Source organism: Camelus bactrianus, chromosome 5, assembly GCF_048773025.1.
Source record: "Camelus bactrianus isolate YW-2024 breed Bactrian camel chromosome 5, ASM4877302v1, whole genome shotgun sequence".
In the NCBI taxonomy this organism is placed as follows: domain Eukaryota; kingdom Metazoa; phylum Chordata; class Mammalia; order Artiodactyla; family Camelidae; genus Camelus; species Camelus bactrianus.
Genome location: NC_133543.1, coordinates 32,434,644 through 33,011,359, shown reverse-complemented (window position 1 = coordinate 33,011,359; position 576,716 = coordinate 32,434,644). Strand labels below are relative to the sequence as shown.

Sequence of the window (576,716 nt, the reverse complement as noted above, 5' to 3'; positions counted from 1 at the left end):
AGCCTCATCCTAGAAGTATGAGATATTTCAAGTTCCTGACTGCTTCCTAACTTGCAGTTCACTAACTTTGACCATCAAAATTGATAGCAGAATTGTTATTTTTTTTATTGAAGTAAAGTTGATTTATAATGTATAATTAGTTTCTGGTGTACAGCATAGTGATTCAGTTATACATATATATATATACACACATATATACACACACACACACACACACATGTTCTTTTTCATTATTATGAGCTATTGAATATAGTTCCCTGTGCTATACAGTAGGACCTTATTGTTTATCTATTCTGTATATAGTAGTTTGTATCTGCTAAACCCCAAATCCTAATTTTTATCCCTCTCCCTCTGCTTTCTCCTTTAATAATCATAAATTTGTTTTTTTATGTCTGTGAATCTGATTCTGCTTTGTAAATAAATTCATTTGTGTCATTTTTTAGATTCCACATGTAAGTGATAACATAATGATATTTGTCTTCCTCTGACGTACTTCACTTCGTATGATAATCTCTAAGTCTATCCATGTTGCTGCAGATTGGCATTATTTCATTCTTTTTTATGGCTAATAAATTAAAAAATAGTAGATTATTTTAATATTGATTTGAATTCACCCTTTCTTCTCTGACCCACCCTCTACTTTTAAAATCCTGATTAGTTGAGAGTTAATTGTATATGTTATCATTTCATTGATATTTTAATTGTTACCAGGGCAATATGGATGCTCCACATACTACACTTAGGAAGCAGATTTTTGATACTTTATTGTTGATTTCACAAGGAGAAATACTTATTTGTGAGAGAGGGCACAGCACCTTCTTTCCTAAGCCTTCTGTTTCCTTAGAGATAGTCTTGTCCACAGTATCATTATGGAAAATAGAAATAATTTGTCTACCTTAAAATTTTACTGTAATATTCTTCTGTGATTATGAACAAGGTGACATCCAGCATATCAGATATGTATTTTTTTCTTATACTGATATTTCCTGGGGTGGTTGAAGAAGGAACTCTGGGTGATAAGAACTGGAGATCTCTCTAGTGTAGCTTGCTGAGCAGTGAACACCAAGGGTCCTGAAGACTATTACCTTAGTGATGTCTTTCTGATAATGGTATCTTATTTGACACACTTACGTATTATGTTAAATTGTGAGATTTCACCTGAAATTTCATTCTTATCCTAGTTTCATAAGTGAAATCACAATTGAATAATGACATTTAAAGTGTAAAATTTTTATGTATTGTCTGAAGAAAGTTCAAATTGTCCATATATGAAGGTTGAAATGTGATTATGCTTATGTACCAATAAGCCTATGGAAAAAGCGATGTATACATATAATTATGGGTATATATATATATGCAATATGTAACACAGTTAAAATTATACATAGAGTACTAAATTAAAATTAGTTTCCCCATTAGCTAGCACATGTTTATTTATGCAGAACTCAGAAGATCTGAATTTCAACTTATCCTCTCAGGTTTACAGACATTTAAGCATATTATTAGGAACTGTGATTATTCGGCACACCAACACTCAGGTATCACCCAACTTCATTACTACCTGATTAATTAACCTGTTTAAAGTGTGAATGTTGGCACCTTGTCATTAGAATCCATGGGAATAACTAATGAGAAACTATGAAATAATTTGTTCCTCAATTAAAAAACCTGAAAGAAGAGGTTTTATCTCATTATTCTTGTTTCCTGTTATCACCTATACAATGCCAAGAAGATTTTGCAAAACTTACTGTCTAAAGAGAACAGGCTATGTAACATCTCTGGGAACATTTTACAGATATTTAATAAAATGTGTTGTTATCCAACAGCAAAAGGTAAGCCAAGAAGTTTCCTGGAATAAAATATTCGTTATAGGGCATCAGTGTGAAAATGAGGTATGCTCATCTCATACCTGGTGTTCAGGTTTAAATGAGGTTTCTAGATAAGAAAAGAGAAGGAAAAAAGTAGTATAGTTCAACTTAGGTCTGTCTAAAGGGACTTTAGAAAAAAATGTCATGAGAGGTAATTAGTATTAGAGAACTGTTAAATTATGACATTTCTGTATATTAAAAAACACCGCTCTAAGCGCAAATTCCCCTTGACGTGACTGATTTTATCCAGTGTCCACACTGCAGCATCACTCAAATTGCAAAAAAGGCAGTAAAGTTCATTACAACTGCTTTCCCTTGTCCACATTCGTGAGATCATGAGTCTAATATAACAATGCTGAAGTATCAAAGGTACTTTCCTAGCTTAGAATTTTTGTAACGTTTATAGATCCATCCTCCTCCCCACAAGTTATTCACAGACTTCACAAATGCCATTGAAATAAATGTCTATTGTCTAACCTTAATGTAAAGAAGTCAAAAGCTTTTCTTGGAGTTAAAGTGAACAATCTTTCTCCTACTGATTATTTTACATACATCTTTCCAGTTAGAGTTTCGTGCTCTGAACCATGGCAGGATACAGACTATAGAATCTATCCAGTGTAAAGCTAGGCATAAATGAATACAGATGTTAATTAATTGGATATCCCTATTGAAATTCGTTGAAATATATTCTGGATCATGTCTCCTGCTTCCTTGTATACATCTTTAAACTGAGGCCATCCGCATTTAGTGGAGGAAATAGTCAAATTTTTAAAACACACATGCGTATTTTTCCAAAATCAAGGTTTTGTGAAGATAACCACAAAATTTGAAAGAACAAAATTTAATTAATCCACTTTAGAAAAAAGATTCATATCTGTTTTATACCCCAAGCTTTATAATTTTATTCAGTTGCAAAATGTCCTGGAAAAAAAAAACAAAACAAAAAGCAAAAAGCAAGGCAGTTGGTTGGTAACACATTTTAAATATCTTTGCTTTATTTCCTGAAAGCATTTCCATTAGCATACAATGAAAAATTTAGAGGCAAGTCCGGCATATATCTAATGATAATAGCTACTATTTTTTGAGCATAAACTGTATGTTAGGTGTTTCACATGCAAACCTTATTTATGCCTTAGGCTTATCAAGAGTTTATGTCCATTTACAGATGAGAAAACTGAAGTCCAATAGTGTTTAATAACTTGTCAGACTTTATATTCTGACACCAAATTTCATGATCTTGCTGGTTATATTATGTTGCTTCTAATCAGCAGAGTACTTTTATATAATAGAACCTATTAATAAATGCCTAACTATACTACAACATGGGGTTATTTATTTGTTTTTAAGGATGTAAAACCAAATTTAGAGGTAAAAATAGTTTGATATAGTCAATTATAAAACAAAAGCAATACAGTTATATTTAAAATTTGTCCATACATTTTGCAGAAGTTATAGCCGTAATGGTTATGATTACTGGCAGATAATGTCATGAATATTAAATTGAGTAATTAAAATTTGCCAAAATCAGAGAACCAAGAAAACAATTTGTTAAACATAGAGGTATTAGGGAAAAACTGCATAATCATTTTAATAAGGTATGTCCTGCTAAGTAAAAACAGAAAAAGAAAGGAGGAAATGAAATAAAGGAGGTCCCTGTCAGGGCAGCTTCTTTATCTTATTTGTATAAGATTAGCTATTTAAACATTTATGCCAGTCTGAAGTGAAGGGAAAGAAAATGACCTAAAACTTTAAAAGCATCAATATCATTTCAAGGTAAACAACAGCTGCATTTAAAATGATTAGGAGATTATTTGTGCTTTCTTTTTGGGGTCAAAATTTAAACTTTGAAAATAAAGTGATACTTAGAAGACAACGTTGTGAGAACAAGTATTTAGAGTAATAGAAGATAAAAAAAGTAGATTTGAAATTACATGATGACTAATAGTGTGTCATGGAAAAAACAAATAACAATAAAACTGAATAGACTCTGAAAAATGAACCACAGATAAAGACACTATCTTAAAGAGAATAGTAACAACTCAGTAATAAAAGTAAGTAGTGTGCCTGGAATAGCAAGGTTTTCCCAACCCCTACATATATTTGACACTAATATTTATATCTTTTATATACTAATGTACAATATAGTTTGTGTACAACCCCTCAAAGTCATATGACCTTTCTCCTGTTGTGTTCAGTGATATATTTAGCATATAGTAGTACTCAGACATATATCATGAATGGCAACATCTAGAAGTCTGCTCCCTTACTAACTAATACAAAACATTACATTTTAAAAGTTTATAGCTTCAAATTACGTGATGTCATTACAGTTTTCACGTGTAAATCAATGTTTTGCTGGCTTTTACTCCACCTACATTACTCCTCCTACCTACAGACTTATTCTATAGTGGTAATACTTATGTCACTGCATTCTGACCCCTTTATTTGCAAGTCTCCAGAGTACCAGGAAGTGGGCGTCTCCACTGGGAGTGTGATTGGGAAGCTCTGAGTTAGTGGCAGTCCTGGTAATGCTTTCAATTTATTTTTATGTCAGTAGTAAGAAGCATTACTATTGTTTAATCTTATCTCCACTCCAGAACTTAAAGGGAGTGTATTGTGTGACTTCCTTCTTTTGTTGTCCCCAATAGCAGGGGTCAGGTTCTACCTTATTCAGCATACATTGGAGAGAAACACAAACAAAAGTAAATCAAGCTAAAAATAGTCATAGCCTCTTCACACTGCTGCTTTGATTCCAATCAGACTTCTCCCATGTCACCTCATTTATGGACTGAGGTCTGAGCACCTCTAGGAAGTTACATCACCATCCTAGAGTCCCTGACATGGTCACTTTCATCAGCTGCAAATGCTCGTGCTTGAAATTCAACTTAGCTCATATCTAAAAATGAACAATGGAATAGCATGGGAAACTTTCCCCAATGTGTCACTCTGTCTCCACGATCCGTTCACATAGGAAACATGGAGTTGTTCAGTTTCTAAGAACAGCGCCGAGACCCCCCTTTAAGATATTATCAGAGAAGCACACTGACTACTACCAAGAACACAACCTGGGAGATTGGATCGGGATTCTAGACTTTCAAATCAACCACACAGAAAGCCTTTATAAATGGGATCTTTTAAAAGAGGATGTGCTCTACTAAATAAGCTATAATCACATTTAAATGAAGCAGGGAATATATTTTACAAGTGTTGCAAAATTTAAAATTTTCAGCAGGTTTTTAATCATGAGAGATGTACATTTATAAAAGCCTTTTTAAATTTAGTTTTATTACAATCAACATTTTAAAAAGCTCTTTGAGGTCCTCAATCATTTTCTAAGAGTGTAAAGGAATCTCAGAACAAGCATTTTGAGAACTGCTGGGCTAAAGTAAAAATCTGATGCACAAATTTCCATGCTTTAATTGTGCTTTTCATTTATTCATTTATAAATTCTTCATTCAATAATTATTTCTTGAGCCCTATTGTGTGCGAAACAGTGCAGATAATGGAAACACAGTGATGAACAAAATAATAGTTCTTACTTGCTGTGAAAGTATAAAACAATAAGTAGTCAACACATAATCCATATGTATTACAAACTTGATACATCTTTTTTACTAGCAATGTTTTTTTAAACATTTTTTCTTTTTTCTTTCTTTTTTACATTCAGTTAGCCGAGGTCAATTTTCACATTTACTTTTAATAAAAATACCATCTATTCACTCACTGAAGGATTATTCTTCTTAAGAAAATAAGGATGATGCTTAAGAGTTGGCATCTTTCTAGACTGTATTAATGATAACAGGCAAGATATGACTAATATCTAAATCACTATGTGTACTTGATTATTTTGCCTGGTTGCAAATGGTGGGAACCGAGTTGGACAATGTTCAAGTGGCTTAATGCATTTTAGATATTTTATACACTTCATTCACTTTTCACAACATTCTTGGGTGGTAGGAAGTATCATTCAGTTATATGAGTGAGAATACAAAGTAGAGGGAAAGTAAGTATCTGATTCAGGAACATAGATTTTAATTGTTGAGCTGGTGTTTGTACTCTTCCAAAGTTGTCAGTTCTGACATCATGTTTGTTTATTTGGTTGGTAGTATTTTGTCTCTAAGCCATGCAGTTTCTTATCACTGATATGTGAATAACAGGTTACCTTAAGAAGAGAAACTCTCAAAAAGGAATAGGGCGTGGAAATGAATGAGTATGACATGAGAGAGTAAATGGGCTTTGTGGCCATCGGCTCTCTTCCAGGTGCAGCTCAGGAACGCAGGGGTCTGGAAATGCAATTAACTACTCCAAAATACTTCTGCCCATTGCTACTCTGACATTTAAGATTTTTGACAACTTGTTACATTTCTCTCTCCCCTCGAAATGCTGTTTACCAAAGGAACATAATCCTCGTATCTAATTCATATTCTATTTATTAAGCAATCATGGACATGCCACTAGGATATTAATTTGAGTTTAGAAAAAATTAGGTTATTTAACGTTAATATATTGATGGTGTCTTCCCTCATGAACAGAGAACTCAGCTTTTAATTATTGATAAGAAATTATTTTGAAGCCTCAAAAATATTTCCACCTTTATGAAAAAATAAATTATAATGTTTAACTTTTCAACAATATTTATATTATGTCTGTATCAAATCATGGAGATGATCATATCATTTTTTAATTCCCGTTTGTACATTTCCTTTGGTGTAATGGCATACCTTTCATTTTAAGTAGTAGATTCTCAAAATAAATTGCAAAACAAATCAATCTCCAATAGACAAATGAAAAATGTGCAATGAAGCTAAAAATATCCTCCACCAAGGTGCTAGATGGCTGTGTTGCTTAGCTACCCATGACCAAACAGGCTGACAGCGCCATGAACTCTCTGGCTGAGCTGGGTGTAATTACCAACCAGGTTTCCATTTCATTACGTTCCACTGACAAATCTTGAGAATTTTGAAATGTGCATATTTAGAAGATTTCAGTATCAGAAATGAGGACAAAATTTACTTCTTAAAAAAAAAAAGATATTCCACAGTGTGCCTATGGCTAACTTAAGTAAAACTTTTAAAGTTTGAAGTAATGACATTTTTGAAGGCAAAATTCTAGTTTTATAGGAAATGACTGTCTGCAAAGATTGAGGGGTAGGGGATATTCTTTTTCTTTTTTATCATAAAAATTGCTTTTTATTTTTGTTTCAAATACAAATAAAATTATGAATGGAAAACTGAGGATTACTTTGTCTTCCTGAAAAGCTACAAAATATTGAATTTTCCTTTCCATCAGAGGTAATCTTTTCATGCTTTAGCCCCCAATTCTAATGTTTAAATGGAGGTTAATTTCTCAAATATCTTAGATGATTTAGGAGAGTCCTGTGCAGGGAACACAGTAATTCAGTTCATCAGACAACAAAGCCCATTAGCAGATATTACCAAGTCACTACTAAAAGGCAAGGATAAAGGAAATGCAAAGATTCATATCCCTTCATAATTAACACACAAAGCTTTGAGTGCAGATTACAGTAGGATTATGGTGAATTAAAGAAGTACATCTGAGCTCATTTTATAGATTTCTTATTGTTTTATCATACTTATCTGAAATATATATGCATTTGTTAAATTCCATAAGCATCTAATTGAAATAAATAGCTAAAATCCATTTATATCATTTGAGAGTAAAAAAAAAAAGATTATGTTTCAAGCACATTTGCATCCATTTACAATCTAATAAACTGGACAACATTTTACTGTTCCATTTCCTCTATTTTCTGTAGAGACATAACTTTTGTCCCTCTGATCTTGGCTGAATTTGTGTTATTTTAAAAATAATTTTAAAATATTTATCAAAATAATACATGAATAAGTGAATACAGCCCATAGTACAAACAAGTTTATGATGAAAATAAACAGTCTCTGGCTTTTTTCCTTATTATCCCAGTCCTACAGTTTTTGGAATTTTTATTTACAAATTATGACATCTATATTGAGATGAAATTCACATAGTATAAGATTAATCAGTTTAAACAATTCAGTGGCATTTAGCACATTCACAGTATTGTGCATCCACCATCTCTGTTTAGTTCCAAAACACTTTTATCACCTAAAATGGAAACCTCATACACATTAAGCGGTTGCTCCCTACTGGCCCTTCCCTCCAACCCTGGCAACAGCCCATCTGTGTTTTGTCTCTTAGATTTATCTATTCTGGATATTTCATATAAATGGAAACATACAATATTTCACAATTTGTGTCTGGCTTCTTTCACTTAACATATATAATAATTTTTATTTTAACTTTTTGGGGAAGTATCCTCAAAAATTGTTGAAAATATAGCTCTATGTCAGACAGTTTCTTTGATTTCTTGATATGAAATAAGAGCATTTAGCCTAGATTCACAGTTCTTCCTGCTCATTCCACTGTTTGAGTTACTTTACTATTTTTAGTTTTTCTGTTGGTAGCTATTGTAATTTAAGTGATATAGTTAAACACACATTATTTCCTTTTCTAATAGTATTTTGCGATTCTACATTTTGCAAATTGATGGCATTCAAACTGCTACATTTTCCTCTTTTCTCTCTTCCTTCTTGTTACACTTCCTCTTCTCTCAGTTATGCTGTGCTTTTTCCATTGTCAAAATGCATGCATTTATTTATTTTTCAAATATTTATTGAGGATACACATTTATTATAGACATACTTAATTTTCATTTGCTTTATATTTGATCATGATTTTCTTATATATTTTCCTTGCATGTTTCTTTTACTAGGCATTTGTAATTTTATTTTTATCTGTCATCTGACTTTAACAGGTCTCCAATTTTTTCTGACATTTCAATCAGAATTTTTTATGCTTCAAGACTTCATTTTTTTTTTTCTAAATTGAAGTACAGTCAGTTACAATGTGTCAGTTTCTGGTGTACAGCACAATGTGTATACATACATATATTCATTTTCATATTCTTTTTCATTAAAGGTTATTACCAGTTATTGAATACAGTTCCCTGTGCTATACAGAAGAAATCTGTTTTTTTTAATCTATTTTTATATATAGTGGCTAACATTTACAAATCTCAAACTCCCAAATTTATCCCTTCCCACCTCCTTTCCCCCAGTAACCATAAGATTGTATAATACCTCTGCAAGTCTGTTTCTGTTTTGTAGATGAGTTCATTAGTGTCCTCTTTTTTCATTTTTTTAGATTCCACGTATGAGTCATATCATATGATATTTTTCTTTCTCTTTCTGGCTTACATCACTTTGAATGATGATCTCTAGGTCCATCCATGTTGCTGCAAATGGCATTGTTTTATTCTTTTTTATGGTTTAGTAGTATTCCATTGTATTAAATTACCCATGACATTTTTTACAGAACTAAAACAAATAATCCTAAATTTATATGAAATCACAAAAGACCCAGAATTGCCTAAGCAATATTGAAGAAAAAGAATGAAGCAGGAGGAATAACCCTCCCATATTTCAGACAGTACTACAGAGCTACACTAATCAAAAGAGCATGGTATTGGCATAAAAACAGACATGTGGATGAATGGAACAGAACAGAGAGCTCAGAAGTAATCCCACAGACCTATGGTCAATTAATCTTCGACAAATGAGGCAAGATTTTACAATGGAGAAAAGAGTCTCTTCAGCAAGTGGTGTTGGGAAAACTGGATAGCAGCATGCAAATCAATGAAATTAGAACACTCCCTCATACTATACTCAAAAATGAACTCAAGATAACTTAAAGACTTAAATATAAGATGACACGATAAACCTCCTAGAAGACTCTGTTTTTTTTAATCAGACTTTTCCTTAAAGGCTTTAATCCTCCTTCCACCTGGAACATTTACTTCTTAAACTTGTTATAGAGCTTCCATTCTGATGCTTCACTTCACAGATAAGCAGAATTGTGGTTATTGTTTCCTGGAACACATAAGTCCATCATTTGGGGTTTATTCCTTTATTTTGCTGTAATTTATCTATGAAAAACTGCATTGGAAATAACTTTTCTGTAGACTTGCATATTTGAAAATCTTTCTGCTTTTATTTTATTTTAATGACAGTTTGTCTGGGTATAAAATTTAGAAAACATCATATCTTTTCCTTCTAACATTCAGTGGCACTGATGAAAATTACAATGCCAGTATGATTTTGTTTTTTATAAATAACATTTTTCTCCTCTACAAGTTTTGAAGATCTTCTGGTTATGTTTAGTGTTCTGAAATTTTACAGTGAAGTCTATAATCATGAATTCTTTTGTTCTCATTGAACAGAGTGTTAAGGAGATCATTGTTGTCTTCACACATCCCCTTTTCTCATTTTCTGTTTGTAGAAGAAATTGGATTGCACATCACCTAGTTTTGTGTACTTATGTTTCATACTGTCCAATTATTTTGCTTTAGAATTATGTTATTTTTTTCTATTTTCTAGTCATGGGATTTTTTTAACAGACTTTTTATATATATAATAGCTTTCTCTTTTTGTTTGATGTCATTTTTCTAATACTATATTTGTGTTTTCTGGTTGTAATATAGCTTCAACTATCTGTTAGTTCATTAAATTCTCACTGAGTCTCTTCTGTTGGTGAAGATTTTACATGAGAACCATGAATTGATTTACTCTCCCACTTTGCTTTACTTTGAGCTATACTTGTGCAGACCTTGGGGCTGCAAATCCATACATGTCAAAATAAAAATGACTTTATTTTAGGTATAGTAGAAAAATGTTGGCAATCCCCAGACTTGTCTGATTCATTTAAAAAATAGGTTTGGATGTTTGCTTGGGTAAGGTTTGGATGTTTGCTTGGGTATTCATTATAGCCTGTGATCTCATCTCTTTCTCTCTTTTTCTCTCTTTGTGGGGTGTGTGTATGTTTGTGTTTGTGTTTGTGTGTGTGTGTGTGTGTGTGTGTGTGTGCATGCACATACTGAGGAGAGAGAGTTTTTGTGAGCCTATTGCCAAGTCCAATTGTACAATTTACCTCCATGTGTCTCTACTGGGGTCCCTGGCAGTCCTGTTAACTTGGAGGACAGAGCTTCTTAGAGTTTTATTCAGAAGAACTTCCCTCAATATTGACATGATTCAGTCACTTACCTCCTTCAACTTATTGCTCAGCTGTTAACTTCTCAATTGTTGTTTGGCATTCAGTTGTGGTTTTGTTGTAGTCGTGATGAGAGGTGAGATCATGGTCCTACCACTCTGCCATCTTGACCGGAAATCTCTCAACTGTTAACTTCTCAATCAAGAATATATCTTAACAACCCATTTAAAATCGCAATCTACATCCTCTCCCAGCACTCCAGATTCCTCTTGTTTTCCTCAATTTTTTCCATTCCACTTACCATATTTTAACATAATATAGTATACTTATATAACTTGCTATATAATTTGCTTATTGCTATATTTTATATTATATATCTTGCTAAATGAATGAGCTCTTGTTTAAATATTTGAATTAGTATAAATTTAAAAAGCTGGTGAAGTAATATCTTAGCTATTCATTTGATTATTAGAAAAAAATTAATGGAATACCATTAGTTTACCAGTCTATGATTTAGTGGAACAAGAAATCATGTTAGGACTTTTGCACAGTAGCACATTCAAACTCGAGGGAAGGTGGTCATCCTGGACTTTAGCTACTAAGAGAAGTGCAGCCCTTGTTCATAATTATAGCACATGCCTTGGTTTCCTGTTGGTTCATGATATTGCCATAACGATTTTTTAATTGAACTTTTCTGGTTAATATTTCCTTGAGAGTCTATTTTTCTTATTTTAAAAATTACTGAAATATACCCCCCCAAAGATATTGGGATTGGATCAATTAGTAACTTTTAAAAAATGTATTAAGAGGAATTGGATAATTGCCTAATGGGATTTTATAGAAAACCCCAAAGTGTTCATATTTTTCAAGCCAGCAATAAGGATATCTTAGTGTGTCAGCTAAAATCACATAGCTGGGAAAATAAGGACAGGTTCTATACATTTCTATACCCCTATGGGAAGAATGAATTAATTACAATCCTTCACTTAAAGTAAAAGAAATTGAATTTCTGTTAAAATATTGGAAAATGTGGACAAAATGTGCAGGCTATCAGTTATTTCCAATGGTTAATTTCTTTTCAAGAATTAGATTCTCTGTTTTGTAAAGCAGAAGAATTCAGCACAAATGGTTACATGTTGATGATTTTTAATCAGCATCAAGTTTCTATGAGTGCATGTCACATGGTATTTAAGTCTATAAAGTTTTGTTATAAGGAATTAGCTGTCTCAGTATCTTGGGGGTGTGTGTGTTTGTATAAATATTTTTAGGAAAGGTCAATAATATTTTAGTTATAAAACAGGTTTTTTAACTTAGGAAAATGTATACCTTCTCCTGTGTATATTTTCCTACTTTATTAAGCAAAATTTCATTCACAAAAGTAGTCAAATGCTTCATTGTTCATTCTTTCAATTCTCAGTATAAACAATTCAAGTGCTGCTCTCCTTTTTTGGCATTAGAAATGAGTAAAAGGTGTTAGTAATAAGAGGGGAAAAAATCCACTATAGTGGTCTTCTGACAGAGAGACGCAAAAACAATCTCCTTTCCTTGCCAGATTGACATAATTAATTGAGCATCCAATATATGCAGAGCATTGTACTTGCTCCTTGAAAGCAACTTAAGGGCTTTTTGCCCACCAGAGACTTAAAATAAATACTTATAAATAAATGGCTTTAGTTATTATTTATTATCTATTTTATTTATTTTTAAGAATAAAACAAAAGAAGGATTATGATATTCTTGGAATGGGTTAAGTTCTGTAATTTTTCCTCAGCTTTTCATTACACTGTTTTCCCTATCTTTCCTCCTCCATTTTCCTGCCCCTGCTCAAGGTAGCAGGAGACTGAGAGAATTTGTGACTTGAATGAATTGGATATGCTTTCCGGAAACAGCAGTGGATGTCCCTGCTACCACTACCACCTGCAAGGTTGCATGCTCCTTAGTGCATCCCCTTCTATAGGACTGCAGAGTAGAAGAGGGGACATAGAATGAGGCTAATTACAGGAAACTCCTGTCATGGATACCTCAAGTTATCAAATCTAAAGTGAAACAAGATTGCCAAACTGAGAAGCTCTTTTCATAATGGAGATGAAGGTGGAGAGCTCATAATAAAACAATAAATCTAGCAGTGAGAGTATAGATAAAAACAGTGAAGAAAAATTTCTCCAACTCCAAGGCAGGTGTCGCTTTTGATAAGAAAAAAAAAATTGATTGCATAGGGCAAGTCTTCAATGAATGAAGTGATTTTAAAATGTAAAGGTGTATCTTTTTTTGAGTTTGAAAAAGTTTTATTTTTGAGATATCTTTGATATTTATGAGCAATACAAGTTGATAGCAAATCTTTAAATGCATTTCTGAAAACACAGCTTTATACAGTAATTTTGTAATTTGTTCTAAAGACTGTTTATCAGCTAACATGTAAATATATGTGATTCATATCATTTCCATATCATGTATTCATTCATCTCTGAACTTTTGTGTAAAAACACTTTGAGTATATAATGTGAGCTTTAAGCAACATAAAGGAATTCAGTAACTATTCCATTAGGTTTTCTTTAAACATATATATGTATGTTGGGGGAAGGGGATGGAGAAGAAAAGAGTTTTGGAGAGGAAGATTGCCACAATAAAATAAAATTATTCTGGGATGCTTTCCCAAATGAGAAATTAAGTGAAGGAATAATAATGATAATAATGGTAATAATTAAAGAAGGATGTGTAAAAATTTACTTTAGTTCAACAAAAACTCTTAGAAAATAATAGGATGAAATTACTTATTTCTCAAGAGAACAATTGTAATGAACATGAGAAAGTGGTAGTGAAGCAATTCTCTTAGACTCTTCATATCTTAAACATGTGATCATCTTATTATGCCAAGATCTGTTCTTCTTAAATCTTGAATAAGCACTTTCTGTGGGAAAATGTAAGCTGTAGTCTTTGGACTGACTTACTTTTCTTCAAACCTAAATCAATGTCAGGGAGTTAAGAAAATAGAAAATAAGTTGATGATAACAATATTCTATATTCTGAAAGAAGTAGTTTACACAGTTGTATGCAATTTGACAGAACTCATTGGCTTACATAGCCATGATTCAGTATTTCATTGTATGTAAATTTTACAAAAAAAGTGTAAACTAATATTGAAATCTAGCTAATGATTTGAGTGCCAAAGTATTCAGGAGGAAGTATAGCAATGTCTGCAACTTACTTTGAACTATAAAAAAATAGCTGGATGATGGACTAGTGGGAAAGGGGTGATTAGACACGTGATAAAGCAAGGACAGTAATAAGTTCACTGGACAATCTGTGTGTTGAATATGTGAATATAATGACATACATGGAAAATTCTTCCCACTTTTCAATATGTTTGGTATTTTTATAATGAAATTAAGAAAAAAGAAAATGGTACTAAACATCTATTTCTAAACAAATTTAAAATATTTCATTTTCACATATTTTCATGTTTGACAAAACTTCTTCACTTTTTAAAGTACTAAATCTTTAGATATGAAAATAAAAATCCCAGTGCAGTAACTTAATTCAATATTTTGAACTGAAAGTGGTGAGTTTAGAATATAAATGTTTTATAAATTATAATTTAAAATCTTCCATAATCAGTTCAATAAACTGACAAATCAGTGTTGGCTGGGTGTGGTATTGAGAGAGGTGGGGTGGAATAGGGGGTTTAAGGGAAGTGGAAAGGACAGAACATGGAGCATTCTCTGGGGTGAAGCCCCTTCACAAGACCTGAACCCCTGAACCACCAGGACAAAGCAGTCATGTGGTGGCATCCTCACAGAGTCATCATTTTACAAAGGAACTGAGTTGATTTCCATTTAAAATAGTTGAAAATAATAATTTAAAAGTAAATGCAATTTTAACCAAATCAAAATTTCCTTCTGAAATATGAGCAACCTTGTAATTTGGAGCTAGTATGTCTCTGTATGTTTGTTTATTCACTTGTTTGTGGGGATTCTGAAGTCAGAATTGGCATTTATATATCACAATAAATCTATCACAGTAAATCTACTACATCCTAAAGTAGATCTCAAATTACACATAACACATAAAGAAATATACTTGCTCATGCTTCTTTAAGAAAGATGTCTAAGATATTATTTACTATAATTTCTTATTTGCCTAAATGTATAAATGCACTAATCTCCCAGGAGTATTTCTTTATGTTACATAAACGTAGGTAATAAACCTGATTCAGATGGGAAAATTTGTGAATTTGATCAATGAACTCAATTATGGCCCCATTCCAAGGATTTCTACCCTTCCTTTACAATGATCCATAGTTGCCTACACACCTGACACTGCTCCCCAAATCTCTTTAATAAATAAGAAGGCTACGTCAGAGCATGTGTGTATATTCGCTCTGCCTTTTTGTCTCTCTCTCTCACTCCTCTCTCTCTCTTTCATTTTACAGCTCTTCTGGGTCCCCAGCTGATTTTCTTCGCAAGGTTAGTTGCTAATACATTCCTAGCACCCATGCATTATTAATGCTCACCGCTCTCCAAGGTGGCAGTGACAAATAGGAAGCAAAATCTACTGACTAGTGGGGAATGTACTTTTTAGTCATGCTTGAATTTTTCAATCCATTCTGCTTGTTGAGGATTTTTCAGTAAAGGCTCTGTGACAGAATATGCTTTATACCTTTCTTCTCATTCACTCTCTCCAAACCTTTTTGTTTTTCAAATCTAAGAGGCATTTAAATCGCCAGAGAAAGATTATGTATCAGGGCTTTGAGGGGGAGTAGAGCAAAAAGTTCTTCTGATAGTTGCCAAAGCAGGAAGGTCATTGTTCCTCTTTCCACGTTGTAAGTGGAAGTTTTGACTCCAAAAAGACTATGCAGGAAGTCAAGTAAGTTATACTATTTTAACTGGATTATACCAGATGTAGTATTCCCAGAAATAATACCAAGTGTGTATCATGAGAAACATTGATTTTTTAATGTGCAGATTTGTTTCTTCAGATATAAAATCCTATTCATTTTGCAATATAAAGAAGCAATCTGTGAAGTATATTCTGAGATGGTTATTGGGTATTATAAATCCCACTAGCAGCTCTATTACATTTGTTGAACTCCAAATTTCTGCATTTAAGGTATTATACCTTTGTGCATGTAATGATGAGATTTTTAGAAAATGTATTTTCAGTGAATAAAAACTTAATTCACAGGTAACACAAGAATTGGAATTCCCCCAGTGACTGGAGTTGGGAGTAAATCCTTTTGTTTTCCAACCGCATTTCCCCAGTTCAAAGATGGAAATAACAGTCTTTAACAGCAAGTAGTTAATTACCACCATATCTATGTTTGTGAATTCTTAATATTTTATTTAAATCACAGTGATCACTAATTTTTGTGTGAGAGAAATTAACACTTTGGATAAATTAAAGGATAGTTAGAACTAGAGAAGCAGTGGTGGTACCTTGGCCCTTTATATGCAATTTTAATTTCTCCCAAGGGATGAGGAAGGTGCACAACGTTTTTTGAGTGAATATTTTCTACCTAATATTTTGCTAGGTGCTTTCAATATATTACCTCATTTAAATATGACAAATACTCCACAAGGTAGAATTACAGTTTCATTACAATATCACTATATTTGATTCATTTAATTGCTTAGTAATAGTTGACGTCACATAAAGCTATGGAGTTGTTTATAGGTAGTTATCACTGACTTAAACCCACTTAGAGGAGTTTTCAAACATGGATAATTGGCTCAAAAGAATGAGTTTTATATTATAGGTCCTATTAGAGCATGTTATGTGTTGGGAACTAACACATGTATTGAGCCATGAAAGAATTAGCTGAAATAATTAGTGTTCTCTTGAAGGTGAATGTTAAATTAATAACTATGTATAATCATAGAATCAGGTATTTTATAAGTGATGTGAGTAATAAAGAAAATCTCCTGGATTTCTAAGCATGTGAAATAGGTAAGTAGGGAATCCTAAAGTGAATTCGAAATAATAAAGGATAGAATAGTTACATGATTCCAAAAGTTACCGTACTGCCGGTCCCCATGACTGATTTAATCCAGGTATCCCAACGTATACCCACAAACCGTCCACTAACCATATGGTTTACAAAGGAGAGCAAATAAAGCCACTCATCACCCACACATGCAGCATAAGCAGAGAACAGAATGCAAAATCTTCTACTTGTATATAAGTGCAAGAATAAACATTGGAAATTAGCAATAATCCCTGACACCCCTGGCAGTGTTGAGTCGGGTTAACATTGCACAGAAAACAGGAGATTACTAGTGTTAGTGGTCACACAACTCAGGTAATTTAACCTCCAGAATTAGTTGGTCCTACCCTTAGTGGGAAGTGCTGAAAGCAGAAACACCTTATGGATTAGGACTCTGACTGCCCCAAAAGGAAGGGGCTTGAAAGTGCAAGGGCCCTGAGGTGATGCTTTTGAGAAGGTAAGCTTCTGGATCAAATGGAAGCAACTTGGAAGAGGATGTCATACATTGGAGATCTGGTGAGAAAAGAAAAGAAGAAAGCAAGTAATAGTGATTTAAAGTCCAATAAAAACAAAAAATAGATCATAGGATCAGAAGCTGCACCAACGCACTCCCAGTAGGTGGAGATTATTAAAAAATTGAATTTTTCCATATGAAAGAGACTTCAGCTAAAGTAAGAAACCTAGTAAACTACTCAAACCCCTCCCGCCCTTTCTGTATTTCACCTATTGCTGGCCCAGGAAACTTTATATGATATTTAAAAATAAACAATAGCAAATGGTAGAAAACACTCATGCAAATTGGTGAAAAAAAGGTGATAATAAGAATTATTCTACTGATCAAAATATTAATGAAAACCTCTACTATGATACAGAATAAAGCCATATAACTCAATACGCCAACATAAACAAACATGATTTGGCAGATATGAAGTACAAGTCAAATTAGAATTAAGCCTAAGAATAGAAATGATTATGAAACTAAAGATATAAGACTGCAGTTGACTAAAATCACAAAAGAAATTTCAAGACAAAGACAAAATGATCTCGTAAATGGAGATTAAATTACTAGGTGCTAATGGAAAAGTAGATTTGACTGAAAATACAGTAAGAGACTTCGGAGAATGAAAGCAACCAACATAATGAAAACAAAATAAATAAATTACAAATTCCTAAAAATAAGTAATAGATATAAGAGGAAAGCAAATAAATTATTTCTGTCTTTCTAGTCTAGGCCCGTCAACTTGCACATTCCAATGGAGATTTTTTTCAAGTCCTACTATCTGGAAAGCAGGAATTCTAGTGTCATCAGATAGACTTTCTTGGATGCCAGGGCCGGGCCAGGCTAAGGTTGGAAATGACATCATTATTAAGATTAACTGAAGTGGGATTTAAGAAGGTAAAGATGGACAATTATTTATCCAAGCCTCAATTGCACTGGACCAAGTGACATAAAATAAATTGTTAAAAAGGCAAGAGTCTACCCTCAACAGTTTCCAGTCTCATCAGGAAGATGAAATGCGGATATCACCAAAACACCATACTGAGGTGGTTCATTGCCTATGGAAGACAGAGATTAAATTCTATTGTAGGTTCAGAGGGGGAAGAAACCATCACCATCTGGTGATAGAAGACATCACCTCATCAAAGATGTTGCAATTGCCTAAAACATTTTTGCAACTCAAATTTAGAAAATGTTTTTACATTAAAAGCAAAATTATCTTAGTCATGTTCTTACCAAAGTACATGTTTCCCTTTCTGTTTTCTCTTTTTTTCTTTTCTTTTCCTTTTCTTCTCTTTTCTTTTTTGCTAGATGAGACTCCAAATTCCTTTATTCTGTTCTTAAAAATCAAATTCACCAATCACAGTGATTAAAAAAGGCTGTCATTCAAGTCACCAGGTGGTACACTACAGGTTCAATCTCTCCCCAAATAATTTTCAAATCTGTTATTTTAAATAGCGACATCGTTGGAGTCATGATACAGTGTCTTGTGGTTGTGATTCAGAACACCACACCTCTTTGAATGTAAAGGTTTCATGTGTATTTTTAAAATCTGTCAGATTATAGTCACACATCATATGTACTAAGTAAACCATCCAAAGTAGATCCTTCCTTCAGGATACCCATGTCTCTCTACCAGCCCTGATTAAAACTCACTGAAGATTTTCAGTGAAGGGTCACAGCTTCAAGATGCTCCCCGAGCCCTTGCCCAAGGCCAGTCATCATCCCCTCCATGGCTCTTAGGTGAGTCCTCTCCAGCCACGCAGCCTTCATCCTGGCTGAGGGCCATCGCCCCAGCTCTCCCCACTGCTCAGAAGGCACTTCCCCCAGATCTTTATGGAGCTGTTGCGTGCTCTTTATAGAGCATAAACTCAAAGCCACCTCCACAGAGAGCCCTTTCCTGGCCACTGTACCTAACATAATATCGACTCTATCCACCTCCACCCTCCTGGTTCACAGAATTCTGGAGCTTTTTACCATATTTTATTGTTTCCGTAACACCTACCAGGAGTACTTTTGATTGACTGTTTACTGTCTGTCTCCACCTCCTCTAAATGGTAAGCTCCATGATCAGCTTGTTCACTGCTCTATCTGCAGTGCCTAGAACATATTTATCAAATAGATGTGTGAATCTGTGAATGAGTGCTTGAAAGAATAAGTAAGTGAATGAATGAAGGTACTGGAATTTGATTCATCTCACTCAGCTTACCTCTTTCCTTATTGTTACAAAGGACCAGTAGCTTCCATGTGGGAAGGGAAACTAGCTTCCATGTTCTTCCCTCCAACTTCTCTTGGTTTTATTAGAATTGAGAGGGTAACTAAAGAAAATCTGTTGAACTATTGAGATGAACCAAGTTGCCTTAATGTTCAGTATTGTATTACCTAACTGACGTATTTTTCAATCTTCTTCCTCCAATTAAACATTCACATAGGGTTAGTTAACTGATGTCAAAAATGAAAGAAGAAAGTGTAAGGACACCATGTATGTAGTTTCATACTCATTGATAAATAAAAATACCTGCTGTTTGCTGCTGGCAAACAGACACAAAAGAAGTGAGGGAACATAGAAGGTGTTTCAGAGTAAAATGACAGATGATGGATATTTCCCTCAGTGGATTTTTTAAAGCAATTTTCAAAGTTATACTATGTTTTTCCTTCTAAGTTACAGACGTTTGAATTTTCTTTGACTCAAAGTAGCATCTGGGGAAAAGTGACAGTTACCAAATACAAGGGAGACATAAGGTTCAAGTGTATAGCATGGCAAATATAAAGACACCGATTTTTATCTTTCCTTGTGTGAGTGGATTTTATCATTTCTTTCAGTGATTCAGACATTAACTAAGAAAGAGAAGTTGTCACTGGCCAGGTATAGATAGAAATGTAAAACTAAAGATTGGGAGTGGAACCAATCTGTACTCTTCAGTCCTCAAATGTTTCCTATATCTAAAATTTCTAAGTATTAGTTATGACTTATTTTTTAAAGCTTTGTGGTAAAAAGTTCCTAATCAAGGTGATCATAAATACCAGGAAATATTTGTATAAAAATAATAATTATTATAATTATACTGTTGTTAGTAGTAGTACTATTACTGAGGATAAAAAGCAGTTTGATATTTTGTTCAGTTCTTATTTTTTCTTTAGCTGTAGGTACAAATGACATCTAGTCCAGAGGCATAAGACCATGAGACCGCTTCATGGTGCCTCTCCTGGGAAAAGCAAGAATAAAGTGAAAGCTTGGAATGAAAATAGCAGAGATGAAGTCTGTACTCAAAAGGATTAGAGAAGCTAAAAAACTGATTATGTGTGTGATAAGCTACCTTACCTGTAAGCTATGCATATCTGACATATTTCAGAATGCCAAAGCCACACATTTAATTGCAGTGAAGATTTTGTAAGAAAGCATGTACTTTGTTGCAGTGCCTCATTTCCTTGTCAGAAGATATTATTCCTCACACAATCTGTACCTGTACCTCAGCCAGGCACTGTCAGTTTGGTTCTTGGATAGATTTACTTAAAATCTGCCAAAGGAAAGGGAGGGAGGGAGGGAGGGAGGGAGAGGAGAGAGAGAGAGAGATTATGACAGGTTGGCCTTGTCGCTCTCTCAGAGCCCTGTGTGTGTGCAGACTTGCATTTTTTGAGAAAGGAGACTATCATGACACATGCATCAGCTAAATATTGTATATTCTGATAGTTTTTCTTTTATTTTAAATAAATTTTACTGATTATCCTATAGCGTATACTGACTTAGGTAAGTAATATTTATGCTATTTAGGGCATCAGCTATCTATGGAAATGTATATTCAAATACAAAATCAAGTGTGGTGGCACTTGTTCTTTTGCCTTTAGTATGCACTGCTGGGACTTGCCATTACGATCACATGCCAGGACTAAGTACCATATTCCCAGAGCCCAACTCCATTAGGAACACATAAACTCTTTGTCACTCTAGGTCAGCTGTGAAAGTGAAGAAGGCACAAGTGCAGAAAGGCCAAAGAGGTCCCTTTCCCTAGGTAAAAGGTTTAATGCCATTTTTATCATGCATTTTAACCCAGTGATTTTGTCATAATCTCTGGGGAAGTTTCCCATTTACTTAATAAATTATTTATTGGTTATGGTATCTGCAACACGAAAGAATTCATTTACAGAAGCTGCTTGCTGGTGACCTTTATGTGAGGTTCTTCATGTACTTGCTAGTCCTTTCTGAGGTCTGTACTGCAACATCCTTGACTAGCAGTAGAAAAGTGGTGTAAGGAGGTAGCGTCTTGTTCCAGTTGAAATGCATGTGATCATAATACAGTAGGGGTTATTTTCAACCTTCAGGTTTCTCTTGGCATCATACTCAAAGCATGGGCTATATTTAGAGTAATCATAGAATTTGTGGTCCAGGTCACAGCAGTTTTAGGAGGAAAAGAGGGCATTAATAATAAGGAAACAAGCAATAAACCAGGTGTGTCCCAGGCAAACTGGATATATGGTCACTTAATTATCTCATGATATCACCAAAAAAAGCTCCATTTTTACTAAAAGCTGGCTTAGTTACTGCAAGTTCAGTTCAGGGGAAAATCTAGGTGGGTCAACATAAGTTCACCAGGTCCTGGGGGAGAAGCTGAGATGGGAAGAAGATGTGTTAACTTTATGATTTTCTCTTTTAAAATTTTATTTTTGCATGAAATGAATGATAAAATCTTATAATTTCTGGAAAAATGTTACATTTTTTTCTTTACTCAAAATAACTATTGGTTCCCTATTGAGAAACGTTTGTTAAACTCTAGGCATTCATTCATGCAGTCCTTCTTGCAATTATTGACTAAGAATTATTAATACTTTAGTCTATCCAGGCATGGTGACAAGTGCAGGGACTAAAAATATAAGTAAGATAAAGTGACTGTCCTGAAGAGGTCAAGTAAGAGCAGGAAAGACAGTTGCAAATAGTGTAACAGGTATATAATGAGGCTGCACAGCATGTCATGGAAGTTTCCAGAAGAAGGCAATCGTTGGATGACACATTTGAGTTCGATGAAGTATCAAAGAGGGTGAGCCACACAGACGTGGTCTTTCTCCATGGAAAAGATAACCAAAATCAAGCTTATATGAGGGGTAGAGAGACAGGACATAAATCACAATGAACTGGGTAGTGAACATACGAAATACTTGAGTAAATTTTTAACTAGCAAAAATGGTTTTTCTCTTAAAAGTGTATAACATAAATTTCAAAAAAATGGATGCAGATTCTTTCCTTTCCAATGTACTTCACAACTCCTTGAATTTGAACTGGCTTTGTAACTTCCTAGACAGATAGAAGATGGGAGAAGCAAGGTGGTTCAAATTTTAAACTTGGGATTGAAGATGGCTTGCATATTTCCTCTGATATTTCAACCATGTGAGCGACACAGAGATAGCCTCTTGGAGGATGAAAGACCACATGGAGAGGAGCTGTGTGCCCTAGCCAACAGCTAGCTAACTCCCACTGACCCAGCACTGACTGCAGAGTGTGAGTGAGCCCAGCAGAGACCAGAAAAACATCCAGCTGAACCCACACAATTTGCCAAAATGCAGTCATGAACTATATAAATGGGTAATGGTTTTAAGCCACTAAGTTTTTGAGTAGTTTATCACTCAGCAAAAGCTAACTTATTTTATGTGTAAATACATATATGATTTATATATTAAAATATATATAGAGAAAGGACACACACTATCATTTATGTATATGTGTATAACATATGCATATACATATATGTATGTCATACGTTTATGTAAATAATATAGTGCAATATGATATGATATAAATAATTATGTGCATATGTGTATATTATAGATTTTATACATGCATGTATATTATATATACATACATTTAAGTGGACAGGTATGTATATATGGATGCATATAGATACATAAATCTATGTATATGTATACACCTATATGTATATAGACATACACACAAACTAGTGTTTTTGTTGAACTCTTACTAAAAATTACGCTTATCAAAATGACAAATTATAAGATTCTTTTGTAATTATTTTATAATTTTATATAATTCTTTTGTAATTATAAGTTATTTAACAAATTATTAATTTGCTGTTTGACCACGTGATTCCCAAGCACTTCCAGGCTCCTTTTTCCATGAATCTGGTTGATTCTGAAAAAATCAACTGATGCTCAAGGAGTATGAGTTTTAACATGATCCCAAAGTCCTACATTCACTGTCTTGCAACTCACTGGGAGGAGCTCCCACCAAACACTTGCATCCTCAAAATAGCTTAGAGAGGCAACAAAAATATTTCTTTTTTTTAAATTGAAGTGTAGTCAATTTACAATGTTGTATTAATTTCTGGTATACAGCATAGTGCTTCATTTATGCATATATATTCCTTTTCATATTACTTTTCATTGTAGGTTATTATAAGATATTGAATACAGTTCCCTGTGCTATCCAGTAAGACCTTGTTGCTTATCTATTTTATATATAGTAGCTAGTATCTGCAAGTCCCAAACTCCCAATTTATCCCTCCCCACCCCGTTTCCCCACTGGTAACCATAAGTTTGTTTTCTATGTCTGTGAGTCTGTCTCTGTTTTGTAAATAAGTTCATTTGTGTCCGTTTTTTTTTTAGATTCCACATGTAAGTGTATCACATAGTATTTTTCATTCTCTTTCTGGCTTACCTGACTTAGTGTGATGATCTCCAGGTCCATCCAATAATGCTGCAAATGGCATTATTTTATCCTTGTTTATGGCTGAGTAGTATTCCAATATATATATATCACAACTTCTTTATCCAGTCATCTGTCAGTGGACATTTAGGTGCTTCCATGTCTTGGTTATTGTAAATAGTGCTGCTGTGAACATTGGGGTGCCTGTATCTTTTCAGATGTATGCCCAGCCTTGGGATTGCTGGATCACATGGTAAGTCTATTTTCAGTTTTTTAAGGGATCTCCTTACTGTTTTCCATAATGGCTGCACCAAACTACATTCCCACCAACAATATAGGAGGATTCCCTTTTATCCACACCCTCTCCAGCATTTATCTTATATGTATGTGTCAGGGTACTTTTTAATGATAGCCATGCTGACCGGTATGAAGTTATACCTCATTGTAGTTTTGATTTGCATTTCTGAGGTAATTAGCGCTATTGAGCACTTTTCTCATGTGCCTATTGGTCATTTGTATGTCTTCATTAGAAGAATGTTTGTTTAGGTCTCCTGCCCATTTTTGGAAGGGGTTGTTTGATTTTTTTTTTTTGTTATTGAGTCAAATGAGCTGTTTATATATTATGGAAATTAAGCCCTTGTTAGTTGCATCATTTGCAAATATCTTCTACCATTCCATAGGTTGTCTTTTTGTTTTATTTATGATTTCCTTTGCTGTGAAAAAGCTTGTAAATTTAATTAGGTCCCATTTGTTTATTTTTGTTTTTATTGCTGTTGCCTTGGTACACTGCCCTAGAGAACATTGCTAAAATTTATATCAGAGAATGTTTTGCCTGTGTTGTCTTATAGGAGGTTTATTGTATCTTGTCTTATGCTTATGTCTTTAAGCCATTTTTAATTTATTTTTGTGTATCATGTGAGGGACTCGTCTAATATAATTGATGTACATGTGGCTGTCCAACTTTCCCAACACCAGTTGTTGAAGAGACTGTCTTTTCACCATTGTATATTCTTGCCTTCTTTATCAAAGATTAATTGACCATAGGTGTGTGGGTTTATTTCTGGACTCTCTATTCTGTTTCATTGATCCATATGTCTGTTTTTGTGCCAATACCATGCTGTTTTGATTACTATAGTCCTATAGTATTGTCTGAAGTCTAGGAAGGTTATTCATTCTTTTTCTTCAGTATTGCTTTGGCAATTTGGAGGGGTTTTTTTTGTGGTTCCATATAAACTTTAGGATTATGTATTCTAGTTCTGTAAAAAATATCCTGAGTAATTTGATAGGGATTACATTAAATCTGCATATTGCTTTGGGTAATATGTCCAGTTTAATAATATTAAGTCTTTCAATTCAAAAGCGTGGGGTATCTTCTCATTTCTTTAAACCATCTTTAATTTCCTTAATCATTGTTTTGTAGTTTTATGCACATAAGTCTGTCACTTCCTTGTCAGGTTTATTCCTAAGTATTTTTATTGATCGATTGATTGATTGATGCACAAAAGTATTTTTTATCTTGGTTATGTGGTCCTGCTGTTAGATGGATGGTACATGGGGAATAACTGCTAAAAGGATGTGCCAAGGTATTGATTTCTACTGCCCAGCTGATGGGAAATAGTGCTACCCTTGTTATTAAAAAACAAAGGAAAGAGAACAATGGGGGAAAAATTTTGGGGTGGTGGCAGGTGGGGCCCTTAAAAGTGCTTAGGTTGATTTTTTTCTCTTCTAGAAATGTAATGGGAAGCATTTGCTTCCATATATTCAAATAACTTGAACTGTATTTAGGTTAACATATATTTCTTGAAAAAAATTGTTTATGTTACATGTCTCTGTAAATTTCTCTGATTAGCATATCTGAACTATGTAATTTGAGGGAATAAGAATTTTGATTGGAAGTTTAAGGAGAAGAGAGGGGAGAAAAATATATAGAATTGCTACATATATATGAGTTTACCCTAGATTAAACACTTCCTGTATGTCCTAACTTGGGAGTAAGTGAATCAGAGTAAATTGAGATCGTAAAATTGGGTATTTCAAATGTATTATTGAAGATGAATTGAGATGGCCTAGGGACAAAAAAGAAAAATTAGAACATAAATCAACAAACAAAATAAGTGAAATATTAGAATCATGAATATCTCAATCCTAAGCCTGTATCCCTTCTTACTCAGTCCTCTCACTCCATGAGTCCACTTTTTTGCTCATAAATTTGTTAATTGTCATGCCAGTGACCCTCAAGTATATATTTTTTAACCACAAATCTCTTCTGATCTCTGTGCTTATATATCGATTTGAATATGTCACTTTTAAATGTCGCAAAGACATTGCAAACTCACTAAGTCATTTGTTGAAATGATCATCTTCACATCCAGATTCGATTTCTTTTTCTAGTTTCTTTTATTAATGAGTGACCCTGGCATTCATCCAGTCCTGTGAGTCAGAAATGTAGGCGTTATTTGTGATACTTGGCTTTTCCTCACTCCAGATCCAATATTTTATAAGGTCCTATCAATTTCACTCCCTAAAACTCCTGAAACACATTCACTACTCTCCATTTCCATTGCCCTTTGCCAGGTCCAGCAGCTATCATATCATGTCTGGATTACTTCCATGGCCTACAGCTTTTCTCTCCCCATCCACTCTTATTCCTCTAACCCCCCTTCTCCACTGCAGTTAGCATGATCTTGTAAAAATACAAGTATGACCACTTTCCTGCTTAAAAATCTTCAATAGTTTTTCATTTTTTTTAATCACCAAGACAAAAATGTTTATTATGGTCTAGAAGGTTTCACAGGAACTGAACCCTGCCTACTTCTCTCATCTATATGTCTTGTCACCTTTTTGAATTCGGATGTTGAGGTGAGGAGGCAAAATGGAAGTGAAATAAGCCTGCAATTTGCTCAGTGATAACTTTGATTCTAGGTATGGGGCACTCCCCTTCCCTCATTGTTTTGCATGCCTTACTCACTTTGCTTCATCCTCCATCCTCCATTTCCCTCCCGCAGTTAACTCCTATGCATTTTACAGATGTTATTCAGCTGTGACTCTTCTTGGGAAACCCTTTCCCAACCATCACATCCCAGGCTAGTAAGGTCCTCCTGTTTAACTTTATTGTTTATATCACTTTTCCTTTAGAACAATTGTTATAATTTGCAATTACATACTTCCTTAATTTGTTAGATTAATGCCTGTCTAGATTAATGCTGACCAATATGCTAGCCACTAGTCACATATGGCTATATAAATGTAATCTAACTAAAATTTAATCATTTCCTCAGTCACACTAGCCATATTTCAAGTGCTCAATAGTGTTAAAGAAAAATCAAAGCTGGACAATCAAGTATAAGAAGATTTTAATCAGGACTGTTGCGATAGTGGAAAAGAAATCTTAATATCAAACAGGGCTCAATTCCTAATACAGCATGGACAAACGGAAATTTATAGCCAAGCAGCAAGGTAGGGCTCAATGGATAGAAAGTTTCTGAGAGGAAACACTGGGGTTAGGAGCTAGCTAAAATGACTGCGTAGGATTCTTGCTGTAGGCAGGCCAGGGAGATCAAATGTGACCCAAGTGATGGCAGAGGATGAGAAACCCAATTAGATATTGATGGTGATCAGATATAGAACATGGGAAATTCTAGCTAAACCAACTTAACAGGATTTTTGCTAAAACTGGACAATGGAGAGATGAACACAGAAGTTGATAATTTGAGGCCTATTTGGAAAGTTTGGGGAGCCTGAGTAGAGTGTGATCAAAAAGAGACCCTTTGTCAATAATCCCAAATGACTCATTGCTACTGAATTGGACAGTGAGGTTAATAAACATTTCCATTGCTGCAGAAATTTCTATTTTGCAGCAGAGGTTTAGACTTTAAGCTCTGTGAGACTATAGTCAACACCTATTTGCTCAATATTTAAATCTCGTTCCTGGTAGATGCCCAACAAACACTGGTTGCCTGTTATTAAAGGGAAAAAATATCTTCCCCAGGCTTCGTTTCTTATTCTATCTTATGAAATGATTTAATTTAAATTCTTCCTACTGATTTTGTTTACTTCCTGAAAGATTCATGGATTTGCTCCTATGTTCATGTCATCACGATTTAGTATAACTCACTGATGGTCCCGTCTTCAATTCAGTATTATCCTACAGTCCACAGCTAAAATTTTCTCAAATCTGACTCTAGGTAATAATGATTTAGTAACATCTCAGGATTAAGAACCTCTGTGTTTTAAGGACAAACAGTTCTCCCCAAGGGTTCCTAAATCACATCTGCCTCACCTTTTAAGTTGTAGTATCACCTTTTTCTTATGTAGATTGATTGTGGGCCAACTGGCTTTCATCCACATCTGTAAATCAACCATGCACTGGTAAAGCTGGCAGGTGGCAGGAGGAATTAGAAACAAGGCCAATGAAGCTATTTTTAAGTCATTCTATTTATAACCTTGAGTCAGGATACCTTTCAGTCTGTGACCTCTTTAGGAAGGACCGGAGGGGTGGTTCTACCTGGAACCCATTTTTTTTTTAACTTCTACTTTCACCACCACATCAGGAAATTTCCACTAAAACCTGAAGACTTGAAAAAAAAACTGAAAAGAAAAACAATTATTTATATGAGTGTGGGATCCAGATTTCTGACCACTTTGAAATAAATTGAACTGTCAAAAAGGCTCTGGAGGGTTTATATCTGATCTACCACCTAAGGCTAAACATAGTCTGTCACCTTCCGTGGATTGATATTAGAGCCACGGTAAACATTCTGAGAAAACCTCAGAAATTTTCTGGGATACCACAGAAATCTAAAGAATAGAGTATTTTAGATGCCAATTAAAAAAGATTAACTTTAGTGAATAAAACTCTACATACCAGTGCCCTCAAAAGGAATAAAGTTTCAAAAAGGAATGTTGAGAACATTCATTACTTCAATATAACATGGGAGCTGTTTGGGGGTCAGATATATGTAAGAGCTGTTTGTTTCCAGCAATTTCTAAATTATCCTCAAATTATCCTTCCAGTATCACCATAGGCAAAGTAATTCGATGAACCAGAGAGACTTAAGGAACATCAGGGCCACTCACATAGGGAGGAAACAGTCATATTGAATTAACAACTCTGCTTTTTTTTTTTCGATTTAACATCTCTTAGTAGCTATTTTTGCATAGTCTATTGGGAGAAGAAATCTTTAATACTTAAGAAAATAAAGAATTTTAGACAATCACAATTCAAGAAATACAGAATTCTTTCCAAATAACACTTGACTATTTTTTAAAAAGTCCTCATAATATAGACAAAATCAGAGTACTCACTAAGTATAGGATGAGCAGAATATAGATCATAGAACTTTTGAATTTAGAGTCTAAAAAATGGCTTTGATTTTGGTTTTTGTTTTGTTGTTGTATTTTTTTTTTGTGATATGCTTAGAAGGATTAAATGTTAATATCAAAAGCTAGCTCTCTGACACTTGTGGATTGTTGTTCATAATTATGCATAGAATAAATGTATATACTTTTTCTATATAGCTGTTATTCTATCATGTTATTTCATTTATTCTCAATTAGCTTTATAAAGTCCAAATTAACCAACACTAACGACAAAGTATATTTTAGACAATTCTTAAATATTAAATATACTAAACATTGTCTAGATCAGGCACAGATCGGGGAAAGAGGAGGGTGAATCAATGAAACGTGTCATCAAAGTCTACTCCCATTCAGCTAATCACCACATGACAATATGGTACTCTAAGAAGTCTATTTCTTTATTTACATTTTACATGGACCTATAAGGCAGTATATATAGCTATGAATATTAACTCTTGAATAAGCCAGTACCAGCTTTAAACTTTCATTCTGCAGCTAACTAGATAAATTACACAACCCTTCTCACTGTTCCTATCAATAAAATAAGGCTACTCATTTTCTAGGGTAATTGTCAAGTCTTAAATAAGGTGATGCACATAAAAGCACCTTTTCATGTTGTTGGTTCATATTGGCACCCACTAAATGAAAATACTATGTCAAAGAAACAATTGATTTCTCATTGGAAAAGTATGAGATAATATGAGCATAGTTTATAATCACATGACTCCTGAAAAAGTTAGTTAACGTAGTTTAAAAAATACTTCAGTATCAGAGGAAATAGAACATATTCTTCAGCCCACTCATATCTAACAAATTTGGTCAATATCTGGATATTTCTAAAGAAATAGATCAAATATGTATTTCTTTACAGTTGATTTTATTCTAGTTATCATCTGAGTATTTAAAACTACAGAGAAACAATTTAGTAGCAAAGATATGATGTATCAAATGTGAATGTGAATTAGTACAATTATAAGGCTAAGGAGTATTTTCCAATTTTAATGAAAATGTTTCTGTATTCAGTTAAATTTTTCAAAGCAGGAAATCATTGTTTCTGGTCAAAACCTATGCATTTGGGAAAGACTAGACATAAAGTGAAAATTTTGTTCAGGGATATCTTCATTATCTTTTTAAAATTACTAAGAGCAGGTGTCATGTTTGTCATTTTTTTGGACTGCCCATTTTTTAATATATACTGAGAGCAAAGATGATGATGAATGTTTAGCAACAGATTGAGAATAGCTTCCAAGCAGATGAATTTTCATATACATGGTTAAATACTTAAAAATATGTATAGTCTAAATGCACTTGGTCTTTTCCGCTGTCTTGGTATATTGAGGAAATCTGTATTTGGGCAGTTTTTTGATAGAGCCAAATTACATTCCCATGAGTTTAGAAACCAACATTCAGACAGTATATAAAAAGTGAATTATAACAGATCTTATCTATGCTGAAATAACCAATGTGTCCTATCATCTAATTTCACAAAAATATACTCTGTGCTAATTTGCTGAGAAAATGATTTTGCATAAAGCACACAAACTAATATTGTTACCAAAAAATGGCTCTTTAAGACCTTCCTCCTTTTTGAGGCCCCGACTCAATAGGACAGGTTTTGGCAGAATAATAATTTGCATTTTCTAAATGAAGCCACTTTGTGCCAATGAAGTTTTCCTTCTTTCTTTTCTACTTTACAAACAAAAGCCAAGTGCATTTTATGGTTTAAAAAGAAACATTGCTACTGGCTTGAGAGCTGGCCCACCAAGTACTGGCATGGAGTTGATTTTGTCAGTCATTTGTATACACAGAAACAGAGGGAATGGTGGGTAGCAGGGATGCCAACAGCCAGCCACTGCAACACAGTTGTATACGCCTTGATTAGTCTGTCTGTCTGTGTGTCTTTCTTTCTTTCTTTTCTTTCTTTCTTTCTTTCTTTCTTTCTTTCTTTCTTTCTTTCTTTCTTTCTTTCTTTCTTTCTTTCTTTCTTTCTTTTTCTTTCTTTCTTTTTCTTTCTTTTCTTTCTTTTCTTTCTTTCTTTCTTTCTTTCCTTCTTTGGTTTATTAGACTTAAAATTATCTAAATCTGCTTAATTCTGGCTGTCAGTCTCCACATATTCACCTTTCCTGCCCAAGCACTGTCATCCTTCTATGACTCTGGGTTTTTTGGTTTCTTGCTTTTGGTCTCTAATTTGTAAAGCCAATTTTCCACTTTTCCAAGGCTCCCACATCTACCACTGTGCCATTTACTGCTGATGTGGAACCCTCAGAAGTGCTTTCAAAATGCAAGAGAAGTGCAGTTTGTTACAGAAATAGTTTTATATTTTTATCAACCAAATAATTACTTTATTATGGCCTCAGCTAGAGCTATAGATTTTAAAGGTGAACAGAGTAAGTTAAGTAAGTGCTCTATTTGAAAGATGAACAGAGTAAATATAAGCCCTAGAGGCTAGATTCCAAAATTAAAAGAATAATAATTGTGTATTTCTATACTTGAGTTGAATACATAGCTAATATCATCAGAAAACATATTTTTATAGGCTATAACATTTGATAAAGTCATGAAATAATAGAACTGGAAAGACTTGACATTTAATCAGATTTCCTATGCAAAGGAAAAATATATTACTTATCTTTTTAATACCACCAGGTAAAGGTTCCCACATGTTGAATGTTCAACAAACTTCAAAAACATAATATGCTGATACTCTCCAGAATGTAGAGTTACTAAATATTTTATCTAAACACAGATTAAGAATTAAAAATTGGCCAGGCAGCATGGTGTGTGCCTGTAGTCCCAGCTACAGGAGGCAGGAGGATGGCTTGAACCCATGAGCTCTGGGCTGCAATACACTGTGCCAACTGGGTGTCCACCCTAAGTCCAGCATCAGTACAGTGACCTCCTGGAATATAAAAATTAAAATAATTTTGAATTGAATCAATTTATTCTTAATAATGATAAAATGTTTGATGTGGCAAGACAAGCTCTTGACAGTACAATAAAGACGATCATTTAGGGGCCTACACAATTAATAAAGAGTATTTAATCTCTTTTTGTTTTCCTTGAAACATTAACTGGACCCAAAGGCCTTGAAAAGTTAGTAAGGTGAACAACACATTTAGACAGAAAAAAACAAATCAGTTCAGATATATTACTGATAAGACATTGAAAAAGCAAAACAAAACAAATTGTGAGCTTGCATTTTAACTTCTGCTTTAACTTGTTATTACCTGAAAAAAAAGTTCCCCAAATTTTGTTCCATAGTGCACCCAAAAGTGTTATACAATTGAGAAAGCTACCACATTTAAGTACATTTGGTAAATGCTGCATGTTATATCCCTGTCTCAGACATGCAGATTAGCATATTAATATGAACATATTTAACTGTTTTGGGAGTGAAATTCCCCTCACATATTTTAGCACAGAATGCTTTTGGTAGAGTTTCTCATAGCATTTTACCAGACTGTCTTCTGAAGAATGCATATTGGAAAGTGTTGGCTAGGCCTAAAGGTCCATCTTTTAGTTTGTAATTTGTCACTCATTTTAATTTCAAGAAAACTTTCTTTTTCATCTCTCATGTGTGCCATATAACAACAGTTATTGAGGATTTTTTTGTTTGTTTGAACAGGTGAAAACAGAGATAGAAATGACAAAGCTTTAAATTATATGTTTTTCCCCCCTAAAAATTTATATAGATTTTTTATTTCCCTATTGCCTTTCCATAGAAATTTTCCATACTAATGTTTTTTATAATTGTTTATAATGTATGAATAGATCACATTACAGAAGACAAAGCAGGAATATTGAGCCTATATAGGTGACTTACTGCTTAAATAAAATAAATCTTACAACAAAACTGATCTGAAATTTAAGTAATGCATAATTTTTATTATTCTACAGGGTTAAGCATAAATTATAAGCTGTCAAAATGAATTACTAAAATTAAAATTACTGTTATGCTATATACTTACAGAAAGTTTGAAGTTTTCTCTTTATTATCTGTAAGCACACGACCAACATACTTTCTTAACCATTATTGAAATGTAACCATTTACATTGGTAAAGTCTCTCATATTTGTGGTAAGGAAGTAAAAATATCTAATCAATAATCAGAGTTTACTAAGCATTAATTTCTTATTTCTCTAGGAACCCCCATACTTAATGAATCCTACAGGTCTACCCTACCCTACATCTCTCTCTCTATGAAAGATTTAATACTGAGGAACAATGTTAATGTTTGGACACCAGTGAGAGTAAAGTTCATTATTAAGCCCTGTAATGGGAAGAGCTAGAGACTACTTTTTACTTTTAATAAGGAGCTATTTCTTTAATAAAGAGATGGTTTATTAGATCTATTATTTAATAAAGATTTGGTTAAGTCCTCTGACACAACTCAATTTAACAACCCATAGAGAGTACCTGTTTTGTGCAGTTGCTCTACTCTAAAACTTTACAACTCCATTCAAAGTGCTCCAAGAAATTTCTTTCCTCTTTATTTCCAGACAATGCCCAGGTTTTATTGATAATCTTGGCTGAGCTATATTTCACTCCAGATTACTTTTCTTTCATGATGATCCCTAAGATCTGTTTCTATGTGTGGGCCTTCTAAATGTCCATGTCCTGTACATGACATGAACCAACTCTGTTTTCTTTAATGGAAGAGGGAGAAATAAAACATCAGAGTACATAGAAATGCATGACTAATGGAAACAGTGAAGAGATCCAGAACCTCCTTTCTCTTCTCTTACAAAGTTATCCCCCATCATGAAGAGAACAAAGGTTGGAAACATTTTTAAAAGGAGATTTCCTGAATCAAGGAAGCCTCTAAAAGCACCAATAGATTCATAAAGTGATGACAAGACAGAGAAAGATCAAGGAGGAATGATTATGCAAAGCCAATGTGTGAAATATTGCTATTATCAATTCAAAAACAGTGAATGAAATGTTATTTCACTTATTTTTATTACTTCTTGGCTAATTTTAAATCTAGTAAATCTCTTATAAACATGATCTAAATTTAACATTTTATTTCTGCTTCATTATTTGAATAAAGATTCCAAGTCTTTAATCTTGCTGGCTTGAAAATGAAATTATTTTGTAGAAGCTTTTTAAGCAGGAGCAGTGAAACTATCTTTCATGAAAAACGTGATGCAGCAAAAAAGATCAAAGATTTATAGGGAAGTTCTTTTTCCTCTTTTTGAAAGCTGATGCCCATGGCTTTCACTAATTGAAAATTTTCTTTACAAAAACAGACCTGTAGGCAGTCTGTTTGCAGCCGCCAGCATTAACTGCACATCGTTGTAACTTCCTGCTTTTAGAAACTTACCAAGAGATCAATGGGACTGGATGCAGACAATTTGAGGCAGGCTTCACCTAATTTGCAATGACATGGGTGTGCAGAAAAACAAGTAATTACCTAGTCATCATCTTTCATAGTTTCAAGTGATAATCAGATAGATATCAGTGATACCACTGATACTATGATTATCCATGAATAAGGGTAAGAAAAAATTCAGTGGTCATTAACACTGAAAACACTTATGGTTTATATTCACTGAAGCTTTTCAATGTAGTAACTTTCACGAACTAGCTATGTGTGTGTGTGTGTGCTTGTGTAAAATCATGGCTACTGATATTCCAATGCTAAACTCTAGAAAGTGTCATCGTTAGATAAATCAAAGACATCATTAGATTAAATGTTAAAATATCACTTCCAAATATTTTATCTGTTACAGTCCTCATGAGTCTGCCTGAGACACCAGCAATAGAATAAAAGGGCTGTGCTATTGTGCTTGTGCTTGGGGAAAGGATTTTGTTTTATTTTTACTTTTATTATCTGTACTAGAGCTTTAGAATTTGTGAATCTCAAGGTAGAGAACAGTTGAATTTGTTATCTGACCAGGTCTATATCATTTTTAAGCCCTTCATTTCTGGTATATTTCAGAAAATTCGAAGTAAAACTATATAGCAACCATTTCTTTGCTGATATAAGCAAATTGATTTTTTGTTGTTTTTAAGTCCAAATTGTCCTTTTTTATTATGTTCAGGTGAATGGACTCTGAATTCCAGATCAAAGACTAGAGCTTGGCCTTTAGGAAAAAAAGAGCATATACAGTAGGATGTTTACTTTCTTCAGTGGTTTAAGTGAATTATAAACCTTGATTAAAAAGTCACATTTTATTAAGCTTAGATTTAATTAAAAGGGAATGTGTTCTTTCATCATCTTTTTCTTTTTTTCTTCAGATCATATTACAAAGCTTATTTTTAAATAAAAACAATTGTTTTGCTTAAAGTAGTAATGAATATCAGTAAATTTATCTCAAAAAGTAATAGCAAAAACAAAACAAAACACCTCTCACCACTCAAAAATAGCCATTTAGAAATGTTTTGGTACAGTTTCTCCCAGTCTGTTGTCTAGGAAGAAGTAGGCATCTCTATTCTGTGACAGCTGGAAAAATTCTTTATACCATATGGAAGCACATGAGTCACCCCTACCACCTTCTAGTTGAAAAACCCCACTGAGGGCATTCATACTTGCAGCAAACTCAACATTCTTTCCTCATCCCACAAGACCCTGCGTGATTCAGCTGCCTACTCACCTTCTGACCCTGGGACTCTTACAGGGAGTTGTGAGGGTATCTACTGATAGTCCCGCAAACTAGCCCATCAGTTCTTTACACCATGACCTCCAGTATCCTCCTTTGGCATCGTTGAGGATGACCAAAATATCTCTGTCTGTCTGGGTTTGACCCCGTTTCAAATCTGACAGCCCCACATTACAGGAACACTCTCAGTTGTTGGAAAACAGGATGTTCCTATAATAAGGGCATTTGTTTCACTCTTAACATCTTGGTCATTTTAGATACGTTAGCCATTGAAGAATAATTGTTCTTAAGTCCACAAAGTTGTGTTTCACAATACAAATTTACTGATATTATTAATTCCCATTAATTTGGAACACCATCTTTACTAACAAAATCAAGATGACAATTGATTTACACAGGTTTTTGGCTATATATTCTCATCCATTAATCTATATGGCTATCTAATCAATAAGACCATACTTCGTATTGGTGTGACTTTGTGATATGTTACAATATATAGAAATAGAAGTGTCCAACTCATTGCCATTTTTGCAATTTTTTTTCATTTATTTTTCAGAAGATTTCAAAATAATTTTTTCAAGTTATAAAAATATCATATTGGAATATAAATTTGAGTTACTTAGAATGTATGACTTAATTTGATAAAAAATGCCTATAGTTGTAATATTGAAATTCTCCATTCATGAACATATACATATCCATGTTATTTTTCAGATTATCTTTATGACTTTTAATAATGTAGTGAGTAATCTTTTGTATAGACTCAGAGCAGTTTTACATTGAATTTAGTTTTAATTGATTTCCCACTAATCATTTTGAGCTGTTTTAGTGAATAATTATGTTAAAGGAGATATTTTATTTTTATTCCCAATACTTAAAATTTTTCTTATCTTATTTCTTTGACTAGAATTCCAGAATCATGCCATTAAACAATGACTATAACGACCATCCTTATAATGTCTTCCTTTCTTACCTTTTGTAATTTAAAATAGACTGACCCACATATTAAGACTAAGGAAGTGAACAGTTTTGATTTTCTACTTAATTACTATGAATTTTTTTCAACTATCTGATTATTTCAAAAGGCATTCCTGTTTTTATGTCCCTGGCTTTCCTACAAATAAAGCACTCCTTTAATCAGAATATTGAGAAAACTTATACAGGTGGGGCCCTTTCCACAGTCAAGATAGTCTCTGCCAATTTAGGTTAAAAGCCCTGCTGATTGATATAGCTGCCCATATCCTAGCCTAGTCACCTTCAAATTCTGTTTATTCTTTCTATGACTTCTTCTATTTGACATGCCAGAGAACAGCGTTGCTCTTTCAGGAAAAAGTCCCTCTTTTATTGCTACTCCTTTCCTCATCTCTTCCACCGAGTATCTGTCTACACCATTGGACCCTGGACCATCTGCCTTTGAATTCCATTTGGCCTTCCTCTAAGGAAAAGAACCTCCTCCAATCCTCCCCAGTAAATGTCTTAAATTGCTAATCCATCTTTCTGTCTATCTCTTAGAGAACCCAAACTGATACAAGTGGTTCTGGCAGTGTTTTGAGTTAAGATGTTATGATGAGGCTATGGGTTGGGCTCACCCACCACCCAGGTGGCAAAGAGGACACAGTTCTGAGTATATATGATACATGGTAATAGTCCAATTGCTGAAGACTTTGCCTGAGGTCACCTGGAAGAATATCCCCATGGAGCAGAAAGCTCTCCTAAGTATTATGATTCAAATATTTGAAAATTATGAGTAAGCAATTCCTACAAATTTAGCATAGTGGGCTGCTTTCTTCTAACATCTACTGATGCCCTGGAGAAGGATAATAAGAAACTGAGGACTGTCAATAAGCAGTTAAAGATTAAGTAGAAGAGTAGACACAGAAACTTATATTTGGAGATACAGAGCCCTGAGGATGTTTAATTATTTTATTTATTTGGGGTAATTAGGTTTTATTGTTTGTTTGTTTGTTTTTAACAGAGTTTCTGGGGATTGAATCCAGGACCTCATGCTTGCTAAGCATGTGCTCTACCGCTGAGCTATATCCTCCCCAGCCTGAGGATGTTTAAATACTCAGCCAAAGCAGATCTGCTATGCTAATGTCAGGCCCATGGTTGAAAACCTAGGAAAAATGGAGTAGGTACAGCTGGATAGATACCTTGATGATACTGCCTTTTGAGACTCCCAGAAGCCTAAAAATTTACAGAAATTGTCCATACTTCCTTAGTCAGGGTTAGCACTAGCCATATGCTGGAAAAAGTTTTGAAGAGCCTCCACCGCAAGACAACTGGTGATTCCCTAAGGAGCTATCTCCATCTCCTCTCCTGGCTGCTAGACAGAAACTTGGGTGAAATCCCTTCCTTTGAAAGTCCTAGGTCTCCCAAAGGAGAGAAGAAATATACACAGAATTTGTTGCAAGAATTGGCTAGCACATTCTGGTAGGAGCCAGAGGAATAACACTGGGATTGGATTTTGGAGTTACTTGATTTAAGGAGTTAGAATAAAAGACTTGATAAGCATAACTTCAATAATATAGGGACAGTATCTCAGGATATGGGATGAAGTACCCTGGCAAGGACCTCAAGGGATGGGGGAAGCTCTATGGCAGGGTGGATATACTGGTCTGGAAAAAGGGAGGGCCAGTGATGAGTAAAGCAGAAATGTCCAAGCTGCTGGGACAGATCATAGAGAAAGGAGGAAAGAGGCTGAATGAAGTGGGCCTGCTGAAATAGATATATTATATGAGGTCAGAAAACCAACCAGAGAATGATGTTCCACAGGAGGACAGATCATTAGCCAAGGCTGACTGGAATGTGCTAGTGAGAGGGCCACCAGAATTTTGTTGGTGACTCTGTTCCACAAGCCAGGGCTGGAGATGGGAAAGGCAGTCACAGAACTGAGCTCATTAGTATTCATAGGTTTGATGAAGCACCTTAGTGAGAGAGGCCAGGTGGCTGTTTAACTTTCAGGAGTCAAGGGACCACAACTACCATAACAGTTGACAAGGTAGGCGGTATGGCCAAGGGCTGCAGGATTAGTGAAGACGGTTAATAGAGCATGGTGTCCCTAGGGTCAAAACTGCCAAAGGAGTAGCCAGCGTGCTTTCTGCCTAACGTCTATAACCAAACATTTGGGAGAGTAGCAGTCTCAGGGCAGTTCCCCGATTAAACAGTCATGATCTTGTTCAGCTTCCAGATTTGAACTGATTTTCAGATGCAGAACTGAATGACTGAAGTGGTATCCCTGTAACACCTACCAGCATGTATGTACAATGATGATTTTCCCAGCTGTTTTCTGAAGGGTCCTAAATCTGTTTATTCTGATGACTGTACACTGGGGAAAGGGGAATACCAGGCATGAGAAGAACTGTTAGACTCAGTGTCTGAGTTGCCACCAATACCCGAAGAAACAAAGGTCATCATGTTAGAGTGGAGGCTTGTGGGGGCCAAATAATAATGGAAATCCTGGCTAAAGTTCAGCTCATAGAAGGTCCCAGTGGTCATTTCCCAAGGAAAATCAGAATTGATACACTTGGAAATTGGAAAAATATCCCGTATTGAATCTTTCCTGTGGGGAAGACCAAGTAGAAACCTCTGTAATTGCCTCCCACTCCCTGCTAAGGTAGTAATTCAAATCAAATATCACATCCCCAGAGCAGAGGAGTGGGGTTGGCAGAGATTAGAACCAAACTAAAGACAGAAGGGATACAGTGGTAGTGGTCCTATCATATTCCCACCTTATTTTCTATTCTGAGTCCTGTAGAAACTAGAGAACAACTATGGACAACCTTGGTTATGGTTTAACCAAGTAGAAGCCCTTCACATCTACTGAGCTGAATGTGGTATCATTTCTAGAGCAGATTAATAAAGCCTCAAGGTGCTGGCATGAGACTTTTTATCTGGTAAATCCAGTCTTTTCAATTCCAATTAAAAAGGAGGATCACAAACAATTGACATTCATATGACAAAAATATTCATTTACAATTTTACCTCAAGGAGATATTAGCTCTCTTCTGTCTCTTATAATATAGTCTGATTTGGACATCCCAATCATCCCTTCAAATATCACCGTGATCCATTACCTTAATGACACCTTGCTGATTGGCCAAAGAAAATAAGAGCTGGCCAGTACACTGGCAGACCTAGTAAGGTACCTTCACTCCGGAGAGTGGGAGATAAACCCTAGGGAGATTCAGAAACGTATGGGTTCAGTGAAGTTTTTAAGGCCCTGATCCTCTGTAGAGTAAGGAACAAATCCCTGCATCTTGCATCCTCTACTGCAAGGAAGGAGGCACTGTGCCTGCTGAGCCCTTTGACATTCGGTAACAGTACATTCCACCCGGCACTTACCACCATATGCAATTACCCTCTTTATTTAATTACTTACTTACTGTCTGAGTCTCCCACTTAACTGTAAGCACCATGTTGGAAGGAAAGTGTGTATCTCCAGTATCTAAAATTGTATCTGGTTCAATGAGTGGTAAGAGCAGCATACCCTGAGTACAGGCAAGCAAGGACACTTAGAATTTAAAAACAAAGATATAACCAATGACACGTTGGTTTGCTTTTCATTATACTCATGCATCAGTAATAGCAAACAATTTAAGTGATAAAATGCACCTCTCTCTCAAAAATATTTTGATGTGAGTTCTGAACAATTGTTGTGGTTACTATTAAGTACTGCACATATGTATAAATTTATTTTTATTTTATTATTTTAAGTAGTTCTCCTTTAATAAATGTAGTATTCTACATGGAGGGCAATTCTGAGATCTCCAGGTTACAGTTGGTCCATGACTGTACAATAAGACAACCAACTACCTGTGTTTCCTTAAGAGAGTAAGCTAGTAGAAATTTGAAATTATTTAAGCTTCCTTATTTTTTGTCTCCACATCCAGTGGTACTACATATTCTTGTGCCTAAACAGTGGTTACAAAAGACAATGAAATAGGATGCATACTACTTTAATTCTCTCATTGTATATGACCACTTCAAAAATTTTTGTGTTTAATATTTAAAATGGTGAAACAGTGTGAACTTTGGGGTGTAATATTTTTGTTTGGGAAGTGAAAATTTTGATTATCCCATATATTACTGATTTTGAATAATATCAATGACATGAAATTTCATCTTATTTTTTTAATAAACTTTAATTTAGAGAAGTTTTAGGTTTACAAAAAAACTGCAAAGGTAGTATAGAGCTCCTAAACACCCTAAACACAGTTTATCTTATTGTCTTACATGGTATAGTAAATCTGTCACAATTAATTAAAATTGATGCCTTGTTATTAACTAAAGATTGCCTTAGTTTTACCTAATGTCCTCACTGGTGCAGCATCACATCTAATATACTACATTTCATGAAGTCATAATGCCTCCTTGCCTGTGAAAATTAGGAAGTGATACTTTAAAAAATTTTCACAGTTGTGCCATTTAGACTAATGATGGTCTGTGACCAAGGGGTATTTCAGACTGTTTCCAAGGGTGTTGGCAAAATCTTTTATCAGCAAATTAAAAAATATATTTTTAATACTGGAAAAGTTAAACATATACAGAAGTAGACCAGAGTGTAATGATCTTCCATGTACTCATCACGTACAAATTCTTTTTAATTCTCTTAAATTTTAAAATAAATATGTAAACTAGAAATTCTGTTGAAAAATCAAACTGTAAGATTTTACAGATCTTAGACAATCAAATTCCCCCACATTTTTTCCCTTCTGCTGTGAGAAAGTTTAGGCCTTTAATTTACTTTTCTTTAAAATTTATTTATTTTGCTATTATTCATATATAGAGGTCTCCTAATATACATGAAATGTGGACATTTTGATTTCAAAAAAAGAGGTAATTATAGCCTATCAACTTGACTGTGTAGTTATCAATAATGATAATTATGGAAAGTATGTAACAGGGAAAAGTGGTTATTGATTCATGTTAAGCAAAGTAAACACAGAATAAAGTTGTACACAGCAATGACAACTGTGTAAACATACACTATATATGCACATATCTGAACCAGAGGGAAACAGAAAGAAGTGAAATCGGTGTTCATGTCACACGATGTATTCGTAGTTAACAAATCGATTGATTTTTTAAATTAAAACAATTTATTTTGAGATAATTATAGATTCACATGCTGTAAAAAATAATACAAAGATATCCTGTGTATCCTTCACCAAGCTCCCCTAAAGATAACATCTTACAAAACTGTACACTATCACAACCAGAAAAAGGACATTGGTCCAGTCAATATATATATATCGTTCTATAAATGCCAAATGTTTTCCTAACTAAAGCTCAATAAAGAAAATGATGAGTTTTACTGATTGCTCTATAGGTATTACTGAAACCAATTTTGTTACAGAGAGAGGCATAGCCATCTGGGTACCAGAATTGCTAAGTATGCAGTGCTCTGGCCTTTTTTGACAGTTATAGAAATCTAGGAAGTAGGACATCATTATACTAGTAAGTAAATCAAAATGCATATTTACCATTTTTCTCTTTTCAAACTGAGTTGACAATTCTTAATTTCTCGTGAAAAATAGTTGCTTGAGGTACTCTGCCTCCTGAGTGCTTTCCCTCTGATGTTTTAACTCAGTGGTGAGTGCCCCACACCTGACCCATAGCTTTCTGTTGGCAATAGACACTGGATTCTTGCTCTGGTTCATCATTCATGTCTCGCTCTACTTCTCTTTCAACTTGAACAAGAAAGAGAAACCAAGCAGTTCTCTAAATAAAACTCAAAGACAACTTGCCCCTCATGTACATTTAAGGAATCATAGGAAGATTTAATTAATTTGATTCTTAACAATCTGAAAACAGATGGGCCCTAAATAAAAACAGGATATTGCTATATTGTCAATCACATCAATGGAACTTGAAGTTGTTGATTTGCTTCCCACTTTTAAAAAAATGAATATAAATTAAAATGCAAATGAAATGACAAATGCAAGCCCATTTGTAAATTAAAATACTACCCATAAAAAAATTAAATAAGACAATGAGACTATCAAGGTGGAAGTAAGATACCAGTTGATTCTTACTTTGGCTCATTTGGTCCTCAAACTAATGATCAAGGTGATAGGGCTTGAGTTTCCTAATTGAGAACTGTAACATATTTTTTTGAATGTTTCTCAGAAGAAATACAGTATAATAACAAGTATCATCATCTTGCACATTGGGTGAGCTACATGCAAATTAGTCAACAATTATGGTTGACTAAGAATTATATTTAACAATTGAATGTCATTTCATACATGAATTATCATAAGGCAATTGAAAAGTAGTATCATAAGGCAATTGAAAAGTAGTACTTAAAGTAGTCATATTTAGAGAGGTCAGTTCTAAAAATGCAAATTTGAAGTCAAAGTGGATTTTCTGCTAAATAGAAAGAATCCTTCCTGTTACTAGGATGGAGGGATTGGAGTCAATGCATCATGGAAAGACTTTGGGGATAGAAAAGAGAAATAAAAAAATAGAACTTTAACAAATTTAACTATGGTTTCTTAAGAACTTTATAAACTTTTAAAAAAAATAAAATTCTAAAGAGTACAATTTGGATATTCAGTAGTATCTTGTCAAGTCTCTTAACCAAGTGACCTGAAGTAATTTTAGATTTGTATTTTTTTAATCTGTGCACTTTTATGTCCACATACGTTATTACTGCTGTCTTACCACCTTTGACTTCCTATATTTCTAATAAAGCCACACTTTTTGAAAGAAGCACCTGCCATTTAGAACATCTATCTGAAGCTTTCTACTTTTCATTAAGTGGAACTTGAAGGTGATATTTTATTTCTGTTCTAGATCTATCTTATAGCTAATGATATTTTAATTTTAAAGCTTCTGTCTTAAAAACAGCTTCTTTCAAACCTCTAACCCTATAGTTAATCCATATTTGAACCAAAGGTTAATCCTGGTTTTTAGAAATGCCAGCCCCTAAAGAGAGCTAATTGTTAACATAGTAGATAATACAGATTTTATATGATCAGGAATTTATTCATACAAAATATGAATAACTAAAAGCAAATTTAACCAAGGTGGTGAAAGACCTGTATATTAAAAACTATAAGACATTAGTGAAAGAAATTGAAGAAAACACAAATAAATGGAAAAATATTCCATGCTCATGAGTTGGCAGAACCAATATTGTTAAAATGTTTGTACTATCCAAAGCAATCCAAAGATTTGATGTAATCCCTATCAAAATTTCAAAGGCATATTTGAAAGAAATAGAATCAATAATACTAAAATTTATATGGAGCCACACACACACACACACACACACAAAAACAACCAAAAAAACCCCTGAATACCCAAAAGAGTCTTGAAAAAGAACAAAGCTGGAGACATTACACTCTCTGATTTCAAATTATATCACAAAGCTATGGTAATTAAAACAATATAGTAATGGCATAAAAACAGACACATAGATCAATGGAAAAGAATAGAGAGTCCAGAAATAAACCCAGACATATATGGGCAATTAATTTACAACAGAAGAGCCAGGAATATTCAGTGTGAAGGGACAGTCTCCAGTAGTGTTGAGAAAATTGAACAGACACATGCACAAGAATGAAACTCAAACACTGTCTCACATTATACACAAAAATTAACTCAAAATGTATTAAAGATTTGAACATAAGACCTGAAATCATCAAACTCCTAGAAGAAAACATAAGTGGTAAGCTCCAAGACATAGGTCTTGGCTATGATTTTCTGAATCTGATACCAAAAACAAAAGCAACAAAAGCAAAAATAAGTAAGTGGTACTATATCATAGTAAAAAGCTTCTGCACAGCAAAAGAAACCATCAAAATTAAAAGGAAACCCACTGAATGGGTTATATATAATATCCAAAATATATAAAGAAGTCATACAACTCAACAGCAAAAAACAATCAAAACAAAACAAGAAATCCAAATAACTCAATTTTAAAATGGACAAAGGACCTAAATAGACATTTTTTTTTCCCAAAGAAGACATCCAGATAACCCACAGGCACATGAAAAAGTGCTCAACATCACTTATCATCAGAAAAATGCAAATTAAAAAATATATAATGATATAATCTCCTCACACCTGTTAGATGGGATGCATGTGGCAGACATGTGATAAACATTTTTAAAATATTAGCTATTATATTTACTGTCATTATTATCATCATCGTAATATCCTGTGAAAGGGCTACAAAACACATTTTGCATATTCATACTCCTTTATCAAACAGTTACCCTCTTTTAGCAAGGCCGGCCTTCTGTACTCAAATACTTCCTTGAAATGTATTAGAGCTCAGCGAGAAATGTTTGTTTATTTTCTTGGTGCTATAAGAAAATTAGGAAGAGGATAGATAACATTTCCTGTGTTTTTGATCAACTAAATTTTATATATGTACATCACATAGAGAATGCTTTGGCACACCATTGAGAAATGAATATTTTTAACATTTTTATATGTACAAACACAGATTTGGAGACAAAATGAACTAATTGGTGGGTTACTTCAAATATGAGAAAGTATGTGACCTTTGTACCCCTTTCTTATTATGTATCACTGTGCTTCAGATATCTTATTCCAGACCTGCTAAATGGGAGGAGAATAAAGAGAAGGAAAGAGAAAAAAGAGAAAATTCAATTTAAATTGCAATAAAGTTGTCAGACTGTACTCATATCTTCAAAATATAATTTGTAAAGCCACTTCAAACATACATCACAATCTAATTGTGATTATCATATTATATTAAATTGTAATTAATAAAATACCCTGGCAATATTCATTAATTCAATTCATTCCTCACTATGCTTCTTAAAACACCTCTGTTTTATTCTCCTTTATTTTTCTATAACCATTGAACTGACCTGTAAACAATTGCAGATAAGGGGTAATTCCCGTTGCTCAGTGATACCTGAGAGTTTGCAGTCACAATACATGAGTGGTAAAAAAGTGACCCACCCTAATGGGAAGCCACCATGAAAATTAGGTAGAAGATAGATGTCTTTACTATCAAGAAGAAACACCAGCGAGGACAAAGGACGGATGTGGAATGGTCCTTCATACGAGAAGAGTTGGAGAATGGCTGTATTCTAAATCTATATTTTCTAGCTATTTAATGGCCCAAATGATCTCTTAGATTTTATCCACATCCCTTATTTTGAATGTCTGCATCCTTAATTTATCAGAGAAGTTTCTTTATATGAAATACAAAAGAGGTCCATTCATTCATTCATTCATTCATTCATTCATTCTTATTGAGCACCCACTATATGTGAGGTGCCAGTAAAGCAAAGGAAAATAAAATACAAGCCCTGTAAAGTCCATAAATTAAAAGTATGGTAAGTTAAATAATAGGTTATGGATAAATCTTCGTGCAGAGCAGAGAGGGAATGTTTAAATTTGCTCCGTAAAAGTCAAGGAAAAATTCACATAGGAAATAAAATTTAAGCTGGGCCTGAGGAACAGATACTGCTCCAGTGGATGGATCTACTGGCTGCACAAGTCAGAAGTTGTTGTCCTTGACCCCATCCTCTTCCTCTTCTGTTGTCTATTTTTTCCTCAATTCTACCATAATTCTGTACACTTTTCTCTATCTCTACTATCCCTGTCCAAGTTCAAACCACTGTCCTCTCTCAATGGACGAGGGAAGTAACCTCCTAACCAGTTGGCCGGCTTCCAGTCTGCCCCTTCTGCACGTTTCTGTCTGCGCCCAAAGTGATCAAGCACAAACCCAGTCACCTCGCCTTCCTGCCTTCCAGACAATGGCTTATTATGGGATTCAGATAAGGCAAAATGTCCTCACCAGAGTCCACAGTACCTGGGATGGTTCTGTGCTCAACTGTTTCTACTCTTTATTTTAATCTTGCACTCTTTTCTTACAGCCATCTCTGTTCTAGATTATAAAATTACCCCTCTTTGTTTTTGTTCTTCTCAAACATGTCAAGCTCTCTCCCACGACAAAGTTTTTGCACCTGCGTTCTCTCTGCGTGGTGTGTTTTCCTTTCCTCTTCCCGTTTTAGCCAAGCACTCTTTTTCTCATTTTCACATCTCAACTTAAGCATCACTTTCTCAGGAGAGATTTATCTCATGGGCCCCTCCTCACTACCACCACCAGAAAAAGCTAGATTGCCTTACCAAGCATTCTCACAGAACTGTGTTCCTTCTTTTCATGACAAAATTTATCTTTGTGTGTTACTTCACTTGCAGGGTTGTTTAATAAATATCTATCTCTATCACTAGACCAAACCTCATGCTGGCAAGAGCTGTCTGTTCCTGCTTATTATTGAATCTCCAGCACCTAGCAGATTACCTGACCCAAAATAAAGGCGAAAACAGTCATTAAATCTGATGAATAAGTAAATTAATAGAGTAGATGGATGAATAGACGGATAGATGGATGGATGGGTAGATGGAAGGTGAAGTTTGCCAAATAGGTAAAGGAAAAGAAGAGACATCCAGGCACCTCATGAACGAAGGCAGAAGAAAAGTTCAGCCTGTGGCCTTGCTTTGGATGAGCATAGATTGCATGGGATGTGAAAAGAAGAGGCTGGGGGTAGCAGGTTGAAGCCAGACTGCAAATTTGTTGTTTGCCAAGTTAAGAAGCTTAGATTTTTCATCCTGTGGGCATTTGACAGTCAGAGGAGGCTATTAAGAGAACTAACAGTATAATTGTATTTGTTTTTTTATTACGATAACCCTGGCGGGAGTTGGGGGAAGCAGTACTAAATATAGGGAGACTATTTACAGGGAAACTAGTTGCAAGGCAGCTCTGATTATGCAGAACCAGCATTCAAGCTGGAGCAATGGAGGGAAGGAAAGGCACCGGAACACACAACATGTGGGCTCCGTTCGGGAGGGAGCTCAGGCTGGCAGACACGTGGGATGCGTGAAGATGCTGAATGGTGGAGGTGCAACCTCAGGCTGGGGTGTGTCTGGGAAGGATTGGGAGTAGCAGGTTGGGACCTTCTGTGAATGTTCCTCATCCCTGCCTAATTTGATTAGTATGTATCAACAGCATGAGAGATTCCAGTGACTAAATTAAGGGTATGGAAAGATTTTTAAAGATGATCAATGAAATAGAACTTGCAAGTTATCAGTTGGTCAAAAAAAGATAAATAACAGAAAGTTTCCATGCCCATAGTTTAATAAGAGAATGAGGTTTAAGAATTAGTTCTGGGGTTATGTTCCAAAACTCTTGGTACTTTCTAAACAAATTTTGGACATAAAATAATAAAGTTTCTAGGAACTTTAAGTTAAACACTAAAGGAAATATGTTGTATAATATATATATACCCAGTTCCTTTAGAAGGAGAAATAAAAATACTCTGTAAACTGGGAAGAACAAACCTATATCAAAAAAATCTCGTTTTATTTTTTTATTTGGCTTGTTGTATATTTTACGTGGACATTGCCTTTTCTTTGCAAGGTGGATCACTTCCTAGGAATGGAACCTGGCAGACGCAGGCTAAGCTGCCATTTGAAAGCTGGCATATTCTTGCAGATAACCAATTGGTTAGTGTGCTTGCTTGTTTGCCACCCCGCCATCTGCCCCCATCCATTATTTTCTGCCCCTCTTGGGATCTGAAATGCTGCTTTAAGATCTGAAATGCTGCCCACTAAAGGCTGCATCACCTCGGCTGCCTTGTCAGCTGACTTCTAGTAGGGTGCAGCCAACGTGGAGCACAGGCTGGAGATCAGAGGGTGGAAGAGTGGAGAGGTCTTGGTACCATGCCTGTGTCCCAGGTGTAGACCTCTCTGGATGTCTCTCCTCTTAGCTCTCACTGTGCTCCAGTAACTATGCTCTTTGATTCCCTTGCAGTCAGTCCCATGGATGCCAAGACCTTACATTCTTGCAAATCTCTGGGTTCCTCCCTATCTTTGTGGTTCCTTTAAACATGGCCATGCATATGGAGGTTGTCCTTTTATTAAAGTCTCTTTCGGAGATGAATTCTGTTTCCTTACAGGGCCAGCATGTTCCAAAGTTGGACAGACTCAGTTCCAATAGTTGTTTTACTCTTGTTACTTGTGAGGATAAAGCAAGACACAAATTTAAGTGTCCTCACCAATAAAATGTACATAATGCTAAGATGTACTTTATAGAGGCCCTATGAAGACTAGAAGAGCAAATGTACACAAAATGTCTTGCACAGAGCTTAGCACTTATTAATCATTACAGTAAATGCTGGGAAGGAAATTAAAATAAAAATAAAGCGTATTTACATGAAATCTGCCAAGGAAAATTTTTACATTCTATTTGAGATGTCTTGAGGAGTAGAGATCCAGTGGACATACTATTCCCATCTCTAAAATCATGTATTTCTTAATTGTGGGGAATGTTAGGCCAGGCTAGTTTAAGAACTCCAGACGGGGCATAGCCACCTCCTTCCATCAGAAGGGCATATAGAATGAATTATTTCCACTAGGAATTCTGTAAATCATGTTTTAAAAATTACGTTATTTAATACTTGTATTGGGTTACTTGCATATTTTAAATTGCTATGTTAAATAATAGCTTAAATTTCTAATGTTTACTGCCATAATAGCATCTTGTATTTGGGAGGAATATTGTACGTTCTTTCTTCTAAAATCACTAGAAATTCACACTGGAAATATCACTAAACCTCAGTGCCTAGATTTTCCGGCAAGTTGTAAAAGAGAACAAGAATAGCCAACACCTAAGTTAATAGACAATTCATCTGAAGTGAAATGGAGCAATACTACAAGAGGACAAAGCTCACAGTGAAAAAAAAAAAAACGGCATAAAAATGGAGTATATTCCAGAGGCGAGAATCAAAGTTTGTAGATGACAAGAAATTCCCCGAGAAAGACGACATTATATAGTGGCCAGGAAAGCAAGAGAGAAAGAAAGCGCTGTAAGGAATGTATCGGTTCCTCTTGAGCCGTCCATCTACATCGGATCAATAGCTCTTCCAACCATGGGACATGCAAGCTTTCAGCTTGAGAAATTGAAGTTCTCAAAATAAGTCAGGGTTGCAACACAAGTCCATCATGGTGTGTCACAAAAATGAAATGAGTTGTCTCCTGCTCGATTGATGACTGACATCAAACCAGGAGGAAAAAAGAGGAAAATAAACGAGACACGGGTTTTGAAAAGTTGTTGCACAGACTTCTGTGGAAAAGTTTACACTAAGGGATCTTTTCTCTGCTTGAAGCACATGCATAACTCCCGTCACAGTGATGAGAGTCCCACAGTGGACCCAAGAAGCCCGGGAGAATCGTTTACTGCCATGATGTTTTAATACAAGGTCTAAATAAGGAACCCAGAACTTCTCAGACTGAGGTGGGGAACAACCATGGAATGCCCAAGGACTGGCCGAAAGTGAGAAAGGCGAGGCTGGGAACAGGTGATTTTTCAACGCAAAGTGATGATGTGGATTTCACATAACGACAGGAGCAACACATGCTGGCGATGGCCTATCCTGTAAAACAAACATGTAAGAAAGAAATCAAAGGCTGCTCGGCATATGTCTATGTTGTACAGCTAAAAAGGCTCCTGTAGAGCCTACAAACAGGCCAGCAAAATCAGTGGTGCGATTTCTAACTGAGCTTCAAGTTGATAAAAGAGGGGAAAAAAACAACAACTTTGTTATCCATGCTACAAGTCCTCCTGTGCCTCTATTATCCAGGCTTTCAAAGTGATTGACCTGAAAATACTTTCCATCAGTGCCTACAGATGCCCTGGCCACGTTAGAGAGCTGTGAACTGACTGCCGTACTTGTATCAGCTCTTCTCTCCTTTGCCATTGCCTGGAGCAAAGAAAATGGAGTGGGAAGCCAGGATCACCCCTGGCACCAAAGGTGAAGGATGTTCTGCTCAGAGGTGAGATGGCTGCATTGCCTCATGTAATCTCAGTCAGTGCCCTCCAGTTAGCAGCCATTGTCCCTAGGAGACTCTGTACCTTTGACACGTAGTGGGAGGCCAGGGTTGAAACTAGTTAAATCAATAGGCCATCATCTATCTTCTCTTCCTCTTCATGCTCTTGATTTGATATTATCTGAATAAATGCTTTTTATTTATCATTGCCTGCAGTCGATTCATCTCTAAAATGGACCTTTCTCCTTCTCCACAAGATGGTCTGAGATTCTGAGTTTCTCCAATCAGTGTGTGAAATGATTGGCAGGGAATTCAAACAACTGACTTACAAATATGAATGTGTACAAATTCCCCTCCTTCGTGTGCCTGCTGTGCAGAAATCGTGTGGCAACACGATGAACACAGTGCAGCTATGCAATGTTTACTGAATCAGCAGTCACTCTGTTATCAAATATATAATTCTGTACAGAATTCCTGAAATATATACAGTATTTATTTCAGTGTAGCAGGAGGAAGCTTGAAGTACAGCTGTAAATTAGTGTTCAGAAAATTACAGTTGGAATATAATGGAACACACTTGGAAACATACACTAGTAACTCTATTCCCCTAATGTGTTCATGGATGGGATTACATACAAGAAAATGTGATTTTTATAAAATAATACAGTATAACAAACTCTTCTGGTATTTTGCTTGGTAATAGAAATTAGCGCCCACCTTTGGTTGACATAAAATGAATGAGTCGCTATCTTTTTGTTACCAATGACATTTCACTCTCTTTCTGCCTGTCTGTCTCTCTTATTCGCTCTCCTCTCTCTTCCTCCTAAGAGAAGAAGCAAATTTTATTATGCACCTCATTTCTCCACAAATCAGTACAATGTTAATGTTACAGAGAGTTTGAAGTAGTATTTCAGTTACTAAATTCTTATCTGTAAATCTATAAATTTGGAAATTCTACTTTAAAAAAGTGATCTTTACTGATATTTAAGCCCTTCCACCTACAGACTTTTTATTGATTTATTTACATAATTTATTTACTTACTTATATACTTATGCAGATGAAAATATTAGCTTATGATATACAAAATGTTTAAGTCACTTAATTGCTTGATTGGCTGAAATATTGAACATGAACTTTTCCTCAAGGAAGCAATTCCAAGCTGTCTTCCAGCTTTTGTTAATTGCAAAGGACATATTCTATCTTTCAGGTCAGAAATGAAATGCAAGGCTGTGTTCCATCCTAAATCGTTCCTTCATTTTTCCCCCATTTGAGCATTGCTGAGCAGTACTTAAGACAGAGTTCTGTAAGAAAACATGAGGGTGTTTTTCAGTTGTTGAGCTGAGAGGGGATGGCCAGTTTCAGGAGGGAGCACACCCCGTGTGAGTGGCGGATCAGATTTGTGCCCTATTGGCCAAGAAACAAGGGTAATTCCTAAAACTGAGACAGGAAACCAGTTTTAAGCAAGTGAGTAAATTCTAGCTATTGTAGTCTATTTCACCAAAGCAGTTACTGTCTTTTAAGTATAGCCTATGAAATATTCTAATATTTCATATTTCTAATAGTTTGTCATCACACTCAGCAAATAACATACCTTTAACTGTCTCTACTGTCTGAAGAAAAAATTCTGCACCTTCCTGGATGTTCTTTGGATTTTCTCAGAATCTGGGTTTGCAAAATTTAGGGGATTCTTTGATATGTTCTCCCAATTCCTTTGGCAGATATAATTATATTTAGGGAAACCTCAATACCTAATGATAACTGGTGCCTGGGAAAATGTCACTTAGAATGAATTCATCTAAAATGAAAAACAATGTTTTGTAAGTAAAATTCACAATTCTACTTTAGAAGGGTTGGAAAAATTGCATTTCTTGGAACGGATCTATTTAAACATTATTGCTAAGACTTTTTTTTTTCCTTACAATGTAAAAACGAAATGAATCTTTCATATTTCTAGTAGTTTTAGAGAAAACTACCTGAGAGTTGTCTAGATCAAGTTTATTTCTTCTTTCAGTCATCTCAATTATCATAGTTTAACGCTAGATCTTAATCTTCCTAACGACAGAGAATCACCTCATTAACTTGTTATTAATTTCATATAACTTCCACCCTGCCAGCATCCAGTAGGGCTTTCAGTTCATTGTACTACTTCTTCAGGGGCTCCCCCAAACACCTTCAGTAACTAGTGCTTCCTTTTGGTCGTATGAGACATACTAAATCTTTTATTACGTCCCTGAATGTGCCCTGTCCTTCAGTCGTGTGTATTACTACCTCTCTGAATGCTCTTCCTCCTTACCCCATCCTCCAGGCTCTCTTCTCCCTTTAACTCTGCCAAGCCCTACTTTTGCTTTTTATAATCTTTTCCAGAAAAAAAAAAAAAAACCTGTCATGATCTTTTACCACCCACCATCTTGGATAAATTGGCAACTCACCTCCTTTCTGAGATCCTTCTTGTATCATCTACCATACTCTGTATTTTTAATCACTCATCTCCCCTAAATATACTGTGAGCTCCTGGAGGAATGGAACTAAGTGTTTGAGGCTGATAAGCCATCATCTGTCAGTGAGCCTCGCTTGGAGTATTTGTTCAATAAATGTTTGCTAACTAAATAAATGGAGGCATTACCCACCCACCCCTACTCTTTCCCCACTGAAATCTAGTCAGTTTTAATAAAGTGAACTAATCAGATTGAAAGAGATCTTTTGAAGACAGCAATTTTCTAAATAAACATGTAAGAGCAGGCAGGCTCATAGTAAAGGCTCAGAAATATTTGCTGAATTAATTCAAAATGGTGCTTGTGCATTAAGCTGATTTTCTGCCCATGTATACGTTTTCCAGATGGGATAATCGCAACAATTACTCAGTAGTGCTTGCTATGCTCTTCAGACCTAGAAATGATAGTTAATGTAGTGATTGTATAGAATCATAACTTAAATGAGGAGGAATTAATTTGTCTTCCAAAATTGCTCATGCTAAAGTTGGAATTTTGAGTTTTGTGTAGGTATTTACTAATTCAGTAGATTTCTTCTAGACTGATGATGATGTGAAATAGAAAGTTACAGGGCAATAGGATGGTTATAGGACAAAGGGTTAAAAAGTCGGTGAGTGTGAATTACTTAATTTTTTGCACTTGTCTTTTTTTTCTGAAAGATCCTTGTCCAGTGGATCAATTTGTCATCAAGAAGGTAATCTATATTTACTTTGCAGCAGGTACTGTAGCTCTTAACTCTGCATTTAGCTGATTCAGCTCCCACCCAGACTACTCTGACCTCAGAAATATTCCCTGCTAACTGTCCTCCTGTTCACTCCAATTTGTACTGCCTAAATGCTCACTGCTGAGTGTCCCTCTGGCCATTTTGAAAGGTGTTTCATCACACTACAATAAACGTGAAATACTGATGCACTCAAAATGGCACACACACACACGAAAGGCAGCTGGATATCGACATGGGACTGGACAGGGGCATTTATTACACTTTACTCTTACACCATTGTCTACCTTTGGCAAAGGAAGATTGTAAGTGTCCCTGGTGGTCTGTGTCGATCAATACTACATGGGAGTTAAATTAGACCTCAAGTCAAGCACACATCTATGTTGGCTGAGATACCTTCAACCTAAAATCCCTGGAAAATTTACATTTTTCCACTAAGTTAACCAGTAATGGAGTGAAATGAGTGAGAAAAAAGCAGCTGTCTAGTTTGTATCTTGCATCCTTCCAAACAAACCTGGTCCAATTTTTAGCCCCTGTAGGTGTATTGGAGTAATTAGCCTAACAGTCTTTCAGCCTCTCAGCTTAGAAACGCTGTTAACTTAATGACAAACCTTCACTAAGGAAGGTAAAACATCATGACATAAAATCCTGAGAATTAGAGAAATCCTCTTATTATCAATGTTTCCTTCATGCACTAGTTCAAAAATGTCTTCTGAATCCTGAAAGTGAGCTGGAATGCAGATGTACTTTCTGAAGGCAGAAATACTATCATGGGAGCTAGTTGTCACCTCTGAGTTGCTGAATCAAAGGTAAATGTAGGTCAAGTAGTCACTTCAGTCCCTTCAAATGAGCATTTCTTTAATCATTTTGGTTATTTGTAGGATTCACACATAATAGGGGAAGTATTTACTCCTGTTTACAGACTGTGTTGTTTATCTTACAATTTGTCCCACTTTTATACTGTGTGATTCTTGATCAGAATATTTTTATGTTTCAGTGAATCCCTTTTACCTCCTTTTAGTATTATAATATTTTTCCCGAAAGGACAGAAGTCCTAAATAGATCAAGCCTCCGCTTAAAATGAACATCACAAGAAGGGTTTCACCCTAACTTTAGATAATCAGAGGCAGATTCTGCTTCTGGTCATCCGACTAGGAATAAAACAGATCACTAAATGGGCCAAATGTCTTAGAGTGGGGAAAGTGTATTGGGATAATCTTGGTAACTGATCTAAAGGGACGATTTATGAAGAATTCTTGAGAATACTAGCACAATTGTTGAGACCAAATTGGTAAGATGAACCTAATTGACTCAGTAGGTTATTTTCAGTGGTGTGCTGGAAAATGTGTAACAACCAGTTCTTGGGGTACAGGGAGGCAGATTTGTGGTGTTCACAATTTCTATGGTATGAGCACACCCACTCACAGCTGATTTCAATCTGCCAAAGTGACGTCACTGAGGAAGAGTCAGGAAGAGATGCCCACAAATGGCTGGCATGAGCTGGTCCACGCCTGTTCTAGCACAGCATGCGTTATCTTGCCAGCGTAACTTCTCAACCCCAGCTTTTTGACTGAGAAAGGGGGGAAGAGCACGACGGAATGCATGGGAAGCGACTAATTAAAAGTACTGTGAAATGCTAACTCTTTCTCTTTTACCCCAGACTGCCTAACAAAACAACAGCAACAACATTTCATTTTATTGTGAACTGTCCAATATTTTCACATTTATCTTAGTTACCTTTCTTTATATTAGAGGTTGGTCACCTTGGCTATTCTCACTGGATCATGATCCAGAAGTATTTGGCTAAATCAAGATTAAGCATAATCTACACAATTGAGTGTTTACTATAAATGAGTATTTGTGTATTATTGTGTATTATGATGTATGTATTATTCCCCAGAAATCCACATGGCTGTCTCCCTCCTCTCACTGACCTCTCTGTTCAAATATCATTTTTTGAAATAGGCTTACCCTAACTACCCCACTTAAAATTGCCACTAACTCCTCTTATACCACTTCTGTTATTTTCCTTAGCACTTTTATCTTCTAATATTACTGAAGATTTTACTTACTTACTTTGCTAATTGCATATTACCTGTTTCTGCAAGTAGGGTATGTTTTGTATGCTTTGTTCACTTACGCCTCTCCAGTTCCCAGAACTGTGCCAATTCCCAGTAGATGCTCAATGAATATTTGTAGAATGAATGAGATGATCCCAATGTCTGATCAGAATCAAAATCTATAATGCTTGGGAAGAATTTTATGGCAGTGTTTGTTATTTAATTGATTAGCAAGAAATTATGGGATCTCACTTAGCAATAGGTTTCAAAAACAGCCTAGATTCTCACTCTTCTGAAATCATTTACATGTGATCCCATTTGAAGACTGAATATTGCCTAGTCTAGTGATTTTTAGGGTTCCTTAGAGACCTCTGAAAGATCTCACAAAGAGGAGATGAGAAGGGACCAAATGGATGGAGTTCAGGACCCTGCTTTTATCAGCTCCGATTGTGTGTAGGGAGGGGAACAAGCAGGTATGTGTGGGAGGTGGGGGTTAGGCTGTGTCATAACATTTTATTTAAATAAAAGATCTCTATGGCTAAAGTTTGGAACACTATTTTAGATTTCTTGCAGCTTAAAATCCCATATTTTTTCTTCTGTGTTTCTCATTATTTAAGTTCTTATAATTAGTCAATAAATAGAAAAAATATCCATCTTCCCTTTAAAATAAATAACAAAATGTCCTTTTATAAAATAGCAATTTAAAGTCAGGGGCCATAATCTTTAAGTAAACTCTTCTCCATTTTTTTCTAAAATATAAAATGTGTCTATAATACACTTGACCATAGCATTTACAAAATTATTTTGAAGAAAATCACATTCAGGATTTAAGAGGACAGATTTGAAAAGACAGTTTAAAAAAAGACTAAATAAATACTACCAAACTAGTATTGAAGAAAATTATTTTGAAATGTGATTCAGGTAGAGCCAGATGCCTCCGCCTTGCAAGCAATTTGAATTCAATTTGTGGCAGAAAGTGCAGGCTCTCCTGGATCAATAGGGTGCATTCAGCACAGCTGACATGCTACACCTGATCCAGAGCCAACCTGGCTGGGGACCTATTAGTCATACCTGAGGGACTTTCCCTAGCTTTTATCTCAAGGTACATCTCCTAGGATTACAGGTACTTAAGGCTAATTAGTCTGCTCTATTACCTGCCTCTGTTCCTACAACATCCCATTTACCTTACAATTTCCATGAGATAATCAGGGTGCCACAGTGCACTGAAGGTAAAATGATAGCCTTGCACACACCCCTGACTGCCTTTATCTGTTAATACCATGTGCTGGCTCGTGGGCACGTGTGAGCTCGTGCGCACACGCACGCGCGTACACGCACGCACGTGTGCAAGAGCTGAAGAGATAATAGCCAGACTGACCTGTCACAATTTTACCTTGTTTGCTTTGTTGCTTTTCCCCAGAAGTCAGTCCCCCTTCCAATGTAATTATGTAATTAGAGCTAAAGACTATAAACAAATAGAGATTGTCTCCTCCTCCCGAGCTCTGCAGTTAAGCCTTTTCAACGCTGAGCCTTTCGCAGGGCAGCCTGTACCTGTCTGACACAGGGAGGCAGACCTGAGTCGTTGAAAGCTTGTCGCTTTCTTGATTCACCTGTCCTTCCTCCTGGACTCGGTGTGCAAAGGGAGCGCAAGTAGATACAGACTCCAGGCTTTTTTGTTGCATTTGTTCAAGATTTAGTAGATAATCAAAGTGTTTTCCCCTTTAAATTAGAATTTATTTCACTGTATGGCATATTCATAGTATCACAGCATATTAAGATCATGGATCAAAATTGACCCTTTGACAATATTAACCCCTTCTTCTATAACTATCCTTCATTGTTTGGACAACTCCTGGTTTATTGTATTTGTTTACGACAGAGGAATTATATTTGCATAGGTGGTAGGATACCTAAGGATACCTAAGAATGCACCTAACGAGTTTATTTTATTATGATGCAGTTCTGTAAAGTCAGATTTCACCCTGAAAGTTATTCTCCCAGCTCACGTGGGAGACAAGAAACAGCAAAGAACATGGGAGCCCACTGTACTTTTAGGGCAGAAATGCACTTGCAATGATAACAGCAGTTAGCACTATTATTGTGTGCTCTGATTTTGCTAACCCTGTGTCATTAGAAAACAGCAAAGACATTTCTCTGTGGAGAAATTTCAAGGTCCCCCTTTTTGTGCTCAATTTTGACCAGTTTTGTGCCTCCTTTGATTCTGTTCTGTTTCCAACTTCAAACCCACAGCATTCCCTTTGAAGAGATCGGTTCTGGGCTGCAGGAGTGGCAGCGACACCCTCAAAACCTTACAAGGACCAGGCAAGAGACATGGGTAGGTAAGAAGGGCATGTAATGAGCTGATTGTGTTACCCTTTACAGACTGTTTCCTTTTTCTACTTCTTTTAAACAAAAATTTTTGAGATATTTGTTGATTCCCATGCAGATGTATGAAATAATCTGTTGGGATCGCATGTGTACATTATTCAGTTTCCCCCAATAATGATATCTTGCAAAACTATAGTGTAATATCACAACCAGGAAATTGACATTGAAATAACCTGTTATTCTGACTCACATTTCCCCAGTTTACATGCATTTCTGCATGCATGCATGTGTACATGTTGGTGTATTTATTTCTATGCAGTTGTATCACTTGTGTAAGTTTGTACATCACCACCACAGTCAGGTCAGGAACCAAAACTGTTCCGTTACCATAGAAACCCTAATGTTGCCTTTTTATAGCCAACCCAAGTCTGTCCTGCACCCACCTTCCCCTTCTCATCCCTAACTCCAGGCAACCACTAATTTGCTTTTTATCTCTATAATTTTGTGAGTTCAGGAATGTTATACAAATGGAATCATGTAGTATGCAACCTTGTGGTCACATGTACCAACTTTTATTTCACTTTGCATGAATCCTTTGAAATCCAAACAAGTTGTTGTTGGTATCAAAATTTCATTCCTTTTCATTGCTGAGCAGTATTCCGTGGTGTGTACATTTTGTTTACCCAGTCATTCATTGAAGGACATCTGGGTTATTTTTAGTTTAGGCTATTACAAATTAAGCTTCTATGAACATTTGTGTACAGCTTTTGGGTGAACCTGAGTTTTCATTTCTCTCTCACTTTTAAGCAGAGACAGACTCAGAGAGACATTTCGCTACTCTAAGAAAAATGACCATGCACAGGCCCTCAAAATTGACAAGTGGCAGTCAGCCTCAGTGTGTTGGGACAAAAGATAGTTGTAGGTACTATGCCTAACTGAAAAGCTTGTGTCCTGGGGAGAAGTCACTTCCCAGATCCAGTAACAGTGCCATGTGGGAATGTGAGACCAATCATGTGGACCTGTTTATTTTGAAGAAAATACTGAAATCTGGAAATTTATATGAAACTTTCTGGCTTATATATTTTGTATATGGGCCTTCATGTTTGGAAATAGTGTGACAACCACATGAAAGACTGCAAGCTAGATTTTTTAACCACAGACCACATTTTTTTTTAACTCACAAAAGCAAAGAACTCTGATGTTAACCTTAGAAAGCCATGACTTCACTGAATTTACCTGTGTACTGCTATTTTTTACCATTGTGCTTGTCTTATTTTTGAATTCCTGTTACTCATAAGATTAGGAGAAATGGAAGGCATTTAATTGGCTCCTGAAACCATTCATTCATTCAGTAATGGGATAGGCCTCCCATGGGTCAGTCGATCTGCACTGTGGATACACAGTGAACTGGAGGTAAAGCCCCATGCTCTCTGCTCTCATGGAGTGTGGAGCCTTGTGGGATGTTTCCAGGCTGATAGCTGAGAGTGAGTCTGGCCCTGATGGTGTAATTTTTCTGACCACAAACTCTATTAATAATTATTAATTAACCTACATTTATATATAAGGTGATATCTGATTTTAAAAAAATAGACTTCTGGATTTTGTGGAAAAACTGGGAAGTCAGATATGACTGAGCTCACTTTCCAGCACAGGCAGGTCCCTTGGAGATGAAGAATAGCCACCCCATTGGGCAGGACAGGCACCCTCTGATCACCCAGCCAATCTCTCTCATTTATGTGACTGGCCTCTAGGAACAAGTGAGTTTCCTACCTCTGGTTTAGTGAGAGAGAAAACATTAAGCAAACAATAAATGGGTAAATCCTGGCTTCTCCTAATAGCCACTTGCTCCTTCCAGAGAAATCAACATTGAACTTGGTTGTAATAACAACCATCATGGACAGATGCATAGAGACCAAGGCTGTTAAACATATTTTGTGTGATTGGGTCATTGCATTTACCTACTCTGATACTTCACTCCTCATTCCTCAGTAAAACGTCAGTCTTAAGATCCACAATGAATGAAATCTGAACATAGAGAAAGCTGACAGAAATGCATAATTTTTACTTTTATCTATTCATCTTAGAATGTCAGTGAAAAGTTCCAGACTATGCTAGATTAGAAGTTTGAGATGGCTTCTTGGACAAAGCTCTTATGTCAAAGTTCTGCATTCCAGATATCAGCAAGATCAGGAGACTGTGTAACAGCTATCTCTTTATGTTTATCAGGGGTGCACCCATTGCTATAGGTTAGTAGTTGGAGCAAGAGGACAAACTATTATACCAACGTGGCTGTGACTATAAAAAAGAATCATGTGTCTTCTTCCAAAGTTATTATATTCCAAAGAAATATTAAGACATCATCAGCTCTATAAAGTGATGCTTTTGAAGAGATGTCATAATGCCAATATGAGCACACACTGCCTTCTCAGACCATCATAAAAGAGCAACAAATGATCAAGTCCCAGGGTATCATCAGTGAACTTTGCTCCAGATTCTGTGGCTGAATTTCTCATGTTTCATAACATTCTGAAGTTTATAAACCTCAAGAGAGTATATTAAGGGTCTTGATTTTTCTTTAATATAAAATACCTAGAAACAAAAAAAGGGGTTTTTATTTTTTTCAAGAAAAAAGCTACTTGAAATGCACTGCTTGATTCACACATGAACTAATCTTGGAAGGGATATTTGTTCTTTTTTGTTCATAACCTGGCCTTATGACAAGGGTAAGGAAGAAGAAAAAGTTGCCTAAGGCATTTACAAGCCCTACAAAGACTTTATTAAAAAGAAAAATACCCACAAATTTACTACCAATCCATCTAGATCTTTCACCGTGTTGTGTCAGCTCCCATGAGGGACCTATAACTTGAGAGATTTAACAGCAAAAAGGCACAAAAGCAAACTTTAGAATGCAAGGAGTAAACCATTTAAAGGTGTAATTTTTTTCCTCATACATACTTGAGAGAACAAGCAGAAGCTTCCGAAAAATTGAATGTGCCTTTACCAAGGTCAGTGTGTGCTCAGTCCAGCTAGTCCTTTAAATATTTACTAAAATCACAACTTATGCTATATATATATATTATTATTATGAACTATTTTTATGACATCAGCAAGGCTTCCAAACAAAGGAAATAATTTGTCAATCTTGCTGTGAGTCATTTTTAATGACATTAGGTAGTCAGAGTTGATAATGTGTCTAAAGATTATTAAGCCCACTGGATGGTGGGTCCTCTCCTTCATTTAAAATGCTGCACTAAGTATGTAAAACCCACCAAAGTGGCTTAAGGACCTGAGACATTTATTGCTTCTGATTTTTTCCCCAAATCTACAGTTCTAAAGTGATTTCACCTTTGACTTCTGGATGTCAAGCTGATCTGCTGTGCCCCAAACACACCATGTAAAACCACGTCACACCACATTGTTGCCATTACCATGGTAGGTACGACTCCAAGGTGGTTCAGAGATTTCTACCTCCTTGTGTATCCACCCTGTGTAAATATTGCTCCATTGAATGTGGGTAGCATTTCTGAATACGATTGGATTTCACTTCTGGTACTGATCAGCTGAATTTGAGCTAATGAAAAGGGAGGTTAATCTGGATGGTCCTGGTTTAATTGGGTGAGCCTTGAGAAGATACTGGGCCTTTCCTGAAGAGGAAACTTTGAAACAGCACAATTTTCCTCGCTACATTCTCCTACTGGCCTTGAAGAAGGAAGCTACCATGTTGTGAGAAGGCCTTGGTGGGGGCAGGGGGTGCACGTGGCAAGGACCTAAGTGAGGCCTCTAGGAGATGAGAGTGGCCCTTTGACAACAGCTGGCAAGAAAATGGGAACCTCAATGGCATAGCTGCAAGGCACAGCATTTTGCCAGCACCCACAGGAGTTTGGAAGAGGACTCTGAGCTGCAAGTATCAATGCCGCTTGAATAATACCTTGTTTGCAGCCTTGGGGGACATGGAGCAGAGATCTCAGTCAAGCCTTGCTTGGCCTATAGAACTGGGAGATAATAAGTTCAGTTTTAAGTGGCTAAGTTTGTGTCAATCTGTTACGCAGCAATAGTAAACAAAAACCAGTTGCTGCACCCAAGTGCCCTTGACTGTCATTTTTTTTTTAACTTACTTAATTTCTACCCATGTTTTCAGTCCCACCTTCTTTGTGAAGCTTTAAATGTAACCAATCTCTTTGCATAGTAATCTCTCTTGCTTTATCATCTTTAGCAAATATGTCTATGCCAGGAATAGAGCATTGGATATAAACAAGTTTTTTTTTTTCCCCTAATCTTTTTCTTATAGCCTATATACTCAGTTAAGAAAATAAATACTTCAGTACAGGGACCATCTCCTACACATCTTTGTATCCTCCCCCCAGATCCTAACACAGTCTATAAGAGATACTTAATAAATATTTGAAAAATTACTAATGGCTTCACGTTTGTAATATGCTATTGCCACTACACCACTACTGAGATCATCCCTTATGGATTCTGAATTAAATGATAAGGGGAAAATGAAGACTTTAAAGCCACAGAGTCGATGGGTAGGATGACATTTTGGATTTCAAAATATTGCATTGGCAAACCCCAATCTATGTCAATTCAGCAGAAAAAAATAGCCAAATTCTGAACCCAAATCCCATAGAATCTCATGTAAAATTTTCTGGGCATTACATTTGCCAATGGAGAAGATTTATAGAGTACAACTTTCATGTGTGCAGATTTAGAAGACAGGGCAGAAAAGCCCTAGGGACGAGCAAACGTGTGCCGTTGAGGGGCAGGCACATGCCACACCATCCACTGCCCAGGTGGCCGTGTCTCCTCTAAAGCTGTAACGGTGAGTCATGTAACCTGCTTTAAAACCCCACAACCCTAACCACAGCCACCTGGCTTATAATTATAGACTGTATTACAAATAGATATAAGCTCTGAGTGATTAGTTATTGTGTACAAAGTACTCAACCGTGGACCACCTGATTTTCACTTACTGTTGTACCTTCTCCTTCCTTTGATACATCCAAGCTATTAATAGAAAAACACCTGTTTCCTGATAGTCTTCCAAGCTGTAGAGACATCCATTTATATAGAAACAGCTGGGAGAAAGGTCCTTGTGAAGGACAACCAAATCCAGTTCTTACCATCACGGAACTTTCTCCTGTAGCTACTGATGGAAGCAGTTAAGCCTGCCTTGCATCACTCCTGCACAAGCTACAACAAAGTGAAGCTAGAGATAGTCTTTAACTACTATGGGAGGATTAAGAAAATCCTGCAGCAGTAAGGCTAGGATTTCCATTTGATCCTAGAAACAAACAAACAAAAAAAAATGTTTCTAAAACCACAGGCGAATGACATAAACTGAAATCCAGGAGCTAGGTTGCAAGCATTTATTGTCTCCTTCTCAAGCCTTTTACCAGTACCTGCACACACCTACAGTCTTCCCTTCCTGATACACAGATGCATGGGGCATCCAACTCCAGCGATAAACTGGGAGCAGCTAAAGATGAATGATGACAGGAAATGAAAGTGACAGTGACAGTTTGTGGTTGTTTGATTACTTAAATGCAATGAATGGTGGCCACAGAGTTTCCTGTCAACAAGTGTCTGAATAGAAAAATAAGAAAGCAATCAAAACAGTAACTGACATTTCGGGGCTTTTCAGAGAAACCCAGGATTTCATGCTCAACAAAACCATCTGTTTAGCATTCTTGATAGGAACTACCACTCACCCTGAAAGGAATGATCAGGATAAAGGTGAGGTAGGTGGTTGCAATGCGAGAACAAGATTTTAACCTCCAAGGGGAGGTGGACCAGATGATGGAAAACTAGACCAAGTGACCTCTATGGTCACATCTAGTGTAACAATTCTAAAAATGATACAGGATGTGGAGTTAGGACATTGGCCCTAATGCAAATTCCGTTAGTAATTTAATTAAGTGACCTTAAATCAGTTCATTTACTTTTCTGTGCCTTCATTCCTCCTCATGTAAAAATGCTTCTTTTCTTTTTGCCCTTAAACCAGAACTCTGCTAGACTTATGAGGTACAGCAAAATGATCCCCAATGTGAGAGGCATTGGGAGTCAACCTACCATCCTTTACAAGTATGTGTCTGGACAGAGAAGAGAGCCCTGAGTGCGATATTGAGCAGACTTCCTTAGCAGAATGAACGTATTCACATTTCATCATAGTTTCTTCTCATCTTTCTTTCCTCCTGAGAATTCCCTCACTTTCAAGCAAGAGTTCTTGACATATTCTGCTCTGAATCTGGATTTAGCCCTGCCTCTTGACTTGTCCCATTCTGCATGTCTGATTCCACTTTCAGTTACTCCAGCTGAACACCCAGCTCCCTCCTCTCCAGTAGGCAGCCCTGCCAGTGCCTTCATCCCAGTAAGTCCCTCTCCACTCAGAGAAATGTCAACCTTTTCTGTTTAGCCTTTCTCCTTGAAATGCTTCACTTCTTTTTTTCTCCTTAAGAAAGAAAATGCTTTAGAGAAATATGACTGTAATTAACAACTGACAAAAAGATCTTGGCTTGAGCTGAAGTGGGAAATCACAGAGGTTAGTTACTTATTTTCTCATGCATTTTGCCATTTGTTCTCTTTTCTCGGGGAAGTTGAAAGACCTGAGGTTCAGACATAATAAGGCCCCATACTGTTTCTAAGAGTATTTACAACATGCAAAGTATGACTCAGTGCATTGCTTATATTTAAATTTGTTTTCACTCATCTGAGCTATTACACAGTATGCCATCCCAAACCTTTTATAATAAGGAACACACGTTTCTCAGCCACGAAAGGGAATGAAATGTTCAGTAATTTGAGCTCTCTGGTACTGTGGAGGTGACAAAACATATATATGTATCCAATCCATTCTACTGATCTGGCGCCAGCATTAGGAGGGACTGCCCGGGGCAGAGACCTTCTGCTATATACACGTTCCTGGGAATTAGCAGGTGAACCAAATGGCCATAGTGATGACAGCAACATCTTTCACAAGACTCAGCCTTACTAAATGGATTCCCCCAATACATTTTCTCTTTCTGAAAATAACAACAGTTTTTTCTTTCTAAGTTTAATTGATAGTACAAATGTTTGTTGCCATTTTAAAAAGAAAATTCCCAAGAACCCAAGAATTAAGCTGTAAACAAATCATTTTCACTTATATAAGAATGGATGCACAATTCACTTTCTCCTAGGTATAGTCATATTTTTCACTGATCTCTTAAAATCCTTAGCCCATGGAAAATTACTCTAGAAGAGTAATATCATGTTGGGGTACTCATGGCCTAGAACTTAGTAAGATTTTTCCTTAAAGATTCTAAGTAAGTAAAAAAATTATTCACTATCTGGGTCATTTTCACTCCTTGAATTTAGAGTAGAGGGATCTCTGGGTTTTAGTCTTAATCTCATAAATAAACTGTTGTGATATTTAGAGTAAGTCACTTAATTTTTCCAGGCTTAATTTTCCTCATTTATTCCAAGAAGAGACTGTAAGATAATACTTAAGGTCTTCTCACAAATTTTATGATTCCATAATTTTAAAATAATTTCAGTGTATACATTGAAAAATACATGTCTAGAATTTAAAAGAAAGGGCTTTACTTTTAAATTATGCTTGGAATACTCTTTGTATTTCTTGTATGCTTATAATACTATAACCACCATTATCAAATAAGAATATCTTATTTACTATTAATATAAATAGAAATAATACTTCACATTCAAATAATATATTTTGATTGCTTGAAAGTATTCTGAATCTATTATTGCACAGAATAGATTTATATGGTCAATGGGTCAGGAATAATTATTCTTATTTTAAGGGTCATTTGTGTCCAAGGACATAATGAGATGTTAGTGGCAAAACCAAGTACCAGAATTTTTTTTAACTTTGGGACCTACATTGTCAATATAATTTGTGTAGAAATGTACCTTTCAGATAGCAGCTCTAGCAAAGGGAAGTTAAGAAGCCATCAGCTTGAATAGTCCATTTACTTCCTGTCGTGGTCTAGAGCTGGCCATGAGGTCTCTTGGTGCCATTCCCTGCCCATTGCATTCCTCCTGAGTCATAAGTGTGTTTTTCCAAGTTTCTAAGGTGAACATAAGTGTATGTAGCCATTGGAAAATTTCAAATACTTCTTTTGACACAGATACGCCTTTTACTTTCTATAGATTTAGAAACTAAGAAATACGTGCTGAATTTTTAAATTTTAGTGTAAATAAGAGTGCCAAAAACCCCACAAAAAGCAGTATTAAGAAGTATCTTCCATGTTAGCATTGCTCAGTCACCACCCTGCTCTTCCCTGTTGCCACCCACAGTGCAGTGTTGTGATCTCCAGCACTAAGCAGCTGGATTAAAAACTATATTAGAATCAAGGTATTTTCCCTTTCTGACCATATTATACTCCTTAAGAAGGTGCTGGCACTGTTCTACGGTCCCTTTGGGTAGATATGCATATCCCCGGATGGGGGATCATCTTATAGGCAGTTCAGAAGATATGGTGGTGTAGTAGAATGCATACTATTTCTCCCTCACTGAGCATCTCTAGAATCTTGGAGCTGGCCTGACATTATTCATCTTTGGTCTTAGGGACCCCATAAGATTGACACAGATATGGAATTGGCCAAAGTGTTGGGTTTGCTCTAAGAAGAGCTGAGAAACTGACTCACCCATTCTTTTATTCATTTCATGTATATTTGCTGAGTCCTTAATATGTTTAAGATACCATTTTAGGTGATGGCAATACACTGCAAACAAGACAGACATATTACTTCTTCCTGTGGAGTTCACATTATGGTTGAATGAAAAATCCCCAAGGAAGCATAAATAAACAAGACAATTTCAGGGTGGAAAGATGCTGTAAAATGTGATAACATGGTAAAGATTTTGTTGGGTTGGAGAGAGTGCCACATTACTTAGGAGGGTAAGATAGTACTCTATATGGATACTTACCCATTCTGAGAAAATGAAAAAGAAATAAAAATTCAAGATGTGTAGATAACCTAATCAAAAAAGAGAAACGGTATTGAGAGTGGACTCAGGAATCTTCCCTGCTCCCACAGAAGTATATCCACAATCTAGCAAATACCTGACAATCCAATATTAGAAGGTTGTCAATCTATCAAAAGTTAAATGCTGTTGAGGGGAGAACCATATTAATACTGTCGTCTTAATTTTAATCTAAATTGACTTAGTAGATATTTTTCTACCAACAGCCATTTTTATTTTTGGCAATCAAATATTTTTTCCTCATTGAGGTATAATTTGCATGTATTAAAAGTTACAAATCTTTGGTGTATAATTGGCTGAGTTTTAACAAATGTACACCCATGTTACTACTACCCATACCAAGACATAGAACATTTGCATCACCTCAGAACATTCCCCCCATGTTTCTTCCTATGTCTTCTCCCCACATCTTCAGAGACAATCAGTATTCTGACTTAGATCATCTTGGGTTAGTTTTGCCTGCTGTTGAACTATAGATATAAACTGAATCTTATAGTACATACATTTCTGTGTCTGTCTCCTTTAGCTCAGCATAACATTTTTGAAATGTGTTAATGTTGCATGTGAAGATACTTAAATTTTTTAATGTTAAACATGTAGCATTTGCTGTGGGAAGAGAAAACTCAGAGACTGTGGAGGAGAAATTTGAAAACAGTAAGGCACAGTGGTTCTGAAAATGGGCTCTTTGGACCAGTAGGATCAGCATCAGCATCAATGGAAATTTGGTAGAAATATAAATTCTTTGGTCCCACCCTAGACCTATTGAATTAGAAACTCTGGGGGTTAGTTCCAGCAATTTTTTTTTTTAAACAATTGCTCCAGGGAATTCTGAAGCATATTAAAGCTTAAGAAGCAATGTGTGGGAGAAGGCATAGACAAGGAGTAAAATTCACTTAACAGGACTTGGGAACCATGGAAAACAAAATGTGCTTGCTTTGCTTTCTTTTACTTTGATTTTCTGAGTTTCCAAGAAGCAGGAATCAGGGTTCATGAAAATAAACTTTGTAAATCATCTTTAGTATTAATTCGTACCTTTATTTCAAGTAGCTCAGTGACCAGTTCTGATTTAGACTCGGAATTACCTTAGTTAACAATAGCATGCAATAAAGGGCGCTAATCTGGTTCTCACACAGGAAGGAAAACTCCAAACTGTGAAAATGAACAAACCAGCTCATCTGGACTTTGAAAATATTTTCTATTTCTTACAAATTAATACAAATTAAAAAGAAACTCTGTAAGGTAATACTTTCAAAAAATGATTTAGTAATTTAGGAGGGTCATTGGCTTGAAGTTAGAGCAGAATATCAGCAACATTCATGAGGGTTGGAAGGAAAATATTACTCAATTCAAATCAGAATCAAAACCAAGTGCAAGGACGTTCCAGAAGGACTTAGATATCTGGGACAAAGACTTCTCTATTCTACCGAGACCTTTTTACTAAAGTTATCTGACACCTCAGTTGTTATTTAATTTAATTTAATTATATTGGGGTTAGTTTTATCTCTCGATAGTCCCAAGAATAAAGACATTGAGGTAGTGACAGTATAGTGTTTTAATCAGGAAAGACAAAAAGAAATATATATATATATATATATATATATATAGAAATATATATATACAGATTTCTACAAAGTCCATTTTCTAAATAAGGGGCATAGCTGTCTAAAACACAGCTGTTATGCCCTTGAGGGCACCCAAAGGAGAAAGTCTAGGCGAAAAGGAGAACTGGAAGAGAATATGAGTGTGATAAATGACTTACAAAACACATATGTAATGCTCATCATCAACACTGAGCTATCAGTTCATGTACTGATTATAACAGTCATTTTACCTTTAATTGAAAAATATAATGAACTGATCTGTTGACTAGTTTTACACTGCATGCCGCTGAAGAACATGTCACACAAACCTTTTCCTGGAGGGTGCTTCCCGAGTCCGTTAAAAGTCCATTCATCCAGCTAGCAGAGGGCGTGAAAAGTAGATGATCAATTTGAGAATGCTTGAAATCAACATTGGCAGTTTGCTACAGGAAGCTTTGTGAAGGAGTGTGAGTCCCAGGCATCTCTAACAATTGGAGATGGTGATGGTTGTCAAACCAAAGGATAGCTCGATATTCACGTGGCCCAAAATGCTTTTTTCCTTTCTGTTCCTTCTGAAAATGTCAATTGCAAGTAATAATAATAACAATAGCAAAGAGTGGGGAAAAATGTGGTTACCCTTATGTAAAGCACTAAATCTTCAAAAGGCCTATTTTTCCAAAAAGACCTGAGATACACATGTGAAGTGCTCCCACTTGTGGGTCCTCTGAGTGGGCCATACTTTTACTGCTCTTTTTTTACTACTATACTTTTACTGTGGTCCATAGACAATCAGCATCACCTGGGAGCTTTCTTGAAAGGCAGATTATCAGGCCCTACCCTAGAACTAATGAGTCAAAATCTGCGTTTTAACAAGATGCGCATTGATTTTCATGGACATTAAAGCTTGAGACACAGTAGGCCGTAGGGCTATACACCATTGGTTTCTCGCCAGCTAGTATTTTCTCAGGTTTACCTGGTCATTATATTCACCTGGGAACATGTCAGAACTATCCGGCCCGACTGAATGACTGAATCAGAACCTCCACGTTTTTTTAGTGTCCCAGTTTCTTATGACCCAAGTAAATTTGGGGAAATGGTTGCTTTAGGCAGTCATGAAAGGGCTGATTCCACATTTGCACTTTATAAAAATTCAGTTGACATACAATTTAGTCTTTTTTTGTTTTCATTTATGTAAATTTTTAGTATATTTGGTGGTAACAAAATAAATAAATGCCAAATATAAGGGAATAGGAAGAAATAAGGAAATGACAACACTGGTAAGATGGACAGCGAGAAGCATGACACGGACTGTGTGTGTTCTTGGGTGCATCCTTACCAGTTTGCCTACACAAAAACACCCGTTCATATCAGTGAACTAAATCCAACTCTGCGTGGCTGGGTACCTTCAAAGGTGTTTCAGGCATAAAAGTTAAGGTAGATTTCTTACTTAAAACCAATTGTATTTCCCATATAAACATACAACCTAAGATTTTTGGTTTTGTTTGTTTGTGTTTTAGTCTGAATGTTGTACTAGGTTGGGCTCTCTAGGAAACAGATTTTGAGTCTGAGATTTGTGTGCACATTGGGAATTGGGAATACACTCACCTAGGTGAACCGGACATATGTGAATGACATAGGATTGGGGGCACAGGGAAGAGGTGAATGGGCTGCAGTCACAATCAAAGCCATTCCAGAAAAGGGACACAGCTTAGAGCTATCAGCCACCAATGCTTTGCACGTGGAGGAATAAACACCTCAGTCCTAAAGGGGAATCCAGGCAGCACCTCACAGCATCTGTTACAATGGAAGGTACTACCATGGTAACTACATTTTCCATATTTAAATCTTCAAGAGGCTGTAAGAAATGCCTTGTGTCCATCAGAATCTTACTTAAAGAACAGTCAGTGCAATTTTGTTTGTATTCACTAGTTTCTTCCACTGCTTGACAGCTTTTAAATAAATCCTTTCACATATTGACTGAGGAACTGCAAAGTACAGAACTTCTTTAACAAAAAACTACTTTATTAACAGATGAAGGTTTTGTTTTATATAGTCTGAAAAAATCCTCAAAGGTGTCAGAAATTAACTAGGCTATTAACCAAAGTCCACATCATTTTCCTTAACTTAATTTTTATAAGATTATATGATTCATGTCATAATTTTCTGAAGGTGCTCACATTCCTGATTGGATTATTAATTTGTGTTTATTATAGAGACTATGGTATAATGTTTTATCTTAATTAGTATTTTTATGCTTATGACTTTAAATATGTATATAGCCAGTTTTTATGCTGTTTTCCTTTCTAACATAACTAAGGTTAAGTGTTTTCTTTCAACAAAGGAAATTTATATTCAAATTAAAAGTAATTACAGATGCTTTATCAAAAATAAAGCAATTGGCAGTTGTGTGAATAGACATCTTCTCCACAGTAATAAAATGCAGACTGGGCAACCTCTGAGTTTATGATTCTGATGATGTTTCTTCTAAAGGGAAAAAAACAAGTTTTATGCATAGAATATATTTGCAAACAGGGAAACATCTATATTTAATTCCTAATGGTATATTTCTTCTTTTTTTTTTCAAGAGAGAAAGTTGACTGGCCTTCATACTCATAGTATACCCAAAAAGCAAATCTGAATTGTATAAGCAGATTGTAAAATGATGGGTATACTTTTTTTTTTTTCACTCACTGTTTTCACGATGAATTGAGCAGTTTTTAAACTGCACACACAACTAACATGTATTCACTACCCTCTTTTTGCTTGATACTATGACAAGTGCCAGAGCTGCAAAAATAAGTAAGACAGAATCCTGGTCCACCAGGGGTTCAAATTCTAGTGGACAAATTGTGTTGAGGTTCAACGATTAGGAAAATCAACAGAATTGAACAAACGTTCCATTTTCCATTTATTTCAGTTGTCAAGAAGCAGCTACTGCAGCAGCTATAACCTCAGAGATGTTTGTTTCAAAGAACAGATGAACAGTTCATTTAGACATCAAAATATTCACTGCAAAGGTAAACGTTTAAATCCACATTTAATTGTTTGAATGACAAAGAAGACTACTTATTTAATGATTTTTTAAAAAATAAATGAGAACATTCTTTTTCTTCTGGCCCTAATTTTATATACAAAGTGTTAGGGCTCTGAGGGACAGAGTAAGGAATGGCCCTGATCCCATGCTCTCCTCGGTATTGAGTGATGCCTGGATCCTGGTGGATGTGAGTAAGGGAGAGACCTGGTGGAAACTTTTCCAGAGTCCATTGAGCCTGGAAGGAGTCAGTTGAGTCTGGAAAGATTGTCTAGATTTTAGGGATTGTCTGTTGATATCCAAAGTTCATGTTCAATGGCACTAGTTTGTATGTGTGTATATACTTGCACTCCTGTGCAAGGGCTGACTGTGAGGCTCAGTGTGGTGGTGGCTTCTGCTCTCTGAGGAACTGGCAACATCCTGTGCAGTGCAGGTCCTGCTGAGCACAGTTGTCACTAACCATGAAGAGCTCTGTGCCCTGGGCAGAGGTAACTGGAAAGTGTGTGATCCAGGGATGTAGGCTCACAAAAAGACGAACTGCAAGATTCTAACATCCATTTCAGCTCCAAAGGAGAGTGAATGAGTTCATCTCTTATTAAAAACTGAACTAGGAGAATTTTAGATTCCCATCTGCAACTCACAATAGAATACTTGTTTTTTCTACACTCCACGTAAATCCTGTGCCCTCCCCAGGGTTCTGAAGTGTCCCAAACAAGAGTCCCACATGCCCCTGACTACTTCCTTTGTCTCCTCCTCCTGTTACAAGATGGTTGAGGACTTCTAGGGAGGGAGCTCGTCCCTAACCCAGCAGTTCAAGAAGAGGTAAGAGTACCCTTTAGGTTATGAGATGATAACATAATACATAATATTATAGATAGTACATAATCCTGTGTATTTTAGGGGATCCGTTTCTAGATATTCAAATTCCATATAAAATTTCCTCAAGAAAATTGATTTGCCTGACAATGACCCTTCAAAATAGTCCATTTAGCATTTTTCAGAAGAAATACTTATCTCTCAGTCATCCTAAATCTTAAGATGGTGCATTGCCCTGAAGTGTAAGAATCTTCTAGTGCTAGTCAAAGAGAAAATCAGAATACTGGCTTTGAGGTGGCTTCCTTTACAGATTAATCAAAGCTTCCCTTCTTTCACAGTCACGCATATTTCCATTAAAAGTAAAGAGTGGTTAGCATTAAAAGCAAGTCATTTGGCCTGTATTGGAATGACCCAAATTCAAAGTAATATAAGTTATTGACTATTATTTTAAATATAACTAGGATGTTTTCCAAAGCAATTAAAATTTTCCAGATAGCACTGAACAAAGCCAAAGATATAAACATTTTTTGTGATTTCTTTCAGATTTAGTGTACTTTATTTAGTCAGGTAGTTAAAATCTGTTTTGTCAAGATATAGTTTTTATTCCAGTTATTATCAAACCTCATCACATTTTATTTTCTCAAGTCTACAATCTTTTAACTTTCTATTATTAAAAAATAATTTTATTTAAAGCTATGACTAAACCTTTACATGTCAACTTATGACTATGTGAAGAGGAGCACATAAATTTAAAATTTGTCCTATGAGCTATCTAAGTACAAAAGTTTGAAGATAGAAGATTTTATTTGTCACAACTTTATTTCCTGGAGGAGGCTTAGATCCAGGAGCTCCTGAGAGAATCCCAATGGTTCCTTTTTGTCTGCTTTCCATCTAAGTATCTGTGTTCTGTTGAATACAGGCAGTGCAGATGGTTGCCTTGTTATGTTCTGGGTTTGTCCTTGGTGTGTTTCTATCAGCAGTGGTAATTCATTTTCCACTATTATTTGGTGTGGTGGTATCTAGAAGGCATTGTTTTGCAGGGTCCTATTCTAAGCACTTTAAATTTACCCTAGGGAAGGAATTCCCTATGGGAGCAGAAAGTATCATCCTCTAGCCCCTTTTGTTTCCACTGGAAATAAAGAGAGGATGGGTGGAGGCCAGCAGACCCCATCCTGGTTCAATCTGACCTTTTTTTTTAATTGAAGTACAGTTGATTTACAATGTTGTATTAGTTTCTGGTGTCACAGCACAGTGATTCAGTTATGCACACCAAGTATACGTGTGTGTGTGTTTTCATTGTAAGTTATTATAGCTATTGAACCTAGTTCCCTATTCTATATAATAGGACCTTATTGTTTATCTATTTTGTATATAGTAGTTTATGTCTGCTAATCCCAGACTCCTAATTTAATCTCTCCCCTCACTTTCCCCTTTGGTAACTATAAGTTTGTTTTCTGTCTGTGAGTGTGTTTCCGTTTTGTAAATAAGTTCATTTGTGTCGTTTTTCTTTAGGTTCCACATATAAGTGATATCATCCGATACTTGTCTTTCTCTATCTGACTGACTTAGTATGATAATCTCTAGCTCTGTCCATATTGCTGCAAATGACATTATTTCATCCTTTTTTATTTCTGAGTAGTATTCCATTGTATATATATATACTACATCTTTATCCATTCATTTGTGGGCAGGCATTTGGTTACTTCCTTGTCTTGGCTATTGTAAATAGTGCTGCTGTGAACATGGGGTTACATATATCCTTTCCAATTAGAGTTTTCTCCAGATATATACCCAGGAGTCTTAACTTCTCTAAATGCCCACGTACTGAAAGAGAGAGGCAATTAACCACTAGACCCTCAATTTCCTAATATGTTGGCACTCCAAGAGATGGAGTTCTTGTACTATACAGTCAGAAGACTTTGAGTCACTAAGTCTTTGTCACAAATAGGAAAAATTCATTTGCACTAGCTCTTCTCAAGATAATCTAGGAGGAATTTCTAAATAATAATTTTTGTACAGTAAGACCCCACTGAATTTGGATTTGCATAATGCAAATTAATTATAAGTAGACATGAAAACTTAACTTTTTAGAAGCTGGTGTAAGACTGGGCACAGTATATGAGATTGCATTAGAACCCTTTTAAGAACATTCCTAGTACAGATATTTATGAGCATACAGTGGTAATAAGAAACAGTTTCTTTCTATTTGTTTTTTAAAGAACCTGGAGAACCTCCCTTTGTAAGCATTTAGATTTTATCATATGCACTGAATGTAACTCACAGACAGTTGTCTGTGGCCTTGTGGCCCTAGTTCCTAACAACAACAAAAAATGAACAAACAAAATATTTGTAAATATTCTGAAGTTAAGAATTTTTCTAACTTCTTCCTACTTACATATAAAATAAAATTGACATAATGAGTGAGGACACTTGCAACCAATGATATTTAATAGCTTGCCTATTGCTTTTATGAGATGCAAAATCACATAATGATTCAAAGCAAGGGCTTTGAAAATCAGACCACTTAGGTGCAAATCCTGATCCTACTACTTACCAGCTGAAAATATATAGAGATAGCAGTAAATTTTGGATATATGCCGCAAAATACTACTTTTAAAAATGTACTCAGAAGGTCTTTCTTTCCTTTGAGCACAAAGGTGTCCAGCGTGGCTCAGTTTGTACTGTTCTAGTAATAGCTGCATTTACTGGGAAAAATTTTTCTCCATTCCTCAGGCCCTGTTGCTTCCCTTCCCCAGTTTAAGAATAGGTTTTTCTCCTAGTGATGAGACCATTTCATATATTCAGCTTGGTTCCCATAATTTCATCAGAGATGCAGATTTATGTCTGAGCCTCAAAAATTAAAAATGTTTTCATTGTTTTCCCAGGAGATTTCTCAACTCCCCCTTTAAACCAGCCAATGTCAATACCTTGAGGAAGAGGACGATCTGAGGGGCTGGGGGCTTCTCAGAAGGAACAGTTTCTGAACTCACAACCATAATCCTAGTCTAATACACAGAAAAGGAACCGAACAAATAGTCTAAAGAAAAGTCGTTGTTTCTGTATTATGCAATTAGAGATGATACATTTTCATATTTCCCAAGCTTTCAAAAATGGCTATATATTTTATGGTAATTTATTTTTTCTTAACAAGTTATTAAATGATTAGTATTTCCATTCTATCCTCTAACTTATGGCTGCCTTCTGGGTCCCTTTTCTTCTTTTTACTCCTCTTGATTATTTCTGACAAGAAGTGGGCAGATCAAAGCTGTATCTGAGATGACAAAACATATAGTGTTTATGTAATTATATGTTATATGTGTATATATAGTATATAATATATCTGATTAGGCTATCAAAAGGCTATAAATTTAGAGCCTGGTAAAACTTAATTTTGGCAAAAATGTATTTTTTAACCAAGAAATGGATAAAACTTAATTTTTTTCTAAGACCACAAATTTGATATTTTAAGAGAAAAAAATAATTTATATTTAATTGGCCATAAACTGAGTGATGTGATGAGAAGAATGAGTTAATAAGAACAAAACCCCAAAGATAATATTACACAGGCTTTCCACAGTTATCAGACAAATGGCGAACAAGAGGAAAAGAGGACAAGCATGGAGAAAAATGTTCCCTTTCCCAAAAGCTCTTTTTGAAAATTACTTGGAGACTTAGAGACTCTGTTGACTTTAATTAAGTACTCATTAGATTGACAAACTTTTTTAAAAAGTGATCCTGCTTGCCATGTGGGTTTTCACATGCTCTCCTGGCTTTCCCTCTAAATTACTTTAGAACCCTTTCTGAATAACTTGTTTATGCAAGGGAAATTACTCATAACCCTTTAAAGAATTCAGATAGATTTTTATGTCCTGTGGTTACTGCTTTATTATTTTTACACAGTTTTATAATTTTCACTGAAATCTCTTAACTCCTCCATGCAAAGTCAAAGTCTTCCTAAATAGGACTTAATTCCTCTGGTACCAGTGGGGAAATAACTTATAAGCTTTGAAATCTCCAAAGTCAGATGTCAGCACAGACATAATTGAATAGGTAAAGTCCTAGAGGCTTGGCGATACCCAAATAAACAAGTGAGCAATCCTTCCAACCATTCATTTTAACAGGAATGAAAAAAGAGTTAAACCGGGTTTTTTTGTTACTATGTGAACATGTTAATACTACCTTCTGATTGAATACTTTTGAAATAATTGTAATAGATTTGTGTCAGTCTCAGTTTACCAAGGTACCAGAAAGCCTAACATTAAAGAAACTGTTGATGGATGAATCAGCACTGGGACATAATTCCTGGTCTGTCACAAAAAAAATGACTACTTGGAGACAGTATTTCCTTACAAATATTAATATTGACTACCATGGTTATTGTCTGTTTTCTGGATCTTCTTTTCTTGTTTTATGCTTCTCTGCATTCCTTATAGTATTAAACAAAAATAGAGTATAACTTAAAAGCATAGGATTTAGAAACCAGAGGTATATTGACAATGACCTATTTTATACTCATTGCTTTTAGATCTTATTACTAATATCAGTATGAACATGGTATTGAATGAAGTGTTTCAACAGACTGAAAGTTATACCTAATTTCATAGTGCTTTATCATATCACTAGTGACATAAAGGTTTTGCCTGGATATATGGTTGTAATTGTTTTTATTCTTGATAATGTATATTAAATTCAGGATTTTGAGACGCCTAGTTAAGATAGGAAAAACTAAGTAGAAATTAAAAAAAATAATTAGGGGAGTAAATATTCTAAAAATTCTTAAAATATGCCTAAAGTGCTCTCTTCTATATCTGCTTCTTGTATTAATCTGATTAAAATTCCTCTAGCACATGTGAAGCTATCTTTAACACTTCAGCAAAATGATACTAATAAAACTAAAATGAGATACCATTTTACACCAGCTAGAATGACTAAACACAAAACACTGACAACACCAAAGGTTGGCAAGGATATGGAGCAAATGAAGTCTTCATATGTTACTGATGGGAGTGTGAAATGGTACAACCAGTTTGGAAAAGTGTATGTAATTTCTCATCCATATGTCTGCTCTATGAACCAGCAGCCCCATCTCTAAGTGTTTACTAAGAGAAACGAAAGCATAGGTTCTCAAATAGAATTGTACAAGAGTGGTTTATAGCAGCTTTATTCATAATAGGTCCTAACTGGAAACAGCGACAATTTCCATCAAGAGGGGAACAGATAAACATAGTGGAGTAAATTTATGCAATTGAACACTACTTGGCAATTAAAAAAAATAGATGCCTGATATGAACAGTAACATGAATGGATTTCAAGGATGTTATGTCAAGTGAAAAGAGCCAAAGACAGTATTACACTCTATATGATTCCATTTCTATGATGTTTGAGAACAAACAGCTATGGTGCTAGAAATCAGAATTGTTGTTGCATAGCAGACTGAGGATTGACTGGAAGGGGCATGAGGAAACAGCCTGGGGTGTTGGAAATGTTCTCTATGTTGACTGGGGTAGTGCTATGAGGGTTTACACATTTATCCACTAATACACTGAACTGAATAGACTTATGATCGGTAAAATTATTAAAATATACATTTCTTCTCAATTTTAAAAATATTAAAAAATAAAGTAATTACTATATCCAATTTGGCTTTTCATTTATTAGAAAAAAAAATTCTCCACATTCAATCTACTGAGCTATGCTTTTTAAAAGCAATATCAGATACTCTTATTTTTTACTAATAAATTAAAAATATGTGTAAATTAGTAGTTTTAAAGAAGAAATATGTAAGAACATATCTAAACATCAGTTCATGGAATTTATTTTTAATGATGCTATAATGCAGAATTAAATTTCAGTCTACACTGTACTACTCAATCCTAACATCAAACAAAACATTTTAATCCTAACATCAAACAAAACATTTTAATATGGTTTTCAAAAATCATGCATCTTTATATGATTAATTTAAAATTAATTTGTGAAATTTAAAATGCCTTTATATATTATAAATATAAAATTGGTCTTTAAATTATATTTTAAACACTTCTTAAAACATACTGACATAAAATAAAAATGTATAATTTCAAAATTAGTCATTATACCCTACCCCAAATTGAGCACATGATTTAAAAAGTTTGTTTTGGATATATGTTCCTATGAAACTAAGCAATTTGGATAACTGTGGTTTAGTAGATACAATTAATTTATTTTTTGATTTTGCTCATTTTCTCTGCTCAGTCCCCAAATCTTGGATTTCCATTTCCTGAAAGGACCTTGATGATTTAGTGAGCGATGATTGTGATACTCCAAAACTGTGGTCAGAAAACTCAGCACTAGTTGCCTGACTTTTCAGACTCACAATTCCTCCTTAAAATATTGAAACTTGATTTCCCTGAACTCATGACTCTGAGGCAAAACTTCCAACATAGGTCAGATTAGATATTCGTGGTAAAGCATGGCTGTTGTGTGTTACCCCTCCCAATACTATTTTCACCTTACAGAGGCCACAGTTGGCTTGGCTCCAGGCATGAAAATTGTCGAAAAATTTTTGGAGGTATTTTCCTTAGTAGAAATGTTTAAAATATAGGACATATATAAGCAATCTTCTACTTACTTCATAATATAAAAAATACCACCTAAATATTACTTTAAACATACATCAGTCATCAGATCTTTCTTTGATTCTCCAATGTCCCTGGTAGTTGGCATCACCAAGATAATCTTTCCAAAGCCCAGCAGTCACCCACCCATGTTCCTGCTTGCTTAGTTTATTGTTGCCAAGTCAAGTAAGGGCATCTCAGCTTCTCCACTGACCTAGTCCCTACTGTGTAAGTCCTGAAGCTTAAACTAAGCCTGCACGTGTGCATTTGGATATTCTCATGCAAAACTATAAGAATGTCAGAAACTGAAAAAAAATGAAATATCCAAACAAAATGTGAAACCATCAAATGATATGCTTTTCTACAATGAACTCACATTAGTTGAAGGCAGCATATTCATATTTAATTCATATTCAGTTTTTGCTCAAATTTTGCAACCAAATAATTGATTTGGCTTTTTGTTTATCTGAATTACAGTGTAGTTATTGTGAGTTTCCAGGTTTGACTGTTCAACACCTCTGGTCATCTACTGTGATGGCCAGAATAGCCAGACCAACCACTGTGTGGCCCCGTACGTTCAACACATAGCCAGGGTCTGAGGGAAATGCCAGATTCGTGTGTGTATGTGTGTGTGTGTGTCTGTCCTTGCCTTAGGTACAAACTTAGGAAAGTTTGGATGAGGTTTCCCTACTGACAGCTGCTGCTGAAGCTGTCGGGAATGGGAGAGAAGGTGGGTAATAGCTTATACTAACATGCCTGGTAGACAAAAAAGGGCCAGTTTTCCATAATTCACTCCAACTCCAAACAGCAACTTAATTTTCTTTCAGTTTTCAGTTTGAGATGCACGGCAGGGATCTCCTTCCCAAGCAAAAGGCAATCTGAGGTGAGAAGAAGAGCATGCTGCCAGCACAGGTATAGGCCTGCATAGCGGAGCCGTGGCGCCAGAAAGAGGCTTTTCATTTTAACAACTGTGAGAGTGAGGACGGAGGCATAATGAAGATGGCATAATTGAAGTGGGAGAGGGAAACATTAGCCATGCATCCAAAGGAGGACCAGGTGGTTTATTCAGTTTGGACTTCCTTGTTTGATCAAGCTTTAAAACTGGCCCAGAGGTCAAGAAACTCCAAGAGGTTAGCACCTAAACATTCACTAACCCCCAGATTCTGGGAAGTTGGTCTGCTATTTTTGTTTTTTTGATTACATGAAGCCAAGTTCTTCTCATTTTCATATGCATTTTGACTCTGAGATACAGATCCCCCGGACTAGGGTTTAAATTATACATGGGTCTGATGATGCCCAAACTTATCTTTTTCCTGGTGCATGTATCTCTTTGCCACCAAAGAATTCCATATCCTGCATAGAGAAACTATCAGCTTGAAACATTTGAAAATATAAAACAGAACACAAGGAAACTGAGGACGTGAGAGAGGATGAAAGTAAAAAGAAAATATTCCAAGATCCAAAGAAAGCAAGAGAAGCAGATGATAGGTACATGGTTCCAAAGGAGGTTAAATTCAAAAAGATTATAAAATATTTCTAACAGATTTACAAATGATACACAAAGTGAAAAAATCACGGAAATTCATATTTAATTGCTGAGGCCAAATAATTTCTCATTCAGACAAAAGTCATGTGATCATAAATATTCCTATGGCTGCAACTTTACTTATAAAACAAAATTACACTTTAAAAATGTGTTAAATTCTTAGAAAGAAGAAATGCACATAAAATGTCTGTTTTTCTATCAAAAAATAATTATAGCTAGTTATTCAGATTTTTAACCAATAGTATTTATGAACCTGCCAAACCTCCAACAATTCATAAAAAACAAAACATTCGAATGCACTATGGACTTTATTATGTTAGATAACTCCTGAGGCATGTTTAATAGGAATAGACAAAATAACTCTAAAGGAAAATCATATTTGTGTTCTTACCTACAGGAAGCTCATGAAGAACCCACTGAGGATAAGAAAGTCACTGTTTATTTTAGTTAGATTCTTATGTCTTTGACTCTACTGATCAATATCACCCCTGAAAAGGTTACTGTGGGATTGAAGCTTTGCTTGATTCAATAAACCCCAAGTTTCTTAACCCTCCCATTTTTTTTTAAAGAAAGGTGAGCAAACTACTTTAAAAAGAAGGCTTTATCTTTTTTTTTAAATGCCTTGAGAGATTCTCCAACCATCACTTTAAAGGTATGTGGACACTTTTGAAATGCATCTTATTCTGGTCTAGCCATAGGCTAGAAAGAACTTAAAATCATTTGTTTGCCCTAAAAATCAATGTAGAAAAAAATATGGCACTCATGTAGGTAACAATAAACAAATACTATTTTATACTGCAATACATATTTGGAAACTAATATTTTAAATTAAAAAAAACAGCACATGCGTAATAACTGAAATCCTGCCCTCCTACAAATTTGCTGGCATCCCCATCTGCATGCATTCATTTATTTATTAACTCATTCAGTCATCTTTTGAGCATGTATTACATCAGTCCCTGTGCTAAGTACCTGGAATACATGTTTTTCATATTAGGTCGAGTCCTAATATTCTTGATATTTTATGATTTTCATAACTTTAATGAAAGGTCTCATGAGATATAATACCTGATGATTGAGGATGAGATGATTTTACTTAAATTTAAATTAATGAACATGTAATTTTTATTTTAAATTATATAAATTAATTAATCAAACTGTTAATTACAGTGTTAAGCATTTTATTGTATTCTAATCGTGGGAATTTGGTCAGCCATATCAGTTATATAGAAGAGCAGGAATATTAAGTCAGAGCATTATTTTCCAAATTATTATGGATTAAAACTGACTAACATAATTGCTACCATTTGTTGAATACTTACTCTATGCATCAAATAATGTAACATACTTAAATACCTTTGTACAATATTTCATATTAGTTTTTTCAAGCCGGTAGAGAAATTGTGCTTAATATTCTGAGCATTCATAGTTGGGTTTTGCTTGTTGTTGTTGTTGCTATAGTCTGTTTATCACATAGACATCATTCATTGACCGTGGAGAACACCTATCTATAAAGCAAGGTAGTTCTCAGCTATGCAGTGTGATAGAAATGGCACTACATCACAGCTGGACATTGTACTTATCATATAAGTTTGCTTTGAGTTCTTAACTAATGTTCAGAATTGGTTCGTATATATGGAAGCCCTGATCAGAGCCACTCTCCCAACACAAACACACTAATTCATCAGTACAAACTGTCTCAGTTGATGTCTAACAGGTGGTACTTCCTGTCCAAGCTCTCAGTAATTAAAAGTAATTGAGAGGTTTCATGTATTTCTATTGCAAGCAATCACATTCTGCAGTGAGTATCTGACACCAAAAGTTGGTATAATCAAGGTAATTAGTTTTCTGCAAATAAGTCACATGATGAAAATGACTCAAATCTTATACTTTTGATGAGAAAAGTATAAAGTTACCTTAGTAAGTACTTAAATCACAGGACTTATTTCTGGACCCGATATGAACCATTGTAAGTGTTTCTGTCCCCAAGTCTTGTAGTGCTTTCCCAAGAGCTCTTCAGCTTCCCTCTCAAAGCACTTCTCATTTTTGGTGTGTTTGGTTTGTTTGTTTCATTAGGGAGACCATAATCCCTCCAAGTCATTTTCAGTTTTTTGTTCTTTTTTGTCCTCCTGCCTTGCTGCCAAGTTTTTATTCTTGTTAGACATACTGCAGCCCTCAGATCCCACTCCTGTCCACGTCCAATCCCATGCTATTAGCCCATGCTATTAGCATCACATTACCTCTGCCTGAAATATGTCCGCCATTCCTAATATCTCTTGCCCTATATGCAATTTATTGTACGCACTGCTATTTGAACAGTCCTTCTGAAGCGATTTCTATGCATTTAACTTCCCTGCAAGTTTAAAAGCCTTACATAGGCAATGAAGACCCTCTATGCTTTATCCTTTTCTACTCTTCTAATCTAAAATTTTATACAAACTATTCATGTACTATGAAATGTGTGTGGAAGAGAGCTGCGTCACTTCCAGGAAAAAGCTTTAAGAGTCATCTTGTAGTTTACCATTTTTTTTTAATTTACCTCAGCCAAAACAACCAGCAGTGCTCCTTATAGACCTTACTCATTATCCTGAGTCTCAGGGAGAAGATTACATACAGCTGAGCCACAGCATATCCGTATGGACTTGTGGCATGTTGTTGTAAGAAACTGAGGAATTTAGAGTCTCTAGTTGCCACAGCAGGGGTGGTCTAATCTATCTGAAACCTCTAGTGATAGGTGCTACCCAGTAAATTAAAACAGGGAAAAGGAATAAGGGGGGTATGGAGTTGGGATGGGGCCAGAGCGGCTGTCAAACAGGGTTGTCAGGGATGACTTGACAAGGAGAAATTTGGGTAAAGCCATAAACTAGATAATAGAGCAAGCCATGGAGATGCCTAGAGGAAGTGTCCTAAGCAGAGAGAGCTGCAATGGAAAGGTCCAGCAGCCACAGCCTGGTTGACATAAGAGGACAGTGTGGCTAGAATTCCAAGAGAAGTGGAGATCTGATAAAGATGAACTGGAGCAAGAAGAGACTCCAGATCACCCAGAGCCTTATTCATCATTAAGAAATCTTTAGCTTTTTTTTTTTTTTCTGAGTGAGAAGAGGAGACTTTGGGGTTGGATGCAGTAGAGAGACTGAGAAAAAGTTGGATTCTGGGTGTATTTTGAAGTTAGAATGGACACATTTGCTGACAGGTTGGATGTGGGTTATATAGAAAGAAAGCCAAAATGACTCCTTTTTTTCAACCTGAGCAACTGGAAGGCAAGACTGGCCATTTCCTAAGAGACCAACACTGCTGAAGAGAATTTTACAAACCCAGTGCACCTGTCACATTTCTTTGCTTGTTTTGCCAGTATTTCCCACATATTTTCTGAACTTCATCACTTCCGTATTTTCACTCTTACCATTTGCCAATTTTCATTGTGTCTAAATTCTGCCTGCTCTTCCAGGTTCAACTCAGATACTGCTTCCTCCATGAAATTTTCTATGAATGTCTCCATTTGAAGTAAGCTGTCTTTTTCTATCCCTGTAACCCTTTATTTATGCCTCTTTAACCACATTAATAACTTTCCCTTTTGTTTTCTATTATTTTCTAATTTTGAGGGTTCAGTCTACTAAAGATGAAATTGTCATCTACATTACTATTTAAAGCTGATTTTTGAGAACTATTCTGGTGAGAATATTATTTCATCTGTGTATTAAATTCACTCTATCACATTCACAGAGCACCCCCTCTTCTCTCTCTCTCTCTCTTTCTCTCTCTCTCTCTCTCACACACACACACACACACACAGTCTCATAATAGGTGCTTTTCTCAACGAAATCCCTGAATTCCAAAGTAAGTATAGAGACAAATGGATCTAAGGTATGTTTGTAGCTTCTTCCCAATGTCCAACTCATGATTTAGATAAAGCAGCCTTCCTTACAATGAGAGGAATCTTAGTCTGTTTAGGCTGCTACAGCAAAATGCCATAGACTGGCTAGCTTAAATCATAAACATTTATTTCTCACAGTTCTGAAGGCTGGGAAGTTCAGGGTCAAGATGGTAGCGGATTCAATGTCTGGTGAAAGCCCACTTCCTGACTTACAGACAGCTGTCTTTTCTCCGTGTCCTCCCATACAGAAGGGGCAAGGGGTCTCCCTGGGGTCTCCTTTATAAAGACACTAATCTCATTTAGGAGGGCTCCACCCTGTTAACCTAGTTCCTTCCTAAAGGCCCCACCTCCAGATGCCATCACGCTGGGAATTAGGTTTCAACACGTGAATTTTGTTGGGACACATTCAGTCTAAGTCAGGAGGAGTGAGTGAGGACATGAGTTAAGAGGCCAAATCTTTATTCTATTAAAAAATACATATCTGCTCTACACATACAACATTTGCCTTGTCTGGCCCACTCTGGTCTTGAATAGAATACACACACACACACACACACACACACATATATGTTTAAGTTGCATATGTTCATTGCTGCCAATATAATACTTTGTGCACATGAGGTATGAATGCATCTTTTGACATCTTCAAAAATAAATGGAATAAAAGTAATGATGGTGATGGGACCATGAAATACCATGAAATCCAAATTTTATAACTTTGAATATAAACAAATTCAGCTCCTTTTTTACTATTAGATAGTTAATTCTACCATGAGACCTTAAATACCATTTACCTATTTATCGTACACATGACCTTGTGCTAATTGAAAGTTCCTACTGAACAAAAATCACCATACACATTTTATTAGTTTTTAAAGTCACAAGATGTTTATATAAGATGTTATTTTGAAATAGTTATTGCATTTCCAACCGTCTTTATCAGACATTTGCCTTTGAACTGAAGAAATAAACTATGCCTTTGACATTTTCAGATGTGAATGAAGAGATATTATTGGTCATATATCTTCTATTTGTAAATTGGTCACTACACTATCATTTGAATTTAGTCAGTCTGCTTTGTGAACATACATATGGACAAGAGACAGAAAGCGGGGGAGAAATGGTAATATGAATGGGAAGAAATGGTAATATGAATGAGAAGAAGAATGGGCAAGAGAAAGACTTTCAGAATTAACTAAAATAATTCATAACTTAGAACCCATTGGTAGTTCTAGGAACCTGATTTTTAGTCTAAATACACAACTTTTATGATTCATTTTAAAAGAAAGCTCTTTTACCCCTATTTTCAAATCCTGCCTAATACAAACTTTCAAGTTAATCAGCTTCACAAACCCAGAAATTCCATCACTGTCTAAAAATTAATAACAAAAATTGACAAAAGGAAGTGGTTCCTTACAAAAAGAACACTTAGCTAAAGTTATCTATTATGTTGATTGGTCAAGATCAGCAGTTAAAGGCCAACTTTAATTTTTAGCTTGTTAACATGCAGTGAATAGGAAGAACACTTGGCCAGGACTCCAGAGTCTTTCCTTTCTCTGCTACTGTCCTGTGAATTTGGAGAAATTCCCTAGTCTTCCTGAGTCTCGATGTCCCCGAATAAGCAAGAGTTGCATTGAATGATCTACTTGGGTTTTTCAGTGGTCACTAAGTCAGATTTCCTGATTTCATTTCTACAAAGAGTCTAGTATGTTACATTTTATCACTAGAAGTGTAATGTTTATCAATGTGTTTATCGCTGATATATTTCAATGAAATTTTTATGAAATTATTTGAGATTAAAAGGATGTGCCCCCTGCCAATTAAAGATTATGTTTAATACACAGCATATCCAATACTATCGTGCTAAATCTGCTTGGTGCCCTTAACAGTTTTTTCCTCATGTAAGGACAATACAGGTATGACCAACTGTGGCTGCAAATCTTGTTCTTCTCTTGTTTTTGAATCCCCTTATTCTAGCTTGCCTGACATAGGAACAAGCATGATTTTTTTTTTAATTCAATTATTTCTTCCCATTTGTACATTTTAGACTGGAAGATTTAGAGTCCCTTTGTTTCCTGAGTCTACTTCAGATGTATGCCATTTAAAATGAACTGACGTCACCTCTGGTGTGTGCTTTTACTTCCGTCCCCTTTCTCCACATGCCACAGCTATTCCCGCAGTTAGTCAGTCCATTTCACTGTCTCTAGGTGCTGTCTTCATAGAGAATTTGCTATCATTCAACTTATTATTTTATGCCAGATTGTTTATTAGAAAATACAAAAGTCTGTTTTGATAAAAACTACTTTGTGTATTGCATACAACACTAAATTTTATGCCGTTTTTTTCTTCCATAAAATAGAATACTTCATAAAGGTGTAAAACAAACTATGAGGTTGTGGCTTGAGATTTCTTAAATCAAAGAAGCAAAAGTCTTGGTTGGATTGGCTAGATCAGAAAAAAATTCAACAGATTTATTGGAAAATATCTCTAATCCTAGATTTCAAAATGTAGCCAGATTGGAATCTGAGAATCTTTGGAATCTGTGATGACTCATGCAGGGCACTTGTGTATGATTCAGTCTTGACGTGGAGCCAAAACAACTGGTCATATCAATCAAGAAAAAATTAGTTGAGCAATTCTCCCATGCCATGTAGACAATGGCCCAATTGGTTGTATTTTTCATTCTTCTACTAAACACTTTGGCAGCATGTTCACATGATGGCAATTTGGCTGTGTTTGTGATGAATGTGATGCTGTGTGTGTGATATGTGTGACCTAAGGCTCAATTCTTTGATGAAGCCTTTCCCCAGAAGCTCTGAGGACTCCCAGGTATTCAAACTTTATGCCCCTTGGAGCTCTAAGATTTTTGTATATTCCCTTAGAAAGCTGTGGTTCAAAAATCATGAGATCGTATAGCACAAAGAGGCCCTTGAGAGAGACTTCGGTCTAGCAGGTGATTGTGTGTATTTATTTCTTAGAGTCACTTGTGTTTATATCCATATATTTATGTTGGTGCTGTCTTCCCATTATATCAGAAGGTTTTTAAGGACTTGCCCTGTCTCTCTCTCTCTCTCTCTCTCTCTTTCTTTCTTTTTTTTTTCTGAACTCCCCACAGCCCAATAGAATACTCTAAAATAGTGTTGGACTACTTTCTCAGAGCAGTCTGTGAAAAATTCCTATCATGCCAGATAACTAGGAAGAATTTACACAAGTAACAAAAATCCTGGTCCTCTTCTCTCCAATAAATATATATCCAAAGTACAGGTCTCTTCACAAGCCACTAGATATGGTTTTAAATGTCTCAAGATGTTCTAATTTTGCTTTCAACACAGGTTTCACAATTATTATTAGCCAATTCACATATTTACAAAAATTGTGCTTATCCAAATACTAATAGGTAGAGGCATGGGTGGGAGCTCATGGCTTGACTACTTTAAGACAACAATTAGAGCTAAACCTTAAGTGGCAGAAGGGCTGGGGCCAGATCTGTCTTGCTGAATACCATAACCCTGATACCTGACACATGGAGAGTATTCAGGTAATATTGATTAAATAATTACAAAGTGAAAGAGAAAGTGAAAGTAAATTTACTATTATGTCTTCCACTAGAATTACTCATTTTATTTAAAAAAAAATAGGAAAATTGGCCTACTTAAAAAATAGAATATTGATTTTTTTTTCACTTTTAGATGTGCTTTATAATTGACTCTCAAGAGTTCTTTAAATTCTCATTTTATTTTAAAAATAATCTTAAATAATTATTATTACTCCTAAGAAATGGTTTATTACACAGTAAGACACCGGGTTACTGACTATTCTTTGCCTCATTGAATATTGTATACTTTTCAAGGATTCAAAAAATCTATATTAATAGGGTTGCTCTAATTTCACAATGATATAAATAATATTGTATATGTGTTTTAAAACATTCTTTTTAATTTGAGCTATTTAAGGTTTGCTAAAATGTCAAAAATCAACCAAAAAAAGAAAAAGAAAACAATGCCAATCAAAGCTGTTCAAGACATCAGCCAAATTAAATACTTAATTTAAAACTAATATATTCTCTTTTAATGTAATATGCTCCTCCTGGTTAAATCAAACCAATGTTCAAATCAGCAGTTCAGATAAATATGCTTGATAAAGACTAAAGATACTATGTCTCTTAATATTTGTCAGTAACACTTTTTCCTCTGGTCAGTGCCTTCTTACGGATAAAGAAAAACTCTACCTCATAAAAGGATTTTTTATGATTATCTGGAAATGACCAGCTTGTTGAACTCACCTTTACTGGACAGATGGCAGGTGGCAAACTGGTGTTAGCCAATATAATCTGTGAAAACAATCTGCCATGAGCAGGTGTCAGATAATCATCTAAATGAACTGATATGTAAAGTAATAAACAAACTAGGAACAGTTACTGAACTGGGTGCTTCAGCACCTAAACTTCCAATCTAATCTTAAATTATATATATGATACAAAAATTAGCTGGTGCTGGGGACAAAGTACAGCTATGGACAGCCATTTCTATTTTCTTTACCTAATTTTTGCTTTGTGAAAACAAGTTTTAAGATTCTCATTCGTGCAAAACCCTGGATACATCATTGTGATATGTTAATAAAATAGAAAGTTTTTTGTTTGCCAAGGATTTTTAATGCTTCACTTTTTGAAAGTAAGGTAAATTTCTTTAGACTGAGTAATCTCTGAGGGTTCGTGGACTTTTTGAGAGAAGAGAGGCACTAAAATGTAATGGGTGCCCTGCCAGTTTATGAAAGTGGACACCTGAGAAATTGATTTAAACTCATTTCAATATTAAAAAGAGATGAGTCCTTAATCATTCATCAAGCTGGTGAAGCAGGTTATACTGGGACAATAGATTTATATTTATATTGTATTTATATTTCTTTTATATAAGTATATTATAAATACATTTAATACAATAAGTATAATTTATATTTAATATTTATTTAAGTTATTCACATTTATTTATTTGAAGTTAAAATTTATTTATTTTTTATTCAATACTCATTTTATATGTATATATTAGGTATAACATATATTAATATAAATCCATTTATATTAATACATAATTTATATTATATATTTATATATAATTTACTATGTATTTTATTTTACTATAAAAATATTAAAATAATAAATCTGCATTTATAAAATAAATATTTATAAATAAATTTAAAATATATATTCCCTGAAAACAGCAGAAAACGAAAGACAGAAATCATATATAATTTTATTGTTTCAGTAGCTAGTCTCTAATTATGATCCCAAATAATTCCACCTCTCCCTAGCTGTGTGCCACTCCTCTCATAATGAAAGAGGTGTCCCTTTTCATTGAACCAGAACTGGGCCAGTGACTTGGCAAAAGTGATGCTACAAGATTGCTGAATCTAAGTCTTAAGCCTTCACCTTGTACCTTGGCCTCTTGGAATATTCACTGTGGAGGGAGGCAGGTACATACCCTAAGATCGCCATGCTGCCATGTAGCCCAGTCTAGTCATACAGAGAGGCACATGGAGAGAGCTGCCTGGCCAGTCTAGAGCTGTTCTGGCCATTCAGTCCCAGCCATGCCATGAAGACAACAACTGAAGAACTAAGCAAGCAACCAAAATGGAGGCCTTATACATAGAGTTTTAGTCAGGTTTTCACAACTCTCTTCAACTTTTCAAATCACCCAAGCTGAGGCCTCCCATATGGAGCAGACAAGCTTTTCTCTCAGTGCCTACCTGAAATCCTAATCCACAGAATCATGAACATAATGAGAACAGTTGCTCTGTGCAACTAAATTCTTGAGTGATTTGGTACAAATCAATAGATACCCAAAACAATTATGTTTCAGTGAGTACATATCATATACTTTACAAAAGTCATAACATTTAGTTTATTCAAAACTACTATAATGTAATATGATTATCCTCACTTTAGTTTGTGGAAACTGAGAATCAGAAGTTACCTCCAATTTTGGGTTAAATTACCTGTAATGTATTCGAAGTCACATAGCTAGAAAGCGGTGATTGGAACCTAGATCTCTCTGGGACTGATGAGCCTGTGTTTTTTGTTTTTTGGTTTTTTTCACTTAACTCCCTCTCTACTCAGTTTCAAACACTGAAGTTTAGTACAAAACAGGGATAATGTTCCATCTGTGAAAAATTGAGACGAAAGAAACCTTTCATAGTTGTGCACCTCCCACCCATAAATCTTACACCCATCTTAAAATTATAAATGTCTTTGACATTGCAAAAGTACAAGCCAGTCATTTAAGTAATGAGTATAATTTAATTTTCATTTTAAAGCTTTTTAAACAATATTTGTTTACAAGAATGGAGAAGAGTTTAGCAACAGTTATCCTGAGTATTGACTGAACTGACATCACTTGCATGTTAGGTGTGGATAGAAGGATGATGAGGAAAAAGTGTTAACGTGTCTACATGTTCTAATGATGAGCTTACTTGTTTTTCTTCTACCCTAAATATCTTTCCTTAAGAGATGCTATGAAAGAATGTTTGACTCTAGTAAGATAAGTAATTTCTTTCAAAAAGGAAAGTTAAAACAAAAAAAGTTTCTTAACTTTACATTGCCAATAACCGTGTTTTTCATTATGCATCATAGAACATTCTAGAAAATAGCTCTTTATGTACTTCATGAAGGAAAATTGCTGCATTTATTTGAAACTGTTCTTTGAATAATATTGATTTTGCTTAATATACTCCTTTTGACTCAGAGAGCTATTTGTTCACCAAAAAATTTTTTTTCTTTCCTTCATAGTGATAGAAACATAACCCCTAGCTGCCCAGCTAGGAATTGCATTTTCCCACCTCCTTTGCAGCTGTATTCAACCATCCAGTCTGGATGGTACTTTCCACTCTATCATATTGAATTTCAATAACGAAAAGGATTTACATTTAACAAGTTTCCCAAGGTGTTTTCTATGCTAAGACTTTACATTTCCATTAATGTGCTCACATTTTCTGGCCCTCCTCCCACCACAGAGTTTTAGCACACTTTACTGAAAATCAGACTTCTAGAACTCTTGCATTCCTCTCTTTGGCCATGATGTCTATCATGTTCCCTCCTGCTTCCATTTGTTTAATAACTGCTTTTCTATCATAGAGTCCTAAAATCTCTTGATTCTGCCATTTTATTGGTGGATCTTTTCTCTCTTCTACTCACTTCTTACCTAGAATCCATGGTGCCAAACTGGAAAGACCCTCTCACCAGCTGTCAAAATCCTAGCTATTTATTCTTCTATAGATTCCACAGTACAAATCCCAGCACAGATTGGTTCTAAAATTAGCATTTTCCTCTTCTCATTCTTAGATGATAAATTCCCTAGAGGAAACCCCCAAACACTATAAATTAATCCCAAATACATTCAATTGATCTTGGTCTTCACTAATCTCTCAGCAGTTTCAAGACTGTGTACTTGTTCTTGGTCAAATTCTATTTTCCTGAGCAGGTATTCCAAATCTTCGTCTTTCCTCGGTCCATTCGTCAACACTTTCTATGCAACTCTGACCCATCTGACAAATTTGAGGCTATCATATGTGAACTACCCCAACTGTATGCACCCCATTTACAAACATGTTCATATTTCTGTATTGTGGGAAGCCACCCCTGAAATGGTTCCTAATGATGCCTGCCTCGTGGTATTTAAGTACTTGTATAACTCTCTCCGCTAGTGTGTGGGATGGACTTTAATGAGTTGCCTCTAAGGAACAGAATACAGCAAAAGTGATGAAACATCACTTCTTAGATTATAGAAAATGAGAATTCTCTCCCTCTCTCTTTGTCTCTTTCTTTCTTTGGCTTGCTTACTGTGATGAAGAAAATTACCATGTTTAAGCTGTCATATAGAGAGACCCATGGGGCAAGGACCTAAGGGGAAATCTCTGTCTAACTGACAAGAAATTGAAGTCCTTAGTCCAGGAGCTCACAAGGAACTAAATCCTGCCAATAACCATGTGAGTGAGCCTGAAAGCTCTCCCTTCCCAGGATTTGCCTACATACTTTTGTCATCTGCTAGAATTTAAGGTCCTCTAAGTAGAAGTCTATCTTGTTTACTCTGTGTATCCCAGGTCTAGTATAAGGCATGAGAACTAAGATAATAATGTTGGTGCCCAATATTACTTGAGAGGTTATTATATGCCAAATACTGTATCTTTTGTTTGTTTGTTTAATTCTTCAAACAAAGCTTTTAGATAGGTACTATTATTATATCCATTTAAAAATAAGTTAAAGTAACAGAGAAGTCAAATAACTTGCCTAAGTTACATGGCAAATAAATAACAGATTAGGATTTAAAAATCATATTTCTAGTTCCAGAATTCCCCTTAAACCACCACACTATACTGATTCCCCTAGGATTATACCTGCTGTTCTCCTACTCTGGTCATGATGTAAGTTACTTCACTATTAATAAAATTGATTAAATTTTATTTAAAAATTAATATATGTTATATTACATTAATGTATCAAATAAATCTATCCTTATATATTGATATATAACATGTTATTAATATAAGTAAAATATATCCACTCTAATATTTTTAGAAGTACAAAAGATGCAGAACTAAAATGTTTTTAGAAAGCAATGTAAAAGATACTCAAATCAATGTATTCAGTATTCTCTTGGTCTAAGTTTGTGGAACTGAGGTGAAAGGGTTTAAGAATTCAGACAAATTAGTGACTGTTCAGTGAAAACAGCAGGAGGATTTGCAGATTTAGATAGAGTTCAGGTTTTGCTACTAGAAGTAGACAACGTAAGTGCTCTAAGAGCACCCTAGGCCATTAGAATATGTTCTTGCTGAAGTTGGGGTGTGTTAGGAAGGGGTGCAGAAGCAAGACAGCTGCGTCATTCAAGGATGGGAATAAGGGGCATACAAATGTTCCTGCTGTGTCCTGAAGGAAATGACCGAACCCACTCCGTCTCAGGTCTCAGGAAGGCCTGTGTTGGATCCATTTCAACTTTTGCAATACCACTTTTCAAGCATGACATTTTACCACATTAAAATAAATAATAAATGCTGATTCTTTTATTAAGTGGCGTTCAAGAAATCAGTTCCCTATTGTTCGGTAAAAAGCGTTTGGAGACTGGAGTAAGAAAAAGTTCACGTTATTTGAGCTACTGCTACACACCTGTTTCCTTATAATCTGAAGCAGAAGTGCTGGCCCATTAAAGACACATTTTCCATGACCTCTTTACCCTCTTTTTAAATAATTAGGACAACCTATTAGGATTTGTTTCCTCCCTTACAATTTGCTCCCATTTGTTTACTAGTTGTCTAAAGTGTGTGTGGAGTTTAATACGTGGGTGATGCTCCCGGAACACATTGGGAACATTCATGGCCAAAGACAGACTTGAAATAACTCAGTTAATGCCTGCTGCCTACTCATGGTCCAGATGGAGGATGTTTAGGCTTAGAAATCTGGACAGACTGTCCCTGGAAGCTGTAGAGACCAAGCACCTGGTTGCAAAACCATAATGAGCAATGTTATAGGATGGTTTGTCATTTTTTTCTTGCTTCTCCTTGTTCATTACATGAAAACCCTGAAGAAAGGTAATATAACATAAAAAGGAAAGAATATCGGCTATAGCCCTAGACAGGTTAAGCTCTTCTATGATTTTGAACATCTCAATTGCTGAATCTCTTAAATTAGGGACAATAATACCTATTTTACAGTAGATTTAAGAATATTATATATAATGTATGCACAAGTGGTGTTACATGTTGTGTCTCCTTTAAATGAAATCTATATAATTCTTTGAGAAAACTATTTTTAGATAAAGTAGGAAAATCTCCAAGTGGAAATGTGTCTTTAACTGTAGAAGAGAAGAACTTTTATTATCTAAATATGTATAGTTTGTCACACTGACTGATTAAGATATTCTTCTAGAGATATAGTAATACAGGGCTAGAGATATCATAGATGCTTAATAATGGTTTATGGCTGATGAATAAACATTGAGGAAGAATCTGGACTCTGCCTTTCGCCTTGGAGTCCCTTTTGCATTATTTAGGGGTCAGAAGAGAGGCTACCAGGACACAGGATGCTCTGGGCCTTCTCTGTTCTGGGATTTGTCAGGACTAAAATTGTTGTGGCATGAAAAACACTTTTTTCTTGATTCACAGTCCTTTTTTATTGAAAAAAATAGCATTGTCTTTTTGATGATTATAAAAATAATACATTTGTTGCAGAAAATTTAGATGTATAGAAGGTATGAAGAATAAAATAAACGTCACTTGTGATCTCAACCAACCAGAGAAAAAATTTATTAAAATCTTTTTTTAATGCTTTCTTCCTTCATGTGGATATGTGTATGTTTGAATCTGTCTATCACTTATCTGTGCATCCGCATATATGCATAATTACAGTATGTATACATATTATATGCATATGTGTGTGTATATATATATATACATTTAAAAGAATTTGATAATTTTACACTTAAAAATAAAGTATGAGAATTCCCTATATATAATATTAAATACATCTGTAAACTCTCACTCAATGTTTTTATAGTATTTCAGAGTCTAGATTTTCTAACTCATTCCTGATTGTTTAATTTGGATATTTTCTACTTTCTGACACTATGATTTATGCTGTGATTATATACCTTTATGAAAACATCTCTTGCATAGCTCTAAAATAAGTATAATTACTGGGCCAGAAGATAGCTTTTAAGAATCACTTTTTTGTTGGGGATGTTCTGATTTGCAAATATAGTTACAGGTTATTATTTACCTTTTAAATTATTTTAATATAAACATTTTTACATGTATGTTGTCAAATATATTAATTTTTCCCTATAATGTTCTGTTTCTGTTTTCTATTTAAAATGATCTTCCCTATTCTGAGTTTATACTTATTTTATAGTATTGAATTCTACACAGAATTTCTCAGTACACCAGGCAGTGACTTTGGTATCGGTGGGAGACACTAATACAGTTTTTTTTTGCATCAAGACCTAATCAATTTCCCTAACACCAGTGATGGGCTAGACTCTTCTTTCCTCATTAATTTAAGCATTTGCCTTTTCATTTACTAGATTTTTATTATTTTAGGACCTCCTTCTTCTCATCGCATTCTGTTGTATGGAGCTATCTTTTCAATTACAAAGTTTGTGTTCACTTGTGCACACCTTGCTACACAGAGTGATCTGATGACCAGCAGCACCACCATCATGAGAGCTTGCTCAAAGTGCAGAATCACAGACCTACTTGATCAGAATCTCTACGTTAGTCATATGCATATTAAAGTTTGAAGGAGACTGGTCCACAATAGTTTCTCTTAGCCATTGAGAGGATTCTTGTTTCGCTGGCTGAATGAGAGGAGAATGTGCTGACGTCAGGAGGATCTGCTTAGCTACATTTTTTCATTGGTTCACTGCATCTTGAAAAAGACACTTACCAAAAAAAGACGTCTTTGCCCATCCCTGCTGTCATTCCAGCAAATTCTCTTGTACTGTCAGAACACTTTTTATAATAAAACAACTTTGGCCTCTATGAGGCTTTTGTTATGTTGTCTTAAAGTCATCTCAAACAGAAAAGAATAAGACAAAATCATAATTCAGGAAATCAGAATTGTTCCAACCCAGGTACTTAGATATATAAAATGTCAGCTTTTATAAAATAAGATAAAATAAAATGAAATAAAATGGAAATTTCAACCCAGTTCTATGAAATCAAAGTTGCTTAGGACCCTGCAGAATTGAATAGTTTCTTAGTGAACCAATTTGTCTGCTCCTATTGAAATGTAAGCATTAAAGCAATGTAAAACTAACTAAACCCTTACAAAAAAAAGGAAGAAAAGAAAGGCTCCCTTCTTGTCTTACCAACACTGCTATTATCACATAGTGTGTTTCACATGATAAGCCATTCATTAAAGCATCACCTACTGTTTTTTTCCTCCTCAGAACCAGCTAGAACATGATCTGTCTCTGCATGAAGACGTTGGACCTCTGACCTTTTCTGCAGCTATTCCAGGCAAGTATAATAAACAGAGTTCACTAGGTTTCTGTAAATCTCTGATTATGTTTACTGTGGAATCCAAGTGTTCATCTCGGGCAGAAAAATTAAGGTTGATTTTCAAATATTATGTACAAACTCTAGCTACTAAGCATTCCATAATGAGCACTTTGGCAATTTAAAGCAAATTAGGGTCCCCACTAGGCAAAGATGACATGCTCTGCAGTCAAAGGAAGATGGTATGTGGTTAATGGAGATTATTCACCGAGAATTCAAGATAAATCCAGAGAGTTCCACTCACTGTAGTTTGGGGGGAAAAAATCTTACTGAACATCATATCTGGGACTTTGTGTCCATCTTGAACTTGGCTTTTCTGGTTTTCAAATCTTACCTTATTGAAGAAGGCTAATGAATCACAGCCCAGTATCCATAGGTGGTTGTTTAGGGACATGTCAATTGTGGGAACACCGTTACCTTCCACAGGATCGTCACTGACAGAACAGTTCAACATACCCGACCATTGCCAGAGATTAATGCGAGATTTGATTAAAATAAAGAATGATCTTTCATTTTCACCCAAGCACAAAATTGAATCAGAATTGCACTGATCACATATGTCAAAGAAGCAAGATGTTAGTTACTAACCCATGATAAGAAAATTATTCACATTATTTGTTTAATTATGGAGCAATATACCTCTTACAGAAAAGTTCAGAGGTGTAGATGCACATAAAGAATATATAAAAATCATTATTCGTATCACACAGAGATAATTAACTCAATTAACTATGGTTGATATCACTTGAGAATATGTACATACATATATACAGATAAATATATATGACATGAAAATATATGGCAAATACGACTATATGCAATTAGAGTATGTAGGTGTATACATATGCATATACATTAATTTGTCTTTGTTAAGTTTAAACATGTCTTATGTGTAGATGTATGTATGTGTGCATGTAAGTACATGTATGTGTATGTTTGTGTGTATATATGCTCTGTATTACTGTGTGTATAGATATAATTTTTGTAAATTGTTTTTAAAGTAATATACTCTACACACACACACACACACGCATATATTTCCATGTCAAAGATCCATATCACTTCAAGGGACATTCCATTCTATGAATTTTACTGTCATCTGTTTCACTATTGTTGGACAGTTAGGTTGTTTCTAAGTTTTTTATTATCATAAACAACATTGTAATGAAAATTTTTTATATAACTGTCTGATTATTTCCTTAAAAATAATGGAATTACTTGGTCAATGAATATGTTTTTTTTCTGCTTTATGAAACACATTACTATGTTATCCTTCTGAAAGTCTGTATTAATTTACTTTGCTCCTGGCAATGTATTAGAGTAAATGTTTTTATCCTAAACCAAAATAGATGTTATCATTAAATTGTTAATTTAATAAAACAAAACCCAGTATATTCTTTACTAAGAAAGTTGAACTTTTTAAATACACTTTCCACTACTTTTCTATTATTATATTTATTTTGTCATTATTTGGTTATAAGACTTCTTTATACATTAAAAGGATTACTGAAGATACATTTCATGCATGTAATAAATATTTCTCCATTTTGTCATTTGCCTTTCACCTTGTGGTGGGATTATTGTGTGTGTGTGTTGTGTTTTTCCAATCAGAAAAAACAATTAAATTTTCTCTGGTCAAATATATCAATCTATTAATCTGTGCATTCGTTTTTATTCTGGAACTATTTCCTATGATAACTATTGTTTTCCTTTAGTATATCCCAATTGTTTGTAGTAAGATTTCGCCACTCGTTATCTTTCATTTTCAGAATTCCATCACTTTTATTACTTGATGATTTTTCACATAATATTCAGAACATTTTCCCAAATGGACACAACTTACTTCTAATTTGAACTGAATTACATTAAACTAGGAAGATTTGATATCATGGTCTTCCTATACAAGACCATAGATTTCTTTTTCATTTATTTAGTTTTCAGTCTCTGAATAAAAGTGCATAATTTTCTTCATATGGATCCTGCATCCTTGATTAATTTTATCCCTATGTATATTATATATTTATGTTAACTAATATTAATTGATTTCTGGTTTTTTACTTGATATACAGGAAGAATATTTTTGGAAATAAATTTTATAATAAGTCTTATATGAAACTCATTTTTAGGTATTATTGTTACACACTTGATTTACTCAGATTTTCTAGTGACACTGTAAGTGTAATTTTCAACAGATTTCTAATTAAGCATGTCAAGAATATAACTTTTAAGATCTCATGCAAACTGATGAAAGATCGTCTAACCTACTTGTTTCTGATAAATTCAATGCTTTCTCTTCCTTTAGGTTTAAACTCACCTAACTCATGTTTTTCCCCTTCCTCCCATGTACTGTTGAAGGAGTCCCAGATGGCATCATGTAGAGGGGCAGCCCTATCTCTGAGGTACCTGTTCTCCTCTGACAACTTTTTGAAACTCCCGTTCCCCATTCACTGGCACTCTGGTTTTTGCTTAAATGTCCCATGTTCCCTTTGTCCTTTATCACAGGGTGCATCCTGCACATCTGTGTGTGTGTTTCATTGTGATAAACTTGGGATGCCTTTGGGCTCTTTCTCTCTCTCTTCTTCTTTCCCTCCCACCCCACTTAACCTCACTCCACCCTCCCCTCAGGGACGGACATGGAAGAACTTGCCGTATTTTCTGTGGCTCTCCTTCATCAGACACTTTTACCTCCAGCACCCTACCCAGCCGTCCACACTCTGCTGCCCTGATACTTTGGTTGCATGGACAAATCTGCGAGGCCACCGCCATCATGTACAACTCAGCAAGTTTTATTTCTTAACTAACGTCTATAAATTTGTATTTAGGGAGTATTAACTTAATTGCATTAAGTGATTTATGATCATAACAATGAGTAAAATAATTGTTCAGATAAAATGTGATTTTTTAAAATAGTGTCTTATTATGGAGAACTAGCTTTTAAAGGACTGTGTTCTGAAAGACTAGTAGTTATTTTTTGTTCAAATACCCAAAAATGTGCTTGCCAGTATTTTATTTAGACTCCATAACATCATATAAACACTTATTTTACTTTTTGTCAGTAAAGACAAGGTCTTACAGATAAGAAGGGCATTAATATCCTCCCACTTATTTTGTAAAAGGGAATGATCTTTTCAACTGTCAATTACCATGCTAGGTGCTAATCAATTACTATGGTTACTAATAATCATAAGAACACTGTTAATAAACTGTAATAGTAAAAATAGCAGTCCACCTATTCTTGAGCACTTAGATCCATTGAGAGTATTACATGCTTTCTATATGTTTACTTAATATTTATTACAAACCTATAGATTTCTTTGTATTATATGCAGACAACAAATTCTGACAGAAAAGTTAAGGATTTTGCCAACGGCACACACTTTGAGAGGGGCAGAATGTGGATTTATCATCGCAGTAAGTTGTTATCCCTGCCCTGAGATTTTTCATCTAATTGTTACAGACTCTGGAACCAGATTGGTTAGGTTCCAGTCCCCACCCTGCCACCTCCTAACTGTGTGATCTCAAAGAAGTTACTTAACCTCTGTCTCAGTTTTCCCTTCTTTAAAATGCAAGTCAGTTTCAAACTCTCAGACTTGATTGAGGATTAAATTAGTTAATACATATGAAGTACTTACTGGTGCATAGTTAGCACTCAATGAATGTTAGCTATTAGAAATCCAATTATATAACTGAAAGTATAACTGTACAATAATTACACAAATTACTATTATAAGCACATAATTATATTTATTGATATTGCCGCTAATTCAACAATTTCATCATAATATGGGTTCAATCATTTCCCCTATGTGATGAAAAATTGACTGATCCTTTCTCTTGCAATTCATTTTAATTCTGTAAGATAGACATTAATCATGGCACACACAGAAGTCACAACAGGGTCCAGCTGTATGCTAGGAACATGAAGAATTTTCAAATAGAGCTTTACAGTTTACAAGGCGCTTTCACATCATTGCAGCCATTTACCTATATATTCCCACAAGAAACTGTTGCAGTAAAATGCTTCATGAATGTGTTCATTTAAAGTGAAAATATGCTTGAGACGTTGGGGCTTGAGAATTGCCTTTTATTTATTAGTCCAATAAAAAATATCATATTATCTACTTCATCTACTTTTTCCACAAGGTGCAATATTGTTATGAATACATTCTGCATGCATTTGTGGATTTTGTCTTTATGAAATTCAACTTAAATAGCAATTTAAGCCAAGAAATCAGGTTCAAATGGGAAAAAAAGTGGTCATTTTATATTTCTAAAAATCTGCTTTATTTTATTTAGAAGTGGTATTGTGGCAGTTTTTAAATCTAGGCTATTTCTTTGAGACCATTCTGTCTAGATTTTGACATAGGTGCTTTTAAAAATTTATTTTACTAAGATATTTTCTTTGTTTGCACCTCACCATTTCGAATAGCTTCTCATTTCTTATGTCTGAATGACTTTTTCTTACTGTCAAGCGCTGATCCAGTTTCAATTCTGATTTTATTTTAGTCGATTCAAATAGTCTTCCATTAAATAATCTGGATTAAGCTCTTCATTTCTGCTTAAGGAATAACTCTTAATATGGTTAAAATACTAAGTCACTCATTTGGCTGGGTGCCAAATATGGCTGATACATAAAATTTTGTTCTTATCTCTGCAGCTGCACCAAGCCCTCATTAGATGCTAGGAGTTTTAATGTGACAATCTGAGATTTAAAGTCAAATTTTGCCTAAGGCGGTCAGGACTTCATTAAGGGTGGTGTTTCAGACTCAGATGCCAACAGGTGTCAGTCAGCAAACTTAAATCTGAGTGAAGTCAGCATGTTACAAGACTAATGGCGGGTGAGGAGGGTCTCCGGGATCAGGAGAATGAATACCTCATGGAAAGGACAGCTGCTCTGACACCCACTTACTTGCTGCCCAGGAACAATGTGTGTTCACTGCTGCCAGCTCTTAAGATTTTTTTTTCCTGAAATTAAGATTTTTTAAGAAATGTGAAATCTCCCCATTTTTAAATGTTTATAATCAATTCAATATTTTCTCAGACACCGTGGTTAACAAATGTGCCTTTGCTATGCCCATATCTGGCACACAGGCATCCAGTTAGTAAATTTTTTTGGAGGCAATCTCATTTACAAGCTAGAGTTACAGCACAGGGCTGAGCAAAAGTTCCATGTGTTTGTAATTGAAAACCTTCTCTGCTTATAGGTTCTCCTCCCCTTACATCAAATAACACCAGATTCTCTGAAGATTTCATACAGGAAAATAAATGTATTTTAAAAATTGTGTGTGTCTGTGATTTCAAACCTAAATATTTTCTTTTATGACTCCCTCAAAAACACAATTTCCTAATGAGAACCAACCCCCTTAAAGATTTTGCTGGCTATATGTGTCTCGTCTTAACCATATTAAACATTTTATTTAGTTCAGAAAATAAAGCATTGATCCTTTTTTTCTGGCTTTACCTCTTACTATTTTCAGATGTATCCCTATATCAAAGACAAATTAAAAGACTTAAATTGAAAAGGCAAAATGCCAGACACATAATCAAGGACTTCACTTAAACATGTGTTAGCCACAGTAAGAAGTCCCCAAACGACTGGACTGTTGGTTCAGAACTAGAGTGGGTCAGAGTTCTCCCTACTAGCATAGCAAAGTTTAACCTGTGATCACCACATGTAACACCCTAAGGATGAGCCCAGTGACAGAGCCACCTGGCAGCCCGGGCACCTTTCAGGTTACTGTGTGTTCTTTAGACCTTAAGGTCTAGGGTCCTGAATGAATGTGCTCGGGTAATTTAGCTCACTTGTCTCTCTCTCTCTTCCTACCCATTTTCTAGCTTTTGAAAAGATACTTTTATCTTTTCTGCACATCCCTTCCCTGCTTTCTTTCTGGTCTGGGTTTTGCTTAAGTTTTGTAGTAACCTAATTTCTCTCGAAGCCTAAACTCTCCCTTGTTTGAGAAAATCTTTCAGTGTGTTGTTAGCTCACAGTTTCGTAGACCATTTAAAAAAAAAAAAAAGACTGATATTGTGGGAACATTCCAATCATTAGTGCTGTTACCAGATTTTCCATAGTTATTCAATATCTTAAGCATAAAGTTATTCATTTTCCCTTGGGGTACATTTTTGGGACTGAAGTAAAAGATTTTACATAAATATTTACTTTGCCCATTAAATTATCAATCATTTATAAAGAAAATAAAGCCAATGCATGCCTAACTTTCCATTTCTTACAATGCAACTGATAGTTCAGATTTTCTTTCTCGTTTTAGGCAATTAATAATGCCTTGTATTTATCTAGCACTTTCAAAGATATTCATATCCATGACCTTACTTGTATTCCCTAACTATTGTAGGTAGAACAAGAAATATCACTACCATTTCTCTGAGAGGAGACTGAGGAACAGTGGATGGGAGGCACTGTAGTAAAAGAAACTGTGAATGTTACCAGATGGACAGATCATCAGCCACCCACGTGGCCAAGGACAAGGTATCTGGATGCTAAAATAACCTGGGAAAAATTCACAAATCCCATTGAATGGGGTGACAACAGCAGCTTTCGATGGTAACAGTTTCAAGGATGCTGGATTTGCTTTTAGCTATCTAGGCCAGAGAGATGCTTCTCTAACCTCTCAGGTCTGATTCAGTTTCCTTTAGACTTAACATTCTCCCCCTTTTCCCTCTTAGGTACTATGACACACTCTTCCCAAAAGAGAACTGCCATATTTTTAGCTTATATTTCTTATTTTGTTTTTTGGATTAAGATCTATATCTGCCATATTCAGTCCAAACTCCTCCATTTTCTACCAAATATGTAAGGACATTTGGCACCACCATATGTTTCCATTTCAGTTTGTTTGGTTGCTCTAATTCATTAAAATTCCTGCAGATAATTATAAACCAGGAATGAGTTGAGTCACAGGAACAAAAAATATGAATGATACCCATTCCATTGCTTTAAAAGTTTCTACTTCTAGGGATTCAGATACATTAATAGTTGACTACAATACAAGGTTAGTCAACAGTTGACTATGATACAAAGTTAGCATCCTAAAAAATAGTAATCGGGTGCAATGGAAATAAAGGAAGGAGAATTTTCTATGCCTTGAAAAATATGACAATAATTTTACAAAATCATGAATTGCCTTTGGGTTTCTCAGTATGAATAGGGGCTACCAGTATGAGAGAAAGACCTTTCCAGCAAGGAGAACAACATGGCAAAAGAACACATTTGAAGTAAGTTTAGGAAATGATGAGAATGGATTAGGGCATCGGGAAGCATTGTGCAAACCAAAGCTGGAGTTTAATGTCAGGCTAAGACACTGACACTTTCTCCTAAGGACAACAGGTAGCCTTTGAAGGCTATTTAGGAAAAGAGAGGAATGAGAAGTTCTGTGCTATGTAGTACTGGTAACTTGTGGCAGGAGAGAACATAGAAGGAGAGAGAAAAGGAGAAAGCAACCAAGGACACTGCTTAGGAAGATGTTGTAAGAGGTCACGCCAGTCCTTACCAGCTTGAATTCCAAGGTCAATCAGGGTACTCACTCCTTTGCTTACAATCCCAACTCCTTCGCCTCTCATGCTGCTTTATTTCACTCTTTGGCAAACCACAGTAGTGGGTCTGTACAACTCTCTCCCTGCTGTATGCCTGTCCATGGCTGGAGAAAAACACACAACCTGCAACTTGTTCATAGGCAAGAACCTTAATGTCATACAAACACACTAAGCTTTTCTCTCCAACTCTCCTAGATCAATGCATCCTTCTCTTTACCCCAAACTCTTAACACCTTCCCCACAGTCCTACGTCCAGTGGATTACCGGGCTGCCTACTCCACTGAGAAAGCTGAAGCAGTGAAAAGTGAATTTTCACAAATTTCACATACCACATCTACCCACCTCAGCAACTGAAACCATATAGCTCTTTTACTAGTGATATAAGTGTGGGATAGACATTCATTTGTAGAAAGATAGAGCGATCTGTGTTTCGACGGACACAGACATAACCGATCGTTACAGATATAACTGGTGCTCCTAACATCGACTCCTCCGTTAGTACACCAGACCCAGTCCTTTCTCACTCCAGTATGCCATACCATCCATTTTCTCTTACAAACATCAGTTTTTCCCGCTCTATATACTTCCATTATCACATAAACATGCTGTTATTTTTCCATCTTAATCTCTCTCTAAATCCTACTTCCTTTTTTAGTTACTAAGCCAGCACTCTGCTTGCTCCCCTTTACAGGAAATTTCCTTCTAACTGTTTAAACTTGTTCAAACTCGCTCTCACCGATTTCTTTACACCCATTCTCTGTGAAGTCCATTAGGAATGCCATAAACACTGCTTTGCCAAGGTCGTCTATTATCTCCACAATGTCATTTCCAGTGCCCAGTCCTCAGTTTCTATCATGCTTGATCTCCACTCAGCTTCCAGATGCCACATCCCTTGATTTTCCTCCCATCTCAGTTTCCTTCTTCCCAGACTCTCCTGCTACTTTCTCTTTCTCTCCCCACCCTCACAATGCTGGATGCCTAAGGACTTGCTCATAGAATATCTTCTCTTTTTGGCCTGTATTCACTCCCTTGAAGGTTTCATTCAGGCTGTAACCATCACCTGTAAGTTGATGACTCTCCAACATTTCTTCTAAAAGTGAGATTCTACATTTCAAAGGTTTAATTCCAGCCTTCTGCACTTACAGATAGTTATATAAATAAAAGTTTGGGGCAGTTTGACCTGCCAGACAAATTGGAGAGAGTTTATGAATATAAACTCAAATGCCTACTGCATAGTCTAAATACATACTAAACAATTCTTACTAAATCAAATTTTCACATCAAAGCTGTCTTCCTATTTTTTTTTTTTTTTCTCTCCTCTGGATTCGAGTCATGAAGGAGAGAGGATGTAGGGAAAATAAAGGGTTAACCTTCCATGAAGAGAAGACAATTCTTTTCATATGATCCACTCTTTTCTCCCTTACCAAAAGGCTTCTACAGGAAATGGAGTTCTATAGAAACCAACTTATAAAAAAAGAACCATTCTCACATGATACTCATCTGCTGACAATCAGGAAAAAAATAAATAGAATTAATTGATTGGTTGCGAATCCTTTGGTGAAACATTTATAAAGCATGAGAAATTTGCATAGTTGCTATTTAAATGGGCTAGATAATAACACTTTCTAAGAAAATAAATGAGGAAGAAAAAGCCTTTTTAACCGTGCGGCTGCGTATACTTACATAATCTCCAAACTGCAAATCAACTATGAATTACTCATTATTTCAGTATCTATATATTCCAACAGATATTTGCTATTGCCAAAATGTCTTTTTCATACAGTTGAAGTTCAACTGTATTTGTATTTCATACAGTTTTGCTGTCCACATTGATACCCATTGAAACCCATTGAAAAGTGATGACTGTTTAGAAATTTTAAAGATTTTTTTTCTAATTTGGCTGACCAAGTTAACAGATGTCTCATTTAAGACTTTTTAATGCTAATTCTTCCTGATGTTAGCAACATTTCAAGATAAAGACAAAATTACCCTCTGCCACCCTTCAGCTTGCTAGAACTGCTAATTCCTTTTTACTCAGTTTCTACATTTGAGGATTTTTACATTTTCATAACCCCTTCTCTGTTTCCTTATTGGGACAAGTCTGATGTATTGTCAATTTTAAGTAACTAATTCATCCATTATTGACTTGATCCACACTTTAACAGAGAAGAGTCAAACAGTTTGGAACATAAGCTGCTGATCTTGCTATTAAGTGTGATTTCTAATAAATTAACTCTGGGCATGTGTATAAAGAGAGGCTTCTTGATGATTTCCCAGTTTGTTGACAATAAGACCTAATAAAGGCTTCTTGTCCCCCCTTTTATTCCCATTTTCTGCTCACTTTTTATTAATTTAACTGATAAAACTAATTGAAAAAAATGTATATAACAAAGTGACCATTTCCTTGAGGGCGTTTCCTAGCAGCTGACATCAAAGCCTCACAACAGGAAACAGGTAAAGATTGTTTGCTAAAATGAAATATTAAGGCTATAAAACATTTTAATTATACACACTTAATTCCTACTCAGAATTATCTGAAGGCTTCTTTCTGCCTCTCTTGACTTTATATCTGCTCTGCTTTCATAGAATTCCTTCATTCCCTTACAGCCACATTTCAACAATAACAAACTAAGAAATAAGCTGTTAAGTACTTGATCAACTGAGTTTTAATTTGGGCACAGCGCCAAGTTACCAATTTCTCACCTTTCTCCCCACTTAAATGACTGGCAGAGCCTAAATGGATTGGAGAATCCAATCTCAATTAAATATGATTTAGGGTACGAAAGACACAGTATTGCCCATGTTTTCAATAAAGCAAGCCAATAATGTAGGAAATTAGTCTGGCCCAATCCTGTTTTTAGCTTTCAACCATGGAACTCAAAGAGCACCCAGTCCTTTGTATTTGGAGAAATAGATAATTAGCTTCTTGGGAGGTTGTCTATGACATTTTAGAAGTTTTGAACAAAGACAAACAAGGCAAAACAAAAAACAAACACTAGATGATTAGGAAATAAAAACAAACCCAGAAAGCAGTGTCCCCAGGGTTAGGAAGGAAAGAGCAAGCGGATCCTAGAGGAGGTGTTCCAGGGGATCTGGCCACGTCAGACCCTCTGTTAAGATGTTCTCAGTACGGGTTCCTGACCAGTGTGGGACTTAGCCCAGAATCAAGCTTTGACCTCAGCTCTGTTGACAGAAACCTCTTTATGGAGTGGGAAATTAAAATTACTAAGATCATGAAAGATTAGGAAGCTGACCGCAGATGGAAGGGAGTGGAACATAGTTATCAGCAGGGCTTCTGAAGATGGACTGCTGGGTTCAGATCTTGGGTTCTCATTTGCTAGCTCTGTGACCTTGGGCAATTTCCACATATACAAAATTGGAATGATAAGAGTAAAAAATATATCCAATTTTTTCTGAAGACTAAATGAGATCTAGTCTATAAAGCATACTTCACAGTGCCTGGCTTATACTACACCATCAATAAATATTATGAATATCATTATTATTGAGCCAAGACTAAATGTATATTTGAGCTTTAATTCTATGACAATCAACTCTATCCTTTAATCATGGGTATAGAATGTTAAATAAGACAGGTTTTGGCCTCAGAAAAAGACAAGAAGACATGTGAACACATTTTTTTTAATGCAACAAGTTAATTGCTATGCTACAGGTTAGAATCTTCTGGGAGCAGAAGGGTGTAGGGGAATTTTTCCTGGATAAAGTGAAAACTATACCCCCAATATAGTATTAGATTTTGTGAATAGACACCAAGAATATGACTCTGCCCCTTAAGGACATGGTGGAGTTTAGGCCAACTCAAGTCTCAACTCAGGCGTTGTGGTTTCAAGGTCACTAGTGTTTGCATAAAATGTGCCTAAATCAAACTTATCCCCTTTCATTCTTTTAGTCTGTCTCTCATCATCAATTCCCTTCTTTCTCTCTAAATCCTGGTAGCCTTAAAACACTATCCTATGGATTAAAAAAAATTTTTTAATCAGTAATTTAAATAAAAGTAGTTATGTGAACTTCACAATTTTCAGTAAGATCTCCTTCATGTACACAAGCCATAGCTAAAATGTGGACCCAGTACCATCTGGAAGGAAATTCCAGTGTGGCAAATAATTTACTCTCTGGCTCTAAAATTATTTTCTCTATATTTCTGATGTCATTAATATATTAACCATAATTAAATTCTTATGAATGTGGAGTAGGTAAAAATACTTTGGTGTCTCTCAAAGCTGCATTTGATGAATAATGTGAAAAATATATCCCCCAACACCTGCTGAGTTCCAACCATAAAATAAAACCAGTAGTAGCAATTTTAGATTAGCATTCAACAATTACCTTACATTTATTAGTTCTTTTAAATGTTTTATTAGAGTTGAAACAACCAATATTTGCTCATGTTTCATTAAATCTCATTTTCAATGTTTGGCTCAAACCTAGTGATAAAGGAGGGTCCTTTGAGCTTAGTAGTAATATCATCTAAGCCTGAAAATAACAGAAAAGACTTCAGAGTCAACATCTCTTTGGTCTAAGGTAACAAGAATACCTGAATAATTACTCAAAATTATAATACTAATAAAACATGAATAAAGAACCACTTACAGTTCATCCGGTATGAATTATTTTAAGCATGTCTAATAAAAGAAAGCTTTAAAAGAGCATTAGCAGAATTTATTTAATTGCAATGTGTGCAGGGCAGTGTTATATTATGTACCTGTGGCTTTTCAGAATCACACACAGTCTTGTGCTTAATGTGTATAATCAAACAAGAAAATAATAAAACTGGAAACTATTCTTCAATGGTAAATTTTTGCCCACTGAGCTGTCAATTGTGGATGGATTCATGATTGATCAGAATAATACACAATGGCACGGTGTAATTCTTTAGTATGATGTTGTAAAATGGAGTATTGCTTCTGTTATTTTATCCAGTTTCCTTTTATATGACAGGGTTTATTGTGCGTTATGTTGTAGCTCATTCCTCTGTTCACAATGCCTACTGATGTGTAATTATGACTTGTCTGAACTGTGAGAAGGAGCAGTAAGTGAAAGGAAATCTGCAAGCACGCTTGATTTATGAGTCCTGATACTATATTACAGTCCTAATCTGCCTGCTTAACTTAGCTTCGGGCTAACTTACTGTATAACATGCTTATGATTAGCGCTGTAGCAAGTTGTGGAAGATTTACTCTGAAGGAGCTACTAGACTCTTTTTTTTTTAAATGATTTAGCCATTATTTCAGTTACAGGTAAGGCAATAAATTATTACTTTTATAAAGACCTCATGTCAAGGAATGACCATTATGAAGGCATTCTTATGTGTTAACAAAGAACAGTGTGTGAAATGTTTTTTTCCATGTTAAATATTATAAAGTTACTGGTTATGCTTTATGATAAAACCAGTCATATTCCTTTTCTTCTTTTTTTTTTTTCATATACAGTAACTTTTGCCTGGTGGTGCTATAATTGCGCTATGAGAATATCTGTTTTGATCCAGGGCATCTGATTTTTTTTTTTTGCAAGAGTAGCCAAAGATAGAAATTACTATGGATGAGCAAATGAAAGCAAACCCATAAAGCAATGACCTCAGTGTCAGCAAGGAAAGATGTAAGCAAATTTGCCTTTTTTAATCACCATTCGCAAAGACAGATACAGCTGGAATGTGGCATCACAGTTTCGTTATTGAATCCTAGCATATTCAATTCGCATGCTTTTAGTAAATTAAAGTTATAAATTACCCTTTGTTTCCTCAGATCCAATCTAAATCACCAATAAGAAAAATACTCTTCTCCAGAGCTTATTTGTGACCAGGTTTCGTTAAATGTCCAGGAGAATAAAAAACAACTTGAAAAATCATCTGTAGCTCGTACTTTGGTATGAAATAAACATCTTTGACTGTGTACAAGGACATGCAGGCATCTCTGAGTCATTACAGAAATATCTTTAAACAATATCAATGAGATGGATATTCCAGAATTTTTAAAAGTACTATCATCTATATCATAGTATTTTTTAAAATTGTCTTTTGTTCAGCTTGGATTCTATTTCCCTGTCTTCTGTTTGTCCTGAATATTACTTCTATAATCAACAAAACATGGGTTTTAGGATCCAATGAACTGAAATATAAATTATTAACTGATTACTTCATGATAAAAAACAAAGTTCCAAAAGGGTAGCAAAGAATTAAACTCATGGTGTACAACAGAAGGGCTGTGATTGTGAGCACAAGTAGCGTCGAGCTTATACAACTTGGGAAAAGTTGGTCAGAACAGTGATCTTTTATAGTGAACAATACACCCTATTAAATTCTGGATTTGGAAGAAATGCTTTTGCAATGTTTTTGGTCATTCCATGCTGAATAATTAGTTCATTTTCTATTTCTCGGCACAAAATGTCAGCCTTATTTTGGACGTCTTGAGGTGAATTCATACTGAGAACCCTTCAATGGCCATAATATCATTTAGTAAATGTGTGACTGACGAGGGGGTTTTTTCTCATTTGGGCATCGTTGCAGATAGCATCTGCCAGAACGTGCAGATGATATTTACTGAACTAAAGGTCTGAGTAGTGGGAGATAGCCCTAAATATGCACTTCCTCTACCAATTATCAAATTAAACTTGATTCTTAGCCATTTGAATAAATCGTAGTTGGAAACCAAAACGGTTTATATGCACTGTGGAGTCAAGTCAACTTCTTGTAATTTGGTACTTGTGAACTGTTTCTTTAATGGTTTAACTATCAGTGGAAAATGAGAGATGGAGCCACATACCATTAGAATGAGCCCATAAACCATGTACTGTTCTTGTACACCAAATATTTCAAGACTGGAATAGCTCACCCTCTGAATAGACAACAAATCTCCTCTGTGCAACCATCCTAATCAGCATGAACATCATTCTCTTGAATGGATGGGTCCAAAAGAGTAGTTATCAGTTTTCTGATGATAAAATCATGAACAAAAAATAAAAGTAAAATTGCCCTGGGTAGGAACTGTAGGTTAGCATATTTTCAACGACAATCTCTTCTCTTACATCCAATGAAGCTACATACAGACAGTCTCAAATGACCATATATTTAACTACAACTCAAGGCACACCTTATTAATTCACTTGAAATGGTGATATATTTATTTAAAACTCTGAAACCATCTATATTTTCCTACTTTTCAGGAGCTGAAGTTTCCAATCAATTATAGTCTCTAGCCTCAGAAGCTTGGGTCTGATTCTCCAGTCTTCACTCAGGTAAACCTCCCATTGCCACTAATGCTTGACACAATTAGGTTGTCATTGCACTGTTTAGGAGGCTTTCTTTGGTGAAAACTCATACACTGTGCACATTTGCAACAGCTCTTATACCAACAGGCAAAAACAACTTCATGATGTGAAAAATTTGATAATTGCCCCCAGTTTTTTTTCTGGAGAATAATTAAAATAGGCCTGGTTTTCTTCTAGTCAGATTTCTAAGTAGATAAATTTGAATTATCAAGAAGATAGTAAGACATCTTTGGCTGATAATCACATTATACAGTAATAAATGAATCACCAACCTTAGAAAAGTCATCTTACCCAGCTGCTTCATTAGCAAGCTTTGCTATTTTCTCTCCAGAAGAGCCTTGGACCAGATATCAGAAAATCTGGATTCAGTTCCCTTCTCCATTGCATATTTCTGAATCTTTGACATAAGTCATTTTATATTAATTGATCTTTTAATATGTCTTACTAATTGCCTTAAACATGGCATTTTATAAAAATTAAAAGCAAAAAAAGTGGAAAAATTTTATGGAGTGAGATCCATATATATACATACATACATACATATAAATCAGATATATGTGTATATTATCACTGTCATCACCATCATCATTTTATCGTCATCTCATTGGGCTTTCCATGTCAAATTGCTCCTCTTAAATAATGTTGCCACTGCAGAGGCTTCTCAGTGTCCCAGACCCTAACCTAATCATCTCTGGTCACAGCACAGTTACAGTATTCTTCCTTACAGGCTTCAGGGTCTCCCACTAAACTCCTGAAGTGCATTTCCTCTCCAACACACCTAATTTTCTTTTTTTCCTCTATGAAAACAAACAACATACCTGGAAGAGTCTCTTCTCCAACATTCTGACTCAACTGCTTTAGAGGGAAATTTAAAATCTACCTCCTTTCGGAAATCTCTCCCAATTAACAGAGATTTGTTATGCCATTTGCATCATCCCATGCCACCTAATCAGGTCTAAGCCCTGTGTATAAACTGCGATAGCAGTGCAGCTGAAGAATCCAATGTTATTTATGCTCCTTCCTACTCAGTTTGTTATTTGATGTGCATTATAGCCATGCTTGCATTTTTGTGCAGTCTCAGAGACAACAGACAGATCTAAGACCAACCATGCTCGTGGAGCATGTCATGTCACCGTGCAGCCGTGCACTTCCTGTAGACACTGGTTTTCCTTTTCCTGATAATGACTCAATGGAAAGAGACATTTATTAGGAATATTTAGATAGTGTGTATTGGCCATTTACTTGGGTTGACTTCTGCAAGTTTAAAACAATTGGCAAGTTCTTGACATCAGAAACCTATAATTTAAGCAATAACTTGACCAGATGAAAATCTTTATAAAACTGTATGCGGTAGGCTTTGGAATTTTATTTGTCAGCAACAATGGAAAGTAACACATTACAAACTGAAGGCTTAGCAACGCAAAGTAAAAGTCAGGCTATTTCAGGAAGATGAAAATAAAATAAAATGAATCTAGTCATACAACACAAACACTACCATAATGGAATACATATATCACCGTTTCAAACAGAAGTAAAAGAATCATGACCCTAAACTCAGGAAACGTAAAACATGTATAGTGAAGCATGTATTTGTCATGTGGTCTTTATTAAGGCTGGTGAACATTATCATCAGTGTCTATCTGAAAGTAATACTGTGCTAAGTATTTACCTTAGTGGCTTGCAACAAAATAGACATTCATATACCTGCCATTCTAATTCTCAGTACCAGCCCCCAGGATGGCATCTCTACTTTCTGTGTCTATTTCTTTGCACCCAAGCATCTTACTTGTCTCCTGCCCTCCCCTTACTGTTAAACAAATGTGATTATAATCCTAAAAAGAAAGAAAAAATATTTTTTCAGTGTTGTTGTTTTGTTTTTAACTTTTTATTCCCAAATAATTGCGTCCTCATTCTGGTTACCATATTATGCTCGAACTGGGAGAAAAATCTTTGCTAGATGGTGTGTGTGTGTATGTGTGTGTGTAATAAAAATTCCTTGAAAGATAGGAATTGAGTCTTAGTTATAAACCAACAAGGCCAAACACAAAGGCAGTGCACTTAGAACATTTTTATTAAATACATAAAGTAATTAATCTTAAATTTTCTTTCTATTTTATGTTATGTTGACTCTGTTCCACACTAGCAGAGTGAGAAATCAGTGGCGGATAGAACTTTAGATCAGTTCCATACTAGTGTTGCTAAATGCTTCCTGTACACAGGACATACTTCAAAGGTGAAAATTGCAGCTGAATGTGTTCCATTTGCCCATTTTTATTTCTTTACAGAAATTTATGAATCAAAAACTTCAGAAAAGATTTAGAGTAAACTAAAAATCCATATACTCTACAAAATAATATGCCTACCCACCTATATTTATGGATAGCAGTGCAATGACTATGTGAAAACCCTAATTTAATTACACATCTTTTATCATATGTCTCAGCATTATCTTTAACCAAGAAGGGCATGTTTCTCAGTAGCATCTCTTTGGTTGATTGGTTTCAATAATAAGCATGCTGAAAGAATCTTTCTATGTTATTCCATCCAAAGTCTTCCAAAAGCCTCCCTTGATCAAAATATAATGGTGCTTAAATATGTTAGGCAACATGGACTCTACCTATTTGCATTATAGCAAATGAACTGGATCATTCCAATATGGTGTCACATGTGCATGGAAGCCTGCAGCATTTTATAACAGGTGTTGAGGAAATGTACTTGACAGAGATATTGACAGTAAGGTCATCTGTAAGCACAAACACTGAAAATATCAAGAGAAGTATATAGTCATTAGGGGCACAAGAGAGGGGAAAAAAGCAATGTATAGGAGGAATCAGCCGTGGTCTCCCACAAAACAAAAACAACAAAATGCACAACCATGTATATATTTTAAAGACAGTTATTTTGCCTCACAATACTTGTTCTCTCTCTCTTGTTCATTCTCAACATGGAGAAATAGTGTGAAACAGAGGGAGGTCATCACATGGCAAAAAATAAAACAAAGACAGAGGATTATATATGAAGCAACAGAAAATAATTGTTCTCTTAATGCTGTCGGCATGCATTTACCTCCATCAGAATATTTGAACATTCTGATAGGTATTTTAATTATTGATATATATGTCTCCCTTGCTAGATAATACACTCCCTCTAACTTATTTCTATATTATTTATAACACCTAAAATTATGCTATTAAACATATACGTTCAATAAATATGTTTTCCACCTGAATCTTAAAAATGTAATACCTAGTTTAATTAGTCTACCAAGAAAATGCTGATTGCCTAATGGTTTATTGATGGATCAGTAAGGAAAAGTTCAGAAGAAAGATCTTAAATGTGACATAATTTTGTGACAGCCTAGAATATCAATAGGACAATTGTATTAGTAAAGAACTAGTGGAAGTAAAACTAGTAATAAATTCCAGCATGTATGTTGTAAAACTTTTGTCTTTTTGTCATACTTTAAATATGTAGTTATAAAATGCAAATGAAAAGTTTGAAATTAAAAAAAAATCTTAGATCTACTGAGTGCAAATACATTTTAAAATATAGTTACAAAGTGCAACAACACAATGTCATAAAATCATTATTTCTGTGTATACATCAAAGGCTTTTCAAGTTGTTATAAACAAACTTCAGGAATGTTTTCCAATTCTCAGTGAGGCAAGCATTCCAATTTTCTGCAATATTAGCAGGGGTAACTAATGATGCCTAATTTTTGCCTGTAGTATTTCCTTCAATCTGCCTGTGCACTTTCGGTTTCTCTGGCAGCAGCAGCATTTGTAAATTTTCTGGTCACTAAGCACTCAAGTACAATTGTAAGTGATCAGTTTGCAATTGGCCAACAAGGAGAAAAATATAGAAAAAAGAATGCTTGCATATATTTATAAATAAATGTCCATAAAAATCTTGAAAGCTCTGTGTTCATGGTATGTTTTTGTCTACTAAATTATTTTACTTTGAAAAGCTAGATGTTTATTGGAGAGAATGTGTTTCTTTAGTTTAGGAAAATAAAACCACATTTTTTTATTTATTGAGTTATAGTCATTTTACAATATTGTATAAATTTCCAGTGTAGAGCACAATTTTTCAGTTATACGTGAACATACATATATTCATTGTCACTTTTTTTTGCTGTGAGCTACCACAAGATCTTGTATATATTTCCCTGTGCTATACAGTATAATCTTATTTATCTATTCTACATATGCCTGTCAATATCTACAAATTTCGAACCCCTGGTCTGTCCCTTCCCACCCCTCACCCCCTTGGCAACCACAAGTTTGTATTCTATGTCTATGAGTCTTAAAACCACATATTTTGAAGGAGCTTTATTATATTCTGTGTTTGAGTAACATCTTACACTTAATGATTGCCCCTTTTCCATTTATGTTTATTTATTTTTAATAAAAAGTGCTATTTGAATTACAGTAAAGTACAAAATGGCATCTTTGTAACTAAGCAGGACCTGAGACAGTCCCCTCCCCCATACCCTCTCCAGTAGCTCCTCTCTGAAGTACCCCAATAATAGTATCTCATGCATATTTCCTAAGTTTTTCAGTTATTAAAAACCACCACCAAATGGAAGAAATGAACTACTTGATGATCATGAGCACGTAGCCCCAGACCTTCTGATGGATTGATCACCATCAACCAAAGAATTGTGCACAGCTGATCTCATACCCTGGGCCGCTCCTACCTCAGGGAGCCTTTAAAAATGCTCAGCTGAAACCCCTTAGGAAGTTTGGCGTGTTTTTAGGCATGAGTTACTCATTCCCCTTGCCCAGCCCAGCAGTAAACCTTTCTCTGCTCTGAACTCTCACGTTTCAGTGCTTTTTGACCCCACTGTGCAGGAAGCACATGAACTTGTGTTTGGTAACAACTTTAGCTAAGTCAATCTAGGAATCTGCGCCCGTGGCAGGTCTACCCGGGCCAGGGGAAGCCCTTCCCTGGGTCCCCAGCAGCTGCCGGAGCTCACTTCAGCCTCCCTGAGAGGGGCCAGCCACACCAGTGTAAGGCTGTTTGGAGCCGAGAAATGTCCGGAGTTACGGTCCATGTTTGTGTCGCTCGAGGGTGAGTCACTCCAGCATACTCAGGCTGGGAATTCTCTACACTCTATCTGGGTTCATTCCCTTGCAGGAAGTGAGCCACTCTGGGTCTCTTTTCTTTTGAGAGCTGGGTCAGTCTGTTTGGAGGCCTCCGTCTGGGACGGGAAGTGGAATTTTTAGACTACACCTCCTCTGATTTTCTGTCTGTAATTGTAGTTTATTTGTAGTTTGTGTTTTCATGTGTATGGTTTTGGGGTGAACCACTCCAGCTTGCACAAGTTGGGAAAATTCTACCTGCTCCACCTGGGCTCATTCCCTTCCAGGAAGTGAACCATCCTGGGCTCACTGGGAGCTGCTCTGGGTCCATTCTCTTTCAGGAGCCAGGCCACTCTGTAAGCCTCTGGGAGTGGAAGTGCAATTTTGAGGCTGTATCTTGTCTGATTTTTTTGTTTATGGGACCATGTTTGTTGTTTATATGTGTGTCAGTACTTGGATTGGCCGATTGAGACGTCTTTGGTGAGTAACAGGGAATCACATGTGTGACGACACCAGAGTATCCTTCCCTATTATGTTGGCCTTGCCTGGGGCACAGCGTTGGTTGGGATTTGCACTTTCTAGACTTGGTCTTTCCTTCATCTCTGATGGGGCATTGGTTGGGATTCTCCCCTTTTGGGGCTAGGGAACTGTGACCCTGAAAGATCATTTTGAATTTTTGTTTGCTTGATATTTGATAACATGAGCTGTGGATAATTAAGAATGATCAGAGCTCTGTTTCATCTTATAGTCCCCCTAGGTTATATTTTGCAAAACTGAGAGATCTTCAGCTATGCTCCCATAAACAAAAGAAAATATTTTTTATTGTAACACTGTCTGCTCAGTACTCCCTGAGATCTGGAGAACAATGGCCCCTAATGTCTCTGTTATTTCAAAGTAGGCCTTTTGCAGTTGATTTGGCTTTTATCTTAGGGGGTGTGTGTGTGTGTCTGTCTGTCTGTCTGTCTGTCTGTCTTGGTACCTGAGTCCAAATCCTGTTGTCTCTGTGTGTGTATGTCTTGGTACCTGAGTCCAAATCCTGTTGTCTGTTCCTAGCTGAAAGTAAGGCATGTGAATGTGAGTGAATGATACAGATACATATTATTGTCTATTATTGTTATTTCTTTAAATTGAAGTAGATATTTGGGAACTGGAAAAACAAATCCCTGAAAACAGCCAAGATGGCTGGATTTTGTAAAAGCAATTAGAGTAGGAGAAATTTGCATTTCTCTTCTTGTGCTTTTGAGATGTAGATGTTCTACCTGGGCTTTCAAGGGAAAAAAGAGATTTTTTTTAAACTCAAGTGGAAAAACCATGAGATCTCTGGTTATGTCTGTCCTTATGTAAAAAATTAACATGTAAATGAGCTCTACTTAATTGACTTAAAAGTAAGTGCTTACAAATTAAATACTCCTAAGTACAAAAGAAGAAGCTAGACAGAACAAATTTCAGGTTCACATGATCTGGAAAATACTCAGTATTGAATTGATATCTGATACAAAGCTAGCTTAAGCTTGTTGGTATAATCAATACAGACATGCCTTTCATTGTACCTGAGTTTCCCGAAGGTCAATAAGTTCATGTTTCTGTTGCAGAGTTTGTCAGCAGAAAGAAAAAAGTTAACTTGGTGTGGTGAAATTCTTATAGGTGAATTAAGTGCAAATGAGATAAGAGCTTTTGGGTTAACTCTTTAGAAGTAATTATGTTTTAAGTATGTCTACTTTTAAGAATGTCTACTTAGAAATGATCACTCCAGATATTTGGTAACTTGAAATTTTAGAGTTGTGATAAATTAAATTAAATAATGAAAGTTTTGAATAGCTGAATAGCTAGGTCATTTCCAAACATGATACTGAAACATTCAGTAGAAATTAAGACTTGTAAGGATTGAGGATTCTAACTTAAATGTGTAATTGATGCTATTAAAAATGGAGGAAACATTTCAGTATATAATAGGAAAGTAGGATATATGTTTTGAGTAAAAAAAAATATATATATATATATATAAGGAATGGAATTTAATTTTGTAAAGGGAAAAGACAATGACAGTCCTAGAGCTGGTTGTTTCTAGATGTGGGAAAAAAAATTAAGGGGAAACTAATATGGATATAGAAAGTAGTGGAAAAATTTATAGAACAGGAGCCCTAAAAAAAGGGATTCTGTGCGTGGTAAGGCTGAAATTAGATTAAATTTCATTAGGTAAGTGGATTTTGTTGTTAAAAGTAGGCTGGTACTAGATTTGCTTCCTCCCTGTTGAGGGAACAAGTTTACTTATAATGCTTCTGATAACTGTGTGAAACTTTTTGTTTTGTTTTTTGTTTTTTGTGTGAAACTTTTTGATGTTGACAAACTTCCTATCAAATTCTAATTAAAGTTCTTTTGACTTCATCTACTTTGGGAAGCTTCAAAGGGTCCCTGAGGCATCTATGGGAAAAATATTAAAGTAACTAGGATTGGTTGGCATGTTGAATTGCACAGGAAACATTGGCAAATGAGTTACAAGCCTCCTTGGATTAATGGTATGAATGAATATTGTTGATGTGGACATTCTAAAAATTGTATAAATTTTCTGAAATTTAGAGGTGTCCTGGTATAATGCTATCAGTTATGATTCTGGTTGTAATCTTGGAATGCATGTCACAGCAACTTGATTAAGCTTCTTTGCTAAGAACATTGTAGTCAGATCTTCCTCGTTGGGTCTTGTCATTCATAGACAGTTAAGTTCTGCGGAATTCCTTCAGGGAGATCTGTGGGAAGGACTTTTTGATAAGTACAAGTTTCTTTCAGATCATGCTGCTGAGCTGGGTAGGAGGTCTAGTGAAAACTCTGATTTTGTGAAACTTTTGGTAAGGGAGATTGATTGTATGGGATTCAGTGAACTCATAAATATGGTTATAATTTTGTGACTGAAGCATTGCTGGTTTTTAATCTGTTTTCTTTTTATTTTTTTTAAATTATATATATATATATAAGTATAGTCAGTTTGCAATGTTGTGTCAATTTCTGGTGTACAAGATAATGCTTCAGTCATACATGAACATACATATATTTGTTTTCATATTCCTTTTCACCATAAGTTACTACAAGATTTATTGAATATAGTTCCCTATGCTATACAGTATAAACTTATTTATCTGTTTTATATATGTATATATATAAATATATGTATATATATATAAATATATGTATATGTATATGTTAGTAGCTGCAAATCTTGAACTCCCAATTTATTCCTTCTCTCCCCATTTGCCTCCTGATAACCATAGGTTTGTTTTCTGTGTCTTTGTGAGTCTGTTTCTGTTTTGTAAGTTCATTTGTATTTTTTATTTTTTTTTTAGATTCCACATATAAGTGATATCTTATGGTATTTTTCTTTCTCTTTCTGGCTAACTTCACTTAGAATGATGATCTCCAGGTCCATCCATGTTGCTGCAAAAGGCATTATTTTATTCATTTTTATGACTGAGTAGTATTTCATTGTGTAAATATACCACAACTTCTTTATCCAGTCATCTGTCAGTGGACATTTAGGTTGTTTTCATGTCTTGGCTATTGTAAATAGTGCTGCTATGAACATTGGGGTGTGTGTATCTTTTTGAATTAAGGTTCCCTCTAGATATATGCCCTGGAATGGGATTGCTGGATCATATAGTAAGTCTATTTTTAGTCTTTTGAGGAATCTCCATACTGTTTTCCATACGGCTGCACCAAACTACATTCCCACCAACAGTGTAGGTGGGTTCCCTTTTCTCCACAGCCTCTCCAGCATTTATCATTTGTGGACTTTTGAATGATGGCCATTCTGACTAGTGTGAGGTGATACCTGAAATTGAACTATTTACCAAATGTTTATCTCCCTATCAATATTACCTCCAATGTTTAGCATAGAAAGAGAATTCTCAAAAGGAGTCATCACAGAGTATAACTACTTGTGATGTATAATAGTGCTTGCTTTAAGTCTATTGCTAAAAGCACATGTACCATGCTTATGTAACAATTGGGTATAAATGATAAAAAATATAGCCTATAAAGTGTTTCTCCATTAACATACCTCTGAGCCTGGTTCATCTGTTCACAATAACTGATTAGTTTTCCCTCAATATGGATAACTAGGCAAATATAGAAGAGACCTAGCACCAAGAGACATAATCTGAACCCGGGGCAAGAGTGACCATCTCAGCATTGATGGAGATATTTTGATCATCAATGCTTTCTATTGAAAGATTTGTAATCAAAAGGAGAAATAATGGAAAAATCTGTACATATTGAAATATGGGGAAGTCATTCTGGTTTATGCATGGTTTGACTTAAACTTTACTAACCAGAGCAGCCTGCTTTATGGCCTTTGGGGCATGCATTGTACATCTGCTTTGTTTGTGGGGAGGGGAATGCATTTGAAAGACTACATGGAGTAGCTGTGGTTCGGACATCCAAAGTAAAACCAGGTGGTCAATTGTGGACATGATTTCAGACGTATTCCTGTATTTTTGAGAACTCCAGTTCTCTGAGCTGTGTCACACATGGGATGCCACCACCAGCCAGTCTCAAAGCACTGTCTGCTGGCAGATAGCAGCTGTAAACTTATGACCTCAAGGTCTCCTCTTGTAACTATTAAAATTTAGGCAATAGCGTTGCGTTAGATCAGATGTTAGCAGGAAAAAGGAGATATGCATAGAGGCCAGAAGTTTTTGCTGTATATATGTTAATACCACATTAAAGTTAAAACCTACTCAGACAGAAGGAGATGACTGGCTACCTGGCTCCTTGTCTCTCCCAAAGTGCCAGGTCCAGACTGCTTTTCAGGCTTAGTCTCCTGAATTCCTTGGGGAATGAGATCTTACCCATACAAGACTCAGATCCAGGACTTGAAACTCAGGAAATATTTCCAACTCAGTGTCCATTCCCCAATCAATGTAGGACTACATCCCATTTTAGCAGGAAGTAGCCAGAGGGGTCATCACCCTATTCCTTGAAAGATTTGGAGAAGGATGGATTATGATTAGAGATTGAAACCGAGTTCCTCAGCTGAGTTTATGATTAACCTCTCTATCTAAAATATTATTCCCCTCCTGTTCAATACTTGTTCTCCTCAGGATCAAGGGGGTATCAAAGAAAAAGTGGGGGGAGTGTAATGGAACAGGACCCTATGGGGCCTTCCCAGGACAGACCCCTCCCCCATGTCCTCTGCTGTACTTGTCTCTGAAGTACCCAGATGATAGTATCTCATCCATATTGCCTGAGGTTTTCAGTTACTAAAAACCACCACCAAATGGAAGAAATCAACTACTTGATGACCAAGAGTACGTAGCCCCCAGACCTGGTGCCTAAGCGTTGAGCTCCATCAACCGGAGAATTGTGCACAGCTGATCACCGGGGCCGCCCCTCTCTCAGCTAGCTTTTAAGAATGCTCAGCTGAAACCCCTCAGGATGTTTGGTGGCTTTTAGGCATGAGCCGCTCATTCTAGTTGCTCAGCCCAGCAATAAACCTTTCTCTGCTTCAGACTCCCACATTTTGATATTTTTGGCCTCACTGTGCATGGGGCACACAGTCTTGCATTCAGTAACATCTTCTCTTTCCCTCTTTTACAAGTCAAATATTTCAAACGATGCACATCGAGATGAAAATGATGTTTCCAAATTTTGATATTTTTATCATCATCAACACAGCAGAGGGGATACAACGGTGCAGTTTTAGTAAGAATACGTCCAACATTTGGAAATTCAAGAAATTAAATGTTCATACAGAGAACATTTAGTAGAAGTGAAACTGTGCCGTATTTAAAAGTTCAGGAAAGCTGATAGGGGAGCCATTGTAATCATCACACAGTTGTACCAAATTAAATCATTGCCCAGAACCTGCTCGGGACCTTTGGGTTAGCCCACACTGGGGAAGATTCAGCTCCACTGAGAGAGCCAGGTCAGGGGGGCACCTTTGGAGGCATCTTTAATGGAAATAAGCCCCAACTTCCCAGAGAATGGCTGTCGTCATTTCCTGCACTATAGACCCAGTGCAGAAAAAAACTGCTAAAGCATGCAGGCTCATGAACCCCAAAACAAAGGATCCCCTAAGATTGTCAAAGAGACCACGCTGTATATGAGTGAATGAGTCAGTGAGAGATGTTCAGTTTCCAGATAATTCACAGATTAGCTTTTATCCAAACACTTAAAACTTCTTAGAGATGACAGTCCTGTGCATGCTCAGCTTGTATGTGTGTTTGTCACTTGCATTTGAATTTTGCTCAACTGATAAATCATGAGGGTGCATTATTTGACAGAGAGGATCTCTAAACACGTAGGGCTTTGGTGAAACTGAGGTGCCAAATTAGCTTTAAAAATATCTTACATTATGGCTTAATTTCATGTTTTCATTGAAGCCCAATCGTGTTGGCTGCCATTCAATAGGCTACAGAAATCTGATAGATGATGAATTCAGGGATATTACAAATGAAGGAAAACTTGCCAACTAAAAGGAAACACGATGGTTATTTTTACCTGTACAGATGTAAGCAGAGTACAGATGTCCTCCTTAGCTTCCGATTACTAAAAATCACACACCCTGATCCAAAAACTCTTCTTTCATATTTTCAGGATATTTTAAACCATAAGATGAAAGAGACAAGACAGAGCCTCAGAGAGCATAGAATATCCTTGGTGTTAGTTAGGAGGGTCTTCTTTGGGCAGCAGATAGAGCCCGCTGGGAGCACAGTTTGGCTGGCAGAGGTGCCTTTAAAAGAAAATAATGTGCCATTTCCTTGAGTCAGGGGCTGCCCTGCTCCAAGGTCTGGCAGGTGAAGCATGGCCTAGTATGGATTTCAAACCTCATTTGTTTCCTCTGCCTAGAGAATTTTCTGCCAAACACAAACAGCATAACTTTAAAAGGTGGCCCTGGACCAAAGTAATAACATCTTTGCAATTGCTTGCCAATTTTTGCCTTCTAAGTAATCATCTTTCTGCTGCCCAGTGCTGATCCCTGAAAGAAAACTGGAAGGGTTAAATTGATTAACATTAGAAAGAGCATCAAGGGAAATCCAGGAAAAAAGAAAAGGGAAAAAATTTCTCTTGATGGAAGAAAAGGGCCCAAAGGTTGAAAAAAGGGTATGAAGGAAGAGAAAGGGAAGTAAGTTGGAAAAACCACTGAGTCTCATCCAGTAGCAGATGACATCGTCAAAGTGGGGTAATTTGCCAAAGACTCTGCACAGGCGTGTGCTTGGAGTGTGGAGGAAACACAGGGGATAGACAGTACAAGAGCACAGTGCTAACAGCCTCGGAGATGCTATTCACCCCTGGACCCAAGGGGAAGAGAAAGAGACCAGAGTTCAGGACCTCAAGCCGCTTTAAGAAATGTGGACCCTTCTGTCAATGGGTCCAGCCACAGCCTGTCAGAGGTGCCCTTAGAGGGTGGGAGGTGTGTGATTCTTCCCTTAGTCGACTATCTACTGCTGCCTAAATGCAGCAGCTCAAAACAGTAGATGTTTATTTTTCCTTTCATTTTTTAATTGAAGAATAGTTGCTATATAATATAAGTTACAGCTGTACAATATAGGGATTCACAATTTTTAGAGGGTATACTCCATTTATAATTATTATAAAATATTGGCTATATTCCTTGTGTTGTACAGTATATCCTTGTAGCTTATATTATACCTAATAGTTTGTACCTTTTAATCCCCTACCACTATACTGACCCTCCCCCTTCCCCTTTCCCATTGGTTGGTAACCACTAAGTTTGTTCTCAATATCTGTGAGTGTGCTTCTTCTTTTATTATATTCACTAGTTTGTATTTTTTTAGATTCTACATGTAAGTGATATCATGCAGTATTTGTCTTTCTTTCTCTGACTTATTTCACTTAGCATGATTCCCTCCAAGTCCATCCATGTTGCTAAAAATGCCAATTTCATTCTTTATGACTGAGTAGTATTCCATTGTGTGTGTGTGTGTGTGTGTGTGTGTGTGTGTGTGTGTATCCATTTATTTGTGGATTTGTGTATCCATTGATACCCATTCTTTATCCATTTATCTGCAGATGGACACTTAGGTTGCTTCCAATCTTGCTCTTATAAATAGTGCAACAGCAGATGTTTACTATCTCAGTTTCCATGGTCAGGGATCCTACTTGGCCTCTCCAGGTGCCTCTGCTCAGGGTCTCTCACAAGGGTGCACTGAGGCATGAGCATGGGCTGCAGTCACCCCAAGACTTGATGGGAGGAGCATCTGCTGTCAAGCTCACTCACATGGCCGTGGGCAGGCCTCTGAAGATCCACTTCTAAGGTGACTCACATAGCCGTTCATGGGATTCAGGCTCTTACTGGCTGTTGGCTGGGGATGTCAATTTTTGATGTCTGGGACTTCACATAGGGCTACTCACAACACTGCAGCAGCTGGTGTCCCCCAGACAGCATAAGACAAAGAGATCAGGTCTTTTTGCAAGCTAATTTCATATGTGATATCCCATTAGTCTTTTATGGGAATTTTTATTGAGATAATTGTAGCTTCATAAGCAGTTGTAAGAAATTATACAGAGAGATCCCATGTGCCCTTTGTCCAGTTTCCTCCAGTGGTAATATCTTGCAAAACTAGTAAAATATCACATCATGGAATCAGACATTGATATTGTCCGTCAATCTTACTCAGATTTCTCCAGTTTCCCTTGTACTTTGTTGTGTATGTATTTCATTCCACACAGTTTTATCACACATGTGTGTGTAACCACAACCATAGCAAGATACTGAACAGCTTCATCAACACAATAATCTCTCACTTTACTCTTTTGTAATCATACCCACTTCTTTCTTCCCATTCTACTCTGCCCCTAACCCCTGGCATCTACTATCTGTTCTCCATTTCTGTAATTGTGTCATTCCAAAATTATTATATGAATAGCATCATTCAGTATGCAGCCTTTCAGGGTTGACTTTTTCCACTCAGCACAATAGAGATTTGTCAAGTTATGGATATCAATAGTTTTGTTCTTGTTTATTGCTGACTTGTATTCTGCAGTAGGTATGTGACTATTTAATCAGCAGCCTGTTAAAGGACTTTTGGGCTGATGTCAGTTTTTTTACCATTATGAATAAAGCTGCTACAGACATTTCTGTACAGGTTTTTGTGTGATCATTTAAGCTCTTATTTCTCTGGGATAAATGCCTAATGGTGCAACTGCTGGCCAGTTGCATTTTAGTCTTATTAGAAACATCCCAACATTTCTGCAATATTCTTTTTGTTAGAAGTGAGTTGCTAGATCTACCCACATTCAGAGGGAGTTTATTACAAAAGTGCAGGCGCAGCAGGAGGCGGGGATCAGTGGGGGTCATTTTAGAGGCTGCCTAATACCTCTCCTTGATACCCCCTTCAACGTGTTTGAAGTTGTGTCTCTGTTTTTCTCAGATATGAAACCTTTTTATAAAATAGCCTTAAGGTGAAACCAAGCAGACCCAGATCGATTCAGGTTTGTGAAAATACTTTGGTGAACTCTCCAATATTTCTAAATTACGCTTCGGCCTTTTGATTAGAAAAAGACTTAAGTTGGGTCTATTCAAATATGAGGTAGGTCTGTGCCTGGCTAAAAAGATCACACATATTAAATTACCATGACATCTTCAAGATGAGAGCTGGGCTCTGGGCAGAGACAAACTTACTTTCCTCTTTAATATGACTCCTCTTATAACCTACACCAACTCTTTCTGTTCAGGTTAACAGTTTGAATCACACCATTGCTCTGTAGCTCCCTTCTGCCCCAGGCAGCATCCTGTCTCCCACCCTGGGTCCTCCTGGACAGGATTTGAAACAGTGATTCCACACTTGCCTCCTATGCCAATTTCTGATGATTTGGAGAACTCAACTGCACAAGCATGAAGTGACCGTCTTATTTGCACCTGATTCTGAACAAGGAAGACTAGCAAAAATTGAGTCAAATTATTGTCACCCATAATGTGTACAAGGTAAATATGTCTCTAAATAATACAGTCAAAAATATCTAAACAATATTATGTAGTTGAGCCCAACATCTTAATAATAATCTTAATTTTTTTAAAGGCACATGTCGAATAATCTTAGAAACAAATATTAGACTTAAATGTGAACATTCTATTCCAAAAGATGGTGTGACCCAAAATAGTTATTTCTGTCTGTTAATTTCTCCGATTGCTTCAGTTGGACAGTGCTTAACATCACTGTTGATAAGTCCTCTTCGTTCCCCACTCCTTCCTCACAGTGAGGGTCCACTGCTAAATCTTCCATAGTGTATCTGACAGCACACCTAATTCATTGATCTAATCCATCTTACTCATATCACACTCTGCTTTGGACTCCTGTTTCTCTGCTGGTTACCCTCAAAGTTACTTTATATTCAGATGATGGCCTCAGACACCAATGTAATAGAAAACAGTGGTGTGGACATAACTCGAAATAAGGCAGGATAGGTAATCATGGCAAGTCCTGGGAAATAAGGAAATAATCTGACAGGTACAATCCCATTTACAGTCCACACATCGTGATTTTGTTTTTTTATTGAAGTACTGTTGATTTAAAATGTTGTGCTAGTTTCTGGTATACAGCATAGAGATTCAGTTATAAATTTATATATACATATTCTTTTTCATTATAGGTTATTACAGGATATTGAGTGCAGTTCCTTGTGCTGTACAGTAGGACCTTGTTGTTTACTTTATATATATATAGTTTGTATCAGCAAATCCCGAACTCTTGATTTATCTCTCCCCAACCTTTTTCGTTTTGGTAACCATAAATTTGTTTTCTATGTCTGTAAGTGTTTCTGTTTTGTAAATAAGTTCATTTGTATCACTTTCTTAGACTCCACATATAAGTGATATCATATGGTATTTGTCTTTCTTTTTCTGGCTTACTTCACTTAGTATGATAATGTCTCGCACCATCCATGTTTCTACAAATGGCATTATTTCATTCTTGTTTATGGCTGAGGAGTATTCCATTGTAGTGTCCAAGTACTGTCCAGCTGAAGCAATCAGAGAAATTAACAGAGAGTAATACCCACTAAGTAGTATTCCACCATAACTTCTTTATCTAATCATCTGTCAATTGCTTCCATGTCTTGGCTATTGTATATAGTGCTGCTGTGAACATTGAGGTGCCTGTGTCTTTTAAATTAGAGTTTTCTTGGAGTATATGCCCAAGAATGGGATTGAAGGATCATATAGTAACTCTATTTTTACTTTTTAAGGAATCTCCGAACTGTTTTCCATAGTGGCTGCACCAAACTACATTCCCATCAGTGTAGGAGGCAGACATTGTGATTTTTATTTTCTCTAATCTACCATTCTTTCATACTGCTAGGTCTTCATATGTCTATTTCCTTTTGCTTAAGTATTTTTCTGCCCATGTTCACTTTGCTAATTCTTATTTCTGGTCACTGTTTGAATATCCTTTCATGAGAAGTCATTCCTGGATCACCCAGACCAGGTTAGATGTCGGGACATACACTTCCATTGCTCTTTTCCCCAGCCCTTTGCAACATCCATCCCCATTCTGAGCACATGTTTAATGCCAGCCTCCCCATGAGCTTATAAGCCCCAAGAAGATAGACACACTATTATTTTATTTACTACTGTATCTCTACATTCAGCACAGTTGCTGGAACCTACTGAGTATTTAATATGTAAATTTTAGGTGATTGATTGTGTCTGAGTTATTCAATGATAAAAGCCAATGAATTTCTCATAAAATAGGCAAAGTTCTAAGCAGGGATCTTGTCAGGATCTGTAGATCCAAGAATGAATTGCAGGAATCTGGTCACAAGGACTAAGATTCAGAAATATGTCTCTAAACATGAAAAGAATTGCACCAAGGAGAGAAAGATCCCTGTCACAGAGGGACTATGGCACTGGGTGCTCCTGTGTGACATGTCAAATTCATAAAAAATAGAATATAAGACATGAACTTAATTTCAAGAAGTCTTATACAACTAGTTATGGGAACTGCGTATTTCAAACAAAATTTATTTGATGCTACCACACTATAGTTTTTTTTTTTCCTTTTAGGAGCCAAATTTGTTCCAGGGACCAAGCCAGTTTTGTGACTCAAGTTGGGGGGTTGGTGAGACAACCCGGGGTTTGAAAGAATGTGTGCAAAGGCATTTAAGCTCACCTCGATCTTTTCTATTAATCAGTAATTCTTCAAGTCCCTCTTCTTGCAAGAAGAGATAACTAAGGGATAACATCTTAGAGAAATCTCAAAACTCACCCTCCCTTGGGATTCAACTTCTACAGTTCACTTTTCACTGTCTCCAAAATTTGTCAGTTATGTATGCAGCATTCATAACTTTTAATTAATGCTTTTTAAAATTTAGAACATGAATGTTCATCAAAAGTTACTAATTTTTAGCTTATCAACCTCTCAAATACGTTTGTACAACCATTCTTGTGTGAGACAGTGGTGCTACATGAATTATGCAATTGTGTACAGAAGAATAGCTTGTTGGAGATGCTAAAGATAATATGAAACAAATGCAGTTCCCCGATCTTTGGGAGAAGGGTGCCCTCATGTAACTGGCATGAAACATCTAAGCACTCCATGGACGCCTCATTGACGGTCCCCAGTGAATCTACTTTAACTTCAAAGTTTTCTTGTTGTTAGAATCAGTGACAGCATCATCTTGATAACTTTAATTTCCTTTTCCAAAACATCTTAAGTTAAAAGAACAAAATGGGGGAAGTAATTTTCCATCTACATGACTAGACCAATAGAGACTAGACGGGAGTTCAATAAAACCATTATAGTTTGTGTAATAAGATTAAATCAGCTCTTGATTGAAGTACACAAGGCACTTTTTGCCAAATTATATTAGGCCCTTGGCGATTGCCACCATTTTAAGGGAAGGGTTATTATTGAAGGCTATTTTCCCATATCACAAATGCTACACTTTGATGAATCCTAAGTGCTACAAAATATCTCAACAGACATCTTCAAGAAGTGAATCACTTTTCTGGTGGTAGGATAGTTGGTTATCAATTTTCACTGTAAGTTTTATACAGAGTTGTTAATTTTTAAAACTGTAACAGCAATAAACTAACCTGTGCTAATTCCAATAATTTCCTAAATATGAGACAGGCCCCTCTCCCTCAGAGCCCTCTGTTACTCAGGCATTATTCTTTTTTTCAAGCATTATATCTATAGTCTATGGAATCTAGATTTTCCCCCCAAACAAGAAAAACTTAATATTTGTTACTATTTTTTAAATAACATAAGTCTACTTATATATGGAGCATATATGTTTTAGCTACTAGTGTTTATTCTTATTTCTATAAACGGAATTGGTGTCTTTTAAAAAAATGTTAATCATTACATTCACAGCATCTGATATATGATACATAAATAAAATCCGGGTTTACTGAAAGCTATTGATGTCAATAGCATGATGACTTTGGGTAGTACTATATTTAAAAAACTCACTTTTATTTCTGGGGGAAAATAATACCAAGTTATTATTTGTATTGAATAGTTACTTTTCACTACCCATTAGTTAAAATTTGTGTATAGAATCAAATGTGTCAATGACAAAACTGTCATCTAATTTTAAAAGAAAAGATTTTGAAAAATGGGCTATCGTGAAATTTTTTTTCAGATATTTTAATGTTCTTTGTTAGAAATTTAGAGCGCCAATTTGTGAGGATAATCTCCATTTGTGAGAGAGAATGCTGAACACACAATCGTGGAGCTGAGAACAGCTTGTTGACATACACTTAGAGTCTCGAGCTTTCTTGCGGATCTCACGCTGCTCTGTAACCTGGTATTTCTTTCTCTATGTGAAGAGTCCCATCTTGGTGCCTGGGCTTAGGCAACTTCTTGAATTCAGCTTCAATGCAATGTTTGGGGATTTTCACATCACTTTCGGTGGAGGTGGCAATGACAAATTTATTTTGTGTTCAACACAGAGAAAATAATTGAGGACCAGAGATCCAATTACAAGTAGCAAGCTGCTTCAGGAAAGACATATTTCTGCCTCAGTGGTGAGCAGTGGAGATGGTCTGAAAGCAACTGTCTTTTAAGTTTTCTCACATGGTGACAAAAGGGTTTTTTTCCAGTGACTCAACGGCTTTGAGTCACATCTTCAGTAGGATAATAACTAGGCATATTGTCAAGTTTGAACACTTGAGTGCCACCATTCTTGTCACACCCAAATGGCTTGTGACAGTAGCAAGAACTATCTCCTCCTTCTTTTCAATCCTGGATTTAATATCCTCTTTCACATGGCTTTCCTTGGATGGGGAATACTGGCAGATTCCTCTGACCAACACCAAGTTTCAGCTGTAGTATGTTTCCTTTTGTTGGGCATTTTGGCCCTATAGTTACCCTTCTTAACTTTACCACTGGCATCAGCTTTTCTTTGCTTCAGCTTTCTCCTTAGTGTCTGGTTTTCTGCTTTGTTTTACCACCATCTTGTAAGATAGGATACAATACAATTTTTGACAGTCTTTTCTCTTTCTTTTGACAATTCTTAATAATTAGAATTTTAAATAGTAATATTGATAAAATGGTTTTCACCTAGTTTTCTTTTTCTTAGTAAAAATGTAAGAATATTTCATTTAGTTAAATCTTGACTCTTAGATACATTCAGTTTATTTTATGTTGCTGCCACTCAATCAATCTCAAATTTCCCATATGGCTATTAATATCCATGTGACAAAACCCAATGGAAGAAAAGGAAATAGTGGGGGTGGGGGGAAAGGGGAGGGAGTCGGGGAGTCTGCAAACTAGAACCAGAGATTTTTTTACCATCAGTACTAGTTAATGCTATTGCATTTCTTACCATTCAAATCATTAAAATTCTTCACGATCTTTTTGGAACCAACAGTTGTGAGCATACTGTCAGCATTGCAAGCAAACATTCAATGTGAATTTCTATTTTAATAGAAATCTCAGTATGCTCTTTATCATATACATGCCACATAAAATATATGGGCTTTTCTAGGGTTCCTTTTTTCTCTCTGTTTATAAGAAACAGGAGTACCAATGAATGATGGAATTGAATGCACTGCTATTTATTTCACATGGGAGTTTGCAGAAACATAGAAAGGGCATCAAAAATAACTAGTGTTTATAGTACTTGGAAAGTTTGTGATGAAATTACAGATTGTAAATTAGTTAATTGACAAAGTGGTTATAACACTGAGTTTGCATCTTATATATTTTAAGTACAAACTCAAAAATGAAACTACATCTATGATATAGTCATGTGATTGATATTTGTACCTGCTATTTAATATACCTGAATGTGTCTTTTTTTCCTCCATGTGTTCTTTACTGGTGTATATCCAGAAGGCTTTAGGAACAGAACTATATAATTAGTATTTTTGTTAACTAAGAAACATTACAGAGGTACTTTATTAATCATTATAAGCAAACTGAGGAGAGATCTGTCATTCTTTACTATACATACTCTATCCCTTCACACACATTTGTGAGTCGATAACTGGTTTTCATAGAATTAAACTAAATATGTAAAATACTTAACACTGAAAATGTAAAGAATAAAGGTTGGTTATTTTACAATTCAGCTTTAGGCAAATACATGCAATCTGAATTGAGTCTTTGATATCACAGGAAAGGCATTTCAAAAAATCCCTGTTATCAACTTGTTTATATGGTATTTGCTTCTTTCTTGAGAATCTAGAATTCAAAAATGATTCCTGTTTTTTGTTTTTTGTTTGTTTGTTTGTTTGTTTATTTATTTATTTATTTATTTATTTATTTATTTATTTAGCTAGCAGCCATGATCCAAAGGGCAGGCAGTCACTTTTATTTTGAATTCCCAGTTCTATAAACTTTGCCTCCAACACAAGCCAAAAAAAATCCTCAAAGTTGTCTTCTGGTTCATTTATTGATAAGGCTTTTAAAGTGCAGAGAACTACAACCTGTAGAGCCCAAAGACAGTGTGGCTCAATGGAAAGGGCTGGCCCTTTAAGCACAGGTACACATCTCTACCCCGGCACTGATCGGGCCTGTGAATTTGTGCAGGTCAGTCAACCACAAGGTTGCAAGGTCAGCCTCGTCCCTGACCTGCTTTGTTCTAGATGTTTACATAGAATGATAGAATGTGTGCAGAGCCTGTCTCCACTTAGGGCTAATTTCATTGTTGTCAAGCCCAAGGCTTAGTCATGTTTCCATAAGCCGCATTTCTTACTCAAGGGATGTGTGGATATTAGAGAAAAAAGGAAGTGGAATTCACCAATTGTAAAAGGGATCAATGGAGACAAATGACAGTCGAGAAAGGTCAGTAAGCAATGCCTAGGCTACGTCACAAAGAGCAAACAACCCAGAGGTATGGGCTTCTTGTGCTGGCTTTATAGACTCTCTGAGCCAAGTGAATCACACCCTCATGAGATAGCTTTCCCCCGGGGAAATATTTTCTGTGACACATTGTGCTCCACCTTAAATTTATTCTGTTTAAAAAAAAAATTCTACATCTAACACACCTCATTTAAGGTTTAAGCTCTGTGGCAAATATTTTAAACAGAAAGAGCCAAAGCCCTTATGCAGTTTTCATCATTAAAAAGGGACATCTTCAGGAAAATTACAATAATGGTACCAGTAGCCTTATCTGTTCACTGCCAGGTAAACACCCATAATATTCTAAAAAGCAATCTCCTAAAGATAGTTCCAATCCATGCTGGCTTCCATGGTAAATATTTCTTTGAATGGAATTACAGTTTTGGGAATAGAGGCAGAACTAAGAAAACTGCACTCTAATATAAAGTCATGTAGCCCCGACATCTCAGAAGGAGTGGCTGACTGCGGCACGAGTTTGACCTGAGAGTATTGCTGTGTGCATTCTTTTTTCCAAATGCTTCAAACAAGGCAAACAGCTTTTATCAGTAGAATACAGCAGAGACCAAAAGTGTATATTAAGTTCTTCATTCCATTGGTTGGGAAGTTGAAGGAGTAGTCAAATATGATGACTTATGAAAAACATTCTAGGATTTGTTCATCTTCTTATATGTGAGCTTAGTCCAGAAGTTAAGTGTAATCACAATTAAATTGGCATAGACTTTCTATCTTGAAAATAATCTAGCAAGGTGAGAGCAATAAAAATGCACCTTGGATTTGCAGTTGAATTCTGCCCATGATGAAGTTATAAGACAGAGTTATATATTGAAGCCATTAATAACATGGATTATCAATAAGAAAATCACTGTATTAAACTCAAAGCATTGTCACATTTGGCAGAAATGTGTTTTCTTAAATCTGAGGTGCATTATTTTTCAGGTTGTTTGGTCCCTTTTAGAAAACTACAATTCGTTACCACCATGTTTAACAATCAAGTGAATCATCACATTTCTAAATAATGTACACAATTTAGGCATATTTGATAAAGTCATTTTACTGGGGGAAAGAGTTACTATTTTTAATTCATCACAGCTTCTGAGGGTCATTTCAGTTTCTTTTCATTGTACTTAAGTGTTTCTGCCCCTTTCCCCTTGGTGTTTGTTAGTTGTTTTTAATGTGATTTCAGAATTGTAAACGGCTCAGCATATTAGTAAGTGAATTTCTGAGTTTTTCCCCATCTAGATCAGTGAAGTGAACAGGGCAAAAGTGGAGAGTGGCATTTCTTCCTAACAGATTTGCATTAAAGGGGGTACTGAGTTAATGCAAATTTTTCCTGAGAGGGTAATTTACAAAACATGCATTTCATCGATACTATTACTTATTTGTGCTTTAACTAATACTTTCTTAAGCTCCACATAGCGTTTTCAGCATAAGGCTTTTACTATTATTTGCACTGCTATTAGGAAACAGGGAACGCTAGCTAAAGACTTTCTTTACCGTTTTATGGGTGGCCAACTCAAATGTTAACAGGGACTAGGCAGGGATGTAATGAGTGAAAATGGCTCATTGTAAAAGAATGAGAAATATTAAGGACTGAGAGAGGAAGTCTCATCCAGAGGGATCAGCTGTCACTCAGTCTTGACTGGTAATAGTCACCTATCAGGTTGAACAAAATATGTCTCTGGGCCAACTTCAGCCTGCAGGCTGCCAATCTCCAGCTGCTGTTTTGGGGATCAGTTTGTTGAGGGTTGGTTAAGTACCATAAACCGAAGAAGGCTGGTGTTGGTGAGGCAGAAGCGCAGGAAGATAAACTGTCCCACTGGGGGATGCACAGCCTGAGTAGGTTCAAGAGGCCCAGAGTTAGAAGGGGCTGCACTGGGTTTGACAGTCTGCTGTTGTGGTCTTGAAATTCTTAATTATTTTTGAACAAGGGGCACCACAGATTCACTTAAGATGGGGTGCAGTAAATTACACGGCTGGTCCTGGTCCCCTTTAGGGTAACACTGGAAACAGTTTTCTCCTGAAGAAGTTAGTAGGCGTCTCTGCAAACTTCATTAACTGCTGGGGGGAGGTAAGAAGTGGAGGGGTTAGTGTGTCGTCAGTTCACTCACCTTCGTTTCTTGTGTGGATTTGAATGCGCTGGTTTCCTTCTCCCCCTTCATTCTGTATTACCTATCTGCAAAACGCAAGTAAGTGGCCTAACTCATTGCAGAAAGAAACTAAGGTAGAAAGTCAGTAGTTCTAGCTTCAGAATTACTTGCCTGATTTGTTAAAAGATTTGAGGAGTTCCCAAAGGTGGACCAGCAACTTCTTTTCTTTCTTGGAATTAAACACAAAAATTAAAAAGGTTAAAAAACAGTTGAACGCTCAATGATCTTGACAAACATGGTTGCCCCCACTTTTGGTTGTTTCTTATTTGTGTACATGGAATATATTATCACTTAAATCTGTCATTTGAATGGCCATAACCAGTGATTTATACCTAATATCTGGTTTCACAGTCATCTCTCTGAAACGCTGGAGTAAAGTACAGCACAGCTCCGGTGTTTACTAAAAAGCCATCTAACCTTTTTGTAGATCCCTAGACACCTGTAATCCACCAATTTCCAGTAGGGGGGAAAAAAAACGTGAACATTTAACTTTGAATCTTGGGAGCAGAAGTCTTAGCTGGATTAATTTATTTTTCTTACCCATCAGTGTTTTAGATTTATATCCACTTTTCCGTTCCATCTGACGCCGACCCACATTCCTCTGCTGTTGTGCAGGTATGACTAAGTACTGCCTCGTTTCATTGACTCAGGCTCCACTTGTCTTGGGTTCTATAGGCTGGCTGCGTACACGACAGCGCGCGGTGACAGTAATTTGCACTGATCTGCCCCCACTGCTAGTCCTGCTGCTACAAATAGCAATTGATTATTATGCTGTAGTGTTATTGACTGTCACTATGAACACAAGCTGTATTTCATTTTTAAAGGAACATGCTGCAGATTTGTTTAGTATAAAAGCAAAACAGGGAAATATTCATTTCTAAGAATTACTTGCAGTCACAAACGTAACTTTAAATTTCAGTCCTAAAACATTTACTTTACTTTAAATCATAGTAAACAAAAACTTTATTGTGGTATTTATTTTAGTGTAATGCAAATAAATAATTTCCAAAAGCCATAAGAAAATCAGTATAAAACTGAAATATTCTTCCTATTCCCAGTTTCAGAAGAGATACGCATAGAAGATGACTAAATACCTTTTCATCTTTTTCCTCTTTCATCTGTAAATGTTTCTCTGTTCAAAAAAAAAATTTGGAGTCCTATTTCATACACATTCATTTTTTGACTTATCTGGTGTTCTGAAAGTCTTGATTCTTCCAGGATCCTAGAGTATCTCTCCCTTTTTACTTTCCACCCCCACAAACTGACCAGAAAGAATTCTTGTGTTTAGAACTGCAATTAATGCAGATTTGTAGAGTTAATATGTACTAATAGTATATTGATGACAGATATGTCTTAATTTAGATATGTGTTCCTTCCTAAACTGCAAATGTAACTTGCTCTGTTCTTTAAAGCACATTACTAGGTGGCAAAACTGATCTGTTTTATTATGCTACGCTGTCATGAGTCGGGGCATCTTGACTACACCAGCAAGTGGTGTATTCCTCTCTGAAACTAAAAATGTGAGCTATATGTCACACAAAGTTTAGAAGATAAAAATAAAAGCAAAACTACATGCAACCATGAAGACCTATCTGCCTAGTGCTCTAAACAGCTCTCTGTGGGACACTAGGCAAGCAGAGTTCATGATGCAAGAGGCTGTGACCTCCTTAACAACACTCCCGGGTGGCACCAGCAGTGGGTGGGCTCGTGTGGCCAGGGACAATAGAAGTCTTAGAGATCCCATTTTGCCATTTAGTTTGAATTCCTTTGCTATTTTTTTCCCCAAATATTTTATTTAAAAAATAGGAATCTTTAATCTAAGCAGAGATTAACTGGAAAGAGATATTTATATTCAGTATCTTTTTGGAAGATACTCTCTTGATACTCTCTTCCCTGGTCTGAACTGCACGGTTGAGGGGACGGCTCACCTGTCGTGGGTAGAAAGCGATTTCGCCTCCTGCTCTGAGGTGACCCAGCATCCAAGAATCTGCCACACACAATTTAAAAAGCATACATGTGCTCAGATTGCTGCGCCTTCTAAATAATTCAGCTTCTCTCTGTACTAACTAAGGAAGGGTGTACAGGAGGGACAGGACAGAAACAGGAAAAGTCAGTCCTATGCTTGGTTTTAGATTTGGTTTAGATCTTAACATTTGTCCAAGTGGGATGATGTTCAAAACCTGTTTAAAAGTAGGTGGGTGTGAGCCATAAATCAGTAATACAGGTAGTATTTTGGGTAAACTAGGGGCTGTCATTAGTATAGGGAATCTACAGCAATATTTTAATAATTAGAACTATCAGTGGTTGAAAGAAAGTGGGCAGCTTTTCCAAGACAGCCACTGAGGCAGCAAAAGTCCAGAATAGTTATATTTCAAAAGTTTTATATATATATATATATATATTATATATATATATAATATATATATAAATAATATGTATACATATAGTATACATATATATAATATGTATATATGAGACTCACTTGTGAAAAGAAAATGGCAGGTATTGTTCATTTCCCAGCCATGACATAGTTCAAATTCATGCTAAACAGCTATGTATTTATCAATTAGCATTATTTTCCCACCTCCTCTGACTCCCTGTATTGTTGTAATTCCATCAAATAGTCATTTGCTTTTTTTTATGGTAATAATCCCTTCACATTCCTCCTTTTCATCTGTATCCCTGTGTGCTATTTGTCATTCTGCTAAATCCCTATTATCGGGGCCTATGAGTTCCAAGAGCTTGATGAATAATTGGAAATGTTTTATCCCTGAGCTTCAAAAAAAGTGCTAGAAATAATTATGAGCAAACATCTTATGTCGCGTCCCATATCAATCCAATCCCTGCTTTATGATGTTTGTACTTTAGATAGAGAAGGAAACAGCGAGATCTTGGTTACCAGCTCTTGCAACATAAAGGGGACAGATGTTTCAGTTTCTATCGCTTTTTCTTTTGTCTTCTCTGTTCTTTCTGGCTACTTGGGCTGTTCGCTACAGTACGTTCCACAGTTAGTCAAGCCTGTAATTTCACAAGGTACAGTTAATTATTGATCAATCAAAATGAACTTCGTAATCCTTTTGGCAACTTGTGCTGTACTTGAACTTCTCTCTTGCCCATAAAATAGCTTAATGGTCTACAGTGTAATGAACATGAAGGATATGAACTAACGTTCAAAGAAGCAGGCAAATCCTACCTTTCCTGCTCATGCCAATTCAGGATTATTCTTCACAACATACTGCAGACTGCTAAGTTTTCTCCAGCAAATTGGCTAAAGAGTCAAGCCTTCCCCTCTCCCCATCCTGACCCCAGATGGAGAGCTTTCATACTTTCTCCAAGAATTTGATTCCATTTAAGATATTTATTTAATATTTGCATCTATATTGTCTAGTCTTTAGTTTCTTCAACATAAGTCAATTTACTCAGATAACAAGGTAGTTCTCATGAGCCATAGAGTTGTGTTTTCAATGCAACAATGTACTTTTTTTTTTTCTGAACAGTTTACCTACATAAAAAAATGCGCTGCTTCTTGCACCAAAGAATAGTGACTCTCTTCCTTCTCTAAGTGAAAATACAGACTAAAGGGGAAAAGAATCCCCAAACCCTAGTAGCTTACATATAAGTGTACGTGGAAGGATATGACAGCTGGTTTCTAGCCACCTATTTCATTTAACACTTGAGAGCCTACAGTGTGCCAAGGGTCTTGCTCTGAGGGACGCACAGAGAGTGAGATGGGGATTGGAGTATGAGAGTCTGGGAACTCAGTCTTGTCATAGTAACTAATGACAGAGTCTTCAATGGAAGGATTTTGGCTCTGGAGAGTAGAGGAGTTGAGGAGAAAAGTATAATTTTTTAATACATGAGTAGTCAAGCTCATTCTTTTGCTATCAAAATGGTATCCTCTAAAAAATATATTCAAGCTACAATCAGGCAACCTTCAATCCATCTCTGCATCAGGAGGCTGACCATGGTGTTTGCAGGACTAGTTTGCTACCTGCCAAGGTGAATGAGTCATTTTTCTTGTTTGTAGGTTTTTTACAATGTTAGGCTGGGTCAGTGAATGAAAATGACTGCTGTACTCACAGGTGAAAGGTTCCTTTAACTTTCCAACCTTGTTCCCATCTGGGGAGCTCAGTTCTAGGGCTGTCCCTTGTTTCCCATGAGATTTCAGTGTGTGGTTTTGCCTTGATACAAATACTATTAAGCAAACAGAAACCTGAAAGATTTCAGGCAAACTGAGTGATATTCTAATCCTCAGAGAGAAAAGAGGCTGGTCCAGATAAGGACGAAAGTAATCATACTTCTAGGTGAAAGTGTGTAGAGCCATAAAGAGAGGTAAAGACATAATGCTTAGAAAGAAAGACCATTTTGTGATTGGGGGGATCAAGGAAGCTTTTCAGATTCATGACCAGTTCAGCTGGACCTCAGAGGACAGGTTGTTTTCATCGAATGCAGATTGACTAGGGGAGAGCAGATGGTAGACAAGATGGAAGGAACCCAAGAACAAAGGCTCAGTGACACGAAACGTAGCAATGTTATTTAATGTTCATTTGCTTTGACTGTATGTCTGCCAGGCAACACCAACCTTAAGGTTGTTGATGCATTTGTTAAGTACACAAGGTAGGGTGAGTTTGAGAACCAATGTGTCCAAGTGGACATTTTCAAAATATTTCCCAGTTACTGCCTGCAAGGTGCCATTTTTCTCTCCACTCAGAACTAGAACCCTCCTGTCCTGTTCCTGCCTCTGCTGCCCATGGACCAGTGAGAGTGTCACTGTGCCAGAGACCCCCACTAAGACCTGGGGGCTGCACAGCGACATCTCTCTTCACTTTGCAACCTGAGTGCAGGGCAGGCTCTCCTCTGGATTCTTCACGGAAGAGCCATGATTAATCTGCCAGTCTTCCCAATGTTTTTCCAGGTTTGAGGATAATGAAAGGGAAGAGCAGCAGGGTGTCACTGCTTTCTTTGTGGCCACTTTCACAGCTGTAGCTTAGATTCACACACAAGGGGTCTTTACATGGTATGAGTCGGCTTGGATTCCAGTCTTTTTCCCGGTGACAAAATTCAGCCCAGCTCCTCAACCAGGAGAGTTCTAGTGTGTCTGAACCTTGACATCTGGACCAGCTTCCAAAGATCCAAGAGAGAATACAATTTGCCTCTCTCAAGCATTCTAGGACACTTCCATTTGACCTCTTCCTTTTGTCAGGATGTCTGATAGTCAGGCTCCTGGGGATACTCTATCTCCTGACTGGGGCATTTGCTTCCAGCAGAAAATCAGGTTGTAATGTCAATGTCCAACCTGAAACAGATTTACTGTGAAGCTAAGGAAACCTAAGATTTCAAGCCCTCTTCCAAAACTCCATCCTTGATTTTGTGCTTGTAGATTTTTGTCTTTTTTTTCTTGAAGAAGGCCACCCTCTAAATTGTATGAGTTTCAGGGACCACCAAACCTAGATTTGACTGTCCTTCCAATACTAGGATGTTTCAAGACGTTTTCATTTAAAATTACATCACCCATGAGACCTCCCCAGTCCTAGGCTAGGGTGAGCTGCCAGCTCCCACCCAACCCTTTTCTATGCCCCACCTCTATCCTGTGGTGAGGTTCTTTCTCATATCCCTTCTACTGTAGGGCTGGCCCTCCATATCTACACATGCAGGACATGCAGGCACAGAGGTCCAACTGAACCACATCATTCTATAGAAGGGACTTGAGCATCTGTGGATTTGGGAATCCATTGAGGGTCCTAGAACCAGTCCCCTGCAAATACCAACAGATGACGGTACCCAGTTTTCAGATTCTCATCACCTGTGGGACCTGATCAACAAGAACATAGACACAGACACACAGACACAACATGCACACATCTCCAGGATAACTCTGATGTGTAGCAAACTGTTAACATGCACAGAGAAAATGCTCTCCAGAAAACAGAAACAAAAACAAACAAACAAAACCTGCAAAGAGAATTAATTCTGCCTAGCCGCCTTTCTCATTATCATGCAGGTATTTGTGAAGAGTGAGATTACTTTGCATCAGCCTCAAGAACTGACCCATTCAGATTTCTAAACACATGAACAAACGTGACCCAGACCACTGGTAGCTTTTAGTCTTTAGGTGGCAACTTCTACCATCACACAAATGTTGTATAAGGTGTAGCCAAGGAGATGCTTGCCTGAGGGCACTAGGCATCTTAACTTGATTATTGTTTTGGGAAGGTTGCTGAGCAGGGAAGTGACCTGATCAGAACAAAGTTTTAGCAAAATTAACCACAGCAGACCTGATGTCAAAGGGGCAGATCAAGAATGTATGCCCCATTTTTTTTTTCAGTCCAGATCCCTCTAGGCACTTAAGAACAAGCTTTATGACTTCGAATAATTGAAACCCTTTCCATGATAGAGGAGCAGCATCTCCACTGATGACTTCAGTCCTGGGCCATGGAAGGGTGAGCACTCTGTATCTGTGTTCAGATTCTGGAAAATAAAAGCTGAACATGGGGAACTTCTCCACTCTCATGAATCGCAAGGGGCACGTTTCCCCCAAGGGCCCACACCCTGATGGACTGAGGCTAACAAAACATGTTCCTCACGTGTAATGATAGATTTTCAGCGGAATCATCAAGGCTCCTAGGGCTGCTCTGAAAGTGTACGGGTCTCTCTGTCCCTAAATTCCTAGTGAAATTGGTCTCCAAGGCACATTTAAAGTCTGCATGCCATGGAGATCTGCCTTCAGTTAGAAGCACCTGGTGTTGTAGAAAGACCTTGAGTTACAAACTCAATGCAACTGCCCACAACTAAACCCTTGGCCTCCATCATCTCTGCTGCAGCCCTCCTCACAGAGTTGTCGGGGAGATGAACTGAAATGTTATACCTACAACCCTTGATGTGGGTATAACAGAAGTAGAAGTAACCACCATTCACTGAGTATTTATTAAGTTCTAAAACACTTTGGCAAAGGTCATGCCTGAGAATCTTTGCTTTAGTTTAGCTGAGTTATAATTTTCTTGCTTGTAGTTCCCTGATTTGAAATGTGGAAAAGTTTCAATGAGTATGTCAAATAGCTGGGTTACAAACCGATTTTTACATGCTATCATATAATTTTTTGCTAACGTAGAAAAAGTCTATATGCTGTATAATATATTGACCAGGATCTGGGAAAAACAATCTCTGGGAATGATTAATTTTAAAATATGTGTTGAACAAATGTATTTGTGCACATGATTATAAGAATCAAAATTCTTATAGATGTATATAAATATATACTTTCTCTCTTCAGAGGCAACCATACACTTTAAGCATTTCAGTAGGGTGGGGAAGTCATTATGGAACACACAATATAAAATGTACAGAACTATGTTTTCAACTGCTTAATATTTCCTGGCATTGAGAACATTATACAAAAATGTAAGTAGAAATGACAGTCTAATAGTTATAACTTTAGAAATGGGATACAGAAAATGCAGTTACTATCAGAGAACAGGATGATCTTTTGGGGAGGAACTGAATTTCCCTCCAACTTGTGCCACATAAAACTGGTCTTTTCACAATGAATACTTTTTGCTCTGACTTAGGGGTCTACATACTTCTTCTGCAAAGATCCAGATAGCAAATGTTTTAGGCTTTGCTGGCCAGAGAGTCTCTGTTGCAACTCTTCCTCTCTGCCAGTGTAATGGGAAAGCAGCCATGAATGAGATGTAGACAAATGGGTGTGCCTGTGTTTCAATAAAACTTTATTTACACAACAAGCTGCCTGACTTGGCTCAAGGTGTTTAGTTTGCCAAGCACTGTTCTAAAGTCATATATGACAAAAAGAAGAACACAAGACAAGGGTTAAAGAACCTGCAGGAGGAGATGATAAAGTTGCTGGCAGAGAGGTATTGCCAAGAAAGAGGACAGCAGTAGTACAGGACAGAGTTCACGTTCTTTATCCAGTCGTCCCTCTCACTCGATGCAGAAAATTTCCATCTCAGTATATAATGCTGGGCGTCTTGATGCCAGGTAATTTGCTTTATTGGCAATTTGCATTTTACATGATAGAATATATTATTCCCAAATCCCAGAATTTTGATACTTAAAATAGTCTGAAATGATTCAAATTGCCTCATTTACTCCCAGGAGTTTTAGTTCAATCCTGACCACCAAGATCCCAGCAACTGACCTCTGGGAAAATTCCATGTTTCAGAGGAGAGATAAGTAAGCATTTTATCCCAGCCTCTTTCCAGTCAGCATTATGACACCACCACAAACTCCATGAACCTCGTATAAAGAGACACATTTGCTGCTTAATGCTACTTAGTTTGTGTTATTTAAATCTGGAGCTTGAGCTCTGTGAATTCGTGATGGAACAACTTTGGCAAATAGAAAAATAAACTTTGCTTCAGTGGAAGATTAGTCCAGGAGGCCCAGTGGACATTTCACAGCAGTAAAATCCATGCAAAATGAATTTGGGCAAGAATAGTCTGTCTAAGATATCAATTTGCCCAAATAATATATTTATAGACTATTATTACATCTAGGAAAAAAAAAAAGCCCTAGATTGAAACTGTAAAATTTTGCTGATAAAAATGATCCATTCTCAAATGTCAGCCAACATTAAAAGGGAGAATTTGACACTTTTAAATAAAAAATGATGCGTAAATTACACAAGAAATCTATGGAGACCTCTTCAGTTCTTATTTTCTCCTCTGTCCTGCTCTAAAACATGCAATAAACCTTTTTCAATTGGCAAGGTTTAATCTGTGTGTATAAGGAGCCTTAGAGGCAGTGCCTTCCCTTCCTGCAGCCTGTGTGCAGGGCTTTTTTACAGATATTGATTGTGAAAGTGATATCACACCAGAAGGTACGTTGATGCGGTGCTGGGTAAAAGGAAACGGCCAAGAATCCTTACAGTCTAATCAAAGCTCTGTCCAAGCCCAATCAATAGAGACGATTAAATGACACACATGGAGTCACCAACATTAAATACTCTCCATTTCCTGTACAAGAGTTTGATGACACAAAGTGGACAAGATGGAACCCAACTCTGTAGGTTTATTTACAGGATCTGTGCTATATATAAATGTGAGTATGAGAGTTTGACTCAGTCGCTGTTTGCCCCACAAATTAAGGTGTCAGCTATGCATCTATGAACTGCCCCCTGTTGAACAGACCGTGAAGGGGAGCAAATCGCAGAGGGTTATGATTTAACAATCGTGACTTGCAGGAGGCCAGTGTTTACTTTAACATCTGGTATTTGGTTTTATGATGGAAGGACCCACAAGAGACAAGGCATAATAAGAGTACCAAAGAAAAAACCAGGTATCATTTATTAAAAATTTGCTATGAGCCAGTCAGTGTGCTAATTGCTTTACAATTATTATCTCATCTACAAATATCATTTCACTTTATGTTCAGGCTTGAGGAGACTAAGATGTGTTCAGTGATATGGAATTGGGAGAACTGGAAATTGAACTCAGCCTTCCTGGCTCCAAAAGGCACGCTCTCCACCAGTATGACCCAAATCCATTGCTAATTGACTATGATCTTGGGAAACTTTCTATGCTTGTTTCACTGTAATCTTCTTCTGTAAAGTAAGTGGCTTGAACCAAGTGAAAGTGTCTCTCTTGATCTAAATGCCTAAGAATCAGTGGTAGCACCATGCCTGATTGCTAGGTATTTATAAAGTGTGAATAATATCACCTCATTAAAATTGTGCATTTATTGCTAAGAAAGGGTATGTTTTTAAGGGTTGGAAATTTTTTGCTCCTTATTTTAATGGGGATGACACAATGATACACTAAGAAAATAAGCAAAGGTATTTGGGGAAAAGGCGTAGTTCACTGGACTGAGTATCTTTGGACTTTCTGCTGGGTGAAACCTTCAGTGGCTCAGTGCAGTGCCGGTTACAGGAGAAGCCGGCTAGTTTTAACTACCAACGACTTCTCTTTTATACTCAGGCAGTGGGCCTCCGCATTTTTTTCATCACATTTTCTCATGGATTTCAAACAAAATCCTCATGCTCTTCGTTTAATCAAGATCTGAAAAGTAAATTAAATATACACACTTCATCTTTTTAAAATATTTTACACATTTTAAGGCTCACCATATGCCAGGTACCATTTAAAATGCTTTATAAATATTAATGTATTTCATGCTCACAGCAACCCATGGGGTAGGTACCATTCCATTATCCCCATTTCGTCAATGCAGAAACTAAGACAGAAGTCAGTAGTCCATCTGAAGTCTCCCCACGAACGCGTGGACAGAGCCAGGACAGAGCCAGGCTTCTATTCTAGAGAACTTGCCCACAACCATTAGACACAGCTGGCTTTCCCTCTATAACCTACTGTGTTTAGGAGAAAGTTTTATAAAGTAGGTAGATGTTTTAAAAGATACTTACAGGAAATAAAATAAAAAGCCTTTTATGCTATCAAAAGGTATGGGAGGAAGGCAATAAACATATAGAAAATATTTCCCTTGAAGAAAGTTAGACCAAATTCACTCCTGGAGAAAGGACAGAAAAAGGTACGGCCACAAATTCAGTTCACACAAAGCCCCAAACAGTTGGCAGGCAATTATGAGTTCTGAGTACTTTTTACCACTACTGACATTTCAGGCACCTAAGCAAGGATCAGGAAATGTTTCACTAGCATTCAGAGTATCAGGCAAAACTTCTGGACAGTGGTTTCTTTAAGAAAAAATCTCATCTGCTGATCATCCTCAGAGTCATATATTTTTATGCCTTTCAGAGCAAGAATAAGAATGAAAAATATCTGCTTGCTTAACTTAGTAACCTAATCCTATCAACAGTTAATTAAAGCCCTTTCCTGTCCTTTGCCTCAGAGGCATCACAGCCACCAGCCTCACCTATGTCAGTTACTTTTGTCTGCCTCCCGCCAGCCCTGCCTTTTTTTTTTTTTTTTGGTCTCTTTTCCTCCCGGTAGGTAATCTCACTGATTTCCTTTGTCTAGTTATGCAAAATAACAAATGTCAAAGCTTGGAAACTGGTAATTTGGCAATTTCAGACAATCGCCTCATAACCACATTTTAGTACACTTTTGAAGCAGGAAAAGTTCAAAGGCTTTGAAAAGAGGACTATTGCTTTGCCTGTTACTATGAGTCATTTGAAGTAATTGGTCTTGTCTGATGTATGTTTTGAACTGAGGAAGTAGAGCTTTATTACCACAATCAGATACAGGTTTTTAGCCAAGGAAGTGGAGTTTTCCTCGCAGATGTAGATACATGCTTGATAAGGCAGAAAACAGACAGATGTGCCTCTATGCACGAGGGAAGAGGTGTGGAGAAGGAACAAATAAAACAGTTGAGAAAATTCCATGAAGCTACAGTAAAGTGCTTTTGGAAGCCGGCCCAGTTAGGAAATTTCTCACAAGCAAGCAACTCATAATTTAGATGCAGACTTTAGACTTTAATTTTGATACCAACCCAAACCTACCTATTATCCTCATCATGTTAAAAGTGGGTCAGGGATTTCCCCACAAGTAAACTGGGTAAAGGAAAATCATCTTCTTAAAAGAGTATTAACTAGTCTTTCTACTTTTCTTTTACAAATATTGTTGCTGAAGTAAAGCCAGTTTTGACCTCATTAACTTCTTTTGCTGAGGATCACTGTTTCATAAGCCATCTCATGAAAAATAAAAGGCAAAAATGTTCAACTCCAGAGAATACACCCATGTACGTTACTTCTTCCGGCACCTTCCCACAATAACGTTTGTTAATGGTTTTCCATGTATGTATATGTGTGTAAATAAAGGAATAAGATTAAAAATAAGGCAAATCAAAGCAAATATACATACACACAAACATGTCAAGCAAATAGAAAAGTTTAGTTATCTTTTAAAACATTTCTCATAAAACAGTCGGTCAACAAATATTTATTAAATGCTTACAGTAGGTCAAACACCGGGCCAGAAATTAGAATCCATAGGTGAGTATCATCCCTTTTTCAAGGAGCTTACAGTCTAGCAGCCCAAAAGACAAAGTGGCATGTGGACTAATGAGCACATGTCATCAAAGGGAGGCACACACAGGTGAGAACAGAGGCTTTCCACTGGAAGTTAGTTACCTACTTGGGTCTTGACAAACTGAGTGTTTAGGTGTGGACTTTCCAGAAAAAGAAAATCATCTATGCTAAGTTACAGAAATATGAAAGGGTATAATCTATTTCCAAACCACCCATGCTTAGTCTAGCTGGAGGTTGGGAGAGAATCAATGAGAAGATTAAGAGTGAAAGGGGAAGGAAAATTGACAAGAAAGGAGATGGATCCAATTGGAATCACAGAGGTGAGTCAGGGGCCATCTTGAGACAAGTGAGGGACAGCAGGACTTGAGCAAGACAAATAGGAGTGTTCACGGAATTGAGAGACACGCTAGAGTGATTTTTTTTTTAAACATTCCGTGGCAGGATAGAAAGTAAAACATACAGAAGAGAGGAGGAAGAGGAAAGAGTCTTAGAAGACTTTTCCCCTTTCAGAAACATTTGTCATTTTGTTTATGTACATTTGTTAAGTCCTTCTTGGGTGAAGGGCTGCCCACTTCTCCCCAGATTGAAAGCTCTTTCTTTTATCTCCAGGTCCATCAAACTCTGACAACTTAGTAGTAGTCAAGCAACTGGTGAAAACAAAAGATAAAATTCTAAATTGATTGCTTTGATCGTGCAAATTATTTTAAGCAACTTCATTGACAATGAGTTCCAGTATTTCACTTATAAAAAAATAAATATTTGGTAGAAAGTCGACAGTTTAACATACCGTTTGTCATTCACACTTCAATAGGAACAAGTATAGGTATGAGAGTGGTTAAGATGGAGAAAGAGGAGAATTGAAAAGAGGTATCAAAAAAGAAGAGCAGAGATTGCCCTGCAAGGAAGATAGACAGAAAAAAAGAGAGAAGGGAAAATGTTGTGAAGGGCCAGTTAGAGTTGAGAAGAGGACAGAAGAGGACAGTAAGGAACTATGAAAGGGTATGGTATTCGAGGAATCCCCAAAAAAGTCAGCACTACTGAAACAGGTGACGCATCTTCCTGTTAATGTGGTTCTTATTAGCCAAACTTTAGTAAAATTTGTTTTAAATTAAGGAAAATTTATATACAATGAAATGCGAACATCTTAAGTGTAAAATTCAATGATTTTTAACTAATACATACAACCACGTACCCAATGCACAGAACATTTCCATCATGCCAGGAAGTTCCTTTATGCTGCCCTATAGTCATTCTCCAGCCCTCATAGGCAGCTACTGCTCTAATTTTAATCAATATAGACTTGCCTGTATTTGAAATGTTTATAAATTGTGTCATATGGTATGCACTCTTTTGTGTCTGGATTCTTTCGTTCATCCAAATGTTTTGTTGTTGGAGTTGTTGTGGCTTTATTCTTCAGTGTTGTTCATTATACAGTGGCTTATTCTATTATAAATGCTGAGTCATATTCCAGTATATGAATATATTGGAATTTACCTTTTTCTCTCTTAGGGATATTTGGGCTTTTATAGTTTGGCACTGCTACAGGTAAGTTGCTATAAACATCTTGGTACACTGCTCTTGGTGGCCATATATGATTCAGTTCTCTTGTAGGTAACTACGGGTGAAATTTCTGGGCAATGGATTGATGGAGTATGTTTAACTTTGTAAGAAACAGCCAAATAGTCTTCCAAAGGAGTGTGCTAATTTATAACTCTACCAGTAATGTATGAAAGTTCTAGTTCCTCCATATCATCACATTTAGTGTTGTCAGTCTTTAATTTAGTTTTTCAAATAAGCATAAAGTGGTCTTTATTTGCCCCCAAGTGGAGAATGGTTCAGAGGGCTTATGGCTTGCCGTATCTTTTCATAAGCTCAGTTATTTTGTCTGTTTGTACTGGGTAGTTAACATTTCATTAATGATTTGTATAAACTATTTATGTATTCTGGATGCAAATCATCTGTCAGATATATGTATTGTGAGTATTTTCTCCAGCCTGTGACTTGTCTTTTTATTTTCATAATGGGATCGTCTGATTGACACTTAAAAAATAATCACTTTGGTGAAGTTCATTTTAAAATTTGATTTTCTTTATGCCCATTGCTCTGTTTCTTTTCCAAGAAATATTTGCGTAACCCAAGGTCGTAGGTGTTCTCAACTTTTTTTCCTGAAGTTTATTGCTTTAGATTTTACTTTCAGGTCTACGATCCATTTCTAATATTTGTATACATTGTGAGGTGAATATTTACAGTTAATTTCATTCCATGTGCTTATGCAGTTGCTGTAGACCATTTGTTGAAACAGAATTTCCTTTCTGAAATCAAATTAGTGATTGCCTGATGGTGGGGATAGGAGCAGGGATTGACAGCAGACTTTCAAGGATGATAGAAATATGTTAAATGATGGTCATGATGGTTGCCCAACCATTAAAAAAAAAAGAAGAAGAATTTCCTTTCCCCATCAAATTGCCTTTACACCTTTGTTTTAAATCAGTTGACATTTTTGTGTAGATTTCTGGACTCTATTTTGTTCAATGGATTTATGGGTCTATTCTTGGGCAAATTCCACCTAATCTTGAGTAGGTTGGTTTTAAAACAATTCTCAAAATCTTATATGAAATTTTCAATTTTGTTAAACTTTTTCAAGGTTGTTTCAACTAATCTAGATACATAATTTATAAAAATTTACAAAATAGTTCATGATTTTGATTGCGATTGCAGTGAGTTTACAAATTATTTGATGAAAAGTGACATCTTAACAACTGAGTTTTTTAGGCCAGTTATGTGATTTATTTCTCAATTTTTTAGATCCTTTTAAATTTATCTTTACAACATTTTGGGGATTTTAGTGTAGAGATTTCAAATGTATTTGATTGATTTTATTTTGAAGTTTTAAACAATTATTAATACAAATTATATTTTATTTTTCAATTATTTGCTACAGTTTTTTAATTATATAAAAATTGATTTGAACGTGAACTTGTGTCCTTGAACTTCTAAAATCACTTATTATTTTTAGTAGAATTTCAGACTCCTTAGGATTTTCTACAGTGCACTCATATCTGCAAAGACAGTTTTACTCTTCCCTTGCAATCATTACACTTTTTTTTCCATTCTTACTACAGTTGTTAGGACCTTTAATAAGACATTGGTAGAAATAGTTAAAGTAAGGTTGTTACTTTATCCCTAGTCTTAGTAGAAAAGCATTTAATATTTTACCAATAAAAATTATGTTGATTTTTATATAGATGCTCTTTGTCAGATTGAAGATATTTCTTTTTATTCCTAGTTTCCTGTCTTTTTCCTTCATGAATGAATATTTAATTAGATCAAATGCTTTTTCTTCATCTGTTGAGAGGATCGTATGTTTTTCCTGTTAATATGGTGAAATGTTTGATTTTTGGCTATTAAGCCAATTTTGCATTTCCACTTGCTCTTGATGGATGGATGGATAGATAGATGGATAGACAGATATAATCATTGGTGGTGGGAATGTAAAATATTGCAGTCCCTGTAGAAAACAGTACAGCAGTTCCTCAAAAAATTAAACAGAATTACCAAATGACCCAGCAATTCCACACCTAGGTATATATCAAAAATAATTGAAAGCAGGAGCTAGAACATATTTATGTATGCTAATACTCATAACATCATTATTCACAATAACTAAAATGTGGAAACAACCTGTATGTCCATGACAGATGTGATACACAAACAAAATATGATACGTACATACAATTGAATATTATTCAGCCTGAAAAAGAATGAAATTCTCATCCATGGTACAACATGGGTGTGCCTTGATAATATTATGCTAAGTTAAATAACCCAGACACACAAAGAAAAAATATTTTATGATCCATTTACATGAGTTACCTAAAATAGCCAAATTGATAAATTCAGAGATCAGAACAGTGGTTACCAGGGGCTATGAGAAGAGGGTAATGGGGAGTTATTATTTAATGGTACAGAGTTTCAGTTTGGATGATCAAAAATTTCTGGAAATGGATAGTAGTAATTGTTGCACAATAATGTAAATGTACTCAATACCACTGAGTTGTACACTTGAAAATGGTTACATTTTATTTTGCATAATTTTTCAGCAAGAAACAAAAAGTAAAGAAACACTGAAACCAAGAAACTATTTTGAAGTAATATAATATAAAAGAAATTTTTAAGATGCTAGTATTTCTGATAGAATGAATTCTGGAATGAGTGTAGTGGCAGGTCCCTTAGTCCCTCCACCTTTCTTTCTCACCTGCACCAGTTCCTGTAGAGGGGCAACTACAGGGCAAACTAGCTGGCAAAACCTGCTGGAGAAAATCACACATTAATTCTTTGACAAGTGTATTCATATCAGCTGGTCCCTAAGTCCTTCTTAATCACCTTCCCCCTGCCCCATTCTTTGCCATTTTCCAGACCTATGTTCAAAGTCTATCACTCTCTAAAAATTTCAGACCCCATGCCTGTCTTCCTCATGGTCAGAAGTTTCCTTCTTGTTTATTGAGAGAGTAGAGGGTTTCAGTTAAGAAATTGCTCAAATTTCCTCCTCTGTCCTTTACGATTAGGTTACTCCTTTGCTGACTTACCGCTCAGGCTCAAAGAAAATGTTATCTCCCTTCCTTTACAAAAACAGCTATTACTTCTATTGCACTTACATATGCTTGGGCACATATAGGCACAATACATTACCACAGCCAGCTGAGGAAGGTCCTACCAGTATCCCAATTTTACAGATGTGGAAACTGAGGGATAGAGAGCTTTAGCAATATGCCCATGGCTACAGTTAGTAAATATTAGAAATAAGATGAAAACCCAGTCAGGATGCTCTGAACTACCTCTCCTGTAATCAGAGTGTGTTGCATCTTCTTTTAGGAAACCCATTCAACTCAACATGTCTTGAATTTTAAATGTATACATTCTCTTTTCCATTACATTATATTCCCACATTACAGACTGGTTCTCATTCTCCCAATATATTTTGAGTGTACACATACACACACACACACACCCCCGTACCACACAAATAATTCTAGCCTCCTTTCAAAACTATCAATTCCCTTCTCTCCTTCTTTTTCCCTATTAGAAGAGTCATTTGTGATTTTTCGTATTTCAGTTTTAACCTCTGGATACAAACCAATTTCTTGTTCCAAGTCTACCCTAAGACCAAATGAACAAAGGTCAATATTGTCCTAATGGTACAATCAATGAGGATTTATTTTTCCCTTTTCACCCTGTTGATCTCTTTACCACTGTTGGCCTGTTATCCCTTGTTACTCTAACCCTACTTTCACCAATTCTTCTACTTTTTAGAATATTTTTTCTAATGATCTGTTTTTATTACTCCTTCTTTTCTTAAATATTGATGTTCTCAAGAGTCCTATTTTTTTACTGTCTTTCTTTCAAGTAGCACTCCCAATGTCTGCAAGCTCATTCATCTAAAAGACTTCAGTAATATACAAATATTGGAAAAGGAGTGTTTACCTTCTTGCCCACTTGCCAAGGGATGGCTAAAACAAATTTGGGCAGACTACCTCTAAGAATACACTTAATCCTTGCTTTAATTTGACAATTTTAGGTACCATTAGTCCTTCTTAGTTCACTGCTATGTTCCAGGCACTGTTCCAAGTGCTATGAAAGTTTTAGTTCATTTACTCCTCATGATAATCACATGAGGTAGAAACTATTATTATCCCCACATAAGAGGTGAGAAATCTGAGACACAGAGATGTTAAGTAAGTCACCCAAGGATTCCCAGCTAGTAAGTAGTAGAGCCAGGATTCAAAATAAAACAATGTGGGTCTAGAACTATTTTATTACCAACTGTGCCTCATGATGTTTTAATCAGTAAATAATGTTATTGGCAGGATTGAGACACTAAACAACTGCAGGGGTGCTTTCCCACGGGACCTGCAGCTTCCCTGACCAACTGAAAGGTGATCACGCTGGTTTATCCAACTCTCACACAGATAAGAGAAAGGCAACGGCACTCTGAACTCAATCTTGTAATCACAAATGTCATAAGACTACTTCTTATCCACTGTTGGGTAGATAAGAGAAAAGCCACAGCATTCAAATTAAGTAATGGATTTGGAATAAGAAAAGAAAGTAAAACTTGTAATCTGCCTCCATCCTCTCAGATGTCATTATGTGCAGCTGGAAAATACATTGTCACCTCCTAGAGAACTAACTGGAGAGACACAGTTAACAACCAGATAGATGATTTGTTACTGTTCATCGTACCCTATCACTCCTCCTATATCTTACCCTTCACTGGCTTTCCACTGCACTTGGAATAGATGTTAAACGTATTAAAGTGCACATACATTTCAGCATCATCAGACTCCTGCCAATTTCTCATTCTCTTTGTGTTCACCCCTCTCCCTTGTTCACTGTGGTTCTTCCACCCTGACCTTCTGTTCTCTCTGCCTGGGACACTCATCTACCAATTCTTGGCCAAGGGATGGATCAATTTGACAAGGAAAAGGTAATATTTACCTCATGGAGTCAATATGATCATTCAGCACAACAATGCCCATGAAAATGACCAGGCTCTCCTCCTGGCATTTAGCCAATAGGTAAGAAGTGTTTGTTCTCTTCATTCCCTTCACACCCACAGTGACACTCCCTTCCAAGCCCATGGGTCACACCAAACATGGGAGAAAATAAAAGTTAACCGAAGCAATCTTTTCCAAGTTTCAAATATCTAAGCTACATTCAGCTGTGCCTTCTAAATCCCAGAAAATTTAATGAAGAGGAGAAGAAGGATTTGACAGAGGAAGAAGGGCAGAAACGGGAAACATAAGAGGAAACAGGGAAGAAGACAGAAAAAGGAAAAAAAAATTGCTTCCTGAGATGATACTGACAGACCAATCTAGTTCTGGCTTGGTATCCACTGAAGACACACACAGAATATCGAGATAGCCCTGCAAACTGGAAAGCCTTTCACGGAAAAGTTCTTGTTGACTCTTTGAGACTGTTGATACCTGCTGCCAGGCCCTCTGTGCCTTGACATTATTCAAAAACGAGCAACTCTGTTCTAAGAGTTTTGGCCAACGTGACCATTTCACAGATGCTGTCTGTTGAGGGAACATCTAGTCCCTTATTTTCTTCTTTTTTTCCCTTTGAGTTGAGAGTAAACATGGATAGTTAGAGGCCAAATAACCTGATATTTAGAATTTTATAATTTGGTTATATTGCAGCATTTGTTTACATACTAAAACAATTTATTGGAATTTTGGGAGGAAGATTGTCCCTATAGAAAAAGGCTCTAAGGTATTTCTGGAGGCATATTTCAGATTCCCAAGGAGGGCTTAGTAGGAAATATTTTTTGCTACAATGTTTGACAGGAGTCCAGACTATTCCTGGAACTCTCTTTATATAGAGACAACATACACAGATATCTTTAGAGGTTACCAGTAGGTTTGAAATGAATCTTAAATGTTCCCATTTCAGAGGGCAGGACTTCTAGTCTTAGAGGGCTCACACCAGGCATATTATTTCTCTTCTTAGAGTGTCCCTACTCTAATGTTTGTTTGAGTAGCATGGTATGTTTGTAACAGGAGCCTTGTGTGTCCTAAAAGATGATACCCTTGGGTGATAATTGCCAGGCCGCGGGGTGGATCCAGAATAGATGGCATTGCAGGTAAAAATAAGGATTCAGGATGCAAGATGAGATCGCATAATATCTTGCCTTTAAATCAGCTTTAGCTCACCTACTTACATAATGGTTTGAAAAATTAGTAAAAACTGTTACCAAGTTGATCAGCAATGCTGCCTTTAAATAGCTCTAAGAGAGACAGTTTTGCAGTGGAAGAGTTTTTAACAATCATCCTATGAGTTCAGGTTCAGTGAGGAACAAGGTAGAAAAGGCTGGAATCTTCAGAAATGTGCATCCGTTCTTAGGTTTAGGAATCAGGGACCTGGAGTGCAACTAAATGGGATCGAGTGAGCAGCAACTTGCAGAATCTGAGTCTGTCCCTTCAACATCGGGTTTCGTGAGTGGGAACTCCCCTTCCCTGGCAGGGAGGGCTTTTAGCCCTGGTTCTTCTTGCTGTCCCTCTGGCGGGCACCCTATGTGACCTACCAGCACAGTCTCCTGGCAGCTTCACTTCATCTGGAATTTTATCTCTACCTGTGAGGTGGCCTCTAATGTCATCTTGCTTCTCCTCAGCCTCGCTATGGCTTTAAGGGGACTGGCTGTAATACATTTTCAAAACTGGTTCCAAAGCTCAAGTCATTGAAAGATAGGGTGATTTTCTCCATTGTATTAAAAAACATAGACTATTTATTATTATTATTATTTTTTTTTTTTTTTGCCGTGGGAAAGTTGGTAACAAAAATGTCACATGCTAGTGCATTAATAGGGACCCTGATGGATGTGGGTCTGGCACATTCACAGGTTTGCGATAACTCTCTTAACCGAGGGCTCTGGAATCCTGTGGCTTGGCTCTCAAGATGTGGAAGAACGAAGAAAGCCCTCGGAGGAATGCCAGAATCCTAGTCGCACATGAATCTGGTGAGGAATTCATGGCCTGTTTCACTTCTACCCAGCCGTGGTACTCACAAACCTCGCTCCTGCCTGACCGAAGCAGGGCAATTTATAAGGCCATCCCTTTTAACTTGAACCCCTACTGGTTTTTTTACTTTATTTATTTATTTATTTTTGTGGAGGGAAGTCTTCATTTTTTTTTTGTTTCCCCACACGTTCAGTTGGACTCAACCTTGAATCCAAACAAGACTACTCTGAGCACTACTCCACTGCTCTGTTCCTCAGCTGACTGGGTCCCCGTGTGATGGTGTTCCCAGGGACCCACTGGCTGGGATCCATGGCATTCCACTGGCAGGGCTGCTGACAAAGTTTTATTTATTTATTTTTTTAATGCATTTGAATCTGATGCTTAAGGAAGAGAGGGAGTTTTATTCATAAGAACCTCAGCTTATGGTGGACTTACGTAAGAGTCCCAGGGCATTCTGAAAGCATGGGATTTAATGCTCTCCACTCTCTGAAGGTAAAACAAAACAAAAGACTGATTTCCCGTTTGTGTCTTCCCTTCCAGCTCCCCCCGCTCCCTTTGGGAAAACATCACTCTTTCCAAATTGAAGCCTCTCTTCAGAAAAGGAGAAATCAAGTGACTAACATTCTTTCTTTTACAAGAGAAATAAAAATAACACACAAAGAAAGAACATTAAGGGATTTCCTTTCCAGTGATCTTTGACATGTTTTCATGAATCTACCTCCTGACTTCCCTTCTCCCAAGATACAGCTTCTCACATCAGAGTCACATTAAGAATAATAAAATCAATTAATTAGTGAATAAAAATAAGCCAGAAATTGTACATTGTTAAGTTTTCTTTGAAATATGGAACCTTTTACATCCCTCCAAAAATGAATGGCTTTCAGTTTTCTCTAGCAGGAGATGGCATTTATAATGGGACCGAGTGTGAGACAACACAGATAAAAATGGGACTTAACCAACTGGTGTTCCCATTAAGAATATTAATATAATTTTCTTACTATTATTACTAAAAACAATAACAAGTGACCTTTATTGAGCCTTTTCCGTATGCCTGGCATCCTGCCAAATTGTTTACACACATAATCTCATTTAATCGTTGACATAACTCTGTGATGTAATTTAAGGGATGGAAAACTTATAGATAAATAAGTAAAGGGCCAGATAGTGAATGTTTTAGGCTTTGCAGTCACATGGGGTCTCCATAGTCTTCATTGCTTTTGTTGTTTTGTTTTGTTCTTATAACTCATCACAAATATAAACACCCTCTTTTAGCTCCTGGTCTGCTCCAAAATAGGCTGCAAATCAGATCTGGCCTCTGGGCTATAGTTTTCTGACCCCTGATTTTATCACAGTAAAACTTGTATCAGTTCCATTTACAGAGGAGGAAATTGAGACTTAGAGAAATTAAGTAAATCTGCCAAAATTATATGCCTAGTAAGTGACAGAGGACTTCAGTTAACCCTGTACACACTAGTGAAAGTAAACTAACTGTGGTTAAATCTGAGACTCCATGTAAACAACAGATAAATATAGAGCATTTCTAATAAACCCTTAATAGTTAGCTATAATTAGAAATGTGACTAGTGTCAGCTAGTTTATAAATGCCTTATTGGGTAGACTCAAAGATATATCTATTTCCACCTATACTACTGGCACATATAATATCAAATGAAGACTATTTCATGGTCGTGAAAGATCTTACTTTATTCTCTTTTTAGGATACTATCTATGGTATCTTCCTTAGCCTTAGCTAACCTAGTTCTATTTTAATTTTTCCTATTCCTCACTGTCTCCCTTCCTTAAGTTAGAGGCAACCAAAGTAAATAGATATTCAAAATTTCAAAAGTATAATTTAGCTTTGCTGAGAAGGGAAAAAAACAGAGTATGCCTAAGGTTATTTCTTTATTGTATTCCTGAATCCAAAACTTAAATGTCAATTATTCTGAATTTTAATGACTGTCCAAAATTGTAAAAACAAACAAAACAAAACAAAGCAAGGAAAATATAATGAAACATCTATTAAATGTAAGATTTTTTTCAGTAAAATTTGATAGATCAAATTTGTGGTTTGAATATATAGTAATTTTTAATTAAAGCTATAGAAATCAATATATTTGAGATTAAAAATTATGAATAGGTATTTGTAGTGCTTCTTGGCACTGAGGCAACTTTTCCTTTCAAAATTAAAATTACATTGACTATTAAAGAATTGACCCCAAATCTCTACATCAACTTTTAAATGCTCATTGCTCATTATTGAGTATTTTATTGCAGTTTTTTCCCCTAGATTACAATGTTGACTCCAAACATAATAGCAAGGATTAGCTGAGAAATCTAAGGAGTTTGTAAATGAGAGGCATGTCTAAAATTAGGGGGGGGAAAGAATATATCCAACAGATAAAGATCCTTCTTATCTATATTCTTTTTAATATATTTTTAAAACATCCAAACTCAGACTCCACTGACCAATAAACCGATGGAGTAATATATTTTGAAAAATTTCCTAAATACATAATTTCCCCACTAGGAATAAAACAATTCCTTTTATTCTTTCGGGTTTAAAATATATGATTTTACAAACATCCTGCCTATGTGTTATCTAATATCCAGAGTGCATCAACAAATAATATTCAGTATATACTTAGAATTTTTTGTTTTTAATTTTTCTTTGGAATAAAACTAGGCAAAAGGAAACTTACAAGCATGTATACACAAACTGGCCGTATTCAAAAAAACACAGGAAACTGGACACACAGGAGAAGGAGAAAGAATTTCAGATTTCTACCACGGCTCAGTTTTCCGTGTGTGACACTGCTGTGTGTTGTCAATCACAGGAGGGCCAGGGGTGCTTAGGAGAGCAGATGGCAGCTGGGGTAGGCCAGACAGGAGAGAAAAAAAGGTGTGGCCACCCAGGAAGTGCTGGTTAATTCTGCAGCTTGTTCATCTCACCTTCAAATGAAAAAAAAAAATAGTAATTATACTATTATTACAGGAAGGTTTGTGCCAATGGTCAACAGTGCAGCCCACTCAGGCACTTCCCGCCCAAGGCAGGATGCAAAGTATAGAAGCCAGGAGAGCCGTTGGGTGGTCTCATGGGACCTGAGGAGGTGGCAGTGCAGCGGGGCCGCAACCACCCTGGGACGGGCAGTGTCCTTGAAATCAAAACAAAACCCAGTTAAGTCTGCAGACCAGACGCAGTTTCTCCTTCAAGGACCTGGTACTATTTGAAAGATAGGTGAGATGCAGGACTCTTGATCGGTATGAACAGACGCTGCCATGGAGAGCAGCTGTTCTTGCTTCTGATCGTGGAGTGATAAAATAAAAAGGCTTCCAGAGAAGCGGGAGGAACAGAGCTGAGACTCATGAATGCGGACTCCTGAAACTCTGGGAAATGGTAACAAGGGGATTATGCATTATGGAATCACCTAAAGGATTATCTTCGAAAGCCTCAAGTCATTATGGCAGCATTATCAAAACCTGGCTATCTTATTTGTGGAAAAAATTTGAGGAAATGGCAGATCAAAGAATAATATATCAAGAATACCTTCACTCTTTGCACCAAAGAGCAAAATAATTTCGATTTCCTGTACCCGTTGCTTTTGTCATTTCTATTTTGTGTGTGAGCATGCTCAGCTTGTATCTGTTCAGTTTTCCTAAGTGTGTTGCCAAACGTTTGAAGAGCATTTTAAAAATACTCCCACAGTGCCATGAGTCAGTGTTCTGCACACAGTAAAGAGGCATCCACACACAATGGGAAGGTCATGAAGTTTGAATTCATAGTTCCTACATCCACAGACTTGACACCTCTTACACGGCTCTACCTGTCTGTCCCCACTTGCATTTGTGCAGTAAAGTAATGTGGAGGGAAGTGGGCAAAGCAGAAACAAAAATGTGGCAGGTAGTACAAGCGTTATCCCAAAGGGGGAAGGGAAAAACCCTAGTTCTTGTTAAACCTAAAAGACAAGAATTCAGATGGGAGACAAAGCATTGTGTAGCAAAAGATTTTAAAGGACTTACTAGCAAAGAGAAAGTGCACCTCTATGAATAGGGGGCAGGCTGATCTAAGAGAGGAAAAGCAGTGGTCTTTGCTTGGTCCCCTGTCTTATACCTTCACTTGGAGGTGGTCTCTGATTGATGGCTCTTGCCTGCAGAGGGCTTAGTCATGTTCGGCCCCTTTTGCGCATGACCTTACCCATAATGCACACAGAAAAACCCATGGGGGTGTCTAAACTGCAATGCTAATTATATCACAATGAGCACTAGGTCATGTCCAGTTAGGTCCTTGTTGCTATTGTGCAGTTATGGGCATTGGGTTATAACCAGTTTCTTGATGACACTCATTTAGAGGAGGTAAAGACCCTTTATGCTGAAGGTGGGCATACCACCATCCTCCAGACCATCCTCCCTCTCCTCCACCTTATCTGTCCGGTGCCCCCACTTATCTAACTACCTAACACAAGGAGTGACTTAGGAAAAAGCTCAAAGGTGAGGAGGAGAGAGAGAGGATAATGGGAAGAGTTTCAAGAAGTGAAAATAATTTGCCAATGGCTGGAGGGAGTGGGGAGTGAGGAGGGCCAGAGGTGGTAGAAAATGGTGAGGCTGCCTGAACCTGTCCTGGAGGCCCTTCTGAACCAGGTGAGGGCTTGGGTTTGGGCTTTCCCACGAGGGCAGAGGGCAGCCATCAAACGGTTTTAGGTAGGAAAACCCGAGATCCGAAATGAATTCAGAAATGTTCCATTTGGGTGCAGTGGGAGCAGAGGTTGGAGAGAAGATGGTCTTGAGGCCCAGAGGTCAGTATGGAGGCTTTTGCAGAATCTAGAAAAGGAATGATGGTAAATTGAACAAGATAGTAGAAGAATGGAGTAAACTGAACTGGGACTAGGACACTGGAGTGGGTGTGGGGAAAAGAGAAAGAGTGACGTCCACCTTTGTGGTTTCAAATTGAGAGCACAGCAGTTAGCGCCAGTTTGAGGGAAGGAAGAATTGTGTATTTTCTGAACTGTAGCTTATGCTTTGGATTTGTCTGAAGTTACAGCTTCCAGGATCATCCACCTCCCCTCAACCCTTTCCTTAATTATTAGAGGATTCTGCATAGAGATTGGTTATTTGTATTGAAATTAAAGTGTGCAAAATACGAAATTCTCTAAATTATCATAATCAGTAAATCTAATCGGTACCAATTAAGACCTCGAATTCTGCCTTCCTTAAAATTAATCTTTTTCTTTTAGGAAATAACTCTGAAGCAATATGCAAACCAGTACCGTCTTACTAGCTTGTAAAATATAGAAGTGTTTACGAAAGCATTTTCTTTTCTCAATTTTACCTTCTACTAAGTCAATCTTTTCTTTATCTGATATTTTGTGTTAATAATGTCAATAATATTTGTGTCAAATAATATATACATGTGCACATATAATATGCATGCATAGCTATAGGTAAAATTCATAGCATTCCAAAATTGCAATTTCAGTGTTTTTGCACCAGTTCCAAACTTTCTATTCACTTTAGAAGCCTTCCTGCAAGACACAAAATCCATTGTGCAATATTTTTTTTTAAGCCAGACTGCAGGAGTGCAAAAGTATACACTGTTTCCTTCAAAAATGGAATCATCATTCACAGATGTAGATGTGTACTTGTTATGCCAAGATGAGACAGATGTGGTTCTATTCACTCAGGGACAGGTGCTGCGGAAAAAGAGATAAAACATTTGTAGAAAGTGTAAGCAACGCATCGCTGTTGCTAAATAAATAAACTCTCTGCCAAAAAAGTTTATTTGCTTATCTCTTCTTATTTCTTCTGAATGTTTATTTTAAGATCTGGTAGAGCTAAACTCTATTTCGTTTTCTTTCCCTGTATTAGTCAAAAATGTACAGTCTGTACATATGTGTTTGAATATGTTCCAAAAGAATAAGTGGCACCGACAGCCCCACATGCCGTTTGATACTGATAGTAATTAATATAAAGCCAGCTGACCCCCTGACACACCCCCACAATTTGACACATTTAACTTCTGTCAAGATCATGTTCAAAGTCCTTATAACAGAAATCGGGTTAAAATGAGGCACATGAAAACACTAGCAGTTTTGGAAGGAAAGACCAACTTCATGTTATTTTTCCGAGAAGCATTTTGGTGAGCTACAGACGGAGAACAGTACATGGAGTCGAAATCTGCAGCTGCTGGGCTAGGGCAAGGATTTTAAATATTCGTATTAATTCTGACTCCAAAAGAAAGATCGGGTGGGAATCAACAGCTGGAGAGGAAAGGCAAGTGGAAAAGATGATTTTGATTTTAAATGTTTTAATCATAATGCAAAGTGGAGAACCAAGGAGAGCGATCTGCAGCTGGGCGAAGGGAGGCGGAGGGCTAAGTTGGAATATTGTCCTCCTTTTAAACATGCAGCTTTGGGTTTCCTAGGACTCAGGGGGACCAGGAGACTTGTGAATACATAGAAAGACTCTATGAAGCTTGAAGGGGTTGTAGATAGAAAACTCAACCCGTCCATGTTGATATATACGTATTTTTAATGACAATAAGGATAGTTAGTAAGTATAATGAGAATCATTCCAAGATTGAAAAAAAGCAGAAAACACAGAAAAGTGTTGGCTGGCCTTAGGGTGCTCTAATATAAACAAACCTCCTGATTATCCGATAGTCTCCTCGTGTATAAAAGACTTGTATTTTTATTCTTTAAGAACTACACTGACCATTGAAATCATAGTGAATGAGATGCATGTTTTGGGTTGATGATTTGAAGGTAATTTAGGTGATCTCAGAACTCGGAGAGTCACGTCAGGAGTACAGTCAGGGCTTAGTCAATGTTTGAGAAATGAAAATAAAAATTAGTAAACAATCATTAACCCATATTTGAGATACAGAAGGACTAAGCATGTACTGAGCCTGCAGTAATCTCCAAAAGTTGTTTTGTTTATTGGCCTATTATTTACATATTTGTCTTACAAAACTGTCAAGGAAACCCAACTGAAATTAAAAAAAATTTTTTTTTTTTTGTATTCTGAGTAATGTGAGTCCAAAGTGTGAATCTTCCACAGCATATTGATGATATTTAAGATACGATTTAAGAAACCCCAAATATATATGTGGGTGTATGTTGATAATGCCCATAATAGGGTAAAACGTTTGAGGGATTAACCTCAGCTAAGTAATCATTTTATTTTAATACGAAAATGTAAGTATAAAATAAATTTCATACTGCCAAATTGAAGAAGTCTTCGTTTGGCTGAGGACTTTTCACTATTTTAAGTTTTGTGTTTTTTGTGGGGTTTTTTTGTTTTTGTTTTGCTTTTTAATGAGAAGTGATTTATTTTTAGTCTCAGCCTTCTTTCTGTAATGATAATCCCCTAGATACAATACATAGCTTGTCAATAACTGGTTGTGTCTTATGTCTTGCCAAATGAAAAACTGAATTCAGGACCATGTTAAACAGTGGTTTAAGCATCCACAGAGTGATCAATGTTCAGAAATGGGGGGCGGCGGCGGCTGGGGGCAGAGTGGGAGGGGCGCTGCACAGGGATCTCCCTTTCATTTTTCTTAAGTCAATTTCACTCATCAGGTGGGGGCTTTATCCATGCTTTTCAAAGCTGGGCCAATGAATCCAGCTTAATACAAATATTTCCCTTTGTAGGCAGAATAGTCAAAGCCTTAACTGGTTTAAATCCAAGTAAGAGATTTTACTCGGTCTGAATGCCAGAAAGCGTACAAAAAACAATTATCAAGGGCATAAAATTCGTCTTTATCTCCATCACGAGGCACTGAGTAGCAATGGGTATCCATTGTTCACTGTCATTCTGTATATTCTTAGCAGCTCTCTAATTCTAAGTATGCTATTTTGTCTTATTTTTGACAATTTCTGTCAATATAAGCCCTGAAAGTAGGTTGTATTTTTCCCTTTCAGTGAAGCCGGAAGAAGCAAGTATATAAAAAATACTGATACTTCCTTACATTTATATTTTGTACAACCCAGCATTGATTTGCTCCTTATTTAAGCAACATTTTCTTGATAAATTAAAAAAGCAGCAATAGCCATTACTGCAGGCTATATACAGCCTCTAATATCACTTAAGCATATTACAGAATATAATATCTGGTACTTAACGACTAACTTGCATATGAAAGCTCACATAATGTCTCATAAAACCCTTAAAATGGCTTCAGTTTAAGAGTCTCTTTAAAAAAAAACACCTTCAGGGAATATTGTAAATGAAGTAGCACTCCAGCCTTGGAAAAAAAATTCACACACTTGCAGAAATTTTTAATATAAATTGAACACATTAAAAATTAATTTTGCATGACCATTTCGCATTGCGGTGCCAATGCATAGTTAAGATAAGGCCTTAACTCTTCTTTGTTTAAAGTAACATGGACGCTCTTTGCTTTCTCTCTTTGCTTTCATCTGTACATAATTATTATTTTCATTAATCAGAAAATGGACCCCCATTTTCCTATTCTGACAGCCTCCGCTGGAGTCGACGGAAACCCTACCTAAGTCACCAGGGTAACTTAACCATAAACTTCTAGGAAACTCATTAAAGCAAGGTGTGAGCTGACAATTAACCAAGGCAGTTTCCATCATCCTTCTGTTTTTTAAACTGAGGGGCTTTGGAGAAAAAGCTTACTCATCAGTAAAGTAGCTTTGCCCTGGGAAGTAAACCTGAACTGGCTTTGCCATCCCTCTTCTCCCCGCAGACCCCTGATCTGCCGCTTCTCACTCGGTTTCAGCTGGGCCAGTTGTCTGCTGGAAGATGTGTGTGCTTCTTAGCACTAGTATTAGAGGAGTAACGCAATGTACATTCTCTGTTAAGATATTTATTCTCTGATGGAAATAAAAAGGGGGAAAAATAACAGCCCACTGCCCCTTTTTGTATATGCGCAGGTTTTTTTTTTTTTTAATTAGTCTCATGACCACAATTTTGCAACAAAAATCTCCCAAGGAGGGCATCAGTTGCAATAAGACATTGACAAATGTCTCCCTCTGCGGAGAGCTGGCGTTGCATAGACCTGACATGCTGTAGTTTTCTCTGGTTCTGACATGAGCGGCCAGAGCATGCCAGTGCGAGTTTAGAGGGAGTCATGGGGGTGATTCACAGATTACATCTCAAGTGATCAATTTTAAAAAAGGTGGGGAAGGAGCCGACCTAAGAAAGTGCCCTAGACTTTGGGTCAAAGGTGCTATATAAATCTAGCCAACAAAACAAAGAAAGAAACCCAGGGCCCATTTTCTTTAAAGACACTTGCATTCTATTCTTGCATTGTTTGAATCAGATATTTTGTTATGCAAATCTTAAAAGCTGAAAATAAAACAGGAAACCTCAGGCTTAGTTCAGAATCTGTGGTTTAATTTACTGAGACAGGGATAGAAAGTTTTGGGTCAGGAGGACAAGTTTTACAAGAGCATTTTCTCAGCTTGCTCAGGCTTCCAGAGGTATTGTGAATACTACAAAATATATTCCCTAGTTCTCTCCTAATTCTTACACTCTGTGTTAATACAACTTATATAAGCTACAACAATAAGACAGACTCCAAAGCTATCGAGAAGACATACCTCGCTGACTGTCAAAAAAAAGTATTGGACTGTGGTGATGTCCTATCTTGAAAAAAATCGTCCAAACTGTAAAAATGTAGTGAAGCCAATCTGTCTGGAAGAATTGGCAAGAAATGTCCAACTGCTTGCCGACACGTACACACCTTCTAACGTCCTCACCTAACGCAGGCATCATGTTACCCACCAAGCATCAGGTACTGCAGGCTTGTTTCCAGAAACCTGCAGCCTTATTTTGCATTGAAATGTTTCCAGTTAGACAGATTTCAACCATCGGTTTACAGCAAAGCAAGAAACAATCCCCTAAACTCTAACTACGTTCATGTGATTACAGTATGTTTCTTTTTTTTTTTTCTTTTTCTTTTCCTTTTTATGGGAAGGTTATGACCAGGGTAAAGACTGTTTATAGTTCTGGGTGCCCAGAGTAGTGCAAAATCTCCAAATGCACCAAACTCAAATATGTGCAAAGGCCAGGAAAAGAATCTATAGAGAAACATCTGTGGCTTTAGTAATTCTCAGTAAACAGCCATGTGAAGTAAATTTTTCTCTCATTCTCTTTCTTCGTCTGTTTCTCTCTTCTCTCATACACACACACACACGCACGCAGTCAATGGCAATCTGTGAAGTCCAAACTAGAAAAAAGGCATGTAAAATGATTTCTACATTTCTGGAGGGTATCTTAATAATCAGCTGGTATTAAAATGCTCAGCTACTACTGGAAGCAATGGAGATACAAGTGTCTACCTGGTTAAAATAAAAGTAAATTTTAATTGAACTATTACTTATTTAAAACCGTAGAACCCACAAGGAAGTCAATGAAATCAAATATTTAAAACCTGTTTGGATGCCAACACCCAGAATAACCTAGTTTTCACATAAAGTTGAGAAAAACAAAGAGAAATCTTTTAGGATTGTTCTGATGTCTCCAAAAGTAGTTCCAAATGGCTATGAAACGACTAAGGCGGAAGTGTGACCCTGAGTTCTTAAGTCTCCTTCCAACTCTGCTGCTTCTAGGATCAGGAGAATTAGGCAAAAATAAGCGCATGACAAGCATGATATGTGTGAACTACTACCACATTTCTGGAAGCTTATATATGGAACTGTGGACATACATTTTTATTATGTAAATGATAATAAAAATTCTGTCCAATGGAAATTTTGTGATTAAGATGTAAGTTATAAGATTAAAAGTGACACATCTATACAGACATTACAATATGTCCCAAGCTGCACTCTTCTCTCTTCAAACAAAATATAACCTCTGGTCACCCTGATTCCTAATGGAGTATATGCTTATGTTTCTCCTTAGAATTGTGAAGAAATTTAGGTGCTGCTGAGACCCAGTTGGGTATAGATAAGATTGGAAGAGGTGATAAAGAACATACACACAGAGATCATTTTGTAAATCTCTCCCTCCACCCTCTTTCTGTGATTCACAATTGGTGGAAAAGTGTTGTGGACTGAATTGTCCTCCCCTAAAACTCCTATACTGAAGTCCCAGTCCCTTGGTATCTCAGTATGTGAGAAATAGGGTCATTGTAGGTGTCATTAGTTATAATTAGGTCACACTGGAGTAGGGTGGGCCCCTAACCCTGTATGAGGGATGTCTTTATGTTAGACAGTTAGGTAAGTGGGGGCACAGGCAGATAAGATGGAGAGGGAGGATGGTCCGGAAGATGGTGGTATGCCTGCCTTCAGCATAAAGGGGTTTTGCTTCCTCTAAATGGGTGCCAGCAAGAGACCAGTTGGAAGTAGATAACCAACTTGACTGCATGTTAGTGACAGGGTCCTGACTCAGTATAACCCAGTGATCATTGTAATATTAATTAGCAGTGCAGTTTAGGGCCCATCATGGGATTTCCTGTGTGCATCATGGGTGAGGGCGTGTGCAAAAGGGGGCAAACAAGACTAAGCACTCCAGGGGCGAGAGCCGTCAATCAATTGAGAGATCACCTCTAAATGAGGGTGTAAGAGAAGGGGCAAACAAACACCACTGCTGTCCTTCCTTGGATCAGCCACCTTCCATTTTTGGAGGTGTACTTTCACCTTGCTAATGAAATCTTTAAAATCTTTCACTACACAATGCTTTCATCTCTCGTCTGAATTCATCTCTTTCAGGCGAGACAAGAACCGAGGCTTTTTCTCTTCCCCTTTTGGGGTAGGACTTATAAATAGAGGAGATTTGGACACGTGCATACACACACACACACACTCCACCAGAATATCACGTGACCATGAAGGCAGAGATGGGGTGATGTGTCTACAAGCCAAAGAATGTCCAAGATTGCCACCAAACCACCAGAAGCTAGAGGAGAGCATAGAACAGATTCTCCCTCACAGCTCTCAAAAGGAACCAACCCTGACAACACCTTAATCTCAGGCTTCTAGGCTCCAGGACTGTGACACAATAAATTTCTGTTGTTTAAGCCACTTGGTTTGTGGTCCTTTGTCACAGCAGCTTTAGGAAACTAGTACAGGAGGTTTCCATCATTTTGGGTTTCTGGGTCCACTTTCCAGACAGGGGTAAATACAATAACAGAACATAAGGGCAAACTAAGGCTTTATAAAGGACATGATGCCCCATGAGTGTCTGAGCAGTGAGTGCTAACAGTGTGGCAGACGTCCACAGGAGCAATTTAAGAAAGTTAACTTGGCCTCAGGGAAGACAACAACCATATAATAATAGTATAAAAATCAGCAAATGAGATGTTGGGACTATTGTTTATTTGTTTGTCTGTTTGCCTACTTTTTCCAGGGCTTTTACTGATGTAAGGAGCAAGAGGAACTATACACATCAGAAGCAGGCAAGTCCAGAGGACAGAGTTCCTGCTTGAGTATTTAATAAGTATTTGTGAAATGAATGAATGAAAGAACAAACAATATCCAGCAAAGCTTCAGAGAGGAGGTAACACTTTAAGTACTATTTGTCATGAGTGGGCAACAAATCATTTTACACAAAGCCAAATTAAAGTAAAAATAATTTTTCCCCAAACATGGTAATTGTGGTAAATTTCTAACTAGGGGGAAAAAAAGACTTAGAAGAGTTTCACAACCTTTGGCGCCAGGTGGTTTACACAAAGGGTAAAACGTGTTATCAATACTCACTGTATACTGTGGCCTAGTTATATATGGTTTATTATTTTTAAATTTTCATAAAATATAATCATAATAAATTAGCACATAGAATACTATTGAATCTTGGAAAGATTCTCAATAGTAGAATAACAGGAGGCAGGTAGGACTTTGGCATTTACGTGTTCTCTGGAAGGAAGAATGTGGATCAAACCAGATAGAATAGTGAGCTCTGATTTCCCTTCGAAGTCTTTCTCTAAAGGCAAATTATTTCTATGTGACACACTCAATACCCATATGCATACAAAGGTATCCATCCATAAGGACACAGGCAATATGTCAGAACAATCTGGCACTTGCTGAGAACAAAAGGATGCCTTTGAGGACCAATTTGGAGTGCTTCCCCCACCCCAGGGGGCCTGCTAAAGGAAGAAGAAAATTGAGTTCTCTCTCCCTTCTTACTCCCATAAAACCGTGGTAAAAGACTACATATATATAGTTATTAACAGGATCAACATTCTGTTTCCCTTCTCCCCTTCCCCTTTTAAGGTCATTATAGATAAAGAAAAGCAAAATAAATCAACTCTCTTCTTTAATAATTTAATGGGATATAAGAAGTTCCTTGAAGAGAAAAATTATAATAAGTGGGCTGGGGTGGGTAGAATCCATGACTTAGATAACTGTTTCTACTCATTGGAGTGTGTCCCATTCTGTACGCTACAATACCATGCAGGAAATTTAATCATAGAGATAAACCAGGAAGCAGCTATAGTACCTCCACACAACATAAAACATTCATATATTATAAATAAATGATATATGGTATAAATACGATTGCTTAGTGACTAATGGCTTACACTCAGGCTGAATCTATGACCTGTGTAAAAGATTTCTGGCATGTAAAGGGAAATACACACAAGAGTATTCCCTTGTTTGAAAACTTAAAACGTGTATGCTCATTAAGCAGAAACATCAAAACAAAGTTCAGACAAAAGCCAAAAAGAATTTCATTCTACTTCAGATTTTACTTGGATTAAAACAGTGCACTTGTACCAATAAACATAGACATTCAACCTATCCAAAACAGACGAAGAATAGGGAGAAAAGAGAGTGCTTACAGGAAAGACAAATATACCTTGGATAAATATATATGTGTATATATAATTAATTCACCCCCTTCAATGCTTCATTGATTTTCTAACTTTGAAGTTCTGTCATCTAACTGCCGGGGACAAACCACTGGCAAAATTTGCTCCCAAAAAGGGGAAGAAAGAATGATACTAATTTGATAAAAGATTAATAGAATATCACTTAACTTTAACCTTAAATATATTATTCACTTCGGAAATAGTGTCAGCAATATCACTACAGCATAAATATTAAATCTTTGTCATTCTCTCACTTACATCTACTTATGAGTTTATTTATCCAGCCCTCGAGAATTACAGAAGATATACTTTTATGTAAACAACTTTTCACATTTTTGTTCCATAGTAGCATTTGAACCACAAACTTAATTCAGTTGCTCTTAACAACCTCAAATGGAATATCTATTTTTTCTTACTCAGAGCCTTTAAGAATTTCTATGTTCCAAACAGCAGACATAGAACCAGGAACCTCGAAACTGAAAGGAAGCATTAACACATTCATCCTACACGAGACCATCCAAGATGAGGGCTCATCGAGGTCCCGTTTCACTTGAAGACCTGTCTTCAGTGGTTGCTCACATATAGTTAAAATAGAAGCGTCTTCCATAAGTGAATTATGAATCCTTCCGAATTACACCATCCATTTGTGTTTCAAAGCTGGCAATCTGAAAAAAAACAAAAAAACCAAAAAACCGATGATTACTCGACTGGTCTCTCACCTTGGCTGTCTTTGTTCTTCTTTTCTTTGAAAATGAATTTAATGAATTTGACAGGTTACATTTGAGAATAAATTCTGAAATTTTAGATATTTTCTTCAAAACATACTTTGACATCTGTGAAAATCAGGATGCCCCCACACACGTAATATGTAGGGTAAAAGGATTTGGATAAACTCTACCAATCCTTATTAAAAGGACAGAGACTGCTCCGTTTTAGACTGGGAGGCTACAGAGGATGTGCCGTCATTTCTTCTTACTGCAAACGGCAAGCACCCACTGACAGAAACATTTCAGGCTACGTTGCTTGGTAGAAAAAAAAATCAGAGCTAGTATCTGCCTTTCTCTATGTCCTTATGAGATTTAGGGGTTGGGAGAAGGGTAAAAACAATAATAGCAGAAGTAGATCCAAAGTACTTATAATTCCCAATAAAACCTCCATGAGAGTGTCATTTCCAACAATTGTTTTATTCCCTCTCCTCTCTCCTTTTGCTAAGTGCAGTACATTCCTCTGCTTCAACTAGTGGCTCTCAACTGTGGCTATACATTCCACTTACCTGTAGAACTTTTAAAATAAAAGAGGGATGAGTACGCTGGGGCTTAGGTCCGGGTAGCTTTAAAAGGGCATCAGGTGATCCAACGTTCAGCCAGGGAGGAGGACAGCTGTATTAGACCAATGGTTTCCAGAACTTACTGATAACCAGAAACACCTGGGAGCTTTGTCAAAGTATTGCTCCCTGTGCTACTCCACCCCCACCCTCCTTCCTACCTATGAAATTGGATTGGAATTCCCAAAGTATTTCAGTTTGTGTTCATTAGCAGTTCCTCTATTACACTGGAGAGTCACCACCTTTAGGAATCATTGACTATACATTGTAATTCAACCAAAAGGAAAATAGTAGTTCTGATCAAATCCATCTATTGATATTGCATCAGAACGACAGATCATTTTATCTAAACTTCACGGTGAAATCATGTATGCTCTTACGGATCCATTCAATAAATACAGTGTTTCTACCATGTGCTGAACCCCTACATGGGCTTCAAGAGACCTCTTTTGAGAACCTCTCTGTAGCCGCTCCACACTGAGTTGCTTGCTCTCTTCTGTCTGTCCTATCTGCTAACTCTGCTATGGAACATATCCCCATGGATTATCTTCATGTCCAATTGTATAAATTCCTGAAGAGAGGTCCTCGGCCTGTTGTGTGATAACAGCTTACTGGGTGCCGGGCCCTAGAATGAGTGCTTTACATGCATTAACTCAATGATTTTTTTCAGAGCCTTAATTTCCTCATATGTAAAATGGGCAGTGGGGTATCTCTTTCAATTTAAACAAGCTAGTTCCAAACTGATGGGAGACTTTTCTGCTAATGCTCAATAGACTGAGGCCCTGAAACTCCAAAGTTGGGGGTGTGAGAAGAAGAACCTGGTGGGTTAAATCACTCAAGGGGCTCCTGTCCTCTGCACCCTTGGCAAAAGTCCTACCGCTGCACGTCAGACAAAAAAAGCAAGGGAAGAATTTTACTGACTTAAGGCAGAAGGGTTCCCACATTTTCTCAAACCCAATTAGAACTCGTGCTACGGTTACATGCCTTGGAATTTATGACCAACCTTGAGTTGTTCATAAGTGAACTATTCAAGGTATCCAAGGGGCCTGCTCATTCAAGAGAAGAGAGTTCATGGAGAGAATTTGTTTTCTCGTGGATGTATCTATTTATAGTTTTATTACTCATGCATACTTAACATCACCTTTCCTATAAAATGTCCATTTAGAACTACTGCTTTGATCTCAGGCTCACAAATCATGAAACAACTGTATTCAGATTCCCTGTATGATTCTTTTGTTGTGGGTGATTAGGTTCTCGTCTCATCACACAAAGAATTCAGAGAGGAGATACGAAGTCAAAAAAGTAAATAGAGGATTTATTAAGGGATGGACAGTACACTCTCAAGGGGAGAGCAGGCAGGCTCAGGTGAGCAGCTGCCCTGAGTTTCTTAGCAATTTGGTTACACAGAGTGTAAAAATGAATGAGCAGAATATTCATTGGAGAGGGAGGGGTTTGGGGTCTGGGTCATAGTCCCTGATTTTCATCCCAGCTCCACCTATGCAAGAGGAGGAGGAATTTTTGCCCTTATTTAATCTGGATTGGAAGTGTCATGACCTTGGTGCATGATGGGTACTTCTAATATACAAGGTTAATTTTCCTGTAATGAGGGCATAATGAGCACAAGATTACACTGGGACACTGGAGATTCCTGCCTCTTCTCACCTTCCTCTGCCTGCCTCCAGGACACTTGTCACCCCCAAATGTGTGATCTCATATCAGTTTCGAGGTTCCTGCTTCTCTCTGCCCAAGGACCCTGTTGTTCACATGATGTATGGTTTCCTGCCACTTGGCTCTTGCTGCCCTTTCTCTTTCTGCCTGCTCTGACACTTTGACTACAGTATCTTCTTTACAACTAGAATCACTTTTCAGAAAGGCTTAGTTTTACAAAGCACCCCGTCTCCACTGCCATCTAAGTTACTTAAGATGCAGCACTTTTGATCTGTGTACAGTACTGTTGCTGTACACAAGGACCCACTGGAAAAACATTCAGCCATTTGGGCACTTTTATTTCCTAGGTGTGAAGTCTTATAAGAATACGAAGACCTAGGCCTTTTTCTCTGAAATTCTGCTTATGCCTTTTCTTTCTGTTGAGGATGGGATACATGTTGGCTGGAGACCAGATAGGAGAGTGGAGTTGGGTCAACAGGGAAATAATTACTGGGGAAAAGGTCACAAGCCAGAGTTCTCTAAAAATAAGATTTCCAGTGCCCTAAAACTTTAAGAAAAAGTGAGGAAAATTATCTATATGAGCCTAATTTGATTAAAAAGATTCTAAGAAAATACTGATTGTAGACATTTACAATTAATTCATTAATTATATGGAAATATCTGGGCACAAGCATTTCTGACTCATCTAATTCTAAAAGAATCCACAAAGTTTATATCTGCCGCAACAGGGCACTGTGGAAGCTAGTGATTCTCAAAGTGGGTTGCCTGGAGCTGCAGATTCCATAGCACCGGTGTATCTGTTAGAAATGAAAATGCCCAAGCCCAGCCCAGACCTACTGAACAAGAATCTCTGTGCATGGCGCCCGGCTATTTGTTTTTAAACAGGCTCTCCAGATCATGCTCATTCCTGAATTTTGAGAAACAAACCACTCCAGCCAGATAGTGTCTTTTCCAGCTTAATAGAATTGGAGCAGAAGAAAAAGGCATAACCTCCTTCCTAGGGTGAATACATTTTCGCACCCAACTCAGTGCTTTTCTTTTTCCTTAATCAGAGAGGCTCAGAGAGGAGCATGCGGTGAGAAGGCACCGTTAGGCTGCTACAGCAAGCCCAGCACAACTCCACAGCTACCTGCGGCTCCACTCTTGCTACAGGTGCGTTCAATATGCACGAAACATCAGACTCCTTATGCCTAATCTAGATCGTCTTTCTGCAAGTTAAACTTTCCCTTTGTTTGCAGTGGAAAAGAATAGCTGGTGAGTAAAATTAGTATGAAAAATGTTCTTAATGTCCATGATTTAAGTCATTCCTGAGCTTTTTTTCTTCAAACTAAAACACACTTTTTTCTTTCTGTCTTTTGAACTATTGTCCTACTACTTAAGTTAGGAACATCTAAATTAATTATCTATTTTTTAAATCTGGAATTTATTTTGAAAAAATAAAACCCTTAGGTCTTGCTAGACGTAGAAATTGCTGCATGCTCGGGAGATAAACACAAACTCTCCAAGGGAACCCCGATGACTTCCAAAATGTGCCTACTTTTCACCAGTTCCCACTGTATCATCGCCATTATATTGTTTACTACTTACACTTTTATTTTTATTTGTCTGTATTTTGCTCATGTTTTGGGAAAAAAAAATCCACATTTTTGGACTATCCTGCTGGCATCCGCCCTGCTGGTAAAGCACCCTAATTTCTGTGCTAGTAACACTTCACAATTTTCATTCTTGTGCCTTTAAGTGGTAATGGCCGCAGCCCTCTCCCAGGTGTGGATTGTAATTCAGACGGGCCAATCAGATTGCTGCCTCCGCCCACCCACTCTATTTGGATCAGGGATAAGCACTTGACTTAAATCAGGCCTAACGGAGACATGGAGGCTCAGATTCTCTGTTTAAAACTTTTGAGGAAGGGGTACATTTTTCCAGCTGGAATTGCCAAAAGCAGGACCGAAAGTCGAGAGCTGTTGGAAGCCAGCTAGCCACCCTGTCTGGAGAACCCAGCAGCAGTAGAAGCAACGCAGAGAAAAGCAGAGCCGAGAGGCGGAAAGACTCCTGAGAAGGCCCGAGGACAGCCGCGGAGCCAACTGGGACCAAACTCAGGTAAACGAGCTACTTTTTAAAATTATTCTTTCTTAAGCAAATTTATATTGCATTTCTAGTCACTTTAACCTTATGTGCAGGACATTGTAGCTAATTAGTGTACAAAAAAAGGAAAGAAGAAAAAAAATCAACGAGTCTCGATTTTTGAAATGGGCAGCGGCGTGGAAGGGGTTTTTTCTTTTTCCCTGAGACTTTGACAAAACTAAACAGGACAGATTTGGTGAATGTTGTGTAGGGCTAGGTGGAATGGGAAAAAGTATGTTTGGTTTTGAACATTTTTATTTAACTATGTCTATGGAATATTTGAAAGAAAATATCTTATAGGTCATTGATTGCACACGTCTCTAGCCCTTGCAAGATGTCGAGGCTAGATGTAGGTGTTCGGGAGTCATTGGGAAGTAGATGGTAGCTGATGTAAGAAAACCAGAGTATGAAGGGTGCCCAACGTTTCTTAGGCCATTATTCTACCTCAAATGGCTCCAGTAAAGTAGGATAATGACAGAAAACATTTGGCTTGAAAACTAGGACTCACCGACAAAGCAAAGCAGCTGTGTGTAATGAAGTGCTAGATAAAGAAGCAAAGGTGTAGATCTTTCTTTCAAGGGTTCTTGGTTGCAACGACAAGACTTAGCACTCTTTACCTAAATGTGTTTGGACCACGATGAAACGGGAGCATAGTCTGACTCGTCACTCTGAGTATGAGTTCAAGGGTCCGATTACCATTTTTACTTTTGCTGCCAAAATTGTCTGTTGCCATTTTAATTTTACGTTACTTATTAGAACATGGGAGTAGTGTCCAAGCAGATGGTTGTCAGTAAACTGATGACTACAGTTATGGATCAGTGTCCAAATACAATACTCAGAACTTGGTACACTGCATAGTTTCCTGAATGTGACTGCCAAAATAAATCTGGCCTGGAAAATCATTTTGAGGACTTCCTCACTTAAGTTTTCTTCTGTATTTTAAACTAAAGGTATTCTTTAAAAGCTGAGGCTTTGCACATATAGACAGACCTCAATATTCATTTAATGCATTTGGAAACTTTCTCGATAAGCTTATTTAGGAGAAAATACTGTAATACAAGGTTCATATAAACTGAAACCACTGTAACTTAAACTACTTCCTGTATCTATGTTGGACAAGTCCTACAGTGAATTCTCACTTACACTAATTTTACCTTATTTGACAGTGTTTATACTCAATGACCATAACAGGCACGAGAGAATTTCCCATCTGTCCCTTCTTCCCTAATCATAGCTGCTCCTTTGGTTCACCTACTAGCAGAAGACAAGTTGTCTTTTACTAAGGAAAAACCATCACGGGATCCTCAGTTCCTACACAAACCTACCTCTAATCCTGCTGCCTGGAAAAACAAGTGGGATCACAGTAAATTGACTGTGCCCTGAGTATTTTCTAGCAAATACAATCTCTAATTCACGGCCGTCTTAAATCTATCCAAAGCTTGATATTTATGAAGGCTTACCTGGAAGATAAGCAGTCCCTCCAAATCCTCTAAATTTTACCCAGGATTAGGTTAAACCAGCTGAGAGTTATATCCTTAATAGTCCTCCACCCATGCCTCTACTGAGTGGTATTTTCCTGGTATGGTGGCACTGGACGGTACTGAGGGGCACTATCGGAAACAGCCTGATGTAGCTGAGGGCTGGCTGTGCCTGAGATAAAGGTGTCAGTGAAGATGATTTTCATTCTGTTACACAGTGTTCTTTTTATAAGGACTCTAGGGAGCAGATTTTTTTTTTTTTCTGGCTTTAACACCAGCAAAAGGCATTCTCCTAAGCATTTGGCTTGTTCTTATCTTACAGACCGTCTCATTTTGGCTTTAAGCAGAACTAATATGTTGTTTAAGATACCTGGCGGCAAAGAGGTCAGAAGGAGGTCAGGCTGTCTTCTCTGTAGTGAATTAGCGACATTCATTCATTATCTCCCAAGTCCTCATTAAAACAGCTTTAATGTGGTGACCATTTGATGGTACATATGCGCTTTAATCTTGTGAATATCAAACCCACCTGGGTTACATTTCCTGTTACGGAGAGTTAGTAGAAGCAGGTTAACACAATATGTTAGCTCCTTAATCTGCAGCTTGTGTAGGAACCAGGCTCACTAGTCACCTGAATTCGAGCTCCAGTGGTCTATATAGAGTCCCAATTCATCAGGTTCTGTCTTCAAACCTCAGATTGCTTAAGACACTTCTTTTTTTTTTTTTTTTCTGGAAAGGGTAGGAAGTTCTTAGGTTTATTTATTTTTTTAAATGGAGGTCCTCGGAACTGAACCCAGGACCTCGTGCATGCTAGGCACACACTCTACCACTGAGCTATATACCCTCCCCCAAGACACTTTTAATCATCTGTTTAATTTCACACCTTATCTGTTTTTGTTCTGATAGATGATTTTTCAGGTTACTCTTTAGGCCTGAATATGCCCTATTTTTCTTCCTCATCTGACCTAGATTCAAATTTACACACTGTGAAATAGCTAATAAATTCCCATTAAGGTTCTAAAAGGTGAAGGTTCAACCAGTGTATAAGTCATCAAATTCTCATGTAAAACTGAATGATCCTTGATATGCATAGCTTTGCAAAAGTATGCTACAGGTCCTTAGGATTTTTATGAAAAAAAATTTTAAGTCATTTGGCTGAAGGGAGCCTACCAACTCTAGAATGACTTAAGTATTTCTATAATTTCCACATCACCTAGGGCAAATCTCCCCTCTCCCAATTAATCTTAAATATAATCTTTTCCCTGGAAGCCTGCCCACAGTTCTAACTTTACCTGTACTCTCTGTACACCGTTTCCTCTCTGTGCCTTTGTCTTCGAGGTTGGACGTTAAAAGGGAAAGTTTGCGTTTGCATTTGGGCTGGTGGAGTCTAGGGAAAGTGGGACAAGAGATCCCACTGGGAGCTTTTTTTTCCCCTTTCCACAAGCAATAGAGAGTATTACAATGATTTACAGAGACACGTTGAAAGTAAATTATGTTGTAAACGCCTGTCCCTTGGGCCAGCTAAGAATCACAGGAAAAAAATGCAAAAAGTTTGAAATTCCCAACAGCAAAGGTTGACAGGAAAATATGGTTTTGTTTTTCTATGAGTAAAAGTAACTTTTATGTTGTATTTTCCCATGAGAAATTATAAACTTTCAAAGGAATTTTAGCCTCTTGCATGCACGTATAAGAGCAATTTATCTGGTCCTGCCCTAGTGAAAACACTCTTAAGACTTTAAAGCTGTTAGTAGTGGGGCTGAATTTCTTCAAGACCGCTACTTCTTGCTTGTCCTTGTTGCCTCCTCTTGTCTAAACATTTACTCAGACTTTGAAGAGTTGCAAGTTGGCAACATGTTAATAATAGGAAAATGCATCTGTGCGGCCCGTGTGGCTGCAATTTTTGAGTACAATCATCACTTATTTAATGAATAATGGAGCCTTGATAGCTATGGCGACAAGAATGGGAAGCAGCAAATTAAATGAGAACTTGTCCATAGCAAGATACTGCAAGCGTTGCCAAGGTAGCTTGCCTTTTTGGGAGCCTGAGTCTCAAGTAGGGTACTCAGTCAGACCCCTGCCCTCTCCCTCACCTTTTGAGCAACAGCTCCAGAAATCCTACAGCTAGGTGGGTAGCTTAAATCCCTTAGGTCCATTTTGTGGATGTGAACGTCTTTTATCCCTGAGAAACTTAAAGCAGATCTTTAGATCATTTTTCTTTGGCTGTCTCAAATAGAAATCACTCAGAATGATTTTTATTAGAAATTCAATTTCTTTTTTTATGGCATGATAAGAAAATAAGTAAAAGATGCCCCAAACCGCTCCTTAGCCTTCTCTGCAACTAAAACTCACATCATTAGATTTTTCAGCAATGTTGTTCAGTATTGGCTTCTTTTCCTCCAGACATTCTTGGTTTGACTCTTGTCCCTGCCCTCTCTCATAATCTCTTCTTTGCCGAAGGTCCAAGTTTTCTCTAGTGTTTATAAACGCTTCCTTGTCAAAATACCAGATAGTCTGTTTCTCCCTGGCAGGGAGATTTACCCAAAGGATGTCATTTCAGGGACTATGAGCAGACACAGTAATTCTCCTTTCTCTACCTGTCATTTCAGCATTTGCATCAAAACTCAGATGCACATAAGCAGGATGCATGCCTTTAGTTTTCATTCCATTCAACAGAGTGCTCCAATTTTCAGGGACTTCATTCCATTTAGACTTCAGAATTGTTCTAAAGTTTCTATAAATGTTGCCACAAGATCTAAGGAACACTGTAAACCTTAAAAAGTTCATGTGCATTATATGAGTGAAAGAAAGTACAATATCCATTTTTTCTCTTTGCAACATCAGTGATGAGCAGAATGAAAGCTAAGCCAGCCTCACCCTCATTTTCTCATGCACTGCTAGGCGCACACAGAAACCCTGCGGCTACGCATTCTTTCTTTCCCCACCCCTTCATTTTCTCTGCCTGTGATAGACATATCCTTATTTATGGATTAACAAGTACGAAGATCATGTCACTTCCTGAACATAAATGATAATATACCTTTACCCCTAGGGATATATTTCAACCAAAATAAATAAATAAATCCCCATGAAAAGCATCAGATTGAGTTGTACCTAAACAGAGCTACTTAATTAAAATATCGTAGTAAAATGCTTTTTTTTTTTTTGGTGGGGGGGTGGTGAAGAGAAAGCTTAAAACCAGTGCTTCATTTGTAAAAGAGTAGGGGAAGAAATTGCAAACTCATTCCAAGTCCTGTGACTGTTACTCCCCCAAAAAGAAAAGACCCCAGTTGTTGTCATATCTGAAAGATAAGTTTACAGTTGGGAGATGGTGTGTCATGTAGCGATAGATTTTAAAAGATTTATTTAGAAAGGAAATAGTACACCTTCAAGAATGGGAGGTGGGCTGATCCAAGAGGAAAAACGGCATTTTTTGGTCTCCCTTATTTCTTATACCCTCGCTTAGAAGTGGTCTTTTGATTGAATGACGGCTCTTGTCCCTGGAATGCTGAGTCATGTTTGACACCTTTGCGCTTGTCCTCACCCATGGTGTATACAGAAACACCCCCGGGGGCAGGTGCCTAAACCGCAATGTTAATTATAATGAGCATTGGGTTGTGTTCCGTTAAGTCCTTTCTGCTACCAAGCAGTTGTGGTTGTCTGGTACTAACAGGTTTCTTGCTGGCACTCATTTAGAAGAAGTAAAATTCCTTTATGCTAGAGGTGGGCATAACTTCATCTTCCAGATCATCCTCCCTTTCTTCCACTTTATCTGCCCTGTGCCCCCACTTATCTAACTACCTAACATGACCGGTTGGTCCTTAACTTAGCATAACCACTTCTAAGGGTCACAAGGCATGGAGAGTCATCAGAATCACCCTGGGCATGTGTAAATCAATGAAATCTATCCCTTAGTTTCCTCATTAATCATCAACAAAAGGGCAATTTTTTTAAGCCTGAATTTTCCTGTGTTTGACCATAACTAATCTAAACCTCCTAAATATTATTCTCAGAGTTTAAATGTGGTTGTGTAAATAGGATCTGCCATTTTTATGGTAGACTACATTAAGTTGCTTAAATTACAGACAAGTGGATGGACAGACTGATGGATCGATAAACAATATATAAAATATATCTGATCTTTGACCCTGGTTCCTGGCACAAATCTTCAAACATCTTTGGAATTTTCTGAGGGGGCTCTTAAGATAGTTTCAGGATGGGAGCAATGTACCAAAAGCCAACCACGTGATTAGAGGGTTGGGACCTGAGACCATATGGAGTGGGTTAGGAGACTGAAGACTTGAGTTCAGTCAGATGGCTGGTGATTGAATCAGTCATATCTAGGTAATGAATCCCCGATAAAGTCTGGACCATGAGCTCAGTGGAGCTTCCTGGTTGGCAAATACATTGATATGTTGGGTGAGTGACATGGCTGGATTGCACAAGGAGAGGGCACAGGAACTGTGCATGAAGAGCTCCCCCACCTAGACCTTTCCCTGTGCATCTCGGCGTTTGGTTGTTCCTGATCTGTATCCTTTATAATAAAGCTGTAAATGTAAGTATAGTGCTTTAAATCAGTTCTGTGAGTTGTTACAGCAAATTATCAAACTTGAGATTGTAGGAACCCAAAAATTACAGCTGATGAGCCAGAAGTACAGGTGACCCCAGAGACTTAGGGCTGGCATCTGAGCCAGGGTAGTCTTGTGGAGAACTGTGTCTTTGGAATTGAGCGTAAGTAGTTGTTGGCAGAACTGAATTAAATTGCAGAAAACCTAGTTGATGTCAGAGAATTGCTGTCAGAACAGGATAGAACTTTTTTTCTATTATTAGTTTCTTGTTTTTATTTATCTAATGGTTCAATCTTTGAAGTTAATCAAAATTGAGAAAATTAGCAAAACTGAGTAATGGCTAAGAAGGTATTCAATTATTTCAAGTAATAAAATAGAAAAAAAACACTTTATTATGGTGCTGAAATATAGATTTAAAAAATTTTATGACATGTATAAAATATGGTTGAGAAATAAGTTATCTATATTCTATATTATAAAATATATTACCTATTATGCATTTATATTAATACCATTATTCATATTTATGCTAACTAAGGTAAATGAACTTCTTCAACTTCAGTTGAAATTTGAGACCTAAGAAGTATAGGGTGTAATAAAAGAACATCAGAAAACAAACATCTCTAGGATCTTATGTGATGTTAGGATTTCTCTAGCATAATTGCATACTTTCACAAGTGCATCCTCAAGTTCTTTGTATGGCAAATGAACTGTTTTCTAGCTTATTACTCTGGGCATTGGAATGATCACTTTTTACTTTCCTCATCTATGAAATGGGGATAATGCTAGTTCCTATTGTTTAAGATCATTGTAAGGATAAAAGAAAATACTAATTTTCAGATGCTTAGAACTTTCTGTGTGGGGCTGGGCACTGCCCTTAGTTGCCTCACCTGAGAGACAGATCTATCTCCTGACTCCATCTCACTACTTAGTGACCTCCTGTGAACTCTTGCTTGCCAATATCCCTCTTCAGTGTCCTACCAGTGATTGAACTCAAAGCACGCATTGTGTTCTGACCAATTCAGGAGGACAGAGTTGTCACTCTCATTCCTCAGAACAGTATATTCCTCCTAACTCTGCCTTGCTGTCATGAACAATTCCTGACCGATTCTATTACACTGTTGATCCATGGCAAGCTTGTAACCAGGAAATTCCCTCAATTCAGGACAGTTCTGCAGAAATCTAAATACAGCCTTTACATTTGTTTGCATTGCATTGCAGTTCCTTTGTTTCTGGCTTGAATTCAACACTTTATTAAGATAATCCTAAATTTATCAAAATTTTTAGTATTTATTACATGTGCATTTGGTAACCATGTGCTACCTCAAAAGAGATAATGTAGTTAGAAAACTGCATTTGCAGTTAAAAACAAACAAAACACTTGTGTTTAGGTCTAGATCTACTAGTTATGCCATTTCAAGATAGTTTTATAATTAAAATCTTAAGTTTTTAATCCATAAAATTGAGATTATAACATTGCCCTCACTGAGATTACAACATCTCCCTCACTATGAAATAGAGCTTCTGTAGGGATCAAATCAAATAAGGAAACATTTTTAAATACTCTGTAAACTATAAAACAATATTCAAATGTAATGGGGAAATACTCTGTAAACTACAAAACAATATTCAAATATAATGGAAAAACTAATCATTTTTAATGAATCAATTGAGATGAAAGAGTTCTTTGGCTCCTCACTAGACACCTGTCTCCAAAGTTATTACCCTGTTTTCTTTGACTTGCTTGTTCTCTGTACAGCCCTCATCTACACCTCCCCTACTCCACAAGAGTAATGTGTGACTATTGGATTGATTATGTCTAAGACTTCATTCTAATGTAGTAAAAATTTTATTTGATCCACTTCCTATCAGATACCCTTCGCTGAGTTCTCAAGCTTCAGCTTTTGGAAGCTGGGAGGTAGAATGTTAAGAACTCAACTTGAGAAGCTGAATAATCTTGGGTTGGAATCCTTGGTCATTTCCTGGCTCAGTGTCCTTGAAAAAGTCATTCTATAACTTTAAGTCTAGGATTCATCTGTTAAAATATCCTTTCCTTGTAAGGAAAGTTACTTTCTTTATAAAACTGGTGCAAAGTTTGCATAGATAATATATACAAAGTATTTAGACCAGTGCCAGGTACATATTAACTTAAAAAAATTTTGAGGTGAAAGCAGGAAAGGGATAGACAAATGACTGAACTTTAGTCCCTACTTCATTTACTCCAAACTTTGTCCATCTATGTGTTAAGTTAATTTCCAATCTGTGAGACGGTGTGCAATGTCAGATTGAACTCAGGGAAAGCTGTGTGGCATTTTCCTAACAATATCTAAAAATGCACCCGAGGTGAATGCATCATAAAGCTTTGTTAGTGAATTCACAAGACTGAATCCACTCTTTCCACCGTCTTAAGAGACCTCACCTGAGACAGCAGTCACTACATAAAAAGCTGAAAGAAGTATTTCAGTTCTGACTGTACAAATTCTTACTCATGAGCTGAAATCACATGATCTGGCAGCTGTGGAATCTGTGCCATTTTACTTCTAGTCTTCATTTCCTTGGATGTGTTTACATTTGAGAAACCAGCTCAACCTTGCTTACCTTGGTACTGACATGGAAATCCCATACAATGCTCTGTTTCGCCTTCAGACCTTGGATCCAAATGCCCAACTGTGATGGTTAATTTTATGTGTCAACTTGACTGGGCCTAGGGATGCCTCGCTTGTTGGTAAAATATTTCTGTGTCTGTAAGAGTGTTTCTGAAAGAGATTAGCATTTGAACTGGTGGACTGAGTAAAGGAGAGGGTCCTTCCCAGTGCAGATGGGCATCATCCAATCTGGTAACGGCCTGAATAGAACAAAAAGTAGAGGAAGGTGGAATTACCCCGTCTAACATCGATCGGGGGGGGGGGGGATGAGCTGGGACATCGATCTTCTCCTTCTCTTGGTGCTGCTAGTCTCAAGTCTTCAGACTTGGACTGGAATCTATACCATCAGTTCTCTGGCTCACAAGCCTTTGAACTATACCGCCTATTCCTGGGTCTCCAGTTTGGGGTGGGCAGATCTTGGGACTTCTCAACTTCCATAATCCTGTGAGCCAGTATTGGATAGTAAATCTTCTGAGAGAGGTATATATGATATCCATATGTCCTATTGATTCTGTTTCTCTGGAGAACTGTGACTAATACACCAACACTGGCCTTGAGAAACTGCTGGCTCCATGTCCTTCCCACCTTCTAGCTGCCTGTTCAGCAAAGAACAGACAGTTTCATATCAGTGATCTCTATTACTTTCCTAATGGCTTATAAACCATATATTTAATGTTGCTGAAAATTGACTTAAAGATTATAATTTTATAATTTCCAGAATCAGTCCCCTTCTCCTTCTCCCAACCAGTAAGACATTTCATGCATTCTGTAGTCATAGTTAGAATCTCCATTTGTTCCCTCAGAAGGAAACTACAGCACACCTAGAGATTTTTAATAAATTTAAACAATCAGACATTGGATTTTTCTCTCCTCACTTGCCCTGAAAATCCTCCTCATCTCTGTGATGTTGACTCTACTCTCTCCTAATTAAATTCTCACTGGTCCCTCTGATGACATCAGGAGAAGGGAGACAAATTAACGGTTATGTGTGGTGATTAGTTTTGTGTTAACAAAGGATGCCCAGATAGCTGGTAAAACAGTATTTGTGGGTGTGTCTGTGTGAGTGTTTCTGGAAGAAATGAGTACTTGATTCAGTAAACCGAGGAAAGAGATCTGCCCCCACCAATGTGGGCACCTGTCTTCGATCGCCTTGGGGCCTGAAAGGAAAAAGAAGATGAAGAGCAAATCCTGTCTTCATCTGGGGCATCCATCTTGTTCTGACCTCAAACGTCAGAACTTCAGGTTCTCAGGCTTTTGGACTTGGACTGAATTATACCAAAAGCACCATTGTGCTGAGATTTTTAAATAAACAAAACTGTATCCTTTATTGAAAAAATGAACTATGAATCTAAAACAAAGAATTTCATTAAGAATATTTTATAGCACCTTGTAATTCACCAACCACATTCACATGTATTATGCCCTTATATACACAGAGTTTTGGAGATTCTAGAGTGGTTAAGTAAATTGTTCAAAGTCACCAGCTGGTTGGTGATAGGCAGGAATGTTTTGATTTTTATCATATTCCCTTAAATAGAAAATCAGACCAAGATATGACCTCAAAGTTCATTTCCACAAGCCTCTCATTTTACAAGTGGGAAAATAAAGACATGCTAGCAATCATGACAGAAATTCTAGTTCATTAGCCTTTCCTACCATATCACTTTGCATTTAGGTTTAATGATATCGAATGTAGGTATTTTTAAGCAATATGACAAATACATGTGCTATACAAAAACCATGCCTTCTATAAAAGTGGCTTTAGACATGAGAATATAGGTATTCTACAGATGATTACCTAATCAACAACCATGAGCTTTTTGAAGTTCCTTGAGAAACTCGTGGGCTAATATTTCCATCAGGATGCCAATTACTAGCACTTGACCTGTTTCAACTCTTCATAACAGTGCAGATTCTCTGAACCTTTCATTTAGGTGCATAAAAGTAGTCAGATTATCACAACTGGATTGCCATCACTCTTGAAATCTTCCAAGATTCCCATATGACACAAAAAAATAGATGGTTCCATGACACTGTTATATTTATAACTCTTGGATATTGTGATTACTTCTTTTCATGAATGGAGAACATTTTCTTCCTTTCACAGTGCCACTTATTGCCAGAAAGCGCATTTGCTTTAACAGTTATTATGTCTAAATGATGCATTCTTAGATGTGTGCGCTCCATGTGATGAACTCGTAACACTCTCTAGAACAATCTTTTGGTGCAACCTCATGCCTCAGATGGAATCTAGTCATGATGCTCATGTGATTTACAATCTGTGCTCTGTGGGTTCCACAAAGATAAAAGAAATGCCAAGCCAGAATGACACCAATGGAGAAAAAGCCCACTGCCCGCCTTCAGCATGATTTGTGATACTTACTGACTAACCAAACACTAGCATGGGATCGGACCCAAATAGTCTTTCAAGACTGGAGTGGTGACAACTGGCAGTGGTTAGAGTGGTACCAAAGCATGTACAATATTTGCAATGTCATAGAACAGGGCTGTTTTCAAAGGGGAAGAGCAGCATTACTGCACAAAGGAGACTGGGAGATGATGTGGGCACAATCCGTCCTCCTGGGTATAGGAGGGAACCCAAAAATGTCATAAAATCCCTCTTTGATCTGTTGTCTCTACTGTTGGTTGTATGGGAAATTAACATATTTAATTAACTGTCTGACCAAAGCAGCTGTTACCTTATATAAAACCTTGAACATTGGTGCCTGGCTTATCCCACTAGGTGCTTGAATGTGCCAGTGGCACAAGACTGATGATATTTTCATACTGCATGGCACAGCATGACTCCTCGTGCGATAGGCTCAAGTCAAGATCTTTAAATTCTTCATGGAGAATAACAATGCTCCAGCCCAAATCACTTAATAGCATCCCATGTTAGGCCAGCCAACAGGAAGCTCCACTCACAACAAAACGAACTCTGGCCAATCCAATCATTCCCAACTTCCAAAAAACCCCTTGCTGCACAGGGCCTGGCAGAGTCGGGCAGGCATCTTTCCTCTTCCTCATCAGGATGCTGTTTTAATCACAATTCACTTCACTTACTTAAGACATTCTTATTTGCCTTCTATTTTAAAAAAAAAAAAATGTCTTGGCTGCAATATTTCCAAAAGGAAAGAAATGCTTCCGAGTCAGAAGTTACTTTCATTAGTCTGCTAAGTTGTTGGTCCAAAGCTATTAGGGAGAGAATGATTGGTGTGAAGGATTTCTGAGAGGAGGATGTGAGGGACTGTAGAAGGTGGCTTTTCTGACCATTGAAAAACGCTTCCTTTACTTGGTTTGTTATTTCACCCATTTGTGAGAGAGTAAGAATCAAGCATTTTCTATTTTGGATGGCTTGAGCTGTGAAGTGATGAGTTTATCTCTAGCAAAGATGGAGGCCAGGATTTTTCAATACCTTTTCTCGGTAATGTGGTAACACTGGTTATCTTGATTGCCTGTGCTGCTCTTTTTCTGAACAAATTTGCTCTGCCATTGAATGTGTCTTCCTCATCATACCTTTACCACTGGATATACTTAATATTTCCTTTTGTGCGATTTCTGAAATTCTTGGAAATTCTTGCAAAGTCTGCAGTTTCGGCTAGTACCATATGTAACTTACAAACAGTTTGCTAGTTCAGCAATTCAAGGGCTCAAAATCCTGATTAGAGAACGAGGCCTTCATAGAAACTATGGGGGGAAAAGTTAGCCAGCAAGGACTTCTTGTCACTGTTATATTTTAAACTTCTAATAATAAAATGTGCAACAATTAGAATATATCAACTTGGTGTATGTGTCTTACAAAAAGATGACTAATCTTTCCATGAATATAAAACTGAAGAAATGTTGACTAAATATAAGAATAGACTGTACCTCGTTTGGAATGAGCGTATCCTGCATGGCACATGCATTTGCTCACACAAGGACACATTTTAGTTATTTGTTGCATGTATCATAAGAAAAAACTCCCAGGGTTTAATAAAAGCAAAATGGCGATTGGTTGATTAGTTTATTGTTTTACTGACCCATTATAAGTTAAATATGAATATATAAAAGTATGTATATAAACATATACATACAATCATATTTTTATCTATAATTACAAGATACGTTCTTTAAAACACATGGAGCAACGTTGCATCTGAGGCCAGGAGAGCAGCTTCAAGCCTGCAGAATGCTAACTGTCAGAGAGCTGAGAGGCCTATCTCATTGCTAAATGCAATTAGAAATATGTTGCTCAGGTAGCTAGGTTAATACTCTCCTTGCTGCTTTATAACTGAAATATAACTGAATTTATAACTGAATATAGCAATTCAGTTGTTATCCACCCAGATCATTTCTGTGGATGCAACAAATATGTGTCACAGAGCTGGCTTGGGCACCATGGAGAAAGTGAGGAATGAGAAGTGAGGTATTGTGTAAGTTTCATGTCTCTTCTAGAATAGATACTCAGCAATGACCATAACTGGAGAGTTTCTCTAATAGAGACTTTATGAATGGATAGAAAAAAAAGATGAATAGACAATTACTACATAGCTAATATAAACATAATGAGAATTAACAAATAGAGAGTGAGGTTCCAATAATTTCTAACCTATTTCTACCTTTCATTGAGCAAAGTATATTGTTGAGGGATTTGTGCACATTCTCTCATGCATTGCTCATAATACACATGGGAGGTAGCTACTAATATTATCATTGAACTGATCAGAACATGAGGAGATAACTTAATTTCTAAGGTAAATGGTCACCCGTAACTGACAAAAGTTTGTCAGCCTAGGTTTCCCCACCTACCAATGTCATGCACTTACCTGTCACAGAATTCTCCCTGCAAAGAACTGGTAAAATCGCCGGCAGTCTATTTGGGTCTGCTTCAGATAGTGCTTCTCTCCTGCGCAAGTTCTGATCCAGAACTGACTTTGGCCCATGCTATTTTGCTTTACTTGTAGGAGGGTTTTGTTTTACTGTTTGCAGACAGTGCTTAAATTTTTGGTTTGCAATGGCTCACTCTTCTGTTTTTAACTGCATGTAAAGGCACTTGTTGACTCCAATCCTCTTTACTCCAAGCCTGCTGACAGGTGTTCACTACCCCAGCAGTGCTCCCTCCTTCTGTGTTTATGGCCCTGTGACTTCCCCTCTGCTCTCAGCCTCTGTGCTGGCTCGAGGTGTGACATAGTTTCGTGGATTTGGGCAGAACCGGAGACTTAGAGGATAAGAACCCATACGAGTATACGAATCACCTTGTTATGTATACCTTTCCCCCACTGTACCACTTCCCAAGGAGGATGGCTGTCTGTTTTTTCATCAGTGATTCTTCCTGTCATGGATAGAATACATAATCAATAAATATTTGTTGAATGTTCAGTGAATTGGGATAAATATGTTTGCTTAAGTGAAAATATGTTTAGTTGGCTGTTCATTCCTTTTTTCATAATATCCCAAACTTCTCTGGGGGACTTTATCTCTCTACAATGTGCATGGAGACTTCAAACTGAAGTAATCTGTGTTCTCCCTGGCAAATGGTACATACCTGATTCAAGGTGGGAAAATGAGTATCTGTCCCTCTGTTTCTGTGTCCCTCTGTCCCTCTCTGTGTGTGTCTCAGGATTTGAGTCTGGAGAAGAGGGACAAAGATGGAGTAGGAATGGTTGGAACTCATCCATTCCAGTGGAGATTTCCAAGTATGTCTGTGTCAAGTAAGTGTGCTGCTTCCTGTTATTTCTTGAGCCTGGCTAGTTCTATATTTTTAAACAGCATTATTGAGACATAATTGTACAATAAAGTGCACAAATATATATAATCTAATTTTTCAAGTTTGGACATATGTATATACTCCCATGAAACCATCACAATCAAGATAATGAACATATTACGTTACCCACAACATTTTTATTTTAGCCCTCCCTAGTCCCTCCCTCTTGTTCCTCAGTCCTCTTGTCCCCCACCAAATCTTGCAAATATTGGTCTGCTTCTAGTATGAATCATAATATTGCATTTCCTAAATGTTTTTATACATGGTATCATAAATTAGGTGCTTTTTTTAATGGTCTGGATTCTGTCACTCACCATAATTATTTTGAGATTGACCCATGTTGTAGCATATTTCAATAGTTAATTTTTTGTCCCTAAATAATTTTCTATTGCTTACCCACTTACCTGTTGATGGATTTTTTGGGTTGTTTTGGGGTTTTGGTCATTAGAGATAAAGCACATATGAACATTCCTATAAAACGTTTTGTGTGAACACATGTTTTCTTTATCTTGGGTAAATACTTGGTGTGGAATGGCTAGATCGTATGGTAGCTGTGTGCTTAACTGTTTAAGAAACTGTCAAACTATTTTCCAAAATGATTGTATAATTTCAATTTTATATTAAAATCTCTGCTTCATTTTGAGTTAATTTTTTACATACAGTATACCGAAAGTTATGTATTGCAGATGCTTTTTTAGCATATGGATACCCAAATTTTTGGTATCATTTTTTATAAAATATTTTCTCTACTATATTACCTTTGTCCTTCATCAAAAATCAGTTTCCCATGTATGTGTTTGTCTATTTCTGAGCTCTCTATTCTGTTCCATAGATCTGTTCTAATTTATGCCAATACCACAACTCTCTTAATTAGGGCAATTTTATAATGTCTTGAAATCTAGTAATCTTCATCCTCCAACTTTGTTCTACCTTTCAAAAGTTAATTTGGCTATTCCAGACCCTTTGTATTTCCATATCCATTTTAGAATCAACTTGTCAAGTTTTGACAAAAAAGACTGCTAGAATGTTTTCAATTGCGCTGTATCTGCACATCAATTTTAGGAGAATTGGCATCTTAATATTGGGACCTTTGATGCATATTCACGATGTGTCTCTAGTTACTGAGCGGTATTTTATAGAATTCAATATGCAGGTCTTTAACATTATTTGTCAGTTTATCCCTAAGCATTTCATATCCTTATGCTATTATAAAGGTTTTTTTCAACTTTACTTTCTAATTGTTCAATACTAGTATATAATTGATTTTGTTAATTAGCTTATATCCTACAGTTTTGCCAAATTTACTCATTAGTTTTAGGAGTTCTTGTAGATTCCACTGGATAATGTTCATAAAGAATGATGTCATCTGTGGATAAATTAGTTTTATTTTTTCCTTTCTAATCTGGATATCTTTTTCCCCCTTACTGTGTTAGAATCCTCAGTAAACTGTAGAGTAGAAATAGTGAAAATGGATATCCTTGTCTTTTTTCTTGATCTTATGGTGAAAAGCATTCATTTAAGAACTTTCTTTTTTCTAGTGCTATAAATTTTCCCACTATTGCTTTTGCAGCATCTCACAAATTTGAGTATGTTGCATATTAACTTCCATTTAGATAAAATACATTGTAATTTCTCTTTTGATTTTATCTATGACCCATGGGATATTTAATCAATCATGTGTTTTGGGGGGACTTTTGAGACATCTTTCTGTTACTGACTTCTTACTTAACTTCATTGAGATGAACGAGCATATTTCATAGGACATAAATTATTTTAAAAGTTATTGAAACTTGTTTTATGGTGCAAAAAATGGTCTACATTTGTAAATGTTATATATGTGCTTAAAAAAACCCTTCAGTGCTCCCTGCTTCTGTGTCTTGCTGTTGTTGAGTGGAGTGTTCTCTAAATGGCAATTAGGTCAAGTTGGTTTATAGTGTTGCTCAAATCTTCTCTATTCATACTTATTTTCTGTCTACATGCTCTATTGATTATTAAGTGAGGGCTATTAAAATATCTGACTATAATTATGGATTTATGTATTTTCCTTACAGTTTTATCGGTTTCTGTTCCATGTATTTTGAGTTTTTTTGTTTGTTGTATCTTCTAATGAATTGACTAATTTATTATGAAATAATCTCTATCTCATGTTTTAAATTTACTTTGTCCAATATTTAACAGTACTCCAGTTGGCTTATTAATGTTGGCATAGATCATCTTTTATCATTTTACTTTTATCTAATATTCTCTGAATGTGAAATGTATAACTTGTAGGCAACATCTTGTTTTATTTTTTCACTAATTAGACCGTTTTTATCTCTTTATTGGGATATTGGACCATTTGCATTTAATGTGATTATTGATATAAACATGTTGGTATATGGTTTCTATCTTTCTTACCTGATTGTGGAGGAAAAAATCCTTAACGTTTAAGAATGGCTGAAAGAATGCCATTCAATGCAGATCTTGAGCCAAGATTCCTGACCTGGGCTCTTCATTCTTTTTCCTTGTATTGCCCTCTTTCTTTTTTTTTTTCCTCTTTCTTAGATTATGTTTTTTCTCATTGATTTCTATAAGAGACTCTGTATCTCAGGCTGTGGTGTCATTTTTGTTTCTGTTTTACTGAATTAAGTCTCCAGTTGAGCCCTTGAGATAGATATGTTAAATTAAATGTTTAACAAATGTCTTATTTTTAGTAAGTTAAATATTTTTATGATTCCATTTTTATTTCCACAATTGGATTATTAGCTATAACAGTTATCTTAATGGTTGTTTTAGGGTTCATAATACGTATATCTTCTACAAGTTACCATCCTTGGCTCTCTCTAATCCTTTTTGTAGATGCAGATTTTATCTTGCTGTACATGTTTTCTTTCTATCAAATGAATGTGCTTTAACTTTTTTTTAGTTTGAGTCTGTGATTTTTGTTTTACATCTTGGAATATGTATGCCTTTGTTTTTGAAAGATATTTTTGCTGGATATAGAATTCTAGGTTGACCGTTTTTTCTTTAAATACTATAAAAATGTTGCTTCACTGTCTTCTCACTTCCCTTGTTTCTAACAAGAAAATTGCTCTCATTCTTTGTTTATACTTTTTTGTTCTATTTTTAAAGTTTTTTTGTTTATATTTCAGCAGTCTTGTGATGTTCCAGTTGTAGTTTTTTTTTTTTTTCTTTTCTCTCTCAGTGTGTGTGTATGTGTGTATCTGTTGGTGTTCATTGAGCTTCTTAGAGCTACAGGTTACTGTCATTACATTTGGAAAATATTTGGCCAATTTTTGTTCAAATATATTTTCTCCCATATTCTCTTTCAGAGACTTTAAGTAAGTATTAGCCATCTTGAAATGCCACAGATGCCTGATAATCTGTGCATGTTTAAAATTACTCTCTTTCCCTGTGTTTTATTTGGGTTGTTTCTATAGTTATATCTCCAAGTTTACTACTTCTAGAATTTTTTTTCCAATTTCTAACATACCATGAATCCCATCCATTGTATTTTTACATCTCACACATTCCAGTTTTATGTAGAACTCCAGTTTGGGTCTTCTGTACATTTTTTAATTATTTCATGTCTCAATTGAACTTTTTAAGCATTTGGAGTACAGTTCTAATAATAGTTCTATTGTCCCTGTCTGTTAATTTACCATCTGTTAGTTTTGGGTCAGTTTCGGTGGATTGGTGTATCACCATATAAGTTGTATATTCTGTTTCTTTGCATACCTGGTCACTTTTTATCATATGTGATGCATTGTGAATCTTAACTTGATGGGTGCTTGGTATTTTTTGTAGTCTCATAAATATTCTCAAGCTATGTTCTGGCACAGTTAAGTTTCCTAAAGACATTTTTTACACTTTCAGTTCTTATTTTTAAGGTTTATTAAGCAGAACCAAAGCAGTACCCAGTCTAGAACTAATTATTCCCCACTGCTGAGGAAAGAATGTTCTCAGAAATCTACCAGTGCCTTGTGAAAGTATAACATCTCTTTGAATAAAACAAAAAATTCCACAGTGTATTGGTTACAAAGATTAAAACAGCCAGAGGAGTCACAGATGACTAAGTTTTCAAGTCTGGCAGAATACAAATGTACCAGTGATCAAACAGAAAAATCACAAGTTGGAGTAATGAAAAAGTGTGCAAAAAAAGCTTAAAGCCTTAAAATGAATACATTCTGTGTGTATGTCTTTTTACATCTCACAAATGAAAGCTGCAAATATATAGTATCTTCATCTGTCAAATTTAGAAGTCTTTTTCTTTCTTTTCTCTTTTTTTTAAACCTTAAAGGCCTTTGTCAAACATTCATTTTGCATGCATTCTTCTGCCAAATACTGTTCCCATGGCCATGTTAATGTGTGTATACCCTTTCAATTTTAGTAATTTACACTTTTAACTATGGCTGAAATGAGAGACTTAAATTTCCCTAAATTGAGAAGCAAATGCTCAAAATGTGAAAAATATACTGCATCCTGAAATTAATGAAAAAAGGCAGGACAAATTTATAGGAATCTTCTCATTATAACTTGAACACTTAAAAGCATGAATACCTAAAATCTATCTAGCATAAGAATTTTTGAAGAAAAGCACCTCACAAAATGTTTTTGCATAATTGCCATAAAATATGGAACCCTATGCATGGTTATAAGTTATATTTCTAACATAAGCCAATGGACCTTTCTTAATTTCCTTGATTAAGTCCTAGTAATTTAGTGACATTAGAACATAATCACATGGATGGGAAAAGAGCATTCCCATCATCCACCACTGCTATGCAATAAAGTTTGGACTTTTTTCTAGAAGAAAAAACATATCATCAAACATAAAAACCTTGGATGATACCCACAAAATCAGAGTTACTGCCTTAATGAAATATTAAAATTACATCAGGAGTACTGTTCTGTCATTAAAAATAAACAACATTTTTTTCTAGTTACAGTTCACTTCAATTCTTTAAAAATTAATAATTACCCCTTTAAATATTTGATTAAATTAGGCTTTCATGGGCTATCATTACCCACAAAACACATTACATATAAATTCTCATATCTCAATTTCTGATACATTTTGTCATGTTATTTAATTCCTGTGATAACTTCTTTGATTTTTGTGTTTGTAGTTTTAGAAAACAGATATAATTAAAGCTTTCTCATTTTGATTATCAATATAATATATTAGAATATTTATAAAAAGTGAAAAGTGTAACAATAATATTTAGTAGTTCCCAATTATATATTGTTTAAGTTTGTCACAAAGTCAATTGCACTTATGAATCATACCCGTTAAATTCCACATAATTGTAAGGCAGGAGCCATACAGCCCAGCCGTCCATGGTATATATAGTTTGACTGCTAAGTCAAACATTTCTGGCACCTATCTATAGATTAGCAATAAAATTGGAAAAAAAAAACCATTCTCAATGAAAATAAGCATGTTTTATACTATGATTCAATTTTCCTACTTTCAGAGTGAATTTTTGACCCATTAATACAAGTTTAGAGATGGGTGCATAGATGTAATCTTGCCGTTGGTATACGTACTGAGTTTCTCAAACTATCATTTTGCATTTCAGAGAATTGTCTTAACATGACTCATATCGTGCCTGAATTTGCACTATATCTGTTATTCAATTTTCAAATGTCAATGAGCTTTGTCAATTATGCCTAAGAATACAGCAAGAGGAAAATGTTAATCTGGTTTATCTACATAAATCTTGGGGAAAAGGAAAGGAGTTGGTATGCTAGATTAAGAAATCAAGATATGAGGGGACTTTTACTTAGACAAAGCTTTATTAGAGTCAGTTTCTCACATAACAAATGTTATGACCCGATGATAAATAACTCACTTTTCTCCAAACTAAACCTACAATATCTCTCTTACAATGCAATAATAACCTATTATCAACTCTCCTCTCCAATATAGTTCTTACTTTTAACTTCATAGTTCTACTGTCAGCACTATAATTTTCCTAACTCCTCAGCCTGGAAATATTAGACTTGCCACGTTACCCCTTCCCAACTCTCTAGCATCACATAGACATTCTGTTGCCAAGTATAGAATAACAGATTCCTGGGTGTTAGTTGCACAAACCACACTCTATTTTTGAGACTAACTTCACAGTCCATCCTGGAAGAATGAGAAATCTGCAGCCATGTTGCTGATTTCATTCCCCTGGCCATAGCTTATTGGTTTAGGTATAGATACCCTACTTATGATGATATAGCTTAATTTCTTCTCAAGAGTGTAAAATAACAGATACGGAAGTTTTGATCAATCACTGTGGTTCATTGGAATAAGATACTATATTTTTCCAAGTGTTTAAAAGGGACTTGAAGCAGAGAAAGCCAGTCTTGTTAGAAATGAGAATGAAACAAAAGCATAGAGAGAAATATGGAAGTCCTCCCTAAAAATTGAGGGGTTCAAGGCTCACATCAGGGCACCCCAGCCTTGGGGACCTGCACCAGGAGGGCAAGCCACCATAATGTTTAGCTTCAGAAAACCATGGGGCTTACATCCAGGAGGACCAGAGGGCTATAGGAAACTATAACTCCACACTTAAAGAGCTCACACACAGACTCACTTGCTCTGAGTCACAGCACAGGAGGCATCAGTTTGAAGAGCTCACCAGCTATCCTACACCAACCACCATCCACAGTCTAGGGGATACTCCACAACAAGGCCCCATCTTTAAGACCAAGAGAGGTAACTATTTAGCCTAGTTCATAAAAATAATCACAGAAAGTCAAAATGAGACTGAAGGACATGTTCCAAATAAGAGAACAAGATAAAACCCCAGGGGGAAAAAAAAAACCTGATTAATAGAGTTAAGTAATTTACTTGATAGAGTTCAAAATAATGGTCATAAGATACTCATCAAACTTGACAGAAGAATAGAGGAACACAGAACTTCAACAAAGAGTTTAAAAATATAAGAAAGAACCAATCAGAGCTGAAGAATACAATACTTCAAATGAAAAATACACTAGATTGAAGGAAGAGCAGATTAGATACTACAGAAGAGTACATAAGCAATATAAAAGACAGAATAGTGAAAATCACCCAATCAGAATAGCAAAAAGAACTAAAAAATGAGCATAGTTTAAGGGACCTCTGGGATAACATCAAGCATACTAACATTTGCATTATATGGGTCCCAAAAGGAGAAGAGAGAAAGGAGCAGAAATGTATTCAAATAATATAATGGCTGAAAATTTCCCTAACTTAGGAAAGAAAAAATACCCACATCCAGGAAGCTCAGAGAATCCCAAACAATATAAATCCAAAAAGATCAACAGCAAGACATTGTAATTAAAATGGCAAAAGTTAAAGGCAAAGAAAATTTTAAAGGCAGCAAGAGAAAAACAATTAGTTATATACAAGAGAATCCCCATAAGGATATCAGCTGATTTTTTTTTCGGTAGAAATTTTGTAGACCAGAAGGGAGTGGCAAAATATATTCAAAGTGCTGAAGGAAAAAACTTATAGCCAAGAATTCTCTATATGGCGAGGTTATCATTCAGAATGTAAGGAGCAATAAAGAAATCCCCAGAAAAGCAAAAACTATGAGTTTATCAACATGAAACTGATCATCAAAGAAATGTTAGTCGTCTTTTAGCAGAAAAGAAAAGGCCATAACTAGAAATAAGAAACTATATGAAAGAAAAAAATGTCACTAGTAAAAGTAAATATACAGAAAATGCAGTGGATTAGTCAAATTAAAAACTAGTATAAATGTTAAAAGACAAAAGTTGTAAAATCAACTGTAACTGCAGTAAGTAGGGATACACAAAATAAAACGATACACAATATGGTGTCAAAAACAAAAACTTGGCAGGTGATTAAAAAAATGTAGTGCTTTTAGAATGCTTTCAAACTTAAGCAACTGTCAACTTAAAATAAACATGTATATCGACATTATATGTAATATTGATATATATGAATCTCATGGTAATCACAAACCAAAAACTTATAATAGATACACAAAAAATAAAGATCAAGGAACTCAAACATAACACTAAAGAAAATCACCAAACAAGGGAAGAGACAAAAAGAAGGAACTGAGAACTACAGAAACAACCAGAAAACAATTAACAAAATGGCAATAAGTATATACTTGTGAATAATCACTTTAAATGTAAGTGTACTAAATGCTCCAGTCAAAAGACATAGGGTGGTGAATGAATTCAAAAAAAGACCCATCTATATTCTGCCTAAAAAACACTCACTTCAGAACTAAAGATATACATAGACCAAAAGTGATAGGATATAGAAAGATATCCCATGCAAATGGAAACAAAAAGAAATCCAGGGTAACAATACTCTTATCAGACAAAATAGACTTTAAAACAAAAACTGTGACAAAAGACAAAGAAGGGCATTATATAATGGTAAAGGGATCAATCTGAGAATAGGATATAACATTCACAAATATTTATGGACCTAACATAGGTATAACTAATTGTATAAAGCAAATTTTAATAGGCATAAAGGGAGAAATTGACAGTAATACAATAAAAGAAGGATACTTTAATACCCTACTTACATCAGTGGATAGATCCCTCAGTCAGAAAATCAATAAGGAAATACTGGCCTTAAATGACATATTAGATCAGATTGATTTAAAAGATACAGAGCTTTCCATCCAAAAACTGCAGAGTATACATTCTCTTCAAATGAACATGGAACATTTTCCAGAGCAAATAACCTGTTAGGCCACAAAATAATTCTCAATAAATTTAAGATGAATGAACTCATACCAATCTTTCCTGACTAAGTCTTTTCTGAGTACAATGATATAAAACTAGAAACCAATTACTCAAAGAAAACAGAAAAAATAATCAAACACATAGAGAATAAACATGTACTAAACAATCAATGGGTCAACAAAGGCATCAAAGAAAAGAAAAAAAACCTTGAGAAAAATGAAAGGGGATACACAGCTTTCCAAAATCTGTGAGATACTGCAAAAGCAATTCTAATAGGGAAGTTTACAGCCATACAGGCCTATCTCAAGAAACAAGAAAGAAAAATCTTAAATAACCTAACATTACACCTAAAGGAACTAGAAAAAGAACAAACAACACAAAGTTAGTAGAAGGAAGAAAATAATAAATATCTGAGTGAAAATAGAGATAAAACAAAAACATAGAAAAGATCAGTGAAAATGAGAGCTGATTCTTGAAAAGATAAACAGAACTGACAAATATATAACCAAACTCATAAAGAAAAGAGAGAAAGGGCCCAAGTAAATAAAATCATAAATGAAAGAGAAGTTATAACTAATGCTGCAGAAATACACTCATAAAAGACATAGGAACAATTATATACCAACAAATTGGACAACCTAAAGGAAATGGATAAATTCCTAGAAAAATACAATTTTCCAATCAGGAAGAAATTGGACAATTGAACAGACCAATTTCTATAATAAAATTGAATCAGTAACCAAAAAACTCACAACAAACAAAAATCCATGACCAGATGGATTCAATGGGGAATTCTATCAAGCATTCAAAGAGTTAATACCTATCCTTCACAAAGTATACCAAAAAATTCAAAAGGAATAAATGCTTCCAAAGTCATTTTATTTATTTATATTTAATACATTTTTATTGAAGTACAGTTAGTTTATAATGTTATGTCAATTTCTGATGTACAGCACAATACTTTAGTCACATAGGAACATACATACATTTGTTCTCATATTCTTCACCATAGGTTACAGGCTACTGAATATGGTTCCCTGTGCTATACAGTATAGACTTGTTGTTTATCTATTTTATATATAGTAATTAGTATCTGCAAATCTCAAACTCCCAATTTATCCCTCCCCATGCCCTTCCCACCTCATAACCATAAGTTTGTTTTCTATGTCTGTGAGTCTGTTTCTGTTTTGTAAATAAGTTTGCCTTTTTTTGTCTTGTTTTGTTTAGATTCCATGTATGAGTGATATCATGTGGTAGTTTTCTTTCTTTTTCTGGCTTACTTCACTTAGAATGACATTCTCAAGGCCCATCCATGTTGCTGCAAATGACATTATTCTATTATTTTTTATGGCTGAGTAGTATTCCATTGTATAAATATACCGCAACTTCTTTATCCAGTCATCTGTCGATGGACATTTAGGTTGTTTCCATGTCTTGGCTATTGTAACTAGTGCTGCTATGAACATTGGGGTGCATGTGTCTTTTTGAATTGAGGTTCCCTCTGGATATCTGCCCAGGAGTGGGATTACTAGGTCATATGACAAGTCTATTTTTAGTCTTTTGAGGAATCTCCATACTTTTTTCCATAACGGCTGCACCAAACTACATTCACATGAACAGTTCAGGAGGGTTCCCTTTTCTCCACACCCTCTCTAGCATTTATTATTTCATGGACTTTTAAATGATGGCCATTCTGACTGGTGTGAGGTGATACCTCATTGTAGTTTTGATTTAGATTTCTCTGATAATTAGCAATATTGAGCATTTTTTCATGTGCCTATTGGCCATTTGTATGTCTTCACTGGAGAATTGTTTGTTTAGGTCTTCTGCCCATTTTTGGATTGAGTTGTTTGGTTTTTTGTTATTAAGTTGTATGGGCTATTTATATATGCTGGAGATGAAACCCTTGTTAGTTTCATCTTTTGCAAATATTTTTTCCCATTCTGTAGGCTATCTTTTTGCTTTGCTTATGGTTTCCTTTGCTGTGCAAGAGATTATAAGTTTAATTAGGTCCAATTTGTTTCTTTTTGCTTTTATTTCTGTTGTTGGGTAGAATGCCCTAGGAGAACAGTGCTGAGATTTATGCCAGATAATGTTTTGCCTATGTTTTCTTCTAAGAGGTTTATAGTGTCTTATGTTTAAGTCTTAAAGGCATTTTGAGTTTATTTTTGTGTATGGTGTGAGGGAGTATTCTAAATCCATTGATTTACATGCAGCTGTCCAGTTCTCCCAACACCATTTGCTGAAGAGGCTTTCTTTACTCCATTGTTTGTTCTTGCCTCCATTGTCAAAGATTAATTGACCAAAATTTTGTGGGTTTATTTCTGGGCTTTCTATTCTTTTCCATTGATCCATATGCCTGCTTTTGTTCCAATACCATGCTGTTTTGATGAATGTAGCTCTGTAGTATTGTGTGAAGTCTGGGAGGGTTATTTCTCTAGCTTCATTCTTTTTCTTCAGACTGTCCTTTAGAGTAGAAAGAGAGGTAAAGAATTTCATAGAGAAGCAAGAATAAAAGAATTCAGCAATACTAAACTTATGCTAAAATAAATTTTGAAAAGTCTACTCTAAATAGAAAAGAAACAGGAAGCTATAGAAATGAGAAAACCATATTGGAAATGCAATAACTACAGTGAATTGCAAGAGAATAAACATGAAGATGTAAAAATAAATAAATAAAAATATAGAACATCAAAATTGTAACAGGTGGGAGACGGGAGTGAGAAAACATAGATTTTTTTCTCTCTCTCAAAGTCATTTTATGAGGCCAGAAACCAAAACTAGACCCTGATACAAAAATGAGTCCAAAGATGCAACAACAACAAAAAATTAATGGCCAGTATTCATGATGGCACATATACAAAAAATCATAACAGCATATTAATAAACCAAATTCAATAATCATTTAAAAGGATTATATACAGTAGGAAGCAGGATACATGCCAGGGATGCAAGGATGGTTCAGTATTCTCACATCAGTCAACATGATACACCACCTTAACGAAACAAAGGATAAAAATGACATGATCATCTCAATAGATGCAGACAAAGCATTTGACAAAATTCAATATATATGATGAATACTCTCAATAAAGTAGGTGTAGATGAAATATACTTAACATAATAAAGGTCATATATGACAAACCAATAGCTACCATTATACTGAACGGTTAAAAGCTGAAAGCTTTTTCTCTAAGTCAGGAACAAGACAAGGATGCCCAATCTTGCCCCTTTTATTCACCATAGAATTAGAAGCCCTAGCCATTGCCAACAGACAAGGGAAAGAAATAAAAGGCATTCAAATCGGAAGGGAAGAAGTAAAATTGTCACTATTTGCAGATGACATGAAACTATATATGTATGTATGTATATATATGTGTGTGTGTGTGTGTGTGTATATATATATAAAACTCTAAAGACTTCTTTAAAAAAAAACTGTTAGAACTAATAATTGTGTATCCTTCAAATTAACTGAATTAATTTAATATATAGAAACCTGTTGCATTTTATATACTAATAATAAACTATCAGAAAGAGAAATTAAGAAAATAATCCCATTTACTATCTCATCAAGAATAATAAAATATCTAGAAATAAATTTAACCAAGCAGATAAACAACCTGCACACTGAAAACTATAAGGCCTTAGTGAAAGAAATTGAAGATGACCCAAATAAGTGGAAATATGTACTACGCTCATGGCCTAGAAGAATTAATATTGTTAAAATGTCCACACTGCCCAAAGAAGTTTACAGATGCGATCCCTATCAAGATATCCATGGCATTTTTCATGGAACTAGAATAAATAATCCTAAAAATTTGTGTGGAACCACAGAAAATTCCAAATAGTCAAAGCAATCTTGAGAAAGATGAACAAAGCTGGAGGTATCATGTTCCTGATTTCAAACTATACTACAAAGCTACAGTAATCAAAACAGTATAGTACTGTCATGAAACAGACACACAGATCAATGGAACAGAATAAAGAACCTGGGAATAAACCCATTCTTATATGGTCAGTTAGTCTACAACCAAGGAGACAAGAGTATACAATGGAAAAAGATCTCAATAAATGATGTTAGGAAAATTGGATGAATATACATAAAAGAATGAAACTAGACCATTTTCTAATATCATACACAAAAATAAACTCAAAATGGGGTAAAGACCTAACTGTGAGACTTGAAACCATAAAGAAGAAAACATAAGAAGTACACTCTGTCATTGATCTTAGCAATGTTCTTTTGCATCTGTCTCTTCTGGGAAGGGCAACAAAAGCAAAAACAAACAAATGAGAACACACCGAACTAGAAAGCTCTTGCACAGTGAAGAAAACCGTTAACAAAACGGAAAGGCAACCTGCTGTATGGAAGAAAGTATTTGTAAATGACATGTCCTATAAAGGATAATATCCAAAATATATAAAGAACTCATACAACTCAATATCAAAAAAAATAAAATAAACAATCTCATCAAAAAATGGACAAAGAACCTGAATAGATATTTTTTTCCAAGGAAGACACACAGATGGACAACAGGCACATGAAAGATGCTCCGCATCACTTATCAGGGAAATGCAAATTAAACCCACAGTAACATATCACCTCACACCTGTCAGAATGGCTTTTATCAAAAAGGCAACAAATAACTAGTGCTGGCGAGGGTGTGGAGAAAGGGACCCCTCCAGTACCGTTGGTGGGAATGTAAATTTGTATAGCCACTATGGAAAACAATAGGGAGGAAATTATAATAAGCTAGAAATGGAGAAAAAGAAGTATGAAATTATTCTGCTCCAGAAAAATAAAGAAGTCAATCTCAATTCCTAAATTTATACTCCCTGGTTTCAGTCCTCCCTGAAGCTCAGATGTCTCCTGGTTTGGATTCTAAGGGAGGCTGTTGTACCCTTGTGTTGAATTTTCACCAACCTTGTTGACTGAGCTGGTGTGGTTTGTGAAGTACTATTCCTCACAGCTTAAGGCTTTGATGAAGGGCACTGTGAGGAAATCTCTGCTCACATTTCTCTTGTCTCCACTGTCTGTTTCATGTTTATTGCTGTCTTTGTGTTCAGTAAGCATCTCTATTCACTAGGCATTCATTTAACAGTATTTAGCTGAGTCTCCACCACAGGCCAACTGCTCATCTAAACATAGAGTAATAATGTTGAGCAAAAGCACAGTCCCTTATCTCCTGAACTGGAGATTTGGTGAGGAGAGTATATCCATTCATTCTACTCAATTATTGTGCAATAATGAATGGGGATAAGGGCAACAGGATAAAAGATTCTTTCTGCCAGTGTTTATACAAAGAAAATTTGTGAAGGCGCAGAATCGGGAGAGGCTTCTGTGAGCTGATATCCGAACAGTAGGATGGATGTGGAGAGAAGGGGAGGAGCTTGGAAATATTTTGAGAAAACGGAGGAGAAGCTCAGGCACAATTTCCCAAGTCACAGAGAAACCCAAACGATATGGGAACTCAGGTCAGACAAATAAGGCTGGAGCGAGAGTAAGCAGGAGATGAGCAGGCTGTTATGAGAAGGATATCCAGGACTAGACAACACAGTTAAGGGCATTGAAGATTTTGGGTTTTACCTAAGAAAAAATGGAATGCAATAGAAGGAATTATAAGCAAAGACTTGGCATCATATAATCACTTTAGTGTTGTGAAAATATTATTCTGACTGTAGTTTGAGACATAATTGATGAGGAATCAGATCGGATGTGGTGGACTAATTAATTGACAATTTTAGTATCCCCAGTCAAGCAGTGGCATTCGTTTTGACTGGGGCCTTGAATTTAGGTAATGGAAATGGGGAAATGTTTAGAAGCCAAATTAAAGTGATTTGGTCATGATTTGTATATAATAATACAAAAATGGTTGGTATTGTTAATGACCAGGAGGTTTATGGCTAATATAGCTAAATTGCGAGAGGTAACTCTTACTGAGATGTTCTGAAGTTGACCTGGTATGGAAGAAATGTGTGGTAGAGGGGTAGGTGGAGAAATATCCAGAGTTCACAATTAAATATGTTGAATTTTAAATACTTTTATGATTTGAGTCGGGAGCTAGTTAGACCTCCCGTAGACGTTTGGTAGAGATAGAGACGGAGGATTGTCAGTACACAGAGATGGTCATTGAAACCACGGGCAGGGATGAGATTACTAAGAATGAGCCTGAAAAGCATAGCATCCTGAGAATCTCTCAGAGAGCAGTTAGGTCATGAAGTCAAAGCAACAGGGTTCTCCAGGAAGAAGCTTGCCTAAAACACGTGCACTGCATTGTATGATACTGATCTTGCTGTTGGCCTTACTGAGAGCTCTTTCATGTAGCAACAAGGGCAGAGACTAACTTAGAAGGGGTGACAGAGACCAAGAGGTGCAAATAGGAGGTGGTAAATGTTGAATTTTCTTTTTGTTTTTTAAGTTTGCCTGTGAAGTGAAGGGGGTATTGTATTGCGGTGATAGAAGAAAGTGAACCTCTCTCTCCTCCAGTTGACTATACAATTTGATGTCAACTTTCTGAATACTCTGAGTACATGGCATTATAGTAGTCATTTTGATTAAACTTACTGAATGTAGTTACCACGTTAGAATATTTCCAAAAGATCTTTGCAAGTAATGCACCCAACAGGAAGTCAACCCCATGGTTCGTCTTACCCCATCCTTGAAACTGAGCCTGTCCCTGGGTCTCACTCCACTTCCAAGTCTGTCCCCTCCCTTACTGAGTTTTCAGGGCATTGCTCACACCATTTCACCTTAACTCATGATGGCACTCTGGAACAAAGTGACAGTATTCTCATAAATGCTTAACATAATGCCATCGTAAGCACTCAAAACAAACTTACTAACTTTAGTTACCTAATTTCACAGGCAAAAAGCAAATGCATTATTAGATTGTACACATCACCTAGAAAGTATTCACAGATATATAATAGGTGTGGTAGGTGTTAGGAATTAATAACATTGCTGAGGGTCTGATGTTAATGAATAGGCTGGTTTTCTAAAAAGTTTCCATCTCCCTTCTTTATATGTGTGTATAATAGATACAGGTTACTGATGATTGATTATAAAGACCAAGGATGCATTTAAATAAAGAACAAGGATACATTTAAATTATGTCAAATAACATAATGTAGTCCAAGGATACACATGTGTGGGGTCTCAGGAGAAATTAAAAAAACAGATATTCAGACAAGAAATAGGAGTGTGGGTATGGATTAAAGTCAGTGTTAGAAGCTTCAGCCATTGGAGTTCCTGGATCTTCTTTCTAGGCTTCCAATTCTTTAGTTACTATTTGTGCTTGTGTGTCTGCTCCCCAACTCACTTTTATTTTAGTTATCTTATTACCCAGTGTTCAGTGTGTATGTGTATTTTCTACTTCCTAGTTCTTTAAACGTAATTGTAGATTTCTGCTTTCTCATAAATTCTGACTTCATGTGACCCAAACAGAACCCTTCCAGGGTCTCTATTATGACCTTTTAACTTTTAGTGCAAATGGATATCTCCATCTTTCTTTTCACATTTGATAATTCAGATGCCAGAATGAGAGAATCTAATTGGTCCAGTTTATCATTTGGGGTGGTTTTTTTTGCCCCCTTTTCAACTGAAGTACAATCAGTTACAATGTGTCAATTTCTGATGTACAGCACAATGTGTCAGTCATGTATACACATACATTATTCATTTTCATATTCTTTTTCATTAGAGGATATTACAACATATTGAATATAGTTCCCTGTACTATACAGAAGAAATTGTTTTTTTACTCTGTTTTTATATATAGTGGCTAACATTTACAAATCTAGAACTCCCAAATTTATCCCTTCTCACCTCTTTTACCCCAGTAACCATAAGATTGTTTACTATGTGAGTTTGTTTCTGTTTTATAGATGAGTTCATTAGTGTCCTCTTTCTCTCTCTCTTTTTTTTTTAAGATTCCACATGAGTGATATCATATGGTATTTTTCTTACTCTTTCTGACTTACTTCACTTAGAATGACAATCTCCAGGACCATCCATGTTGCTGCAAATGGCATTATTTTATTCTTTTTTATGGCTGAGTAGTATTCCATTGTATAAATATACTATAGCTTCTTTATCCAGTCATCTGTTGATGGACATCTAGGTTGCTTCCATGTCTTGGCTACTATAAATAGTGCTGCTATGAACATTGGGTTGCAGGTGTCTTTTCGAATTAGCGTTCCCTCCGGATATCTGCCCAGGAGTGGGATTGCTGGATCATATGGTAAGTGTATTTTTAGTTTTTTGAGGAATCTCCATACTGTTTTCCATAATGGCTGTACCAAACTACACCAGCAGTGTAGGGGGGTTGGTTCCCTTTTCTCCACACCTTCTCCAGCATTTATCATTGGTGGACTTTTGAATGATGGCCATTCTAACTGGTGTGAGGTGATACCTCACTGTAGTCTTCATTTGCATTTCTCTGGTACTTAGTGACATTTTCATATGCCTATTGGCCATTTGTATGTCTTCATTGAAGAATTGCTTGTTTAGGTCTTCTACCCATTTTTGGATTGTGTTGTTTGTTTTTCTGTTACTAAGTTGTATCAGCTGTTTAAATGTTCTGGAAATTAAACCTTTGTCAGTAGCATCATTTGCAAATATTTTCTCCCATTCTGTAGGTTGTCATTTTGTTTTACTTATGGTTTCCTTTGCTTTGTAAAAGCTTATTGGTTTAATTAGATCCCATTTATTTATTTTTGCTTTTATTTCTATTGCCTGGGTAGACTGCTGTAGGAGAACATTGCTAAGGTTTATGTCTGAGAATGTTTTGCCTATGTTTTCTTCTAGGAGGTTTATAGTGCCTTGTCTTATATTTAAGTCTTTAAGCCATTTGGAGTTTATTTTTGTGTATGGTGTGAGGGAGTGTTCTAACTTCATTGATTTACATGCTGCTGTCTAGTTTTCCCAACACCACTAGCTGAAGAGACAGTCTTTTCTCCATTGTATATTCTTGCCTTCTCTGTCAAAGATTAATTGACTGTAGGTCTGTGAGGTTTTCTTCTGGGCTGTCTATTCTATTCCATTTATCCCTATGTCTGTTTTTGTTCCATTACCGTGCTGTTTTGATGACTATAGCCCTATAATATTGTCTGACGTCTGGGAAGGTTATTCCTCCAGCTTCATTCTTTGTCTTCAGTATTGCTTTGGCAATTCTGGGTCTTTTATGATTCTGTATAAATTTGGGGATTATTTGTTCTAGTTTGGTGAATAATGCCCTGGATAATTTGATAGGGATTGCATTAAATCTGTAGATTGTCTTGGGCAGTATGGCCATTTTAAAAATAATTATTCTTCTAATCCAAGAACACAGGATATCTTTCCATTTCTGCCTCATCTTTAATTTCCTTAATTAATGTTTTGTAGTTCTCTGTGTGCTAGATCTGTCCTCCTTGCTCATTTGTCTTAGAGGTGCAGATCCACAAAGACACCCATGGAGCAGAATGGTCCCCTCTGCCTGGGGCTGTAAACAGATCTCAGTCCAGGCTATGAAGTTTTAGAGCCCCCAGGTTCAGATTCAGGTTTCAACCCCACCTCCACCTAGGAGTTGTGCACCAGCCAATATGGTGGCTATGGTCAAGCCTGCCTCTCTTCTCATGAGAATGCTCCAGCAACGGTGCTGTAGGCCTGTGTATATGGTGGGTACGGCCCATCTGCATTGCGCCTCTCCTCATAACGTGAACCAGTGGGGTTGCTTTTATTATGGGACACCCAGGCTATTCTGTTCTGTACATATTCCCAGCCATGGAGCACAATACACTCCAGCCCCCTGAAGCTGCCTCTGTGCAGTTGGCCACAGCCCTCCACCAGGTTCAGGCAGCCAGTCCTGGCCCACACCATATGGCTTGTGTCTAGGGCTGGGGATCACAGGACTTTGTGCTGGTTTCTCTCAGTTCTGTCGGCCAAGTGGCTGCTGTGAACTCCTCTGAGCCTTGGAGGTTCCCCCTCCAACCTTGCTGACCTCTCCACTGGAGAGGGCGCATCCCAGCATAAGAGTGCTGTTCCTCCTGTGCCACTCACTCCCTGTGGGACAGGTCCCAGACTAATCTCCTTTTTCTTTTTTCTTTTTCTCCTACCAGATTTTGTGAGAAATTTTCTCTTTTGAAGTAGTGATGTTCTGTCAAAGTTGAGCAGATGATCTGAGTGAACGGGTGGGTCTGTGGATGTCTCTCTTGGTGTTTTCATGGGAGAGGATGAGCTAAGAGCATCCTTCTCCTCCATCATCTTTCCAGTTTATTATTTTGAGCCAAATCACAGTGTAGGATCTCTGCCATTCTATTGTTCAATTGCCATGAGACATATGGCAAACCCATTCTTTAGCAGCGCCATTGGCTGAGGAAACTTCATGTAGAAAAGTCTGTATACCAAGCAGATATTGTAGTTAATATTCATCATGCACAGTGCTCAAATACTTGTTGATACATTAGGTACTATAAACATATGGCCCATACTCAATTCCTCATTGTATATCAGAATCACTTGAAAACATTTTAGGGGCACTATTTTGAAGTCCTCAGCCTCAATGTTCTAAATTCAAAGTCTTTATAGGTTCAGTTTTGTAGAGTATAATTAAAAAGCCTCCCACATCATTCTGATTCTGCCTTTCAGTCATGTAGGGTAATTTCTTCTTGTTATAAGCAGTACCTGAGCTTTATCAATCATCACTCACTTTCCAGTTTTTTTTTGTTTTACAGAGAGTTTACCCTGTTTGTTAAAAATCGACTTGTGTCCATTACTGATTGCCTAGTTACAGACCTTTCAAGAAAGTATGTCTGTTTCTTCAGTGGTTCTAAACTAGGACATGCAAATTAATAAGCCTATAAAGGTCAAACTCGTAACTGAAGGAGTCCTCCTAGAAAATAATGGTGAGGGCTTTGGAAAACCAGAGAAGGCATTCTCCTAACAAGGCTGGTCACTGTATAGCTGTTCTCACACAAATATGGAGGACTGGTGTTGCCAGGGCTTAATTTTTTTTTAATTGAAGTATGGTTTATTTACAATGTTGTGTTAGTTTCTGGTGTACAGCCCAGTGATATATATGTATATATGTATTCATATAGATACATTCTTTTTCAGATTCTTTTTCATTATAGGTTATCACAAGATATTAAATACAGTTCCTTGTGCTATACAGTAAGCCCTTGTTGTTTACCTATTTTATATATAGTAGTTTGTATCTGCTAATCCCAAACTCCTAATTGATCTCCCCCCACCCTTTCCCCTTTGGTAACCTTAAGTTTTTTTCTATATCTGTCAATCTGTTTCTATTTTGTAAACAAGTTCATTTGTATCATTTTTTAGATTCCACATATAAGTGGTATCATATGATACTTATCTTTCTCTATTTGACTTACTTCATTTAGTATGATAATCTCTGGGTCTATGAAAGCTTCAGTTTTTGAAAGGAAGCTGAAAATACAGCTTTTTATAAAAACCTCTATAATTAACATATTGACAACTTTTCAAACAATTTACACACACGCACACGCACACGCACATATTATTGCTGGCCAACTCTATAACCGTATGAAAAGACATCATTGTATCATAGTTGTTCTTGGAGGGAGAATTCACTTTGAAGGAAAATACAAGATATTTTGGGTACAGATGGTGAGACCTGGAAGTCATAGTTTGTGAGAAGAAAGAAATAGATATATTGCTTTGCATTAAAAAGGGGAATTTGGGGTAAAGGAGAGTAGGAGAAAATGGGAACAAGAAGATGGCAACAATGTCATAATCTATCTAAAGCCTACAAAGAAATAGAGCTTCTGGTGGTGGGGTGAGGTCAAAGACTATCTTATTTAAATTTTGTTGTCATTTAATTCTCTCTCCCTCATCTTTCCAAACCTTTAATAAAGACCCCACCACACACAAATAATTTCCAAAACATTGTACAAAGGAAAATCAAGCAAAAGGAGCTGAGTCCCATGTCTAGATTTCAGCATCTAGTGGAGAGTGGGAATAAGCCAAGGGAACTGACATGTGTGGAGACAAGAATTTAGTTTCAACAACTGGAATCAATCCAAAGGGGATCATGAGAACCAAAGGCCCTGGGAGTTTGCTGAACTTGGGGACGATGCCATTGAACTCCTCAGAATTTGGCATAGATACCAAGAAACTACTCAGCCTGCAATGCTAAGTCATCCTAGGTGTGCTACTGGCTGTAATAATGCATTTCACATGACATTGTTCTTGGCTCTTTAAACAGCTTATAAAACTTATGCAAGACACAGTTTGGATATCCTTATCCTCTCCTCTTTAAAATCCAATACCAGGAACTAAATATGTACAATATTGACTCAAAGTTGAAGGATGCGGTGTAGACAGTGAAGGCCTTCCCCTTACCATGTAATGTTCTACGATGGTGAAAACAGCAGAGGAGGACAGAGAATCACAGCAGACTCTTTTATTGTGACAACTCAAACCAGGTCTTTAATGGTATGATCTTAAGCTAATAATCACATACTGGGAAGAGCAGTGAGAGATAGTGATTTTTATTACGAGGTGGTATTTTAAGAAAGATGCAGCAATTTTTAATTTGTGCTTTGTAGTGGAAGATTTTTAATAGAGACTGAATAAGAAAAAAGAATGTCTCTGATGTCCAAGTACTTATAATAGCAAATGCTGTGAGACACAGAAATGGGATGTGAAAGACAGGAGCAACCATCAGACTTGATACTGAAGTTCAAGGATGTGAATATTTGACTCTGCTACTTGCAGTCTGTCAACTGTAGGGAAATTGATTATTGACAGTCTTCTCTACAAAATCGTAAGATTTGTTCCTATTCTCTATGACATTTATGAAAATAACATGAAATAATTTCATTAAAGTTAATTTTGACAACTGTCAGTTACCACCAGTTGAATGAATTAATAAGGATCATTTTTGAGGACTCTAACTTAAAGAGTGTGTAAAGAAATGTTGCAACTTGCTTAATGATCATTCATCATGAAAGGAATTATTCCAACTCCTGATACTACCTCTTTAGAGCTGCAGCCTCTTTTCCTTTATAAAGTATAGGCCAAAGATATGCATTCCTTTATTACTCCTCCTTTTATTAAGTTCAGCAGTTAAGATCCACCTTATTCTCATGATATACTTGGAATCATCACATAGTTCATTTTTATAAGAATATTTACACTATTGTGTTTACATGATGCAGTGGGAGAAATTCTCATTTGGGGAACTGTTTTACCTCTTAATCTGTCTTCTCCATGAGGCATCCCAGAAGAATCAAAGAATATGTTCCCATATCCCTATCTTTGGCGGTGGTCTCATCAGAACATCACAACCACTTGCTAATGATCCATACCATCTTCTGGACTATTCATTACCTGCTTCTGGGATATTATTGTTCAAAAATACACATACAAGTGGAATATAAGTGTGCTGTTTGGAATTCTGACTTACCCAAATCCTTTGCCTCTGACGTGGCAGATCTCCTGCAATTAGGTTGTCTACTGTTTCGGGTCACTAAATTGAGATATGGTAAGAATTTCAACTGTAGACTTTTCCTAGTCATGGAACTTGGCTTCAGAAGTATTTTAAAGGGATTCTCACTTCTGTTACTGATTTCAGAGGATGATTGGGAAAGCTTTTCTCAAGCAGGCTACCTCCCCTTGCTTTGGACTTCCCAGGTATTATACTTTAAGCTAAACTTAAAATGAAATCCATGAACAACGTCAACTGAGGATCTGTGAAATAGTTAACATGTTTCAAAGATTGATATTTTTACAATACCTCTTGATAAATGACACCAATTAATGAAAGTAACTGTAAGTTGGTTATTTCTTATGATTATTACAAATTTTTCATGCACTACCATGCTCAAGCTCAATCTGACATCTGATGCAGCATCAGGTCACCTCAGTGATTTTTCTCCATGAATAAAAGCATAAATCAAGGCAATTTTAAAGTACAAATCACAGCAAATCATACGGAATTTGCCAGTTTAGTAGGATAAAAATGGTTGCCTCGGTAATCTCATATGCTTCAACCTAACATACCCAAACGTCTCAAAATGCTTTTTCTTTGTTCTTTTGCCTCCTAAGATCATCAACAGGCATCTCAATTTCATTCTCTTTTTCTAGAAGCTCTATCTAATTAAATTGACAAAGCACCTCATGAAGCTAGAATGATTTCTAAAAATTAGACAGAATATCTGTATTAAGTAATGAAAAATACCAAACATTTTCCCATTCTGGCTTCTTCTTTATTGTAAAGCTTTACTTTTTTATTAGAGCACAAATCTAGTTGAATACCTTATATAACATTTGAAAATCAATAAATTATCATCTCTTTCATGTGTATTTCACTTTCTCAGAGGAGCTCATCTCATAGATGTTGTCTTATTAATGTTCAAAGTTCTCCCAAAAAGTAGGTAGAGATTACTATGTTGAACAGCAGTAGAACTGTAGAGAGGAAAGGTGTGCTCCAGCTGACTGCTTCTCCGTTTGATCTTGACTTGAAAGAGACAGTACAAAGAAAAGCTAATAGCTGAAATTAAGGCTGATAGGATAGTTTAATAGATTTCTTTCTGATATTAATATAACATCCATGGGCCAGGGATCATGTCCATATCCCTAGTTTTTAAGAAGAATGCCTTATATGTAGAAATGGTAGGCTATTCATTGTCATGCTTCAATGTCATACATACTTCTTGTCATATTTGGATTATTTTACCGCAGCCTTAGGAAAATAGATGTAGCTAAACAATTGTAGAGCATTTATTCCTGAACTTACAATTTTGCATATTTTAAAAAATATGAATGTTGTTATTATTAAACATGAGTCCCTAACTCTTTTTTTAACAGATGAATAAACTGAAGTTTGGGAAGAAATAATTTGTCCGAAACAACATATAGCAATTGGCAAAGACAGGATTCGATTCTCTGTATGGCTTCTAAGTCCTATTTCTTTTCTCTGTAGGATACAGCATTCTCATTTTTTTAACTTTTAATATATTTTATTGAAATTAGTCAATTTACAATGTTGTGTCAACTTCTGGTGTACAGCACAATACTTCAGTCATATAGGAACATACATATATTTGTTTTCATTCTTTTTCACCATAAGTTACAACAAGATATTGAATATGGTTCCCTGTGCTATACAGTATAAACTTGTTATCTATTTTATATATATATATTAGTTAGTACATGCAAATCTTGAACTCCCAATTTATCCCTTCCCATGCCCTTTCCCCACCATTACCATAAATTTGTTTTCTATGTTTGTGAGTCTGTTTCTGTTTTGTTAAAAAGTTCATTTGTCTTTTTTTTTTTTTTTTCTAGATTCCACAATAAGTGGTATCATGTGGTATTCTTCTTTCTCTTTCTGGGTTACTTCACTTAGAATGATGTTCTCCAGGTTCATCCATGTTGCTGCAAATGGCATTATTTTATTATTTTTTATGGCTGAATAGTATTCCATTATAAATATACCCCAACTTCTTTATCCAGTCATCTGTCGATGGACATTTAGGTTGCTTCCATGTCTTGGCTATTGTAAGTAGTGCTGCTATGAACATTGGGGTGCATGTCTTTTTGAATTAAGGTTCCCTCTGGATATCTGGATATCTGGAGTGGGAAGACTGGGTCATATGACAAGTATATATTCCTAGTCTTTTGAGGACTCTCCATACTGTTTTCCACAGTGGCTGCACCAAACTGCATTTCCACCAGCAGTATAGGTGGTTTCCCTTTTCTCCACAGCCTCTCCAGCATTTGTCATTTGTGGACTTTTGAATGAAGGCCATTCTGCCTGGTGTGAGGTGATACCTCATTGTAGTTTTGATTTGCATTTCTCTAATAATTAGTGATATTGAGCATTTTTTCATGTGCCTATTGTTCATTTGTATGTCTTCCTTGGAGAATTGCTTGTTTAGGTCTTCTGCCCATTTTTGGATTGGGTTGTTCCTTGTTTTCTTATTAAGTTGTATGAGCTATTTACATATTCTGGAGATTAAGCCCTTGTCAGTCTCATCTTTTGCAAATATTTTTTCCCATTCTGTAGGCTGTCTTTTTGTTTTGCTTATGGTTTCCTTTGCTATGAAAAATCTTGTAAGTTTAATTAGGTTTCATTTGTTTATTTTTGTTTTTATTTCTATTACTTGGGTAGATTGCCATAGGACAACATTGCTGAGATTTATGTTGGGTAATATTTTGCCTATGTTTTCTTCTAAGAGGTTTATAGTGTCTTATGTTTAAGTCTTTAAGGCATTTTGAGTTTATTTTTGTGTAAAGTGTGAGAGAGTATTCTAAATTCATTGATTTACATGCAACTGTCCAGTTCTCCCAACACCATTTGTTGAAGAGACTATCTTTACTCCATTGTAAGTTCTTGCCTCCTTTGTCAAAGATTAACTGACTAAAATTTTATGGGTTTATTTCTGGGCTCTCTGTTCTGGTCCATTAATCCATATGTCTATTTTTTGTACCAATACCATGCTGTTTTGATGACTGTAGCTCTGTAGTATTGTCTTGAAGTCTGGGATGCTTATTCCCCCAGCTTCATTCTTTTTCTTCAGTAATGCTTTGGCAATTCTGGGTCTTTTGTGAATCCATACAAATTTTAGGATTATTTGTTCTAATTCTGTGAAATATGTCCTGGGTAATTTGATAGGGATTGCATTAACTCTGTAGATTGCTCTGGAAATTTTACCAATATTAATTCTTCCAATCCAAGAACATGAGATACCTTTCCATTTCTTTAAGTCATCTTTAATTTCCTCAAGCAGTGTTTTGTAGTTCTCTGCTTATAAGTCTTTCACTTCTTTGGTCAGATTTATTCCTAAGTATTTTGGTTTTTGGGATGCAATTTTAAAAGGATTGTTTCTTGCCTTTTCTTTTCTGATATTTAATTGTTACTGTAAAAAATGCCACTGATTTCTATATGTTAATCTTCTATCCTGCTACCTTGCTGAATTCTTTTATTAGCTCTAGCAGTTTTTGTGTGGAGACTTTAGGGTTTTTTATATATAGTATATCATCTACATACAATGATATTTTTACCTCTTGTCTTCCAGTTTGGATCCCTTTTATTTCTTTTTCTTGTCTTATTGCTATGACTAGGACTTCCCATACTATGTTGAATAGAAGTGGTGAGATTGGGGATCCTTGTCTTATTCCAGATTTTAGTGGAAAGGCTTTCATCTTTTCATCGTTGAGTATTATACTCGCTGTAGGTTTGTCACAAATAGTTTTATTATGTTGAGGTCTGCATTCTCATTTTTATTGTGATTTTTTTAACCTTCTTTTAAAATGTATTTTTTAATACAGATCCATTTTGTTGAATGTTTTTCATTCAATTGAGTTTTTATCAGATAGTCATCTTTTCTGCACTTCTTATATTACAGCTCTTACTAATAACTGATGTAGAGAAGAACACTTAAAACATTTAGAAAACACTCATTGGTCAAGAAAATTCTCTGGAACTTGGCAGAAATTTGCATAAAGTCCCAAAAAATGGAAAGATGATGCCTGTAATTTCTATAATTACAATCATCCTTCAATCCCATTATATACAGAGAACAAACATGACCAAATGAAACCAAAAATGGCATGAAGGAATGAGACAAGGGTCCTGAATGGAAGCAGGCTTGAGACTTTCTCTAGTTGGATGAAATCATAAGCAAATGACATGGAAGGGTGAGGAAGTGCCTCTTTATTCTGCATAGCACTACTGGAAGGGCCCCTCAAATGATGGTAAATATTTCCATTGGTCATGATGTTTGCAAATCAGTTACAACGTGGAACATTCAGGAAACCCAAGGGTAGGAAGGCCTGAGAGCTTGAAGCAGAGTCATGGTGCCTATATCTCTCACTGACACATAGTTTGGTTAAATTTACACAGAAATCTTGTAAGAATCTGCTGTGTTTTGTTGGCTACACACCCCGTGATCTGTTTACAAAGTAGCAAAGAGCTGTGAACAAAGTGTATGGGTTCATCCCTGGATTCCTTGAATTTGAACAGAAATTAGCACTAGAAAAGTAAAAGGGTTCTAGTTAACCAGCAAACACCAAAAGTGGATTCGATGTTTCTCTTTTCCATGTTCTAATACAGTCATACCTTGTGTTATTGTGCTTCATTTTCTTGTGCGTCTCAGATTTTTTTGTTTTTCGTTTTTTACAAATTGAAGTTTGTGGCAACCCTACCTTAAGCAAGTATATTGGCAACAGTTTTCAAACAGCATTTGCTTATTTCATGTTTCTGTGTGACATTTTAGTCATCTAGCACTATTTTACACTTTTTCTTTATTATTTGTTATGGTAATCTGTGATCTTTGATGTTACTACTGCAATTATTCTCGGGTACCATTGACTGTACCCATATAAGATGATGAACTTAACTGATAAATGTTAGATGTGTTCTGACTGCTCCGCCCACCAGTGTTTCCCCCATTTTTCTCCTTTCTTCCTCTCCTTCAGCTGCCCTATTCCCTGAGACACAATTGAAATTAGGCCAGTTAACAACCCTACAATGGCCTCTAAGTCTTCAATGAATCAAAGAGTTGCACATGTCTCACTTTAATTCAAAAGCTAGAAATGATTAACCTTAGTGGGGAAGACATACTGATGGCCAAGATAGGCTGAAAGCTAAACCTCTTTACTCTAGTTAGCCAGATTGTGAATGAAATGAAAAGCTCTTAAAGGAAATTAAAAATGTTACTCCAGTGAACATACGAATGATAAAAAAAAGAAAAAGTCTGATACAAAGAAAGGTTTAGTAGTCTTGATAGAAGATTGAACCACACACACTACCTTAAGCCAAAGCCTAATCCAGATCAAGGCCCTAACTCTTTTCAGTTTTATGAATCCTGAGAGGTGAGGAAACTGCATACGTTTGAAGCTAGCAGAGGTTGGTTCATGAAGGTTAAGGAAAGAAGATGTCTCTATAACATCAAAGTACCAGGTGAAGCTTCAAGGACTGATGTAGAAACTGTAGCAAGTTATCCTGAAGACCTACCTAAGATGAATAATGAAGGTGGCTAAACTAAATAACAGATCTCCATGTAGACAGAACAGCCCTCTACTGGAAGAAAATACCATCTAGGACTTTCATAGCCATAGAGGAAAAGTCAAGGCCTGGCTTCAAAGCTTCAAAGAAGAGGCTGCCTCACTTCTTAGGGGCTGATGGAGCTGGTGACTTGAGGTTGTAGCCAGTGCTCATTTGCCATTTCAAAAATCCTAGGGCCCTAAAAATTATGCTAAATCTACTCTGCCTGTGCTTTATGCGTGAAACAACAAAGCCTGGATGAGAGCACATATATTTACAACATGGTATACTGAATATTTTAGGCCCACTGTTGAGACCTCAAAAAAAAAAAAAAAAGATTCTGTTTGAAATATTACTGTTACTGACAATGCATTTGGTCACCCAAGAGCCCTGATGAAGATGTATAATGATAGTAATGTTGTTTTCATGCCAACAAACACAACATCCATTCTGTAGCCTATGGATCAAGGAGTAACATAGATTTTCAAGGTTTATTATGTAAAAAATACATTTGGGCTACAGCTGCTATAACTCATGATGCCTCTGAAGGATCTAGGCATAGTAAATTGAAAACACTCTGGAAAAGATTTACCATGCTAGATGCCATAAAGAATATTTGTGATTCATGAGAAGAGGTCAGAATATTGACATTAACAAGCATTTGGAAGAAGTTGATTCCAACTCTCAGGGATGAATTTGTCAGCTTCAAGACTTCAGTGGAGGAAGTAACTGCAGATGTGGTAGAAATAGCAAGAGAAGTAGAATTAGAAGTGGAGCCTGAAGATGTGACCGAATTGTTGGAATCTCATGATTAAAAACTTAATATATGAGGGGTTGCTTTTTAAGGATGAGCAAAGGAAGTGGTTTCTTGAGATGGAATCTACTCCTGATGAAGATTCTGTGAAGATTGTTTAAATGACAGCAGAGTAGATTTAGACTTTGACATAAACTTGGCTGATAAAGCAGAGGTAGGGTTTGAGAGGGTTGACTCCAATTTTGAAAGAAGTTCTAGTGCGGGTAAAATGCTATCAAACAGCATTGCATGCTACATACAGAAAGGTCATTTGTGAAAGGAAAAGTCAATCTATGCCACAAACTTCATTGTTGCCTTATTTTAAGAAATTGCCACAGCCACCTCAACCTTCAGCAACCACCACCCTGAGCAGTCAGCAGCCCTCAACATCGAGGCAAGACCTTCCACCAACAAAAAAAGACTATGACTTGCTGAAGGATCAGATGATGGCTAACATTTTTTAGCAATAAAGTATTTTAATAAGATATATAAATTTTTCAGATATAATGCTCTTGCACACTTTAATAGAGTACAGTATAGTGCAAACATAACTTTTATATGAACGGGGAAGCCAGAAATTCCTGTGACTAGTCTTACTACAATATTCACTTTATTGTGGTGGTCTGAAGTTGAACCCGTGATATCTCTGAGGTATGCCTGTAACCACAATTTTTATGCAGCAGTTAAAGTACTTTTTCTCCTATAAATTGACAACTATTCTCAGTAATTCATTTGTAATCTCCATCATAGTTTGAAGAAAGGAAAATGTCACAGGAGCAGACTGGTGAATCTTAGTATTTATTTGCTCATTTTTATGACTGTGTCTAATATTTAAACATTAAGAAGTATTCTTTGCAGAACTATGGCAAAAGTATATGTAAATAGAAATAAATAAACATGAACATAACTGGATTAAAAGGTAAAACATGAGAACAAAGTCTTTCAAAATCAAGTCAATGAAAATATCGGTATCTGAAGTGGTTCCACATGCATGAGTCAGACATTTGATGGATGTGGCAACCACTGTGTATTGTTACGTTGGGTAGGAAGTAAATAGTCTATCTAGGCACCCTCAGTCCTAAAAATGCCTGCGTCTCTATTACCTAATGTGCTGGTGCATAAGTAGGGACATGTTTGGGAGAGTCTGAACAAGTGAATTGCAAAGTTGATAATGATGCAGTCTCTGGTTTTGTGGGCTGAGTAGCCTGTGGCATTTTATTTGATCACTAGATCTGTACCTCTGTGATCTCTCCTCAGATATAGCTGAGCAGACATTACACAGTAATAATCTCTCATACATATTGAATCATTGTGATTATCCGAAAATACCAGTGCCTGCATCCACCATCCTGAGACTCTGATTCAGTTGGTCTTGGATGAGACATGGGTATCAGTACTTTTAAAAAAAATCTCTCGAAGTTATGCAACTGTGCAGCCAGGGTTAGGAACCACTGGTGTTTAGACCAAGTTGCCTCTGCTAACCAATTTAAAGTTCATGAGCATCACCTATAAGCAGGAGGTAGTCATCACTGAGGACTTATTTCCAGCAGTAATCCAAGTAGACCCAGTCTTTTAGTCATGCTGATTTTACAATAGTGGCCATATTTATTAGGATAGACTTAATATAATAAGACTTGCCATCTGAGCCTACTTATTTAACAAACATATACTGAGTGCTTACTTTGTGTAGGCAGTGTCCTGGAAGTGGGAACAAGGTCAAGAGCAAGGTAGACAAGGTTCCTACTGTAATGGAAGAGACTCTCCCTCTCCATACCAAAGCACTAAAATTAAGTAAATACACAAAAACCAGTGCACAGTGGGAATATATAATGTAGATCAGAGACTCAGGACAAGCTTCGCAGAGGGAAGACTTTGGAGGGACAGGGGTAGAGAGAGAACTCTAGGGAGAGTGAATGTAAATGAAAAGGACCAAGAGTGGCAAAGAGCTTTTGAGGTTGGGGAACTGAAAGGTCACTGTGGTTGGAATATAATGAGTGGAGGAGTGGACTGGTTTTAGCTGAAACTGATGTATATATGTTCAGATCATGGAGGATGGGGATCTATTATTTTTAAAAGAGTCAACCTCCTGAACAGTGTCAGTTTTGTCCAATTTTTCCATTATCTCCATTCAGTTCTCTCTATATCCCTTGCCATTAGCCTAGTCAAAGCCACTACCTCTCTCTCTTTGTTACACCTGCTTACTCCCTTACTGAAAAGAGCATAATACTTTAAAGGTAAATAAAACTTTAATTGTGTCACACTACTGCTACTGCTTAAAACCTTACCATAATTTTCCAATGACCAGGAAAATGTCCCCAGCACACTGTTAACACACTCTCCACTCTCATATCATGTTGTGGCTTGTCACTATCCCACCTTGCCCTAGCCATACTGCATTTATTTCAGTTGTTCCAATTTGCCAGACTCTCACACAGGTTTTCTCCTTTGCCTGCATATCATGTGTGATTTACCCTGGTCATCTGAGAACTCAGATATATAATTGTTTATTTTTCCCCCAGTGGACTCTAAACCCACATGTATCCTAAGCTCCCAGCATACAAACTGGTCCATATGTATTGAATTAACCTATAAGAGAAAGAGTAATTGCACTGATATCCTCTACTAAAAAGTCATGCACTTGTCAAAAGAATGATTTTTTCTTTAAATAATTTCCATCAGAAACCTGTAGTCTTTAATAGCACCAAATGGTCAATTTTATTCCTCATGTAAAAAATACTTTGATTCAATAAATAACCTGTCATATTATTGTGTCAAAAACTGAGGGATTTTTCTAGACTTTGAAAGAGATCAGATAAGCGACAGGTAATGAGCAGAGTATGCTGTGAGCACAGCCCTCTGAGCACAGAGCTAGTCATTTCCCACTCACAACACTTAGACACTTCCACAACTCTGACACATCTTACCACAAAACCACATGCTCCTCCAATTGCTTGACAGAAGTTCAACTTGAAAAGGTTTCTTTCAGTGTATATTTTCTTTAGGTTTCCAGTTAGTGATAGAAGTAAAGGCTGTCACAGCCGGTGTGGGCTTGGCACTCAAGGTACTTAGGGATCCAAACAAAGGAACAGGGGAGTCCATCCATGGAAGATGGGCATAAAATAGGAACCATCCATGAAGAGTCAGAAAAAAGGACAACTTGTATGGCTGTTCCCTGTGATGCAGATTCAGCTGTCCTTGGAGCACCTAGATGACCCCCTGTCTGGTCTCTTTTCCAAAGGGAATGACCTGGTAGGCGAGGCCAGACAATGATATTTGCTAAGTAGTAGAAATGCTCAAAGCTTTAAGTGTGAGGTGAACTATGTTTTGAGGGAGTTCGTTTGGAGGAAGATTGGATTCTAGTAGCAGCTAAGCTGTGGGAGAATGTGAGATAGACTCTTTGGAAGGCATCTGGACCACTTAGGTTATAAAGTGTTCAAAGCAATGCTTTATTTCCACAGATTGCTGGGGTATAGTTGGAAATCAGGCAAATGAAATAATGAAAATTGGGTGATGGTAGTGGGGGAGAGTGATGTCAGGTGAAGAGCCAGCCCAGCTGGCAGACAGGCACATTGGAGTCCCACAGACAGGGCTCATATGCTTAAGGCTGAAAGTTCAAGGCTACCCTCATCGGTAATAGAGACAAAGCTGCAATCAGCTGCCATGCTGGCTAAAGATTGTGGCACAGGACCTGAGAGGACCAAAGCCTGTTGCCTGAGAGGATTTTCAATAGTTGTTAAGGACAACCAGGAAAGTAATTATGGGATAGGGGAAGTTGCCTTACCAGTTCTTTTCATTTGATTTTGCTGCCTTGATGCACCATTCTGACAGCCCAGGTTAACTTCTCCCAAGTAAGTTCTCCAGTGCAGCATTTCACATTTCTCATGCATCCTTCTCTCTGCTGAAATATTTGCATTCAACAGATGCCTCTGTGCTGTGTTTTTAACGGAATGACACTAAAAAATGCAGTCCCTGTGGCAAGGAACAGAGGAGAAAAATTGGGGGAAAAGAGGTTGCCTGATGTTAAGAACAGACCTTCTAGAACACGATTGCCTGAATGTGTATCCTTACTAACTGCAGGATCATGTTAACCTCTCTGTAGCCTCAATTTCCTTATCTGTATGATGGGAACAGTAACAGTAGCACCTACCTTGTTAGGTTGTCAAGACTGAATGTGAGAAAAGAGACAACATACCGGGAATAGTGCTCAGTACAAAACAGCAAGAAATCTCAGCAATGATTGATTTTGACACTCCTCAAATCATGGCATTACAGTAGCTCTCTAGTCATCAGTGTGAGATGAGAGATCAGACCTAAAATATGTAAACACATCTGGAACACCCAAACCTATATAACTCTGTCTTTGAACTCCACATCATGGGAAGAGCAGTTAAAATGTCTGAAATATTGTTGCTCAACTACCTATAAATGTGTCTTACAAGGAGGCACTTCCACTCTTTAGGTGGAGCGAAGCCTCCAATAATGACCTGACAATAATAGCATTTATTGCTAAACCCTTATCTTGTGTCTCATCTTCCCTTTCAAGTACAATAGTACTTGAAAAAAATTGTTCTGTTTTAAAAAATAAAACATAGTATAACTTGTTTTTCTTAATTTGGCCCGCATTTTTCCTTCTTGTTTTTAAACTGAAGTATAGTCAGTTATAATATGTCAGTTTCTGTGTACAGCATAATGTCCCAGTCATGCACATATATACATATATTCATTTCATTTTCTTTTTTATTAAAGTTATTACAAAATATTGTGAGGCTTTCTTTACATGTGTGACAAATGTACACTAGAGTTAGTGCACTTTGACCTGATCAGTAGAAGGTAAATTGTTTTCATAATTAGACTTAAATAAAACAGAATAATCAATGAGTGAATGGCTAAAAAATTCTAGCCTTTTAGTTGTTTGGTTTTTACCAAGTTGTATGCACAATGAGATCTGAGATTATAATTCTTGAATAAATCACATTTTTAAACCCATACCTTTAATTTGTCCCACCTTCTCCTTCACTTTTGGTAATCATGTTTGTTTTCCATGTGAGTCTGTTTGTTTCTTATGTCCATCATTTATATTATTTTTTAGATTCTATATATGAGTGATACATGTTATTTGTCTGTCTGATTTATTATACTAAGCATAACATTCTCTAGATCTTTCCAGGTTGCTGCAAATGTCAATATTTCATTCCTTTTTATGGCTAAGTAATATTCCATTGTTTATATATGCCACATCTTAAGTCAATCATCTATTGATGGGTACTTGGATTGCCTCCATTGCCATAAATAGTGCTGCTACGAATATTGGGATGCATTTATCTTTTCAAATTAGTCTTTTTGCTTTTTCAAGGTCAATACTCAGGAGTGGAATTGCTGGGGTCATGTAGTAGTTCTATTTTTAGATTTTTAAGGAACCTCTATATCATGTTCCATGGTGACTACACCAATTTGCACTCCCTCTAACAGTGTGGGAGGGTTCCTTTTTGCCACACCTTCTCCAGCATCTGCTATTTGTAGACTTTTTGCTAATGGCCATTCTGGCAGGTGTGAGGTGGTACCTCATTGTGGTTTTGATTTGCATTTCCCTAATAATTATTGATATTGAGCTTTTTTTCATGTGCCTGTTAGCCATCTGTATGTTATCTTTGGAAGAATGTCTATTCAGGTTTTCTGCCCCCTTTTTAATTGAGTTGTTTGTTTTTTGATACTGAGTTGTAAGCACTGTTTGTATATTTGGTTTTTTTTAACATTTTTTACTGATTTATAATCATTTTACAATGTTGAGTCAAATTCCAGTGTACAGCACAATTTTTCAGTTATACATGAACATATATTTATTCATTGTCACATTTTTTTCCTCTGTGAGCTACCATAAGATTTTGTGTATATTTCCCTGTGCTATACAGTATAATCTTGTTTATCTATTCTACAATTTTGAAATCCCATCTATCCCTTCCCACCCTCTGCCCCCTTGGCAACCACAAGTTTGTATTCTATGTCTATGAGTCTATTTCTGTTTTGTATTTACACTTTGTTTTTTTTTGTTGTTGTTGTTGTTGTTTTTGGTTTTATTTTTTAGATTCCACATATGAGCGATCTCATATGGTATTTTTCTTTCTCTTTCTGGCTAACTTCACTTAGAGTGACATTCTCCAGGAGCATCCATGTTGCTGCAAATGGAGTTATGTTGTCAGTTTTTATGGCTGAGTAGTATTCCATTGTATAAATATACCACCTCTTCTTTATCCAGTCACCTGTTGATGGACATTTAGGCTGTTTCCATGTTTTGGCTATTGTAAATAGTGCTGCTGTGAACATTGGGGTGCAGGTGTCATCCTGAAGAAAGGGTTCCTTCTGGATATAAGCCCAGGAGTGGGATTCCTGGGTCATACGGTAAGTCTATTCCTAGTCTTTTGAGGAATCTCCACACTGTTTTCCAAAGTGGCAGCACCAAACTGCATTCCCACCAGCAGTGTAGGAGGGTTCCCCTTTCTCCACAGCCTCTCCAGCATTTGTCATTTGTGGATTTTTGAATGACGGCCATTCTGACTGGTGTGAGGTGATACCTCATTGTAGTTTTGATTTGCATTTCTCTGATAATTAGTGATATTGAGCATTGTTTGTATATTTGGATATTAACCCTTGTTGCATCATTTGCATTATTCCCATTTTTGTATGTTGTCTTTTCATTGTTTTGATGGTTCCCTTTGTTGTGCAAAAGCTTTTAAGTTTGATTATTTGTTAATTTTTGCTTTTATTTATTTTGCCTTGGGAGATCTAACAAATACTGCTACAATTTATGTCAAAGAGTGTTTTTTCTATGTTCTCTTCTAGGAGTTTTATGGTGTCATGTCTTACATTTAGGTCTTTAAACCATTTTGAGTTTACTTACATATATGGTGTGAGGAAATATTCTAATTTCATTATTTCACGTGTAGCTGTCCACCTTTCCCAGCGCCACTTGAAGAGACTGTCTTTTCTTTGCTGTATATTTTTTATCCCTATGTCTTAGATTAATTGAATGTATGTGTATGGCTTTAATTCTGGGCTCTCTATTCTTTTCCATTGACTTATGGATATGTTTTTGTGCCAATACCGTGTTGTTTTGATTATTGTAGCTCTGCAGTATATACAGTCTAATATCTGGGAATGTGATTCCTCTAGAATGTGATTGTTCTTTTTTCTCAGATTGCTTTGACAATTTGGGGCCTTTTTTTGGTTCCATATAAGTCTTAGGATTATTTGTTCTATTTTTGTGAAAAAGGTACTGGGTATTTTGATAAAAATCACATTGAATCTGTAGATTGCTTTGGGTAGTATAGCCATTTTAATAATATTGATTCTTCTAACCCAAGAGCACAGGATATCTTTCCATTTCCTTGAATCATCTTCAGTTTCCTGCATCAAAGTTTTATAGTTTCCAACGTATTGGTCTTTCACCTCCTTGGTTAAATTTATTCCTAGATGTTTTATTTTTTGATGCAATTTAAAATGGGATTATGTTTTTACTCTCTTATATTTCATTGTTACTGTATAGAAATTCAGCAGATTGCTGTATATTAGTCTTGTATCTTGCAAGCTTGCTGAATTCATTTATTAGTTCTAATAGATTTCCGATGGAGACTTTAGGGTTCTCTATAGAGAGTCTCATATCATCTGCAAATAGCGACAGTTTTATATCTTCCCTTTTAATTTGGATAAATTTTATTTTTTTCTTCTCTGATTACTGTGGCTAGGACTGCCAATACTATATTAAGTAGAAGCAGTAAGAGTGGGCATCCTTGTCTTGTTTCTGAATTCAGCAGGAAGGCTTTCAGCTTTGCACCATTTGGTATTATGCTGGCTCTCGATTTGTTGTAAATGGCCTTCATTATTGTGAGATATGTTCCTTCTGTACCCACTTTGATGAGAGTTTTTATTACAAGTGGATGTTGAATTTTGTCGAATGCTTTTTTCTATGTCTACTGAGATGATCAGATGGTTTTTGTCCTTCCTTTTGTTAACGTGGTATATCACATTGATTGATTTGCATCTGTTTAGCTCACCTTGTGACCTTTGAATAAAAATCCAGCTTGATCATGGTGTATAATCCTTTTTATGTATGGTTGGAATTGGTTTGCTAATATTTTGTTGAGGATTTTTGCATCCATATTCATCAAAGATGTTGGCCAGTAATTTTCTTTTTCTTGTAATGTTTTTGTCTGGTTTGGTATCAGGGTACTGGTGGCCTTGAATGAATGAATTTGGGAGTGTTCCCTTCTCTTTAGTGTTTTGGAATAGTTTGAGAAAGATAGGAATAAGTTTTGATTTTTATGTGTGGAAGAATTTCCCAGTGAAGATGCCGAGTCCTGGAATTTTGTTTGTAGGGAGGTTTTTTGTGTTTTGTTTTGTTTTGTTTTTTACTGATTTTATTTCACTTTTAGTGATCACTCTTTTAAAATTGGTGTTTTGGGGGGTTTGTTTTAACTCAGTTTTGGCAGGCTATAAATTTCCAGATATAAATTGGCCTTTTTTTCCTAGGTTGTCCAATTTGTTGGTATATAACTCTTCATAATATTCTCTTATTTTGTGTCACTGTGGTATTGGTTTTATTTCTCCTCTTTTATTTCTTATTTTGTTTATTTGGGTCCTCCCTCCTTTCTTCTTGATAAGCTTGGCTAAAGGTTTGTCAATTTTGCTTATCTTTTCAAAAAAAACAGCTCTTGGTTTCATCTTTTATATTGTTAATCTCTATTTTATTTAATTCTTCTCTGATCTTAATTATTTCCTTTCTTCTGCTAACTGTGGGCTTTGTTCTTCTTTTTCTAATTCCTTTAGATGGTAGGTTAGGTTGTTTATTTGAGATTTTTCTTGTTTCTTGAGGAAGGCCTGTATTGCCATGAACTTCCTTCTCAGAACTGCTTTTGCTGCATCCCATAGAGTTTGTAAAGTTGCGTTGTCATTATCATTTGTTGCAAGGTTAAGTTCTAATTTCTTCTTAGACTCTATTATTGAATCATTAGTTTTTTACTAGCGTGTTATCTAGTCTTCATGTGTTTTTCCCCCCATTTTTATTTCTGTAGTTGATTTTTAGTTTCATACTGTTCTGGTTAGAAAAGATGCTTGATATAATTTTTATCCTCTTAAATTGTTAAGGCTTGTTTTGTGACCTAGTATGTGGCCTCTATGGAGAATGTTTCATGCATGCTTGAAAAGAATTTGTATTCTGCTCCTTTTGAATATATTGCCCTGTAGGTGTCAAATTAAGTTCAACTGGTGTATTGTGTCATTTAGAACCTCTGTTGCCTTATTAATTTTCTGTTTGTATGATCTGTCATTGATGTCAGTGGAGTGTTAAACTTTTCTACTACTATTGTGTTATTGTTCATTTTTCCTTTTATGTCTATTAGTATTTGCTTTATATATCTAGATGCTCTTGTTTTTGGTATGTATCTGTTAACCAGTGTTATACTCCCTTCTTGTATTTATTCCTTTATCAATATATAATACCCTTGTTTGTCTTCATGGACTTTGTTTTAAAGTCTATTTTATCTGATATGAGTATTGCTACCTCACTTTTTTGTCACTTCCATTTGCCTGAAATAATCTTTTTCTAGCCCTTCATTTTCAGTCAGTGTGTGGATTTCACCCTGATGTGAATCTTTTGTAGGCGGCATTTTGCAGGTTCTTGGGTTTTGTCTTTATTTAAAAATTTTTTTTTATTATCCAGTCAGCCACTCTGTCTTTTGATGAGCATTTAGTCCATAGACATTTATAGTAATTATTAATATATGTGTACTTCTTGTCATTTTATTCCTTTTTTTCCAGTTGTTTTTGTAGTTCTTCGTTCAGTTCTTGTTTTTCTTAGTGTAGTGTGATGATTTTCTTTTGTAGTTTGCTTAAGTTCTTTTCTTTCTGTTTTTTGTGAATCTATTGTTGGTTTTTAATTTGTGATTACCATGGGGTTCATATTTTACTATAACTATATGCTTGCTTTAAACTGATAATTTAAGTTCAAACACATTTTAAAAGATCTACATTTTTTACTTTTCTTCCCCACATTTTGTGATTCTGATGTCGTTTTCCATCTTCATGCTTATCCTTTTACTGTTTATTGTCACTTTTACATTTTATTTTGTTTTTTAATCTACATACTGGTTTATTCAAGTGATCTTAAATTCTTACTGTATACTTGCCTTTCTTATTGGGATTTTCCCATTCCTATAGTTTCTTGCTTCTTTTCCATATAGAGAAACACTTCAATATTTCTTTTAAAATAGGTTTAATATTACTTAATTTTTTTAAGTTTTTGCTTTTCCAAGAAAAGTTTTCTCTCTTTCTATTCTAAATGATAATCTTACTTGTAGAGCATCCTGGGTTGCATATTTTCCTGCATATTTTCCCTTTCAGTACTTGTCTGTAGAGAAATCAGTTGCCGGCTTTATAGGGTTCCCTTATAAATGACTGTTTTCCTCTTGCTGCCTTTGAAATTCTCTCTTTAAATCTGCCATCTTAATTATGATGTGTCTTGGTGTGGCTCTGGTTAGGTTCATCTTATTTGGGACTCTCTGAGCTTCCTGTACCTGAATCTGTTTTCTTCTTTAGATTTGGGAAGTTTTAAGCCATAATTTTTTCAAATACATCTGTGAATCCCATCTCTCTTTCTTCTCCTTCTGGACCCTATTATGCATAACTTGGCACATTTTATCCCATAGATCACATATGTTGCTTTTATCTTTTTTTCCTTTGTTTATCTGTCTGCTGTTCTGATTGGATGATTTCCATTATTCTATCTTCCAGATCACTTATTTTTTCTTTATGAATTAGTTGGCTCTTCATTGCTTCTAGATTGCATTTTATCTTGGAAATTGAATTATCTATTTTTTTATTGGGTCAATTTTACAATTTCTATTTTCTTGTTACAATGATTTGCATTTATATTACTAATCTTAGCATTTTTATTAACTCTTTTTTGAACTCGGTGACTGGCAAACTGATCTGTTTCATTATTTAGTCTTTCAGGGTTTTTCTCTTGCTCTTTTAATTAGGAATAATTCCTCTGCCTTTCTATTTTACCTAACTTTCTCTGTCTGTATGAATTTAGGAGAAACAGTTATCCTTGGGGGTCTTGAAGGGGTAATTTTATGTGGGAGCATCCCTAATGTAGACTGTGTGTGTCCAGTGTCTTTGGTGCAGGGGCTAGTTTTTTTTTTTTTTTTTTTCAATTGAGTTATAGTCAGTTTACAATGCTGTGTCAAATTCCAGTGTAGAGCACAATTTCAGTTATACATGAACATACATATTTTCATTTTCACATTCTTTTTCACTGTGAGCTACTAGAAGATCTTATATATACTTCCCTGTGCTATACAGTATAAACTTGTTTATCTATTCTATATATACCTGTCAGTATCTACAAATTTCAAACTCCCAGTGTGTCCTTTCCCATCCCCTACCCCCCAGCAAGCACAAGTTTGTATTATATGTCTATGAGTCTGTTTCTGTTTTATATTTAAGTTCGTTTGTCGTCGTTGTTGTCTTCTTTTTTTTTTTTTAAGATTCTACATATGAGCAATTTTGTATGGTATTTTTCTTTCTCTTTCTGGCTTACTTCACTTAGAATGACATTCTCCAGGGACATCTATGTTGCTGCAAATAGCATTATGTTGTCTTTTTTTGGCTGAATAGTATTCCATTGTATAAATATATCACATCTTCTTTGTCCAGTCACATGTTGATGGACATTTAAGCTGTTTCCATGTCTTGGTGATTGTAAATAGAGCTGCTATGAATATTGGGGTGCAGGTGTCATCCTGAAGTAGGGTTCCTTCTGGATATATGCCCAGGAGTGGGATTACTGCATCATATGGTATAGTCTATTCCTAGTCTTTGGAGGAATCTCCATACTGTTTTCCACAATGGCTGTACCAAACTGTATTCCCACCAGCAGTGTAGGAGGGTTCCCCTTTCTCCACAGCCTCTCCAGCATTTGTCATTTGTGGATTTTTGAATGAAGGCCATTCTGACTGGTGTGAGTGATACCTCATTGTAGTTTTGATTTGCATTTCTCTGATAATTAGTGATACTGAGCATTTTTTCATGTGCCTTTTGATCATTCGTATGTCTTCCTTGGAGAATTGCTTGTTTAGGTCTTCTGCCCATTTTTGGATTGGGTTGTTTATTTTTTTCTTATTGAGTCATATGAGCTGCTTATATATTCTGAAGACCAAGCCTTTGTCGGTTTCATTTGCAAAAATTTTCTCCCATTCCATAGGTTGTCTTTTTGTTTTACTTATGGTTTCCTTTGCTGTGCAGAAGCTTGTAAGTTTCATTAGGTCCCATTTGTTTATTCTTGCTTTTACTTCTTCTAGGAGAAAATTTTTGAGATGTATGTCAGATAATGTTTTGCCTATGTTTTCCTCTAGGAGGTTTATTGTATCTTGTCTTATGTTTAAATCTTTGATCCATTTAGAATTGATTTTTATATATGGTGTAAGGGAGTGTTCTAGCTTCATTGTTTTACATGCTGCCGTCCAGTTTTCCGAACACCATTTGCTGAAGAGACTGTCTTTATTCCATTGTATATTTTTGCCTCCTTTGTCGAATTTTAGTTGACCAAAAGTTTGTGGGTTCATTTCTGGGCTCTCTATTCTGTTCCATTGGTCTATATGTCTGTTTTTGTACCAATACCATGCTGTCTTGATGACTGTAGCTCTATAGGATTGTCTGAAGCCTGGGAGAGTTATTCCTCCAGCCTCTTTCTTTCTCTTCAGTAATGCTTTGGCAATTCTAGGTCTTTGATGGTTCCAAATAAATTTTATTATGATTTGTTCTAGTTCTGTGAAATATGTCCTGGGTAATTTGATAGGGATTGCATTAAATCTGTAGATTGCCTTGGGCAGTGTGACCATTTAACAATATTGATTCTTCCAATCCAAGAGCATGGGATATCTTTCCATTTTTTAAAGTCTTCTTTAATTTCCTTCATCAATGGTTTATAGTTTTCTGTGTATAATTCACCTCCTTGGTTAGATTTATTCCCAGATATTTTATTTGGGCGCTATTTTAAAGGGGATTGTTTCTTTACTTTCTTTTTCTGTTGATTCATCGTTAGTGTAAAGAAATGCAACTGATTTTTGAATGTTAATCTTGTAACCTGCTACCTTGCTGAATTCTTTAATCAGCTCTAGTAGTTTTTGTGTGGACCTTTTAGGGTTTTCTATATATAGTAACATGTCAGCATATAGTGACACTTTTACCTCTTTTTTTTTCAATTTGGATCCCTTTTATTTCTTTCTCTTGCCTGATTGCTGTCGCTTGGACTTCCAAGACTGTTGAATAGGAGTGGTGAGAGTGGACAGCCTTGTCTTCTCCCAGATTTTATGGTGCAAGGGCTAGTTTTGATATGGACTCCAGCCACATCTTTCCTCAGAACATACTGGTTGCTATCACCTTGGTAGGCTGTGTGGTTGGTGCTGGAGGCTGTAAATCCTGCACAGGTGTGAGGCGGGATTTCACCTATGTTTAGTGGCTGTCACTGCCCTGTCAGGAGCAAGGTGTGTTCTCCTGTTGCTTGAGCAGAAACCCTGAGAGTTGGGCTCAAGCTGACTCTGGTCCCTTACAGTGCGTATTTTGCCCCAAAGGAGGGGAGTACTGAAGTGAGACTGTGCACTCACAGAGGTCAAACTCATTGCCTGTGTAAGTATCCGTGGTTCTGCTCAGATGCAGCCCAAGTTTGGGTCCCTTCCCTTGTTATGGTTGTCCCAGATCTCGAGCCAGTTTGCGGTGTGAAGTGCTTGGGGCAGGAGCATTCCCTAGGCTGGGGCTGGGGGTCAGAGTGTTGTGGCTGGAGGGGCTGAAGTGGCTGTGCTGCTGTAAGGGATCTGGGCTACATATGTGGCATTGGTTGAGCTAGTGCCAACACTGGCTGTCACCATTCTGTCCAGACCACACCCCAGAACCCTCTGCATCCCTAGAATGAATCTTCTCCCAAAATGTGTCTGTGCCAGATCCAGTGCCAAACTGTGGCCTGGAGGAGGTGGGGCCAGAGCCTTCACCCCACTGGGAGCAGGGGACAATGGTGTGATGGTCACCGTGGTTCCTGCGGTACTGCTTGAGTAAGCACTGACAATGGCTACTACCACCCAACCTGGACCACTCCCAAGGCCCCCTGGCTGTCTTTGCAAAGCTTGACCAAGTCTTTTCCCAGGACTCAGCTGGCCCAGTTCCCATGCCCAGCTGTGGTATGGAATGAACGGGGCCAGGGTGTTTGTCCCACTCAGATTGGGGAGTGCCAGGAGGTGACAGCCAGCTGCCAGCACAGAGCACTCTCTGCCCTGTTTTTGGCAAGCCAGCACGCACATGCTCTGGCGAGTGGAGCCTAGGCTTCTGCATTCATTCTCTTTCTCAGCAGCTCTCCTAGCAGCCAAGGAGAGAACCCTGTCTCCTCTACTTAGGACCTCAGGACTGCGATGCAAGTTGTGGCTCGACCCACTCACTCCCCTGGGTGAGGGTGAGGGTCCACCCAGGTGGACTTTCTCTTCCTTACAGATCCCTCCCAGGGGTGCAGGTCCCAACCCTGTGCCTTTTGTTGTTGTTGTTGTTCTGTCTGGTTACACGGAACTCTTTCTTGCAGCTTTGGTTGTATAGGAGTTTTTCTGCCAGTTGCCAGTTAGTTTTCTGTGAGAATTGTTCCACATGTAGATGTCTTTGATGTCTTTGTAGGGGGAGGTGATGTCCTCCTACTCTATCATCTTGATTTGACACTGTTTTTTGAACATGTTATTCTGGAATCAAATCTCACTTCCACCATTTACTGTGTCATGTTGGGCAAATCACTTAAGCTCTCTGTGCTGTAGCTAAACCATGAGTCACGTGAAGATAATAAAATTACTTCCCGTATAGAGTTATTTTTAAAATAATGTGACTTAATATTAATAAAATGCTTAGAACAGTGGCTTGCATATAGCAAGAGCTATATACATTTTGCTGTTTTAAAATATAGTTATCATATAGCAAGAGTAAATTCCAATAAGGTATGCTTTATACAGTATAAAAATACAAACTGATAGAATTGTGTATTTATCTTCTGAGTTCTTGCAGACTCAAAAGAGAGAGCCAGAAGATGATTGTGTGTGTGTGTGTGTGTCCGTGCGCGCCTGCGCATGCGTGCATGTGTATGTTTGTCTATTTTGGCTCCTTTAATATAGCAACTCTAGTTCACACTCCATTTAGCTAAATGAAAGATGTTTACACTTCCTTTAAGGCTGTTGCTCTTCCAGTTCCTCTGGCAGCAGATGTAAGAGAGTAACATCCTGCTTTGCATGGCCAAAGATACCTCGGCTGCAAAAATGTTGTACTGAATGCATTTGAGGAAATAAATGATAGACTGCTCTCACAAAGACTGCATCATATTGAGAGAAGTTTAGTCTTTACCTTCCAATTTTCCATGCAGTTAGCTATTATCCTGAAACATTCCTAATCTCCCGGAGTGTAGCCAGCAGCTTCAGGAACTGATAACCTTTATAAAGCTCCAACTAAGTGGTTTCACTCTGTTGATCCCCAGTTCCAAAGGATACATGTCGGTTTTGGTCACAACTGGAAACATTTGAGTTTGTATTTTAAGTGGAAACCTCAATGGCCATTTTAATGTATGTGAAGATTGCAACAATTTTGTAGAAGGAATATCTAAGAGGGTTTTATAGAAGTTAAAGAATCAATAGGTGGTTTATTCCAACTTTTTCCCATTCCTCAATGAGTTAGCACAAAGGACAGTAAAACTTCTAGTATTTTCATTAGGGATATAAAAGTAGACCTTCTTCCCTGTCCTGGTCCCAGTTCTTTTCATTTGGGAGAGAAGGGAAAAGGACAATAGGTTCTCTATTGGTTTGTTCTTTTCGCAATGATTATATATTAAAACTGTCTCAAAACTCAGTATCTATTTCTCAGTCACAATCTGCAGGTCTCTAAAGTTCGGCTGATCACAGCCTGGACTCAGTTGGACTTGGCTCCTATTTGTTGGTTGGGTTCAGATCTGTTCTACATCTCTCTCATCTTTGGACTTTAATGCATACTTAAGGCATTTTCTCTTCATACTGAAAATACAGGAGTGTGGGAACACAAGCCTGACTGTGTAAACCTATTTCAAGGATCACACCATACTGCTCCCTAATATCCAATGTAAGTCAAGGAGCAGAAAAGTACACTCTGCCCACCATGAAACTAAAGAATTAAATTGGGGATGGGTATAAGGACAGAGTGAATATTTGCTGAAAAATAATTTTTAAAACTACACAAACAAACCTGGATAACCAACTCAGTTTTTAAAGTAAGATGTACCAGGATGATTGTTTCTAGGGCTTGATACTCGTTCAATTTGTCTTTAAGAAGCACAGACATATGCACTTAGGGTTCTTTTGTGAGTGCAGATGGAAAATTAAAATATTCTCTCTCTTTAAGGATCTTGGCCCATACCCTCCTTGCCTCACTATAAACACTTGGTGCCAGAAAATCATCCCTGATTCATGCTTTGGGCCATAAAAACCAAGGAAACAGCTTCTATTCTTCTCTGAAAATTTACTCTTCAATCATCTGGCTTCTTCCTACCACTTCTCATACCATGAAACCACAATCCATAATTATCAGAAATCTCTAAATTGCCAAATCCAAAGCAATAATAGTACTTTTATTCTTGAGGTTAATTTTGCCTTTATTTGCCAGTGTAACTTAGCTACAGCGGCTTCCAAACTTTTTTGACCTAAAAAGTATATTTTTCATCACAATCCAACAAAGACACACACACACACGTAACTGAAACCAAAGTTTTGCCAAAAATGTCCACCCTGAGTTTGTTTTTAAGACTTTTTTATTTTTAGGTTTACAACAAAATTGACAGGAAGGTACAGAAATTTCTCATATGCTCTCTCTCCACACATATGCATACTCATTATTTTTATTTACCAGAGTGGTACTTTTTGTTTTTCTTAACTAAGGCTGAACATACTTTGAAACATCATAATCACCGAAGTCCACAGTTCACCGTAGTTTGGACAAAAAAGTATGACATAGGTATCCATCGTTATAATGTCATACAAAGTATTTTCATTGCTCTAAAAAGCTTCTGTACTCCCAAATGGCATATGGCATTTCTCTTTTTTCCCCTGAAAAGAGGTTCAAAGCCTTCATGTCTATAAGACCACTCATGGCCCACTCAAGCACAGACCAGACAGGTTCTAGGTGGCAAATTCCCCCACTAAATACTGTGGCTTTTCTTCCAATATTCAGCCCTGTCCCACTGGTCCTGCCCAGCAGCCATGTGGAGATGCAGGGGGACAGGTGTAGGGTATTTTTTCATAGGAAGGCTCCAAGTTTTGTGACCCTTGTCACAATGAACCCAGCCAGATTCCTGTTGGGTGATTGTAAATAAAATAATGTTACTTTAAATCTGTGAGCTCAAGAAAGTTTAATGAGTTATTACTTCATGAACTGTAAAGTGTAATAGATATAGAGATGCAAGATTGAACAGTACTGTTATGATCTCTGCTTTCATGGAAAGTAAATATAGTTGGGAATACAAACAGATAGACCATCATGTAATATCATATGAGAACTTCTGTGGTAACAGATGAGCAGAACATGAAACGTAAGGAAGAGAGGCATCAACATAAGACAACTGGGGTTCGGCTTTAGGAAGTGATGTCTAAATTTATCCCTGAAAGGTGGGTGTGACACAAACGAAGGAATGGAATATATATATATATATCTGTGAGTGGGTTAAGGTTCTCTAGGCCAGAGAACTCCACGTATATTGAATTCAATAAATGTTGAATGCTTGAAGAAATGAAAAATGTAATGAATCAGTTGCACCAATTAATTATTTTACTTAGCAAATATTTACTGGGTTCCTACAGTGTTCTAGACACATCTTCAGGTGCTAAGATTCAGACAAAACACAAAACAAATAAACTATTAAGTGCATGAGACAATAGCAACTCTTCTGTAGAGAATTCAAACAGGAAGGGCAGTATACAATGTCTGAGTGAAGGTCAGATCCCATTTTATTTTATTTTAAATGTGTGTGTTTATATATATATATTTTTATTGAAGTATAGTCAGTTTACAATTTTGTGTGAATTTCTGGTGCACAGCACAATACTTCAGTCATATAGGAACATATATTCATTTTCATATTCTTTTTAACCATAAGTTACTACAAGATACTGAATATGGTTCCCATTCTATACAGTATAAACTTGTTTATCTGTTTTATATATATTAGTTACTATCTGCAAATCTCAAGCTCCCTATTTGTCCCTTTCCACCCTCTTCCCCTCCCTTGGTAACCATAAGGTTGTTTTCTATGTCTATGAGTCTGTTTCTGTTTTGTTAATAAGTTCATTTGTCTTTTTTTTTTTTTTTTTTTTTTTTTGATTCCACATATAAGTGATATCCTATGGTATTTTTTTCTCTTTCTGGCTTACTTCACTTAGTGTGATGATCTCCAGGCACATCCATGTTGCTGCAAATGACATTTTATTATTTTTATGGCTGAGTAGTATTCCATTATAAATATACCCCAACTCCTTTATCCAGTCATCTGTCGATGGACATTTAGGTTGTTTCTATGTCTTGGCTATTGTAAATAGTACTGCTATGAACATTGGGGTGCATGTATCTTTTTGAATTAAGGTTCCCTCTGGACATATGCCCAGGAGCGGGATTCCTGGGTCACATGGTAAGTCTATTTCTAGTCTTTTGAGGAATCTCCATACTGTTTTCCACAGTGGCTGCACCAAACTGCATTCCCACCAGCAGTGCAGAAGGGTTCCCTTTTGTCCACAGCCTCTCCAGCATTTATCATTTGTGGACTTTTGAATGAAGGCCATTCTGCCTGGTATGAGGTGATATCTTGTAGTTTTGATTTGCATTTCTCTGATAATTAGTGATACTGAGCATTTTTTCATGTGCCTATTGGTGTTTTATGTCTTTGTAGGTCTTCTGCCCATTTTTGGATTGGGTTGTTTTCTTATTAAGTTGTATGAGCTGTTTATATATTCTGGAAATTAAGCCCTTGTCAGTCTCATCTTTTGCAAATATTTTCTCCCATTCTGTAGGTTGTCTTTTGTTTTGCTTAGGGTTTCCTTTGCTGTGCAAAAAGCTTATAAGTGTAATTAGGTCCCATTTGTTTACTTTTGCTTTTATTTCTATTCGTTGGGTAGATTGGCTTAGGAGAACGATGCTGAGATTTATGTTGGATAATATTTTGCCTATATTTTATTCTAAGAGGTTTAGTGTCTTGTTTTATGTTTAACTCTTTAAGGCATTTTGAGTTTATTTTTCTGTATGGTGTAAGGGAATATTCTAGCTTCACTGGTTTACATGCAGCTGTCCAGTTCTGCCAACACCATTTGCTGAAGAGACTGTCTTTGCTCCATTGTATTTTCAATTTGGATTAATTGACCAAATTTTGTGGATTTATTTCTGGGCTCTCTGTTCTGTTCCATTGATCCATATGGCTGTTTTTGTACCAGTACCATGCTGTTTTGATTACTGTAGCTCTGTAGTATTGTCTGAAGTCTGGCAAGGTTACTCGTTCAGCTTCATTCTTTTTCTTCAGTAATGCTTTGGCAATTCTGGGTCTTTTGTGAATCCATGTAAATTTTAGGATTATTTGTTCTAATTCTGTCAAAAATGTCCTGGGTGATTTGATAGGGATTGCAGTAAATCTGTAGATTGCTTTGGGTAGTATGGCCATTTTAACAATATTAATTCTTCCAATTCAAGAGCATGGGATATCTTTCCATTTCTTTAAGTCATCTTTAATTTCCTTAGTCAGTGTTTTGTAGTTCTCTGCATGTAAGTCTTTCACTTCCTTGGTCAGATTTATTCCTAAATATCTTTTTTTCCAATTCAATTTTAAAAGAGATTGCTTCTTTACTTTCCTTTTTTGATATTTCATTGTTAGTGTAAAGAAATGCCACTGATTTCTGTACGTTAAAAGAATTCAGCCAGGTAGCAGGATACAAGATTAACATTCAGATTCCATTTTAAATAAGTAAGTCAAGGAAAGCCTCACTAAGAGATTACCCCTTAGTCTTTGAATGCCTGCCCCTTCATCTCTTGACAGAGAACACCAGGCATAGGGAAGAGCAAGTGAAAGGCCCAAAGTAAAATAGTGGCTGGTGCATTCCAGAAATAGCTAACAGGCCTGTGTGAATAAATAAGGTAAGTGAGCAAAAGAATGATGTAATTTGACCTATATTTTAAAAGGTTGATTCTGACAGCTTGGTGGGAAATAGGATGTAGAAAAATGTGTAAGTTAGATAGTATAAATGTTATAACAACCCCCAAATCTCAGGAGCTTAATACAGTATATATTTATTGTTCATAATAATGTTGATGTTTTTGGATACGTAGCTCTGTTGATCACTGTCTCCAATTAGTGACCCATGGTTCCATTTATCTTGTGATGCAATGGCCTTCTGCAGAAATTATCCGTGGTTTCTGGAGAGGGAGTAGGGAGCATAAGAAGTGAGTACTGCATAATTAACAACCTCAGCCCAGAATGTGGCCCAACTAGTTGCCTTCCAGTGGCTGAAATTATCTGCATGGCTCCACCTATATGCTAGGGGTCTGGGAAATTTAGTCCTTGGTTGGGCATTCACCTTCAAGTAACACATACACATAATGCTAGCCATTGTTACCATAGGAAACAAGAGCAAAGGAAGGGAAATCAGTTTGGAGGCTCCTGCAGTAATGTATGTGGAGACAGACATGGATTAGACTGGAAGCCTAAGAATGGAAGTGGCTGTAATCTGGATACATTTTGAATAGAGCACTAATACGATTTGCTTATTGATTAGATGTGGAGTGAGAAGAAAATGGGAGAAATCAAGACTGACTTTAAGGTATTTGGCCCAGGCAATAGGAAGAACTAAATGTCCATAAAAGAGATGAAAAAGGTAGAAGGTTTCTGGGAGACAATGAGGAATTGTACTGAAATGTGAAATTTGATTTACCTTTAGATATTTAAGGACAGTAACCACTATACAGTTGGTTTTATGAGTATGCAATACTTGGGACAGGTCTTAGATAGACAAACATTTGGTCACATATAGCCTCGAGTGAGAAAGTCACTGGAGAAGGTAGATAGATGGAGACAATTAGAGTTTCAAAAAGAAGTCTTGGAGAAGATGAAGGATCAACAGAGTAAACAGAAAAAAAGCAACTATTGAGGTAGGAGAAATACTAGATGTGATGCTCTGGATATCAAATGAAGAAAGTGCCTTGAGGAAACTATCATGACCTATCATGTTTCTTGCCAATGATAGGGTCAATAAAATCAAGTCTAAAAATTAGCTGTCAGACTTAGGCCTGAAGGTCACTGACATCCAGTCCTGGTAGAATGATGGGTGTAAAGGCCTCACTGAAGTAGGTTGAACGGTGGATAGAGACATCTCTTTTGTTATTCTGGAAAGGAAAACAGAATGGGACTAGGATTTTTGAGGGCAAAATAAAAAGCTTTTATTTGTTTTTAGGTAAAATTTTGGGACAATTGAAGTTCATGTTTGTATATTGTTAGAAAAGATCCAGAATGGAGAGGAAAAGTTCATGATTTAAAAAACGGAGAATTGCTGGAGTGAGATCCTTTACACAAGAGGGTATGAGAGCTAATGCATAAGCAGAGGGTTTGGCCTTGGCCCGGAGCAGAGAAAGACAATGAAAGGGTGAGTGGATGACGGTGGGTGAGTGAATAAATACGGCAGTGAGAGTCCCAGGAAGTTCTCTTCTGATTGCTCCATTTTCACACTAAACTAGGAAGCCAGGGTGTTATATGGGAGTGATGATTAGGGGAAGAGTTGGTGGAGATGGAGCAAAAAGGAGGAGGTCACAACTAGTAATTTTGGAATTTGAGAGAATGAAAGCACTAGGGAAAGTAGTGTGCCTGCCTGTCAACATTAAGGGCCCCCTTGAGTTTAAATCAGTCAAGGTTGAGGCTTTGCCAATTAAGTGCCATGAGGAGAGAAAAGGGCAAGAGGAATGAGGGTATGTGTATGGGAATGATTATGATAATGGGCCATGGAAGTAAGGTGGATAAGGTAAGTCTGGGTTTAGTGGAGTGAGGAAAATGGAAATGTGGGAGGCTCAAATGCATGTGAAGAACTGTTGGACTTGACAAACCAACTAAGCCTAGGCTGTGGTGCTGCAAGACTGAGAGGCTTTGAACTGATATGGGAAGAGCTGAGTTACTGGTAATGGCAAGGTCTAGCATGTGGTGTCAGGAGTAGGGGACTGGAAAAAGGCAGAGGCCAAGATTATTGAAGGGAGAAGGGTAAGGAATGCAGAGGCCAGGGTATCACAAGGACCATCCAGGACTAGCTATGTGACTATTGAAATCCTCAAATTACATCAGGAGTATTTTTGACAAAAACAAAACAAACTTACAAATTAAACCTTTAAGTAATGAGAGAGAGGCACCCAGGGCATCTGTAAAAACCTGCAACATGGAGGGGTACTGGGCGGGACAGTCAGATGATCTGAGACTCAGAGCTGGTGCTCTCTGGGCGAAGGGGGAACCCAGCACATTCTCGACGGGAGTGGACTCTGTTCTCATTTCTGTTTAAGGAACCAACCGAAATCTCTTCTCCCTGATGAATCCAGGAGTCACAGGGCCTCTTAGTCTCTTTTGCCTGTAATTTTCAATATAAGTTTAGTATGTTGTTATCCATGCCTGTATCACACGAGCACAATGCCCCACCACAGCTGAGAAAGTCAGATTTGCTGAGTTCAAAGTCCAGCCCTATCAGTGACCAGTAATTTACTTAACCTCTCATGTTTCAGCCCCCTTTCAAATAAAAGTATATTTTTTTATTGGCATATAGTCAGTTTACAATGTTGTGTCAGTTTCTGGTGTACAACATAATGCTTCAGTAATACATGAACATATCATTTTCATATTCTTTTCACCATAAGTTACTACAAGATATTGAATATAGTTCCCTGTGCTACACAGTATGAACTTGTTATTTATCTACTTTATGCTAATTCTAATTTCATATAGAAAGGACTATTGGTAAGTCTGTCACTTAATATATAGATTAGTAGATATTATGTTTGTATTAGTACAAACATTTTAATTAGTAGATACTATAATTTATTAACATCATCTAGCATCTTACACAGAACCTTCAGTGGGGGTATATATGGCATTGGTGAAGTACAAAAAACAGTGATTAAACATTGTTTTGAATATTATCACAAAAGCATTTCTGGCCAAAGTCATTTTTGTCCATATTAGATGAGCTATAAGTTGTCTTTGGAAAAGCTGAATATAAATGATTTCCTCTCTGGTTCAGGCTGATGTACTAGATAGAATTTGCTGTAGTGAGTGATGGGTGCAATAGACTTTGAATAAACATATTTTCTATGGAGGGTCCAACTTCAGTGAAAAGGGAAAAATAATCTGTGAAACTCTTTTCTTGCCTAAATAGTAAATGACATAATTTACATTTATTAAAATAACAATTTGTTATTATCTTTTTTAACATTTTTCATTGAGTAATAGTCATTTTACAATGTTGTGTCAAATTCCAGTGTAGAGCACAATTTCAGTTATACATGAACATACATATATTCATTGTCACATTTTTTTTTTGCTGTGAGCTACAAGATCTTGTATATATATTTCCCTGTGCTATGCAGTATAATCTTGTTTATCTATTCTGCGTATGTCTGTCAGTATTTACAAATTTTGAACTCCCAGTCTGTCCCTTCCCACCCGCCTCGGCAACCACAAGTTTGTATTCTATGTCTATGAGTCTGTTTCTGTTTTGTATTTTTTTGTTTTTTAGATTTCACATATGAGCAATCTCATATGGTAGTTTTCTCTTTCTGGCTTACTTCACTTAGAATGACGTTCTCCAGGGACATCTATGTTGCTGCAAATGGCGTTACGTTGTCGTTTTTCATGGCTGAATAGGATTCCATTGTATAATTATACCACATCTTCTTTATCCAGTCATTTGTTGATGGACATTTAGGCTGTTGTAAATAGTGCTGCTATGAACATTGGGGTGCATGTGTCTTTTTGAAGTAGGGTTCCTTCTGGATAGATGCCCAGGAGCGGGATTCCTGGGTCATGTGGTAAGTCTATTCCTACCTAGTCTTTTGAGGAATCTCCATACTGTTTTCCATAGTGGCTGCACCAAACTGCATTCCCACCAGCAGTGTAGAAGGGTTCCCTTTTCTCCACAGCCTCTCCAGCATTTGTCATTTTATCATTTGTGGACTTTTGAATGATGGCCATTCTGGCTGGTGTGAGGTGATACCTCAATGTAGTTTTGATTTGCATTTCTCTGATAATTAGTGATATAGAGCATTTTTTAATGTGCCTATTGATCATTTGTATGTCTTCCTTGGAGAATTGCTTATTTAGGTCTTCTGCCCACTTTTGGATTGGGTTGTTTGAACAAAGTCGTATGAGCTGCTTATATATTCTGGAGATCAAGCCCTTTCTTTTATCTGGATTAAATCCTTATGAAGTCTGGGATGAACAACTATTTTCTTTTTTCTGATGGGGAATTATGTCTGAAAAACATCCGTCAGCCTACAGCCCCCTCTCCCTCTTTGCGCTCTGAGCAGTGGTTCTGTGACACGCTGTTGGAGTGCTTAAGATACCAACACCAAGGAGGCTTTCTTATTCAGGATCAAGTGTTAAGGCTTTGAAGGCTCAAGAGCTCAGGGCATGTTTATGTGACAGGACACAGCACTGAGCCCTAGTGGAATAGAGCTGTTTAGAAACTTCACCAACTGTATACATTTGAGGAAGAATGGGACCTCTCTGAGTTTTACTGTAGTCATAGGAATAATTGTCATGACAAAAATCTAATGGCTAAAAAAATAACTGGAAGCTATGCTGAATTACCTGTTTTCATCTCTCAATAAAATAATCCTGAAGGGATTAGAGGTGAATTCTTTAAGACCACAGATGTTTCTCACTCTTATTATCACCTTGTAATTTAACTATCTTATTAGAACTACACAAAGATGACTTGCAGTGTGGAGAATGTATATCTTTAGCATTCAATAATCACATTTATTAGACAATACATGTTATTTATGCTTTATATTTTAAAGTGACATAGAGAATACTGAGTAAAAGAATCCATCAGAAGTGTTGGCAAGATTTTGAATTCCTTCTCTTTCTTTTGGTATTTTTAAATAGACTATGTAAGCACTGTAACCCATATGTAAAACACATCTCAGTTTATGTTTATTTTGCTTTTTATTGCACATTTGACAATTAATAATTCAATGTTCTTATATTAGCTGTCATCTTAGCTGTGATAAAATTAATAATTCATCAAAATGATATCAAACAAATGGTGCCTTTTTTGTTCTAGTTGAGAAAAAGTCCTTTCCGCTTTGAGAAACTACAACTGGTAAATTTATTTCTTTTATTTTAGGTCAAATAATTAAACATTTAAGCTATAATGTTTTCATTTCAAGTATAGGAATCTGCATATATCACAATTGATACTAAAAAAACACAACCTTCCTCTTGTTATAGTTGGTTGTTCCTGCCCTTGCTCTTTTCTTGGCAGATGAGCATTGTTTAGGAAAAAAACACAGTAAGTCATATTTGGAAAAATTGAATATAAATGTTTTCTTCTTTGGTTTGGGTCAATGCTGTGCTAGAATTCACTGTAATGAATGATGGGTGCAATAGGCAGAGACTTTGCTCTAAGAATAAATAGATTTTCCTCGAATCTATTTGAAGGTATTTTCAGTTAAAACTTGTGATTTTTAGGACACCTACTTTCAAGACTCTTTGTATTTTTCCTTATTTTTTTTAAGGACAGATGTTTTGTCTCTTCCTAATGTCTAGTCAGTGTTTGGGGGCTCCTAGGATTGTGATAGTAACACAGGTATTTATATCCTACCTGTTTCATTGTCATATTTTTTTTTGCAGGGATGGGTGAGGCAGCAGGAGGCATCTGGGGTGCTGAGCAGAAGCCTCACAGTTTGTAGGGAGGCTAGAGTTCCCATCTTGTCTCTGGCTGATTTTAGGGTCATATTTGTAAAATAGGGATTTGCAAACACCAGTGTGTATGCAAGGCTCCACCAAAAAATCTTACTGAATCATAAGTCAAACATATTTAGGTATGGTGAGGAATATCACAGTCCTGGGAGAGAAGAGTTTTACAACCTACCCCTCATGCTGAGTTCACTCTATTTTGACCAATTCCTTCAACTCCAACTCCCCTAACATAGATGTCCATCGGTACCATCTGGAGTGCTTCTTAAATGTGGAATCCAGCTTTAGAGATTCTATCTGATGCAGTGAGATTAGACTAGAGCCCAGAACCCATATTTTAAAATAAGAACCCTAATCCCTAATTTGAAAAGATATAGGCACCCCAATGTTCGTAGCAGCACTATTTACAATAACCAAGGCATGGAAACAACCTAAATGTCTGGATGACAGATGACTAAGAAGCGGTGGTATGTTTATACAATGGAATACTACTCAGCCATAAAAAAGAATTAATAATACCCTTTGCAGCAACATGAGTGGACCTGGAGATAGTCATTCTAAGTGAAGTAAGCCAGAAAGAGAAAGAAAAATACCCATATGATATCATTCCTATGTGGAATCTAAAGAAAAAAAGACATAAATGACCTCATTTACAAAACGGAAAGAGACTCACAGTCATAGAAAACAAACTTATGGTTACTGTTGGGGGTAGGGGGTGGGAAAGGATAAATTGGGGGTTGGAGATTTGCAGATACTAATATATATAAAATAGGTAAAAACTAGTTTATATTGTATAGCACAGGGAACTATAATCTACATATTATAGTAACCTATAATGAAAAATATGAAAATGAATATATGTATATGTATGACTAAAAGATTATGCTGTACACCAGAAATTGATGCAACATTATAAGGACTCTAGATAATTCCAATATACAAGGATCCACTCAGGGTAATGATCTACCCCAGCTTGACTACATCATCTCAGAATATTCTTAATTCTAGTAGTAAACATATTATTGAAAGTGCCCCCATTAACTCTTGAAAGTTTGTTTACATTTGGATGATGATATGGTCATGCTACCCATAGATCACACTTTGATAAACACATAATCCTCGCTCCCAAGTTTGAAAAACATTTTGATGTGGTAGACTAGAACTGGCTGTCAAGTTAATAAATTTCTCTACCTTGAAATAGTTGTCTTCTTCCTGGTCCTCCCTCCCAACCTGGTGACACTTACCAGTGTCTAGTTTGCTATGTTTCTTCTTTTTAAAAATACATTTAAACCCCATTAGTTTATGTTTAGATTATTCAAATAAGCATGTACTTCCAAGTTACTAGCATTCACAATAAAACTGAGCCTGTAAGAATTTGTTTACGTTCTTGAAAGTAAATCAGCTCTGTGCAAAAGACCCTGATAAATCTGCCAATCGGAACAAATTAAGAGGACACATTAAAAACAGAGGAATTTACAGTCTTCTATCTTTTTCTCCTACTTTTCACAAATTAAGTAGGTGTCTTTACAGCAAAGAGAAGCAGTCCTAAAAGTTTTCCCTCCTCATTTTAACTCATTTATCTCAAGTTTCTATTTAAGGTTTCTATTTCAACAAAGACTGAGTTCCGAATATATAAGACCTAATACATTTCCCTCTTTAGATGCCAAGTAGAGGAAATATAGCCCATTCTCTTGAGAAAAGCATAATTTCATATAGCAAGTAGACAGATAAAGGCCATGGGAACACACAAGATGTTTAACTCATTTAATTTTTACTCTAAGAAATGCAACACTATCTTTTTTCATAGACATCTAGGTAATGGAACATTTTATCAGGGAATACATTAACAACCAATTTGAGTTGAGGACAGTAGTGATATATTATAAAAATGAAATTTTTCACTGAAGTTTTATTTGACTGACAACACTTGTTGAATAGGACCTACTGTGTGCAAACTCTTTTCCTTGGCACTGAAGGTGACAGAATGATTACAGAAATCATACGCTCTGCCCTCAAAAAGCTGTCCTGAAAAAAACTTAAGGTATGTGTAAAAAGAAAACCTTAGTTATCAGGAATGTAGTATTTGAGATGAAGACAAATTCCCTACTGGCTGGAAAAAAATGTAACAATCTGTAATACTGAAGGTCGTCATATTCTAGTTTACACTTTAGAAAATTATCTTAGAAATATTTGCAGACAGATCTACAGAATCTTTATAATCAAAATGCTCATTTCATAAAATGTTTTCAAAGATAATGAACGACTTGTTCACCTCTGTACTCCTGGGTTTCGTTTGCTCATTTGAAACAGACTGGAATATGGGTCTACTCCCCAACTCAGTAATTCATTTTATTTAGGACCCCAAAAGTCTCCCAGATGTCAACACACTTCACATCGCTGGGCCTCATGCACATATTTTGCAATTTAACAATTCCTAATTAACTACACAATGCTTTTTAAATACTGTTCAGCGTCTGGTATGCTCTGCCATTCCACATTTGATGAAGTAGAAACCTGGAGGGCAGAGATCATATGTTCTGTGAATTTTTCAAATTGTACTTCCCTACACCAGAATTGATTCCCTATACATGGCCTTCAATAAATTTTGGACCAACTTTGTATTATCTTGAACTGATATGAGGGATTGAGAAATCCCAATCTGAAGCCCGGAATTATGGATGAATAATAAATCTGCTATAAGATTAGTGAATATACTATAAAACTCTTAGAGATAAACATAGGCAGAACACACTTTGACATAAACTGTAGCGATATTTTTTGGGATCTATCTCCTAAAGGAAATAATAACAAAAATAAACAAATGGTGCCTAATTAAACTTAAATGCTTTTGCATAGCAAAGGAAACTGACAAAATGAAAGGAAACTGACAAAATGAAAAGACAGCCTACCAAATGGGAGAAAATAATTGCAGATGATATGACCAACAAGGTGTTAATATTCAAAACATATAAGCAGCTCATATAATTCAGTATCAAAAAACCTAATTTAAAAATAGGCAGAACTGAATAGATATTTTTCCAAAAAGGAAATGCAGATGTCAACAAGCACATGAAAAGATGCTCAACATCACTAATCATCAAGGAAATGCAAATCAAAACTACAATGAGACATCACCTCACACCCGTCAGAAGGACTATCAACAAAAAGATCACAAATAACAAATGCTGGCAAAGATGTTTAGAAAAGGGAACCCTTATATGCTATTGGTGGGAATGTAAATTGGTGCAGCCAGTATGGAAAACAGTATGGAAATTTCTCAAAAAACTAAAATTAGACCCACCACATGACCCAGGAATTCTACCCTGTGTATATAGCTGAGAAAACCAAAACAAAACACTAAGACTAATTAGAAAAGATACATAAACCCCAATGTTTATAGGAGCATTATTTACAGTTGCCAAGATATGGAAACAACTTAAGTGTCCATCAACATGTGAATGCATAAAGAAGAGGTGGTGTATATATATACAATGGAATGCTACTCAGCCATAAAAAATGAATGAAGTTTTGCCATCTGCAGCAATATGGATGGATTTGGAGGACCTCATACTAAATAAAATAAATCAGAAAGAGAAAGACAAGTGCTGTATGATATCAGTTATATGTGGAATCTAAAAAATACAACAAACTAGTGAATATAACAAAAGAAACTGATGCACAGGTATAGAGAACAAAACAGTAGTTACTGGTGAGGCTGCAGTATAAGGGTGGGGAAGTGGGAGGTACAAACTACTGGGTGTAAGATAGGCTCAAGAATGTACTGTACAACGTGGGGAATATTTTATAATTGTAAATTGAAAATAACCTTCAAAATTGTATAAAACATAAATAGAAGATTTTGTGTTATAGTCTGCCAGTGCTACAGTCTGAATGTTCATGTTCCCCCAAAATTCATATGCTAAAATCCTAGCACAATGTGATATTAGTCAATAGAGAACTTTGGGGTGATGAGGTCATGAGGGCAGAGTCCTTGTCAGTGAGACTGATGTCCTTAAGAAAGAGACTGCAGAGAGCACTCTTGCCCACGTCCATCCCATGAGGACACAGTGAGAAGCCTGCAGCCTAGAAGGGGGCCCTCACTCGACCATCCTGGCACCCTGATCTCAGACTTCTACCCTCCAGAACCGTGAGAAATATTTCTGTTCTTTATAAGCTACCCAATCTATGACAGTTTGTTATAGCAGCTGAATGAACTGAGACAGACTGGTACCTTGGAGCACACAAGTTATAAAGATGAACAAGATACAAGTAAACCAAGCAATTATAGTTCATGTGTAGGAACCATATTTCAAGTGATACTGGGTTGAACAAAATTCCACTTCAGCATCAAACATTCTCTCATTTGTTTCTTTTCCTTCTGAGGCAGATAAATAAAAGCTTAAATGAGGTAAAACTTTAATAATAAATGATTGAAAAACATGTGTCTGATGGAGACAGGAACACTGCCAATTTCTATGACATAGCCTAGGCTCTCAGGACTCAGAATTTTCTTCTGTATACCCTTACAGCACATAATATCCCATAGTAATTAAAACTGGCAACTCACATTTACTTAGGAAGAGAAAAGAATTTGATCAAAAATGTGTAATTTTGAAGTTTCCTATCAACCACATACATTTATTGGGCTTTATTTTTTGTTAGTATCAAAATCTATTGATTCACAAGATAAATATTGACCTGACCTTGCCTTCACCTCAGTTTATATTTACTTCTTAAGTCAATAAATCTAGAAACTGATCTGACAGCAGTCAATATTAGTTTAAAATTCTTAAAATAGCAGCTTTGCTGTAAGGTAAGAATTCAGTATTCTACAGATTCTGCCTAAAAGAAATAAAAAGCACTGTAACTTACCAGTTTGCTATGTAAAATTATTTCTGCGTCATCTGGTTTCAAATACAAGGATCTCGCTCTTGCCAAAGAACATCTTTACTTTAATATATCTTCTACTCTCTGACCCAAAGTATTTGAAATACTTCAATTGCTAGTGGCAATTGAACACCAGTGTCTTGCTTTGATTCTAATTATAATTAAGCTATATAATCATTCTCTAAATGACTGATGCTTCTGTTGGGCCTAGTTCCCTCTGGACTGAATTTTACCTAGAGGTATAATAAATACAGTCAACAGTCATCCTGGACTTTGGAACTTAAAGCAATAATACATTTGTTACCTCATTAATCAGCTTGTTTTTACCTTTTCAAAGTGTACGAGATATAAAACCACAGGTCAAGATTTGCATATATTTATACTAGAGATGAAGGAGGTAAGCTTAGGGGCCTGGTCATAACCAAAGCAACGTATTCTACAATTTATTACTTTTTTAAGGCCATAGCCCTCATCTTTTACTTACACTATGTCCCACTGCTTTGGGGGATGGATGACATACTCGTACTTCAGAATCCCAGGATGAAATCGTCTAAAATCTATTTTAAAAACCTGAACTTTAATTTTCCACCTGAGTAACGCAAACAAGGAAATTTTGTTTTGGAAATAACCTCTACCCAATTATGTTCTAAAGAAATAGGTTGTGATATTAAATATTTTTAAGCAGACAACCATTTAGGAATTGAGTCTAAATATCATAGGGATAGATGATGAGGTTAAAAAAAAAGTTATGCAGTTTTTATTTCACCAGTTAAATGCATCCTACTGTAGGACCTTTCAAAGCATAATGTGGGATAGAAGTTATAAATAATCTTATTAAAAAGTTTAGTCTATTCTTAGTGAATGACCATCTAACTAGAGAGCAGTCGTGCTAATTGGTCAAATTCTGCAAGGGAGAGAACAATTGCTTTAGAAAGTACTGACACCCCACTTAAAATCATGTTAGAGAGCCTAGCGAATGCAAAGTTAATAATCCTTCCAATAAATTTGAAAGTTTTTGAGGATATGTCTTGTTTATACTCACAGCATTCAACATTACGACTCTCAGTAAATCCATGTGCTTATACCAGTAACAAATTTATGCAGATGATTTTTTTTCTACCTTACTCAACCATCATCGGTGGTTTTTAGTCAAATGCTAAATCTAGATGTGGAAGAGACTTAGTAAATACAGCAGCTAACTCTATCATGAAAAGAAGCCTTGTTGGTAAACATCAGAGTTGTAAGGTTAGTAGTATTCTTTCATTCAGTAACTTTTAATCCCACTGTTCTTAGAAGCTGCTAGTTCTTTTTATCATGAACTGTTTCTTATAATCTATTCCAGCTCTATGATTGTGTGTTCATACTGAATTCAGCATTATGAGAAATATTCATTATAGTACCTCATTGAAAAGATCATGTAGATGAGGTTATTTTGAAATGATCAGAATGTAATTTGTAAAAACTATATAATGGATAAGTTTTGATAGGATTATTTTATATTTTCTTTACTTTTTGTATAACTAACTCATGTTCAAAAGGATAAAAAAAAGTTCAAGGGAAGTCCTCATCTAATTATTCAGTTCTCTCTCTTCTCACAGATCTAAAAAACTGAAAATGGTTAGAGAGAGACAGTTTTCCAGAGAACTGGCATTTGAAATTTGACAAAATGAATTCTCCTCTTACCTAGAATTCTTTATATTTTTGTACTTGGTTCTAGTTAACAGAGTGCTGCTTACAGTATCTCTCATTTGTGTAAGTGAAAAATAACTATGTTTTTATTACTTAAAATATTACAAAAAGGGACAATATGCTAAAAATATGCAGTGAACAAATATCATCTGTACAGACTGGAAGAGAACCTTCATAAATTAACCTTATTAGTGCATTACTGTAAGCGAATGCCAAAAAAGCTCCTAATTTGCATTAAGATAGATTTTTCAGGTTGGCTGCATGATTTAATTAAAGAAAAGATTAAGAATCATTAAACAAGCTGCTCTACCTTGCAATAACAGAATTCATATCTGATTCAGGTTAACGAAAACACAGATGGTGATTCAGTAACTGTTGAGTTGCTGTAACAGAATGAAAATGATCCCATTAGTTCTCTGGAAATGTGAGGGAATTTGGAAATTAGTATGCAGATACATTGTATGGTGCTAGACAGCTTGGTCTGCTCGGATCATCGCTGATTATACTTTGTTTGGGTTGGCAACACTGAACTTAATAAATGAAAAAATGTTCCAGTATACCACAGTTGGAAACTGTTCAAGGTTGAAATAGGTGTGCAGGCTTTCAAAAGGAGAGAGTTAAGTAAACAAATGTCAATCAACTCAGAGCTGGCAACTTTTTTTTTCCCCTCTAAAGAATATGTCTGTTCTTGAGAAGCAAGTGTCATAAAAATGGAAACCCTTTACTGGATACATATGTCCGTGTGGTATTTATTATCACAAAAGTATTTTAAATGCATAGTATCAGTTTGAGGGAGATATGCAAGCGTTTTAATAGCTTTTTTTTTTTTCCCCTGGCAGAAACAGAAAAATTCAGTCACTATGAGGATGATTATATTTTTCACAAAAAGAAATCAATATAATTCTGATGGAAAATGTTATGACAGGATAAAAAAAAGTGTAAGTATAACGGCTATTGAAAGCTTCAAGGTGTCAATAAGAACCACAAAGTAATCCTCAAGGAGCCTTCTGGGAAAGAACAACTTAAACAAGTAGCACAGTCAATCACGGCAGCTGACAGAAACAGCCACTGCATTCAAGATCTCAACTACACACGCTGCCTCCATTTCTAGCACCTGGTTCATACCATCAGTCTGAGTGCTCAGCGTCTGACCCTCTGGAATGACTCTCAGTGACTTTGTAAAAGACCCATCTGGACAGAGGTCCTCAAAGGCAGGCAGCAAATGACCATGTTCCGTTAACACGTTACAATAAAGCAGATACAACAGCAGCACAGTTTAAGTTGATTTGGGGCTTGTGATTTCCTAGTGACCAACTTAAAGGCCAGAACATTGATCATGTGGACTGCTCAGGGGGTTATCATGAAAATGGAGGTGAGATATTCTCAATTACAATGGTCCCTGTTTATTGTGTGCTACAGTCTTTCCAGATATTGTACTACACCAAGGACTTTATCCTCTACAGAGGCACACCACCTTAAAACATTAAAAAAAATAGACACTATACACTCTTGGACAACCCATTCTTTCAATGTGATAATACTAATCTCATGGAAAACATAACCTCATTTTTGTAATTAGCACAATAATGCTTTAAAGCAGATTGACTTTCCTCTGGCCAGTCATTTCATTAAACTTTGAAAATAGAGATACTATTCATTTCATAAAACTTTTAAAAAAGATGTATCACCATGTTTTTACAAAACTTACTAAAAATTGCAGTCTATAATGCATAATAGCTTCAACACCTGGCAACTTTTAAAAGTATATATGTTATTATAAACATGAGTGTCTTAGTTACAAGTGACACCCCCATAGTTCCTCTATTATAAGCTCCTTTTTAGGGCCTTCAAACTAGATTTCTAAGAAAACAATTGAGAAGAAATGCTACAGCATACTTTCCAAGCAGGACAGGATACAAATTCAGTATATAATTCTAAAAGCCTTAGTATACCTCTATTCCTTTTAGCCCCAACTTTATCTGCTTTCTCTTCTTTAAGGAAAAAAATCCATGCCAGTTTCCTCAAACACTGTACTATTAAGAATACTGGACTTCATGGAGGAATTCTACCAAATATATAAAAAGAATTTATACCTATCCTTCTCAAACTATTTCCAAATACTGAAGAAAAGGAAAACTCCCAAATTTATTCTCCAAGGCCAATATTACCCAGATACCAAAACCAGACAAAGATATTACAAAAAAATAAAATTACTGGCCAGTATCTTTGATGAATGTAGGTGCAAAAATCCTCAAAAATATAGCAAACTGAATCCCACAGTACATAAAAGGGATCATATATCACAATTAAGCTGGATTTCTTTCAGGTTCATGAGGATGGTACAACATACAAATCAATCAGTGTGATATACCATATTAAGAAAAGCAAAGACAGAGACCTTATGAGCGTCTCAATTGACACAGAAAAAACATCTGACAAAAGTTAACATCCATTCATGATAAAAACTCTTAAAGTGGGTATAGAGGGAACATATCTCAATATAATAAAGGCCATTTACAACAAACTCACAGCCAACATAATGCTCAATTACTCAACAGTGAAAAGCTGAACACCTTCCTGCTAAATTCAGGAAAAAGACAAGGGTGACCACTCTCACTGCTTCTATTTAACCTAGTATTGGAAGTCCTACTCACAGCAATCAGACAAGAAAGATAAATAAGAGATCCAAATTGGAAGGAAAGAGGTAAAATTGTTACTGTTTGCAGATGACAGGATGCTTTATATAGAGAAACTAAAAAGTCTCCACCCAAAAACTATTAGAATAAATGAATTCAGCAAGTTTGCAAGATACAAGATTAATACACAGAAATATGTTGCATTTCTATACAGTAATAATGAAGTATCAGAAAGGTGAAAACACAATCCTGTTTAAAATCACATCAGAAAATACCTAGGAATAAATTTAACCAAGGAGGTAAAAGACATATACACTGAGAACTATAAAATACTGATGAAGGAAATTGATGATTTAATGAAACAGAAAGATAGTTCTTGGATTGGAAGAAGCAATATTATTAAAATGGACATATTACCCAAAGCAATCTGTAGATTTAATGCAATCCTTATCAAAACACCCAGGACATTTTTCACAGAACTAGAAAAGATAATTCTAAAATTTATATGGAACCACAAAAATAAAAACTCCAAATTGCCAAGGTAATCCTGAGAAAAGAACAACACTGGAGATATAACCCTCCCAGACTTCAGACTATATACTACAAAACTACAGTAATCAAAACAGCATGGTATTGGCATAAAGACAGACACATAGATCAATAGAACAGAGTATCAAGCTGAGAAATAAGCTTAAACACCTATATGGTCAATTAATTTCCAACAAAGAAGGCAAGAATATACAATGGAGAAAAAAAGTCTCTCCAACATGTGGTGCTGGGAAAGCTGGAAAGCCATGTAAAACAATGAAATTAGAACATTTCCTCATACCATATATAAAAACAAACTCAAAATCATCTAAAAACCTAAACGTAAGACATGACACCATAAAACTCCTAGAAGAGAATGTTGGTGAAACACTCTGATGTAAATTGTAGCAATATTTTCTTAGATCTTTTTTCTAAAGCAAAATAAATAAAAGCAAAAATAAACAAATGAGACCTAATTAAACTTAAAAGCTCTTGCACAGGAAGGGAAACTAGGAACAAAATGAAAAGATAATCTAAAGAATAGGAAAAAATATTTGCAAATGATGTGACCAAGAAAGGGTTAATATCTAAAATATAAGCAGTTCATTCAACTCAGTATCAAAATAACAAATCAATCAAAAAATGGGCAGAAAACTTGAATACACATTTTTCCAAAGAAGACATACAGCAGGACAATAGGCACATGAAAAGAGATTCAACATCATTAATTAGAGGAAGGCAAATCAAAATCATGATGAGCTATCACCTCATACTTATCAGAATGGCCATTATCAAAAATTCTACAAATAGCAAACATTGGAGAGGATGTGAAGAAAAGTGAAACCTTGTATACTGTTGTTGGGAATGGAAATTGGTGTAGCCACTATGGAAACCAATATGGGGGTTCCTTAAAAAATGAAAAATAGAACTATCATATGATCCAGAAATTCCACTCCTGGGTATAAATTCAGACAAAAGCAAAAACAGTATTTCAAAAAGATACATGCACCCCAACGTTCATAGCAGCACAATGTACAATAGCCAAGACATGGAAGCAGCCTAAATGTCCATGGACAGATGACTGGATAAAGAAGATGCGGCATACATACACAACAGAATACTACTGAGCCATGAAAAAGAATGAAATAATGCCCTTCACAGCAACATGGATGGACCGAGCGATCATCATACTAAGTGAAATAAATCAGGGAGAGAAAGACAAACACTATATATCACTCATATGTGGAATCTAAAAAATAGTACAAATGAATGTATACACAGAACAGAAATAGTCTCACAGACATAGAAAACAAAGTCATGTTTATCACAGGAGAGAGGGTTGGGGGGAGGGACAAACTAAAGGTATGGGATTAACAGATACAACTGCTACACATAAAATAGATAAGCAACAAGGATTTACTGTATAGTACAGGGATTTATACCCAATATCTTGCAATAACGTAGAACAGAATACAATATTCAAAAAATCACTATGCTGTATACCTGAAACTAACACAGTATTGTAAATCAACTACACTTCAATTTAAAAAAGAAAAGAAAGACACTGGGTATACGAATTGCATGCAACATACGGTACTGTTTTAAGTTGAGATGTTTAAGAAAAGAAACTAGATCACGTCATTTACCACTACAGTATGGCACTGTCCCTGTGACAGATCTAATGGGTGCAACCTTCACACTGAATGCACAATAATCATTAGCTACATTTAAACATGATTATCTGAAGATCTGCAGTCACTCCCCTACCCCAATGTTCAATAATGATTTTAACTAGACTTTTTTTTTCTTGTACAATGTCAGCTTTATTTATTATCTCTATGTATAAATATTCCATGGAAAAATGTTCAGCCAGTGGAACAGAGATTTTGGAAAGTTATGTATGATACATGGCAATTTTTTAATGCTATTTAAAATTACTTAACCCCATTTCCTTTAAAACAAGAGACTACTCTGTGGCAAATCAGGAGTTACTTTATTATCATGAAGCTGTTAATAGGTGTTGCAATATTAGCTATGCAATGACTTAGAAAAAAGTTGATCCATTAAAGTAAAAACATACATACATAAGGAATAAATAAACAGTGGCCTTCTTTTTTTATAAAAAGCTTCATGATAGGAGTCTATATTATAAGAAGTTAATTCCTGATGGCTATAACTTACTTTACCTAAAATGTAGGCAAATATTTGCTTCATTCTGTAATGTCCTACATGACATCAAGTTGGGTAGATATAGTATGAATCAAATTTCACAATGCTATATTGCTTAAAAGGCCATCAAAATTAAACTTTAAATATGTATCAAATATGTATAAAAGAATGAAGATTTGGTATTGCCCTCAGTTGATCTGCATTTATCATTCCTTAGGTCAATATTTTAAAATTATCTTTTATATTGCACATGCACATTAGCAAATATCACAAGATTCAAATTACTTTATTCATCAGTACTACCCTGTTACTACTTTTATTTAACAGATTATCAAATTGAAAAATTTTAATTTACCCAAATTTTCATAGCTAAACAAGATTGGAACATGGCGCTTCTGATGCCAAATTAATTTACCTTCCCTTCAACAGATCTTAATTGTAATGAATGCAATTATTGCAACCCTTACGAGACTTCTGATTCCAAAAAAAACCATTCCATGGTAAATAATGCAGGTAAGGGGCAGTTCTGTATTCAGTTTGTACTGTGCCAGACTGATTTTGACTTGTTGACATGTTGCTTTCCAGAGTGTTCCATAATTTGTTTCTCACATGTGTGGTCCACTTTTGAAGCAATGTAGATTTAAGTCCTGATCTCAGTCACCACTGGGCCCAGGATGGAGAAAGGATGCCTCTGCCACAGCATCAAAATCCACACAAAAGAGGAATCAAGTCTCCATCGGAGGCGGCCTTTGTTTACTTATCCATAGCCAATAGATTAAGGACTACATTTGTTTAGCATTCACTGTTCTGAACAAGTTGCTTCCATGAACTGGTGGGAAAGAGTTCCCTACCCCAAGTTCCTGGAGGAAAGTCAGGTCTCTGTTCCAAGAAAAGAGGGCCCTGAGTTATTAATTATTCAGCAACCAAGTTAATCTGCCTACCTGCCCTGAAGAAATTTTGTTCCAGTTCTTGTCCAGAGCAGAGCCGCTCTTCTCTCCATGCTTTGCTTAAGGAGCACCTGCTCTTAATAGGAGGAATTCTATCTACTGGAAAGGCAAAACTAAAAAACAAGTAGATGGGGGAGAGAATGTATTCAAAGAACAAAGTCTACTCTCCATATTAGATAAGTGGGAGCAGGGGAAGGAGTTTAATAGAAAAGGGGGAGGAGGAGGACAAGAAAGAAAAAGGGGAGGGAAGACTGAAGGGGAGGGAGGGAGAAGGAGGCGGAAGCAGGAAGGAGTAGGGGAAGGAGGAAGAAGCCAAGGAGAGAAAAGAAGAGGGGAGGAGAAGAGGGCGGAAGACGGGAGAAGAGGGAGAAGGAAGAGAAGACAAGAGGAATCATGACGACAACCAAAAGTAAATAAATAAAATAAAATAAACCTGAAGTACAGAACAGGGCACAGGTGGTGAGATGACAGATGGGGTAGCTCAGGATGATCCACGTGCCAAAACAAAATTGCCATGAATACAGAGTTGTCGTTTCTTCCTCTTTTTCCCCAACTAAATCCCACCACCTTCCCCTATCTTCTCGTGGAAATAAGTGGACTCAGCTATGAACACTCCTTCCCTGACAGGGTTCTCATTTTCTCTCCCAGCCCACAGACCAGCCTGGTATACAAAGCGGAACATCATGGTCATTAGGTCAGTGCCATTCCCAACAGGTAACACAAAGGGCAAAGAAAAGCCTGGGGCTGATCCTTATAAGCAGGCCAAATTAGAGGGCTGTCAAGGAGGTCCCTGTGAAATCAGCGAACTTCTCAACTACCAACAGAAGTAACAACCATCTCGGAACTTTGTTATTTAGGTCACTTCATCCTTTGTAACCGTAATTCCCTCCGGGGTCAAAAAGGACATGAATATGTAAACAGAAGGCAACTCTAGGAAATGTGAATTTTTTTGTGTGTGTGAATTCTTTTCTTTATGCATATATTTTAAGTTTCTTTGGTGTACAGCATCCCATGGGACCAACCAAAGTTTCCATTGTTCTATTCCCTGCTGCATTTTATGTCTTTCGACACACTTATTGATGAATAGCTCCTGGTTGCCACAAATCCCTTCAAAAGAGAGAGCCCCACGGGGTCCACAGAAGCAATTTGTCAGTGAAAATAAGATGGGTTGCAGTCCCACAGCCTAATGCTGTGCTGGCTGCTTAGCCATACACACAGGTTAAACTGTGTAAAAGCGGCATCAACATGAAATAAAAAAACAACAAATGAAGATGAAAGAGTGTGGAATGAGTAAAATTCAACATAATATCTGCCTTAAATGGTGCTGTAAGGACTAAATACACATAAAATATTAAGCTTTCAATACCTATCATCATTAACAGCTTTTACTATTTCTGAAATGGTGTAGATAACCTCATAAAAGGATTCCACGTGGATGAGGATGTTAAAGTTAAAACTTTAGCCATGAAAAAATTCCCTTCTTTTTCTGTCCCAAAGGTAGCCCATTTTCTCTTATCGTCTCCCAAAAGTACATCTGAGTGGCAAATCAAGAATTTTCAAAATTTTATCAAATGAGAAAATGGTCATAGTCGCGTTAGCCTACTTTGCATCTGGAGAAAACAGAGGTGAATGTGACTGGTATACAACGGTTTTGAAAGATACCTGTCAGTCCCACTCCTGGGATGGGACTGGCGGTGGGACTCGTTTTCAACGACACTGAGTAATTCCATTCCAAACAATAGTTTCATTATCTGGTTCTCCTTCCATGGATCACGGCAACGTGTTGGATGGCGCATTAAAATAAAATTCAGATAACTGGAAAAATACTTCATAGGGATACTGTTTGAATTGGGGAATAACTATTATAAATTCACAGGTAACTGTTATAAATCTAAGACACAGCTGAAAGAATCAGCAACTTCCAGTGACAGCCCTAGTTAATAAAGAACACAACTCTTTGTATGTCCTAAAGATTTACAGAGCCTTTTGGCAAGATGATCATTGTACTTTCATGTGCAATGTCTCTTACCATCACAAGGTGCTTTAAGGGCAGGTTAATTTGTCCTAATACCCACTGGAAAATATTGCAGAGATCGATAGATTTTTTTTTTTAATGGAGAAACAGATTGAAAGAAACAGTAAATTGAGCAATAAAACGACATTCACAATGCTCTAACAGCACAGTTCTTGGTCCATAGTAAGTACTCAGTAAATATTTATCCATTGATTAAACTATTGCTCATGTTTTAAAATTCCTAAATGGGCCTAATAGTAAGAAAATATGATTCTTCTAATTAATAATCAAATAAATGAATGAAAACTAAGAAATACAAAGTCAGATTTTTTTCATACAGGCTTGTTCTGGGAATTATATAGAGAGACTCAGAATTTTGAATCTTATATAAACAAATATCTGGTGAAACTCAATCATTTTATAGGTGATTGATTATACAGAGGTCTAGACAGGATTTAGTGGACTTTGAAAATCATGGGGAATTAGTACATTAGTAATAGTATAAGAATAATTACACTATTTCAGAATTTGTACAAAAAATTACATTATTCTTAGGGAGTTATAGTTTGGATTATGGTCTGCATTTTAGTTTAATAATTAGGATGCAAATAAAAACTTATATAGCAAGATCAGAAGATCAAAATAACAGTCTGATGTAGGAACCTAGATTTACCAATATCAAGTACCAAGTTGAAGGTGAGACAGGCCACTCGGAAAAAAACTTTAAAGTGATTATCCAGGACCCAGTTACCTGATACTCACAGACTCACCTCCTCTTTGGGATTCAAAACAGATTCGAGAGTTCAAAATTAAAGACTTCTTCAGGGATCTGGGTTGGATGCACTGCCCCAAGCCTAGTGAGAAATTCCTCAAGTGGAGAGCTGCCTTGGGGAGACCCAGAACCCGGGTGCATGTGCCTGTGTAGCAATCACATTCACCTCCAGCAGTAAAGCCTGGTGACTGGGTGGGGGCTGGGCCTGCACTCTCAGACTCCTGGGGCAGAAGAGGGGAGTGTTCCCATGCACCAGATGTGGGCCACACAAAGAAGAGGGCTCCCTGTGGCCTTTTGGGTTCCTGCTGAAGAAGACCTAGGAGGACAATGGACTCCCAATGAGGGGAGTTTGGGAGGAGTGGACTTTGGAAGCCTGGGCAGTGAGGAGGAGGGGGAGTCAGCGGAATAAAGGATGCCACATCACAGGCCACAAAATAGTGTCAGAAGGACCATGCAGGGCAGGCAGAACTCATAAACGTGCCGATGAGATGAAAGTCGGCATTAAACATCTGCCCACCAGAGGGTCTCCATGCCACTGTCCAGTGGCACATGCCACACGGGGTTATTTATACCATTTCCCCACTACCTCTCACCCCCTCAGCTGACCTTTAAGAGGTCAGGAGGAACAGAATGCTGGAGGAGGAGAAATGGATGGCAGGGGAGAACCAAAAAGAAGCCCAGACTGCCCTGCCCTCTCCTACTGCCCCAAGCAGGTTCTGACCTGGGAGAGACGAGAGGGTTTAGTGCCAGATCCAGTTAGGAATCAGGATTATTCCAGAAGATCAGTGTTCTATTTTCTAAATTGAGACTGGGTTTGGATCATAAAGCAACCAGAGGACTTTTATTACCAGCGAATGCCCAGAGGGGAAACAGACCTGGGAGAACTTCTCTAGTGACTGGGAAAGACTTTCCCTAATGAAATAAATTTTAAAGGGATAGTGGCAGCCAAAAATAAAGTTATATTTTGTTTATGTTCCAAAAATCCTGCATGATTCACTAGGCTGTTCACTAATGCAAATACTAAGTAGATAGGAAAATACCCATTACATTTATTGATATTATAGTATTAATGAACCACAGAATACTTCCAAAATAATTTAATAAATTCTGCTACGAGACTAGCCCCCTGTTTTCAAGTTCTTCTGTCCCTTTAGCTAGTAGGAATTCGGTTAGAGCAGTGATTATCAATCAGGGTGATTTTGTCCTCAGCGGGTATTTAGCAGTGAATGTCTGGAGACATTTTTGGTTGTCACAACTGGGGGTTGCTGCTGGCACCTAGTTGGTAGAGACCAGGGAGGCTGCTAAACATCCTACACTGCACAGGACAGCCTTCACAAAAAAGAACTGTCCAGCTCAAAATGTCAGTCATTTCCTGATTGAGTTAGCGGCATAATTAAATAACTATTGTAAATTAGCCAGCAAGACTGAGAAAAGACACAATGCAAAGCTTGCAGACTTAACAAATGCAATCTGGATGGCCTGGAGACTATCTTCCCATATTCTCAATGGTCACTTCTTGTCAGTTCCATCTCCTCGAACTTCCTTCTCTGATTGAGCTATTCTTGGAGTGCCCCAGGGCTAAATGCCACCTTTCCTACTTGTGTCCCTAGTTAATGTCATCTCTTAACCAATTTGTAAAATAAGCTGGCCAGAACAGATGATCGTTTGGGTTGCTTCTCCTTCTAACGTTGAAAGATTCATGTATTTACCAATTTTCTTTGACAAAAAAATTCACAAAGAGGAGAAAGAAATAATGAAAAGTAAACTCAAAATGGCTTAAAGACTTAAATATAAGACACAATAAACCTCCTAGAAGAAAACATAAGCAAAACATTCTCTGATGTAAATCTTAGCAATATTCTCCTAGGGCAGTCTACCCAGGCAATAGAAATAAAAGCAAAAATTAACAAATGGGACCTAATTAGACACATACACCCCAATGTTCATAGCAGCACTGTTTATGATAGCCAAGACATGGAAACAACCCAAATGTCCATCAACAGATGACTGGATATAGATGATGTGGTACATATATACAATGGAACACTACTTAGCCATAAAAAAAGAATAAAATAATGCCATTTGCAGCAATATGGGTGGACCTGAAAATTGTCATTCTAAGTGAAGTGGGTCAGAAAGAGAAATAAAAATGCCATATGACATCATTTATATGAGGAATCTAAAAAATAATAATGACACAAATGAACTAATTATTATTGTGATTTCTTGAATATGTGTAAGCACATTTGACTGTCCTTTATGATTGGATTACTGCATTCTGTTGATTCTTATTTTGTAGTTGGTTTTATTCCTTTGATAACTATATAAGTTTAAAAAGCTAAAGATCTAATCTGTTCTTAGAACCAATAATTAGCACATGTATGTAAACTAAATGCAGTATACTATATATATGTATTTACATGCAATATAATGTGTATGTGCAGTCAAACTATAATAATTCTACCTAATAAAACTGAAAAAGGAGAAAAAACTCTTAGAAAAAAAACAAAAACAAAAACAAATGGGGCCTAATTAAACTTAAAAGCTTTTACACAGCAAAGGAAACCATAAGCAAAACAAAACAACACCTACAGAATGGGAGAAAATATTTGCAAATGATGCGACTGACAAAGGTTTAATTTCCAGTATATATAAACAGCTCATACAACTTAGTAACAAAACAAAACAAAAAAACCCAATCCAAAAATGGGCAGAAGACCTAAACAAGCAATTCTCCAATGAAGACATACAAATGACCAACAGGCACTTGAAAAATGCTCAATATAGTTAATTATCAGAGAAATGCAAATCAAAACTACAATGAAGCGTATCACTTCACACCAGTCAGTATGGCCATCATACAAAAGTCCACAAACAATAAATGCTGGAGAGGCTGTGGAGAAAAGGGAACCCTCCTACACTGTTGGGGGGAATGTACTTTGGTGCAGCAATTATGGAAAACAGTATGGAGATTCCTCAAAAAACTAAAAATAGACTTACTATATGATCCAGCAATCCCACTCCTGGGCATACATCCAAAGGGAACTCTAATTTGAAAAGATATATGCACCCCAATGTTCATAGCAGCATTGTACACAATAGCTAAGACATGGAAGCAAACTAAATGTCCATCAACAGATGACTGGATAGAGAAGCTGGGGTATATTTATGCAATAGAATACTACTCAGCCATAAAAAAGAATAAAATAATGCCATCTGCAGCAACATGGATGGACCTGGAGAATGTCATTCTGAATGAAGTAAGCCAGAAAGAGAAAGAAAAATACCATATGATACCACACATATGTGGAATAGAAAAAGAAAAAAAGACTAATGAACTCATCTACAAAACAGAAACAGACTTGCAGACATAGTAAACAGTCTTATGGTTACCAGGAGAAAGGGATAAATGGGGAATTTGAGATTTGCAAATGTTAGCCACTATATATAAAAATAGATTTAAAGAAACAAATGTCTTCTGTAAAGCACAGGGAACTACATTCAATATCTTGTAATAACCTTAAATGAAAAATAATATGAAAATGAATATATGTATGTATATGCATGACTGGGACATTGTGCTATACACCAGAAATAGGCACGTTGTAACTGACTATACTTCAATTTAAAAAAAAAGGTAAATAGAAAATAAAGATAAGAAGTATACATGAATAATTTGAACAAAACAATTGATGAAAGTACATTAGTATGGGATTTTGGTCCCAATATATTTTACAATTAGAAAGATTAAATGATATGGAAGCTATGATAGCTTTGTCTTTTATTCTATTATTCTGATTTAATCATGATGCCTGGGGTTAGCTTATTGGTTCCTGATACAGTGGCTAGAAGCCAAAAGGTGTTCAGTAAATGTAGCATAAAGAATAAAATATTTCCCCTTGTTATTAGAGAACCACTTTTTGTGATTCTTTCTAGATGATGCAAGTACATTTTTACTGGGAGATGTGGAAAGTTCCTTCCCTTCACTCTGGACATATTCCTAAACTAGTAGAATTATTTGCCTATAAGCTCAGCCCTGAAATATTAGAAATAAGGGCAGATCAGTCAGTGAAATCAATAGCTACTCTCATTTAATAATCCTGGAGCAACCTATCTGCTTGATAACTGTAACTTGGTTAAATTAAGTAGATGATCATAAATAGATAGGTCCTCTTCCATTTGGGGAAGTACAGAATTTGGAAGATGAGCAGAGAAGGAAAATCAAGCTTAATTCTAAACATACTTTCTGACTTTATATAAAATCTACTAAAAACCTCTTCTGTTTACTCCCACCCTTGGCCTGCTTTATTAGATATAGGGAAATTTATGGTTCTTCCATTTGGAACATACAATTTTATTAAGACTTTTACCATATGAAAAGAGATCCAAAGTATTTAATGCCTAAAGATACATTCCAACAAAACGGAGAAATACTTTTAATCTGAAATATTCTTGAGAAGGAACAATGTTACCAATGTCCCTCTAAATTCTAAAATAAAAATGCAATGTTTGATAAATTAAGCTTAATCCAGAGAAGTTAACAGTGTAAGAAAAATCTATCATTTCAGAATGTGCATTTTACATAAGTTTATTTATACTCTCAAATAGACTATAATCATTCAATCAAATAAGCTTTGAAAAGGCTAGTCTTCCTTATTTTCCCCTGGCCCCTCCTCTTTCCCCCTTTCCCTTTCGTTCATGTCCTGTTTCCTGCCATCACTTCTTCCACTGTATTTTGAAATGCATTGTCTTTCCAACCAGTTTACTGAAAGGATGAATCCATTAGCTATTTGGTGTTATCCTAGATTGCTACAAATTCTGTGTATATGCTACATCTACAGTGTACAGCGGTGGGTCCTTCTTTTCTATAAATAACATTTCTCATTTGTCCTTTTGTGTTTTTATTCTGCGGTAGAGGTACAGTGGCACATCACTGACTCGCACCATTCCAGTCAGATCACACATAATACAGCACGATTCAGCAGGAGTGATCATAAAAACAGAATTATCTCTCACCCTGGGAGGTTTGCCCTTCCTGGTAAAGGTTGAAAGAAACGAATGGAAGCTCACACCGCTCACAGCTTACTTCATTCTGAATACAACACAACTTTAGTAAGGGCAGCTCCATGCACATTTTTGAGCAGGTTCAGAGGAGTGTAGCAGGGAGATATCAGCTTAAAGTACCTGCCGGCAAAACCCACAGTGACAGAGTGCCATCGGTACATGAGCCTTAAAAATTCCAGTTATCCACTACAATGCTAAAGCATTGTAAGATAAAACACTTAGATTTAAAACTCAGAGTACATCTCTGTTTCTTTTATTTCCATGTTCCTTGGGAAGAAGACAAAATGTACAAACATTCATTTGTCTTAATAAGATTGAGCTTCCATAAAAAACCTCATTAATTCTAAAATAAGTTTAGATGGGCCCTAAGGGTAAAGGAAACAGAGTATAACTAAAACAGTATCTCTTTCCCATAATATCACCTCATTCCTCTCGGGGGAAAAAAAAGAGAAACTGAACCACCAGCATGACTGACTCAACAGTAACATAAAAAGCAAAAATTCAATATGGCAGCCAAGGAGAGAAAATGGAAGATTCTAATGTGGCTTGTATTTTTGAGGGGCTGCTATGCCTTCCCTCTCATTACCTAAATATAGTGCTCAAGAGACAATGTGAATGAGCAGAAGTTAAATAAAACTATCCAATTTAGAAAGAAACAGATTAACTACCCGGGGCAGGGGGTGGGAGGGATTACAGGAAACCTACTGGGAGAAGTTTTTACCTACAGTGGCAGGATCTCAGGGGACAACACGGAAAGAACCACCTGGACTCCCCTCCCATCATTTAGACTCGTAGTTTAGGGGGAAGTGAAACCAGAGAGGCAGAGGCCAATAATCAAAATCAAATGAAGCTAAATATCTCAGATTCTAAAATGGGACTTATTAGAATTGAATATAAAGATAAAATAAATAAGACAGTATCTTTAGAAACAGAAAAAGTAGGACACAAAAAGCCCCAGGTGCTGTGTGACCTCCCCTCCCCCAGCTGTCAGCTTTGGCGCCACAGGAATCACAATACGTTCCCTGGTTAATGGGGATTTTAATTCAGGAAATCTGGAGTGAGGCCTGAGATTCTGCTTGTCTAACAGGCTCCCTTGGGATGTCTGTGCTGCTGGTCCACAAATACTTCAAGAAGCAAGGAAACAGAAGAGATGAACAAGGAGACCTGGCTCCATGATGGAAGCATAGGTCTTAGGTTTACTCAGGAAGAGAAGGAGAGGGTAGCAGGGAGACAGAGAGGAGGAGAAGGGGCAAGTAAGGGGAAGAGAGGGGGGAAAAGAGGAAATTTTTTTATTTGATTGAGTCCTAGATCATTGCTCCCATGTTCCCAACTATTGACATGTCAAAATTTTTGAAAAGGGAGGAGAATCCACAACCTCCAACAAAATACATACTCCACCTGCGCTCTGCCTTCTCCCCCTTACTCCCCTACTCCACACACACACACCCTCCTTCTCAACACCTCAGACTATAGAGAAAGCACATTGTTGTTCTGAGGTGAAGATAACCTATTCCTTAAATAATAGAAGAAAAGCTAAGGAAAATTTGTCCCTCATACATTATAACAAAATAAAAGCTTGGATAAAGACTGTTAAGTTAAAGTGCAAAGGCAAGTGTGAAAACTAAAGAAAAGTAAAACATAAAGGAATCTAGCCTGCACAAAAGCAGATGAAAGCCAGTCTAGAAAAAACTATAACACAACGATCAAACTAATATTTCCTATGAGGGACTCCTACTACAGAGGAATTTAAACTGGAGCAACATAAGGGCTCAAAGATGAGTGACTTAGAAAAAGAAGAGTATTAGCTGAAAATGGATTTGGTCTACCTAAGAGAACATCACTACAAATAAATGTGGAAAAATAAATAAAAGAACGTGCACAAGAACCATCTCACTAACAGGGAGGCTTTGTAAAACCTTTGTGATTGCAGGGAAGAGGGATACAGATTTTGAAGAAACAGCAGTAGTAGTAAAATCAGGAGCTTACAGACAATACAAAAATATTTGGGGTTACCAAATTAGAGATCTGAACATATGGAGAAGAAATGCTCAGTGAATTAAAAGAAACTTCCAGTTAATGTTTAATTATACATAGATTTATTTTACATTTTATCAAGTCAATAAAAAGATAAAGTGAGACAAATGGATACAATGGATAGAGTTCGATTACAGCACCGGTGCTGTATCCATGAAACAAGAACAGTATGCAATTTAAAAACAAGTATTAAAGAAAAAAACAATAAGGAAAACCCAGAGCTTTTGGAAATGAAGTATATAATAGCAGAAAGGAAAATTCAGTAGAATAGGAAAATAAATGTGATGTATCCCCCAGACATTCAAGCTCTTAAATTACTGAACTACAGTACAACCTTCTCAGAAAGTTACCAGAAAACAGGCAAACAAGAGGGTCACCCAAGATGGACACAGACATATAATCTAAGAAAACAGGTGCTAGCAAGGGCTAGACTTGAGGGATAGCTGTTTAGCAGGCACTAAGAGCAAGTATCTAGTCCGGATTAGATCAGGTGAGCAGGCTCGGGGAGGGATGTCCTAAACATTAGACAACTGATAGACTGCTGGTGTGTGTAGACATACTGAAATGAGGTATACACTAGGTAAGGTTTGGGGAAGAGTAAGTAATTAATACAAGGAAAACTAAAGCAAACAAAAAGCAAGATAATTAGTAACTCCAGGGAAAATCATAAATCATTCAAGATGAGAGTGCAGATCTTTTGTAAATAGGATTTACATGGTAAAAATAACCTGAAATCTGAGCTAGAGTTATATTGGGAAGCTGTGTCAGATCAAATAATGGTTATGTCCATGGAATATTTTATTTGTATTAACTCACGCAAATATCCATGTTAGATACCATTATTATCCCCACTTTTTAGGGAGGAATTTGCCTAAATGTGATAGTTTTAACAGCAAAAAAATATTTTGTTGATATATAGAAAGGCCCGTTTGTGTTGCAGTAATACAAGTATAAGGAAAGTCAATGTCAGAAAAAAAATCCCGGTAAAGCTATTAAAATTTAAGAATTATAAAAGAATTTTTCAGGTACCTGAACAGAAATAAATTCCCGGCTAGTATCAGGATTGTTTACAAAATATTCCTTCCTTCATTCCACGAATGATTTTGGAGCACTCCCTACCTCTAAGACTGGTTCAGGCCACAAGAAGACAAAACAGACGAAACTATCTTTTCCTCGTAGAGTTTATCTTCTCACTAAGTCAATGCTAGAAGACAGTGGAACAATGTGTAAAGGTCTGAAAGTATTAAATGCAGACCCAGTACTGTTTAAATATAATACGAAAGAAGAAAAATTCTCAGACATGAAAATGGTCAGGAAGTTCAGCACCCATGAACTTTTCTGGTTCAAGTCAACCAAAAGGCAATTCCAAATAAGTAAGTCAGAAATGGAGAGACAGTGGTAACTGATCCAGAAGCAAGCATCTGATAATGGAAATGGAAGTCTACTTCAAAATAACTGAGAATTTTATTATGAAATGTAATGAAATTATTGTAATATTACTATACATTTATAATTTAAAAATATTAAGACTGAGAGTAGAAAGGTGGAAAAAGCACATCTTCATTTTTCTTTTTATAGTGTAGCTAAAAATTATTGACCTTAGCCACTTAATTTTTGTGATAATTTTTCCTTGAGAGAGTTTTTTTTAGTAACTAGTGTGTCTAGGCATGATTTTAAATGTAACTGGACCTCAGCAATTTCTTCACATTATTCAGGGTTTTAAAAATTCTTGTTTTAAATTTAAGTGAAATTATAAGTTTACACATAGGTACTTACATACATATATTTAACTTTATGTTTGTGGTTTTGAGTATATTTTTATTTTCTTATTCAATTTTTTCTTGAATTTATTAGTTTTTAAAAATGAGACATTTTATGTATAAACTTTTTGTAGGCTTTTTTGTTTGTTTTGCCTTTATTCATTTTTCTAAATACTTTAAGCAATCATCTAAATGTGATGCAAATGTATGTTAAATTTCATCTTTAAACTCCCATCAGGAAATAGTTCTGTCACAAAAAGGATGAAGATATAACTAACCCTTCCAGGTACTGCAGTAAAAACAGAGTGGTAGGAATGATGTGGTAATCAGAGATTCTGGACAGAGGCTGTAGTTCTAGAGAAACAAAGTTGTCATTTCCAGGACAATAAGGGATTCATAAAAATCATGTTGCAGAACATCAAAGAGAACAAAATGTGTTGGAATTTCAGGATGGTTCTAAAAATAAACTTTGAGCAATTACAAAAACCTGGAAAATCTGCAAACATTGGGGAATGACCCCTTCCTGAGCCAGAGAAAGAGAGAAATGAGCAGTTTCTCAAAAACATACCAAGTGGAAGAACTCAGAGGGGTCCAAACTAGATACTGTTCTCTTAATCACACTTGACACAAGTCACCCAGTTATAGTTGTTTATAGTTACATTTAATTTACACCTAGGATGATCTAGCCATATCCATTGTGTACACTGAATTTGTCTCAGTTCATCTTTTTATTGATTTAATGCAATTCTGAATTCAAGAACCCCATCAGGTATTTTATTTTTTCCCAATGTACTCTTATTTATTTATTTATTTAAAGTACAATCAGTTACAATGTGTCCATTTCTGGTGTACAGCACAATGTCCCAGTCATGCATATACATACATATATTTGTTTTCATATTCTTTTTCATTAAAGGTTATTATAAGATATTGAATACAGTTCCTTGTGCTATACTGAAGAAATTTTTGTCACCTATTTTTATATATAGTGGTTATATACTCTTTTAGACATTCAATATTGAAAGTTAAGAAAATGAATCAGATGGTTTTGTTATTATTAAGATAGTAATTAGAAAAGCAGTAAATGCCTAAGGAAATCCTACAATGAACCACACTTAAGGTGAAAGACTGAAAGACGCCTCACAGATTCTATTCCAACCTTCTCTGCCTATGTGATGAATGAAGATGCTACCCTGCTCAACATCACCAGCAAAATTATCAGAGAAATGAAGATCAAAACTACAGTGAGGTATCACCTCACACCAGTCAGAATGGCCATCATAAGTCCACAAATGATAAATGCTGGAGAGGGTGTGGGGAAAAGAGAACCCTTCTAAACTGTTGGGGAGAATGTAGTTTGGTACAGCCATTATGGAAGACAGTATGGAGATTACTCAAAAAACTAAAAATAGACTTACTATATGATCCAGCAACCCTACTACTGGGCATATATCCAAAGGGAACTCTAATGTGAAAAAATACCTGCACCCCAATGTTCACAGCAGCACTATTTACAATAGCCAAGACATGGAAGCAACCTAAATGTCCATCAACAGATGACTGAATAAAGAAGTTGGGGTATATTTATACAGTGGAACACTACTCAGCCATAAAAAAGAATCAAATAATGCCATTTGCAGCAACACAGATGGACCTAGAGATCATTATTTTAAGTAAAGTAAGCCAAAAAAAGAAAGAAAAATACCACATGATATCACTCATATTTGGAATAAAGGGGAAAAAAAAGAAGACACTAATGAACTCATCTATGAAATAGAAATAGACTCACAGACGTAGTAAGCAATCTTATGGTTACTGGGGAAAGGGGGTGGGAAGGGATACATTTGGGAGTTTGAGATTTGCAAATGTTAGCCACTATATGTAAAAATAGATTAAAAAAATTTCTTCTATATAGCACAGGGAACTATATTCAATATCTTGTAATAACCTTTAATGAAAAAGAATATGAAAACAAATATATGTAGGAATATGCATGACTGGGACATTGTGCTGTACACCAGAAACTGACACATCATAACTGACTATACTTCAATTAAAAATAAAAAAATCACCAGCAAGTTGGAGGGGCCACTTGGACTAGAAACTACTTCGTTGCATCCCAATCAAAACAAGATGTTTTAGTATTAAATGTTAAACAAAATGTTCTGAAAATATTTTACTATAAAAATACTTAATAATAATAATAAAATCAATTATAAACAGTATCATTGAAGAAGTATTTACAGTACTCAGCCACTGTGCTAAAGCAGCATGTATAAAGTCATCCAACCACTACTGATGGAGCTAGAAGACAAGCCCAGGCTCTGAATCCATGCCCTTAACCCTCATTGTCCTCATCTGGCCTGAATATGAGAGGAAATCTAATACACTATCTAACATTCTCATCCTTGTGAGAAACTGGGTGGAAACTACTCTAGACTCCTAGAATTGTACAGATAGAAGAGTCTTCAGAGTAAGGGATGATTCTTGAGTACACTACATATTAAACGTTCAAATTTAGATTGCCAACATTTGAGTCTGCAAAAATGTTTATGCCAATGCACGTGATTAACCTATGCTTGAAATCACTAACTGTGTAAAAATCAAATTGTCACGTAAAACAACGCTGAATGAGAATTTCACATCTTGCTGATGAGTTGTGGCAATTTTTTGTCAATTATACATTCAGAATTTGTTGCTGTTTCCCCGCTGCTGCATAGTACATTCATCAACAATTAGTTGTTAGTTCTATGCTATATTTTAATGTCCATTTACCCATCTTTCTCTTACACTTGCCCCAAGGTCAAGAACCACATCCTTTTCAAATGTATTCTTCTACAACCCCTCAAAAAGGACTTAATACAAGGTAGACTCCCAATAAATGTTTAAATTATCACGTAAAATGTTTTATAGAGTCTCATTCAACTCCAATTTTAAGTAAATGTGTATTGTTTTAATAATTGTTAGCTGTTATGGTTAATTTCTTAAATTAGCATAATAAACAATAATTTTCTTGTATAGAACAGTACATATACAAGATCAGGAACAAGCCTGAGTTCAGATCCCAGTGCTGCCACTCACCAGCTCTGTGACCTGGGGAACTTCGTTCAGCCTGCTTTTCCTCAGTTTTCTAATGTGGACACTGAGGATAATAATTACACTTCCTTCACAGAGTTGCCTAAAAGATTAAGTGAGTTCATTTATATATGGACTGGCACACATTTCCTGGCATGTAACTCCATAATATGCTTCCACCAACACCTCCAGCAGCAGCATCATCACAGGGACATCTTCATTACCATCATCATCATCTTGCCAGTACCCAGCATAATACCTGGTATACAGCAGGCTCTCAAATGTCAAATTGACTTGAGTTCCTAAAAACATGTAATTGTTTCTTTAAACCAAAGTGTGCACAGACATCTTAGTTATTCATTTACATACTTGTACATCTCTCTCTCTGTTTCTAACACCTCTATTGTGGTGTGGTTCATGTATAGTAAACTACGCATAAAGTTAGCTGTCTTTATTTTGGTGGTGGTTTCGTGGGTGTACACATCTATCAAAATTCATCAAATTGTACATCTGAGATACATGTAGTTTACTATACAGGAACCCATTAGGTATTTTAATAGATCAGTTCAGCTAACATATCTAGTGAGCACTGAGTATGTGGTAGGTCTTCTGCTAGCTGCTAGGTGTTGAAGAAAAACAGTTCTTACGTTAGGGACTTTAGAATCTGGAGAAGAGAGTCAAATGAACAGGCCAGTGTAACGCATGGAACTCCCTCTAACTCTCACAATCAAAGCATTGGCACACTCATTAGTAAAACCAGAAAAGGATACCATATCGCTTCCAAAATGCTGGCTCAATCCATTTACAGGCAGGTATTTTCAGGTGTTACTTACACACCTTGGGTCCTTTTCCAACAAAGCAGATGCCTCTAATCGCACCCATTCACCTGGTCTCACCCAGGTCCCTTTGTGACTGTAACACATTTTCTACAGATGACCGATGAAGACAAAGGTTTAGCATGTACTTTGAAGTCCTAAATTACAGTTCCAAATTTAGCTTTAGTCACATTAACAACCACCTTTAACCAACCAGGGAAAGTGCAGAGAAAATAGCCCTGTATCATAATGTGACATCAATCCATCTTGTTAGCCCTTTATCGTGTATTTCACAAATGTTTCTTGAATCCTGCTAGGTGGCAGGCACTGTCAATCTGCCTTAAACCTACGTAAACCCTTCAACCAAACTTAATCTCTCAGTTTTCCCGACTCTTTCAATCTCCTCTAGGCTGAAATTTTACTCACGTCTCCTTTCCACCTGGAACGTTCTTCCTTTTGCTTCTGAAATACCCCATTCCTACTCGCTCTTCACAGCCCCATTTATGTTCCAGATTTTTAAAGCATCCTCTGATTGCTACGAGCCATAATGATCTCCATTTTACTTCCAAATGTTTTACAGAGCTAATTTCCTCAAGAATTAAGTTGAAACTTTGTATGTCATGTTCAGTATTTCCAGTTAGCTTTCACTGTGCTGGGATTCCCCAAACAGATTGAAATTCTGAAAGTTGGGGCTTTGGCTTACAGTGGCTATATTTTTCATTTTCTACTCCAGAACCCTACTCCTGGTAAATATTTAATAAAGCACAGTGAACCTTCTCCTTGATCGTCATTTTCCCATTCACTGTGTTTTCTTCATTAGCAGTGCTCCATTCTGTAATGGCAGAGTGCTGGGACGTCCCAGAACTCTGCCTTCAGTTATATAAAAGCTGAATAAAGCTGATTGTGTGTTCTGGGTACACATTTCTGCCTCCACAGGTAGGCCCTACTGTGGTAGGTTGAAAAAACTAAATCAAATGACAGGAATCACCACCATGCATTGGCACACGGCATCACTGATTACAGCTCAGGAGATAACACACTAGCAAAACAAGAGAGGAGAACTTGAATGGGACATTTAGACCAGGAAAAAAAAAAAATGGAGCTCCAGCTCAAGATTTTCTCCATTTTAGGTTTGATACTTCCTAAAGATATATACTAAGTTCTGCCTGCATTTCCAAACAGAACACAGCCTCCACTGGCACTCCATTTCTTAAAGTTGTTTCTTTAGAACATTTAGCAGGTCTCAATTAGAAATACAAGTGTGCATGAAAATGTAAGTCGTCGTGCAAAGAGAATGTAAAAGGTAGAATGAATGTAGGAAGGGGAGACGAGATGGTGTAAACTGCCACCACACAGACACGAGCTTTCCTGTCATGGTGTCACAAAGCAGGAGAGAGTTCCTTTTCCACTCTTTAGGGGTACACAGCCATCTGAGAACACCCAAGATCAAATCATGGCTATCAAAGACCCATGCTGCATCATCACATTGCTGGTGGCCAGGAGCCAGAGCTGTCATCACTTGGTTTTGTGCTGCTTAGGGCAGAAAATCTGATTGTTCAGCAACATGTAATCAGCTTAAAACAAATCTGGAAGATGTTACCCAAAGACTAGATGATATCCAGGCCCTGGAATTCTGTGCAGACAAAGAAAATGAAGGATTTGCTTTAAGATAAAAACTATCTGTGGCAAGAAACTGGAGACACTGGGACAAGATTCAAGTCAATAAGTTTAATAGTAAAGCTTTAAGAAACAGGGATTACAACCCAAACAAGCCAGGCAGGTCTGCAGAGCAGTGAGAGAAGCCAGGGTGCAGTTTTTAGAACCAAAATCTTTTCTGTCTTCAATGCCCAGATATTACTTATAATGCATGCTTCAGAGAAGGCATCCTCCCATGAGAAGCAGAACTGCATTTACTAAACACCAAGATGACAGATGTCTTAGAGACTGCAGAAGTATTAAAAGCTAAACTGAGTCATGATTTAACTGCTGGCCATGTGACCTGTAAACCTGAACATGTCTTTACCTCCATTAACCTTTTTCTTTATTTGAAAAAGACAGACTTTTTCTACTAAATACTACTTCTACTAATTTGGCACAAAACTTTTCTTTTCCTCCCTTCCTTCTTCCCACTTCCCTACCACTCCTCCTGGTGGGCTGATGTAGTGGAAATGGAGTTTATTAGGTAGGGCTGGAGAAGGAAACAGACTCTTAACAGAAAAAGATGTAGCAAATATAGTCCCAAGAGGCCACTCTACAAAATGTGAAAGACGGCACTTCTCTGAGAAAAGGCACCCTCAGCCCTTCCCAGTCAGTGTCTCTGACCCCTTCTTTCTCTACCCTCAGGAGCTGAGGTCTGGCCTCTGACCTGAATGATTACTGGGGACAGAAGAATGGGAGTAATATGGGGGTGAGCATGAGGAACTGTGAGACCTAAGAAAACAGGTACTGAGTCCCAGCCAGAGCTACTCACAAAGTCTATTAGGAAGCAGTGGTATTGAGTGAGTCTTGAAAGGTGAGTGGAAATAGCCAATTCTTACTGAGTGTGTATTATTCACTAGATAACCATTTTAAGGACTTTATTCATCTTATTTCATTTAATCCCCCTGAAAAACCCTTGAGGAAGGCACTCTTATAATTCCCATTTTGAAGATGAAGAAACCAGGGCATAGAGAGGGTAAGGAATCTGTCCAGCACCTCACCTAAAGTGGTACAGCTGACGCTAGGAGGCCTGACCCAGAGGCCACACTCCCCACGGCGATGCTCTATCGTGTAAGTGCAGAACTGCCCGGGCACAGAGTGATGAGGAGTCTGGACACAAGGAGCCACATGAGTAAAAGGTGCAAAGGCATGAAAAAGGATTTGGGTTCAGAGATCTAACAATTTAATCTAAGATATACAGGAGAAATTGAAATTATTAAAAAGTCACCTATAGCCAGGTTCAGAAATGTTATGATTTGCTGATTACAAACAGCTGGATAAACTTTTTAATATTAACTGCTGTACTTCCCCCAGCACCTCTCCATCAGTAACTGTTCATCCAGTCCCCCTCTCCCTTGTCTGTTAGGTGGCAAGTCATGAGTTGTCCCAAGAGACAGTTAATAAATCAGAGGCAGAAGATATCTTCAGTTTGGAAAGGGCTTTGGAAAGCCAGAGAACTCATATTATTGTGTTTCTAAACACAAAAGTACTTATGGTATAAATCTTTGACTAGAAATGACTTGGACTAATTCCTAGTAAGTAAGAGAAGGTCTCAGAAAATAGAAAAGATTCTACAGGTTGAGGGAAGGGGTATGGAGGAACGCAGGGATTATATAAACCTTGGATAGGGTTCGGGGTCTGAGAAAAAGGTGAATGTGCCCCCAAACCAGATCAAGTCTAGGGAGCCAGCAAGATCCAGAGTTCCCACCTATCCAACACTGTAAAGGGGTGGTGCATAGACATTGCTTCATGAAACATCTAGATAGAAAGAGCTTGGCTGAGCATGTTTCCAGGAATCCCAGAGAGGAAGCCAGTAAGGTTGTGTCTGTGAGGCAGAGAAGAGCATGATACCTTTTGCGAGAGAGCTGGCCTGGACACGCCTTGAGTTTCCACAAGGAGGATACAGCATGTGCTCGGCAGCAGAGGTCACATGGGCGATCTAAGTCTCAGTAGATGTCAGAGTGGAAGGATGCTGACAACCTGGACCAAATTCCTCTTGCCCCACCCATCTCTTATCCACAGGGTCTTAATACTAGGTACTCCTTTCTCAAGGATTAAGTTTAGGGATGGGAGACTATTAGATGAGGATGTCATTTTCAATGCATAGTAAAATGAAGCTTAAACAGAAAATAAGTTCGGTTATAGAAAAATTAAATTTCTTATACACCTCAATTTGTAAGTTGGCATGCATGCCTGCTACAACACCATAGTTTTATTGTATTTTGTGTGTGTGTGTATGTATCTGCAATATATAAACAAGTTGAAAGAGTGCACTCAGATGGAATTAAAAAAGAGCAGTCAATTAGGCGAGAATAGGTGAAGCTAGAATGGGGGAGGCCGTTAGTAAGACTGGGATGGGGAGAACCAACTTCTACCTGGTGAGGTTTTCCTCATATAGGGACTATAGTGATTTTACAGATGTCTACACACATTTGTTTACTCAATTACTCTCCAAACAAATGTGCTTATTTTTGTCACCTTTTCTGTGTATGACAACTGAAGGACACTTTTCTTCTCATTTGGGGCCCCCTCACTCCATGGGTAAATTTGCCCCAGACAACAATTCTAGCCCTTCCTTGGACCAGCCCTGTCTACACTGTACTGGGGGTGACTTAAATATTCTGGTCTTCATTCCTCAACTGACCCCTAGCAATTCAGGAGCAGGCATTTTGCTTTTTAATTGCCTCTAAAAACTCTTTGCACAAGTGCCTCACCCAGTACTATAAAACCCTGTTATGATAATTCAGTTTATAACACGCTTCTCTTAAGTTTTCAGTTGTGTTCACTTAAGTTTTTCCAAATTTAGGACTGTTAAGCAGATAGTTCGATTTGGTTCTGAATTGCAAAAGCAGTACCATGTTTGCCAATAATGAGGATCAAGGTTAATATGAATCATTATTTTAAATAACCATAACTTTGTGCAACTCAATTCTGTCTTACCTTTTCACTTGTTAATATATACTGAAGCATGATAGCACTTTCCAATGACCTTAAACACTTTTACATAATCTTTAACCCTCACCTCAACCTTCATTTTTATTATATCCATAGACTTATCAGTATTTGAATAATTATCAATTTCCTTTTTCTGTGGTATGTGTTCTAAATCTTGTCCTGTGATGACCCAGCAATGAAGGGTATCTAAGCTGTTTAACTTGTCTAGACTCAATTTCTTCGTCTCTGAAGTATAAATATTAGGACTACTTATTTATTTGCTAATACTTACAGGACACTTGCCGTGTCCCGGGTTCTAAGCACTTTGCAAATATTAATTTGGTTCACCCTCATAAGGGCTCAGTGAGTAGCTACTCCTAGGATCCCCACAAGATAAGGAAAGGAAGGCACAAAGAGATGAAGTAACTTGCTCAAGAACAGAACAGCTAGTAAGTCACCAACCAGGAGTTTGACTCATATTCTTGACCATTACATGACCCTACCTCTCCAGTTAAAGATGCTTCAGCTCTACCTGCACGTATGGGTTAAACAGACACGGTTTCTACCCTTCAGGTGCTGACAATTTAAGTCGGTACTTAAAAGTACCAGCAATTAAAGTTACTGACAATTTAGTACAGATGCTTATAATCAAATGATCAATAATACTCACCTGCTTCAGTCCACCACTGATGATTGTTTTTCAAAGCACTGGCCATACATTTAGCAGAAACTGAGCCTTATCATGTGTGGGCTTATTACCACTACACACTAAAGACACTCTAAAGTGGCTAACCATTTGTTAGTCCACAAGGAACTTACCACTGGCAGCCCACGAGCACATACCAGGGGTCTCAAAAGGGGTCTGAGCCTGGATAAAACTAAAAGATACCAGTCTGTCTTTGCCAACCTCCATCCTTCAACCCCCGCCCCCTCGCCCCCTCCTCCCGCCTGCCAGTATCTACCCTTTTGGACAACTCAGATAAGCACACAGTACTGTGTTAAGCCCACTGTGTTCTGAGTGAAATTTGCCATTTAAAAAATAATTTAAATCTGCACATTTCCTGACTTCTCTCCAGTCTGGGCTTCATGACTTCCAAGGTAAAGGTCTGCTAATGGAAACCTACAATTACCACGTTGAAAAGCCACAGGTAATAAGCTAGGATGCCTTCAAGAAGCTTGCGTCTCTACATAAAGTTTCTTGGACATGCTAAGCTTAGAATTCCCCCACATATGCTATTTCTTTGTAGAGCCCTGAACAGTCATGTACAATAACTCACAATTTTTGAGGAATATGTGTATGTGTATATATATATAAATCAGGCACTGTTCTGAAAATGTCACATTTTCATTCTCAGAACCACCCTCGGAGGCAGACGGTACCAGTACTCCATTTTTGAGATGTGAAAATTGAGGCTGATAGGTTCACTCGTTTTCTTAAGTTCACACACCGGTTTAGCGACTGAATTTGTGTTATTTCTTAAAGCAAGTTCTGGTTATCTATTGCCTCATAACCAACTTCCACAAAACTTAAAACCATCTTGTTGTTTTACTCACAAGTTGGTGGCTCGGGAACGCGGGAGGGCCCGGCTGGCCTCACCCGGAGCAGCGTGGGCTGGAGATCGCACCTCCAGGATGGCTCCTCCACTCGCCCGCCTGCTGCCTCAGAGCTCCCCGCCTCTCGCCGGCCTCGCACCTTTGCAACCCTGCGTCCAGAGACTCTCGATGCGGCTCGCGTTTCTCACAGCAGCGGGCTGAAAAGGCTCACTTCCTAACGGAGGCTGGCTTCTAAGAGTTAGCGTTCCCGGAGAGAAGGAGAAACCGGCGGAACTCCGCTCCTCTCGGATTCTAACGATCAAAGCTGTCCACGGTCGCAGAGGCCCCACCCATCAGTGGGAGGAGCGTCAAAGTGTTTGCCGCCCTGCTTAGTCAATTAAGCACATGCAGTCGGGTGGTAGCTGGCGCTGGAGACATTTGAAGGCTCATCTGGGCTGGACAGCCCAGGCGAATCCGTAATGCCCTTGTGAACTGATGTCAGCAATTGGCTGAAAGCAAAGGTGAGGCTTTTAAACAGTGTGACCCTAAGCATAATCTCAGGGTGTTAGAGCTAGAGTCCTGACAGCTCTCATTCCAAGATACACAGGCAGAGCTGCAACCTTCTACTCAATAGACCAGTTCATTAAGAACAGCTGGCTCATGGGGAGAAAAGTGTGAGCTGGAGCGTTTCCCAACTTCTACCATGGTTGCAAAGCCTTCTCTTAAAATCATTGTTGAATATGTATCACACATCAGGTCTCTGCATTTCCTCCTATCAGAGAACATTGCTCCTTTTACTAGTTGTGCATTTTGTGCAGTGAAAGGTGGGGTTGATTGTATTTAAGAATAAGTGATGCCTCCAACTGAGGGACTCTTACTAGAGATAGACTGAGTCATATGAAATGTTCAATATTCAACCAAACTTGACCAACAAACATTGCTATTTCAGATGATTCAACTAAATAGTTTAGGTGTCCATCAGCATTGAGATGTGTAGTAAAAACAGTTTTATATAAATAGCATATTCAAAAAGAAAGCTTTGCTATCTTAACTTTTAGAGAAAGAGGTCATTTTATGCTAGGTCAGGATTGCCAGACCAAGATTTTTATCTTCTGGTTACTTATATCCTTTAGTTTAGATTCCTGAAGCCCTTCTTGGCATTGATCCTCTGAGTTTATGAGGCCAACACTCATATTTGGTGAATACTTGTAAAGGCTTGCTCGCCAACCTTATCCCCGTGGGAGGGAATAAGGTCAATTCACTGTGTCAATAGCAATGAAAGTGTTCTCCTTCATACCAATCTTCTATTTTTCTTTGTGACTTTCCCAGTGTTGCTCCCCACATGAAGGACCAGTCTTACAATTTACTTCTAACTGAAAAGCTTTTCAATAATAGATTCCCCTGTGAAGCTCCCCACAGCTCTTAAAATGAGGGAAGAGAGCCAAACCTCAAAGCTCAAAGCTGACTACTTGCTGAGGTGGTATGTTTTAGGAAGAGATTATTATGTGTCAATAACTCTCTTATACTATGGTTTATATGGTATGAAACACTCAACAAATGTAAATCAGTAATAGCGAGGTGGTGATGACTATAACTTTTGCTTTGTCTTTCCATTACTTAAATAGTATTAATTGAAGCAAACATGTTTTTCTGTCTCTCACACCTCAGAAGTGTTAAATATTTAAGACTATGTGGCGTCTTTGGTGTCCAAGAAACCAGCTCTCTAAGAGAACAAGTCTCCTGTCTCCTGGGTGAGGTTCTAAGTCTTAACATTGGGAGTGTGGGGATTTTACTTGCTATTTGAAACACAATATACTAACACTTCTTTCTGACTCTAGCAAACCAGGGTAGACAAAACTTGAAGTGGGAGTTGGAGTGAAAGAGAGTGTCTTTCTCAGTGGTGTCCTAGAGTGGTTTAAGATAGGCTGTGAACTCGTGATATCCACGCAGGAGAGCAGGGCTGCTGACTGACATCAGTTCTGTCTTTAAGGAAGTCTGGGCTCTGCTTGGTGTTTGGGCTGAGATACAAAACAATTTCTCTATTTTCCCAAATAGTTCACCCCTCCCTAATTACAGCTCTCAGACAAATGTTTTGTTACCATCAGAAAGCAGGCAAAGCAGGAAGGAAATAATCAGGCATTTTCACTTAGAACATTGAATTTTAATACCGTTTTTCCTCTTGCTAACAGACCTTTCAGTTTTACTTCTTACATGTTGTAAGTATGATCAATTTTACCTTTCAAGATATTATTCCTCATCCATAAAATTATACCAAAATTGCCATAAACAAGCTGACTGAAAAGGAACAATTGTTGTACATTAAAGAAAAAATAACCTTCATGTTTATAGAAATAATAAAGCCCATGCAGTACTTCTTTTAAAGATCTTGCTCTAAACAAACTGAATTATTCATGCATAGAATTGTGCAGCATTAGAACACCTGTTTTCAATCATGCATAATGTAAAATCACTCATTACCTCACAAGAGCCTCTACATCTCTAGCAATCAAATGGCATTGAAACAGCAAAACAGGTGCCTGGCAGGTGGATACAAGCAGATGTTTTGGGTTTGCATGCCTTTTCTTGTACAGGTGTGATGATCTTGTTTTCAACCGCATAATTGCTATTTAAATAGGTAATATTTAATTCTTATGTACTTTAATATTTATTTTTGCTTCTTCGATTCCTCTCCCACTTTGCCACTGCCTGGGCTTGAGGTGGATTTGAAACCTATGGGGATCCTCTAAGGTGGAGAGATGCCAGTTGAAGGTGCAGTTCCACTGTCCTAGACTTTCATGGTGAAGGGACCCTCCGTTAAAAGTAGTGTCTGGGTGAGCGTGTGGAGTTTCAGCAGCGTAGCTAACTACTGAGCAGGAAAGAAAAAGTTACTTTCCCTTGTTAGGTATCATCCAAAAGTCGTATTTAACCATTTCTACTGTGCATACCATGAATTTTAAATTAAGTCAATGCAAATCTATGAGTGCGAATCAGAAAGAGAACATCTTTCTTCAGCTGCCGATATACAATTTATTGAACTTCTGTGGAGAGAGCTCTGTGTGTATCTTCCTTGTGAGGCATCAAAATGCATTTGCTTAAGCATGTTTTAGTAAAACATCTTTAAGTCTCAGCTGGAAATAGGGTTTTCACTTCGTACTAGATTTATCCAATATAAATTCATCCAAGCGGAGTAAGTAATGCAGCTTTCAACACGGGGTGTCGCAGGCACCTTATTTCCCTGTCTGTGTCGTTCTTTCTTCTTCTTTTTAAATAATCAACAAACTTAGCATCAGTGGAAAGTGCTATACTGAAAACTGCAAAGACAGGAAACTTTATTTTTGAGAACAGGTGCAGCATGAATTTCTATGACATCCCATCAGTGCTGTCATTCTTTGCAAATCTTTGTGCCTGTTTTAGCCATGGGTTTACAGTGAGTAGGGCTGACAGAATGGAATTACCAGGCCATTCTACTGGCATGGTTGGAGTTTGGGCACCCAAAAAATCTGCACTAACGTCGTTCTAGTGCCAGGCAAGTGAACACATGGATCATACCAAGAACAAAGTATATCTTTGACATGTTACATTATGTCATCAGTGTTGAGGATAACCTATGCAAAAATATCCAAATATTTCTATGTGAAGAGAACAATGTGTTCAGTCATCCAAATGAGGTATCAATCCCATTCAGGTAGGCATGTTTCTCAGTATCCAGGGATGTAGGATCATTCATGTAGACCAAAGACCTAGAGATGGCTGCCTTTTCTGCCCCCTTTCCCAAGATGGTTTGTCTCTGTGTAGTCATGACCATGGTTATCAGTTACCTGTATAATGCTCTTTCAAATGAAAATACCCTAAAATAAATGAAAAAGTAATCCTACTGTCGCTATTTTACCACTTAAAGTGTTAGAATTATTTAAACTGAGTTAATGGATTTTTGAAATCAAGATCAGAACATTAACCCACAGGTCTTATCTTTTCACCTAAGTATTACTGATAAGTTGCTATATTAATGGTCATAACTTTCTATTGAGGTTGATCTCTATCATAAGAAAATTAGAATAAAATATCTGTTGCAGTATATATTAATTAAATAGATCCCAATCTTTTATATCCATTATATTTATTCTACTTGTACATTAGTTACTGATTTTTATTACTATAAATTATTTTAACTATTAGTTTCTCATGAATTAATGTCTGACTCCATGAGATAATAATTACAATAAATTACAATCATTATTACCACTACTTATTGAACACTTATGATGAGCTAAACATAATATTAAGTACTTTATATGCATTGTTTAAATACTATACTACACTATATCATACATAATACATTATTTATGTTATCTTTACCATTTTTATGATTTGAGTGTGTTAAAAAATGCATACCTACTGAGGGCAGAGAATTATGAAATCTATTGTAAATCTTGGCTTCAAGTTCTCTCTCAATACAATCCATTTTGGCTTGTCATGTAAAGTTCTGACTCTTTAGGACCTGAGAAGCTGGTTATAAATTTGCTATGATAACTCCATCATATCCAGTATGTGACACTGATTGAATAAAGACTAGTTAGTTTCTAAAGAAGATATTTTTTAAAACATTTCCAAAAGACTTCTCAAATGCAAATGTCATCCTAGATATGGAAACGCTATTCCTAAGTGTGTGTGTGTTTGTGTGTGTATCTCACATCCTTACCATTAATAATCTGTTTTTGTTCTTCGAAATGGAAATGCTTACCAAGTGTTTGACTAGCTCAGTGCAAGAATGCAAGGGTGTGTTTTCTCTGGACTAACTTGTACTTTGTAATATAAATACAAATAATATTCTATACCGTTTATAATTAGGTAACAGGAATTACAGAGAACACCAAATTAAGGCATTAATTACAATATCATTGAATAAAATATCTACAATAATAAAGTAGAAGGCAAGAATATTTTTAACTTGAAAAATACCAAGATTATTTAGAAGCAGATTAGAATAGGTAGAAAAGATTAAACGTCTCAAGAAAGTTCATGGGAATATGAAGCTTCAGTAAAATGAAAATTTAAGACAGCTAAAGACTAAAGTCATCAAAACACAGATATACTGTGATTTTACCAATAGCTTATTTCTGATTTTTTTTGAAAATTTTGGATTGTCACTTAATTTGCATGTTTCCTGAATTTGTCCTGAATTTTTCTACTATACAACAATTTTATCATTCTATCATTTACATTCTTCTATGTATGTTAGAAGCAGCTTACACCAGATGCCTCCCAGGAAGGGAGGGTGGAGGAGGGTGACTGAGTTCTTACAGAATTCTGCCAAATAAAAGGAAATGAAATGACACTGAAAGCAAAGCGAAAAAAAAAAAAAATAGTTCAGGGACGAAATATTTTAAATGGGATATTGCATTGTATTGACTAGAAACAGATTAACAGACAAACACATAAAACATTTAATGAAATACTATTGAATTGTTTCATTTCTAAATTGTTCCCTGTAATCTATTTGGAGATAGTAAGGATTGTGGTCAGAGTAGCTCCCACAAAATACCTAGTCTTCGAGAGTTAGAAGATAACTTCCATTCTCCACTAATCACTCTTTTCACCAGAGCTTGAAAAACAACTGCCTGCTTGCTGTAACTCCCATCCTACCGGCCTGCTTTAGGGAATCTCAAGGACTCCACTGAGGTGGAGAATGACAGGAGAAAGACGTACCCAAGTGTGTGTTAAGAAGGCGTGGAAAATTGACATCAGTCTCACTTACTTAAAAGGCAACCAGTGTCAAAGCAAGTCTTAGCTTACAAAACTAGACAAATTTCTCTTTCTAGAAAATACTTTACCCTAAGCATTGAGGAGAATGTGATAAGCCAGCACAGAAATAGTCAAGGAGAATAATTTCATTCTCTTTAACTCAATCCCACACTCCATAGACAAAATAGCTCAGCATGTTACATAAAAACATTTCCTGAGATCCATCCACCAAGAGGTCCATTCCCAAAGAAGACCTTTGTTAACAGCAAAATCTTAATTGTAATAGAACTCTACTACTGAGTTAAATTTCCTTACAAATCTACAATAAATTCCTGAAACAAAGACTAAAATTACTAAGTATAGCTGTTGTTTAAAAATGATATTAAAAAGTAGTATTTTATAGTTGAGTACATTTTGGGGAAGTAGAAGTTGATGGTAACCACTGGATTGATATGATTGTGATCTGGTTACCCTCCCTCAAGCATCACAAGCCATAGAGAATCTCTAACTTGTGACAACTGCAATACTGGCTTGATTTCCCACATCTTCCCTTGTAACTCCCTGTAGGGTCCAAAGTTGAGACTCCCCTGTGCAAGGCTTTGGGGATAAACTTCCACAGAGTCTCTTGCTTCATTCTTTCCCCTCCACCTTTTTCACTTCCCACTGTCTATCTCATGACTCAAGTTTCCCCAGACTTATGCTAGCTTTAGGTGTTCTATCTCTCTTGGCATATAATGATCACCTATGAAATTGTATTGCTGGAACTGAATCATTTCTTGTACATACACAGTGCTGCAGGTTTTGATTATCACTTAGAGATACAGGGTCATGGTCTTTTCCACATCATCCATATAAAAAATATCTAGAACCACTAAACAAGATCAACATTTTTTTCTGCCATTTTTCTTTTATTTATTTCCATAAGCATTATTTCTTAACATCTGTTTTCTTAAAACCTGCTTTAAGAATCTTTAAGTACAGAATGAGTCAGCTTTCCAACTTTTGGGGGCAACTCTTTGCTTTCTTTAGAGGTAGGGGACCTGCAGCAACTTGTCTATAAACTGAAATAAATTTCAGGTGACATTTTTTAGCATCAACTAGAAGATCAATGATCTAGGGCAGCATATTACGTCAACTCAAATTATAACTAGTGTCTGAAGTTAAATGTACACTAACTACAGTATTTAGCCATTTGGACCCATTTCTTCAAGATTCGAATCCCTGTCCAGTTTACTAAATGGGTAACTCCCTTCCTTCTCCATCCCCTATTTTTATCCTGTGTGGGTAGAATGTTTCAGTTAATTGTTTGCAGGTAATTTGATCATTCATGGTGGCCTACTGGAATGGCAGCAAGAATAGACTATTACCAACCCCCAAATAAGTGGCAAATGCTTGATAAGATCAGTATAATATGAATATCTCCTCTATTTTACTTACATTAGTGGTGATTCTGTCTAAAACATTTGTATTTATTCTGAAGTAGATGGCTAACTTTCAAATGAGGAGAATGAAATACAATTCACTAAAATACTAAAGATACAGTGTAATGAGATGACTTAAATGGACTTAAAGGATTTAAATATTTCTTAGAGATACCATTTTGAATATAAAATCTCATTCTATTATACGTGGGCAGAAAGGAGGTTAAAATGCTTCTTCAATTGTTGGAATGCCATAGCTATCATTTTCTGCTTTTAACATTTTAGCAAATAATTTAATTAACATAATTTGTGTTTTCTGTCCTCAGACTTTTTATTAAAAAAAATTGTTCAAGTTCTTACATAAAACATGTTTCTTTATGCTTTGATCAGTCTTTTTAACTATAGGTACATGTGAATTTTCTGCTCATTTTGGACCATATATGGCAGTATTCAATGAAAATTGGTCAATTGAATTAAATTTATAGAAAGAAGCTAAGATTTTTACTTAAAATCTTACTTCATGTTACATTGAATTAATTTTAAAAAATCAATTAGGTTAAAATTAAACTGAAATTTTAAGACTTTATATAAGTAATGAAGGAAATATTATTTTGGAAGAGAAAAAAATATTCTTTTTCTCAAAGTACCTTATAAAGTTTTATTTAAAATCAATCTTACATTATTTGCCATTACTTATCATTTTTTAACATGAGTATCTATAATACTATTCAAAAATATATATGGATAATTTGTTTTTAATGTTATTCCTTATAAAGAGATACTTCTATTATTTAAATTGTTTAGACAATCTTATTTCCAACATAAGAGACATTAAAGTAACTATTACAAGCTTTTTCACTTCAAAGGAAGAGACAAAAATCATATGATCATCTCAGTAGCTGCATAAAAAGCATTTAATAACATTTAATATACATTCATGATAAAAAAAACCAAACCTCTTACTAAAGTGGGTATAGAGGGAACATATCTCAAGATAATAAAACCTATTTATTACAAACCCACAGCCAACATAATACTCAACAGGGAAAAGTTGAAGATCTCCCCACTAAAATCTAGAACAAGGCAAGGATGCCACTCTCACCACTTCTGTCTGACATAGTATTAGAAGTCCTAACCACAGCAATCAGACAAGAAAAATAAATAAAAGAAATCCAAACTGGAATGGAAGAGGTAAAATTGTTACTCCGTGTAGATGGTATGATACTATAGATAGAAAATTCTAAAGATTCCACGCAAAAACTACTAGAACTGATAAATGAATTCAGCAAGGTAGCAGGATACAAGATTAACATACAGAAATCTGTTGCATGTCTTTATACTAACAATGAAAAACCAGAAAAGGGAAGTAAAAAGTCCCCTTTAAAATTGTATCAAAAAATGCTTTGGAATAAACCTGACCAAGGAGATGAAAGACTTATACACTGAAAACTATAAGACATTGACAAAGGAAACTGAAGGTAATTTAAAGAAATAGAAATATATCCTATGCTGTTGAATTGGAAGAATTAATATTATTAAAATGGCCATGCTATTCAAAGCAAGCTAAAGATTTAATGTGATCCCTATCAAATACCCATGACATTTTTCACAGAGCTAGACAAAGTAATCCTAAAATATTTATGGAATCACAAAAGACACAGAATTCCCAAAGCAATACTGAGAGAAGAGAACAATGCTGGAGGTATAACACTCCCAGCCTTCACACTATACTACAAAGTTATAGTAATCAAAACAGCATGGTTTATTGGCATAAATACAGACACACAGATTTATGGAACAGAATAGAAAGTCCAGAAATAAACCCATACACCTATGGTCAATTAATTTTGGACAAAGGAGGCAAGAATATACAATGGAGAAAGTCTCTTCAGCAAGTGGTATTGCAAAAGCTGGACAGCTGCATGAAAATCAGTGAAGTTACAATACTCCCTCACACCATACACAAAAATAAACTCAAAATGGCTTAAAGACTTAAACATGAGACAGGAACCACAAATCTCCCAGGAGAGAACACAGGCAAAACATTCTTTAACATAACTCATAGCAATGTTTTCCTAGGTCAGTCTCCCAAGGCAATAGAAATAAAAGCAAAAATAAACAAATGGGACCTAATCAAACTTATAAGCTTTTTCACTGCAAAGGAAACCATCAGCAAAATGAAAAGACAACCTACAGACTGGGAGAAAATATTTGCAAAAGATGCAACTGACAAGGGCCTAATTTCCAGAATATACAAACAGCTCATACAACTCAATAACAGAAAAACAAACAACCAATCGAAAAATAGTCAGAAGACCTAAATAGACATTTCCTCAAAGAAGACATTCAGATGGTCAACAGGCACACGAAAAGATGCTCAACATTGCTAATTATTAAACAAATGCAAATCAAAACTACAATGAGGTAGCAACTCACACCAGTCAGAAAGGCCATCATTAAAATCGTCCACAAACAATAAACTCTGGAGAAGTTGTGGACAAAAAGAACGCTCCTACACTGATGGTACGCTGACTATAATTTGATGTAGCCACTATGGAAAACAGTATGATTCCTTAAAAAACTAAAAATCGACTTACCATATGATCCAGCAGTGCTACTTCTGGGCATAAATCTGGAGAAAACTTTAATTCAAAAAGATAAATGCACCCTGATGTTCATAGCAGCAGTATTTACAATTGCCAGCACATTTCCATGGACGGATGAATGAATAAAGAAGATGTGGTATATAAATATATGTATGTGTATGTATATATACATACACACACACACACACATATATACAATGGGATACTACTCAGCCATAAAAAAGATTGAAATAATGCCATTTGCAGAAACATGGATGGACCTAGAGATTATCATACTAAGTGAAGTAAGACAGAGAAAGACAAATATCATATATTATCATTTATATGTGGAATCTAAAAAAAATGATGCAAATGAACTTATTTATAAAACAGGAACACTCACCGACATAGAAAACAAATTTATGGTTACCAATGGGGAAAGGGGGGAGGGATAAATTAGGAGTTTGGGATTAGCAGATACAAACTACTATATATAAAACAGATAAACAAAAGTGTCCTACTGTATAGCACAGGGAACTCTATTCAATGTCTTGTAATAATCTATAATGAAAAAGAATATGAAAAATAATATATCTATGTATAACTGAATCCCTATGCTGTACACCAGAAACTAACAATATTGTAAATCAACTATATTTCAATTTTTAAAAAATTGAAAAAAATACTTTGCTTAGTAAGAGGCACTATAATATCACATTCAAAAGTCAACAGTTACTTACTGAGTATGCGTGCTTTTGAGGCAATATTCCAGGCACTTGAGGTGTACCACTGAACAAGGAAGACAGACATCTCTGCTCGCGTGGGGCTTCTAGTCTAGTAAGGAGAGAGAGAATAAAAAAAAAAAAACAAAACATGATAAGTAAGAAATTACATGGCCTGTTAGAAGTTTGTAAGCACTAAAAAAGAAGAAACAGAGCAAGTTAGGTGGGGGGAGGGGAACGAGACTCTAAGGTGTAAGGTGTATATTTCAGTAATAAGTAAAGTGCTCAGTGGGGGATCGCCTCATGAGGCAGGTGACATCTGAAAGAGATAAAGAAAATTAGCCAAATGGTGATTTAGGGGAAGGGTATTCTTGGAAGAAGAAACAGCTAGTGCAAAGGTCCTAAGGCACAAACAGGAATGCCAGTGCAGCAAAAACATCGTGCCTGGAGGGGTAGTATATGTGGTCATGGAAATAACTGGGGCCAGATTTTTTAGGTCAGCCAACATTTCTGTAAAGAGTCCAGCAGAAAGCATTTTAGGCTTTGCAACTTACGATCCTTGTCACCAACAACTCATCCCTGTCTGTGTAACACCAAAGCAGCCTTAGGCAATATATAAGTAAATGTAAGTGGCTTTGTTCCAACTAACTTTATTTATGAACATTAAAAGTTAAATTTCATATAGTTTTCACATATACTGTAAAGTATGTATTTTAACTATTTAAAAATGTAATACCATCCTTAGCTCATGGGTTATTAAAATATAGCGGTGGGCAGATTTGGTGTGCTGACCATAGTTGCCAACCCTTTATGTGCAAGGATATTGGTTCTTAGGCTCAGTGAAATGGGGTTTCAGTGTAGGGTTTTCAACAGAACAACAGCATGATAGGTTTTACACTTTCCAAAGATCACTTGGGTGACTATGTTCAGAAGTGAAGGTGCAAGACACAGAATGAGGGAGACCTATTAAGAGGTCAACAGAGAATTCCAGGCAAGAGATGACGGAGGCTGAGTCCGAGGTGGTATTGGTGGAGGGAGAGACAAGTGGTCAGATTCTGGATCTGTTTTAAAGAGGGAGCCAGTAGCCTTCCTGACTATGTAGACTGAGTGTGAAGTTACAAAGAGGCCTGAAAGTTGCCTTCTAAGCAACTTGCAGAAAAATATAAAGATGCTAGAATAAGATTAACATTGATTCAAACCCCATCTCACCATCAGTGTGACATCAAATGAATAACTCTTTCATGGCTTAGTTTCCTACGAGTGAAATGGGGATGCTAATATTTACTTTACACAGCAAGTCAACACTGAAGGGCAAATATCAGGCTTTCAATGGCAGCACTGCACTAGGTGACAAGTGTTTCATACACTTGTCACAATTAATTCTTCTACTATCCACCAAGGCAGAGTGTGTCATGTCCTCAGTGGGGAGAACCTAAGCACATACTGCAGACCTCCCAGGATCGTGTGGGCTGTTCGTTGCTGGGCTGAGTTTAAAATTCCCTCCACCTGACTCCAGAATCCATGCTGTTAACCATTATGCTATGCTGCCTCCCTGGAAAAATTATGATTATTTTTTCATAAAACCAGAAACCAACCCACAAATAACTTATTTAACTGTCAGAGCCTATCTTAAAGCTGGATACAACATATGAGGGGTTAGAAAAAGGAGTCAAAAAAAAAAAAAAACTCACAATAAGTACAGGTTGATATTAAGAAAGGAGCTAAATAAGAAGTAAAAGGGTTGTAACAAGTGTGGACAGGAAAGAAATTTAGGAGAGGGACGTTTTAAGGTAAATAAAACTTCATCTCACATTGGATCTTGATTATCCATGAAAACAATTTCTCTTTTGTCAGAAAATAGGAAGATACAAATTGATCCATTCATTGGATAAATATTCTGGGGTGCCAAGAACCATTGCTGAAACTTAGAAATACAAGCAAATAAGCTAGATATGGCATCTGCCCTCTTGTAGAAAGCCTCCTTTGTGATTAATGCGGACTATTTTCAGTGGGCTTAAGAGACCCTCCATACTCTTGCAAAAAAAGAAAAAAGAAAAATCAGAATCACAGAAATATAATTCAATCCCCAAAGAGGAAGAGTGCATTTACTGAAGCTGCAAAAGGAATTTTGTGTTTGCTAATTTCTTAAAGGGAGGACTCTGGACAGGGAAGAAGGGAACACTAAATACTAAATTGACTGGATTCTTTCTAGTCACTCCTCAACAAAAATGGCCACCTGTACAGGGCGCTGCTGTCTCTTAGCCTGTGAGAGCCACAAACCTCAGCAGGTACTGAGGGAATAAGGAGGCAGAGGAGGAAAGAAAAGAGACAAACCAGCACAGTTACAATAAAGAAAGGATTCTCTCAAGGCATGTGCTGATCAAGCTGAATTTGTTTAATAATGGAAAATATGAATACCAATCTAAGAGAACACATGGCAAAAAATACTTGAGAATGATATGAAGTATGAAGATGTTTACTTGTGAATATTAGACATTTTGATTTATTTATAATCAAAATATACGGATCTCTACGTGACTGTTGACAAGAAAGAAGAAACTATCTTGAGGAGAGGCTATCATATGCAAGTAGCTCTACTGTAGAGACAGCCACAGTTTCCACTAAGTTCTTTATTTTTTTTTTTTCCTTAAAATCTCCGATCACGAGCCGGGCGTGTCCTCTGCTTTCGGCAGTGCTGTCACCCCTGTGCACCTAGCATTGTCTGCTGGCTAGTGACAGGATCTCCCTGACGAGCGGGCCGGGGCCAGTCCCAGGCAGCTCCCCTTTCAGCCTGACAGCTGCGTATCCCAGGTGGTCTGACATTCGAGATGGAGGCTGGGGATAAGATTGAAGGTGTTTTAGGGGAGAAGTAGGCTGTGAATAACACCAAGGCTTCATCCAGATGGAATCACTCATGAGACAACCTGAGATAGTCTATTACGGCCCATATGTCTTCCAGGTCTCCAAAGGCCAGCCTCCATTGATTTATTTGAAACCCACTATTTATGCTTTCAGCTCATCTCACAACAGACTACAGTAAAAGGATCTATCTGAGATGCTGCTGTTTCTGGCCATTGTTGGAATTTTATAAGTTTTTTAAGTAAAACAGCCTCCATAAATATCCTAGTAAACATCAGACAATAAAGTAAATATTTGGGGGTGAGATTCAGTTTATTTCCTCTTAATGCACACCACCGTTTTACAAGTTTCCTTCTGAGTGCAGTCCCATGGCAAAACCTTTCACAGAACATACCTATTTTAGGTAAATAAATAAATATGTGACTCCAAAGAAATCAAAATTACTAGATACAACTCGGCTAACGGGATTGCTTAAACACTATTTTTCCCTTGCAGATAAACCTTGGAAGAATTATTTCATTATTTTACCAGCACAAACAGTTGTTATTAGTGTATCTTATTTATAGATGGTTCTTTGAGAGACTGTAGTAATATAGCAAAATATCAGTTATTTCATCACACTGGTGAATTTAATGAACCTGAAGGTGTGTGTTATTTTAGCACTTGCTGTAGCTCCTGTGAAAACCCAGTGGTGCTAAAATCTGTAAACCTGTCATTGCTTAAGTAATAACCCTGTTAAAAGCATCTTCATTTAACTTACTTTAGCTTCTGCAGGATGTAGGTTTTATTTTATCAGTGCAGAGAGTAGGTGTTTCAAACCCAAACCACTTATTGTAAATATAATTAATTGTAGTTCATTAATTTATTCTCAGTGTTATTGCTTTTATTTTAACACTTAGGTTAAATTAAATATCGTCTGGAACCTAGTACCCGTTTTCAATTTTTCACAAACTCTTAATTTATATTGAATTTCTGTGGTTATAGAAGTAAATTTTAGTCCACACCAATGAAAATGTTCATTTTAATTTTTAATAGTCCTTTATGTGAGGCACAATAGACTCTTACCCTCCCCTGTATACAATGTGGATAGGAAAAATAAAAAAACAAAAAAACAAGTGCATTTTTGTTAATCTACTTGGAATGGATTTGAGTTTATTCTTCCCTTTTAAAAATATGGAGAAAATTGGATATTGATGGTAGGTGTTCAGAATTATCAATTGATTTCTACAAGAGCACATCTACAATTATTGAAATGCTGGCAATAAAAATGGGAACTCCCTCCTATTTAGAACTATTCATGAAAAAACAGAGAGAGGAAGAAAAGGAGAGACAGAGAGACAGAGAGGATGAAAGAGGACAAAAACTGTAATTTGTATAATTACAGCCTCAAAGCAAAAACAAACTTTCTGTCATTACCTAGACAGGCCAACAGCAAGGTGCATAATAAAAGCTATATGCTATCAGCCGCTTTGAAATCCTTGGTTGATTGCAATAACGCAGTCAGTAAATGCTGACACATGCTCTGTTACATGATCACATCTAGAGGAACATTATAAAAAGTGTTGGTGGCTAACCACTGCTTCATTGCTGAGTGATATTACTTAAACAGTCCTGATAGCTAGATTAAAATTTATATCAAATTCTCTTTCCCCAAAAGGTATCAAGAAAAATGCAGGATAGAATTAGTATAATAGGCCCATTGGGCAAAAATTGAATCCGTCAAGGTGGTTTTGTTTCTGAATCCATTATTTTTAATACCACTTTTTTTTTATAAGGTCATGAAATTGTTTGACTTATGTTAAAGCCTTGAAAATTGGTAATCAATATTGTTCATTTCCACAAAAAAATCCTCCAATTTAGCTTGAATTTTAGTGCTTTAAAATATAATAATGATCAGACTGGTTATTATAGTAATCAAGATATCTTGGTAAAATCCCCCCAAATTATAACCCAGATATTGATCTTTTTCTCACTCCTCTAATTATAAATGTTGACTTTAAATTTGGGGCTAGAGAGAGTAAGGAGAAGAAATACACCAAGGACTAAGGTAATTTCTTAGGTATCTTCAATACTCAAACTTAAAAAAAAATTTTTTTTTATTGAAGTACAGTTAAATATTCAAATGTTAAATATTGTTTTCCATTTAATGATATTTGTCTTTTATATGAATATTTTTAGAATTAATATTCAGATTGAAGTGTGGGTCATTCAAATAATAGGATATTTAAATGTGCAGTGAAAAAGTTTTAAAATTGCATATATACTGTTGCTGTTATCAATCTCTTTTAGTAATATATCTATTACTAAACTTTAGTAATTCAGATAATGTTATTTGTCTTAAATAAATGATATTTTTAATCAGGATATTAAGCAACCACATTAATTTTGCTTGGTCTGGCAGTACAGTTTCTAAATAATGGTCGAACAAAAGATTACACAATTGTATCTTACAATAAGATACAATTTAAATGTACATTAAAGTTAGAAAAATTTAATGAAATTCACACTTAAAACAAGGATTTTTTAAATTAAATCTATTGGTTGTTGGTATCTTTGAACTCTTAAGAATAAACACCTGCAGTGTTTTATTATGTAAAAAGGTGGTTTAATTGCATCATATTTATCACAGACAAATCAAGCCCTATTCAAAAGATAATAATGACACAGTAATTGGATCAGTAATTGGTTCAGGATGATTCAATATTGTACTAATAATCATAAATACTGCTGTCTTCTGCTTTGATTCAGGGCTGACATACTAATATAGATTGGATTTAGAGCAATAAATATTAGTGAACTGGATCTAGTATTAATGTCTAGATCCTTAGTTTGGCTATGCCAGCCAGAAACAGGTATAAAACATATGCACCCCTTGAAAACATACATATTTTAAATTATAATATGAATTCAGTCAATGTACTTTATTGACTTTTCTTAACCATTCATCTCTGAAATCAACATCTTCAATATATGGAGGTGGGGGGAGTAGAAATAAAGACATTTTCTTATTTTTCTTATAAAAAAATGATCATTTTGGTGGAGTAATACAGGTTTTACATTTGATCAAGCTAGTCACCATGGATGATGTGACATGATGACCTGGTGGGCAAAATTATTCACGTGCCAGTCATGTAATGATGGATAAGAAAATCATTCCCATTACCATACTGTGTTCAGCAGACACTTGGCGGTTAAACAGGGCTATTTCTTAGCCAGTGTGGTGGCAGCCTTTCACTGAGAGCCAAAGGAGAGGCAGGCTCATTATGTAGGAAACAATGATCCTCATTCACTCAACATGGAAACTTGCCTTACAAGAGCACATTGGACGGCTCTGGGCTGGAACAAAAATGGCATATCCCCTTTTATCAATGGAACAGAAACCCAGGATCAACATGCCTGGCTTGGAATGCTGCCTACTGGTGATAGAAATGAATATATTCAGGCATTTGTTTATTTATAATCATTTCTATGGATTGTGGGTTGTGGGGAGGTGCTTACTGTCTACCCTGCTGAAATAGGCCTCTTTTGTGGGAGAAGGGGAGAGGGGCAGCTCACAGGTGCTAATAAAGAATGTAACTGCAATTTTAACTCTGAAGTTATAAGACTGTGGGGGACAACTGATTAGCTGTGTTATGTTTACCTGGCAATGGGAGGCTACTTTTTTCTATTATTTTAACTAAACATAGGATAATGGAATGCACAAAATCTTTGTATAGGGCCAAAAGAACGTCATAGGTTATGAAACCAATGCTTCCTGGTAAAGAACCCAAACATAGTAACACATTTCCTAAGAATAATAGAGAGGTTGATGAGACCAATGAACCTATAGAAGGTTTTGATTATCCTGTTGCCCGTCTTCTTGTTTTTGGCTTTTTGTTATTTACAAATTGGGATTTTGAAATGGAATTCACTCTCCGAAGGTCATTATGAAGAAAATGAATATAAAGCTTATCACATCTATTATTTACACAAATGCTCCAGGATGAATATTGAGATTCTTTCACATAATTTATCTCTGTTCTAATTATTTAAAGAATCTTTGGAGGTAGGCATAGAGTGGAGTGATTAATTTCTCATTGCCAAAGTCAGTCATGAGAAACACAAGTGGATGAATCGTGTGTTGGAAAGAAAAAAAAAACCTAGAAAACACTGTATTCAGTGTCCTTAAAGAGATTCTGATTAACCCAGTAAATCCATTCAAGGGAACAGGCTTCAGCCTATCCTGGCGGTCTCAGTCCTCCCTCTTCATGCAAGGTATGGATGACACAATTTTCTCAGCACACACGCAGTTGAATGTTCCTAATGGCATCCGTGTTGGTGCTATTTTCCACGTAGGCACGGAGGGATGTCTTCATCATTCGCAGGAGTCTGGGGTTAGTGCCAAAGGCAATGATCCAACTCCACAGGCGAGGGAAAGAGACAATTTCGGTTCCCGAATCTGCAGTGCATCCAGTAACACCTGAGCAGTGAAAATCCTGGAGCGTCTTCATTCAAGAGCCAGGAAATTCCATGTGTTTGTGGAATCAAGTTCTCTCCTAAGCGGAGTGACTGTTTATTGTTTTGTATCCATGAAAGGAAATCTGCAGTCAAATAGCAGCCAGACAGTCGCACATTCCCCACGCACCTACGCCCCGGTGGCTCTAGTTCTGAACCAACTGCTCAGGAGTTAGAGGGTAACTAATTCACCTGGTCCTATTTCTCCCTGAAACTCCACGTGTAGTTGTGGTTCACTGGTTTAGTGACGTGAATGAAGGGAATTCACTGCACTTCAAGTCTCTCATTACACCTTAATTAGGACCCCAGCTAGAAATATCAATGTTTTAACAACTGTAGCAGACAAGGTTTCTTTTCTTTCTTTAATCACATATTGTAAAGGAGATTGAAGTACTTTATCAACGTTTTCTTCTTTTCTTTTTTTCCGATTGAGAATCCACAGCTAAATAACAAAAATGAAGGCTGTGATCTTTCCATTTTAATCCTCAGCTCAGCCAGCAACAGAGTAATGAATGATAAGAGTAATCATAGAAATACATTATTAAGCAGTAACAAATGCATCACTATTAAGTTTTTGTTGTACTAAATTTTGTTTTCTGCATTCGTGTGTTTTTTTTAAACAAATTTTTCCACTGGGGCAAATTATACTTTTTAAAAATAAATTTCCAAGTAATTAAAAAAATTACCATCATTTTGACCTTAGAAAACTGTTTTGGGACCAACTACCAGTGTCCTTAACTTGGAGCACCTGAGTAACTTCCCATGAGGTGGAGGTTAGTTTAGAAAACTCCTCTGAATCCTTGTAACATCTGTATCATAAATAATAAAATGCTAGTTTCTAGGTGTCAGTATAACAACAGTCTTTATATCAAATAGGGAGAACATTTTGCTTTACCTAGTATTTATAATTATTTAAATATTTATCGTCCCCCCAAACAAGGTTACAATAAATTTCCAATTAACAACAAAATAAAAGAAGCCATAACTTTAAAAATCAACCTTTAAATCCAAGAAGAAGACAAACAATACTAAAATTTAATTTGTCCTTTGGGGCAGGAGACAGTTTACAGGTTCTAGGCAGCCAGCTAAATGACAGTCAGAAAAGATCATGTGACTGGGGTCTAAAAACTAATTAATCTCCATAAAGCTGTAAGTGAGGTAGGTAAGATGACTTGAAATCTGATTACATTATTGCATTTAAGGGGAGAAAATGCAGCATGTATTTTTCATGTTGATTTTAACCACCTGAGCCCTTAATGACGCTTTGTACCTAGGAAGAAAACTCATATTTCATCCATATTTAAAAAAGAACTACAAAGATGTGACTGTCATTAGTATATGATTTACGCATTTAGTGTAAATAATATGCAAATAAATCATGTAGGATGCCTTTGTAAAGTTTTCAAAGAATAAGTAATTCTTTGAAAGGTAGATTCACTGTAAAAAGGAAGCCATAAATCCTAAGATTAAAAGAAATTGACAAAGATATTTAAAGGAAATAATAATTTTACTATTCCCACCCCTACGTCCATAAAAAGCAAATGATGAGGTAGTATATTTTAGCTATTGGACATTTATGTGCAACATTTTTATTAGTTCTAAAGTTAAAGTCCTTTTCGAAATAATTCTGAAAATTGATTAAAATACGGTATTCTCTACCACTTCCATTATTCTAGTCACACACAACATATGTAAACGCTTTGAATGTTAGAAAGAGTCATTCCAAATCCCATGGAACCTTCTTGTATATTTCACAGCTAATTCTTTTATTTGATTGTTTTAACATTTAAGTAAAAGAGACTTCCAAGCAATGGTTCTTTGAATGTATCCTCCTTTTATCTGCAGCAGAGGAACAAGGATTATAGAATAATAATTTGGAACATTATGTCTGGAATGCTGTGAAAATAATCCTTATTAAATTGGAATGAACCCTGAAGAAGAGTGTGTGTGTGTGTGTGTGTGTGTGTGTGTGCGCGCGTTGGAGGGAGAGGGAAGTTATGGGTATGTAAGAGAGAATGAGAGAGAGTGAGAGACAGAGATTTGGAGTTTTATTAATAAACACTATCAATCATAGATGATGTAAATTATATATTTGCAAAAATTTTGTTTAAAAAAATTGGAAGCGCTATATTGGAGTTAAAATACAAGCCAGGGAATTTATTGCTACCAGGTAATCCATTGAACACTGAACACAGAGAGAAGGTGACAGGCAGAATATATTCTCTAGTTTGTTTTATTAAAATTATAATTTTATTTTTTTCATAGTAACATAAATGAATGTCTAAGAAGACTGAATCATGAAAATAGAGTACTTCTCACTGAAAACCAGAAAGCATTTATTGATGAAGGGCTTTTTCTACTCTATTTTACGTGAACAAAGTTCTTGTGAGTTAAAGTATATTCACTATTTTAGGGCAAAAGTTGTCATTTTTCATCTTGGCAAAAAGACAAAACGCTAGTCAAGTTTTTCCCAGTATGCAAACTTTAGAGGCGTCATAAAGGGTGGGTGTGATTTAAGAATCAGAAGATAAATATCTTTTGCTCCTTCAGTTTTCTTTTCTCTAATCTCCTTAAGGTGAGTGTGCATGTACTACAGAGGCAGATGCACACCCAAAGATGCCCTTGTGTGCAGGCTGAGAGGAGGGCAGTAGAAGACTCCAGAGGGGTCTGAACCAGGCAGAGTGATGGAAAAGCCACAGGAAGGATAGGAAGGCATCAGGAAGGAGAGCCGCTCCATCCTTTCTGACCTTTGCCTTCACACCCATCCTATAGTCCCTTTATCCCTTCCTGTTGTCCCCTATCTGTCCACTTTGCCTGTAGATGCAGGGTATGGAAAACATTTCCCCTGACCTGAATAAGCAGCTATGAGCAGCTACTTCCTGAGTCCAGTGAGTATTTTTGGACTTTCAAAAGCATTGTACTTCCTATGAAGGATGGTATCAGCTAAAATATTATCACGAGTGCTTAGGATTGAGTTATCACTGCTTAAATATCCCAGGTTTATATTTCCAATCACTGAAGATTTGAAACCTTAAGGGAATTCTTGCTAACGCGTAACTAGTCAGTATCCATGGTTAAAACTGAAAGGAGGTAAAAATGGAAACTCTGACACTGTAGAGAATTCTAAAAGTTTTTGTCGGGAATTTCTAAAATTATCTATATGCAAAATAATTCACAACACTGTCATTTTAGAGACTGTTCAGTAGGAGACAAGGGTGCACCTGAGGTATACCATCTTTCTGTTGAACTCCAGATTCTAACCAGAATTCCGTTCTGTAGTGTAATGATGTACAAATGCCAGACCGTTCCTCCCACCTGTACTACAGGGAAACCATACGAGTCGTATGCCATCAACTCACTTCCCTTACAAAATCACATAGAAAAAGCTTGTCATTCCTGGTCAAGAAAGAAGGGATGGAAGAGAAAAAAACTGAAATGGAGCAAAGAAACAGTTGATATAATTCTCTATCCTGATATCTTTCTCCCAACTTTTTTCTTTACTCTTGATCTTACAGAATTGTTCAGCAGTTTAAGAATTCTGTCAACATTACAACACATTGAATTTTTTAGCTTCTTTAAAGTGTGCCCTCAAAAGCTTGCTTTTTTAAAGCAGTAATTCGTATAAACAGCATAAATTGCCAACTCTTCTCAAATTTTGTGGGCGTTGTAGAATTAGGTTTCTCCTTTTTCTTTTATTCTTTCACTTCCTTTCTGTCTGACAAGGTATTTGCTAACACTTCTGAAAATTCTATTTAAATTGAGACCTAGTTGACAATTGAGAGGCAGATTTATGAAAACTAAAACTTCTAATTGGTAGTTTGATTTGAGTAGTGTGTGCGTGTGTTGTAAATTTATTTATGTACTTATGTACTTATTTCTACATTCCTTCATCCACTTATTTGTGGACAGAACATTAGATAAAAATCCATTTGAAAACACTTTAACGAGAAAGATAGTAGCCAAATTCTCGTTTAATATAAAAGCCACTTCAACTATTAATCATGATTACAGAAAATTCCCATTGTGACAGAATATCATTTAACTTCCAAAAACCAGAGGTAGTGACAGCACACGGTTTTTTCAAAAGCTCTACCATGTAAGAAATTTTGTATAAAGAAAGATTGTCCAACCTGATCTTTGAAGGAGCTTAAATTACCAATCAAATACATATAACCTATTTCATTTGTTAAGGTCTTGATTTTATATATTATTTTGGCTTTGTTTTAATAAATATACTTGGCCATAATGAAAATAAACCTGCTGAAGTCTCCGAGGTCTGAGACAAGCTATAACACATTTCTGCACCACGGGGTGGGCTCCTGGGATGCCTACTGAGAAAATGCCTGCCCACTGAGCATGCCCAGACTATTAAAATGAATTGACATGTTAATGCTGACAGGAAAAGAGCACAAGAGAGCTTGCTAAATTACTGCTCAGTCAGGCACTAGGAATTCCTGAGTGGCTAACTCCTGAGCAAAACCCACAGCAAGCGCAACAACAACAACAAAACTTTATTGTCAAATGCACCAAAACAAACAAACACTAACAGGGTTGTCATGTTAGTAATCCACCTACCCATAAATCATATGGATTTTAATCATACCTGCCACCTTAGCCGCTTATCCCCAGAGAAATTGTTTTCTTTTTGCTCCCTCCTTCATTCGCTTTCAATTATCTGGAAGCTGGTTCGCGTGTTTATTTATTTATCTAAAGTTCACATACAGTATGCATGCACAAATTTTCTCCAGGGGTCTGGACCAGGCAGATCATAGGAGGATGCAGTGGAGCGTGGCAGCTAACAGCTCAGATGAATGTACTCAGGCTCAAAAACCGGCTTTGGACCATGATGACAAGGAAAGGGGAGGACAGAAAGTAATTAGTGTGTGTACAATGATTGATTATGGCTTAATATTCAGGCATTTCACCTTTAGACCACGATAGGTAGACTTAAAGAGTGATGAAACAGGAAGTCCTTGTGGTTTTTGATAAGCAAGGAAGAAAAAACCCTGCTTTTCCATGTTTAAGTCATTAGCTTTCCCTTCTGCAGAGGTGGAATAAAGTTTATTCACTTTTAAACACATACGTTTGATCAGTCTATTCACTGCTTCAAAGAATTGTTTAAGATCTCAAATATTCGGATGAACATAAATAAATGACTTTGAGCCTAGGGCAGGCAGCAAGGGGATGAAAGGAAGCTGCACGCTTCAGATGAAGTTATCCAGTCTGGTTGTTGCGTTGTCTGACTCCCATGAACGACTTCAGAAAAGAACACCAGTTTGGCTACTCAAGGAAGAGGTAGTGAACTGCTCATGACCTTTTCTCAGCTCCAGGAGGTGAAAGAGTAGCACAGACACATTGAGAGTCCATGTCCTTTAGACATAAAAATCATGTTCATGGGACAAAATTGGCCAAAAAACAGGTACATTAGATATGGCAAATTCAAAAGAAAGAAAGCTTTCACTTGATTGTGACTGTCAGATACGAGGGTTTCTGATGCTGCAGTGTGTGTGAGTGTGTAAGTGTGTGTGTAAGTCATGATGGCTTTTTATACACGTTCTGATCTATACTTGCCAAGCTGTGTATTAGCTCCATCTCTAGATAGAATCTGTTTAGAACACCCATAGAAATTAAAAGGATCACATGGAGTTTGACATTTTGCAAAATGAAAGAATAATGGATGTATTATATTGTGTGTTTTTTTCCATTTAATAAAAATGTCTAACTGACCCTTGGGAAGCTTAGCTGGAAGTTTAGAAGTCTGAATCATTTTTCTTTCTCTTTATGCTCAAAAATACAAGAATGTAATTTCTTCAGCTTCATATTTCCTTTGATATTTCAGTAAAGTTGAGATGTCTTTCTTGCTCATAAATCATGAACTAAATAATCAAAGTTTACCCTAAAATAATTTGGTATCTTTTGCTATTGCATCTTATATCCAAATGTCCAGATAATCAAATCTCCCTGCTCTATTCACTTTTGTGTGCATCTTCTTGTAACTGTGACCAAGGACATGCCACAGAACATAAAAAGTGCTTGACCTTTAACCTCAAGACTAAAAGAATAAATAATCCATCTCATTTTAGATGTAAAATTATAGTCTTCCAAAGTACCAGACTGTTTACACAAAATAGGCACTTAAGTAAATATTTTGAGGGGGAGAATAAGTCATTGAGTTACATTTCATATTTTACCACTATACATCTGTAGTTTACAGTTGGTGATCATGGTTTTATATTTTCTATAATCTTCCCTAAAAATTGTACTCATTAATCTACTCAGCAGTTACTTACTGAGCAAATAATCAGTGTCAGGTAGGTGCCAGATCATAGTGTCTAAGGTCTAAGATAGTCCTTAATTGTTGCATAGAGTTAATTTAGATAGATCGATCTTTATCTATTTATCTACCTATATATCAGTCTAAACATCTCATTTCAAAAATATCAATGTTAAAGTCCAAAATTAACCCACCTTGGTTTAAAGGCATTAAAATAACCAAAATACATGAATAACTTTTTAAGTACCAGTGAAAAATGGCCAACAAAATTTTGATTAGCCAAGTCTGCATGGATCACATGGGTGGATAGAGAAGGGAGCCCAGGGCAGATCACAGAGCATCACAGAATTGCAAGAAATCCTCTGAAAGGCTGAGAAGTAAGAGCCAGAGAATTTGAAGGAGCTGGGGAGAATGTGAGATGGGATGAGACTATTTCAAGAAAGAGAATCCAATGCTGTCAAAATGTCAAACAACATAAGGACCAAAAAGGGTCTTTTGGTTTTGGAAGAAGATGTCATTGTTGATCTTGCAGGGGTGGTAGAGTGAAAGCCAGATTGCAGTGGCTTTAGAAATAAACAGAATAAAATGAAGAAACAACTAGGGCAGAAAATTAGTCTAGTTTTTCAGTGAGGGGTGCGGGGAACAGAGAGATAAGACCATAGCTAGAGCAGGGATCTGAGGTAGAAGGATGATTTCAGGGACTCCATGCTGCAACTGTTCATACCATCATCTGTGTCTGGCTCCCCCTGGAGTTGTACAGTACACAGACACTGCAGCCCTATACAGTGGCCCTGCTTAAACGCAATGAGGGAATTGGCCACAGAGGCAAAATGGGGTATATCTCTTTTTATTTAGATGAATGTGAATTTAAGTCAGTTTGTATCACTGGCAGTTCTGTCATGGATATACACATGGCCTGCCTACATAAACCAGCCCTCCAGCACCCTCGCCAAGTCATTTATAAATGTGATCTTTATAAATTCTATCTTTTTGCACCATTAACATGTGACATTATTTAAAGTACAACAAATTTTATCTTTTTTTCACTCTTATAACCCCAGCTCCCAGAGTACTACCTATGGGAGGTGCTAAGTTAATTTTATGGATTTTACTGTCATTTTGTAATACAGGTATTTGTAAAGTCATGTTAATTTCTTGAAGAAAATACTATTATTAATCTAAGAAAGCAGACAATTCACCTTTTCCCCCATGTTGGCAGATGCCAGTTTTGTTCAACTTTGTCCACCATCTCTTCCCCAGCAACTCAAGAGAATCATGATTGTTCTTAGCAAGCTGTGGTCGTCCTGTGAATCTGCGTGCCAATGAATTGTTGTGTGGTGGGCATGTGATCCAGGACTGGCCAATGAGATATGTGGAGAGATTATTTTATGGGATTCTGGAAAATGATTCTTTGCTGATGAAAATAAACTAAGAGAAGAAACAATCCCTTATCTTCTGCTCAACATCATTTTATCTCATTTTATACCTGGACTGAGGGTATCCATCTTATAAGCCTAAAAATGAGCCAACTTGCTGACATTGCTGGGGAAGAAAGGTTTGGGGCTTTGAACAAATTAACCCTAATTTTTTTCATCATTCAGTTGTGTTCCACTACCCGCCCCCAAATGCCAGGGGGTAATAGACATGACAACCATAATTCCTAATTTCAAAAGTTTACAATTTCTGGGTCCTAAAGACAAATGTCCACATGTGGGTGAGAGGACACAAGAAAGATTAACAAACGTTTCTTATCTGGAGGTTTGCCTGGGGACAGGTCCATTTACAAGATGATTCAGGCTGTTTACAGATTTTTAGCAAGTTGATTCTTATATAAAGTACCATAATCTTTGGAGGAATACCCATCATCGCTTTGTCCATATTCTATGGTTAGAAGCAAGGTAGAGGTTCCCCCCACAGTCTAGGGGAAGGGATTACACAGGGGCTTGAAAGTGGGGCTCTCTAGTGTCATTTTAGCTTCTGTCTACCACAGTCCACCATCTGGCCATCAATGATTCATGCCCCTGCAACATGCAAAATAAAATCACCTCTTCCAAAGTTCCCAAGGGTCTCACCCCGTTACAGCATCAGCTCAAAATGCAAAATCCCATCATTTCAATCAGGTCTAGGTAAGAGTGAGGTTTCTGGGTAGAATCTGTTGTGAACAGCTAACTCTTGAGGCATTCCTGTCCGTCTGCAACCCTGTGACACTAAAGACGCAAGTTATCTGCCTTTAACAAACTCAATATAAAATGGTGGGACAAAAATAACATTTATAAACATTCCAGTTCAAAAAGGGGGGAAATGGAAGATAAAAAAGAGTCACTGCTCCATGGAACTCCTGAAATCTAGCCAGGCAAATGTTGGGAGTTTCTTGATTCAGTTTCAAGGACTGAGAATAATTCTTTGTGTCTGTAGGCTCCATCCCTGGCTCATGGTTCAGCTTTTTGAGTCAATCTTCCTTTTTCATGAAAGGTGGCATAGGTTTACAGCTGAGTAATTTTATCAGGACTTCCTGCCAGTAGAATTTGTGGGGGTCTGACAGCCTCCTTTCACATTGTACTCTCTGTCCTTTTTAGTCCATCTGGTAGTGACTTCTTCATTGAAACTATTAACTCAAGTGTTTTCTGGGTCTCCTGTGAATTTTAATGGGGTTCATGTCATAAGACAAAAACCAGGCTCACAGATTTTTTTGGTGATAATCCCTTTTCTACCTTGGTGTCCTGCTAAAATGGCCAAGGGACAGCACACTTAACTTAGTAGAATCTTTATGGTTTAATTGGGAGGATCTGTGAGGCACATTGCTAATCTCTTGAAAGGCCCCCTTTTGTGACTGAATACCCTAACCTTTTATTTTCTGAGGCTTAATTAAAAGGTTATAGAGTCACATCTTCGAGTTTTTCTCTAGGGCAAGCTTTCTTGACGGTAAATCTCTTAATGTTGATTCTTTTAGTGGTTCCTTCCTCAGTGTGTCTCTCTCTTTTCACATTTTACTACAATCAGCAAAAGTAAACGAGGCAGTACCTTCACCACACTATGCTTGGAAGTCAGCTATGTGAACAAATTCATCGTGTCTAAGGTTTGCTTTCCATGTACCTGTAGAAGACAGTTTTGCTGTGCTTTCTTCCAGTAGATAATAAGGACCCTTCTTCCTCCAACTTTCAGTAACATGCTCCTCCCTTCATTATGAGCCCTCACTGACAGTCTCTTTAATGACGTTGGCCAAATATCTGCCAATGATCTATTCTAGGCTGTCCAGGCATTTTCCACCATGCTTATCAAAATTCCTCCCCTCTCTACCCACAGCCTGTTCACAAAGCCATTCACAGATGATGGGGGGTTAGTTTTCAATACGATGTAACAAGTTACCACAACCTTAGTGACTTAAAACAACCCTGTATTTATTACCTCACAGCTCCTATGGGTTAGAAATCAGGGCATGTCTTGGTTGAGTCTTTTGCAAGGTCACAATCAAGGTGTTGGCAAGGGCTGATTTTCATTTAAAGGCTCGACTGGGGAAGAGTTCAATTCCAAGTTCACCCAGGTTGGTAGCAGAATTCATCTTTCTGTGACTGTAAGCCTGAGGGCAGTAACCTCTTGTTGGTTATGGGCTGGAGGGCTTTCTCAGCTCCTTGTCATGTGGACCTCCTAACATGACCACTTGCTATTTCAAAGACAACAAGAAAGTCTCTAAAGCCAGTCTGCTAGCAAGACAGGCAGGTTATTGTAAAATGTTGTGCAGTCATGGAAGTGACTCCCATCATCTTTGCCATATTCCACTGGTTAGAATCAGGTTAAAATTCTCACCTACTTTCAAAGGGGATTACAGCAAAGGTTCACACATAAGAAGGTGTTATAGGTTGAACTGGGTTCTTAGTCAAATTAGTGAGTGGGGTTATTGTGGGGTTCACTTTAGAGTCTGTCCTCCACAATTGGAGAAGTTATTGGTGTTTTCAAGACATAGTCCTAAGGAAAACTTTGTGTTCTTTTAATATGTCTTAGAATCCTCCCAGGAGGTAGGGGTGAGAGAGGCACATGTATGAGATGCTAGGGCTCCGGACGTGACTTCAGTGAGTGAATTCCACTTTAATCTGTTCTGAATATGAGATTTCTACCTAGTGAGAGCTTTTTAAACTCAAAGAATCTCTGTCGTCTTATCTGATATGTCCTTACCCTAAGAATGTATTCCTCCTAAAGAGATGTTATTTATTGTTAAAATAGCACTGGACTAGTATTTAAAAGAACTAAACTCTAATGTCTACTCTGATACAAGTCAGTTGGGGAACTTTGAACAAGTCTCCTAAGTGCACTCTAGCTGTTTTGTTTCTTCACACATAAAATTAGGAATTTGGGCAAAGCAATTATAGATTCCTTTCCATCTCTTAGTAACACAAATGACAGCAGTTTGTATATTTTCTTGTTAAATCACTTTGCTTCCATTCCTACACTTATAGGGGAGAGATAATAAGGTAATTCTGTATTATAGAAAGTTTGTTTTGCTTGATCGATAATGACAAAGATTTCTGATAATTAAAAGCAAAACATATATTTGTACTGAGAAAGAACTTGACAGCATATCTCCTACATTAGAAAGATGTATGAGTTACATTTTGAATATTGACTGCAGTTTTTATTCTCAATTACATGTCTTTGACATGAGAAATAAAATTAGACATAATAGATTAGGTATTTTCATAAATTCTGTCAGTGCAAAAGAGTCTTCCCAGCCAATTTTAAGAGGAAATATTTTTGTATCTTAAACCACAAATAACAGTTTTTACCTTTGTGTTTTCAGAGATGAGTTGATATAGCTGAGATGTCTCTTTGGTGTCTGTGTAAAACAAGTGACAAATTAGAAATGAAAATAAACTTTTGTTCGAATGCCAGGGACCTCATCTGTATTCTTATTGCTTTGAGTTTTTTCATGCACTGATATGGGAGTTTGAATTAATGAATAATTCTTGATTCTCACACCTGTAGTCTGAACTTGCTACCACAGTTAAAAATTTATAATTTTGCTGTATACTGTCAAAACTCAGCCCGGAAACTAAGGACACATTCACCTTCATTCACCATAACATTCAAAATTTTCATTTCCTTTAGGCAGTTATTCAAAATTTGCGGTCAGCATGAGTGAAAAAACTTCTAATGTTTAATTCTCAGTTGTCACCTATCCTGATTCTTCTGTCTTCAGTTCTCACAGTGAAGGTCCCTGAACAGAACTCCATGAATACTTAAAAGGCCGAGTTTCGAAAGCTACAACAGGCCAGCGAGAGGTGCCACATCCAAATGAGCTCCCTGAGGTCTGGGTGACAGGCGAGGACTAAATTGGCAGTATCTGCTGAATGATCCAAACCCACAGGGGGGCAGGATTCCACCTGGCTGGGCTCTTATACTGGAGGAAACTCAGGGACCAGCCTTTATGGAATGAAACGGGCTGCAAGGGAGCCGCCAAAGTGACGGCAGATTTTGTGTTCAATGACCGTATGGTTTTCATTATCTTGTTCTCAACGAAGAATTCATCCAAAGAACAACCAAATGAAAGCAATGTGTAAATCATGTCAACCCATCCTTGGATGAATGTGTCACATTTGCTCTATTATCTAGTGGTAATTGTGTAAAGGTGGGGAGAGGAGAGAGGAAAAAGTAGGAAAAGTAAGGGTAGTGCAAAAAGAAGGTATGGTAGGAGCAAGAGGAAAGAACTGTATCAGCCATTCCACTGTCTCATTATGTAGCTTCCCACACTCACCACAGATGTAATTCATCCTGCAGGTGCAAACATTGCTGGCTTTCTCATGGACTCTTGACAGATAGACCGGATGTATGTTTCCCTACCCCAGATGCTCTTTAAGAACGCCGGCAATGAGATAGGGGACTGTGTGCACCTGAATCAGCACATTCACTGAGTCTTATTTGTCTCATTTCTTGTTTGAAGAACTAGAAGTGTTGTGCACAGAGCAACAAACACTAGGCAGAGGGCTTTTTTCTTTTAATGTAGAAAGATGGCCAATCTAAACACCTTTTGGAGTCACTTCTTCATAATTACCCTGAGATAAATATGACATTACTGCCCTGATTACTCATCACCAAGAGACACATCAGTGGATAATTATCAGAACACATGGCAATAGCGCATCCAGTAATAAAATTCATCCTTATGTGTTCTACAAGGTTCTCAAGAATTTCACATGGATTTTTTTCCTATAAATTGAGAAAAAAATAAAGATCTTTCAAGTCATTTGAATAGATAATATTTAGATATGTGAACATTCATCCGATCTGAATCAGTGTCCCCACCCTCTCTCATTAGCTCCCACCAACTTCAAGGATTCCAAAATCCCAAACAAAACGGACTCTTTTCGGGCTGAAGTTCCATTGACTCTTGGCAAAAAGCAACTTCCTGGTTCAAAGAAAAAAGGCTTATAAAAAAGCTCACAAGGCTTCTTAGACATCAAATGGGTCTTACGAAACCACATTTTGATGAGCTAAGTGTAAATGAATCAGAAACACATGGATTAAATTTCCCTTGAAATACACATGGGTTTGAAAATCAAGGAAAAAGTGTTTAGCCAAATGTGTTTTGGGTTTCCTTGAACTGAAAACATTTTGAAAAAAGTTGAGGCATTTGCTAAACCCTAATACACTGTTGTGTTTGCTCAGCCCTGCTCCAAATCAATTAAATTTCCACGAGGCTTCCTTCATTCCTTTGTGGTTTGCCTTGTCACCTTCGTCTTGACACTTTATAGACCAAACTAAATTCCCCTTGGAAAAATAGACTGTTGTTCTAGATCTACTTAAATATGAAGTAGCTATTAAAACACCCAGCAAATCAAAGACATTAAGGGATGGAAAAGCACCCATTAGGTCATGTAGTCTATCCTGAGGGTCTGAGCACAGGCACTCACGGCTCTCTAGTGCTTTATCCAGTATAGTTTTAAGTGTCTCAAGTGACAGGACTTCCACCACCTCCCTCGGGAGAATATTGTGCATTCTAATAGATTTTGCCATTAGGAACTGTGCCTAAGTGTATAACAGAGGCTCAGTGGGATGTCTGGTGGGAAAAATAGTATTATGGATAATTAACTCTTTCACTACTCCATATCAATCACCTGTAGCACGGTCAGCAGCTTTAACACTTCAGGACTAAAGAATGTACTAGGAGAGATATGTACATCACTCGTTTCCATTCAAAAAACAGCATTTGGTTAATGGTATAAAATTATGCCTACTGTAATGTAAGATAAAACTCTACAATGAACGGATCCATCACAATAAAACTATGGAATATCATAAATGGGTCTGCTTGCCTGATAGTATTATTTTAATTTTCCTGGAAAATATATGACTTTGAAGTCTCAAGATTTTTATTGATGAGGAAATGATGTCTAAATGGCACCAACCAGAAGCTGGTTCACACACACCACCTGTATAATATACATTCTTATGTATCTTCCCCCAAACTGCCTTCCTTCTGCTGCTAGTATCTTTTCTGTAAACCTCTTCACAGAAAATTTGACTCTATTTTCCATTTCTGCTGCTCCTAAGGAAGGCAACGCGTGTGTGAGGAAATGTCTGTCTTTTGAGATAGGAAGGAAAATCTAGCTCAGTATAACCAACATGTTTTCAGAGGTCTCACGGCAGAGTGTACATTAATTTGCTCAAGTTCTCATTCTATTTACAAATGAGTTATAAGTCACATAATGACTTACATGGCCTGTCATCCTGCTACTATGCTGACCTTTTCAAAATTCTGTGTTGTGAACAGCTGACAGGCATACCTCTTCCACGCCAGTTATTGCAACCCATAAAACCTAACCAATCAAGTGGCAAGAAACCCCAGGTAAGGCGAACGGGAAATGGCACAGTATTCGTGACTTCTCTTTTTCCTCCCTCTCAGATATAGGGTGGCTTTTCATGTTTTACACAATCTTCCCTTTCCTTTTAAAATGAGCATCTTCTTCTCCCTTAGCCCTGTCCCTTGTAGTATCTTGCCCTTTTGTATGCGTTTCTGTGTCACTCGTGCAAAATGAGTCATCTGTTGGGATATGGAGGTGAAACTTTTATATCTATGCACTGCACGCTCTCTCTCTCTCTCTCTCTTTAAAACTGTTCAAAGGTTTGGGGGGAAAGTAAAGATTGAGTTGAATCAGTAATTTTCCAAATTCTACATCCATTTGATTATTATCACACTTTCTCACTTTAAACTGTCTTTCTTCAAGATAGATTAAATGATACTTAAAGCCAAGGACCTGCTTTTTGATGACTACATTCTGCACCTAATAATACTTATCATTGGCAAATGAGCTGAGTCATTTTCCTCCCTCACTTATACCAAAATGTGAAGTGTCTCCACCCAGACTGTTTATATTACTACTGCAGTTTTGGTTACCATGGTCTTTTCCGACAATAAATCTAACTTTCTCTTTTAAATTTTTCCTTTAATCTTTCTTATAAGCCTATCCCGGGACTCTTTAATAAATAGGTTACTTTTCTCTGAACTTCTACCAGTCCCCCTTTCTCTCTTGCTTAAGGGGACTGCTGTTAATATTTGACAATTTTGAATTTCTGTTTTTAAAAGGGGAGATTGGATTTTTTAAGTATTTAGACTGATTTAAATTCACATCAAGTTTTTCACAGGAAAGACTGAAAAACACATATACAATCACCATTTGATAGCAACCAGGAACAAAAAGGGGGAGAACTGCTGTTTTCTTTCTTCCTTAAAAAGTATTTGATATTGAAATGATTACAAACACAGAGTAAGAACAACATTCTGAGTCATGTTACTGAGCTCTGTATTCTAATCAGAATTGGTTACATTTCTGAGTAAAGGGCTAATTATGTTACCATCTAGAAATGCTTTAAATTATGTCTCATGTTCAAAAAGACCGAGAAAGAGGAGGCTCAGTTCTTCCTGTAGAGTTAACATTCTACATTACAGTAAGCGTATGATGCATGCTGCCGTATTAGGGCCACTAGCTTGTCTTTTTCATCATAGGCAAAAGTAAAACCAGATTCGGTAATGCATCTAGTGTGATACCTTTGGCTTACACAAATGTAGTGAAGTCAAAAAATCTATCAGGAGGAGCTGGTGGTGAGGTGGTACTCAACTAAATTCAAACATGCATATTTACTTTCCACTTGTTCTAGACTGGCTACCTTTATATACAAGGCATTATATAGTTCATCTTAATAAGCTTATCAGATAAGTCACTGTCTGAGAGGAAATTCAAATTCAAGATTTGTCTCTTTAAGAAAGCCTTTATACTATCATACAAATATGTGTTATTTCAAAAGGAGATATTAATAAATCTTTGAAAGCCAACATTTTCTATGCTATGATCATTCCATCGACATTGGGAAAGAGAGGAAATATAAAGCGTTTAGTGATGAGTAATTCACAAGGAAATAATTATAAATACAAGTCAAACAAATTGGCAATTGTTTGCATTTCAAATTAGAAATCTCATGGAATGAAGGATTGCTCTGTTTTGCTTCATGAGCATTTCAGGGAAAGCTATTCCTACCTACATTTATGAGGCTTACATGGAGGTCTTGCAGATAGAACATTAGTCTGAGAGTCTGGATTTTATAAAGTCTCTCCTGGCTCTATCAGACCTCGCTGTGTGGCCTGGTGGAATTTACCCTGGATTTTCTGTATTTGTTTCCTCACCAGAGCAGTCAGGAATAAAAAAAAAAAGAAAATTTCAAAAAATTTTAACAACAGAACTTTGCAAAAATATCTTTTCTACTTGTGTTCCTTCATAATATTTAATAAATAATATAAGTAATTCTGTTTAATTTATATGGGTATGTTATTTCATCTTTAAGAAAGAGGTTATTTTTAAACATTACTTTTGAATAAACTGCTATTGGTTTACAAGGAAACTGTAGTTTTCTGACCAATAAATAAAATATCAAAATCATCTATAAATGTTAATGCTTTTAGCACCCACTTTCACTATTTAAAATGTCCCATTTGAGATGATACAGTATATGCTTACACTCTTTGTGTGACCCCTCATGCTGAGTGCTAAGATTTTCACAAATCATAATTTTTTTAACCCTCATCACAACTTTAAGTGATGATGGGAAAATCAGGCCCTAGAGAAGTGAAGTCATTGTCTCAGGTTGCACAGGTAACGACCGATGGCACCCGGACCCATGCCCAGGCAATTTGGCTCTGAAGCTATGACTTGGGTTGGTAACCATTCAACAAATATTCTCTTGAGTCCTTTGCTTCAGAGGCTGTGCCTGTGACCTGTATTTCTGTACTCAGATCACCAGGCCCTGCCTTTCTCTTCTGGTGGATAGTTTTGCTCTCAGGGATTTGTTTTCAAATTATTTCTGCATTGCTGTTTTGGTTTATTGTGCCCCAGAAAGCCTCATAATTGCAGCCACATTACTCTTCTGTCCCCACTCCCTGCCTCCACATAAACATTTGGAGAAAGTTAAGAGCTAGTGAAATGAAGTAAGTGCTTGTAGGAATAGCAACCTGCACTGTTTCGGTTGCTACTGAGATCTGTGTAATATACATGTAATAACACAGTATGTGCAGTTCTGACTTAAACGTCTCTACTTCAAAATTACATCCCTTATCATAACTTCATTACTCCAAATCTACCGTAATGATGTGAAATGTCATGAAGGTAAGATGATACCTAAACATGAAGCACTTTTAAATGTGCATGCAGTTCCTTTGAGTTAGGAAAATATTACTTTGCCTTCCTATATGAAGTGGACAGGAAAATAGAGAACGGTTTATCCCTACTAGTTTAGGCTCAAGGAATAGAGGGTAGGCAGCACTATGATTTTCAGCATGTATCTTTACCACTTTGAATTTCATCAGTACAAATCTCCCCTCCATCCTCCCTCCCCAACATAGTCCCATTGTCCAGGTATGTGCTTCCATCCATTTTCAAAAAAGACAAATGGCTGTATCTTGTACTATATTGATTTTCTCATGATAGGAATGTCCAGTCATCTTCCTCCTGTACCTCTCCCTCCTATTCAAATTCTCCTCCTCTTCAAAGACCTGGTTACAGTCCTGCCTCCTCAATGGAAATATTGTAGTGCACATAATTTAACGTTGTTGAATTCTAATAATACTTATTGCCTATATTACACAATATAGCACTGAATTGACATGTATATCCTGTACATATGTAGACACATACATTTACATATGCTGCTTTTAATTCCATGTTTTTATTCTTTTCTCCCCAGTAAACTAAATTTTGTGGAATAGAATTGTGTCTTAGATTTGTTTACCTTTCCAACTATGCTCATCATTTGGTTGATAGACACCTGTATTCACTAGATGAAAGGGTTTGTTTCTTTTGAAAAGTTAGGTTTAAAGATCCATATTTTTATTAAAAATCAAAAAGATACAATTAAAAATATATTTTATGTTATTTTATTCTAACAATTTTAAGTTTCTCTAACTTCTATAGTTTATTATGTAAGTTCATATGCATATGTATATTGTATAATTTATATATGTGTATATCTATTTTTATATATGTGTGTGTGTGTATATATATATACACACACATAGCTTTACCATACTCATTTTATATAAGTGAAAACATGGCCTAATAAAATGATACTCTGTGTTACTTAAGTGATGCAAATATTTGAATTATCTTGTTTGAATTAGGTCTCTGTTCTTTTGCTTTTACCAGTTGTGTTTTGTTTTATGTTATACTCATGGCACCACGGGAATTTCTTTAAGAGATGAAAGGTGGAAGAACAGGAGAGAAGGCTCTCCATCTTGCATTAATTTTGTGTAGTGATTCTATTACCACTATTGGCAGTGTCAAGTCAAATATGATATTTTATTGAGAAGACCAATTTTATTTGAATGTAAAAACTATGACGTGGAGGTTTGGGTTTTTTTGGCATTTTATTAATTGGGCATTATTATTAAGGCAAGTAATAGATTTACTTGAATCTTTATTCTTTGAGAAAAAACTGCATTGATGATGCCTTTGTGAGTGGCTTTATGACAATCTTTGCAGTGTTTCTTGTATAATCATTCTTTGCATTTTATTCCTAATACAAGCACTTGGCTCCTTCAGCCATGACTACTGGAGAAATGTGAATATCCTCACAGCCTTCTCTGGACAGTGGACAGCCTCTCTACAAGAGGGTGCTTCAGTCTGGTCCATGTAAGATGAGTAATGTGCAGCTATTGGCAAAGGAGGTGGGAGAGCACACTTGGAGAGTCATTCTGTGTGACCCAGAAGATTTACATATTTGGGTAATAATTAGAGCTATGAATGAAAAAGTGGCTTGGGACTGGATTACAGAAGAAATAGACTGCCAAACTAATTAATTAAATGAATTAGCAACTTTGTAGTGGGAAAGTAAAAGTAGTAACTATAATGCTAAGCAGATTCATTGTGCAAGTATAGAATGGATATGGAGACCAGATCAAACAGGGGTGTGAGGAGTACCATCCTCCGGAGGGATCCCACAGTGCCATATCCTGAGAGAGCTCAAGCAAGCGGCGTGTCAACTGGTTTCTATTAGGCTAGATCCAGGGACACAGCTCCCCAATACAAGGCTTATCACTAAGACTGAAAGTTAGCAAAAAGTGGGAAGAAAACCTGAGGTTTACATAAAATGAAGAGCAGAGAGGGGAGTCAATGCTCATAGCGATGAAAGCACTACTGTGTTCATAGCTCTGCTTTGACCCCTCACACTGAAAGCTTCTTCCACTGACATAGCATGAAAGGGGACTGGCCAGCTTTGCAGAGGCAAGGCCACCCGGACCCAGGGTCCCTGAACACCAGTCTTTGGACCCTGTTAGCCTTACTTCAAAATAGTTGCCCTGGCGTGCAGGGAGGGAAAGACTAAGTAAAAACCCAGATTTCTGGTACCTGATCCCAGGGGTTCTAGCTCTGTGGGCATATCTGGGATGGGGCATAGGGATCTGTTTTACTTTTGTTTGTTTGTTGTTGTTGTTGTCCTAAGGTGTACCTGCACTGCGGGATCTTACTAGAGCGTACCTTCCTAAGATTGAGACTTGTTCTCAAGCTTTAGAATGTATTAAACTCAGAGGTAGTAACAAGTTAACCCACAGATTACCTGAGAATTTACATTTTTAATAAGTTCACAGGTGATACTGCTATTTCTAGTCTAGGGGCCAAAAATTGAAAAACACTTGTGTAGAGTGGTTATATATTCAAATGCCTGTAAAACTTAAATAAAAAATATACCTGCCTGAATCAGGCTGAGGATAATAAGAAATGAGTGGTCTGTATGGATTAGAGAGAGTATACTCGAGCTAAATAGATTCATAATATAGTTTGTTTTAAATATTTTACTGGTCATTTGAAAATTCTCTGAAGGAAAATCTTCCCTATGCCCTTAAATGTATGACTTCTAGTTCTGTGAACTCAGATTAAGCATAGATTTCTATGAATGATGGAAATGTTACTCATTCATTCTTTCATTCACATATTTATTCATTCCCTCATTCATTCATTTATTCAATAAATATTTATAGAGTAACTGTTCTTTGCCAGGTACTATTCTAAGTAGATGAGATCTATCAGTAAATAAAGTAGAAAAAAAAGAAGAAAAAAACTCAAAGAATTTTGAATAGAACCAATCCACTTCAACATATTTAGTTTAAAATTAAAATGCAAATAATCTCTTAAGGTCTGCTTTACTTATTAGTTAAAACACCCAAGAAAGTAATCATTGAATAGCAAACCAAAAATATAAGTCTAAGCTTCATAATTTACAAACAGAATACTCATACTGTTTCGTTCATCTAATGACTAGAAAAGAATGGCTTGTCTTAAAATTCTAAGGTATAAATGTAAAGGCTACGATATTAGGACTATCAAATCTTAGCACCCCATGTCAAATGTATGGAGAAGTAGTTTATAAAACTTTGAGGAAGATGAGAGATTTTAGGAATACAAACAGGATCATTTAATACAGCTATTTTTAATCCTGCCTTCAAGTAGGAATTGACAAGAAGCTTTTAGAGAATACCAATGCCTGGCTCTAACCCCACTGTTTCTGTTTTTTCTTGTTCCGGGTGGGCTCAGGCATCACCAGTTTCAAAGGCTTCCCAAATGATTCTAATGTATAACTGATTGAGAACCTCTGTTACAGAAAGCCTCATTTATCTGTCCATTTGTAAACAAATATTTAGTGTCACCTACTGTGAGTGTATGTTGGAATATACATACTCCTGAGCAAAAGGGAGGTGGAATAATACATCCACATAAGTATATACACAGTTCCGTAGTATTTTAAGAAACCATTAAAATGACAGCCCTCTACTCAGGATGAGGTTTTGAGTGCCTGCTGAACGACTTGCCTTCCACACTGTGGAAGGTCATTTGCAGACTCTGGATTTTGTCCCTGGGCAGCTGTGGGTTTTGGTGAACAATTTGTCTTGAAGTAACATCAGAATTGCAGCAAGCTGATAGAGAATTTTTACATGCCACAAATAGCTTTGGACATAATTTAAAAGATCCTACTTGAAGCACACTTTATCTCAGATACATTTCAGATTCTTTTTAATTATAAAGAAAGGAAGTAGACACCAAAGGTGCAAGTCCTATTACAAGTCAGCTGACTCAAGGCTACAGGAAAGAAAACGGTGTGCACAATGTTCTCAAAGGACGTGAAGAATTCTATCCTCCGAGTATTAAAAAAGCAGGATTTCAACTGGGAGAGAAGGACTGATTTTGAACTATGAAATAGATTACCTATTCAAGGAATTTAGAAAAACAGTTCTATAACATTCATGAAAGGTTTAACCCCTCTCAGCTCTGTTCCCTACTAAATGATGCTTTTACTACCTTCTGAAGTCCTTTAAGAAGGTTCTGATCTTTAAAGAAGCTCTTCCTCTTCCTAAATATTTGTAAAACATCTAAGGCCAAATATTGCAGAGGTTTCTTCAACAATCCACTGCTCATTATTTCAGTTTTCTTTCTAATGTGATGTTTTTCTATATATACCATTGTATTATAAGACATTTTTCATAGCTCTCAGGATCCAAAGGAACCCTATACATCATTTGATTACCCACCTATCCACTTCCAACTCTCTATTCCCTTTGGTCCATCAGTCTCACCACCATTTCTACTGAGCCTCATTCATTTCTTCCCACTTCTGCCAGTTACACTCCAGATATCTCTCTCATCACTGGTGATACAGATTCTGAGTACATACGATGGCCAACAGTGTGCTGGGTATTTTGAATGAGTTATTTCTAATCCTCATATCAAACCTATAAGATAGGCACTATCCTCATATTATGAATATGAAAATAGAAGCAAAGAAGAGAAGAAAAAGCTTATTCAAAAAAAAAAAAAGAAAAAGCTTGTTCAAGTTTATAGAGTAGCCCCACAAACCAGAAGCCCATGTCAGATTTGTCTGACGGCAGTGCCCCTATTATTTTTCTAGCTTCTCTCTCTCTCTCTCTCAGGTTTCTACCAAGTGATTCTTTTTCTTCTTATGGATCATGCGGACTAACTCCAATGTTTTTTGACAAGTCCATTACTCATGGCATTGGGTACTTCTTAAGGCTTTTCTAAAGGTAAGCCTCATGCCCACAACTGTTCCTTGCCTGTGGTTATTCCTGCTGCCTTTACTTCCTTTGCCATGGGTCCTTGCAGATGGGCCCACAGGGCTGCCTGCACTCCCAGGAGTTGTGTGTGCGGCTCCAAGTGGAGCTGCACCATTATTTCCCTTATTCCAGCACCACGCAGAGCTCCCATTAATACAGCCCCGGGGCCCATCAGCCTTTTTGGCAGCCACATTACTGCCGACTCCCACTGAGCTCATTGTCAACTAAATGACTAAGTCTCTTTCACACCTGCTGTTGCTAAGTCGTATCTCCTCCAGTCCTACCTTTGTGCATTTTGTTTCTGAATCCAAGTGTAGGGCCTTACAGTTATTCCTATCAAATCTCATCAGATTAGAGTCAGTCCAGGGTTCCAGACTTTTAGCGCTTTTCAACATCTTTATTGCATCTGTTGGGGGATAGGGGAAGGACAGTGAGGGGAGATGGTGAGGCTACCATTTGATTTATTCATTTGCCCTCATGACTATTGTTTTTTTTTTTGGCAAAACTAGCCCCGTATTATAAATATAGTTATATATTTATATATTAGCATATATTTCTATTAGCATAGAAATATATTAGCATATATTTAACTTACTGATAAATCTCTTAGCTGAGTAAGACTTGCTGCAGACCGCTGGCAACTTGTGTTCAGGATGAAGACTGGCGCCAAGGCAGATGGAGCTTGTAGGCTATAGCCTGAGCTGTGCCTCCCAGGTCCTACACTCAGTACCCCCTCAACTACCACATGGATCTTGTGTTCCAATGCAGGTTCAGAACAATTATAGAGAACTGAAGCGTTGATGTTAGGTAAGCTCAGGTAAGCAAGACATTCTGAACAGCTTAAAGCAATCTGGCTGTTGCTAGGTTGTCCATGCAATCTAAATTGTCCACACGCACTAAATCCCAAGGGAAATAAAAAAAAAAGCTATGCAGCCACAGGAGCATGAGGGGGGTTAACACTGTATAATAATTTTGTCACCCGAAGAATCACTACCTGTTAAAAATTATGTAAATATTATGACTGGATGCACTGCCAAGCTCTATGTGAGGTCAGAGATGAAAAACATATTTGAAAAGAAACAAAACTTTCTGTCTCTCTTTCTCCCTTGGCTTTATTCTCTCCTCGGTCTCTTTTTCTCAACTCTTAGACAAATACTAAGGGACCTAAAAACAAAACAAGAAACAAAAAACAAAAAACCAAGAATGTTCCATGCCAGATAGTTTTTAATCTTCTTCCTCTTACAGCTTCCAAGAAACTAAAAAGGGAAAAGTGGAGAGAGGAGGAAGATAATCAGGGTTGATTGTGAATCTGGGAAAAGTCTCAACTATGTATTGAGATTCACAAAAATGAAATCTGAAAGATCACAAGAGAGGAAATGAATAACCATTTTGCCCATTGCCAGTTTTCTGCTCCCTGTTCCCCCAGCTGTAGCCGAGGCTCCCGCGTCACCCTGCAGATCTGAGTTAGAGGCACATGCAAACGTCTCAGCTGCGGCACTTTTTGGTACTGTCTCTGCCTTTCTTTAGAACACCCTAAAGATAGCATTCTTAGTGCACATACTGTCAGGCTGAGGAAATTTCATCAGAGGGGTGGAACCCATCCTCTCTGGTGGGAAAGGCTTTTCCACCTGCAAGGCAGAAACTACTGGAAATTTTAAAAGATTTTTGGTAGCATCAGCAGTCAAAAAAAAAAAAAAAAAAAAAGGCCTGATTCAGCTCTACAAATACTTTTCTTATCTCTGCAGAGGGTTTGATGGAATGGACCTAGGACTGTCATCTTCAAAGTATGTCCTCTGAGCGTATGGCCCATACCTAGTGTTCAACAAATATTTGTTGACTAAATCAATGAACTTTCTTCTGCGCCATCTAGGATGAATTGGTTCTTTTGGCATAAATAAGTATGAGTGGACATTCAGTGTGCAAATATCTGTGTCATATTGGGCCATGGACATTGCTGGGTTAAAGTTCTGTACAGAAGCTCAAACTTCCTTGAACCCAGAGCGTTCTCATTGAGTTAATTTCATAGAGGACCCAAAAGCTTGCACTGTTAACATGCTCCCAGGTGGCACTGATGCTTTTGGTCCAGAGACAATACTTTGGCAACCACTGCTCTAATCCAACCCCTAAATGACAGCTGTGAACACTGGAAGGATGGTCTGGATAGAGTCATGTATCGGTTCAGTTGCTGGAGCCACATCCACAGTGTTCTCCCAGTGGAGGTGTGTTTCTGTTTTCTCATGTGGCCTCTCCAAGCAAAGGCAGTGTAATGAAGAACAAGGGTTGGGGGCTAAACTGAACGAAAACCAGCACCAGCAAATGAGGATAGACCTTATGTGAAATGTGTGGATTAAATAAAAAGTTCTTACTCGTTTTAAAGTCCTCAGGGGGAAGAGAGAGGTTCTATAATCTCCCTTGCTAAGTTCTTCCACATCTAAAAACATTATTCAGAACATTCCTGCTCGAACTTAAGCCCATTTTCCATTGCTAATGAGGCATTCTATATTATACTACTAAGGAGCTGATGTTGGAAAATAAATGTGTCTATGAAGTAACCACATTTAAAAAAATAAAATTGAAATAAAAATAATTAAATGCAGCCAGCTGCTTGAAGCAACCATTTCATCACATGGTAAAAAAAGTATTCAAAAGCTATCCAAAATCTGCTCTCCTCTGTTACTTCCTGCTTTACTGCTTCACCACAAGGAGCCCTATCAGTTATTGAAACCATTGTCTCAGTGCATTTTCCTAATTCTGTGGCCAGTCTTGAGCCTTCTCAATTAACTGCACTGTCTTCATTTATTCCTTTGTATTTAACTAGCATTGCCCTGTTCACATCAAATTACTAAAAGAAAAACAAAGCCTATACGTGGTCATAAATAACAGTAAATTTCTCTTCTCAGGAGTCTGTTGAAGACTATGTCAGAAAGGGGGCCATGTTCTGACTCTGATTGGGAAGCGTTGCACTGTTCTCAAAGAATTAAATGCATCACCTTTCTCAACCTTTGAAATCTTTAATACACGACCCAAGCTTCTCACAAATATACTTATTTGTTCTTAAAAAACGGTGGAGCAGTACAAAAGAAACACACCCATTTTCATGTTTACTAAAAGGAAGTGGAGCTACACTTGTCCAGACGACCAGGCAACAAAGCACTGCAGCCGTTAGGGGAGGAACCTTCTAGAGAACTCATAGAATTATGAATGAGGAAGACCCATGAATCATTTTGGTTAATGCCCTAATTTTGTTGGTTCATTTTTTTGCTTAACTTCTCGTTTCCATGTATTTTGGTGAATGAAAACTTGTCCTTACACTTGATGAAGCGCAGAAACGTGAAATACTAAGTAACCAAGAATTGCCCTACACCCCAAACACCTGTCCATTGACACGACAGCCAAGAATACTGCCAATTGTGCTAAACTTTTTTCTGCAGCTTTTAGCATGGAAGGACACTCATGCTGGAACAAACAGTAAAGGATTTAGTAAAATGCGTATATACGTTTATAGCTTAAAAAATTGACAAGTGCTACTGCTAAATATTTCTCCCTTCCTATCACTATATCTTAGAGGAAATGGCTATATTCTGGGATTTTTTCTGGAAGTTACTAAAAACCTGACCTCTGTGATGTGTCAATATTATTATTCTATATATACCTGATTATATGTGCTAGATACATCCTTAAGGAGTACATTGGAATAGTGAGAATTTTGGAAACACAGATATAATTAAAACATTCTGTACCAACAGTTTTTCAAACTGTTCTTAAACAGTAAAATAAAAAAAAAAAACACCCAAACAAAAAAACACATTTTACCCAGCACACACACACAGACACATGCAGACACACTCACACACACAGCTCCCACAGAATTTCACACAACAATTGAGCTGAGCAAAATGCGATCCATTCTGACATTTCCTATTCTACTCTGGTTTGTTCTTTAAAAAATTTTTGGTCAAGCCCCAGGAAATTAATTTCAGGATTCAGTAAATTTCACAAAAATCTTATTTGAAAAACATGGCTGTTTTTAAGAAATTCAATAGCCACAATCAAACAATCCTTCAGGATGGTAACTACCTTCTGATCTGTCTCTGTACCCATTTAAAGTTTTGATGTAATGAGAACTTTGAATCTATGCTCACTTCTACTTGACTGATGCCCATCTGAACGTAACTACAAAACATACGTTATACATTTGAGGACAGTGTAATATTTGATAATGTTATCATTGCTTAAGATGCAATTTTTAATGAAGGCTTTGCAGTCCCTGTCTCAATCTTGTGGGCAGAGTGGGTAGCCCCCTGTCTCCAGGCCTGGCACCTTTGTGTTCCATTCCCTCGGGCTTATCTATACTTAACTTTCTATACATTAGATCACTCCTCGGAAAAGTCTAAAAAAGCATCTCCAGTAATCTTTAATTCATATGATTAAAAATTCAAAAGAAGCCCTTGTACCAGCTGTTAAACTATGTTCGTAAGCTGTAATTCAGAGTTCAGACCCCAGCAAATTGAAGGTTAGGTTAACAGGATCATTCAGTGGAACTGCATTAAACCTTGGCAACTAGAACCAGAGACAGACTATTTTACACACAGAGGATAAACTAAGGATGGGCAAATTTATCTCACTGCATATCTTGCTATCTAATTTGATTTTATTTAACCTCTTTTCTGCAGTATGACTTAAAAAAGAAAGCAGATGAAGCTGAATGTGGTTTTTGTTTACCATGTACACAGATCAAGCTGAAGAAAAATCTACTGAGATTCCTATGTTGAATCTTATTTGAAAATTAGCAAATGAATTTCTCTTTTCAGATTTTAACTTTCTCAGATAAGTCTGAAGTTTCATGGACAATTATTTTCATGGTCCCAAATTGAAATGTGCTAACATGCTTATTTGGGAAAACATCCTACATTAAAGTAAGCCTTTACTAATAATATTGGTCACTCCATACTGCTGTGGACAGAGTAGTGAAATTCATCTTTACAGGATCAATTCCCTACTTTCAGAAAATAAGAAACCCTAAGTCATAAAATAGGATACTGGAGAATTAAGAATTGGTAACTTTCAAACTGGTCCTGGCTCAGACACTTCCTAGTGGCATGTCCTTCAGGAAGCCATTTAAGCCCTTGGGCCTTCACTTTTCTCACCTGTCAAATGAGCAAAATGGGCAAGATGACCTCTTCTGTGGACAAAAGGTCCTTTCTTTTGTAAGATTCTATGCTTCCAAGTTTATGCAAAAAGGGATTGCGAGGCTGGATCTCTTTGTTGTTGGCTGATAAGAGATGAGAAACAAAAGAAGTGAAGACACAGAAAATATCTTTTTTTCTTAAGTGAATTTGAAATTTTCCTTCCTCAAGTCATACTTGCTGCATTGGAAAGGAAACTAAGATTTCTCCAGGAGAGAGTGAAGGAAATGAAATAAATTAGTAATCTGAGTTTAGAAGATGTAAAATCAAATCAGTGGAGAGAAATTTAAACAGATGCTGCTGCCTCCTAACGCAGCTGACATATATAAAGAAAGGCACGAAGGAAACTTAAAAACCTAAACGGTAGCTGCAACAGAATGGGAAAGGTATCACCCAGAAAAGGCAATATTTTGCTTAAAAACAGGATACAAGAATAAAATGTTATTGTGGAAACTCTGACCAAAGTTTTGAACAAGCTTCAAAAAAGTATCTAAACCAAAAGTAAACTATTTCAAAGATCACTTTCAGTAAGTAAACATCATGAGATGCTACTTTAAGTAGCTTTTTGCAAAAGTCCGTAAAGCGGTACACTACCACTGTTATAGTTCATGTGTTTTTGCAACAATTAGTAAGTATAGCTCATGAATTGCCTTTTTCTATAGGGATGCTTAATTCTTATCATCCTGTTTAATGTTAATGAAGTCTTCTCTACATCTATGGAGCTGTTCTATGTGGAATGGCCTGAAAGCAAGAGAAGCAGTAAGAATGTGCTAAAGTTCCTTGGATAATGATAAATATTTATTTGAAGAAAAATTTAGATTTCCCTTGTTAGGTTCAGAGACTTTTGTGCATTTTTAATGCTTTTCATATCTACATAATAGGTGCTGATTTATCAAATCAAGATGGCCAATTAATAATAAGAGCTATGGGGTCAGAAAAAATCTAGGTTCCAACTCTAGATCACCTCAATTACAGTGTGAATCTTGGCAAATTACTTAACTTCTCTGATCTCCAGTTTTCAAATCCTTAAAGTAGAGAAGACAACCACTCGTAGCATTATTGTGATTTTGAATGAAATAATACACATAATGCTTGCCATACTGAAGTTACTCAATATGTTATTTATTAGGGTGTTTTTTCCCTAATAGAGATTTGCAGGATTAATTTTTCCAGAAAGGAAAGGAATCTTTCAAAGTTTAAATTAAATAACAATTCCTTTTTTCATATTATATTCCACTTTCCAATGGAGAAAACATTTAAAGAGTAAGGAAATTATATCCAAGATCCTTTAAATAATAAGAAGTAATGTGCACAATGGATGGAAGGGACTGTGTTTTTGTTTTACTGATTGATTGATTGATTTCCCTTCTTTATTGAACATCTACATGTGCTGAGCAGCCATTCAGTAAACAGAACACACAGGACAGCTACCTTCATGGAGATACATCGCAGAGGAAGTGGGAAGAGATAAACATTAAATAAAATTTCTAAACAAGATACTGAGTTGTAAGACAGTAAAGGGTATGGGAAAAGGAGTAGAGAGTGAGCAGAGGCAGAGGAGTGCAAGAGCGTTAAATAGGTGGTCAGCATAGATATCACAGCAGGAGATGAAGTTTAAGCACAGATTTAAAGAAGGTAAGGATATTATCCAGAAAAATGTCTGGGGGCAGAAGGTGGTGTTGGCAAAAGTAATAGCCAAAACAAAGGCCCAAGTTGGGAATGTGAAACCACACCTGTTGAACAAGGGACTCAGTATGACTGGAATGACATAATCAAGAGGAAAATAAAGAAGTGAGGTCAAAGGTAGCGGAGGTGAGATTATAGAGGGCTTTCTAGAATATGTGGGTACTTGGGCTTTTAATATGGATGAAATGGGTGGCTTGCCGTGCCCTGAAGAGGAGTAATATGCTATGACTAACTCAAACAGCATTAAATTTACCGCTACTTGCAGAAGAGACACTTGGGGTATTCGAGAGGAAGCAGTGAGACACATTTAGAGACTGTCGCAATGGTCTAGGAGGGACACCAGCATGGCATTGGTAGAGAAAGTAAAAAGAGCTCATATGCTGAATATATTTTCAAAGCTGAGACAACTGATTTGAAGATGAAGCAGATGTGTGGTCGAGAGAGAGAGTAATGAAAGAGGACACGCTGGTTTCAGGCCTGAATGACTAGCAGGATGGAGTTTTCATTAACTGAGGTGGGAAAGACTATGAGGGAAGTAAATATATTTCAGGAGGAAATATAGAGAATTGAGTTTGTACATGTTACTTGTGAGATATCCATTAGACATCTAAGTGGATTTATGTAAATGCACAATGAAGTTTATGGAAGAGAGCTTAACTGGAAACCTAAATTTAGGACTTCTCAACCCAAAATTTGCTTGGGACTCTTAACTGTTCTAGGCACACCAGGTCCATTTAGAACTCTATGCTTTGATTTATATTCACCCCCTCAATCTGAACCCTAATCTCACCTATCAGAAACCATTTTGTTTTCCAAGAACCATTTACTTGTTTCACCTCCTCGAAAGATATTTCTCAAATTGTGCTCATCCTGGGTGATCACAGAGCACTTGGATTTTGCCCTGCATTGCACTGCATCTGTCAGCCCCCTGCAGCAGGTTGCTAGGACTTTGATGGCAGCAATCTTAGCATTCCCATCACCACCATTACAAAGGTGACATGTAATGAATGCTTGTATGTGCCAGGCATACCCTGAAACGCTTTTCAAGCATAATCTCATCAAATCCCTTAACTCCACGAGTCTTATTTTACAGATGAGGAAATTCAGACTCAGGGAACAGAGGTAAATTGCTAGAGGTCTCCTACCCAGAAAACAACAGAGTTGAATTTCAGTATCAAGTCTTAACTACTCTGAAAACCTTGACCACTGCCTGAGCCACCTTCGTGTTACTCATTTTATAATTCCCCGGTACATGGTAAATGTTCTATACAATGTGTTGGTTAAACAGAGGAGGAATGAGTTATTGGATTAATGGCTCTGACTTCTTTTTGGCAGCCACAGTGAAACCTTGACTAACAGAAATTAATTCTGTACATCCTTCAATTAATTGGAATTTTAAAAAATTTCCTGTTATAGTCCAACTTTTAATAGAATGTGGCAAATCCAAACACATTTTGCTTTAAATTTTCAGTCAGAAAAACCTGCTGAAAATATTTCTTTTGAAGTCAGTGCAAAATCATTTTGTTCCCCATGCCTTGGACACCTTGGGTGCTACTCTTCCTTGAGAAATTTTAATTGGGACCACAAAATCACATGATCTTGAACTTTTAGAGAAAAATGTACATCATATTGCCCAGGCAATTCACTTGGGAACATTTTATAAAATAATATCGCAGAGTAATTTTTAGCAACATAAAAAAGTAAAGTATTAAAACTTTTAGCTAATTGGAAATGCAAAATCATAAACTGTCTTCTTTCCCAAGTGTAACAAGATGCTTATTTGTGTCCCATCTTTGTTTTGCAGACAGTGTGATCTGGCTGATTTCCACCTGCCCTCATTTGCATCTGTGGGCTTGAGGGCTTTATTCCAGGACCAAGAAAGGCTATTCCATGCAGTCAGGACAGGCCAGAAGTACCAGGAGTTAACATACCACCACCACTGCCTCCATTCCTCGCCATTCCCACCCAATAACTCTCTTACCGAGACTCTCGGGAGGTGGTATATATATTTATCCCAGCTCCCTCACCTCTAGGATAGGGTCATTCTGAGTTGTGTGTTTTCCACATATTCTAGAGATCATCTGAAGGATTAAGCACCAGCCACACACTGTGACAGCTGACTTAATAATTAACACTCCTTCGTGGATGACTTCACTTCCCTCCACCTTATTCCTGCCACCTTCGACTGGTGTCTCCTGAGCCTTCCAAATAAACTGCTTACCCACACATCCTTATACCAGAGTCTGCTTCTGGGAAAACCCAAACTAAGACACCAAGCTGTCTGTTTATCCAAGCTTTTACTCTAATAACAGAGCCTCCTGGGCAGAAAGACAGCAATGGCATGCATCTCTTCTTCTTCCATGCTCTTGTTTTTAGCCAAAAATGTACATTATTTAACTGCTCTTATGTGTGATTTCAATAGCGAAATTGGAGATATTGATACAACACATGAGTACTGCATGGGTTTTGGCTTTATTCTAGCCCTTGATCCATATGAGCAATAAGCCATTTGAGAACACGGGGCAGAATCTCACAGAAATATTACTGTATCCACACCTTTGGAGAACAAGTCAGTACATGAGGATGTTTCAGACTTCGGGTAGGGACAAAGTGTGACATTACAAAATATCCAAAGCTGTAAGTTAATGTCCAAAGTACTTTCCAAACTATAAACGACTAGACAGAGGGGGTGTAGCACTATTATCACAACACTGACTGACATATACATACTATTATAAAAATTAACCTAAAATTGATTTCTTTCCAAAGTTTTGAAAAACTGTTTTCTTTATCACACACTCTCTAATGACCAAACCATCAACTCTCACCAGGACAACTTGTATCTATGAAACTATGCCAACATTTAATTTACCTCAAAGTGGATTTACAAAAGATTATTTTCAGCTTTTATTTTCAACACAGTATTTAGCTTTCATTTACAAAGTCAATCAAAAACTGCCCAGTAAATCTTTAGTGTGAGGTTATATCACACCTTGGTGTTAAATGTCTTAAAATAATTTTCCTCTTAGGGTCCCTTCTAAACCTGATTTTAAAGTGTGTGTGTGTGGTTTTTTTTAACTCAATAGCAGAGAATGTATCCTTCACACATGTACTAGAAACATCCTTTGATTTTAAATAAATTCTCAGTGAAAACTAGTAGCTCTAAAGTTCAGCACTTTCTGAAAAAGCAAATCGATTTTCATATGATGTAATTTTAGTTTCAACATTTATTTTAAGGACTAGAAATTCCCCACTTCTAATTGGTGCATTGGACTCAATATGTGTTTTTAGATACAGGGTAAACAATTTACTTTAGTATCAAGGAAACATCAGTTAAGATTTTATTAGAATTCTAAAAATGAATAATAACAAGCCCTGTGCTTGTTATAATGGCTAAAATAAACTTCAGCTCACACTGCAGGGACTTAGCTGAGCGTCTCTTTCATTCCATCAGGCGGCATGGGGCAGCAGCTGGCCTTTATTTTTCAGCCCTTTTGCTATGTTTACTGCAGCCATGTAACTGAGTAACTGTCTAGGGCCTGGACTGTTGCTAGGGCGTGGACCACACCTTCCTCCTGCTTACCTAAAGCCCATTGGTCACGGTTTCATAATCAGGCAGTGTGCACAGTGTCAACATGAGGGCATTGGCAAAAACATCCTCCGTGTTTCTACAGGTGTTACATTTTTTGCTCCCCTAGTGACTAGTAATCATTCAATTGGACTAAAATGATAACTTAAAAAAAAAAACAAAACAATGCCCTGGCATTGCTGAGAACATGCATACAAGGCCATGAAGGTCTACACAGCAAGATTGCACAATAACCCATTAAAATAAACATTTGCAACCACAGATAGCTGGCCTGAAATCCTGCTCTGATACAAATAACATCTGGACAACTTTTGTTTGCATCTTCCAGCCTAAAACACCCTTGAGAAAAAATAGAAGGCAAGCTAAAAGACAAAGGACCACTAAAGGTTTTATGATGCTATGGGTGTGGTGCCGTAAATTTGAGGGGGTTTGGGCTGGAGTTGCCAAAGCTGAATTTAAACAGCATGTTGTTTTTAAAAGTTGTAACACTGGTGAGGAACAATTCGGTTTTCTTACATAATTAATCCAGTGTGAAATAGAGTGACTGGAAACCATCCAGTGGTTTAAAAATAACTCAATTATTTATAAGTTCCACAGTGCTATAGGATTCCAAACTAAAGAGAGGAAAGTGAAGGCATCTTGGTACCAACCATTTCGTTCTAATTTAGCAAGATCTTTAGGACATCTACATAAATGATCTAACTGTACAATTTAGATGCCAAGGGTGGAGAAGCTGAGGTTTCCTTGGATTAGGTATCAGGCTGATGGGCAGGAAAAGTTTTCTTTCCCTGACATTTATATATTACTAATAGATATTAGTATATGTTGCTAATACAGAAAGAACTTAACCATGTGAAGCGGGGGCAGACAGGTGCAGGGAACAGAAGGACGAGGGGAGGAGGTCTGGAAAAGAAAGAAAAATGAGCATCGTTTGTAAGATCAGCAACAGAGGCTGTGAATCATACACGACACTGAATGGACTTTAATTTCTTATGTTGTTCTTTGATGTGAAGCAAACTAATTACAAGCTGAAAGATACTGGCAAGTATTATATTCGATATAAGGATAAAGAAATTAGCCATAAATAAATCTTTACATAAAATCTCACTCTCAGGGCGGGCTAGCAGCTAGCAACTATATATTTGTGTCAGCTACAGCTGGCTGCTAAACAAAGGGAATGAAAGTTTGCTGGTAATATTAAAATCCTGCAAAATATTTCACAGTTGTCTCATGCTTTTTTTTTTGCTCTTTCCTCTACTTAAGAGGGCTTGTGAGAAGTGGCAATCGTCTCAAGAGCCAGGCCAGAAGTTAGAAAGATTAAACTCTAAGATCTGTTCTTAAAATACTAGGTGGCTTTACTAAATAATTTGATTTACCTTAATTTCATCCTTTGTTTAAGCTAAAGTGCAGAGATAAGAAGAAAATGAAAGCAGACCTTTATTCATTCAGCCAGCCCATAAGCTTTTACTATGGATCTAGTAGGTTTCCGACATACTGTATTTATGTATTCTTTTAGCCTTAGAAACAAAGTATGAAACTATTATTTATTTACCAGGCTAAGCAAACACAATTTTGATATACTAATACCCATGACAAGGAAAGTAGATGTCATTTATTTAAACAAAGCATTAAGTTGAGAATAGAAATGCTTTTTTAAAAATTCATTTGTTGCTTATTTATGGATATAACCTGATAGATAAATTTCAGTAATCCCACTGTAAAAGGATTTTTTTTTTTTCTGGAGGAGCTATAAGTGATAGTGGAAATATTAAGAAGAATAGTGAAGGGGTTACAAATCCAGGTGGTTGCAGTTATAATATCTAACTGCTGTTAAATTTTGTTTTGTTTTGTTTCCTTGTAGTCACTGCACTAATACTGGGAGATTACTACTAGAACAACTTTACAAAGTCTTTGACTAAGGGTCAAGGCAATAAATAGGCTCATGACTATCCTGTTCCCGGACATGAAGTTTCCATTGCTTTGCCACTTTTTATTTTTCTGCTCATAGTATAAATTCAGTGGCTAGCTGAACATTGGCAATTTCCACTCCTGTAGCTTTTTGCTTCACTCAGTGTCTCCAACATATAAAGACACAAGTAACACCAAGGCTTCTTTACCAGCACTAGTTACGCACTGCAACAAAATCCTTCTGAAATGAGCTAGAACAATTTCTTCTGATGAGGTCAGTGCATTGTTCATGCGTGTGCAAAGAGAAGATAAGCCTGAACATGGTCATCTCTGAGTGGCATCTCTATGTGTGAAAGAAACTATCCATTTACCCATTCATTTAACTTAACTCCTTTATGTACTTACTTACGGCTTATCTTGTGCCAATTATGTTAGGTAGCAGGATAGAGATATAATATGTTGTTTATGGAGGTGATAGTCAATGATACGTGTTCAATCTTAATATAAAGGTATACGAAGATGGCCAACAGGCACATGAAAAGATGCTCAACATCATTACTCATGAGGGAAATGCAAATCAAAACCACAATGAGTTATCACCTCATACCTGTCAGAATGGCTATCATCAAAAACACAGCAAATAATAAATATTGGCAAGGACGTGGAGAAAAGCAAATCCAGTACACAGTTGGTGGGATGTAGATTGGTACAGCCATTATGGGAAACAGCATGGAGGTTCCAAAAAAATTAAAAATAGAATTACCATGTTATCCAGTAATTCCACTTCCTAAATATAATCTGAAGAAAATAAAAACATTAATTTGAAAAGATATGTGCACCCCAGTGTTTGTAGCAGCATTATTTACAATAGCCAAGATATGGAAGCAACACAAGTGTCCATCAACAGATGAATGAATAAAGATGTGGTGTATACACAGACAGACAGACAGACAGACAGACAGACAGACACACACACACACACACACACACACACAATGGAATACTACTCAGCCATAAAAAAGAATGAAACATTTTCCATTTGCAACAACATGGATGGACTTGGAGGGTACTTTGCTTAGTGAAATAAGTCAAACAGAGAAAGACAAATACAATGTGCTTCCACTTATATGTGGAATCTGAAAAATAAAACAAATGAATGAATTAAAAAAAATAAAGATATATGAATAGGCAAAGATATGAATCTTCCTAAGGGAGTTGAGAATGACTTCAATGAGGATAAGACATTTGATGTGGGTCTTGAAGGAGGAACAAGAATACAGTTGGTGAGAAAGAGGAGAAAAAAGGTCTGAGTAGGAAGAAGATCAGAAAAAGAAAGAGGCATAAAACTATGATGTTGGGAGACATGTTATCATTTGGTGCAACTGAAGAATAAGGTGCAAGGGGTATTGTGATGTGAGATGCAAATAGAGAGGTAAGTTGGGACTAGATTGTAAAAGAGTTATTCTATGCCAGAAAGTTTTTCTTTAGGCCATAGGGAGGAATGGAAGACTTACATAGAGTGTGAAATAATTGACTATAAGCAGGTAAATAGAACTTGCTCACTAGTCTTGAAGAGAACAAATTTTTAGTAGGATTTGCTATATTCTGTTGTAGAGTCAGTTAAAAGGTCCATCCACAGATGAAGAAAAGATCCAGTTCATGGAGACCATGACTATTTTATCCTGATCATTCCTAATACCTACTCCAACTCTCTCTTCTGTTCATGATTTACCAACATAGATTTCCTTCTCTGCCAAAGAAAAAATAACTTTAATGCCTTTCTTCTTCCCCAAACACAACTTAGAAAAGCCTTGAATTAAACTAAAGTTTCAAACTGTGGAGACAAGAGCTATATCCACATAAGGAAAGAGAAATGATAAATTAGGCATTGATCCAGATAATTCAACCCTCCTTTACCCATCATGAACCCCAAATTCTCTTACCTCATTATCTTTACAGTTTATACAAAGGAATATTTTTTCATAAGATTGTTTCTTTATTTCTCATTTTGTGTTAAACAGCTATAGATTTAATGAGCCCATATGAACAAACTTTCTAGCACTTTGTAGGAGAAGCACTAGTTTAAAAAAATGTATTAGAAGAACAAAAATTATTCCAAGATGAAATGCTAGCATTATGACCCACGCAGACCACCTGGAATTCTTTAAATCATAATATTCAGTAATAATTTTTCTTGGGCAATGTAGCTTGTACTTCCTAATTTCTCAAGAGATATTTACTTGGACACTAGCTCTTTGTTTTCAACAGTTTCTCCTGCCTTTGCAAATTAATCCCCACCTGTAGTCAAATGCTTCCACTTATGAAATCACAACAGTTGTTTAAGTCATTGGATTAAAATAATGGAAAACTTTATATAATTTTGGAATGTGGGAAGAGGAAAGAGGAAAAGAACATTTTAAGTGAGCAAGATTTTTTTTATTTAGCTATATCTTTAAAGATAAAATATCAGAGAAAAATAAGTAGATGTTCATGGAGACAGGAAAGTAAAGCTGTAGCTATATTTTTGTTTTCTCCTTTTTTTTTTTTAAGCAAATGGCAAGATGACCAGGACAGTTAGACCATCAATAGACTTTATAATCATCTAAATCATTAGAGGATACACTGTAAGATCCCCAAATAGAAGGCTTAAATGACTGAGCTAATTACTGGATTTGGTTCTGCTAAACTACTATGGGATGATTGGAATCACATCAACTTATCCAGTGATAAAAAGAGTATAGTCACATGAAAACCTGTCATTGAATTCAAATTAGAATTACTTTAGCCAAAATAGTTATTCTGAACACTAAATCATTTTTATTACAAAATATGGATCTTATTTATAGTTGGTCAACCTAATAATTGCCAGTTCTCCCAGGTCTTTATCTTTTAAAAGTTCAGCTGGATCATACTGAGAGGGGACTATTAACTGCTCTTTTGAATGCCTGGTTGACATACAAATGAGAAGGCCATGGCACAGTGAATAATGACTCAGTGATGAACCTAAGACTTATACCTCTGATCCAGAAGAGGTAACAAGGGTCAACTTTGTTCTTGTTATTGAAACAAAAATAAAAAATCAACAAATATGTGAAACAATGATTTTTGAGACACTGAACGTCAGACAATGAAAGACAGGGATCCCTGAAAGATGGGGGAAAATGAAGTGAACTCTACAATTACCCTAGATTACTGCCTTAAAAATGTTTCCAGAGTGTTGCCCAGGGAAAGGGAACCCAGACCAGCCAAGTAAACTCCTTAAATTGAGGGGACCAGGGTAAGAGTCAGGAGAGACTAAGGTATGACACAGCATGATAGAGTATCAAAGAGGAGAGAGCTGCACAGAGAGAGAACTCCAGATACCCATAGTGGGTATCCTCTAATATTCAGCTGAGTACTGATTATTGAAGAAACTACCTAAGACTGAAGGGAAAATACCCTAAATGTTTTAGAAGTACTAGTTTCCAGTGATGACTCAGAGCTGGGAAAAGTACCTATCCCTTGCAGCCAGATTGAAACACCTCATATAAATATGGCACTGGAAAGAATACTCAGAAGGGTGTTGCCTGAATAATTAGTCCTAGACTGGGTACTGCTCTAGTATCCAGTGATGAAGCTTAAAAGGCAAAATAATCAAATTAGTTTTATATAATTTGTATTCCCAGAATAAAGATCTAGAATATTTATAAGAACACAAAAATATTGAACACTTAATAAGATAAAATTCATACCTAATGTCTAACATCCAATCAACTATTTCCAGGCATGCAAAGAAGCAGGAAACTATGGCCCATGATTAGGAAAAAAATCAAACAAAGCAATCCAGAACTTCCACAGATATAGAATTAGCAGATAAAAATGTTAAGATAGATTTTATAACCATACTGTAAAAGTTAAGGAAGGAGAAAAAATAAGTATATATTTTTTAAAATGCCAAAATCAAACTTTTAGAGATAAAAAGTACAATGTCAAACATGAAATCACACTAGATGGAATTAACAGCAGATAAAACATTGTAGAAAAAGATAGTGAACTTGAAGACATAGGAATAGAAAAATTCAAAACAAAATACATAGAAAAATAATTATTTAAAAAAATGAACAGAAAATTAGGGAGCTGTGCAAACACTTTAAATGTCCTACTATTTATGCAGTTGGAATCTCTGGAGCTGTTGCTAGAGATGGTAGACAGAGAAATACTTGGGAGAGATAATGACTGAAAAATGTTCAGATTTGATAAAAACTGTAACTTATAGATCCAAGAGGCTCAATAAACTGTAAACACAAGAAATAATATATAGAAAAACACACCAGGTCACATTATAATCACATTGCTAAAAACCAGAGATAAAGAGAAAAATCTTTGAAAATATCCAGGAAAAAAAAATGGGAAATTACATACAGAGAAACAAAGGTAAGGATGTGGCAGATTTCTTAACAAAACTAGTGATAGCAGGAAGACAGCAGAGTGTCATCTTTAAAGAACTAAATGAATAAATCTGTCAAATTAGAATTCTATGTTCAGTAAAAATATCTTTCCTAAACAAAACTAAACAAACAAAATTTTTGCATGCCTACAAAAGCCAAAGGAATTCATTATCAAGAGGCCTCTACTATGAGAAAAGCTAGAAATTCATTGAGGCTTAAGAATAATAGATGAAAATATAGATGTACACAAAGAAATGAAGAGCACTGAGAAAGATAACTATGTAGTTAAATAAAATTCTTATTAGTATTAAAACTTTTAACAATATAATGGACTGTTTAAACAAAAACAATAAAAATATATTATGGGTTTATAGCATATATGTAAGTAAAATTTAAAACAGTGTAATAGCTTATGTCTGGGAGAAGAGTGATAGAAATATAAACTGCTAAGGTTCCTATACAGAAAGGACTGTGATAAATTAAAGAAATATGCTCTAAATAACAAGGCGATCATTAAAATAATAGTCATACTTAACTCAAATAAGGACATAAAATGGAATCATAAAAGCTACTCAATCAAAAAAAAAAGGCAAAAAATAGGAAAAAGATAACATATAAGACAAAAAACAAATAGCAGCTGATAGACTTGAACCTAATTGTATCAGTAATAAAATTAAACAGATATACTCTAAAAATCCTGATTAAAAGCCAGAGATAATGGGATTAGATCAAACAACAAGATCTAACTATAACTGCCTATAAGGCACATTAAATATAAAGACACAAATAGGTTAAAGTTAAAAGAATAAAATATTTACCATACTAACATTAATAAAAGGAAATATAAAGTCACTACATTAATTTCAGAGTAAGTTGGTTTCTGAAAAAATTATATAACCAAAGAAATTAACCTAAGTTCATAGTTATAATCACATCAATTCAACAAGAGGACATAACACTATTAAACTTGGATGTATCTAATAACAAAGTTTCAAAATAAGCAAAGCAAAATCTGATAGAATCACAAGGAAAAATAAATAACCCATCATTATAGTCAGAAATTTCAATACTTCTCTTTCAATAATTGACAGAATAAATAGAAATCAGTAAGAATACAGAGGAAATGAAAAATACTATCAACCAAGTTGATGTAATTGATATACACAGAACAATCCACTCACCAACAGTAAAATATACATTCTTTTCAAGAACATTGGAATATTTACAAAGATATCCTCAATTTTAATCCAGAAAACAAGTCTCAGTATATTTAAAAGTCAGAATAACTATGTTCTCTGGCTATAATAAAATTAAATTAGAAATCAATTACATAAAGATTTCTGGAAATACGACAAACATCTGGCAATTATATAGCACACTCCTAAGTAATCCTTTTGCCAAGAAAAAAAAAAAAAAGGAAATCAAAATGGAAGCAAGAAAATAGTTTAAACTCAATGAAAATGAAAAGACAACATATCAAAATGTATGGGTTACTGCTAAAGCAGTACAAATCAGTATAAGTAGGGAAATTTATAGCACTACATGGCCATATTAAAAAATAAAAAAGGTCTTAAATCAATGGCTTGATATTTCATCTTAAAAAGACTAGTAAGACAAACACAGATTTAATCCAAGGTAATGCAAAAAGGAAATAATAAACATCAGAGCACACATTAATGAAATAAAAATCAGAAAAAACAATAGAAAAAAAATAAACCTAAAAACTTGTTCTTTGTGAAAAATTCAGTAAACTTGCTGGACATTTAGCTAGAGTTCTCAGATACGAAGAGAAACAAGACATTTTATCAACCTCAGGAATGAGAAAAGTAGTTCACTAAGGAGTCTACAAATGTTAAAAGGATAATAAGATGATGTTATGAGAAACTTTGTACCAAAAATTTCAGCAAGTTCAATAAAATGGAGAAATTCCTTGAACAACAAAAACCACCAAAAATCAAGTTGAAAGAGATTAGCCTAAATCTTTTAAATAAATAATCCTATATCTTTGAAATAAATCGAATTTGGGTTTAAAAACCTTCCAAAAATTTTTTCCATACAAGATGGCTTCACTTACATATTCTCCCAAATATTTAAGGAAGATATAGTACCAATTCTACACAAATTCATTTAGAAATTCCAAGAAGAGAGAATGCTTCCCCATTTATTCTATGAGGCCAGCATTAACCTGATATTAAAGCCAGACAAAATAATCACAATAAAGTAAATTTACAGATGCATATTCCTCCTCCTGGCAAGCATGCAAAAACTCTCATTGAAATATAAGTCAAATGCAACTATATAGAAGCAGGATCGTACTACATTATGATGAAGTGGAGTTTATCTGAGTAATGCATTGCTGACTGATTTGACTTTCAAAAATCAATCCATGTAATTCAGCATTACACGTTAATAAACTATAAAAGGAAAACCATATGATCATCTTAATAGACACACACACACATGCACACAAACAAGCACACACAAAAGCACCTGGCAAAGTTCAACATTCATTCTTAATTAAAAAAAATCTCAGCAAATAGAAATAGATGTTTGAATGCTCAAAGTCTGGTAAGGGTACCTAGGGAAAACCTACAGCTAATATCATACTTGGGTAAAAGACTGAGTGCTTTCTCCCTTACATCAGGAACAAGACAAGAATAATTGGTCTTACCACTTCTATTCTACAATATACTGGAGATTCTAGACATGGCAGTAAGTCTTGAAAAAAATTACTCAAATTACAAACAAAGAATTAAAATTGTCTTTTTCTTTTTCAGATGATATGATCATCCGTACAGAAAATTCCATGAAATCTAAAACAAAATTCCGAAACCTACTAAGTTAGTTGAGCAAGGCTAAAGATTACAATGCTAATATTAAAACAAACTAATCACATACTAGTGCCAAACAATCTGAAATTGAAGTTTTAAAAATATCATTTACAATAGCATAGAAAGTGCTTAAAAATAAATCTGACAAAAGAGTCCCAAAACCTGTACGCTGAAAACTATGAAATACTGTTGAAATAAATTAAAGATGACCTAAATAAATGGAGAAATGTTCATTGACTTTAAGACTCAATACTGTTAAGATTCCAGTTTTTCCCAACTTTACTTGAAGATTCAACACAATCTAAAGCAAAATACCAGCAGGGCTTCTGGAGACATTGACAAGTGGATTGCAAAAATCACATGGAAATGTAAAAGACCTAGATAGAAAAAGTATCACTGTAAAAGAACAAACTTGAGGCCAAATGCTCCCTAATATAATAATATAATGTGGTAACAATCAAGATAGAATGGTATTGGCATAAAAATTGAAAAACTAGGTCAGTGGAACAGGATAGAGAGGTCAGAAATTGATCCACAACATATGGACAGCTTATTTTTGAGTGTACAATTAAGTGAAGAATGTTTAATCTAGTCAACAAATGGCACTGGAACAATTGAATTATTTTGTGCATATTAATATACGCACAAAAATTGAACTTTAATCTTTACCTTGTAAAGTACATGGAAATTAAATCCAAATGAATAATAGACCTAAATACAAAATATAAAACTATGGACTTCTAGAAGAAAATCTTTTTGACATCTATTCAGGCAAATACTTTTTATATATAAAAGCAACAGCATGACACCCAAAGGGGAAAAAAACAAAACTTACCAATTGGCTGTCATCAAAAGTAAAAAACTTTCCCTCTTTAACAGACAGTGCTAAGACAATAAAAGAACAGACTCAGATAAAATATGTGCCTAATATATGTAACTGATAAAGGATTTTTATTCAGAATATATAAATAACTCTTTAAAGTCAGCATGAGAAAACAAACAACCCAATTAAAATGGGCAAAGATTTGAACACTTTACCAAAGAAGATAACTGATGGAAAATATGCATATGAAAAGATTCTCAACATAATTAGTCATTAAAGAAATGTAAAATAAAGCAATAGTAGATTTTAGTGTACACTTAGGAGAATGGCTAAAATTAAAAAGACTGACTATACCAAATATCACTAAGGATTTGGAGGAACTGGAACTCTGCTACTAGTAAGAATGTAAAATGGCACATGTAGCAGTTTCTTAAAAAGTTAAACATACACATACGATATTATCTAGTCATTCCATTCCTATTTATTTACTCAAGGTGGGAGGAAAGATGTCCATACAAAGATTGGTACACAAATGTTCACAGCAGCTTTACTTGTAATAGCTCCAAACTAAAAACACTCAGAATGCCTATGGAGAGAGGGCTGTGTAAACAAAGTATATCCATACATGGAATACTACTTAGGGATAAAGAGAAATGAACTACTGACAGACACAACAGTGTGGTTGGATCTCAAAATATTTCTGCTGAATGAAAAATAGGCCAGGCAAAAAAGAATGTGTATTTTTTGATTATTTAAAACTTTAGAAAATTTAAACTAATTTCTAATAATGGAAAACAGATCAGTGGTTTCCTGGACAGTGATGTGGGAGATGTTTAGAGACATGAGGAAACTTTTAGGAATGATAGATATGCTCAGTATCTTAATTATAATGATGGTTTCACAGGTGTATGCATTTGTCAAAACCTATCAAATCGTACATTTAAATATGTGGTTTATTTTATTGTCAGTTATACCTCAATAAATCTGTTACAAAACAACAATGGTGAACATAATTCCTTCTAGAATGCTTAATGAATATTTAAATATGAATTGCCAATTTCCATGCACTTCCCTTCTATAGATTTGCTGATAATCTCGCATGTTGTAGAGCCCTATAATGCACATGACAATTATGCGAGAAATTTAAATTTGCCTGCCTAAAGAAATTATACTTAGATAAATTTTGAAACACAGAGATCATTACACTTCTAGAGTTTAGTCCCACTTATTCATGCATGAGATGTTTATACTGTGATGTTAACATATTGTGTTCATTTTGATCTATGTTCCTTGAAGACAGAAGAGATCCCTTTGCTCAGAATAGAGATAACCCAAATTTGATTGGGAGCCAAATGGTATTGTGTGACCTAATTAAGTGGTGGGTATTTCATGAGCCTAGTCTTTCACATCTGGCTGTTATTAGATAGCCCTACTTGGCTACCCAACAAAGCAGCATTTGATCTAAGGGCCAACTCTGCCCCACAAATTGCTAATGTCTCTCACACTGACTAAATCCACAGGGAGAGGTCAGGCCCAAGAAACCAGGAAACAAAGTAGTAGATATCACTGCAGAGGGACTTCTATTTCTATTTCTGTTTGGTTTTTAAGTGCATTTTGCCTTGACTAACTTCAAATATTGATTGTTAGAAAGTGGACTGGAAATGCAATGATTGACTGATCGCAATGTATTACATACAATGAATTTTGAATACCACAGAACTAATTGAATAAATGAACGGAAATATTAATATTGAATTAATAGGAATGATCAGAGTGAATTAAGCACAGCGGGCCAAATTCTGCCCCTGGATATGCACGCGCAATTTCCATTGACTTCACTGGGGGTTTTGTTGTGTGTATCCAAGGGCAGAATCCAGCTTAATGAATTTTTTAATTGTTTTTAAATGGTGAATGAATTGGTTAAAGTGCAAAGCATCAGAGACGATTCCGTACATATTGCATATATTCCTGCGCTTTTTTCCCCCGTATGCTTGAAATCATATCTATGATCCACCACAAAAATCAGATTTTAAATTGCAGAAAATAATATAAGAAATAAAATCATTGCTGTTACATTTTCTTTGTAAAAGGTTAGCACATACACATTATTGCGGGCTTCTATTTCTTTATATTAACATTATAATACTTTCATTTATTAATGCACCACTAAAAGAAATCTGAAACCTTAGTGACTAGGAATTCATCCATGTCTTCCCAAGTGTCCCACATGTGAACTCCAATAGACAACGTGCTTCCTCTGCCATAATGCTTCTCACCTTATTTGAGTTAGAAAATCTTTTGCCAATGATTATCAATGCCTACACTTACTATTTTATCTTGAGAAATTGTCGTATCAGTTTAGTTTCTAACATTTAAATACAAAATTTACTACTAAAATCCTTCTACATTAAGAATCCATGATAGAATCTAATATATATTTGATCCCTTAATAGATTCAGTCATTTAAATAGACCAATTCTAGTTTACATCATCACACCCACTGGCCTGAGGCAAAGAAAGTCAATGCTTTAGACTGGAAATTTATAATAATTCATTACAAGACACTTTCCTTAAAATATCTCCCAGGTAATGAAAAATAATCTTCTGTGAGATAAGCACTAAACATGCATAGGGGAAGTATGTGTGTGTGTGTGTGTATGTGTACACATTTCGGGGATACGGATTAGAAGAGCTCACCTATGTAAGAAAAATAAAACAAAACAAAAACCAGAATTTTACACATTCCTTGAGTGAAAGTATAGTGTAAAGTTAAATTCAACACATTCTTTTTGTTTTATTTTTATTTTTTTAATTAATAGGCTTTATTTTTTAGAGCAGCTTTAGGATCACAGCAAAATTTAATGGAAAGTTCAGAGAATTCCTTCATAAACACTCCCATCATAAACATTCATAGTCAATGTGGTACATTTGTTACCACTAATGAACCAACATTGACATGTTGTTATTAATTTGTGTAGTTTACATTAGAGTTTACAATTTTATTATACTTTCTATGCGTATTTACAAATGTACACTGGCATGTATCTAGCATTGCAGTATATACAGAATAGTTATTCTTCCCTAAAAATCCTCTGTGCTTCAACTATTCATCCTCCCTCACCCCCACAAATCTCTGACAATATGATCTTTTTTTTTTACTGTCTCCATAGTTTTGCCTTTCCTAGAATGTCATATAGTTGGAATTATACAGTGTATAACCTTTTCAGACTGGCTTCTCTCACTTAGCAATATACATTTAAGGTTCCTCCATCTCTTTTCATGGCTTGACAGCTCATTTCTTTTTAGCACTAAATAATATTTCATTGTCTGAATGTACCAAGTTTATCTAGTTACCTACTAAAGGATTTCTTGGTTACTTCCAAATTTCGGCAATTATAAAGAAATCTGCTATTAAAAATCCATGTGAAGGTTTTGACTGGACACAACTTTTTAACTTATTTGGGTAAATAATAAAGAAGATAACTGATGGATGACACAGAGGAAATATGTTTAACATTGTAAGAAACTGCCAAACTGCCTTTCAAAGTGGTTGTACCATTTAGCATTCCCACCAAAAATAAATGAGAGTTCCCGTTGCTTCACATCCTTTCCAGCATTCCACATTGTCAGTAGACTAGATTCTAGCCATATTAATAGGTGTGTAGCAGTATCTCATTGTTATTTTAATATGCAGTTCCCTAAAGGTGGCTGATTTAGGGGCATCTTTTCATATGTTTATTTGCCATCTGCACATCATCACCGGTAAAGTGTCTGTTCAGATCTTTTGTTCATTTTTTGAATTTTTTATTTCCTTATTGAGTTTTGAAAGTTTTTGTGTATATTTTGAGTAACAGTATTTTATCAGATATATCTTTTGTAAATATTTTCTTCTAGTCTGTGGCTTCTCCTCTTGCTCTCTTGATAGTGGGTTTCACAGAACAGAAGTTTTCCATTTTAATGAAGTCCAATTTATCAATCCTTTCTATCACAGATTGTGCCTGTGGTACTTAGTCTAAAATGTGAATATCAAACATAACTAGATTTTTCTCCTTTGTTATCTTCTAGGAGTTTCACAGTTTTGTGTTTTACATTTAGCTGTGTGATCCATTTAGAGTTAATTTTGGTAAAGGATGTAAGGTTGATGTCTAGATGATGATGATGTGGATGATAATGGTGGTTGTACTAGTTTTGCATATGAATGTCTAATTGTTCCAACACTGTTTATTGAAAAGACTATTCTCTCTCCATTGAACTGCCTTCGCTCCCTTGTCAAATGTCAATTGACTATATTTGTGTGGTTTATTCCTCTGATCTCTGTCCTGTTCCATTGATCTATTCATCTATTCTTTTGCCAGCACCACATTTTTTTCTAATTACTGTAGCTGCAGAGTAAGTCTTGAAGCCAGATAGTATGAGTCCTCCAACTTTGTTCTTATCCTTCAATATTGTGTTGGCTATTTGGGATCTTTGCCTCCACATAACTTCCAAACTACTTTGTCAGATAACTTTCTTTTTTAGAGGACTGTTAAAATATTCTCTTTGTCTTCTTTGTTGGCTAAGAAATAATGTGTACAAATAATAGAACTCGCCTTTGTAGAAAATCATTGTAAAGTGGAACCATGTAGAGAGACAGAATTACTACAAGTTGATTTATTGGCAAGGATAATTCTTACGTTTTTTCCATAATAAAACTTTTGCTGTTAATATTAATTACCTATACTAGTGATTCTTATAATTTGTAAAATTTGAGCATTTCAGGAATAAAATACTTGGACTCTATTCTACAAGAGGGTACAGTCTAAGGAAGGGATTTTGTGACAAACATGAAAAGTATTTAAAATTACTATTATTTAAAATAATCAATTTCTGAGATACCAAGTTTTTTTAAGTGGTTTAATGAAATACTCCATTTCTCTCAGCCTTGTTCTCCAGCACATATTCAGTGGTTAGATCTACTTTACCTCCTGAACAAAGGTGTTCTGAGGGTCTTAAATGAGAAAGAATAATGTAACTGAAATTACATTAAAAGCTGTAAAATACATAGAGGAGGAAATCCTTTCAATATTCAGTATCAATATCATAAAAATAGTCTCATTAAAACTATACTGGTGATGGTTAAATTATAGAAATTTAATTTTGGAGTGTTTGTTTTTGTTTTATTGCTTTGTATTTATTTATTTTGCATTTTAAATTTGCTTTATAAGAAACATTAAACAGTTCCACTAAAATTTAAATTTTCATAGGCTGGAGATATCTTTGAGTGCTACCTTAAAGCAACAAAAATATTGCTAGTGGGTCACTTGATAGTAACTGTAGAAACAAACTATAGACCATGGAGAAATATTAACTTACATCAACCTTGCATTATGACCCTGTCTAATTTTGAAAATGTATCATTAGCTCACAAAGGGTTTCATCTGCAATTATTCATTCCAATAAAATATCACACTTGATTGGACAATACAAATGGTGATGGTGGTGATGGGAGTCAATTTCATACATAGTAGTTTAGAGTTCCTTAAACAGTTTGTAAGCAATGAAACCCAAAAGGAAACTGCTGCAAACAAGTCTATAAATAACCTGTAACAAAAGATACATAAATAATCCTGAAAACTTGAGAATAAAGGCACTCTGTGTCTTACCCACTACACTTCACCCTCACTACTCAAGGTGTGGTGTGGGGACCCACAGAGTTAACATCATTACATCTCAAGTCTATCCCAGACCACTTGCTTCACAGTATTCATATAAAAATAAAAATAAAAATAAAAATAAAAACCAGGTGATAGCTGCAAACATTTAATTGAAAAGTTCTGCTTTATAGTCTTAGTAATAATGCTTAAAAATAAATTATCTGGAGTTAGATGAACACTACCATAAATTGTTTGTGTACGCTTGGATATATTATTCAATCTGCCTGTATTCAGTCTCCTTGCCTGTCATGTGTGCATGATACCTACTTCCACAGTTCTTTTGAGGCTAGAATACGTATCATGTATGAAGTACATCCATTCTTACATTCATGCAATTGTTCACAAACTACCTCAAGTAATAAGCTTTACGGGGTACTGCTAAACAACACATTTCTCATTTCCTCTGCCTATAGGATAATAACTTTTGTCACAAGGATAACAGACAAAAAAAAAGTAACACAGAAAATGCACATTAGCATTTAATAGATACACTTTACTTTTACCCTAGGAATTTCAGGATATCCTTAATATGCAAAACCTTTGTCATCCCCAGGCTCTCTCAATCTGTTCCCAACCATGCATGTGCTAAGCTGGAATACACGTATGCCTGGACTCAGCCTTCATGTTTCCCAGTATGTGTCACTACTTAGGATTGATCAGAAATTCCGTCTCAGATGGGTCTGAGATAGTTGAGTGTCTTCTCTGCCAGTGCCAATCCCTGATTGTAGACATTTCCCTTCCCACCTTCAAAGACAAAATGAGCTTTCCACAATAGCAATCACCCAAGCCTTGCTGAACTTCCCCACTGTCTGTGTAGAAAGGGAAATCATTTTACCTTATCAGTCCCTGTCTTATTTCTCTTCTCCCCGGCCATTCATTCATCCCAAGAGATTATCTTCTCAATATCCTCTATAAGTCTGTCTGATCACCCTGTGTTAACAGATCTGTGTTGACAGCCCTCTTGCGTGATTATCATGCCTATCTTGATTCTGACCCATCACCGTCCCTTAATATGTGATGTTTTCTTTTTTCAATCCAGGCTGCTATTTGAGGTATCTCAGAATAATACTATCACTATAAATATAAGTTAGGTGTTTTTATCATTAGTTGTTTATCACAATCTTGTTACTGAGACAGACTTGGCATATTTAAACATACATGCTAATTACTAGCACATGATCATTAGAACTTTTGGACTGAAAAATCTCCATTTATCTACCCTCTCTAGGCCTTGTTCTGGAATTTGAATAAAATACCCTTTACACTACAGCTTGGTTTTTATGCATTTATTATTATTAGGAGTACAGGGACATTCGCTGCACATCATTCAAAAATTGTTTCTGCCTAAAATAGTAAATCATGAGTTTATTCCCATTCAACTTGTCCTAAATTGGCTATTGACATGGTGATCAAATAAGGACTTTTGAAAGCACAAGTGGATGGTGTTAATAATCACCTAGGGATAGTAAGCGTCAGCAGAAATACCTCAGCAACCCTGCATGTGTGAGCACCGTAAGTATTTGTTACTTCACCACTGGAATACTTATGGGCCATCCTGGATGCATAGTTATTCCAGTAATGGAAGAGTCCTTTATCCAGGCAAAAGTGTACTGCAGGATACAGCCTGAAGAACTGTCTCAGGACACATGCAACTAAAAGCCTGAGTGTGAGACTATGGAGACGAGAACCCATTCTAAAGGAAGAGCCTGGAAACAATGGAGGTGGATGAAGGCCTGGGAGATTTGATAGGAGAGAAATGTTGACAAGGTTAGTAATAGGTGTTGCCAAGAGCAATTGATGAGAGGAAGATTACTGCAGTACTCAGAAGGTATGAGTAACTTTGGGAAGAATCAGACAGAGGGATTTTAAGAGTGTCCATCTACACAGACAATTGCCATCTTTCTATCAATTCCTAATTTGCTTTCCTTTTGATTTTGATTAGTAAGAAAAGCTATGTGTTTTTCTTATAGCTAATTAATAACCTGTATTATGAGTTATAAATAGATTTCTGACAATCAAAAGGCATAATATCAAGGAGAACTTTAGAATGTGAAGGAACTGGGATTACCTATTTAATATGTATAATAGTGTATATCATATGTGCATATATACTTCCTGACAGTGATGGTTAGAAGTGAGCTTTGAATGGACACAATTTGATATTCAACAGTGAAGAGAAACTGGGTCTGATAGGTGATATTATTGAATCCTCTTTTGGAAGTAAATATAATGTGTTAAAAAGTACTGACATAAGCTACTTTTAAAAGTGATGTTACATATTTTGTAGATGCCCTAGTAGGATTCCTTATGTGCCTGTGTTTTGGACTGAATTGGAGATGAGCCGATAGATAAACGGGACGGCTGAGTAGGGAACACCTTTTGTGGTTGCCTGCAGTTTTTTCGAGCTGACAAAGCCCTTAAGGAGGGTATTTAAAGTTAGGTAAGAAATATTTAACTTTAAAGTTTAGTTAAGAGGGAAAGAAAGAATTTATTTTGCCTGTTTAAAAGTGCACACTCTAGTGTTTTGGGGCACCAAGCATGCAGAAAGCAAATGTAAGTGTTTTGTGAATTTGGCCCTTGGGTTTTTCATCAAACATAAGCATTGCAACCAGATCAGAAATTTCAACAATGTGGCATCTCTACGACTTTCTCTGTGAAATCTAATGCTCTGTCTCGTAGACATAATATAAAACACTCCATAGGTCTGCATTATGTAACCTCCAACCATATAATTCCATACTTGGCTCAAAATCTGAAATTTTCCCTGGAAAAATATAAAGAAGTAATAGTATTAAATTTGAAGTCACTCACATTAAAATATATGAGGACTTTACCTTTCAAAAGCTGAATACTTTTGACTATCTGCTTTAAATAATGACTAATCTGGACCAGCTTAATACAGTTTTTGATAATGTTTCACTTCATATTCAATTTTGGAAGTCTCTGGTTTTGCATATTCTTTGAATTTTGTTCTTTTGATATTAAATAAAATTTAGAAAAATGAATTTACCCAACTTAGCAAGGCAAATATTGATTTTGTTAGAAAATCGATGCCATTTGTCAGGCTTTCTCACATTAAATATGCTAGAGCATGCATGGTTTTATTAACCTACCACAAAAACCATTCTTTATATAATCAAACCCTTTTCTGAATTTTGAATTCTCTCAAGGATTCAGAAAAATGTATAATATAAAGAATTAATAAAAATGTCTCTAATTTTGAAATTTAACTTCCTCTTGGAATAGAATAATGGTAGTGGTGATTATCTATATGTATACCAAAATTATTAGCTCTTTGGAGACAAAGATTTTGTAGGAAACTCTTCCTATTTAAATGGGAGAAAAAGATCTCTTTCTGAAAGTTCATGAACTTTAAAAACCTTGGCTCCATCTTGATTTTAAAATAAAATAAATTTAAATATGTTATGATACTAGTGAGAATTACTTTATTCAACCTGGTTGTCCCTTAAGAGTTGTATGCTCAGTCAGACGTTGTCATTAGAGGCAACTGTGAAGTTATTTTATGAGTCGGTAATGTTAATCCTAGTTTAGCAGAAATAGCACTTGAGATCAGAGGTCTAAAGAGATCTCCAGAAGTCTCAACTGGCCTAGACTATCTTCTCTAGCAGGAGGAAACATTTCTTACCAAAGCATGAACTATTTTTAGAGGAATGAAAACCTAAGGTCTTGAATCAAACAAACAAACAAAGAAACAAATAAGAATAATATCAGCAAAATCGACTGTTTGCTCCCTGGTAACTTTTCATTAAGATCCTTCAAAGTGTCATCCTTACTTTTTCTCCCATCCCCTATGCGCTTTTATAATTCTTACAACATTTTACATTGTAAGGTTAATATATACAGCAGCATATTTTAAAATGAATAGATATTTCACCAATGAGAAAATATACTTCTACATTCTTTAAGAAAAAAACATTTTGGTAATGGATATTTTAGTCAGGAAGTACTTTAACATTTCCAGGCATTAAATGTGTTAATTTATTAGTACCCCAAAGGCAAATATTCTACCATAGGCATGTTAATTCACTGGCTTAACTGGTTTAGACTTCGCAGTTATCTGGACTTGAGTTAGAATTCCAGCTTTATCACATAGGATTTCTGAGACCATGGCAGTAAGTCCTTAATTTAAAGGGATGGTCAGGAACAAATGCCAAGATGATAAAGAGTTGAGGACTTAATAGGTGAGAAAGTTGACAAGGATGGCCATGGATGTTGTTAGGAGTAACTGATGAGAGGAAAGTTAATGTATTACTTACAAGGTGTGAGTGTAAGTTACTTATTCCCTCTAAATCTTATTGCCTATCTACAAAATAGGAACAGTAATACTAAACTTACAGAGTACATAAAGTTCTAAAAAGCTCAATGCTTAGACAGAAACCCTCAATAAAGAAGCTTTCTTCCTCCTCTTTCTTCCTCATCATTTTGTGTTTGTATATATAAATACATATGTTTTTAATTTTGGTATTTTATTTTTATATATTTAATTTATTACAGAAAACCCAAAAAGGATCATTAGTTTTTTCCCAACTTTGTATATTATCAACAATATAGTGTTTAAATGATTTGCAATATTCTTAAATATGACTATTTTGTCCTGAATCAAACATTTATCTAGGGTCTTCAGACCAATTTTATAACAACACTTCACAAATATAACCCATGACCATAGAGAGGAGCAAGTTTGGTGGGCCTAATATTTAGAACCCAGTATCAGTGGGGTCAAGGTCATGGACAACACAGTACCAATGGGATCAAGGTCACAGATTTTCCCATTGCACTTCATGTAGAAAACAACTTTCTCTAAAATGGCACACTTCACTCTCTGGTGGAGACAGTGTGTGTAACTTAGCAGGAAAGAGTATATAGTTTGTATATGTTCATCACTGTCTCTGATATAGCAATTCTTAAGGGCTTACTCAATCAAGAGGAAACCCATAAGAGTCAACATGGACCATAAAGCCATAAAACGTTACTCTCCATTTATCTTCTATTTCTTTAAAAAAAAAATTAAGAGGATAATTTTAGATTTACAGAAAAGTTGCAAAGTTTGTGTCCCATGTACCCCACACCCAGTTTCCCATATTGTTAACATCTTACATTACTATGGTACATTCATCTAAGTTTATGAGCCAACACTGGTACATTACTGTTAACCAAAAACCATACTTTCTTTGGAAATCACTAGTTTTCCCGTCATTTTTCTGTTTCAAGATTCCGTAGAAAATATTACATTACATGTAGTCCTCATACCTCCATAATCTCCTTTGGCCTGTGAGTATCACAGACTTCCCTTGTTTTTGATGGCTTTGACAAATCTTGAGGAGTATTGATCAGATAATTTGTAGATTATCTCTTAGCTGAACTTTTCTCCTAGTATTTTTCTCATGGTTAGACTAGGGTTATCAGTGTGGGGGGAGGTCTTCTGTTTGCTTTTATGTGCTGATTGTATTTTGTCTGGCTGAGAGTTCAAAAACAGCTTTTCTATCTGAGGCAATGTTTGGGATCATCCTGCTTTATTTAGCTCTCCTTGTTCAGTCTTAGTGATTGAGATGAAAGCTATTCTGATAACTACTGGAGGAGGAGATGAAATAATGCTAGCAAATAACCATGAGAAACAGAAGAAAATATTTTAGCCTATTTCTCTGAATATGTAAAATCCCCCCAAGTATATTTTCCTGAATCGTCTTTCACACCAAAGACAACGACTCACCACATATTATTCTTCAGTCTTATGTTTCTTTCATTTTGTATACAAAAAGGTCAGTCTGAAAATATACATCATGAAAACATCCTCCTTTCCCATGCAAGTGCTTGAAGTTTGCTCTTCCAGCATTATTTGTTTAATAGAAATATTTTCCATACCACCTGGTTCTGGCAGAAAGTCAAAATTTGCATTTATATGAGGTAGTTTATCAAATATAACATACAGAAGTCTGTTAAGTACACATTGCATTTTGTTTGTGAGAAAATCTGTTTGTATTTAATGTAGTTTTTAAATTAACCTTAATGAAAGCTTCTGAAAATTGTTGTTCTAAGCATTTGAAATATGCAACAAGAACGGGTGGAAGACATAAACATGTTTTCCATTATATGTTATCAGATAGCCCAAAATTACTACAAAGAAGAGTGTGGGACTATGTTAAATTAGAAAGATAAGCAAGCATTTAGTTAAAAGCAAAGGTCTTTAGAAGAGGAAAGCATCTAACACAGTTAACCCCAAACTTCTCATAATAATCTTTAGTCAGAGGTATTTTAGCATTTTTCAGTTAGAACATTACCTACTATATGCCGAAACTAAGATTATTTGCACCAAAATTTAACATTTAATTTCTCTTAATCTAAGATTTGCCAAATAGTCAGACTCACCCAAGGTTTCTGCAGTGCTAAAAAAGGTAATTGGAACATGAATCTGTCTGGCTGTGTCTCTTAAAAAATAGTCCATTCTCTTCTCATTTTTCTACAGTCTTTTCATTCCTTACAATATTGTCCTTAATATCTTTTTACATTTAAACATATCCCAGTGATTTTCACATAGAGGGCTCCCCAATAGTGAATACAGGATTAATACTTATTTCTAGTAGACGTGTTTTTATCAGTTGTGGAAAACTCAAGTGTCTTTAGGTCTTAGGATACTTGAATTTCTACTTGTTCCCCTGCTATCTTTGCTATGGAAAAGGAAATGCTTAGTATTTTCAGATGGTGAATTTTTTTCAATTAAAGATAGATATCCAGATATTTTATAAAATCACATGACTTTTAAATGCTAAAAACTACCTTTAAAATATGTTATATATTGTGTAAGTCAAACAAAAAATGGCTGGTGCTAGTTTGCAACCTGTGTTATAAAGTACAGTAAGCAAAAAATGTTAATGATCTCCTAATTCAAGCAAAAGCTGGAAAAATGACTTTTTCCTTAGCAAACATTCTATTCCTTTGCATGGAAAGCCATGGGATATTTAGAAATAAATCAGATGTTATTCAGTGATTTGCTCTTCAATGTTTATAGCATTTGACAAAGTCTGGGTTATGGTCCTTAATCATAGAACTTGCTACACCTTTGATCACAAATTTCTTTGAAGCCACTGCAGTGTTATTCTGACAGTTTTCTAAAAATCTTACAACAAAGTTTTTATGCAATAAATTTTTTGACTAAACTATTTAACCAATTTCCTAAGCTTTTTACCTCCTAAATTAAAGTTATTTATTCATAATTTTTATCATACGGAAGCCTGATCTAAAATAGTTAATTAGCTAAAACTATACACAGAGGGTTTTATCCATCATATATTCCTCTTTGATTTGCCATTTTTACAAAGCACATTTTGCTCTAAACCATCATATGTAGCAGTGACCTCTTGGGATTAGTGTCCAGGTGGCTTTGGTAGGGATGGAGAGACATATGTGGAGCTGTGAATTTCTATGCTAAGATCTGTCAAAAAAAAAAAAAAAAAAAAAAAAAAAGCAGTGCACACCTCACTCTTTCCTTAGAGTCACAAAGGTGGAAAAACTTTCTAAAATTTTATTTCCCCCTGTCTTCCCCAGGCCCTTCTGACAAGCTAGAAAGAGATTGATAAAACTAGATATGAGCCATATGCCTCTTTCTTCCTCAACCTCAGCTGAACACAATCCTATGAGGACTAAGCTTTGAGTTCTTTGCTATCTTTACTACATCCCTAAATGCTTCCAATGTAGCAAAATCAACATCTTTAATGTAGGAATGATTTTATATACTGATTATCATACTTTCCACAATGCATTTGAAGTGTGATTTAACATGTTTGAGGGAAAGCTTAAAGGATAATAGAGTTGTTTAGCAGGGTTTTAGGAGTTAGATATTTTTAAGTGTAAATAATATTTCTTTGTAAGTCTTTTCACCCTAAATCACATATAGCAGGAATTCAATCTCAAGATACAATGTAGGACTGCCCCAACACCCTGGCAGGTCTGCGAAAAAAATGATACCTTTGTACACATGCAAATGTGGTTTTTATCTGTTAAAATTTGTAAGATGGCATATGGAACAATGTTCGTGTATTATTACAGAACTTAAAGTATGGCAAAAACTCATGTAAATAATCCTCAGAAACTCCAGCACAGTTTTTAGACTGATCTCAGGGGTAGAAAATGCTTGTTCTGTATATTTATGACTTTTTAAAAAATAGCCATATTTAGTAAATAAAATGAATAAACTTAAACTGGGCCATATACTGGGTTACAACATAAATGATTAAAATCTAATTTCTCCATATTACAAACATCCAGTACGTGCCATTATTATAATATGCAAAGAAAACAAAATGGCAATCTTACCATAAAAAAATGTATAGGGTCACAATTTTGAAGAAGACATATTAATTTAAGGTGTATGCTTTTGAGACAGGAAGGGGGCAGGGCACAGCCATTCAAGGAATGCTACAGCAATTAACATCAAAATGGTGAAAGATTCAACCCCCAGTAGGCCTTGAGGCTCACGATGGTGGGAGATTTAACTTCTAGTAGAACTTGAGCTTCATTATATGCTTATTGTAATATATTAGCATGGTGAATAACATGCCCACAGGCGCCATGGCAGTCCCAAGGCTAGCCACAAAAGGTCAAAGAGTGGTAAATGGCCAACTTCCTGGGAATCCCAGCCCTTACCCCAGGCTAGACAGACTAGTCCTTCCACTTATTTGCATATGAAGCTACCAAAGCCCATAAAAATGGGCAACACTGCCCCTCAGGGCCTCTCTCTCTCTCTCAGTTCGGACGGAGATGGCCCACACTCTGTCTATGGAGAGTGTACCTGCTTTTACTCTAATCTGAGCACCCAACCCCCTCAAATTGTGGCCTTTCTCTTGCCTTTCAACGTATCTCTCTAAATAAATCTACCTTTACTCAACTGTGGCTCGCGCTTGAATTCCTTCCTGCACAAAACCAAGGACCCACACTTGGTGGGGCACACCCCAGGGGCTCAAACGAAGCCTGCGACACGGCCCTCCTCACGCCCCATATCCGTTTTTCCTGCATCACTTTGACACACCTGGATTAATATAATTAATTTGTTGTATTCTTTTTAGTCATTCTACAATAATGTATAAAATGTTACGAATACTAAAATTATGAAACCAATATATACTTATATTCTACAATAATGTATAAAATGTTACGAATACTAAAATTATGAAACCAATATATTAATATATGGCTATTTTCCGGATTGATTAGTAGCAACTTGGCCAGTAAAGAATTTTACAAATTGAAATGTATTTTAAAGTCTGATAAAGTTTAAAGTCAGATAAAATTGAGTTTCTTATTAATCTTATCAGTATTTAAGCTTTGTGGTCTATGAACCAACTACATGTGCATCAGCTAATAATACTTACTAAAACATAAACCCTGGGGCACCTGGCTGGAATTCACATTCTTGTCATCACCAGGTGTCTTTCTTGCATGGAAAGAATTAAGAACTACTGGCTTACAAATCAAGAAATCATTATGATGAGCTCATTACCTCTCCAATGGGTGTCAGAATTCCTTCACAGCAAGGTGGAAATATCATCATTAGCTTGTTTGTTGCACTGAGATGTTCCTCTTTGTTAACTATTATATTAGAGCCACTAGATTTTCTCTAAAAAATTCATTTGATACATTTCTATTACCTGTGAAGTACCTACTTAAACATCAGTTATGAATTTTTTTAACGTCTGTTTACCTGTAACATCTCTTTCATACCCATATCTTTCCAAAAAGAAAGATACAGGTGGCTTGATATAGCAAAAGTGATTGCAAAATTACAAATCTGGCAGTTGATTCCTTCTCTCTGAATGCTTAAGAAAAAAAATATATATTGTGCTTTTTCAGCTTTCTGGTTTTTGATCTGTGTTTTTTATATCTAGTTTGATGGGAGACTTAAAGAATGTCTCTAACCTGCACATCATTCTGGTTACAACAAAGATAAAACCAGTAATTTTCCACTTCAGATATGTTCTTAAAGTGTATTTTAGCTTCATACAAAAAAAATCTTTTATAAAATGGAGTTAATATTTCCACACTTGACCTTTTCTCGTTATAAAGGGAAATGCAAATAATTTAATAACATTATTTGCTTATACCCCTGAAGGTTCAAATAACTAGTTATTATATAGGAACAGCTAGGTCTATTCTGCTTCAGAAGAAACATACTCTGTTAGTGTACAATGGCTAATATCAGATCACTAATAGATTTAACCTTGTAAGTTCATAGATATTTAAAAGTGTTACGGTTTGAAGGTCAACTTGTCTGTCTTTCTGTAAAAGAAAGGCAAAGAAATGAATAAAAATTAGAAAGAATTAATTCTTCAAAAAGTTTCTACAAATCAGAACCCTGCAGTTTCACACTGAGAACAAAAGAAGCATATTAAACACCAAAGTTTATCAAGACAAATTAGGTCCCAGTTTCAAATTTTCTTTAATCTTTTGCATCTGAATGGTTTTTTTGCCTCATGCTGTTTTCCCTAGTTAAATGTTAAAATGAATTCTAGCCAATACCATTGACTTCCTCCCTTAAAAATATTGAGACACATAATAAAAAATTAATTACTTCCCCTAATTTCCGTGTGATTCTTTAAAAAGATGTAAAATTCATTTAAAGTAAGTGGTGACTTTGTCTTTGAAGATCACGACAATTAACATGGATCAAAGCTTAGGTTCTGTAACGATGATAGCTTATTAGCATAATGAAATTAACTTAGAGACAAGAATCTTTAATAGGTACAACAAAAACGCTTTAATAATACTTGAAGAAAATTATGTATTTGCTAGAAGTACAACAGTTTCAGATTTTCTATCCAATTAATAAGTTGTTAATTAACTCCTTTTCCAAACAATGCACACTTTAAGTTAACATCTGCCTATTGGAATATTCTGTCTATTGTGCTTCATTTTTTTGGAAGGATATTGTGATTTTGCCAGTGGTACTTTCTATTTCTTTTATTATTAAGAAAATTCAAGTTTACCCTTCCATACTGTAGATTCAATGTTTCCATCATTAAAATAAAAGGTGGCTTAATTTCATACCTTGGGAAGGGAATGAAGGTAATATATGATTGCATCATGCCGTTAGTTCACACTTCATGTCTTCAGCCTTTCAAGGGCAACTATTTTTTGGACAGCTTTGGGGTTTCAACCCAAGAATAAAAAAAACTTATTTATTAAAAATACAAACAATTTTGGTCTCAGTGTACATGTTGGAAACCACTTGGATTTAAGGATAAGTAAAAGACTGCTTTATTTCCAGCATCAAGTCTTAAAAATTATGCTTTATCCAAGCGCTGTTAAAAAATGTACTTTGTCATTTATTTTGCCATTCATTCATTAAGCCAATTTGTTGAGCACTAATATTTGTTGAACGTGCCATGCACTATGAATCTCCCAATATTAAAAAGAAGAGAAATCGTGTTGTTATAGGTGTTTTTCATTATTACTGGTGTTTCAGTTAAATTGTTGATTTTCTCTTTGTCCACCTAGCAAAAGTGGGCAGTCTCTCCAGGTCCTCTTCCTCTGTTATAGCTGATTGTCACACTGTCTTCCTGACACAAGTGAGCATAATCCAAAAACAAAAGCCATACTCAACATATGATTTTTTTCATATTAAAATTTAAGGAGGAATTTCTTGCTATTATACCCTCATCTCCTACCTTTGAAAAAACCTCTCCTCTTCCACATCCATATAGAAAAATCTGTGTGTTTTTCAGCTTATATATATTGGTAGTCCTCATTCTAGGTATTTTTCTGCTCTGGCTCCAGAAATTTGTGAATAGCCTCTAATCCCAAAGTTATTATGCTGTTCCCAAACCATATCATCAGTTCTGATCCCCCTGGTAAATATCATGTCCCCTGGCTGCCTCTCTTACCACCTGGTCACTTGTGTGTCCTTGCCCACACAGCTGCACTGCAAGCTATCAGACATGGACCAAACCAGGAAATCTAGAAAAAGGGCTCATTGCAGACATGCAGAGAGAAATACCAAGAGACGGGGAATCTTATGAAGGTCAATGATACAATGGAGACATAACTTTGAGACACCTTCAACTCTAGCCCTCAGAATGGATTAAATTATGTATTGAGTAAACTTAAACAAAATAGCTTATGGAACCCTTTTTTTTTCTTTATCAGCTGATAGCTCTCACTCCCTACCTGAGCCCTAAGACTATGTTGTACCTTTATTTTGAACTTACCAAATTCTGTCTAGTGTGTATGGCTATTTTTGGAGGTGTATCACACTACTCAACTATTCTTGGGGCCTATTAAAAACAAAACAAAACAAAAAAAGGAAAGTGCGCTGAGTCCTAAACTATAATAAAATGAAATGATATTTGGAGAAATACCATGACTTCTCCGTCCTTTTTGTCCTCCGGTCTCCCACCAGTAACTATAATTGGCTACACTTTTCTGGAATTCCAGTGGACAAAGGAGCCTGGGAAATGTAGTATGCAAGGATCAGCTGTTTTGTTCATAGAGCAGAGCATGAGAAAGGCATAAAATGGATATGAGAATGACTTAGCAAAATGTCATAAATGATAACTTCTTATTAACCACAGATAGTAGATACAAGAAAACATTACTGAAATAGAATCTTCACTCATTTTCTTACCAGCCCTGTGGTATTCTAAAGCCCACCACCACTCAGCTCGAGTCTGGGGATATTTTCTGAAATGTGTATCGGATCGTATCAGCCCTCCCAGTGTAACATCCTTCAATTAATTCTGATGCTTTATGACATACATCTTAGTTTATATAGTTTATCACACAGAAACATTGTGCATTATGCACCTTTCACCTCTAGCACCTTCTTCTCACCACCAAAATATACCCCCGGCCCAACCTAAACTGTTCAAATTTTAGAATGCTTCAAGCTTTTGCAGACCACTATGTCTCACATGGGTTTTTCTGCTTGAAATGCTAGTAACCTCTCACCGCCCACCACCACCAGAGCCATCAACGTCTTTTTTTCATTAGAATAACTCTTATATCCTTTAAAACTTAATTTAATCTCCATATGCCTTGTATGACTAGGGGTCTCTTCATGTTCCTCTTGAGCTGTGAGTGTACCTCTTGATACATTTCATTGTAACAATTGTTTATATTTGATATCCAGGACCCCTGGCAGGATTTTAAGTACATCAAAGCTGAGGATTGTAACTTCCCAATTTTGAACTAATGCCTATCACATAGCAGGGAACAATAAAACATTGTGGAATCCTAAATGAATGAATGAGTAATCTCTTCTTTGACCACATTTGGTAACAGCATAGTCATTTTATACATCCTACTATGAAGATACTCAACAAAATGAAGGGAAATTTCATTTTGCCATCTATAATGTAAGTGGAAGTTGCTCCTCAAAGATATTTTTAAGCAGTAACTAAGATATCTCAGAATGGTCTCCTCAAAATGAAAATAGATTTAGTCCATTTCTTTCTCATCATGCATTCCTTTTTAACATAATCTGTTCCCTCTTTACGTAAATGTTGCTACTCTTCACTAAGGTTTTACACAGCTGTGTCCTGGATTTGAATTTCCCTTGATGACCCTGTTCTAATGTTGCTGTTCTTGTTTGTTTTCAGAATAATTTGTTTCACACTTAATTTGCATGTTTTTTCCCTAATTTCATGAGTTTGAACAAGAGTATAGTTTTCTGGCCTCATACGACAAGTCAGCAGGATAATGTACTGTACTTAAAAATTATGTTTTGTTTTGTTTTTCCCTAAACAAGTGCCAAAGATATTTGCCCTGGGTAACTCTCTTTTTTAAAATGTATATTACTCAACTAATAGCAAGGAAATTCCTAAGTAAGAAATTTGAATGAAAGAGAGAAAGAAGGAAAGAAGAAGGAAGGGAGGAAGAGTGGGGTGAGGGAGGAAGGGGGAGGTAGGGGAAGGCAAAGCAAATAATGTCTTTTCTCATTTATGTTTGTCATTTTTAACCATAAGGACCTTCATAGTAATACCTTTAAGTGTGTTAACACTAAACCTCAGAAATTAATTGAAATCAGGATCCTCCAGAGGGTAGATATAAAATACAGTGTCCAAAGGCAGATATAGTGAGAAAACTAAGGATATGTTTGTCTCAGCATCTGAATGAGGAATGCTACTGTAAAAGGCTATCAGAAAAAATAAAAGGGCATTCAGGTTGTGTGACTGATGCAATTTGAGCCAGTCTAAATAATATACTAATCCAGAGATAAATCATTTCAGTTGTTTTAAAATAGTCTATGAAAAAGCTGACAATCATTTCTGTTATCTCTATTTGTTTCTGCATGGCATAAATAATATACATATGTATGTATCATTTTTAGTGGAAGAGTTTCAAACATATGCAAAAGTATAAGGGATAATATGATAATCATTTACATACCCATCATTCAAATCCAACAATCACTGGCATTACTCTGTATCTCTCCATTCCCCCACTTCCCTTGTCATTGATAATGTTATGTAGCTGGAGTGTTTTAAAGCAAATTCCAGACATCATGTAATTTTACCCATAAGGTCAAAATGTATTTCTAAAAGATAGGAATCCTTTAAAAAATAACCACATGAAATAACATGAAACACCTAAATAATTAAACAACCACTTCTTAATATCATCATTATCCAGTCCACACTTAATTTTCCCTAAACTATTTCTTAAATGGTGTGTTCAAATCAGAATACAAACAAGATCTATACTTGTTACTTGGTTAAAATGTCTCCTAAGCCTTCTGTAATCTTCAACTGTTGATCCTTTGCTTGTTTTAAAAAAAAAAAAACAAAAAGTGGGTCATTTTTCATGTTGAATTTCTCTTCCTCTTGATGTGACTGATTATTTCCCAATATTGTCACTTAACCGCTTCTTCATCTCCAGGTATAAACTGATAGAGTTTTGAATATATTTGTATGAATATTTTTGGTGGTATTTGTGAAGCAAAAACACATCATGGCTGGTGCTGCCCGTTCCCTGTTGTACCAACTGCTTGATATCCAATGGTCCATTTGTACTGTGTTTTTGATAAACTGATGTTTAGTGAAGTCTTATCAGTGGATTCAGGTGCTGTCAGCCCTATGCATCTATTATAAACATCCCATCAAAATATTTACCCATGTTTGGAAAAATATTACATAGCTAATTATTCTATTGGAGGTTACAAAACAGTGATTTAAAAATTGTTTTTTTTTTTAACTTGTGGAATTCCCTCTTACAATACAAATCTTCATTTCTTTGAAACATATTCTGGGGTAAACTGGGATGAAACTGGTGGGCATTCATGTTGGGCTAAGTGAAAATATTTCATCATATTTTTCTTTATGTTATATACTTGTGATAAGAACAAATGCAAAAAATTCAGGGAGGTATTAAATGTTAAGTTTTTAAACTTTTGGATAGACTCATAAAATACTTGTGAGAAAGTTGAGCTTGCTTCTATAACTTTTCGTTAACTAAACTTTTTTTTTAGTTGAAGAAAATTATAGATACACATGAAGTTGTAAGTAATAATACACAGAAATTCCTTGTTCCCTTTACTGAGTTTTCCATCAGGGTATCATCTTGCAAAACCATAGTACCATATCACAACCAGGATACTGACCCTGATACATCCAAATACAGAACATTTCTATCACTGCAAAAATTAATCATGTTTCTCTTTATAGTCTCCATCCCCACATTTTAAAACCATGGTAACCACTAATCTGTTCTCTAGTTGTATAATTTTGTCATTTCAAACATGTTATGTAAACAAAATCATTCAGTATGTAATTTTGGGGGATTGGCATTTTTCATTCAGTATAACTCTCTGTAAATTCACCCAAGTTGTTCTGTGTGTCAACAGTTCACTCCTCTTTAATTTCTCAGTAGTATTTCATGTACCTAAGACTACTTAGCCACTCATCCACTAAAGGACATCTTGGTTGCTTCCAGGATTTGGCTATTATGAATAAAAATGCTATGAACATTTGTGTAGAGGTCTTTGTGTAAATACAAGTTTTTTATTTCTTGAGGATAAATGCCCAGAAGTGCAATTGCTGGGTTGTATGATGTTTGCATGTTCAATTTCCTTAAGAAACTACTGAACTCTTTTACAGTGTTGGCTGAACCATTTTACATTCTCATCACCAGTGTATGAGTGATCCGATTTCTCCTCATCTTCATGAGTAACTAGTTTTATCACTATTTTTAAATTTCAATCTTGTATTTTTAATTTGCATTTCCCAAATGGCTAATTATGCTGAACACTACTGAATGAACGTATTTGCCATCTATATATCCTCTTCAGTGAAATGTCTGATCACGTCTTTTGCCTATTTTCTAACTGGATTGCTTGGCTTTTTACTGTTAAATTTTGAGAGTTCTTTACATGTTCTAGAGGGTATTCTTGCATAAGATACTCGGCTTGCAAATATTTTCTCCAAGTCTGTAGCTTGTTTTTTTCATCCTCTTAAAGCATCTTTTGCAGAGCAGAAGTAATTTTGGTGAAATCCAATTAATTCATTTCTTCTTCTACAGATGATGCTTCTAGATCCCAAATATTTTCTCCTATGATTCTTTTCCAAGAAGTTTATAATTTTATGGTTGCATTTAAGTCAATGATGTATTTTAAGACAAGTTTTATAAAAGATGTTAGGTTTTGCCTTTGGATGTCCAATTGCTCCAGCACCTTTTATTGAAAAGGCTATCCTTTCTCCATGAAGTTGCTTTTGCATCTTTTAAAAAATCAGTTGCACATATTTGTGTGGATCTAATTCTGGGGTCTTTGTTGTGTTCCATTGATCTATGCATATCTTCACCGATGCCACACAGTCCTGAAAACTTTATATAATAATTTTTGAAATTCAGTAGACTGATTCCTCCCTTTTCATTTTTCTTTTTAAAATTATGTTAACTAGTCTAGTTCCTTTGTCATTCCATATAAATTTCACAAGAATCTTCTCCATATCTACAAAATAATTGTGTTGGTATTTTAATTACAATTGCATTAAACCTATATATCAATTTGAAGACAACTGAAATCTTTACTATGTTGAGTCTTCCAATCCATGAACACAGTATACCTATTTATTTCAATCTTTGATTTCTTTCACCAGCAAGTTATATTTTTCAGCATATAAGTCCTGTACATATTGCTTCAGATTCAAATGTAAGTATTTTTCTCTTTTTTTGATCAATTAATTGTAAATGGCATTGCATTTTTATTTTTGGTGTCCAATGTGTTCATTGTTAGCATATAGAAAACCAATTCCTTTTTGGTTATCATGTTTATCTTGTATCCTGCTAACTTGCTGAACTCACTTATTTTCTGGGATTTTTTTTTTTTTTTTAGTAGCATTTTAGGGATTTTCTGTGTAGACAATCATGTCATCTACAAATAGGAAAAAGTCTTATGTCTTCCTTTCCAAACTGTTTGACATTTATTTCTTTGCTAACCTTATTGCACTGGCTAGGACTTCCAGCACCATGTTGAACAGTAATAGTGAAGGCAGATATGCTTGCCTTGTTCCTGATCATAGGGGAAAGCAGTCTAATTCTTCATTGTTAAGTATTGGCTGTAGGTTTCTATAGGTGCTCTTTATCAAATTGAAGAAATTCCCCTTTATTCCTATTTTTCTAAGAGTTTTTGTCATGAACAGGTGTTGAATTTTGTCAAGTGTTTTTTCTGTATCAATTGATATGATCACTTTTTGTTTTCTTTTTTACCCTGTTAATACAGCAGATTACGTTAATAGTTTTTTAATGTTGAAGCCATCTTACATCACTGTCATAAACCCCACTTAGTCACGGCATATATATATATATATATATTTATATATTGCCTTATGCTGTTTTCTAATGTTATGTTAAGGACTTTGGTGTCTGACTCATGAGGGATATCAGGCTGTAGTTTTCTTTTTTCTTTACTGTCTTTGTCTAGTTTTGGTGCTAGTGTAATAATAGCTTCATAAAATGAATTGGTCTGTATCTGCATCTTCTTTTTTGGAAGACGTTGTATATAATTTGTGCTAATTCTTTTTTAAATATTCAGCGGAATTCCCCAGGGAAATGATTTGGGCCTGGCAATTTCTCCTTCATGAGTTTCAAAATTATGGTTTTAATTTTCTTAATAGTTATAGGACTATTCAAATTATCTATCTCATATTTGGTAATTTGTGGTAGTTTGCGCTGTTCAAGAAATTGGTCCATTTCATCTAAGTCACCAAATTTATCTGGGTGTAGTTATTCATAGCATTCTTTTTTTTTATATATCTACAGGGTCTGTAGTGATATCCTCTGTTTATTACTGACATTGGTAATTTGTGTCTTCTCTCTTTTTTGATAGTTGGTAAATTTTATTGATCTTTGCAAAAACCAGGTTTTTGTTTCATTGTTTTTCTCCTTTCCATTTCATTTATCTCTGCTCTTATTTTTATTATTTCCTCCCATCACTTGCTATAGGTATATTTGATCTTCTCTTTCTAAATTCTTAAAGTAGGAGTTGAAATTATTGATTTGAAACTTTTCCTATCCCATGTAAGTGTTTAGTGCTATAAATTTCCCTATCACTACTGTTTTAGCTGTGTCACACAAATGTTTGGTATACTGTGTTTCCTTTTTTATTCAGCTTGGTATTTTTTATTTTCCTTGAGACTTTCTTCTTGGCCCACAAATTATTTATTTATTTACATTTATTTATTTTTTTAACATTTTTTTATTGAGTTATAGTCAGTTTACAAAGTTGTGTCAATTTCCAGTGTAGAGCACAATTTTTCAGTTATACATGAACATACATATATTCATTGTCACATTCTTTTTGGCTGTGAGCCACCACAAGATCTTGTATATATTTCCCTGTGCCATACAGTATAATCTTGTTTATCTATTCTGCATATGCCTGTCAGTATCTACAAATTTCAAACTCCCAGTCTGTCCCTCACAAATTATTTAGAAGTCTGCTATTTAGTTTCCAAGTATTTACAGAGTTTCCTATTATTTTCCTGTTTTTTACTTCTAGTTTGATTTTATCTGGGTCAGAGAACAAATTTTGTATAATTTCAATTCTTTTAATATTGTTGAGATCTGTTTTATGGCCTAGAATATACTTTTCTGCTCTGACCTATTCCTCTTGTCCTAGTAGGATTCCAATAATATAAATGTTAGGTCATTAGGTGTAGTCCCAGAGGCGCTTAAGTCTCTCTTAGATTTTTTTTTTTCCAGTCTACTTTTCTCCATTGTTCAGATTGGGAAGTTTTTATTGTCCATATTCAACTTCACTGATTTTTTCCTCTATCCCCTCCCTTCTGCTGTTGAGCTCATTCATTGTTTTTAATCTAATGTTATTTTCAATTCTAAATTTCTCTTTGGTTTTTCTTCTGTATTCTATTTATATGCTGAAACTTTTAATTTCTTTATTAAGACTTTTTTTTTAAAATTTGTTTCATCTCTGTGTTTAATTGGTCTTGAAACATTTTTTATGATGGCTGCTTTAAAATCTTTGTTAAATAACTAACATCTCTGTCTTCTTGGTATTGATATTTATTAATTGTCTTTTTCATCCTAGCTGAGATTTGCCTGGATCTCGGTAAGATGAGTAATTTTTTGTTGAGCCTGGACTTTTGGAGCATCATGTTATGAAACTCTGGAGATTACTTAAATCTTTGATTTCTGCTGCCTTCTTCTCATGCCACTCCAGCAAGGGAGTATGAGGCACACTGCATCACTCCCAGGATAGTAGTCCTGATCCCCTACTCAGCCTCTGTTCACACTCAAGGGGGTTTGAAATGACACAGCGCCCAGATGGTATCACTGGAATCCCAGTGGGGAGCTAGAACTCCCACTCCTGCCCAGGAGTACCAGAGAGCACTTCTCTAACTTTTTAAATTACACCTATACCTAAATTTATATAAGCACACCCCAGTCTAGACACTTTAATAATGATATCTTCAAATCATTAATAGTCATCTCTCATAAAAAGTATCACAAACAGATGTTACAATTTTAAAATCAACTTTTCAAACCGTTCAAAAATTAAAACAGTTAAAAATTACAGTTAGTGAACCTGAAACCTCTTCCATTGATTGGTAAACGTAATGCTGAAATTTCTTATAATCATTTTAAATCCAACAGAATTTTTTCCCATCAAGATTCAATTTATGAATGTATGTATTATTAGAGCTAGCAGGGACATCAAAAAAGTGCACAACCAATCCACAATAAGATAGATGTACTCACTATATGTAAAATAACAATGTAGGGTCACCCGCCTCAGCTCTGACTACCCAGAGTCACCTCCTCAATGCCACTCAACCGAGTTCCCACCCCAGGCACTACTGGGGCTACACAGCTTCCTCCCTGGAAACCTGAAGGAAGTTCCGAAAGATCTTTATTCAAAACGGACTCAGTGAGTGCTGCAGCCAGCTGCTGAAGTCATTGTGTGGCATCTGCACTGCTGAGCGTGGGCACCAGGGCAAAGGCGCAGACACTGGATGTTACTCTCCTGCTGACCATCTGCGGGCTTTCACTATCACACCCAGTTCTGCATGGTGTTTAAGGCCACAGATAGACAGCCTATGGGCAGCAGGCCAAGAAGTCTAGCTATTCTGGTCCTGACCAGACAGAGGCCCACCAGTCTGTGCTGTACAGAGCACACAGGGCTCCACCAGATTATGTAACTTCATGTGCCAAAATCTATACACAATCTGAAAACATGCCATTTTTTTTTCTGACATGACAGAACGCTCATCTCACATGACAGAACGCAAGCAGAGAGTAAACTTTTAAAAAACAAATATCATTTTCCTACTGATAGTATGATAATTCATGGGCATTAAAATCCTCAAAACGTCATGGTGATGGAATACTTAGAAACCTTTCAAGATTTGATAAGGAAAAGACAGCTATTGGCCAGACCCATCGCACTAATTAGCCAATATCGTGGGAAGCATTGAGCATTCTAATAACCTTAGTCACTGAGCAGATCATTGTTTTCCCAAGTAGTGTCAAGTACTGCTTAGCTAGTTACAAAACTATCACTTCAGCATGCCTATCACATGACCTTCTCAACTGAGCAGATAATTGACCCTCTCTCTCTCAAACAGGGGCTCTTGGCATTTCTAGGCTGTCAACAAAGTTTCCAGGGGTGCACCTTGAACAAAAAAAATGCTAAAGACATTTCATTGTATTTTTGTATTTTTCATAAAGCTAATAATTAAAATGTTTGACATTATATTTTCTACTTATTTTTCAAAAATTTATTCTGCTGATAAATGAGAGAATTATAACAGGCAGTGTTACATTTTCATTGCTCTTTTCATTAAACAGAAAATTGCTCACCCTATGTCAGTCCTTATTTTTATTTAATTTTACTGGCCTATAATGTCAGGGAGCCACGTTACAAAATAACTATTGCTGTTTCTTTTGCACACAATTCAGAAATATATTTCAAAATTAATTTTCTAAACTCAAGAATAAAAAGAATAGGCTAAAAGATGTAACAACTAAAAGATGGAAGTCAAAGAGCATCATTTACAGGTTGTTTTAATATTTAAAAATAGCAAAGCTGTTGTGTGAAAAGTGTCTATAAAAATATAGGTGAAACAAAAGGTAAAACAAAAGCATCATGAGGCCCAGCCTGCTGGATGGCCTGACATGTCACTGTGTGCCAAATGGCTGGTGTTTACTGCAAATGCACAAGCTGGTGCATCCTTGTTAGCATGTTAAGGCGACCGGATTTCCACCCTGGCATTCCTTCAGAGGGGGCCTGCTGGCAGCTATATAGAACAGATTAATTCTCACTTTGTTTTTAATTTTAATTGTCACTAACTACACCTCCACCCTCTGACTTAGCATCTCAGTATTAACTTACAAGCATGCAACAAGAACTTAATCAAGGAATGTTTGGGGACTTATTTTCCAACAGCTGAGGTACTGAAGGTGAGGTTAGAGCAAACACTTGCTAGCGTGGGAGAGTAATTAGGTTCCAATGGAGGGTACAGAACTGCAGTGTTAGCCAAAGCTGCTCATTGCTGGTGCTTCATATCAGTTAATGAAAATATATGTATATTACACCACAGGAGTATATTGGATTGAGGGTTCTTGCTTAAGAATACAGACTGGGGCTCTCTTGTTAGCACTGTTGCTACCTTTGAAGCTGACAGGTGACTTGTTCCAGAATATGCTATTCCTTTTGTCTTTTCCTCCTCCTCCTCCTTCAACTATTACCTGCCTCTGCTATAAAGCCATTTTCAAGAGGCATCTTTGACCTAAGCAAGAAATAATCCTCCTTCTGTATATCATGAATTACAGACCATAAAGGGGTAATTATTTACTTATAAAAAGCAGTGAAATATCAACAAAAGAAAACAGGAGTCTGTTGAGAGACAAGATTAGTCCTAAGTCTCCTGCTATCCAGCTAGATAACTTTTTTTTTTAATATTTTCTTTCATATAAGAATAATATTATGTACAGTTATATAATGTATTAATTATATATAGTTATACATATTAAAGCTAAAAATGTAGATTACACTCTACGTATCAAAGCTTGATGATTTTTTGTTTGCTTTTTTGTTCTTTTTTTAAACATTTTTTATTGAGTTATACTCATTTTACAATGTTGTGTCAAATTCCAGTGTAGAGCACAATTTTTCAGTTATACATTAACATACATATACTCATTGTCACATTTTTTTTTCGCTGTGAGCTACCACAAAGATCTTGTGTATATTTCCCTGTGCTATACAGTATAATCTTGTTTATCTATTCTACATTTTGAAATCCCAGTCTGTCCCTTCCCACCCTCAACCCCCTTGGCAACCACAAGTTTGTATTCTATGCTTATGAGTCTGTTTCTATTTTGTATTTATGTTTGTTTTTTTTTTTAAGATTCAGCTGGATAACTTTAGACATGCTTCCATTTCCATTAATGGACAATGGTACCAATATTTGTCCTAGATTTCCCACAAGGTGATTGTGAGAAATATATTTCTCTTTTACTATTATAATTTATTCATCTAAATTAAATGTTTATTAATATTTTAAAGTATGGAACTTCTAAACAGGAATTTTTTTCCCTTTAAAAAGTAGAATATTATCTCCTTTTAATTTGGGGGCTATAATCGATAGTTCTAATCAGATCTCTGCATTATAAAGTCAAGGACCACTGAGGTCTAGATCAGTGAATTTTCAAGGATCAGCACATTATCTTCACTGGGAATGTGAACACATGGCCCTCACCCCAGAACTGCTAAGTCAATAATCTCTTGGGGTAGGGTCCACCCAGGAATCTGTATTTTTAACAAGCCCAACAGGTGATTCCAAAATCACACAAGCTTGAGAAGCATGGGTCTAGACTGCCTACTGGCAGAGGACAGAGTATAGAGGCAGAGCCTGGACGGGATTAAATTCCACAGTCCCTGAATTCTAAACCAGATCTCTTTTAACTACACAAATGTAAAACATCCTTATTGTCTAGACCACAATTTGAATTTTACATTGGCTCTTTGGTTTTGTAAAGCGTTGCTGTTACGGAGACCATAAAGAAAAAACATTTTGTTTGCTTATTGTTATAGCTTTTACATATGTTATCTGTATGATTCCTCAAATAAAAGAAACACTTTTACATTCTTGCAGGCATAACCCTAAACCATAACTTTCTAGGTTTAGTGCATTCTTACACAAAGTCAGAGGTCCCAGTTGCTCTATTCGAATTTGACAAAAGATTCAATGAAGGCAAGAAGAGACTCATGTTTCAAGCCTTCTGTTAACAAGATTCTAAGCCACTGAAGTAAATGGTGTAGCTATCCTTAAAAAAATGCCAAAATGAGATAATTTCATATGAACAAACATATCCTTATCTCAGCAAGCAGTTTGCAATGACTAAAACAATCTCTCTCTCCCTTTTTTCTTTTTCGCTAATGCTCAGAAGCTTTTTTTGCTTTGATTTTATTTATTTATTTTTATATATTTATATATATATAAATAAAATTTTTTTTTATTGAAGCATAGTGAGTTTACAACGTTGTGTCAATTTCTGGTGTACAGCATAATGTCCCAGTCATACAGGAACATACATATATTTGTTTTCATATTGTTTTTCACTATAAGTTACCGTAAGATATTGAATATAGTTCCTTGTGCTATACAGTATGAACTTACTGTTTACATATTTTATATATATTAGTTAGTATCTACAAATCTTGAACTTGTAATTTATCCCTTCCCACCCTCCTCCCCCCAGTAACCATAAGTTTGTTTTCTATGTCTGTGAGTATGTTTATGTTTTGTAAATAAGTTCAATTGTCTTTTTTTTTTTTTTTAGATTCCACATATAAGTGATATCATATGGTATTATTCTTTCTCTTTCTGGCTTACTTTACTTAGAATGACAATCTCCAGGTCCATCCATGTATTTTTATGTCTGAGTAGTATTCCATTCTATAAATATACCACAACTTCTTTATTCAGTCATCTACCAATGTACTGACAAGGGCTTAATTTCCAGAATATATAAATAGCTCTTACAACTTAACAATAATAAAAAACAAACCACCCAATCCAAAAATGAGCAGAAGACATAAACAAGCAATTCTTCATTGAAGACAGACAAATGGCCAATAGACACATGAAAAAATGCTCACTATCACTAATTATCAGAGAAATGCAAATCAAAACTACAATAAGGTATCACCTCACACCAGTCAGCATGGCCGTCATTCGAAAGTCCACAAATGATAAATGCTGGAGAGGGTGTGGAGAAAATGTAACCCTCCTACACTGTTCATGTAAATGTAGTTTGGTGCAGCCATTATGGAAAACAGTATGGAGATTCCTGAAAATAGACTTACCATATGATCCAGAAATCCCACTACTGGGCAGATATCTGGAGGGGACCTTTATTCAAAAAGATACATGCACCCCAATGTTCATAGCAGCACTATTTACAATAGCTAGGACATGGAAACAACCTAAATCTCTTCCTCTTTTTATTGAAATGTTTTGAAGTGGAATTGGCTGGGAAAATAAGCAAGAGTTCTGTTCCTCTTGGAGCCACTTGATCACTAAAAAGTGACCAACTTTTAGAATACGTAGCTTTGGTGATGGTTTTAAATTATAGGTAAGCCCAAAATATTGCTTCCTTCTGCCCTAAAACTAGTCAGATAAGACTAGAGGAGCTGGAACCTGGGCCAGTCCCCTCATTGCCAACAGTCTTGTCTTGCAACTTCAGTATTCAGAATTAGTACTATTGTTTTCTTTATATGTATTACTATTTTAAAAATTCAAGAAGCACTGCAATAAAAAAAAAAGAAGAAGAAGAAGATACTGGTTTCCTTTCTTCACTATTTCAAGAAAGTTGAAAAAAAAAACCCCAGGCTTTTTCTCTTCACCATCAAAAGTAAGAAATGAAGAAAACTATATATATAGCATTTACCTACCTCAAGATGTTGACATTCTAAATTCCAATTTTCTTACTTCTTTAACTTCCCCTCATCATGCTGTCTTCTGTCATTGCAAGGCACACTATCAGAAACAAAATAGAAAAACAACTGCTTAAGGATTCATTATGTACTAGAGATTGTGTCTAATCAAATTGCTTAAATTCTTTTTCAAATAAAAATCATATTTACCAGGAACCTGACCTAAGTATTTTGAGGAGAATTTAAAAATTACAAATCAAATATCAAAATAGACATAAAATGATTATATAAATACTACATCATTCTAAGCATTCATAATATAATTCCCTCTTTCTAGGGTATTCAAGTGAAACACAAAGATACTACATAGCTCAATAATAAAAATAACTCAACACAAGAATAAAGAAATGGAGGATGCACTCCAGTAAGACAATAACAAGTAAACATTTTCAATCAATTTAATTATCAGCTTTTTTCATTGCACCAAATTACACCCTGGTATTTGGGCTTATAAAAAGTAAAATGGCCTAAAATCTAGAATAATGGAAATCAGATGTGATTGGTTTGAAAAAGCCATGAGGAAACCAAATTATTTAGCAGAGGTAGAAAAAAAAAAAAAAAACAATCTAATCAATAATATGAAGAGATTCTCGTTAGATCAATAGTGTATCATATTCAGGGCCAGCCCCTAAACAAAGCCACAAGGAGGCCAAATTTGCCATTGCCCTTTTTCTGGCCCTTGGTGACTGCTGATCATCCAGGGACTTTACATGATGGTTCTCACTGGATATCCATGTAGTAATCAGAACACTTTGTCAGCATGTGACAGAAAATCAACTCAAATAACTGTAAGAACAACAATTATTTTGGGGGGGAGAGGGCCCAAAGAATAAACATACTAAGGGTAGAGTTAGTTTTAACATTGCTGGTTTCAAGAGTTTACATGTATTTGTCATCCCTTTTACTTTGCCCCCATCTCAGCTCTGTTTTACCCTGAGTTGACTTTATTTTCACATAGGCTCTTCTGTCATGATGACAAGATGGCTTCCAGAAGCTCTAGGCTCTGTGTGACCTCTCAACAACTGTAACACAGACTCCTCATTCAGCTTCTTTTGCCCAACTGGCTGGTTATAAATTACACACTCACTGCTCAACAAATCACTGTGGCCACAAATGTCATGATTTTATTGAGCAAAACTATGTCAAGATTTCCCCTAGAACCAGGGGCTGTGAAACTCAACCAAATGAAGTAGGATAGGGGAGAGTTGTTATTTTTGTTGTTGTTTTCTGAAAATCAGGATGATTTTCATAAAAAAAAAAAAAAAAAAAAGAGGGGGAATAACAGCTAGACCAAAACAAGTGTCCACTAAAGCCTACCGTTTTGAAGAGTGATCCACAGTTCAACTCTTCCTTACCTCCCCACTTCTCAACAGAAGAAAGTCTTATATTTCATGCTCCACAATGTTCCCAAGGGAATAAACTTCTTCAAGTATAAACTGTACCATCATGGCTTCAATATCATAGCCTGGGAAATTCAGGAATGATGGCACGGGTCCCTTGGTCTTCCTCACTATCACCTCTGCTTGAGAACTCCCAGTGATGATGAGCACTAGTACCGCTGAGTAGATGTACTTCAAATTTACTTTTCTATCTTGAGCTGGCATCTGCCCTTTTATGGGTTTTCCATTGGTTCTAATTTCTTCTTCTAGAGCTATCCAAATTATGTCCATCATATGTTCTAGATAGTAGATCTTCATATGTTTAAAGTCAGGTTTGTTCGACTGCTGTGCATATAATATGATTTCCAGAAATTTGACACCCAACTATTTCTTTATGTTCACTTTGTCTCCAACTATTATACTACTCTTTTTCTCCTGAACTTCATTTTGGTTGAACCTTAGATTGGAAGATTTTTTAATTGTTGCTGTTATTTATTTTGTTGGTTTGTTTCATTTATATAGTCTCTGAAAGTCAAGGAAGTAAAAGTTCAACCAACGTGAAGCAACAAATTCTCTTTATATCATTACTCACACCTAGAGGCTTCTTACCCTAGACAGCAACAGAAGCATACCAACTTCAGCTGTGGAACAAAAATATTCTCTATTCCTGTATCTTTTTCTCTCTTGTTTCATCTATCAGATTGTTTTGCTCCAAAACAAATAAACAAGTAATTTGAGTCTTATAGAGAGTATACACTTTGTAATCTTGGAGTCCACAAAAAAATGTATTTACTGCAGCAAATGGTTGGATTCCTGCTTGTGTGCCATGGGAACTGAATTTCTGCCCTAATGTTTTGGCACATCTTCAGTATACTTACCTCTGTAGGAGTGGTGTGTATCCACAATTATGTTATTTGAAAAGAATCTTTGTACTGGAAAATCCCATTGAGATGTAGCATCGCGTTTCCAAGGGTGTCTTGGGACAAGAAAGAATGGGGCAGTAATGTACAACCACTTGGTTACATCATTCATACCAGAGAAATTATTATCCAACTGCTGACGGGGAACACTTGTACTTCTCTATTATCAAAGATTTTGCAGAACTGCTCAGCCCCTCTATTCATTTCATTCCAGCTGTTCTAACACAAGGAATGAAACAGATTGTTTCATTCTCTAAGTGTACATTAAAAAGGACAATGCCATCATTTGGGAGGAGAGGGGGCTTTTGAAGGGGTTTTTGCTCAATTCGGACTGTGTGTGGAGCAAGCTCACTGCCTTATAACAAAAGCATAAAACTCAGCGGTGACAGGCAAGTCAAAGGCTAAAGAATTCGTTAAAAGGAAGAAGCCTTAAATGTTCAGCCATAAACAACAAACGACATCAGAAAGGAAGCAGGGAAAAGGTAAAGGAGACCGTGAGAAGGAATGTGCCCTGGCTCAGCACTGCATCCTTTTATGATCCTTTGGGAAAACTCATTCGTAGGGCTCCAACGGCTCTTTCCTGAATTTGTCCTACATCAAAGAGCCACAAGCTTGTTCGTGCTTGAGCTTGTTTTTAGTACCTTTTAAGTGTGCATAGATTTAATATTTTCTATCAAAAAAACTCAAATTTGTTTTATGTCAATTGTCTGGTACTTTCTTGCCATATGAGCTTGAAGTATAAACCTTGCCCTCTCCTTAGCAATCATCCATTTCTTCATATAGTATTCCTGCTTTATCTCACTTTGTGTATATACCACAAATATCCACCAGGCTTTCTTATTTTCCTTCATTCTTTTCACTTCCTACTCCTATTCTTCTTGAATGTCAAATATACAAGTACGTAACTTCCACTCCCTTTTTCCACACCAATGGTAGATGTTGCAAATTAATCATGGAAATCTTATGATATATGAATCATTTCCAATATGTATTCAAGAAGTTACCACCAAAAGAGAAGAACTGAAAAGTAAAATGAAATGTATTTTTGCATCCTTGATCAGGATGCAAACTTAAAGAGGGTGTGAAAACGTAAGAATCTAGAAAGCTACCAAAATACTTCTTTGAATTTTGTAAAGAATTTTGTAAATCTCTATACTTGGTCCAACAGTGATGGAAAAGTTGACTGCCCAAATCAAGATCATTGTAGAGGCAAAATTTTATATTCATTTTGGCTCATCTTTTACTCCTCAAATATACAGAGATTTAGTACTTGAGGATTCCTATTGATTTTTGAAAGTCATTGTTTTCATAGGAATAAAAAGTAAACAATTGTAAATTATGGAATATGGTATAATGTCTGCATTTGCCTCCTTCCCCACCCCCAGCCCCAGCCCCACCCCCAGCTCACATTCCATCGTCAAGACCTGAGCTGGTGTCAGCCAGGGGACTTGGTTTCACTTGTGAGAGGAGGGAGACACTGTTAGAAGCTGTTACTTCTATACAGAAAGTTCTCCTTGGGGGTGGCTTGCCTATGGGACCCATCTCATTCTACCCTCCACAATACTAATGGGGTCTGGGGTCTTCTTCCTTCTAATTAATAACAGACAAAAGCACTCCTTCAGGCTCACACATAATCAGGTTTAGTTCACAATGAATATACCGTATATAGCATTGGTTTCCATCTGAAATTACTAATAAGGATGTATTTTTCTAGCATTTTCTCTTTCTTTCATATACTCATTCATGCTGTGGAGATAAATGGCTATATTCAAGGATTTAGTCATCCTGACATAGTCACAACAAATATGACAATGTAGTCACATTAAAGTGGGTGCTTACAAGGTACGTATGGGAGGACATGGGGGAGAAGTATGTGAAGGTCTTCATCCTGGCTGGAAACTGAGAGAAGTATCAGGCAGTAAAGTTAGGCAAAGAGGACAGCCAGTCCCCAAATAAATCCCTAGGGAAGGCTCTCGATTTTCTGAGTTGGGTTTCATGATTATAAATACAGTATTGGTGTGGATACTCTCTCTGACACATTAAATCCCCAGCCTAAAGTACCTAAGAACTCAGTCTGAGCTGCCTGACTCTTGTTTCTAGATCAAACTGACTTACTCCTCCCGTTGTTTTCCTGCCAACAAAATCACCTCCTTAATATCTGTGGTCTGTGCTACACACACACACACAAATATTATTTAACAGAAACAAAAATTAATCTAAAACCTACCCAACTTTTCTTCAAATGATTATGAGTCACTTCTGGCTCCAATTTCTCGTGTTCCCTGAATTCTTCTTCACTGAATTGTTATTTCAGGCTCTACCTTTAAACCTGCCTTGGGCTTCTCAAAGCCCTTTCCTCCTAACCCCCTCCCACCTTACCAAAGCACCCACAAGCACACTACTAATTTTGTATTGTTTTGCTATGTTTAAAAAACTGTGGGTTTGTGAGTCACGGGGAAAGGGGTAATGTGTCAGCCAAGTACATTCAAGTCGCTTTTTAGACATTCCTGTCATTACATGCGATGGTGACCCCCTACCACTAGAAGAAGCTGTGTGTGCTGGGTTCTCAAGCAACCTGGTGAGACAACATCAGGATGAGGGAAATGTCCTTTCTACTATTAGTAGGTAGGGGATCCAGCATATTCACATACACATTAACTACCAAAAACTGCAGTCTTTTCACGTCTATCTGGACCACTGCTGCTTGAGGGTGTGGTAAGCAGACCCACCTTCCCTTTCCCACTGCAACCTTTCATGCCTTTTCACCTCAGTCTAAATTAGGAACTTTCCCTGTGAGGTGAGCAAGGCACTGTGGGTCATGTGAATAAAATGGGTTGGTTACGGGAAGAAAATGTTAGCAATTTTATTTGCGTGCTTTTAGCCTTTCAGTTCTATTGTCTGTGTCTTATTAACTGTATGTTTAAAAAAATAAACACCCAAACATACATTATGAAAGTGCAACCCCCAATTTTTTATGGCTTCAAAATAGTTGGAAGTCTCTGTTCTTCAACTGCTTTCTGATGACACGCATTTGGGGAATATGCTCAGGAGAGTGGCAGCTTCTCTTCCACTTTGTAGACACTCCCGTCCAGGAATGCCACCAGGCTGGGGGCCTTTCTGAGGGATTTTTTTCACCAGATCTACACAGTGCCACCATTTCTGCCTCTTTTATTGTGATGTCTCTCTCTCTTCCACCATCCCTCCTCCAATGTACCTTTGCTCAAGGAGCTGAGCAGAGCAAAAAGTAATAGCCTCTCTTTTGAGAGAAGTCTTGTGACTGAACGAGTATTGTATTCCCTCTCCTTGACCCCCTCCTGCTAACATTGAGGGAAACTGCCTGTTTTGAGGTACATTCCTGATCCGTGAGGCTAACAGGATCCTAAAGTGAATTATTTGCCATTTCTAACCCCGACGAGCTGGATTTTAAACCTAATGTTCCTATAACTTGACACAGTTCTTTCCCCTTCCCTAGTTCTGTTTCCAGACTGGAATGTCAGAAGCAGGAATTGCGGGATCTGCTTTATAATGGAATTTTCTACTCAGCGGGCACAGTACCTTACCTTTAGTAACTTCTGAGTGCATATTTGTGGATTTAGCAGGACTTACTTTAAGACAGTGCTTTAACTAATCTAAGGCGTTGGTTCTCCAACTTCAGCATGAATCAGACCCACCTGGAAAGCTTGTGAAAACACAGATTGCTGGACTCCAACCCCAGAGTTTCTGATCCAGTAGGTTTGGGGAGAGACCCTAGAATCTGCATCTTTTCTTTCAGATTCCCAGGTGGTACTGATTCTGCTGGTGGGGGTCCACATTCGAAGAACCACTGAGCAAAGAAGTGTGCTTTCTATCTTAATTGTGGTGGTGGTTTCATCTATCAAAATTCATCAAATTGTACATCTTAAATATATGCAGTTTACAGTAGAGGAATTATACCACAATAAAGATGTTAAAAAATAAAATAAAATAAAATAAAACTGCAAAAAAAAAAAAGTGTGATATTTATTCCCTGCAAGCATAGAAAAAAGGAACAATCTAGGAATAGAAAGATCAGACTAAATTTATATGTATTATTTTCCTTCTTATAACATGGCCTTGTTGTATTTCTAAGCATAGAGAATAAATTTTATTAAAACTCAAAGATACTGTATAGCACAGGGAACTATGTTCAGTATTTTGTAGTAACCTATAATGAAAAAGAATATGAAAACAAATATATGTACGTATATGTATGACTGAAACATTATGCTGTACTCCAGATATTGACACAACATTGTAAACTGACTATACTTCAATAGGAAAAAAAAAAAAACTCAAATAGTGAATAAATTTGGAATTACTTAAATTATGTATGCTGTTATTATATGATTAAATATAGATAATTAATTATTTGGCTCTATAGTCACAATTATAAGGGTGATGTTTATAAAGTATATAATTTAAAAATTATTTCCAAAGAGATAATCTTATTACTTTTGGACAAAAGCCTTTCAAATACTGTGTAATAATCTACATTTTACAAGTGAAGAAAAAGTTCAGAGAAGTTGAGTACGTTTGGCCAAAGCCAAACAAACCCTAAGAGTGAGGTTCATTTTGGCACCAGAGCGAGCTGTTTTCATTCTATTCTGTCTTCTACTCCACTTCTCTGTCTGATGTTTCAGTTTTGTGATATACTCGAGAATAACTAGAGTGTAAAACAAATATTAAATAGGCCATAATGAAGGGAATAAAGCTTGAACTGGAATTAGAGTACCTGAGTTCTACACTCACCTTTTCACTAATTAACTGGGAAAACTCAGGCATGTGTATTAACCTCGCTGTGTCTCAGATTCATCAACTACAAGTGAAAGTTAAAAAAAAAAGAAAACTGATCTTCTTCACAAGATTTGTGTGAAAATCAAATTTCATGAAGTAGTTGTAATTTAGTATAATTCTCCATGCCAGCCTTATTGTTTAAAGGACCTAGAGAGGTTTTGCTGTATAGAAAATAGCTTAGGAATGTATCAAGTACGTTAGAGATTTAAGGTCTGATGATTAGGCAGAGTGTGATTATAACTTGTATTCATTTAGCTTAGCTGCCTCTGAATGGAATACAAAGATAGATTAGATTAATCATTAATATTTAAGGTGCTTAGAGCAAGTTATAAAATAAACAAAGAGTATGCAATGACCTAGCAAGGGTTATAATCAACTTGCTGGAACTATTGAGAGCAGGGGGAGGTGCTACAAGCGGTTCCATACTCTGAAATAAGCACACCATTCTGGTACGTGGAAGGGAACATCAGCGATGCAGCTGTTTCCCCAAAGGGGGGAAAATTTGAATCAACCTTTCTCCTACCGACTTCCCTTCTTTTTCCCTTCAAATGCTTTCCAAAAAGTTTTGAAATATCTGTTTTCTAAATTTCGTGTTTGTTCAATATTCTCATGTCATTTATTTTGCATCTACTAACATGTTATTCTAGATGGAATTTTGATTTATAGTATTTCTCCTAATGACCCTAACAACAGTGACTCGCTAGGGAGTCCCTCAGTGTATTATTTCTAGAAGCCTGGCCCTTGTCTACTTATGTTCACTTTTATTTAACTCAATTGAACCACAGAATATTGAAAACAAAAGCTACCTTAAGACAACATTGAGTCCCCAGCCCCTCATTTCACAGTGAGGAAGAAAGAAGCCTAGACTAGTGGTTAATAGCACACAGCTAGTTAGTGACAAAGTGTGTACGAGAACCGAGGGATCCATCACTCCCATAGCAGACTTCTCTTCACCGTATAATGCAACTCCCTCTAGAGTTTCCACCTTTACCTAGGAAGCTAAGGAACAAATCACAGGCCCTCACCAATAGGCAGAACGTCCAGGAAAAAAAGTGCACAAAATACAAACAATATTCAGGTGTGGCCAGACAATTTGCATTGGAATCTTGGACTTGTTTTTATTTAACACTGACATGAGTCTTGTGACTTTACCTCAATAAGTGCCAACTTATTCTTTTTATGAAATGGGGACCAAAAATACCTGCACTAGAGGACTGATGGTGTGATAGATCATGGCCAACTTTGCCCAGAGTGTATGAGGTAAATAATAGATAAACCTGCTCTCTCTTCCTCATTTCTCACAGTGTTTCATCTTTCTGCAAGTGATGCCTTCCAGGGATCATTATTTCCCTCCCTTGCAACTATGGAGTTAAATTTCTGGATCTTCCCCTCCCCTCTTTGACTGTCTCTCTGACACTTCCCCTCAGCAGACCGTGTACAGAAGCACTGGCCACCTCACCTCAATTCAAGGTACCCGGTGCAGGCCATGTTCAGAGACGCTGCACCGGGCACTGCACGGTTGCCTTGTGCCCAACTCCAGAAAGCTGTGAGAACACTACTCCTTCCTCCCCAGAGAGAGCCCTGTAAGCCAGCCCCGACCAGGGCTTTTAAGGGACAGGGTGTACTCTAGAGAGGACTCACACCACTCAGTTATTTGACAAGCAATAAAGCTCTCATTTGCCTCTGAAAAAAAAGTCCTTACTTTTCACCAGGAATGAGCCCAAGATCCCCTTCCCTTTCCCCTCTACATCTTCTGTTACCAACTTCCTCCAGGGCATCCACAATGAGTGGGAGTTGCTTATAATGAAAAGGTGATGCCAGCAGTGTCCTTCTTACCCCTGTAGTTTGAGGACCCTTTCAACTGTGTTCTAAACATGCTCTTAGTAACCAACAGCCATTATCCAGGCATTTGGAAAACTGGTATTGACATATTCCCAACCTGGCTAATAAATGCCTCAACAGTGTGAATATTAAATTTCAGAGTTTTTATTCAATTCTTTTTCCATCCATTGTGTTTTCAGCTTTAGGAAGCCTTCGTTGTATGCCTGTTGCCTCAGCAAGATGTGGGACACTTGTCTGAGTTCCACATTGACCTTTCACCAGTGTTGAAATATTGAGTTTGAAAGAACAAGTAGAAATAAAGGATATTCTTAAGAAAGCCAGAGAATCATTCACTTGAAAATATCTCCATTATTTTGCAACTCAGAAAAGTCGCCAACATCATTGCGAGATTTGGCTTGTGTACACCTGGAAAATATGAGGCTTAAATATTTCATGTTGACACTCCGGCTTCACTTCCCCTGGGGGTTGTGGGAAGGCTAAACTACATGTGCTAACCTCTTGCTAAACTGTAATTCAGCCTATGCCACGGGGGCTTCCTGGTGGCCTCATAGGTCTTTCAATGTTCGCCCCCTACCTTCTTATCCAATAGGAGTTCATTTAGCCTCTCCTAGATTGTAACAAAATATTGCTCAGGGTCAGATTTAGTTCCAGGTAAAGAAGGCGGATGTTTATAGGGTATGATTTTTTAAAAGTCCAAAAGTCTCCTACAGAAGTACTTTCGCTAATAGCCTTATTGAAATCCCCGTATTAGTCACTTCCTTGGAATGAAGCAGTGAGAAAAAAAATTATCTGATAAAACATACAAGCTATCCGAGAGTCATGGCACATAAAGCCCCTTTCTCTTACTGATCAAACTAGATAATCAGTCACTTAGAAGGACTGAAGAGAGGAAAACTGTGGTAAGACAGGGGAGGAAAAACAAGGCTTGGAGTATGTCCAAGCTTGGAAGGGCAACACGAGCTGAACAGATGAAGGAAATCATGGAAAGAAGATATCACTTGAGACACCCCTTATGATCTTAAAATGATGGCTTAGGACCAACCCTAATGCTTTATACCCTTACTTCCATCTGTCCATTCATTCATCCGTCATCCGTTTAACAAGTGTTTATTGAGTAACTTTGTACAAGGCACTGTGATGCTACACTAAAGATACAGCGATGAAAAGAGCTCAAGTCTGTATTCTTAAAGAATTTGCAAAGGAATAAAAGCAAATAAATAAAATTTACAAGTCAGAGTCTTAGATGCTGTAAAAAATATTAGCTCATGGTGCAAAGAACTGACATTTATTACCTTGTGACAGACACTGTTCTATAGATGTATTCTTCATTTAATCCTGCCAACAATGCTCTAAGATAGATACTACTATCAAGTCCATTTTACAGATGAGAAAATGGTAATAGACCTTCAGTAACTTCACCAAAGTCCTACAGATAAAAAGACACAGGATTAGGATTTGAGCCCAGGTTATCTAGCTCCAAAACCCATATTCTTGACTCTGCTGCATAGCTCTCAAGAGCCCACAGGAGTTAGAGCCAAAGTGGAAAAAAATCCTGTAGAACCAAATATGAGAAGTATTACACAGAATCTAATAGTCATCTCTATTGGAATTTTCAGCTAGTCATCAAAGAAATACAGGGATATTGCCGCCATCGCTTCGTTCTCTGGAGTCGGTATAATCAACGTGACTGGTTGCAAGCTTTAACATCAAGGCTATTCATGGATGAACTGTATGCTCAAGGATTAAAAAGAGTTAGTAGGACACCTATGAATTATTATAATTTGGCCATTTTCATTGTAAGCATATATGTGTGTGTGTGTGTGTGTGTTTGTGTGTGTAGACATATATTTCTCATGCTCACAAAGGAGATAGATGATGGAAAAAAAAAAGTATAGGGAGGCCAGTGAAGATTTGTGAGCCAGACAAATTTTGTCAGGGTATAGGGAGGAGACCTAGGAGACTGGAGCATCTAATTTGATACACTTATAAGCCACAAACATGTTTGAATGACCAAGAGCCAGCCACCACCACAAAATAACCAGGATAGGTCTGGAGTCAGCAGGGAAGAGCTGGGAAGGAGGCCAGGCCGATAATGAAAGGGGGCATTAAGGTACACATTAAACTCTCCAAAGGGAAAAAAAATAAGCAAAATGTCTAAGACATCTCTCACAAAAAGTTGAAGTATTAACATTTCTGCTAAAGTAGCAAAAATGGCAAATTTGCTGGTTTCACTAAGTACATTATATTGCTTTTTTTCCCCCTTGATTTGGGGAGGTGGGACAGCTTCACTGAGTAATAGTGAGGTCATAAGAGACTTTTCTAGAGTGGTATATCAACCAATTACTGGGCATTTGAAGGGAGCAGTTTATTCTTCTGGCATTAAGAAACCAGCATATTTGGAGCTGGCATCCAATGGCTCAGTCTGGTTCCCTGAGCAACTTGGGGTTCCAGATGGGAGAGAAGCTGTCTTATTTCAAGGAGTAAAGGGGCCATCAGAACCCAGGGCGCTTGATTGAAATTTCAGACATCTGATTTTGTCAGAGTTCGGATCCCTTTCCTTTGAAATGCCCTGCCTTAATAACCACTTTAACCCATTGCCAATCTTTCCAGCAAACATGTCTCCCTATGATTGGGAAAATTAATGAACAGGCACTAGCTAATATAATTAAAGCCAAACACTCCTGATTTCAGTATTAAGAAAAAGCCACTGCCCTGATTTTCTCTTGACAACACAAAAGTCTTGCCATCCCCGAACTGTTTAATTATTGAGATGAACTGTAACAGTACACCGGATAGGGGCAGAGGTCGCTGAGCAGCCCTGGAAGTCAGAAGGCAGGCAGGGCTGACAGAGGGCCTGCCAACGCCTCAGGCTGCAGCTCCAAACCCACACGCTTTTTCTCAGGCAGCCAGCCTCTGATAGGTAGCCCGATAGCGGGGCTAATTTGCTGGTCTTCCAAAGGTCCGACGGTGCTTGCTTGTTTTAAGACAAGCCAAAATATGCTCTGGTGACCACCACGACATCGCAATTCCCATGCCCTACCACATTCCTTTTTCAGATCCCAGGCACTTTTTTTTCTGTCTCCCTACGTGCAGTCCAGGATGTAGACAAAATGAATTCCAAGTGACCTACGCGGGGGTGGATTTTTTTTTTTTTTTTTTTAGAAACAAACAGCAAATTAAGAAGGGGGAAAAAATCCTGTTCTCACTTTTTTCTTTTTTTTTTTTTTTGAGGGGATGTATATGTTTATTTTCTCAGAAACACTTTCTGGCTGTGACAACAGAACTCAGTTCTACGAAAGTATCTTTTCCACCCCACTCAAATGTCAAAATACTAAATATTAACCCCTGATTTTGCTTACTTCTCTGCTTTCCAGACCTAATAGAACCTATGACTTTCTTTAAATAGAGATGTGTAATTTTCTATGATTCTAGAATAACTTCATCTTCTGGAAAAGTAGGGATTTTTTTTTCTAATATGTAATTAATAATATTTAGACTAACCAAAGATGATGGTGGGGGGGAGCTGGAAAAGATTACTAGAAATGTTAATCCTAGATAAATCAGAATAAAAGTGAGATTTTTCAAATACATTGTTTAATATTCAAAATCATTATTTAATAATCAAGGGAAGTTATAAAAATAAGTATATTCAATGGTTTGATTAAAAATAAAATTTCTAAAACTTTTGTTTGCTCTGAATGACAAACATAATCTTTTTTTTTAAGGAAAAAATAACTGTCGGAAGTAATGGAGTCTTTTACAGAATTCTGTGTAGCCTGAAGCAGGCTTGTCCTCAACCTTTCTATTTAACACCTTTCTCTTGGATGCTACCCTTCCCCCACTCCGCGCCTAGTAACCGTGGACCTGTTACTTCTCTCACCTTATCAAAACTTGCTCTAAGCCTAAGTAATGATAAAGCCTGAAAGGGGCTTGGTAATCTTCTAATCATAGAAGCTGAGTCTATGGCCTCCTTCTAAGACCAGCAAAGGTAATGAGAGGACTAGATATTGTCACATATGAACACCATTTTTATCCAAACTGAACACCTCTGGGAAAAGGGAACAATGAATGACTTCACTAGGGCAAGAGGTCTAAGCCAGGACTATTCCTGGTAAAGTGGGACACATGTATTTATCTAAATATGTGACAGTAAAGAAATTCATGTTTAGACATACAGTAGTGCCCCCTTATCCACATGGGATGCATTCCAAGATCCCTGCTAGACGCCTGAAACCATGGATAGCACCAAATCTTATATATTATGTCTTTTCCTATATATTTTTCCTAGACATATATACCTATGATAAAGTTAATTTATAAATCAAGCACAGTAAGAGACTAACAACAATAACTAATAATCAAATAAAACAATTATAAAAATATACTGTCATAAAAGTTATGTGAATGTGGTCATCCCCTCTATCAAAATAGCTCAGTGTACAAATTTAATGCCTCTTCCATCTTAACTAAGCACTTATCATGCACTATGGCCATAAATTTTGCAGTTTGAGGTGTGACAGCAAAACTAACTCACATTTATTTTTCCCACTTCATAATTTCATGAATAGATGATCTGTTCATGCCATAGATCTTAGCACCTCAGCATACGATTTCTTTCCTTGTTAAATCAAGAACATTCACCTTTTCACTTAAAGAAAATACTTTATGGCTTGTCTTTGGCATATCTAAGTTGCCAGCAATCACTACTTTGCACCCTGAGACCTTGAGTAAGTCAAAGAAGGGTGACTTGAACATGAAAGTGTGATATTGAGCAGGTCAACCTGATAAAGGAGACTGCTACTAAGTGACTAATGGGGGCTACGTTGGACAAAGGGATGATTCATCCCTGAGGAGACAGAGCAAGAGGGCTCCAGACTTCATCATGCTACTGAGAACATCGTGCGATTTAAAACTTACAAATGGCTAATTTCTGGAATTTTCCATTTAATATTTTCTAACCGGGTAACTAGAACCACAGAAAGCAAAACCTTAGATAAGGGGACTGCTGCACATTAGATGACTGCTTCTTGTCATCTTCTTGGCCAGGCCACTCCCTTTGCCTTTTTCACTTACTGCCCCCATCCCTTAAGCTGAACTCCGAGATCAATACTGCCAGCTTCCTAGGGTCTCAACTCAACCTTTGCCATCACCAAATACTCTCCAGTCTTTCCAGATGGATTTTCTGGGACCATGTAACACCTGGGTATCTCCAGGCCAGAGTGAGAGCTCTCTCTACCATCACGCAGCAGCGGCCCCACTGTCCTAGTCTAGCTGTCTGGAAGCCAAAAATCCCCACGTGAGAAAACTGCGTGGCTTATGCTTCGTTCCATGAGTGAGACATTAAGGACATGTGAAAATGCAGTAAGACTCTGCTGACTTACTAGTACAAGAATTTAGTATCATGGGGGAAAAATCCTATTCTCCACAATGTTATAATGTAAAAACTTGGCACAGACATGATGAATTTGGTTCTAGCTGTCCCCAGATAGAAATATGATAAAGAAGATTCTTAGCAGTCCCTTTGGATAAGTTTTGTGAAAATGTAAAGAATGGCTAGCAATGGGTTTCAACTTTAGTATTTATTATAAGAACCACCTGGGGTCCTTATTTAAAAGGATTTCTGGGTTTCACTCCTCAGTAAGTTTGATGAGATGCCCAAGAATCAGCATATTTAATAAACCCATCAGGTAGTTTGGATATAAGGGTTCCCTGCAGCCAAAAGCAGTGGAAAAGGCTTCATCTTTCTCATTCTCTTAACCTGACACACAGGATGACATGATCGTCTAAGTAGCCTTTTCTCTTCTAAGTCACCTAGAAGTCCTCATAGAGTGGGAGGGATGTACAGACCTACCTAAACCGGGAAAGAGACTTCCTCATTCCTATAAAAGTGGCATGGTGTGCGTCGTGAGAAAATAGACCAATTTGGCAGAGACTTGAAATTAAGAACTAAGCTCTGTCTCCAGAGAAATAATGTTAAGTATAGCCTAAACCCCATTCAAGAAGAAACTGTGACTCCCTTTATGACCCCGCGTTGGCCAAGTGAAGTTAAAATGTGGCTCAGCCACATCAGCGATGTACAGGAACAGACTGCAGGGAATACAAATGGAAATTACTGTTAGGGAAACATCTGAATTTTTCAAACAAGGTGAGTTTTCTTTCTCGGTTGTCTAATTTAACATTCCAATAGGAGAAGAAATCCGGCGTCTGAAAACTGTATTTAATTCATTCTTTAAATAGCATTGCAGCCTTTTTCATTTCTCTCCACGCTGCGTTTTGTTGTTTTTGTCTCGGAGGCTTTAAGGCAGGGCCAGGACTTGCACTGGGAGGCCTGCGGATTACAGGAAATAATGACCTGTATATATTTAGTTGTTCAAAGGAAATTAGAGTAGCCTGATTTTTATTATTCCCCATTGCCCCACGTTCTCTGGTGTAATAACTTGCCCTGTTCTCTAATTTACTTTTACATCATCGGAAATGTATACCATTTAGCCCAGATTCTCCCATGACCAATCAGGACCTGCTGCTAGCTAGGTTAACAAAACCTTCCCCAGACTGGGAAGCCTTCCTAATGCAGGCCAGCCAAAGACACCAACGAGCCGATCTTTCCAGAAAGTATGTGAGCTAGAGAAAGTAGTTTACCAACTTCTCCCCTTAGGTAGCCAGTGACCACTGTATGCCCTTGCCATTGAATGTGACAGCTAACCTTTCCAGGACTAGTGTCATTTTAGATTAACCTTCTCCTGTAAAAATTTGTAGGCAATTTCCTTCTATTTAGTTTTTTTAATTGTTAGTCTGTCAGTGTATTTACAGTGGCTCTGCCTCTCTGTCCTGGCTTGCTTTCTTTCCCCAATCCTTACCACCAATCTTCTGTATTCTCTTTAATGTTAATATCCAAAAGGTAAAATTCATCTGCTGGTATTTTTAACTTAGAGGAAGAAACCTATCTGATTTGGGTGTTTTTTTTTTTTTTTAAATTATGATTAGATATTTCGATTATGATCTTACTGGGATTTTTCTCATCCCATAGCTCATATCATCCATATTTGCTAGAATACCGGGGGGAGGGTGGGCACAGTGGGAAACAGATCCTTATGGGGGATGAATTTCACAATATCTTTAGAACATTTGCAACTTATCAGCTTTTCTTTTCATTACAACTCTATATTATAGTTTAGTCACTTCAAGATGGAAGTAACATTTGAAAGGTAGGAAAAAGTGATTTTTATACATTCACTGTGTTTAAGGGGACATTTAATGAAGTTTTGAGGATTCTCTCCATTCTGTTATGATAGTTTAGGCTGTGTGCTCTTTAACTGGTAGGATTTGGCAGGTTCAAAATGAAGAGAAGTAGTAAGTAGTTTTAATAATCACAACTTCTGAAAATCACTCCAACATGATCATATTTTAAGAGCTCAATAAATTTGGCCTTTATAAACTTTTCTTCATCCCTCCCCAAACATTTTTTTCAGTCTGGGCAGTTGCCTCATTATTAAATAGGGTCTCTATTCCAAAATAAACTCAAGTCACTTGTATTCATTTTACTTTAATTTCCTTCAGTCTCATATATTGTTAAGATTAATTATTGGTTTAGTTTTGTCCCGTCCCTGCCCCTTCTGAAACAGCAGCAATCCACCTCATTTTCCTACTTATAAATTCCTTAAAAATATATATATATTTTTATATACTCTCTCAAAGTAAATATATCTGAATGTTCCTCACTTCTTCTCAAATCTTAACTAAATCCTCCCAACTCTCCCAAATAGTAATCTCTGGTTCTGGTTCAAGACACAATTTTTAAAACACTTGCTACTTTATAGAAACTTTAATAGCTGAACTATACTTTTATTATTGGAGTTTAGGTAGTCTCTCTTACCAAATCGCGCTGCCATGTTCTAAATTCTAATCCTAGGTTACATGGTGACTTGGCGGGGTCTGTCTTCAGAGGGTGCAGAAATAGTTTTGGGATACTCTGGCCCACTGAATCTTTGAGCTTCATGATAATTTGGGATATGAATAGCTTATACTTCAAGTGTGTATTTAAATCAGCTAATGCTCGTACTTTCCAGAGTTTGCCAGGTGGCTGACCATGGGGTCAGAGGTGAGGGAGGCAGACAGAGAACAATGCAGTAAAGTGGAGAAGAGAAATACTGATTGTTTTCTCTGCAGCAACAGAATTATTCAATTTTCAAATGTCAATTGGAAAATACTTATTCTCATTGATTATATTCATTCTAAAATGATTCCTGAGGAAATCATAAAAAAATGTCATGGCCTGATAGGCAGATGATATACGGAATTACTTCCTTCAAGGCAGAAATTTGGGTTTTGCTTTGTGTGTTTTTCCCTCCTCCCTTTTCCCTTCCCCCTTTTTCCTGTAGGTTTATCTACTCCATTTATCTATGTTTGTCCTTATGCCAGTACAGAACTGTCTTGATTAATGTCGGTTTGTCGTAAGTTCTTAAAACAGGAAGTGTGAGTCCTTCAATTTTGTTTTTGTTTTCCAAGGTTGGTTTGACTCTTCTGGGTCCCTTGAATAAATTTTAGGGCCAGTTTATCAAAAAACCAATTGGGATTGTGATAAAGATTGTGTTACATCTGTAGATCAATTTGGGGAGTATTGCCATCTTAACAATATGAAAATTTCTGATCCATGAACATCAGGTGTCTTCTCATTTATTTATATCATTCTTAAGGGGGAGTATATAGCTCAGTGGTAGCGTGTGTGCTGAGCATGCATGAGGCCCTGGGTTCAATCCCCAGTACTCCATATTAAATAAACAAATAAACAAACAAACAAACCTAATTACCTCTCCCCTCAAACAACAAAAAACAAAAAAGTAATAAAAATCTTTAAAAATTCAAAAAGTAAAAAAAAAAAACATTCTTAATTTGTTTCTACAATATTTGTTTAGCTTAAAGAGTATAAATTACTAAATTTATTTCTAAGTATTTTATTTTGTGTGAAATTTTTTTCTTAAGTTTGTTTTTAGATTGCCAGTATATAGAAATACAACTAAATTTTTTACTTTGATCTTGTACCCTAAACCCTTGCTGAACTCATTTATTTGCTCTGAACATTTTAGCTGATTCTGTAGGATTTTCTATATATAAGACAACCACTTCTACAAATACTGAGAGTTTTAATTTTTCTTTTCTAATCAGGATGTCTTTTATTTCTTCCTCTTGCCTAATTACCCTTGCCAGAAACTCCAGTAAAATGTTAAATATAAGTGGCAAGAGTAACATCTTTGTCTTGTTCTTAAAGAGAAAGCATTTAGTCTTTTACTATTAAGTATGATGACTAATCCTTATTAACGTTTAGTAGAATTCACCAGTGAAGCCATCCGGGTTTGAGGTTTCCTTTGTAAGAAGGCTTTAAATAACTGATTCAATTTCTTGTTATATGTGTTGCCCCTAACCACAGTTTTACAGTTCTACAGTGGAGGCATTGTTGTCTTATTTGCAAAAGCCAAAACTTGCTGAGAAATTATCTTTGGTGGATGTCATGATGAGAGAGAGAAAGGAGGAGAATTCTTCCAGACGAACCAGCAAGCGAGGAAGAGAAGAGACTTCCCTGGCCTGGGGAGAGGTCAGGGGTATCAGGCACTGTTTGTAGCACAGTCCTGTGAAGGGGCCAGCATGTTATAGAAGGGATGTGATGCAAATCAAGACACCAGACCTGAAGTCTAGACTCCTAGAATCTCCAGCTTTCCCCTGCTTCTTGGGGCCCTGGAGGCTGTCCAGACACTAGACTTGTGTAGACTGCTGTACATGGAACCTCAGCAATGTATATTGCATATGGCCTCAGCAACATACACGGTAATGACTAGTGATGAGAGGAGTCCCCCAACATTTTGACTTTACCTAAAGTAGAATAGGGGCTTTGTTGGATTTAAATTTATTTAAAGAAAATAAAAATAAGTATCTTACTTTATTGGCTAAAATGTGCATTCATTTCTGTAGGAAATCATTGGTGTGCTATATCTTCATAGTTCTCCACAATAGACCAGCCAGGTCTGACTAGTCCTTCAGCAAAGCTGAGTCATCTAGAAATTCTTCTAGGTGGGATGTATCCCCTTTGGGATAACGTAGAGATTATGCTCCCTCATTCTGGAACCAGAGTGACTGGAATTAACGCTTGGTTCAGATGCTTAGTAGCTGTAGGACCTCAGGCAATTTACTTAGTCTCTCTGTACCTCAGTTGTCTTTTTTTTTTTTTAATTTTTAAAATAGGGATAATCTATAACACCTAATGTCATAACTACCGTGAAGAATTACATGACAATTAAGTATTATTTATTCCTTACCTACTATTACAATTGATATTATTTCCAGAAATAACTAGCTGAAGAACCAAATTCTATGTTCTGTGTGATTCCTACTGGAATTCTTAAATATTACCTTCTTCATTACTCTGATGTCTGCTATGACATCCATCCTTGCTGTCACCAATTGTTAACATATCAGGCATCTTTTATTTTTCCTTTTCCACATTTTTGAAAGAGGCTTTTCATGACATTATCTTCATATTCCTTTCTTTTCTCCATTTCCTCTCCTTTTTCTCACATTTTCTACTCAAACTGTTGATAAACCCTCTAGGGTTGCCCTTTTTCCAGTGAGCACTTACTGAGTGCCTGCATTCACCAAGCTTGGTACTGGTCTCTTAAATCCATGATCTTAAATCTGTGTCAGAGCCCTGCAGGATAAGTACAGTTGTATTCATTTTACAAATGAGGAAACAGATGAAGAAAGGTTTGGTGACCTACCCCAGTTCACTCATCTAATCCATGGCACGTCTAGCACACAGATTTAGTCTTCTGAGTCTTAAGTCCATGCTGCCTCTTGTCCTTCAAGTTGCTGCCAAAATAATTTAGCTATCGTGCAGCTGTGATTATAACACACTCAGTTCAATGGGTCCTTATTGCCCATAAAATAAAGCCTAAACTCTTAGCCTTAAAAGTCAAAGCTCACTATAATCTGGCCCAAATCTACATTTCCAGCCTCTCTACTCATTGATCCTTCTCACACCCACTACACTCCAATCCAAACATATAACTTCTCATTTCCAAGCATGTTATCTACTGCCCTGCAAGGATGCCTTTGCCCATGCCTATCCCCTTCTGCTAGATCATTCTTCTACCCAGTATCACCTCCACCATAAGGGATTTAAATCTCAGGTAATTATAAAATCCCCATTCCGTACTCCTATAGTAGTTTGGACATAGCCACCTTATCGGTCTCATCGTTCTGCTTAATGTAGGGAAAATGCCAGAGCTTCTGGGTGAGTGAACACACAGAGGCACTGGGAGGACTGGCCCAGCCTTCCTTCTTCATTCCTCACAGAGGAGACAGCCCTGACATGGAGCCCATCAGAGAGAAGAAGTCCCTTCATCACTTTTCTGTACAATCATCTACCATTTCACTAAACCCAACTGAGAACACCTGGCCTATAGGTGCCATCGGTGCAGCCCTAGGGGCCCTAGTTCCACCTTGCCCATTTTATGAGCTCATATTAAGATGATGGGAGACAAAGGCTTAGCATGGAAATTGCTATATTAGATGCCAACTGCATGGCCAAGTAATCAGAAAATCACCACAGATTTTTTCCCCCAGAGTTTTAAGAGGTTATACAGCTCATGAATTTATTTTGGATCCAAGACCCTTCAAAAAGTCTGTAAATATTGAGGCTGGAGATGTGGCCAAGAGGTTCCAGGATTATGCTTCTGTCACCTGAGAATAGAACTCCTCTCTCCTAACTCAGTCTCCTGGCTAGTAGCCAGGTGAGGGACCATTCAGGATAAGACTTCATTTCTCAGATGCGTTTGTTACATTATAGGTCTGATCGCAGCAGTGTTTGCAGGAGGGAGGGGAGAGACAATGAGGGAGGTGGTGACTGAAGTTGCCATGCAATATTTCCAAGTCATATTTTATCTCCAACCTTGACATCATTTTGATGTTTTCTAGAGTGATTTCCACACTTGCCCAAAGTTCAAAATTGTCCAAATGCCTGACACATAATAGACACTGAGCACATATGTATTTAATAAATGAGAGAATGAATAGCTTAGTAAAACAACAACAATGCAAATGACAACACAAATTCTGAGTCCTAACCACACCTACTGAATCAGAATCTCCAGGACAGAGGCCTAGTAATCTGCACGTTTAACAAGCGCACCCTGGATGAGTGTTACCAGGCAAGTCTAGGGGGCACTCTCTTAGGACAGAAGTTTCTGAACTTAACTAATTATCATAATTACTTGCAGAATTTTTAAGACTCATAGATTTCTCGGCCCTTCCATGGACTTCCTGAAGCAGGGTCTAAAAAGAGGAATCTCTGTTTCTAAAACAATTCTGCAGATGGTTCCAGATATGTGAATCACTACACTAGAATCTGTTGTGTTGAATCTACTCAAAAATGGAACTGAAGTCAGACTTGACAAGTAATGAGTTCAGCTTTGTTCATTTAAAAGAAAAATCGCTTTTGTTAGGGTGACACAGGTATATGCATTTGTCAAAACTCATTAAATCATAAACTTCAGATTTGTGCACTTCACTGTATGTAAATTTTATTGCAAAAATATGTGAACAGATACACTGGATATAAATTCTAGTAACAATATGCATGCTAAGTGTTTAAGGATGAAGCATACTGATGACTGGAACATTCTTTGAAGTGCATCAAAAATCCAAGTGGACAGACGTACAAATTGATATGTGATAAAGCAAACTAAGCATCATTATAGTTTCTAGGTGGTGGGTCCACATGCGTTCACTCATTAGTCCTTTAAACTTATATTTATTTTTGAAAAATTTTATAGTAAAATGTTGTGGAGACAAAAAAAATCATAGAGAAAAATAAATACCAGAGAGAGAGAGAGAGAGGTGAGATTGAAAAGATGTCAGGGGAAGCGAGTTTGAGGGAAAAGCGGAGAACTGCCTGAGAAGATAAGCCCCTCTGGACTCAGCTAAAGCTGACAAGTCAGGGAAAAACCAAGGGCAATGAGGAAGAAGATGGTAATGGAGAGCAAAAACACATTTCATCAAGAAAGGAACCAACTAGTTTTATTTTCCCATTCAAGAGAACACAGGAATTGCTAGGTGAGGTGAAGGATGTTGCCAGATAATGCACGTTGGCAGCATAAGGAGTGTGTGTCATGTAGCCATCCGTGAATGCATTTTATCTCCCATGCTAGCCTACAAGTACTGGAGTACAGACAATGTGTCTTCTTCCCAATACCTAGCTTAGCGCCTCTTCTGTATTGGTGCAGGAGTCAGGATTCTTTGGCAGTTTATTTTCAACGTAGAGGATTTAGTCCCTGGTATGACACCGACCCACTAGTGGTGAGTTAGGCAGGGGGAGGAGTGTTTTGTGTCTCTCCAAGGTCATAGAGAAAGGGAGGCTCGGCATGCCTTGTGCCAGATTTGGGTGTGGCTTCATGTTTATGGGACATTTATGTGGACAGTTTAAGGTAAGGTTTCTCAAACTTGGCACTATTTACACTCTGGGCCAGTTCATTCTTTGTCATGTGGACCAGTCCCACGCCTTGCAGAATGTTTAACAGTACCCCTGACCTATACTCACCACATACCAGTAGCAGAGCTCCAGTTAAGACAATCAAAAATATCTCCAGACATTGCCAAATGTCCCCAGTGGGGCAAAATCATGCCCAGTTGAGAACAACTGGCTTAAGGCAATGAGCAAAGACAAGCATCCTGGGAGATCTGAATCCCAAAATACGTATAAACTACCTGGATGAAATGTTCCTTTGAAGGAGCGTCTCAAGGAAGGAAAAAGTAGGTAGCAAAGAAAGTGGTTGGGGGTAAAGTTTTGAAAAGAATGGTAGGAAGTGAATCTTGGAGTAGTTCCTTTACCCAGTTAGCTTACAGCTACTGAAGCTACAGCATATCTGTTTCTTAGGAACTGATCATTGCAGAGGGCCTGGCTAAGGTTAATAATGAGGAAAAGTAAGTGTTCTCATGGAATACAGCCACACACATCTATGATGTGTACTTAGGACCACGGCCCAAGACATGGTGGAACTTACTAAGAGATAGTCATAATGTAGTATCAGGGAAGCAGGTAGGGATGGGGTGGGGTCTAAGCCAGAGGTCCTTAGATGTCAACATAAAACAGCACTCCTTTCTAGGTTCTAGGAGGACAGAAAAGAGATGCAGGGGGTTACCATACCTGGCAAGAACAAAGCCTGGTTCTCATCATTGCGTAAAGATAGAAGCCTGAGTGATGATGGAGGAAAGAGCCAACTTCTAGGAACTGTGGCATCTTGTGCAGGATTGGACCTGAGATTCAACATGACCGGAGGCACTTCGGGGTTGGGGGGCAAGCTAGATTCTGGGCTCAACCCCGAGCCCCAGAGGTGGCATGAGACACCATGTCATGGGTGAGATAAGCAGGAGTGGTGATTCAGAATGGGTGGGCTCACCCCTACGCAGCTCTGCTGACATAGGTGGCAGAGTGAGTCAGGAGAGGCCAGCACTCCCTGTCTGCACCCAGAATCATGCCTTGGAAAGTTTTGCAATGACCCAGCCAAAACACTCAAGATATAACAGTGTGTGAGGAAAAAAGGACACCAAACTGCATATAATATATGTAATACCAAGGAAACATCATGGAAGGAAAGAATGGAGATACTCTAAGATGTGGGAAAAGAGAAAACTGTCAGAATTTTATTAATTTCTTCCTATTTTCATCTATCTTCTATGTTTGAGTAATGTGTATGAAATATTTTTATAATCATCTTTTAGGTATTCTAAAAAACAATGAACTTCCTGTCTCGAACCAGGATTGGTCTAGGAATCAGGAACGGCGGATTTTCTAAGTAGGACAAATACTAGGCCTTGCGAAAAAGCTTGGGGAAGACACAGCCCGAGGAAAGTGTGGGAAATGTGGAAAATGTGGTTTGCTCAGTGGAAAGGAACACACTCCTACATAAACTTAACAAAAATGTAGCATGTGTCATCAGAGTACTTTCCTCCTAACAGACAACTCTTTTGTAGTTTTGTAATAGGAAGCAACGTGTTCTCCCCCTGTCCCCACCCCACCACCAACTGCTCTCAGGGAAAAAAATAAATCCTCAACTCTTTGGCTACAAGTAACTGTATATTGGACTACGGAGTACAGGGTTTGTTTGGAATGATGGATGGTTCGACAATATAGCACAATCAGACAAGACCAGCCATCAATCACTTTAAATCAATGATAGACCTTGAGTGTGTTTTGTGCCATTTTCATTCATTCTAGTGCCCAGAGAGTTACACGGAGAAACCTCATGACCTCACATGAGCAAAGAAAATGGCTTTTAAAGTTGTTTCTAGGCTCTATTCATCACTCATTCCTGGGTGAGATGCCAGGAAATAATTTTCATGGTTTTTTTTTTTTTTTCAACTCATCTTTCTCACCTCAAAGTTTGGATGCTGGGGCTGCACATAGACAACAAGGGGAAAGAAAGTGTCAGCCCCCAGCTGAGTGCACTAGGTTTTCTGTCATGAGAAGGAAATTTAGTCCTCAACTTTTTTTTTTTTTTTTTTTTTAATTTTTCTTACTCATCAAATGACCTGCTTGGAATTCCCTCCTGTCTTCTGGAAGGAGGTTATGATTTAGTCATGATTTTCTCTGGGGACATTTGGAGCAGGGCACTCTGATCATCGGGGCAGGCTGGCCATTGCTGTTACGTTCCTCAGAGGAGACCATCAGGAGTCTCCTCTGCTTGGCACAGGTGACCCTCATGGCCATGGTGATTCGTGTGAAGTCCTAAACCATCTCATGAGTGACCCTGGCATCTCTCAGGGTTAACAGTATCTACCATTGAAGGGACTGAGGAGATAGGATGTCTACTTCTTAGCCTCAGGAAGACTTTCAATACCCTGAAAACACCTCTTTTCTCCAAGTTTCTTTGTCACACAGCCTCAGCAATTCAAAGCACTAGCTCATTGAAGCACTCTCATCAGTCCCCTTCAGTGGTCCTCAATGCAAATGTCACTTCCTCCTACCCCCCTTTCCTCATCCCAGAGTTGAATGAGAAAGTAAATGGTACCTAGGCCTTCAGAAAAGAAGATGTCAACTCCACCAACTTAGGGTAGGGCTAGGGAAAGAGTAGGCAAAGCTAGCTTTTATCTTACCTTGCTACACCTATTTTAAATACAGAGGCTTGCTGCAAATAGTAACATTCTATTTCTTCCCATAACAAATGTGCCCATCAAAATAGATTCTTTAGATTTCCTATCTCCTGGGGAAATACACTACTATCTTGTGATACTGTCTTATGAATGCATACTACACATAAAATTCTAGCATGATATCGACGCGCTTCTACTTAATGATGGAAACAACTCTGCACATTTTTTAGTGTCAGGAGTCTATTAGTATATGTACATACTACTCAGTAAAAAGGGCAGTGGGATTGAAAACTAAGGAAATAAGAAACCAGTAATGCCTGGGATCTAAACCAGGTTACAAGGCAACCTCGAATCAGGGGAACTCACTATCCTAAGAATCAATTCCTTGGTTTGACTCCAGATCACTTACTAGATAAAGAAGTATTGGCAAGGCACCAAGCCTCTATTCTGAGCTTCAGATTCCCAGCATTTTGATGGAATGATTTGTGCTTTGGGGACTCTGTGCGGATTAAAAGCTATATCTCTTACAACTGTGTCAAATTCCCCTTTCCTCACTTATCTATGACAAAGATCTTGTCTTCAATGACAGGTGTAGAATAATAACACTGTCTTCATTACTTTTGTTGCTCTAGGGACCCAGACAAATATGAATATTTCCAGTTAGATTTTATACACATATGTATATATTCATATATGTGTACATATATCTATGTGTGTGTATATATATATACATGTGTCTATTAGTGGAATTGATAAAAGAAGGGCTATCATCAATGTCTTTTTTATTGCATTATAGACTGAACTAGGAAGATCTGCCCTTTCTGTCACTAAGCAAGTGGTAGTCAATCAAAGATGTAAGAAACTCTGATTACTTCAATAGTGAGGTAACTGTGTGCCTTGTGTGAAGGTAATTAAGCCAAGAGGCCATCAGATTGAGGTGTCTCAGGCTGTGGCAGCCTATGCAAGCAAACTGAAATTTAAGTCAGAGCCAATGCACTCAAATCCACAAAATGACAGTTAAAAACATCCAATCACAAACAGCCAAATAGGTATTCCTAAATAAGGCAACTGCTTAGACTATAGCCAATCAAATAACTTCGTTCCTTTGCTCCCTGTCTTCTCTGTAAAACATCTCTCCCCTAGCTCCTGTCGGTGCAGCGCTCCTAACCACCTTCGGTTTGGTGCAGCCAAATTCAAATCTACACATGCTCAAATAAACTGAAATCTATTAAAATTGTCAACAGTTTATCTTTCATCACTTGCTTTAAGAAAAAAAAAAAAGCCTAAAACAATACAACCCTAAAACGCACTTAGGAGAAAGTGTGTAGACCAGCAGAGGATGTGATGGAAAAACACAAGCCATCCACTCAACATCAGTCCTTGGAATGCCAGCAAACATGGAACTCCCCATGTGCACAGCGTCTTTAGTTAGAACCTAATGACAGACAAGAACATTGTTCTGGAAATGAGAAAATCAAGAAGTTTCACTTCTCCAGGGTAGACCAGCCAAGAATACCAAAGTAAAGCTGTATTTTTATTTTTCCTGTTACAGCACAGATCTGCTGTTTGGCCACCAAATTACAGGTTGGGCCTGGTTCTCACGTACTTCTGCTTTTCATGTGCTGAACAGGAAGAGTAATAACAGGCTGCTTCTTTTACTTGTGGGATTTAGGTATTCTTCATCAGAGAATGGGTCACTTTTCTAAGAAAACCTGCCAGTTTAAAGGCTGGAGGTGTATGCCGTTCATGTGGGCGTGGAAAAACCCATAAAAATGAGAGGTTTTTGGCCAGAGACAGTGGGTTCTAGTTACTTGTTCCCATGTTTAAAAGACACGTTTATGAGTCATACCCTTATTATCCAATCCTAACAGCATCATCCAAAGATCACTATCATTTAAATGACTACTTCAGAGAAGGGTCTCTGGGAAACTTTACCAAGGAGAAAATTATACACATCCATTCAGTTATGGAATGCACGCTGCAAACACTTCTCATTCATTTTTTTAAACTTCTCTATTGATAATCTATAAAAGATAATTAAACAGTATAACAAATATTGTCCTAATGCATAATGTCTGGTATCCTAGACAGGAGGCTAGTTAAGTATAATATAACATATATCGAAGGAAACAACTGCACACAGATATTACCAATTAGTAGTTGAATCAATCAACATTCATACAAATACTGCTTTCTTCATTGTCTAGTGTATGGATCTGCTCAGGGATCAGAAGGAAATGAGAAATGACTTGCTGGGGTAAGATTCTGGAGAAATTCTGGACTCACAGGCTCAGGTGACAACTGAGAGGATTATAGGAACACTTTAGTGAGAGACGCTGTATCGTTCTGACCTTACTCAAAGCAATATTAGGGAACTGTACAAGCCAACGCAGGAAAGAACCTTGGAATTTTGACTCATCGGAGAATTTCTAAAGAACTCTTTTGGCAGACAGGACCTATCTTGAGGACATCTGGGTTACTTCAAATGAAATTAATTCATCCTTTTCTTCTTAAAAGTAAGACGGACAGAAAGAAAAAGCAAGCGTTTCCTTGCCCTCCAGTCATTTATCTTGTCCAGAGATTAAAAAAGAAAACATCATTTATATCACCCTTCATATTTGTGGAAGAAGATGCCATTATTCTATTTTATTAAAAGAGGAAATGGAAGAACACAGGGTCCAAGTGATTTCTGCTAAGGGAAGATGAGAAATTAAGCAGAGCTGAGGGTTCTTCTCAGGGTCCATAGCTACATCATGAGGAGGAGTGGACAGCGCTGAAAAGAGCTCTAACTTCCCTCGCCTAAGAGAAGGCATCACCTCTAATGCCATTTACAACCCTTCTCTTTATGAGAACGTTTGCTCCCATGACCTAAAATACCAAGCTCTTTTTTGGACCTATCACTTCCATTGCCAAAATATTCTTGGTTCATTGATTAAAAAGAGTAAGTCCAAGTTCATTCTGACCAAGAAAAAAACAACCCAAATTGCCTGCCTTACTAGGTGCATAAATTATTCCACCCTGGAAATTATACGGTTTATAAAAGATCAGGATTTCTTTATACAAGGGAAGAGTCAATGATAATAAAATAGGAGTGATGGGTTAACAAAATCTTTTTAAATAAAATATTATTAGAAGTAAAGATTTCATATTACAATCTATATGTAATGATTTGAGTGGACTCAATACCTGAAACTAATACTTGAAAAAAAAATCAAAGCTCAAGGTGAATGGAATTATCACTAATATCCTCAGTAATTACTGCACTTTTCATATTTAAGAAGACTGTTCTTACTATGCATATTTCGCCAATTATAAAGTAAAGTTCCACACAGTACTTAAGCAGCAAAACAGGGAAATCTAAAAAAACCACAAAAACATTTTGATCTAAGATGCGTTTAGTGCTTTGTTTGGCTATGGTTTTAGATTAGTCTCATAAATAATTTAAATCCCAAGATTTCCATCCTTTTCTTTGACAATTTGTTGATTTAATAAAGTCATTTTTCTTCATCTCTCTTTTATATGTCTTAGGTACACGATCTTGCATAAAGTGAAAGCTCATATTTCTTGGCTTACTGGGAGAACAGAGCAAGGTTACATTTTTACTCACAACTTTTTAAATAATCCTACCTGTTCTTACATTCTCTGAGTCTTTATTTTCACAAGTAACTAGAAGTGATTGATTCAAGCTCACTGTAAATAAAGCAAGTAGATCGTGTTAAACACCAGGTGGGGTTTAGTGACCTCTTAAAGGAAGATGCCATTCCCCTATGCTCTGTGCTTTGCAGTGAGGTGATTAGATGATCTTGTTGACCCAGAGTTCCTCTACTTAATCAGCAAGCAAGGATTTTGGAAGCTGAGGCTTCCCTTAAGCAGCTGACGTCAAAGCTGCAGCAGAAGCAGCACACAGCAGCAAGAATTGCAGGTGTGCACTCTAAATCAATACGTCTTTACTTTCTCAAGACAACCTCCAGAGCGTCTTTGGGCTCACTGCACATCTGGTTTATATTAATTGGTTGTTGAAAGAACATATGAAGATGCTGTATGTATAATTACGTATTTACCAGAATGTCACAGAGTTTGAGAGGAGGCTCTCCCTGTGGCCGTTTCTGTGATGGGGAAAGTGTGAAGGGTGGAGTCACATGGAGAGCTTCCGGTGACTTATCAACACTGGAAAATAATTTTCTCTATGAGGGTAGTGAACTCAGGTTCTCAACTGAAGAAACATGAAAGACAATTGATGAAGTTCTCTCTGTGCCTGGATTGCTGCGCTAGCCTTGTAAATGATCCCTCTGCCTCCAGCTTTGCCCTCCTTCACCCATTCTCCTCTCAGCAGAGTGTTCTTGGTAGATCCTACGTGAGCCCACCATTCCCCTGGGTAGCGCCCTCCTCACCTCCTGGAGAGTGAAAATGCAGAATCCTTCTGAGACAAGGGAAGCCCTCAGAGGGAGGCCCACCCACCTCTCATCCCTCTCACCCCACCTCCTGTGTCCTTTCCTCGGCTCCCTCCTCTCACACTCCTGGGGCCCTGACCTTCTAGGAAGACACCAGGACACTCCTGGCCCCAGGCTTTGCACTCGCAGTTGGCTTTATCTGAAGCCCTTCCCCCCACATATCCCTATGGCCCACTTCCTCACCTTCTTCAAATCTTTGTTCAAACATCACCTTCGTAGCAAGGCCGCCCCTGGCCTTTCTATGTAAAATTGTGTTTCTCCTACACCTACCTGCACCCCTAGACGTCCTATTTCACTTTTTCTCCATAGCACCTACAGCCTTCTAATATTCCACTTAATTTACTTATTTATAATGTCTCCTCCCACTAGAATATGCACCCCTTGGGGACAGCACTTCTTGTCTGTTTTATTCACTGTTGTAAACAGTGCCTTGCACGTAGTAGATGCTCAGATCATGTGTGCCCTGCAAGTAGTCCAACAGAATTTCATGACAGATCTGAGATATTGAATTTAGCTGACTGCTTCCTAGAATGGGAACAAGCCTAATTAGCTATTTAATCTTTGATCCAATTAGCTCTGCAGAAGAGAAAGTCTCTGTGCTACAGCCAAAGACAACACCCTAAATACTGTGTAAGGCAAGTTACAACAATGAGAAAATGTGGAGGACACGGTGCCATTCAGGTCTGATCTGGAGAGGGAAAAGCTCTCATAGCAGTACACCCACCAACAGGGGGCATCAGTCAGAGCACTTACATCTTTACATGCATATGTATACATATATACATTGATATATGGCATATTTATTTGGTTGCTATAGTGCATTTGCCCAGAAAGTTAGGATCATTATAAGAAAATGTAGATATAAAATGTGTCTTAAAGCCAAATAGAACCACAAATGTTTGTTTATGTTTTGTTAAACACATTAACAATGATCCTCTTGCCAAAAACAAGGTATTTTATTTTCCTAATATTATTAGTAAATATTAGTTTTTCTGGTTTTAAAAAATGTACCTTATTGTAAAAAAAAATTCAAAATAAATATACTTATGTAAAATTAGGTAGGTTTGGGAATTTTTTAAAAATGTAACCATAATACTCTTGTCATTAGCAATCAAGTAATCCTAATTTAAAAAAAAATAGAAATTAGCCTTTAAGAAAAACAAAACCTAATTAAAAATGACAGCTTAGTCGTCTAAGCAAACAGCTCAGAATCAGTCTGTACTACCTACTATAAACTCATAATGCAGTAAACTATGATTTTAAATGACCTCTTTTCAATTACTTAAAAAAAGAAAATTCCTCACAGCTGCAGAGAACTCACATGCTCTTTCCTGCCATGCTCAGTTGATCTGTTCTCTGAAGTTTGTTAAACTTTTATGTATGTAAAGCTCCACCCATACAAAACTTTAGAAACTCATTAGTGCTTACGTTAATGAATCTTAAGTTATCCATGCTTTGAAACCTTAAAGATTCAAAAACCTCAAAAATATAACAAAGGCATTTGTAGGAAAAAAGTACGATCAGGCTATCAGCAAGTCTTATGGCCTATGAAGCATTAATTCAGTAACTAAATGGATGTAGAATCTACAGTGCACCAGCATAATGGGCAGGAAAGACGAGTAATTAAAAAAAAAATTATCCCATTGAGTTCCCTCACGTAAAATTGAAGAAATTCTATAAGACACTCAAATATTCTTTAGAAGTCAAAAAAGAGAGTGCAGCCTGGAATTGAGCATACACATTTTCCTAATCCCTTCCTATTTACTCATTCCGAGTCTCCTATTTTTCTTTCCCTCATATTTTCTGTTCTTTGCTCCTGTGTATTTCACAACTAAATCTATATGTTGATTTTCCCGCTCTCTTCACTTTCTTGGCTGTTCATATCCCTCATTTTGCACAAAAAGAAGTTGCAGATGCAGTTGGTGTGGCAGAAATAGGGTGCAGTCTCAAAATCTGCTTGATTTCCTTTAGATAAGGCTGCTCAACCTGGCTCATAGGGCTGGCGAAGAGCGAGGGCTGGAGGCACGGAGGACTGCATTTCCTCTAAGAGCCAAACCCATGCGCTCTTGCCCCGTCACGTCTGTGTTTAAGTGGCAGGGCTAACTACTGGGAAGCTAAGGCCTGGAGGAGAACTACTGATATGTCAGGAAGTTGTGGATGACTGTATTTTGCTGAATGATGAAGTAGCAACTGCTGGAAATAATAATAGGCCTTAAAATAGCAAAAATTCCTGAATGACTATATCAGGGAGTGACCAATTTCTATCATGTGTTGATGTCAATTTACAGCATGGATGTTCCCTAGAGAAAAAAGAAATGAGATTCCAGGCCTGCCTTTTGTGCGTGCATGTGTGTGTGTGCGTGTGTGCAAGAGATTTCAACTACATAAAAACCCCTTCCAGGCTCAGCTATAGAGCATGCTGGAAATGTCAAGAGGCCAAATGACAGGAAATGCATTCTGTATAATCACGCTGTTCTCATGTTTAATGTGGGAATAGGAAAACCCTCAACAGCACGGCATTCCTGGATGGATTGGAAACCACAGAATGCCACAAATACAGAGTTAAGGAACAATGCCTATAGTCTAAAGCCCAAGAAGAAATGACCGAAATTCTCTGAAAGGAAAAGTGCTTGCCCTGTCAGCAACATGGAAGGTAGAATTGAAACGCACTCCACTAGGAATCCAGGGTCGTGAACATCTGAATCCTGTCCGGCCACCAGCTGTTGTCTCTCAGTTTCTAACTCCATCTTCACTCCGTGTGAGGTCACTGGAGGAAAGATGTAAGTGCAGAGACAATGGCTAAATGAATAAATGTACTTCATTCCTCTGATGCAGGACGAAAAGCCTGAAAACCAGGGCTGAACCAGAAGAAAACTCCTCCTCCCTAAGCCACAGACAGACCTGGAGCTTCCGTCCTCAGTGGACTGCCAGCCCAGTTTACCCACATCCTCCAGACCTGAGAATGATTAGATCGGTCATTGACTATCAGCTGCACCAGACTCAGATGTGTTTTGGCCTCATTGTATCCTTGAAAGTATGGATTTATTTGCAAATATTTAAAAATCAGAAGATTTCATATTTTAAAAAAAGATACTCCTTTTTTTCTGGGGAAAAAGAAAAAGATCTGTACTATGGGAAATAGAGGCTTATCTGGAAGAGACAGACAGAGAGAGACAGAGAGACTAGTACATTAGTATGTTAGTATCATACATGTCTGGTTGTCAACATTAACACTTCCTCTAGGGAATCAAGGGCAGAATAGAACAGGAGATGAGAGAGGGGACTAAAGCTTCACAGAGGCCTCAATCTAGAGCCCTCTATTCACTAGAATATTTCTGAAAAGCCAATGAAGCATAAGATTCTGGCACCTCACTAGCACCTATTTTTATATTTGTACTTATTTTTATACTTATAATTTTGCATTATTTTTTGCAAGGAGGACCCGCCCCAAATTGTATACATTTCAGTCTCAGTAACTTACCTATATCTCTGTCCACATCCCATATTTTAAATAACTTGACTAAATTTAGCAAAGGAATAAAATAATAAATATACATATTTGATACGGTAGCCAAGTGTGTGTGTGTGTGTGTGTGTGTGTGAGACTAAGCCAAGCCATTCAAGAAAAGGAGATAATCCAGTAGTTACTAAAACCAAATTTTATAGAAGGAACAATCTCAGAAATTGCCTTTTTGGAGGAACAAACATCTTCTGAGTCATTAGACCAGAGAATAAACTATTTTCAAATATTTAAAAATAAATTAAAATTCCATTAAAATCTGTTTTTATGAATAAAATTGGAAGCATTGATATATAATCTTTCTTTAATTTAATATTCTGTTTCATCTAAGACTTGAGAGACATAATCTGACTCAAGGTTTCCCTGATCTTTAGTATAGGGAAATGTCTAGAGTTTTACCATAAGTAGGTTTTAGAGGATTGTCCCAAAAATAATTATTAGAGAAGAAATCCTATCAGTATCAACTAAAGTCACGGGTATATTATGTATTGGGTCTGTTCTGTAATCTCTAGTATAATCACTTATTCCTTTCATCTTTATAGTATCATACAAAAATTGTAGGTTATAAGCTATTGAAAGGTTTTAACTTTAGATAATAATGTCTAAAAATATGATCTTCCCACCCATTAGGATCAGAGCCTTGTATTTTACATGGAACCAATGTGTAATTTATGGGTGTTCCAATTATATTCAATTGCACAAGGAGTATGTCCCGAGAACCTCCAGCTTCTCAGAGGCTTGGTGCTTATTGTTCTGGATTGAAATGGAAGAATTTACTTTATTTGAACATAGAAATTTAAAATCAGGCATAAAGCAACAAGCTGGCATAAAGGGGATTCCATCTGTCATTAGGAAATTAAGATGTAATTAAATAATAATATACTGGAACTTGACAATATGCTTCCCTTACACCCATGCTATGGGTCTGTCAGATGGCTGACATGGATTAAAGGCAAGGACATTCCAAAACTATTAATAATGAACACCTATGAACTTGGTCCAAAAGATGTAATCTTAAATGCCCCACCATTATGGGAAATGTCCTAATAAGATTCCTTTTGTAAAATATATTAGTCCTTTCTTTTCTTTTTTAAGTCTTGTTTTAGCAAGTTTGCCAATAAAGACATTGAGGCCCTGTTTATAAAGTGGCAGGTGAAATATAACATGAACTAGAAATGTGTTTTACTAAAGATAACCTATTTCTTGCCAGATGAATCAGACAATAGATTTTCAAGGGTAAAATTAGACCTACTGAGAACTACTTAGAATTCTACTAAGTTTAAAGGCCAAAACATTTAGGTTTATGGCTCTCCACCAAAAACAAAGTTGTATTCTGAAGCAGTTAAACTGAAAAACAAAAAATCTAGCACATGCAAATTAGTTAATTTCCATATAGTGGCTCTGGTTTGCTGAGTCTTTGTTTTCATAGATTCACAGACATGCACACACACACCAAGCTCTTCTTATGACTACTGTCCCCACAGATTTTTAATTAGAAACATAAGGTGTAACAAGAAAATAGCAGGCGGTATTAAGATCACTAAAAAACATTTATATGTCTGTGGGTATATGTGTATATGTACTTCTTCCTTCTAATAGTGTATTTAGATGGATATTTTATTATTATATATTTTGGTTGCTGTTATTCTGTTTTGTTTTTGCTTTTGTGGGAAAAAGTCCTTTTTGATACCAAAACGTTTCCTACTTAGAAAACTATATTTTCAACTGTCAACATGTGAATTAATTTAGTGTTATAAATATCTCCAGAAATTCTTAAAAGAAATTTAAAACATTCTAGTGTTGTTCTAAAGAAAGGGCAGAAACTGTCTTCAGATAAATCAGGACTTTGTCTTTGTCCAATTGTCTTAGAGAAGCTATTTTTTCTGTCTTCTTTTTTATTTTGTGAGGTAATGAAATATTTAAATAACTGATACTTGGCAGAAACATTTATTCCCACAGTGTTTCTTGCCAAAATGAAAGAAGAAAGATCCAAATATCAAACAAGGGACGCTGTATTTGTGGGATTATAAACCTGATTTTCTACGTGACCTCTCCATTAATGTAAAATAAAACACAGTATAATAAAACGAAACAAAATAAAATAATTGGAGGAGTGGAACTCCAGAAGGCTTTTTGTGAAATAACAAAACCATCTTCAATTGATGACAAAAATTGAAAATAAGAAGGGAGATAGCAAGAAAAAGTCTTATTCTGACAGTGAATGAATCAGATTAACTAAACCATTTTTCCAGTTTTAATATTTGTTCAATTTTTAAAAGGAACACAAAAGTTAGGACAACATGACCCATACTTTGCTATTATCTAAGTAAAATTAAATGCTTTTAAAAAGTTTTCCACTTTGGGGGGGAGTAGGAAACTAGGTCAGAAATAATGTGAGTTCACTGGGTCGTATTTTGTGAAAGGAAATGCTCTACCAGGAAAAGAAGTAATTACATTCTACGCAGGTTTCATTTTTGTAAACATCAAATTGGCAAATATACATTTACTTTCTCCCCCAAGATTTGCCTTACAAAATTTAAGGAAGAACTCACTTCAGTAAGGTTCCTCCATTTAATTATTGCATCCAAAATTTATTAAAGAAAGAAAACAAAAACATTTGTGAGCCATGGAGACTGGTGGTAACGCAGGTACAGTGGAACCAGGAGGGTCTGCTGATTCCAGATGGAGTGGATATATTCCCATGGCACCTATTACTTGCCAAATGTTTTGTAAAGCAAACACATGACCTAAAAGAGTTTGCAAGTGTGGGGTCTTCAAAAAAAAAAAAAAAAAAAGAAAAAGAAAAAGAAAAAGAAAAAGAAAAAAAGTACACACTTGCAAAAAAAAAAAATTCTGTTCTTATTTAAAAGTCATTTCTTAATTCCTAACCATAAGTTGTTTTTAAAAACAAACACACTTTTAATATTTTTCAGCTGTCATGCCCACTTTAGTGAGACTACATGTGTGGGTACTCCATAAAATCTCAGTGGTGGTGGCAGATGTCCCCTTTGAAATATTTCATCTGCTGCTGGGGGTGGGGAAGGGCCACTTTGGTGCCATGAACACCATTCTTTCTGAAGGCTCCGATTTGGGACAGGCCCTCTAGAGCAAACGCCGCATTGCTTGATGTCACTCAAATGGGTGGTACGAAAAGCAGAGAAACAGATGACTATGTCAACATGAAAAAAGAAATTTTTAAATCATAACATATTTATGAGGCGCTTTACAACAGCCAAAGAACTGCTGTGAAAAATATCAATAATTGTTATAATTAAGGCTTGACTACGGGAGAGTAAAAATGTGTATCTGTTGTTAGAAGAGACCAAATCCTACATTCACGGAAGTCCCACCCACTCCTCCAGTTGTAGGAGCCCCACCTTCTCCCTTGCATTCCTCTGGCACTTTCCCACCGTACCAAATATTTTCACACTTAATTGCATATTGTCTTCCTTTGTCCCTAATTGTTTAAAGGTTTAGTGGTTTAGGAGTTTTTCCTTATTTTGAATTAATTTTTATACTTCCTCTTTCAAAATGCTAAACAGAAGTTACTCAAGAAATATTTAATTGACTTATTATTTCGTTCAGCAAGTTTTATTAAGCACTTACTATGGATCAGGTTTAAAAAATGGCACAGCCCCTTGCCCTCAGGTAGCATACAGATTTCCAGGATAGAAAGAGCCATTAAGCCAATAATCATGGAAATATGAGTAAAAAGACAGCCAGTGACAAGTACTGTGAAGGAGGAACACCATATGCTATGAGTGGGTCTACCAGGAGATCTGACATCCATGCCGTAATGGGATGAAGTAAAGTTTTCTGAGAAACTGACTCTTTATTTAAACCCAAAGGGTAAGTAGGACTCACTAAGGGAAGAGGGAATAAAACCATTTTGGGAAGAAGAAAATACAGGCTAGACTGAAGCACTGAAATAAAACCAGTGTGATGGGAGAGCAGTAAATATAGAAGGAATGGAAGAGGATTCTGGAAAGGTTAGCAGGATTCTGGCAAGATCATGGAGATCTTTATGGTCTATGGTGAGGATTTTGAATTTGTATGTTGCTCAGACTGTGAGGCCATTTCAGGGTTTTGAGTCAGCAAGTGGTGTTGTAAGATTCACTTTTTAAGAAGATGATTCTATCTGCACAGTGAATGAAGGATTAGAAAGAACAAATGTTGAAGAAAGGAGACCAAGGAGGAAATTATCTCATTAATTCAGGTGAAAAACAACACAAGCTTGAACTAGGGCAAATGATAGCATTAGACATGGAAAGACGTGGACAGATTTGAGAGAGAAAGGAATCAAAAATAGTATGTATGGTACCATTCACCAAGATGGGAAAATAAAAGAGAGCATGGGACTGGATGGAGGAGGAGTGAGAATCAACAGGTAGCTTCAGATATTAACTTCCAACTGGTCCTGAGGTAGCAAAGTGGGGGTGCTGAATAAGCATGTAGATGGAAAATCTGGAGAGAGAAAATCAGAGGAGAGATTTTTATTGAAAAATCCCATTTGGGAGTCACCAATGTACAGAGAGCCACTGTAGAGTGGGAGGGCTGACCCCTAAGGACTTGAGTTTCAGCTAGTAACTAGCCAGTTACGTGAGTAGGGCACTATTTTAAAAACTGGTGCAACTAGAGATGGACAAAGGATTTGTTCTGGCAGAAATTTACATAATGTGGAATACACTGATGAAGAAAGTGAATACAAATTGCCTTGCTTTCACAAATGAAAAAAGAGTAAAAGGGAAATAAAACCATCATTACTGGAGTCTCTCCCAGGACCTTGGAAGCTTAAACATTATTAGTTTTATGAAAATCCACCTCTGGCTGCGGTCACACTGGAGCATACCAGCTAAGTATTTGCCTTAAGTCCATGCTGCATATTCCAGACTCTACAGATTCTCAGGCTGAACCAGATTACGTCAGAACATTGTCACTGTTCATGACAATGCTGGAGCGGACACAATCAGCACATTTGGCTGCTGCTCATTAGTTTATACATGATTTAATTGTAAATTAAATTTGACTTCCTAAGTTAGGATTCTAATCTTCAGGAAATACCAAGGAAGTACATAAAATATTTTCAGCCACAGTTTAGTAGAAAATGAAGCAACTTTGGAATCCTTTCCACCACTGTAACACCTCCATAACTTCCAACAACTCCCATTACACCAACCCCTAAAACATAATGAGGCATATAATACATGTTCGTTGTTTGAATAAATAAAGGTAAACCTGAATTTAAATCCTGATTTTACCATTTAGCGCTAAACCTTCTTTTACTCATCTTTAAAATGGAGAAAGTAATAAAACAGAAGGCTGCTGGATTACTGAGAAAAGAGTTCACACAGTAGTTCCTCAAAAACTGTTACTGCCTTCCCTTTCCTCCAGAATAAAATTAAAGAACATGATGTCTTGAGCCCATAGCGAAAGGATAGGGTTTCTCTGCTGAAACAGTCCTTAGAACCCAAATGACTAGGTTTCTCAACCATCCAGAAGGTTCTAATTAACCCAGTGTGAACGTGTTGACTAAGTCTATGTCACTGTGACTCAAGCCAAACTAAGTGTTATCAAAGATTGTGAATTTCATATTGAAATTGAACACACAGGGGGTATGTTCTCTGTATAATGGCTTTAAAAAGAGAAAAGGAGAAATCACAGCAATTAGTCCCAACTAATGGGATGAGAACTGGAAGACAAGACTAAGACAAAACCCAAAGTATTAGTGAATTCTAGATAACAAATAGAAATATGCTTGTCTTAAATACTTTTTGGAATAAGATAGGTTGTATTTAAATGAAAGACTAAGTTAAATTAAGGAAAAAAATAGAAATAGGAGAGAACAGGGAAAAAAATAACTAACCTGCTTTGTGGTTACTAATACCATTACTGAGTTTCACATTAATTAATGATTCCTGAATTATTATTAATGTCATCACTGAACATATTAATATGTGTTAAATGTGTTAACACATTCACAACATATGATACCTTTTCTAGGAACTAGCTCATGGTGTCAGAAGTTTTGTGTTTCATAGTTTCATCATTGCTATTTAATCTTTTTTTTTTTGCTGTTTAATCTTAGGTACCGTCTTAAGTTAACCCAGCTCACTCATCTGGTGAAGAATTATATATAAAAATCATGGCCTTTCTTTTCAATCATATTTTATTCACTTTCTAAGTTTTATTTTTTATATCCCCAATTATGAATGAAGAGATCATGAGAAGTAAATCCATTTCCTCTTCTAGCTACATTTCAAAATATGGAATATTGAGTCTCCATGGAATGCCCAACCTCAGAAAGATTTTCCCCTGGGTCCCACAGGATATATTTTACAGCAGTTTAGAGAGAGAAAGCAATATTTTTTATGATCCTCCAGAGCTCTGGATGGGCAGAAGACCACCAAGAAGTGGAATAAGTTTTCAGTTCTGTGGGTGTTACTAGAAGGGATTTGCTAAACCTACAAATTTCCTCCTCAGGTCACTATTAAGTCAAGGTGACATATATATAATATCTAAATGTGTTGGTGATGTAATTGCAACAAATTATTTCTGTCAAAATAAATTAAAAATACATTTTTAGCCTAAGCATTTCTAAGAATATCAGTGAAAATCGTATTTTCCAATTTATGAGAGAGCACTTTGTTACTTTCTATACAGACTTTAAGGATTATATGAGGTCTAGGGAAAAAAAATGTTTTTTATCTATACTTATTTCACCTTAATTATCATTTTAAATCAGTACCTTAGTGTTTTCAAAGTGTAGAATTTCTTACACTTATATTATGAATATTGGGAGCCCTTGAAAAACAACAGAGAAATAAAAAGTTGACTATCAATGATGAAAAGGTTGAGGAAAAAACAGATTAATAATAACATTATTACTAATAGCTGACCTCTAAAAAGTTTTCAGCTTGTGCAAAGTATATGGTAAGCAGCAATTTTATTCATTATCTAATTTAAGTTTCATTAAAATCTTATAAAAAGAGAGAAAGGTCAGAATTGGAATTGGAATCCAGATAAGTGAAACACTATAAAATGACAGTGGGAATTCGAGAATAAGGAAAATTGTAGCCTCTTCTATTTTCCATAACAAGCTGTTTCTCAAAAGACAACCCTGGACCTATACTCCATTTCTCAAGGGAACCCTCAGAATTGCAATTTGGCAACATCAACAAGAACACTTGAAAGCTGCCATGTTGTTTGAACCAGCAATTCAACTTCTACAAATTTTATCCTAGAGAAATATCCTGAAATGGATATGAAATACTAATGCGACAATGTCCACTGAAGCATCATGTAAGATAATAAAGATTTGGAAGTGGCACAAGCAATATGAAATTTGTTAAATAAACTGTGATAGACTGATAGACCTATGTGATAATCTACTATGTACCACTGTAAATTATATCACAGAAAAAAGCTTCTGCGTATGGGAAGAATACGTTCACAATGCGTTGTTAATGTTAAAAAAAAATCAATCCCAGTTTGGATAGAAACAAAAATGCATATGTATATTTGGAAATGGTCCTACAAAAACAAACAAACAAACACAGGTCAAAATGGTAATCTGTGACACTTCCAGCTGTGTCCAGCATCCAGCACCAAAAGCATTAGTAGTACAGGGGGAAAGGCAGCAACACCACATACTTATGGGCAGAAATCCGGTGTGATTGTGAATGTTGTTCTCTGTGGTGTAGCCTGACTCCTGGCCATCATTCAAATCCAAAATGTTCTTTAAAGGCTCCACTTTCTGCTTGATATATCCAGATCTCATTTCTGTGGCTTGCATCTAGGATCCTGACAGATACAGGTCCTGCTTTAGAGCCTTTAGTAAAGTCCTGTGTGAATCGCAAAGCTTCGCTCCAAGCCAGACTTCTGGGAACACACAAGAAGAGGCTCAGGTCATCAGTTAAAAATGACCAGAATACGTTATTCCCATGATTTATGGAATTATAAAACACAAATTCTCTGTCCCAAGATAAAATTTTGAGCAATGGCAGAGACACTGGAAAATTACTGAGATAAATTGAGACCAAGGAAAAAAACACGGGAACTGCTAGAAGATGGATTCCCCAGATCCCACCCAGGGCAGACATTGACTAATAAAGGTGTGTCAAATCTGTACATTTGGCTATGTACACTTTGGCTAATAAATGAAACAATTATTCCTAATGAATGAGTTCCTCAGTGCAATTCAATTTCCAGGCCAGGGTCCAGATTCAAGAAGTAGGACTCCACAAGGCTCAGTTCCTTGCAGACAGCAGAGCACAGAACTACTAGGGGCTTCAGAGAGAAGACTCAACTCAGATGATTCTCAGGCCCTGAAACAAGCACCCATGAGAACTGCTAAAGCTGTTTCTACCTCAGAATGTCCCCACCCTCCAAAGACTGATGACTGAGAAGAGTAGATAAGTAGATAATCCCAGCAAACAGAACAGCTAGGCAGCCATTTTAAAGAGTCAAATAAAACTTATTTTTAGATTAGTTACCCTATACTACCCTTGCCTCCCTCCATCCCCACATGTGACCTATCAAGGAGTTCCTATGACCAGCTGACTGAGGTAGAAAAGCTCAGACCTGGTTACTGACAGCTCGCATCATGTGGGGACACCAGCCAGCCGCGGATTGATGTTCTGGTACAGCTCCCCTCAAAGGTGACTCAAAGAGTAGAAATTCCCACTCAAAGAATATGATGAAGGAATATCCACCATTATCAGAAAAATTTGGATCAATAAATCTGGTTATTTAGTTTTCTTGGAAAAGAAATGACCTGAGGGGTAAACTGATTTATTGGCTGTCACTGGCTATTTGGTTAGTTGGCCAGGAATTGGAAGAAGAGCACTGGAAAACTGGTGAACACTGTCTGGGGAGAAGTTAGATGAATGTATCAAGAATAGGCACGAAGCATGAAGGTGTCTGTAACCCAAGTGAAATGCTTGGTGAACGACCTCCACCGTTGAGAAGACTCTCAAATCAGTGAGCAAATAATTTATACAGTGGCTATCAGGCAGCATCCTTCCCCAGAATTCCACAGCAATTACTCAGTCGAGCCAGAACCACTAAGTGTTCAGACCTTTCGGAAAAGAAGCCTTGGTTTACTAATCAGATAGAGAACGCTGACCCACTGAGATGCTGGCTGAGGGCAAGAGGACTATAAAAGGGTGGATGGAAGAAGAATCCTTCTTGTGATTTGGGACAGAAATGAGGGCTCTACCAGCTCTGCATATTTTTGTCATTTACATATTAACAAATTATTCTTATTTTACCCTTTTGTCTTTCTCCAATATATATATATATATATATGAAGAGTGTCGGTGATGCTTAAATTTGCATTTTTATTCATAAGACCCCATCTTTGGGGAACCACACTTCTATCTGATGAAGGCATTATGTCACCCAGAGACATTCAACTTGGAGAGTGAACAGTGAATAATGAGACTTCATGTGCCCCTTTTGTGGCGAGATGTCAGAGTGTCTTCATTTGTGTTTGGTTTGTATTTTCTTAGATGGAAGCATGAAGCTGTTGTCATGTGGGAGTAAGTTATACGTGGTTGAGGAGAATGCATGCTGAAGAGCAAGAGGGGCGAACTGTGATACTTACTTGCACTTCTGCTTGAAGAATCATTTCTCACCCTAAGTCTGCTCTCCAGGCATTGGCTTTTTGCAAATAGCATTTCCAAGGCTACTTTTGTCAACTGCCATCTAGCCAGGTAAGGTAAATGGGAAGCTGTGATATGAGTTTGTGGCCAAAGGAAGAGAGAAATTAAGCCCACATGAACCCTCTGCCTGCTTCAGGTAGCATGTCTGCTAGTAGCCTCATCTCTCCATGGTTCTAATTCTAATCAGGATAATAAACAGCCCCCTCACCCCCACCCCACTGTGACTTGCTGATTTCCTTGGCTCTTTTACTATCACCTCTCCCTTTGCCCTCCATGCCTACAAATGGATGCGCTTTGCTGATAGAGCAGGGGCTGGGACGCCATCTTAATTTGGTTTTTCTAATAACTTTGTGGACATTTAATGCCCCTGAAATTCAGCCACCAGGCGTTGACTATTTTCCTCACATGACCCTGACAGATCATGATGCTATTTCAGTAGCTCAGGTAAAATATAATGGTGCTTTATTCTAGGGTACTAGGTGCTAGCAGTAGAGATGATAGATTGGGACAGAATAGAAGCCTTGCTGATACATAAATTGTGGGTGATGAGGAAACGGAGGAATCAAGGAGGAAGCTTGGTTTTCTACTTTAGCAATTGCATTCATGATAGTTTCATTACTGAGATGCACTTGATAGGGGGAGGAACAGTTTGGAGGTAAGAATTAAACTTTCCACTTTAGACAGGTTCATCATGAGATCCCTGTAGGGTAGCAAAATGGATTTCTTTAATTGGAAGATGGTTAATGGAATCTAGAGATCTGGGAAAAGACTGAGCCTCTGGGTCTTCACACTTTAATTCTCTCTTTTTGACTTGCAGTTAAGTTCTGCGTGGTTAGGTCCCAGCTCTTTTTGTGGTTCAGGCAGGGGGTAAAAATGGAATTTCCAGGAATATTTCCATTTGAATAACTATGCTCCCACAGAATAAAATAATTTGGCTGACTGTCTCAGTTTACTAAAAAAGTATTTTATCTGATTCTGAGATGACAAAAATAAGTGAAGATCTAAACAGAGAAACCCTGGGGCGATACTCAGGTACTTGTTCTGATAGCAATGAGAGACCTAATTAATGAACATCAATTGCACTTAACATCTGAGAAACTGTCTTCAACCAACATTCTCTTTTAGGACATAAACAATTTTCTGTCTTTAGTCTCAACTAAATTTCAGATTAAAAATAGGAGGAAAATAGAAGAAAAAAGAGGAAGTCTTCCTGACCTCAGAAAGAGATTCTGGAATCTAAAATAAAAATTTATAAGCACTTTGGTGCCTGACTGAGGGATGTAAAAGAGGCACTAGTTAAGGTTTAGCTTTGTGAATTTAGTCATATTCTCATGTTTCTATCCCAAACAGTTATAAATCATTCACACGTAAAACATAATCAGAAACCAGGAACTGTTAATAAACAAGAATGGGTAAGAAAATATAAAAATATCACTCGTATATTTCAGAAAAGCAAATGAGGTGTCAAAATATCTGTCCTGAGCTTCACTCATTTAGCGTTAGCTGCTATGTTTTCTTTGAACATGTGTGCAGTTGATGTCATCTTTTAGTGACAGTGTCTTCCAAAAAGTCTTGTGGTGGGATTAAGATGGGAATCCGGTTTTACAGCAAAGCTTTTCTTTATAAGTCTGCAATATACTCTGAATTTCCAGTAAATTGTGTTGGGATTGGTGTGAGAGGGGGCGTGTGTGCGTGTGTTCGGAATGCACTATTCCACTGAGAGCTGGCCACCCCGGGGGAAAAAGTGATGAGAAATAGGGAGGGGTGCGGTGGGGGGAGTGGGAAATTCCCCTCTTTAAGCAGTCTTATGAAACTGAAGATTCCCATGTCTTGAAAGGTCAAAGAAAGAATATAATACACTTAGGAAAAAGAGAGAGGCTCATTATTAATCCAGTTGTTCTTGGCCCAGTCAGCAGAAGAAATAGAAATGCTGTCATCGCTTACGTGTGAGATAAAGGATAAAAGTGGGAATGTGTTGCTTTACTGCAGAGACCATTCTTTTAGTTTGAGAACATTGCTGGAAATAACCTGAGCTGAGGAAAGCTCTCTAGGAGGAATACATGTTATGGGAAACTGTTAAAGGCAAAGTTTGGTCACTGACCTTCTCGATGTAGTTTAATCAAGCTGCAAGCACCACACCAAAAAAGACAGCTGCTTCAAGAAGGAAGCCCTCAACAAGCCAAGACATTTTTACCTTTCCTCTATTACACGAGTCAGGGAGAAAACACAAGTGGGCAATAAATCTCTAGTTCATGTGTTCACAGGCTGCACTATAATAATGATGGACTATAAATCACAAAAAATGTTACCTTTATTTTAGGCGAGTCAATAGCTAGAAAAAGTGCTCACCAATAGCACGGATGTCTAGTAGATATAAAAACAAAATGCTTGGCAATTGTCAAAAAATGGGGGGTACAAGGATCAGACCTGAAATATATTAGTAAACAGCAGCAGTTTCATCGTTTTGTCAAGGTTCCAGTTTTATGTTTCATTATTTTTCTGAAAATTCCATGTTCTGTTGTCAAAGGTAGGATTGCAACTTCGAAAAGGTACAAAAAAAAATTTCTGTCATCTGTTTCTTAAGAAACCTGGTAAATATTTGTGGATTGTATCTACATACATGAGCCATTATGTAAATTTGTCTTTTTTTGAAAGTTTAAGGACAGCTGACTGCTGAGAATTGAAGTACAGTGAGGTAAACAAATGGGAGGCTCCTGCAAGGGCCCGGGGGACTGGAACTGGGGTCTCAGTGTGCCAGCTATTAGCTAATTGTGAGGATGACACTGTCTGGCCAGACTCGCAAGCCACATCCCGGCAGCTCCCTCAAAAGCTGTTAGAAGAAGGGAAGGCTCATTTGTTGCAAATGTGACCAAGGGCTCTGAAATTCAGCCATGGGCATAGGAAACGGAGATCCCTCAAGTGACTGTGACAATGCTGAGGGTCAAAGGGGCTTCCGACACCACTCCTGGAGAGGTAGGGAATGCAGGTGATGTATTTTAACTACACACGATGAACAGGCTCTACTTTATTTAGCACTTTTAAGGTTTTAATTTAATAGAATAAATAGAGAAACTGCAAGATGATGGAAAAGTGAGTTATACTTTTTAAAAAAATACTTTTTTTCTTTACATGCTTCTTTTTTTACCTTGCACCCCATCTTTTGTGGTAGGGTGGCGGGTGGGAGAGCATGGTCAGGAAATTGAGTAAGTTGATTGAGTTAAACAATTGAAACTCTAGAGGAATCTGAATTTTAACTTCCCAGAGATTTAAAGTAAAGCTCAGTTTCCTGTGATTCCCCGTTTCCTGGGTTTAACAGGGACATGGATCTCAAGAATTAAAATATGGTGAGAAAGTCTGTCCTACTAAGATTTTCTCACCCCAGCAGGAAAGTACCATACCAGAAATTTCACAAGAAAGTCGGCTCTCATGAGACTCACAGCCAGACTTTGAACCGTTTTGATAAGTTCAGAAGAGCTTCAATCAAAAAGCTTTCAAATCCCTGTCCCAAGTGACCCCGCAGATCCCTTTGAGAGCCACCCAACACCACTTCATAGTTCCCATAAACACTTGGACCTTTCCCTGTGAAAGCTGACAAGTTTTCCCGAAAGCCCTTACATACCACCGCGCTCAGCCTCATCTGCCAAGTGTGCTATCTCAGTGGAAACTGCTGGAACTTTCCAGACAGATTTTATGCTAAAGGCAAAAAGTACCTCAGTCACCAACGTGCCTGCATCGTTTTTTGAGACTGACGGCACCCAGAAAGTTCATATGCTACGTATAAAGTCCCATACCTTTTCCTCCCTGTCTGACCAAGTATTACTCTCATAATACTTTGTGAAAAATGTCTCATAACTGTAGTAATGACTGATGTCAACACCCCTGTTAATATCCTGGAACTGCAAACATTTCACATCAAACCTCCACGTGGAAAAGGGACTGTTCACCTCTACTTTGTAAATTAGCTATATGATTTATCTGTGGGAAACATTTCAAAAATATAGATTCAGAAAGACATCTACCACATGATGGCTTTTCCATATGGCATCTCATAATTATTTTGCTGTGTGTGAACATGATGAAAACAGTCTCATAATTCTCCAAGGGTCAGAGTAAATTATTTCAATTAGACATATTTCAGAGCAAACATTACCTTAGGGTTTATTAATAATATTACCTGAGAAGGAACAGCTGCCTTTTATGCATAAAAAGCTGTCAGCTTCTTACCACTCCTTACTATAGAAACTCTTTTGTGACTTTAAAAAAATGGCAGATTTTCTCATGCTTTACCTAAACACAGAACTTGGCAGCAGGGACCTGGTTGTAATCCTCAGCATGGGAGCTAGTGGGTGGATTTTTTTTTCTCTATAAACTCTTGTATAAACCACACCAGTCTCCTGGTATTTATTCTGGGTAATGCTGGAAATTGTACACAGATCCAACAGGCCATGTAAAGGAGTTTTGTAACTTCCTGAAGCCCTTTCATACAAAATCCTTACTCTGAATGCAATTCCAGAAAGAGGGGACATTACAGCAGCTTAAAAGGAAAGGTTTATTCTGCTGTCTCTTCTCCCTTCTCGTTGGAGTCTCACAAATATGAAATAGGTCAATTGGGGCAACATAATAACAGCAATTAATATGACATTATTTGCCTATATAGAAAAGTCAATGTTCATGGAAATCTCTTCAGAGATAAATCACATAGGTAGCTATAGTCATATTCATTAAGAATTGGAATTTTTCTCTGTAGGTTGGGTACCACTTTATTAGTTAGTTGAAGCTACATATTACTGTAGGACATAAATTAAGCTTAGCTTTATAGATGAGCATGCATCTTAAGAAATTTCAAGGCACAAGAGTCTTTGAAGTACATAGAAAAGAGATTAGAAAATTGTCCCTGTGTCCAAGAAACATTACCTTGTCACAATTTTTTCTTCCCTCCCATGCCAAAATAGTGATGATAGTGACAATGATGATGATGATGATGATGATGATGATGATGATGATGATGATGATGATGATAGGGTGATATTGATAAGGACCCTTCACCAATATGTTTTGCTTTTGGCACTCCCAAGTCAAATGCACATCTGTGTAGGTGGCACTAATGAGGAATTTATTTTGTAGATATTTGTTGCTGGTTGGATGAAGACTGGTGTGGTAGATGGTAGAATTAGTGAATATCAACTCTTTAAATATTACTCTCTTGACACTGTGGCCTCAAATTCTCAGGGGACTAGCTGGAGCCACAGCTGTAACCTTATGAGATTTTCTTAAAACAAACTGAATATAAGCACCGTGAGCAAAATTTAAAGGGAAGCTTAAATGTAAACACACTCATATATCTGCAACCAATGCTCCTTTTCACAAACATACATGAAGCCACTGTTAAAACAGTTCTCCACCCAAGGCAGCAGGGAAAAGATGAAGGAAAAGAGAATGATCAGGGGATTGACTTCCATTTGTCTATTTTGCCACTAAGCACATTGCTGTGGATGAGACAGCGTACTTTAAGAAACAGAAATGAAAATTGTAATCAGAAAGGTCATTTGCATAATTCTATCTTACTTTATTTTAGAACAAAATATCAATTAAAAAAATGAGGACATCATAGAATTTTAAAGAACCCATGTGTTGTGTCTTTAGTTTTCCTGATAGAAAAGCAGAACATCTCTTTAGTTTGTTATAATCATTTCAAGAAAAAAAAAAATGCTCTGCCTCAAACATTGCTTCTCTGTCACTCTACAGTCTGATGCTTTCCAGTTCCCATCCTTCCTCATTTGGCATTCTGGCATGTCACATTCTTATGTTGTACTTATTCTGACCCCAACCAAATGATAAAGGACTAAGAACCAAAAGCAGAGCCATAATTGGGTAAGACGAGATTAGGAAACTCCATTATGTCATGCATGAGCCACTGGCAATAGATCAATGCTTACTTAGGGCACCATTTTATTTCTTGCAGCAGTGGCCTCCAACTCAGTAAGTCATCCTCCACATAGTTGCTCAGAACCCTAAGAGTCGCTGTTGACTGTTCTCCCTCTCTCATATCCAACATTCAAATCACTAACAAATCCAACACTAACAAGTTCTCATCATCTCCAGGGCTATCACCATAAGCTAAGCCACTGTGACTTATTGCTACTGCAATAGCCTCCTCAGTGTGTCACCTCCACTGTTTCACCTCACACAGCAGTCAGTGATCCTTTTAAAAGTTAAATCAGATTATATGATGTCCCTGCCCCCAATCTTTCAATGTCTTCCCGATATGCTCAGACTAAAGCTCAAAATCCCTATCATGGCTTCTAGGTCCACACAAGATCTGGCATCTGGCAACCACTCTGACTTAATTTCCCACATACTTTCGGCTTACTTGTTGCACTCCACCAGACTTTGACATGCTTCGTTTACACTCCAAGGCCCTTCCCATCCCACTTACACTGCGTAGAGTACTGTGTAACAGATATTTTCATGGCCCACTCTCTTATTTCACCCACCTCCCCATTCAAAATTAAATTTCCAGAGTTCAATCTATAATTCTAGAACAGCCAACAATGTCATTATCCTTTTATCCTACTCCATCTGTATTTTTATAATTTACATGACATTACAATATATACTTAAAGATTATACTTATTTATTTACTTAATTGCTTTCTTGATTATTGTTATCTCCTCCACCAGAAATATAAGCTCCATGAGGTGAGAGATTGTGTTTGCTTGCCACTTTATCTCCAGCACCTAAAACATTGCTTAGCACATCACAGATTCTAAATAAACATTAATGATCTAAATGAGTGTTTTTTATTCAGTTTGAAGTTTTGAAATATATGAAAATAAGATAAGGGTAGGATATATCACATAGTTTCATTACTCGTTTTACTATTAGAGGAAGTAAATGTGCCTTAATAATTGGTTCGCAAAACCTGCCTAATCAGCATTGCTTATCCACAATTTCTATGGTTCATATCTACCCCAAATACCATGTAATGTATGGATTGTTTGCGAGTTTATCTACTTGTGGCTCAGTCAAAGCATTCTGTCCACTTTTCATGTTTAACTTGAAGGTCAAATTTTCAGGTTCTACTTGTGTACCAACTGGAAAGGGTGAACTACGTAGTCTCCAAGAGCCCATCCAATGACATAATTCTACTGAAAATGTAAGAGATATGACAGAAGGCTTTTAGAAAAAGATAGGAATTTAATGATAATTCTCAATTATTTAATGTTTTAGTTCATTAGCTACCCTATACATAATTTCAATATACAAATTAAAGTCATTTGACAGCCTAGATACACACTTGCCAAGGGAAATACAACTTCCAAAGTTTGGCATCCTTATTGAATGTCTTACAAGTCATACAATCAGAGAATGAAACGCCAATCAGGAGATTAAAAAACCACAGCACTGATATCTAATGTGATTCGTTACTCATCCCAAGTAGGTTCTCTTTGTACTTTAACTGCTTAATCTATAAAATAAGGTTGATGCAGAGAACACTTATTAGAAATCCTCCGAATCTGATCATATTCACAGGTTAGCTTCTCTGGAAGCAGGCACTGAGAGGGAATTTGGCAAGCAGAATATGTCAGGAGAGGGAGGAGGCAAGACTGGGCAAAGGGGGAAGTTGCACAGCCACAGAAGCCCAATAAACCTTTGGTCAAAAGCTCAGGGGAGCTCCGGAGTATATATAGCATTGCAGAGTTGTCCTGTCTTGGGCATAAATGGCTGGCCATTTTATATCTGCTTCAATCAGTCATTGGATGGGGATGGGGATGGGGATGGCGGGGCGGAGGAAGAGCACGTCTTGTAGAAAGCCCACAGAAACTTTGGCAAACCCCAAAAGAGCTGACAGATGGAGACTGTCTGCTGGCAGTTGGGGCAGTAAGACTCTTCTTGTAGGGGGATCTGACACATTTCCATTTTTTCCAGTCATAGAGCCATCTAGCAAATCCTCTTATACCTTTTTATATTAATAGCAAAGAATAAGATACATCCTGCATGACCACTTTCCCAAAGACCACTAACATGGATGTGTATTACTGTGTATTCTAGTTTCAACTTGTCATGGACAATGGTAATAAACCTTTATGATCTAGATTGAAGTATACGTGTATCTGCAAATACCCGTGGGCTTGTGGGGATAAGAAAGAGAGCTTGACACACGCTAAAGGTCATCTGTAGGCTAATATCCAGAGCAGGGAAGAACAATTGTCAAATTCATAAATTATGCTTAGACTAGGCTCCCCCGTCCTGGACTCATCAAGGACACTGGATTTAGTTATGGGCCTATGTAACTGATCATGTCTGAATTCTACAAACCACACATCTCACACCATTGTAAAGAGTTCATCAACACGTTCATAGATGTAGCTATAAAAAAAAAAGGCACAGGTTTAGCTAAATATAACATAATTCTTGAATTTTCTAAAACATTCTTTGCTGTCACTATAATTTGTCCTGGAACTGTTAATCATAGAATACACCATGAATTTTCCTCCCTCTCTCCCCTCCCCACTAAATACTTTTAAAACCATGTTGGCTTTTTTCTCCTTTTTTGAAATACTCAACCAATTGGCTTCGCTATACCCCCTCCCCCTTTTTTTTCTGCTGTGTCACCTTTTAATACAGGTTTTCATCACTTCTGCAAAAGGGATTTTTTTTTCTCCCCAGTGAAAAAGATGGATTGGTAAGAGGTCCCACAGCCTATAAACTGTTTCCTTTTAATTCGGGCCCTAGCCGTTTGGCCTGGCTCGTGTTCAGGTAGTATTATAACTTGTCTGAACCCCTTCTAAAGGGCCTCCTGCTTGTGTATTTATGCCTGAGCACTAGGGTGAGCTTTGAAATAGCTTCTCTAAAGAGTGATAGGCTCTGTTTGCTCACCTCCAGTCCCCATTGTAACGAACCATGCCCCTGGCTTTTAAACTCCCGAGGTTCTGACCTCACCAGGTGAGGCTTTCCCTGGAAATGGCCCCCTGAGGCTATTCCCAACTGCACAGTTTATGTGTAGGACACCAATAACTGTGTTCACTCTTAAGGTTTTTTCTTCCCCTTAACATTGTCAGCCCCTTTCATGTTCAACCTTAACGTCCCACATAGGAAGTATTATAAGGAAATTTCTAAAACTCCTAATGCTAAACCTGTTAAAGCTTTCCTTTAACATTCAAAATAGTCAGGGTCTTTGTGTAATTTACAAATTTTGCCATAGTGTGTTCACTTTAAGTAGGGTAGCATAACATGGGAAAGAACAAAGAAATCGTTTCATCATTTATGTCATTGTGAAGAACAGGAACTGATGTTATTTGAGCTTTGATCTTTGTTTTCTTCCCATCCCCCCACTGCTTAATTCAATTACATATCCCTCCTTTACATAATACAAGTACCACTCCTCCTCAACTCCTTAATTACAGACTATTCAGGGATCCTTGATGTCCTGAGATTGAGCCAGCGTGTTCTGGCTTTTTTTTTTTTTTCATTCTAACCTCCAACAGGTACTACATGTTCCAGACAATTTTCTTTTTAAGGCCTCCAAATAGGAGACTACATAGATAATAGCTCATTCAGTAATCAGTAGATTATGAAGTGGTTAAAATGTAAATGAAAATTAATGGATAGACTGAGACAAGAGACTACTTAGATTCCTTTGATGAGATGAGACAGCAACTTACATCTAACCTAACTGTCTGCTCCTCCCTTGCACCTGATTAAGTATGCAATTGCAAATTTTGTGAAAACATTGCCAACTGTATTTATACTGTAGGACTTGTCAAATACAGCTTTTAAATGATTGTGTTCAAGGATTGACAATTTAAAAGGAAAATTCTTTCATCTTTACACCTCACCTTTCTACCTAACACTTGAACTAGCATCAATTATTATGCTCTTTTTGGGGGGATTAAAAAAAGTAGGGAAAGATAAAGATTGATAATGTTAGTAAAAAGAGAGCTGGCACATCATGATAGATTTTTTAGCACATTTCTGTGCTCATTTTAGTATAGTTTAGCAAACTAAACTCAAGAAGTTTCCTGTCCTCTAGAATCTCACCATGTGTGTCTGGAAAAAGAAGACATGAACAAGTGAAAAGGCATTACACAATCATTTGTATAAGTAGCTAGATGTGGGAAAAAATGATAGTTGTATGAAGCAGTGTTAAGGGGAAGAGACACCTGGGAATTAATTGCAATCTCTCTTTTAAGGTTTTGTAGACAAGGGATTTTAATTGTGATGATGAAGTATGAATTTAATGAACCAAAGCTAGGAAGGTCTCCCAGACATGAAGTCTTGTCTGAGAGGAAGACCAGAGGATGAGCTGCTTGAGATGCCTCTTGTTTCTAAGCACAGGGAGCTAACTTCATATTATTGCTCCTGTGAGCAAAATTTGATTTTTCTTTCCTGGTTCAAAACATTTCCATAAATTGCAATTACTTCCCACAGTGTCGAATACATTTTCCTTGACAAAGGTGATTATTAGGTATTAAAGTCTAATCCCATAAGAAATTTGTGAATTGTTAAGCCTATTTCTTAACCAGTCAAGAGCAAATCCTTCCTTCTCATGCTAATGTTGCATGTTATCACCTGCACGTCAGGAGAAATTTCTTCAGGCAAAGACGTTCCTCCCAGAAAAGAAGAGCAGTTACTTTGCTCTGAAAAGAACATGATGAACTTTGATCTTTCCAGTTATGAACAAATAACTGTGTTTTACCCAGAAAAGTTGTCCATAAGTTCAGTTGCATGGATGGAAATATTAGTATAAAACTAAAATGTATCTGAAGGAAAAAGTAATCAGATCTAAAGGCCATTTATACAGAAAAAGCGCACTTTACAATAATAAAGTAAAAATGTCACAAATCTTTATATGTTAAATAGCACTATCTAAAATATAGAAACAGAAATTCTGTAGGAGACTTTAACATTGTTCTGTCTTTGATACCTCCAATAGATCAAGAAAAAAAAAATCATTTGAAAAAAGCAATTAATGTGATTGAATTAATAATACATTTTAGCTATAAAACCTATAAAAAATAAATTATATACTGTTCATGAAACATGTAGAAAAATGCTATCTATAGTTGCACAAATAATACAATATATTCCACCAAGCAGAAATTATGCAGGGCACATTCTCTGACCAATGTAATAATACAAGAAATAATAATAAAAGACTAAAGAAACAAACAAAACAAGCAAACATTCTAACTAAGAGAAATTTATAATAAATTTTCTAAATAACTTTGTTTGGACCAAGAAGAAATATAAATATAAATATAAATATAAATATAAATATAAATATAAATATAAATATAGATTTTTTAGAAAACAACAAAACCAGTACATTACATTTTAACTCTTATGTGATGCAGCCAAAGTGGTATCCAAAGACAAAACCACAGCCTTGGAATATTTTTATAATTACTTAAAAAAATAAATAAATAAAATAAACCAGGCAATCAATTCAAGAAATTAGGGTAATAATCTTAAGGGAAATAGGAGAAAGATAATAGTGAAAATAAAAGTGGAAAGTAATTTATTATAAAGAGAAAAAGAATAGAAATATTAAATAAATATAAAAAGTATAAAACAGGAAAAACTTCTGCAAATAAAATCGAGAGGGACATGGTCATGATGATGATGATAATGTAAATAGTGATGATGTATTACATGCCTTCTCTGTAGCAGAAGCTATCCTTGAAACTTCGTATATTATTTCAGTTAATCCTTAAAGCAATACTGAAATGTTTCTTTCTTTCTTTTTTGTTTTTCAAATGTGGTTATTGACTTTGGGGGATTAATTTACTTTTATCACAAAGCTCCTTGTATATCAAAGACAGAATTTCAATGTAGCACCTCCTCGCCTTAATTCCAAAACCTGTTCTCCTAACAACTATATTTTTTTCTAACAAAATCCTCTTATAAAATAGTTATAAAAGATCAGAATGTATAATTCTTAATTAGTTTGTTAGATTGGACAAACTGGGAAGCTTTCTGGTAAAATGTACATTTCTCAGTGTACCAGCTTTAAATAGGCAACCCATATATGCAATTAACCATTCTATAAATTGGAAATGTTACCAAAAAATCTTCACACATGACTCTAGGCCAATATAGTGTTTAAACTAATGAGCTTTTGTTCTTAAATTTCCAAAGAACAAACTTACCAGCTCCATATTATTTATTCTAGAGCCTAGAAAGGATAAAGGGTAGTCTTTTAATTAAAAAAAATGAAATACATGATATAAAAACCTGATGAACAAGAAATAAGGAAACTGTATATTTATCTCACTTATATAGATGAGAAAATACCAAATACAAGTACCAGCAATCAAGTTCACCATTATAAAGACACTTGATTGGATAAAATTCAACCCAATTACTTATTAAGTGTGATATAGACTAGCTCTTAAATCGTTAATCAGCCTTCCCTTATTTTAAATTACTAGAGATATTCCCATTAAATTCAGGAACAAAGGGAGACTTCCTACCACCATTGCCGTTGCATAAGAATGTTGGGAATTAGCTCTGACTAATTCAACAGCCAGTGAAACAGTGTATAAAAAATAAACAGAAAAATTTGGAAAGAAGGAGAAAAATGAGTAGACCACACTGGAAAGAAAACATACAACTTAAAAACTTAAAATTAGTGAATGTTGATAGGATGATCAAATGCAACAGAGAAATGATAAAGTCTTTAGCCTCTTAAATATCAGAAACAGACAATTTATTGGAATAAAGTCCCATTTGCTGAAGAGCAGAAAAGAATGACTAGATACCTGGAAGTGGAAACCTCTTCAACATACTACTACCAATCTGAAATTTCTATGTCATTTCTATCATTCATAGACAAAAGTGTTATTGTATTCTAACTAGGCATCAGGGTCTGTCCAGATGCAGAGAAAACCATACTGAAAAAGACCCACAAGCTTCCATTTTTATAAAGTTTATCACTTATTAGCATGAGTGGAGCAAGGGATGATAAAAAAGATGAAAAATAAATACACGAGGAGACATCTGAGAGTTGAAAAATGCTGTAAGAGATAAATCGAACTCCTAAGCTGGAGACTCATGGGCTACTTTGGGTTGGAAGTTTAGAGAAGGCCTTCCTCAGCAGGTGACACTTAAGCTGAGACCTGAATGATGAGGGCCAGGTATATAAAAATCAGATTAAAAAGAATTCCAGAAAGTCTCCTATTTTAACTTTAAAACTTTATTTCACATCTATACTGGATTTTATATTATACGCATACTTCTTTTGATGCAACTATAGTGTGGGATTTTTCCCCAATGTTAATGTCATATTTTTGAAAAGTCCATTTAAACTTAGCCTTCTGAATCTAGTTGCTTTGACTTCAGTTCGTTTTGACACCCCTTGTGAACTAACTGTTAGATATTATCTTTCTTCTTATAGTATCTTCTCACCCTTTTTTTTTTTAAATCTTAAATCTGATTCTCACCCCCATCCGAAATCATTACTGAAATGAAGGATGGGGTATCTCATTTGAGATATTACTAGTTAATAAAAACTGTGATACCCAAATGGCCTCAATAAATTACGTCCGTACAAATTAAATAATATCAAATTGCCTCCTTCAAAATGTTCTGTTTTACCCCTTTTCAGATTGGCATTCACCTCTAAAGGTGACCATTTAAAAAATACATTAATATAACAAACAACTTAATTCTAATTATAACAGGAACATGGCAAGAGGTTAAGTCCAAGACCCCTCCTCTCTTGAAAACTACACAAGAAGGAAAACAACCACCACAAAATTCATGAATTCCACCCCAGGGAAAACAGAAGACAAATTTCAAATTGTGTAAGTGCTAATTAGGCAGCTAAGACTGACATAGCTTTTTGGTAATCCTTGCAGAAAGAGGCAATAGAGATGATAGTAAAAAAATGAAAAATGAGGGAGTGGGATAGTTAGTTAGTGATGGCAGATCTCACTAAGTGTCAGATAATAATACCTTCTATATCCATTGATGATACTGGCCGTGAACACACTTCACAGGTAATGAATTAGGTTCTGAGAGGGAGAGAAAACATGGGCCACAGGAAAGATAACATATAAAGAAAACTTTTATCCATAGACAATAATGTCTCTAAGACTTAAGGGTGTTGTCCCTCAACAATCTCACAGGGAGCTTAAGATAAAGAAGGACTAATCTCAAAGAGATTTGTACACATGGCTTTTGTCTATTAACTGATAAATAAGAAATCAAAAAATTTTTTTAAATAATTATATTCGATTGGACCAAAATGGACAGAAACTGTACAAAATAAAGAGATCTTTGAGCTTCAAAACTTCTACAGAAACAAAGCATGTTGAGAAAACTACATAGATGCAAATATTGGCAATTTCTAGTGGTAAAGGAAGGATGACTCAGAGGGGAAGATAAGGAACCCAGAGGTGTAACCAAGACTCTCAAAGAATCACTTACAGGGAGCTTAATTAGACCATGAACACGGCTGAATTTCAGAACTGCTGTGAGCCACTGACTTCTAAGTGCCTCCTGTTCATCATTTTCAATCAGAATATCTATTGATTCTATCTCTATCCCATCTTTGCATGTTGGGGTAGGAGTAGAGAACACATGGACCTAATTTAGATGACAAAATCCTGGACTGCAAGCTGATACAATAGGAGGGTAAGACTTTTGCAATCTTGGGAGGAGATGAAAGTATTTCATATGTTGTAGAAAGTAAGTAATTTATAGCCAGAGGTTGGATGGTGTAGATTAAAGATAGCCACAATTAATTTTCTACTCTTCTCATTCAGTGTCTAAGTATAATCTCCTTCCCCTTAAGTCAGGGCTGATTCTAGTGACTTGTTTATTCAATAAAAGACAGTTGAAGCATCATTCAACTACTTCCAAAGTTGAAGCTCAAGCTAAGTCATAAGAAGCCTTTCAGCTTCCACCCAGGCCTCGTATAATACTTACTATTTGTGCCATGAGCTGCCATATGAGTTTGACTACCCAGCTGGAGATATCACTTAGAAAGGCCCCAAGATTGCATGGGAAGGGAGAGGGTCCCAACTGAGCTCAACCTCCTAGCCATCTCTACCAAACCATCAACATACAGTAAACCATTTTCAAACCTTCAGACCAGTCAAGTTACCAGCTGAATACCAACAAGTGATTCCAGCTGACAAAATATGGAGTAGAAGAATCACCAGCTGAGCCCTGCCTGAATTTTTATCCACAAAATCATGAGGTCTAATAAAATGCTTTATGCCACTAAGCGCTAGGATGATTTGTTAGGCAGCAAATGCTAACAAGAACATCCATAGTAGAAAATTGCTATGCTGTCTGGAAAAATAGGGGACTAAGGGTCTTACAATGAGGTACGATTATAAAGCTAACCACTGGAACACAAATACAAACCTTATGAAACATCCAAACCCCAGTAAGGAAAAAGCAAAGAAAACAGACCACATTGTGAAAGACTTAAAATGCACACACACATACACACTATGGGATTTTGCAATAAGCATATGTTTCTAGGCAGCAATTTGTCAATATGCATCACAAATCTTAAAATTTACTATATGTTTTAATCTATTGACACAGGAAAAAATATATTCCAAAATAAATCATGAGAAATATTTGTAAAATTATATGTGAAAGTTGTTTATCACATAGTCATTTATAATAATAGAACTTTGGAGTCATCGTTGCTACCCAACATGTGATATGATTTAATAATTTGTGGTCCAACATATGACAAAATAATATGCAACTGCCGAAAAACAAGGTTTTGAGAATATTTAATAGCATGAAATCCACTCAAAATAAAATGCTAATTGCAAAAGAGCAGAACATAAAACTATAGTATATGATGCCATTGCATAGCAAAACAATATAAAAATATATAGTTTTGTGAAAAACAGAAAAAAACTGAAATATCAATAATGTTTACCCATGGGTAGTAGGAAAGAATTTTTATTATATTTGGGGGATACCCTCTTGTATTTTCATTATTATGTTAAAATAATTTTTTAATGTATTTTAAATTATTAAGTAAGTATATTGTCAATCAAACTAAGGATCTGTCATCTTCCACAGGGTGAAGTTCTCCACTCTCTCTTCTATAGAAGAGGTGATGGGTGAACCACCAAAATCAAAATTCACAATTTGCATCCTATGGAGACTTATCTGGATCAAACTTCTAAATCATAATTTATTCCCTAGATTTCTGGAATATCTATTTTTCCTGAGGTGTCCACGGAGGTCTGGTTAAAGTGTGAGTTCTCTAGCTACCTATCATTCTACATGTACTTTTGCTTCCTCAAAATCAAAAGGCAAAACTTTGCTCCTGGGGCCATCATCTAGCCAGGTAAACACACACTGCTGCTACACATTGAACTTTGAACACCTACCACTCAATTATACACAGCATGGCAACATCATACTTCTGACAAACTGCGTACTGTGTCTTTATTTAGTTAATGGTCCTTAATAAAACCTGGATAGTGTGACTATAATTACCAGGATCCTTAATCATTGAAGAAAACAAAAGAGAAAGCTTCCTGTGACACTACTTTCTCTTGGCTTTCTATTATTGTTAGTCTAGGTCCTTTTCTGTGCATTAGGTAAGTCTGCAAGCTGCATTCATTATTTTAGGATGTCAGGTTACTCTACGTTTTTTTTCCCCCCATTCTGTTGTCTCCTGGGATCAGGAAAGAGTTAAATCTCCTCCAGAATCACCATCTAAGAGCAATGTCCACAGCAGGAACACCTACTCATTATTAGATTATGTGGGCACTGGTCCGGGTAGAACTCTGAGCAGGCTAATAGCAGTGGAAGCACAGTTGTGGAAAAGCAACCCACAACTCGAACTGCCAGGACACAAAATTACCCTTTGGTCTTGGCACAGAGAGTGCCTCCATTTTTTTTTCCCCTATGCTGCTCTTTTTACTTCAAACAAAAAAACAATCAAACTCATTAGTTTACGTTGCTTCCAATCAAAGATTTGAATATATGAAAAAAGTCATTTTAAAATGTCTAGATATTCTGTCTTCCTCCTAGTTTTCTCATACCCTACTTTCCCACCCAAAAAGGAAGAGGAAAGTGCCTGGTATGTAACTGGGCCTGAAATCAGAAGAGCCTGAGTACCACAAGAAAGGCTGCTCTTTTGATATTTTTGGCCAACACCAGGGGTGGATGTTCTAGAAATCTGGCCAAATTTTCAGCCCAATTTTGCAGACTAACTTGTGAGGTTCTGAGCACTTGGAAAGAAACAGATAAGCAACTCAGCAACAATTTTATTTAAATAGAACCCAGACATCAAAGGTCCTTGGGTTCAACAAAGGTGACATTTTTACAGCTTGTGCAGTCCTGCCACTTGACTCCACTGACTAGTCAGAGGTGCAACTGTGAGCCATGCAGACTTGCCACACTAGGGGACAGACGTACTGCAGGGCCAGAAGAGGATCTCCTAGTGGCTTGATGGGTCTAGTAAAAGAGTCTCTGGTCACATCTAGACTCCACACCAGATGTTTGACAGTCTTGCTGTATAATTGCTTTGTATGAGAACACAACTGTGAAAACGACTTAACTTCTAACTTTTAATTAAATAAGTATATTCTTGCTAAGATACCACTCTAAGAAACAAAGTAAAAAGAAGTATAGGAATGTGTAGAGAAAATATTTTATTGGCCTTTTCTAAATAAAGCAGAAATTTGCTGATTAAAAATAATCTCAAAACATTTTACAAATTATGTATTTAGCTCGAATTGAGGAAAAGAGTAAGGTAATTCTCTCATATATAAAAAGTGAACCGCCATGTTGGAAAGTGAGCAATTGTCCAATTTTGTTTGAATTGAGGGTGACTTTTTTTTTTTTACCCTTTAAAAAATTTATTGAAGTATAGTCAGTTAACAGTGTCATAATTTCTGGAAGGGTGATTTTTTAGAGCCCGACCCCAAACCATCTCCCTATCAACTTTGTGCCCATATCTAACTTCTCATAGAGAAATTTCAACAATTTGTTTCAATTGCTACCATGTGCTATGAAGTCTCCTTTTAAAATATAATATTTTGAAAGGGAGGCTATTATGCTATTAGTTGTTCAACACATGATTTGAACTTGGTTTTCAGATTAGCCAGCTGAACACTGAGGGAGTACATCACAGAATGGATGAGTTTCTTACTTAAACGGAATAAGTAGCCCAGATATTTTTCTGACCAAAGTGGATTATTAGCTGTTATAAGTGGAGTTATGGTCAGGGAGGTCAAACTTTAGCTTGTCCCTGCATTCCTATATTGATTTAAGAGTGTAAAAGTCTTTGTGGTGAACACAGAGAAGAAAATAAAATATAGGTAGATTCAAAATATAGATTCAAATAAAGAGTGGATACATTTGCAGGAGATCTAAGAGTCCAGGATGAGGTAAAAGTTAATGAAGGTGAAACAGTGAGTAAACTGAGAGCCAAGAATTTTCTAATGTTGGCCCATATTTGCCCTCTTGTATCATTAAATTATTTTTTAAAATATTTCCAACTCATAAAGACAGAGGGAAAAGAAGAAATAAAGAATTAGAAGCCCCATGATGGGGTTATTGTTCAAAACATCAATTTTCATTTAACATAACTGATTATCTTTCTTCCATAAAACAATAATATCTCCTTGTTTTCTTTGATAGCACTACCCCTCGGTTTTCCTTTTCTATCTCTCAGTGCTCCTTCTTAATTGTTTATTTTATCTATTATGCCTCTACCTGTAGAAGTGCCCAAGGATCAATCCTTGGATCACCTCTCTTCTCTAGGCAACTTCCTCTAGTTTCATAGTTTTATATCATGCCTGTATGTTGATGGCTCACAAACACATCGGCCTTCCTAATCTCCCCTTTAAATTCCAGATGCTTTTTAGCCATCTCCACCTGGAAAACTAAGCCACTGCAAACCTAACTCCTGAAAAAACACACTCCAGACTGCCCTCTAAGACCTGAACCTCGCAGCCTTCTCCTCAGCCCATGTCAACGCGATTCTTCCATTCGTCTAATTGCTCAGGCCAACAACCTTCCAGTTATGCCTGCCTGTCACCCATAGATCTCACATCATCCGGTTTGTCAACAAATTCTGTGGGCTCTAACTTAAAAATATATTCAGAAGATGTCCACTTCTCACTTTCCCCATTGCTTCTACACTTGCAAAAAAAAATTCATTTTTAAAAAAAATTTTGCCATTGACTCCTAACTGGTTTTGCTTCTCTCACCCCTCCTTTTAGTCCCCACTTAGCACGCATTTCTTTTTAAAATTTAATGTAGATCATGGCATTTCCTGACCAAAATTTTCCAGCGACTTCTTATCTGATTTGGAGTAAATGCCAAAGTTCTTATGCTATCCCATAAAACCCTACAGAATCTGGTTCCCTGGCCAACTCTCCAAGCCCATCCCGTGCACTCTCCAACTTGATCCCTCACCATCATGGCACTGGCTTTCCAGGAACACATCTAGCCTCAGGGCCTTTTCACTCACATTTTTTTCTCTCATGGACAGGCCTCCTCCAAATAGCTGCATGGTTCACTCCCTTACTTCTTCAGGTCTTTGCTTTCCTGTTATATCATCAGAAGGCTTCCTTGCCTACTCAATAGGAAAATAGACTCTCTCCCCCTCTTCTAATTCAAATAGGGTTGCCAGACTGTAGGGGACACCCAGTTATACTTGAATTTCAAATGAACAACAGATATTTCATATTTCAGGGTAAGTATGCCCCAGATGTTACAGAGAATAAACTTCTACTAAAAACCCCCCAAAACAAAAAGTAAACAAAAAAAATTCCCAAATATTGCATGAGACATATTTATACTAAAAAATTATTTGCTGTTTATCTGAAATTCAAATTTGACTGAGTGCCTTGTATTTTATCTGGCAAGTCTAAACCCACCCCAGTATTCCCTCTTCTCCTTCTCCTTTCGTTTTCTCCATAGTGCATGTTGTCACCTGATTTACCACATGCTTACTTGTCTCTTGTCTGTCTCCTAAACTAAACTGATGGCAGGAACTTTGTTCTATTCACTATTTTATCTTAACACCAAGAGCAATGCCTAGCATGCAGAGATTCACTGAGTGAATGAATGAATGAATGAACAAATGAATGTCAATAGGCTGCTATGTAGAGCTCGGGGATGCGGTCTGCTTACTCTGGGATCACCTCCTATGGTCTTTCTCCTTTACCCATCCCAGGCCTTGACTGGTCCCTGGCTAGAAGAGGGCCAAGATCCACAGTCCTGGTTTGGCAGCTGTGGGCTTCCGGGAAAATTCTCTGAAGCCTCCCCATTGTGCAGGCTGCTTTACCTCACCTCAGCCAGCCAGTTTTTTCAGTTTCTCATGCTCGCCTGGTGCTTTACAGAGGAACCAAGGAGGCGGAGTAGTTTGCGGATTCTTAGTAGGCTATGTTTTCAGAAGGAAAATCCCTGTTGGATAGCGAATGTCATTCTGAATTCTTTAGATGTCAGGGCAGAGCTCACAGAAAGTCATTGTTTATGTCTGAAACAAATCTTTATTATGTGATTGAAAATGTTCTCAGTTACTCTAACTTACTTTTATTAAAAAGTTTAATGTGTTTTTATTTCTTCCAGGCAGTAGATAAAAAGGTGTCACACAAATATTGATTTAAAATCCTAGCAAGTTTGCCCTCTTTCCCAAATCTTTTTTTGCTCTTTGAGAACAAATATATGCTTTCAAGGACTTGTGTGTGTGCGCGTGTGCGCGCTAAGACTACTTTAAGTCAGGAAATAAATCACTATTTTTTTATTTTTAGGAAAAATATATTATTTTCCAGTTCTACGTTAACAAATGAAATGTAGCAATGCAGTGTATTGTCTAATTTATTGAAAATAGTATTAATAATTGTACATCACATGAAAGTGTGCATGAACCCAACTATATTCCCTAAGAAATTCTGCCAAGCAGCAATTATAATACATGAAATTCTACAGCTTGAAAATTTAACTAGAAATAAGATTAAAATGAGACTATAATTGATTTACTAGTATCAAGTCCATTTTACAGGTAAGAAAACTTAAGAGTTTGTAGAATAAATGTAAAAAGTTTCTAAAATTAACAAAAATGCTATAATTTTTAAATTATAAGTTCCAAGTTTCTCAAATACCAACTAGCCCTGTAAAGTTAGCAATTACAGTTTAAAGAGACAGCAGTAACTTTTTGTGATAAATAATCCACTAATGATAATGTTCTAGACGAACCACTGAAATAAAGGCTCTGGTATTTTTTTCATGGCTTTACAGCCAGCTGTGTATGTTTTCCATATAATTTTACTGAATCTCTATTCTCCAGTATGTTTTGTCTGGAAATTTCCAACATAGTTCTTGTCCTTTGTCATGTCCTGCTTTCATGCTTCACTGAAGGCTAGTCCCAAACTAACTGTGTCTTGACCTGTAACCACCCTGCTCCCCATCCCAACTCCAGGAGTCTCATTTCACTCCTTAATTTACAGACAACAAAGAACCATCCCTCTATTTTTAGTTCTACGATGTACAGGCTTCCATCATCTCCAGGCATGCTTCTCACTTTGACCTTACTATAGAATATTACACTTATAATTTAAAAAGTAGTGAAAGCTTACTATTGTCTGCCAAGTACTTTTCTATGCAGTTTACAAATAGTAGTTCATTTAATCCTTACATAGCTTTCTGAGTAGGTCCTAATCTCTGATTCTCAGAAAAGAAGACTGAAGCTGAGTGCAAAGTAGTTTAGATCCAGCCAGAGAGTGTAGCTCCGGAATCCTGGCTTTTACCTAGCAGCGTGCCTTCCCTTGACCTCTGGGCATGCGCATCCCTGACCTGACTATGAGATCCTTAAGTTCAGGGGCTCTTTATTAAAGAGCCTTGTATTTGCAATGCCAGATGTAATTCCCGAATCATGGTAGGAATTACATAGTTGTTGCTAAATTAAATGAAAGGGAGGAGAGAAGAAAGGAAAGGAGGGAAGGTGGAAGAGAGGAAGGAGGGAGAAGAGGGAGGGAAAAGGAGAGGAATTTTTCATCATTTTTTTTTTAAACAATTCACTTGGTATTTTAAATTGTCAGCATCTTCTGAGCGGTCACCTATTTATTCTACAAAAGACAAGGAAGCAAACAAACAAATAACAAAACAAATCTTCACCCAACCAAAGCAAATAAAGAGATGAACTAAGCCCTTATTTAAACCTAACTAATTTCTTCCAGGACACACAAGACATACTTGAGTTTAAAGCTTTCATCATTCAGTCAGTCACTCATGTATAAAGGTTTGTTAAATACATATTGAATTAGCCAATTCCCAGGGAGCTTACCCTGTTTTATTTATTTTTTGAGGGAAAAACATCACCTCCTAGCATACATAATTTATTTATTAATTATACGAATTGTTAATTATGTGGCTCTCCTTGCTTTCTTCCCTGATGTATCCTGGGCACCTACAACCATGCCTGATGCAGATTACACATCAATAAATATTTATAAAATTAATGAATCAGCATGAAAAAACATAAAATCTGAATAGAGCATGGTGCATTTGTAATGAAAGGAACTGGCAGGATTTGGGGGTCAAACTGAAGATGTATTAGTGAAGAAAATTATAGAGTCAAGAGTCATTGAGAACTGTGAATTATATTGCCAACAACTAAATAGGAAAAAAACAGAAAAGGAAAAGAGGGTTTGGGGGAAAGATCTGCAATTAAATTTTGACTAGATTTCATTTGAGTTGCATGTAGAACAACTAGGTGAATTCTAGTTGGCAACCAAAAATGTCTACCTACCTAAGAATCTTTATTACGCAAAAGCCATAAGGACCAAAGTATTCAACACTGAACTGTGAAAGTCAGTGTTGTGACTGAGTTCATAGTTGATTCCTTGCTCCTCAGTCTTCTGTTGTGAAATTATAAACAGGTTGGAATATATTTTGAAACCAAAAATAAAACGCCATATACTCTTTAGAACTCAGTGTGAATGTACATGTACATACACATTTGTTTGGCTAAAAGGAAAGTATTTGGAGTAGGATGTGAAATGTCCCTCATTTTACTAATAGGAAGATTGACAAGAACCAGCTAATGGCAGTTGTTTTGTTACATAAATTAGGGTTATGTCCACTAACTGAGAAATGGGAAGACTGTTACAAGAGAAAAGAGATTGATGAATCTGAAGAGCATTATGGAATCAAGACTACAAGTGAAAATTTAAACTCTGTTTAGGAGGAAGAACAACAGAAAGAGATCCTTTAAGGAAAAGAAAAATAATAGCTAGAGACAACTGTATGAAAATTGCTATTCTCAGAAAAAATACAAGGCAAGTACATCAGTCAGAGTTCTCCAGAGAAACAGGACCACTAGGAACCAATACCTGTATAGAATATATATGTATATCCTATCCTACCCTGTATCAAGAGATTTATTTTGAGGAATTAGCTCACACAAGTGTGGGGGCTGGCAAGCCCAAAAGTTACAGGGTGTTCTGGAAGGCTAGAAACTCAAGCACGTGTTGACGTGGAATAATTTCTTTTGCCTTTCCCTTTCCACCTCCCTCTCCTTCTCTCTCCCTTCTTCTGTTTTCGCTCTTAAAGTTTTAAACTAATTGAGTGAGGTCTATCCATGTTACCGAGTGTTATCTGCTTTACTTAAAACTCAACTGATTGTAGATGTTAACCACAATGTAGCCCAGCTTTGGGTTTGATTAAGTTACTAGATATGATAGCCTCACCAAATGGACGTAAAATTAACCATCACAGCAAGAATGTATACAAGGTTCAGGTTGAGTAATAAGGCAAAGGACACAGCTAATCCAAAGTAGCTCCCAGTTTGTACCTTATCACTTGCTGAGAAAGGCAGAGGAGAGAAGAATGTGAGAGCAAGACACTAGCTGAGAAGACAACGGTCTAGTGCGAGTGAACACAGGGCACAGGCGTACACCAGGAAGATCGCTGGACCAGCAGCAAGAACACCTGGTTCCAGTTACTAGTTCCTTTAATTTGGTCATAAGTAACACCACTTCTCTAAGCCAAATGAAAATGATTTTACCTGTTTCATCTGCATCAAAAAATAGTTTTTCAAGTCAAATGACATGATGTGCATGAAAGATGTATACATGCATATTTATATATGCATCTGTTACTGGTACCACTGCCAAGACTCTATGAGCAGAAGTCTAGGTCACTCCAACACACGTGCAGTTGAGTGAACATGTGAACTTAACAGATACATCAAATTCAACGTTGAAAGGAGATTGTCACCAAATGTCACCGCCCACTTTATGCTGCCCACCTTTTCCCCTCAGTCTTACCCAACAGAGCTGCACACTTAGAGGCCACTGTTGTTATAACAAAGCATCAATATCCAGTTTAAATTCAAACTATGACCTGAGTGACTATGTATTGCTTTCAGCAGGTTATGGTGATCAATATGGAATTAAAATCTACAAGTTCAAATGAAACAGAGTTATTCTCTGAGTGAAGATTTAGCAACAAAGACTGCTGAGTACTTAATCAAAAGGTGATTCATAGTTTTAATCCTATGTTATTATTCCTTCTTCTCACTTTAGGAATGTTTTAGTAATCAAAATGTCTACATGGAAGACAAATAATTTGAAATCTTGAGTTATTGGAGGTTCACAAATTATATAAACAAGCTACATTTAAGCATAATTAATAGCATATATTGTATTGTGATTAATGGGTTGAGGGAACAGCAGAAGAAAAATATTTCCCTCTTTTCCAATAAAAAGAGAAACATCTATGTATATATACTATTGACTTTAACATATTTGAGGATGAGAAAAAAAGCATTATCATTAAAATGAAAATGGGGGGAAAAAATCCAAGTTCAAAAAATGGATACCAGCAATGAGGATTCAAATATTTACAAACCTGACATAATAAAACTATAGTCCAAGATAAATTTTATGAAAATGCACATGTTAGCAAGTGAGTAATTGTGCTTTCACCAGCAAAGCACTATTTATTCTTAATAAGTAGTTTCTTTAAATAACTACATTACTAGTACATTTAAATATTTATTTACAATGATCATTTGTTCATTATAAAAGCTGAAAGGTACCCTAGGTGAGATGCTAAAAGAGACAAAAGTCCATGCCTATTAAAGTTTCATAACAGAGTAAGGATCAAGCATTTCTGAAACTGAAATGTAAATCAAAGAGCAAAATATTGCTTAAGAACAATTCAAATTATACTCAGAAATGTCAGAAACATCCTAACTGGGTAAAGCGAACTTTGTGTGCCTATGTTGATCCAATGGAAACCTCCCTTAACTTGTGATCTCCCTCTCCCCCAAAAAACAAATAAACAAACAAGCAAGCAAGCAAACAAAAAAACAGCCTCCTGAGAAAGGTTTGTGGTCAGGTGGCTTAATTTGGAAAATTCCTCTAGGAAACAACTGGGGATGGGGGCTGGCAAAAGCAAAACCAGAAAGGAGGAGAGAAAGCATCGTTGAGCTGACTTCCACAGTGGAAACCGGAGCTCAGCGCTTTGGGGGATCCTGTGAAAACCATGTAGAATTCACCCCAGAACTGTCCACCTGAGCCCAGTGTAGAGGAGAGTATTTCTTCATGACTCTTACCCCACATTGGTCAAAGGTCTCTTGAGGATGTGACTTTCCTACCCTCCAGATGTGCACGTGTCCAGCCTTTTACTCAGAAGCTGAAGCAGCAGCAGCCCAGGGCAGAAAGCAAGAGAAACAGAATGCAGCTGAGGCCAGACACTCAGGCTCCCAGGTCGCAGCTGGATCCACAGCAATGGCACACAGGTGCCCTGCAGAGGATGTGAGACAGGGCACATCCGTAGGGTGTTTGCCTTCTTCAGTTTCATTGGCACAGTTTAAAGTCGACCTGGATGGCAACAAGTTTTCAGAAAAGGCTAGTATTTTTCAGAGAGACCTGCTCCAAAGTTTTCACCAGAGTTAGGTAAACAGATTCATGGCACTGCAGATCAGATGTTATCTTGGAAGTCCTGGGGCCAAGGCAGACGATTTTCTATACTAAGAAAGAGAAACTCATAGATATTTTAATAAAACAGGACCCAGAGCGGCAGGAGACACAAGTCTTTTCTTTCCTTATTCAGAGTTGTCTGTTCTTTATTGCATATTTGAGAGTCACTCATTTATTCACCAACAAATATTAGATGTCTTTTGAGTACTTATAGGCACTATGCTAAATGCTGGGCACAATGCTTAGAAACTAGACATGGTCCCTGCAATGAAAGTTAGACAGAGATAGATAGATAGTAAATGAGTGAGTGAGTGAGAGAGAGAGAGAAGGCAGGCAAACTTACAGTTGCAAACCATGTTAAGTGCTTTGAAGAAAAATATCTATAGTGCTAATTTGTGACCCCCATAACATAATAATCATTGAACAACTCTCACTCATTGGATTCCACACATCACATTCCTGTTTCTGTTTATCCTTCTCAAGTCAGAATGGTGTCATTAGTTTTGTTTTTTTTAACTTTTTTTAGTATCCAAGACTACTAACAGAGCCAATAAAGAAATGTTACTTCAATCTTGCCTCAGGATACATAGAGAACATTTTATCATATTTTATTTTTATTTTCCTCCAACTTGAATCATTCTCTACCCTCAGCTTTTATAACATTACACTCTTCTTTTCCTCCCACCTTCCCGACGATTGGTTTGGTTTCTCGTCATGTAAATGTTGCAGTTTCCCGGGTAGGTTGTGTCCCTCTGTTTTCTCCCTCTTCCTCTACTTAGGCAACCTTCTCCACTGGCCACGGCTTTGCACAGCAAGCACACATATCTATGATCGAGACCTCTCCACTGAGCCCAGCCCTGTAGCCCTCTGCTCTCTGGGTGTTTCCACTTGGATATTTCAGAGGCAATAGCTCAAAACCAAACATGTGGTTTTCCTTCCATCCTGGCCCTCCTTCTGACCACCTCTCCCTTTTCCCATTGAAGGGCATCACAGAACATCAATGGCACCACCAGTAACCCCGGGAGAATTTTTGTAAACCACTCACTCTCAAATGCCTCCATGTCCATTCCATAGTATATGAATATTTAGTGCCTCCTGTCTGCACTCATCTTTCCTCCCACCATCATCCCAATTCAAACTCTCATCCCTCTTTCTGGATTATTGCAGGAACCTCCCATCAAAGGTACCCACTTACAATCAATGTGGTTTTCCATTCCGGAATGTTTCTTTCAAGATGCAAATCCTGGCCACATAGTGCCCGTGTGTGCCCTTTTCCCACCTCTCCTGATTAACAATGTCAGTGACTCCCCATCACCTTTAATGTAAAGGCTAAAATACACAGTCTGATCTCCACCAGCTTTTTGTATCTCACCTTCCCTCATTCCCACCACTGGATCTTTGCTCAGTGGAATGTTCCTCCCTCCCCTCCTACAGCTTCCTTCCTGCAAGAACTCCTGCTGCTTTTTGGATCTCAGTTCAGTCCTGTCCTCAGGCAGGAAGCAGTTCCTGACCTTCCTGATGAGGCAATACCCTCGTATCAACTTCTTTAAAGCGCTTGGACCACCGTAGTTTCCTACGTTCATCTTGATCACCGTAATCGTTTGAAGAATGCTGTCTCCCTCTAGCATGTAGGCTTCACAGGCAGGGGTCTTCCTCACTGCCATGTGCACACACACACATGCACAAACAGGCACACGCACAACCCCCCACCACAGGCACTTTTCTTACCTTCAGAGCTTCAGATTTTAGAACAGTGTCAGGCCCAGACAAGGGTCTCAAATACTTAGATGAATTAATGAATGTTATCCAGACTGAGTTCAAATGTGAATTTCATGTCAGTTTGTTTTCCTCAAGATTACCAGAACCTACATAAACCAGACTTTGTTCAAAGCACATGTAGATAGTGCAGATGAATGGAAGACGGTGGTATGTACATTTAAGTCAGCAAAAAAAAAATAAATAGATATTTCCTGGCATAAATCAAAAATCAATTATTTTTTCCTTTATTTACGCTTTGTTTTTGTTTGTTTTTGTTTTTGTTTTTTAGATTCCACATATGAGCGATCTTATATGGTATTTTTCTTTCTCTTTCAGAAATAGACTCACAGACAGAGAATACAGACTTGTGGTTACCAGGGGGGTGGAGGGTGGGAAGGGATAGACTGGGATTTCAAAATTGTAGAATAGACTACACTGTATAGCACAGGGAAAAATACACAAAATGTTATGATAACTCACAGAGAAAAAAATGTGACAATGAGTGTGTATATGTCCATGAATAACTGAAAAATTGTGCTGAACACTGGAATTTGACACAACATTGTAAAATGATTATAAATCAATAAAAAATGTTAAAAAAATCAATTTTTTTCTAATCCCAGTCTATTTTTTAAAATTCCATCATAAATGGAGATATTTCTAGCCTCATATATTGAGGCTAAGAATATACTCAACTTTATTTAATGAGATTTGGTTACATTCCAGCCAAAACAAATGTTCTCTACTTTAACCACAGAGAAGACGTTACTGTGTGGATCTTAAAAATCTGTCACAATTATCAATACGGATACCTGGATTTCATATCCTTGGGAAAACACCAAATCTCCCTAACAGCTTCTGGTTTCAACCTTCTCCACCCCACCTCTTAATAGCAAGAAAGGTAGCCACATGTTCAGAAAATTGAGCGACATGATTTAAAATAAATTCCATTTAAATGTACAGGAGAATGATCACAAGATGCCTGATGCCATGATTATTGAAGACTGAAGTTCTGGCTGGTGCACACTTAGGAACTGCAGTAGGGAGTGTGATGGAAGAGAGGTGAGGAGGAAAAAAGGGAAATCCTTAAAAATAAAAAAAGGGTAATGAACAACCTAGAAGAGATTTTACTCCATTAGAGAGCATCTTGATGATAACATGTGACAAGGCTCCACCCCAGGGATCAAGGCTGATCTGAGGAAGGGGAAGAATACTTGTACCCCCACGGCACTGAGCATCTTCTGTTTTCCACAGAGCCAGCCCACAGGTGACACTCCTTTCAGTCTATGATAAGGCTTGCTGTTGTGCTCCTGAAATGGTAATACTTTAACATGCCAAATCAAAAGAAAGAAGTCCAGGAAGGAGGAAAATGTGCCTTTTAAAAAAAAAAAATCCACATACACCTAGAACACATTCCTCAACAAACAAGCATAGCTTTCTTCCTAGCTTTCCTTCTTCAAAATTTCAAAGGCAGGACAAATGCCTGTGACAATAGGGAACAGTTAGAAAACTACGATATAAATATGTATTTTGTGGTCTTTGCTAAAACCTGCGTTTGAAGTTAGACTTCATGGTAACTGCTTTAGAAATATCAATGCCACAACAAACTCAAACTTTTCATGATTTGATCTATTGCCCAAGACTGATGTGGCAGTCATGTAACTGTTTTCATTTCTTTTAATAAACTATTGCTGATTGCCTCTACAATTTAAAGAATTCCAAATATGAATGGATACTTAGTATATTTTTCCCTTTTGAGTAATCAGTGCAAAAAAGATATGCAGGAATTTAAAACAAACAAACGATCTTTTCCCAACATTGAGAAGAAGCCTCTGGGATTATCCTTAACATATAAACATCAGTAGAAACACTTAGGAAAGTTACTTCTCTTTTTCTACTTAAGCTGAAGACGTGAGGTAATTATTTTAGAAATACCAAATCATGTTGATTGACTTCCTCTAACAATTAAATTTATTAGCAGATTGCACAGTATTCCACCCAATTTTTTTTCTACAACATGAGCTTTCAACTAAATCAAGGAACTATTTAAAAGAAAAGTGAAAATATGACTGGTTACTTAGTGAGTATTTAATACAGGTTGACCAGCTATAGTTTTATGTAATGTGTATTCAGTATGTATTTAATGTGTTTTCAAAGTTGCATTTTACATTACTTAACAAAGCTATATATGGATGGGTAAATTGATGTTTACCTTGAGATGAATGTCCAAGTTAGACCCAGAGTAAAGGAGAGTAAACCACATCATTGATGCCAGATGATCTGTTGGAAATACCTCTCCTCTTTTGTTGCTATCTATGCCATTTTGAGCCTAATTACACAGATTTTGCACAAATTAACAGTCACATGCACACACACATAGTCCTTAGGAAGCTTACAGTCTACCTCTAAGGAATTAATGACTAGAATAGAAATATTTTCCTGTTGATCTACATGTCCTGTATGTTGGAAGCAGATATTAATTCTGGTTTTCCATTTCCCGAGTTGAAGTCCTTTTCTTGTAGGGGTGAAAACATGCAGTTCAGTGGCTTCCACTCACACACACACACACACTGCCCCCACACACATACACTTCCGTCACATACAAGAGAGATACTCTCTGGAGCCTGAAATTCTCCCTACAGCAACACACATTTAGGTCAGTGAGTACTACAGGCAGGTACAAGGGTCTGGGGAATAGGAATTTTTAGCAAATAATTGTTATTGAAACATAAAATTTAGAGAGCACCTCACAGAAGAGTCAAAGGTGAATTCACCTTAAATCTTTGCTTTGAGCCAAGAATAACCTAAAACCTAAAATATTCTTTCAAAAGAAACTTACTTTACAATACTCAGATCAAAACAAGTTTCCATGAGTCCTCTGTTTCTCATTTCAACCCAGTGTACCTTATGTAATTATGCTCAAAAACAAAAAAACAAAAACTTTTAACTATTTTAGGCCAATCAATTTGCCAGAAATTCTCCATTAATCTAGACAACTACTTTCTCTCAATAGATATGTCCAAGTCATGCTCAGATCAAATGTTAAAAAAAAGTCTACATTTCTGGATCTCACTTAATTTTGCATGAAAAATATAGTAAGTTTGCAAAACCAGGGAGGAAAGAAAAGTCTTACCAAATACTGATTGCAACCAGTAGCTTCCAGAGTTAGTAATGGATAAAAGTAAACCATGGAAGGCCCTTCCTGAGGGAAGGGTGGGGCATACCACCAAAGGGAAATAATTTCTTAGGCATTTCATTTATCATTTTAGTTATTAATTTATTCAGCAATATTTATTGAGTACTTACTGTGTTTCAGGCCATGTACAAGTGCTGGGAATAGAGCGATGAGCAAAAAAAATGCCTTTGCCTTCACTGAGCTTAGATTTTTAGCAAGAGAGACAAGTATTAAATAAATATGGCCCAGATAGTTGTGGTGGGGTGATATTTTGAAATGTTAACTCATGTATTTTCTGTATCAGTTCATGGGGCTCTTGGACTTTCCTGATTTAATCAATTAACAGCTATGATTTTACCTCTAGGAAGGGATGCCACCACTTAAAGAAAAAAAATAATTCAACCAAACAAGTCTTAACTTGGTCCTCAGGCAGAAGCAGGAGAATAAACCTCAGGTCATAGAAAAAGTATTAATTAATGAGTTAGAACCAAGATACCATCCTCTAAGCTGAGAGATACAATTTCTTGGAGGATCTTAAAGTATACTTTGAAAACAAAGAAAGATTTCCAACTCCTTGCTTCCTCCTCCACCTGGTCAGGCTCCAAATGAGGGGAGAACAGAAATCCCAGACAAGGTTGGGAATCCAGTGTGGAGAGACACATGCTCCCTCCATGTGGGTCTGAGATGCTGGCAGACTGCAGGCTGCACGGTGAGTTGAAGCAAGTGGACCTGAGTCCGCGCAGAGAGCCTTTTCATCGCCTAACACAATAGATCCCACGTGCCAAAAATATGGCAAAGGGCCTCTCAGAGCCTCTAGTGCCCCCAACGGCCATAGTACTAGAAAGCTTTTGCTCAGGGATCCTAGAGGAACTCGGGGAAGGAGGAGGAAAGAGAAAGCCCAGACCTGACCGGGCTCCGCAGGCAGGACTCAAGCTGCTCTGTGAACTGGGCGGTGAAGCCCAGGACACCAGACAACTCAGAGGCTCTCCTCCTGGCTGTGACCCTGATCCTCAGGGTCCTAGTCTGAAGCCTTGGCTCTGTGTACGCCCACTGGCACGTGGACACAATCCAGCTAAAGATTAAGTTCCCACCCCTCACAGTTCCTTCTCACCACCCGCCTAGAGTCAGCAGTTGGCACTGGGATATGGGCCTTTTTCTTTCCTTGGGGAACCACCCATTCTAAACTCTCAAGGTTTATCTTCCAACTTTCCTCATGCCCTCAGCCCAAGAAAGTTTTATCTAATGAGCAAAAGGACAGCTTGGCTCTTTGCTTATTAGGTAGTTTTCCAAATATTTTGCCCATGCCCTCAGGTCTTCTGCTCTCCCCCAAAGAGCAGGCTTTTGAAACTCAAAAGCTAAGACTTTACTCATCTTTGCTTTGCATTTTCATGTGTTATCTCTTCCCTGACTTTTCTGGAAAGGGCCAAGGGGTACAAAGAAAAGGGAACGCATCAGTTAATATTACAAAACTTTACCTCCCCCCCATAATTATTTATGTACAGTGTAATAAGCCATGAATAAGATTGCAGAATTCATGGAGAGTATAAAATAGGGTGAAGCAAATTCAGTAGACGAATGAATTACAAGAAAATAAAAAAAGAACAGAAAAAGAAAGAAAACAGATTTGTGTTCAAATCTATGTGTGGGAGAGGTGTATATGTTTTGATTTGACACTGAGTAAAGAGAATTGCTAGTGTATACCATGATGCTACCTAAGATAGATCTTAGTGTTTGAAGAAAGACATGAAAAAAATCACAGAAGTACTCTGCTGTGGTATCAGATTTATTAATCAAAATAATTCTAGTAAGCAAATAAACTTTTAAGCACTGATATGTAGGATGTATTTCAGTTTTTCAAATCACTATAAAAAAACCCAACATTTTAACTGCATGTAGCAAAATGGCTGAATCCCAGAACAGACACTGTCACTTCTAAAATCTTCTAAAAACTCCCAGAGAAAAATACCCTCGCTGTCCCAACTCTAACCTTCTCCCAGAGACTGCTCTCTGAAGCTCACGTAGTGTTTTGGTCACAGGGTGTAGATGAAGAGGTAATGTGAACAGAGCCAATAATGTTTCACTCATTTTCATTTAACCAAATTTGCTAGTTTTTAAGGTGGTAACAGAAACAGAAGGTCCAACAAGAAAACAGCAGAGTCCTGCTAATTGTCCCTTGGTAAACTAACTAACTCATTGAAAATTTGTGTCAATAGATGAAATTTTAAAAGGCAAAATCTTGACTATTCTTAGCTGACAAATTCTTTGGAAGCTTCTTAAAGGAATAAGCTGGCAATGCTCTCACATTTCAACTTTAAAATGAAAGGAATCTCTGAACTTTCCTTCTTTAGCAACAAACTCCCTTAACCCCTTGCCCCACTCCCATAAAGAAAAAAAAAAAAAAAAGGATTGGTTAAGATCCTTAGTGTGCATACCCCCAACCCCCCATCCCCAGCCTGTCTTTGCCTAGATCCAAGTATAACCCGGAATCTGGGTTTATCCTTCATATCTCATTAGTTAAGTTTAATACTTTTGTTTTCCTCTTTAGTTTAGATTGCATTTTCACATGGTAGAAATGGATAGCTGTGGCTTGGAAATGGGAAACTGGACCAACTATGAACTAGAACAAAGTTGAAGACAATTCTAACTATTTCAAGAGTATTTTCGGTAATTCCATGCGCTTTCCTGACAATTGGTCATTCTACCCTCACTGAATCCTGTGGTGTAATGTTACACACTCAAAGTCTATGGTGCAACACAGCACAACTTTGGGGCTGGTAGCAGTAGCTTTTAGTTTTCTTTTTCTTTTCTATTTTTAATTGAATATTTTTTCCAAGTAAGTCTAAGTATTTAATAGAATCATAGCTCTGGAGTTGTGAGTTCATTAAGGATATTCGGCGTACTGGTTCTGCAAAGCTTAGCAACATGTGGCTATTGGATCACATGTCCACGTTCCTGCCATGTAAGAAGAAAACATCTCGGAATATAACTATTAGTTGGCTTTGTGGTGTTGGGTTAGTGTGCCAGTCTGAGGTTAGAGCAGAGATGGGATCCCAGGCCCTGGGCTTTGTATTATATAGTATTGTATTTTTGATGTTGTACTTAACGGTCAATTACTGTTTCCATTATAAACTCTGTTTTTCAAGGGTTTATAGCTCACCAATTTTCATTTTGGTATGCAAGCTGCATGAATATACAGGTTTTAAAAATAGCTTAAATTGGGCAGTGCCATTTTTAGATATAAAACAGTAAAGTACACTTTTCATTGGTTTCAGTTTGTTTTGGAAGTTTCCAATCTAAAAGTTTATTCTATCTTAAAATGCAAAAATGCGTGGTTTTTTTTCATGCATTTTTGTAACAACTTTGATGGTAAAAGAAAGCTAGGAGATATTAAATGAAACTTCAAGGAGGAGAACATTTAGGAAATTATTTATTGTAAAGATTTGTGGGTAAATGTCACTTAAGTCAATGCTATTAAACATCAATAAACTAATCAGCCAATACTCCCTGAGCATGGACACTATTTCATGCCACTGTTGTGGCAGGTACTGTGAGGAATGAAACAGCCCCCTGCCCTCAATGTGCTTGAAATTCTAGTTAGAAAGAAATACAAAGACAGCAATATTAAGTGTAACAGCAACATACATGGAAGCAAGTGATAAATCACGTGGCCAAGAATTTAAGAGGCAAAAGCAAAGCCATTTACAGAGCTGCGTGACTTATCAGTACCCTGAAAAAAGAACAAGAAATTCCAATGTATGGTAATTGCTCAGATACGGAAATTTACCCATTTAGAGTCATGCAAGCTCAACGACTCTTTCCCTGACCATCAGAATAAAAAATCCTGGCTAAATTGTTTTCTCTGCCATAGTGAAGGTTTCCAAATCTTAAAAGCAAATTTTCCTCTTGCATTAGTTTAATGTTAAGCTAAACTTCTTGAAATGGTCATCTGCACAAGCTGTTTTCACTCTGTCACCCGATTCTCACTCCCCAGTCTACAGCAGCCTGGTTTCCAGCAGGGCTGCACAGCTCCCACTGCTCTTGCCGAAGCAACCGATGACCTCCTTGTTGCTGCTGCCGTTCAGAAGCCTTTGCTCTTCTCTTTCCCCTCAATTTATCTCTGTTTAGGAGATGGCCATAGTTTTCTAGCTTTTGTCTCATAATGATCTTTGTCATTTTTTCGTTCTACCCAGCTCCCACTCCGCTCTCCTTGCTATGGGCTCTTTCCCTTTTGGGGAGCACTCCTTTGGTGTGGAGTTCTGGCGGGAGGTAACGGTTGCTTCCCATTAAGGAAGCTGAAAGGACAGAACCTTCTCTTTTCCCCAGCACAGGAAGTAGTGCTGTAAGCAAGACTCAGCCAATCAGACACTTTCTCCCGGGACGTTAACGCTTGATCACGTCAGGGTGTAGGGATGCTTGGACATGACATTCGGGTACTGGCAGGGACAGAAGCCCCCACGACTCTTGCTGCATCACACTTGTTATAGTTCCCGCTCTGCAGTTCTCCAGAGCTCACTTTGTCCATGCCCATTTCCCACATCTAGTTCTCCACATTCTCCCCATTTCCGTTACCTCCAGATATTCTCCAGTAAATTTAAATTTTTCTTAAAGTAGAAAGTTAGCCTCTGTTGCTTATAAGCCAAATGCTAAGTGATATAATTTCCAATTCTTTGGCTCATCTTCTGTATAGCTTTTGCAAGTTCATTTTCCACTGTCTATTCCTTCTGTGTTGCAATTCTTCCAGATACTTTTCAATGTCCTTTCTTATTTCACTCTACATTACCTCCATGGGTTATTTTAATGACCTCCTTGACTTCAACCATTACCCATGTTAATGACTTCTAAATCTGTCTAGTCATTCCAAAGTTCTCCTCCGACATACATATTTCTTTTTTCATGCCATTTTTTTTCATTTATGTTGTAAGTATTTAGTGAACTTCTACTATGAGGCAGATAGATGATAGGCAATGGAGAAACAAAGTGATATAGTTTTCCATTTAATAGTGATTAGTCTAGTGGATTCCATAATCTCGTGAACTCTGTAATTCCATAAAACTTTGACTTAATGGATGTCACAGTCTTGTGGAGTACACAGATACCATGTATTATTCAACATCTCCATTTGGATTATCTCAAAAACAGTGAATTGATCATCTTTCCTGGACATCTGGACTCAAGTCTTTCTCCTACTGGGCTCTCTATTTCAATGAAAATATTTCACTGCTTATGCCAGGAACCTGAGCATTACACTGACTTTTCCTCTTCACTCCATCCCCACTCTGCATCAATCATTAAAGCCTGTTCATTCAACTTTCTCAATATCTCTAGAATTTGTCCACTGTCTGTCATCACTTTTGCTGCTGCTTATCTATATACGCCTCCATTCTTTTCTGTAGAATCAACACAACACCAGTCTTCTTGGCTTTTGTGTCCAATTTGCTGTCAGAGGGAACTTAACAAAATTCAAGCCTATTTGTGGCTATATTTTAGTTAAAACCCTTTGAAGACTCCATAATAATCTCAAAATTAAATGTTACCTCTTTTCAAATCCCTCGCCTCTGCTTGTTACATTTCTAACCCCTCACTCGTTGTCCTACAAACTTCTTACTCTAGCTGCTGAAATTCCCTCACGTCTACAAATGGATTGATGGTGCTCTCTCTCAACTCTCCTTCTAATCGGCATAACTTCCCAGTTCTGTATGAATTCCAACCTGGCCAGTTCCACTCATTGTTTAGGTAATTCCTCTTTCCCTCTGAAGCCCCACTCTCCCTAAAAGACTAGATGTCCCTTTCATGAGTTCTTAAAACATCTTGTGTTGTCCCACATCCAAACATGCATTACTCTGCATCATTAATTGCCATGTTTTACGGGTAGATTTCACTAGACTGCGGGGCATTACAAGGTAGAAATCATATCTCTTTCTACGTTGCTTTATCCGTATACACAGAAGATGATTGGCAAGCATCAACTAAACAAATGAATCTTAACACTTGCATATCAAAAACCCAATATCAAACTGTAAAAATACTTTTGCTCTTTTTCCAGGCTTTAAATACTTTGGATATATTTTCAGATAGTTGTATCTATCTGGAAAATATAGTACTTATGTTTATAAGCCATGCTCTATCATCTATTACCAGATAATGAAAAACATGTTCTAGATGTGTCCTCCAGTCATACCTCAGCCATACTACACAACACACTATCCATACCCTATTTGCTTTGAAATTAATATATTTCTGAAAATATTTTAGAATCTATTAGGATTAGCTACTTAAGGACTACAGAAATCCAGAGTCCCCGGTACAGAATTCTGTTCCTTATAAGGATCCTAAGAACCTATTTTTTCCCATTCCCATTTTCTTAACCTTTTTTTTTTTCTTAACATTCTTCAAAGATGAAGAAATATGGTCTTGGGAAGAGATCTAGGGTGAGAGAATGTTCTCCTTGGTCACTCAGGTATACATAAAATATCAATATCATTAAGATCTGAAGAGATCTCCCCTCTAAGGCGTAAATCTAGAAGATTTACTCTGAGCTGGAGAAGAATAATTGGAAGAGAAATTGTATTGAGTACCTAGCATGTGCCAGGTGTTCCACGACTCACATGGGTATGCAGACAGACATATGGCTTCAACATTTATAGACCAGCATTGTGATACATGAGGATACATGAAGGTTCCTAAGACCCTTTCAAGGATTCTGCAGAATCAAAACTATTTGCATAATGATTTTTTTGCCTTTTTCACTCTCTCTCATGAGTATATAGTAGATTTTTCCAAAGGCTATATAATATTTGATATGACAACCAATTGAATGAAGAAGCGAATAGGAGAAACCAGACATTAAAGAGATTTGCTGAAACATAAAACAGGGCCACTCTTCTCACCAAACACTTTCTGTTTTGGAAAATATAGTTACTTTTTATGAAAAACATGTTTATGTTTATGTGGTAGATTTATTATTGTTTTTAAAAATAAATGAATACATACAGATTTTTAAATGTCAGATTACATTTCTATTTGGGTAAACATTGATATACATATATAACTCCCTATTATTGAGTGTCCTCAATAATTTCTTAGTGTAACAGGGTCATTGAGACCAAAGAGCTTGAGAACTGCTGACACAAACAGTGGAACTGTCATAAGAGGAGGCGTCTAGCCGTCACTGATACCACACTGAACACCACTGGAGCTGAAACAAGTTCAGGTGTGGGTGATGACCAGCCTTGCCATAGTGCCTCATCCTGCCCCCTGTCAGCCAGTCTTCCAGGACTGCAGTGCCAGGATCAAGAGAGACTCATAACCAGTACATCCATGTAAACGTCAGCTGTAGGCTTTCAGTAGGTGAGGACACTCTTTGCAGGACACTACATTGCCTCTTTTCTCAGATCATCGATTCAAAGAGCGTTGTTATTTGATTCTTATGGAAGTCCACTTTATTGCACATGCCTCTATAACACATTCAGTTTTGGTTAAAGTGTGTATAAATTCAGGGGAATCTTTTTGAGTGCTTATCTTTCTCCATTGTGTTTGTAGGTACACTGTTTCGGCTAACTCTCAGCACTTGTTTGGGCGTCACAGCAAGAAGGAATGCAATCAACATCTGTCAACTAATCAATCTGATCAATTGTTTGCCTGATTGATCAATTCTTGCCTAAAATCCAGCAGAAAGAATCACTTCATTCTTGGTGGACTAGTCTATCCACCATATAGCAAATTACTTCTATGAATAGAAGTATTCAACTATTCTCTTATTCAATGTAACTCTCTCATATTCTGAAAGAGTGAGTACAAGGTCAACACAAGTGTCCTCAGTGCCTCGGGAGAGGATTTTAGGGTTTCTCTTTTTAATAGATTTTGCTAAGAGTAGCAAAGGCACCATAAAAAGAACAGTTAATGAAAATTGTTTTCTTCATCGCCAAACAATATAAATACTTCAACATGAATGTTCTTTTTTAATTTTTAAAAATTATTCATAAATTCTGTCTTTGCTGGAGTTGGGGGTGGGGATATACAAGAATAATCTTACAAATGATTGCAATAGGACACAATAATATAGTAATATTTTAACCTAACTAATACAGGGAACAATTCATAATCCAAAAAAATATGATAAAATTAAGAATGCAGGTTAATCCTTAACTTGACCTACATTAAATAATTATCATGTAGAGATAAAATCATAGATAATTTCAAGGTCTCCAGGAGACTTCAGCTTAAGTAAATGAGATCTTAGATTTTACACTCTGACATCACTTACTTTTATCTTTCCCTCGGGTACAAACTCACATCAGGATCCCTTTCCTGTGCAATTAGAAAGGTAACAGCCTTACCTAACTGGCATTGTCCCTTTTCATTTTGGGGTCTGCAAGCATTTGCCACTTACACTCAGATCATGTTTTTGTGAGAGGCCACAGAGCGACTTTCTTTAAAGCTATCAAAGCCTTCCTCATTATCCTTTATGGGCTGTGCAGAAAACATCTCAACTATTAGACATTTAACTGGAGTGCAGTAGAATGGGTTTGCTGGCCCCCTCCAGTTCCTTGGGTAAAAGCTCTGTTCATAATCAGTTTCTGGGTTTTTAAATGACCCTCAAGAGGTTCCTTCCGGTCCACTTCAGTTCTCTTTTTAGTGTCCCATTGATTTTCCAGACTTTAGGAATGTATCTTTAACCGCCTGCTTTTCCAATGGCTCTCTCCACTGAATGCTGAAGGAATACTTTGTTACTTCATACATAGGGAAGGGAATATCTTGAGAACTAACACACCATTTATAACAGTACAGTTTATAATAGCGTTTCCTGCAGAAAGAAGGTGCCTCTCTCTGAAGAGAAGGATGATCTCTGCACCCCATTTAGTTTCCAAACACCCTTGTTTCTTGTCAATAAAAAGGAAGATAGAGTAGACTAGCAGTCACAATACATAAATGATATTATTTGTCCCCAGAGTACATACCAAATAGTAACTCACTCAAAAAGCTTGCATGAATTATGAATGGTAGGAAGGCTCTGAGAGGGAACTTGGGACAGACCCACTCCACATGGCTGTTAACAAATGTTTTAAATGCAGGGAAGTGACATGAACTATGTAACGAGATTACAAAGGGATATTATTTACTTTGATTCCCCTCCTGCTCTAAATCTTGTTTTAAATAATATAGGAACAACCTAGAAGCTGTGAATCTGAAAATATAATATTAATTACATTTTTATATCAAATAAGTTAATCAATATAAGAACTGAAAAACCTCATGCGAATGGTAGGATTTTCAAAAAGATGTCCCCTTGCCCCGAAATAATAACAAAAACAAAAAAAAACCCAGAAAGAACAATAGAAAACCTTAGGTCTTAAACTATATACACAGAAATGGAAGACAGAAAGATAAGAAAACTTGGGCATTTATGTAGCGTTTGGAAACGTAATGGTGAGCCCTAAAGGACTCTGCTTTGACCCGAAAGTCAGGGGCAAAGCCATTATTGTTTCTGTTGCTGAGAAAAAGGGTACTCATGTTGTAATGTAACATATCAATATATCATCCAGTTCTTTTTTAGACTCTGTAAAAAAAACTGTAGTTATTTTCCAAAGAAAAGTCATAGAATGATCAGATCACAAGCTCTATAAATAAAAATATACCAGAGACTTTCAGTCTTGTCTCAGAATACAGTATTCATGTGTCCTATTTTCTTATTTTTTTCCCTCTAGCATTTTCCTTGAGGTTCTTTTGAACTAAGTAATCAGGAGAAATTGGGAGGGGAAAGCGGGAAAGAACTATTTTCCTCTTGCAGGAAAAAAAAAATAGTTTATAGAAGAGTTTTTTACATGCTCACGCACACACACTCACATACCACACACCCCCAAAGGCAATAGTTGAGTTGAAACAGAATCATTATCAGGAAGTATGTACTAGGAAAAAGAGAAAAAAAATATAGAAGCAAGGACTCATCTGAATGATCCTAGTTAAGGGCCTTACCAAGGAAACAGCTTAAGTTATCTTTGAAAACTGGTGAGTCGCCCTGCTTGGCTGAGTATGAATTGAATGTTCCCAAGGTAACATCTCACAAATAGGGGTGCCCTTCCATTTCACACTGCTCTTTCTCAAAATAGCAACACCATTTAGCAATATTTCATATCAAGACAATTACACTGTAGAATTATTGTAGTCTTAGTGCTTTATTAAAATTAAAAAAAAGTTAAATCCCTGTTTTGTTGAACACAAGAAATGAATAGTAAATATTGATTTAGAATGAATGCAAACATTTCCCTAGGAGTGGATAATTACTGCCTTTCTATGCAAAACACTTATATTTGAAGAAGCACTTCACTTACTTTGCCATGCGGTATACATTCTTTAGTACATTTTAAATTATACGTTGTCCTGGACAGTGTCTGCTCTATAATTTCTCATGTCTCTACACCAGAGTCAGTATGTAATTTTAAACTACAAAGTTTCTGCCAACTAGGAGAATAGTCTTAACTCTTTCTCTTTGCTGGATTCACAAATTCTTACATGAAAAGATCTAGAAAGACACAGGACTGATGATCTCAGACCTGGAGCAGTTTGGTCTGTTTTTTTCAGGCTAACAGAAATGCCACTAGTAACTGGCCACAGATTTATAAAGCAGAGACTAAATGGAATAGAGAATTTATGTACCTAAGCTGGTTTACAGCCCATCTAAAAGACATGAATTAAATAACAATCAACATTAGAAATGTTCAATGACTCACTAGTGGTTTGCATACTTCTTATAAAAAGGTCTAATTAAATAAGGGACCATCATACTTCAGAATGTGTCTCTTGTCAAAACCTTAGGTTATCCTAGTCTTATCCGTCTGCCAAGATATTTGCAACATAGCACTATTTAAATTATGTAAAGGAATACATTTTAACCATTTCAATATCACCTATGTAGATGGCAATTTAATTTAGAAGTTGATACCAAGATACTTCTAATTGTACAGGATATACAAAGTTGATATACGTATAAAATACTAAATAGTACAAAGTTATAAAAGATGATGTATAGCATGGTATTCATCATTTTTACCTATAAATTTACAGTTCACTAAAGAAATAAAAATGCATGCGAGATCATCTCATATTAGAAAGACTAAAGTACCTACACCATTCTGTTTCTATGAAATTGGCTTCTTTTTATATTCCACACATAAGTGATAACATACAATATTTGTCTCTCTCTGTCTGGCTTATTTCATTTAGAATAATGCTCTCCGAATGGTGGTTGCCAGGGGCTGGGGTGGGGCAGGGAAAAGGGGGAGATGTAGGTCAAAGTGCACAACTTTCAGTTATAAGAAGAATAAGTTCTGAGAGTCTAATAAACAGTATGGTGGCTATAGTTAATAATATAGTATTGTATACGTAACAGTTGCCACGAGTAGATTTAAGCATTCTCATTATGTGCACACACAAAGAGTAACTGTGTGAGGGGACGGATGTGTTTGGATGGGTTAATTATCTCGATCTTGGTAATCATTCCACAGTGTGGACCAAATCATCACATCATACACTTAATATATATAGAATTGTATGTGCCAGTTAGTCCTCAATAAAGTTGGAGAAAATTACAAATAAATAAATAAATAAATATTTTTTAAAAGATTAAAGTATATGATATGAAGGAATGGAAGTGGAAAAAAAAGCTAAATTAGGAGTAAAAGTACTCAGTAGGAGATAAACGAGACTAGACCAAGGGATTGTGTATGGATGTGAAGCAGCAGTATGTCCCACTTCCACAGAGTCCTCACATTCATATCTCATGGGATTTAGTCTTATTTGCTCTCTCTGGTTTCCAAATGCATAAAACCTTCTACCTTTTAAATATATTAAAATTTGCAATATACGAAAAATGAATTCTAAGATGAACAAAAAAACTCAATGATTTTACCAACTATAAACATACTTGAAAAAGAATATGAAAGGGAGTGTGTATATATATGTGTAACTGAGTCACTATGCTGTACACCAGAAATTAACACAACATGGTAAATCCACTATACTTCAATTAAAACAAAACATGCTTGAAGAAGATTCATCAGTTTTAATCTTTTGCACGTCACGTAGTTTCTTGTGGCCTCCACTGTGCTCTCTTATGTTTATACCCTCTCCCATTATTGGCTTATTTTAGACCAACTTGTCTGGACACAAGAATTGCCTGGGGAGTTCATTAAAATGATTCTCAAGACCTTGTTCCAGAGAGTCTGACCCAATGAGTCTGGAACAAGGCCCAGGAAACTTTTTTTTTTTTTTTTTTTTAGTGCTCCAGATAATTTTATTAAGTTTGGCAAACTTGGTTCTAGACCTTGATCTAACCCATCCTCTCAACTCAGTTTTATTTCTAATCAGTGTGGGCAGTATTTTCACTAGCTGTATTTAAGGGAGAATGGGAGAAGTCCACTTTCCAGCCTGCTCAGTGAGATATACCCTCACTGTTTCAGTATAAAAGGAAAGCACAACTAGGACTGACTTGAAGTCAGACCAAAGGAAAACTAATTAATACCAGACCTGTTTCTTGATGGAGGTTTTGATAGAGGTGTGTTTTAAGGAACAGGAAGGTCTGAGTTACTCAAGTGCAGACTGAAAAGGAAGTGAGCACAATAAATGGACGCAGAGGGCTGAGAGGGCTGGACAGAGAGAAAACTGATAAATCACCTACGTCATAAACAAGGCTAAGCTCGGCTCCTTGGAAATGTACTAAACCCAATAGTTGTCTGACAATCGACTTAATCTGCAAAGGACCATGCAGATTGTGTTGATGTTAATTTTTTTTAAAAAATGCAAATGACAATACTTCAGCAGAACAAATTATGAATAGAGACAGCTCTGGTGAATTCACTAGCACATAGAAAAAAGTTTAAATGTCAGATTTGATCATAACCATGTGAGTCAAGTTTAACCTTGACTGTGTCTATACAAGTGGTATCAAGAGATGTTTTGGAGGAGAATGAAGTCAGTATCCCAGATGAGGCTGATACTAATGTAAATGGCATCACTGAACATCAGTAAATAGTCAAGTTTTAAAAATCATAAAGATAATAAATGGGTGTGTTAATATGTTTGACTTTGTCCTTTATGTCCCTCCTTATTCTACCACTCTAACCAGTGAATTTTGTCGAAATTTTTGCCTTCTTTAGTGTATCTGTTAGCAGTATAGTCAGCAGGGGAGGTGTGGGTAATGCATTAAGAATCTTACTGAAAGAAGAAACTCCCAGAACACAGTCTAGAATCCAGCCCTTGACTCCAGGCACTCACTGGTTTTAGGAACTCCCTTATTTTATCTAATCTCACCTACCACTGATTGCAACATACTTCCCAATTTCAGAAATATTAAAAAGTGAAAAAAATGTGTACCTTAGAATTGAAAATACATGAAACTCTTCAAAAACTAAAACACACAAACAAATTGCCTCCTGAGGTTTTAAAGGTGTTTATCAAAGAAACTCAAAGTCTGGCAAATAAAGGTCTGGGGGACCGGCCCATTCCCAAATTAGTCCCCAGGGCACTGATACCACGTGAGGATGCCATGAACTGCTAACACTTTGTCACAGCAGGAGAACCTTTGCTGTCTCGGGTGAGGCTACGGTAGACAATGGACAAGGGGCATCTCTCAGAGCAGATCTCAGAGCAGCCAGGCCGGGGACCATGGGATCCTCTCTACCAGCAGAAAGAAGAGATCCTGCTATTCTAGCCCAACAGAATATGGTAGATGCCAATGACTCTTGACCACTGGAAGTCGTTTCCCCTCCTCTTTTCTAAAGGTAGCCTTACTGAATTTATCCCCTTTATCCTCTTCCATTGTCCATGGAGGAAGTAATTGAAAATGCCATCCAGCATTCAGTGAGTGAACCATGAAATGTATCTTTATCAGACTCAAAGCCAATACACATCCTTCAAGGATTCTGAACTTGGACCTGGGATGCAGTAAAAGAATGAGATTTGAGTTTGTATCTCTTTTGGAAGGGGTAAACATGTTTGTAGTATACAGGAGGGTTGCAGTATTTTAGGCAAGGACGTTACAAAATTGTCCATATATAAAGAGCATATGGAGAGGAAAAAAAGGCCACAGTAGTAATTTATGAATATACACCTATTATTGCTATTTGGGGAAAAATCCAGCCTTCACTATGGGAAGTATCTCTGTGCCATTTCATTTTGATATATATCTTCTAGGATTGCTAGCTGTAAGATCTCCAGTGCTGGAGGGCATTTGCCATCATGTGGAAAGCGCTTGCCTAAAATGAATCCACCACAGAAGAGAGTAAATCCTGGAGAGGGGTGGGAGAGAGTAAAACGTGTGTGGGGGGACGGGGAAAGGGCAGAAAGAGGAGAGAAGAGGGAAAAAGAAGGTCAGAATTCCTAGAAACATTAGAAATTACAGAATAAAGTTCTTTTCTTACTGAAGCATAGTCAGTTTACAATGTTGTGTCAATTTCTGGTGTACAGCACAATGTTTCAGTCATATATATACATACATATATTACTTTTCATATTCTTTTTCATTATAGGTTACTACAAGATATTGAATATAGTTCCCTGTGTTATGCAGTATAAACTTCTTTATCTATTTTATATACAGTAGTTAGTATTAGCTTGAGATTTGCAGAAGAAAGTTCAGAGTCAGTTTTCTGTCACTTTCCATTGAAAGATGCCTCATTGATATAGAATGAATTGTCTTGATTCAAATGCCACAATAGTTTTGCAAAGATGGGGGTCAAATAAAAAAAAAACTGTTATGGACTCACTGTCATTAGATCAGTGAGTGTGGAAAGAGAAAGCAGATCTTGTATCTTACTTTTATAGAAAAGTTGAATCCGAACGTAACACAGTACACAACTGGGAAACAGCCTCCTCGTGAGGTCATATCAAATAGTCATAATAGCGAACACTTGTTGAATTCTTACGATGTGCCATTTTACATCATTAATGGCATCAATTATACACCATTAATGATATATTTATACTACATCCTTCCATCCTATCAACAACCAAACTAAGTAGTTTCACTGACTCCATTGTACAGACAAAAAACCTGAGGCTTAGAGAAGAGAAACTGTGCCCCAGGGCACACAGCCAGCTGGGGACAGAAGCCAGGCTCTTTGTCCTTACTCATCCATTCCCTTAACCGCCATACTCAATCTGGGACAAGTGTAGCACTTCCCAAATGCCAATGGGATTCCTGTATTTATCTTCATCTCCTGTCCAAGTCCAGAATGAGAGAAATAGCTTTCCCTCTGCCAACAATACCACTAACATCATTACATTGGCATTATTCAGCAAATTGCTCTGACTTAGTAAGCATGGGGAAAACTCCCTGCCTAATAAACCTTAGGGACGGTTTTCCAACAAGCACAAATTCAACCAGAAATAGACCCCAAAATTCAAAAGTAGTACAAGAGGTGAAATTTATTATTATGAATTCTACTTCAAGATTTATTTCAAGACCCGACCAGCTGTATTTCAGCGTTGGACAACAGAGCAGAAGCTAATTAGCCTGGCTGTTACTCAGCATTGATGCTCAGACTTACCCTACTTGAGTCCTTGCGGCGGGACACCATTTCAGAAAGCTGCGTGTTCAAAGGAATGTTGCTTCTGCAAACAGCATTCTTAATGTCAAAGGATAAAGCATCACGGTTGTGGGGAAAGTTGTTGTACATCTACCAGGAAAATATTCATCAGCTACACAGTTGGTCATTCCCTTTGCCTTGGGCTATTTGGACATATTTTAGTACGTATTAAAATACCCACAAGATCTCCAATCTTAATTACAAAGCTTGAGAAAAAAATGTCCAGTGAAAGTTCATTTCAGGTATAAAATAAGAACCTCTTTTTAACTCCTTTGCCTCAAGATTTACATAAACGTGAGGGCAAAGAAATCAAATGATAAAAACAAAAAAAAACCAACAAAAAAAACCAAACAGACACTAGAGATTAGAAATGAAAAGTAAACCAGCCGCGTGCTAGTTTCTTGCTGCAAGTTCCAGCGGATACCAAAATCAATGTGACTGAGAGAAGATGTAGTGTGGAGAGAAAATCTCCCAGGATAATCAAGGGATATATTTCCAAGTCTATTTTCCCCCACAGAACTGTTTTGTTTTCTCACATCAATGAGCTAGAATAAAATGTGGATCCCATGATCAAGCTGGCAGAAGTCATGCTCCCTACCTGGATGCTCGAAAATTGTAAATCACAACTTTACAAGGATTTAACTTTTCCCTTTCCAAAATAATCAAATGTTGTGGTGAGGGGGGCCACTAATCATGACAAAAAATATACTGCAAATTCTTTCTTTTGGTGCCAAGTCCAATAAGTTCCCTGAGTGAAATTAAATGCACGATCTTATTCCAAACCACAGCTTCCCTTGGGGATGTGCAAATCTCAAGTGGGGGCTGAAAGGCCAGTTGTATCAAAGCCCAGGGTTACACCCATTTTTTCAAGTTTTTTTTTTTTTTTTTTTCCTTTTTAAACTACTGCGTGTAGTATAAACGGCTCAGGCCCTCTGCCTTCCAGCCTTCAGAGTCAAATCAGCGTTTCATACTTTCCACATTCTGCCTCTGAAAAGTGGGCCAGTCCCTGACTTCTCTTAGTTTCTCACAGTTTTTGTTTATTTTAAGAGATTCTCTGCTGAACTCTAGGGAAGGGAGGGAAAAAAAAAAGGAGAGAGAGTGAGGAATCTGTTATGTTGTAAGCAATTACTGGCTCCATCTCTTAGATCTGCAGTATCACAGGAATTAGAGATGGAAAAGACCCATTAGGTCATCCTGTATGCCCTGTGCCAGCACAGCGCTGTTCCCTACTGTAGATTATCTCTTCAGAGAGTTTTTCGTATGTTTAAAGGGTAGCCAATGATAACATGGTTTCATTTTATTTCTTTTGCTGCTTTGTTCCGTCCAGTCTTCAACATGCCATTTCTACGGATGGGTCTAGGGTGACTTCTCAAAGGACATTTGACTGCCCACGAAGAATTAAAACAACATTTGTGCTCGCCAACAACTGTGTTCCATACGTTCAGCACAGAAGCATCCATAAAAACAGGTTCTAAAGAGCCAATAGTTAACCCAGGGATGGAAATGTTACATATAAAACAATTTTACATAGACATATTCTATATATCCATTCTATATATCCATACATTATTCCACAAATATAACTGTGTGAGTGTACATATATGTTCACAGAGAGTGTGTACAAATACTCATCATTACCGCAGAGTGTTTCTGTTTCCTAAAAGTTGTGCCAAATGCTACATAATTCACGAAAATGTGATCCAAAATATTTAAGGTTATGTTTCTCACAATTTTCTTCTTATCTCTCTTAAGTCACACATTTTAAATGTCAACTCACAGAGAGAAATATTTAATCTCAAAAATACTCCTCCACTGGGAAACTCTTTTAACTCTTCCTTAAGTAGTTTTGGTTTTTTCTTCTTTGTTCTTCTCCTAAGATAATCGAGTGTCTTGCTTTCCCTTTTACCTGCCAGCCTAGGTATCCCTACCTAATAGCCGACCAGTCTCACCCCTCAGGAGAAGAAATACAATGTGAGGGAAACCGAGCAGGAAGGATGAACACCCTGTGTGTTCTTAAACGGCTACCATCTCACCTACTGCTCTTGGAGGCTAATTGCAGGCAATCAAATTAGCATTACTATTTGAAAGCACATCATTTTGTGCTGGGATCAGAATCAACACTGATAGTATATGATCTAAGAAAAAAATACATATCCTCAGTTATATAGTATTTTCTAGGTGTAATGCAGGCTATATATTCATTTTTAATATGTTCTATCTCTTGGCCCATCTGTGATTTGTGTGGTAGAGAAAAATGACTTCTCACTGCTCTGCTAGGAGGCAGGATACTTGAGTAATCAAGAGTCTGGAGTATGTTAGCTATCTTGATTGTGGTGGTGGCTTCAATGGTGTATACAGCTATCAAAATTCATCAAAGTGTGCATCTGAAATACGTGTAAAGGTTAAAAAAATCCAAAAAAAAAAATCCAGAAAAAAAAGTGCCTGGAGTATGGACCCTTTACAATTTTTTTGTGATTGTGGGCACTACCAGTTACTCCTATGTGACTGGTGGCTTATATAATACTCTTCAAGAAAAAGAGTCCTATTTACCCTCAATACAAATGTATGTCATAGAGCGGTTCAATTTACTGTGTCGCTTAAAGAGTACAACAGAATTAGAGAACTTTAGAGGAAGAAAGTTTGGGCTCCAAAACCCATGGGGTTCTCCCCCACTCCTGCTGGGGAAGCCTCTGAGCTTATTCCTCCCTTGACAAGGGCCCTTCTCATGACTGGCTCCTAGGAATACTCCCTCCCTTCAAAGGTGTCCTCTCTGACCACTCTGGCTAATGGGGACCCCCCACTAAGCCTCTTACAGAACCCTGCTTGTTTAGCTCTAATCAGAATCAATTATTGCATTGTTCATTTACGGTTTAGCCCGCTCCGTAAAGAGCGGGTGTTAGGGTTAAGGGCATGGGCTCGAAAATCATCACCCCTGGCTTAAATTCCTGCTCTGCCACTTATCAGCTCCTTCTCTTTGGCAAGTTACTCGTACTCTCTCTCTTAGCTGTAAATGGTTGGAAAACAGCAGTTTCCACTCACGGGCTTGTTGTGAGGAGTGAGTGAATAAAACCATGTAAAGCCCTTGGTAACTAACATGTGTGCTCCCCATAAACACTAGGTGCTAGTGTTTTAGCATCATCTCCCTTTGTGTTTCAAAGCCTAGCCTAATGCTGGGACATGATTGGCACTCAATAAATGTGTACTAAAGAAATGAAAGAATGGATGTTCATGGAAACTTACAACAATGGGAGATATTGTGCTTTGAGGTCATATATATGACTGTCAGTCAACTGAATTGCTGAAAGAAATTTTAGGAAGATTTCAGAAGTCATTTTATAATTGTGTGGGGGAGGCAGCTAGCTAATCACTAAGATTTCTTCCAACTGGAAGATCCTAACACTGATCTGAGGTCGTGCTCTTATCTCCTCCCCTCTTTGGGCCCTGCTTTTCTCAAAGGTAAAGTAAAGGTTTCTGACTAGATAATCTCCAGGGTCCACCCTATTCTGACATGCTACAATTCTACATTTAAGCCAGCTAAATCTGTTACCCTTCTATTTTCCCTGCAGAAATTCCCATCAAAGAGTTTTCCATCTGACAACTGAAGTCACTTGGTTCAAATGGCACCTAGGACAGAGTTATTCTACCCCAGGGTCAGGGAGCCCTAACAACTGGTGACTGTGCTGCAGTCACCGCCACTTGGTGACAGGAACATAAACAGTCCATTTCCCATGCCTCCTCTTTCCACTACTACATTCTCTTTCACTTCCCACCTTCCACAGCAATACAGCCTCGCCTTATGCATCTCCGAAGCAGAGGAATTCCACCCACGCAGCACTGCAGAAGTTAGAGCCAGAAAACCCCTATTAGGTCATGCAAGCCACACCCCTTCCAGAGCAGGAACATCCTCTCCAGCTGACATTTCAGCTCTCCTTCTGGCTCCAAAATGTGGCCGTGCTTTAGTGATTCCTAGATATGGTTTGAATAACAGTTTATAAGCATTCTGGGATCCTTTGAAAATAAAGTCTCCGTATAAAGTTATATTGCTGTTTTGTTTATTATAAAGTGGTTTTGTTGTTGTCGTTTCTGTTAATCTTCCTGGGAATAGTCACAGGAAGATTTCTCAAAGAATAAATTGTACCAGCAAGTCTTTAACCTGATTTTGATCAAATCTGATAGTCAGCCATTAAGAACCTAGCTGAGTAAAGCCTTGACTGCCCTGCTGTAAATGTACAATTAAAAAAAAAAAGTTTTGAAAACAACTAAAATATTATTTAAAGTATTATGTGTTAATTACTGCTAATATATTTGCTCACGTTTTCCTAAGTTAAAGTATATATTTATTTATTGCCAATATAAATTCTGCTTATTTTTAAATCATTTAACAATGCTTTATTGCCTTTGGGTATGAAGTCTTATTACTGTTAATTTGTTAAATGTTCAACATTTTAAAAAATCTGTTTGCTTATTTCATTGCTGAACATACAAATCCAACTTAACATTATTCCAGGTGACAAGAAAGCCAACTGATTAGCACAAATATCAAATACCACGGGGGACTCAAACCAAATCCTTGGCTACCATCCAGCCACTCCTCTGGCTCAAAGACAATTTCATTATTTCTCTGTTAGGATCAGAACGTAAGAGTGGGGAACAAAGTCCTAGACGACACAGTAAGTAGCACTTTGCATACTACTTAAGGCTTTCATCTGTTATAGAACTTAAGGCAAATAACCTAGGATAATATTTCTTTTTACCATACACACAAACAAATCCAGCATCATTGCACCCATTTTACAAAGGTGAAAGCTTGATTGTAGAGAAACAGCACCACTGGTCATTGTTACCCAATGTGATAGCCAGAGAAGAGCCAAAATCTGTCTCTTACGTGCTAACACATCTTCATATCCAAAAGACCACATTTTCTTAATGAATCACCAGTAATAGGAGCTAGAAAGCACTCCACAAAATGCAAAATCCTATTGAAATGTATGGTAGGCATAACGTTCTGAACTTGGATAATTTGTCTTTTCCATCTAAAACTATATTAAACAGAATTATTATTACAAGGAGAAGTACTAGACTCAATAGATTATTAAGGAATTGCTGTTATTTAAGATAATACAATAGGTGTCATATTTATCAATGTTTCCTAAACTAAGGATAATTTCCTGATTTTACAAAGGCTACTATTCAGGTTGGAAAGCTCTGGGTAACTGCTGTTCATTCTAACACACAAATAGTAATACAAAGGGACCCAATTCTGGGCCAGAGTTGAGAATAAGCCTCAACTTTCAAAACCTTTCAGTGAAACAAAGCCCAGAGAGGGGTAGAGACAGATCTACACCACTGAGAGATTTCAAATTTCAAGTTTTCAGCAAAACTAGAACAAGTTTTCCAAATATCAAACCAAAAGAAGGGAATAAGGAGTAAATAGCTATTGAGGAGATCACTGGGAACACAATTTTTGGATCAGGTTAGGAGAACATAGGCTGGGTATAAACTAGCAGAAATTAGTTTAAGGTTATATTGAACACGGGGCTAAGTGAACAAAAGGAATACAATAGTTCAGTAGTTTTACAACCTAAAAGGTAAGTAAATGAATCAGTGTGGAAGGGCGTCAAAATTTCCCTAAAAGAAAGCTTTCTACATAGAAATGCAGTAATTGAAGGCAATATAAAAACACCAGCATTTATGCCATATTCACCAAGATATCTATTTGTCTATTTAACACATCTACCCATTTAAACATAGACACCACCTCATGGTGGAAAACACCCTGAATCTAGAATTTTTGCACTTTAGGGACTAATAGGAACAGCCAACAAGTCTCACTTCAAGTTCATCTGGAGTGATGATGACCATAGGAAGGCGGCTCAGATCAATGCGCTGAGAATTAATTTCGGAGGCCTCACACTAGCTCAGCAGGAAGAGTCTGTATTCAATTATTGCTGCCTGTCATGGCCGTGTGAGGGCAAAATCCAAGCCCACCTGCCACTTGCTTTTCTGATCCAGTCCAACTCTCTTCACTTACAGTTGAGGAATCTGAGGCATAAGGGCTTTACATTTATGAATAAAGAGCTGGAGTGATTGGCCTAAGGGTAGACTGATATTAGGTTGTTGCTCTTTGTAGAATGCAAGTATCCTGCTGTCAAGTTCCCTGCCCTTTCTTTGTGCCATTTCATTCCAAATACTGGTTGTTTGGAAATCAACAAGATATAACTAATACACAGTTATACTTCTATATTAATATAGTCTTAATGGATTCTACAAAAAAAACCCCATAATGCTTAAATGTCTTCTTAAATCTTTTCAAGCTCCTAATTTCTATCTTTCTGGAAAAAAAAAAGTTCTTACTAAAACTTAATTTCTCTAAGACATTTAATCCAATAAGTGTACTGTTTTTCCTAGGCTTCATACTTTAGCCTTCTTTCTCTCTGTATAGAGAAGTTATAAATCTAACTGACTTAATCCCATTCAGTGTGATGCTAAAACTAGTAATGAAGTGTAGAGGAACCATTAATATACCAACTTCCTCTAAAACGCACCCCAAGGTGCCCTTGAGTAATCTCAAATTACTAGCCATATTCCCTCAAAGCTTACAGCAAGCAACACGGAATATCCATTGGCCCAGCATTTACCTTCTATAACCACTACCAATATAGAATTACCTTTTAGAAATCCAAATGAAATGTTCCACATAAGCATTTAGTTCTTGCAATTGTAATAACTGAATATCTAATATCCCTACTAACATAAAATAATCCAACACTAACAGGTGGTGTTCTTCACTTCCATTTCCCCACATCACTTAGGTTTTTCTTCACCTTGTGCTGGGATATATTTAAAACCTATTTGAGAGTACTGGCAAAGACCAGAAAGCCGAAGTCTCTACGAGAGGCTCCTGGTGAGGACACAGGAAGCAGCCATGGAGACAGGTTGTCACGTGTGCCTCATGCACACTTGGAGTCTTCCACCATATTTCTCAGTGCTCTCTGTATTACGTGTGCCCTGGAAAACCAGTGGCAAGTCTCTATTATGTGAACCTTCCTCTGAAAATCCTTTGCTGCAGACAACCCTTTTTAAAAAAAAATAGCAAGGGATAGGGTAGTCACAGGGCATATTTTATGACTTTTACTGCTTCGCATCTCCAGCTGCCCATTGAAGAGAGATTTTGGCTCAGGTTTACCTATCATGGCAGCATGGGCCCATGGGGACCCATGGAAGGTAATGAGGGGCTCCATTAACCAGTTTCATTATTTCAGAAGGCCTAAGGGAATAACACACTCACCAATAATAAGGCTGCTAGAGCTAGAGTGTCAAATTACTTTGCTTTGGGGCAAAATCTTATCAATTTCATATGAAAACACTTATTACCTCATGCTGATCAGAGTCTCTGATTGGCAAATATGTATGTGTTTGATTAATAAAGTGTGAAATAAAAACAAATGAATTGTTTTGTTTGGACATTAAAATTTTTTCAAACACACAGTCCCAGATGTAGAAGATAATCGGAGAAGACTAATTTATCTTAAGGGCTTAGCGTCAATCTAATAACTTTAGTAATGGTGGTGATGACAATGCAATAGCTAAAACTTACGCGGCTTTTTACTAAGTGCCGGGCGCGGTTCTAAGCATTCTACGTACATTCATTTATTCAGTCATCCCAACAACCATATGAGGTGGATACAATTATTGGCCCAAAGCAGGGTTATAAAATAAGATGTGAGAAAAGGGAGACAGAGGGCCATCAAGTGACATGCCCTCAGTCATACAGATAGTAAGAGCTGAAGCAAGAATTTGAACCCAGGCAGTGTGGCCTTAGAACCCAGGCTCTCAATTCCTCCTTTCAGGAAATAACTTGTGCTAAGGTCTCATTTTTAATTGTAACAAAGACAATATAGCAGACTGGCTTTGTTAGCTGTAAAAATAGGGGTAGTGATAGCAGTTTTCTCAAGAGTTGTTGACAAGATTTAAGAAGTTCATTTTTGGAAGATTCGAGACCAATACTCAGCCAGAGATAAGTGCTGTTAGGTGTTTGCCAGTGTTAATGACAAGATTATTTAAACTACAAAGCTTTTTTTTTTTCTCCTCCTGAGCACTAATCAATATCCTGAGGCCAGCCTTCTTACCGGTGTTCAACATGGGTAACTTTAAAAATGACTTTGCTTTTTGTCTAACTACCAACATGCAAGGACATCCAAATGGCTGCCTAAAAACAAACCATTAACTCATATACTGGTGAAAGCTCAGCCCAACACTTCCTCTGCAATGGGAGGGGGAGGGGAGGGGGATGGGGCACTTCGTGCTTGAGTAGAGGTGCCTGTGACGGGGGACCTGAGCGCTGCCGCCAGGGACTTTGACGAGGTCTTCATTCTTTTCTACCTCTTCCCAAACACTCTGGTGAGGCTGGTAATTTACCACTGAATCTGTGTGCCTAGGAACAAACTTCTAAACTCTAACATTCACCACATGATACGTACGTTCCTTGGACTAGCGTATCGTCGCATACTACTGCTCAGTTTTAATAAAACTATCCTTTGAAGCTCTGTTGTGGAGGAGAGCAATTCCACAGCAGCTTTGAAGTCTCCTCCCTTAAATAAAGGAAGGGGAGAAAGCCATTGTTTATTTCACCACTATTTAAGAGTTAATGAGAGATTTGCACCTGTACAGCTGTTATGGACTGAAACTAGCTCACGGAGTGAATGTGTTTTCTGCTTGAGACAGTTGTAAATGCCTTGAGTAAAAACACTGAGGACTGCTAATGGATAGGTTTATTTTAAAGCATGCCATCTGCTATCAATCATAGAGAAGTATAGGAAGCAAGTTTGGCTGGGCTCCCTCCTTGTGAGACTGATAAAGACAGGGTTCCAGGACTCGGGAACATTGAGTCCTCAAGAGAATAAAACATCAAACCTACTCAGCAGCTCCACTAACAATAATAAAAATGCCTCTGCCTAAAGGTGACATTCTGAATTTACGATTATTTGTGTCTATAAAGTGTATTCTTTGGCTCCTGACTCATTCTGACTGTCTCACTCCGAGAACAATACATTAAGCCTGCCTGGAGTAAATGGAAATCCTATCCTTTTATTAAACCAGCAGCCAGCATACCTGAGTCCATCTAATGCCCTGTAGGATCGCAGGAAGATTTTCGGCTCTGTTCTGCTCCATTTTTAAGATTTTTCACAAGAAAATTACAAATGAAGGCTACGTTAATACACTAAAATACATAAATAATGTAGGCAAGTTTATCTTCCCTAGAAGACAAACTAAAATGAAAGTAAAAGACTGAATTGGAACTAATCCTACTATTCTTCTATCGTGTGCCCATGACAATGCTGTTGGAAAATTACATATTAGAAATATGTTCTGGTAAAATTTAGAATCGTTTGCTCAGAATTGTTACGTACTTTATGCCGTATGGACCAAGCATGTTTTCAAGAGGACAAACATTATTTCCTCGGAAATCTTCCAGCTGTGGAATCATAACCAATATTGCTTTCAAAAATGGATCCCAAAGTATTCCTTGAAAAATGTCGAGCCTGGCTTATTAAAAGTGCTGCCTGCTGAAATCCTCAGTGGATGAAATGAGTTGTGGCACTGGAAACTTCCGCAGCTTATAATGTTAGAATCTGCCTCAAATCTGCAGCTTAACTTAATTCTACTGCTAGCCTGGAAAACAGAGTTGTGAGTGTTTAGGGAAAACCCACCTGGCCAGCAAACTCATGAGCCTAATTAAAGTTAATAGAGAAATTAAAAGAGGAAAACATTGGCTCAGTAGTGGTAAGAAGAAATGTATAATGTAATAGAAAATCAGGGCAGGAACTTATATTTTTGTGTTAGGCATTTGTTAGAAATACTTCTTCCTGAGGACATGAAAGAGGAATTGCTATTATTTGACTTGCTATGTATTATGGGGGATGTGTTACAGTTCAATATATTATTTTCATGCTGACGAAAATTAACGTTTTAGGCTAAATAGTAACCAAGTGGAAATACTGTTTCAGTCAATGAATACACTTGCAAATCTGCAGACACAGTAAGTTCTGTAATATTAAGAATATTAGTAAATTAATATTAGCAGATATACCAGTAATAATATTAGTAAAGATAATAGTAATATATGTAATGTTAGTAAAAGGCATTATCCTTGCCTTTCATAGGAAAAATGTCTAACATTGAATTGAACTGAATTCTAGAGAAATGTAATAGTGCCAACCTTAAGTGCTAAATTCTTAGAGATAAAAAAATGCACGAGTTCAGAAAAGAGGGAGAAAAGCAAAGACTGTGGTAGCCAGGAAAAACTTGTTAGGAAGACTTGAATCATTTCCTTAAAAACGGAAAGAAATAAAATGAATAGGGCCTATATTCACATTTTAAAAGACATAAAAGATATTTACCTATTCAAATTTCAGAGTCCTTTCCAATATAATATGTGATTCAATGTTGAGTCAAGTTACAAAACATACCTGGGGCAGAAGGAAGAGCCAGCAAAGCTTTAGTGCTTTGACAGCGATCAAAAAATCAGATCTCCATCCTGATCAGGCAGGAAATCTATTATTAGATGCGTGAAGCAGACTAGGTCAGCAGTGGAGGGCAGCCAGTGCAGGACACCTGCCTCACAGAAGCAGGCAGCTTCTACCTAGTACAAGCTGACTACTGCCTCGAGAGGAGGACAAGGCCACCTCACCAGGTCGTTTGGTTTATCAAAGGAAGCTGACTTAGCTTTTAAGTAATCTCTCTCCAAATGCTAAAGAGATCTTATGGTCAAACTAAATACCTTTTGCCACTCGGGACAGGTCTGCCAGTCCTGCTGTGGGTTTTTCTGTAGGTAGTCCACGTCAGAGAGAAGCCTGGGTCTTCAATTCTAGGAATCCTGAGAATAAGGCTCTACCTGGCTTCCAAAGCTCCTGTATTATATTTGAATCCCTTCTACGTGATCACATCCCCTAGCTTTTCATGAAGCTAATTCTGTGAACTATTTTAGAAGGGCCCATCTGTTCCTGAAAGTGCTGAAGGTCGGTGTGTTTCTTACACCAGATTTCCAGCCCCTGACAGACAATTCAGCAGAGCACTCACAAAAATAGTGCTGTGATGGGGCCTGTGCTTCTACAATTGGACATTAGTGGCCGTATCAAGAAGAGAAATACCTGAAGATTAGTGCACTCATCTGTTCCCCCAAACCTGAACTGCTTAATCTTCTTTCTTAAGAAAGCAGTGGTCCATGAATGTGGTGAAAGAATTAAAATTCCACTTATAAAGTCATTTCTAAAAGATTTTAATGTTTTCAATATAAAGGATGGGTCATTAAAATATAGCTAATAAATATTACTCAGAATTCATTACTTTAGATATTCCCTCCTTAGAAACTGTGAATACTCGCTGACTGAATTATTAGAAGGTTATAATACCAGGTAGGTATTACGTGGTATTTTCCCAGTTAATTTCTGCAACATAAAAGCAACACTTGGGAAAGGGGAAAGTTTAAACCAAAATAAATCTGTTCTTTTGCTTCAGGAAATATTATTCTATCATACCACGTAAGTTAGGACCTGTGTGAACTGTTTAAATATTACTGCCAATTCTAACTGTATGTAATTCTATACCATCAGGTAAATGTTGCTGAAAACATCATGCATTTACTAATTCCATCAATGAGGATTTACTGAATTCTTACAAGGTTCTATACCTGATGCAGAAAAAAAAAAAATCTTACTAAAGTTACTTGGTTGGAAATCATTCATTTTCCTTGCATTTTTCAACTGACAGCCTCTACTTCAAAATCATCCAGGCTAAAGGCCAGAAGCACCAATAGCAACAGGTTCTAAGGCAGAAGGTCTTGCTGCACACCACCTACCAGACATTATCTACACAACGTGTAAGGTTGCTGTTACTACTGTGACAACCTTTTTGAATGTGAAATGTCAGATAGCCTCAATATCCAGAAATAGGTGACCATTTGGGAGGTAAATATGCTAACCAAATAATCAAAATGCTAATCAAAATCAATGACCTACATGCAAACAAAGAAAGAACAACATTGACAATAAAATGCTATCTGTGCATACTGGAATGAGCTTTGGGCTGGGACTTGTTTGGGCTTTTATCACAAAGTAGCTGCAACCTTGATAAAAGAGATATCACCTCTCTGCTCCCCTGAGAAAGCAGAGAGAGGAACTGGGTGGTCTCTTAGCTCTCTGCCCTGTCTAGAATTTCATTTTTCTTTTAAGCTATTCCTATTCTGTGGTAATTAGATTTATGAAACAAAAATGATGTTTTCCCAAATGTAGTTTGATATGAATATATTAATAAGTTGTAATATTTACAGGTTGGGTAAATATTTTTATATCCAACAAAATATTTTTTCTTTCTTATAAAAAATGTTTTATCCATATCTACATAATATCTATCTATCTATCTATCTATCTATCCATCCATCCATTTATCCATCCATTCTACCTGGAATGCCAAACTACAAAGAAAACCACTGTTGCAATTTTGGTATATTTCTATGTCTTGTTAGTTGTTTACTCTTTGCAATTATACGTACTTTACTTATATAACTTTGTCATTGAACTGTGTTAGCTTCTCATTCTTCTTTTTACTCCGCTCTGCATTACGTCAAAAATCTTACTCCATGTCATTAGATATTTTTTAAAAGCATGACTACAAAAACCCTTCACTAGATGGACATATTACAGTTGATTAACATTCTCCAAATGTTAGACATTTAAGTTGTTTTTCACTTCTTATTTTGCAACGAAAATCATTACAGATAAATCTTATGGTACACTTATAAATATTTCCTTGAGATCAATTTCTAAGTTTGGATGTGTGATTTTTAAAGCTTTTGACTTGTGCTACAATGTCATCTGGAATGACTGTGTCAATTCACTCTGCCACCAGTGTAGAAACTGTGTATTTTTGATTAACACAGTGGTGTGTATTACCCCAATATACTAGGTGGCCCTTAAAATGAGATTTTATGTGGCTTCCTGGAGATCAACAGGGGAAGGAGTGCCACCTTAATCTCTAATTTCTTAATCATCGTCTTTGAGCATTCTTAAAAGCGAAAAACTAGGCATGGTGCCCACCTTTTACATGTGTGCGCGTGCGCACGCATGCATACATATACACACACACACACACACACACACACAGCCGCCATGGTCATACACGTAAGACGAACCTTCTGGTGACAGCAAACAGACTCCCACTGACATACACAATCAGGGAAGGGAGGACTCTGCTGAGACCGCTTGGTTATAAGCCAGCTGTCAAGAGGCCATGGAGAGCTAGAGTGAGTCTTCAGGGGATCCTGCCTGGTTGAGAAAATAGCTTCTAAGATGATAGCAGTGTAGATGGAAGAGATCTTTCCCTTTATCTACCAGAGAAGGAAAACTGTTGCCAGGAAATGAAGTATTTTCAAAACCCAACAACAACAATAAAAAGAAAAATTTGCTAATTTTGCCAGCTAGCACAAGGAACGCGGCCGCCAGTCCAAAGGCACTGTGTCCAACTCAGAGCTGGATTCACTTTAACAAAAATTTCCCTAGTCAGCCACCTAAGTGTCTGTTGAATTAGGCAAGAAGCCAAACTGGGATAGAAACAGTCACTCACATGAAATGTCCATTTCCATTTGGATCTCTGTGGCCCTTTCCCGTGTCATGGTGAAAAAATGCTTCCTCTGCTTGGATGTTTTCAGGATGCCTTGGTTTGAGGAGGAAGTTAGAGTTGCCGTTCAGAAGGCATCTATAGGAGGGGAAGCCACAGCTTTGCACACTCAGACCCAGGCTGTCCATGCCTTAAAAAAAAAAAAAAAAAAAAGAACATTATTCCTTGCCCACGCCTACCCATGATTTTGATGTTGAAAGAAACCTGTTGTGGTTTAAATGACTCGGTCAGTTCTTCTGGGATTTTCCAAAGTTTCCTATAAAAAGAAATCTGTGGGAAATGGATGATTGCATAATCACTAACATATGCCAATTTCTCTAAACCTGTTATCTTTTGGTATTTTGAAATTCATTGTCCCAACTACTGAATTGCTATCTAAATTCTAATAGTTTCAAGTCATGATGCAAAATTGTAGTCTCTCTTATTTAACCTTTGAAGGGCACCTAGTTGAAGAAAAAGCAAATACCACAAAAGGTAAGGCCAAGTTGTGTAAGCAGCAAAATTAGCAGGACAGGATGATGAAGGGTGGGAAAATAAAAAATTTTATTTCATCCAGATAAATGGTGGGTGGAATGAAAACTTGATTTCTTTGATTACCTGGATACCTTAAATCATATTACGTTTAGCCTGACTTAAAACAATAAATGCCTCTTATTTTCTTTTTTGGAAGTGTCGACTTGGCTAACTAGTAAGATTATTTGTCTTTTTTATCCATAGCAGACACAGAATTTATTCATTCTTGCTTAAAAAAACATTAAAGTGCCTGGGCCCAGAAAAACAGCTTTAAAATTGAAGAAAGGCTGGAGATGAAGCTTAAAAGGCATCACATTTCTATGTGGGGTGGGGAAGGAAGTAAGATGAATGCTATTCACTTTCTATGAGAATGAATATCAATGATGCCTGATCTTCAATTTGTTAAATAAGTTCTAGATGAAGAATTCCAGAGGCTGCTATTCCATAGCATCCACAGGTTTATCATTTATTGATACCAAGGATCCCACAAGAAAATGGATGCTAGGAGTGAATCCGTTCTTCTTTCACAGTCCCTTGACTATTACTACCTTTTGTGAAAAGGTAAGTTGAAGAGCCCAGTGAGGTACTGACGGTTGACCAGATGGACATATGTTAGTACCATATAAACTAAGGCTCTCCAGCCAGCATTCAGTTAAGGTGGAGCACACTGGTTCTCAACCCTGGCTGACATTAGAATCACCTGGGGAACTTTCAAACTACCCACACTTTCAGTCTGCTCTACACCAAGTAAATCAGACCATGGGCATGAGACCAAGGCATAGGTGGTGGTGTTTGTTGGTTTGTTGGTTTGTTGGGTTTTTTTTAGAAGCTCCCTGGGTGATTCCAATGTGCAGCCAGAGAAGGGACCCAGTTTCATGCTCTTATGGCATCTAGGACTTTTCTGTCTTAAACCACACTCTACTTGCTTGTGGATACGTTTTTAAATGTACAGTCTTTGCAAGACAATAAGAAAGTTTATTTTGCTACTGCTATATTCACAAGACTTAAAATGGCATTCAATGCACATTTACAAATAATAATAATTGGATAAATGATTATAAGGTAACATTTTAACAGTGAATGATTATTTCATGTGATGAATACATTATGAGAGGAAACTTATAGCATAGGGCATTATTGTTCAGATAAAACTTGAAAATGCTAAATTTTTGCCTGGGCCATGAAGGCAGGAGGGACTGTGGCTTATCAAAAAGAACTGCATGAGTAGAGATGGAAAGGCTTCTGCTAAGCATTTTGCAGCATGAGAGGACTCAAATTCCACTCAAGAAGTATCTAGTCCTGCCCTCTGTACTCATGACAGAATATTTGACACTCTGAAAAAAATCTACCCAGTTTTAAAAGAATTCTAGAAAATACTGAAAGCTAAAAGTATTAGAAACAATACTTTGCAATCACAAGGAAAGGAGCTAGCAAATACCTACAGTCAATAAGTAATATTTAATAACTTCAAAAATATTTCTAGTTTGAGAGATTAGGGAAAAATGAATATTATATCTGTATCTCCATGAAAGCTAATACATCATATCTTCATTGATAAGATGGAGATTTGGGGTTAAATCTTGGTACAGCTAAGGGGAGTTGTGTCTTGTTGAAAGTTTCATATTTTATTTGTGAGGCAATATTATGTAATCAAAATTGCCCTTGAAATAGTTGTTAGTATGTCTCAATAAATCAACACAGCCAGTTTTTCCTCCGGCTATGGAACTAATCATTTTTTCTATGATTGAGCATTATATAAAGTAGTTGGCTCATGTTTGCAAACCATATTGTACACCCCCCCAACATCTTTAAAAACTAGAATCACATTCAGCCTGACAAAACGATAAAACTAAAAACTTCATGAAAATGAGAAATCTGATGAGAACTGAAACTACCAAGTATGCCTCATTTCAGCAGAATGAAGGTCAGAGGAGCCTCATTGTGTGCAGTGGTCTCTCTTTCCCTCTCCCTCTCTCAGTCTTCCCCACTCTTATTTTTATTGTGTGGAGAATATAATTCAATTAATGTAAGTTAAATTTCTCTCTGATGAAATGCAACTGAAGTCATTTGATCATTATCAAGCCAAGGAGCATATTTGACACGGTATAACATGGGCTTCTGTTCTTTTATTGGAGATTGTCATACTAAGTAAAGTGAGCCAGAAAGAGAAAGAAAAATACCATATGATATCACTTATATGTGGAGTCTAAAAAAATGAGGCAAATGAAGTTATTTGCAGAATAGAAACAGACTCACAGACATAGAAAACAAACTTGTGGTTACCAGGGAGGGGGAAGGGGATGGAGAAATAAACTGGGAGTTCAAGATTTGCCGATACTAACTAATATAGATAAAATATATGTAAACAGAAAGGTCCTACTGTATAGCACAGTGAACTATATTCAATGCCTTATAATAGCCTATAATGAAAGAGTGTGAAAAGGAAAAAATACATATATATATATATGTACATATAACTGAATCACTATGCTGTACACCAGAAATTAATTCAACATCGCAAGCTGACTATACTTCAATAAAAATAAGTAAAATCATAATTTTTAAAAATAAAAAATTTCTCTAATGAAATGCAACTTAAGTCATCTGATCACCATTAAGCTAAGAAGCACGTTTGACATGGTATAACATGGGCTTCTGTTCTCTTACTTCTGTTCAAAGTTTTTGGGTATGATGAATTAAAAGATGCAGAAAGAAGTGAATTCATGTTTTCATGGTAACAAAGTTTGAAAGAGAGCTAGTCAATATACAAACAGATCTCAACAATCGAGAACTACAAAGGAGGATAATATTTAGCAGAACAAAATTTAAACTTATAAACTTGTTCCAAATATTAGTTAAGTTCAGTGTGACAACTATGTAAGTTTATATGAAAAAGGCCACCTGTTGAATATGAACGCAAAAATCAAGAGCTACAGTGGTAACTCTGTTAGAATGATAATCTACATTGTAGGAATATATTTTTAAATGTTGTTTTTAAGGATACATTTAGAAAAGTAGTAATACGGTGGTTATAAAAGTTGAGATAGAAAGTAAATCTGAATCCCCCTGTTCTAACTTCAAATACATCTATATTTTTTCCAAGTCTCCAAATATTTTTAACAAAATACAATTTTAGCAAAATAAATGTTAACAGTGATTGCCTCAATGGCATCTATCAAGTTAAATGAATGAGTCTTAAGGCAACTTGAAGCTCCTTAAAAGGAGTTTAAGAGTTGGTAGTTTTCCTATGATTTAGATGAAATAAAATGAATTTTTATTGTAAAATGGTTCACCTGGAATGATCATGGATTCACTTTATAAAGGTAGAACTGTAGGTTTGGAAAGGACTGTAGCCACCATCAGGTCTGAATTCCCTCTCACTGAAATACTTTCTTCATAGTACATGGAATACCTTGATAGTACAAGGAAAAGAAACCTTACAAGTTTATTAATACAAGTATCAGTAAGGTATTTGAATCTCCTTTAAAACATGTCTTCTATGTATATATTTAGCTGGTCAACTAGTCACTACCAGAACATGAATTTGAGAGGCAGACTCTTAACTGTTGGAAAACTCTAGTGATTCAAATGGACATTATCAGCCCCAAACTCTTGAACTCCATCCAGACTTCAATATTCAAGTGTCAACTAATCATCTCTACCTATCATTCCCAAAACGAATTCTAATTTTCACCCTTTCCTACCTGTTCCTCCTCCAGGAGTTTCTTCTCAATTTATAGTTAACCATACTGTCATCTTAGTTTTCAGTGGGGAATCTGATCGATATAAATTACTGGCATTTGGGTTCACGTCTGCCCTCATGTTATTTGCTTTCTATCTGGTCCACCTGTGCTATACGTCTTTCTTGATGTTTCTTTTTGACGATTCAGATCTTTTTACTCTATTTTCTCTTTGTTAGTTTGCTAGTAGTACATTTTCTAGCTTTCCTTCTAGTGGATATCTTACAGATTGCAACATGTATTCTTTGCTTATTACTGTCTTCCAAATTTCTTCATAAGTGGTGGTCTCATTTTTATAGTTACATAAGCTCAAACCTTGGAATTAACCTTGATTCTTTTCCTACTTTATCCCCCAAATACAATGCACCAGGAAAACCCTTTGGTTCAACTTCAAAATATGTTCAAAATTCAACCGTTGCTAACTACCTCTCCTTGCCGTCCAGTATAAACTATTACCAGCTTTTACCAAGCCTGTGCGAACAGCCTCCTTAACGGGCTCTCTCCCCTCTTGCTTCACTAGAATCTGTGTTCTGCTTACTGTTGGTGGGAGTCTTTAAAACGTAAACCCTATGATATCAGTACCGTGCTCAAAACTACAAAAGCTGGCCAGCTCACGTAGAATCAAATCCTGAAACCTTACCTTATCCTTTGAGGTCCAGCAAAATTGGTCCCCTTTCTCTTTTGTAGCCTCACCTCACACTCCTCTCTAGCCTCGCTGGTCCCTAGTTATTCCTAAAATACATGCCACACAGCCCCTGCCTCAGAGCCTTTGAATGTCTGCTACTCTGGGCAGGACCAGTCTTACCACAGTTACCCATGTGATTTGCTCTCTCATTTCAGCCAGATCTCTGCTCAAATGTCACCTCCTCAAAACGATATTCTTTAGATATCTTTTCTAAATCAACACACCTCCCTCTTTATCCTCTTGCTCTACTTTATCTTCATAGAAAAGCCTGATGCACTTACCATGTGTCTTCTTGTTTATCATCTTCCTATTCCCCTTTAAATGCAAACATCACGGGAGATGGAAATTTTGTTTCTTTGGTTCCCTCCCCACTGTCTTAAAAATGGCTTGAATAGACCTCAATGGATATTTATGGAAATAAAGAATGGATTAAAAATTGATTTCTAATTCTTAGAAAGTTACATCCCTCCCATGTAGTCTCATTTCTCTATTCATGTGCTCTCTTTCAACAGTTTTCAGAAGAACTCCATATATTGGATTATCCACATTCAGGTCTTACTCGGAATGCACCTTCCTGGATATTGTCACTTGCACCATTCAGGGCTGACTACTCCTTACACATGGTCCTCAGGTCAGGCAGGAACATCCTCTCACATGCCCCCTGCTGAAATGCCAGCTCATCGCTCCATTATTATTGGCCCAGCCACCCAAGAGATGCTAGCTCTGGGATCTTTCCCCATTACTTACTTTCTTGTTTGCTAACTGCATAATCTTTTTTTAAATGGAATTCACATATAGTCAAAATTGTTGCTACTAAGGGCAGAGTATGGCTGAAAGTAAAGAAATGCATTACATTATTTTCCCTAAGCAGTCACTTCTCTCCTCTCCCTCTTTTTCATTACCAGATGCAACAGAGCTGTCTAATAGAAATATAACACAAGCCACAAATGCAAACCACATAAGTCACTTTAAATTTTCTAGTAGCCACATTTAAAAATTGAAAACTCATAGGGAAATTGTGATAATGTATTTTATTTAACCCAATAGATCTGAACATTGTGAGCCCAACATGCAATCAATATGATGATACAAGTTCTTTCACGAAGCATGTGGAGGATGTAACAGTCTGGCCATATCATGAATCTCGTAGGATGTTAAACTAAGGCAGTGGTCATTCCCACATAGAATGTTAAACTATGGTTCCCAAGGTACGGGAAGTGGGGTGTGGGGCTCATTGGTATGTGATGAGGGAATGAGAGGTGGAAGTTGGAATCATCTCAAAGACCTTTTGAAATGTTCATGTAGAGAATAGAGAAAAAGCATGTGTAGTTTGAAAAAATGCCCCTAGGCAATTTAGAAATCACCTCATTTCTTCTCCCAACTTGAGACCCAGAGTGGAAAAGAGAATTCTTCCAATGGGAATGGATAATTAATAGAGACTCCTCCACTTCCAGCACTTGAAGATTACATGATATAGAAGCTTGGCGTCCTCCCAGCTCTCTCCACAATCATCCCACATCACATAACACTCATTTTTCCAAAGAGAGGTGAAAGACTGCACCCTTAATGTCCATTTTAGCTAAATACATCCCCTCTGGCCTGGTGTGTAAGACATACCTAGATTAATGATCAAAGGCTGCTAACAACGCAACCAATCGCTGCCACCTCTCCTCTACCACCCTCTCTCTCTGCTGGCTTGTTGCTAGTGTAAGACTTTTCACAGGACAACACCTTTGCAACCTTTTGACTTGGCATCTTAGCCTGAGTGGCTAAGTGGGTAGAAGTGTATGAGGTGGCATGTAAGAACATGAAGTTATTAAGAAAGCCAAAATGAAGTATCAAGGTGTGTTCATGCCATTGTAGGACAATTCTGATTTGTATTTGTTTTCTCATGCCATTTTATATCCCATGATGGAGGCAGTCATGTGTGTGGGGGAAGTATTCCAGTTAGTTGACCAATTGCCTGTGAATTGATATATTGGCATCACCTTAATTCTGCTCTGTGGCTTGATCTCTCTGTGATTTACATTGTAACATCAGTAATCTAGACATTTCAGAGTTGCTCTGTGTAGACATTCAAAAATTATGTAAATAAATGTTTTCAAAATGCTTTGGAAAAAATAATTTTAAAATCACCAAAAGGCTTTGTTTTTCATTGTCAGATGCTTTAGATGACAAGCACAATGACAGAGACTCAATGTTCCTAAATTTTTTTTTAATATGCAAACTCCTTGATGTGAAGATTAAGAGTTTCTTGGCACACAACAGTCTGTGTAGCTTTAAATGCCTTAATTTTTTAAACACAAATTTAATATTCAGACACCTAGTGTTACTTAAATGCACCCAGGTTTTTGTGGTTTAATAATAACATCTGTTTTGGTTTTTCAGCCACAGAAGTGCGTTTAATCTGTTCTTCCTTTAGTTGAACTTTTCACATCTGCTTCGGCTTGGTTCCCATAAGCTAAAGACCAGATCTTTCCCAAAAGTAAGAAGTCTACCTGTACCACTGTTGTTCCAGCTCAAAAGGTCTGTTTTTAATACCAGCTGAATATTTCAAAAGAATAACAAAAAATAAACTCCTTACCCACAATGCATTTCTTGCATTCTATGGCTTACATCTTATCAAGTGGTCATTTCATAAATGCAACGCTGGCTGGAAATTTTACAGTAAAACAGTGAACTGTCAGATCACACATACCTAGGTGGTTCCCCCACCCCCAACCTTCTTAATGATGAAAAGATTATATATTTTTATTAAGTTAATTATTTGTGAGAAAGTTACACCAAGGATGGACAGTGGCTTCAAAACCCTGTGGTTTGTTTTGGACGAGTACCTAATGCTTATCTGCAGACCATGGGTCCTGCAAATAGGCCGGAAAAGGCTGCAAGGATAACATTACTTCACATATTTTCCAAATTGTTTGCTGCCTCCAGATTTCAGCTGTACTTCTGTCCTGTTTATAACCAATCTGGGGAAACTTACCTACAATCAGGGTCTTTAGAACCAAATCCTTGGGAGCATCTTTGAAAAACGGCCAAGGGACTGAGAATAAAAATGTGCCTTCACTTATAAATTTTGTTGAGAAAGTTATTGAATAAATGAGTGCCTGGGTTAGATACGTGTTAATTATTTTTCTCAAGTGGAAGGATTAACTCTCTTTATCAGCATTTACACAAGATCGAAACAAGCTAAATATCCAGTCTTTATTTGGACAAGATTTAATTGATATCAAGTTAGTCTAATTATTTTATTTTAGAAATTTATTTTGAACATGTGAGATGCACATAATTATTTATTTTTCCTGACACATGATTATGCAATTATATTTGGTCCTGTTTCCAGGACAGAGTAACACAGAACACTGAAATTAGTAGGTGTTCAACCCATGTTTGGTGGATGCGGCCTAATGAGGCAATATAATGGAGAGAGCCTCGTACAGTACCTTTGTCTATCCGCTATTTGAATAATTTCCCAATTCTTAACTAACGTAAAAAGGGGCTGTCAGTGGGGATGATTCAACTTAATTCAAAAAATATTTATTGCTTCCATGAATAACCACAATAAGCAAGACGAGGATGAGGAGGCGCTTTACAAGGTTAAAGCAGAAGATAAGCCTGCCAATTATTACAAATACTTTAAGAAGAAACTGAAGAGCACTGCAGTAGTGGAGCTAGCATTTGAGATGGGCCTTAAAAGAAAAAAAAAAAATCAAAATTTTGAGAGTTGTGAACAAGACATGGGCAGGAAATGTAAAGCAAGAAGGGAAGTGATCTGGTAAGAGAGCAAAAGATTTCAGGTCCAGAGAACAGTATGAAGACAAGTAGGGAATGACTAGCAATCTAGTTTGTCTGGAGCACAAGCTTACAGAGAGAGGACCAGACAAGTATAGACGAAGAAGTCGCTCGGTGGCGAGCACACTTGAAACACTACGCCAAGGAACCTGTGTGTAATTCAGTAGGAAATGACAACCTGGACCTTCAGATCAGGTTTACTTAATGCAGTATTCAAACATTTACCGCAGATTCTCAGTCATTTTGCCAGCATAGACAGAACCAGAGAATTAGCATTCTTTTCCAAACTTGGTCAAATATATTCGGTGTAGTTCTTAAATTCATTTTTCTGTTTAAAAGAGGATTCATGGGTTGGGGGGTGGCTGCAGGATATGGGAGGACGGTCTCAAGTCTCCTGATCCTTAAATGAGCTCTTGGGCTGCACCTAAAGCAGAGAAGGCTCTTCTAAAGTTCCTGAAGCAAAACCCACATTCCCTGGCAGAGGGAAGGAGATTCTAAAAAATATGAGTTTTTCTACGCACGCTTGGAACTTCTTGCACCCAAAATACTCGAAATTAAGTGCTTATCATGATGTGTTAGACTATTGGCAATTGTAAGAAGTACGTTCCAGTATCATTAGTCAAATGATAGTAAATAAGATTTTTTTTTTAAAGACAGGAAGCAAAGAAAATTCAGTTTCGTTACTTTGTTGACAGAACCATGAAAGCAACTATTAAATACTAGTTGAGAAAAACTCCATGATGAAATATATCTGTGGTTTAAAACAGGAGTGATGGCATGTTGAAAAGTGTAGAATTTTGCTTGTTTTTTTCCATCATGGTGTCACAGATAATATAAATTTGGGTCATATCCTCAGTAATTCATTTATTTGCCTTTTAATGAGAATGACGATGTGAATGGAGTCTTGACTATAAAGGTAAAAAAGATCGATAAATCCCCAGCACCCCAACTAAACTGATGTTCTTATACCCATTTTCTCCGCCCTCAGCTTGGCCCACTTTCGGCATTCTCTCTCATCTACTGAGTAACACAGAGAACCACTCATGATCCACCCTCTCTTCCTCTCACAGATCCAACTCAACACAATGCCTTACGACATTACATGTGAACTATTTTTCACTTCCAATTTTATCACCAGTTCTGCCACCTTAATCCAAGCCACCATCATGCCATGCGTAGACGACTACAATATTATACTATCTAATCTACTCGCCCTTCTCCCATTCATTCCCTATGTAGCGGGAAGATGGTTATGAACTTGGCAGTACCTCTGACCCCAGTCTCTATTCCTTCCCATTACTGCTGGATTCTATTCATTGTAGTACCTCTAACATCTAGCTATGAGTGGAATTAAATTCAGTTTAATCAAAGATGTGGTCTCAAATGGGACTCAAGTGGGAAAAAAGACTGATAAACGATGGGATATATGGAAAAACTGTTAATTTAGCTCTTACCCCCAGAGGTAATTAACTTTCACATGAAAAATAAAACATTCCCTCCTGTAAGGCAACATTGTCTTTGCTTCTTCATGGGGTTCCCATGGCTACTCGTTGGACTGGTATTTTGGAGTTGGTGGACTTGATTCAGAACATGAGAAATCAAATTCTTTAGAAGTCAAAAGCAAATCTGAAAAACTTAAAAAAAAAAAAGAATTCCGCAAATATTTTTATATTCTTTCTTAAAAATCTTCCCCATTTCATTGATCACAGTATTTCCAGAAGAACAATGTGATTACCCCAGCTTTGGGGGAGGGCTGCTATTAACGAGACTACCCAGACTCAGTTCTAAACTTACTTCAGAATTCCACAGTGTGTTTTCCCTTCTCATAAAGGATTAAAACCACATCATGATAGAACAATCTGTAAGAATCATAATGCTTTTAACAAGTAAGAAATGGATTAAAAAGCACTTTATGTCTTGTTAAAGAAATCCCCTGTTCCTCAGAAGCACTTTTTAGCATTTTAGAAGTGGCATTTGATCTGACTGACATATTGACCAGTAATTTGAACAGAAGATGGATCATTTCCACTTAGATCACAAAGGGAATATAAATTTGTGACTGTAAATTCAAGAGGAACAACTTCCAGAGAAATTCTGTAGAATTTCTTACTCTAAAAATAGCATTCAAAGTTGTTTGAGATCCTTCCTCAGACTCTTTAATAAATTAGTGTCCAAAACTATACACAGTACTAACCTATTATTTTTATTTGGATTTGCAAATAAACCAAAATAGAATTGGTCTTAAAGTGAAAGATGACTTAAAATACCCACCCTGTACTCCTATCAATAGAAAATATACTAAAATAGTCAAAACATTACTCAGGGAAGGTGACTTAAAATACCCATTCTCTACTCCTATCAATAGAAAATACTATATTAAAACAGCCAAAACATTACTGGCTGTTGTTTGTTGCTGCTTAGTTTGTGTTTTTGTGTTTCCGTTTTTGCTATTTTTAACTACTCACACATCAACACTCATTGGTTTTTGGTACCTTATTCTCATTGATTAACAGCTCCCCAAGTTGTAGACGGACAGTTATCCCATCTTTTTCTAAAATTCGTGATATAAAAAGCCAAACACGTCTGACTGTACCACAATAAACCTACCACCATTTCACCATGACGTGAGAAAATGAACTGTCAGCCAAACATCTATGGAACACACTCAACTATGCCCTGACAACTACATGATTAAAGTCTCTCAGTATCTAGATTACCACCAATATTCATTACTGAATTATATTATTTGGTTTTGTTTTCATTGTTTAAAAAACAAGAAACAAATTAATTGTTAAGTATGTAAGAGAAAATATATATCCATATATGCATTTTGAAAGGATTTTTTGGTAATTTGTATTCTACCCAAGAAATATTGCTATTCAGATCATGGATATTGTATGAATACTTTGAAGGATCCAACATTATTTTCTGGAAATGTAACCACACAAAAAGTAACTTCTTTATGACAGGGATTTATCACCTAAACATATAAGTTCATGCATTTCCAGTGTATTGATCTTTATTTTGCAAATGTTTCAGCAGCATTTACTATCACTGAAGTAGTGGCAACATGTTCTACTTAAGATCAAACAATCCCGCAAAATCTGGTAAGATTTAACAGAAATTTAAAACAATACTTTCCAGGGAAAACGCTAACCATCTGCAACTGTTATTATTAACACTATTCTTTTCTCTTTTTTCTTCCTATATTATTTATACTTCCTGTTGCTCTCAAAGCTTTCTATCTATCATTAGCAATTAATTCTAAACAAATGGTTGAAGAGGATGTTTGCATTTGTGATTTTTCTGCTAAGTCAAACAAATACACTATCTTGTTTTAGTCACATGGATTTCCTGTCCACACACAGGTCCACCTGAGCTCTGCATTGCAGAACATGGAAATGATTGCTTTCAGAAAGGAGAGAGATCATCTTAAATAATACTTATTTAATACTATTTAATACTTATCATAGTTGGATGAATTTTCTTAAAAAGGAAAAAGAGTTAAATATGTTAATAAGGGTTACTCTAAATTAGTAGTTTAGGTTAGTGTTATTTAAAGTAGAAAGCACATATTTTGATACATTTGCACATAAAGAGAAATTAAAACCATCAGAACATAACCTGTTGTTTTGTATTATTTTGTCCTAAGCACATAAGCTCAGCCACACTGAAGGAAGTGGTCATAAACCAAATTGTGTCCCCATTTCTTAGTCCTTGTCATAACCATTAAGACAGATCATCCAGTGCCACCCACTTACATCTCTGCCAGGGTGAGTGCACAGTTCCTTATTCAGTTCTGCAGTAGAGTTGCCCTTTGATGTTGTTCAGCCACCATTTCCTTTCCATTCACTTTTATCTCTGTCCTGGCACTCATTCCCTCAGCATCCTCCTCTCCAGATGGTCTCCATCTCCCCTTCAGAAGTGCCCAAAATACTCCAGCTTCCTCCTCTTGATCTTTCCCCATGTTATCCCTCAAGATTTTAATACCAACTATTCTCTGTTTTATTCTTTTATACACAAATTGTTTTCATGGGGAGGAAAGGGACATAAGAAAAGATCACAAAATCCTCAGCAAACATTGTTGCATTATTATTCATACTTCTCTACTATTTTCTAGGATGTTTATCAGGTGCATTGCTTAGCCCTATATATATATCAAGTAATTACTATTTATCAGGAACAGTGTTGGGTATAAATAAAACATGGTTACTGAGAGAAGATAAATGAGGTCTGGACAAGGTGAGAGGTATGTGGGAACAGGCACAGGAAACTCAAGGAGATAACACTCAACTGTGCTTATGGGGAGTATCACAAAAAGGTTCACCTAATTGGGTCTTGTAGTATAAATAGGAGTTTACCAGGTTGATCATGGGTAAAGAGCATTCCAGGTAAAATAAACAGTGTAGGAATAGAGGTAGAAAATAGCATGCCATGTTTGGACAATTATAAGTAGTATGTATGCCTGTAGGGTAGCCTCTAAGGATAGGTGGGGAATGTCCAACAGATGAATTTGCAGAAGTAGGCACAGAAAAGAAAGGGTCTTTCATGTCCTGGTATTTGGACTTGTCCATAGGGCAACTGCAAACATTGAAAGGTTTTAAATAGATAAAATATGATAAAATACATGATCATATCTACAATTTTAAATAATTTCTATGGCTGCATTGTGGTAGGTGAATGGAAGGGGGAAGAAAATTGAACAAAGAAAGGTAATAAAACACCAGCATACTAGCTCCAGTGTGAAGTGATGAAAGTCTAAACCAAAGGGAAATCAATGAGTTTAGAAGGGGGCGGGGACAGATGTTAAGAGTTAGAGTAGATTAGGACCTAGTGACTAGGTTAGAAGGGGAACATGGAGAAAAGAACCTGAAGGTTACAGATATCTGACTCGGGGTGTTAGGGAAGAGAAACCACTGGTTCTATTTGAATATGTTGAGACCAGTGCCAGTGATGTGTCCAAGCAGAGCTGACTAAAAGGCAGGTAGAGTTTAGGATCAATGACTTGATTACAGGTACTACTACTATAGAAGCTAGCTAATGGTTATGGAACTCAAATATATGAATTAGGAGCCTGAGGAAAAATGTTAAGAGAAGAAGAGGTCAACCCAACTGCCAGAAAACACCCAAATCTTATGTTTACTGCAAGTTGGGAAGCCTGCAAAGAACATTGAGAATGACTGGGAACTGAGTACAAGGTAAGGTGTAATTGACAAGGACAAATGCCACTGAGAAGTTTTTTGTTTTAAAAAAACATTGTTTTTTGGTAATCGATTGGTAATTAGAAAAATAAAGAAGGTAAATAGTAAAGCAATATAAAATACTACTCTTGGATGTGAAGGGAAAGAGTGACAGTAGATGATGATTACCTTGAGTCAATTTTTTTTTTAAGATGGGAATATTAATAAAAGAGATAGCAGGCTCCAAATGGAATCATTTGTGCTAAGCCCACATCACCAAACCAAGACTTAATGCCTCCCCTAACTGCAATTTCAGCCTTCCCCAGGAAAGTAATCTTAACCAGTCAGTGGAATTTCCTGGTCAGCATTAGTGAGGTAATCTACCATATAGCCCCCTTCATCCCCCTCAGGAAGGTGACTGTGCCTGAAATAACCCTTTGTCTTGTCCTTCTCATTTTTTGCCTTTAAAAACCATTCTCTTTCTGTAGCACTTTGAAGCTCCTTTCTATTTGCTAGATGGGATGCTGTGTGATTCATGAATCATTGAATAAGGCCAATTTGGTCTTTAAATTTACTCAGTTGAATTTTGCTTTTTAACAGGAGAAACTTAACATATCATGAATGGAAGGAATCATCAAAATATAATGGAGGACAAGGACATAATTACTGTGACAGAAGAAAAAGCCCAGAACTGCGGGGACATTGTTAGAAGAACTGCATTCACATCCACCCTTCCATGAATGCTAAAGTCAATAATATTTTAGCTCTAAATTTACTGAATAATAACTTTCAGGTTATAGTCCACTTGCACACACAAACATGATGAACAAAATTCTATTAACATATTATTAAAAGACCCACCATGGTGTTTGAATTACTTACTTTCTGAAACAAAGTGATGCGGCGTTTTAGAAAAGAAAGACATATTAGAAGTTCTGCAGTTACTGCCCTCATTCCATTAGATGACGAAGCTGAAGCCCAGCAAAGGTTCCCTGGCACACAAAAGTCAATCGGAACACCAGGGGCAGAATTAGAGCCAGTTTGTGCTGCAAGAGGTTTACTATCATGTCTTGTTGACTGATCCTTTCAAAGTCTAAGCTTTAAGTATAAAATTAATCCACGAAGAAGACTTTTTTTTGTGATTCACATTTATCACAAGAACCTTGATTACAAACCCTGTTTTCTGCTGGTAGGTGTCACTTTATCCTCTTTCAATAGACACTACACTTCTCAGAATGTCAAGTTGTAACTAGATTGAGCTATATTATTTATTGAGTATTAAATATGTATTGCCTGTCAGAAACTGTAACATAAGATGTTGTGACAATTTTCTTATTTCCCTGAGAAATATAGAAATATATTTGGAATGGCATTCACTAAAAATAGTGCAAGACACAAGTTTGGTTTTGCTGCAGTTCTCTTGTTTTAGTTGTTTTCGTTTTTACAGGGTTTGGAGCAGGAGTGTTAAAAAAAAAATCTTCAGTTTAACTTTCCTTTCTAAATAAGAAGAAACAAAGCTTTAGTTTTCAGCCTCAATTCACTTCAAATCTTTTACCCTAGTCCCACTGACACTGTCACTTCAAAATCACAGCACAATGCGGTCTGCTGTTTTCCAATGTCAGTAAAACAAAAGCTTTATTGAATAAGTATGTGTGAAAATGCTGCAAACAAAAACATCTCCACAGGCAGCACCTGACTGGCTCACAGCAACGCTCTCCATTGTCATATCAGAGCTCAGCAAGCAACTTCCTAGCGTATCAGGTTTATGCTTCTTTCAAAGTTGTCTGTCTTTCTTAAAAGAAGGAATCAAACAAAGAAAATTAGGGTAGATATTTTCCTAGCCAAACCTGGGATTAAACCATTCTTCTCAATTTTAAGAAGACGGTAACCCAGACTACAAAGAAATAGATTTGCTTGATACCTCTCCTTTCATTCTACACACTTCTAAAATAATTTTTTGAAGGTGATTTCCTCCCTTTGTAAAAAAACAAAAACAAAAAAACTCCAGATGCCATTGCTGTAGTTTTACTGTTAACTAAGGAATAAACACAGTTGCAACTTTTTACTACATATTTTATGAAGATGCAGTCTCAACCTAATAGTGAACTACAGACTTCTCTCCTTTGCTCCTCGCCCTCGTATCTCAGCACACGTGGCCATATCCTGAGCTAAAAAATTAGTGCAGTAACACAAAACTCAGCATTACTTCGGAACCCAAGTCAGAGCCAGCACAACTGTGCTAAGGTCTCTATAATTTCCTATTTTCTCTCATTTTTCCTCTGCTTCTAGGGCATTTACTCTCGTAAGTGTTCAGGGCAGCAGAATCTGGAATCTCACTAATGACAATTAGGTTTGTTTTCCTCAACCTTGGCAGCTGTGCCAGCAGCCAAGCCACTGTCTGTACCCAGAGCTGCCTCTAACTGCCCATGTGATGAGGCTGCCAGCAAAACCGTCCGTTGAGTTAGCTCCGCATGAGCCCAGCTTGGATTTCTGTCTTTCAGGGATCTGTGTCTTGTTATTTTGCTATAACTTCATATTCTAACTTACTTGAAAAGTACCTTCAAAGATCATCTGTGATGGAAACAATCTGATATAAATGAATACATTTTTCTCCAATGAGTTATCTTAACAAGAATTCTAAATTGCAAAAGCTAACTTTGTAAAGGCTATGCTAAAAGTGCTTCATGCATGGTTATTTCCAACTCATTAAACGACTTTAGAAAAATACACAAACGCCTTCAAAGCAATGGCTTAAAAGAATCCAACCAGGCTTTTGAGGTAAAAGCAAGAGTGGACTATTATAAAAAGTGGGAAAAGCTAAGTGCTGTTAACTGTGATCAGGTGGTTTAATCTACAACAAAAGATAACATTTCTAAAAATACAGACTTGGCTATAAATCTTTGTAGAGTTCATGGGATGACACTCATGTTTGTTCATTAATTCAGCCAGTCATTGACTCTTTCGATAATTATTCATTCAGCATTGACAATGAGCTGGGCACTGAATGTAGGGTCTGGGAAAATAACAAAGACCCTGCCTTCCTGGAGTTTACATTCTAGTAGGGAATACAAACAATAAAAAGTGTATGTATAAAACAGAGAGGCAGTGTTAAATACAATAAACAAAAATAAAGTCAGGTAATGGGACTTGAGAGACAGGGGCTACTATTTTAGATAGATGATCAGGGAAGGCCTTTTGATAGAGATGACCTTTGAGTAGAAACCTGTTTAAAGAGAAAGTGTGAGTCATGCAACTCTCAGGATTGTGAGCCTTACAGGAAGAGGAACAGTGTTACACAGCCCCTGAGTAGGAAATGGGCTTGGAATGTTTGTGAAATAGCAAAGATATAGGAATGGAAAGGAGCGAGGAGAAAATCAGTCTGAAGCAAGAGAAAGGGTCTTGAAGGCCATAGGAAGGACATTGGATTTTATGCTAAGTAGGTTGAAAAGCCCTTGAAGGATTGTGAGCAGAGGAAGGATATGGTCTAATAGTACAAACACATACACAAGCTTTCCAAACATTTCTGTTCCCACTGCACAGAGATTTGTTGGCAACCCATGCTCTCTACGGGCTACCACTTAGGCGTTCACTGATGCCAATTTTTGCCCCCTAATCTGGCAAGTGTCCGTTTCCTCCAACAGAGAGAGCAGAACAAAAAGGAAGGTCAAGGGAAAGATCATCACAAGAATTCACATTTTATAGTATCTTCTCACACATGCTCTCATTTAGGTCCCTTATAAACTCAGTTATATAAGGGAACTGGGTTCATTCTTATTTTATAGATAAGAAAATGGAGAGTCAAATTTCCCTGAACAGTGACACATCAATGGAGAGTAGAAGAGCTAAAACTAGAACTTAGATCTTTTGCTGCCAAGCACAAGGCTCATTTCTATATACAAAGCTATCTTTTTAAAAGAAAATTAAATTTGGTTATTCTTCCATCTCCTTTCACATCTCACTCACCAAAAGCTAAAATAAATTTAAGAGACTAGAAAGTCCCATTTAGAAAAAATAAATGCATTGTCTAATGAGATGAGAGTAGATAAAATACATTGCTCTCCTTAGGACCAGAGTTACGCCATTTTTAATATGTCTGATAGGACATTGCAAAATCCTGTGAAAATACAACTCAGTACAACTACTTGACTGATAGGTTGATGACTGATTAAGAGAGAAAAAAATAAATTAGAATGTGTATGTCAAAGAAAATACAGTATTCATCATCCCTATAATCTCCTTTATACTTCACAGAGACAAAAAGTAACATGCATTTTAAAATTTTTTCACATATATTTTAACCTTAGGTAGTTGTCATATTATTTATGGACAGGCTCATGTAACACTACATGGGAATAAAATACTTTCTTGTGAGAAAAGTATGTATTAAAGATTTGCATTGAGAACCACTTTTAAGACTAGATACTTGTCATTTCAGTTCAGTATGTATTGAGCACCAATTAAGTGCTTGATATACCTTGTTAGATACTGGGAGTACAAAGATGAATTAGGTTGTCATACAATATTTTTGGTAGACCGTGTTATTTTGTAACATTAACAGTGTGAGGGAGGAATAGAGAAAATAACATTTTTGACATAAGTCAATGACTTGGCACACCATTCCCCTTTCTCTGCCCTTCTCAACTCCCATCCATGAAACCGTCACCTAAAGTCCACTTAGGCCCTTTTTGTATTCTGTTCCTGCAACTTCTCCATTCACCCCATTCTATCTCCATTTGACCCCTACCTCCCTGGGGGAAAAAAAGCACACTGATGAGAAGAATCTTCTGAGGCAGACGGTTGTCTTTTCATTCTCCATTTGGCAGAAAGGAAAACAATTCCTCAAAATAGCCTTTGGCCAGAGGAGAGGAACCGCTCAGAGTTAACCATTCTGAAAATTTCTCTTAGAAAAATCAAACATGGCAGGAGGATATGGAGGCCCCACTGGACCAGGTACAGCAGAGGCCACAGCAAAAAAATCAGCCACAGAAGAGGAAACTCGAGTCCAAGGAAGCAATCACACTAGTAGAAGCCAAATAATTCAGACCAGGGGTATTCCAAATGAAATCTCTATTATGGTATTTTAAAACTTCTGAAATTGGTGACATCAGCAAAATGGTAGACCAGGCAGCTCCAGGCTATTATTCCCGTACAGAAACACTAAATGAAAAACTTGAACTTGACTAAAATAACTTTGACATTCTGTCAGTCAAAGTTCTACAGCAACCAAAGAAGCATCCAATCAAGAAAAAGCCATATACAAATAAGGACCTACTGCATAGCACAGGGAACTATATTCAATTTTGTTTGTAATAACATATAGTGGAAAAGAAAATATATATATATATGTATGTAATGTATAACTAAATTGCTTTGCTGTACACTTGAAGCTAACATTGTCAATCAACTACACTTCAATAAAAAATAAAATTAAAAAAAATTAGAAAAAAGCCATATACAAAATAGTGGGAAATTCATAGTGTTTTAACTCACCCTTGCTCCACCCAGTTTGGGGGAAGCATCATTCTGTCCAGTCTCCAGCTCCGTTCAGTGACCTGGAGAGAACAGAGTGGACCAAATTTGCAACTTTCTAACTGGTCTCCAGGCTTCCTGAGGGAGTGGTCTATGTGCTGCCCAAACTGGAGCACAGAAAGACAGAAGTGGCATAGATAAGGCTAGAAAAAGCTTCAGGAATCAACAGGCATTACTTGCGAAAACCATAAGGGGACTACAGACCTGCAGACACTTCAGGGCAAGAGGCTAAGTGCAGAGCAAACAAAAATTCTGGATCTTGAAAATATACAGGCACGTCTTATTTTATTGTGCTCCATGTTATTGCACTTAGCAGAGATTACATTTTTTACAAACTGAAGGTTTGTGGCAAATCTGCATTAAGCAAGTCTCTCAGCACCATTTTTTTCCTGCAGCATTTGCTCCCTTTGTATCTTTTTGTCACATTTTGGTAATTTTCACAAAATTAGAAGTAGAGCTTGAAGATGTGATTGAGTTTCTGCAATTTCATGATAAAACTTGAATGAATGAGAGTTCTTTCTTATGAATGAAGAAAGAATTGGTTTCTTGAGATGAAGTCTACTCCTCACAAAGATGCTATGAAGATTGTTGAAATGACAACAAAGGATTTGGAGTATTACCTTAACTTAGCTGATAAATCAGAGACAGAGTTTGAGAGTATTGACTCCAATTTTGAGAGAAGTCCTACTGTGGGCAAAATTCTGTCAAACAGCATTGCATGCTACAGAGAAATCATTTGTAAAAGGAAAAGTCAATCTATGCTGCAGACTTCATTGTTGCCACAGACACCCCAACCTTCAGCAACCACAACCTTGATCAATCAGCAGTCATTGACATTAAAGCAAGACACTGCACCCACCCGCAAGTATGACTTGCTGAAGGCTCAGTTAGCAGCTTTTAGTAAGGAAGCATTTTTAATTAAAGTATGCACATTATATTTTAGACATAATGCTATTGCACATTAAATAGACTACAGTGTGAATATAAATTTTATAAGCACTGGGAAACCAGAGAACCTGTGTGACTTGCTTTATTGCAGTATTCACTTTATTTCTGTGGTTTGAAACCAAAGCCACATCTTCCAGGTATGCCTGTAATAACCAAATTGAAAGATATACAAAAGGAGTTCAACATTAACTCAAAGAAGCAGAAGAAAAAAGCAGTGAACATGTCGACAAGTTATTTGAAATCACTGAATCTTAGGAGAAAAAGGAATTAATAAAAGTGAACAGAGCCTAAAGGACTTATGGAACCTATCAAACAGAACGATACACTCATTATGACCAATATAAACTTTCCCAAATTCGACCAAAGACATGGATAACAAATATAAGAAGCTTAATAAACTTCAAGTGAGATAAATTCATAAGGACCACATAAAGACACAGTCTAATCAAACTTTCAAAAGATGAAAACAAAGAAAGAATTCCTGAAAGCAGCAAGAAGAAAGTGACTCATTATGTACAAGGGATCCTCAATAAGACTGTCGCATTTCTCAGCAGAAAATTTACAGGCCAGAAGGCAGTGGGATGATGCATTTAAAATACTTACAGGAAAAAAAAACCAAAAAACCTGTCAACAGAGAATTCCATATCTAGCAAAATTTTCCTTCAAAAAATGAGAGAAAAATTAAGGCACTGCCAGATAAAACCTGAGAGAGTTCATTACTACTAGATTTGCCCTGTAGAAAACACTAAAGGGAGTCATTCAAACTGAAATGATGCTAGACAGTAATTCAAATCCATTTGAAAATATCAAGTTCTTTGATAAAGATAAATATATGGACAAATACAAGAGTTTTCAAAACCAACACCAATGAAAATTTATCAATTTATGATAAAATCACTTGCTGAATGAACATCCTCCCTACCCAGAAAGTTATATACAGCATAAAAATCACAAAAGGTGCTCTCACTTAAAATTATTCTTCTAAAATATCATTATATTCTATGGGAGTTAGAAAATGAGGGTTGACAAAGAAAAGTTGCTACTGCAGAAATAATTTTTACTCAAGTACAGAGACTTTCTGAGCAAATGGAACTCAAACATGAGCCAGTATTGATATTGATAAAGTAACCCTGCATTGAATTTTCCATCTACACGCAATGAAAACAAAGGAAATAAAGATTAAACTGGGGATGTTCTCTTTGAAACAAGACTACATATGGCTCTTAAGGAAAGGATTGGATGAAGGTTCAGAGAAAGGTTTACAATGCTCTCCTAAAGTTGTCAAACAAAAATGATTTTATTTAAAGATGGAATAATTAAAGGAATATATTTGGCTTTATATTTATCTCCTTGATATTTCTCCAACTAATGTAGGTTTAGGAATAATTCATCCATGGGAAAAAAAAATGTTAAAAAACACACTTGCAAATCAAGAACTGACCTACTTTATACTACACGATTGATTATCTTTAAAAGATGAAATTTTTTAAAAATTTTATTTAATGAGTCTTTTATATAGTTTGTCATTTAAAAATAATCCTTTATCACTTTAATTTGCTATATTGAAGTAAAAATGTATATTTAGTTTTATAGATTTGAGCTTTACTTAATGCTTTATAATGTTTATATTTAAGATATGTTAAATATTTATTTTTATTGTTATTTAAAATTTTGAATAATCAGCATTTTATTTGATAAAATACTAATGTGCAAAATAAACCTTGATATCCTTTTACTCTAAAATGATGACTGCCATAGCCTAGAAAAAGTGAAAGAGACAGACGTGAGATGATTTTAATGTAACATCTGAGTGAGCTAAGAGTTTATCTGGACCATATGTTAAGACCAGAACAGGCAGGGATGCTTCATTTTATTAGTAGTCTCGATACATCACTAGTTTTCGAGGTACCAGTCCATGTCAGGACAAACCTATCAAAACGCTGCCACACATCACAAATAAATGTAATTTTTATATTCTACATAGTATTCAGTTGAGTTGTGGTAGCAGTTGATTGGTTGATATAACAGCACGTTATGTTCTTAAGTATTTAATTAACCATTCATTCGTTTTAATTTTGCAGGCTTTTTTGGTTCTCCCTCTAGTTGCTAACATTTATAGGCAGTCTTAGTTAACCCCATAGGCCCTTTCCTTAAGGCCTTTAATATCTAGTAGTTAACCCTGGGAAGGATTCTTCAGAACAGAGATGTTTGGGATGAATTTTGAAGAATGAGTCTTTGAATGGTGAGTCAAGGAAAATAGGAGTGTTATTCTAGGGGAAAGGAACAGAATGAGCAAAGGCCCTGAGTGATGCAACAGTAAGAAGTGTGCAGCTGAAGTCCAAGCTGTTTCGTGTTGATATAATGGGAAGTCTTCAGCTTAGAAGAGTGAGCGGTTAAGATAGAAAGGCAGCTAGAGAAAGGGGTGTGCAAAGCGTTGTCCACGAGGGCTTCGACTTCATCCTGGGGGAGGCCACCCCTGAGCCTCTTTATGCAGTGGAGTGACAGGGCCAAGGGCACATTTCACGTGAATCACCTTGGCAGTGAAGTAGAGATGAACTTAGGGGAACAAATTAAAAGGCAAGGACACAAATTAAAATACTGCGGCCATATCTGAGAACAGTCTCCAAAAAGGGGTGCATGGGACGCATTTCTCCCAAGGAGAGTACGAGAAAATTCACGTGGGGAGAAAAGGGATTGGAATTGTATTTCTAATTTTTTTATTTTCTACTTCAAAAATTGTCAATTTTTGACATGCATTTTACAATTTACTGATTAATACAGCAGTTCATTCTAAATAAAATAAACTGGAGGCAAAGACACAAAAATGCTTATCAGCGGGGGTGCAGGAAAACAGAAGCTCAGAGACCCCATCGTTCTGGACAAGAGTGATAAAAGTATGTTCTAAGCTTGTGCTTCTGCTGATGGAGAAACACAAACAGATTTGTGAAAGTTTAGAAGCTAATATCATCAGGGTTTGATGGCTGTTTGGACATAATGGTTAAGAGTTATCGAGTATATTCATGTGAGCATTCCTGTGTACTAGTCAAAAAACAAAGCAAGAATTGAATTTAGGGTTACGAGGTGAGGCAGCTCCATAAAAGAGGAAGTGGATCAGTGGAAGACAGAGGCATTCTAATAGCAAATTAAAAGCAGATGGGGAAAGACTATGTGAAAATTCTTTCTGCTATAAATCAAAAAGTACTTTAAAAAATATGGAAACAAACAAACAAAAATCCCTGAACTGCAGCACAAAACATTTGGGTTAGCTAACAGCAAGAATTCTGTTGGTCATCATTGTTTAAAAACTGTGTGAACACGGAAGGTTATCATTTTTGTTTGCTATGGTTTGAAGGTTCATCCTGTGTCATGCAGAAAAGACACCAAAACATCTTCTCTGGGTTCAGTGTTTTTCTCAGCTATCAAAAAGTTGACATGGTGTGTTTAATGCCCTCTAAATCAGAATTTTCCTCACTGCAGCTTATCACTCATGGTCATCTTAGTTAATTCTTTGATAATTCAGGCTTATATACCATATGAAGCAAAAAATTATACTTAGGAAGAACATGTTTTCACTACTGCAGAATAGAGGACTAGACATTTTGTAGAAGTCACAGATCTTTGATCCAATCTTTGATCCAGTTATCAAAAACTCCCATTTCTGTTGGAATTAGGACGTATTTCCAAGCAACATCAAATGCTCTGATATCATCAGAGTGAAAACTACAGGCTGACCCTGATGTGATTAGTACATGTGGCTGCCTCTGCGAGGATTTGGGGTTAATAAGAGAAGTCACACATCTGAAATATTCTCCCCAGTGGTGTGCTCTTATATAGTCTAACATTCTTGAAATTTAGTATATTTTGGTTAGAAAACAAAAACAAGGTCCTTGTCTTTTGGAGGTCACTGTTAAACTGTACTTTACCCTGAAAGTGAAGAAAAGCCTTGAGAACTGTCCTGTCTTATCCCTTCATGGGATCAACATGGGTAACTCATTCTTATCAGCCAGTTGTAACCTTGGAAGTCATAGAAGCCCAGCCTTGAGAAGATAAGATATGGAGGGTAGGTAAGCTAAGGAAAATCTCTGCTTCCTGTATCATGAGAGTCACCAGAATAGGCCTTGGGCAAAGTACTGTGAGCTCTTCACTTGGGATACTCTAAGCCTACAAAAACTGTAAGATAAGCAAGAGTGTGTAGAGATGTGTGTCTGTATAGTAGAAACTCAGCTGAGAAAACAGCTTCCTTATATCCTGGTTGTATTTTGAAATAATAAAAGACCACTCTAATTCTTTTAAATTAATGATTAATAATGTTATTAATATTATTATTAAATTATGATTTTATAATTCTTAATTAGGTAAAACATTAATATATAAATACATAATATTATTTTAGCAGAAGAACAAATATTAAATAAGCACCAAGAAGCAGAGTCCAGTATAAAGGTTAACTTAATTTTCTTCAAAGTTTTTGATCCTGAAAAGTTATGTAAATTTATTTGTATATGGTAAGTACATGTTGTTAAATATTCTTATGGGGAAACTTGCAGTATATAGCAATAGTTAGCATTAATTTTCTATGAAATTTATTAACTCCTGATGCCATATATATAGATGGCTAACTGTACCAGAAACTGTATGTTCTTACACTTTCTCATTTCATCCTCACAAAACTCACTTTACAGATGAGAAAACTGAGGCTCAAAGAGGCAAAAAGTAACATGACTGAGGTTATATAAACAGGAAGCAGCATGGCTGGGATTTGAACCTTGGTCCAAATATTCACAGATCCTCCTTGGATCCATTACGGAATTATTCACTTTGTACATATTTCCTGTCATGTATTAAAATATTTAACATCAGAGGTGAAAGCACAAATTGATATAAATTGGATACACTACTGCCTTCAAGGAGGTTATTGCTAATTGGCAGATTAATGTATACAAACATGTAGTCATATTAAATAAATATGCATCTACAAAGATGCACATTGTAAGTCTGAGTCCTGTATAAATGTACAGGTCCTTTCATGATAAAGACTGCAGGCATATTGTGTTCAGTGGAAGGGCACAGATTGTGGGACATGAGGACACAGGATGGAAAAGCTTCACATTGGGCCAGTATGGCATTCATCCTGAATGGAGCTGTATTTCCAATATGGTAGCATATTACCAACTGTGTCAGTGCTCCTGGAAAGCCAAGGCAGGATCTGACATGCAAAATTTGGGGAAGGGGATTGAACTTTTCTTGTGGATAAAAGGGAAGGGAACAGGGGTAGACAGAAAGATTTCAGATCACAAGTCTGGTCTGATGCTTGTGAAAAGATAGGGGAAAAGGGGATTGGGTTGTAAGGCCCTCAGACCACAGGAAAGTTCTGAGAAATTTTCAGCCAGGTCAGAGGGAGAAGTCCTGAGTCTCGGGGGACAGACTGAGACTGTCAACCATCTGTGGGAGCAGCCAAGAAACCGTGGCCTAGGAGTTCTCACAGAGTGGGGCACAGATGAGGGCTGCCAGTCAACTCTACTCCAGGCAGGGAGCTCTCTGGAAGGTCTAAGCTGTGCATCTCTGTGGCTGCCACCTCTAAAATCAACACACAACAGGGTCTATAGAATGATGTCTTTGGCCTCCCAGCATACTCGACAGTCCCTCTAATGAGAGGTGAACAGGCTCAGAGCATGACCCTCCCATTCATCTGAGCCTTGCCCCCTCAACCTGCTGTAATATCCAGTGTGTGTTTTAACCATGAAGAGAATCCTGTGTGTGTTTGTCCTCTGAAAAAGAATCAAAGTCTTTGCTGGGAATCAAAAGATCTTTGGTGGCAGAGTAGGATGTTATTGGCATATGAGAGGCCGTGAAGGAATAAACAAAGGAAAGCAACCACTATGGGATGCTAGTGCTCGCTAGCCAAGAGGGCGATTGAGCACTTTATTGGCTGACCCATACCTTAAAGACTCAGCTTGTTCAGCGCCAAATGAGTCCTGCTTAGTGTCTTATCAACAGATTATCAAATGCAACAGCAAACCTTTATTGATCACCCATTGATTACACAGCTTTTTTCCTAGACTTGTGAATTTAATGAGGTGTTAGAAATAGTCTTCATCTAGATACTATTAAAATTGACCACCCACACTTGTAAGGAGTTTTGTAGTTTATAATGCACATTCACATTATTTTGAATATATGAAACTTGTGAAACAAGATATATGCACATGGCACTTGTATGATAGCTAAATTTTGATGAACACTCTATGCTGGATGATGTACCCAGGATGTTAGAGTGAATGCCGTATTTAATCAGTATAGCAGCCATATAAGATGCCACTATCCCCCCCCCCCATTTTACAGTTGAGGAAACTTATAATTAATCAAATTAAGTCATTCACCCAAGGTCACACAGCTGGCAAGAGAAAGAGTAGGAAACTGAATCAAAGTTGAATAACTACAAAGCAACTGCTTAAAGCAACTCCTCCTCCACATTAAGCAATATCTAACAGTATAGGTTAGCAGATGGCACGTGGCAAGTGATTACTTCAAACTATCAAATGCACCAAGAATTCAAAGAAGCAATAGTATCAGGTCCTTTATTTCTGATATGGTCCCAGTTATATTTGTTGAATGGATGACCAAATGAAGGAAAGGATTAAATGCACACATAGCAATTGTATGTGTGTAAAATCACAGGTGGGATGAGGGAAATATTCCTCAGTCTATGGGTCAGCTTAACAGGAAGTAGAGGCATGAACTCTATGAGAATATAAATTGGAAATGAAGGGAATGGTTTGCTATTGTGAACAAACTAGGCTAGATTGTCTGGTATTCAGCTGCTATTTACTTAATTTCTAATTGTCACATACTGTTGTAGTAAATTCTTTAGTCTGTCTCTATATAATCTATATATATACTCTGTATATAGTTTCAAATATTTTATATATATTTAAAAAGATATATCTCAATATACAGGCTCTATATATGTATTTATATAGAGAGATTATATATATGTATATAGTGTATATGTGTATATATGCTCAGTTATTCCTCAAAACCCATGGCTCATAGTCTATTGTGCCATCAAACGTGTGTGGAACACTCAGACTAAGTAACTTTCCCAAGGTCAAAAGCAAATAAGCTGTCCAGCCAAAATTCAAACCAGAACCATCTTGCTCCAAAAACCAACACTGTTTCTACTGTATGGCAGCACCAAATCTCAAATGTCATTTGTGAGTTCTCAGTCATTACATAGGGTAGCAAACCAATGTCTACACTGAATCATTTAGTAAAGAATTCAGAACTCCTAAAGAGAAATTGATGCTGTGAAGTTATCCAAGGGGCTATCATTTTAAAATCTAAAACTATCCTCATAATCCTCAAAGTCCAGTAGAGGCTGTCATTTAACATAATCTGATTCTTTATATTTTAAGGTAGACAAAACATTAATGAAATCTGTAGGAAATTAATCAAAATTGTGTTTTTCTTATAATTCAATCCCTTCCAAAATAAGAAATAATGTTAAGTACCATAAAATATTTGGGAAGATGTCCCTGAATAAACCATCAGAGTTCATACCCACTAATTCTTGACAAAACTCAAGGACTGTAAAATCTTAGATATGAATTGGTCAGTTGTTCTTGTTTGCTAACCTTGGCATTGAAGTATGACTAAATATTTCATGTCATTTGGTTTAACAATATTTATTGATCACTTAATACATAAAATTTGTTGTCAAAACCCTAGGGGAAAGGGGTTCAAAGTTTAATATGGCATAGCCCCTGACCTCAAGGAACTTTGTTTTTTTACAGGACATAAGCCATATAGAAGTGAAAACAAAAGAAGGCAGAATTTGAAATGTGCCAAAAGAACAGTATACACAATGCATTCTAGGAAAATACAAATGAGAGATAGTAGTTCTTGGAAGAATTATAGAAAGTTACAGGAATTTAAACCCAGCTGCTGGTACCAAAATCTGTATTAGTTTTCTATCACTATATAACAAATAACCCCCAAATTTCACGGCTTAAACATTTATCATCTCAACAGTTTCTGTCACACATCCTGGTGCAGCTTAGCTGGATGTCCCTGCCTTGAGATCTCTCACAAAGTTGTCATCAAAGTGTCATCTGGGATGCAATTTCATCTGAAGGCTCTACTGTGGAAGGAACTGCCTCTTACTCATGTGGCAGCTGGCAGGATTCAGTTCCTTTTGAGCTGTTGGATTGAGGGCCTCCCTCAGATCCTTGCCATCAGGGCCTTTCCACTGGATGGCTCCCAAGATGGTAGCTAGCTTCCCTCAGAGTAAATGAAGAAGAGTGCAGAATGAGCAAGATCTAAATCACAGTCTCTGTGTAATCTAAACATTTCATCCATTTGCCATACTATGTTCATCAGAAATGAGTCACTAGGTCCAGCCCACACTCAGGGGGAGGGGATCACAGAGGCACGAGTATCTAGAGGCAAGACCACTGGGGCCATCCAGGAGACTGCATGCCAGAGCACATACACCTTGAAGCAGGTAGAATTTTAACTGGTAGAAATGCAAAGAGTTGAGAAATACAGGCTGCAGGAAGAGAATGAGTTTATCTGCAGAAGTGAGGTCACACAGGGGTTTGCCTGAGAAGAGCAGGTAGTTAATCCAGCGTGTGGCACATCTGAATGCACGATGAATGTTAGAAAATGTCTTCAAAGTAGGTCAGGGTTAAATAATGTGATGCTACCAAGTTAGAGCTTTATTATTTTAAATTTTGGAATTTTTTTAAAACAAAGCAATAATAAGATCAGATGTGCTTCAAGAAAATTAACCTGGATGTCCTGTGAAGGTGTACAAGATCTTGTGTGGAGGCAAAGAGTATTTTAAGGAAGCTGTTCTAAAAAACAAAGACAGAGTAACTCTTAGGACCCAAACTTGAATAGAGGCAGCGGGAGCGGAAAGTAGGGCTACTATTAAAACAGCATACCTTTGCTTTACTGTGCATTTCCTATAAATGAATTTTTTCAACTTCTGATTCCCCAAATACCTAATATTATATGGATTTTCAAAGGTTTTCCAGTTTCTATTATTCTTTCCCCTAACTCTTTCATGCCCTGCTTCAGGGCAACTGTTACCTATTGAATGTCATGCTAGCAAAAACATTTGATCTGAACCTTGCCCACTTGCCCCTGCTGCCTCAAAGAAGGAAACATATGACCTGTCTTTGATCACACTTTTTTCCTAAAATGAAAACATCCTCCAATATGTGATTCTTATAAAAGGTGAGTGTTAAAAATTCTGGGATAAACCACATTTAAGCCCATGGACTCAGTTAGAGTTAATGAAAACATATTGGGATGAGAGAAGCTATTGCAAGGGTTGGTAGATATCTAATTCTTTTGCAAACATCAGAAAACCTGTCCTGCCTCAATACAGACAAAAGCTGGAATGAATGCACAATTAGTAGCAGTTCCTCAGGATTTTGTTCAATTATCTAATAAAGGAAACGAGAACCTCGGTACATAAATTTGCTCCATTACGGAAGCAACCTTCAGTGAGTAAGCCAGTCTGCTTTATTATTCAAATCATCAACGTGATGCTTATAAAATGAAACAAAGGCAGCTCTTTAATGATAAATATTACAATACAGCTACTTTTCACATATGCCCCCCCCACACATTGTGAACCATTCGCTGAAGTATAAATAAGAGACAACCAAGTGACAATTCAGATACAAGAAAAATAGACAAAGCCCAAAGCAGAATGGATTATCCCGTTACCGCTCTGACATTATTGCCACTTTTAGGGAACAGCTGACTCTAGTCATCAGTTTCCATCATCTGTTCCATTTTCGTTTGCAGACTTTTGTGGTGGAACTTTTCACAAAAGATGCTGGATGAAAATCAGAAAGACAAAGAAGTCTAGGACAGATAGGAAAAAAAGTCTAGGAGGCAAGCCTTCAAATTATTAGGGCTCTCTCTCCCTTTAATTTCAAGAAGGGGTGCAGTTCTTGGGAGACTCGTCTTTTGACGAATCATTCGAGACAGAGACTTGGGAGTCTCAGGCATCAACAGCAAGCTCACTGGCAGGCTCGCCCCAGTCTCCCGGACTGCTGCAGGCTGAGAGCACAAGGATGACGGCCCAGGAACAGTTTAAGAGACAAGCTGTGAGGACTGAAATCAGGGTCTGGGCTTCCGGAAATTTAAAAGCTGACACCTGTCACCAGAAGTACCACCATTAGCACTACTCACTTACATTTTTGCGTTGCTCTCCTTACGTTTGGACGCATTTTTTTTCTCATGAACTCAAAGAACAAGTTGCTCACATCCCGGCAAGCTTCCTGCAGACAGATTTGCCTGATTTATACAGACACCTTTCATGGAATCCCCATCACCTCTGCAGACTCCTGGCTTCTAGCTCTGACACCCATCTGCCCCCGGCTCTCCCTGATTCATGTCCAACAAACCCCTCATATTCCAGACATCACAATACAAAGCATGGAAATCAGACCTCTATTTTCAGTAGCACCTGGTAGAAGACCTTGACTGCACACAGTATACGACTTTCCCCAAGATCCTTGAGATCTACTGTATGCCTGGCTTCAGCCCTCATACCTACAGTCTTCCATATCCCTCTTCTTTTACTTACAGAAGCCTCCCTGTAGCGTTACTCTACAGGACTCGACAAATACCACAAAAATGACTCTCACAACTCATCAAGTTGTGTAATGCAATGATAGAGTCATCCTGCTTAAATAATGTTATTTTATTGCTAAAACAGCCAAAAGAGCATTATTTAACCAACTGAATTCACAAATTATCTGGAAACCTAATACCATTCACCCACACCCACACCTAATGAATGCTGAAACCATTGGGGAGGATTTTCAAAATGTTCCATAATTTCCCCAGATTTCAGAGTAAATCCACACCCTGGCACAATAGATGTCCATGACCCCGGCTCTGAGAAGGATACATGTGATTTAATAGTAGCTATTTTCAAGTGAAGGACAGTATGCTAGACTCCTGACTCATCCTAAAGTATATAAAGACGGTGATATATATCTTGATTCTAACCTAGTAAATGAGTTTGATCATTTAAAGAGGTAAATCAAAGTACAGGGCCAAGAATCAGAGTCATGTGGAATGTCCCCTTACTGAATTCTCTGACCCACCACCATGCAGACTTTTCCAGAAAGCACATGTCACAATGTATGTAAGTCACATTTCTTCACAGCTAGCATATGATTCTCCTTCGAAATGTCGTCAGGTAATTCACTCTCTAGCAAAGTAGACGAAACAATAAAGATAGTTAGTTACACATGAAGGTTTTTCCTCAGGGGCAATCATCTTAACGAGCATTTTTCCAAAATTAACGAATCTGTAGTTCAGTTAAAACATTGTGACTCTTGCCCTGCTCTCCTCGCCCCAAAAGAAGAGTAAAGACAGAATCTCATTAGAGAAAAATGCTTAAAAGGATAACAAATATCCAAATAAATTTCTCAAATATTCTAAGCTGACATAAAGGTACTGACATACATTTGGTCCTCACTATGTACCAACATAACACTGTGATTTAACTAATTATCCTGACATTTCTAACATAATCTAATAGATTATTTCAAAAATTTTCGTAGAGAGTAGGCATTTAATGAAGCTTCCTTGAAAAGGAAGCTGGATTATTTTTAATCAAATGACAATTGGTAGTTGGGAGCTGAATATACAGTCAGTACTCAGCTGGTCATGGCGTGGATAGACGTTCTCTTTTCACAAGAAATACTCCACAGGCATTCACGAATTTCAGCTGCTTTTCAGTTCTAACTTAACATTTTAAGTTAGTTTCGCATGAAATGACATCTAAATTGGCGTGCTAACACACCCTGTGAACATCATTCATGAAGACCAGCACAGAGAGTCACTTTTAGAGTGCTCCATGTAGGAATGACCATTTTTAACTTGCTTTTTTTTTTCTTCTACTGAAATATCATATTACTTATTTCTAATAGCATTGACTAATATATCCTGAGGGCCTGGTATGTGCCATGATCTTTAGAAAGATTATGTCTAATCTTTACAAGGTGATATTATTGTCCCAGGTTTTACAGGTGAAGAAGTAGAGACTCAGGGGACGAGTGAGGCCAAGGTCAGAATTCAGTCCCAGCTGCATCAAGATCCCAGAGCTCATCCTTCTCCTCCTGTTCCCCTCTGCCTGCATGAAGAACATTTTTTTAAACTCAATCATGGCTTTAGAAAAAAAGGAAGTAGAATGGTGCCAAATATTACATTTCCCTACCCCTTATCTACAAAGAACTTCAGAGTTAGATACAGTTTTTTTCATCCTTTTTTTGCCAACTTGAGCACACATGAATTTTGTGCAGCAAACAGGTGAGAACACAAACATTTACATAAATATACACACATATCCCTAAAAATGTATTTTCAGAAGTAGTAAATAACTGAATAAACAGACAGTGTTATAGCACTGGCATTTAAAAAATAATGGGATTTTCAAGTGATTATGAAATACTCAGTAGTGTGCTAGGTATTAGGGCAATTAAAAACAGCTGCAGGCATCATAATGTGAGACTGATAACATTGACATGGACACAAAAATCAAAGGACATGACATGCAGACACATATGGAACTTTATCTCGAGCAACTACTAATTTTAAAGAAAGTGCAAATTCATAAGACCCAAGAATTTTGTTGTATTAGTAATGAATGCAGTGTGAATGCTGGATGCTGTATATTTAAACTTTGTTAAGCCAAAAGAAAAGAAAAGAAAAGAATAAAAACACCAACACATTCTTTCCAGGTATGTGGGAAAGATTTAGAGGGAGAAATGTAATTTTTAAGAGTCCCTTCAATGGTGGGAGAGACGCACTGTGGAATATCAAGGCGGGAGGCAGGTAGAAAGTGCAGTCTGAATAAAGACGCTGGAGTTAGAGTGTGTTTAACAGACCAAGTGGGTGGTGAGGAAGTCTGCCTGTTAAGAAGTGGAGGAGGCATTTATTATAAGCAAAGGATATGTCAAAATTACCCTTTTTAAATAGATGAATTAATGTTTCAACCCATAAAAGAGCCAATTTACTGAAAATTATCGAGTCCCTTCTGGAAAGCCAGTAGTGATTACAACCGCGAGAGCTGTCGTTCTGTAGCCTGGTACGTATATGCCGTCTGTGTTTATCCTTGTCACTAGCCTACTTCCATGCGATAATACTACAGCAGCTTTCAAGATGAACATTTGACAAGCCAGCTCACCGCCGACTGACACCTCCATTTCAGCTGGTCTGACATATATAAAAAGAAACTGAATGTTTATCCGTGTGCTTTCCGGATTTGACATATGTGTTCTATAAGAGTTACAGAAGAAAACTTCAGAAAAGAAATTAAGGAATGCACTTGTCAGTTTATTAATCAAAGTTTTACCTGCTTCACATTATGCAGAGACAAATTAAGCTGGCTACTACGGTGCTTCGAAAGCATCTGCTCCCAAAGTCAGAGGTAATGATAAACAAACGAGTTTCCTTTGTGGTTGATTTTCATCCAGCTGCATTTAATTATAAGAGTGCCATCAAAGAAAGCTCCCCATTAGCTGCTAATTCAGAAAGACTTCAGAAGAAACTCCCAGAGCCTGCAGTGATATCTCTCCAACTTCAACAATTTCCCGAGCTCTGCCAGTGTTTGTGAAGAGCCCTGTTGGAGTCTGGTTATCAGTCATGGCTGTTGGCGACTGCCAGGGCAGTGTGAGGTGTTTTTTCCCCCAAGACTACCTTGGTAATAATATGACCAATTAAACTTGAAAATTGACAAAATGTATGACATCAATATTTCATTCCAACTTTAGAATAAGGTAACAAACTACCTCAATACAGGAAGGAAAAAAAATCTCATCTTAATGCATATTTTAAGTAAAATGCAGCCTCAGTCATGTTATTTATCCATCTACAGTCACTACAGCTAAAAATAAAAGTGACACTGGTTGTTCAAATTCAGATTGAATTGATTGTCTCCTAAACAAATATCCCAAGCCTTGCAGAAGAACACTATTTCTACCCAACGTGATAATGATCATTATCAAACTTGGCTTATTGATCAGCACTGATTCTTAGAAATTCCCATGTATATAATCTTAGTTCAAGAGTTCCTAGCTCGAGATAGGAGAGTGGAGATACCAAAGTAGCACCTCTCTTTCTCATGCTTTCTCAAGTGTGAGTGATTCCTCACCCAAGTCTGGCTTCTGCCTGGCCAGGAAGCAAACACTAAATTAAAACCTTGCATGTGCAAATAATGCATAAATATATGTGTATCTTTGCTGATCCAAACAGAGAATGCTACCTTTCATTTATTTGTCGTGGGGTAGTCTGGGGAGGTACAATTAAAAGTGAAAATATATAACCTGGGAATGTATCCACATTTATTTAGTACTATCCTCTTTAACAAAGTAGTAAGCCACAAATAGAGAAGGTTCATGCAGAAAATGCTGAATGCAGAGTAACTCAGATTGGGAATGGTAGGTATTTGCCAGAGCTGGATCTGGCCAACCTCTAAGAACCCATAACACCATATAGTTTCCCAACATATGCACTTACTTGATTATTAAAGGTACATGACATTGGGAGAGAATGAAGGCAATTTTTGCCCACTGAAAATTTTGATACCATTGGAGGGTTTTATTTCTGTGTTTGCTTCTTTGTTTTTTAAGAAGGAACAAAATATCTCTAAATTAAGCTAATTTTTTAAACTTCTGAACCTCTTATTATTTCCAATCCTTGAGAAGCCAGTATTGTTTATGAGAGCTCTTTGACTTATCAGAAAGGAAAATGGAAGTGAGAGAGGACCCCATTGCTTTTGTGTGCTTGGTGGAAACTTACTTCCAGTCATCCATAGGAGTAAGCATATGACATTAATTTCGTCCTTGGCACAAAGATCAAATGATGTTGCCAATGTCATTGTTCTGTTTAGAACAATATTTGTGACGACTTGAACACTGCCCTCCTCCAATTGGCTTGAGAACAAGCATTATTCTTCTGTGCTTGGTTTCATAAAGCTGAGGTATGTCCTATTTCAACAAGAATGTCCAAGAAGGAACATGGTTTTTGGTGGTCTTCAGTTGAAACTAAGGACTTTCCAAATGTTGTTTTGGGGGAAGTGCATTAATGCCCATAGTCCCTCTTCTACTTTAAAAGTCTCCAGGCTGAGAGCCTGAGCAAATGCAGGCATGAGACCATCTTTTCAGATCTGATTTCTTCACTTATCTCTTTCCCTTTCTTTCAGATAACCAAATAAGTTTTGCAGTGAAATAAACATTTTGGGTCATGGAAGTCAATGGGGTACAAATCTTATTACCTTCCACTATGAAGGGCCTTCAGAGGATGCCAGTATTTCGGTTAAATTTCTCTAAATCAAATTCAGCATCTTAATTTTAAAGAATAATTTGTACTAGAACCCATATTCTCCCCTACAGGGCAGTTCTACCCAGAGGTGTCAGTTGTTTTTCTTATAGCTCATGTGAACCGTTGAGTATGCAAATATACTCATAAGGTACATTTCCATTTCAGAACATGAATAAAACCCCTAAGATTTCACCACTACACAAATACATAACTAAATGGAAAAGAAAAGTTCACAACATTTTCAGGAAGTTCCAGCAGGCAAAATGAATCCTAAAGACCAAGTACACTTGCAGATCCAGGCTGTTGAGTGCTCCAACTTGTTTCCCTGACCTTTCTGTGCGTCGGGGTCTAAATCTTTAGCTCAGAAATTAAACTTGCCTTAATCGCATTCTTGCTTTTTTTAATACTAACTGAGAAAACTGATTGGAAAATACATTTAACTCTGCAGATAAGGAAATGTCCACTGGAAAATATAGACTCTGAAAGTAGAAACAAATGGAAGAGGTGGTGCACACCAGAAGCCTTCTTGTATTATGTGGATCTGTAAAGGTATAAGGAGTCAGTTACAGGTGCTTCAGGGAAGCAGAAATTGCAGCGCAGTAAACCCTAGGTTCAACACTCCATTTGACCATAGCAGCTCCAGTTTTATCTTTTTATATTGCAATTCTGAACAAGAATTTGCAGGGAAGAAAAAATGTTTACTGCTGAAAAAAATTTGGACTCATCTAGTTCAATACTCTGGTTCTACAAGGGAAAAAACCTCAAAGATGTAAGTGACTTGCCTATGCTCAACATTTACCAGCAAGACTAAGATTGGAACGTGAAAAAGGTTAGTATGTCTTTCGCCTGCAAGTTCAATGCTGCCTGTTTTGCAGTAGTTCAAAGGGAAAAAAAAATGATAATTTTTATTATGTTTAACCCCACAACTAAATTTTATTTCTACCTATCATCTTATCTTTCTGTAATTGTTGGACACGGTCAAACGTTACTCTCTTATAAATTATTTTCTTGACTTCACAGCATTCTACATGTATTTCTGGTCTATATTTCTGGACCTTACAAAATCATAAGGTTGCAAGTTGCTCTCACAGAACTAGGAACAATTCATTTAACTTGTTTGGCGTGCTGCTTATCACATCAATATGCAAATGTGATTGCTTAATAAATATCACTTATTGATGTTGACTTCAACTGCAACTTCCTCTGCAGCTTAAAAATTAGGCTTAAAATTATTCTAAGTTGTGAGTTTTATTTATTTTCACAGTAATAGTCACCCAACAAATCCTTGCTAAATAGTTCCTGTGTGTAGCAAAAAATTGCTAACCCTCCTGATTTTCACATGAACATGGGAAACATAGGGACATGATTATGTAAGTGTAAATATCAATATGTTACTGGAATCCAAGAGAAAAGAGATAATTTCCAGCCAGGAAACACAGGAAGACTCAGGCAAGCATATTTGTGGAGGTGGCAGCTTTATAGCTCTCCCAGAGGAATGGGTAGAATTTCAACGCCAGAAAGAGAAAACATTTTCCAGGTGGTATTTAAGCTGGTTCACCAGTCTTAACAGCTAAGGCTACTGGGCTCCATGTAAAATGTGCCTGCAACAATGTGTCAGTAACCAAGAAATTCTAGATGTTCGATCTCTCATCTTCACCTGGAAACTGCCCTCAGATCTTGTGTTCCCGTTTCTCATCCTGTGGCTCTCAATTGAGGCTCTGGATCTCTTCCCTTTTGTTTGACACTGCATCTACACTGCCTGCCAGGCTTTCCATTTTTGTTCCACACAGACATGGTCTCTCAAATCACCTTGAATCAGGGCTCCTCTGCCTATAGGCCATTCCAGTCCCCATTCATGTCAAGCCCAGGTCCTCCAGCCCCCCTGCCTGGCAGATGGTCTTCTAATATCATGGGAGAGAGAATGATGTGAGAAACAGAGATATGTATTGATTTTTTTTTATTTCAAAAGTTTCGATTTTTCCCATTGACCACTCCATCTAACTATACTCTGTAATCTTTCCTTTTTCTGTCCTTTGAAGACAAATCCCACAAACTTCTGATTCAGTGTTTTAAATCTAGTCTAGATCAAAATATTAATTTCAAATCCAAATTAAAGTATCTCTTTCCTCTTACCTGAATGTTGGTTTGTGGCGTGGGCTCTGCAACAGAGAAAGATAGCATCGTTTGCTCCATTTACTACTTTTGGGGGGGGGTGTACTTTCACTGCCTCTTTGCCTTTCTCTCAGCTGTTCCACAATTTCTGGATTTCCCTTGTGTCTTCACATTGCTGGGCTCTCCAAGGGGATAGGGGTGAGGTGAAAGTGTGAGGGGCAGCTTCCCAAATGCTGATCCTTATACTTTTTGTGGGTTCCTCAGAGCCCCCGTTGACCAGAGGTTTCCTAAGATAGACAAGCATTCTGTGGCTGGCCTTTTTCTCTCTCTTCTCTTGCTCCTGGCTGTCTGCCCAACATTTTCTTTTAGGTGTGGTTCCCATGACATGGGAGGTCTGGCACATCCTTGTCACGCAAAACACTGATGGTGCAGGTGGCCTGCTACTGCTGTCCCTGCTTGCTCTGTGTTGCCGATGCTCCAGCCATTTCTCACTCAGAAGTCTATGTTGCATAACGTTAAGCAAATCCCATGACATGCATGTAAAGCTCTCAAAGAATGTTCTTACCTTCCTTTACTGAGTGTGAGCCTCATGAACTTCTAGGCTCAGCAAGCTTTCTTTGGGAGAGAAAAATGTCAGTCTCCCCTTTTTATTGATACTCCAACGTCTATAAGCAATTTTCTTACTGTCCTTCTCGGTAGGTTTGTAAGTAGAGGGAGAGGATAAATCAGAACACTCTCCCTCAATGTCTATAGCTTCCCACTTATTCAGTACGTTCCAGTATCTAGTCATCTGTTTACATAGGCTGGCTGGGGCGTGGGGGGAACTGTGTATGTCCTTTTTCGGATAATGGGACCACTTGCTGCCACCTCTTTGTCTTAGCCTTGTCTCCTCATACAAACTTCTGAAGCAGCAGGAGACATTCCATTCCACACTGTTTACAATGATACTTATGTAGGCGGGTAGTGACAAAAAAGGCTGCAGGAAGGTGTCATCTATGGAGATGGAAGTGTATTTAAGAGGGTATGGGGTAAAAATAAAGGTTTTGGAGCAAGGGAATGCTAATGTTTGAAGTACAAAAATTGAGTCTTCCATGCTTTACTTAAATATGTAGACTCTTAAAGTTGGAAGATCATAATTTTAATAGTTTTAAAAAAATTACTTTGCTTTCTTATGAATGCAGTAGTCATGTTTGCTGCTCAACAAATATGCCCAGTCTCTTTCTTGGCAGAAGGTAAGATTGCACTTCTCTGCCACCTTGGAACAGAGGTAGCCACACAGCTTATTTGTACTATGAAATGTGAATGTCAACTGTTATAATACTTAATGATAAGAAACTCAAAAATCTTCCAGTAATAGGTACAGGCAAGGATGTCTCCTCTCATCTCTCCTTTTCAGCATTGTAATGGAAGTTCTAGCTAACGTAATAGGACATTAAAATAAAAGAAACAGTATTTAGATTGGGAAGGAAAAAATAAAATGTCTTTGTTCACAGATACTGGGCTCATGTATGTAGAAAATCCAGAACAATCAACAAAAAGACCTCCTGGAACTAATAAGTGATTATAGCAAGGTTGGAAGATACAAGGTTAGTATACAAAAGTTGATCACTCTCCTATACACAGCAATGAACAAATAGAATTTGAAATTAAAATACAATATCATTTACATTAGCACTCAAAAAATTAAATATTTAGGTATAAATTTAACAAAATATGTCCAAGATCTATAGAAGGAAATCTACAAAACTCTGATGACCAGAATAAAAAACTAAATAAATGAAGAAATACTTCATATTCATAAATAGAATTCAATATTGTTAAGATGTCAGTTCTTCCCATATTGATCTACTGATTCAATGCAATTCCAAACAAAATCTCAGCAAGTTATTTTTTGGATGTTGGTTGATAACCTCATTCTAAAGTTTTTATGGAGAGGCCAAAGACCCAGAATTACTAACACAATATTAAAGGAGAAGAACAAAGTTGGAGTCTCCCACTACACGAATTCAAGGCTTACTATAAAGCTATGGAAATCAAGACAATGTGGTATTTGTGAAAGAATAGATAAATAGGTCAATGGAACATAACACAGAGCCAAGAAATAGACTCATATACATATAATCAAACAATCCTTGAGAAAGAAACAAAGGCAATAACACGGAGCAAAGAGAGTCTGTTCAACAAATGGTGCTAGAAAATCTGAACATCCACATGCAAAAAAAATAAAAATAAAAACCTAGACACAGAACTTAATCCTTCACAAAAATTACTTCAAAATGAATCACACACCTAAATGTAAAACAAAAACTATAAAACTCCTAAAAGATAACATAGAAGAAAATCTAGATGACCTTGGGTATGGTGATGACTTTTTATATACAACAAAGGTACAACGCATGAAAGAAATAATTAATGAGTAGGAAACTAGTCTTCATTAAAATTTAAAACTTTTGCTCTGAGAAAGATAATGTTAAGAGAACAATAAAGCAAAATCACAGACTGAGAGAAAATATTTACAAAGGACACAATAAAGGACTGTTATCTGAAATAAACAAATAATACTTAAAACTTAACAGAAAGAAAACATCCACTCAGTTATAAAATTGGACAAAAACTATAGCAGAATCTTACCAAGGAAGATACACAGATAAAGACAAATATCATATAACTCAGCTTCTATGTGGAATCTAAAAAAAGAGAAAAAGATACAAATGAACTTATTTACAAAACAGAAAGAAACTCAGAGACATAGAAAACAAACTTATGGTTACCAGAGGGGAAAGGAAAGGGAGGAAAGAATTTGGAATTTGAGATTAATAGATACACATTGCTATATATAAAATAGACAACCAACAAGGACCTACTGTATAGCACAGGAAACTATATTTAATATCTTATAATAACATATAATGAAAAAGAATCTGAAAAAGAATATGTATATACATATGTATAACTTAATCACTCTGCTGTACACCTGAAACTAACACAACATTGTAAATCAGCTATACTTCAATAAAGTAAATAAAGAAGATACATAGATGGAAAACAAGAATATGAAAAACATATGTGGTAAACAAGAGATACTACATCATATGTGATCTGGAAAAGGCACATTAAAACAACAGTAAGATACAACCACACACCTATTAGAATGGCCAAAATCTGAAATACTGAGAACAACGAATGCTTTCAAGGACATGGAGCAAGAGTAATTCTCATTCATTGTTCTTGGGAATGCAAAATGATGCAGCCACTTTGGAAGACAGTTAAGCAGTTTATTTTTTTTTTTTTATAAAACTAAACAGACTCTTCCAGTCCAGCAATTGCACTCTTTGGCACTTACCCAAGAAGTTGAAAATTTATGTCCACACAAAGACATGCACACAGATGTTTGTAGAAGTGTTGTTTATAATTGTCAAAGCTTGGGAGCAACCAAGATGTTGTAGGTGTTCAGTAGGTGAATGCATAAATAAACTACAGTACGGTCAGACAATGGAATATTGCACAGCACAGGAAAAGGTGAGCTGTCAAGCCAGGAAAAGACATTGAGGAATCTTAGATGCATATTGCTAAGTGAGAGAAGCCAGTCTGAAAGGATGCACACTGTCTGCTTCCAATTATATAACATTCTGAAAAAGGAAAAACTATGTAGGCAATAAAAAGATGAGTGGTTGCCAAAGGTTAGAGGAGGAAGGATGAAGAGGTAGAGCACAGATTTTTACAGCTGTGAAAATATTCTGTGTGATACTATAATGATGGATACATGCCATTATGCATTTATCCAAACTCACAGAACATACAACACCAAGAGTGAACTGTAATGTAGGCTATGGACTTTGAGTGATTATGATGTACCAATATAAGTCGATCAGTTGTAACATATGTATCACTTTTGTGTGTAATGGGGTAGGTTATGCATGTGTAGGGCAGGGACTATATGGTAAATCTCCATACCATCCTGTCAATTTTGCTGTGATCCTAAAACTGTTTTAAAAAAATAATCTTAACGAAAAAAAAGGTAAAATAAAAAATGTAAATGGAAGTGACATATGGAAGCTTTAAGAGCCAGTGCATGGTGTGTAATATCCTCTCTGCTTTTCTGCCACAATTCCAGAGAATGGCTACTCTCTTATCCTGGTGCTATAGACTGAATATTTGTATACTTCCAAAATTCATATTTTGAAACTTAATCCCCAATGTGATGGTATTTGGAGGTGGGGCCCTAGGGTGGCGATTAGGTCATGAAGGTAGAGCCCTCATGAAAGGGATTATAAAAGCAAACTCCAAGAGCTCCCTTGCCCACGTTAGGACACAGAAAGAAGATGGCTGTCTATGAACTAGGAGGCAGGTTCTCACCAGACACTGAGTTTATTAATGCCTTGATCTTGTAACTTCCCAGACTCCAGAACTGTGAAAAACAAATGTTTGTTCTTTAAGCCACCCAGTTATGGTATTTTTGTTGTAGCAGTCCAAAGTGACTAAAACCAGAGTGAGGCCCACACAAAACAGAGACTCCACCCATTCTGTAATTCACACTCAACATTAATGAATAAAAATCTGTTACTTTAAGCTACTGGATTTTGGGGGGCTGTTTGTTACTGTAGTACATCTACCTCTCCCTTCTCATGTAATAAATATATGAATATTTTATACTGCAGAGCCAAGTAGTATACTATGGCTGAATTCTCCAAACTTCTTAAACTTCTCTACATTATCTTCAGCCCCGTGCTGCTCAAAGGAAATAGATTTCCCCTTTTATATTCCAGCAACTATTTAAAATTATGCTGTAAATTAGTCTCCATTTTCAGTTATATTTCTCTTTATTTTATGGTCTTAATTTTATTTACCATAATGTCTTAATATGAATTAATACCATGTATGTGTTTGGTTTTCTTAAGAATGGTGATCTTGGATTGTGCCTAAGATATCGAAATGAAAAGACCCTAAACACATCTCCTCTCCTGAGCACATAAAAATCACAACTATCTGTAGAACATCGATGAAAAAGACTGGGACCTACCAGAAAAGGTCTTCTACAACTAAAGACATAAAAAAGGAACCACAATAAGACTGGTAGGAGGGATGGACTAGCAATATAATGAAATCCCATAATCCCTGAGTGAGTGACACACAAATGGGAGAAAAATTATATTGCAGAGTTTCTCCCACAGGAGCATTGTGAGCCCCATGTCAGGCTCCCCAGCCTGGGGGTCTGGCACCTGGAATATAAACCCCCAAAGCATTTGGCTTTGAAGTCTAGTGGGGCTTAACTGGAGGAGCCCCACAGGACTGAGGGAAATAGAGACTTCATTCTTAAAGGGTGCACACAAAATCTCACATGCAAAATAAGTAATTTGATAAGAGCCTGAACCAGGCCTATCTGCTGGTCTTGGAGAGTCTCCTGGAGAGGTGGGAAATAACTGCAGTTTACCCTGGGGACACAGACACTGGTTGTGGATATATTAGGGAACATTCAGCTGCATGAATGCTGCTGCTATGGTGGCTGATGTATTGGATCATTAGCTCCGAGACTTAGCCCCCTCAAAAGCCTGCAGAAGACAGTGCTAGGATGCCTCAGGCCAAACAACTAACTGGGCAGGGATACAACCCCACCCATTAGCAAACAGGCATCAGCCCCTCCCAACAGGAAGCCACACCAAGTCTCTAGACCAGCCTCACTCACCAGGAGGCAGACCTTAGTAGCAAGAAAACCAGGATCCTGCAATGCAGGTCAGACCTTACCCTGGGACCAGCTGGGCCTTGGCCCACCAGTAGGCCAACACAACTTTTGGGATGCCCCAAACCCCACACGCAACTGTGTCAGGAACCAACCCCCTTTCCCAATGATCTGAAACAAGCTCTGGGATCCCTAGGCCCTGCATCCAGACTCCAGGAACCAGCTCTGCCTATTGGTAGACTGGCACTAATCCCAGGATCTGGCTTCACCAGCCAGTGGATGGGTAACAGCCCCAGAATCTTTGGGACTCTGACCCCCCTCCAGTGAGCCAGCACTAGTCATGGGAGCCCTCTAGGATTCTCCAACCAGGTACATCTTGATCAGGCTCCTCTAAACAGCAGCCAGCAGCACCCATACAAGGCAGAGCTTGGCAACCAACCAGAATAGGAGACAACAAAGCCTACCAGACCACCCATATGGCCTTCCACAACATAAGGACCCACTCAGCCCTCTCAGGGGGAATTCCTAGAATATACAGCTTGGGTGACAAGAGGTGAGTGCACTGCTGGGACACATGGGATGACTCCTACAGAAGGCCACTTCTCCAAGGTCAAGAAATGTAACATATCACATACACAAAAATACAGAAAACAACTTGGACAAAATGAGGCAGCAAAGGAATACATTCCAGACCCGAAGGAAAAAGATACAACCTCAGAGGAACTAAGTGAAGTGAAGACAGGCAATCTATCTGGGAAAGAGTTCAGAAGAATGATCATAAAGATGATAGGAGAACTTGGGAGGAGAATGGATAAACACAGCAAGAAGTTAGACATTTTTAACAAAGAGTAGAAAATGTAAAAAATGACCAGAGATGAAGAACACAATAATGGAAATGAAAAATACACTGAAAGGAATCAATATTGGACTAAGTGATTCAAAAGAATGAATCATTGATCTAGAAGACAGAAAGTAGTGGAAATCACTGCTGCTGAACAGAAAAAAAGAAAAAAGAATGAAAAGAAAGGACAGTTTAAGAAACCTCTGGGACAATGTCAAATGCACTAATATTCATATTATAGGGGTCCTGGAAAGAGAAGAGACGGAGAAAGGGTCCAGGAAAACATGTGAAGAGGCAATAGCTAAAAATCTCCCTAACCTGGGAAAGGACATAGTCACCCACTCCACGAAGTGCAGAGAGTCTCATACAGAATCAACCCAAAGAATATACCAAGACACACTGTAATCAAAATGACAAAAATTAAAGATAAAGAGAGAATACGAAAAGCAGCAAGGGAAAATAACATACAAGGGAACTCCCATAAGACTATCAGCTGATTTTTCAGCAGTAACTCTGCAGGCCAGAAGGGAGTGGCATGATATGTTTAAAGTGATGAAAGGGAAAAAACCTACAAAAATACTCTACCCAGCAAGGCTCTCATTCAGATTTGATGGAGAAATCAAAAGCTTTAAAGACAAGCAAAAGCTAAAAGAATTCTATACCACCAAACCAGTTTAACAAATATTAAAGGAACTTCCCTAGGTAAAAAAGAAAAGGTCACAACTAGAAACAAGAAAATTATGGAATGAAAAATCTCACCAGTAAAAGCAAACATACAGTAAAGGTAGGAATTACCCACAAACAGAGCTAGTAAAGAGGTTAAAAGATGAAAGTAGTAAAATCATCTCTATACACAATAAGCAGTTAAAGGATACACAGAACAATTAGATGTAAAATATAATATCGAAAACAGTATAGTTGTGAGAGGAGGAGAGTACAAATGTAGGATAATTAAAATGTGTTTGAAATTGAGGTCAGCAACTTAAAACAATCATATATACACTGTTACACAAAAATCTCAAAGTAAATGCAAAAGAAAAATCTATAATAGATATATACACATGCACACACACAAAATGGAATCCAAACATAATACTAAAGATAGTCATCAAATCACAAGATAAGAGAGCAAAAGAAGAGAGAAAGACCTACAAAAATAAATTCAAAAGAATTAATAAAATGTCAGTGAGAACATACATATTATAATTATCTTAAATATAAATGGACTAAATGCTCTAAGCAAAAGACACAGACTGGCTGAATGGATACAAAAACAAGACCCATATATTTGCTGCCTATGAGAGACTCACTTCAGATCTACAAACATACACAGAGTCAAAGTGAGGGGAAGGAGAAAGGTATTCCACACAAATGAAAATCCCGAAGAAAGCCCAAGTGACAATACTTATATCAGACAAAATAGACCTTAAGACAAACACTGTTACAATAGACAGAGAAGGACACTATATAGTGATCAAAAGATAAATCCAAGAAGATGTAACAGTTGTAAATATATATACACCCAACATAGGCAAATTCTATATCGCCTTATTATTTAAGGTGATTATTAACAGACTGTAAAAGAGAAATCAACAGTAACAATAATAGTAGGGGACTTCAACACTCCACTTGCATCAATACACAGACAGAAAAATCATTAAGGAAACACAGGTCTTATATAACACATTAGATCAAACGCACTTAACTGATATTTATAGAGCATTCCATCTGAAAGCAACACAATACACAGGTCTATATGATTAAAGTAACATTTTATCAAGAGAACAACCTGAGAACAATGATATTTTAGTAATCCAACCAGGAGTACCTATTTCTAAGCTCACTGAATTTCAAAGTAACACATGTTTCTTGAAAAGCTGCTATGTGTAAACTGCTGTTTCAAAATGTTTGTCATTATCTCAAGCATCACATATTCCCCTACTTATTGCCAAAATGTTTTAAGCATAGCCTTCAATACTGTGTAGTAAAAGAATCCTTCACGCCTCAGTCTATTCAGCTACAGCTGGTCTGTGAACAACATGGGGATTAGGGTTGCCCACTCCCCCCTAAGTCAGAAATCCAACTCTGGAGTCAGCCCTCAGTAGCCAAGTTTCCTCTGTATCTGCAGTTACACACCTCAGACTCAATCAATCACGGATCGTGTTGAATTGTAGCATTTACCATTGAAAAGATCTATATACAAGTGGACATGGTCAGTTCAAACTTGTGTTCTTCAAGGGTCAAATGTATTATAATTTCCCAATGTTTTGATACGCTGACCAAAACAAAGGTAGCTGTCCCAAACAAATTATTTAATGGATTCTACATCTATGCCTCCAACCGCTGCTGCCCTTCCCTTAGCCTCATCTGGGGAAACCTTCTTAATATTTTCTTTTTCCTCCACTAATCCTTTCCCCTAATATACTTCAAAACCATGTTCCAAACCTATGTCTACTGGGATGTCTTGCTTAATTTACCCCAAGCCAATTCTGGTCACTGTTTTATTCTGGATTGCATTTTTGCTTATAAAATTATCTAATTTCATTGCCACAAAATATATTTTATAGGTGAAGAAACTGAACCTAAAGATGTACAGACCTTTGCCCAAGACCAAAGTTATTTAGGAGAAAGTCAGGGTTAAAATCTAGGTCCCCTGGCTCTCCATTTGTTTTGATCCTTCTTTAAGTTGACTTATAGAGTATCTTTTTCCTTCTCACATAGAATGTAGCAATTTTAGATGATTTTTTAAAAATAATACTAATAAGAAACTATCATTTATTATGAAATGTACATTAACATATTTGCTTCTCAATCCAATGAAATAGGTATTATAATTATCATTTTTAGTACTTTACATATTAAAATTTTGAGATAGAGGGAGCTTAAATAACTTTTCCAAGATCACAGAGTGGCTAACTTGGATTCCAGCCCAGGTACTCTAGTTCCAAGGCCTATAACTATAACCAGTATTAGAGAAATATTTTGTACCCAAATAAACTAGAGGAACTGTCCATCTGTCTAAATATCTATTTATCTATTTATCTATCCATCTTCAAATTAGCATAGACTTTTTCAAGTCAGTCAGCTTGGAATATTACACATTTATGGCAAGGATATTGATATTCCCCCCTGAGCTTCTGGAATTAACACGAGAATATCTGTGCACTCTTGAATATTCTCAAGAGCAAACTTTTCCAATGTAGACAATTTCTATTTTGAAACTAGTCAAAAGTCAGTCACAGCAGGGCTAACAAGTGAGATGGCTAATTAAATTTTACAAAATATTGTTCAGTAAAAAAGTACACTAGGAATATAGACGAATAGGACTATTTTTAGAGGAACGATTCATACACTTCCCATACTAAAACAAGAGTTCCGGAAATAACTTGAGTGGTTAGCATCCTATAAAAACCTAAACAGACTCTAATAGTAAACATTCACTTTCTTAGCATTCACTTCACCTTCTTCCAGCAATATACCCTAGTTTCTTTAGATATATCACACTTCATGTGGTCTTCCTGATGCTCTGCCAGAATCCAACAACGGGCACGTGACCCAGCATTAAGCAAGGTGAGCACCCATTCACTGGCCATCGTGATTGGTTCAGAAGTGAACACATGGCTGAAGACTGTCTAGTCACAGTGAATCTTAGTCTTTGTGCTCTTGCAACCACTCCCAACATGGAGTTGTGAGCCAGTGAGATTCTGGCTAGGAGAGCCAGCTTGCTACAACATGGAACCTGAGTATAAAATCAAAACATGGAGAGAAGCAGGGTCTAGCAAAGGGATTAAAAGAGATCACGTCCTTAGAATTTAGTTTGAGTCCCTGTATCAAACTAAGCCTGAAACCAACGGTGCCTCAGGACCAGATTCCATTTTCTGTCACTTGCAGAAAGATTTAACCAATGTATAGCTCGAAATGACTCTACAAAAAGATACCATTCACTGGCTGTGAATCACTCACCACTAGTGTCTGTAGTATTGTTGGTATGTACAGTAGGGATTTACTATTAATCTATTATAATATACTTCTGGAAAGCTTTTAGACCAAGGCATTCTGTCTTTACTCAAATCCCTGAAAATATCTGACTTGCATAAATTTAATTTCAGAGTCATATCCATGTAGCTTTGTCTTTTTTCTATGAGGGTGAGACTAAAGAGGTGGGGAAAGAGCAGGAAACTAAATTTTATTCATATAGATATTTTATATACATTTAGTAAATTAATCTTGCATACATAGATGCAATACCAATGCCTTTTAAAAATTATCTTCAAGTTTACAAGTGAGAGCTATAACTAAAATACTCAAATATCACTGGATTGTTGATTTTGAAGGTCAATTTAATCTGGAGAATCTGAGACATGGTTAAGCATTTTAATCTGATTTTACGGATATGATCTGAAAGTCACTCATGATTGAGGCTGATTCTTTGTATCTTGCAAGACAAAATTATATACAGCCAGTCATTTTAAAGTGATATAAATCCAAATTAAATTTAAGCAGATAAAATACATAATAAACTAGAATTATTATATTATGTGAAATATAATCTATAATGTCAAAATAGCCTATATCTCTCCAAGAAGTCTAGGTATATCATTTAATAGCTGCCCAAAGTATACCAAATTCACCTAAATAAACTATTGTTTCTTATTTAAACTGAACACGGCAATTTTATATTTCTTCATCACCACCTCTAGTGATAAAAATTGCACTGCACTGCTCTGTGATATTTAAGCTATATTAGATTTAATTTTCACACATCCATTTAAGTTATATTAACATAGATATTTTTTTTCCCTGAATTGGGTTTCTGTTCCTTCAAAAGAAAGTTGAAATTTGAAGACAGTGGCCTTCAAATAGAAACACAATTTGACCGAATAACAAACTGATTTATTATAAACTATTTCAAACTGTATTTATACATATATATATACACACACAACAAGGCATATATATATAATGGCAATGAGTAGTATTCTAAGCAAAAAAGAGCCAACTGATATAAGCTTTCTTCTAAGAAATTTTTTCCCTAATGTTAAATGTTATATATTATTTTCAATTATTTCAATTATTATTAATTATTCAATTACTTCAAGTCCAAAAACATACCACACGAAGTTTTGGACATTCTGAATGAGTAACTTTCCCTTTATAAAATGAAACTTTCACTTGTAGCCTCTGAATTAAAACTATCCAACAACAAATCTCCTTTCATCTTTACTAACAGCGCTACGAACTTGCATGCATGCTTCCCTGATCACAATCACTGGGGGCAGGTGACTTAAGTTAGTCCAATTAGAGTAAACGAGATTTTTGTTCAGAGTTTGGAAAAGAGAAACACTTCTATTTCTGGACTTGGACAATAAAGCTGGAATCTTATTTCCCCTATGACCACACCCACACATGCTGATCCAATGATACATTGATGTGGAACTTACCACACCCATACATGCTGATCTAATGATACACTGATGTGGAACTTCCTACTATCTGTACAGACACAAGAAAACTGGGATTTGCTACTTTACAGTGAATTTTAAAACACAGATAGCCAAACTAGATAATTAAATCTTAGTGAAATTTTTAAAAATAGGATTTTTTTCTCTAATTTCTTGGGGATATGTACATAGAGATTTAATCAAAGCAACAGAAAGAAACTCATCAGTCAAACCTGTAACAATTATAAAATTAAAAATTTCTTTCTGGAACTAAATATTTGAATAAATAATCTGTTGTTTGTAAACAATCTTGTGCCTACATTTCAAGACAGTAAAGCCGTATTCAACTATGACAATAGGTTAACAATTTGTATTGTCAATTTTCACAAGTTTTGTGACAATCGTTGACAATTAAAATAACAAATTCCAGTTCTGTTCATATTAAGTGAAATTCCCACATATCCTAGGATGGGACAGAGTTTCCAAAGATAATCATTTATTGGGTTGGCAAAGGTAGCACTAAAAAAATAAAGCCATCGATGTATCTGCTGAATTTATGTTTTGGTAACAACAAGCATGTTGGAATGTATACAATTTCAGATGCACTGCTTTCAATAACCGAGGTTTTCCCTCATTTTGTATGGAATTATCACTCAAAGCAGAACAATATTTTAGGTCTCCTCAATTTTCAAGTTATTCAACCACCTTTTTTATCACCTCCCCACTTTGCAAAACACAAAACCCATCAGCTTTTCCCCCAGACCCCTCATTTCTAGATTAATCTGTACTCTTGACAGATGTGAACTACTTGGGAGTTTGTGTTAATAGGCACCTGACATCATTTTCGTAAGTTTCTTTTGACACTACCTTTTAATTAACGGGATGGAGACTGAATAAGCCTGTCGGATGTTTCAACAAAATAAAAAGGAATATATTATAAACGCACAAAAGTACATTGATTATGTCTACAAAGATATATAATTAAAAAGTATAAATCAAGGACTGCTATTTTACACTTGACTTCAGTTATTTTGAACACTTGTGGTCTAGCAGTGCTCATTGTTAAGGATATGATTTTATGTGTTTAGAGTAAATCTGGTGTAAGCAATTTTATAGTTTAATGAAAATAATTATAGTTTGAGTAAGTAGTATGAAGTGTATCTGATGTGACTTCCCCAAAATAAGCTGTGATATAAATTATCATGATTTATTATGGTTATTCTTCTGGTTATGTTTGGAGTGGATTCTAGCAAGTAATGATGATTCTAAAATTGCAAAAAAAAAAAAAAAAGGCATTTCAAGCTATTTATCCTCAGATCTCATTTTTAATTTCTTTATAAAATTGAAACAATTTCCACTGTGGTACAGTATGTGCTACTATGAAGATGGCATTATTGTGCTATCAATTTGACAACTTACTTTAATTTACACCATTTGGTAAAAGAATACATTTTTAAATCTTTTTAAATACAGCATATGCCACTGTTCCTACTGGCTATTCATTTTTTAGCCTATCAAACAGTAGTGCTATGCTCTAACGCAAACCCATGTATATCCTTACTCAAACTCTTTACAGTAGCTTCAACTGCAGTGTCCCTTTTCAGGTATGTTTTTAACTTATCAAAATTCAGAATAATAGATAATTTTATGTTTTCAACTGAAAGTGTTTTCAGGCCATTAATTAACATCCACCTGAATCCACCCAAGTGCACCTTTGAGGAATTAAAAAAAAAAAAAAATGGATAGCATGAGCTTCTAGGTGATGGTGAGCAGGCTCAAATAACTCTACATGAGTAAAGAATCTGATTAGAAAAATCATGGCTCAGGTCCATAATTCTAAGCCATTAATTCTACTAATCCCATCAACTTATCCTTCCAGCAGACACTTACTGAGAACAAATCAGATGTCTGACTCTGAGCTAGACGCTGGTAAAAGTGATCAGGCATAGATAGAAGATGAACAATTAGGCTGGCAATGATACTAGAACACAGTGAGTGCAAAACAGAGCAACACACAAGGTTCTCCTGGGGCACCAGGAAGGACGTCTGATGCACTACAGGAGGATTAAATCCCAATGCCACAAGCCAAGCCTGTGCCTAGACTCAACAGTTCCAAACAAGCAAATAGTAAATTAAAAAAATATTTTCAGATAATAAAACTTGCAGTATCACTCCTTCTCATTATCACTTGGAGAATATTTTGCCCCTTGAATTTCATTGTTAGAGCAAAGTCAGTTTATATTGCCTTAAGGTTATAGAAACGTTATGGATCTTTTAGATAACTCTCCTATTTTCTTCCTAAATGTGACTCTGAAACTTAACCTGAGGGCTTAAATTGCTGCTCCTTAAGGGCTTATTCAACAATCATTTGAAATACCTTATTAAAGGAGTCAGCAGCTCTTTACCACATAAGTCTGTCTTGGTTGACTGTGATGATCCCATTCATTGGAAACACGTGAAAATTATGGGCATGGTTATACAGAGACGCCCAAACCCAACCGCTTAGAGAATTTTTTTATAAAAACCATTTTCTTAACGCTCAGAGTTTATACATAGCAGGAAAATAATTTCTTAATTTATGTTCTAAAATGAATACATATCAAGATATTTGCGTTTGGGGTTGGTTATTTTGGTCTGCCACTGATTCTTGCTAAGAGTGGCATTTGCTGGATACCGATGCTCACTCATTGTATCAGTACAGGTTTGAAGTTACATAGACCAGGCTTCTAATTTTCTTGCTATATGACTGCAACCAAGTTTTTTAACCATCTGAGGATTTGGTTTCCCAGTTTGTAAAATGGAGGCAATATTTCTTACCCAGAGGATTGTAATGAGGGTTAATTATTAACAAAATGTCTAGAATTTTTCTGTGTTATTAACAAGTTGTTCATAATATTTGATACTGCTGCAAGCGAATTACCAAAGAGGGGATAGGAAAAAGTCCTTTTCTAGATAACGCATGGCCAGGGCAGTTCTATTTAGCAAACTATATTTCAGAGGGGAAAATTACTGATTTTCTTTTATTAAGTCAGCATTTTCTGATTGCTAATACTAGCATCAGTTTTGCCACCATTAGTACCTTGATTCACTACACACAGCAAATGAAAATATCTTTAGAATTATCTGGGACGCTTTTAAGTAACTCAGATTCCTGGGTCCTATCTAAAACCCATCGAATAACAATCTTCTGAGGTGAGGCTGAGAAAGCGATGTTCAAAATCTCTTTCTAGGGGATTCTGATAGTCAACTAAGTTTAGGAAACACTGCATTAAATGACCCAAGTCAAGGTTAAGTACAGTAATGCAAGTAATACCTTCTTGTTCAACCTACTTCTAAGATTTCAATACAAAAGGCTGACCTCTATCTAACTGAAGAGCAATTAACTCCTATCTGTCTTTATTCATCCATATAAAAAGGTCAGTGAAAGATAACACTGGGTCAGTTAAGCACCCTTTTCACAATGCTCCTCTTAATTTGCTATTTTCATGTCAATTTGCCATCATCTAAAAACCTTACAAGCATTTTTCTAAAAAATTTTTTTAGAATGTGGGATTTAAACATACCCTTAGCTCGTGAGCGCTGGACCTTATTTACGCACTGCTACCGTTTCAGGAGTTTTTGAAATACTGAGGCTTGGGACCCACCTCCAGCCCCTCTTATTTAATTGGTCTTTCCAGGTGTTTAAAATTTCTTGGTGATGCTAGTGCGGGCCCCAGACAAAATCACTGCTCCTGTAATTGACAGCTCACCTTCAGGATGATTGATTTCACCAGTGTGCTTTTCCTCCAACCACCAGCGCGGCTTCCAGACTCTGTTGGTCCTGAGGTCCACTGAGGAACTTCACAAACACTAGAGGTTTCCAAGACCCAGTTCAGGAGATATGAACTAGAAACAAGGAAAGTGTATTATTTAAAAGTCCCCCAGATAACTTTAATATTAATGATAATAATTATAATAAGTAATATCCACTAAGCAACTATGTGCTAGGCAATATTCTAACCCCTTTGCATACAGTAATTAATTTAATCTTCAGTGAAACTGGTGAGTGAAGGATCATTGTCCCTCTTTCACAGTGATAAAACTGAGGAACAGGGAAGGTAAATAACTTGCTCCACATCACAAAAAGCAGTAGATCACAGAGGCTGGATGACAGCCTCTCAGATCGCTCTGAGGGACTGCTTTGGAAGAGGTAGGGGAGGAGCTAGGTTAGATAGGAGCTTTACAACAAAGACCAGGTAGTTGGAACAAAAAAAGATCTCTTGTTATCTAAAGAAAACTAGGCATCTCAAGTTAAAGAATTTAGAGCTTTACTATGTATGGGAGGAAGCAAACATTTGGGCTCATTGAATTCATTCCTTTGACAAGCGCCTAGCTATCTAGGGCCAGTATCCTGTCCTTTCTTATTCTGAGTCCCCTCAGAGGGCACCATTGTGAGTGGCTGCAGAGGCCAGGCTGCAGGCTTGTTTTCCCTGGGGGTGGCAGCAGCCGCTGATGACTTGATGGCTTCAGCGTTCTTTGTTTACTGATACGGCTTGCAGTGTTTTTCATTCACACCATGAAACACCTGTATCTTCTAAAAGGGTGAACTTATTTTACTGCCAATTCCTCTTCTTAGACTCTAAAATCCTTCCAACCACGAAGGCCAGGTGTTAACAGTGGAACCTGGCCATTCTCTAGATGAACTTTTTAGCTGCTCTTCTTTGCTGAATCGGTTGCCTTTGGTATGTACAGACAACGCCTCTGGCATTGAGTTAGCCAGTGTATGTGGTATAGTCCCTCAGTTCCTTTGAATATTTGTTGATGCCCAGTTTTAAAAGAACTTGTTCTCTCTCTCTTTGAATGTGTATGTTGGCATATCATGGAATAGGAGGCAGGCCTCTTGGAACAGACACTGTACTCATGTCTTTATTTTCCAATACGCAGTACAGTTGAGACAGTAGTGAAGCAGCACATAAAACACTGGTCACTTTAAACTGGTTTTGCTTCCTTAAAACAGGTTGTTGATTAATCAAATCTGGAGTTATTTTACAGGGCCAGCACTACGCATATGCAAGATGGGAACCTGTGTCTCCAGAGCAACCCCAGAACAAGAATCTTAAGTCTACAGAACTCAAAGAACAGAAACGTTACCACCAGAGCTCTTTACAAAATGAAAAAACCCTTCAATAAGAAAAATCTGGCTTCCAGGAGTCCAGCTAGCTTCATTACTGATTAGAGCCCAGCCAATCAGCTTCCAAGTTTGAAATTCTCCTAACCCCTTAAATTTCAGCCTGAACGCTGGACAGGAGAGACAGGTTTAAGCCCTGCCTCCTGTCTCATTGCCAGTGGACCTTGCAATAAAACTCTTTCTTTTCTCAAAAACCAGTGCCATAGTGTTGGCTTTTATACACCTCAGACAGCGAGCTCTTACTAACAGTAGCACTTAACAATGTTTGTTGATTGGATTAGTAAGATCACGAAGCCAGGAATCCATGTCATCCGAACTTCCCCAACCAGCCGACCTGAACATCCTTTCTGTACTACTCTGTGCTCTAATTTATCTAAGCAACATGTTTCCTCAGAACACATATTCTTCCCTAATGAAATCAGCCCTGCATGGCCCAAAATTAATGTTTATGTCAGTAGGATCATTTTGTCTGAAATTTCTGGCCATTTTCATTACAGTGATTACTAGATAGTCAATCACAATACTGTGTGTGCCACTTTTGTTTTCTCAAGGACTCTAATGCTATGTTGTCCAATGTGGTACCTATCAGCCACATAGACTGATTGAGCCCTTGACATGTTACTAGCTTGAAATGAGATACATTGTCAGTGAAAATACACATTAAATTTTGTACAGTATGAAAAAAGTAACTTATCAGTAATTTTATCATATCTTGAACTAAAAATGGATACATTTGGTAAAATATGTTATTGAAATCAATTCTACATGTTTTACTGTTTTGAAGGTAACTAGAAAACTTAAAATTACATATGAGGCTTACTTCTGTGTCCCACATATATCTGTTGGAGAACGTTTCTCTGCAATCTCAATGATCCCTCTGGCAGCTCCTGCATTTTTGACTGTGCCTCAATATGGCTGGGTGACCTTACACCTAATTTCTCTATTCTTCAGGTACTTAACATGTCCAATAATACTGTTCTCTAGGTTTGCTGTAGGAATGAAATGCTAGGATGCTTTCAAATTCCTAACACAGAACAGGTTTCTTAATGATCTTTTCATACCTCCTCACTCTCATCCATCCATCCCCAGATGCAATCCCACTTGAAAGCAAAGGATAATGCAGCCATTCTTCTTCATGGGAAAAGGAACAACTCACCTTCAATGAAGATGCATTAGAAAACATTAATCCTCACCTTCTCCTGCCCACTTTAGAGGGACTATTTACAAACTTCCTCAATGTTTAAAACTGGATATGAGCCAATTTACTCAAATTTCTACTAAATAACCACTGATCAGGTGACCCAATCAAAAATGATGGAACCAAGTGTGTTGAGGAAGCACAGATTAAAATGAAATCAATCCACCAATTAGTTAAGTACCTGTTACATCTTTAGGCTGTGGAATTTAAAAGAAATAAATGAAAAACAAATTATCACTCTAAAATTATTAACTTCAAATTCCAAATCAACTTTCACCATTGTGTAGTGTTTCATGTTAAGTTTGCAAAAGCAAAGATGTCATTACTTTTAATCAAGTGACAGGACTAATTTTAGGATAAAATACAGTTAGGCACCTGACAAAAATAATTTAAATTTATTTGTAATCTTACTATTATGAAGACTTTCTCTTCACCAGAAGTTTTCTCATCTGTATTACTCAAAGTAAAATTTCATACTTTTGATAAGTGTTGTCACTTATAACGTTTAATAATAAATCTGGAATGAGGATGTGTGAAATTCTGCATTTTTACAGGGGTTTTTTTGCATCAACAAGAAAATTAAATTACCATAAGCACACATACACACTAAAGGTTTATTTAGAAAACACCTCAAAAATAAAACCCGTATGTCTATAATCTTTAAAATGGGCCTGGGTAAAAATATCCATTAGAAGTAAAGTTTGTCATTGGTTCCCAGCTTATATCATGGGAAGTGGGGTATAGTGGTGCAGGGTAGGGGGACTGGTGCTAAAACATAGTTACATTGGGGCTTTTCTCATATTTTTATTAAGCATTTTTAAGCCAAGACAGTTATTCGTGAGGAAACAAGCAAGTAAGTGATTACCCTCTTCCCACCCCCCCCACAAAACAGGTATCAAACCTATTCTAGGTTTGTTAGCTTCATATGCAATTTTAAGTTTTCTAGTTACATTCAAAAGAGTAAAACACGTAGAATTGATTTCAATAACATATTTTACCAAATGTATCCATTTTTAGTTCAAGATATGATAAAATTACTCATAAGTTACTTTTTTCGTACTGTACAAAATTTAATGTGTATTTTCACTGACAATGTATCTCATTTCAGTACTTGGTGCACAATGTGTTCACATGCTGGAGACATAAATTAATTGAATGGCATAGCTTTATAATGAAATAATGCAAAGACTATTTAGCATACTCAGTTATTTCTATATCTATCGAAGATGGTCTCCATGTGTTATTCAGTTGCAGGCAATTATTACGGGAGCAATAATTCATGTACCCAAACTGTCTATTTAATTCAGAAAGGCAGCAATTTGGACTTTGTTAAAAAAAAAAACAACTACCTATGAACTTTTTAGGAGTTGCAGTTTGATTAATACTTAATGGAAATGTGGTTTACAGATGGCCAAAGAGCAAAGAACAATCCCCACATAAAGACTCAAGTACAAAAGTGAATACTTAAAACATCAAATCTGCTTAAAATACCAACAATGCTACCAGATTACTGAGCAAAAGAGGAAACAGTCAGCAAGGATTTGTCTTTTCATTTTCTCTAAGTACAGGTAAAATAACCTGACTTGCTTACTCAACAACTTTTAAATTGTCAATTTATTTTCTAATATGTATGTGATGAAATTTTGAGAGCTATAAAATACTTCTCTGGTAATTGAAAGATTGAGACAGGTCTCATACACTATAGGGAACATATACTTGCTAATTTCACAGCTTTAATAGTGTTTAAATAGAAATAACTAAAACAGCATTCTAAATCCACAAGGCTGAAAAGAAAAAAATTGAGAGCACAAGAGTACATGGGAAAGTTCAAAGATATGGGATAATAAAAGAACACATCAAAACTTTTCTCTACCTTAAAACATGTCATTAATACTATTGAAAGTTCATCAGTCACCTCTATATTGCCTGATATCAATAATGAAATCCCCCAATACTCCAAAGACTCTTCTAGCAGTACTTTCAACCCATCAGAAACTACCAAGAAATGGGATGTTTCTGAAAAGGCTGTCTTCATGTGATTTCCAACTCTGTTTCATTACCAACTAGACCTGAATGCTTAACAGATCTAATCCAAACTGCCAAGAACTCTGAGTTCTACCCATCTGTCATGAGGTTATTAGTTCAGGACAATATTAAGACAAAGAACAAGAGACAAAATCAGTTGGAAAAATATTTTTTCAACTTTCTATCCATTTTCTATATTGTCTATTGAACATCAAGTTATGTGCTTCCAAACTGACTTGAAGTTGAATCCCAAGTTTCAAATCAACCAACTTCCCTCAGGAATTAGTTACCACACACACACAAATTTTTCTGAGTTACTTTATCTTATTCATTCATCTCTCTTCTCTTTTCCCTCTTGTTCTATCTTGTCTGCTCCCCTCCCTCCCCTTCCCTTTTTTCTCCTATCCAGTGCCTTTGGTGAAAGAATGCCGAAAAACAAGCATAAGGGAACTTGCAGGAGTATAAGATCGCTTCCAATTTAGGCTGTTTCAGTGCAAGAAAAGACAGGGAATTTATATACAGTTAAAACAAAGTTTCATACGAAGTATGCCATTTGTATTTGCAGGACTGGATTACAATGTTCTTTTATCTCACCTTGCGTCACTGAAATATAGGACACTGGCAATAAAACTAAAAGTAAATATGCACATATCCTTATCCATGTAAGGAAGCAATAAATCTCCCTCCCTGATAGCAGCCGCACTACAGCTATCATGTGAGCAGTGTGGCTGCCACAACAGTATCAAATTTACAGTTAAAAAGCAGTCAAATCTTCAGTGTTACAGTGGAGGCAGATATATATGTACCATAAATAAGCATCCTCTAATGAAGAAATGAGCCATGTTTATTTTTTTCCATTGAACAGCATATATCTCACCTACTGCAATCTGTCATAATAGAACTCATTATACTTGAATGTCTGAAATACAAAATTCTGACTTATACTAATTAGGCTGGCTTTCATTGAGACATATGAGAACTTGAAAACCCCTGGCCTGGGAGGCAAATCTTACCTCTTTCTTTTAAAAAAAAAAAAAAAAAAAAAAAAAGTTGCTTTTTTTCCCCCCATTTCTTGCTTCAAAATATATGCATAATTGGTATTTGGAAGGATTTGGGGTTCTTTTCCTTCCATATAGTTTAAACTTGTGGGTTTGACTGGCAGAGGTAAAAGGTACATGCAGTTTGAGGAAATTCAATTTGGCAAATGTTTAGACCTAAAATGACTAGCTCGAGATGAGGCTCATTCAGAGCCATGTGATCTCAATCTAAAGATGGCGTCACGAGGATCCCCTGGTCTCTCGCTCAGTGCCTTGCGGGATGTGGTTTTGAGCTGGACACTAAGCTGCCAATACAAAAGTTTAGCTCTCTGCACACATTTGAAGAGGCCAGCTTCTTCTGAGGGAGAAAAACAGGTTGCAGATAAATAAAACAACAACCAAAAAAAACTTTGAAAGGCATTTTTATATAGATTTTTGAAAAGACAAAGTTGTTCCTATTCCACTAGTTGGTCAGTTGATACCAAAGAGAATGTTTAAATGATATGAGAGAAATGAGAAAAAACGTGATACTCTACAACTCATCCTTTGGAGTGCATCAGATCTCTCCATTAATGAGCAAAGACAGTTTATCTTAACCAGTCTTGAAGTTCCAATAAACGAGCCCACCACACCTTCGGAAGCCTTGTGTTTTACACTTCTTTTGTGTGCCTGCCACATTATGCTCAGTCAGCTGGCATGCGGGAATACCAAAGTGACCTATTTTAATTACCTCCCTCATCGTCTGCCATCACTGGTACATTTGGCATCAGAGAAGCCACTTGAAGTAAAGTGCCCCTCACACTATGGAGTTTGAAGCTTTTGCCACCTGAAATACAGACAAACCAGTGCCATCACTGCTACAAATCAAGCAGTCAATGTAGAATCTATAAGCACCAGGAGAGCCTATAAATGAAGTCCCATTTCTAGGCTTTCTCAACTTGACAACTGAACTGTGTCACTGTAAGGAAATCATGCAGAACCCAAAAATGACATTGGTGTATTTTATATTCCACGGCTTTTGGCAGAGTCTGTTCAAAGGTAGCAACTAGAAGCACTTACTGTGTAATAAGAATAAACTTGGTGAATTGGACTAATTACAAGTACAAGTTTGGTACCTGTCCAAAGAGTCCAAGGTGTATCTTAGAACATTTGGTACAGGCCATTTTTTAAAAATAGGTATTAAGTTCTCACTAAATCTGAAGCCCCAGATATAACCATCAGGAATTTATATAGACATAAATAATGTTCAGCATTTCCTCAAGGCCTACAAGGCATAGAAAAAGATATTTCCATATGCAAGCATAATAAGAGATTGAGTGTTTTAAGTACAACACGTTTCCAGTTCTCAGAGAACTGATTAATTAAAGAACACCAGGGCATTTTACTAGAGTACTAAACTCACATTCTCACTTGACTGCCATAGTCACCACAAAAAGGGAGTGCTATATATTCCCCATTTTGCAGATGGAAAACCAAGGCTCATTTCTGCCACTAGGACTGAGGAAGGACTGAAGGTGAGTGGATTTTCATTACTCAGAGCTGGTGAAGTGATTATAGTCTTAGAGATCAGCATGAGTGAAGGTCCACAGTCATGAGAACACTTGGCATATCTGAGCAGAAATGTATGATGTTGTGTTCTGAGGGACAGCAGATATATGCACAGCAGCTGCAGGGACATTGCATAAAGGCAGCAGAGGGAAAATGAGAGCAAAGGCTACAAAGCAAAGCCCCAGGCTGCAAATTTACCTGTTGATTAATCCAATTATACGTGGAGTCATGGTCTAAATGGAAAGTAAGTACAGTTGTGGGGGTGGAGGGAAGCATTCAGTTCAGGTACCACGACATGCCACAGACTGAGTTGTTTAAACAGCAAACATTTATTTCTCACAGTCTGGAAGCTAGAAGTCCAAGATCAGAATGCCAGCAACAGTCAGGTTCTGGTGAGAGCCCTCTTCCTGATTTGTAAATGATTTGCCTTCTCACTGTGTCCTCACATGGTGAAGAGAGGTCATCTCTCTCGTATCTCTTCTTATAAGGCCACTAATCCCATTCATGAGGGCTCCACCCTCATGACCTAATTACCTCCCAAAGGTCCCCCTCCTAATGTTAACACATTGGGGATTAGGGCTTTGACATATGAATTCTGGGAGTACACAAACATTCAGTCTATTGCAGGGCAGAAGTAACAATAAGGTATTAGGACCTATAACTCATTAAATTACAAAATATATCTCTCCCTCTTGTCTTGTTCCTGAGATTTGTTCCTATTTCTGCATATAAATTACTAGGTACAACTGCATTTTCTATGAAATGAACCATTTTGAAAGAGAAATGCTAATATAAGCATTAATGTATGCATATATTATATGTATATTTTTTCTGTTATCTTAACTCTGGGTTAGGAGAATGGCCCTTCTAAACCAGAGCACACTATCCCACAAAGAATAAACACAAAAATGAACGGCTATGAATGTCTCTGTGCTATTCTAGGATAATAGGCATCCTTGAAGGAGTGTTCATTTTTCCAGGCCCCAGAGGCAGCATGGACTGCCAGGGGACAATAATATTCCTACTCAACCCCAGGGTACCTAGGAGAATCTGACTCACTGTGCAAAATTATTGTTGAGAGCTTTAGATAAAAAGAAGTCATAAACAACAAATCTACAGAGGAGAGAGCTCTCTGCAGCCCCCAAAGCAAGAAAGACTCTGGGTCCTGGAGGAGCTTTGCTCTCTGTTTTTTGAAAGTGTAAGAGTCAATGTGATCACAGTCTTGAAATAAGTCTGATCTCCCATGGACTGACATGCTTATCCATAAAGCATCCAGGGAGTCTCAGAGAGCCTGGACGTAAACACGAATGAGGTACACTAGGGAAATCTCTGTGTTGTGAGGACCGGGAGTGGGAAGCCATTTCTAACCTCTAGTAAATCATCTAATTCGAATTTTTAAAAATTCAGGCCCATTGTCAGAAAGCCTGATATGATAAATCTCTTCATTCCCCAACTTACTTTTATGAGAAATGCCGTGGCGTGGCAGCAAATACATCTAATAACTATTGCCAGATAATGACAAATCTCGGGTACCTTTTGTCACATTACAGTATATGTTCCTAGTTTTGTATTTACAAGCAAATTGTTACCTCCAAATACAAAATGCTGCCATTTAGAGAAATACAGAAATTACTCACTTCCCTGGAATTCTGCATGACAAATTAGTACTATGCTTTAACTCTAATAAATGTAGCTGTAACAGAGTTTTCATAAACATTCTTGAGATGTTCTTCTGGAGTAGCTTTATTTTGGCACCCTACTTTTCCTGCTTAAACAAATGAAAAGGTTGGCTGATATTGTCAAAATACAGCACTTCTGGTGAACCAAGAGCCATTTATTAACATAATGTATTGATGTGGTGTCATAAAATACAAAATCACATTTCTACAGGAAAAAACCTATTACCCTAAGCCAAGATTATTTTATTTTAAAAGAAAAATTATTGCAGTTGTGGATTCAGAAAGTAATGGGATGCGGTTCAGACCTTGGCCTTTTAGAGGATAACTGGGGGGCTTTTAATGCACAGGATGTGCTATGTAAAAGAGATATTTGTATAATTAACAAGTCTTCTTATCTTCATAGAAATGTATTATCTGGGAGTCGATTCTGGATATCTTATGACTCAAAGTAACTAACTTAAGAACACAGATATGATCTTGTCTAGTTGAAAAAGGCTTTAATAAATAGGCAAGTGTGACCACACACACAAACACACACACACACACACACACACACACACACACACACACACACCCCTCCTGGCGGGTCAGGACTCTCCAGAGCTGACCATTTTCCTGACACTGTCTTAATCTTGTCCTTTGTCACAGCACTGCACTTTTTGCTCTAAAGGTTTCAGCACTAAAAAGTGGGGAGGTGAAGCCATAGTTCAATTCAATTTATTTTTATATTGCTTCTCATACAAAGTCTCTCAAAACACTTTACAGTAAGAGATAAAATAATCATATAACACTTGCCCATATTCGAAACAGCAGCACTCACCCAGACAGCGAGGGGTAAAGCCACGCACAGTCATGGGTCAAAGTCCCTGGTGCAGCACCCCTCGTTTAGAAGCCATATAAATGAACATTTCAGCAGAGTGACGTGGCCATAGACCATTACTTGCCAAGCCCCCAGTTCTCAAGGGAGAAGTAAGAGGCTTCATTTTTCTATTCAAATAAAGCATTATCTCTCCTCAACCTGCGGTGATCTCAACTGGCGACCACTTTCCTCTCACATGCAAAACTAAAGAGCCAAAGCACAGGGACATGTTTTCTTTCTATTGTTACCAATTACTTTAATCACACATGATTTATGGCTTCCTGGAAAGCAGTTATTCTGGGGCACCTCTTTTAGTTGTCTGTGTTCCATATTTTGGCCCCAAGAGGTAAAAGAGAAAGGCTGGTGGAAAGACTAAAATGAGTGGGCTTAGTTTAGTCAACCTACAGCAAAGAAAGAAAGAAAGAAAGAAAGAAAGAAAGAAAGAAAGAAAGAAAGAAAGAAAGAAAGAAAGAAAGGAAGGAAGGAAGGAAGGAAGGAAGGAAGGAAGGAAGGAAGGAAGGAAGGAAGGAAGGAAGAAAGAAAGAAAGAAAGAAAGAAAGAAAGAAAGAAAGAAAGAAAGAAAGAAAGAAAGAAAGAAAGAAATGCTTACGCCTGAAACTGGAAAGCTCAGAATGAATCAGTGGCACTCTGGGGCAGGAAGAAGGAATGAGGGAGGATGATGGAGAAAGAAATTTTGCTAGATAAGGCAGCCCAAATTAAATAATAATTTCCATTGAAAAACAACCACCACCAATGTCTGGAAAGCAATAGTGAGGAAGCCAATCCTGGCAAAAGAAAATAAGGTCAAACTGATATATCAAGTTTGTGTAGCACTTTTAATTTACAGAAGGGTTATTCTGGACTTGATGTAAGAAAATTGGAGGTGTTACTATTCTCTGAGAGTGATCGAGTTACGCAGCATGAGAAGAAAGTACAATCAGCAGCTGAAAGCTACCACGTTTGCAAAGATGTCCTTTTACAAAGCAAATAATGGTTTGAAATTACCAAGCCCCAGTGAAGGTAATTCTCAAAATAGAAGCCTCCACCCTGACCCTGACTACACCCCATCATGTAGTTTTTCAAGTATTGAGACAAAATATTCTGTGTCAAAAACGTGTTTTTTCCCCCAAAAGTACAAAAATTCAACGAAGCTCTAGCTCCAAGAGAATTCACAGTATTCATATCAGTAAATAATTCAAAATTTATTTGTTTAGGAAGCATGTTTCTAGTAGGATATAAACCTTTTCTATCTTTAATACAGTCACATCTTTATAATACATAATAGCAAAACAGAATATATTGTAACTCATTCCTTGACCTTTTAATATTTCTGTCACTGATTGTCAGAGTTGAGAACTACTCTCTATCCTGAGGTGATGGATTATTTAATTAACCGTTGACCTTTTCCCAACATTTGTTGACAATGAGCACAGTCCTATGAAAGCTGCCTGCTTTGGATATTGGTCAATTCTCTGTTGTTTATCAATAGGAGAATGCCATTTTTTGAAACTTAGATCAAATAACCAGAATTGCTTTTTGCCATTTATTTGTCCAAACCTATTTTCAAACGAATTCATGTCTGTTTCCTTTTAACTATCTATTAGAAAAGAACAATAGGTTTACTATATCTTTTTAAAATAAATTCCATGTCAACAAACTCATGTCTGATGGAATTTAATTGAACTGATCTACAGAAAAATCACGTTTTCTCATTACGGATTTTTTGAAAAAAGTTGCAGCAACTTATCTCTTATGATATACACCTCTCCAGGTCCCCAGTTGAATCCAACTTTTTCTAGGGAATATGATCCTCCAGGAGAGTAAGGTAGACCCTTCAAATAGTTGTTTGTAAATTCCATTCATTAGTAAAGAAAATGATCCTGCATTTTTCCAAGGGCTATATTATTCATAGAAAGTTTAAAAAGTTGTGGAAGATTCTGGCTAATTAAACAGTAAGATTAGAATCTTTCATTTGAATGATTGACTTGTTTCAATACTTGTAGTAAACAGCACCTTCAGATACCCCTTCCAACAGTCCCACACATACCCAGTATCTTTCTAGAATCCTTTTCATCTTGGATGACAGGGTGAGGGAGACTGAGTGTCGCAAGCCCAAGCTTAAGGTTCCATAGAGAATGTTTCATTTTTGCAGACCCCTCAGATCCCAGCATCAAGTAATGTGATACTTCAGAAGGGGGAAATTTTTCAGAGAATCCAGATTGGCCTCTTCCTCTGTTGGCATTATCACTATATGTTCAGCGCTCAAAGAATTCCTTGAATTCTCAAAGTTTGATTGAGGGCATGTCATAGTGTAAAGCAGTTTGGAGACAGACAGTCCTGAGCTCAGGAGTTTAGGTTTTTGTGGGTTTTTTTCCCTTTCTGAGTGATACTATGCGCCTCACTTTTTTTTTGGTGCCTCCATTTCCTCATCTACAAGACGGGAATAAAAATACCCACCTCTCCTACTTACTGTGAAATTGAATGAGATAATATATGCGAAGCTCCTGGAAAATAGTGGAAGTCCAATAAAACAATGCTGTTCTAATGTAATACTGAATTTTCTAGTTTATCATGTGGTCATGGCCATTATCTCCACAGAGTGGAAGACAATATATTAGAGGTGCTTCGGCAACAACTGAAGTCCATTTCCATCTCCCTGGAGTCTACAGTGTTTAAAGACTTGACATTATGGAAGTATATTGTCTTCATTAATTTCTGTTAATTTTTAATGCTAGTGTTGGCAGTATGGTATAATGTATACAAAAGCCAGTGTGTGTGTGTGTGTGTGTGTGTGTGTATGCTTCCATACACAAGCACACTTTGTACACACACAACTATTGCAGGGTGAAAGAGCTTTGACCCTAAGAAAGCAGATTTTCATTAAAGGCTAACCCTGGGACATAATACAAAGCATTCATTTTAATAGGGGCCATTTTTTGCTTGACAAGAAAAGAAAAATAATTTTTAAAATGGAAACCGTTTTGAAATTAGCGAAAAAGAGTATATTATTCTGTTGATCATATTTTATGAAAATGTGGCTGAAATTAAAGGATAGGGCTTTACAGTTATGCCCAGTGAAACTGCACATGCACGCTATGTTTGTACTGTTTTCTTGTGTATCTGTTAATCGTGTTATTTCCTCTGGCATCTATCAATTTCCCTTCGAAGCCCAAGAGCTTATCTCCCACTAGAACAGAACCACACGGGCATATCATCATGTATCTAGATGGTTAAGTTGTATGTTTGATACGTGGGTGACGTTAATGTAATATTATGATGGATATCTATTAGCACGTACATCACCGAAACATAGACTCTCTAACGTCTTTGACAGTGGCTGCCCTTTCCATGTCAGTGTCAATCCACGCCAGAATCACAAGAATGAATAAATGAGACAGGAGAGGCTGTACCAATTATAGATGAAGGGATACTGTCTACTCCCACCATTTGATGTGATTTATTTGTCGGTCCTTCTGCATTTGTAGGCAGCAGATTGTAGCTGTTTATGAAGTGACAAATGGTACTCAATGACATTGAATGACTTCTCTAATCAATTTAACTTGTCTAAAAAGTGGTCGTGAATCGTAGTACTCATCGAACGTCAGTGGATACAGAAAACTTCCAGTCTTTGTACTAAAAACATATATTCCAAATATATACCCAAAAGAGTGAAAGGGATAAATAATAAAATTAGTTTATTTTAATAACTATCTTTCAAAGGAACTAAAAAAAAAAAAGCATCTTTTATAAGTGTTTTACTCAAGGATTTTTTTTCAGAGAAGTAGTGTTTTTTATTGATTTAAAAAAATACTTTTTTTTTCTTGGTCAATTTAATTTGGGGGAAGGAGGAGCACATAGTTATCTACATAAATGCACAATTCCCTGGTGGAAAAGTATAACAATCTAACTAGGGTTGCCAGCGAAATAATTGAGACAGCTAGTATATAAAAAGCCTTTGGGCTTAGGATTCCAGATATTGACTGAAGTTTTCAATTATTATTTAGCCTTTTAAAACAAAACTATTTTAGTCTAAGTGATTTTATTGACGAATTTATTGGATTAATTATAATTTTTAAAAGGTATCCATTATACAAGCGTTTGGGCAGAAGTCGTTTCCCTTACACGCTGCAGAAACGTATATGCTTTTAAACTTGCACATATTTAAAAACAAGACTTCTGCCTCACACGACTCGTGTAATGGAATAAAGTCACAGGCTGGGCTAACCTTACACAAGTGTATTTAGGTATTTATTTCCACTTATTAGCTGAAGATAGTCTTTTACATACTTGATTCAACCACTACTGCTATAAGCCAAGAATGATTTTTTTTCCTATCTCTGTATTATTCAAATTTATTAAACAATATTTCACGTTTGTTTGACACCACGTCAAACTCAGGACCCCTAAAGCACGGCTGCAGCTTTGGAGCTGTTATGCTTTCTCGGACTTTAATCATTTTTGGCAAGGCTCCATTTCCTGTCAGAAAGTGAAACAGCTTTGGAATGTCATTTTCAAGAAAGAAAACAGAGAGAATCCGAGAGGAAGTTCTCCTCCACTCCAGATCCCCTAAGATACTCAAACACGCTCACAGGAGGGCTGGAATACATCAAACATTAGCAGAGGGAAAAGGACACAATTTTCCCACATTAAAATACATGGATAAAGTTGAACTTCTGCTAAAAATAGTTCCCATGACTAATCCTATTAAGTTTAAAAAATTGGGCAGCATCTTCCTTGAAGCAGAATTATTTTCTGCCATCACACTGTGCTGCTGTCCGCACCCCCCTAAAGCCAGCAGCCCCTCATCTTTCCCTTTGTAAAGACATTAGGAGAAAAGGGAGAGAGAAAAAGATTGGCCAGTGCCCTTTATTTGGGTCTCAGATATCAAAGAAAACCAAAAATAAGATAAACAAATCAAAATTATCTCAAAATGCCAACAATTCTGAAGAGCAACACACTGTCCTAATACATCTGCAGCGTTTTCCCACTCACTCAGTGTCCCCAGGGAGCAACAAGATTGCAGACAGCAAATTCAGATGACTCTGAGCCATGCCACTTTGAGGCATAGATGATGTTGGATGCAAAAAGCTGAGCAGCAATGGAAAAAGTCTATACCGTTTTGGAACTAGAAGCCCCTGATTTTTGCTTCATGTGACAACCATGTGACCTGGACAGGGATGAAGAGGGGATGAAAATGAAACACTGGAAATGCCCAACAAAGCTGAAAGATCCAGAACCAAATACGTATGGTGCCACCTAAGAGAGGGGAAGCCATCAGAGCTCCCCCGTCTTCAGCTCACACTGATAGTCAGTGTTACTTTGGTCTTTCAGAGGGGGAGATATGGGAATATAAAGTAGTCGCTGCAGAAGGAGTCATTAGGTATCATGCTATTGGCATATGTTAGCTAAGTGATTAGCAATGGTGAGGTTCAGCTGCAATGAAACCCAAACCCAGCTGATGCCATTAACACGCTGGATCTAATGAACCCCATAGACCACATTAAATCAGAGGAAGCCAAACGACAATTGGAGAATAGCTTTTAATGAAATCATCAATTCAAAAAAGGAGGAGGGGACAGATGTCATTTGAGAAACCTTTGTGAAACCACTGGACAATCACTTACTTAAGCACTTGTTTTAAAGGACAGGCAGGTAACCCATCCCTAATTATGAGGAGATACTTTAGAAATTATTTGTGCTTTTCATCACTCTAGATCTGCATTAGCATGTAGAAAATGAATTACCTAACTAAGTTAGAGTTTTCCACACTGTCGCCATAGTGTGCAAATGCCTATTGCTACGTAAGTCATAAGGAGAATATCCTTTGTTATGGGTTCTAAGTCAGATTGTGCATGTTTAAGCTAGTCTACAATTCACAGCCGTGTAAGCATTGGATCTTATCCTGTATAGATTTGAAAACTATGACCTAGACCTTCATCAACAAACAGTTATGGTTGGAGAGGATTTCTTCACCTTCACTCTAAGTTTTTTAGTTTGTCTCACATGTATAAAAGGTTCTCACTTAACAGTTACCAAAGCAACTGGAGGGAAAATGTTCAAGTTGCCAAAGGAAAGTCACTCTCAGGGTAACAGGCAGTGTGGTATGTAGTAAGGCATGTGGATGCAAGAGCCACAGGCCTGGGTTTAACTCAGCTCTGCTCCTCACTAATTCAAAAACGGTGATTTCTGCAGCAGGGCCAGGCCAGCAGAAAAAGAAAGGCTATAAAGAGTTAAGACAAACAAAGAATGACTAAAAGCAGCAAAAAAGCATTTTTTTTTAAATTTCCTTTTGTGCATGAGTCCTATAATTCCCACAATGCTGAAATTAATACTGTTAGTCAGTTGGTCAGTTAGTGAGTTTTGGCTGTTGCCTTCTATGGATATACATGGTTTGTCCTCTGCCTGAACCATCAGACAACAAATCTGAATCACTGTCCCCTGGGACCAGCAGGATCCAGAAGGCTATGAATTCAAATTTTCAGAAACTATGTACAAGCTTGTATGTCAACAAACAGAAACAATTAGCCAGGATAAACCATTGCTTGTTAAAGCAGAAACATCCCACATCTAGAAAGGTTGCAATTTTATAAGCCATTTACAAAAGCATCAGGGCAACATGACCCAAGCTCAGAGAACTCCAGGTTTCTATTTAAGGAGCCAAATTACAATAGATATTTTAATTTTTAAATTTAAGCTATTGTCGTTTTGCAACAGAGGGTATAGGCCCGATCTTAGCGCATGTGGGTGGATATGAAAATATAAGCCCATTTCCCTAGCCTTATGGGTTTGAGTTATGATTCAGACCCCTGTGTTCTAATTCTACTTGGCCGCTAACTGACTACATGTAACTACATACTAAATCTCTCTCTGCTTCAGTGTTCTTTCATGGAAAATGGGGACAATAATCATGGCCACCTCATGGGGCTATTGCAAGAATGAAATGAAAAAATGCACATTAAACATTTAAAATACTGCCTGGTACACACAAAACAACCCACAATAAACATCAGCTATTGTAATTTGTTGTGCTAGATATTATTGTAGATGTTTATCATGTCATGTGAAACTCTCTTAATTCCACATTCCTGGGAACCAGTTTCCCTTCCTTTGTGCCTATGTGCACATCAGCTAAATTCTGGTACAAATTCCAGCATAAACAATTCTTCTCAGATCCTCCCCAATTATTCCTCATCAGTGATGGCCCTACATCTTAGGAATCCAGATAAATCATCATCTCTTGGTCCTCTCTGCTGCCTGCTCTGTCCCGCTTCTCTTCTCTATTGGACTGATTTCTTTGGTCATTGACTATGAGTCTTAGTGCTCCAAAATTCAACAGTCATGCCTTGAAACCTAGGAGAACTTTTTCTACAGCATAAACGTTTCTGGATTCATTGGCCAGCTGAGTCCAAGCTGGTTGATTCCAAGCTGGTTGCTTTTGTGTTGACTTCTCTGCAAACCCTGCACTGCAGCCTAAACCTACATTTCTGAAGAATGCCTGTAGGGAGATAGTCACCAAAGATCGACTCTGATGAACAGCTTGCTGCAGCTCTAATGGTGAGACATATAAAATACATCATACATTAAATTTAATGTTGCCTCATTAGTCTTAATTAGATTCCTACATTACACCAGGATTATGGTTTCTCCGTGTTTATGATTTCTCCTAAAATGAGTCTAGCCCAGATAATACTTCAGTGTACTTTCTAAACCTTTGAATAAAAATGTCCAGTAATGGATTAATATTAATAATAAATATTCTTGATCTTATAAAAACAATGCCAAAAGAAAGGCAAGCTAAATTAGTGTACTTCTAAGGAGTTTCATGTCATGCAAAAAGGCTATAAAAGAAGTCCTGTAACTTAGGAATAAACTTAAAAACTGCAAACATTTGCTCACTAAGAAAAGTAATTGGTCTATTATTTCCTTTATTCCCCTTTCTATCATTATGCATAATATGTAATATGTTTCTTTCAATAAAAGAGTAGTTGTTTCCTGCCTCTTCTCCCTCATTTCATAGTTCAGCTTCTCCTTTTATTGGCATTTACTGTGGAGGCATATAACTTTCGGTATCATCAAATAGCTATTAAAGAATTAAGGGACTTGAGAAACCATATAGTGCACCTATTTTTTAACTATAAAGAAATTGTGGCCCAGAAGTTTTAGAGACTCGTGGAGGCATCCAGGTAATGGTGGATCCTTGACCAGAAGCCAGGCTTCCTGGTTCATGATTCATCATGTGTGTGGTTAACTGCCTAGTGTGTCTGAGAATATACTCTGCTGCCAGGGTCCAAAGGCGCCTGCAACACAGGCCTCCAACTCCTGACCCTGAGCTCACGTGTTCATGCAACTGCCATACCCGAACAGACTCTGAAATAACCTGTTGCTGGGCTGCATTTTTACCGGCAGTCACACACTCATAAAAAGAAAGCCCGAAGAAAATACACTGTAAATCAGGTCTGCTAAGAAGAAATCGTCAGTTCCCTGTCACTGGATAATGAAAGGGCTGGTGGTTTGGAAGCCTTAAGAGCCTACATCTCATTTATATGTATATGCTCGTAATTTAAGGTCCATAACAGACATTTAACAATGGATTAAGGAATTGAGTCCTGCTGTAGACTCAGAACTAACCAGTTTCGACTCCCGTTAGAAATGGGCATAATTACTTCTTATCTTGTTCTCCTCATCTCTCTGGGCTCCCCACTGCCCTCTAGCAATTGCTGAAATCTGGCCCATGCTGTGGCAGAGCAAAGTCTCATCTGGGAGGAAAACATCCAGATTCAGGGGCCAAAGGAGGAAATGAGAGAGTGACGAGAAGAATTCAGAACCAAACACTATTCTTGTGCAACTGGGAAACACTAGTTTGGCATGGAAAACACTTCGAATTTGCTACCCCCTTGAAGCTGTGAGCGTGAAGAACAGCTCACCATGGGGAGAGCTGGAAGGCTTGGTAAGAGCCAGTGAACACTGAGAGGTCAAAGAACATTTGAGGCCAAATAGATTTTGGACAATATGTATATATTAATCTCTGCAATCTACATATTTGGAAATGAAGACCTATTTGTCACACTAGCAAATTTTCACCCAGGAATTATACAGGATTATCATGAATCATTTTCCATCATTTTATGCTAACTAGCTGTTAATTTAATGATTCCTCATAACAATCCCCTGGATAAGTACACATTCTTAATCTTGGAGTTCCTAAAAAAAATGTAAAACCCCCTTCAAATCAATCCTAACATTTGAAAGTTAAAGAAACAAATTAAATTCTGGTGAATAAAACTTTTGACCCTACAGTAGACTATTTAGGTAAAATGATATCTGAATATTTTCTAAAATATAGAAAGAAATTTAAAGAAGGCAAAGAGATATGTGATCTAACTGCTTATGACTTAAAATTACATAATTTATGATACAATTACAGCAATTTTATTGTGCACATTTTAGAAGAATATAAACTTTAAAAATTTAAGCATTAAATACTCAAAAAATGATATCTCATGAACTTTTAACAAATTTATATTGGGCGATCCAATGCTATAGTCATGTAATGAAATGGACAGTAGCTTTGCTATTAAAATCTTGGTTTAGTAGCAAACTAGCACACCACACACGAAATGTCAAAACATTCTATACACCTCAGAGTTAGAGGTGTCTGACTCTCTGTGATTTATGGAAACATTATTTATAATGTATTTTCTGTTCATTTCTGTCCGGGGCTGCACCTTTTATAAACCTACTGATTAATATCAAACAGTGAACAAATCTGACAAGCAGGATTACCAATCTAACAAAACTGTTTATAGTGTGAATGAAAAAAGCACACCATTTCCAGTCAATGTACTTAATAATAAAATCCTGTTTTACTTAAGTGGTGAAGGGATTACTTAACTGTCAAAGTTCCTTTAACTGTTAAGAGTTGCCACATTAAAGATACACTATTCAAAAGCACCAGCAGAATGTTTCATGCCAGTTTATTCATCATTGTCATATTTTCATATTTAAATATAACAAAATTGATGTGTATAAAAATACAATAAATTCAAGTATTTGAAATTAAATTAGCTCCCCTGAAGGTATTTTATGGTAAAGATAAACAAAGCTTTAATTATTTTCTTGTACAGATTTAATCTCAACTTTTGTAACTATTATACAAATTTTGTCAAGCAGTATAATATCAATATATATCATAGATTGTACTTGAAAATTTTTCTTTAGAAAAATTCCTTTCATATCATAAGCTTCATAACCTCTGTAAAACATTTTGGAAAACTCTTTCTTTAATTCTGGCAAACATGCTAATCTACTTCTTTGGTTATGTAGATAGAATTATAGAACTACAGTTTATAGAGAGAAAGTAAATTTTAACTCCATAATCATTAAAGACTATTGAAACATCAGCAACAAACAATTCATATTACTAAAATCAATTATTGGAAACAAATTCATTTGATGGAAGAGTTTAATAAAACTAGTCTAAAACTATTTAAGACTATAAAATTCCCAAAACAAGCAGAAAAAAAAATTACCCAAAGGGTTATTCCCATGATGATTCCAAATTGTGTTTTTGTTAGTAGAAGGCAGGAAATAATTAAACTTAATTTTAAGATGACAATTTCCTTTAAGTTATTTTTAATAGTTTAAATATTACATCTATGGAAAGAATAGCTTTACAGAGTCCAAAACATTGACTTTTATTTCACATCTACATGTTCATCTTGAGTCTACGTTCTTGGAAATCACAAAAGTTTAAAGACTTATACAGTAATAAACAAAAAAGAATATGAGGAAATAAAATTGCAGGAACTAATTAATTTTCCCCAGAAGTAAATAAAATAATGTTGGCAAAAAGTAACATCACAAAAAATGGTGAAGAGAGAAGATCCACAGATCAGTTCCCCTCTGGAAGCAACCATTAAGCTGGCAAAAACTTACAGAATTAACTGTTTTGAAACTCCGGATACTAATACAAAATCTTACAACAACCAGAGAAGTGATTGATGAACAAAGAAGCTGCTAAGTGTCAGCATTTAAGGAAATTCCAATCATGTCACTGCTGACTGAGACAATAGAACAGAAACTTCACTGATCACACATGACAAAGGATACTGTCTTTGCAAGCGTAGTTTGGAAACATTACTAAACAAATGGACAACTGCAGTCCTCAAGTCACAACAGCAAACTCTGGGGTGGGGGGGTAAAATCTGATTTCCAGAGTTGCCACGTTATAATATGCAAAATGCCCAGTGTTGAAGCAAACATTATGCAGCATGCAAAGAAATAGGAAAGTATGACTTATTCACAGGACGAAAAGAATTTGGCAGAAACTATACCTGTTAAACATACCACACAAAGAGCTTAAATCCACGGTCTTCAATATGCTCAAACTGTTAAAGAAACTCATGGTCAAACAACTAAAGAGAAAATGATGGCTCAGCAAATAGAGAATATTAACAAAGAGATGGACATAAAGAGAATTCAAACAGAAATTCTGGGGCTATAAAATATAATAGTTGAAATGCAAAATTCACCAGAGGAGTTCAACACAGATTTAAGCAGGCAGAAGAATCAGTAAACTTGAAGATATACCAATTGAAATTATCTAGTCTGATGAACAAAAAAAGTAAAGAATGAAGGACAAGGGTCAAATCCTAAAATACCAGTGGAGGTACCATCAAACACATCAATATATACAATACAGAAATCCTAGGAAAAGAAGAGAGAGAGAAAAGGACAGAAAGAATATTTAAAGATACAATGACAAAAGAACACTACCAGTTTGGTGAAAGAAATCAATCTACACATCCAAGAAGCTCTACTAACTTTAACTAGTAGAAACACAAAGAGATCCACGCAGACTCACTAAATTCAAACTACTGAAAGACAAAGAAAGACTCTTGAAAGCACCAAGGCAGATACGTGACTTGCCTTGTATAATGGATCTTCAATAATTTTAACAGCCAATTTCTCATCAGAAACCACAGAGGCCAAAAGGCAGGAGAATGACATATTAATGTGATTAAAGGTAAAAAAAACTCTGTCAACCAAGAATTCTATGTCTGGCAAAACTATTCTTGAAAAATGAAGAGAAATCAAGACATTTCCAGATAAACAGAAGCTGAGGGGAACAGAAGCTAAAAGAAATGTCAAAAACATCTTTCAGGCTGATATTAAAAGACTTTAGATAGCAATTTGAAGCAATTTGAAAACAGCAAATAAAAAAAAATCAGTAAAGGTAATTTCATAGCAAAATATAAAAGCCAGCATTATTTTATTTTGATTTGCACCTCCTCTTTTTGTTATATGATGTAAAAGATAAATGCATTAAATGATAATTATAAATCTAAGTTAATGGGCATATAATATAAAAATTGTATAATTTATTACAATAGCAACATAAAATGGTGGGAGATAGAACTGTAAAGGAGCAGAATTTTTCTATACAATTGATGCTAAATTGGCATCAAGTCAAAATAAATTGTACATTTATAAGGTTAATGGTATTCTCAAGAATAGCCACTAAGAAAAGAAAAAGAAATATAGAAAAGGAAGTGGGGAGGGAACACTAGGGAACACTAGGGAAAAACCAACTGAACAGAGGAAAAAGGCAGAATACAGGTACTGAGAAGCAAAAAACATATCAGGCATTTAAAAAACAAATTAAAGAATAGCAGAAGCAAGTCCTTCCCTATAAGTGGTCACTTTAAATGTAAATGGAATTAACTCACCAATTAAAAGATAGGAATTGACATAATGAATTATTTTTTTTATAAAGCATGATCTATCTTCTATTTACAAGAGACTCACTTTAAACCCAAAGACACAAATATGTTGAAAGTGAAAGGGTAGAAAAATACATTGCATACAAATAGTAACCAAAAAAGGGCAGTAATGCCTAATACCAGTATCAGACGAGTAGACTTTAAGTCAAAGATTGTTACAAGAGACAAAGAAGCACTTTACATATTCACAAAAGTGCCAGTGTATCAAGAAGATAAAATACCTATGGACATTGCTACAATACAGCAGAATAGATGAGACCTGCATTTCTCTATTTAAAATACAACATTAGCTACCATTTCCCTGATGGTAGCCTCTACATTGCCAACTTAAACCACTAAAATATTTTCTATTTGTGTAGATCTCCAAGAGGAAGACCATTTATAGAAGCAGCATTTCTCTGTTTTGTTTCATTCTGTTTCTCTAGTCTCAAGTTTCAAATTACTCCATAAGCAGAGGCGTCACCTGGCTTCACATAATCCTCTAGCCTAGAGTATTACCTGCTGGGTGGGTAATCTACCCTAAAGAGCAAATCGACTTTGACAATCCGGGTTTTCCTTAATTCATGGTTTTGTGATTATTTTAAAATTACTCTAATTGGGAAATAGACCACAATATTGTCACATTTGCTAATTGTGACTTTGTATTATTATGTTGCATTGATAATCATAGAACTAACTTACATACACATTTCTAATATTATTAGTCCAGTAAGTCATTTTATGTTTATAAGTAGAATACTCACAATTGTATTAATCTGTTTAATGTAAAAGAATATGAAAACGAATATATATACGTATATGCATGACTGGGACATTGTGTGCTGTATGCCAGAAATTGACACATTATGACTGTACTTCAATTAAAAAAAATTTTTGTGTGTGTCTGAAACAAATATAAACAAATATAATCAAGTTGTTGATGAAATATTCCATCTCAGCTGAGTTGTTAATTGAAAGTATCACTGAGTAAAAACTACTTTCAGTGAGGTTCACCACATGAAGTTTGAAGTTTGCTTCATTGTTCATTGTCATTTTGTAATAGATTCATGGAAATTGTATCACAATTTCCTCAAACTTCTTTTACAAGTTACTTTACAGGTTTTTTTTTTATTATTATTATTTCTTTCTTTAAGCATACTCATTAAAAGCCTTTGTAGATGACTAAATGAAGAATAAAATCTAACTCCCTCAAAAAAACACATTCCTTTAGAAAATACTATACATTTAAAAGGGAAGCCTAAGTTTTTCAGTTCTAATCCCCAAAAGTCTGGGCCCCTTTCTCCATTTCAGTGGAATATATACTTAGCACTTATAATTTTCCAGGTTCAGGGGTTGCAGATGACATATTTTGATTAGTTCATATGTTTATCTTGAACAATGCCAATGTTATAACCGTGAGTACCTCAGTAATATATAGACTGCATGAAAATCATATCACAGTGAGTTAGGATTGGAGTGAGAAGAGAAGCTGGGAAGAAGACACCTGACATGCATTATTGTTGTAATCGCCCCAGCTCAATCAAAATATCAACTACCTTTCCAGAACCAAGCGGCTGCTGGATCCAGCAGGCATGTGACTTCTGCAGGTAAAAGAGATCTCTGTACCTCCAGGACAAAAAAGTGATTATAGCAGGCTGGTTGCCCAGAAAAAAAGAGAAGCCAAGAGTTACTAAACTGAGTTCTCCTTACCACTGAGACTGCAAATGCAAACTTCTGAGAAAAGGAGGGATGAAAAGGCTTCCATTTGCTGCCTTAAAGGAGAACAGCATTCACCAGCAGAACTCCACAAGCTTGCAGACGCAGAGCACAAAGCTTTCCATCATGTAGGGGATTGCCACTGGGTAAGGCTGCCAAAAATTAAGCTGGCACCACAGGGAATGGAGAACAATAAGCTGACACACAAAAAGTACAATGCTCCTCAAGGACTGTCAGCAAGAGGGAAAGAAGCAGCAGAACACCCAGAGTAGGCAGTGCCTAGTAAAACAGAACTACAGATGGAGATTGATGAATTTACTCACCACAAAACAAACTGCAAGTGTACGTAAAACGATTCCATTACAACATTAGGAAAGAACAACTCAAATAGAAAATATGGCTATTGAATTTTAAAATGCAATATATAAATTCATGGTGAATATGTTGCTGATGAGACCTGAATAATTGTCCTGAAAGATTAAGTAAAGGAAATATCTCAAAATACAGAATAAGAAATACAAAAACCTAGAAATCGTAAAGAAAAAGCTAACAAACTTAGAGGACTTCTCCAAGAGATATAGCATACCAGCAATGATTTATAATACAAGTTCCACATGAATTTAAAGATTTAAGAGTAAAATATGAAACAATAAAAATCATAGAAAACATTTAGAAAATCATGTATTTTACCTAGTGTTAGGCCAAAAGACTAAAAGGAGGGAAGAAAGAAAACATTTGACTATACAAACTTACGTTATATAGCAAAAGATAACATGAATAAAATTAATATATACATGTTAGAGCTGGAAAGAACATCTACAAGGAATGTAAAAGGCTGTAGGTAAATAACCAGAAGGTAGCGTGATAAACTGGTAAGAAAAACGTAAGAACCCTATGTGTAGTTGTTACCTATCACTGCACGACAAATTGTCCCCCAGATTTAACAGCTTAAAATAACAAACCTTCAATTCCTCACAGTTTCTGTGGGTCAAGGATTGAGGAGTGCCTTTGCTAGGTTCTTTCACTCTGTATCTCTCATAGAGTTGCAGTAAAGCTGTTGGCAACTATGGACTCATGAAGTCTCAATTAGGGAGAGGAGAGCTGCTTTCAAGTTTACCCAAGTGGTGTTTTGCAGGCTTCATTCCCTCACCACATGGGCCTCTCCATAGGGCTGTCTCAGGACATTGCAGCTGACTTCCCAGAGGGTAAATGACACAAAGAGAACAAGAGAGAGCACTCCATAAGAAAATCTGCAGCCTTTTTTTAACCTTATCTCAGAAGACATCCCATTGCTTCTTCTATAATATTCTATTTGTTAGAAGCTAATTATTAAATCCAAGGCACAGTTAAAGTGAAAAGTTAACAAGGATATGAATGTCTCGAAGGATTATTGAGGACAACATATAATATACTCCTACCCCTACTATGGAGACACAGGTAAAGGATTAGTAGGCAATTTACACAAGAATGAATCCAAATGGAAATATATATATATATTTTCATACTGCTAACGAAGGAAATGCCTATTAAACTGTTTAGTAATGAGATAACACCTTGCACTGACCAGAATAGCAAACTCTTAAAATAGTAAATGTAATTCCTACTAGAAATTTTAATTTTTATGATGAAAATTAAAATATACATATATATTTCAAACACGAATTCCACTTCTAATCTACCCTGTGGAAATAAAATCAACAGTACTTAGAAGTATGAGTGAATAGACATCATTTGTCACATCTGAAACTGAAGTTGGCTGGGAATGGGATGAATGACTATTAGCAGGAATGATGACTAAATAAATTGTGGTTCCTCTTTACTGTGGAATAATATGTAACCTTTCAAAATTACTAATTAGAGCTATATCAGTTGTCTTGGGAGGATTTTGATAAAAATGTCAGGCAAAGAAGAAAAACAAAAAGCAAACAAACAAACAACAAACAAAGCATAAATACAGAACAGAAATAGACTCATAGACATAGAATATAGACTTGTGGTTGCTGATGGGGTTAGGGGTGGGAAGAGATAGACTGGGATTTCAAAATTGTAGAATAGATAAAAAAGATTATACTGTATGGCACAGGGAAATATATACAAGATCTTTTGGTAGCTCACAGAGAAAGGAATGTGACAATGAATATATATATGTTCATGTATAACTGAAAAATTGTGCTCTACACTGGAATTTGACACAACATTGTAAAATGATTATAAATCAATAAAAAATGTTAAAAAAATGTCAGGCAAAGAAATAAACATAATGTGATTTCATTGTTATAAAATAAAAATAATAGCTATTTATTGATCAATTAAATAATTATATATTTTATACACATATATAATTTTATAAGAAGAGAAAAATATATGGAGGAAAAGAGAAATACATGGAGAGATAAATACCAGGTTGTTCACAAGCAAAAAGAAATACTGTTAGATAGACAGACAGAGATACAGATATTAAATATATATATACATGTATATGTCAACAGAAATTTTAAAGTTGCCTGTGGTTATATTTATGTAAAAATAGGGAGAGAGGCATAGATGATAAATAGATGGAGAGATAAATACATATGTAGATAGATAGATCTGTGCATCTGTGTATACATCTATGCATATATTTGAGTGTGTGCATGTGCATATATATATATAAATAGATAAAAGGGTAGACAAAATAAATCAAGAATGTATCACTCTTACAAGTTCTCTAAAAAAAAAGTTGCTGCATCTACCACAGTCATTAAGATGGCTCTTCATTTTGAGTAACCATCTTAAGCAGGAGAGTTCAAACTATAAATCACATGCAGATACGCCATCAGAGCTAGTTCTTACTGAATGGGAGAATCATCCTCAAGTAATACGGCTGAGAGACCTGCGGCACAGATCCGAGCACACTTCCCTTCTACCAGACAACTGCTTCCCACAATTTCATGCATTCATTTATGCTAAATCACTCCGATGTGCTTTGGCTTATGTATAAGCTGATAGCCTTTGTCATTTTATGTCTCTATGATTTTTAGAGTAAACCACACTGGGTACACAGGAAAATTGTTAGAGCCGGAAAATGTACTACTTTGTTAGGCAAACAAGCAAAGATAACACAAAAGGAAGGTTTTTCAAATCTGTGGTTATTGCTTTGTCTCCTGGAAAGTTAAGTGTTTTTAAGTTACAGGTAAGAGGAACCAAGTTTATCTGCACTACAGAGCATAGATCTTCACATTCTAACCACAAACAAAAAAGAGCTAAAGTCTTGTGTTTCCATAGAGAGTATCAATTAGTGAATGAATTTTGAGGCACTTAAGGTATAATTTCAAAAGTTTATTTACAAAGCATGTGGGGGTTTTAAAAATAAATAAAGTGAAAAAATATTTCTAAATAGCAATCTAACCTCAGAAAACTTTCCCTGACCACAGTCAAATTCAGATCATCTTCGCTATCTTTGGAGAGAGGTTTTTAAAACCACCAATTCTCACAATGCTGTGAAACACCAAGAAACAAATAATATTTTAGTATCCAACTTGCCATTAAAAAAGAAGAGTTCTGTTTTCACATATTTCAAACTCCCATTGACTCAGATAAAAAGGGCCTTTTTACTGGTGCTATTGTGGAAGCAATCCCTCAGCCTCAATTCATTCTCAGTCTGCTCTTAATGCTTTTACATCACGCTACCTTCTTTCAGTATGGCCTGCTCACAAAAGAAACAGAGCATGGTAACCAATTGCTGAATCTTTCTCAAAGACAAAACATCCTCTCTGCACAGCTTCCCTTACACGTGACGCTACATCATACTGCCTCCATTAATGACAGGCCACACCTAACACTTTCCCATAGACCGCAATTTCGCTCTAATTACTGTTCCTTCACACTGCTGATGAATGGAACAGCTAAAGTTTATATGCGTACTAGACACCACTTCCTACACATTCATTCATGAGAAAGGTTTTCAGAGTTGTTAAGGACGAGTAAAATGAATAAGTATTGACTATGCAAAAAGACTCCATTATGTAGGTCACTAATAAAAGAAAAGTTCTAAGAGATAAATGAAACCTAAAGAAAAACATTTCCCAAGTGAATGGGAAGATAAGTAGTTCATAAAGACCTTGGAAACTCAATGAAATATAAATGATTAGGATATTTAGAAGCAAAGGCTGAGTCATTCATGGAGTGGGAAAAACTGTAAATTTTAAATTTGAAAAAAAATATGGTTAGCACAAGTATTAAGGGAAAAAATGATTATGGTAAATCAAAATGGAAGATGAATTTTTAAATGTTTATTTATGAAATTGTCTAAATTCTGAAATATTACTATAGGAATCTAAGACTAAAAATTATAAAATATACAGAGAAAATTTCCTTATTCAGAAAAAAATATGAGTAATGTTAATTCTTAGGTTGGAAGAAATCCTGGGAGGTGCTGAAAACTGAGACTTGAAAATGATAAAGGTATTAAAGACGTCATACAGCTAACAAATGATAGAACAAAGATTCAAGCCCAGCTCTGCATTTCACGCTCTTAAATACTCTACCATGTGGCTTTGACTTTTGGGTCCTGCTAACTAATTATCTTGCAAAATAGTAAGAAGATGAGATGGCTATTAATTTGGATTATGAATAAAAGAGGAATAACAGTTTATGAGAGCTTTAGGTTTTAAGCCTGGATGAGTGGGAGAAGTATAGTACCATTTAGGGATAATAAGGAAAGAGAGGTGATTTGGCTAAAATAACCAACTGCCTTTCCCCCTCACTTTGTTTAGCTCCTCTGCTTCCTCAAATGCTAGCAATCATTCCTTTGTTCTCCAGGCAAGAGACTAGCAGTTATTTCTCTGGGAAATGTAGCAACTCAAGAAAAGGAAACTCAAAGATTCTGACATCAAATGTTCCCCAGTGAAATGCCCCAGCCAGGTAAACTTACAGAAGGAAACACAGTCAACAAACCCCATTCACATGCTCAAAGTCTCCTAGAACTATTTAGTGTCCCATTCTTAAACATTAGCAGATAATTAAGAACATCTTTGCATCTAAAGAAATAAGCAAACAAGAGAAAGACTGAAATAACCAAAGAGGAGGGAGCCAGAATCATTTGAGGGAACATTTTATGCAAGAAGAAACCCCCTCCCCCCAAAAAGCTTGAATTAATATGTATTGCATTTATGAAACAAGAGTAAGTAGCTATTAAAAAGGAACTCTCAGAGAAAAAATACTCTTAAAAATTAAAAATATGAAACTCAAAATTAAAACTCAAAGTGTAGAAGACAATGTTAAGGAAACCTCTCAGAAAATAAAAAAAGGAAAGAAAATAAGGGAGAAAAATAAGAAAACTAGAGGGTCAGCCTAGGTGATCCACTATAGGAGTTTCAAGAAATAAAAAAGAAAACAAAGGAGAAGAAATCATACAAAAAATAAATCAAGAAAATATTCATCAGTGAAATACATGAGATTTTAGGTTGAAAGAACATACTAAATGCTCATGATAAAAGATGTCACTAAAGATACAACATGTAAATCACCATGAAATATCAGAATATGGATAGCAAAAGGAAACTCTTACAAGCTTCTAGAAAGGAAAAACAAAGACGCAATTTCAATGACTTTGGATCAATAGCAATACTGAGAAACAAAAGAAAGCAGAATGAAACTGTCAGAATTCTAAAATAAAGGGACTTTTCCAACCTAGAATTTTATACCAAAATATTGCTCACATAAAGACATTTTCATACATGAATACTCTCAAACACCATTCTCTCTCATGTATATTTTCTTAGAAAACTCTTAGAGGATACGCTTCAACAAAAGAGGCAGTATATTGGCAGAGAAAAACATGGGATTGAAAACAGAATCAATACAATGAGATGGGCAAAGGGTAACTCTGATTAGAAGAGAAAAAGGCCACTGAGAGAGAGAGATGACCGTAATAACATTCCTGATCTTCTCAACATACTAGGAGGAGATTTCATCAACTGGAGGTGAGTATGGAGTAGAAATGGTGATAAGCACTTCTTAGTTTAAAAAAAAAAAAACTAAGCAGAAGAAAAAAGAGGGGAGAAAGTTATCATATATGTCATATATATATAAAATAAAGTTCAGATTTAGATAGCATTTACATAACCACAGTAATTCAAACACTACACATTGATATGACTTAAAACATTATAAAATCTGAGAATAGTAGGATAGGAAGAACCAAGATTTTCATGTAGGAGGAGAGGAATGATAGGAAAGAAAGAGAGCTAAATCCCATTTATCAGGGATACACACGAGGAGCAAGTACTTAGAGCTGAACATTTGGGAAATAAATAAACAAATGTACACAAATTAGAATACAGAGATAAGAGAGCTAAAATTCATCGGCTCTAGGAGAAGAAAGTGGGAAGGAAAGTGGATAAGAACACTGTTAGCAAATGTGAACTGTTTGATGCTTTAAGCTGTCTACACCTGTCTACGACTAATAGAAATAAAAACTGGAGGGCAAGAGACCTAGAAAGGGAGAGTCTGTCTCAGGAAGAGTGATGTTCACTTGGATGTTCAAGGAAGAGAAGCCAAGATTTGAGGAATGGAAGAAAGAAGGCCATTCTAGCAAAGGGGCACCAATCCAAATGCCAAAACACTGAAGTAAGGACTTTACTGATACGGAGTCTTCCAGCTTGTTGCTGCTGTTGTTGTTGTTCGGTGATCCTTATTGTTCTCAGTTTCAGTCTGACCCAAATAAGTTCATCTTCCAAATCACTTAACAACCTAACTTTACCACCAGAAGTCACCTCAATGTGCCATCATGTGCTAAAATGGGAACTGAGAATAGATTCTCATGCACCCATTTGAAAACTCTATTTTTACACTCCTCATTGAATTTCCTCCACTGAAACTGCATGAAACGGATAATCAATTGCTTGGGCTAAACTGATAGAACAAATAAATGAAATAAAAGCCCAGTTTGTTACCATTTCAATTTATGTAAGCCTGAAACCAAAATCTTGAGGGGACAGAAGAGCTCCAATATCTTAAAAACTAGACTTGGTATAGGAGAGTACATAATTTTTATTTTAAAACATTCTAAGAAATTGAGAGTAACAACATTATTTCCAAAGAGCAATTAGAAAGGTATAACAAAATGTTATTTATTTGAGGAAAGAAAATGCTTCTTCTTAATATTATACTCAAAATAGTTTTATAAACTCTTGCTGGATTCTGAAAACAATCCACTGTGATAGAGGATGCAAGACAGACATTCCTCTGCCCACTTAGAAATGGGCTCCCACCCTTGTCTGAGACCTTTGGCTGGTTCTTGGAGGCAGAAGAAGAACCAGTGGTCTGACTTCCAGGTCAGAGCTGATTCTCTGGTTTAAAAAAATGACCATTTTTCCAAATCTCCAACCAAGATGCTTTTTTGGGCTCTAAAATATGCTATAAATTCAAAAAACAGGAATATAAAATGTGCAGGGAGTGCACCTATTTTATTTCATGAAAAGCTATTATAATATTAATAGAGTAATATAAATATTTAATAAAATCAGCATAAAGTAGAAATTAATAAGTAACTGTGTCATACACAGTAGTTCCATTCTGAGTAGTATCATAGAATTACCAAGAAGGCAGAAAACATAGATTGAGTGGATCCAGTATTTCACGTCATGTATTTAGTAAAGTCATGAGAGTTTAAACATGTCCAAAACTAAATATTCTCCAGTTTTATAACGACCGACTCTCAAAATGACTTATTTATATTTTCTGGATAATAAACCCTTGTATTCAGAACTGCATTACTTTAAAGAAACTTAGAATTATGTGTAAAGTTGGAAAACTACCCAAAAAAAGAGTCACGTGAGTCACTGACTTAAGCATATTTGTGTCTTTTAGGGAAACTATAGTTCATCCTAACCTTTTTTAACTTAGAATGGTGTAAGATTCTTTATTTTAGCATATGATTTTGAAGTTTGTAAAATGAAAGCGTAAGACAAATAGATTGGTATGATTAAGCATTTTGAAAGTAATAGCATTGATCTTTTCAGCAATAATAGCCTACATTTCAACTTATGCTATCATCTTGTGCTTTCCAGAAGCAACTCAAGCTCTAAATACTCGGAATATGAAGACTATTGAAGAACTCAACTGCAATGTAAACAGAAAATGTTTTAAAAAGTGTATTTTTACTGTGTTCAAGGGACATGAGAAATAGTAATTAATATTACTTTCCCATAGTTAGAATTACCCCTATACACACACACACACACACACACACACACACACACACACACACACACACGTCTATGCCTTTTTGATAAGTCTTTACTATGATTATTGCACAAAAGAAATTGTCAGAAATAAAACAGTAATATCAATGAGAGAGAAATGCACAGAAAATTACTGATTATATTTGATATGGTTTGAAAACTGGCACTGAGTGAGTATCTGCTTGGGGAAAGAACGTCCTTGGGAACAATCATAAACAGAAAACTCTATAGGCTGGGTTTACAAAGAAATAAATACATACATAGTCTATAAAGGTGATGTCTTGAGCACTGTGCTGGCAATTTTCCAGGAGCCCTGGGAACATGCCTAATTTCCATCTAAATTTGCACACATCTTTATTGCAATCTCACACCCTGTGAAGATTTACTCACTCTCATGTCCTTTCGCACAAGGGGAGAAATGAGATGTTTCTCTCTCTCTCAACCTCTCTCTCTCTCTCCCTCCCTCAACAGTCAAACAATCAAATCAGTGATGTTCTTGCAAGTTCCATCAGGCATCTATCTTGTATTCTTTGAGATCTCTCTTCAGCATCACTGATATTTAAAGAATGAAAAAACTTCAGTCACTGCTTTAGTTATGAATTTTACTCCTAAATAATTTCCACATTGGAAATTGAGTTGTACAAATGAGTCACAGAATGAGGCTACATTCCGTTGTGATACTCTGTAACTCATCCCACCTGTGCATGTAAAACAGGTATTGTCAAATAATTTTGTAATAAGGTTGCTAAAGTTGACATCCCTTCAAATGGACCACTTTCTGCCTGCCCATTTGAAAACTTACTCCTCTCAATTATTCTCATCTGCCCCCTTTCTACTGTCTCCTTCCTCTTGGAGTAAGAACATACTCAAATCCTAGAAACACACACCTTCAGTTATAACCCCTGTTGAGTCACTGCCCTCTACTCACATTACTACCAAGCTTTTAAAAAAATAGTTTAGGGTTTCTTTTAATTCTTTTACTCCTCTCATCCTCTTGTAATCTGTCTCTGCCCCATAAAATATGGAAATTACTTACTTAAAATATCACCGAAAACCTGAGTCATCAAATCCAAGCGCCTCTTTTAACTCTTGTTAATGATGACGATGAGGAGGAGGAGGAGAATGGTACTGAGAGCTGACTTTGTTGATCATGAACTATGTGCCTGGCACTGCGCTAAGCGTTTTACATGTGAGTGTTAGCACAGTCTTCCTCACAACAATCTTTCCTTTAACAAGTTTTTTTAACAGCTGCTTGAAGAAATTTCAGCTTCAAGAAATGCCTTGATTTTCCCTAGGTTGTCCAGTTCATAAGCATTTGGCCACTTCCCAGCATTTTGTATATTTGCTGTTGTCATTAATAACCCATCATTTCTTCCCTGATGTGCTCTCATCTCTTGCCCTCATTCTGGCTCTAGGAGGGGCTGCCTTCTTCCCCTTAAGTCCCTCTTTGTGCAGTCTTCTTATGCAGTCTCGCCCTCTCCAACACATTATCCCCTCACCATTTCAATCATCTCCTAAGAATGAATTCCAGGTTTAGGTTTCTGGCCAAGACGTCCCTCCTAACATGGGACATGTGTGGCAATGGTGCCCTTCTCTCTTCCTGCCCACAGAGCTCTTGTTTTCTCAAACTGTCTCATCTAGCTCATCTTGCAAATCCACAGAATCTCCTTTTACACTATTTTTAAAATCAGTCTCCCCCGCTTTTCCCTTCCAGTTGTTCAAGTGAAGAATCACATTACTTCTGTCTGATCAACTGAAATTCCCTTATGATAAGGGAAAAACTATAAACCAAAAATTTTGAATCAGAAAGTCCTAAATTTGAACCACAGGATGGACATTTACTGTGTGCTCTTGAAAATTACCTTTCTATGTCTCAGTTTTCCTCTTGGTAAAATGGAAATTAAAGTGTTTTTGAGGATTAAATAAAATCACAGCAGCACTATTTACAACAGCCAAGACATGGAAGCAACATAAGTGTCCATCTACAGATGACTGGATAAAGAAGATGTGGTATATAAAACAATGGAATACTATTCAGCAATTTAAAAAAATTAAATTAATGCCATTTGCTACAACATGGATGGACCAGGAGATCATCATGCTAAGTGAAGTAAGCCAGAAAGAGAAAGAAACATACCACGTGATATCATCTATATGTGGAATCTAAAAAAAGGTCACAAACGAACTCATTTACAAAACAGAAAGAGACTCACAGATATAGAAAACAAAGTTATGGTTACCAGGCAGGAAAGGGGGAAGTGGCGGGATAAATTGGGAGTTCGAAATTTGCAGATACTAACTACTGTATATAAAATAGATAACCAGTAAGGTCCCATTGTATAACACAGGGAACTATATTCAATATCTTGTAATAGCCTATAATGAAAAAGAATATGAAAAGGAATGTGTGTGTGTGTGTATATATATATATTTATATATATATATATAAAACTGAACCACTATGCTGTGCACCAGAAATTAACACAACATTGTAAACCAACTATAGTTCAACTAAAAAAAAAAAAAACAAGAGATATAACTTAATAACATAAAAATTCAGAAAAAGGCCTTTATTATATTATTCACCTGAATTTTTCATCGCAGATTTTTGCCCAACCCACTTGTCATCAAGTCATCCAAAAACTTCGCATAGTTTGTTTCATTTCTCCATTCTACAGACCACTCGCTTAAGTCCTTGCAGTTCATCTGACATGATTTCCCTGATATACCTCCCTGCCTTTTCTTAAATAGTTCTGTTTCCTCAATCCATTTTGATCCAAACATTCACAATCAAAATTCAGTCCTCCTCTTTAAGATAAATAAATTTTCAAAGAACCAGAACTATTATTTCCTGGGATCGTTCAGGTAAGATTAACTTCTTTCTCTTCTGTGTCCATATGTGAGCCTAAAGCTCTATTTGTGGAAATCTGCCCTTTGTTGGTATTATTTAGTTATATGTCTATCTCTCCACAGACAAGAGGACAGACATTGTTGGCCCTCCTTCTGTCTTCTCGCTTGACCTATCCAGTGGTTTGCACAGAGTAAGTGCTCGATACATACGTCAATTTAAATAAATCAAACATTTTCAGACTTAATATTCTCTATACATAATGGCACAGAGGAAATTTCAACTCTCTTAATATCAGAATATCCTCCCAAGAAGAGCTGGTCTTTGTCAAAGGAATACTTTGCTACACTCATTGGGATGAGGTACTTTGTAGTCACAATTTATGGTAAACTAATCATTTTACCCAAAATGAACATCCACTTAGTTATTAACTCCACAATTAAAGGTACCCTTGCTTTGTATCAGATTCTGTTCTAGATTCTGGAGATAGAGCTGTGTGCCAAACATAAAAATCTTGGCCTTCATGCATCCTGACCTATAGTTGGCAATTGTTTCCTTTAAGTTGGTAAAATAAGCCAGCCAAACCTGAATCCTCATTCCCAGTTACCAGGCTGGACCTAAGTGTATCAACATAAAGTAGATTAAAAGTTCTTCAGGGTCATTTGAAGGGCTTCTATTCATTTTGAAAATGTATGAGAAAGGTTTACAAAAACATTTGCTCTCTTCGGGTGGCCCAGAGACAGCAGACTTCTGGCATAAGAGTGGTGAAGGACAGAAGGAACTCAGGGAATCTTTGGACATGGAGAGCCTGACCCATTACTGAAGACTCAGAGTTAAAGAAATTTGGCAGCAGAGAACAAGGTGGCTGGGACCAAAGGCTATAGACAGAAAGTGATGTCCGTAACTACAAGGGAGACGTCTCCAGGAACGAAGAAGTTTGAGTTATTGGTTCTAGCTCTAGGAGATGGCCTCAGACATCACAGGAAGGACTGATTCTGACAATGTCGAGAGAAGACTGAAAGCTCTGTGTGTTCTGGCCCCCAAAGTGTGGAGCTTTGCCTTAGGAAACAATGACTGAGTCTATACGAGTGTGTAGCAGACAAACATAGCTCTGGAACCTCAGCACAGGCACCACTGTGAGCTGTGCAGAGGCCTTGACAAATGGGACCTAATCAAACAGCAGACTTTTCAGTTTTCTCAGCAACAAATTTTGGGAAGCAAGATATATAAACCACATCACTTTCCTATCAGCCAAGACCCTAAGGTTCTTGAGCAATTCACGAGGGAGGAGGCGACCTCTCCCTACAGTAGACTTCCCCATAAGCACGTGTGGAGGTGGAGTGATGCACTAAAAACAGAAAACTATTACCAGACTTGTACTCTGGGATATTGAAATAGTACATTCAGGTTGAATTAAGTTAATATCTAATTGTATTTGACTTCTTTTTTTTTTTTTACATTCCTTATACTTGCCCTTTACATTCAGGATGAGAAAAGTGTAAACAAGAGCAACAGCAAAAGAGATGCTTAAACTCTAAATTTCCAAGGGAACATCTGATTTCAAATGGAAGAAGGTTTATAACAACTCTTCTTCCTGACCCTATAAATATAAGCTAAGACCAAAAAAAAAAAGCAAAAACAAAACAAAACAAAATATGTGCTTCTTCCAGGCTCTGCTCAACTTTCTGCTGCATTTTACAACTATTCCCCACTGTGCTATCCTCAGAGGTGATAAAGGAGAGCTATTTATCATGGGACTTTTCCCAACCTCTGTCTTTTTGTTCCTTTGGGCCCATATCCTTGAAGGCTGTGATTGTGTCTTAACTGAAATAAATCTTACATGGAATAGCCAAGTTCTATAAGGGGATGTAAATAGAACCACACCACTTTTAGACAGAGTGGATAAAATAAGTTTTGCTTCTGAGGATCTGTAAGTGTCAGAGAGGTAAGACCATCTAAGATAGCAAACTCTTTAACCCAGCCCTCATGACCCTGTAGGATCAGGTCTCACCCACCTGCACCCATCTCGCTCTCCCTGCCCAGCATAGCTCTGACTTTAGGTGCTCTGGTCTCCTTTCAAGCTTTTATACACATCATGCTGCTTTACGCCACCAAACTGTCTCTACTTTATCCCCTCTGCAAGAAAACTTCTCCTTTTCATTAGTTATCTCATCTTTCAAATCTCAAACCAATCGTCACTTCTCAGAAACAGATCCGACCCCCTGTTTCACGTTTTTATGGTGGGAGAACCTCCTGTCACAGTTTCTACTTTGCATTGTGATTATACTTTAATGCCTGCACCTCCCTCAAGATTGAAAGTTCCAAGAGAGCTGCTAACATGCCAATTTGCTTGCTTTTTGTTGTATTTCTATGCCTAGGGCAAGGTGGATATTTAATTAATATTTACTCAGTGACTGAATGAATGGAGGAGGTGAAGATCTTCATAACCTGTAATAATTGTGTCAACTATAACAAAATCTAATGTAAAGTGAATAAAAGCATATTCCAACATTTATATCCATAAAACCAACCACAAAAGTACTGAGCAAGAAACATATATATATATATTTTTTTTTCAATGTTCTACTTAATTACATTTTCCCTGTAAATCAGCAGTATGACTTTGCTGCCTCAGAATCACTAGGAATACAGTGCCCAGTCATAGAAGAGGTTCTCCCTCCAGACTCCAAATTGATCAGACTGCATCAAGAAAACTGTGGGATACTATTTTTAGAGGAATGCAAATAAATGGGAGCATATTCAGGATAAAGAAATTGCCATGAGGAGAGTTGGGAAGCCATTACCGTGACGGAAAAGAGCTATTTTGTATTTGTCTATTCATTCATTCACTCATTTAATTCATTTGATGAATATGATTGAGGATATCACAACTGGCAAACATCTGGGCAGTTGGATGCATCAGCAAGCAAAATGGACAATGATCCCTGCCTCGTGTAGTTCACATTCTTTAAGGAATGAATGACAATAAATTTATAATAAACAAGTAAATTATCTAGTATATTGTGATAAGGTGATAAGCACTATGGGGGGAAATGCTAAGAGCAACTAAAGGGGCCCTGGAATGTTAGAGTCGAAATAGGATGAGGTAACAGGTTGAAACATTAATACTGTGATGAAGATAGGCCTTATTGAGAGGTGATATTTGATTAAAGAATGGAAAGAAGGAAGGGAGTCAACCAAATGGATATCGGTGGGGGGGATGTTTTAGGCAGAGGAGACGCTGCAGTGAATGCCCTACTTCAAGATGGAGATGGCTTTTGCATGTTGGAGGGGCAATAATGCAGCCAGTGTGGCTGAGGCAGAGTGAGCTGGGGACAGAGTGCAGGAGAAGCTACCTGAGAAGTTGCAGGAGGCCAGGTCATGGAAGGCCTTGTAGGACACTGCATGGGTAATGGTGTGTACTCTAAGATGAGTCGCCAAATGAGACTGGAAAAAAATCTAATCTGTTAGAATGAACCACATTGTGGAAATCATAAACTGACAAAATTTAATGTATTTCATTATTATTACGAAGAATTAACATCATGAAAAATAGAATGGGCTATCTCATTATGGAAAAAATTATTTTTTAATTCATATCTTGAATGTACACATTTTAGTTCATGTCCATTCTACTGATGGAAAATGGAGGCAGAAGAAAAGAAATACAAGTGAAATGAGATTTCAAGACTTATAAATCCTATGTCCTTTTCCATTTTATCATGTTCAAATGCAGGTATTCTCTCTGGCCTACCAGAACTTAGTGAAAACTCACCAAATAAAAGAATTTTAGTAAAGTTAGCATGTTTTATATAATATATAATGATGTTTTTAAAATATCATGTTAAAATATGTGATCATCATATGCTTTTAACACATAAGCATATATTCTATATATGTATATATAGAATATAAATATATTATATAAGTATTGAACACTGTAAAGTAGTAGTAGTATGTAATACAATATTTTAAATATTACATCACAAACACTGTAAATGCGTATCTCTCAAAACTGAGCACGATTTACTTCTCACCATTTTTATCATCCTGTAACATTACCTGTTACATAATGAAAGCAAAGATTTCCAGCGCATTCATTACTTCCTCATTCAGGAGATTTTAAAAAGTGAGATCTTTAAAATTTACCTTTTAAAATTTTGCTAAACTATGTTTAAGTGCTAAATAATTTTTATTTTAATTTTTCAGTTAAAAATAACTAGAGGTATTTAAGCTGACAAAAATGCACCTATTCTACCTTTTGAAATATAAAGCTACTCTGTTTAAGTAGTGTATCCATCCTGCAAATTCTTTATGAGGGAAAAAATATGCAAAGAAACACACACACACTTTCCTAAAAGTGTTCCCATAACTCCTCAGAAGCCACCAAACAGCAGACCTAAATTATTAGACTAACTCATCCAGCTCACTAGTCAATTTCAGTAGAGAATGGAGGTGTTCAGAGTGAAGTAAGTGGACAGATTGAAGAATGAGGTGGGGGGTAATGTTTTCTGGAAGTAGCTCTTAGAAATCCTGTTCACAGCCTGGAACTGCATAAATTTTCTCTGCATATGTTATTGCTACCTTGGGGGCCATGATAGCATATGCATTTTGGGTTTAAAAAAATAGATATATGTACATGAGTATGTGTGTTTAACGCATAAATATTATGATGACTTTCCTTTCATGGGACTCTCTAGTCCCTTCAGACCGTGCTATGTACTGCAGTAAATAAACAGTAATGCATTGAGAATGCATGTATTTTTTGAGAAAACACAAGGTAGGGGTGAAAAAGGGCTGAATATTATTGCCCAATTTCGAATATTTCAGAGGTAAAAAATTACATAAACTCAAGAAGACAATACAGACATTTGGTGGAAACACTGACTCCAGCAGAAGTATCAATATGAGTATATAAGCTGGAACACAGAATCTTGAAAAAGCAAGAAAATCACACTTACGTATTAGTGTAACAGCTAGAACTTTAAAAGCAAACGACCATATTGTTAAAATGCATTATGTAATATGATTAGAAAAATATAATCGCCGGTCAGGTGATGTTAATAAACCAGTAAGTTTTGCTTCTTGAACACCTGTAGGTTATTATTATGCAAAGAATGTTTTCATTTAAATAGAAATTTAGCCCCTGATGTATTCTGTTTTTCAGAGGAGATACGTGTTCAATGTACTTAGTCTTACTACTCTTTGCATACGTGATAGAACAGGATGATAAAAGCAAATGATTGTAATATATTTGGTTTCCCAGTAAGTTCCCTCAAACACAAACTGACAAATCTAATATGAATACCCAGAACTCCTTCGGTTACTTCTAAGCTTCAGTACTCTGGAATACATAAAATAAATATATGATCAATGAAATGAAATATGACAAAATGTTTCATATTGATATTTTCTTCTTTCAAAAAAATGTCTTTTTGGTTAGTGCCCCAAGTCATTTTTTTCCATACATTTTCTTTTTCACAATGTATAGATTTCCTAGTTCTGATCTCAAGTTCAGGGAGCCTGGGGAGAAGTGGGAGGTTTCTTCAAACCAGGGCTGTTCCTCAGCCTTTCACATGAGAAAATTGTTAGGAGCATTAAAGTATTTCTGACCATGCTGCATTCCTTTGTTCAGAGTGAGTTTTGGGAACACATCCTTTTCTCATTATATTTCCATAAAATATATTTGATCTATTCTATTCTTAGAATACCTCTGATGTGGTCTGTGAGTGGAGCACAGTATAAAAATATTTCTTTTTTATATGAGACAAAATGTTTCCATTTCTTAGACACATAAAAAAAATCCAACTATATAGCACTCTAAGAAAGTAAAACTTGTTCGATACATTTTCGTAGCGCTCAAAACAGACCACAAAGGCCCCCTCTTCCTCTGTTGTAGTTCAGAACCTCACCCAAGGCATGGAGCTCTTTGCAGAACAAAAGGAAATCAGGAAGAAAAGGGGAGGCCAGGAGGACTGGGAAAGATCCTGGATAATTCAACTAAGAAAGCAAGTTTATATTTAGAAGAAACGAAAGAAGTTAATCCTCTTCCTCTAGGTCTAAATGAGTTCGACCGATTTTGTACTGGGAACTAAAACGTCGTCAAAATTTTTAACAGTTTAATGTGAATAGTTAATGTTTCCTACTAGTGGTGAATAGCTGAAATGTTTGCTTGAGTAATTCAATTTAGAAACCACTAGAAGCCAAACAAGGCTTTCTTGCAGTTTTCTACCACATGCCCCAGGTACACAGCACATTGGCAACCTGGCCTAAATGGGGTCGTTGATCATTCTAGCAGCAAGCAATTTTTTGAGAACAATTTTTTCAGAATACTTGTCTTTGGTATTCCCAACTACTTGCATCCAGTTCACCAGGGTCCAGCTGAAACTAAAAGTTAATCCTGAAGGATCACAACCCACAAACTCAGTCTAAAACCAAAGGCATAGAAGAAATCTACCACTAACCCTCTTTGGTTTTTCACATAATCACATATTTATAATTTTTATTGTGAATATAAGCCCTGTGAGGGCAAGAATTTGGTCTCTCTTACCACAGTGTCTAGCACTTCTAGAACAGTGCATGGATACATAGTACTTACTCAATAAATATTTGCCAAAAATATGAATAAATGAATGAGTTGGCAAAATAGACCTTATCTCTATTTCCTTTATTGCTAGCAAGGAAATGTACTAAGTGATAATAATTGGCCCAGTTAAGCTGAGAACTTGCTGGTTGCCCAAGAAGACCTTATCCTTCCCAGATGAGATAGTTGACTACATATTTGGGAAACAATTGCTCCTTGCAAAAATACTATCACAGTTACAGACATGTCTGAATTCTTTTTATAAGAGATAAGTGCAATGTTCCAAAAATTCTAAATATTTCTGTACTGAAGTGAAATACTGGATAGCACTTCATTCTTAAGACTTCATGCAGCCCCTGGTGTTAAATCTCTATAGATTCAACATTATTGGTATTACTGCTATTGATATTGGACCAAAATAAGCAGACATTCATACAATCAGTTTTGCTGTAATCAGTAATATGCAAAAATCATGCAATAAAACAACAGGACTCAGCGGGAAAATGATGTTGGGTTATAACACTCAAAAACCTAGTCAGTGACTCATTAAAAAAAGAGAAACCTAATAAAAATGGTAGCATAGTTTTACAAATGATAAGTGGTTAAGAAATACATAAATACTACAGTAAATGTCACTTTATCTTGAAAAAGACCTGAAGTTTGCTTATGCTGGAGACCTCAGAAGGGTTTAGCTCACGTCTTATTGTGAAGCGATGAAAGGAAAGAGACATGAAGTTAGACAGAAAATTGTAATAGTTGGTGTGGAAGGGTGTGGCCCATAGCACATGAGGGGAACAAGGTAGCTGGTAAATGTTTGAGGTATGTGTGTCTCTGCATTTTCTGTATCCTTAAGCAGCTCAATTCTACTGCATGCAGTCTTCAGTGTTCTATCACCTTGTATTTCTCGTAGACAAAATTGTGCATAATAAGCAAGTACAAAATTTGCATCATGCAAATTTTTTCCTAATATATTAATCATTTTGGAACAAATGCATGTTTCCAAAATGAGTGTTACAGCAGAAAGCCCTCTATCATCTTCCAACAGAATGAAAGAAACTACAACATAAATCTCAGCCCAATAAACACAGGATCATCCTAGCACAATCTGCGTTTGGCTCTGACGCCCTAAATAAAATTTGTTTACCTACATTTTAAACTTCTTAAGAGCAACAGATAGTCAATAGCATATCCAGGAGCTTTTTCTCCAACCACTTTTAATATAGCAAGATTCAATAAATATTGTTTGGTGAAAAAGCCAGAAAAACCATTGCAATATACCACTCCAGTTATGTAGTCTTTTACTGCTAAGGTAGTGGGCATAAAATGTAGGAATTACAGTGTAAGACAAAGACAATGTAAGGTCATTGTGGTTTTAAATGCAGTTTGACTCTTGAGACCTCAAAACGGATATGCTCATGTATGCATCTAATAAATTACGCCACAGCTGCCCATCTAATAAAAAAATAAGTGATGTTAAATTCCTATGATTCTACATAATATTGAAACTTAATAAATCATAATTTTGAGATTCTCTTGAAAGTTGATTGATTTAGCCCAATATTTTTGCTTCTCTGCTCGCTACAGTTAAATAGCTAGACAGATTTTGATATACAGTTTCGCTGGTTATTGTGCCTGTTTAAGGACAGCTCTGCAGCGGTGGATTGCCCAAGAATTAACTGTTTATTGAATACCACTATTGTGTGAATCACTGTTCACAGTCATACCCAATATATCGTTTCAGAACTTACTCCTCCTTTTACATTACCTATTTTGGTTAATTATTTAGTAATTAACAAATCAAATCTCACTTGCTGTACTGATATTTGTTGGCTATATTTATAGTTGTTGTTTAAACAACAAATTTATTTTTTCTTTCCTCCACAAGTTCTGCCCAGGTCAGCTGGGGTCACTCTTCTACTTTGTCATTATCCTCACTCCAAGACTGAGTGAGGGTAATAGAGCTACCGCTAAGTGGAATATTGCTGGTCACAATGACAAGGGAAAATCATGCCTTTTAAAGTTTTTGCCCAGGAATAACGTTTGTTACTCTGCTCACATTTCATTGGTGAAAGCATGTCACACCTAGTTCCAAGTTGGTAGAGAATTTGCTCTTCTGCCGTGGGCTGAGAAGCTGGGAATGCCAAAACATTTTTGAATAGTCATAGTAGCATTCATCAACTTAACATTCTCTAAAGTCCTTTGTCTTTATTCAATTCTATGGTTATAAAAAATGGCACTTTGCATTTAATATATGAGATTTTTAAAATTTGTCAGATTAGTTTGGAAATTTTTCTAATATGAAATATATTTTATAGAAATGGACCATATCTTATTCTTCGAAGATCCATTATTAATCACAGTAAAAATGACAAAAAAGGAGATTAAAACTTGACATAAAGGATTTTAATGGTTAAAAGTGAAGAAAGGATTTTTTGCTTTGGTGTCAAATGCGATTCAGATAACAAAAAAACATTTGACCTAAATTATTTCTGTGTTAGTAGGAATTGTGCAGAGTAAAAGAAAATAAATATGTTTAGAAACTTGTAAATGTTAGGAAAGTTTTATAATCATCAAACAGCTAAGGTCTGATGTTAGCAGAAAAACACAGTATGATCTCCATTAATGTGCCCTCGTTCTAAATGTACAAGCTCACATGTCAGCCATGGACATGCCATGCCTGGTTACATTTGTCTTCTTCAGTTACCACTCAGTTACTAACATAACCAGGCTCAGTGCCTCCTCCTCAGCATGGCTTGGCTGTCCCATGTAAAAGTGATCTGGTTTGTTTAAGCGGAATATTTCCTTACTGTTCTCTTTGTTATTATATTCCATAGCAGAGAGCTTTGAGTTGATAAACCAGCATTTCACCACTGGTCACATGTCAAAATAGGTCACAGAACCTTCAAGGGAACATCAAATCAAAAGATCGATTATATCACCATAGTTTGCACCACACATTTTGGAGTATGACCACTTTGCCTTTTGGTTTATTGCCAATATATTCTGTCTCTGTTAGGCTCATATTCTTGGAGTATTGATCTTCTCATCCAACTTGATTAAAAACGTCTTTAGCCTAGAGACCAAGAGGTGCACTTCCTTTGCATCGACCACAATACCTAATGTAGTTCTGAGCACATAGCAAATCCCCTGAAACCTTTTTTTTTTTTCTTGGTGACATCTAATTTAAAACACAGGGAAGAGACAGAACTTACATGTCTTCATTTCTTCATTTAAAAAAATATTTTTTACCGCATAGCCTGGACTGTATAAAGTTTTGATAAACAGCTGAAAACAAGCTGCAAACCCTAGAGCAGTAGTTCTCAATTAGGGTCAATTTTGCCTCCTAGGGGACATTTGGCAACGTCTGGACATAGTTTTGGTTGTCACAGCTGAGGCTGGGGTGCTGCTGGTATCTGGAGAATAGAGGCAAAGAATGCTGCTAAACATCTTACAATGCAAAGGACCCCCCACAACCAAGACTTATCCAGACCCAAATGTCAATCCAGCCCAAGTTGAGACCCTGCCCCATAGTATAATGGGTAATATATGCTGTAATATTTTTCAGAGAATGAAAAACAATTTTAATACAAACTTGCTAATAATGATGTCTTCTATTCTCAAAGGCAATGATTTTAATATGTGTATTTCATTAAACAATATAACACTGATAATGATGACTTTAGATGCAAACACAGGACAAAAACTATATACAGGAATTATTGAGAAGAATTGCTACCGAGACTTTTATGGGTACAGATATAGACAGTTGTTTCCATTATCTTTTTAGAATAAAAGTAGCATCTTCCTCATTAACAGAAATAAAGAAGATAACAGTAGGTAAGGTTATCTTTAGAAAAGCTATATTTATACTGCAATTGCATTTCTGAAACCCCGGTAACTACCGGGGCTACTCCACAGCTTGAGATCTAGTTAAGGTTGGCTAAGGCTCAAATTCTCTTTACACAAGGGTCTTGAGTGAAAAAAAAAGAATGTCCAATAATTTCACATGTAACATAATAATAATATTTCAAATAAATAAGCAATATCCAGTTCATGTACAGGGATTTTTTTTAACCAAATAAAGATGAATCACAATACAGCAGAACTATTTGAATTTTGCAGCCTAAACTTCTTGCTAGGACTCCAAAGTTCAGTTTCCAAAAGCTGATCTCAGTAATTTAATGCAAACTCACATCTGTTTAACAGTTAAGTCTTTGCTATTAGAGGGCAAGCCTAGAGACGGCGAACCTCCTAGACACGACCTAGTTGTACCAAACCTTATGCAGCAAGTACCAAAAAGCAACGCACCTTTATTTCTATTACTGCAGGACATCAATGAAATGGTAATTCTCTATGCCCATCAGACATTCAAAGAATTGCAGAAGTTAAAAAGTTTAAAGTATATCCATCACACCTCTTTCCTACATGAAAGCTGCTAAGTCTAAGAAACCTACTGATCTTTGTGTGTTCATGTCTGTTTCACACACACACACACACACACACACACACACACACACACACTCCTCCCACTTTTCTTTTGGTCTGTGTGTATAATACAGATACAAGGAACATCCTTCTCTCTGTGTCTCTTTTTCTTTTCTACCTTACCTAGAGTAGAATTTGCCAACGAATTAGAATTTGTTAATCTGTTGGTAAGTTTTCGTTTCTTGTTTCAGAGCTATATGTCCCTTTCACTTGGACTGACCATTCTTAAAAACTAAGTAGATGTTTTCCTCGTTTTAGTAATTGAATTATCTTATGTTTCGTTTTAAATTTTTATATATTCCTTTACTCAATCATTTAACATATGATTAATACATACCAACTGTATTCCTGGTGTGTGGTGGAATTGGAAATATGACAATTAATGACAAATAGATTTTTCCATACCCTTACTATGCATGATAGTCTTTGGAGAAGCTAGACAAGTAAGCTGGTGATGATATTTCGGTGTGACAAGCTGTCTGCCAGCAGAAGTGGGGTTCCATGAGAACATGTAGAAGAGGAAACCAAGTTAGTCCTAAAAGGGGTTGAGATGTGAGGAAAACATGCCAGAGGTTTTTAAATCTAGACTAAAATATGAGGAAATAACCTAAATGTCCTTTCTGGGCAATGGAAGAATGTTTATTCCGAGTCGTGGAAACAGCATCCAAATGTGACAGGATCAGATGTTTACTTTCAAAATATCACTGACTTTTCCATCCAATACTACAGTGGAGGCAGGACTGGAAGCAGGGAGACCAGCCAAGGGACTGCTGCAATTGTCCCTTCAAGAGGTGAAGTTGGCTTACAATAGAAGAGAGACAGAAGAGATGAGAGATTATTGTTATGTGGAGATGAGGATGGAGAGCATGGCCAATGCCACAGTCCCTGACTTGGTCAACTAGGAAATGAGGGTGCCATCCCTTGAGCTAGAGAGCACAGGAGGGGCAGGAGCACAGAAGGCTGAGCGGCAGGAGCTGGAGAAAGAATGGGATGAGTTCAGTTTAAAGCACATTCTGAGTTACCCAGCAGACATCCTCATGGGGGGGCCCAGAGGGAAGGTGGCTGTATGAGTCTGAAACACAGCAAAGAAGTAAGTACAGTACATGAACTTTGGAGATGAGACTTTTTTCCTTAATGGATGAATACACTGTGCATATATTAAGCTAATTCTTTCCACTACAGACCCAGAAGTAAAGCATCTCTAGCCAAGTCTTTGATATGTTTCATTAAAGGCTTTGAACATTTTTGTCTTATCACCTTGTACTCCTTATTAGTATCTTTGTCAAAAGATTGAACCTAAATAATTGTATTAATCTCTTAGATTTGTATATTCCTTCACACTTTATTGAGGTTCTTTCCCATACAGCTCTGGACAAAGTCTCAAGTCTGTGAGCTGGCATTAGAGAAGCAGCCTAGGGCCAGGAAACCAGGACAGAACCACAGACCAGGAGTTCTAATGAGGTTGCTGCAAGTATTTATTCTGGGGTCACAGCCAGTGTTCAGAACCAGAAGTCACAGAGTTAACCAAGCCAAGGCCCAAGATCCACGCCAAGAGTCAAAGCCAAGGCCACTGGCAGAGCCAAGAAGCAGTCACAGGATTAGCACATCAGAACAAGCCCCAGAACTGCTGCTGAACCCATGGTCCTCCCTCAGGCCCTGTGTCCTTTGGAGGCATTCTCCCTCCATGGACTGGCACTCTCAGAAGAAAATGACCCAAGAGGTGGGAATGGGGCAACTGAGGATTTCCCCTGCCTTTACTGGAACTTTGCTTTGGAGAACACACCCAGAATCTGCCTAGAGCATCTTAACTGCATTCTGCATTTTCTTTTAAGATAGGTGAGGTGTTTTTTTTTTTAAATCAACTTTGAGTGTTATTTATAAATTTATTAAAACTCCTAAATGCAAACCATCATTTTTTACATTAAATTAAAATCAACAGGAAAAAAAAAGTAACAAATCCAAATTCAATTGGATTTCTTTCAAAGAATCTTAAAAACAACATCCCAAATTCTATTTTGAATACTTTCCTATGACATCCTATGATAGGTCTTCCTTCATTCACCCTATTTTACTGAACTTCAGTCATAATACCGATATTATTTCCTTTTCTCTTTTTCACTTCTGATGTAGCCAAAAGGCCCTAAGATAAAAAACAAACAAACAAAACAAACCTTAAACTTTTACTAAATTCATATTCTTAGAAATAAATTTAGAAAATACATTTGTCTTTTTAAACATAATTTTGAATCGATAACACATTCACATAGCTCAGCAATTTTAAAAGTACATTTAAAAAGCATATAGTGAAGGGTGGGAGGGTATAAATTGGGAGTTAGAGATTTGCAGATACTAACTGATATATATAGAATAGATAAACAACAAGTTCATGCTGTGTAGCACAGGGAACAATATTCAATATCTTGTAACTAATGGTGAAAAAGAATATGAAAACAAATATATGTATGTTCATGTATGACTGAAACATTGTGCTGTACACCAGAAGTTGACACATTATAAACTGACTGTATGTCAATAAAAATATATATACAAAAAAAAAGCATATAGTGAAGCTTACATTCCCAGATCACCAGTCCCTCCTCCATTTAGCTACACACCACTACCTACAAAGGTAACCATTGTCCCTATTCAACATAGTCTTGAAAGTCCTAGCCACAGCAATCAGTCAAGAGAGAGAAATAAAAGGGATCCAAATTGGAAAAGAAGAGATAAAAGTGTCACTATATGCCAATGACATGATACTATATATAGAAAACCCTATAAGGTCCACACAAAAACTACTAGAAATAATCGAAGAATTCAGCAAGATAGCAAGTTACAGGATTAACGTTCAAAAATCAGTTGCATTTCTTTACACTAATGATGAATCAACAGGAAAAGAAAGTAAAGAAACAATCCCCTTTAAAATAGCACCCAAAGTAATAAAATACCTAGAAATAAATCTATCCAAGGAGGTGAAAGACTTATATATGGAAAACTATAAAACACTGATTAAGGAAATTAAAGAAGACTTTAAAAAAATGGAAAGATATCCCATGCTCTTGGATTGGAAGAATCAATATTGTTAGAATGGTCACACTGCCCAAGGCAATCTACAGATTTAATGCAATCCCTATCAAATTACCCAGGACATATTTCACAGAACTAGAACAAATCATAATAAAATTTATATGGAACCACCTAGAATTGCCAAAACATTACTGAAGAAAAAGAGAGACTGGAGGAATAACTCTCCCAGACTTCAGACAATACTATAGAGCTACAGTCATCAAGACAGCATGGTACTGGTACAAAAACAGACATATGGACCAATGGAACAGAATAGAGAGCCCAGAAATGAACCCACAAACTTTTGGTCAACTGATCTTCGACAAAGGAGGCAAGAATATTCAATGGAATATAGACAGTCTCTTCAGCAAATGGTGTTGAGAAAACTAGACAGCACCATGTAAATCAGTGAAGCTAGAACACTCCCTTACACCATATACAAAAATCAACTCAAAATGATCAAAGACTTAAACATAAGACAAGATACAACAAACCTCCTAGAAGAAAATATAGGCAAAACATTATCTGACATACATCTCAAAAATGTTCTCCTAGGGCAGTGTACCCAAGCAATAGAAATAAAAGCAAGAATAAACAAATGGGACCTAATTAAACTTACAAGCTTCTGCACAGCAAAGGAAACCATAAGTAAAACAAAACAACAACCTACGGAATGGGAGAAAATTTTTGCAAACGATGAAACTGACAAAGGCTTGATCTCCAGAATATATAAGCAGCTCATAGGACTTAATAAGAAACAACCAAACAACCCAATCCAAAACTGGGCAAAAGACCTAAACAAGCAATTCTCCAAGGAAGACATACAAATGATCAATAGGCACATGAAAAAATGCTCAGTATCACTAATTATCAGAGAAATGCAAATCAAAACTACAATGAGGTATCACCTCACACCAGTCAGAATGGCCATCATTCAAAAGTCCACAAATAACAAATGCTGGAGAGGCTGTGGAGAAAGGGGAACCCTCCTACACTGCTGATGGGAATGCAGTTTGATGCAGCCACTGTGGAAAACAGTGTGGAGATTCCTCAAAAGACTAGGAATAGATTTATCCATATGACCCAGTAATCCCGCTCCTGGGCATATATCCAGAGGGAATCCTACTTCAAAAAGACACCTGCACCCCAATGTTCATAGCAACACTATTTACAACAGCCAAGACATGGAAACAGCCTAAATGTCCATCAACAGATGACTGGATAAAGAAGAAGTGGTATATTTATACAATGGAATCCTATTCAGCCACAAAAACCGACAACATAATGCCATTTGCAGCAACATGGATGCTCCTGGAGAATGTCATTCTAAGTGAAGTAAGCCAGAAAGAGAAAGAAAAATACCATATGAGATCACTCATATGTGGAATCTAAAAAAAAAAAAAAAAAAAGAAAGAAAGAACATAAATACAAAACAGAAA

The 576,716-nt window shown here is 36.6% G+C and overlaps 2 long non-coding RNA genes and 1 pseudogene across 8 annotated transcripts; 1 reads left to right on the top strand and 2 right to left on the bottom strand.

Annotated features, from left to right (window-relative positions):
- The first annotated feature begins 116,500 nt into the window (after positions 1 to 116,500).
- Positions 116,501 to 251,419, top strand: LOC141577701 (uncharacterized). Of its 7 annotated transcripts, none has more exons than XR_012506990.1 (5): positions 116,501 to 116,805; positions 168,046 to 168,094; positions 173,555 to 173,756; positions 174,241 to 174,599; positions 250,990 to 251,419. It is a non-coding gene; the product is annotated as an uncharacterized LOC141577701 (long non-coding RNA). The 7 variants fall into 7 exon arrangements; XR_012506989.1 differs by having other exon boundaries at positions 168,046 to 168,195; positions 173,555 to 173,654; XR_012506985.1 differs by having other exon boundaries at positions 168,046 to 168,195.
- On the bottom strand, positions 228,796 to 459,873 carry LOC105083375 (uncharacterized). The gene is made up of 5 exons (XR_006721152.2): positions 458,556 to 459,873; positions 369,385 to 369,469; positions 288,618 to 288,711; positions 239,983 to 240,227; positions 228,796 to 238,041 (listed from the first exon to the last, which is right to left on the bottom strand). It is a non-coding gene; the product is annotated as an uncharacterized LOC105083375 (long non-coding RNA).
- Positions 234,872 to 234,984, bottom strand: LOC123613747 (small nucleolar RNA SNORA11; annotated as a pseudogene).
- Positions 459,874 to 576,716: the final 116,843 nt, after the last annotated feature.